The sequence below is a fragment of the Diabrotica virgifera genome, chromosome 1, assembly GCF_917563875.1.
Source record: "Diabrotica virgifera virgifera chromosome 1, PGI_DIABVI_V3a".
NCBI classification, from domain to species: Eukaryota; Metazoa; Arthropoda; class Insecta; order Coleoptera; family Chrysomelidae; genus Diabrotica; species Diabrotica virgifera.
In genome coordinates this window covers 171,453,197-172,029,912 of record NC_065443.1, presented here as the reverse complement: position 1 = coordinate 172,029,912, position 576,716 = coordinate 171,453,197, and the positions used below count along the sequence as shown (strand labels likewise).

The window sequence follows — 576,716 nt, the reverse complement described above, 5'->3', positions numbered from 1 at the left end:
CCGGACCCATTTTCATCAGACAAAACAAACATTTTTTCACTTTGACCAGTGAAATTAAGTTTCTTACCAAGAAATAAACAATACTGGATATAATACAACTGTACGTAATTTAGATGTACTGTGCATACAGTCGGAAAAATGAAAGAATACCCATGAACGAACATATAAAACACGCTATATTTTCCTGTCACCGTGTCACAAAGAAAATTGTCCAGTGCAAGTACATGTAACAATAATTATTACATGTACTTGCGCTGGCCAATTTTTTGTGTGACACGGTGACAGAAAAATACAGCGTGTTTTATATGTTCGTTCATGGGTATTCTTTCATTTTTCCTACTGTATTATGTATTTCATGTTTTTTCAATTATAATGGAGTTTATCTGTAAGTACATATACCGTGTTTTATTAATTTTTACCATATTCTTCGGCTACCCCGGATTTTCGATAACCCGGATCGACCGCGGTCCCGATTAATCCGACTTATCGAGGTTCCACTGTACTCCAAAAGATACTCAAAATACTCCAATGATACTCCGATGATTTTTACATGATAATTTAATGAGAGGGTAACAAATCAATTGGAAGTTCTGTCCGACAAAATACATGGGACGTTTTCGTAGTCTGACGTTCCAAATTTTTAACCTGTTCCATAATTAAAACTTCCCCTGTTCCAGTGTTCCCGTACATCAAAGTTTTTCCGACTAGACACCGTTAAGCTGTTAACAAATTTGCAGCTTGCTATTAATCAACTTTTTTTGGTACGCGGGATCCAAGCCATATAATATAGTTGAAAATTGGTGTACAAAATGTCCCCCTCACAAATAAATTTGACGCGAGTTTACATATTTTTCGATTTTCTGTATGGACCAAATTATAGAGCGTGTTACCCTATATTTTTGGAGTTCTGAACTATATACTACTTAATATCTGTACGGTTTCACTTAATTTTTCCAAAAGTACTAAAGAAACATATATTGTACCTATGTAGCATTTTTAAAAAAGTGGTTGAACGACTTTTAATATGAGGTATCACTCAACACTCCCCTTTCCATTAAAGATTTTTGGGGTTGTGTCTTCTCCCGCTAGAGTGTTGATGTAATATAGTTGAAAAATGGTCTACAAAATGTCCCCTCACAAATAAATTTGACGTGTTTTTGCATATTTTTAGATTTTCTTTAGGAACCAAATTATAGAGCAGGGGTGGCCAAACTGTGGCTCGCGGGCCACATGTGGCTCTTTGAAGAATTATTTGTGGCTCTCAATAAATGTTCCAGAATTACTTTTAATTTTTGTATTTTAAAATGTCTTAAATTACTGACAACAAATATAAAAGACGCAAGTGTAACATCATGACTTGGACAAGGAGACCCCTTATCACTGTTGCTATTTAATTTGGTCTTAGAATATGTAATAAGTAAAATATCATTTGAGCTGACAGGAGGATTTGTGAATCGAGGCTTAAAACTACAGTAGACTCCCTCTATAACGAGAACTGAAATGGCGGACTAATTACCTAGTTATAAGCGGATCTCGTTATATCAGACAACAATAATATTGAAATGTTTTGATGCCCCTTACGTAGTTTATTAGGTGTCGATGGTCGACCTGAACAATGAAATTTCGTGCCATCGTAAATTGTAACTTTCCTACAATATGTATTCAATATCAGTCCATAGATAAACAGAAAGAAGTTTATTGCAGGTGGTGTTTATTACACCACCACTGGCCTCGATAATAACACAGATGTTGGGAATTTCTATATACAAGCAGTTGGGCTATTTATTCTTCGATTTCATTTTTCCTCGTTATAACCAATTATGCCTCATTATAGAGGTGTTATAGTTCAATAGAAATTTCATGGGACATCTAGCGTACCTCGTTCTAAGCGAAACCTCGTAATATCCGTGTTCTTTATAAAGAGAGTCCACTGTATTATTGGCCTTTGCTGATGATATAGCTGCAGTTGCTCATTCTACAAGAGGCATGAGAGAGGTGTTTTCACAACTCGAGGAAGAAACAGGTAGTCTGGACCTTCGAATAAATGAAGAGAAGATGAAATACATGCTAGTAACCAAAAATCCAAGACCAAGAGTTAGGCGAAACTTAACTATAAATGACAACAACTTCGAAGTAGTAAAAGAGTTTAAATATCTAGGGGCGGTAATCACAGATGACAATCACATAGCAAAAAGAGGACTCAGCAAGGAAAGCTGCGTGGAATAGAGCATTATTCTCCCTATCATCAGTGTTAAGATCTAAACTGCTAAAAAGACAATATAAATTAAGAGTGTACAGATACAGCCAATTATTCGCCCAATTGTTACATATGGAAGTGAAACATGGACTCTACATCAGTGGGAAATAAATATTCTTCTTCAGATGCAGATCCACTAATGGATGTTAGCGATCACATTTTTCATTAACTCGTATGTTTCTTGCAACATGTATCATAGATTGTATGTCACTAATCCCTGTCCATTGCCTTACGTTTCGGAGCCAGGATATTTTCGTGCGTCCCATTTCTCTCTTGCCTTCGCTTACTGCATCCCATTCGCATACTGTATTCTCCGATTATAGTGACAAGTTGTTGAAGATTGACTATGTTGTCACAAATTAAATAAACAAGCTGTTGGGAAAGAAATAAGCTGCTGGTATTTGAAAGCAAAGTTCTCAGAATGATATTTGGCTCTCAAAGAGATGAATTGACAGGAGAGTGGTACTGAAAACATCGTCAGACATATAAAAGCTAAGATAAGATAGGCACGTCATGTGGTAGATCAGACGAAGACAGAGTGTTAAAGACGGTGTTTTTTGAAAGACCATAGAAGATCAGTAGGCCGTCCCCACAAAATTGTCAGAAATCAAATTGACTACATCCTAATAAAGCACAGATATCGAAACTCAATTCAGGCAGTAAAGGCATATCCAGGAGCAGACGTATCTTCTGATCACAGTCTTCTTATTGCTAGGTTTCAACTTCAACTAAAAAAGACGCAAAAAAGCCGCAACAACAATAAACTTAACATACAGAAACTAAAGTCAGAAGAAACAAAAGAAAATCTGAAACACGAAATCAACACAAATTTAGACAGAAACCCAGGAAATAATTGCAACGTAGAACAGCAGTGGCAATTCTTCAAAACCTCTATATTAGAACCAAGTAAGAAAGTACTTACTGCAACCAAATGTAAGAAAGAAGAATGGATGACGGAGGAAATTCTAGAGTTGATGAATGAAAGAAGAAAAAACAAAACCATTAATAAGACCCGCTATAAACAGCTTCAAAACCAAATAAGAAGAAAAATTAGGGCGGCTAAAGAAACCTACTTCTCTGAAAAATGTAAAGAAATAGAAGAACTGTAAAACACATATGACAACTTCAACCTATATAAAAAAAGTCAAAGAACTAGCCGGAATAGGAAATAGAAGAACCTCAAATATATTGCTCGACAAAAATGGAAATATTATAATAGAGACAAAACGAAAATTACAACGATGGAAAGAGTATATCGAGGAACTATTTCATGACCAGAGAGAAGCTAGTACATACGTAGATAGCCAAACGGGAGACGTATGCCCAGAGATAACCAAATCAGAGGTTAGTCAGGCAATAAACTCTATGAAAACTAATAAATCTGCTGGTCCAGATGAATTGCCTAGCGAGCTGATAAAGTTGGTCAACGAGAAAAACCTGGACATAATAGTAGAACTGTTCAATGCTATCTATACTACAGGAATCATCCCTAGAGAAATGTTGACATCAGCCTTTGTGTATTTGCCAAAGAAGGTGAATGCAAAAGAATGCAGTGACTACCGAACCATAAGCTTAATGTCACATACCTTGAAAATTCTATTGATTATTTTATTCATAGGAGATTCTGACCAATAGAAAGCTACAGAAATCTGAATTAAATCGATAATTTTTGATAATTGCCCGTCGTTAAGTATATTACGTCAGATGCCCTTCGTTGCTACGAAAAAATACATTCAGTGAAATTAATGACAATTAATGTTTTAAAAATTATAAAAGTGATGACTTTCAATCGTCAAATATTTATAAAAACTTTGTGTTTAATTGTACTAATTTGTACTTACATAAATAAATTACAATAAAATTTTGGTTTTGAACGGTTTTATTCGTGAAATAATCGCAACAAATTGCACTCGAACTCTAAAATTAATATAGAATTTTTGCCCTCGTGACACTTTGACATAATTTCACTCGCCTTTGGCTCGTGAAATTAAAACTGTCAAAGTGTCACTCGGGATAAATTCAATAATTTTAGAGCTCTTGTGCAATTACTACTGAAAATTATCCACGCCAGAATACACTCTAAACTGGAGCTGGATATTATTGACACTCAATATGGGTTCCGCAATGGTATGGGTACCAGAGAGGCATTATTCTCCTTCAAGGTGCTGACACAGAGATGTTTGGATGTTAACCATCCTCTTTACGTCTGTTTTATAGACACAATAAAGCGTTTGATAAAGTAAAACATGATCGACTCATGGAAATCCTAAAAAATAAAAACCTAGATGAAAGAGATTTAAGACTAATAACACACCTCTATTACAATCAGCGAGCAATAGTAAGAATTGAAAAAGAAACATCTGAAGAAATGGAAATAAAGAGAGGAGTCAGGCAAGGCTGCATACTATCACCTCTATTATTTAACGCTTATTCTGAAGAGGTAATGCGAGAAACTCTGGAAGATGAAACAGTCGGCATAAGAGTAAATGGAGTCTTAGTTAACATCATCAGATATGTAGATGATACAGTAATAATAGCCGATAGTTTACAAGACCTGCAAAGACTCATGTGTAAAATAGTAAGGTGTAGTAGGGAGTACGGACTCTCTCTCAATATCAAAAAGACGAAGTTTATGAAAATTAAAAAAAACAACCATAATACTAAGGAAATCTTGATAGTAGAGGGCCAGCAGATCGAAATAGTAAAAAAGTACACTTACCTAGGAACACTTATAACAGAAAATAATGACTACACTGCAGAAATAAAAGTCAGAATCGAAAAAGCACGTTCTAATTTTATAAAAATGAAAAAGGTCCTATGTAGCAAAGATTTAACATTAGCTCTTAAAGTACGTCTAACAAAATGTTACGTCTACAGTGTTCTATACTATGCAGTGGAATCATGGACGTTAAATGTAGGGACAATGAGACGACTTAACGCCTTTGAAATGTGGACCTATAGAAGAATTATGAGGGTTTCCTGGGTAGATAGTACAATGAAGTACTGAGAAGAATAGGTAAAGAGAAGGAAGTTGAACTTACAATTAAAGAAAAGAAGCTACAGTATCTCGGACATGTAATGCGGGGCGAGAAGTATGGCATCCTGCGACTCATAATGCAAGGAAAGATAGATGGCAGAAGAAGCATAGGAAGAAGACGAATTTCATGGCTGAAGAACCTGAGAGAATGGTTTGGATGCAGCTCAAAACAACTATTTAGAGCTACTGCCTCAAAAATTAAAATAGCTATGATGATTGCCAACCTCCGTAGCGGAGATGGCACCTGAAGAAGAAGGCCGTCCCAGAAAAAGATGAAATGATGATGAAGTATCAAAGTATCTTAAATTAGTAAAGGCTGCTAAGAAAATTATAATATCTCGGCCACATTATGAGAGGGGATAAATATGTGTTGCTACAAACCATCATGCAGGGAAAAATACAGGGAAAACGAAATATTGGAAGAAGACGCATCTCCTGGCTCAACAATCTGAGAAAGTGGTATAATTGCAGTTCCATCGACTTGTTCAGAGCTGCAATCTCAAAAGTGAAAATAGCTGTGATGATTACCAACCTCGAACCTCCTTAGAGGAGACGGTACCTAAAGAAGAAGAAGCTTGTAGAATTATTTGCATATTTGAAACAACGATGTGAAATCGTTGATTCGTGAAATCCAAACAGTGAGAGAAAAAATTAGTACCTTTTTCACACTTTTTAGATAATTGTTTAATTGCTTTTTTACACTTTTTAGATAATTGTTTAATTGCGGCTCGCGAAAAATTTCAAATTTTGCTTGGCCGCCCCTGTTATAGAGGGTGGTACCTTTTCAAATTGACACACTGTATAGTGCCGCATTGATATTCGTGTACTGTAGTACTTTTATTAGTTGTATTATTTATATTAGTTCAGGCTGTATCTTTACCACAGTTAGATAAATTATTCCGATTCGATTTTTTTGTACAAACTTTTGTCAAAAAGAGGTCCTTATAACAAATCCACAGGGTGCCAGGCAGTACCGTGGTCGAACAATTGTTTAAACAATTTTTTTAAACAAATTCACAATAACAACTTTTTCACTTCAGACAAACTTTTTTTTAGATAATTTGGGTCATTCGGAACAAAACAGGTCTCTTGTAATTTTTCTCTAAAATTGATTTTTGTTAAGTTATACGCGATTTAAAATTTCAAAAATGCGAAAATGACCGTTTTTAAGGCTTAATAACTCGGTTAAAAATTATTATTATGAAAGTTAGAAAGTGACTAGATCAAAGTTTAGAAGCCCCCCTAGAAGATCCCGAAGAAATGTTTGTCATTATTTTATTACTAAGCTGTTATTTTTAATTATTAACAATGACTGCTAAGAGCGTATTGAGGTAGCCGTCAATGTGAGTGTCAGTGAGATGCACCATTGGACGGCCGGAATGGTGCATCTCTTTCGCACTCACCATTGACGGCCGCCTAATACGCGATTAGCGCTCATTGTTACTAATTAAAAATAACCGCTTAGTAATACAATAATGACATAAATTTCTTCGGGGTCTTGTTATTAAGCCTTGAAAATCGGGGTTTCTATCGGAGTTATTAAGCCTTGAAAATTAATTTTAGAGAATATTCAAAAGAGATCTTTTTTGCTCACAATGACCTAAGCGATCTAAAAAAAATTGTTTGAAGTAAAAAAAATATTTTTGTGAATTTGTTTAAAAAAATTGTTTAAATAATTTTTCGACCACGGTACCTCCTGGCACCCTGTGGATTTGTTATAAGGACCTCTTTTTGAGTCTGTGTAAAAAAAATCGAATCGAAATAATTTACTTAAGAGGGCGACGATATATCCTGGACTATATACTTAGTCAATAGTGGAAGGATCTATGTAACTATTTTATATGAAATAGGCTATGTGTGTTTAAAGTATACTTTTTAAATATTCTACATAAACTTTAAAACATCCATACATTTTGTCACTTCCAATAAAAGCAGTTAAGAAGAGAGTTAAGAAGAAAAAGTACCTTTTTTAAAATTGCCTTTGTTTTTAGAGAGCAGTACAACTCTCGACCCACTGTAATTTCTTATTCTTCTATTATCATACTCTCAATGGACTTTGATGAATATTCTGGTTAATAAAAGTTATTCTTCAACTCTCTATTCAATGATATAAACATTAACATAATTATTTACATTTACAGGGTGGTGGAAAAAATTATTTTTTGAATTAAATAAGTGATGAAAAAAGAAGTATGTACCTAGTTAATTTATTTAATTCAAAATACTTACATTTTACTGCTGTCAGAAAACAGAAAAAATGTTTATTTTATAAATAAACATTATAAGGCTGTGGGCAGCAGTTTTAAAATTTAATTTAAGCCAAAAACAATGTTTATTTTTAATCTTTTTCTGTTTTATGATGGCATTAAAATGTACCAGGTGGTCCAATAAGCCGATCTCTCGGCTATATATCAGAAACTATTCATGTTATAATTTTAGGAGAAAAAATTCCTTAGTAAAAGTGGCCAAGAGAAATCGCTGAAAATAACTTTCAAGTTTCTGTGAAGAAAAATTTGAAAACCAGTTTTTGTGAAATATGCCCAATTATACCAAGTGTTAAATAAGTAAACTATAAAGAGGCATAAATTCTGCACAAAGTTGTTTAAGTACTTTTTTTTAATTTTTTTCAAATAAAGGGTGGGGGAGAGTGGGAAAGTATTTGTGGATAAATACCTATAACTTTGGTTTGGATCAACCGATTTTAACGAAATTAGTGTCATTAGAAAGAGTGTTAATGAATTAATTTACATCTACTATAAAATAATTGCATTTAGTTTTAATTGTCATAGGTAGAGAGTACTTTCGAATAGAAAAAATTAAAATTTGTTTTTCTTCAAAATGTTTAATGGAAACACCTATTTATTGTAAATTATAATGGAACTGGATTAAATTCGTAACAAAATGGCGCAAACCGCATGTTGATAGCTTTTGTCGAACTTGAGATATGAATAAAAACGCATAAACATAAGTAACTATAGTATTGACTCACCTTGTATTATAAATTAAATTAAAAAATAAGTCAGTAGGTACATACTTTCAAATTTTTTTATAGCAGAAGAATCTTAATGTTGATACCTATTTTGACCATTGTTATTTCTATTTCACAGATTAAAAATAGTTTTTTCGAAACTAAGTAGGCTACGACTTGCACTTTTTTCAATAGATATTAATATTAGTAATATTAGTAATTAATTATCAGTACTAATAATTCGTGATGAGTATATCAAATGCAGAATTGTATGATATGATTGGAGTTTATTTCGAATGTCACCAAAATGCCGCTATTGCCTCACGTATAAATATATTCTGTAAGATATCCTGACAGGAGACATTATGGCAAACAAGTATTTGAAAGAAAGGCAAGAAGATTAAGAGAAACTGGTCATTTTCATCGTCCTTGTTCTAAACGACATAGTAGAGGTATGACCGAAGATAATTCAATCAATATAATAATCCCATATAAATAATTAATCAATCAATATTCTTGCTTTAATTCAACAGAATCCACATATAAGTAGTCGGTAAATCTCTATAGAATTAAACATACCCAAAACTACTGCTCTAAGGATTTTAAAACATCACAGGTTGGTTTTTCATATTATAAAGTGAACGTTTAGGTCAGAAACTTCGAATTCCGTTTAAACTTTAGATTCAACTGTTATAGTCGGTTCGCTAAACTCAGACGCAACTGGCTAGATACTTTAGTTGATAATTTTTTTGTTTTTTGCCAATTTTGCAAAAATTGACAAAATTACTAAGTATTTAGTGATTATTAAATATTTAGTAATTATTTTTTGCCAATTTTACTAAAATTGGCAAAATTATCGACTAAAATATCTAGAAAGTTGCGTCTGAGTTTAGCGAACAGACTATATTTTAATATTCCGATAAGAACGGCAACACGGCGCTTTTATCCTTTTATCCGTTTCTGAAAAATACTTATGCACGATTTATCTTGTGAAACAATTGTGGATTTCTCAAGATTTTTTTTGAGCTTTAGTAAATATAGTGGTTTCTTTTTCACCAATATTTATTGTTCTGTTTTTTAGACTGCATCCTTATCATGTAGTTCTCCATCAAGCTTTACATGAGAGAGATTTTGATGCAAGGCTGGATTACTGCAATTGGATGTTAGGTCTGCTAGAAGAACAACCGCATATCATGTCAAAGATTTTGTGGACAGACGAGGCTACGTTTAATAGTGCGGGTGGTGTTAATCTGCATAATATGCATTATTGGGCTGAAGAAAATCCGCATTGGATACAGGAGGTGCAGCTTCAAGGTAGATGGAGTCTTAATGTTTGGTGTGGTATAGTTGATGGAAAGATCGTAGGTCCATATTTCTTTGATAGAACTTTAAATGGCGAAACATATTTGGATTTTCTGAAAAATCAGTTGCCTGTTTTATTGGAAGATATTTCCTTACAAACAAGAAGAGATATGATATTAAAACATGACGGGTGTCCTGCGCACTTTTCCAGACGAGTTCGAGATTATTTGTATGCAAGTTATCCAAATAAATGGATTGGAACGGGAAGTATATTTTCATGGCCAGCTAGATCTCCAGATTTAACATGTCTGGACTTTTATCTGTGGGGAAGATTGAAGGACTTAGTGTACCATACTCGACCAACAACGCAAGACGACATGAAACAGCGCATTATAAACGCAATAAATAGTATATCAACAGCTGAGATTGAAGCAGCTGTTATGTCTACGCGCGAAAGATTACATCTTTGTGTGGACAACGATGGAAAACAATTTGAACATTTAATTGGGCATTAAGTTTTAATGATCGAGATATTTGTATGATCTTTCTTTCACATAATTTAATTTTAAGTTATAATAAAGGGTGAGTCAATACTATACTTACTTATGTTTAATGCATTTTTATTCATATCTCGAGTTCGACAAAAGCTATCAACATGCAGTTTGCGCCATTTTGTTACGAATTCAATCCAGTTCCATTATAATTTACAATAAATAGATGTTTACATTAAACATTTTGAAGAAAAACAAATTTTAATTTTTTCTATTCGAATGTACCCTCTCCCCATGACAATTAAAACTAAATGCAATTGTTTTATAGTAGATGTAAATTAAATCATCCACACTCTTTCTAATGACACTAATTTCGTTAAAATCGGTTGATCCAAACCAAAGTTATAGGTATTTATCTACAAATACTTTCCCACTCTCCCCCACCCTTTATTTGAAAAAATAAAAAAAAAATTACTTGAACAACTTTGTGCAGAATTTAGGCCTCTTTCTAGTTTACTTATTTAACACTTGTATAATTGGGCATATTTCACAAAAAACTAGTTTTCAAATTTTTCTTCACAGAAACTTGAAAGTTATTTTCAGCGATTTCTCTTGGCCACTTTTACTAAGGAATTTTTTCTCCTAAAGTTATAACATGAATAGTTTCTGATATATAGCCGAGAGATCGGCTTATTGGACCACCCGGTACATATTTTGAATTAAATAAATTACATAGGGTACCTACATACTTCTTATTACGTCAATTAATTTAATTCAAAGAAATTTTTTTGTCCACCCTGTATAAATAATTATGTTAATGTTTCATTAGGGGTCAGAAGACCCCTAGTCTCATTTAAAAAATAATATATGTCTTCATTAATTCCATATAGGTCTGGATCCCGCGTATGAAAAAAAAGTTGATTAATAGCAAGCTGAAAATTTGTTAATAGCTTGGTGTCTAGTCGAATAAACTTTGATATATGGGAACACTGAAACAGGGGTAGTTTTAATTGTGGAACAGGTTAAAAATTTGGAACGGTCACAGCACGAAAACGGCACATTTATTTTGTCCGACAGAAGAGACTTAAACTCTCCGAACAGAGATTAAACTCTCATGAAAAAATCAGACTGCTATTTATTACCTGTCATAATTCCTGTCATTTGACATATTCTACATGTTCCACTCATTAGAACGCCCATTTGGTGATAAATAGCAGTCTGATTTTTGCATGAGAGTTTAATCTCTGTTCGAAGAGTTTAAGTCTGTTCTGTCGGACAAAATAAATGTGCCGTTTTCGTGCTGTGACCGTTCCAAATTTTTAACCTGTTCCACAATTAAAACTACCCCTGTTCCAGTGTTCACACATATCAAAGTTTATTCGACTAGACACCCTTAAGCTATTAACAAATTTTCAGCTTGCTATTAATCAACTTTTTTTTCATACGCGGGATCCAGACCTAATATTGATGACGTCACTAGTATGATATATGCCAAAAAATTATAATTTAAAAATAAAAATCGACCTGTTTTGGGATTTAACTCCAAAATCGCCCATTCTCGAGAAAATGAATTTATTCCAACCTTTACGTCCTCACTGACATACGGTACCCCGTCAAAATAGCCCCGTCGAAAAAGCTCCGACATAATATCCCGCACACAAAATAGCTCCGACAAAATAGTCGCGGAATAATAGCCCGTTGACAAAATAGCCCCGACAAAATAGCCCCAGCAAAAAAGCTAGCTTCACAATTCATCATGAGATAATTCCTTAAAAATACATTTTTTCGGAAATGATAATTATCCTCTATTCAGATGTTTATCTTAACCACATTAAATAAAAATGGTCTTTTCAGAGAACTCGAGTCCTGTCTTCTCTGCCTCTTGGAAGTTTGAACATTTAATTTAAGCGAAAATCAATGTTTATTTATGATACAATCATATTTTTCTGTTTTCGGGCAACAGTAAAATGCATTTTAAATTAAATACATTTTTCCTTTTTGTCAAATAATTTAAATTAAAAAAAGTTTTTGGACACCTTGTATAAATAATTATGTAATTGTTTATATTACTAAATAGAGAATTATACAGGGTGTCCCGAAAAGATTGGTCATAAATTATACCACAGATTTTGGGGTCAAAAATAATTCGATTGAACCTAACTTACCTTAGTACAAATGTGCTCATAAAAAAAGTTACAGCCCTTTGAAGTTACAAACTGAAAATCGATTTTTTTTTAATATATCGAAAACTATTAGAGATTTTTTATTGAAAATGGACATGTATTATTCTTGTGACAGGAACATCTTAAAACAAAATTATAGTGAAGTTTGTCTACCCCATAAAAATTTTAGGGGGTTTTGATCCCTTAATCCCCCCCAAACTTTTGTGTACGTTCCAATGAATTCATTATTGTGATACCATTAGTTAAACACAACGTTTTTAAAACTTTTTTGCCTCTTAGTATTTTTTCGATAATCTAGTTTTTATCGAGATGCGGCTTCTTTTTTAATATATTTACCTAAAAATTGTATGTGGGTTTTGTTCCTTTAAAGCCCCCAAACCTTTATGTACGTTTCAATTAAACTATTATACTCCAGGCTCTGGGTGAAAAATAGGTCGATTTCAGGATATTCAGGAATTTTTGAAACCTATCAGGTGTTGTAAAATACGATGCCAGGAATAACCCTACTAAAATGTGGCCAAAAATATTGTGAGCTTTTTTTGTTATTGCGATTTTCATTTGTTAAATTTGCAATTTTTAAAGATTTTTAATTTTGCAGCTTAGGATATTGATTCTAGGGAAAAACTTTTTAATAGAAAGTTGTAGTAAATTAAAAAACCTACAATTTGAGCTATGGTAAGTTTAATTTCGTTTATTGGTTATTGCAACACAGCCTGCGAAATGTCCAAAATGGCCGTTTTTTACAATTGCGTTATTTATTGTACAAATATTTTTTTTTTATTTTTTAAAGCTTTAAAATGAAGATCTTTCAATTCCAAACATAAAAAAAATTCTAAAGCCGGATTAACGAATTTGTTGCTTAGATATTATAAATTGTTTATCCCAAGAGGTCAAATGTCGAAGGCTATAACTTTTTGAAAAAAAATCGTAGAGAGTTGGTGAAACATCCAATCTCCTTCTAAAGAGTTATATTTTCATATTCTGATGTAAATAAATGCGTAAAATATTTTTAAACTTCTAATTTTTGGGTTTGAAAATAAGGGGGCAAATTTCGTTATAAACATTTAGAGCTGAAGCGGCCCTGTACATCCTATGAGTTTTTAACTTACATATTATTGTTGCTTAAAACGAAACGAAGATTTATAAAAAAATAAAAAATTTCTACGACCAACTGAAGCCGAGCTAAATGTTGGGTTTGAAAATAAGGGGGCAATTTTCGTTATAAACATTTAGAGCTGAAGCGGCCCTGTACATCCTATGAGTTTCTATCTTACAGATTATTGTTGCTGAAGACGAAACGAAGATTTATAAAAAAATAAAAATTTTCTACAACCAACTGAAGCCGAGATAATTGTTTCTTTTTTCTTAAATCGTAGTGCCTTTATTTACAACAATTAAGAAATTATTTTACAGTCATTGACTAAAGAAAGACTTATATTATCTTAAATTAAAAATAATTATAAAATATAGTTACATTTAATTATTAAAAATTATTTTTAAAATCGGTGCTTTTGCGAGCGTCCGAATTTTGCAAATCGCCCGGCTCGCTTCAAATCCGCGCGCTCGGAAAATTTTTACGTACGTACCTTGTATTAAATTTTGACCGAAAACAATTTAATAATATTACCATTATAATATACAGTCTATTTACCACTGTATTTGTTTTTCTTGATAAACTTTTATATGTGAAATCTCATTTCTGAAGAAATAATATTACAAAAATGATACATAGGTATATATGAAATATATAACTATATTTTTAATTTTTTCATTGTTATATAAATATAATAATAATAATGTTACTTCTTATTATACAATATAAAACTTTTTCTTCTTGTAGTGACTATCCGTTTTTGATGTTTGCGACCATCATGGCAATCTGTACTTGCACACTAAATCGGTACTGCTGCTCTAAAAAGATTTGTAGTTGTGTTGAACGACGTACGTAAATTTTCTAGCAAGGTAATCCTTCGCCTTCCTGGTTCTCAGTTTCCAAATGGGGTTTGCCAAATTGCCATGATGGTCGATAACATCCAAAACGGATAGTCACTACAAGAAGAAAAAGTTTTATATTGTATAATAAGAAGTAACATTATTATTATTATATTTATATAACAATGCAAAAATTAAAAATATAGTTATATGTATCATTTTTGTAGATAATATTATTTCTTCAGAAATGAGATTTCACATATAAAAGTTTATCAAGAAAAACAAATACAGTGGTATATAGACTGTATATTATAATGGTAATATTATTAAATTGTTTTCGGTCAAAATTTAATACAAGTTACGTAAAAATTTTCCGAGCGCGCGGATTTGAAGCGAGCCGGGCGATTTGCAAAATTCGGCCGCTCACAAAAGCACCGATTTTAAAAATAATTTTTAATAATTAAATGTAATTGTAGTTTATAATAATTTTTATTTTAAGATCATATAAGTCTTTCTTTAGTCAATGACTGTAAAATAATTTCTTAATTGCTATAAATAAAGGCACTACGATTTAAGAAAAAATAAACAATTATCTCGGCTTCAGTTGGTTGTAAATTTTTTTTATTTTTTTTATAAATCTTCGTTTCGTCTTTAGCAACAATAATCTGTAAGTTAGAAACTCATAGGATGTACAGGGCCGCTTCAGCTCTAAATGTTTATAACGAAATTTGCCCCCTTATTTTCAAACCCAACATTTAGCTCGGCTTCAGCTGGTCGTAGAATTTTTTTATTTTTTTATAAAGCTTCGTTTCCTCTTCAGCAACAATAATCTGTAGTTAAAAACTCATAGGATGTACTAGGCCGCTTCAGCTCTAAATGTTTATAACGAAATTTGCCCCCTTATTTTCAAACCCAAAAATTAGAGGTTTAAAAATGTTTTACGCATTTATTTACATCAGAATATGAAAACATAATTCTTTAGAAGGAGATTGGATGTTACAACAACTCTCTACGATTTTTCTTCAAAAAGTTATAGCCTTCGACATTTGACCTCTTGGGATAAACAATTTATAATATCTAAGCAACAAATTCGTTAATCCGGCCTTGCAATTTTTTTTATGTTTGGAATTGAAAGATCTTCATTTTAAAGCTTTAAAAAGTAAAAAAATATTATTTGTACAATAAATAACGCAATTGTAAAAAACGGCCATTTTGGACCTTTCGCATGCTGTTTTGCAATAACCAATAAACGAAATTAAACTTACCATAGCTCAAATTGTAGGTTTTTAATTTACTACAACTTTCTATTAAAAAGTTTTTCCCTAGAATCAATATCCTAAGCTTCAAAATTAAAAATCTTTAAAAATTGCAAATTTAACAAATGAAAATCGCAATAACAAAAAAAGCTCACAATATTTTTGGTCACATTTTAGTAGAAGTTATTCCTGGCATCGTCCTTTACAACACCTGATAGGTTTCAAAAATTCCTGAATTATATCACGTTTTTTCACCCACAGCCTGGGGTATTATTGTGGTACCATTAGTTAAACACAGTGTTTTTAAAACTTTTTTGCCTCTTAGTCTTTTTTTGATAAGTCACCTTTTATCGAGATGTGGCTTCTTTTTCAAAATATGCCTAAAAATGCAAATTATAAATAAATTTTCACATTATTAACAGGTCTCCAAATATGTGGTGGATTCGACAAATATTCAAAATATGTCGATAAACACTGGCTTATCGAAAAAGTACTAAGAGGCAAAAAAGTTTTAAAAACATTGTGTTTAACTAATGGTGCCACAATAATAATTTAATTGGAACGTACACAAAAGTTTGAGGGAGTTTAAAGGAACAAAACCCCATAAAATTTTTATGGGGTGCCCAAATTTCACTTTAATTTTTTTTAAGATGTTTCTGCCATAGTAATGCCACATGTTCATTTTCAATAAAAAATCTCTAAGAGTTTTCGATATATGAAAAAAAAAATCGATTTTGATTTTGTAACTTCAAAGGGCTGTAATTTTTTTTGTGTGCACTATTGTATATAGGTAAGTGAGGTTCAATCAATTTATTTTTGACCCCAGAATCTGTGGTATAATTTATGACCAATCTTTTCGGGACACCCTGTATAACCTTTCAAATGAGCTTAAAAATAAAAATCGATCTATTTCAGGATTTTTCCTTAACGTCGCGGGTTTACGAAATAACGAATTTATTCCTTCGATTTGCACCATACTATACGTCTGAATTGCTGATATGAATGAGTCAGATTAAATTAAATTATTAGAAGATTTTTGTTAGTGAGCAACAACATTTTTGTTTAATTTATTAATATTTTGTATTTTGACGACGTCCGAAGTGGAAGTCGAAACGTTAATAAAATATTTTTTTAAGTAAATTGTGGCTTATTTCCCCATTAGAATATCTAGTAATTTAAAATAAATGGTACTCCGTTAAAAGGTAAAACTTTTTATTGGAGGTGTTTTCTAAGAGGCTCTTTTAGCCGGAGCTATTTTAGCCGGAGCTATTTTAGCCGGGGCTGTTTTGACCGGGGCTATTTTGTGTGCGATCTATTTTGTCGGGGCTATTTTGTTTGCGGGCTATTTTGTCGAGGCTATTTTTTGTCCGGACTATTTTGACGGGGCTTTTTTGACGGGGCTGTTTTGACCGGGCTATTTTGACGGGTCACGCTGACATACATATTGTTTGGCAACGAATGAGCCATAGCTTATAGACCTGGATCCGGCGTACCAAAAAAAAGTTGATTTAGCAAGCTGAAAATTTGTTAATTGCTTAACGGTGTCTAGTCGGGCAAACTTTGATGTATGGGAACACTGAAACAAGTTTTAATTGTGGAACAGTTTAAAAATTTGAAACGTTAGATTACGAAAACGAAAACGTTTTATGTATTTTGTCGGACAGAACATCCAATTGATTTGTTACCATTTCATTAAACTCTCATGCAACAATCAGACTGGTGTTTATCACCAGCTGGGCATTTTAATGAGTGCAACACGAATAACATGTCAAATGACAGGAATTATGTTGGTTAGTAATAGCAGTCTAATTTTTGCATTAGAGTTTAATGAAAGGGTAACAAATCGATTGGATGTTCTGTCCAACAAAATACATGGAACGTTTTCGTAATCTGACCTTCCAAATTTTTAAACTGTTCCACAATTAAAACTTCCCCTGTTCCAGTGTTCCCATACATCAAAGTTTGTCCGACTAGACACCGTTAAGCTATTAACAAATTTTCAGCTTGCTATTAATCAACTTTTTTTGGTACGCGGGATCCAGGTCTTTTAACCTTAGATTCCTGAGGTTAAAATAGGTCGATTTATGCTAACTTACTTTAGTAGATACGAAAGTTGATAATAACCGAAATACATGGTGTCAAAGTTAATCTTTTAACAACACGAAATTTAGTAAGCGGGGGTTTCTTGGGACGAGAAATCTAAATTCGCCACCAAAAATTATGGGTTACCCAGAGAGCGCCACATACGTATTTAATGCTCTTATTTAATACGTTCAATTCTTTTATTACTAACTCTACATAATTTTTGAATCAAAACTTTTATTCCCTCATTATTTTTACTTAAAAAAGGTATACTACATTCATCTCGCTAAACTCGACCGTTTTCGAGATAAACGCGTTTTAAATCAGCGATGCAAAATAATTAGTCTAGGCGCCAAATAAAGGTCACCGTGTCCTTTTCGATTCTGATGGACAAACTCAACGGTGTCTTATGGATTTTTGGCTGTTGATTACGAATTTCAATGGGTGGATTTCGATCCGAGTGGTCAAAAAATTGTTATAAACAATTTAATTGTTTATAAATTGTTTATAAGGCTCTGGCTTATAAACTAAAAGAGATGATAAAAAATGTTTCAAAAAAAATTTGTTCCTTAATAAAAAACGAAGAAAAAAACGTTTATTAAACTTAAATCCAACAATTAGAACTGAAGATATTGTAAAATTAGTGCACAATGCAAATTGCAAATTGCAAAATAAGTATTTTTCGAAGCTTTATCGATCGCAACTCGGCTTCTACGCATACAAATGAGCCTTAAAGCTTAGTTAATAGGCTTTCAAACAAAGTTTGTTAAATTGCTTTTTATTTATTTGTTTTAAAGTTATACCCCTTTGAAGTTATAATTTTCTTTAAAAAATTGTACATTAATTTGTTTATAAGGGTTTCAAGCAAATTTGAGCTATAAACATTTATACTTTAATTAAAAATAATGATAAAAAAACTCAAAAGGAACAATTTGAGCTTATGAAAATGCTCGTAAATTTATTTTTGCCAAGATATCGATATTTTAATGGCGCGCTATGAGGATCATGATCGACTCACAGCGTAAAGGTTCCCGCGCTAACTTCTCAGTTCTATTTTTCAATTTTAAAGATCCTAATAAAATTTTATCATATAATTCTTATAGTTAAATCATCATACTGTACCTCGTATCACCTTTCATTTTATTTACCTTGTCTTCTATTTTTTGTACTAAATGAGAAAAAACGCATTAAAAACTAATATTTCAGAAATATAACTAAAAGGTAAGTTGATATTATTTATTTATACTATTTTTGCTAACATTTTCTTTCATGTATTTGCATCGAGATATATAGGGAATCTCAGCTTTTTTACATCTGCATATTAGGTATACATATTTTGCATATCTGCATATTCTTATATCTGCTTCAATTATACGTGCACAACCGTTTTCAGTAGAAGATACTTTGATGTTGATATTTTTTGACATATAATACACAATTTTGTATCAGTTAATTTATTCATTATTGCAACAAATCAATATTACATTACACTATTAAGAAACAATGACTATATTGTTAAAAATAGACAGAATTGGTTAAGTAATAAGAGTAATAAGTTTTTAATAGACATGTTAAGAATAGAAAAGGTCTCCTGAGCAAAATAGTGTAACACGAGATCAGTCGATAGGTGTCTTTACCGTGATATTACTTGACTATGAGTCGATATCTTGGCCAAAAATAAACCTACAAACACTTTCCTAAGCTCAAAATATTCCTTTTGAGTTCTTCTATTACTAATGCTAATTAAAGTATAAATGTTTATTGCTAAAATTGACTAAAAACCCTTATAAACAAATTAATGTACAAATTTTTTAAGAAAATTATAACTTCAAATCAGTAATCTTTGTTTGGAAATCTATTAATTAAGCTTTAAAATGGGACCTTGAGAAGCTCATGTGCATGCGTAGGAACCGAGCTACGATCGATAAAGCGTCGAAAAATACTTACTTGACTGTGAGCCGATCTTGCGCCTCATAGCGCGCCATTAAAATATCGATATCTTGGCCAAAAATAAACTTACGGACATTTTCATAAGTTCAAAGTATTCCTTTTGAGTTCTTCTATCATTATTGTTAATTAAAGTATAAATTTTTATAGCTCAAATTTGCTTGAACCCCTTATAAACAAAGTAATGTACAATTTTTTTAAGAAAATTATAACTTCAAACGGGTATAACTTTAAAATAAATGAAGATAAAGTAATTTAACTAACTTTGTTTGGAAGCTTATTAATCAAGCTTTAAAATGAGACCTTTTAAGGCTCATTTGCATGCGCAGAAGCAGAGTTACAATCGATAAAGCTTCGAAAAATACTTATTTTGCAATTTGCAATTTTCATTGTGCACTAATTTTACAATATCTTCAGTTTTAATTGTTGGATTTAAGTTTAGTAAACGCTTTTTTCTTCATTTTTTATTAAGGAATAAATTGTATTTGAAACATTTTTTATCATCTCTTTTAGTTTATGAGCCAGAGCCTTATAAACAATTTATAAACAATTAAATTGTTTATAACAATTTTTTTACCACTCGTATCGAAATTCACCCTCGAAATTCGTAATCAGCAGCCAAAAATCCATAAGAAACCGTTGAGTTTGTCGATCAGAATTGAAAAGGACATGGTGACCCCTCTGGCGCCTAGACTAAATTTTTTGTAAAACATCTTTGTAGTTACACCCGAAAAATTAAACCTAAAACCGCTGAGTGATAAATATAGGTTGATAAAACCGTATATTTATCAGTCAACGCGAAAACCATAATAATTTCCAAAAATGTATCGCAGCGGTGCATATTCATAAATATGAGAACTTATACAATTATTATGGTTTTTTAAGTTTATTTTTGGGTTTTAACTACAATGATATTATGCAAAAAATTATGTAGCATCGCAGATTTAAAATGCGTTATAGAGTACAGCTTGTTTAAGTCAAAACGTTCAAAGAATAAAAGTTTTGATTCAAAAAGTATGTAGAGTGGTGAATTAAAATAAATTGAGCTTGAGTATTCAATCAGCGCGGAAAGACATATGTGGCGCCCTCTGGGTAATACATCATTTTTGGTGGCGAATTTAGATTTCTCGTCCCAAAAACCCCCGCTTACCAAATTTCGTGTTGTTATCGCATGCCTGTCAGGAAGTATTCAAGAATAAATAAAATAAAAGTTTAACTTTGAAACCATGTATTTCGGTTATTATCAACTTTCGTATTAAAGTAAGTTAGGTAGCTTAAATGTGAAAACTATAGAGGGATATCAGTGACTAGTACATTCAGCTGTTTGTATGGACGAATAATTAGAGACCGCATTGAGAAGGAGTACAAAGACCAAGAGGAAGAAGAACAATCCGGTTTTCGAACAGGAAGAAGCTGTACTGATAATATCTTCTGCCTCAAACAACTAATAGAAAAAAAATTAAGCACAAATCAAGAAACCCACCTCATGTTTATTGACTTGCAGAAGGCGTACGATACAGTTCCTGTAAACAAACTCTGGAACGTATTACGACAGACGAATATTAGTGTCACCTTAATAAAAGCCTTAAGAAATTTGTATGAAGGGTCAACATCACAAATAAAAACTGGAAACAGATTATCGCAAAGCTTCCTGGTTAATAAAGGTCTACGTCAGGGGTGCTGTGTATCACCGACCTTATTTAAAATATATGTTGCAAAAGCATTGAAAGAGTGGAAACGAAAATGCAGAGGCATGGGCGTAGACCTTGGAGAGATTTGCTTATATACATTGCAGTTTGCTGATGACCAGGTTGTTATAGCAAACGATAAAGATGATTTAGAGTACATGGCAAGGAAATTACAAGAAGAATATACAAAGTGGGGACTAGAAATTAATACAGAAAAAACAAAATACCTGCCAATGGGTACCGAACTATCGAACATCACATTAGAAAATAATGAAATCATCATGCCCTGCGACCATTACACATATCTAGGAATCGTTTTTGACACAACGGGGAAAGATGATGAAGAAATAAAGAGAAGAATAACACAATCCAGAAAAACAATAGGTTGTCTAAACAGCGTACTGTGGAATCATGAAATAGGAAAAAGAAGAAAACACAATATCTACGAATCTCTTATTAAAAGCAGTCTATTGTACGGAGCAGAAACTTGGCGGATAACCGAAAACAACAGAAGAAAACTGGAGGCAGTAGAAATGGACGCTTTTAGAAGATCAGTAGGAGTGGCACGCAGAGAGAGAATACGTAATGATGAGATAAGACAGCGAATGGGGGTTGACGGCTCTCTAACAACAGACATAGAAAGAAAACAGCTGATATGGTACGGACACGTCCAGAGGATGGATAACTCAAGACTCCCTAAAATAATTATGCAATGGGTACCACCAAACCGCAGAAAGAGAGGAAGACCCAAGAAATCTTGGAGAGAGGGAGTAACGAAGGCGATGAGCGCAAGAGATCTTAGAGAGGGCCAATGGGATGATAGAGTGTCATGGAAATTAGGCATCGGACAACGTCGCAAGACGTTTTAAAACCGATTTATATATATATATATATATATATATATATATATATATATATATATATATATATATATATATATATATATATATAAGGTAGCTTAAATCGACCTATTTTAAGCTCAGAAATTTAAAGTTAAACTATGGCCCGTTCGTTATAAAACACCCTGTATATACAATATTACTTTTATATTAAGTGTTTTTATTGTGAAACTCAGTGAGATATGATTGTTTTGTATTCGATACTAGGTGGTATTGAATAGTTTGAGTAAATTACTCACAAAGTTATTAAGAGAAATTTTAGTAGGTACATTTGTATTAACGTATTCAATGCGTCTATATTTATTAATTTTTTATTAATATTCTTAAATTGTTATGGCCGATTTGCTCTGGAATTCAATTTATTCCTAAAACTTTTTTTTTTTTGGGAGGTGAGAATCTTCAAAAGACCGTCTGGGAAGGTGTCCCAGGTGTGTCGGATTCGATCCGTCACGCTTCACCGTGCCGAACCGCCTACCGACTAAACTCACCTCCTCTTCCTCCAGCCGACAGGTCTGGAACCGCTCTTGGCGAGCATGTCTGACCCGTCGACCTTACTCATAACTCCCCCCGGGCACCCTCTGCGTGCACTCCGTAGATTAAGCGGCCACCCAGCCGCCTCGTCCCGCACACACCCCGCACAAAGACCGGTCGGTGAAGACGACCGTCCCGTGCAGCACATGTGCGGGTGGGGCGACCGGGGTGCCCCCAATCAAACATGAACTAGCAAAAGGATACCAGTCGACAGTTACGAGCAACTCCAAACATTCGTGCTTTCATCAATTCGCACTCACACTCATACCCATTCATTCTACAGTTAAAAAGGAAGCAGTCAGTGAGGTTGGGTGTAAAAATCCTCCCCCACTACCTGATACAAAACAAAAAACAGACTAAAAAAACAAGACAAAACAGAAAGTAAACAAAACAATAAAAAGGCGTTTAGCATGGGTTAGATGTAAAAGGTCCTCCCCCTGCTGACTACCGCTTACAACACGCAACACATTTGAGTAATAAAATTGATTTAAAATGATAAATATTGTATAAATAAGATTGAAGAAGTAAATAAGGAGATAAAACAAGATAAAATAAATAAATAAGTAAAACTAGTTAAAATAAGACAGACAGCGCAGGTTGGATGTAAAGGATCCTCCCCCCACTGGCTGCCATCTGCGACACAAAAATAAAAACGTTAAAAAATAAATAAATAGACGTTCATCCCGCTTGCAGTCGCCTCTCTTTCTCCTCTTTGTGCTTCATTGTCTTCGTGACAAAAGCAATGATCAGGTCGAAGTCTCTCTTGCTATTGATAGCTTTATTAATTAGCTCGTGAGGCTCGCCTAGAGGGGATCCCAGTCCCAGCTGCAGCTTGGTACGTCCCGCCTGGTATGCAGGGCACACGAAGACGACATGCTGCGCGTCATCCACTACTCCACACTCAGGGCATAGATCGTCCACGGTTTTCCCTATACGATGAGTAAACTTCCTGAACGATCCATGTCCCGTCAAAAATTGTGTGAAATAGTACCGACGCGCCGAATGCCGGCACTCGTACCACCTCACCACATCTGGAATCAGGGATCTCGTCCAGGCCGCCTTCTCGACTTCGGCTGCCCATTCCCTCTGCCACATCTCTAGACTTCTTTTCCTTTCTTGTGGACCTGAACCTATTGCCCCGTTGCCCCTCTGGTACATTCGGACTCTTTCTCTGGCCAGGATGTGCACCGGTACAGACCCAGCCACCACCTGTAAGGCAATGGTTGATACGGTTCTGTACGCGCTGCACACCCTGATCAGAGGTTTCCTTTGTGTTCTAAGAAGCACGTCTTTATATTTTTTCATTCGAAGGACCTCGTGCCACACTGGGGCTCCGTATAAAACTATGGATAAGATGGATTGTGCCATCACTATTCTCTTCTGGGATCCAGGACCCCCTATATTTGGCATAAATTTATTTAGTATAGAGGTCCTTTCTTCTGCCTTCCGACATGCTTCTTGTACGTGTTGTCCGAATTTAAGCTTGTCGTCGAAAATAATTCCGAGGTACTTAACCGTCTTTTGGGGTCTTATTACAGAGCCTTTATATCCAAATATTATGTCATCTCTCTTTCTTAGTCCCCTCAAGATAATGGATTCTGTCTTCTCTACTGCTAACTTTAGATCATTTCTCTCTATCCAATCTGCGGTCTTCTGTATTGCTTCGTTTACTTTTTGTATTATTCCCCTATTCATATCGTCTTCGACCAGTAAGGCTAGGTCGTCCGCGTATGCAATCGCTCTCACTCCTCTCTGCCTGTTTACTTCTAGTACCCCGTTGTATAGTATATTCCAAAGTAAGGGTCCCAGGACTGACCCCTGGGGTACACCCGCGGTCATTTCTTTCTTCTTTTTCTTCGATATGCATACGGTTTTTTCAGATAGGTAGTCCTTTATTATGTTGGACACATACTCTGGAGCCCCAAATTCGACTATTCGGTCTACTATGTGACCCCAGTTTGCTGAATTAAAAGCATTTTTTATGTCCAACAGAACAAGGACCACCCACCTTTTTTTACTTGCTTTAGCCGCGTTCCTTATCCAGGTCGCGGCATCGACTGTCCATTTACCTTTTCGAAATCCATATTGTTGATTTGATAACACTCTCTGATCTTCCAACACGCCCTCCAGCCTCTTCTTGATAAGCCCTTCGTAGAACTTACCAAGGCAGTCCAGAAGGCATATTGGCCGATAAGAGGCTGCTGAATCGGGGGGTTTCCCAGGCTTTAGGAGTAGAACTAAGTTCGCTTCCTTTAAGTCCCTGGGAAACTCTTGCTTCTGCAGTAGGTCGTTGTATATTCTTCTGATCAAACCTGGTTTCTCCGTTGCTATTATTTTTATTGCCTCTGGTGGCAGCCCGTCAGGGCCGGGAGCTTTCCCTGTCTTCATCTCCTGACCAGCTATTCTAACTTCCTCTTCCGTGAACTCCTCTACCATCGTTGGAAATATCTTAATGAAATTTTGATGATCCTTGGTAGGAAAGAGGAGCTCAGCTGATTCGATCCGCTGGTCTTCGTCGAGTCTATATGGGGCGATTATTTTCAGCGTCTTCATAGTGATCTTGTACGCATCGCCCCATATATCTTCGTCCAATGCTTTTATCAGGGTCTGCCACTTTTCTTTTTTCTCTTGTTTTATTTTTTTATTTAAAGTTTTCTTTAGATCTTTATATATTTCCTTGAGCTCGAGGCTGCCCTGGCTTCTCGTATAATTCCTTCGAGCTCTGAGGCATCTCTCCCGTAGACCTTCTATCTCATCCGTCCACCAGTAGGGGGATTTTTTATTATCTTTTCTCTTCACGGTGGCCAAATTTGCTGCACTTTGCAGTGCTCTTCTCAGTTGGCCAAGGTCAGAAATCTCTTGTTCATTAATTTTCCTGACCTCCGATAGGTACTTGGTTTTGTTAAAATAAATCTCCGTGTGTCCTATCGGCCGCCTTATTCCCCCTTTAACCTTTATTTCGTATTGTATATACCGGTGGTAGGTGAATAACTGATCGTCAAGGACATCCCAACCGTGCACTCTCCTGGATAGCCCTTCACTCGCGAACGTAATATCAATGTGTGTTCGGCTGACCCCCCTTACGAATGTTGGTTTGTTATTGTTTAATACTTGGAGGCCAGCCTGGGCTATCCATTCATTCCATATTTCCCCCTTTCTGTCGTTTATGGGGGCACCCCACAACCTCGATTTCGCGTTAATGTCAGTAAGTCAGTTTGATGAGGTTTTCCTCCCCTGACAATACCACGCACCCCAAAACCCCTATTTCTAAAGAGCACCGCCACATTCTTCCCATTATCCTGGACCCAACCACCGGCTGATGTTATTTTTTTGTTTGGTTCCGGGACGATGAGCAAGTCTATTTCTAGCTTGCAGGCTTTTGCGTGGACAAGGTCGTGTGCTCGGCGTGCCCTGCCCACGTTCACCTGCAATATCCGTATACCAGGTTGATCCTTGAGGTCCACTTTGGTTCAGTTCCCAGAGGTCGTTTCTGCGTCGGACTCACGTCTTTCGAAAAAATTAAAAAGCATAAAAGCTAAAACAAATAAATAAATTAATATAAATAAAATAAATAGATACGGTATATAGATAAAATCTGTAAAAGTAAAAGAATTCAATAAATAAAAGTGGTTTAGTAAAATTGAAATAATAGAGTAAAATAGAATAAATAAAATAAATAAAATAGATAAAATAAATTTTAAAGATATAAAATAACACCTAGGTGGGTATATGGGCCCACCTTCGTTTTCCAAGGAGTCTATTTTATGTTTGGTTAGCATGTTTTAGGGGTTCCCCTCTCCTCCCCTACCGTATACAAGGGCTCGGTACGACGGACAGGCCATCCTGTCCATCCTATCCCCTTCTTTTTTGCATACCGAGCAGTACGGTTTATTACCGCAGCTTGCAACGGTATGTCCCTTTTGGAGACAATTATAGCAGCACGCCGCCCTGCTCTCTTCCTTGCAATCGTAAGTGTTGTGCCCGAACTTTAGGCACTTAAAACACCTAACTGGGTTGTGTCTCTCCATTATTGGACACACAACCCACCCTATTTTTATTGAGCTGTACCTCCTCAGCTCTTCCGCTCTGGAGGGGCGTACGGCTACCGTAGCTACCTGCTCCCCATATCTGTTTGTTCGTAGAACCTTGACTTCTATCTCTCTCTCAGGAACGCCTGTATAGCTCTTTATCATTTTCTTTAGAGTTTCCTCACCGACTCCGGGGTCCAACCGCGTAATCGTGAAGAAAGTCTCTTTTCTTCTGATTGCCGTGTCCATCCCGTTCATTTTGCTGTCCAGTTCAGCCCTCAACTTCTCCGCAGCCCCTCTTCCCTTTAACTTTACAAGGAGATCTCCCCCATTCGTTCTTTTTAACTTCTCCACTTGTAGACCGATTTTTCCAATGTCGATTTTTTCTCTCATTTCGCTAAGAACTTCGTTATATTTCCCCCCTCCCCCATCTTTATAAGGAGGGCTTCTTCTTGTTCTAACTTCTTCTCTACCTCGAGTTCCTTCCCTCTTACTATCATCTCCCATGAGATACTTTCCCTCCGCCCCACATATTCGAGGGCTTTCCTTATGATCTCCTTGTTAAGGTCGTTACCGGCTACGACCCGTACAACCTTTGGTGTTTCATCCATCTCTTTCTTAATTTTAGTTATAGCCTTTTCTGCTAGGTCGTATATATCGCCACCACTTTCTTTTTCTATTCCAGCGACGAACGTGTACCAAATTGTTTTTTTATTTTCTTTCCTCCTAAAGTTCTCAAGGAATTTGATTTCTCCCTCGTTCACTTCCTCTAGTGTTTCTGCCAGGTCCTCTCCTACGTCCTTTATTATATTTTCTACCCCCTTGTCCTTCGCATCGTTTTTTGTTACTATCAGACATGTTTTCTTCTCGACCGTTTCTCGTAACCCCCCTTGTTCCCAATTTGTCTTTATATATGCTTTCTCCTCCCATTTGCAATTACATATACTCATGAAGGTTTTTTTTCCTCCCCCCATGTTTAGAGCCCTTTTAATTTTTTCTTGCTCTTCTCTCTGTCTTTCTTGTTCCACTTTTAGCTTGCAGTGATCGCATTTTACTTCTTGTTGTGTTTTTTCGGCTATACTGTCGTCTTCTTTTTTGTTGTTAGTGGATTTTATGACCCCTAACAGTTTTTTTAATTCCGTATCCATCTCCACCTTTTCCCCCTTTTTTTCGCTTAGGTTAGTAAATATCTCTATTAGTTTTATATTTAACTCTTCGAGTTTCCTGTTTATTTTTCGTTGTTTGGTTTCGTTAGGAAACTTAATACTCTCTTCGAGTCTCTCCCTCTTCAGATCATTTATTCTCTCTAGACTGTCCCCTTTCCTTTTCTTCTTATTCATGGTTTCATCATCAAGCAGGAAAGAGGCTAACACCCTCTCCTGAATATTTTGCCATCCTTTTTCTATTTTTTCCACTTCCTCTTGTGATCTTTCCTCACCTATCTCATCGTCATCATTTTCACTACTTTCCAGCATTTCATCCCCTACTAGTGTCGACTGTTTTGGGGCAGTCGACCTGTTCATCTTCTGTTTCTTTTTATGTGAGTTTATGAGCTCCCTCTCAAAACTGTTCATTCCTTCTTCCCATTTCAAGTCGTCAGGCGACTGTTTTTTCCTATTCTCATTTTCCATATACGTTCCATTGTCCGTGTCTCGCCGATGGTCGTCTTCACTCACCCCCGTCTGTTCAGAATTTTGTTTACTGGTACTCATATAAATTCCCACGAGTTGGGACGTACTAACTTTGTTTGGAAGCTTATTAATCAAGCTTTAAAATGAGACCTTTTAAGGCTCATTTGCATGCGCAGAAGCAGAGTTACAATCGATAAAGCTTCGAAAAATACTTATTTTGCAATTTGCAATTTTCATTGTGCACTAATTTTACAATATCTTCAGTTTTAATTGTTGGATTTAAGTTTAGTAAACGCTTTTTTCTTCATTTTTTATTAAGGAATAAATTGTATTTGAAACATTTTTTATCATCTCTTTTAGTTTATGAGCCAGAGCCTTATAAACAATTTATAAACAATTAAATTGTTTATAACAATTTTTTTACCACTCGTATCGAAATTCACCCTCGAAATTCGTAATCAGCAGCCAAAAATCCATAAGAAACCGTTGAGTTTGTCGATCAGAATTGAAAAGGACATGGTGACCCCTCTGGCGCCTAGACTAAATTTTTTGTAAAACATCCTTGTAGTTACACCCGAAAAATTAAACCTAAAACCGCTGAGTGATAAATATAGGTTGATAAAACCGTATATTTATCAGTCAACGCGAAAACCATAATAATTTTCAAAAATGTATCGCAGCGGTGCATATTCATAAATATGAGAACTTATACAATTATTATGGTTTTTTAAGTTTATTTTTGGGGTGTAACTACAATGATATTATGCAAAAAATTATGTAGCATCGCAGATTTAAAATGCGTTATAGAGTACAGCTTGTTTAAGTCAAAACGTTCAAAGAATAAAAGTTTTGATTCAAAAAGTATGTAGAGTGGTGAATTAAAATAAATTGAGCTTGAGTATTCAATCAGCGCGGAAAGACATATGTGGCGCCCTCTGGGTAATACATCATTTTTGGTGGCGAATTTAGATTTCTCGTCCCAAAAACCCCCGCTTACCAAATTTCGTGTTGTTATCGCATGCCTGCCAGGAAGTATTCAAGAATAAATAAAATAAAAGTTTAACTTTGAAACCATGTATTTCGGTTATTATCAACTTTCGTATTAAAGTAAGTTAGGTAGCTTAAATCGACCTATTTTAAGCTCAGAAATTTAAAGTTAAACTATGGCCCGTTGGTTATAAAACACCCTGTATATAAAATATTACTTTTATATTAAGTGTTTTTATTGTGAAACTCAGTGAGATATGATTGTTTTGTATTCGATACTAGGTGGTATTGAATAGTTTGAGTAAATTACTCACAAAGTTATTAAGAGAAATTTTAGTAGGTACATTTGTATTAACGTATTCAATGCGTCTATATTTATTAATTTTTTATTAATATTCTTAAATTGTTATGGCCGATTTGCTCTGGAATTCAATTTATTCCTAAAACTTGGAAAAATTTACATAGTAACGGTGTTGCTAAGGCATTGTACTTTTGCATATCTACATTAAAGGGCATATTTCTTATTTCTCTACATTCTTAGATTGGGACATTCTTGTTCCCAAATGACCACATGATATATTATGACGACATTTGAAACAAACAAACCAGTATACATGCATATAGCATAGATATTGAAAAATAATACAGTTTCAAGATTTATTTATTAATTTTTTCTCTTTAATGAAATATTTGTAATTTTTTTATTTATTTTTTAGGTAATGAGGCTTATTCAGAATAAATTAAATACCCCAACAACATCACTTGAAAATATCAACGCACCAGATCAGTCAAAAGCTAAAATCGATCATCCAAGAGAAACGCCAATCACGAAACTATCTCCTGTAGAAACCATCGAGAAACCTCTGTCAACTGAAAGAATTTATAAATATCGGGGACCACCTTCTATCAATATGGGTACATGGTGTGACCGTCCAAAGGTTCCAGTTAGCGTAAAAGAAGATGAAGACTATACTCTTGGGAACACCGTATCTACTAAACTAATAGTTAATACCACTAATAACAACGTTACTAGTAATAACCGAATAGAAATCAAAACTAGCAACAAAGAAGTACAATCCTCAAATGAACCAAGTATAAGCATTAAAGTAAATGGTTCTGAAGTGCCCACTACGACAACTGATACCAAAACTGGCAACGTTGTAATTAAAATAGGCCCTAGTTCTAATTCACAACCTAAAATAATAGATAATCAAACATTTATCAATCACACAACTGCTGTAGGTTACAGAAAACCCTTTAACGATATTAATAAAAACCAAAGGCCGTACTCAATAGCCTTCAGTTCCGAATACGACATGTCCAGAGTGCCAGTAGTTAGATCTGTAGAACTTAAAAAACCTTTTAAAGATTTCGGTAATACTAGTGTAACTCAAATATCTCCAGATGCTACAGCAGATAATAAACCACATAATGGTTTCTTAGAAGACAGGAAAGCCGCCCTTAGAATAAATAGTTTCACACCTCACGGAGCACCAGTTGTCAGAGGTTTTAAAAGCCTGCCTAAACAAAAAGAATCATTCCAACCAAACTCACAAGTGCCTTTTTCACAAGTCACTCTTCGAAGAACGGAATCCAGTAAAATCTTAAATGAACCGAAAGAGCCCGAGGTGAAACCACCTCCTCCGCCAATGATGCCCAAAGTTAGTCTTAAGAAGCCCACTATTAAACACGTTGAGCCTATTTTGGATCCCAGAGATCAATTACTATCTCAAATACGTAATTTTGGAGGCAAAAAGGGACTGAAGTCTGTCAAAGTTTAATTAGATTTTTAATGTTATTTAGAAAGTTGGGTAACATCTTGCCGATTTTGTTGTAACACTTTTGTCAAAATAAGAATACCATTTATTTGTTATATTGTATTTTAGGTATTTTATTTATTATCTACACATTTTAATGTAACACTATTTTTCCTTATGGGAACAAGATAAAATGATTGTAAAAGAAAAGTAAAATATATTATTCACTATCTTTAATGGGAATTAACCACAATCTCAGTTGAAAATACTTTTTTTTTGTCATTTCGCTTTCCACTTCAGGAATCGTTCCCAAAAATTCCGAAGTAGAAATCGAAACGTCAAAATAAACCTTTTCCAAACTGAAATTTTGGTTGATTCTCACCAAAGATAATAAATAACATTAAAATGCCACAAGAAAATAGCTTCAGAACCATATTAAATAAACGATAGTAAAATAATGACCCTTTCCCCCAATATTTATGTCTGTATGTATAACAATGTCTATAATAATGCCACACTAACGTTAACGTTTAATGTTCATTATCGTATTAATTTATACACCAAAAATGATGGACTAAACTGCGCATGAGTCGTATAGTATCCCATAAAAGTGTCTTTTTTTAATTCTTCTACCGTCGCTGGAAAAGATAATGACCGCACAATTCGACTGTTAAAACACTGTTGCACTGTGTTAAGCACTGTTAAAAATTCGATTATTTTTTCATTGCGCCACTCCATTTTCGTAGAGTAGTATGTATTTTACAAAACAAATTACATTGCTGCATTGCAAACTAGAACTTATTGCGTACCTATAACTAACACGGCGCTAGTGTAGCCAAAACAACGCGATAAGTGAGGGGGTAACTCCTTTGATTTGTCGAATGAAACCGACATTCGAGCTATCGCCTAGCGTTTAACGGGATTAATAATGACAATAACAAATTAGCGTGGCTACACCTCTCTTTAATGACAAATAATGCGACAATTAACGGCATTAGACGTTAGTGTGGCCCCAGCATAACGATGAGCAGTAGTTGAAACTCCCGGATGCAGATGATCATTACCGATTATAATATATCAGCCTTTACTTCTCTACTTATTTAAATTACACCCAACAAAAATATTTAAGGAACACTATTTTTTTTCTCATACAGGGTGAGTCATGAGGAACTGTACATACTCCTACCTCGTATGCAGGCCTCTATGGGGAATAACAAATGACCATTAAAAAGTGTCTTCTCCCATTGTTTAACATTATACAGGGCGAGTTGTTAATTTTTACAGAAATTTGTATTCGTCATAATTTTTGAACAGTAACATCGATGTGTCTCTTATTTTGGTCAATCGTTACACTATTACCACCCAATCAACTGATTTATTCAAACTAGAAAAAAATCAGGTCCGGCTTTAAAAAATTAGTTCATTTTGGTCTTAGAAAAAAATTTCACCCTGTATACGGTTTTTGAAAACTCTAATAAGAATCTTACAAATTAGACAAATAGGCAATTAAAATGACATATTTATTTTTCCCACACAATTACTTAATTTTTTATAAAAAAATCAAATTTATCAAAATCAAAAATTATGTGACGGTACTTACATAAGTGACGGTATCGTGAGTAAGAATTCAGTTTACTTCAAGCAGCAGCGAGAAGCGGAACTGCCTGACTTGACAATGGAAAGTGAGATCTTGCCGAAACGTCTTCAAAATAATGGTTTTTCTCAAAACCAAAATTATTCAACGCGGAGTCAAACCCGGAAACCAACAGAAAGCACATAAAGCACCCTCGGAAACTTCAAGTGTAACATATATACATATATATATATATATATATATATATATATATATATATATATATATATTTCTACATTCTCTATTTCATTTGTTTCATATATATATATATATATATATATATATATATACCATACCATATACCATACTGATGACGACTAATAAGTCAGAAACACGTGTCTGTGGTTGCATTCCATCTTATGCATATTTTGTATATATATATATATATATATATATATATATTTAAAAACATAAGATGTAGATCTTTGAAACACACTCAGTGAACCAAAGATCCAAGGTTATTGGTTTAACGACCACTCGTACGAAATCAAATAGATGAAATAGAGAATGTGGAAAAATCCCCTTACGAACAATAAATGAAAAATAAAAAATGAACAATAAATACGAAATGGTGGATGTGTGAATTGTTCGTAAGGGGATTTTTCCACATTCTCTATTTCATCTATTTTATATATATATATATATATATATATATATATATATATATATATATATATATATACACGAATTTCACTATTTTTGGGTATAGAAGTGAAACTGGGGCCTTAAAGTACACTATTATCCAATATTCAAGCTTTCGGAAACGTTTATTTCCTTTCTCAAGAATTTCTACAATGCAATAAGATAAAAGGACATCGCACACATCTTATGGAAAATACAATGTCACTCAAACTCAACAAAATCCATACGAAAAAAATCGTTCCAAATTAACGGCCAAATCTTATAAATGCGCCAACTCCATATTTTCAATAATAAGAGCAGAAATTGATATAAATAAATCTGAAATCAAATGTATACGTACATAAGTTAGAGAGAGAAAAAATATTTTATAATACCCAAATAATCCCATGTATTTGGGATTTATAAATAAATTTTTTAAAAAGTCAATCAAAATTAGATCAAAACTTCAAAATTAAGCAATTTTTTTAATCTTTTTTAAATGTTTTCTGAAGAATTTTTATTGTTTTTATGTTTTTTGAAATGTTAAGCAGCCGTTTTGTTAATGATATTTTTATTATTATGTATTGTAATCAACATTCTTTAATAATCTAAATTCTGGTAAGTTACTAATTAATATTTTTTGTTCTTTCATACATATGTTATAAGGGACATCGCACGCATCTTGTGGAAGATATAGTGTCACTCAAGTTCAGTGGAATTTGTACGAGTCGATTCGTTTTGGATTAGCGGTCGGATCTTATCATTGCGCCAACTCTTACTTATGATTAATTACAGCGCGAATTGCAATTAAAGTTTATCGAAATCACATTTTTGGAGTCAGTAAAACTGTCAGTTACAATCACTATTGCTCTGGGTGCTATTCAAAAGAGCTTAAACCCCGCTGGGCCTAAGCGGATTAGTGAAACTAATCCGCTGATTTATGGAGTACCGACAATTTGGGTATTATAAAATATTTTTTCTCTCTCTAACTTATGTACGTATCCATTTGATTTCAGATTTATTTATATCAATTTCTGCTCTTATTATTGAAAATATGGAGTTGGCGCAGTGATAAGATTTGGCCGTTAATTTGGAACGAATCTGTTCGTATGGATTTTGTTGAATTTGAGTGACATTGTATTTTCCATAAGATGTGTGCGATGTCCTTTTATCTTATTATATATATATATATATATATATATATATATATATATATATATATATATATATATATAAAAAACAAAATATGCACAAGATGGAATGCAACCATAGACACGTGTTTCTGACTTATTAGTCGTCATCAGTATGATATAGCTAAACAGGAGCAATGCAACCAATTTGTGGCTGTAATGTTAGAAGACCCTCAGGATTCGAGAGCAACAACTAACAAATCCACGGAGGAAGCTACAGCTACCTGAGGCAAGGAATGCCAAACGTTTAGAACGTTTTAAACAATCAAACAAGGAGAGGTTAGCGCGAGTTAATAGATATCGGCACGGCTCGCAATAAGTATGAAAAACAAAATATGCACAAGATGGAATGCAACCATAGACCGATGTTCCTGACGAGAGCTTGACATGAGCTCGAAACACGTCGTGTAGAATATCGGTGGTGGTCGAAGTGAAATAAAATGCAATCGCCGTATCCTTTCATATCACGGTTCTTCTCCGTTATTGACGAATGTGTAGCGAATAACGTGGCTTTGTAGACAAATCTGTGACACAAAGAGGTGTCTTTTGTCGTTCATCGTCTTTTATGAAGACTTTGAAATTTACATTTTCGCGTCCGCTACGGAAAAGATTTCTTCTGTATACCAGAGAAATCTTTTCATTTAATTCATATAGATGTCGTACCAAGTGTACTGAAGTCTGGTTATTTTATTATTACCAGAAAGGCCAAAAGCATTTTCTTACACCTCGACCATCCACCTAGATGTTCCTGACGAGAGCTTGACATGAGCTCGAAACACGTCGTGTAGAATATCGGTGGTGGTCGAAGTGAAATAAAATGCAATCGCCGTATCCTTTCATATCACGGTTCTTCTCCGTTATTGACGAATGTGTAGCGAATAACGTGGCTTTGTAGACAAATCTGTGACACAAAGAGGTGTCTTTTGTCGTTCATCGTCTTTTATGAAGACTTTGAAATTTACATTTTCGCGTCCGCTACGGAAAAGATTTCTTCTGTATACCAGAGAAATCTTTTCATTTAATTCATATATATATATATATATATATATATATATATATATATATATATATATATATATATATATATATATATATATAAATGATGTTAGATAATCGAGTACAAATATAAAAATAAATAATCAAAATCATTGGCTAATACTCGTAAAGTGAATGTGAATTTAGTTGGAAATATATAAAATGATGAAAGGGTCATCATTCCATACATTTCTGTGCAACTATATACACCGGTGTTTCGGCCTATTTGGGCTTCGTCAGTATAGTGTAGCAAGTTAAAAAAGTTGTTTGTAAACTTGTAAAAGGATTACTACAGGAGCAAGGGTACCATTTTTGGTCAGATTGTTAGAAGACCCGCAGTCGCAAGGCTACAACTAACATTGCCAAGGAGGTAAGGCTACCTGAGGAAATGAAAAGCCATAACATTATTAAATAAAATGATGTTGGATAATCGAGTACAAATATAAAAATAAATAATCAAAATCATTGGCTAATACTCGTAAAGTGAATGTGAATTTAGTTGGAAATATATAAAATGATGAAAGGGTCATCATTCCATACATTTCTGTGCAACTATATACACCGCTGTTTCGGCCTATTTGGGCTTCGTCAGTATAGTGTAGCAAGTTAAAAAAGTTGTTTGTAAACTTGTAAAAGGATTACTACAGGAGCAAGGTTACCATTTTTGGTCAGATTGTTAGAAGACCCGCAGTCGCAAGGCTACAACTAACATTGCCTACATCTGACCAAAAATGGTAACCTTGCTCCTGTAGTAATCCTTTTACAAGTTTACAAACAACTTTTTTAACTTGCTACACTATACTGACGAAGCCCAAATAGGCCGAAACACCGGTGTATATAGTTGCACAGAAATGTATGGAATGATGACCCTTTCATCATTTTATATATTTCCAACTAAATTCACATTCACTTTACGAGTATTAGCCAATGATTTTGATTATTTATTTTTATATTTGTACTCGATTATCCAACATCATTTTATTTAATAATGTTATGGCTTTTCCTTTCCTCAGGTAGCCTTACCTCCTTGGCAATGTTAGTTGTAGCCTTGCGACTGCGGGTCTTCTAACAATCTGACCAAAAATGGTAACCTTGCTCCTGTAGTAATCCTTTTACAAGTTTACAAACAACTTTTTTAACTTGCTACACTATACTGACGAAGCCCAAATAGGCCGAAACACCGGTGTATATAGTTGCACAGAAATGTATGGAATGATGACCCTTTCATCATTTTATATATTTCCAACTAAATTCACATTCACTTTACGAGTATTAGCCAATGATTTTGATTATTTATTTATATATATATATATATATATATATATATATATATATATATATATATATATATATATATATATATATATATATATATATATGTTGGATGGATGATGTTGGATAATTAGGTTTTCTTAACATTCTGTTTTTTATTCATTCGCTTACGTTGGATAATGAAAAAGTTAGGGACTCTAACAACTAGCCATGTTCTTTATCGATACAGGGTGTTTCTAAATAAGTGCGACAAACTTTAAGGAGTAATTCTGCATAAAAAAATAATGATCGTTTGGCAAAAGAATTTTATATTTGCAAGCATTTGCGGACATAGCTTTATCAAGTAAACGATCATTATACCCCTTAAAGTTTGTCGCACTTATTTAGAAACACCATGTATTGATAAAGAACATGGCTACTTGTTAAGTCGCTAACTGTTTTATTATCCAACATAAGCGAATGAATAAAAAAACAGAATGTTAAGAAAACCTGGGGCTATAGTTAGGTTTTAATTTCAATATTGTATAAAGGCTAGAATATTCCACAGGGTGTTGTGAAAATTGAGAAAAAAAAAACAGTTTGATTGGTACGCCCGGTATACAATGATAATTTACCTGTCTAGAAGCAATATTATTACAGCGATACTGTTAAAGAATAAGGCTATAACATATTAAAAAAATACTTAAATCGGACAATAGGTTTAGGAGATAAGAGCCATCAAAAATGACCCATTTTTTGGGGTGCCCGTTTTCGTGCCGGTGAATGTATCTATTAAATAATCTAAATTATTTAAAAAAATCTTATTAAAAGCTTAAATACAAGAAATGTAGGTAAATGTTCCCATTTAACAAAATTTCCGAAAATTGCGTATTTTTTTGACCCAAGTAGGCTGAAAAATCGATTTTATAGTTATTGTTATTTCGAAAGTAATAAAACGTGTAAAAAATTGAATGTACAATTACAATTGAATGGAATTAAATACACGAAAAAATGAATCAAGAGCAATAAAAAGTTTAAAGTAATAAATTCTAGTATTCTCACAATAAAACACTGAAAAACGTTTGTTTTCTATACTTCCACAAAATTTATTACAACTATGTTATTACTACAGCTGTTTCGGCAAAGTGCCTTTCTCAAGTGATATATTTTACAATGTGTTTGCCTTTTTAAGTCTTTAACTGAAGAGGTTGAGGAGTGGGGAGCTGTTTGTCTCGAGTTGGTCATTCAGAATTATATCTGTATTTTTCAATTTATTAATTTCCATTGATTCTAAAAGTGATAGCTTAAGGCCTTTATTTTGAATATGTAGAATTTGAAACTCTTCATTGAAAGAATTATTATGATCTAGAAGGTGAAGTGCGTATGTAGAAGTGTCTGTTTTTCTATTGTTGAAAGCCCTTTTGTGTTCTGCTATCCGTTTGTCAAAAGTTCTGCCAGTTTGACCGATGTAAGGTTTCGGACAGTCACCACAAGTTAGTTTGTACACACCACTCTGTAGTTGCTTTCTCTTTCGGCTTTTATTGTTTTTAATATGTTTGCTTAAGTTGTTGTTAGTTCTGAAAGCTGGTGTTATTCCTTTCTTTTTTATGTATCTGGCTATTTTTGTTGTTATTTTGCCAGTATATGTGAGAGAGCAGAAGGTACTGGGTTCTTTCTGTGGTGGTGGATACACTAATTTCAAGGCTTTCTTATGGAGTTTTTGGTTTAAAATGTTGTTAACTGTTTGTTCGTTATAGCCATTGTTTACTGCTATTTGTCTAATGATATTTAGTTCTGTCTCGAAGTTATTTTTTGTCATAGGAATTTCTGTCAGTCTATGTATCATGCTATGGTAGGCTGCTAATTTGTGTTGTGTAGGATGGGATACAGTAGCAGCCTACCATAGCATGATACATAGACTGACAGAAATTCGGTAGAGTAGAATAAACAAAAAGTTTCTTTTGAATGAAATATTCGAAATTAAAAATTACACTAACTTTTCTCTTGTTTTTTCATCCCGTTATCTTATTAAAATAAACATTATATAAGTTTTCAGGGACCTTCGGCCCTCGGTAATAATGTAATCTTCCATTCTGCGTTTAAATTTTTCAAAAATATTTATTAGTTTTCTAAGAATTCGAAAAAAATTAGTGCATTTAATTAGAATTGGACCAATATTTTGCGCTTATCTCTTAACAAACACCTCTATACGAACGGTATTTAAAACAAAACTCATTTGCCGATATTGAACCTGTACTCTTTATAGGTAAAAATACATAGGTAGGTATTTTTTCCAAATATTTTAGAATACAAAACTACATATTATTATATTTTATTATTTCAAATTAATACAGAGATGTCGACGAGTGATATTTGATATCACTTTATCAGCAATAGGTAATAAAAATCTGTGTAGGTCATTAAAACAAATGTGACATTCTAAGGTTGCTCTAATAATATTTAACATTGATATGTTGTGACTAAAAATTTGAATGGAAATGTCTGCTTGAACATATCCAATACCCAATAAAAATTTTATTTTCTTTTAAAAATGTTTCGGATTCAAGGGCGACTTGACTGTATGCTAAAACAATAATTATACAAACAAAACAAATATTCTGATTCGTTTTTTACGATCTTACCGAAATAGTATAGTTCATTAACGGATTTGCTTCAAATTTTAAAGAACGGATTGACGTGAAATTTAGCATACACATAGGTAACATGTCAAAGAAAAAAAGTGAAAAGAGAACTTTGTCCTGGGGGTGAGTTTCTCCTCTTCTCGGAGGTGAAAAATATACGTTCAAAATAAGTTCGGAAAAAGATAAACTGACTAATTCTAAGCAACTTTTGTTATATAGAATTTTTTCACTAAGTTAATACTTTTTGAGTTATTTGCGAGTTAATATGTCAATTTTTCAACAAAAAAACACTTTTATACGGTTTTTTGCCAATAACTCAAAAAGTAAGTATGTTATCGGGAAAACCATTAAAAATATAGCTTATAAAGTAACAAAATTGATGTACGTATGAACTTTTAGAATCAGTAGAAGCAAAGTTGTAGCTAATGTAAAACAGGAAACAGGTTCATATTCGTCAAATTTAAAAACGAATGATTTCACGTGAAATAACCGAAAAATGATAGCAACCAAAAAATGATGCACTGTTCTGAGAAAGCTTATTACAACTTTTTTAAAGTTAAAAAATCTTTTTTATGTTTTCTAAAAAAGTTCTAAACATACGCTCAAAATAAAGTAGGTCCTATTTTTGTTAAAAAAATCGGAAAAATCACCACCTAATTGGAATCTCAAATGAAATTAATACTTACCGCTTCACAAGTTATATACTTAACTTATGTAATATTTATATGATCTGTAATTTCATCGGCTTAAAGGGCTTATTTTTGAAAAAAATTGGTTTTAAAGTGAATTTTTTTTATTTTGAAAAAAATGTTTTTTTTAATGACATAAAATTTAGTAGTGATACCAAAAATTACGAATAGTAAGAAATGTAGGTTTTGCTTTTCTGAATATTTAGGATTATGTGTTTTTCTTTGAGACAAATATTGGTTAAGATATGGCTGTTCAAAATTGGCATACACAGTTGGTTAGTGACTAGTTTAATCTCTTTCAATTACATCCCCTTCAAAAATAAGAACTTTGAACTGATGAAGCTTACAGATCATATTTATAAACAATACATACACAGTAAATCAACTTGTGAAGTGGTGACAATTAATTTCATTTAGGATGCTAATTAGGGGGTGAATTTTATGATTTTTTATAAAAAAAGGATCTTCATTTTGAGCGTAACTTCCTTAATTTAATGCTAAAAACTTTCTTAACCTTTTTTTAAACACTAGAAAAAAGTTGTAATGAGTGTTCCCCAAAAAGTGCTTTAGTTTTTGACAGTTCACGTTGAAATATTCAATTTGGAATTTGGCGTGTATGAACCTATTTTTTATTAGTTACAACTCTTCTTTTACTGGGTCTAGGGATCTCATACATAAGTACACCATTTTTTTCACTTTTTTATGGGCTATATTTTTCCTAAGAATGGTTTTTTTGATAAAATACTTACTTTTTATTGCAAAAAAAAACGTTAAAATGAGTTTTTTTTGTTGAAAAATGAACATATTTAGTCGCAAATAACTCGAAAAAAGTGAAAAAATTCTATAGAACAAAAGTTGCGTAGAATTAGTTAGTTAATCAATTTCCGGACTTATTTTGAACGTATATTTTTTCATCCCGAGACGAGGTGAAAGTCACCTCCATGGCAAAAGCACACACCGGCACAATATCAATTTTCTTCCTTGACATGTTACCTATGTGTATGCCAAATTTCATGTCAGCGGTTTCACAAATTTGAAAACCCACAAATTTCAAAATTTATGGGTTTTGCAATATTTTACCGTCAGCGAACGGACCACTAGTAAAGGATCCGATATAAGGCTGATCTGCATCGATCTATTTAATGGATAACAATAATTATTGGATATGCAATTTAGTATGTTAACAATTATAAAAAATAAGGGGTGCATGATCTAATTTTCTTCTGACTATAATTAATTAATAATTAATAAATGACTTTTATCTACTCTATATCATACTACGTATAAGTTTTTAGTTTGTGAAAACTGTCATTATAGATAGCAGTGCGTGAAGGGTTTAGTTTAAAGTGTGCGTGAAGTAACAATGTATTTTAAATGGGATTTACTTTTTCGCACTGTTTTTGACACACTTTTATATAATCAAATATCCTTAACTTTCGCGTTGTCATGGTGATGACATAATGAGCATAAATTACAAAAAAAAATTTTACAGTGTTGTGGTTTGAAAGAAATAAGAATTTTTAAATGTCAAAGTTATAAAAATTGTAGAATAGAAATGAATTCCAGTGACGAAGAGTTACAGTTTTTTTATTTGTTTATCGTAGATAAAATATTGTATGAAACTGTGCGTGAAGTACTTTTTGAGAACTTACGCGATGTATAGCACTCGCTCCGTTGTCGCTCATGCTCTAAACATCGCGTGTGTTCGCAAAAAGCATAATTCACGAACTGTTTCATAAATAACTATTTTCATAAATTAAAAAAAAAATGTTTCGACCCGGGTAGATATTATTCCAGATTTTCAGATTTCAGCAGAGTGTTAGATGGTTGGGGCATATATGGAGAGCAGGTAGAGCAACAACTATAAACTCAATTTTTACAATGGAAACCCGGAGTTAGAAGGAGGCGCGGAGGAACTAGAATAAATAGTTACACGAAGTAAAGGAAGATTTACATAGGTAGGGCAGGAATTAGAGACTAGCAGAAAAAGACAGGATAGAAAGAAATGGAGAAACACAGTCAATAGTATCGAGTAGCAGACTGGGACTAATCTGCTTGAAAAAGATCTAGATAGCTTTTTAGCGGCTCATCCCCACCTGGGGTATTTAGCCATTTAATTTTCTTATTACATATTATTACTGGTACATCAAAAATTAAAAGGACGGTGTCTATCATAAAATGTAAAATTCAAAATTTAATGAAGAAAAATAATAAATATTAAAATTTTCTATAAGTTCAAATTTATTTATTAACATTTTTGATATAATTTTCATAAATAAATGACTTACTATTAACACTTTTTTTAATTAATTCCAATAAATCCATTTTACAGCAATAATAAAATATTAGTATTTGTAAAATAAATATCAATCATATCATAAATAACACAGGTTTACAAAAAAACTAAATTTCGGACTATTTAACGAAACCGTATGACAAGGGGGTTTTTGGGGTGGCTGATTACGAATCCGGGGTCCGCTCACCTCTATCCCGTCCAGTAAAGTTCATTTCAAGGTAGAATCAAGATAAATTGACAGTCGCTCTGAAAATGTATATTAGGAGGTTTTTGGGGTCGCTGAAGACGAATCCAGAGTCCGCTGACCTCTATCACGTCTAGTTCAAGGTCATTTTATGGTCAAATCAACATAAATCGACACAATCGCTCTGAAAATATATACAAGGGGCTTTTGGGGTCACTGATCATAAAAACTGCGGTCCGTTGAGCTCTACCACGTCATGTAAAGGTCATTTCAAGGTCAAATCAGGACGTGTCCACAAAATTGATTTGACTTTGAAGTGACCTTTACCTGACGTGGTTGTGCTCAAGGGACCCCAGTTTTGTGATCAGCGACCCCAAAAACACCCTAATATACTTTTTCAGAGCGATTCTGTCGATTTATCTTGATTTGACCTCGAAATGACCTTCAGCCAGTGGCGGCTCGTCAGAGGAGGCAAGGGAGGCTCAGCCTCCCCATAAATTTTTTACACACTCTATACTGTTTTGTTTATCATGAATCGCGAAAACAACAATTACTCTCACTATTATACAACGTGTAAATTCCATATTATCACTAATTATCCATACGTACGGAGCATTAGCATTAGAACGCATGATCGCGTCTCAGTTTTATTACATATTATTGTAGGCAGGACCCTGGGTTATCCCGAGATGCATGAACGGAGCCGAGAAGCCCAGCATTTTCCGTTACTAATGCTCCGTGCAGCGCAGCAGGCGTTTAAGGAGACCCGGTCTCCTAACAGTGGCATCTACGGCGGCATCACACGCTGCCCGGAGATACACCAAGGGAGGCAGAGTACTTTCTCAGCTCCGTTGGGTGGTTGGGTGCGTCTCGGGACAACGAATTTTAGGGTCCTGACTAAAAATAATGAAAAATCTAAAAGTGCGAATTTTGTTATGAAATTTGGTATGTGGGGTTATAATAATATTTGGAACAACTTGCTCAAATAACTTTTTCCGATATCTCTAACTCAAAGCAAAATATCGGTAATTTATCGTGTTTTTGAATTCGCAGTAGGCCGCGTTTAGAATTAAAAAAATTCAGTTGAGTATCTTAAAAAATTTGAAGCTTCATTATGTATGGACTGCAAAACTTCAAATCTGTATTTATTTTGATATGCATAGGTATCTATTTACAAATAGATGCAATTGTTAACAAAATAAACTACACAAACTTTGGTATTAAACTTTTACTATTAGACTAACTATTTTTAAACTGATATGATATCATGAAATTATGAATTAGGATGATATTATGAAATGTAAATAAAAAATGGTCAAAAGATGGGGCTTTAAATTACATTTTTTGGCGCATTTTTTTGCTAGTGCAAATTTGTCTAGATATTTTACAGTTAGGTATAGCCTCCCCTATTGTAAAAGTCACGAGCCGCCACTGCCTTCAGCTAGACGTGATAGAGAGCGACCTTACTTCGTAAGCGACCCCAAAAACCCCCTAATATACTTTTTCAGAGCGACTGTCGATTTATCTTGATTTGACCTTTAAATGACCTTTACCTGACGTGATAGAGTTCAGCGGACCCCGAATTCGTGACCAGCGACCCGAAAAACCCCCTAGTCACATGGGTTCGTCAAATAGTTCGAAATGTATTTTTTTGTAAACCTGTATAATCAAAGAGTATCAATCTTTTAATTTAAATAGACAACTGTAAAACACAGACAACTGTATTTACAGTAAAAGTTTCAAAAGATCCACACATTACGCTCAAAGTAGGAGGTAAATCTAGCAGACAAGTCGTTGTGACTTCCAAAATATGACAACACCGCTGGAAGTGACAACGCGCCTTAAACTACCCTATAATATGGAAGCCATAACGTATGCTGTACGCTTCGGTATATACGTATATATATACAAAATTTATTTTGGTAAATCCTTTCCCCTCAATAGGTAGTCCCATTTTATAAGCCCCCCTTTTACCAAATACACAATTTTTAAAAAATAATTCCTAGTAGAAAAGGTGGAGGTCGGACAGCCTCTTCTGTATACCGGAAGTCACAACTTAACGTGCCTCTATATATAAATATATATATTATAATATATAAATATATTATAATATATAAACCTCAACCCCATTTTTATATATATAAATATATATATATATATATATATATATATATATATATATATATATATTTAAAAACATAAGATGTAGATCTTTGAAACACACTCAGTGAACCAAAGATCCAAGGTTATTGGTTTAACGACCACTCGTACGAAATCAAATAGATGAAATAGAGAATGTGGAAAAATCCCCTTACGAACAATTCACACATCCACCATTTCGGGTTGAAATATTGGGGTAGCAGCAATCTAAAAGAAAACTCTTTATAATAATTCCAAGCTTTCGATAATGTTTATTATCATCTTCAGGAAAATTATTTGAGGATGTAGAGCCTAGTTGTTAAATACTGACATAACAATGAAATTTTGTCTTGGTAAATAGTAAATAATATAAATTAAAGTAAAAACTATATAAAAACTTATAAAAATCTGAGTATAAAGCGATAAAAGCTAAAATATTTTTTAAAAAATTATGTATGTCTAATTGGCATTTTACAAAATTATATATATAAATTATATATATATATACAAAATCTTTGATTCTATTCGAAAAATTTTTCCCAGCCCGAAATGGTGGATGTGTGAATTGTTCGTAAGGGGATTTTTCCACATTCTCTATTTCATCTATTTTATATATATATATATATATATATATATATATATATATATATATATATATATATATATATATATATATATATATATATATATATATATATAATTATTAATATGTAGTGACTGTTAATAATACAAAAAGAATAATTTTGGGGAATGCAGTCAATGTGTTTTGGGCTGATTAGAAGTGAAACACTTTGAACTTTTGTCGAGCTTTCGGACAATTTATTTCCTTTATCAAGACAATCTAAAAATACAAATGTTTAAATTTAGATGAAAACTAGAAAAATAAAAACTTACTGCTCGTGGTTTACAAAATAACTAACATAATTATAAAAAACATAAAAATTCTTTCTAAAAAATATAAATTGTAAACGTAAATTAATTTTGAAATATGTCAAAAAGACATTAATCAAATGTAGTTAGACTACTTTAATAACTCGATAGATTGGGAAAGAAGTTAGTTAACAGTGTATAAAATAATGATATAAAGATGTAAGTAAATTTGAAGTTATAATTATTAGTAAAAAAAAAAAAACTGATAGTAATGTAAAACAAGTTGATTTAGAATGTTATAAATATTTTTCTTTTGATACTATTTAGTGAAATTTTAAAAATTAATAAGACCAAATTGTTTCTAAATTGCATAAATTAGTAATATCAGATCTCAAAATTAAAGTCTAACTACATTTGATTAATGTCTTTTTGACATATTTCAAAATTAATTTACGTTTACAATTTATATTTTTTAGAAAGAATTTTTATGTTTTTTATAATTATGTTAGTTATTTTGTAAACCACGAGCAGTAAGTTTTTATTTTTCTAGTTTTCATCTAAATTTAAACATTTGTATTTTTAGATTGTCTTGATAAAGGAAATAAATTGTCCGAAAGCTCGACAAAAGTTCAAAGTGTTTCACTTCTAATCAGCCCAAAACACATTGACTGCATTCCCCAAAATTATTCTTTATATATATATATATATATATATATATATATATATATATATATATATATATATATATATATATATATATATTACACACATACATATTGTTAAATTTACTTACATGCAAATAAATCCGTTTATATTCAATGTTCTACATAATATGTATTTTCTTTTCGTTAATTTAAAAAATAAATTGACTGTATTTTGCCTTTTGAAATAAAGCTTTGAGAATTCAATAAAACGACACTACCTATGAATCACTAAACAAATACTATACAGGTTGATGTTTTAGTATTCAAAACAACCTCTTCCTTTTGACATTCTGGAAATTAGCTAAAAGGGTTTTATTATTTACAACGTATTCGTGGTGTGCAAGTACTTGGAAGGGGAAACGAGAAACGACCCTGCGCGAGTCGCGGAGAAATATTGCAACTATCTTAAATAATTCATATTGTCAATTGAAATTGTCTAATTGACGTATATTTCATACCTTCTGTCAATGAAGCAGAAAAATTATATATTGCTCCACAATATTGATATGATATGCAATTATTATATAAAGGTAAATTTAATTAATTTTATTTTGCTTGCAGTACTGCATTTTAATAACTAATTTTATTTACTACATACAATTGTTGACGTTTTCATAACATAACCTGAATCTTATTTTTTCTTCTTATTATTTTTTTGGACTATGGCCTTGACAATTATCCAGTAACCAGGACTAATATAATTGGCCAATATAATTAAAAGTGCGAATTTTAGTATAGAGCGTAGAAATAGGGGTCGCTTTGCCGAACTTGCACGGTCCCAATAGCACAAGCTGTGGAAGTATTAATACATATGGATAAATTAAATATTTGTTAAAAAAAACTAGATTTTGCAAAAAAAATTATTTTTTTTAATCTATCTTCACTTTATCAAACTTTTAATTCATAGTCAAATTTGATTTTTTATTAAATTATAAAATTATTATTAGAGTTTTCAAAAACCGTACACAGGTTTAAAGTTTTTGTAAGACCAAAACGAACTACTTTTTTAAAGTCGGACCTGATTTCTTTTTCTATCATCAGTTCAGTTGATAGTTATATGTTCTATGATCAGTTGATTGGTAACTATCAGTACTGATTAGATCAGTTGATAGTGTAACAATTGACCAAAATAAGCGACACATCGATCTTACCGTTCAAAAATTATGAAGAATACAAATTTCTGTAAAAATTAACAACTCACCCTGTATATTATTAAACAATGGGAGCAGACACTTTTTAATGGTCATTTGTTATTCCCCATAGGGGCCTCCAAACGAGGTAGGAGTATGTACAGTTCCTCATGACTCACCCTGTAGGTATGTTCGTCATTTTGGATTTAATTTCAAAAAATCCTAATTTCAGTGTAATACGATTTCTTTATGTTCAAATGATCAAACAAAAATTAAGAAGTTCGCTAATTTAACGGAAATTTTTATACATAAAAGTCAATATAAAATATAAAAATCTAACAACAAACGTGTTTAATAATCTGCATTTCCTCCTGCAGCACTAATTAAAGCTTGACACCGCCTTGCCATGCTTAAAATTAAAATATCAATTATGTTTTAAGGCTTTTCTATTCTATTCTTTTTTCTCCATTCCCCTGTAAGATGATCTTGAAGACCTTGTTTAGTATGAACATGTGGCAGATGGGAAAGAATCAGTTTGTAAATCATCTCCCATACATGATCGATGGGATTAAGATCTGGCGGTTGTGCTGGTCACTGTAAAAGTGTAATCATAGATATAATAAATACAATCATAAGTAAGTATCCTCATTATGGAAGAAATCTCTTACTGTTGCTGCAGTATGTAGCCCTGCATTGTCCTGCATGTAATACAAATCATGACCTGCAGCAGTGGCAAATGGAAAGGCAACGGGTTCTAAGATACGGTCAATATATTGACATTGATTCAAAGTGCCTTCCATAAAAACGGGATCAGTTCGATTAGAAAAAACTTCCAGCCCACATCATACCTTATAGACTAGACTATATTGACGAACACCCTGTACTTGCCTGAATCTCTATTGTCGACCAGGACCTTTCCAAACTCTCACTTTCTTGAATCAGGATTGAGAGAAAACCTAGCTACATATATGAGAAGAAAACAGAACTCCATTCTTATAAGTCCCAATGCACATATACAAATTGTTGTGCCCACCTTAATCTGAGTCTACGATTTCTAAGACGTAATAGTAAACCCCTCAATGAACGACTGTTATCTATTCCTCAAAGTTGAGTCACATGCAGATATTTTGTGGGTTTTTTATAAAGTCCCTTAGCTTTCACGTGCAGTTAAATGCACATTTCGACGAGCTGTAATCGAACAGTTTTTATTGAAAAGAGCGAAACAATAATGGTGTTCCTTAGATAGACCTTTTTGATGTGTGTAGTTTGTTGTATGGTATGACGATTTGTTTCAATCGGAATTCCTTTTCTCGCTATGTTTGGAACTGTCAAATATAGTGTAAAGATCGTACATGGTTTGATTGATCTCTTCTCATGTATTGCTTCTTAAGGCAGTATATTTTAAAAACGTATGCAAATCTCTGATACAAGAATATTAGACATGTTTCAAGTTATAAAATTAAAAGTGTTTGATATAGCTGACAATATATCTAATCTTGAATTAAGCTGTCGTAAGTAGTTTCCGAAGAAATAGGTGCATCATATTGTAGCATTTTCCATTACTGTCATGGAAACGTACAAAATCTAAATTATTTTTTTAATCCTGACAAACTTGGCGAGGTGTTACACCCGTTATATTATTATTTGTTTAAAGTTATTGTGAATATGTATTCTGAATGAAGTAGTCATGTGTATTATCATTTTAAAAGCTCAATATTTTAAACGTAGGCTTGTATATTAATACAATTTTGTAAAGAAATATCTTTTTACCACTTGGTAGATACATATATACTTAATAAAGGTAACATTTTTATGTTTGTCTATATATGTGCAACATTTTCTTGCTCTAACTATCGATTTTGCGAGACATAGAACTTATAGGGACCAAAGGTTTTGTGGAATATTTTTATTTATTTGTTACATACTCAATACTGTATTGTTTTAAAATTAATAAATTATTTAATTACTATTCATTTGTGAATTTTTTGCAATTCTAGGAAAGACAATATCAAAGGCAAAATGTGGGCCTGAAAATTTGTAGAGGTAATAGAACAGTTATGGTAATAAAGTCCCACATCAGAAACAAATCGATATCGTAAAAACATCAGGACTCGATGGTAAGATAAGGATGTAAGACTGGTCTCAAACTTATATCTACAATAAAAACTAACAGTTCGATTCGAAAATGAACTGTCCGAAATCTTCACAGTCGGAAAAGGAGTTAGACAGGGTTGCATACTGTCACCAGCATTATTTAACTGAAAACATCTTTAGAGAGGTTTTGGACGAATCAGAAGATGGTATTGCAGTAAATGGACAAGTTATAAACAATATTAGAATATGCAGATGATACCGTATTGCTAGCAGATAGTGCGTCGGGGCTCCAAAGGATGATGGATAATGTTGTAGAAGCATGTAACAAATCCGGCCTAAAACTGAATTGTAAGAAGACAAAAATAATGATCGTTAGTAAGAACACCAACATAAACGCCCAAATTACAGTAAACAATACACCCTTAGAAAGAGTACAGAAAATATGCTATCTGGGCTGCAATATTAAGGAAACTTGGGATCATAGCTACGAAATAAAAACTCGTATTGAAAAAGCCAGAAGCACTTTTAATAGTCTTAGAAAAATTATCTGCAACTTATCTTTAAGTAGCAATATTCACATAACAATTCTTAGATGTTACGTCTTTAGTGTCCTCCTCTACGGAGTAGAAAGCTGAAGTATGGCATAAAATGTCATAAAACGATTAGAGTCGTTTGAAATGTGGTACTACCGACGTATTTTGAGGGTCTCATATATACCTACACCGCACACTGCAGACGACGCAATACTAAACTCTCAAAGTGAAGATGCTTTACATCGTATGCTGCACCAAGTTAATATAACCGCTAGAAAATTTAACATGTTAATTTCCCAAAAAAGGCTAAATGCACAATTATAACAACAAATCTAGGTGTAAATTAGAGCAGGAGGGTCAGATAATAGAACAAGTCATGGAGTTTAAATATCTAGGCATCACACTATCTAGCTACGGAAAGCTCGAAACTGAAGTGAAAGATCAGGTGAATAAAGCAAACAGAGCCGCAGGCTGCCTAAATGACACAATATGGAGAAAAAAATATCTGAAAAGAAGTGAAATGCAGAATTTACAAAACAGTCATCAGACCAATACTGACATACGCGGCAGAAACACGACATGCTACAGAAAGGACAAAAATAATGCTAGAAACAGCAGAAATTAAAACACTTCGAAAACTCGATGGTAAGACATTATGAGATAGAGCTAGAAGTGCAGATAGGTATACGACAGAGATGCAAGATGGACAACGTTAATAACTGAGTAAAAAACATAAGAGTAGAATGGAACGACCACATAAGCCGAATGACAACAAATAGAGTAGTAAGGACGGCGAGAAACGGTTTCCCAATAGGAAGACGATCAGTGGGAAGACCACGAAAACGATGAAATAGAAAACAGAAAATTATCTTAATTCGGCCACATTATGCGTAATAATAAATACCGACTTCTACAGTTGATCCTACATAGCAAGATTGAGGGCAAGAGAGGCCATGGACGTAGACATATATCCTGGCGGGCCAATCTTAGGAAGTGGACTGGTCTAACGTCAACTGATATATTTCGAGCTGCTATGAATAGAATAAGATGGGTCAATGTGGTCGCCAACATTTCTAGAAGATAGGCACCTTTAGAAGAAGATGGTATTAAAGTCTTTAAGAAGATACGAATTTCATAAAGGTTAATAATAATTTTGTTCATTGACATAAAATTAAATGAAATGATTAATAGTCCATTGAAATGTTCTATTTTTGGGCCATAGCTTGCATTTGTTAGAGGAGTAAATTTAATTTTTTTTAATATGTAGAGGGGATCAGTAAAAGCTCAAGTTCAAGTTTTTGAGGTCGCTACCCTTGTCCCCCGGCCGCCATCTTGGAAAAGGGGTGCAAAGGGGTTTCGCGCTATATCTCGTAAACTAACAATCTTACGGAAAATTTAATAAAACCTTAAATGTAGCAAATTAAATTTTCTACAATTTTGTTTGTGTTACTTTTTGTCGTTAAGTGACCAACAAAAAGATAGGTGTATAAACAAAATTAAGTTAAAAAATTTTAACAAGTTTCTCTTTGGAGGTTATAACTTTTTTTCAGTTCATTTTACAATAAAATAACATTATAGCAATGTTGTAGAGGGTTTTTCAGCGAACAATTTCCACTATAAAGTTGTTTAATTCTATTTATTCATCTCGGTTTTCAGCGCTCCAAACTTCACCAGAATCTCGAATGCTCTTAGGGATACAATAAAAACAAAACGTTGGGCTTACTTTTCTATTTATATATTTTTTAGTCATACAATTTATTACCTATTATTTTAACATTCCTATGATATTATTAATCTATTTTTGACCTTTCTCCTCACTATAAACCTTAGAACCCTAAGCATATATAAAAAAAGGCACAAGAAGTTGTTTGAGGACAAATTCGCCGGTCCAGAAGAAGAAGGACGCAACCGCAAAATGGAAAATTCTTCAGAAGAGCAAAAAACGATTTTTAAATATTTAAAATAGGGATTAAATGAAGAGTAATCGTCCAGGAGCATCGGCATGGCGTTTGTTTTTTGACAACCATGGCTTTTATTTTCATCGATATTGGTTCGAATTTCGTTATCTTAATTTAATCGACCCATTTTCAACACTATCTACAGTTGCGTCATTATGCATCTGAAAGAAAGTCTAATAGCGCGTGTTTCAGTAACGACGCAACTACCCTATAGTGGCTCAGCTCATTTTTACAGTTCGGTCATTTTTGTATCATCAGCACATGGTATTTTAGAAGCTAATTACGCAATAAACAGGAATTGACAACATTTGTAGTTATGTCATCCTTCTTCCGTATCGGACTGAATATCTGCCTGCTATTACTTTTATTATTATAATTTATCCTAGATGGCACAGCAGTCGGTTCCCCTCTACTCAACTTATTCTTACAGTTGTGCTTGTATTAAAAAGTGCAGTTGTATTAAAAATTCTGAAAAGTATTTTAAGTTTTATAGATAATACTATTCAGAGTCTTGTGGGTAAAATTTATATTTTTGTGATTAGATAAGCATTTTGTATTTTTTGTAAGCGCGCGTGGTGGTTATTTTATTTGTAAGAAATCTCTGGGGAAAATTATTTGTCAGTGGGAAAGTCGAGCCATCTTTACTCACTATTGTCGGCGAACGTTTTTCGTCTCTTTATATGGCGGAAATAAAGACGATTCTCTGAAAACTCTGAGATACAAACGATTCGCTAAAACAGTGACAAAAAAATGCATTTAATCTCTTCTCACTCCCTCCAACACAAGATGCAGCCCGTTTCCACAGATTCCGAGTGTATCAACAGATTCAGTCATGGCTCGGTAAACATTGGATTCCAGAATATTGGAGCTGAAAAAAGTATGGAAAATTTGGGATACCAATCCAAACTTCCAAGCCTCCAGTACCCCGAGCTTTTTAAATTCATCTTTTTCAGATGCAATGGAAACGGGAAGTGCATGTGGTTGCCGAAAAGCAGACCTCAAATGTTCAGCAGTGTGCCTCGATTGTGGTGGTGAAAGTTGCAGCAACATCGTGGACATATCAACATTAATTATTAAAGAAAATTAATTGGAAAATTATTTACCGACAATGACGCCAACTCTAACTCTCATTATACCACAATAGTACGTTCTTAAAAGGTAAAATATTGCAAAACCTCTAAATTTTAAAGAACCGCTTGGATTGACATCAAATTTTGCATACACATACCTAACAGGTCAAAGAAAAAAAGTGATATTGTGCCGATGTGTGCTTTTGGCCTAGGGTCACCCCTTTTTGGGGGTGAAAAATGTATGTTCGAAATAAGTCCGGAAATGGATAAAATGACTAATTCTAAGCAACTTTTGTTCTATAAAGTTTTTTCGTTAAGTTAATACTTTTTGAGTTATTTGCGAGTGAATAAGTTAATTTTTTTACAAAATAACCACGTTTCAGACGGTTTTTCGCAAATAACTCAAAAAGTAAGTATTTGGTAAAAAAAATTCTTATCACAAATATATCACGTAAAAAAATTAAAAACATGGTATATATATATGGTCACTATACCTAGTAGAAGCAGACTTATAGCTAATGAAAAATAGGTTCATATTCGTCAAATTCCAAATCGAATATTTTAACGTGCCATAACCAAAAAACGAAGCACTTTTTTTGGGGAAAACTCATTTTAAATTTTTAAAGTGTTTAAAAATGCTTAGTTTTGTTTAAAAAAAAATTTAGCATCAAAAGTAAACAAGTCAGGCTCAAAATAAAGTTGGTGCCTTTTTTTGGTAAGAAATCGGGAAAATCACTCCCTAATAAGCGTTTCAAATGAACTTGATTGTTACCACTTCACAAGTTTTTTACTCGCGTATGTATTGGTCATATGATCTGTAAGTTTCATCGGTTCAAAGTCCTTATTTTTGAAAGAGCTGTAGTTAAAAGGACTTGAACTAGTCACTATCACGAGTGTATGCAAATTTAGAAACACCGAATCTTAACCAATTTTTGTCTTACAGAAAAACAAAAAATACAAAATATTCAGATATGTAAAGCCGACTTTTTTTATTGTTTAAGATTTTTGGCATCTCTAACAATTTTTAAGTTATTTTGAAAAAAAGCATGTTTTTCAAAATTAAATTTTTTTTAAATTTTACTTTAAAATAAAATTTTTTCAAAAAGAGGCACTTGGAATCGATGAAACTTACAGATTATATAAACACAACATAAATAAAGTAACTTGTGAAGCGGTAACGATTAATTTAATTTAAGTTGCTAATTGGGGGGTGATCTTCCTGATTTTTTTTTACCAAAACAAAAGGGACCAAATTTATTTTGAGCGTAACTTGCTTACATTTGATGCTAAAAATTTTTTTTATAAAAACAGAAATAAAGCTTTTTTTGAACACTTTAAAAAAGTTGTAATGTGTTTTCCCCAATAATGCTTTATTATTTGGATATTTCACATTGAATTATTCTATTTGGAATTTTTCGAATATGAACCTATTTTTCATTAGCTATAACTCTGCTGTTGCTAGGTATAGAGACCTAATATATACACCGTTTTTTTCACTTTTTTATAGGCTATAGTTTTGCTAAGAATATTTTTTTTGACAAAATGCTTACGTTTTGAGTTATTTGCGAAAAACCGTCTAAAAACGTGGTTATTTTGTTGAAAAATGAACATATTCACTTGCAAATAACTCGAAAAGTGTTGATTTGGTGAAAAAACTCTATAGAACAAAAGTTGCTTAAAATTAGTCAGTTTATCGATTTCGGGACTTATCTTGGACATATACTTTTTCACCCCCGAGATGGGGTGAAACTCACCTCCAGGGCAAAAGCACACATCGGCACCATATCACTTTTTTTCTTTGACATGTTAGCTATGTGTATGCCAAATTTCATGTCAATCCAAGTGGTTCTTTAAAATTTACAGCAAAAACCGTGAAAGAATGTACTACAAAAATTCACCTCGGATACTGATTCAGATCTTGACTATCGCAGCCTGGACATTGAAAAAAATGAAGAAATAATAACTATGATAGATCTTTTTCAAGATATAATAATAAATAATATTATTTTGTTTAGAAATTGTCCGTAGATTTGGCCTATTGGGGATACCACATAAAAAACGCGCCTACCGACTCTACCGCATAGGAGGCGGGGAAAAAGGTCAAAAATAGCTTAATAATAGCATAGGAATGTTAAAATCATAATAGATAAATATATAGATAGAAAAGTAAGCCCAAGGTTTTGTTTTTATTGTCTTCCTATGAGAATTCTTCCTAAGAGAAATACATCTATCAAAATGCGACAGCAAGCGTGAAACTGGCATATAAAAGGACCAACGCATTTAAAATAAAATGGTGAGTGCGACAGGGAGACACAATTTCGCAAAAATTGTTTACAACATTATTAGATCATATGTTAAAGAACGCAAATCTGAGTGAAAAAGGAATTAATATCAACGGAGAAATACTTGGTCATTTGAGATTCGCTGACGATATTGTTCTTTTGCTGACAGCATCGATGATGCAGTATCGCAACTGGAGAAACTATACCTAGCCTCCTTACAAGTTGGATTAAAAATCGACCATCTTCTTCTTCTTGTGCCACTCCTATCGGAGAGTGGAAATCATCAAGGCTACCCTGACTTTGTTTACAGCTGACCTAAAAAGTTCATTAGCGGTGCAGCCAAACCACTCTCTCAAATTCCGCATCCATGACATTCTTCTACGGCCTGGATTCCGTTTTCCTTCTATTTTTCCTTGCATTATATTTTGAAGTAATGCGTATTTATGACCTCTCATCAGGTGACCCAAATACTCGAGTTTTCTTCGTTTTATCGTTAACAAAATTTCTGGGTCTCTTCCCATCCTTCGTATTACTTCAAGATTTGTTATTCTTTCAACCCAACTTATCTTCAGCATTCGACGGTAGCACCACATCTCGAAACTTCCAATATTTTTTATGTTGTTCTGTTTGAGAGTCCAGGCCTCTACACCGTATAATAGCGTGTTAAATACGTAGCCTCTTAGCATTCTTAATCGTAGAGGGATGCTTATATCTCTGTTGCAGAAGAATTTTCTCATCATTATGAAGGTGGCCCTGGCAATTTCGATACGTCTTTTTATTTCATTGTTTTGGTCTCCAGTTTCGTTTATTAAAGTTCCCAAGTGTTTGTAACTTGATACTTTTTCAATTAAATGCCGTTTATACTAATATGTGCTGGTTGTGTCATGATTTTACTGAAGACCATATACTTGGTTTTTTTGATATTAACGTTTATGCCATAATTGTTGCAAGCAATATTTATGTTTGTAAGTAATCGTTATAATTCTTCTACTGTTCTTGCAACTAGTACAGTGTCGTCTGCGTATAGAATATTATTTACAACCTCTCCATTGATTACGATTCCTTCATTTGCTTGCAAAAGGGCTTCCTGACAGATGCTTTCACTATATACATTAAATAGCAGTGGTGACAAAATGCATCCCTGTCTTACTCCTCTAAGTATTTCTATTGCTTTTTATATCTCATTTTCTATTTTGATGTTAGCTTTCTGATTCCAATATAAGTTGAGAATTATTCGCAGATCTGTATTATCTATGTCTTTTCTTTCAAGAATGTATCTTAGCCTATCGGGCGTACTCTGTCAAACGCTTTTTCAAAATCGATAAAACATGCATGTACTTCTTGATTAACGTCTAGGCATCTTTGTGTAAGAACATTCAAACCGAAGAGAGCTTCTCGAGTATGTACCTAGTCCTTTTCTGAACCCCATCTGTGTATTACTAATATCTGACTCCAACTTTTGATAAACTCGGGTGTGGATGATTTTTAGAAATATCTTTAGTAGATGGCTCATTAAAGATATTGTTCGATGTTCTGAACATTCTTTTGCATTGGATTTCTTTGGTAGTGTAACGAATGTAGACAGCAGCCACTCTTGAGGTATATCGCTGTCGTCACCGTTAATTGTTATTATGATTGGGCTTATTTCGTTTATTTTATTTTCACGAATCCACCAATCTACCAATTAATTTTTCGCACTTGTATATACAGTTCCGCCATACTTCTGGAGTTGCAATTGAAAGTGCTTCTCGCCAGTTTCCCAAACCGCTTCGTCTGTATACCCATTTGGCCCAATATGGTTGTCGTAATATTGTTTTGCTGTTCCCCATATATATTCGATAGGATTAAACTACCCATATTAAGCTGCACCCCCCACCATCGCGAATAAAGTTCGGACTAGGCAAAAAATTTAGTGCTATTTATGTGCTAATTAGTTGCTCTATTCCGAATTTTGTTGCTCAAACCGTTTACCAGGAAATCGCGTTGAAATTGGGGGGGTGCAGGTTAATGTAAAGCTGCACCCACCCACACCGAAAAAAGCTCAAACTTCTTGATTTTTTTTGGTGATAAATTTAGTGCTATTTATGTGCTAATTAGTTGCTCTATTCCGAAATTTGTTGCTCAAACCGTTTACCAGGAAATCGCGTTGAAATTGGGGGGGTGCAGGTTAATGTAAAGCTGCACCCACCCACACCGAAAAAAGCTCAAACTTCTTGATTTTTTTTGGTGATAAATTTAGTGCTATTTATGTGCTAATTAGTTGCTCTATTCCGAACTTTGTTGCTCAAACCGTTTACCAGGAAATCGCGTTGAAAGTGGGGGGGTGCAGGTTAATGGCAAGCTGCACCCACCCACACCGAAAAAGGCTCAAACTTCTTGATTTTTTTTGTGATAAATTTAGTGCTATTTATGTGCTAATTAGTTGCTCTATTCCGAATTTTGTTGCTCAAACCATTTACCAGGAAATCGCGTTGAAAGTGGGGGGGGTGCAGGTTAATGTAAAGCTGCACCCACCCACACCGAAAAAAGCTCAAACTTCTTGATTTTTTTGGTGATAAATTTAGTGCTATTTATGTGCTAATTAGTTGCTCTATTCCGAATTTTGTTGCTCAAACCGTTTACCAGGAAATCGCGTTGAAAGTGGGGGGGTGCGTGTTAATGTAAAGCTGCACCCACCCACACCGAAAAAAGCTCAAACTTCTTGATTTTTTTGGTGATAAATTTAGTGCTATTTATGTACTAATTATTTGCTCTAATCCGAATTTTGTTGCCCAAACCGTTGACCAAGAAATCGCGTTGAAAGAGGGGGGGGTGCAAGTTAATGGCAAGTTGCACCCACCCAGACCGAAAAAAGCTCAAACTTCTTGATTTCTTTGGTGAAAAATTTAGTGCTATTTATGTGCTAATTAGTTGCTCTATTCCGAATTTTGTTGCTCAAACCGTTGACCAGGAAATCGCGTTCAAATTGGGGGGTCCAGGTTAATGGCAAGCTGCACCCACCCACACCGAAAAAAGTTCATACTTATTGATTTTTTTTTGGTGATAAATTTAGTACTATTTATGTGCTAATTAGTTGCTCTAATCCGAATTTTGTTGCTCAAACCGTTGACCAAGAAATCGCGTTGAAAGTGGGGGTGCAGGTTAATGGCAAGCTGCACCCACCCACACCGAAAAAAGCTCAAATTTCTTGATTTTTTTGGTGAAAAATTTAGTGCTATTTATGTGCTAATTAGTTGCTCTATTCCGAATTTTGTTGCTCAAACCGTTGACCAGGAAATCTCGGTCAAAGTGGGGGCGTCCAGCTTAATGGAAAGCTGCACCCACCCACACCGAAAAAAGTTCAATCTTATTGATTTTTTTGTGGTGATAAATTTAGTGCTATTTATGTGCTAATTAGTTGCTCTAATCCGAATTTTGTTGCTCAAACCGTTGACCAAGAAATCGCGCTGAAAGTGGGGGGTGCAGGTTAATGGCAAGCTGCACCCACCCACACCGAAAAAAGCTCAAATTTCTTTATTTTTTTGGTGAAAAATTGAGTGCTATTTATGTGCTAATTAGCTGCTCTATTCCGAGTTTTGGTGCTCAAACCGTTGACCAGGAAATCTCGGTCAAAGTGGGGGCGTCCTACTTAATGGAAAGTTGCACCCACCCACACCGAAAAAAGTTCAATCGTATTGATTTTTTTGTGGTGATAAATTTAGTGCTATTTATGTGCTAATTAGTTGCTCTAATCCGAATTTTGTTGCTCAAACCGTTGACCAGGAAATCGCGTTGAAAGTGGGGGGTGCGTGTTAATGTAAAGCTGCACCCACCCACACCGAAAAAAGTTCATACTTATTGATTTTTTTGTGGTGATAAATTTAGTGCTATTTATGTGCTAATTAGTTGCTCTAATCCGAATTTTGTTGCTCAAACCGTTGACCAGGAAATCGCGTTGAAAGTGGGGGGTGCAGGTTAATAGCAAGCTGCACCCACCCACACCGAAAAGAGCTCAAATTTCTTGATTTTTTTTGGTGAAAAATTTAGTGCTATTTATGTGCTAATTAGTTGCTCTATTCCGAATTTTGTTGCTCAAACCGTTGACCAGGAAATCTCAGTCAAAGTGGGGGCGTCCAGCTTAATGGCAAGCTGCACCCACCCACACCGAAAAAAGTTCAATCTTATTGATTTTTTTGTGGTGATAAATTTAGTGCTATTTATGTGCTAAGTAGTTGCTCTATTCTGAATTTTGTTGCTCAATCCGTTAACTAGGAAATCGCGTCGAAAATGAGGGATGCAGATTAATGACAAGCCTGCATCCACCCACACCGAAACAAGCTCAAACTTCTTGATTTTTGGTGAAAAATTTAGTGCTATTTATGTGCTAATTAGTTGCTCTATTCCGAATTTTGTTGCTCAAACAGTTGACCAGGACATCGCGTTCAAAATGAGGGGGTCCAACTTAATGGCAAATTGCACCCGCCCACACCCAAAAATGTCCAAACTTATTGATTTTTTTTTGAGATAAATTTAGTACTATTTATGTGCTAATTAGTTGCTCTAATCCGAATTTTGTTGCTCAACCCGTTGACCAGGAAATCGCGTTCAAATTGGGGGGTCCAGCTTAATGGCAAGCTGCACCCACCCACACCGAAAAAAGTTCATACTTATCGATTTTTTTTTTGTGATAAATTTAGTGCTATTTATGTGCTAATTAGTTGCACTAATCCGAATTTTGTTGCTCAAACCGTTGACCAGGAAATCGCATTGAAAGTGGGGGTGCAGGTAAATGGCAAGCCTGCACCCACCCACACCGAAAAAAGCTCAAACTTATTGATTTTTTTATTAAAAAATTTAGTGCTATTTATGTGCTAATTAATTGCTCTATTACGAATTTTGTTGCTCAAACCGTTGACTAGGAAATCGCGTCGAAAATGGGGGGGTGCAAGTTAATGGCAAGCCTGCATCCACCCACACCGAAACATGCTCAAACTTCTTGATTTTTTTGGTGAAAAATTTAGTGCTATCTATGTGCTAATTAGTTGCTCTAATCTAAATTTTGTTGCTCAAACCGTTGACCAGGAAATCGCGTTCAAAGTGGGGCGGTGCCAGCTTCTCATTAGACGCACAACGAAACACTTGTATGTTCACTAAAACAATGAGAAATAAAATCAGATAGAAGTATAATTTGATGGTACGTGTTCCCTTAATTATTTTAGTACCAAATAATATGTACGAGTAACTTATTTATTTAACATAGAACAGAGACACATATGTATAGCGCGGAGCCAGGTCGGGTGGGATAAACTAATGCATTTGCAAGTTCTACGGTTAGCAACAAAATCGGATACCGATATATTTCGATAGTACGTATCATTATCATCATCATACAGCCCTTTTCGTTCACCGCTGAACATAGGCCTCCCTCATTTTTGTCCATTGTGCTCTATTTTGAGCACTTTGCATCAAATTTCTTGACATTTTCTTGAGCTCATCAGTCCAACGAGTAGATGGTCTTCCTCTACTTCTTTTGTCTAATCTCGGCCTGCATTCTTAGTCCACCCCCCATCACTGATTCGGGCGACGTGTCCGGCCAAGTTCCATTTCAGGGTGGCAATTCGGGAAATTACATCGGTAACTCCTGTTCTTCGCCTTAAGTCTTCATTTCTAACTCGGTCACGAAGCGACATACTCAGCATTGACCTTTCCATTTTCCTCTGGGCTATTTGCAGCATTTTAGAAGCTGTGGCTGTCAATGTCAAAGCTTCGGCACCATAAGTCATCATAGGCAACACAAATTGGTCAAATGTTTTACGTTTTAGAGAAATTGGTATGTCGCTTTTAAATAGGTCTTTGAGTTTTCCATAGGCTACCTATGGTAGGTTTATTCTTCTTCGTAGTTTGTATATTTGTTTGTCTCTTATGATCTTTATTTCGTGTCCAAGGTATATGTATTTTTCCACTAGCTCTACTTCGTTTTCTCCAATATTGATATTTCCACTAGGTACTAGGTTTGTCATGAATTTTGTTTTGGAGATGTTTATTTTGAGACACCTACACTGGCGTACACTAACTAAAGTTCATGTAGCATGGTACATATCTTCTTGAGGTTGTCAGAGAACAAAACTATGTCGTCTGCGAATTTCAAATTTGTTAATCTTCTACCGTCAATATTCAGGCCTCGCTCTTCCCAATTAAGTTATTTACAAGCATATTCTAGTACTGCGGTAAAGAGTTTAGGCGATAAGTTATCGTCCTGTCGGACTCCTCTGCCGATTGGGATATGATCCGTGTTTTTATGTAGTTTCACCGACATAGTTGCGTTCTTGTATGTATTGTAAATTAACCTTGTGTATCGGTAGTCAATGCGGCATGCTTGTAGTACTTCCAGAATTTTGTCACATTCTACCGTGTCAAAGGCTTTATGGAAATCTACAAAAGCCAAAACGAGTGGTCGATTGTATTCGATAGTCTTTTCTATTACCGTTTTAATGCTCTGTGGGTGATCATTTGTTCCAAATTGGCTGGTAGAAATCAAGTTTTTTCTCAAGACGATTCGTTACTATTCTTGTAAGGAGTTTGTATAAGTGACTAAGAAGACTTATAGGTCTGTAATTTTCTAATTCATGGGGATCTCCTTTTTTGTACAATAGAATTACTTGAGCATTGTGCCATTTGTCGGGTATATTGCTATCTAAAAGGCACATGTTAAAAAGGTCTTTTATTTTCTTAAGAAGACAAGTGCCTCCGATGTTTATTGCATCAGTAATTACACAATCTTCGCCTGGAGATTTTTTTTCTTGTCTTTTCTTAGGGCTAGTTTACAATCTAGAAATATATGTTCCAGGGCAAAAAAGGTGGTCTTTTGTATTTGTTTAAAAAAATTGTTTAAACAATTTCTGCCCAAAAATTCCGCCATATATCCTTCTTCTTCTTCTTAAAGTGCCTATCCGTTTCGGATGTTGGCGATCATCATGGCTATCTTGACTTTGTTTACCGCAACGCGGAACAGTTCAGTGGTAGTGGTGTTATACCACTTTCGTAAATTTTGAAGCCAGGAAATGCGTCTTCTTCCCGGCCCTCTTTTACCATTTACCTTCCCTTGGAGAATCAGTTGGAGGCCGTAACGTTCTTGATTTCTCATTACATGTCCTAGATATTCTAATTTTTTTGTTTTGATGGTTATGAGAAATTCACACTCTTTCCCCATTCTACGCAGGAATTCCACGTTAGTAATTCGGTCAACGCAGGATATACGTAAGATGCTCCTATAACACCACATTTCGAAAGCTTCGAGCCGATTCATAGATGCAACAGTTAGTGTCCACGCTTCCATTCCGTAGAGCAGAACTGTGAATATGTAGCTTTTCAACAGACGGTATTTTGTTTTTAATGATATGTCTCGACTGTTGAAAACTGGTCTCATTCTAACGTATGCTGCTTTCGCTTTTATTATTCGCTGTTTAATTTCTGTCGAGTGGTCCCATTGGCTATTTAAATTCGTACCCAGATATGTATATTGCTCAACTCTTTCGATATTCTGTTGGTTGACTGTAAGTTGAGCGTTTAATATTGTTTTTTTACTAATTGTCATAAATTTGGTCTTCTTCTGTTGCTGACTTCTGTTATACGATTTGTTAATATCTGTAAATCATTCAGATTATCGGCGAAAACTATGGTGTCATCTGCATATCTAATGTTATTCAACCATTCACCATTTATTAATACTCCCTTCGCACACAACCGTCTAAAGCTTCTTTAAATATCCATTCAGAGTAAATATTGAATAGTAGTGGAGATAAAATACAGCCCTGTCGTACTCCTCGTTCTATTGCAATTTTATCAGTTAACTGGTCTTCTATTTTGATTTCTGCCGTTTGATTGTAATATTTGTTTCTGATAATCGGTACCCTTCAGATTTGTTTAAAGGGGACATTTTTAATAGGAATCCACAAAGAAACCGAATCAGAAATGTTTTCAGACTCACCATATGGACTATATGGAGCGGTCTCACCATATGGACTATATACATACTTCCACATTTTATAATAAACATACAAACTTTCACCAAGTAACCATAATGTTGATGTAAGATACGAATACGAGTGTGAATTATAAATTTCTAAAAAAAAAATACAAAATCTTTGTGGCTTGTGAATGTTTTAAAAATAAAACAATTGAATATTAGTCTTAAAGGTGGTGTTGAAGCGACTGAAGTTTCATTCTTCGGTGAGGTATCTTACAGTCCGACCAGATTCACTTTGTATTTGAGATTTGGATGCGCATTGTTGTTGACTTTCGGATTTTCCAAATTTTGTGATTTTTATTTTGATATCATCTCGTCAAGTAAAATACCTGCACGGTACCAAAATAAAATTCAGAAAATGTGGAAAACCCGAACGCCAAACATTAGTGCACATCCAAAATCTCAAATACACACTGAATCTGGCCCGAGTGTACACTGGTGAGTGTTTTATAGAAATCACTAATATAGTTTTAAAAAATTTTATTACAAAATCTAATACAATATCTTACATTTATTAATTATTATATTAACAGAAATAAAATACATTTTGATATAGCATAAATTATTTGCGGTAAAACTCAAGCAAATCTATTAAATTTTTTCTACAATCACTTGATAAAGAAGACTTTTTCGCTTGGCAATGGCAACGAAAAGTTAACGTTTACTGAGTACCGTAACTTTATCGCGCTAGCGCGTTAAAGTTTGATTACGGCGCGTCGTCCGTAGCAACCGTACAACCATACAATACTCGTACAATTTGAAAATTCAAATTGAATAGTTATTTATGTATTAAGAACGAAAAGTGATACATTATTGCTTGAGAGTAAGAGTTACCACTCGACCGTAGCGGAGAGCGGTAATTACTCGAAAGAAATAATGTCACTTTGCGCTTGTAATACATACAACATTTTTTCTACAATCACTTAATAAAATGAAACTATTTTTAAATCACTAACTTTATTGTAACTATTTTATATCTGTCGTTATAATGTCATAACATTAACTTTTATATCTTTCAGTTTGAATGTTCAATGTGATTGTATTGTATGATTGTACGGTTGCTACGGACGACGAGCGTAAAATCAAACTACGCGCTAGAGCAGCGTTTCTCAAATGGTGGGTCGCGATCCGGTACCGGGCCACGAAAGCAAAATGCCGGGTCGCCTCGCCTCGCCGTTTCACATGAACATCTTCTTTTAGACTGCGAAGTGCGTTGACTATCAAAAGGGAATGTTTCAAGAAAACTTTTTTTGAATTAATTGAATAATTCAAGGAAGAAATTTCAATATTCTTAGAACAACATCCACCAACGGCTAGGGATGCAATATTTCAATTTAAAGACAGTTTTCATGATGCCAATCGGTTAATCAAGGTAGCGTATATTTGTTATATTTTTGACTTCTTCAAGAATTTAAATATAACATTACAAGGTAGCAATGTAGTATAAGAGAAGCTGGAAGCTGCAATAAAGTTTGCAAGTTTGCCATACTTATTTAAAAACACCCTGTATCGATGAAAAATAAGGCGAGTTGTTAAATTATTACCTAACTTTTTTACTATCCAACATAAGCGAATGAATCGAAAAACAGAATGTTAAGAACACATGAGGCTATAGTTGGGTTTTAATTTCAGTATTTTATAAATGCAACAATATTCCACAGGGTGTGGTGACTTTGAGAAAAAATTACTTTTTGATTGGTACACCCGGTATACAATAACAATGGACAGCCGGAGTGATGACGTAGAAGTGTCAATTTTTATTGACATATGTCATGTCAGAGTTTTCCAAACAAACGTTGTTTAGTGTGGCAAATTTGTATTTTTTATTGTTTTTTCATAGACCAGTGCAGATAGCTCTAAAATGGACCAAAAAAATAAAAAATTAATAGCAGGATGAGACCAATTCCAAATGAAAGTACACATATTAGATAACATGTGGAACATTTTTCACCAAATCTAGATGAGGGGAACATGGGTTGGGGGAGCGTTTTTAGGGGTGAAAACGGTTAATTACGATTTGCGGCAAAACGGCACATCCTATCGAAAAAAGTTAAATCGCAAAGTTGTAGGTAATAAAAAGATCTACAACTTTCGTAAATAAACATTTTTCACATAACCTCAAAATATCCGAGAAAATCGGAAAATTCGATGTTTTTGATTTTATTTTTTTTCTCACTGAAAAAAAAATTTTTTTTTTACCAAATATGGTGGAAACTTTCCTCTTTCTGTCCCAAACACGCTGTAATTTTTCTGTATAAAAATATTTTTTAAAACTCTTGTTTTTTATGTTTAAGGGAAAATGTAAGCATTTTTTCAATTGAAAAATCTCCCGAAATTTTTTTAGATTTTTAAAGAAGTTGGCATTTTTTTGTTTATTGAAACCTCTATTTTCTGATGGTGTAAAAAATATATACGTTACTGTGGAAAATTTTGTCACAAAAGGCAAAAATCGGAAATTTATTTTCAACCTCTCACCATTTTCAGATTCTCAGACGAAATATAAGTTGCATTGCGAGCAGGAACCAACGAACCTCTGTTAAAAATTTACTACACTAATGCCGTTGTCTGTGATTTTTAATTTTGTGAATAAATTATAGTAAAAAAAAAAATAAAAAACACGCTTTTAAAGCACTAAAAATTTAAAAATAAAATATTACTAGCTTTAATTTTAAAAGTTATTTTAAAATTTTTAGTGCTTTAAGGTGGTATGACACAATGTTAAAATTCATATACTCTTTAGGTACAGTTAGCGTCACTATTTCAAAACCAATCTTCAACATATGAGTATGTACGTGAAGTGTAAACTTTCTATTTTAATAGTATCTAGGTAAAATTTTCAAAGAAGGCAGTAAATTTTTTATAACTGTACTTAAAGGAAACAATGTCATAACTTACTTGGTAACCTGCTCTAAAAATTGGTTTTTGTGTAATCATTGTTGAACTTAGGTACAAAATAACTACCATAAATGATTAACTATGCAAAAAGCTTTATTTTAAGCAAACGTTTATTATCCAGCGTGCCATAATTTTTAAATTAACTGTACCTAAAGGTAAAAATTATAGTTAAAAGCTGCAATCTAGGGATTTTGTTGATAAAACCGTAACAAGTTGGCATTGTTCTAGTGATAAATTAGTTCGGCTATCACTTTATAGATGAGAAAATGAGTTCACGTGTCATTTAGTAGATGGCAGCAGTGATGTATTAAATGGCGACAGATGCGCGTTTGCCGGATTTTAAAAAAATCTGCAAAACATTGAAAACACGTTTTGTAACGATAAAAATACGAATCACGAGGGATTGTTTAGATAAGTGGCCCCTCCCCCTACCAGTTAACATTTTGTACCTTGTTTGAGTTTCAATCATGATTGTAACCAACTCTGTGGCTCAGTGGTAAGAGCGGCTTCTTTTGGTCCTAAAGGTCATGAGTTCGAATCTCACCTTAGTGGAGAATTTTTCATTTATTAAAAATTAATAAACGAAAATAGTTTCTATCCTTGTGGGATCGGTACTAACCGGAGGGACCGCCATAGACATATTAAGGGTAGACAAGGCATACTGCGCAAAAAAGCGTAACGCGGAAGTAGTCGATCAGTGGTCTATCTATCTCTTTTAACCAAGCGATCCTGCGCATGTGACAGACAAAGATGGTTAGACCACTCAATCCTTAATATTGGCGTTACACCTCGATGCACAGAGCGGCCCATAACTTGCCTAATCTACTAGGTAATATATCTATGGGGACCGCAGACGTTCGGATACAATTAGCGTCTCTTTTCAAAGACAATGACGTCGCCTTTTCTAAGTAACAAGACATTCACTCAACACACACACTACACATTACATAAGGTACCCGATTGCATACATTCACTGTAGGTACCATGCCATTGGCCATAAGTTGTCGAGGCACCAAATAAAAAAAATCATGATTGTAAAACGTCACAGTGAACGCAGACGTTCGGATACAATTAGCGTCTCTTTGTAAAGAAAATAACGTCGACTTTTCAAAGTAACAAGACATTTACTTAACACACAACCTAAACACTACACTGGGTACCTGATTGCAAAATCAACTGTACTATGCCAATGGTCATTAATTGTCGAGGCATTAAGCTAATACGAAAAAAATTATAGTATATACATATATAGTTAAGCTCTTAAGGCCTTGAAGGCCCATGGCTTGGTTTACTACTCCTTTCCAGTCTCTCCTATTTGGTGCTTTATTTTTCCAATTTTGTGTTTTTAAGTTTTTCTGTCCCTTTCAACAACTTTCTTCCATCTGGTTTTCGGTCTACCTTTCTTCTTCTTTCCTCCTATTCCTCCCATCCTCCCGTTAGTATTCTTTCGGGAAGTCTCATGTTTGCATTATTTAAATATGTCCCAACCATCTCAGCCTCACAAGACTAATAAAAAATTATAGACAAAACAATATTGTGTAATCATCAATTAATTAATGTCAGTACCTACATTTAAATATTTTCGTAAGTGAAAAAAATTATTGAAATTTAGTGGAGTAATACATTCGTACTTGCCCGCAGTGTCGATGAAATTCAGCAACTTATGGACAGGGTACAAAGAGCGAGTGAAGAAAGAGGACTTCTTCTTCTTCTTCTTGTAGTGTATATCCGTTTCGGATGTTGGCGACCATAATGGCAATCTGTACTTTGCACACTGCTGCTCTAAAAAGATTTGTAGTTGTTGTGTTAAACCACGTACGTAGATTTTTAAGCCAGGAAATCCTTCGACTTCCTGGTCCTCGCTTTCCTTCTACTTTTCCCTGCATTAGTTGCAGCAGTCCATACCTTTCACTGTTCCTCATGATGTAACTGAGGTATTCGATTTTGGCTGTTTTTACTTTGATTAACAGCTCTTTTTCTTTTTGCATTCTCAGGAAAATGGCCTCAGCAAAAAACATAAATAAAACAAAATGGCGCTGGTGAGCAAAACTCAAAATCCTGCCAGACAATTGAAAATAAAAAACCAGTTAATTCAACATGTAGACTTATGTGTACACCTTGGAACAGTCGTTAACTTGAAATGGGATCAAACGACCGAAATACGATCTAGAACTGAAAAGGTCAGAGATTTAACAACTTGAGAAATAAATATCTATCTCACTAAAAATAAGGCTGCCAAAATGCTATATATTTCCAGTCTTGCTGTATGGAGCAGAGGCCTGGACAATAACGGAGACTGAAAAAGCTAGAAGAATTCGAAATGTGGGTGTACCGACGTATCCTCAAAATATCCTGAACGACTAACACCCAACGTAGAGGTACTGCGGGAAAACAAACAGAAATCTCTTTTACAATTAAGAAACGGAAACCTGAATACCCCTATCATAATATTATGAAACTTAATAAATATCGTTTACTGCAACTGATAATACAGTGTAAAATAGAGAGCAAACTCGGACCCGGTAAAATAATTAGAAATGAGATACATATTCTTCTTCTTCGTACGCTGCTTATCCGTTCCGGATGCTGGCGATCAGCATGGCTGTGTTAACTTTGCTTGCTGCTATTTAGAATAGTCTGTTTGTCGATGTACTGAACCAGTTTCTCAGGTTTTGAAGACAAGATATTCTTCTTCTCCCTGGTCCTCTCTTTCCAAATACCTTGCCCTGAGAATGATTAATGATTGGCATTAATCTCTGTTCATTCGTCATAACATTGACAAGATGTTCTAGTTTGCGCTCTTTGATGGTGTTAATAATCTTGCAGTCCTTGCCCATTCTACGTAGGACCTCAACATTAGTCACATGATCCATCTAAAAAATTCTTAAAATGCGCCTGTAACACCACATCTCGAATGCCTCGAGTTTTCTCAAAGAAGCCTCGGAAAGTGTCCAGGCCTCTACTCAGTATAATAATGTAGAAAATGCATAGGATCTGACGATTGGCTGTGAGTTTCGACGGTAGCGCTATCTCGCGGTTTGAAACTTATACTTTTCTGATAAAATTTATGTATGCGAAATATACAAAACGAGAAAAATAGATACTTATCTAGAAAGACACAAATTATGAACTGAAATAATATTGTAACCTGATTACTAAATGAATACACAGAATTAATAGTAAAATTAATTATGTTTTTTTATTTTATTCATTATAATTTTAATATTTAATATATAAGTTCGTGCGACTGGATGACTGCTTACGCAGGAGACCATTGAGAAAAAGAATAAGTTTTAAATGAATTATTTAACATTTTAAATGTTACCTCTGTTTATTTTTGTGTGCTTACTGATATGCTTATTAAAATTTGTAATTTGTATGAATTGTAATTTGTTTGAATTCTATCAAAATGGATACTGGATTCAAGTCTTATTTCCCATATATCCAATTTCAATCAGCAACACCAAAAAAGGAAAGGATTTAGTTGATGCAGGACATGTACGCAATGTTTCCGAATATAATAAATGCATCCAGTACTGTTATATTCAGTATTTTTACATGAATCAATACAACAGCTGCAATATCTTGTTTTCTTTTTTGAAAAATCCATATTATCCGCCATTTCAGTTTATGAAGTTTATCAAATGCACAAAACAAAACTGCCAACTGCCACTAACACAGCGTTGCCACATTTTATTTAGAAAATCTACTGTAAGTTTAGCTTACTAAAATCTATGATTAATTATTTATATGGGAAATAAGCCACAATTAAAATGAAAAAAATAATTTTATTAACGTTTCGACGCCCAAATCGGGTGCCGTTGTCAAAATACAAAATATTACTAAAATAAACAAAAGTGTTGTTGCTAAGCAAAAAAATTCTTCTAATAATTTATTTAATCTCACTCATTTATATTGGCAATTCAGACATATATTATACATTTTAAAGTAGAAGACTTTAAAATGATATTGCCAATATTTATGAGTTGCGTTCCTGGGACGACTTACTGAAAGATAGTTCATTCGATTACATGAAATTAACCCCAACTCAAGAATATCCGTCATAAAAAATTATAGCATGTGATATGTCTTTAAAAAGACAACCAAATGCAACGACAGTAAAATTCTCGCGTTAGAGACTTCATAGTAAATCACAAGGGAAAACCAGGAAAAACCCTGTGATACTATCCCGACATCGTAAGTATTTGGTCTTACATTAATTTACTCTCAAAAAATAATACCAAATTCTGACTTGTAACATGTTTAAATTATAAATAATAATAATACTAGATATATAAGTAATACTAAAATATAAAATATTGTAGCGTGATTAGTGTAATTACTTCTAATTACAATAAAACTAGCGGTTCGTAATTTATATACGACTTTATTTATATAAGTTACAGACGAATTTATCTTATACACTAAACTTATTCACAAAATATGCCCGTATTTATACCCAGTTGTTATTCTGGAACAATCGACTCCCATCTCGAGCTATCGGCTTGTTCCGCCTACGTGACGTACCTTCCAGAATTCTCCGGCGAGGCCTAGCACATCCGATTACGTCATTCTCGAGGTGTTTACTGTTATACGGGGATCGGCCAAGATTTCTCTTCCGCTACACTGCTCCCCTCTTAAGATCTGAGCGTCTCGATCAGCAACTCTAAATGAAGGCCCAGGATGGCGGAATCTACACGACTCTCCAGCTCTGCATACACCCTTCAAGAAGAAATAACAGTCTACTGTCTTTGAAGGGTACGACATCTTCGGGTTCATGCAACACACAGTGATTTGTACACCAGTTCCTCTGAAGACCACTTCAAGCATGCTTCTCACAATCTTCCAATCCAGATTTTCTACTGCATGGCCTATTTTTGGTAAAGCCAAATTTTTGATGTCATAATTACACACGATTTTCTTCAAATTAGTTAGAGCACGCCATATGTTCTCGTAGCTTGGCGTGTCCGTATAAGACTTTCTGGTCACCATATACAGCAAAGATCGAGGACCATCTTCCAATCGCAGTACTCTTCCAATTTTAGGCTGCTGATTTCTTAACTCGTCCAGGCGGCCGAACTTTCTATTGAATACGGACGATATTCCTTTAATCATCTCGAGGTCTTGGGCAACACAGTGGGCCAGAGAGACGTTTTCTGGAACACCAAACAGATCTTGCTGAACTTCTGTGGTCACGCCGAATCTAGCACTCTTTCTCGCTGCGTAATTTGACATAAATTGATTAAAACTTGGCTGTGCGACATCTTTCATCTCCTGTTGGAGGACTCGTGCTTCTTCTGTTTCATTTGAGCCAGCATATGGTGCAAGACGATTTATGTGAATAACTTTTGGTTTACCGTTTGGCAACTTCTTAATTCTATATATTACGTCATTTATTTTCTTCTTAACTTCATATGGACCTTCCCATTGTCTTTGCAGTTTAGGACATAAGCCTCGACGACGTTGCGGATTATAAAGCCAGACAAGATCACCTACTTCGAAGCTTTCATTCTTGCATCGAGAATCATATTGATCTTTCATTCTGTCACTGGCTATCTGGATGTGTCGTCGGGCAAGTTCATGAATGTTGTGCATTCGTAATTTCAGGCGGTCAACGTAGTCTTCGCCTGCAACATGTTCCTCGGAAGGTCCGCAGCCAAACTCTAGGTCGCAGGGCAACCGAACTTCCCGACCCAACATCAGGCAGGTTGGTGTTTGACCTGTAGTTTCATTTACGGCCGAGCGGTAGGCCATCAGGAATAAATGAATGTGTTAGTCCCAATCTCGCTGATGTTCAGATACAACTTTGGACAAGTGTTTACCCATCGTTCGGTTCATCCTCTCGACCATCCCATCTGATTGAGGATGCAGGGGTGTTGTTCTGGTCTTATTGGCACCAATCAATTTACAAACGTTTTGGAAAAGAGCTGACTCAAAGTTTCGCCCTTGGTCGGAGTGGATCTCCAAGGGAACACCAAATCGGCTAAAGAATTCTTTAACAAGTACCTCTGCAACGGTAGCAGCTTCTTGATTTGGTAATGCATAGGCCTCAGTCCATTTTGTAAAATAATCCATGGCTACCAGGATGTATTTATTTCCAGCATCGGTTTCTGGAAATGGACCTGCAATGTCGATAGCTACTCTTTCCATAGGACTTCCAACATTGTACTGTCTCATGGGTGCTCTCTTTTTACCAACCGGACCATTACCGGATGCACACAGTTCACATTTTCGGCACCATCTTCTTACATCATCTTTACAGTTCACCCAATAGAACCGTTCTCGAACCTTTTGCAGAGTCTTCGTAATACCAAAGTGTCCACCTGATGTACCGTCATGCAACTGACGCAATACTTCTGACACTTTACTTTTAGGTACAATCAACTGAAGCTTACATTCTGTACCATCATCGTTCTCAAAGGTTCTGTACAAAAGATCATCTTTTAGTATCAGGCAATTCCATTGGCTCCAGTAGGCCTTGACTTCCGGACTACATGCACTAATGTTCTGCCAACTAGGTCTCTCACCTTGCCGCATCCAATCCAATACTCTTTTTATACATGGATCATCTTCTTGGGCGTCTTGTAACTGTTGGGGCTGCCATTGCTCATTAACGACGGTGGTTCGTCTCACAGGGCAAAGCTGCTCCTCTACTTTAAGCCGGTGATTACAACTTTCACCGCATGGCCGTATTGAGGAAGCATCTGTATTTGAACCAACTCTTCCAGCCCTCTTCACGCGTCTCTTCGGGATCGTGTCACGAATCACCCTCCGTACCATTTCCACCAAACGTTCATCTATTCTCTTATCGCCTTTTTCCACGGTTATTACTCGATTGTTTCGTGAAGCTTGGCTAGCTGCTTCGTGTTCCAAGGCAATAGCAAGTGCTTCATCTAAAACTTTCGGTCTTGCTAGTCGTAAAGCTTTCTGTAGTTCACTATCTTTCAGCCCATTGACGAAGGTATCTACCGCAATTTCTTCTAAAACGCTGTCTGGCACCTCCGGATAAGCCAACCGCACCACACGAGCCACATCTGCTTCAAATTCTTGCAGATTCTCACTTGCTCGTTGACTTCTATTTCTCAGTTGTGCTTTGTATACTTGTTGTAGATGGGCATCTCCATAGCGTTTTTCTAGACGAGTGAACAAGGTCTGGTAACATTTTTCTTGACCCTTAGGAATTGATCTTAATATATCTGCAGCATCACCTCGCAAAGCAGCAGTCAAGGAAACAGCCTTTTCTTGTTCGGTCCAATGGTTGGCGGTCGCAATAGCTTCGAATTGTCTAAGGTATATGGACCAAGAGGACTTCCCATCGAATGGTGGTAATTTAAATCTCATATGATGCGATGTTTCGTCTCTCGGTAGTTCATCTTTCACTACAGGATCTAAAGCTACTGCATTAACTGACGGTTGCACTTTTGTATCGGTTATCATGCTCTCTAGTTGTTTGATCTTCTCTTCTAGCATTTCTTTATTGTCGTCTACACTTTTCTGTATCTTATCGAATGTTCTGGAAACTTCTTCAAATTTCTCGTCGGTCTGTCTACAAACGTCTTTTATTACTTGAGAAACACTTTCAAATTTCTCATCGCTTTTTCTAGAAGTTTCATCGATCTTTTGAGAAACACTTTCAAATTTCTCGTTGTTCTGTCTAGAAGTTTCATCGATCTTTTGAGAAACACTTTCAAATTTCTCGTTGTTCTGTCTAGAAGTTTCATCGATCTTTTGACAAACACTTTCAAATTTCTCGTTGCTTATCTTAGAAGTATCATCAATCGTTTCAGAAACAGTTTTTAATTTCGATAAGATTGCTTGTTCTGCTGACTGGAAGTGGAACGTCTCTGGATCATCTCCGTTCTTCGTTAGGACTTCCTCGAGTCGTGCTTGTAGGACTATCTTGAGCCCACTGCTGTCCAGATCCCGTTCCTCTAGCTGTTCACGGAGCTGTTTTACTGTAAGTTCTCGTAGCAACATCTTTGGTCGGCACACACGTACTTTCCAAAATGTCTTTTAAAAGTCTTTCCGAATACCGAACAATTAACGCACTCCGGTTATTCCCGACGAATAAAGTTCAAAAGTCTTTTAAAGTCTCTCTGTAATTCACTTATTTATATCGCACTAAGTTTACCGAACACCGACACCAACTGTAGCGTGATTAGTGTAATTACTTCTAATTACAATAAAACTAGCGGTTCGTAATTTATATACGACTTTATTTATATAAGTTACAGACGAATTTATCTTATACACTAAACTTATTCACAAAATATGCCCGTATTTATACCCAGTTGTTATTCTGGAACAATCGACTCCCATCTCGAGCTATCGGCTTGTTCCGCCTACGTGACGTACCTTCCAGAATTCTCCGGCGAGGCCTAGCACATCCGATTACGTCATTCTCGAGGTGTTTACTGTTATACGGGGATCGGCCAAGATTTCTCTTCCGCTACAATATGTACTAGCTCGATATTATTGACTTACTAATCTTGGTATTTTCTTTCTATTGACTTCCTCTTTCAGTATGGGTAACCACATCCTACTGCATTCTACCGAGGAATTTGCGACACAATTGGTTTCATTTAGCATAATTAGAGCCGCTTCTTTGATTTTTCTCTTTTTACTATCTGATTCTTTCAGGACTATACTTGAATCTCTCCACTGAACTCTATGTTCATTATCCCATGCGTGTTGACATATTTGAGATCTCTCAAATTCTCTATTTTTAATATAAGATTGATGTTCACTTATTCTAACGTCTAATGGTCTTGATGTCTCACCTAAATAAAATTGTTCGCATTCACAAGGTATTTTATAAATGCAATTCTTTGTTCTTTCTTGATCATTGTTAGGTTTAGTTTTAGATAGAATAGATCTCAATGTGTTTGTTGTTTTGAATGTTGTTGAAATGTTGAATTTATTTCCTATTGTTTTAAGTTTCTCGGATAGTCCTTTTATATATGGTATTGATATTTTCCTCGTATTATTTCTGGTGAATGTTGTAGGATCCCGTTCTAAGTTGTTCTGTTCCATTCGATCTTGACAATTCCTTATTTATAAACGATAAAGGATAATCATTTTTTAATAAAACAGATGTTAACAATTGTTTTTCTGCTAAAAAGGAATTTTCGTTAGAACAAGTAATTTTGGCTCTATCATATAAGGATTTAATGATTCCCTTTTTAACGTTGATGTTGTGATTTGACTTGTAATTGAGATATCTGTTGGTGTGTGTTGGTTTTCTATACACTTGAGTCTCATATCCAATATCCTTCTTTGAGATCAAAACATCGAGGAAAGGTAGGCTGTTATTGTATTCCTTTTCCTGAGAATTCAAGTATAGTCCTGAAAGAATCAGATAGTAAAAAGAGAAAAATCAAAGAAGCGGCTCTAATTATGCTAAATGAAACCGATTGTGTCGCAAATTCCTCGGTAGAATGCAGTAGGATGTGGTTACCCATACTGAAAGAGGAAGTCAATAGAAAGAAAATACCAAGATTAGTAAGTCAATAATATCGAGCTAGTACATATTTTATATTTTAGTATTACTTATATATCTAGTATTATTAATATTATTTATAATTTAAACATGTTACAAGTCAGAATTTGGTATTATTTTTTGAGAGTAAATTAATGTAAGACCAAATACTTACGATGTCGGGATAGTATCACAGGGTTTTTCCTGGTTTTCCCTTGTGATTTACTATGAAGTCTCTAACGCGAGAATTTTACTGTCGTTGCATTTGGTTGTCTTTTTAAAGACATATCACATGCTATAATTTTTTATGACGGATATTCTTGAGTTGGGGTTAATTTCATGTAATCGAATGAACTATCTTTCAGTAAGTCGTCCCAGGAACGCAACTCATAAATATTGGCAATATCATTTTAAAGTCTTCTACTTTAAAATGTATAATATATGTCTGAATTGCCAATATAAATGAGTGAGATTAAATAAATTATTAGAAGAATTTTTTTGCTTAGCAACAACACTTTTGTTTATTTTAGTAATATTTTGTATTTTGACAACGGCACCCGATTTGGGCGTCGAAACGTTAATAAAATTATTTTTTTCATTTTAATTGTGGCTTATTTCCCATATAAATAATTAATCATAAAAATGCCACAAGGAAATAGCTTCAGAACAATACTAAAATCTACTTATCAAAAACTAAAATATACTATAAAACTTTATTAATATATTTGTATATAATTTAGGACCTTTTATAATAAAAATAACAGCTGACTAACTAGAAATTTTTTTTATTTAGCTAATGCTTCGACAACTAATGGGCATTGGCATGGTGCTGGTACAGTGGATTTTACCAATTGAAGACCCTGGTGCAAGAAGGGGATAAGTACCAAATTCTGCAAAAGCGAGATAGGTGCTTATTTAGGTTGAAAAAGTAACTGTTCTTGCCTGGCGCAAGTATAGGATATGTATAGGTAATAGATACTGAAATTATAAGAGAAAACTACTTATCCCCTGGTATGGTCTGGTGCAAGAACAGTATAAGAAATGTGTAGCTTATCCCATTCTTGCACCAAATTTTGAATTAATTTTTATATGTGTGTTATTCTGTCCCAGTATTGCACCGGTGGCGATTGGGTAAGGTACCGGTATCTGCACGAGCCACGAACGCGATCTAAGTCACGTAGTCACCGAGAAACTGTTGGAGAGTTAACATAGTGCTAGTACGAGAGGTACGGTTTAGTAAAATATGGAGGTTTTAATAATAAAGTATTTCGTCTGAAAATGGGTTTTAATGTAACTTATCCCCTTTTTGCACCTGCTGTAAACTACAGTACAAAAAAGGCTTAAACTTATCCTATTATTGCACCAAAATTTTTTTTCCTTAATAGCATTGTTTGGCTGTAGAATGGCGGCAAAATCATATATACCTGTTGTATTAGTTCGGCCCTACTTCATGAACAACATAAATTTTAAATTAAAAAATAAAACTTTTTTTGCTTCTCCTGTAAAATTTACATATTGTTACTTATCCTTTTCTTGCATCAGGGTCTTCAATTAGGTAGCTAGTGTTATGTGTAGTGTGTGTGCTGAGTAAGTGTCTTGTTACTTTGCAAAGTCGATGTCATTGTCTTTGAAGAGACGCTAATTGTATCCGAACGTCTGCGGTCCCTCCGGTGGGTACCGATCCCACAAGGATAGAAACTATTTTCATTTATTAATTTATAATAAACGAAAAATTCTCTACCCTGGTGAGATTCGAACTCACGACCATTCGGTCCTTTCGATCCAAAGGTAGGCGCTCTTACCACTGAGCCACAGAGGGAGTTTAACTAGAAATTAATATGACTGTTTGTAAACAAAAACCAAACTTTTTTATATTTTAACTGGGGAACAAATGACTATTATTAATTTTTATCAGTTTTATATTTAATATTTGTATATAATATTTTGTCATCCACTGATTTTAACATCTACATGTCTGGATCATGTTCTTCAAACAATTATTTCGCATTTTACATTAGAAACACGCAAACACAACATTTGTTGTTTTGCAAAGTTACATATATTATAATTAGGCCCGGTCTTTTCACCTCCGAATAAATATTTATTAGGAAGTTTATCCGGCAGATTACATGTAAATCTGTCAAATAAACCTCCGAATAACGTTTATTCGGAGGTGAAAAGAACGGGCCTCAGATATTTTAGTTTTCCATCGTTAGCTTACAACAGGCTCACCGAATGCCAGAACTCTTCAATAACACCTGAAATAGGTGCTAACAGTAACACTGCTACTTGAAATCTGCAAGTTTGTTACACCAGAATCCAGTTTCATTTCTGTTTAATATTCATCATCTACGTCCTGGGGCTAGATTCCGTGCACTGTAGATATCTACACTTCGCTTTCTATCGATGTCAATTGTAGTGAACATATTTGAATTTTTAGCTTTAATTGAATTATTTTCTAGTTTTGCTAGTTGATGCTGAAGTGACACTTAGTAAAACAAGAAAATATTTGAATTAAAACCATAGAGTTAAACATTAGCATAGAGAGAGTGTCATTCAGAGCGAAGTGACGACACCATCTTTTTTATTTGGATTAGTGCTGTTTCACTCTTACGCATAGTAAAGCTGCTACAGTTGTCCTCCTCTTCCGTGCCTATATTCACACTGAAAGTCATTATAGATTCTCGATACAATGTGTTAGAAGGAGATGCAGCAAACCAGTCCTTGAGATCTTGTCGTCAGGAAGCGCGGAAGGTAGGCTCCCTCTATGTTAATATATACCTCTATGATTAAAACTAAAAATTCAAATATATTGACATTGATAGAAAGCGGTCGGCGGTGTTAGCGATTGTACACAGAATCATACCCCTGAATCTTATTTTCGGTAATGACATTGGGAAATTGTAACAAAATGTCTAAACATTAATTTAGAAATGGGGTAAATACTATTAAAAAGCAAATTTTATTTTTGTCATAAGAAAATGTTGAAATATACCAAAAATCTACTAAAAAATATTGCCTACTAGAATTTTTTAAAAGATATCAAAAATCTACCAAAAAAGTAGAAATCTACTAAATGTGGCAACGCTGCACTAACAGCGCTGGCGAAAACCGTCAAATCTCCTCTGCTCTACCCATGGCGCGTCATTTAAATTTATCAGATAAATGCACAAAACTGCCACTAACAGCGCTGGCGAAAGCTGTCAAATCCCCTCTACCCATCGGCTCATGGCCGAGATTTTGTTCTTCTTCTTCCTTTTTTTTGGGTTTCGATTTTTTTTTTAATCATTTACCCAGTACATGTTATTGGTTACGCGCGTCTTGCTCAAGGCAATGCACAACCAGGGGCCTGATTCTAATTCATTTCGACAGTCGCAATTTCATTTCGACACCGCCATGACAGCAACTGGGGATATTAACCTTATCATGTTGAGACTGCTCACTGCTCAGAATTTGGGTTGGTGCTTCGGTTTCTTGGATTTTGTTGATAGTCTGGGAAAATTATCGAAATAATACCATTTTTGGGAAAAATTATTTACCAGCTATTTTATTGCTAAAATCGAATCTTAAGATTGCATATATTAGTAATATGGGGTATGACAAGTCCGCAGAAAGTGTGTTATTTTATTTATAAACAAATTAGCACTCCTAAATCTTCTTTTTTTTTCAATTAGTGGTCTGTAACTCCTATAATTTTTCCTTTGAGCCAAAAACACTCAAATAAAAATTCACCGTAATTTAGTTCTGCACAAAGTTATTTTTTTTTCCGATTTCCTTCAACAAAAATTTTACTCAGAAAATCCGAGTTTTCTCAAAAAATCTGCCATTTTCAATTAAAATTTTAGGGAAGTACTTAATTATTTATCAATAATTAAATAATTGAAGACATGAAAGATTTATTATAGTAGATTATACAGAGGGGATAAATTATGGAATAAATTCATTTCTTTAAAACGGACGATTTTGGAGCAAAATCCCGAAAGAGGTCGATTTTTATTTTTAAATTACAATTTTTTGGCATATATTTCATACTAGTGACGTCATCCATCTGAGCGTGATGACGTAATCGATAATTTTGTTAATGGGAATAGGGGTCGTGTGGTAGGTCATTTGAAAGGGCGTTTAATTCTCTATTCAGTAATATAAACATTAATATCATTAGGTATTTATACAGGGTTGCCAAAAAAAAATTTTGAATTAAATTAATTGGCGCAAAAAGAAGAATGTATGTAATTTATTTAACTCAAAATACATTGTACTGCTGTCAGAAAATAGAAAAAAAAGTTTATTTCACAAATAAACATTTCTTTTCGCTTAAATTAAATCACAAACAGCCTCCCTCCTACCTATTGGCAGTTTGAACTTTTAATTTAAGCTAAAAGCAATGTTTATTTGCAAATTAAACATTTTTTTCTATTTTCTGACAGCAATAGAATGTATTTTGAGTTAAATAAATTACATGCATTCTTCTTCTTGCGTCAATTAATTTAATTCAAAATTTTTTTTGGCCTCCCTGTATAAATATTGATATTAATGTTTATAATACTGAATAGAGAATTGAACGCCTTTGTAAATGAGCTACAACACGAACCCATATTCCTATTTAAAAAAATAATTACGTCATCACGCTCGGATGGATGACGTCACTAGTTTGAAATATATGCCAAGAAATTTAATTTAAAAATAAAAATCGACCTGTTTCGGGATTTTTCTCTAAAATCGTCCATTTTAGAGAAAATGAATTTATTCCATAATTTAGCCCCTCTCTGTATATCAGGAGACCGGCGACAATCTAACCAATAGTTTAGCAATAATTAAAATGTTAATTAAAAAATTTCGGTCGAAATAATAACCAGAAAGATTATGATACACCAGAATAACTATGATTTTCATATAAAAAAGCACTATACCTATTCAACGTACCTTACAGGATTGAAATTGGACCATTTGAGCGGTCTCAGGAATGTTATAAAGAAACAATTTTTTGGCTTATAAACAAATAGAACCCCTCAGAAAATATTAGATTAAATTAAATTAAGTTAACGCTGTTCAAAAGAGCACGGCTTCTGTGTCCTTTTCGAAGAAAAACAAATTGAATTGCGAGGAGTGATTCCAGGTATAACCGGTCAAATTTGACCGGCATTTGCGACAGAGTTATAAACAACAGGATTTTAATCTTTGAACCATTAGATACCTTTTAATTCCGGTCCTCTTTGTACATACAAATTTTCATATCTTCAAGACACTCATAACAAAAAAGATTTATGTCACTGTCACCAAATTATTTAATTATTGATAAATAATTACTTCCCTCAAATTTTAGTTGAAAATTAAAGATTTTGTTTGGAAAACCCGAATTTTCCGAAGAAAATTTCCGTCGAAGGAAATTGGAATAAATTATCAATGTGCAGAATTAAATTACTGTCAATTTTTATGTGAGTGTTTTGGTTTAAAGTTAAAATTTTCGGAGTTATAGAGCAATAATAAAAAAAAAAAGATTTCGGAGCGCTAATTTGTTTATAAACAAAATAGCACACTTTCTGTGGACTTTGCACAGCTATATTACTAATATAGGAAATATTAAGATTTGATTTCAGCATGTCCAGCAATAAAATAGCTGGTAATTAATTTTCCTTGTTTTTTACTAATTTTCCCAGATTATTACCTCACATCTTTCATTGAGTTGATGATTCATGTTGTGGACATTCTCAATTATTATATTTCTAATTTAATACTATTCTATCTAATTCCTCAAAACAAGCAAATTTCAATTAAACCCAGCTATATTATAATACCTTTTGATTTAGTTTTCCTTGCAAGAAATAAACAAAACACATCTAAACTAAACCTAACCTCGCTTTTGGCCATTCATTCATCTCCGTGTCAAATAATTTCGACAGTCGCCATATTGACAGGGTTGCCAATGTAGTAGATTTTCTACTAGATCTAGTAGAATTTCTTGTGATTTAGTGGGAAAATTTTAAATCTAGTAGATTTTAGAATCTGGTAGAAAATATAGTAGGTTTTGTTTTGGTTGTAAGAAAGAAAGGAATCTTTTATTTTGAGTCAAATGACAATGACATTAAATATTTTTATAAAAAAATTTTTGTAAAAAAATTATAAAAAATAACCTCTAAAATGTGCTAAAATTCTATTTTTGTTACCTGTAATATAGATAAAAAGTAAAAAGATCATGAAAAAGAGTAAAACGTTGAATTTAATTAGTATTTTGTCATTTAAAGAGCAACATAACCCATAATACTCATCCTACAATATGGAAGTGCATTTAGAAAAATACTCTATTTTAGGAATTGTCAAATACTTTTGCATATTATGGATTATGGGCACATAAAATGGGGAATTTATGGACAATGTATTGTTAGGGAATATCCAGTTCTCAACCAACTATTAATGACACCATAGCAGAATCTTCGACAGCAGTTGAATTGCTTTTTAATCAATCATAAATTGCTTCATTTGTTATTGAAAGAAGGTTTGGTATTTTAAAGAGATTTTTCATATTAATATGTGAAATGAGATGCAATGCAAGATACCTTTTGTTCCAATAATAGCAGCTTTACAAATATTGCAGTTGTTTAGAGAAAACATTGAAATACTGGCAACTGAGCCTGCGGTTATTAATTCGAACAAACTGTGGCAGTACATTTATACATTTTTACCAGAAGAAAGTCTAGTGCAACTTTTTGTGTAGTTTGTGTTTGTTTGTTTTAAAATGTTGCCATTCAAGTCAAATACAGTAAAACATCCGTTAACCGAAACCTTTTTAACCAAAACATCGTTTAACCGAAATGGCTGACAGTTTCAATAATTTTGTCAATAAAAAGGAAATTAATCAAAAAGCAATAAAATCAAGGAAAATGAACATGTTTAAGAGTGTTTTTATACAGAATTCTTCTATTTTCTTTTGTGTTTTCCTTTAACAATGAGGTTTTGTAGCTATATCTCTCCAATACTATGTAATTTGATAAAAGAAGAGTACAAAAAACAATGTCATTTTAAACTGAAATTCTTGTTATCCAAAACAGCCTACCCCCAATTATTTTGGTTAACGGAGGTTTTACTGTAAATGGCTAATGTTGATAATATATTATTTTTCTTGGACTGCAGTTTGTTAATAAATTTATAAATACATAGGTACATGATATTGGTGTTTGATTTGAAGTATCATTTAAAGTATGTTATATCACATTCCGTTAAAAGAACTTCCACAGCTAGCAAAAATGTATGAATAAACAAATTGTTTGAAAGGACAAAAAAAAAATAATAAGTAAAGGAATTGGATTTATGGTGTTTTTTTTATAGCACATTTAAATAAACAAATGCTGATGGCATGCAAATGAAAGTGTAATACTTTTGGTCTTGGTTCAAAACTTTATAGATTCTAATGCATAAAGTATTAAAATTTAAAAAATAAATACTTAAACCTTTGTTTTATTGTATTACCTGTTTATATTGTTAATACCATTTATGTTATATATCTGTTGTATTAAACTCCTACTTTTGAATCCAGCATTTTAACAAATTCTAAACTTTTCCACAATGTCTCGTCTCAAGAATGATATTTGTGCATTCAAATTAATTTACATTGCATCTTAAATACCTTAGATTGCATATCAACCAAAGGATAACATGGAACAAACACCTCCAAATGAAATGCAGGCAGTTGGATCTCAAGTTCAGACAAATGTACTGGCTCCTTGGTAGGATATCCAAATTGTCATTAAATAACAAATTACTACTATACAAAGCCATGTTGAAATCAATTAGGATGTATGGTATCCATCTCTGGGATTGTGCTAAATTAACACACATCACAACCATACAGCGATCTCAATCAAAAGTCCTTAGATCAATTACTGGCGCACCCTGGTATGTCAGTAATCTCACAATGATCTGAATATTCCCTTCGTAATAGATGAAATACAGCGTAAAGTGACCAACCATGAAAGTTGAACAAGAAACCAAGACAACGAACTGATCAAACATATCTACCAATGGACGAATACACAGAAGACTCAAGCGAACGTGGCTACAAGATTTAATAAAACAGTGAAATAAACCTATAAGACGAAGCATCATTGGATGCTCCTCCTTCCTTGCTTAAAATTTCATTCAAACTTACTTAAAACTTTTAAGAAATTGATTGTAAATAAAAGTTCATAAGGAGAAAAAAATATATACAAATGTTATTTTAATTCCGATATACCTACCTTTAAAGGCATTACAAAAGACAGCAAACATACCATTGTAGGTTTAGAATTAGAGGAAATTGAAAATATTTTAAGTTAAAAATGAATTTTGTACAAAATATACGATTTGGATAACTACTTATCCTTTCAGTTAAATACAACTTATTTTTACCTATTTCTTCTTAGAGAGGATATTTTTGTTATATGTGCAATCAGATGAAATTGACAATGCTTGCAGACTTGCAACATTTTATCAGTAGGGGTTTATTGAGAGTTAGAAATGAAAATCAGTTTACAATTCAAAACGTTAAACTAACTTAATTTTAAAGTAAAATTTTTGATAGTAAACTGTTAAGCACAAGAAAGTGACGTTAAAAAAATTAAATGTACAAAATGTATTAGAATTATTTAAAAAAAGGGTAGTTCTTAAACAATGGTATTAGTTAAATCAACTTGTTTCTCTTGTTTTCACCACTTTCTCCTAGAGAGGATATACTTTTCTATAGAATAAGTATTTAACATTTTTTTAATTATTTTTTAGAAGTTTCAGTTATGGTGTTTATGTGTGGTTTATGTAAATATAAAAATTATTATATTTTAAATAAAAATGGTTTTTGTTGTTTTTAACATATAATAGCCTGTCATCTCTTCGTCTTTTTAGCTGTCATCTGTCATTTCTTCTTCTTTTTTGGGCTGTCATCTGTCATTTTTTCTTCTTTTTTGGCTGTCAAGTGTCATTTTGTGAGCAAATAATTTAGTAGAATATTGGTAGATTTTATCCTCCATCTAGTAGAATTTACTAGATTTTATACATAAATCTAGTAGAAAACGACGTTCGGTCGTTGGCAACCTTGCATATTGAAAGCGACTTGTTTTTGGTCGAAATTTGATTTAGAATCAGGGCCCAGGTGTCCTGTCAACTTCAGATCTATTTTTTTTTTTGTCCTATGTGGTCCTTGTCCTTCTTCTTGTTTTTCTGTAGATAGAGGGGGAAAAGTGTTACAACATTTAAGGTTAACTTAAGACTTTTCTCGTTTGGGGCATAGAGGTATATATTGACATAGAGAGAGTGTCATTCGGAGCGAAGTGACGACACCATCTTTTTTCTTTGGATTAGTGCTACTTCACTCTTACACATAGTAAAGCTGCGACAGTATGATAAACGTCATTTTTAAGTTAGGAGAAGTACGAAGTTAGCTGATGTCTTTCCTGTTATTTTTATTTAGTCACTGTTTACATTGACATTTATTTTTTATTTGTAAATGTTTTTAGACTTGCTTGCTTGTTTTTAGACGAATATTCTGTTTGGTTTTGTTTTTTATTGTTAATTGTGCAGCGAAATTGTGATAGTAAATTAAATATAAAGTTGTTTATAGCCTACAGAACTGAATTATCCCATAGTAATTATCAGTTTGTGTCAATTTGTTTGTGTGTAAAAAAGAAAAAACACTTTTCCTTGTGTTTGACCGACTTGTAGCAAGGGCTTTCTTGAGAAGCCTGTAAATTGCGGGAATAGGACAGACAGGGATAAAATCCTCACTTTTTACTGTTCCCAAGGCTATACATTTCCCCGATGCAATACATTTAAATGAATTTTATCCAAACAAAGGCAGGAACATTGGATAAAAGCAATAAAGAGAACAGACCACAAATTAAAATATGACAGTATGCAGTACAGTAAACATTTAATAAGTGGTAAGTTTAAAGTAATTCAACTAAGTAATAAGTTCTTAAAATGTCTACAATAATAATATATATGTACTTACCAATTCGGTTCTAGTTTAGAACAAGGGTTATGTAAAGAAAATCATGCTTGACCATGTAAGATATAGTGTATTACAATATGGTTAAATGCAAAGCTTAATAATGCCTTAATGCATATAGCCTGCCTAAACTGTCCTTAAATCTTCTTCTTCTAATGACACTACAACCATTTGTAAATCTTTGCCTGCTTAACAGCATTCTTCTATTCTGCCCTGTCGGCTACTTTCCTGCACCACTGCCTGATATTCATGGTTTTAAGATCCTTCTCTACATCGTCTATCCATCTGTTACAGGGCCTTCCTCTTGTTATATTTCCTTGGGGCTTCCATCTCTGACATCACAGCTCGATTATCTGATATTTTTTCTAAGCGACCAAGAAAGTTTAGTCTTTGAGACTTTACAAATCTAACAATATCTGCGCTCTGCATTAGTTCATTCAGCTTGTGGTTCATTTTAATTCTCCATGAACCATCTCTACAATGTGTTGGTCCAAATATGTTCCTTAGTATTTTACGCTCAAATATTCTCAGTTGATTTTCATTAGTGGTTGAGATGGTCCACATTTCACATCCATATGTGACCACTGGTGTAATTACTGTTGTAGATTCTAAGCTTATACTCACGATTCAGTAACAGTAACCACAGTAAAGGACAGAATAGTAATGTAAGTGACATAGGAATGTCGGTCACACTGTTCAGCTTGTGGCCACGTCCGCTTAGCGGTGCTAGTAGTCATGACATGACGCATGACATAAGACATGACTTCGTTGCGCATGACACGACATTTGCTGTCGGGTTGGCGGGCGCGGGCACAATTTCTTAATTTCTTTTCTATTGTAATATTGTACGCATGTTCGCATGTACTACGCCATTACAAATTGAATTTTGTTTGATTTTGTCTTTGTTTTGTTTTTTTAAAAATTGAGCTAAGACAGAGTTTTACCATTACATATTGAAATGGAACAACATACAAAAAGACTTAGAAAATGTAGCGTTCCTGGTTGTAATGACGCCACAAGCAATCGATTACGTTTTCCAAATCCCAATAATAAATTTATTTATTTATTCACGGGCAAGCCCTATTCCGATATAAATTTTACAGTGTTCTAAATTATATAACATAATTATACAATTATATAACATTAATGTTAACCAATTATATAACATAAACTATCATAATATAACATATAACCAAGTGGTTTGAGAAAAAATAACTCGTATGAGTAATACAGTTACAAAAAAGAAAAAAAAAAGAATAAGATAACATTAGGTCAGTACAATTACAAACAAAAGATATCACCTAAATCAATTCGGAAATGTTGTAAGGTATAACGGTTTTAAGTTATCTAATACATACAGGTCATGTAACACTAATCACAATACAAAAGCTCTGGCCGAAAATATTAAAAAGTTAAAAAGTTAGGGAAGAAATTAGGTTTTTAAAGCGGGAAACTGATATATTAAAAATTTCGAGGTTATTTAATGAGTTAGCTAATCGAAGAGTTCTAGGAATAAATGTGTTGTAGGAATAATTGAATCTATGAAAAGAGACATAAAAGGTTTGCACCTGCCTAGTCGAACGACTGGGGACAAATAGAGATATTTTGGAGAGAAGTTCAGGGCAGTTACACAGCCCGTTGATAATTTTAAATAAAATAATTAAGTCTCTTTGTTTTCTGCGTACCTCAAGAGGAGGTAAGTTCAGTATGCGCTCTAATACAGAATAGTCATAGTATACATGCAACTTACTGGCAGTATATCTCAGAAAATTGTGTTGGACAGCCTCGATCTTCAGTTTATGAGTAAAGTAATAGGGGGACCAAATTGTGGAACAGTAATCGAAATGAGATCTAACCAGGGAGAAATAAAGAGATTTAATAGCTGAGATGTTTGTAAAGTCTCTAGTGGTTCTTTTTATAAAGCCAAGCATCTTCATAGACTTCTGTATTGTACTGTAAATGTGTGATTTATAGCTAAGGGCGGAGTCAAGGATCACACCTAGATCCCTAGTTTCAGAGGCAGAATGTAAGGTCAGATTATTTATACCATATTCGAAGATGATTGGATGATGAGTTCGGTGGAAACGAAGAATATGGCATTTGGATGCATTCAAACACATACCATTTTGCATACACCAGTTAGATAGGCGATCAATATCACCTTGTAGACTAAGTGAATCAGCCTCAGATGTGATTATTTTAAAACATTTTAAATCATCAGCGAATAACAAAGTTTCACTTACTTGGAAACAGGGTATTAGATCATTGATAAATATATTAAACAACAGAGGTCCCAAGTGTGATCCCTGTGGTACACCTGAGTTAACAGAGATGGTATGAGAATAGTGATGATTAACCCTGACAATTTGCGATCTTTGCGTAAGATAGATAATGATAAGGATATGTTTTTGGAATGGTTGAAAATTATCAAGAGGAATCGATTAAGTAAGTATACACCACTTCGAGTTTACAAGAATTTTCGTATTTGTTCTAGGCATTTTAAAGAAGAAGATAGGGTACCAGACGTGAAATCTGGAAGGAGAGGAATTATCAGAGGGGCCATCCCGCGCTTATTTTTACCGCCAAAAGGTAAGAAATGTACCTCGTAGCACATAATATTTTGTATTCTTTTCTGTTTAAATTAATCGTAACCTTATCACATGAATATTATTATAATAAAATCATCAAAACTGTTATTAAACTAACTTTTAGTATTTGTATTCCTAAAATTTTATTTTTAATACAAGTACATATTACGAAGATAATTGTAATATTCCATTATTAGACATTTTGTGGTGCTTTCTCCTCAATATATTATTTGGGTTCACTTCTGATTATAATATATAATATGCAATCCTGTTACTCGGTGAAGGAGCATCCATGAAGCTTCTCCATTCCCCTCTATTTCTGACCATTGTTGCTATCTCTCCCAAGGTTTTCTTCATACTTCTGTAGTCTTCTTCGATGGTACTCATCCATGTTTTAGTTGGGCGTCCTCTGCTTCTTCGTCCTACTATACTGATTATAATAATGGTCAGGATATTTATTTGTTACTTCAATAGATTTATTTATTAGTCATGTTTTGTAATTATTGTATTTAAATTTCAGATTATCAGGATGAAGAAGATTATTTAGCTTATGCCAGGCCTTCTACTACCCAGCTAGACGTATCTAATATGGAGCAAGACAGAAATGCCAGGCCTTCTACTTCCCAGCAAGACATAATGGAAACAGATATTGAGGAAACTCCAGCTAAAAGGAGGTTTATTGACCATGGTAATATATAAAATATGCCTTATCTAAATTCTTAATTGTAATAATATTTTATTTATCTAGATTATGCCAAGTCTTCTACTTCCCAGCAAGACCTATCTGATAATATGGAGCAAGACAGAAATGCCAGGCCTTCTACTTCCCAGCAAGTCATAATGGAAACAGATATTGAGGAAACTCCAGCTAAAAGGAGGTTTATTGACATTGAGCATGGTAATATATAAAAATATATTAAAGATCATCTCATCTTTAAATTAAGATGTATTGGTTTTCCTGAATGGTTTCTTTCATGGTTGAGTAGTTATCTTGATGAAAGAGTTCAGTTTGTTTTTATAAAGGGTTCACTTTCTATTCCTATCTTGGTCAGTTCAGGGGTCCCACAAGGCTCACATGTGGGTCCTCTTCTCTTTAACTTGTTTATTAATGATATTTCTGAGGTAATAAAAGTTTGTCAGTTTTTGCTATTTGCTGATGACCTTAAGCTATATTTCAAAGTTTCAAATCTGTCTGATTGTCTAAGGATCCAGGAAGACTTGACTTCTCTATACAATTGGTCTCTTTCCAATTGTCTCCAGTTAAATAAAGATAAGTGTTTTGTTATATCCTTTAGCAAATCTAAAAATAATGTTGTGTTTGACTATCACATTAATACAAGCGTTCTATCAAGAGTGACTGAAATAAAAGATTTAGGGGTGTTATTTGACAGTTCCTTGTCATTTATCCCACACATTAACAATTTGTCAAATAAAGCATACCGTAATCTAGGTTTTATCACAAGAAACTCTCGAGATCTTTCTGTACCTACATATAGAATTTTATATCTTACTTTCGTCCGTAGCATCCTGTCTTATGCTTCTATAGTATGGTCACCATACTATTTTAACCATATTTACACCCTTGAAAAAATTCAAAATAAGTTTCTCCGGATTTGTGCTTATAGATTAAATTTAAAGAACATGTCTTCGGTGGAATTAAGGTCAAGGCTAAATATCAGTTCCTTAGAAGACTATAGAACTAAATGTGATTTAATTTTTCTCTATAAACTACTTGATCATACCACTGACTGTTCTGATTTATTAAGTCTTATCAACTTTAGATGTAGCACTAGAATTCTTAGAGATATGCCCGTATTTTCTATAAAACACTATCACACCAACTATGGCAAATTCTCTCCAATTAACAGGATTCAGACACTGGGAAATGACTTTAGTCAATCTTATGATCTGGTGGATACAAGATTTGTAAGATTTAAGCACTGCCTGACTGAGTATGTAAGGAATCGAAGATAAGTGACCTTTGAATTGGAGTCTTCATTTCATTTGATTTTAATTGTCAGAGATTTTCATTTTAATAATATTTTCAGGAAGTTAATTTACTTAAATTATAATCATTTGTTTAACAATATTTATTAATTATTTAATACTTAGTTTAGTATTTGTGTTATGGTTAGGATACCTTATTTTTGTTATTTGTAAAAATGGGGACATCCCGTAATAAATAAATAAATAAATAAATATGCCTTAACTAAATTCTTAATTGTAATAATATTCTTATTTATCTAGATTATGCCAAGTCTTCTACTTCCCAGCAAGACTTACCTAAAAATATGGAGCAAGACAGAAATGCCAGGCCTTCTACTTCCCAGCAAGACTTATCTGACAATGTGGAGCAAGACAGAAATACTGGTGGTAAGTAACTAATTATTCTAATAGTAAATACAGTAAAAGCTTCGTTAACCAAAACATCGTTTAACCGAAACGGTTGGCAGTTTCAATAATTTTGTCAACAAAAAGTAAATTTTTATTCCAAAATGGAAACAATTCGATGTTAATTTGTCAACATTGCTTTTATACAACTAAAGAAAGGAATTAAATAATATACAACGCATTGCGAAATCACCTCATACCATTTTTTAATACCAACTTTGATCAAGAATACTATGTAGTTTAATTATTAATTAGTATTAATTATTTCGATTAATAGAGGTTTTACTGTACTAATATATTGATTAACCCTTAAACGCCCAGTGCTGGATAAAAAGTCCACTTAATGTACATTCCCTTGTAACACATTTATTAGGTGTTCCAAAAATTTTTCAAAAATTATTTATTGTTAAAAAGTCTGCCATTTAGAATAGAATAGAATAGAATAATTTTTATTTGCATAAAATTTTTACATATTTGAGCAAATAACGTCAATTAAAGGTAAAAGTAAAAAGAAAGGAGATTGTATAAATCTAAAGTACATAGAACAATTCATCATCATCATCATGGTGCTACACAGCCCTTAGAGGGCCTCGACCTTCTCAAGCGTTCTATGCCATTCTGTTCTGCCCCTTGCCTGCATTTTCCAGTTGCCGACTCCGATCTTCTCGGCATCTTGTGTTACCCCATCCATCCACCTCAACTTTGGTCTACCCCATCTTTTCATTCCCACGGGTTGAGCTGTTAGAATCCTTTTTATCATGTTTGATTCAGGGGCTCGGGCTACATGTCCTGCCCACTGCAGGCGATTTCGCTTAGTGATAATATCTTTTCCACCAAATGTTTGCTTGTAGATATTCTGCAGTTCAAAGTTATATCTACGCCTCCATATTCCATTTTCACAAACCGCTCCGAATATCTTGCGTAGTACCTTTCTTTCAAAAATTGATAGAGCGGATTCATCTGTTTTAGTTAGCGTCCATGCCTCTGAACCATATGTGAAAACAGGGACTATCAATGTTCTATACAGCCTTATAACGAGTTTTTTGAGACAGACGTTTGTTAGATAAGTACTTTGATAGACCATGATAACACCTGTTTGCAATTATTATTCGCCTTTTTATTTCCTCAGATGTGTCATTATTGGGGTTAACCGATGTCCCTAGATATATGAACTCTTTGACCACTTCGAAGTTTTGGTCATTGATGATTAGATCTGCATCAACATTTCCAGCTCTTGTGTTTGTGTTGGTCGCCATGAATTGACTTATGTTCCTTCTCAAATATGCCCGCAACATTAATAAAAAAATTAAAATATTTAAAAATTTCGAAAAACATTGATTTTTTTCTGTTTTCTTTGCTTATAACTTTAAAACGATTCGTTTTGGAATAAAGTCGTACAGAAATAAAATAAAGATAATTGAATTTTTTTAGGAGATACGACTGGTAAAAAATGTCTTAAGGTATTACCTTTTCTGCAATATAGCAATAAATACAAAATAGGGGGGCAAAATAAGTCTGTTGTTATTCAATATTTTTTAACCACTTTGGTGGCACTTAGAACCTTAGTAATTCGCTTAGGAAATTCTTTGTAATATACTTAAATCGTGTCCCAAATTTCATTAAAATCGATTTAATAAATTTTGCATAATAAATTTGCAATCTAAATATTTTTAAAAAAGTTCAATTTTTTTAAAATCTTTCTGAACAAAAAGTAGACCATTTAGAAGTTGGCTATTTTTAAACGCTTTTATTTAGTTCAATAGTTTGCGTCAAATCTTTAGACGTTAATTTGACTGCGTTCTCTCCAATGCAAATGAATGAAAATTTACAGACATATACATTCGCGGGAACAATACACGAATAGTCGATAAAAACAATTTTTTTTTATGTTTATTAATTGTTTAAATAAAAAAAAAGATTTTAATGGAAAATGCTTAAATTCTCTTGTTTTTTACAATGTAAAAATTTGAAACTTTTACGGATTGTAGCTAATGATATGAAGTATACATAATTTCACTTTTTGCGAACATTGCTTACGTTATGCTTCATAAATAAACAATAAAGTTTCAAATTTTTTGCTGATTCCGACTATTTTTCATGTTAGTATATCATATGTTTTATGCATATTTTAATAAACATGACGATATATTTTAATGTTTGAAAAGTGTAAGACTAAAAAGTAAAAAATAAAAAAATATGAAAAAATAATTTTTAAGAAACGCTTTTCTTTAGTTACGAGTGACTAAAATTAAAAATATAAAAAAAGTCAACTAAAAAGCAAAAAATAAAAAAGAATTTAAAAAATCTAACACATTTGTCAAAGAAAAGCGTGGCGCGTCTTCATCGAATAAACGGTTTTTACCCCACGCTTTTCTTTGACGAATGTGTTAGATTTTTTCAATTTTTTTTTTTATTTTTTGCTTTTTAGTTGACTTTTTAAAATATTTTTAATTTTAGTCACTCGTAACTAAAGAAAAGTGTTTCTTAAAAATTATTTTTTCATATTTTTTTATTTTTTACTTTTTTTTACATATAAAGAGGTGCTCTACCTATCTAATACACTTTACATAATGAAAATCGGATTATTTAAGGGGCCTCAGCAATGTTTTAAATTTATAAACAATTTTTTGGCTTATAAACAAATAGTTTTGTTTAATAATAAAAAAATTAATTTTTAGCAATGCAAATAATTAAAACCGGTATAATTTGACATAAACTTTCAAATGCTGTCAGCAGAATTGCCATTTTATTTTTTAATCAAACTTTATTCGCATTCAAAAATTGCAATTTTATTGATTTTTTGAAAGTTCCACCGCGTTTATCTCGAAAACTATGCATACTACGAAAAAACTTGTAAGCACATTTTTTACTTAGAATTACCCAAGAAATACAAAAAAATATTTTATTTTGCGAAAAATCGATGTTATGTAATTCCTCAAGTTCTTCGTTTATAACAATCTTATCGACATCCGGATCAACTGTTACTCAAAAAATTCGTGTTATACGGGTCAAAATACATAAAAAAACTTGGGTAAGCCCATCTAAATCAAGGGGCCCGTAGCACCCCCTCCTGGCCACAGCACTAATTTGTTTATAAGCCAAAAAATTGTTTATAACTTTAAAACATTGCTGAGGCTGCTTAAATAATCCGATTTCAATTCTGTAAAGTGCATTAGATAGGTGGAGTACTTCTTTATATGTAAAAAAATTAACAAATCTTTGGTTCTAGTTTTTGTTGTGCAAGATTTTAATTTTTTAAAAAATGTTTACATTGCAAAATTATTATGCAAAATCTAGTAAGTCAATTTTAATGAAATTTGGTGTACGGTTTAGCACATTACAAAAATTTTCTAAGCGAATTAGGAAGGTTCCAAGTGTAACCTAAGTGATGGAAAATCATTGAATAAGGACAGGCTTGTTTTGCCCCCTTATTTTATATTTATTGCTATTTTTGAAGCAAGGGTGATAAACTAAGACATTTTTAACCAATTGCATCTGATAGAAAATTTAATTATCTTTGTTTTATTTCTATACGACTTTGTTCTAAAATGAATAGTTTTATAAGCAAAAAAATGAAAAAAAAAACGAAATTTTTTGAAATTTTTAAATATTTTATTTTTTTTATTAATGTTCCGCGCATATTTGAGAAGGAGCATAATTCAATTATTATTAACGAAGTTATCACCTAACTTCATCCGCAAAAATCTGAATGCCACCTCTCACATCCACCTAAAAACAGATCCTTACTGGTCTAAACTGCTGTGTCTACTAAGCATAAGTTTCTTAAGTTTAATCCATTTGTAACAACTCTCAATATTACAGTACAGCCTGTCAGTAACGGCCACTAAAAATGAAAAAACTATTGGCTGATATAGCAAGGTGGCCGGTATTGCCAGTTTTTGTAGTTTACATATAACTATTTGGGGAATTTTTAAACTGGTCGTTAGTACAGGTGGCCGGTAACATAGGTTTTACTGTAGCTATTTTTGAGGTGGACATTTTTTACCCACCCTTACGCATACATGGAACCTACGTAAGGTTGGGCGTTTAGGGTTAATCATGTTTTGTATGTTTGCAAAATGTTTTGCAAAAATGTTTTAAATAGTTTAAAAATGTTTTTAATTGTAATATTATTTCATTGTTATAGGCAAAGAGCAAGGCAGAAAGGCAAGGAGAAACATTTTAAACAGTATACAAATTTCAATGAAGCAGTACTTAACACCAAAGAAAAGGAAACTGTATACAAAAATTGTTGCATCAAGTAATAGAATTCATAAGTTGGCATATAGATTATCAAGTTACCAAGAAAAATTACAGGCTGCTAAACGTTTATCAGAAACAGTACCATTTAGAAAATTGGCTGAGAAGGTTAATCCATTAACATATACATTTATTTTGTCTCAAATTCGTACCCAACAACAAAAACTGAAGGGAAGAAAATTTACCATAGATGAGAAGGTCCTGGCTCTAACACTATTTAAAGGAAGTGGAAAAGGGTACAAACTGCTGTCAAAAATTTTTTCCTTGCCATCTAAAAGAACGTTGACAAATTTATTGAATAAGATTAAATTAAATCCTGGAATTAATGAGATCATGTTTAAGATGTTACAAAAGAGTGTCCACAAAATGACGCCAAGGGACCGGCACTGTGTATTAATGTTTGATGAAATGTTTTTGTCAACACGTCTACAATACAACCAAAAAGAAGATAAGATAGAGGGGTTAGAAGATTATGGCACTGAAAGATGCCCAAATTTTGCCAACTATATAAATGTGTTTATGATTAAAGGTATTTACAGACAATGGAAACAGCCAATCTGCTACACATTTAGTGATGAAGCTACAAAAAGTAGAAAATTAAAAAACTTGATAATCGACGTAATTAAACAACTGCAAAATATTGGATTAACTGTTGTAGCCACAGTATGCGACCAAGGAGGACCAAATGCAGCAGCAGTCAACTTATTAACTCAGGAATCCCGGACCGAATATTTAAGAATAGGACAAGACTATCAATATTTTGGATTTCTTGTTAATGGCAAAGAAATTGTTCCTCTCTATGATACCCCACACCTATTTAAAGGCTTGAGGAACAACTTATTAAACAAGGATCTACATTTCGAGCTTCATGGAAAGAAGGGTGTTGCTAAATGGGACCATATAGAGCAATTTTACCAGCTGGATGCATCGGAGCCCTTAAGAATTTGCCCAAAATTAACAGACGAACATGTGTTGAGGAACAAAATCAAAAAGATGAAAGTGAAGAACTGCACGCAAGTCTTCAGTCACCAAGTTGGAAGTTTAATGGTGAAACTTGTAGAGTGGAAAGCTGAAGTGAATCTGTGTAGTGAAGTGGCAGATACAGGTCGTTTAATTTTATTTTTAGATAAACTTTTTGATTCCTTGAACTCCAATCAGAAAACTGCTCCTGTAAGCAAACCTTTGAAAGGTGGTGTTACCTTAACATCAAACCATGATCAATTTTGGAAACAATCTTTAACTCTTTTAAACAAAATGAAATTCTTTGATAGAAAGAAACAGAAATTTGTTTCTGTACCCTCATTAAAAAATTTGAATTTTACCATTCGTGGATTTTTATATTTAAAGCAAAAATTATTAAAAACTAATAATAATTACTTACTGTTAAGAGCATTTCAGCAAGATACTTTAGAAAATTTTTTCGGGTTAATTAGAAGTTATAGAGCTACAGATAATTCAGTAAGTGTGTCAGATGCTATAACCACCTTCAAAGCTTTGGTTATAAATAATTTTATGTCTTTCCATTCACCTGAAAGCAATTGTGAAAAAGATGTTAGTGAGGGAGCACTAGACACCTTACGTTTTTTTTAACAGGTGAGGTATTACCAGGTTGTACACCTTTGGCACCTGAACTTAATTATTCACTTCCTCCGTCAGTTTCAAATGTTAAAAGACCTAAGGTGGGAAGGTGTACTGTAACTTATGTTGCAGGATATGTAGCAAAAAAAGTATTGAAGAAGGTTTCATGTGAGCAATGTAAATACAATATGTTATTTAGGGACAAGAAAGGAGATACAGAATTTATTGAAGCCAGGCAATATAATATGTCAAATTTAACAGTGCCTGGGAATTTGTTGACTCATAAAGTATCTGAGGCCCTTGCAAAATTGTTTTACCTAATTCCAAGGGTCTGTCATTTGCAACCTTTACACTCTATATTGTGTAAAGAACTTAATAAACTTTTAAAATTTTCAGACTTCAATTGTAAAATACATTCAAATGTTGGTTCAAATCTATGTAAATTTATTGTTAGACTTTCTGTATATATGTGGTGTAAAAATGTAAATACAATTCTAAATGGCAAAGACCAGAAATTTATTAATTTTATAAAAAGTAAGTCAGAATATACTAATGTAGATCCTATAAAATTGGTTGCTTATAGAAAATACGAAAAAAGGAGAAAACAAATTTCTAAGTACCGATCATAAATCTGGACCTCGGAGGTAACCTACGCTATGTCCACATGGCGTTGTTTTGAATAGGTTCATTTAATGAATATATTTATTTTATTAGTTGGAATATACAAATTGGTTATATAATATCATTAAAATATGGTCACATTGTCTTTTCAACAAAAATTATGGGATAATCAGATTTTTATGACATTCAAAGTGCTCTACTTCAAAGTTGCTTGAAATGACAGAGTGTAGTTTACCTGCAGGGTCCAGAAATATAGATTTATTAGTTCCAATGTAAAACTAGACAAAATTGTATGTTATTGTTCTCTTCAATGAATTTTGAGAAGCTCCTCCATTAAAACTTTATGCTTATCATATTTGATACATTTTTACAAAAAGTCGTCTGCTTTTTTTTGTAGACAATTTCTATTTACAGTCTAATATTTCCATTTTGTTTTTAGCAAATAAAATTGTGTTTTTCATTTACAGAACTCATATGAATCTCGAATCATTATTTTTATTGTTTTACATATCTAACGTGCTATGTACTATTTTAAATTTTATAATAAATTATTATCAAAATAGAAAGTAAAATAGTTAATTACTACAGTTATGAATCGTATTTCATCACCATTTTTATATTTAGTTGTATAGTTATTTCAGCAATGGTAATAAAAACTTTGAAGAGCCATAGTGAAAAATTGTCATTTTTGACTTATTCTTTTAATACATAGCATGATAGATATTTTCTACTTTCCCAACCATTTTGTTTCTCACAATTGCTTCCATCCTTTACTATCTTGACCCACTCTGACCACTGTTCTGACCACTGACACCATTCTGACCCACTGTTTGCCTGCCACTGCTCTTATGTCATCTACCCATCTCTTGAGTCTTCCCATGTTTATTTCGTCCTCCTTGGTCTCCATTCTACAATTATCTGTACCCACCAGCTTTCATCATAATTTCATAATTGACTGTGTGACCAGCCCAACATCATTTCATTTTTTACATTTGTTCCATGATATCCTTGATGCAGTTTCCAATTTGTATGTACAAACTGGTAGTACGCATGTGCTATGTATGTTTATAGAAATGGAGGTGATTTTCAAGATATATGCTAGTTTACCAAAAGCGGCCCATGCCAGTTGTGTTATTTTAATTTAAGCATCTGGATTTGGTTTTCCCAGTTTGGTGACATGGCCCTTGTATACATAATGTTCAACATTTTCTGTGGTATGATTTTGTATTGTTATGTTCGTCTGATTCTGGCTCATTATTTTTGTTTTATTGTAGTTCATTTTTAAACTTACAGCTCTCGCAACTACATTTAATTGTTTTAACATTTCAGTTAGTTCTTGAATATGTTCTAATAAAACTATGTTTTCAAATGTTCTAACTATGATCCGTTGATGTTTATGCATTTGTTCCATTATAATTTCTTAAAAATATTTTCTGGAGTAAGGGGAATAGTTTGGGAGAAATGGTGCCTCCTTATCTCACTCTCTGTTGTAAATAGTTACATAGTTCACTTTTATTATGCATTATATATTTTACTTTTCTCTTTATTAGTTAAGTTGATGATTTTATACACATGATGACATTATAATATAGATGACTAATTTTAAAACATAATTTTAAGAATCGGATTAAAAGGGCTTGACAGGTGTAGGTACTTTTTTGTTTATTTTAATAATTCATTTGTGTCACATATAATTGTTAATATTTTGTTTAATGTGTAATTAAGACTTAAATTTTACTCTAGTTTATAAGAAATAATAGAGATTGATTTTATAATGTACGTTAGCATATTTTTTTGTATATTTTGTATTATAATTTTAAGAATCGGATTAAAAGAGCTTGACAGGTGTAGGTACTTGTTTGCTTATTTTAATAGTTCATTTGTGTCACATATAATTGTTAATATTTTGTTTAATGTGTAATTAAGACTTAAATTTTACTCTAGTTTATAAGAAATAATAGAGATTGATTTTATAATGTATGTTAGCATATTTTTTTGTAGATTTTGTATTATAATTTTAAGAATCGGATTAAAAGAGCTTGACATGTGTAGATATTTCTTTGTGTATTTTAATAATTCATTTGTGTCACATATAATTGTTTATATTTTGTTTAATGTGTAATTAAGACTTTAATATTACTCTAGTTTATAAGACATTATAGAGATTGATTTTATACTGTAATTTATACTTGTAATGGAGGTAATCCCTTATATAACTAAATAAATCAATAATAAAGCTCATAACATTAGCTCTTTCAGTCATTATGTTTGTTTTAAGAACATCAACTTTTAAGCCCCAACAATAGCTCATTTTTTACATTGAATCACCATAATTGTCTCAACGAACATCGTCTCTGTACATTGTAATAGGCATAATAATGTTTATGGACAAAATTTGTTGTTTATAAATATTTAAAAACATATATTTCAATCTCAAAGATTTAAATTATTATCTTTGCAAACAAAAACTCTTGACTGAAGGGGTTAACGCACACATACACACACACATTTGGGTGATTTGCGCCTAGTCACCGAACTGGGCTAAGCCTAGAGCGTGGACTCGGCGCCCGGGCAAGTAACAAATCGATGATACGTCAGTTAAGACGTAGCTGGACTAAAGTGCCTCACACGGTTCAGCATTATTAGGTAAATATTTCATATGAGGGTTTTTATGCTGAAACTCTCATATAGCAATCATTTTGATGAAAGTAGCCTTCCATAGCGCATCAGCGTGCTATGGGAGGGGTGGAGGAAAGCCTGGAGAGCATTGGAGCTCGAAGGAGTGTTTCCTGATTTACTTGGACCAATCCTTCTCACCCCAATGAATTGTATGCTTAAATGGGTATGCAAGTCTCTGCAGGTGGGTTTACTTTGTTGTTGTTGTTTATAAATATTTAAAAACATATATTTCAATCTCAAAGATTTAAATTATTATCTTTGCAAACAAAAACTCATGACTGAAGGGGTTAACGCACACATACACACACACACACACACACACACACACACACACACACACACACACACACACACACACACACACACACACACACACACACACACACACACACACACACACACACACACACACACACACACACACACACACACACACACACACACACACACACACACACACACACACACACACACACACACACACACACACACACACACACACACACACACACACACACACACACACACACACACACACACACACACACACACACACACACACACACACACACACACACACACACACACACACACACACACACACACACACACACACACACACACACACACACACACACACACACACACACACACACACACACACACACACACACACACACACACACACACACACACACACACACACACACACACACACACACACACACACACACACACACACACACACACACACACACACACACACACACACACACACACACACACACACACACACACACACACACACACACACACACACACACACACACACACACACACACACACACACACACACACACACACACACACACACACACACACACACACACACACACACACACACACACACACACACACACACCACACACACACACACACACACACACATTTGGGTGATTTGCGCCTAGTCACCGAACTGGGCTAAGCCTAGAGCGTGGACTCGGCGCCCGGGCAAGTAACAAATCGATGATATGTCAGTTAAGACGTAGCTGGACTAAAGTGCCTCACACGGTTCAGCATTATTAGGTAAATATTTCATATGAGGGTTTTTTATGCTGAAACTCTCATATAGCAATCATTTTGATGAAAGTAGCCTTCCATAGCGCATCAGCGTGCTATGGGAGGGGTGGAGGAAAGCCTAGAGAGCATTGGAGCTCGAAGGAGTGCTTCCTGATTTACTTGGACCAATCCTTCTCACCCCAATGAATTGTATGCTTAAATGGGCATGCAAGTCTCTGCAGGTGGGTTTACTTTGTTGTTGTTTATAAATATTTAAAAACATATATTTCAATCTCAAAGATTTAAATTATTATCTTTGCAAACAAAAACTCATGACTGAAGGGGTTAACGCGCGCGCGCGCGCCCACACACACACACCACACACACACACACACACACACACACACACACACACACACACACACACACACACACACACACACACACACACACACACACACACACACACACACACACACACACACACACACACACACACACACACACATTTGGGTGATTTGCGCCTAGTCACCGAACTGGGCTAAGCCTAGAGCGTGGACTTGGGCAAGTAACAAATCGATGATACGTCAGTTAAGACGTAGCTGGATTAAGTGCCTCACACGGTTCAGCATTATTAGGTAAATATTTCATATGAGGGTTTTTTATGCCGAAACTCTCATACAGCAATCATTTTGATGAAAGTAGCATTCCATAGCGCATCAGCGTGCTATGGGAGGGGTGGAGGAAAGCCTGGAGAGCATTGGAGCTCGAAGGAGTGGTTCCTGGTTTACTTGGACCAATCCTTCTCACCCCAATGAATTGTATGCTTGAATGGGCCTGCAAGTCTCTACAGGTGGGTTTACTTTTTTTGCTTGTTTGCTCGTGAGTAATTCCATTTATCATTTTGTAAGCCAGGGTGAATAGATTCCTAAGCTCAGAATGGGGCCCATTTCCGTGGAGTGTAACGTGGATCCCTGCACAAGGATATAGGTGAAGACCAGAATGGTAGCAATCACTTATAAAATACATACATCTATATTATACTTCTGTAATTCCATACAAATTTTGATTGCTCAAATAATTTTATAAAGTAATTTACAGAAATAAATAGATTTTTAAGACTATCTGTTTTTATTTTTTTTTTGTTTTGAAAAGGACAAAAATGTTTTAAAACTTATCTTGCACCAAAACGTATGAGTCTCTTTCTGATACATTTATAATATAATACATAAATGTAAATGGAAAATAATTATAGTCGTAAAATAACAAATTAAAACTTATTCTATGCCAAAAATATATTTTCTCTGACCAAAAATATAGTACATATACACTTATGCAACATAATAATGCATAAGTGTATAATGTATATTCTTGGTCACAGAATATATATATTTTTTGGCATAGAATAAGTTTTTATTTGTTATTTTACGACTATATTTTTCATTCACATTCAAAACATACTTTTTGAATTTACCGCCGAAAATTCAGGTCCTAATTTTTGAATTTGGCGCCCATACTGGCCCACTCAGTTGGCTATATACCATCCCACTCACCAGGGGGCGCTCAACTAAAATTCAGACATAATTTTTGATTAGCCAACGTTCGCAACGGACAAGGCAGTTTAATAAGAAGAAGAAATTTTTTGAATTTCCCGCTGGATGACCACAACCTACAGATGGCGCAGAAACTCTCTCCCCAGATGTTAACACGGGACTTGCGCTACTATCCTGTCCTTTACTGTGACAGTAACTTACTTTTCATTACGTCTTTGTATGCATAAAAACACTTCTTATTACCGATAAGAATCCGTTGTTATATTTCTTGACAGGTGTTGTTGTCATTTTTTATTATTGAGTCTAGGTAGGGAAAAGTGGAGGCATATTCGTAGGTATGGTTGTCTACCTTCAGATTCTCATGTGGATTCGACTTTGTGCACTCCATTTATGTATTTTTTTTTACTTTCATTAATATATAGACCAAACATAGCAACTTCCTGTTTCAGCTCTATAGCTTTTTCACTTAATACATTTTTGTTGTGGCTTATTATGGCAATTGTCCTTAAATAATGTTAAAATACTCTTGTGATATTTTGTCATATTTGTATGATATTTTTATGGTATACAATTTAGAGTTTTTATTTATGTATTTGTTGTTTTTAGGAATAAACACCAGCTATTTTAAATGTAGGAAAAGGAGAAACTGCTGGAACCTAATTTTACACAAATGTTTTTGACTATTGAAGATTTGGATAAACAACAGAAGTTACTTTGGACTATAGCTATGTGCAGATTTATTTCCTTGTGGATTACTATGTTTATTCTTTTTAACTATACTTCCTATGTTGTTTGTGAGATTAATATTATTATTTAATTGATTATATTAATATTTTGTAATAATAATCAATGCTTTGGTTTAACAAAATAGACAACTTAGAATAGAACAATGCTTTATTGTCATGGAAAATTGTACAATTTATACACAAAACTTACAGAGTCATAAAAAACAATAATAAACACAATAAAACAATAATAAACTAAAACAATAACAAAAAAAATGTTAGGATATAAAGAGACTAACGCTCATAATCGTATTGAAGGTTTTTATATCCTCTTTAAATCCTAACATTTACACAATGTGCTCATACCAGCAACAAGTTTTTATACTTGTGTAATATGAGTCCTATTTGAGAGTACCAGTAGTAATGCAATAGGTCTATAATTGCAGGCATAAGATTTTTCACCACCCTTATGAAGAGGAATAATGATGGCTGTCTTTAGGCAGCTCTAGAAATTTACCTTTCTGAAGGGGCTATCCTAGTGTAAAAGTATGAAATTCATATACTTTTTTGGGAATTTCTAAAATAAAAAGTACTGTACCAATTATTTTGAAAATTTGCATGAACATTTGTTATAAAAAGTACATGTGAAACAATTTTCATAAAAAAATATTGAAAATTAAACGATTTATTCGCCATCTACTAGCACCGTGAAAATAAAAACATAGCTCCACTGCTGCAGTGATTGGGAATAAAAGAGATCCTGAAACATAAAATACCAAAGTTATTATTGAAATATAGGTTATTTTCTATACCATCAAATAGGGATTTTTTTAATCGGATAAAAAATGTCAATTTGGAGGTTTTTGAAACTGAAAATGTTGTAGCTAATTTAAAAAAATTTCAACACTTCGTCATTTTTCCAAAAATCCTAATTGATGGTATAGGAAATAACTTATATTTCAATAATCAATATGTATTTGCAATTTTATAATTCAGGATCTCTATTAGTCCCAATCGCTGCAGCAGTGGAGCCATGTTTTTTATTTTCACTGTGCCAGTAGATAGGGCATAAATCGTTAAATTTTCATTATTTTTTTTTATGAAAATTGTTTTACTTGTATGTACTTCTTTTTATAATAAATAGTCATGCAAATTTTCAAAACAATTGGTACAGTACTTTTTATTTTAGATATTCCCAAAAAAAGTATGTGAATTTCGTTCTTTTACACTAGGATAGCCCCTTAAAAGAGTCATTAGTGGGATGAGGACTCCCAACACATTTTCTGGGAGATTTGAGACAATTTTTATGGATAGTCCATCAGTACTACAGGAAGATTTGCTTTTGATACTATTGATTGTTTGGATCAGTTCAGATTAATCAACTAGTCTTATAAATAATGAATTTGAGACCTTTCTTGAATTAGGGAGATAGGAAATCGGATCTTAACAAAATTGATCTCTTGTGACAAAATAGTTGATGTTATAATTTTACTCACATTAATAAAGTATTCATGGTCTGGAAGGGAAAATGTTTGAGCTTTGTGAGTTTGATTTCGAAGAAGATTGTTTATTATGGACCAAATTTCTTTTGCAACACTTTTAAAGCTTCTCAGATGATTTTGATAGTATAATTTTTTAGCTGATTTTTTAAGTTTTAAATAGATTGCCCTGTACTTAGTGATATATTCAGTAACAGAGACGTTGGTAGTAAATTTCTTGATGTACAGGGTTATTCAGTTATATTTTGACCCCCCCCCCCCCCCATATATATTTTTGACATACAGTAGAACCCCGCAAATCCGAACTAACGGAAAGTGAAATTTTTTTTAAAAATTCAAGACAAAAACTTAAATACATGTTTATTAGGGGAGATATGCCTGAGACGGCATACTTTTTTTTAATATTTTGTAATCGATAATCGATAGAGTTAGACATGTAATAAAAATCAAAGTCAGTGCTAGGAACATTTACATAAATATAACATTATTTTTTAACAAGGTACATATTATAGTTTTTTTCTGAGAAAATAAATTGTAAAGTATTACATGTGCCATCTCACCCACATACATGTGGGTAAGATGGCATACCCTTGAAATAAAGGCACTAATCTCGACTCATAAGTCACAAATAATTTTTTTTGTAGTCTTGGGTACACCGGCACATTCGGAATATGACCACTTGCCACAAATTTGGCAAGGTTAGTCATTTGGCACATCTTAGTCAGGTTTTTCGAGAACGAGATAATGAAAAGAGGCCAATACAAAAAATGCAAGCAGCATCTTCCTCGTCACTTGTCTCAATATCGACGGAATCGATTTTGTCGGTTCGAATTCCTCTTAAAACGATCCATAACTGTAACGACAAACTTCAATCATATTATAACAAAATTAATGCAGTGTAAAAACGCATAAGGGTGAGATGGAATACCTATGCCATCTTATCCACCTGCTTACTATGCCATCTCAGGCAACATTGCAATCATACCGTTTTTTTAACCTAATTTTTCTTAAGCACATTTTTAAGATATAAATCGATACAGGCGTGATAGGCATGCATAAGGTAAAGGAACATCACAAAATTTAAAAACTTAACTCAGGTGTAAAGACTCGCGAATTATAATGTGATACAAAAAAGTCAATAAATATTTTGTCCTACTTAATTAACATTCCAAAGGCTACTGCTGTCAAAATAAAACTAACATGCATAAGTTCAACAATGTCGACAAATTTTAACTTGAGGAACTGAAAACTGTCATACTAGGCACCAAATTTGGAATAGTTTACGAAAAACGCGTGATATGCCATCTCAGCCAGTATGCCGTCTCGGGCATACTTCCCCTATACAGAGTATAACCAGAAAATTGAACAATATTGGATTAGTAGGACTTCATTTAAAATTTCTTAAAAATAAATACGTAGGTACTTTATATGTAGTGCTTATAAAGGTTAAACATAAATTTACTTCGGTTTTCTCATAGTCAGGTTACCAGTTTTGCAGGAGAGCTTTGAATTACTGGTTAGGCTGAATTTCGAATAATCCGATCAGAATCCGAACAGGCTGTCCCCCCAATTAGTTCGGATTTTCGGGGTTCTACTGTATACAACATACTAGTGACGTCATCCATCTGGGCGTGATGACGTAATCAAATATTTTTTTAAATGAGAATAGCGATCGTGTGCTAGCTCATTCTTCTTTTTGTGTCAATTAATTTAATTTAAAAAAAATTCTTTGGACACTCTGTATAATTAATCATGTTAATGTTTATATTACTGAATAGGGAATTGAATAACCTTTTAAATGAGCTAGCACTCGACCCCTATTCCCATTTAAAAAAAATAGTAGATTACGTCGTCACATCCAAATGGATGACGTCACTAGTACGATAACAGGGTGTTTGGTAAAGAATGGGCGATAGCTAACCTTAGATTCCTGGGGTTAAAATAGTTCGATTTAAGCTAACTTACCTTAGTACGAAAGTTGATAATAACCGAGATACAGGGTGTCAAAGTTAAACTTTTATTTTATTTATTCTTGAATATTTCCTAACGGCATGAGATAATAACACTAAATTTGGTAAGCGGGGGTTTTTTGGGACGAGAAATCTAAATTCGCCACCAAAAATGATATATAGCAAGATATGTTCTTGGAATTAGAAGATAGAAGTAGTCGATCTAAAAATATACTAATCTATAATGTTGATGAGAGCCAATCTAAGGTTACTAATGAGAGAATAGATCATGACAAGGCAAATACTCGAGAAGTACTAACGAAACTGGAGGTTGGAGCAACTGAGTTTAAGGTTTTGAGGGTATGACGTGGTAATAGCAGTAGTGACAGGCCAAGACCACTTAAGGTAATTTTTCAAAATAATACCACAGTGATTGCATGTCTTAAAAACAAACATAAGTTGAAGCCATCGAGCATATTGATTAAATCAGATCTTACTCAAATGCAACGAAATCAACTCAAGAAATTATATGAAGAACTTGATAGGCGTAGAAGAAATGGTGAATCAAACTTGGCAATACGATACAAGAATGGTAACCCGTTTATTTCAAAGGTAAAAGAACAAAACCACCAGAATCCAAAAAACTCCCAAATGCGAACATAAGTATGAATAGTCTATCACTTTACTACCAAAATGTGCGTGGTCTGCATCACTTTACTACCAAAATGTGCGTGGTCTGCGTACGAAGCTAAAGGACATATATTTGACATCCTGTTCAGCTATATATGACGTTATTTTCCTAACAGAGAGTTGGCTTGGTCCTGAAATTAAAAGTAATGAAGTTTTCTGTGATTTATATACCGTATACCGTCGGGACCGTGATCATATTTCCAGCGAGAAATCAAAAGGAAGTGGAGTGTTAATTGCAGTTAGAAGTGATATCAGTTCTTGTCTAGTGGAAATTGCCAGTTCAAATGTAGAACAGGTTTTTGCTGGAATTACTATTAATTGCATTAAATATGTTTTTGGCTGTGTCTACATTCCGCCCAGATCTAGATTGGATGTTTATTCCAATCACATTGATACTGTAAAACTAATTATGAATAAGTATAAAGATTCTAAACTAGTATTATTTGGGGATTATAATCTACCAAATCTGATATGGGACGGTGAGACGACTGCTAACAATATAAGTAATTGATACTGAAATTTTGTTTTATGACGAATTCAATTTTTTTAGGATTAGGTCAATATAATTATTTTAAAAACCAGTATGACTCAATTCTTGATCTGTGTTTCTCTGATACTTATTTAAATCTAAAAAAAGCGGAAGCTTTAATGACGTGTGACAGGTATCATCCCTCACTTGAAGCATTAATATTATTTGATAATCAATATATCAGTTTGGAAACTAATATTTATTATAACTTTCACAAGGCGGATTATTGTGCCTTGAATAATTATTTGCTTCAGATCAATTGGATTGAGTTGTACTGTTTAGAGGATGTAAATGACATTTTAGATGCTTTTTATTCCATTATTTGGAACGCAATTGAACTTTTTGTACCAAAGATATCTATAAAAAGATCGAATTTTCCTGTTTGGTTCTCATCTGAACTTGAGAGTAAAGTCATTGCCAAAAAGATTGCGCATAAAAAATATAAAACTACAAATAAGTATCACCACTATATTGAATTTAAAAATTTGAGAGATGAATGCTCATCACTCACTGAGCAGTCTTACTATGCTTACGTTTCAAATATGGAAGTGAGAATAAATGAGAACGCTGGTGAATTTTGGAAGTTCATCAAAAATAAAACCAACGGACATGGTGCTCTCCCTGGCTCTATGTTTCTAGGTGAGGAAAGTGAGAATGACAAACAAAAAATAACAGAGTTGTTTGCGAAACATTTTGGTACTGTATACAGCACTTTTAATGGTAAATCTCTGGATAACCTGGAGAGTAATGAAATTTTCTCACAACAGATGGAGGTGGAAATTAGTAACCTCGAAGTCACTTTTGACAATTTACTGAATGTGTTGTTGTCATTAAATGTCAATAAAGGGGCTGGCCCTGATTTGATACCGAATTTGTTCCTAAGAGAAAGTGCAGTGTCCTTGTGTGAACCATTAGTATATGTTCTTAATAAATCTCTCCAGACGGTAATTTTCCCGAACAGATGGAAACATTCCTTTGTGTGTCCTATTTTCAAGGCAGGAGATCATAGTGATATCAAAAATTATCGGCCAGTTTGTATTCAGTCAGCCTTATCTAAAGTATTTGAAAAAATGGTTTTGCCAAGTTTGGATAATTGTTTTAGGAACTTTATTACGGACAACCAACGTGGATTTGTAGGCGGACATTCTACTCTCACTAACCTCTTTTTGTATATCGATAGTATAGGTACAGCAATGGATGAGGGTTACGAGGTGCACTCTATATACACCGATTTCAGTAAGGCCTTTGACCTACTAGATCATAATGTCTTAATTACAAAGCTGAGAAACTCTGGTATCACTTGTTCTTTATTAGCTTGGTTTACTTCGTATTTGCAAGGAAGAACATTGCAAGTAAGATCAGCAGGATGTGTTTCTAATGGATTTGAAACCATGTCAGGGGTTCCGCAGGGTTCCCATTTGGGTCCTAAGCTTTTTCTGTTGTTGGTAAATGATATTGGTAGGAACTTTAAATCTGAATACCTGATATTTTCAGACAACTTAAAGATATTTAAATGCATTAGGTCAGAATCTGATTGTGAGGGTTTGCAGAGAGACTTGGATTCTTTAGTACATTGGTGCCAGGAAAATAATCTTAGATTGAATGCTTCGAAATGCTCATATATTATTTTTTCACGTAATAAGACCACCAGTGATTTTAAATACAAGATCGGAGATGTGGATTTATCTAGGGTTCAGGTAATTAAGGATTTAGGTGTGTTACTGGATAGTAAGCTAAGTTTCGTGGACCATTATGATGCCATTATTGCACGTGCTAATCGGACATTAGGGTTAGTCATCAGAATGTCATATGATTTTAATAATTTGTTTGTAATTGTGAGATTGTTTTTGAGTTATGTTCGTTCATTACTAGAGTATTGTTCAGTGATTTGGAGTCCAAGTTATGAGAATCACAAATATCGAATTGAATCGATTCAAAATAAATTCGTTATATATCTGCAGTATAGATTAGGAACTAGAGGAATGCAATTGAATTCCAGTCAGGTCATGCAGATGTTTCATTTGCACCGTCTAGAGGATCGCAGGCGATACTTTGACCTTAATTTCATATTTAAGGTGTTAAATGGTATTATTGTTGCACCTAGCATTCTGGGTCGAATAGATTTTTATGTTCCAGCTAGGAATTTGAGAAGATGTCCCTTGCTATCCGCTAGATCGTGCAATACACATCATGCAGAAAATATGCCTTTAAATAGAATTGTTTCTAGTGTAAATGAGTTTCCAAATATAGACTTTATGAGAGTCACACTAAATGCTTTTAAAAGGACTATTTCACGTGAATTATTTTAATTTGGTTTTAATTTTTTGATGTCGTTAGTTTAATTGTAAGTAATGTAAGTTAACTTGTGTTCAATGTTTAATTTTGACTTTTAATTTTAATTGTAAAATGGAGTTTTCTGTCAATAAATATTAATTTAATATTTCCCAAAAGGAGCTACATACGTCTTTCAGCACTCATTTAATACATTCAATTTTTTGAATCAAAATTTTTATTATGTTAATATTTTTATTCAAAAAAGTATACTACATTCATCTCGCTAAACTTAACTGTGTTTGAGATAAACGCATTTTAAGTCTGTGATACATCATTTTTTTCAAAAACGAAAATTATAAATGTCAGATGGAAGTTGATTTAAAAAACGCGTATCATCAAATACCAATTCATGAATCTGACAAACCATGTACAGCTTTTGAGGAAAGTGGATGCCTTTACCAATTTTGTCGTATTCCTCTTGGGGTGACCAATGGATTATCATATTTTCAGAGAGCCATTGATTCTATCAATAAAAAAGAAAATCTACAAGGGGTTTACGCTTATTTAGATGACATAACAGTTAGTGGTGAGGATCAAGATAGCTATGATTTGAATTTACAGAAGTTTTTAAATGCCGTTAAAAAATATGGGTTAACTTTAAATCAAAATAAATGTCACTACAATCAAAAGTTATAAATATTTTGGGATATACAATATTGCACTTCTATGGACAGTAATTAATGAAAAATAAATTCTCATTGTTGAAACAGATACATGAATGAATTTGCTATTTCTATCATGCTGAGTCAATCTGGAAGACCCGTTACTTTTTTCTCACGTATCCTCACAGATTCTGAACAAAAAAAAATTGATGAATTTTCAAGATTTCCATGCTAAGATACGTCCAGTCAGATCGGGGGACTAGCTTGACTTACCAAGAATTTATTAATTACCTACACTCTAAAGGAATATCTTCAAGTAGAACAACACCATATTGAAGGAAATGGTTAAGTTAAAAGATACAATGGAGTTATATGGAAAGCAGTGAATCTAGCATTGAAAACCAGAAATTTAGACATCACTAAATGGAAAAATGTTCTATATACCAGATGCTCTGCACTCTATATGAAGTTTACTGTCTACAGCAACCAATTGTACACATCATGAACATGTGTTTACTTTTCAATGAAGATCAACTAGCAGAAATTCTATTTCTTCATGAAGGATTCAGACAAAGTATTACTAAGAAAATTTGTATGAATGAATAAGTTTGATCCTTTAGTTGAAGAGGATTATCTTTTAGAAGCCAATGCAGATTATGCCTTAATGCAGTATCCAAACAGAAAGAAAAGTACAGTTGCAACGAAGTACTCAGCTCCTAAAAGTGACCTAAAATTATTGAATCACAATAGTGATTAAGATGAAAATGAAAGTCCAAATAATACACTAAAGAATTCCACTACCAAATCAATATCAGATGAGACAGAAAATTTACCTGTTTAAGAACCGAATCAAGTCTCTGATGATAATCATGAACCAATATTAGAAAATTCAGATTTTCAATCTAGCCGTAAATAAGCTAGAACTAAAAATAAACTAAGATATTTCCAACATTTTGAATTTTGTTCATAAATAGAAATAGGGCCGCATTAAATTATTTGGGTTATGTTGTCTTGTCATTTGTCATAATAATTAAAGAAAAAAGAAGAATAAAGTAATTCTCCTTATTTCAGTTGCCGTCCCGTACCCCCACTTAGTTTCATGTTATGTTTCTCGATACATTGTGCTAGAAAGAGATACCGCAAACCAGTCGAAGAGATCTTGTCGTCAGTGGTGGCGGAGTGAGGGCTCACTCTATGTTAATATATACCTCTATGGTTTGGGGGTAGCTTCCAAACATTTTCACATAGGTTTAGGGCTGGCTACCTTCGGTTAGGATTAAGGATTTTAAGGATACAAATATAATTTTTGACATTTTAGGAGATTCCCTGTATTTTCTGAAGTATTTATTTATTGTTATTGTTATTATTATTTTTTGAAAATTCTATAGATCTACTTGAAAAAATTTGATAAATTTATTGATTATCTTAATAACTTTATTCGAGGGTTTATATAAAATGCTCTGTAAAGATATTGGACTGTCTATTCCAGCTTTTATTAGTTCTAGATACAAATCCATATCTTTATGTTTATTTATGGGGCACTCAAAGATGATGTGTACCAATGTTCCCATAGTACCGCATTCGCATATCGGTGTTTCCGTTTTGCCTATTTTGTGGAGATAACAAGGAGTTTTGCAATGTCCACTTCGTAAACGATTAAGGTTAGTAATATTGTTCCTACCCAAATATCCACATTTGTTATACCAAGGTTTTATAGGGAAACTATCCTGCAGTCCATAATAGTCCGCATATTTACCTTTAATTTGGGAATACCAGTTATTGTAAAATTGAGTCAAGATGTTCTTTTTTGTAACACAAAAGATATCTGTGCTGATGTTTTTTACATCATATGGTACTCTTAATTCTCTCCCAATATTGGCCAAGCTATCTGCCACCTCGTTGCCTTTAATCCCCTGATGTCCCGGTACCCATTCTAATCCTATTGAAAATCCCATATTATTTGCATCTACCAGTAGTTTTTTGGTCATTATAGTTACATAATCCATTTGGTCCCATTTGTGACTAGATATTTTGGATAAGGCACTTTTTGAATCTACAAAGATCACTGCTTTCATGATTTCCTTTTCAATACATACCGATATGGCTTTGTATACCGCTATTATTTCAGTTGTGCAGATTTGTGTGTAGTTATGGAGTCGTGACGAATATTTATAATTGATGCTTGGGATGTAAATTCCAAATCCCGATTGATTTGTTTGTGGGTCTATTGATCCATCTGTATATACGTGGGTATGATTATTATATATTCCACCATATTTAGCTATGAACCTTTCGTTCGATTCAATTTCATATTTTTCAAATTCTAGACTTTTAATTGTAATGGGGTATAGAAGAGTTTTTCTTTCTACCTCATATATAGGATTGATTTTATATCTAATTATGTTTTTTGTTTTTTTGAGTATATTTGTATATGCTAGTGAGTAATCTGGTATGACCTTGTTCCTCCAGAATCTATTGTTTGCATTTATTGCTTCGTTTAGCTTATTTAGACTCTTTACTATGATATTGTTTTTTTCCGGCATTTGTTTGAGTATATATTTATGTGCTAGTATCTCCCTTCTAACTTGTAACGTTGTTACTGAACATTCTGCTTGCAATATTAAGATGGGTGTAGAACGTAGACAACCCGTTACGATTCTCAAGGCAACATTCTGTACTTGTTCCAACCTCATCATCAAACTTTTACTGCAGGGGTTTAAAAGATTGGCTGCGTAATCTAAATGAGATCTAACTATTCCTTTGTATAAACTCAAAAGAATGTTCGGGTCAGCTCCCCATTTTGTACCACAAATTGCTCTCATGACATTTATTCCTTTGTTTGCTTTAGTTATCATGTCATTAATTTGAATTTTCATATTCAAATTGCACTGTAAATGAAATCCCAGATACTTTATTTCATTTTTCCATGGAATTTCCATATTTTGATATATCAAATGTGGGAAGTTATAAGCCTGACTTCTTTTTCTAAATATTATTGCTTTTGATTTGTGTGCTGAAATTTTAAAGTTGTGTTTCTCAAACCACTCCTGTAAATTTATTATATGGGTATTTAAGGAATTAATTAGCTTGTATATATCAGATCCTTGCACCAGAATTACAAAATCATCTGCATATTGAAAACACTCCATCTCATGGTTTATTAAATCATGTAGGGATCTAGTATAGAGATTGAATAATATTGGACTGAGTGGAGACCTTGAGGCAATCCAGTGGATGCTTGCATTGGGCCTAATATATTATTTGATTTGTCTTTAACGTAGATATTTCTGTTGAGCAAAAATTGCAAGATCAAGTTTGCATAAGTTATTGGGATGTCATACTTTAATAAGTATTTATATAGCAAATATATATTGACTGTATCATATGCCCTACTGATATCCAAAAAAATTCCAATTGTATTTAAATTTTTACTAAATCCAGTTCTAATATAATTAATTGTTAAAGCTAAGTTATCGTTGCACCCTTTGTTTCTTCTGAAACCTAACTGCTTAGGCCTTAGTATCGATTTTTTTTCCGTTATATGTTCTATTCTTAATTTAATTATATTTTGCAAAATTTTGCCTACACATGACTCTAGAGCTATGTTTCTATAATTATCCTCACATAAAGGGTCTCTATTGGGTTTTAAAAAGGGAATGACAAGGGTGTTTTTCCATTCTTGTGGAAAACCTGTGTTTCTTTTAACTATTTGATTAAATATTTTTGACAATGCATCTAGCGCCACCAGGGGAAGTCTGTTTATCATGCTATATGTTACAAGATCTAAGCCAGTAGCCTTATCCTTTTTATTTATGACACTTATTATTTCTTGCCTTGAAATGTCCTCCACATCCTCGTTAGTTAGGGTAACCGTGAACTCAGGATCTGTTATGTCAATTGCCAAATTATTTAATATGTTCTGAGCTATGTTTTTGTTGGGAAGTTTAGCAGGGATTACAGCATTTTGATATGTGGAGAATAGCTTAACTGTTCGCCATATTTCAGATAGAGGAGTGTCCCTTGTCAATCCATTGCAAAAGCTTTTGAAGCTATTTCTTTTTTTTGTTTTAAATATTTTTTTACTGTATGCAAATATTTTTTTGATTTCAATATAATTTTCATTGCTTGCTTCTTCCTTATATTTTTTAATTTTTTCTTTTCTTGTTTTTATTAAATTAGAGCATTCCTTATCCCACCAGGGAGGGCTTTTCTTTTTTCTTATAGATTTTTCTGTTTTCAAGAGAGGTATTTCCTCATCACTCACCATTTCCATAATTTGTGTAAATGAATTATAGTCTTCACACCCATTCTTCATCAAGTCTTGTATTTTTGAAGCATAATTCTCCCAATTGACATTCTTTGTATTTCTTTTATGACTTTTTTGTGTTACTATATTTTCATTTACAATTGCGATTTTGCAAGAAGTTGGAAAATGATCACTGCCTCCAGAATCCTCTAACACATCCCATTGGCATATATTTGCAATTTCCGAGGAAATTAGTGTTAGGTCTACCGCTGAGGCATTCTGTCCAGGTAGGGTAATCCGCGTGGGTCTCCCATCATTGCAGCAAACTAGATCCAAATCCTCTAAGGATTCAGCAATTATTCTTCCATTAACATTAACAGACACTTGACTTCCCCAAAGTGCATTGTGTGCATTCATATCCCCCATTAAAATTTTATTTCCCCTGATTTTAATTATGCGTCCAACCCAACTATTTAAATTTATTTTTGCCCTAGGATGGATATAAATGTTAATAACTGTAATGTCCCAATCTATTATTTTTGTTGCTAAAATTTGAATTTTACTAACATTATTATTATACCTATATACTATTTTGTGATCCAGACTATTATGAACCACAGTAGCTAGGCCACCATAACCATCCCCTCGATCCAACCTATGTATTTCATATCCTCTTAGATAGAAGTGATGATTATTTTTTAGCCAAGTTTCATTTAATAGAATTAATTTGGGTCTATGTTCGCTTATGAAATATTTCAGACTGTTATAGTTACTGCTTAAACTTTTTATGTTCCATTGGATAATAAGTGGATTCTTGATATCCATCTAAATCTAGCAACTTTTGGTTCGATGAGCTTTCATGTATAAATAGCTGGTTCAAGTAATTGATTATATGTTCCTTATGTTTCCAATCTAGTTTTTTTAATATCGCATTCAGTGTTTTTTCTGTGTCCCTCTCTAGTTGCTCTGTACGGGAACATCCAGGAGTCTCATTGTTTACTGCACGAGCTCTCTCTTCGCTTCTCCCATTTGGAGATAATAAATATTGATTGTGTACTTCTTTATTGTATGTCTTATTTGTTTCATTAGCCTTTCTTTTATTTTTGTTTGAGTTATTCTCAATTTTTCTACTAAACAGGTGTTCAGGGTTACTCTTTACATTTTCTATCCATCGCATATTGATGGGAATTGTCTCTAAATTATTTGTTTGAGTTTTATGTAATGTTGGGAATTCCTCCTGGCTCATTCTGAATATATTATTCTCTTGCGATTTTCTAGTAGAAACATAAGGAAATCTCTCGCATGCCTCGTAGTATGAAAGATTGTCCAGAGACATGACAGCCTTAATATTCCGCTGCCTCACATACTCTGGACACTCCTCATAGGTACTTATATGAAAGCTGCTATTACAATGTAAACATTTCATCGAACAATCCCCTTCATGTATTTTTTCCGCGCAGTTTTTGCATTTTTCTCCCCCTCTACAAAGATTTTTTGTGTGTCCAAAAAGAAAACACCGATAACATTGAACCACTGGTATCATGTATGGTTTTACCCTAAAAGGGATCCCATATATATTCACTTCCTTCGGGATTACTTTTCCCGAAAAGGTAAATGCGACCGTTTCTGTATCAATATATTTCTCCGTGTCATATTTAGACTTCCGTTTAAATCGTCTTATTTCTAGTACTTTAATGTTGACCGAAGCCAATCCCGAAAATTTGATTAGATCTGCATCCGATATACTAGTATCTACATTAGGTTTGTTCCAACACGACCAAGAACCGTCAGATTACCGTTTCGTTACTAGATAATTAACGTTCCATGGGTTCCATGGGAACGAAATAATACGTTCCATGGTACTGCGCAGGACGGTGATCGTTACATGTACGGTTCTCAGTCGTGTTGGAACAAACCTATAATTAACGACTCCCCTACATGTTACGTTATTTGCCGGAATAAACAATTCATATCCATCATTTCTGACCACGTCATTTAAAACAAATTTATTAGCATCCTCCCATTTCTTGAAAGCAACGCTAATTCGGTTTTTTCCTTTTTTGCTAAGTTTAAGTACATTCTCGATTTTTTTGTCATTTATGTATTTTGCTAATTTCAAAAAACTATAATTACCGACGTTATCGCCTTTTGACTCCATAAATACCTCAAAGGGACCGGTATCAGTGTACTGATAATAGAAATGTTTTTTTCCTTTTTTTATTTCATTGTTATTATTAGTGATTGAATTAGCATTGCTATCAAGTAATGGTGTATTATTTAAACTACTATTATTTTCAGTGTTTTCTATATTATCTAACATCTCCTCATCACCGGGGGGGTTAGCCCCCCCCCCCGTAGTATCCCCCATAATTAACCCTGTAATGCAAAGCTGTCTCTTTTTTTACCTAACTAGATAATGTATAATTTATTTTATTCAAAGAAAGTACAGGAAATTTAGGAATTCAACAGATAGGAAATTTGTTAGTTACCTCTATTATGTAGTTCCTATTTTGTTTTTGCCGCCTGCGTTTTTTTTGAATTATCACTTCCACACTGAACTGTCACACAACCGAACGTTACGAAAGCTCATACAGAAGCACTTTACACTACAACCCGGCAGGAAAATGACACTGACCACTGACAGCAGGACGCAGGAGGATAGGTTAACTCTGGCCGAGATTTTGGTACCAAGTGATAAACCGTGACTTCTGAAAAGAGACTTCATCATTATGAACGATGATGTCGCTTTTCCTATGCGTTGTTTTATTTCACTAGAGTGGTCTCATAGAAGAGTGGGTGGGGTCTCATTGACTGTTTATGTTGGTACCAAGGTATGTGTAGCTGTCCACCCTGTCAATTGGTTGTTCGTTAACCAAAAGTTGTGTATTTAATGTTGTATGGTATACCATTTTGTATCTATTTTTCAATGATTTTTCATTGTTTATCGTCGTATTTTGTCTATTTTGGATTTCGTTTCCTGTTTTTGTGAACTTTATAAACTTTACCACAATGCAAACTGATTATTTAAGGAAATTATTATTGGAAACTCCAGATGTTGCGAGAAAGGTAGGCGAAACAAATTTTATTTACTGTCATTTTGCCCCGATATTTATCAATAATGATGAATTTTGCAAGCAATAACATTATTTCTTTTATTGTTTTAGATATTTATTGAAGCTGAAAATAATTGGGGATTTAGATCCATACGCAATTCAGTCAGAATTGGATTTTACAGTAAAGTGCAGACCATCAAGTTACTATTATAGATATTTATACATATCTGGTGGAATCTCGCAGTTGCTACTCTAAGCAGCAGATGAAAGCATACAAAAGCCTTCAGGCACATAAATATTTTACAGCTGGATTTGTTTTGAATGGAGTAAAAATTGGTAATGATTTCCATATTATTGTTGGAAAGGTATGCCTTTATTTTATTTATTCATCATTAAGAAATATATGGATAACAGTATTAGTGTCTTTTGGATAAATTGGTTCTAAATATTAGATTTATTTACGTGTATATATCTGTATGAAACCAGACATATCGTCGTCCTAATCTGTAAACTGGGAACTCCATAATTATCTGAAAATGATTTATTACTGCCATCTATTTGAATTACTGTCATGATTGTTCTAAAATTATATTATATGAATGTCTGATTTTAAATAAAATATTCTCAATCATTCTAAAGAACGCAAATACTCTAATAAAAATAAATTTTTGTAGTTCAAGAATTTCCAAAAAAATAAAATATTTTTTTAGGTGAAGCATTTCCAAAAATCTAATGCTAAACGACTAAATGCTTGGGTGGGGTGATAGCCAGTTCTGATGACATAGCAAATGCAGATTGTATACATATGGCCGGTAATAGTGAAGTCTGCAGCAATCCTATTTTTAGCTGAGTATGCCCAGGGCAAGACAGACGAAGAAGAACCCAATGTTACAGCTACATGGTTTGGAGATAGCAACATATGCATTCTCTGATGAAAAACTAATGAGTTTTGAAACTGTTCACTTCTTCATCATGAGTAATTATGTATTGGTCTTTTAAATGTGTATTTATTTTTGTAATTAGTATCAACTTGTAATGATAATATACATTTATCGTTTAAGGTATGACTATGTTTTGACTCTAAAATAAATGATTTAAAAATCGAATCCTGCCTCTTTCTGTTAGTAACTACCCATGGATATCACAAATAGTGATTACTGATAGGTTTGTTCGTAGAATGATCAGCAACTCTTGCCAACCATCAGACACATGCGCATTCGTAGTCTATGAATGCTAACTATTAACTGCTCATGCATCTGATGGTTGGCAGCAGTTGCTAATCGTTTGTGTCGTACTACGAACAAACCTATTAGGTCTGGATCCCATGTACCAAAAAAATTGATTAATAGCAAGCTGAAAATTTGTTAATAGCTTAACGGTGTCCAGTTGGACAAACTTTGATGTATTGTGACACTGGAACAGGGATAGTTTTAATTGTGAAACAGTTTGGAAACTCAGATTTGGAACATCAGATTACAAAAACATCCCATATATTTTGTCGGACAGAACATCCAATTGATTTGTTATCCTTTCATTAAATTCTCATGCAAAAATCAGACTGCTATTACTAACCAACATGATTCCTGTAGTTTGACATGGTCTTCGTGTTCTACTCATTAAAATGCCCAGTTGGTGATTTTTTCACCAGTCTGGTTTTTGCATGAGAGTTTAATGAATTGGTAGCAAATCAATTGGAAGTTTTATCTGACAAATTACATAAACATTTTCGTAGTTTGACGTTCCAAATTTTTAACCTGTTCCACAGTTAAAACTTCCAGTGTTCCCGTACATCAAAGTTTGTCGGACTAGACACTGTTAAGCTATTAATAAATTTTCAGCTTGCTATTAATCAACTTTTTTTTGGTACGCGGGATCCAGGTCTATATGGAATAAATAAATAACAAAACAAATTCCCTGTCAAAACTGCATTTATTTTGAATAGAATGAAAAACAAAATAATATTGTTTCAACAAAATAGGGGATAACTGTTAAAATTTAGTATTAATAAAGTTTGTCACATTGGCCTAAACATTAATGTCACTAGTTACGTTAGGGTCACATATAAATAATTGTAATAATATTAATAAAAACCTTAAATCCTAGCATGAGTGCGTCCTGTTTTTTGATAATTTAGTTAGGCGAGGAAACAAATGAGTTTCTAATAAGGCTTTTCATCGATTGTCATTTGTTTCGAGCTTCTGTTAGATGTTGTATAATCCGTGTATAATATTACTATACACGGATTATGACATATAACAGAAGCTCAAACAAATGACTGTGAATGAAAAGCCCTATAGAGGGAACACGAAAAAATTAACATTAACCGATCAGCTCGACTTCCACACTTCACTACTATACAAGTTACAGGCATGTTTTCAGCACTTAAAATCACCAAAAACGAAAAGTTTATAAAATAATCAATCTAATGAATGTCTTTAAATACTATATTAAGCTCAAAATCACGACAAAAAACAAATTAAAATTAACATTATTCTGATCAGTTGGACTTCCACAGTTCACTACTATACAAGTCACAGGCATGTTGTCAGCACTCAAAATCACCAAAAACGTAAAGTTTATAAAATAATTAATCTAATGAATGTCTTTAAATACTATATTAAGCTCAAAATCACGACAAAAAACAAATTAAAATTAACATTATTCTGATCAGTTGGACTTCCACAGTTCACTATTATACAAGTGGCAGGCATGTTGTCAGCACTCAAAATCACCAAAAACGTAAAGTTTATAAAATAATTAATCTAATGAATGTCTTTAAATACTATATTAGCTCAAAATCAGGACAAAAAACAAATTAAAATTAACATTATCCTGATCAGTTGGACTTCCACAGTTCACTACTATACAAGTCACAGGCATGTTGTCAGCACTTAAATACTACCTCAAAATCACGACAAAAAACAAATAAGAAAAATCAATAATTACATTGAGTTTAGGTTAGGAACAGTTTTGTGTGCCAACCAAAGATCACGTGGTTTATCTTTGACAGGTCGATGGATTGCCAATTCTTTGCAAAACATCTAGGCTATGTGCAAAAACTACTGCGTCGCGCGTCGTCGGCATATCTAATGTGTTGTTTAGATCTATCATCTACTCCCGTTTCCTTCAAGATGGTTATGAGCCGATCATGTTTTACTCTATCTAATGCCTTTTTGTAGTCGATAAAACAAATATGTATATAGGTAAGTCACAGTTGACATCTCTGCACCTCTGCATATAAGCACTTGGACAGTGAATAGAGCCTCTCGGGTGCCTAAGGACAAAGAATTGCGGAATCTAATCTGTGTCCATGATACTTGTTCTTCAAATTTTATAATATATCCTGCTGTATATCGCTTTTAAAAATGTTTTAAGTAAGTGGCTCATTAGGCTAATTATTATTATTCTGTCCTCGCATGTTGAAATGGGAAACACAATGTAATTGTGAAATTTTCAGAGGAAAAAATTTCCCTGTTGACATTCGATATGAAAAAAATTGTTATTTTAGGAACGCTGTTTTTCAATTGACTTACGTATTTTACATTATTTCTTAGAAATACTATTCTTATAAATTATAACTCGATCTTCATTCTCTTGATAATTAACATAATCCCATTTATGGTCATTTAGATAGGTACTTACTGAGCAGGTAAAGAAAGTAAAGAATCACGAAGTAATGAAATATTTCTAAATGAAAGAACGTTTAGTATATATATATTAATGAGAATTTACCCCTATTATAGCCGTGTTCGTGCTGCATGCCCCGAGGGAGAACGCCTGCGCATTACGTTTTCGGAGGGCAATATTCGACCTTATTGAACGTCCAATTTTGTAATGCGCAGGCGTTCTCTCTCTGGGCATACTCGGGGCATGCAGCGCGAACACGGCTTATATCAGCTCCTATTATATCAGAATAGCAGGTAAAGAAAGGATTAAGAGCTGTCGTCACTAAATACAAAGTACGAATAGTACGATTGAGACCGAAATGTGTCGAACGTAAGTTCCAATGTTGTCGAATGCTGTCGTTCAGAAAATTAAATAAGAAAGTGAAAATATATGTACGTGCTGCCATCTATTCAAAGAATTGTTAATTAGTTAGTTTATTTAGTTGCCACACAAATTGACCGTGGCGTTTAAATACCCCCTTAAAAGGGTGTTTTTTATTTTTTTTAAACTATATTTTTTTAAAGTCGGCCTACTTACCTATAAACTACATTTTTTTAAACTTTTTTCTCATGAACCAAATTAAAAGTCGCAACAACTTTTTTAACGAAAAAGTTTATTTAATACAAAAGAAAGTAATTATTATAATTTTAATGGCCAATTTTTCATCAATTAATTAAGTTTTTGCTTCGTTGATGGCATTTCTTCATTACATTCGGTAATGCTTACAGATTCTGTAGTTTCCTCTAAATCTTCTAGACCATCATGGTCTTCGTCTACATTTTCTTCATTTGGCGTTGGTTTCTCATCCATAATGTCATCAACACTTACATACGTTTGATTCACTGTATGTGTCATCATGGTACACACAATGGCCGCGGCGCGGCGTCTGGCTGGGCTGCACCTACTCGCTATGCAACTTACATTACGTTTGAGAATCTGAAAATGCTGAGGGGTTGAAAATAAATTTCCGATTTTTGCCTTTTGTGACAAAATTTTCCACAGTAACGTATATATTTTTTTACACCATCAGACAATAGAGGTTTCAATAAACAAAAAAAAATGCCAACTTCTTTAAAAAAGCTAAAAAAGTTTCGGGAGATTTTTCAATTGAAAAAATGCTTACATTTTCCCTTAAACATAAAAAACAAGAGTTTAAAAAATATTTTTATACAAAAAAATTACAGCGTGTTTGGGACATAAAGAGGTAAGTTGCCACCATATTTGGTAAAAAAGTTTTTTTTTAAGTGAGAAAAAAAAAATAAAATCAAAAACATCGAATTTTCCAATTTTCTCGGATATTTTGAGGTTATGTGAAAAATGATTATTTACAAAAGTTGTAGATCTTCTTATAGCCTACAACTTTGCAATTTAACTTTTTTCGATAGGATGTGCCGTTTTGCCGCAAATCGTAATTAACCGTTTTCACCCCTAAAAACGCTCCCCCAACCCATGTTCCCCTCATCCAGATTTGGTGAAAAATGTTCCACATGTTATCTAATATATGTGTACTTTCATTTGGAATTGGTCTCATCCTGCTATTAATTTTTTATTGTTTTTTTGCTATTTGCACGGGTCTATCAGTTTTTACAGAGAATATTTCCGTTTTTTGCAATATTTAAGTATTATTAATATTATAGTTACTACAACAATTTTAGAAGGTTGTGTAAATAATAAAGCATGACGTTTTATATAAATAACAATAAAATGTATGTCTCGGTGAAGTAAGGTTACAATTTATTTGTTTTTTAGAAATTTTAGATTTTATATTTTATTTCATTTTTTTAGATTGAATACTAATTAAAAAGTCTTGAGATTCGGTAAAACCTTACTTTTCAACGTGTTTACAATCTTTGTTTGCAAGTGATCATCATAACACTGAATATAGCCGCAGTTGGCTGTGACGTCACACTCCGGTCGTCTATTTACCTGTCTAGCAACAATATTATTAAACGATAATGTTCAAAAATATGACTATAACATTTAAAAAAATCACTTAAATCGGAAAACAGGAAATATGAGACATAAAAAATGACCAATTTTTAAAGTGATACGTTAATTTCTTGGAGAAATGTAGATATACATAAATACAATTATAGATAAAGAACAGATTATACGAACATACATAATATACCCGAACAATACATACTGTTTCAAATATTCAAAGATAAAGCGATTACAAAAATTGCAATTCGGCATTCTTCAATATACATTATACAATAACTCACACACAGCCAACGGAATTGACAATGAGAGATACCTTGAAAACAATAAAGCTCTGTTGTTATGGGGCAGAGAATAGATAATAGGTAAATATGATTTATGTAGGTATATATAAAGAATCCACTACACCAAAATGTTGATATCCAAACAACATACACTGTTTCAAAGCGTTTTAATAGTGAAATACCTGTAGAATATTTAGTTCAATCTTTGCAAATGGAATTTTGTTTCGACATGACGCGATGGGGCCCTTGAATGTCGGGGGCCCCGTATAATTGATACGGCGGTAGCTACGCCCCTGGCGTTAAGTAACAATGTATTTTAAATGGGATTTACTTTTTCGCACTGTTTGTAACTTTCGAGTTGTCATGGTGACAATCCTTAATTTTCGCGTTGTCATGGTGATGACAATATGAGCAATGAATTATAACAAGAGTTTTGACAGTTTTGTGGTTTGAAAGTAGTTATAATTTTTAAATTTCAAAGTTCTAAAAATTGTAGAATAGAAGAGTTACAGCTTTTTTTATTTGTTTATCGTAGATAAAATATTGTATGAAACTGTGCGTGAAGTACCTTTTGCGAACTCGCTCCGTTGTCGCTCGTGCTCTAAAAATCGCGTGCGATCGCAAAAAGCATACTTCACGAACTGTTTCATTAATAACTATTTTAGCACTCCATTGGAGCGTTAAAAATGCTACTTTATAGCACTAGTGCTTTAAAAATTTTAAGGCACTGCAGTTAAAAGTGAATTGTCATATTGTGAAAAGTCAAAATATTTATATTTCATTTACTAACATTAATATTAATAGTAAAACTTGCACAATTTGAAAACGGTGGTTTAAAAGGTTTTTTAAAATTTAATTTAAACTCTATTATTGCATTTTTAACACGTTTGTAGAAAAAACAAGTTTATATAACGGTATAATATTTTCGCTAAGAATTTTTAGATATTCCCCTCGAGTGTAGACAACCAGTTCTATCTTTTACGGGTGATAGGTTTCATGGTTTCAGCAATTAACAAAAATATTGTATTTTATATATTTATAACGTTTGTAGAAAAAATATTGTATGATATACGTGTTAAAAAGTACATTTTTAAGACACTCATGTGAATTTCAGAATTCGCTTCGCTCATTCCGACTAAATATATTCTTTATATGCAAAAAATTTGAATGAATTTTGAATTAATTCGTTTTCAAGTAAGTACATTTACCAGCAATATTCGTAACGTAATTGTTGTAAACCATAGTTTTATTTAGGTTGTTATTTGTCATCTTTACAGTATGTATTTAACTAGTTATTTAAATTTAATAGTGTTATTTTTAAAAATAACGCCATTAGGGAAATATATCATATTATATCTGACTTTGACATCATGTAATTATTTATTAAATACTATACCAGTCGGACATAATTAAAAGAATTTACTAATAATTATTGTAATAAAAATATGTATATAAAATCAAAGAAATAGATAGTTATTATTTGTGAAATATTCTTTTTTAGTTTTCACACCCTATGTATGTAAGAAAACTAGTAAGCGGCGGCTCTGCTAGATGCCTTATAATATAAGAACTTTTAGTTTTACTGTATAGTTAAAGTGTGAAAATAGAAAATAATATTTTAATAATAATAAATATAAAATAATAAATAATAATAAATATAAAATAATAAATGAAGGGTACTGAGAAAAAAGAAGGAATGTCTTTTGTTGAATTTTTCAGCAGAGCATTTTCAAAGTTATAAGACTAATATTATTGATATGTTTTGATGGTATTTTTTTAAACCATATGTTTGGAAAATTTACTTTGTTGGAACACAGGAAAACAATGTGTTTTCACTTATTTCTGCGTGATTCACAACTGACATTCCCCCTAATTAACCGGTAACACCGTGACATTCCCACTTTTTCTCATGTATAGGTATTTTATTATTAGTTTTAACTATTTATAATGGGAAATAAGCCACAATATTATTAAAAAATGATTTTATTAACGTTTCGACAGCCAAATCGGGTGCCGTTGTCAAAATACCCAAATCGGCACCCGATTTGGGCGTCGAAACGTTAATAAAATCATTTTTTTTTTAATAATATTGTGGCTTATTTCCCATTATAAATAGTTAAAATTGTAAAAATGCCACAAGAAAATAGCTTCAGAACAACATTTATTATTAGTGTTATCTCATGACACAACCTATTTTTAACCAGTGTTATGTACGTATAGTAACATACAGAATATAACCTATCTAATGAATTATTTTTAAAAAAATGAAAATTTCTGACATTTCCCCTTTTTTCCATGTACCCTTCAAATAATAAATATTACGGTAAATAAAACCATTATGGTTTTTAAATCATATTGTGGTAAAGTTGCCTCCATATTTCATATTTCTATCGCCCATCCATTGAAGTGCCGCGGTGGCCGGTATCAATTTTTATTTCAAAAAAAATGTTTAGAAATTCGATATTATTCCGCTAAAGAATTGCCGGTATGTTAACACGTCGTAAATTAGTCATTATAGTATTTAAATGTACATATACAGTTGCATACTAGGACAGTTATAATAATTAGACGATATTTGTGAATAAAAAAAATAAATGTTTCTAATTTTAATGACAAAAAGCAAGTTCATTAGTGGAACCGAATTCAAAATTCTGCACATTATATTCGAAGTTGAATGCATTAGTTTATCCCACCCGACCTTGTTCCGCGCTATAGGTGTCGCTGTTCTATGTTAAATAAATAAATTACTCGTACATATTATTTGGTACTAAAATAATTTAGGGACCACGTACCATCGAACTATACCGCTATCTGATTTTATTGCTCATTGTTTTAGTGTACAAGTGTTTCGTTGTGCGTCTAATGAGAAGCTGGCCCCGCCCCACTTTTAACGCGATTTCCTGGTCAACGGTTTGAGCAACAAAATTCGGAATAGAGCAGCTAATTAGCACATAAATAGCACTAAATTTATCACCAAAAAAATCAAGAAGTTTGAGCTTTTTTCGGTGTGGGTGGGTGCAGCTTTACATTAACCTGCACCCCCCACTTTCAACGCGATTTCCTGGTAAACGGTTTGAGCAACAAAATTCGGAATAGAGCAACTAATTAGCACATAAATAGCACTAAATTTATCACCACAAAAAAATCAATAAGATTGAACTTTTTTCGGTGTGGGTGGGTGCAGCTTGCCATTAAGCTGGACCCCCCAATTTGAACGCGATTTCCTGGTCAACGGTTTGAGCAACAAAATTCGGAATAGAGCAGCTAATTAGCACATAAATAGCACTAAATTTATCACCAAAAAAATCAAGAAGTTTGAGCTTTTTTCGGTGTGGGTGGGTGCAGCTTTACATTAACCTGCACCCCCCACTTTCAACGCGATTTCCTGGTAAACGGTTTGAGCAACAAAATTCGGAATAGAGCAACTAATTAGCACATAAATAGCACTAAATTTATCACAAAAAAATCAAGAAGTTTGAGCCTTTTTCGGTGTGGGTGGGTGCAGCTTGCCATTAACCTGCACCCCCCCACTTTCAACGCGATTTCCTGGTAAACGGTTTGAGCAACAAATTTCGGAATAGAGCAACTAATTAGCACATAAATAGCACTAAATTTATCACCAAAAAAAATCAAGAAGTTTGAGCTTTTTTCGGTGTGGGTGGGTGCAGCTTTACATTAACATGCACCCCCCCAATTTCAACGCGATTTCCTGGTAAACGGTTTGAGCAACAAATTTCGGAATAGAGCAACTAATTAGCACATAAATAGCACTAAATTTATCACCAAAAAAAATCAAGAAGTTTGAGCTTTTTTCGGTGTGGGTGGGTGCAGCTTTACATTAACCTGCACCCCCCCACTTTCAACGCGATTTCCTGGTAAACGGTTTGAGCAACAAAATTCGGAATAGAGCAACTAATTAGCACATAAATAGCACTAAATTTTTTGCCTATTCCGAACTTTATTCGCGATGGTGGGGGGTGCAGCTTAATATGGGTGATTAAACTGGCAGTGGTATGGTGGAAGACGTAAAACTTGATGCCCGTAACTTTCAATAACCTGATCCATCACAAAGATTTTTGGTTTTGCATGTTGTTTTGCCAAACGTAACAACTCAGACTTTAATATATGCTGTGGAATAGATATGCGTTCATTTGTTAGCCATTCTTTAATCTTATCTACATTCCACGAATTTGTTGGACTTTTGTTTAGTATTTATGAATGGTAAGGCGCATTGTCTAAAATAATTACGCTGGGCTCACTTAATCCGGGAAGAAGTTTTTCACGCAACCATTTCACAAACATTTTCGTGTTCATATTGTCATGATAGTCACTGTTTTTTTCTGTAGATGAAAATATTAAATCAGCACCTTCTATAAAGCCTGTCTTCCCTCCCGCGTGCAGAATTATATGTCGCTTCCCTTCTCCACTAGTATGCTTGATCGATTTTATGTTGTCATCTTGCCATATTCCCCTTAGAAAATATCCATGTTTCGTCTAAATATACAAAAGTTGACCCTTATTCTTTAAATTTGTTATATTTTCTAAGAAACTCAATTCTCTTGTGTACAACAGAACTTCTTTCACAAAGCGCTTTTCTATTATCCGCTTTTTTAAATTTGAATCCTATGTTATGTAGGACTTGCCATAAACTTGTTCTGCCGATGTCACCAAATTTCCTCTCTTTTGACTTAAGTAAAATTGTATCTAAAGTCACACATTCCTTATATTTGCACGCATTTGATGTATGATATTACGAATTTGAAATTTTCGTCCTTCTAACATACGGTTCGTTTTTAATGACAGGCGAGTATGGTGGTGATCACAAACCATACATACTTATAGACGTTTCACGACCATGTTAATCTTTCGGATCGAATTAACGCCATCTCTTGATTGGAATGGGAACTAAATTGACAAATTTTAGTTATGTGAGAATTTAAAATTATAAATTTTGCGGGATTTTTGATGAAATTTCGCAGGAAATTAAAACAACAGAAAGTCAATTCAATGTTTTATTCCATATTTTACTGAAAACTTCAAATATTCCAATTTGTTTTCAAAATGCTAAACACTACTATGTGTCACGTGAAAGCACTGATGTGTATCGAGTTGAATGAAAATTTTTGAAAGAATCTTGTACGTAGGATGATTGTTTAGATAAATATTACCTTATAATCTTTTACAAACTTCCAAAAATATATAGGTCCGAAATGTTGATGACACACTTGTCTATTGGAATAAACTGTTTCAGGATCTATTATAGTTTTTTTTTAATGTGGAGAAACACAACACGGGATGATCAATGTAAACTAAAAATTCTACTCATAAAAATGGAGAGGAGGTTAATACACTTATTAAAATTGTGATTAAATCTAATTAAAAACGTAACACCACTATAATAAATTAATTAAGCCACAAACTGTAAAATAAAAAGTAAATAACAAATTAATTTAATTGTCAACTGTCAGTTGTTAAATATGACAAGAGAATTGACTGACAGCGACATCTCTGGATTGAAATGGTAACTAATTTGCTGTCTTGACCTTGACAATTTACGTGAAACGTCTATGAGTATGTATGGTTTGTGGTGGTGATAGTTTTCCGGCACTTCACTATAGGGCTTTTCATCGATTGTCGTTTGTTTCGAGCTTCTGTCATGTGTCACATAATAATAATATATCTACGGCATACGTCTTTGGTTTGTATCATTGGCAATACCAATAACGTAGATATATTAATATTATGTTACACATGACAGAAGCTCGAAACAAATGACTGTGAATGAAAAGCCCTATTCTCGTTTTTAATTGTAGATCTTAATTTTGATTCGCTAATTCCTAAAGCATTGCACACGCGTTGTTGTACAAACGTTACCGATTTTAAACGACCACCATTGCTTTTTCCGCAATAAAGTACTTATGTAGGTTATAAATTAGTGTATCTACATATAAAATACGTCTTGGCATTTTCGGTTAAACAGCACGAACAGATTCTCACAAAATTAACAATATATGACGTTACCAATTTGACAGAATAAATTCAACTGGAAGATAACAAATGTCCTTATAGTTTCTTATAGTATTCCTGCTTTGTTTGTCGACCCATTTAGTTAAATTACCTATTAAAATTGCATTAGTTTGTCATACTTTCTCTAATTTGGTTTTGCACCTATTTGGGTAATTAAGTACTTTCACTTGAATAAGTACAATGCCAACACAGTTACCGTAATTAAAATAGGTCAAAAAATGAGCTTTATGATACTATACAGTATGGTGCAAATGAAAGGATTAAATTCGTTATTTCGTAAACCGGCGATTTTAAGAAAAAATCCTGAAACAGATCGATTTTTATTTTTAAATTATGATATTTTGCCATAAATGTCATACTAGTAACTTCATCCATATGGGCGTGATGAAGTAATCGATGATTTTTTTACATGAGAATAGGGGTCGTGTCAGTGGTGTCATGGCAAAATTAGCAGTGCGGGAACGCAGTGCCGGAACGCATTGCTAATTTTTGTTTACAAAACCTAAATTCTCTATTTTTTTTTTATTTTCTTAACCAGTGCGGGAACGGCGTTCCCACGCGTTCCCACACCATGACACCACTGGGTCGTGTGCTAGCTCATTTGAAAGATCATTCTATTTACTAATATAAACTGTATACTGTATATACGAGTAGATGCAAAATTTACTGAATGCATTAACATTATTTAGTGGTGGCCGCATATCGAAATAACTACTCTGTGATAGACCACATAACGAATTAGTTACTCTGCGGTAGACCGCATATTGGATGGTAGACCGCATATCGAATCGTCACTAATCTATATATTTTTTCGTATTTAAAATATTACTTGCGGGTAAATCCTAATTGTTCTTTTAGTCAAGGAAGTCTCTTCGCCTCTGCTCGGGAAAATGTTCTAGTCAGGTGTTTTGAATAGTATCTAGTTAAAATTTCCAAAGAAAGTAGTATATTTTTTATAACTGTACTTAAAGGAGTCCATGTCATAACTTACTTAGGGTCGAATCTATGGTTCAGTTGAACCGGGTTCACGGGTGATCTCCGGTTCTGTTTGGAATGCATTTCTCATTGCGCGTTCATGTCAGTGCTCGTTCTACAGCTTTCGAGAAATGCCAATAGATGGCAAAAGGTAAAAACTGTCGCCATTTTGAACTACCTTTTTTATGCTGTTTTTGAATAAAGTTAAATTTAAGTATTTATAGTCAAATAGTCATTTTAATAATTATAAATAAATATTATAAAAACACAAATAATGTTATCGTTTATCGTTAGGCTTAATATAATAAAATAGGATATATTTATATTATGACAGCGTTTCGTGTTAATACAACGCATGCGTAGTCCATGAAATCATCTGAACTGAGTTCTGAAATCTTTGAACGGCCGAATTCCACCGTTCAAGTTTAAACTGCCATCGGTTGAACGGGAATTGAGAAAGACGATTTTGACTTTAAACTGACGTTTACTAGAAGTTCAGGTTAAACTGGAGTTGAACTCGATATGAGAAATTGGCCCTTAGTAACTTGTTGTAAAAAATCGTTTTGCATAATAATTTTTGAACTTGGGTAGAAAATAACTATCAGAAACGATTAACTATGCAAAAAGCTTTATTTTAAACAAAATTTCATTGTCCGTACTGCCATAATTTTTAAATTAACTGTACCTGAAGGTAAAAATTATTGTTAAAAGCTGCAATCTGGGGATTTTGTTCATATCACAGCAATAAGTTGGCACTCTTCTAAAGATAAATTAGTTCCGCTGTCACTTAATAGATGAGGAGATGAGTTCACGTGTCATTTAGTAGATGGCAGCAGTGATGTATTAAATGGCGACAGATGTGCGTTTGTCGGATTTTAAGAAAATCTGCAAACAATTGAAAACGAGTTTTGTAACCACGGAAATACGATGAATCACGCGGTTTTGTTTACAAAAGTGGCCCCACCCCCTCCCAGTACACATTTTGGGCCTTGTTTGACTTTCAATCATGATTGTATAACGTCACAGTGTCTTTACAATACAAATATACATATTTTATGCTTGAAACCGTGACGGTATACAAATGGTTGAAAGTTAAACTAGGCTCAAAATGTCTTTACTGGGGGATTATACTAGTTTTGACATAATACATAGATAACCTAAGCTCTAGTATGTTATGTGGGGCGTATCTAAAAATAATTTAAGTTTTATTCACTTTGTGGCAAATTTAATTTTTATAATAACGCAAATAATGCATTGTTCGGATACAATTAGCTTTTTGTAAAGACGATGACATCGACATTTTTACACACATTGCACATGCCAATGGCCATTAGTATTTGTTGAGGCATTATCCTAATAAAAAAATTGTAGACAAAACAATATTGTATAATCATTGATTAATTTATGTCAAATATTTCAAAGTGAAAAAAAATATTGAAATTTACTGAAGTAATAATTAGATAAACTGATATATGCAGACGATACAGTTGTGGTTGCTAGCAGTATTGATGAACTTCAGCATCTTATGGACAGGGTACCTACAAAGAGCGAGTGAAAAAAGAGAATTTAACCTTCAACATAAATAAAACAAAAATAGACACTGGTGAGCAAAACTCAAAAACTTGCCAGACAATTGAAAATAAAAAGTCAATTCAACACGTAGAATTATATGTATACCTTGGAACAGTCGTCAACTCGAAATGGGATCAAAAAACCGAAATACGATGTAGAATTGAAAAGGCCAGAGCTATATTTAACATGAGAAATATATTCAATCATTGCGGCATATCTGTCTCACTAAAAATATGCCTGCTAAAATGCTATGTATTTCCAGTCTTGTTGTATGGAGCAGAGACCTGGACAATAACGGAAACATTATCGAAAAGGCTAGAGGTATTCGAAATGTGGGTGTACCGACGTATCCTCAAAATATTCTGGACGACTCACACCACCAACGAATAGGTATTGCGCCGAATGGGAAAACAAAAAGAAATATCTTTCACAATTAAAAAACGAAAACGTGAACACCTCTGTCATATATTATGAGACATGATAAATATCGTATACTGCAGCTGATAATATAGGGTAAAATAGAGAGTAAACGTGGACCCGGAAGAAGAAGACACTCATGGCTTCAAAACTTACGCCAATGGTTTGGACTAACATCGATCGAGTTATAGACACGCTGTAAACAAAATTAAAATTGCTATGATGATAGCCAACTTCCACAACGGACAAGGCACATGAAGAACAAGAATTAGAAATGAGATGAAAATGTAAAATTTTCCGAGGAAAAAAACTTCCCGTGTTGACATTCCAACATACAAATCAATGGTATCACCCTTCAGAGTTCCCAAAGCTTCATATACCTGGGCACAGAGCTAAACAGTCAGCTAGACCACTCAAAAAAATTAGAAGACGCATTGAAATAGGCTTCATGAACATGCTTAAAATGCTCTGTAACCCCAAGCTATCAGTCACAATAAGATTGAGAACACTAAAGTGTTATGTGTGGTGTCTATTACTATATGGCTGTGAGACCTGGACATTAAAACAGTATGATGTCAACAAACTGAATTCATTCGAAATGTGGATGTACCGCCGAATGCTAAGAATAAGCTGGACCGCCAAAACTACAAATGAAGAAGTACTGGAAATAATTAACACACGTCCTCATCTGGTCAATACAATCAAAATTAGAAAGACGTCATATCTAGGACACATAATGAGCCATAGGGAATTTGAGCAGCTTCAGGTAATATTAGAAGGCAAAATCGAAGGTAAAAGGGGCATAGGAAGAAAGAAAAAATCTTGGCTCCGAAACATCAGATTGGACCCACACAACAGGGAATGACTTAATACATCAAGCCCAGAACAGAGAGAAATTTGCCATATTGATCGCCAACCTCAATAGAGAAGGCACTTAGGAGGAAGAGGACAACGCAAGAGACCCTAAGAGGTAGTTTTCTGTCCCGATTAGCTAACCAGGACATAAAATACCGGTCCTAAGGCTCAAAGACAGATAGAAAGTAGCTTGTGAAGTGGTTGCGATTGATTTGATTTAAGATGATAATTAGGAGGTGATTTTCCCGAGGTTTTTGACCAAAAAAAAAGGGACCAACTATATTTTGAGCATTTGCTTAGTTTTGATTCTACAAACTAAAAAAAAAACAAAAATAAATATTTTTTAAACACTTCAAAAAAGTTGTAATGAGTTTTCCCCAAAAAAGTGCATCATTTTTTGGTTATTTCACGTTGAAATGTTCACTTTGAAATTTGGCGGATATGAAACTATTTTTTATTAGCTACAACTTTGTTTCAACCGGGTCCATAGAGTTCATAATATATAGACCTGGATCCCGCGTACCTAAAAAAAGTTGATTAATAGCAAGCTGAAAATTTGTTAATAGCTTAACGGTGTCTAGTCGGACAAACTTTGATGTATGGTAAGACTGGAACAGGGGAAGTTTTATTTATGGAACAGCTTAAAAACTTGGAACGTCAGACTACGAAAACGTTCCATGTATTTTGTCGGACAGAACTTCCAATTGATTTGTTAGCATTTCATTAAACTTTTATGTAAAAATCAGACTGGTGTTTATCACCAACTGTGTATTTTAATGAGTGGAACACGAAGAAGCTACAACTTTGTTTCAACTGGGTCCATAGAGTTCATAATATATAGACCTGGATCCCGCGTACCTAAAAAAAGTTTATTAATAGCAAGCTGAAAATTTGTTAATAGCTTAACGGTGTCTAGTCGGACAAACTTTGATGTATGGTAACACTGGAACAGCTTAAAAATTTGGAACGTCAGACTACGAAAACGTTCCAAGTATTTTGTCGGACAGAACTTCCAATTGATTTGTTAGCATTTCATTAAACTTTTATGTAAAAATCAGACTGGTGTTTATCACCAACTGTGTATTTTAATGAGTGGAACACGAAGAACATTGTCAGATGACAGTAATCAAGTCGGTTAGTAATAGCTGTCTGATGTTTGCATGAGAGTTTAATGAAAGGGTAACAAATCAATTGGATCAAAGTTTGTCCGACTAGACACCGTTAAGCTATTAACAAATTTTCAGCTTGCTATTAATCATCTTTTTTTTGGAACGCGGGATCCAAGTCTAATACACCATTTTTTTATACTTTTTTAGAAGCTATTTATTTTTAAGATTTTTTTTTTCGGATAGAATACTTACTTTTTGAGTTATTTGTAAAAGCCGCCTGAAAACGTGTTTTTTACTCGCAAATAACTCGGAATATTAATTTAGTGAAAAAATCCTATAGAACAAAAGTTGCTTAGAATTAGTCAGTTTATCCATTTTCAGACTTATTTTGAACGTATATTTTTTCACCCTTGAGATGGGGTAAAACTCACCCTCAGGGCAAAATCTTACATCGGCACACTATCACTTTTCTTGGTTGACATGTTACCTATGTGTATGCCAAATTTCATGTTAATCCAAGCGATTATTTAAAATTTAGAGCAAAAAGTGTGATTCAATGTATATGTTACCGTTAAAACCCGAATTTACTAGGAAAAACTAGTTTTAACTATGCGCTTTAGACAATTCTAGTTTTAACTAGTCAAAACTAGATTTGACTGCTAAATTCAGTTAAAACTGGAAATCCCGAACGGACTTCATTTAGAGTAGTTTATAATAGGTTCAAACTAGTTTTTTTCTGTAATTACTAGCGAATACATACCAGTTAAAATTGTTGCGGGAAGAGACAAGAACGTGAAAAGAACGTGTTTTGGAAATGATTTTACAAACGAAAGAGACCGAGAAAAAGAAAGTCACTAAAACGTTGTGACCAAAAGCATATAATAAATTAATTATGGTCGAAGTACAAGATGCTGTTTGCCAGACAACACCATTAGAAAATCGAAGACTAAAACGATTTAGAATTGTTGTTAACCAAATAAAAACGTTAGCTTCTAAAATTGAGCTGACGTAGCTCAATAGCCCACGTTGCTATTGTTCATGGAGATCGGGATAGGTTAAAACCGCCAGAAAATAGTCAAATATAACAATAATTGATATGATCAATACTTTTATACCAATGTGTGAAAGCTGCCAAGGGAAGAAGAGTAAAAATAGAGCGAAGAGGGGTCTTTTATCGAAACCTATATTGCATTCAGAAATGAATAGTCGCTGTCAGGTAGATTTGATCGATATGCAATCACAAGAGGATCGCATATAAACTACTCTAAATGAAATCCTTTCGGGATTTCTAGTTTTAACTGAATTTAGCAGTCAAATGTAGTTTTGACTAGTTAAAACTAGAATTGTCTAAAGTACATAGTTAAAACTAGTTTTTCCTAGTAAATTCGGGTTTTAACTGAAATCGGGTTTTAACGGTAACATATATATTTACTGCTTGTATTTCAAACAATTGCAAATTTCTTTATCAGTTTAAAATAAATATTTATTGACCAGGTAAAGAATTAATAATTGTCACAAAACTACAAATCACATTATTACAAATATAATCTAAATACAATAAGTGATCAAATATTTCCAAACGAAACGTTTTGTATCTATTAGCATTGTTTAAAAAAAGATAAAAATTTGTCTAGTTATACAATGCTATCTATTAATAGTAAGAATTTACCATTTCCAGGTAAAGAATTAAACACCCTCATCTGTAAATACAATAAAAGTACGATTGAAGGCGAACGGTACCGATCGATCATAAGTTCTATTTAGTACATGGCAATGGCAACAGCGCCGTCGTTAATAGAATTAAAATTCGTCGTTATTAAAATGTTCGAATGTGCTGCCATCTACTGAAAGAATTGTTAAACGTTTAGTTCCTATGATCACCAACCATTTTGACTGTGGCGTTTACATACCCCCTTAATCAAAAAATTCAATAATTAAATAGATATTGGCCCTCTACGCACCCGAGGTCTACGCTTATGTTACTGGTATACCTAAAAATATTACAATCGACCTGCTAATTGGTTTGTTTCTTTATTAATCCGTGACCGGTGTATCCCTAACGAATGGACAGTAAAACGTAAGTCATGAAGAAGTTTTCTGGAAAATTTCAAGTCAAAATAGACAACAGGAAAAAAGTTACGTTTTATAGACGAGTGGCACCCCTAAAAACAAAACGCTTATTTCTCGCGATACTGGCCACGGTGTGGTGAATAGCTAATTTTGGTCTTACTTTATGTTTTTGATGGTGCTGAACACAAAAATGAGATTTATTTTGAATTTTAAATGGGGGAACATTGTCAAAATCGCAATTTTACCCCAAAATTAAAAAAAAAAATGAAATTACGATTATTTAACACTTTGACGACCGGCGTCCAGTATACTGGACATACCGGTTTCTTACTTATAGCCCGCGTCCAGTTAACTGGACACAATTTAAATAGTTTTCTGTGACTTCAGATATTTGCGGTACATGAGATTCGGTTTAGTTTGTCGATGTATAGTTAAAATTAAAAGTTGCACCATTTCTTTTTTCTATAAAGCACTTTGTTCTTTGTACTCTATATTTAGCATAAACTTGATTAAAAAGCTAAATTTCAAATTTCGTCACTCAACTTTCGCGATTAAACTTTGCAATTGAGGAATCTGATCCTTTTACTTTAAGCAATTCATAACTTTTCTTATGGTAAGACAGAAATATTGAAACAGGTACCACTGTCTTCAGAAAGGTGAGAAATATACAAAATTTGAGAGAAAAATATTAAAGAATTGTAGCGAGTTAAAAGCCAAAGAAGATGAAATTTTTGTATTAGGGGCCGTCCATTAATCACGTGATGTTTTTTTTGGCATTTTTTAACCCCCCTCCCCCTTGGTGATACGTGGTGAGGTTTAAAACTAACCCCTCCCCCCTACTCCTATACCACGTGTATTTTTTAGTATCTACAAAAAATATATTTTTTAAATAATTGTAAAATACACATCATCTAATTTTATTATAAAAAATTAAAGACCACAATAATAACGTTTAGAGGTAGACAGAAAGGTTGCAGGTTGTTTTTGACTCACATAAAATAATGAAAGAAATGCGAGAAACTTTTTGTACTAAATTAGTATTATATTACTAAATGTAGGTATTATACATAATATGTAATTATCATGCAAATAAGTTAATGATATTATCATCCCCAGCAATTTTATTTCATATAATATTAAAATAAAGAATTCAAAATGGCACGAATTAAAAGATATGTTTTGAATTTAAGTAATATTTAAGGTACACTTCAGTCGACGAGTCTTTACCCGTGCGTTATTAATACCTGGCGAGATAAAACACATATTTTTGATAACTCAAATTTTAACCCGTGATAGGATAGGTAGCTACTTACTGTCACTTGCTATTGCGTTTAGTAAATTTCAATTTCCGACTTTTTCATCGACTTATTTCGTATGCTTTAAATAATGAAACACGGGTAAAGACTTGGGTGGACTCAACTGTAGGTATATACGCTATGCATATTTTATTTGTAAAGTAATTACATTTATTTTATCAATGTTATAAAAAATGTAAGATTTAACAATAACATAATACTGCAAATAAAACTACATAGGTGAATTCTTAGTATTAGAACAATGTCCATAAAAATATATAGTCACATACAAATTTTAACTTACCTTTTTAGTAGAAGAATAATAAAAGAGAATATTGGAAGACCTCTTTGCTTGGTTCTTTCGGCGGTAATCTAGTAAAAGATAATTGGCCCACTTCATAAATTCTTCCTTTGTATATTTTTGTTCCCGTTAACCCACAATTCATTAAATTCTTTTTGAGCGACACCAATATTTTTTCCTTTCTTATACTCTGTAAATAGTTGTTTATACAGATCACCTAGACACTGTGACGAAAAAAGTACGAAGTTAAGAACAGTTTAAACGCATGTATTCAGTGACAAAACAACGATATAAAACTGACAGGATTTTGAGAATTTCCAATTCATCAGATAGTAGGTAAAACACATGTAAGACTAAAGGCTCATAAATAAAAAGTCGAAAACGGCGACAGAGTCCCGGTCAGTATTCCTATTTAGTGGAAACATATGCTACATTCACAACAAAACGATTTAAAATGGGTCGCTTCTTATCTTAACATTCAAGATAATTTGGGTGGAACCAATTTGCTGGGTTGTGTATATTATGAAAGATAAATGGATTTTTTTAAATATTAGTCACAGCAATGCCGCTTTCGATTTTTGTACGCATTTGACAAAAAAGTAAATACACGTAAAGGGTTGAGTATTGGGCATTTTCCGAAAAAAAAAAAAATACACGTGATATATTACTGCACCCCCTTGTGATGTTTCGTGATTTTTTATGGACCCCTCCCCCCCTTTCGAGCATCACGTGATTAATGGACAGCCCCTTATTTTATTGTAAAATTGCACGTAAAATTTAAAATGAAAGCTAATTTTCGTTTTCAGCACCATCAAAAACAAAAAGTATGACTAAAATTATCCATTCACCATACGTGGTCAGTATCTCGAGAAATGAGCGTTTTTTGGGGTGTCTATAAAGTCACAAACTTTTTTTTCTATTGCATATTTTGACTTAAAATTTTCCAGAAAACTTCTTCATGAATTGTATTTTATTGCTGTGTTCGTTAAAATTATAAACTAAAAAGTTCCGCCACTCAACTTTTTTAGGTAAACATGAAACTAACTAAATCTGACGATAAAATGTTTAAAATTTTACAACTCCTCTTTTAATTTGCTTAAACATTTTAGACAAATCTCATTGTTATCTAAGTACTTCAAAGATAACACATTGAAATTTTCAAAAAATTTTTACAGCGAGGTAAAGTTGAAAAATCATCAAAATGGATTTTTCGCTTTTTTGCATAAAATTTAATTTTTGATGTTCCACCAACTCTATTCGGATTCAGCGACCTCGAAAACATATAGAATGGCTAAAATTGGTCACTCAACTTACAGTTAATTTTTGTGGTCAGTATAACGTAATTTTAGGGGTTGCTGCCGCTCACCTACAGCGACTTCACCTCAGTTTCAACAAAGATCTATTATGGGCCATAAGCTTCGCAATCTGGTTGTTTAGTGGCAATATTAATTATTGATTGGATTGGCCTTACAATTTCTCATGGTGTCTGTTGGCTCGTTCTTGAATAACTGCTGACCAACGGGATGTTTAGGTCTATATGAAGTGTTTGGTTGGAAATGTACCACGGGGCATTTGCTTGCGATGGTGCGTAGAATTTTTGATTGGGACCTTTGGATTATTTTTGTATTTGATTCTCCGTCGTTCGATTCCGTACGTCCATTCAGGTCTGATGACTGTTTTATAAGTGAGCAGTTTGTTCTCAATTGAGAGTCGAGATTTTTGACCTATAAGCCAATTAATTTCTTTCACTCTGAACTTAACTTGTTTCTTCTTCTTTAAAATGTGTTAAATCTAATACATGTCAAACTTCTATTTGTTTATTGTACCGGCCGTTAATGGGTTAAATGTTGTTCTGAAGCTATTTTCTCGTGTCATTTTAATATTTGCTCTTTTTAAATTTTGTTTGTTCATATTGTTCATTTATCATGTGATTTTAGTAATGAGTTGATGTTATGCTCATGTTCTTTATTCCTCCAATTGACCAAGTATAGATTCTAGAATAATATACCCTTAGTAAGCTTTTGTCCCTCGAACATATCTCTACATGTTTAAAGTAATCTTAAATAAAACAACAATATCTAGAACAGTTTTTATTTTCCACTTATATTGAACAAAATAGCGAAAAAAATAAATAAATAAAAAGAACTCCCAATTACTGTATATTTGTAGTTATCTAAAACAAACACTACAGTAACGCAATAAAGAAAAGACACCAATACTTAATGACTAGCACCCAAAGATTTTGACATGAGATTACTGTTTACAAATGTCGAGAAAATCATGTTACCCATAATGTAAGTCGAAAATAAACTGTCCTGTGTTTATACTTTTACGGATTTTTTTTTGTATTTTTAAAACTTTTTTGGTTCTTTTCCTTTTGCTCACAAGATGGAAAAGACTTTTCAAAGTTAGATGTTGCAATCATATTTTTTTGGTACGACGCTCGTCAATGTTGACAAGACAAGGCGTCGAATTTTTACAATGTTTTTTTTATTTTATTGTTATGAAGGAAAAATTTTGCAGCATGACATAAGGTCTCAAGACATTTCATGCACGTTACAAAAAAATACAAAAAGCAGTTTGTCGCCATTTTCAAACGAGTTGCAATTTGCTTATCTACAATTTACAAATCTCTGTATAAAAACATCAATGGGAATATAAAAAGTATCAAAAATGTTTTCGAAACCCCAGTTGAAAATTGCGGCGTCAAACTGTAGCAAATTCTTTTTGCTGGTATTTTTTTTTCTTACAGATGAATTGACAAAAATTATTAGTGGTACAAACATTCGCCATGAAATGCCTTTTGTCTGCTTTTACTTTTACAAACTCACGCGCTAACGTTGTTAAATATTTTATGATTATAGAGTGATGGACTTGAGCGCGATTACGCTTAAGCACTGCTCTCTGTAGTTGTGTTCTGCACTGGTTGACTTTCCTGTAATAAGATAAAATTTGTTAGTGAAATTTAGAAATTATAATAATAATATTGTCTAATAATGTAAATAAGTAAATGTTTAAAACAACACAATTAAATGTTTGGCTGAGAGTTCGCATATCCATGATTAACCCAGATGTGCCTGACGTACAGTAAGTTGTACACCATAAACATGTACACCATTAACTTGTACATATCAATACATCAGTATCAGAGTGCACCAACTCAAAAAACATAGTTCTTCACAAATCAAAGTTAACTTATTAATTTTCTCTGGGAGCAAATATTTTTAATCTGTTGTAAATGGTCCATTTGTTTTTCAAATAGAACAAAATTTTGAAGTTAGATGTTTATTTTATGGTTCTTTTAGATGATAATTTTTGATTAATTTTTTTTAAAGAATTCAGATTTTTTTTGAGTTGGTGCACTATGAAACTTTCGACACATGATTTTTTTAACAGTTAGTGCATTTTGTAGGTATAGGGTATTTGTATGGAACTCAATTAAAATTATTTATTTTTTTTTTCTTATAAAATTATTATTGTTTCCTTGTTATGAAAAAATATAAAATCAAAATAATTTTGAATTGTCTTATTATTATAACTATCTTATTTTGTGTGGCTGGTCTTTCTCAACTCTTAGAATTTGTATTTCGCTCCATTTTATTTTGTCTCCTGCTTCATTTATATTAAAAATTTCATGCACTTCGGCAATTTCTTCTGTAGCGTACCAGGCCGTCTAGTTTTCTTCTTCTTTTTGTATAGGCATGACTCTGTCTGTTTTTACAACGTGCCTCTAGTAAGTTGTCGTTTCATCATTTTCGTGGGCTTCCCACTGATCGTCTACCTATTGGAGAACCGTCTCTCGCTGTCCTTACTACTATATTTGTTGTCATTCGACTTATGTGGTCATTCAATTCTATTCCTCGGTTTCTTACCTAGTTATTGAATGTTATCCACCTTGCATCTCCATCGTATATCTGTACTTCTAGCTCTGTCCCATAGAGTCTTACCATCCATTTTTCGAAGGGTTTTCATCTTCGCTGTTTCAAGCAATCTTTTTGTCATCTCTGTGTCGGGTCGTGTTTCTGCCGCGCATGTCATTATTGGCCTGATGACTGTTTTGTAAATTCTGCCTTTCATTTCTTTTCCGATATTTGTATCGGAAGTTTTTTTAGCCAGGCTAATTATTATTGGTAGCATTTGCGATAAAATATAGAGCGGGTTTCCTTTTAGGTATCTTTTTTTTCCTTTTTCTGTGAGGGCGTGCATCGCATCACACTCATTTTGAGTATGTCCAACTACTAAGCATTTGTGGGCTATGCTTTTTATTGCTAAGTGTTGACAGCAATATAAAAACAAGCAAGCAATGAACTTATTTTTGTTGTCGCCCAGGCAATTATCGGAGTAAAATATGTACTCATATTGAGGTCCATGGTTCTTTAGATACTGTCAAAGACACATACTTATTTCATTAAGACCTCTGCTTGCGATACGTTCGTGACACAAAAAACTATATAGTATAGTATAGTTGATCCAAAAGATGGCATAACCCAGACATCCAAAGTGAAAGTTATCCTTCAACACCAAATTGTTCTATATGGTCCACACAATGTCCAGAAAGAAGTCACACCATTTTGAGCGTCGGGTTTGGGGGGGAGAGGGGGGAGAAATCGGTAAATTCGTAGTTTTTTAAGTTTTTCGCCAATATTTCTAAAACTATGCGGTTTAGCATAAACAACCCTGTATACAAAATTGTTCTACATTAAATTTGAAATAAAAAAGGCCCTATGCATAATCTTTCTAAAATGAATGGTTCCAAAGTTACGGAGGTAGTATATTATAACTGGTCCAAAAAAAGGCCTAACCCAAACATCCAAAGTAAAAGTTTTCCTCCAACACCAAAATGTTCTATATGGTCCACATATTGTTCAGTAAAAAGTTACACCATTTTGAGCGTCCGGTTTGGGAGGGAGATGGGAGAGAAGCTGGTACATTAGTAGTTTTTTTACGTTTTTCGTGAATATTGCTAAAACTATGCTTTAGCGTAAAGAATGTTATATACACAAATGTTCTACATGAAATTTAAAACAAAAAATGTTCTATACATAATTGTTACAAAATCAACGGTTCCAGAGTTACGGAGGGTGAAAAGTCGAGATTTTCGATACTTGTTATATTTTTTGGGCAATATTTATGATATAACTATACCAAAAACCCAGACATCCAAAGTGAAAGTTATCCTCCAACACCAAATTGTTCTATATGGTCCACATAATGTTCGGAATAAAGTCACTCACACCATTTTGAGCGTCGGGTTTGGGGGGGGGGGAGAGGGGGAAGAAATCGGTAAGTATAAAAAGTATCGAAAACCTCCACTTTTCACCCTCCGGAACTCTGGAACCGTTGATTTTGTAACAACTATGTATAGAACCTTTTTTGTTTTAAATTTTATGTAGAACATTTTTCTATAGAACATTCCTTACGCTAAAGCATAGTTTTAGAAATATTGACGAAAAACGTAAAAAAACTACTAATTTACCGACTTCTCCCCCATCTCCCCCCCCAAACCGGACGCTTAAAATGGTGTAACTTTTTACTGAACAATATGTGGACCATATAGAACAATTTGGTGTTGAAGGAAAACTTTTACTTTGGATGTCTGAGTTAGGCCTTTTTTGGACCAATTATACTATACTACCTCCGTAACTTTGGAACCGTTCATTTTAGAAGGGTTATGCATAGGGCCTTTTTTATTTCAAATTTAATGTAGAACAATTTTGTGTAGAGGGTTGTTCATGCTAAACCGCTTAGTTTTAGAAATATTGACGAAAAACGTAAAAAACTACGAATTTGCAGATTTCTCCCTCCTCTCCCCCCCAAACCCGACGCTCAAAATGGTGTGACTTTTTTCTGAACATTATGTGGACCATATAGAACAATTTGGTGTTAGAGGATAACTTTCACTTTGGATGTCTGGGTTTGGGTCTAACTATACCATACTAATAGCCATGTTTGTGAGAAATATTAAATATAGTGAAGTTGTAACATGATAGGCGTCTCATGGAAAAAGAAAAGCACTCCGATCTCCATTTGGTAGTGATAATACAACTTGGAGATGAAAGCGACAAACTACAGTACTGTCATATTCCTTTGAATCCCTTGATATCCAACTCCTTTTCTAACCGAATCCGATTTTTTTCTCCGATATGTGCATCATACTTAAGTTGTACTAGTCTTTTTTGGCTGAAAAAAGGCAATATTAAATTCCCTGTTGAAAATCTTTGTGTATATAATAATTGAGTTTTACGTGAATTTTCAGTTCTCCTCTACATTTTTCTTGGTACAGTCTGTACATGGTGGCTACTTGCTCCGCAATAATGAGAGTCAATTACTAGAAAAGATTTGATGTGGGACCGCACGAATTTTTTTTCATCATCTAGCACCATTGGTCACCAAGCATTTTTTTTCTCCGTGATTGTCATTCTGTGCAAACCCTAGCTCTGTTTTTTTTTAATTGCTGTGCATGCTTTTTCATTATTATCCTATTCGAAATGTTCAAAGTGTTCATAAAGAAAACATACTCTAATTTTTTCATTTCTCATCTCAAAGTAATAAGCTCTATTTTCGCTTCTAAGGCTCCCTTCTTTCTTATATAGTTGGTATGCTAAACTCAGACAAAACTGGCTAGTAACTTTAGTAAGTAATTTTGCCAATTTGGTAATATTGGCAAAAAAATAATTACTAAATAGTTAATAATAATTACTAAATAGTTAGTAATTTGGTCAATTTTGGCAAAATTGGCCAAAAACAAAAAAAATACCTACATAAATCACTAGCCAGTTGTGTCTGAGTTTAGCGAACCGACTATATTGATATTTTGGCTTAACTGGCATTACATTGTTAACTATAAAATCTCGCTGCCTATTTACATCACCAAGACCCCAGTAGTTATTTAGCAGTTCTTGTCTTTCTGTATCACTAAATTTTTCAGAACATTTAATTTAGCAACGGTCAGTGCAAGCAGCTTTCACAGACCATTTTGAGTTAGTAGCTGACAATAGTTCTACCGATCAAGTTTCATTATGCACTAACTCAAAGTGATGCGGTATGAAACTACGACGTTCTAAACAAAATATTTGATTCTGCATGTTGACAAGTCAAAATTTTTATGATGGTGTTGGAATTTTGAGATGGTGTAATTTGAAACTGATAAATAAACATATTTTAACCATTTCCTCATACTTATCTCAATATTGAAAAATTTTGAATTGGTGCAGTCTGATACTGATGTATCGATATATGCGCATTCTTTGTCTTGGTAACAGCTTAAATACTTTCAGTAAGTCTTAACCAACCATAAGGTGTAGTTGTGAATTGCTCACTTTGTGATATCTGGCGATAGTTTTGTGATAAAGATTATAACTTTTATAATACAGCTGAATTTGGAAAACGATTTGCTAAATAAATATTTCTTATATTTATGCAGAAAAAATATATATTTTTGTACATACAGGTAGAGAACACGTATATATTTCTATTTAGATTTAGAAATTGATTAAAGTTTTATTCTACAATATGCGTTGGGCTATTTCATTTTAATGTACAAAATATTGTACACCAGGAAAATACCATACTATTTATTATTAGGGGCTTTTCGCTGGAGGATGCGTTTGGTATGTTGGAGAATCATGAAAATTTAGTAGCAATTGTAGACAGTATTGCTTTGGAGTCTCCAGTAAATGCATGTGATGTCCTAACAGACGAAGACTGATGATAGAGATAGGCAATGGATAATTTACCTGGCTCGCAATTATAACCTCGATTCTCAGTAAAACATTCCATTCATAGAGCTGAGAGATAAATGGACAGGTAAAGGATCAAAGAAAAAATACATATCCTTAAGTAAAAGAAAACATGCAGAGAAAAGGTCAATGTATTGGTGAAAAAGGAACTTCCAAAATATGATTCTAAGCGTTCCGCTGAATGTTTTTCACTTTTCGTTGATAAGTAACTTATAGTTAAGCTTATAGCGTCAGCAACTAATCGATATGCTTCACAGAAGGATCGCCAACAAGAAGTTGGGGAGTATGAGGTCAAAGCTTTTCTGGGAACTCTACTATTGAGTGGCTTTCTCAACATTCCTTGGGGGAGAATGTTTTGGCAACGTGAAAGGGATCCTATGCTTCTTTTCATGAGCATTTTTCAGTGCGTCACAAATGATAGAAAAAAAGGTAAGTCCGTGATAATATACATTTTAGTGACATGACATTTTAGTTAAATCTGACAGTTGTCACATTTTATTTGCAATTTGGCATAAAATCAAATCAACTGTGTTTAATGCATTTATAAAATGGTATTTTCTTTGATTTGTATAGTCTTATAAATTGTACAGATTAAATTCGTAGATATATTATATAATTCGTAAATCATTTTTTTTCTATTATAGCGCCATCTATTGACAACTAGAATAAATGTTATAAATGTCACCCACGAAATGTAATCACCGGCGTGCGTTTTTTCCTGTCACATGCAATTTAATGCGTTAGAAAGAAATCGAAAAACTGTGACGCACTGAAAGATCCTCATGAGAAAAAGCATAAAAATCGACTTAAAGCTGTGACAGATGCCCTTACTTACAAAATTGGATCAGTTATAATTTAGAAGACGCTAATTTAGATTAGGTCGTCCATCTTCCAATGAAAACGTCTAAATTTGCTATGATCGACTAGACCATTTGGTGATTCCACAGGAAAAAAGAACTCGATAGTATGATTTGTTATCTTCAAAAAGACTAAGTTTCCATTCTAATGGCATATAAAACAACATATTGCTATTCTACATCCCACCAGAATGAAAACAATGGGAACCTTCTCTGGTTACACCTCCGAGGCTTCTACAATTTACAATTCACGTCCCACCTGCTCAGCGCGGTAAAGTTCCAACGAGAATGGTTCCCTTCGTACTCTAATCAGAGTAAATGTAAATCAAAAATGAATAACCGTTTTCAATTTCGTTGCAAAACGAAAATACAGCCGAACCATATTCTAGTCCAGTGATACTCAACCTGCGGCCCTCTTGCGTTTTTTATGTGGCCCGAACTAAAGGGCCCTGTAAACTATCAAATTATTTTGAACTTGAGTAAGATAGCTGGTGGTGGATTTAGCATAATTTATATTTGCGATATAACAGAAAAACTTAATCGTAGTTTACAAATTAAAAGTAAACATTCGCAGTTGAAAAATACAATGTTTGCTTTCGAGGACAAGCTAAAGATAAAGATATGTACATCAAGGAAATTAATATAAAAAATCTGCTAATTTTTCGACATTGGTAAAAGCTAAACAATATGGAATATATTATTATGTATCTCCAGAAAACTATTCTACTATTTCTAATTACTTAGTTTACTTGAGTAATGAATTTCAGGAAAGATTTAATGATTTTCGGAAAACTAGGAAATGTTTTCTATTGGTGGAAATGAGTGGTGGCACTGATAAGTAGCCGCTACTACACAACTTGCGGCATTGGGATTTAATAGCGCAAAGTTGTCAGATGAACTAATTGATTTTAAAAATGACACTAAACTGCAGTCAATTTTTAAACAAAAAAAGAGACGCGAATCAATATGAAGAATTCTGGAAATTAGGATCGGATAACTATAAAACTCTCAAAAGTTGGGCTTACTTGCTCCTCACGTTGTTTGCTTCATCATACCTGTGCGAATCATATTCAAAAATGAAATATGCAAAAAATGTTTAGGTACCGATCTTGACTCACTGATTCGCACATGGACGACGTTTTTATTTCATAAGCGGGCGACTTTAAAGAAAAATCGTGAAACAAGTCGATTTTTTAACGTATTATGTATATTATACAATCGTCATCGATCTGGGCGTGAGAATATAGTAGTCGTGTGCTACCTCATTTGAAAGATTATTCAATTCTCTATTTAGTAATATAAACATTTGCGTAAATATTTATACTGGGTGTCCAAAAAAATTTTTTTAATTAAATTAATTGACACAAAACGAAGAATGTATGCCATTTATTCAATTCAAAATACATTTTACTGCTGTCAGAAAACATAAAAAATGTTTATTTGACAAATATACTTTGCTTTTCGCTTAAATTCAATGTTCAAACTGCCAAGAGGCAGGTGGGTGGAAGCTTAAAGGCTGGGTAAAAATTAAACTTTATAGTTCAGCCATTTAACTCACACCCACTTATCGGAAACATCCACTCAACTTAGATAATATTTAGAGTAATCAAAACTATTAAGATTTGAGGGGCTCTTTCTTAGAGTATCCTCTTCCTTGCTCTATTTCTATCTAATCGTTAGTTTCTTTGTATTCACTTTAACCTAGTGTGTTTTGGGTCAACTACCATATCTCTTTTTCACATATAGATTGTATTTGCTATTGAGAACAGTTTGTTATATTAACACTTGACTGCCACAATAGTAAAAAGAAGAAGTTTCTTCCAGCCGCAAATATTTTTATCCTATGTAGTACACATACAAGCGAGAATCAGTTGTTGATTCTCGCGGCTATAGAATGAAATTTCCCTTGCATCACGGCATGCTTCTCATTGCAGTCAGTGTTTAACTTATAAAATATATTACATAGATTGTATATTTTTATTAGTATTGTTTATTGGGACCGTGCAAGTTCGGCAAAGCGACCTCTATTTCTACGCTCTGTACTTTTATTCGCACTTTTAATTATATTGGCCAATTATATTAGTCCTGGTTGCTGGATAATTGTCAAGACCATAGTCCAAAAAAATAATAAGAAGAAAAAATAAGATGCAGGTTATGTTTAGCAAACGTAAACCATTGTATGTAGTAAATAAAATCAGTTATTAAAATGCAGTACTGCAAGCAAAATACAATTAATTAAATTTACCTTTATATAATAATTGCATATCATATCAATATTGTGGAGCAATATATAATTTTTCTGCGTCAATGACAGAAGGTATGAAATATACGTCAATTTGACAATTTCAATTGACAATATGAATTATTTAAGATAGTTGCAATATTTCTCCGCGACTCGCGCACGGTCGTTTCTCGTTTCCCTTTCCAAGTACTTGCACACCGCGAATACTAGACTAGACATTAGAGACATATTCAATGAACTTTGATTGTCAGAAGTGAGTTTAGAACAAAAATATAAATATGTTATGCTCACAACTTTTTTTCAGTATCCACAATATAGTCCATTCTTTCACGGTTTTTGCTCTAATTTTTAAAGAACCGCTTGGATTGACATGAAATTCGGCATACGCATAGCTTACATGTCAAAGAAAAAAAGTGATATTGTGACGATGGTGCTTTTGCCCTGGGGGTGACTTTCACCCCCTCTTGGGGGTGCAAAAATATAAGTCCAAAATAAGTCCGGAAATGGATAAACTGACTAATTTTAAGTAACTTTTGTTCTATAGAGCTTTTTCGCCAAGTCAACACTTTTCGAGTTATTTGCGAGTGAATATGTTCATTTTTCAACAAAATAACTACGTTTTTAGACGGTTTTTCGCAAATAACTGAAAAGTAAGTATTTTGTCGAAAAAAACGTTCTTAGCAAAAATATAGCCTGTAAAAAAGTAAAAAAATGGTGTATGCGTTAGGTCTCTGAACTTCGTAAAACCAGAGTTATAGCCAATAAAAAATAGATTCATATTCACCAAATTTCAAATAGAATATTTCGAAGTGAAATATCCAAAAAATTAAGCACTTTTTGGGGAAAACCCATTTTAACTTTTTTAAAGTGTTTAAAAAAAGCTTTATTTCTGTTTTTATAAAAACTTTCTAGCATTAAATTTAAACAAGTTACGCTCAAAATAAAGTTGGTCCCTTTTGTTTTGGCAAAAAAAAATTGGGAAGACCACCCCCTAATTAGCAACTTAAATGAAATTAATCGTTACCGCTCCACAAATTATTTTTCTTATGTTGTGTTTATATGATCTGTAAGTTTCATCGATTCAAAGTGCTTATTTTGGAAAAAATTTGGTTTTAAAGTAAAATTTTTAAAAATTTTAATTTTGAAAACTATGCTTTTTTTCAAAATAACTTAAAAATTGTTAGAGATACCAAAAATCTCGAAAAACAAAAAAGTCAGCATTGCTTTTCTGAATATCATGTATTTTTTGTTTTTCTGTTAGACAAAAATTGATTAAGATTTGGTGTTTCTAAATTTGCATACATTCGTGATCAGTGACTTTTCAAGGGGTTAAAAGGGGTTCAAAGGGGTTCAAGGGGTTAAAAAAGGGGTTCAACCCCTTTTTTAACTACAGCCATTTCAAAAATATGGACTTTGAACCGATGAAACTTACAGATCATATAAACCAGCGGTTCTCAATCTTTCTGAGTCATGTACCACCAAATATTTTTTTATTATTTTTGGTACCACCTAACTGAAATACCTATCTAGCTAGGTGATCTAATTAACTATGATAATGGTGCTGATTTTGGCTGTTTTAAGCGTTTTATGTACCACCTCAAATAATGATATGTACCACCAGTGGTACATGTACCACAGATTGAGAACCGCTGATATAAACAATACATACATGAGTCAACAAACTTGTGAAGTCGTAACGATTAACCCATCAACCGCCAAGCAAAGAAATACTGCGATAATATGTAATATATTTGATTAATTAGAGTAAAATAAACTTAAACATTAGTAAAAAAATTGTTTTACACTTTGATGATGGCAGGTGTCACAACAACAAAATGGTTCGTTTTCGAACCTTTGGCAGAAATGAGGTATAAAAATTGAAATACACAATTTTATTTTTTGTGAAAAGTCTCAAAACATTTAGAGTGTAAATGGACCTGGAAGTTTTGATAAACAAAAATAGTATGGTTAGAACATTGCCTACACCTTCTTCAGCTTCTTTCTCAAAAACGAAGTCGAACGGCCCTTTATCTTTTTTAGAAATTATTTTCCAGTTTACACTTTCGAATCCGGTATCTTGCACTGTGCCAGTTGCATAAATTCGGCAAATCGACATATTGTCTACCAACACTACACAACCTCCCTTATGTAGCCCCCTTCCCCCTACTCCCCCACCCTAGATTATAACAAAACTGAATACCAGAATACCCGTCTTTCTAAAGGTACCGAGGCATGCCGCACGGTCGTTGGCGCACTGTTGCACGGTCCGGGAACGCCAACCATCCACTATGTTCACGAACCTCTTGCACTCCGCGTTCCCTGCAACTGCTGCAATCGATACGGTATGCGCTCCTCTACATATAAACCTACACAAATTGGAACGCCAAGGCGGAGCGCGTACTGTTGCACGGTCCGGGAGTGCCTACCATTTACTATGTTTACAAACCTCTTGCGCTCCGCGCTCCCTCCAACTGCTCCCATCGATACGGCATGCGCTTCTCTACATATAAACCGCCACCTATTGGACCGCCGAGGCGAAGCGCGCACTTTTGCACGGTCCGGGAGCGCCAACCATCCACTATGTTCACAAACCTCTTGCGCTCCGCGCTCCCTTCAATTGCTTCCATCTACATGCATGCGCTCCTCTACATATAAACCACCACCTATTGGACCATTGAGGCGGAGCGCACACTGTTGCATGGTCCGAGAGCGCCAACCATCCACTATGTTCACGAACTTCTTGCGCTCCGCGCTCCCTGCAACTGCTCCAATCGATACGGTATGCGCTCCCTTACATATAAACCGCCACAGATTGGAGCGCCGAGGCAGAGTGCGCACAATTGCACAGTCCGGGAGCGCCAAACGTGTCCACTATGTGGAGCAATTGCAGGAGCTCGGAGCAAAAGCATAGTGGATACATGATTTTACACATAATAAAGAAATATCCCAACAAATTACTGCCTGTGCATCACCTTGAACTTATTCCTGATCAGACAGGATTATATGTCGACTTCCACCAATGGTTCGTTATCGAACCATTATTTTCAAACACGAGATTTGAGGACTCAGAAAATTTTTTTTTTATTTTTATAACAATTATTGTACAAATAGGTTAAAAAAAATAATGTTTTAATTTATTTGACCACAAAAGTGTTATGCCAATAAAATTACTACAGTAAAAATAAAGTTGTGTCGAAGGATTGAAAATGTCGGACATTTAGAAAATATTTTTGTGATGAAAGCATGAGTTTGGAAATTAAACAAAATTAAATTTAGTTACACTTATATCTTCTCGTTGCTTAAAAAATACAAAGATTTAAAAAAAATTAACGAATTGTCAAAAAAAAATTCTACAAAAAAATGGTGCATTTTCGCATCTTTGGCGCTAAATGGGTTAAGTTCATTTGAGATACTAATTAGGGGGTGATTTTCCCGATCTAACTTTATTTTGAGCGTAACTTGTTTACTTTTGATGCTAGAAATTTTTTTTATAAAACAAAAATTATATATTTAAACACTTCAAATAAGTTGTAATGAGTTTTCCCCAAAATGTGCTTAATTTTTGGTTATTTCACGTTAAAGTATTCCATTTGGAATTTGACGAATATGAACCTATTTTTAATTAGCTATAACTCTGCTTCTACTAGGTATAGAAACGTGATATTTTTTAAAAATTTTACAGGCTATATTTTTGCTACGAATGTTTTTTCGACAAAATACTTACTATTTGAGTTATTTGCGAAAAACCGTCTAAAAGCGTGGTTACTTTGTTGAAAAAATGAACATATTCACTAGCAAATAACTCGAAAAGTATTGACAGTGAAAAAACTCTATAGAACAACAGTTACTTAAAATTAGTCAGTTTATTAATTTCCGGACTTACTTTGGACGAATACTTTTTCACCCCCAAGAGGGGGTGAAAAGCACCCCCGGGGCAAAAGCACATATCGGCACAATATCACTTTTTTTCTTTGACTTGTTAGCTATGTGTATGCCAAATTTCATGCCAATTCAAGCGGTTCTTTAAAATTTAGAGGTTTTGCAATATTTTACCGTTAAAGAACGTACTAATAATGCATACCCTTGATATCGAAGCAGAGTTTATCATAATATTAACATAAATAATAAATAATCATTTCGTTGTGAATCGAAACAAGAGCCGTCTTATTTTAGTTAGTTCAGAGAGGGCCAAAAGTGCTCTAAGGTAGAATTCCGCACCAAGCGACCGAGACAGGAGACCGCGACAGGCGACAGATAGGCGAGGTCTCCCCACGACTGCTCTCAATGCAATTATATCAGGGTAGTTCTGCAGCCCGGGACCGAGACCAGCGACCAACTATCGCGATCTATCTGTCGCCTGTCGCGGTCTCCTGTCTCGGTCGCTTGGTGCGGAATTCTACCTTAACTAGTTTCAACTCTTGTTAGAGTCTCTTTAGAAAGCACATATTTGATTCTCGCTGAACCACTAAAATTCTGGCCGTCAGCCTTGACCCACAAATGAAAGATTATGATGACATGGATGCCGTGGCAGCATCTGCTACGAAGAGTCGCGCCCGCGACTTTCTAATGCGTTTCTGCCTTTAGTCTTAGGGTCAGACACCCGCACGCAATGTGTTAAATCATTTTTAAGACTTTTGTAATCATTTTCCAAAAAGGACGATGTACTGTGGACTATATATTTCTGTAACAAGGTTACTATCAAACTCCATTCATAGAATCGTTAAGATTCTCATGGTGTTAGCGAATCCTCGTATTTATTTTGCACAGCCGAACGCTTCAGTGTAAAATATTTATCACTGCCGCTGCCTTGGATGTGCTACCCAAAAAGTGAACTAAAAACCAGCTTACATAGAAAACCAAGATAGAAGAGCATATCGATGGTTTAGTGTGAAAACCTCGTATCTCATTAAATTACAATTTTACAGGAGAGGCAAAAAACTGATTTTCTGCAAAATATAACCTAAAAACAAAAATTATGTTACGTATTTTTAATTCGAGCACATTGAGACAAATATCTGATATTGGCACAGAGCTAAAAGTGTTAAATGTTGCTATTAAATAAGAAATACAAATATTATTAACTATGAAAAACACGTAAATATCCTTGCAGTATATAGAGCATTTACCCAATTAACTATGATAACCTCGTATATCTTGATATACGTGTTTTTCATCTCAAATGAGGTTGTGTTTATTATTATTTATGAGGTTTTCATTTTTCATAGCTTATTGCACACCTCCAAATACTATTTCGATACAATACAAATCTTTTGATTTAAGGTTCATAAAATGTTCCTATATGCCGGACTACCTTTTGTTGTTCACAAAAAACATTTCTGCAAGTCGAATATCTCAAACAAACACTCCAAATTAAGTAGCAAATTCTTGGTTATAAATATACGTGGTATTCACACTAAATCAAGAGAGCAATTGATATACGTGGTTTCTGTTTTCGGCTGTAGAAAATAATGTAGCGTTTTTGGAATTTTTCTAACAGTTGTAAATCGTGAGAGACAAGGTTTTCAAACTAAAACCACCAAAATGTCATTTTCGAAAAAAAATGAGATACGAGGTTTTCACACTAAGCCATCGACATAGTATATAGGCAACTTGGAGCTTGGATTAACATAAATAATAATAAATAAGCATTTCGTTGTTAATCGAAACAAGAGCCGACTTATTTTAGTTAGTGCAGAGAGCGCCAAAAGTGCTCTAACTAGTTTCAACTCTTGTTAGAGTCTCTTCAGAGAGCACATATTTGATTCTCTCTAAACCACTAAAATTTCTGGCCGTCAACCCACAAACAGAAGATTATAAGGACATGGATGCTGTGGCAGCATCTGCTAAAGACGAACGAAAGTTTTATTTTTAATATTAACAATATTAAAAATAAAACTTTATCAGAACTAATCTTCTGGTTACACCATTCGTGGCTTCTAAAAATTTGCAAGCCAACGAATCGCCGGAGCAAAGAAGGCCGAAGAAGGCTCTATAAAGTTACATCTCACTGCCCGCCTGTCCAGCGATAAAATTCCAACAAAAGATTAGTTCCCAATACTCAGAATAGAAGTAGAACTAAGGGTCGATTTCTCATACCTGCCTTAATCTATGGTTCAGTTGACCGCAGTTCACCGATGACTTTCGGTTTTGTTTGGAATGCATTTCTCATTGCACGTTCATGTAAGTGCACGTTCTACAGCTTTCGAGAAATGCCAATAGATGGCAAAAGGTAAAAAACTATCGCCATTTTGTACGACCATTTTTATGCTGTTTTTGAATAAAGTTAAATTGTAGTATTTATAGTCAAATGGTTATTTTAATAATTATAAATAAATGTTACTGGGTTCTGAAATCTTTGAACGGCCGAATTCCAGCGTTCAAGCATCGTTCAAGTTTAAACTGCCATCGGTTGAACGTGAATTGAGAAAGACGATTTTGACTTTAAACTGACGTTCACTAAAAGTTCAGGTTAACCTGGAGTTAAACTCGATATGAGAAATTGGCCCTAATAAAAATAAAAGAATCATTTCGTTGTGAATCGAAACACGAGCAGTCTTATTTTAGTTAGTTCATAGAGCGCCAAAAGTGCTCTAACTAGTTTCAACTCTTGTTAGTCTCTGAACTACTAAAATAAGACGGCTCTTGTTTCGATTCACAACGAAATGATTATTTAATATTTTTATTAGTTCTACTCCTATTCTGAGTACATATTGGGAACTAATCTTTGTTGGAATTTTGCCGTCTGGACAGGCGGCTAGTGAGATGCAACTTTATAGATCTTCTTCGGCCTTCTTTGCTCCGTCCATTCGTTGGCTTGCAAATTTTTAGAAGCCACAAATGGTGTAACCAGAAGATTAGTTCTGATAGTTTTATTTTTAATATTTTATTTTATTTATCAACGGGCAACAAGCCCAATTACAATTAATGTTAAACTGTAAATTCATAATACTGACTATATCTACGGTTACAATACAAAAAGTTAATCTGTATTATTATACAATGCAATACAAAAGTTATCTATATCTATTATCTCTATTACTCGAGCCAAGAGTACACAAAACCTGACGCAAGAATCAGCCAAAGGTTGCAAAGAAATCTATGTTGTCATATTGATTGGCTGGTCTAGCAGTTCTTGAAATGAAGTTGTTAAATCCATAGTTAGTGCGATGTATAGGGTAATGGAAACTAGCTATAGATCTGGTAGGTCTAGATGGACCATGTATATTAATTTTATTGAGCAAAGAAGAAGCAGAAGCTCTACCATGCAGAATATTGTAAAAAGTAATAAAATCTATCTTCTTATGATATAGAAATGGGTGGCATATTTAATGTAGCACATAAATCTGCGTCATTGTAGTTGTCCAAGATGTTTAATTTGAAAGCAATATGTTTAAGGAATTTATGCTCAACACGACACAAGGTCTCAATATGCACACCATAAAAAGGTGACCATACACAGGACGCATACTCAAGATGGGGACGGACAAGAGCAATAAAGCATTTTTAAGGCAGTAATAACAGTAAAATCCTGTGTGCTTCTTCTGATAAAGCCAAGCATCTGAAATGCCTTGTTGACTACATTATTTAAGTGATCAGAAAGTTGTAGAGTTGCATCCAAAGTAACACCAAGATCCTTGATGAAAGGTACAGGATCTAGGCAATGCTGTCCAATCTTGTATTCAAAATTGATTGGGGATATAGATCGAGAAAACGTAATGGCTTTGCATTTAGATGGATTCAGACTCATCCCATTTCTTGTACACCAGTCCAACAAATTGATTAACTCATATTGAGGTTTATCACAGTCATTGGGAGATTTAATCAGACAGCTCAAAGAAGAAAAACATTCTAGACAGAGAGCTAGAGCCGAAAAATCATCGTCATAAGTAATATGGAGTTTTTCATGTGAAATGTGTCCATTGTATATTGACAATTATGACCCCTTTCAGGCTGACACCTCAGTGGATACAGGAAGTAGCAATAAGGGATTAAAGGGGAAAGTTAGTGCAGTCATTAAAGGTTTTCACCTCCTATTTTGCTAAACCTCCATCGATTTGCATGAAAATTGGTGACTAGTTAGAGCATACCTCAAGAAACAAAACTGATTTGGTGCCACTTGCACTTTTACCCTGATGGTGAATACCACCCCTTCACGCGGGTGAAAACTATTTTATTAAAATTAACCCCACAAATCGACGATAGAGGGACAAATTTTAAGTAAAATTTGTTATATCATGTTATTAAAATAAATCAATACTTTTTGAGTTATTTCAAATATTTGTCTATTTAAGAGCATATGCATGAAGTTACGGATGAAAAAAAGAACATGTTAATTAATTGTATGTTAGTAAAATATTATTTTTATATTATTTCGATATTTAATTGAATTTTTTTTTAAACTGAATATGTCCAGAAACTGGGGGGTGTCCAATAATGGGTACATTATTTGACATATTCGAATACACTTTTGCTAAATTTATAATATCGAAATAATATAAAAATAATATTTTAGTATTTTAGTAACATACAATAATTAATTAATGTTCTTTTTCTCATCCGTAACTTCACGCATGTGCTCTTAAACAGATAAATCATTGATCTTTAATAACTCAAAAAGTATTGATTTATTTTTATAACATGATATTGTCCTTTTCACGAGCATTTTTCAGTGCGTAACAAATGATAGGAAAAAGGGCAAGTCCGTGATAATACACATTTATGACATTTATTCTAACATGACATTTTAGTTAAATCTGACAGTTGTCACATTTTATTTTCAATTTGGAATAAAAACAAATCAAATGTGTTTCTTGCATTTATAAAATGGTATTTTCTTTGATTTGTATAGTCTTATAAATTATACAGATGTGTAATATTATTATCTAATTAAAAAAATTATTTTTTTTATTATGACGCCATCTATTAACAACTAGAATAACTAGAATAAATGTTGTAAATGTCTGTAATCACGGTCGTGCCTTTTTTTCTGTCACATACAATTTAATGCGTTAGAAAGAAATCGAAAAACTGTGACGCACTGAAAGATGATCATGAGAAAAAGAATATAACAAATTTTACTTATAATTTGCCCCTCTATCGATTTGTGGGGTTATTTTTGGAGAAGGGGTGGTATCCACCCCCCAGGGTAAAAGTGCAAGTTGGCACCAAATCATTTTCATTTCCTGAGGTATGTTCCAACTAGTCACCAATTTTCATGCAAATCGATGGAGGTTTCACAAAATAGTGGGTGAAAACCTTTAAAGACTACACTAACTTTCCTCTTTCATCCCTTATTGCTACTTCCTGTATCCACTGAGGTGTCAGCCTGAAAGGGGTCATAATTATCAATATACAATAGACACATTTCACATGCGAAACTCCATATTACTTATGACGATGATTTTTCGGCTCTAGCTCTTAGACTATTCGTAAATATCGTTTATAAAAATGTTATGAGGCCCAAAATACAGAAGAGGCCCAAGATGTGATCCTTGAGGAATCACTGAAGGAACAAGAATTGATTTACCAATTTTTACTATCTGTCTATGATTAGACAAATAGCTGCTAAATCAAGAAATCATTGTTAATCATCATTAATATTGTTAATATTAAAAGTAAAACTTTCGTTCGCATGAGTTTACCATTTAATCTTAATAATCATATAATCTTGATATGGAGGTAAAACAACAAAAAACAAAAATAAATGGCTAACCTAAAAAATCGACACAAGCCACTATCGGGCTCACACTTTTGTGTTGTTTCTTATCAAAATTATATCAATCACGCAAGTAACGACCTTAACATGGATGCTGGATATACACCTAGACATCAGAATGCCAAACTAAAGACAAATATGTTTTTTACTTTCGAGATTAAACTGCGCAATTTAGGTATGTAACGTCGTAACGTGCTTTGGCCACACAGTCTCAAGGACTTTTGAATTTGAAGTCTGTCTTATATATTAACACAAGATAAACATAATAGAAATGCAAAAATCTGACACAGGAATGCTATGCTCATGCTCAATATGTGCACTGTACTGAAACAGCTATTAGCTTTAACATAAAAATATTTTTGGTCATTTGTTAACAATAAAAGGAAAAGCAGTAATTTTCTGAATACACTTAAATATTTGGATAAGACTATAGTTTATTTTTTAACCAGGAGGAGTAAACTAAAAAGAGATTCACACCCAAGAAAGTCACTAGAATAATAACAAAATACATCTTCTTTTTTGGTTGATCTAGTCGGCCCTCAACGGTAATCCATAAATATTATATTAAATTAATTCGTCGATTAAGAGTTCCAAAAACAACTGCTTTTTATATAAAAGCAGACTAACAATCTAAAAATTAAACGAATAACACAGAAAACACAAAAATCGCTGATATAACTTAATTAACCTATGAAATGTCACTAGTATCAAAATTTGATAAATGTCATTAGTGTCAAAATTTTATAACAGTGGAGTAAACTTGCCTGCGGTTGGACCAGTTACAAACAAGCAATACAGCGCGGTAAATTTGAATCACTCCTCTTGGTTAAAAAACAAACCGTAGTTGTTCTGGGGAGGAAATATCGAACATGTTTGCTGATTATTTTTCGACAGTATACTCACTATTGTTTTTGACTGCAATATTGGCCAATATACTATCGAAAGAACTTCCTTTTTTAAAGACTTGGGGATCACCCTTGATACAAACTTACAGCTTTCTCATCATCTGGATAATGTTGTTAATAAGGCTTTCCAGATGCTTGGTTTTATTAGAAGATGCACACAGGACTTCACAAATATTACTGCTTTAAAAACCCTCTACTGTGCCTTGTTCCGTCCCCATCTTGAGTATGCCTCCTTTGTATGGTCTCCTTTTTATGGAGTATTGTCCTTTTCATGAGCATTTTTCAGTGCGTAACAAATGATAGGAAAAAGGGTAAGTCCGTGATAATACACATTTATGACATTTATACTAACATGACATTTTAGTTAAATCTGACAGTTGTCACATTTTATTTTCAATTTGGAATAAAAACAAATCAAATGTGTTTCTTGCATTTATAAAATGGTATTTTCTTTGATTTGTAGTCTTATAAATTATACGGATTATATTTGTAATATTATTATCTAATTAAAAAAAATTTTTTTTTTATTATGGCGCCATCTATCGACAACTAGAATAAATGTTATAAATGTCACCGACGAAATGTAATCCCCGACGTGCGTTTTTTTCTGTCACATACAATTTAATGAGTTAGAAAGAAATCGAAAAACTGTGACGCACTGAAAGATGATCATGAGAAAAAGAATACACACTAATAATCTCTTCAGTTAGTTGAACATAAATTTTTAAAGTAAATTGCATATAGACTTAATATCTTGTCTCTTAATGTCTATAGAGACAACTACAATGATGCAGATATTCTTAAAATCTTAAATATGGCACCAATCACGGCTCGTTATAAGAGAAGGGTGAGAAGTCATCACATTCTGTAACACCCTACATGGAAAAACTGGAACTCCAGAGCTTCTTCTAAAAATTAATATTCATGTCCCACTAAGAACAACCAGGGCTATAGTTAGTTTCCATTACCCAATCCACCGTACTAACTATGGTCTTAACAACTTCCTCACTAGAACTGCCAAACCAGCACCTTAACATTGACCTTTTCCAAACTTATAGCAAGTTCCTGAGTCAGGTTTTAGTAAACATTAACGAAGCAAGACTTATTATTCTGTAATCTAAAAGTTTAAAAGTTAACATAAAATTGTAATTGGGCTTTGCCCGTTTGTAAATAAATAAATAAATAAATATATACGTACTTCGGTCTTATCAGATACAGCTTTTTCGGGAACCTAGAAATAAAAAGGTTTGTGAGATTAATGTGCGAAATATTTTAAGAACGGAATGGTGTATACATATAATTTTTTGTGTGGATATTTCAAAAGCATTCTTCCTGTACCACTTTGAAAGGAAACAATAAATTATTCGCGGTGTGCAAGTACTTGGAAGGGATACGTGAAACGATCGTGCGCGAATAGCGGAGAAATATTGCAACTTTCTTAAATAATTCATATTGTCAATTAAATTGTCAAATTGACGTACATTTCATATCTACTGTCATTGAAGGAGAAAAATTATATGTTGCTCCACAATATTGATATGATATGCAATTATTATATAAAGGTAAATTTAATTAATTGTATTTTGCTTGCAGTACTGCATTTTAATAACTAATTTTATTTACTACATACACTTGTTTACGTTTTCATCGCATAACCTGAATCTTATTTTTTCTTCTTATTTTTTTTGGGCTATGGCCTTGACAATTATCCAGCAACCAGGACTAACGTAATTGGTCAATACAATTAAAAGTGCGAATAAAAGTTCAGAGCGTAGAAATAGGTGTCGCTTTGCAACTTGTACGGTCCCAATAGTAAAAAAAATTACAGAAATTATTTTCCTTACTTACTTACTTACTGTAGGTTAAGTTAAAATTTCAGTTATTAGAATTTTTACTGAACTTCAATAAAATAGAGCCATTAACATTATTACAGGCTACCAACCAATGCAAGATTAAAAATGTTATTGCAAACTAATATGAAGGAAGAAAGAAATAGTGTAAAGAATTTTATCACATTACTTAGAAGTATTTTGCTCTGATTTAGCTTTACTCTGGGCTAATTAGCCAAATTCATGGAAAAGTTATTTACCAGCAATTTTATTGCTTTAATCGAATTATAAGATCCTATATATTAATAATATAGGTATGCAAAGTCCGCAGATAGTGTGCTACTTTTTTTATAAACAAAATGGCGCCGACAAATCGTATTTTTTTCAATTATTGCTCTATAACTCCGAAGATTTTAACTTTACAACAAAAACACCCAAATAAAAATTCACCGCAATTAAATTCTGCATAGAGATATGTTTTTCACGATTTGCTCCGACGAAAATTTTCCTCGGAAAATGCGGGTTTTCCTAACAAAAACTATAATTTTCAAATAAAGTTTTAGGTAAGTAATTATTAATCAATAATTAAATAACTTAGTAACATCAAAGATTTCTTGGTATAGATTGTAATTCCAGAAGCCAGTGAAAATTAAACGAATATTTTAGCAATAATTCAATTGTTAATTAACAAATTACGATCGCAATAATAACCAAAATAATCATGATACCTTGATCAAATTTATAAAGATTATAAAGATGAGATGCTTGTTCAATATTTTATCGACAAAATATAAATTTTTCTTTTTTTTGCATAATCTTTAAATTTTGAAAAAAAAATAGTTATAATACGTTTTGGTCTAATTAGTAAAGTACAAAGAAAGATTATTTACCAGCAATTTTATTGCTTTAATCGAATTATAAGATCCTATATATTATTAATATAGGTATGCAAAGTCCACAGATAGTGTGCTACTTTTTTATAAACAAAATGGCGCCGACAAATCGTATTTTTTTTAATTATTGCTCTATAACTCCAAAGACTTTAACTTTACACCAAAAATACTCAAATAAAAATTCACCCCAATTTAATTCTACATAGAGGCATTTTTTTCCCGATTTGCTCCGACGAAAATTTTCCTCGGAAAATGTGGGTTTTCCCAACAAAATTTCGAATTTTCAAATAAATTTTTTGGGCCAGTAATTATTTATCAATAATTATATAGCTTGGTGAAATAAAAGCTTTCTTGGTATAGATTATAAATTCAGAAGCCGGTTAAAATGAAACGAATATTTTAGCAACAATTCAATTGTTAATTAACAATTTACAGTCGCAATAACAACCAAAATAATCATGAGACATTGATCAAACTTGGAAAGATTATAAAGGTGTGATGCCTATTTAATATTTTGTCGACAAAATATAAATTTTTCATTTTTTTGCATAATCTTTAAATGTTTAAAAAAAATTGTTATAAAGAAATTAACATTTCTTAGAAATTGTTTATTATATTCTAATTTTAAAAAATACTTAAAATGCGTATTTCATAGGTCTTGAAAATGAATGCTTTAAAAAAATTTCCAACCATTTGCAAAAAAGTTAGGAAACAGCAAAATAAATATACGATATCTCCATTGTTTATAATTTGTTTTAATTGTTTCAAAGCTTAAAAGTGAGTCTATGGTACAATCTAATTACTCACAATGAATGTCAAAAATTAGTGCAATGGTTATATTTTAATCAAAGATTAAAAATACTTTTTTTTGTAATTTTTAGCGTGAAAGTAGGCTTGATACACAGCCGGAGATAAAATGTTCACTCGAAGCGACTGACACGCTTAAACTCGCGCGAGTTGTGTATGTGCGCGGGTAGCTACGGTACTGTATTATTCTACTTTCGCGCGTGTAAATTACAAAAAAATATATTTATAATCTTTAATTAAAATATAACCATTAAGCTGATAATCGATATTGTTTTATAAATAATTAGCTTGTACTTTAAACTCACTTCTACGCTTTGAAAGAATTAAAAAAATTATTAACACCGTAGTAATCGGATGTTTAATTTGCTGTTTCATAACTTTTTTGCAAATGGTTGAAAAAAAGTTTTAAAGCATTCATTTTCAAGATATTTGAAATGCGCATTTTAGCTATTTTTTAAAATTATAATATAATAAAAACTTTCTGAGAAACGTTAATTTGTTTATAACTATTTTTTTAACATTTAAAGATTATGCAAAAAAATAAAAAATTTATATTTTGTCGACAAAATGATAAATAGGCATCTCATCTTTATAAGATTTCAAAGTTTGATCAATGTATTATAATTATTTTGGTTATTATTGCGACCGTAAATTATTAATTAACAATTGAATTGTTGCTAAAATATTCGTTTAATTTTCACCAGTTTCTGGAACTATAATCTAAATCTAAACCAAGAAGGCTTTTAAGTCACCAAATTATTTAATTATTGGTAAATAATTACTAAAATTTTATTTGAAAATTAAAGATTTTGTTGGGAAAACCCGCATTTTCCGAGGAAAATTTTCGTCGGAGCAGATCGGGAAAAACACGTCTCTATGCAGAATTTAATTACGGTGAATTTTTATTTGAGTGTTTTTGTTGTAAAGTTAAAATCTTCGGAGTTCTAGAGCAATAATTAAAAAAAAACACGATTTTCGGGCGCCATTTTCTTTATAAAAATAGTAGTACACTATGAGGACTTTGCATACCTATATTATTAATATATAGGATCTTATAATTCGATTCCAGCAATAAAATTGCTGGTAAATAACTTTTCCCAAAAATGGCCTATTCTCCAATAATCAGCCCAGACTACTTATGAAAAACAGCAAACGCTGATTATGTTTGACTTTCCTGTTGACTAGAAGTTTTTTTAATTTTAGATCAAATTCAAGGTTAAATAAAATTGAAAATAGTTTCAACAAAAAACCACGAATCGCATAAGAACTATACAAAGTCACAACAGTTTTGTTGCACCTAACTTATATTATCAGATTTGTATTGTAACAAGGTTATCAAACTCCATTCGTAGAATCCATAGATCCTCATGGTGTTAGCGAATCCTTGTATGTATTTATTTTGCACAGCCGAACGCTTCAGTGTAAAGTATTTAACACAGCCGCTGCCTTGGATGTGCCTTTTTATTGTTTTAAAATATCCCATATTAGTATTAAGAGAAATGGACAAAGGGAAAGGAATCAAAAGCAGTTCAAGCCTTTAATATCGAATTATCTAATGCAGTGAGAAACAATATGGTTGCAAAAATTATTAATTGTAAGAAAAACATGCTATTTTGTGTGGAAAGGGCATAAAAATTTACCATGTACTGACCAAATGAGACATTAATGAACAATGATCAGAGTTTAAAAAATAAAATCTGTACATTCCAGATATACAGGGTGGGCCAGAGAAAGGAGTCCACCTCGATATTTGGCAGTAGTTATTAGGTTTTAAGGAAATGCCGAAACAGGTCGATTTTTGTTCTAAATATTTTTACGATACATACATGTGTCATTTGTCAACCCCCTACCTTCCACATCCCCAACACCTTATTTTTAAACAGGGAATAGGGGTCGTGTGGTAGCTCATTTGAAAGGGTATTCAATTCTCTATTCAGTAATATAAACATCATCATAATTATTAATACAGGGTGTCCAAATTTTTTTTAATTAAATTAATTGACAAAAAAAAGAATGTATGTAGTTTATTTTATTTAAAATACATCTTACTGTTGCCAGAAAACAGAAATAGATGTTTATTTCACAAATAAACATTGCTTTTCACTTAAATTCAATGTTCAAGCCAGCTCCCGCCATCCACCTGCCTCTTGGAAGTTTGAACATTTTTAAAGGACCCCGCACAAACCTTATGGAAAATAGGTCCCAGTGGATTTCATTCATACTTTGGGAAAATACTCTTTGAAGCATTATGATAAAAAGTTCTCATGGGCACAACTCAATCGTATGAAGGATTTTCAAGATATAGAGGCCCAAACTCGGAAAATTATAAGATTTGCGGGGTATTCCAATTCCGTGAGCTACTGGTTATTTGGCAACTTGTAGAAGTTTGGATCAAGGAAAAGTACTAGTAGTCTATGATTTTTTCCTGGCTATCCAATGGTGACCTTTACTTTGACCTTGACCTTCAACGGACGTCATCTTCTAGAGTTTCGAGGATTTTCGGCATTCAATTGATATAAACAGATTACTTATGGATTTTTGGGATCGCTAAACACGAATATGCCATCAGAATTGACCTCCGGATGACGTGGTGGCCAGGGCCTCTGCAAGGGACGTAATCTTCTAGAGTTTCGATGGTTTTCGGCATTTAATTAATGCAAATGAATTACTGGAGGGTTTTTTGAGGTCGCTATACACGAATATGCCACCATAACCGACTCCCGGAGCACCTGATTTCCAAGGTCAATGAAAGGGGCACCTGGAGTTTCGAGGGTCTTTGGTACTACATTAATGCAAACGGATTAGTTATAGGTTTTTGGGGTTGCTGAACATAAATACGTGATCAGCACAGACACAGGAGCACCTTGTGCCTAAGACAGGTTATCTTCTGGAGTTTCGGAGGAATCAAATGGATTACTCTTAGGGTTTTGGGGTTGCTGAACATGCATACACTATCAGATCCGACCCATGAATCACATTGTGCCGTATTGTGCCTACGGCACAATGTGATCACGTATTCGTGTTGAGCAACCCCAAAAACCTATAATTAATCCGTTTGCATCAATGTAGTACCAAAGACCCTCGAAACTCCAGGAGCCCCTTTCATTGACCTTGGAAACCAGGTGCTCCGGGAGTCGGTTCTGGTAGCATATTTGTGTTTAGCGACCTCAAAAAACCCTCCAGTAATTCATTTGCATTAATTAAATGCCGAAAACCATCAAAACTCTAGAAGACGACGTCCCTTGTAGACGGCCTGGCCACCACGTCATCCGGAGGGCAATTCTGATGGCATATTCGTGTTCGATCCCAAAAACCCATGAGTAATCTGTTTATATCAATTAAATGCCGAAAACCCTCGAAACTCTAGAAGGTGCCGTCCGTTGAAGGTCAAGGTCAAAGTAAAGGTCACCATTGGATAGCCAGGAAAAAATCATAGACTACTAGTACTTTTCCTTGATCCAAACTTCTACAAGTTGCCAAATAACCAGTAACTCACGGAATTGGAATACCCCGCAAATCTTATAATTTTCCGAGTTTGGGCCTCTATATCTTGAAAATCCTTCATACGATTGAGTTGTGCCCATGGAGTATTTTCCCAATGAACGAAATCCACTGGGACCTATTTTCCATAAGGTTTGTGCGGGGTCCTTTAAGCGAAAAGCAATGTTTATTTGTGAAATAAACATTTATTTCTGATTATTGGCAACAGTAAAATGTATTTTAAATAAAATACATCCTTCTTTTTTTTGTCAATTAATTTATGGTCAATCCAAGGCAAGTGGCCCAAAGGTGGTTGCTTGACTATTTTTAATATTTTTCATTTTTCTACCTTTTAAACTTCAGTCTATAGAGAGTATGTACAAAATTGTGTTCATTTTATTTTTAAAAAACTTATTGTGCCGATGACGGCCATTTTTGTTAAAGCGTACCGATCATTTTCACGGAAAACATGGCTTCGCTCTTTAGCCAATATTTTCACTGAGGTTTGTCCTAGAAGAATAAATCAAAAACCAAACTTTTTAGAAAAGTATGGTCAAAAAACCGGCCTATAGCATTTTTTAATTTCTAACTACCCTTGAGGCCTTAAATGAACCTCAAAGTTTGAAGATACAAACTGATAAAATTCCATTTTCAGCATTTTTTTTAACAGCATAAGACAAGCCGATAATGGTTTGCAATTTTTTCTGCAGAAGACGTACATACTTTAAATAAAAAAAGTTTGAGCTTTAAGACTTGGGTATCTAAAAAATGTTTTCAAAGAAAATCTCAAAAATTTAATTTTTTGAAAAATCTCAAAGTTTGACCCTTATATCTGATGGGCACGCAAGAAAAAATTTGAAATTCGGCTGAATATTAGCCCCTAGCAAGTATAATGAGTAAAAATTGTTTGTCCTAAAATTTGGCCACCCTGTATAAATAATATTATTGTTTATATTACTGACAGAGAATTAAACACACTTTCAAATGAGATAACATACGACCCCTATTCCCATTTAAAAAAATCATCGATTACGTTATCACGCCCAGATGGATGACGTCACTAGTATGAAATATATTATATAAAAAATTGTAATTTAAAAATAAAGATCGACCTATTTCGGCATTCCCTTAAAATCTAATAACTGTCAAATATCAAGGTGAACTCTTTTCTTTTGCCCACACTGTATAAATTTTTGTTCGTTGTGAAATCTGGTGAAAATAGGTTAAATTTATTTCATTAGATAGTTTATTTGAATTTTAATTACTCTGCCCGCAAACGCTAAAATTTTGACCAGTTTGATTTTTGACCTCTGTACTCCTATATGACGTAAGTCTAACTCCAAATTTTTACTCCTTATTCTACTTGCTAGGGGCTAACATTCAGCCAAATTTCAAATTTTTTTATGCGTGCCCATCAGATATAAGGGCTCAAACTTTTGAGATTTTTCAAAAAATTACATTTTTGAGATTTTTTTTGAAAACATTTAGGTACTCAAGTCTCAGAGCTCAAACTTTTTTTATTTAAAGTATGTATGTATGTACGTATGTCTTTTCCAGAAAAAAATTACAAACCATGATCGGCTTGCCTTATGCTGTTAAAAAAATTCTGAAAATGGAATTTTATCAGCTTACCTTTTCAAACTTTGAGGTACATTTAAGGCCTTAAGGGTAGTTTGAAATTAAATAATGCTGTAGGCCGATTTTTTAGAGCATACTTTTCTAAAAAGTTTGGTTTTTGATTTATTGTTCTAGGACAAACCTCAGTGAAAATATTGGCTACAGAGCGAAGTCATGTTTTCCGAGAAAATGATTGATACGCTTTAACAAAAATGGCCGTCATCGGCAAAATAAATTTTTTTAAAATAAAATTAATGCAATTTTGTACTCTATATAGACTGAAGTTTAAAAGGTAGAAAAATAAAAAATATTAAAAATGGTCAAGCAACCAACTTAATTTATATTATTATTATATATATCAACCACTTGGCATGGATTGGCCCATAAATTAAAAAAAAATTTTGGACACCCTGTATAAATAATTATGATAATGTTTATATTACTAAATAGAGAATTGAATACCCTTTCAAATGAGCTACCACACGACCCCTATTCCCTATTTAAAAATAAGGTGTTTTGGACGTGGAAGGGAGGGGGTTGACAAATGACAGATGTATGTATCATAAAATGTGTCCCACTTTCAACAAAATCGACCTGTTTCGGCATTTCCTTAAAATCTAATAACTACTGCCAATTACACAGGCCTACAGAAAAAAAATTTTGTTTTGGTGCCGTGAATCTTTAAGCTGATTTTTATTATATTAGGGGCGATAAATAGAAATATGGATTCCGTTTTTTATATTAGCTCTAGTTTTATGGATATGGCACATTCCGAAATTAGTAGTTTTAATATGTCAGATAATGAAGAATATGTTATTCAAAGGAATATACATTGTTAATTAAACTTCTTCCTCGGTATATTTGTTGTTCTCAATGTATTATGCCTTATTTATGCAAGAAAGAACATTATTGCCCACTCTTTAGTCGAACGAGAGAAAATAATCTTACCACCCCTCCATATTAAGCTAGGCCTAATGAAGCAATTCGTTAAGGCACTTATTCTAATTTACCATGCTTCGCCTACATAGGAAGGAAGCTGCCCCAGATAAGTACGGAAAAACTTAAAGCTGGTTTCTTTGATGGACCACAGATGAGACTTCTTACAAAGGATACGGCATTTGTGGGGTCAATGAATGAGGTGGAAAAAAAAGCTTGGCTTTCTTGTGGACACTGAAAAATTTTCTGGGAAATCACAAAAGTGAAAACTATGCTGAGCTGGTAAATTGTTTGCTGAATAATTTCCAATTACGGATGTAATATAAGCATCAAAGTCTACTATCTTCACAGCCACCTGGACCGTTTCCCTGAAAACTTAGGTGACACAAGTGAGCAAGGTGATAGATTTCACCAAGACATAAAAACCATGGAGGACCGGTACCAAGGAATATGGGACACCCGTATGATGGCAGGTTTTTGCTGGAGTCTGAAGAGAGACTGTTTAAAAGTCCATTCCAGGAAATCGCGCAAGAGAAACTTTCGTTATGTCAAAGTTTTTTTTCTATTTTGTTAGTTTTTTCTCAAAACTAATTGTATATCTGTTTTATTGTACAAAGGGTTTTATTGTAGTTAAATGCCTTAAAATATACTTTTTTTTTCTAATTGTGTGATATTTATTCCAATTTAGTATATCCATGTCAGCATATTCGTATTTTAATGCATAATAGCTGGAATCAGCACCCCAAATATACCTAAAATCAGCTCTCAACACTTTGGCACCAAAAACACTGTAGGTCTGTGTTATCGAAGTGGACCGTTTTCTTTGGCCCACCCTGTATATTATACATGTCATTGTGTTACATAAATTTAATTACCACTAGTCAACATAAACCTTGAAATTAGAACTTCATACTTGAGTATGATGGCAAGTGATGACAAATATGAAAAGTATAATATTGTACTTTGTAAATTTGTATTTGTATACAGTACGTAAATCTTTCAGATACAACCTTTAACCATATTGTCTCAAGTGAGCTCGTTGTCACAATAATCTCAATATAATGCAATGTATGTATTTATGTATCTAAATATACAATGTATGTTCCCTATGTCCAGCTGAATGATTTACGTACTGTATTACACAAAGAATAGTTGTTATTTTCTATAGAAAACACATGAAAATAATTCGTTTTAGACCGGTCTAGTTAGACTCAAAAATAGGAGTGAGGTTACAATAATTACCATCAAGCTGAAAATTGGCAGGATTGTTCAAAATACCATCATAAATGAAATCTAAAAAGTCCTCATAAATCCGACCCCAGCTAAAAAATTTACGCGGGGTCAAAGGTCACCAAATATGGTTTTTAGCGATTTTCAGCGAAACGTAAGTTTTATCATAAAATTAGTTCTAACAAAAAATGTAGATTAGATCTATAAAAAATATCTCAGTGGCGGCTCGCGACCTCAGTATGCGGGTAGGCTACACATATACTTCGGGTAGGCGACAAAAAATATCCTACAATTTGTAATACATTTTGAGCCGTCTTGCAATACTAAATGTAATCTATGAGCGCAACAATGTGTAAAAATTGCTTTTGGAGCATCTACTTTAATTTTTGATTGTAATCCGTTTAAAGAGCCAGCCATTACACTTGCACCATCGTAAAATTGAGCAATTTATTTATTTTTGTAATCAAATGGCTCAAGCACGTTTGAAATTAAACTATATAGAGCGTCTGCAGATCTATTCTCGCTAACATCAAAAAACCCTAAAAATCTTTCTGTTACCTGACCAACTTTTTTAACAAAACGGATTGTTAAAGTACACTGTGATTTTTCGGTTATATGAGTAGTATCGTCCGCTAGTATAGAAAAAAAATTGACTTTCATTAATTTCTGTTGAAATTTAATTTTTTTCGTAATCGGCAAGGCAATCTATTAAATCATTTTGTATTGTTTTTGACAAACCCGTGAACTATTCTATTCTATTCTATTTTTTAACATCATCCTGGATTTCCTGATCGCGTTTAACTACTAAATTAAAAATTTCTTTAAAATTACCCATGTTTGAAGAATTATGGCTCTAATCACAACCGCGAAATGCAGGTTCTTGTTTTACTAACAGAATTGTAACATCAATTTCTTCAACTTCTTCAATCTTTTTCAACTTCTTCATTACAGTGGAACCTCGATAACCCGGATTAACCGGGACCGCGGCCGATCCGGGTTATCGAAAATCCGGGTTAGCCGGATATGGTAAAAATTAATAAAATACGGTATACTTACAGATAAACTCCGATATAATTGAAATAACATGAAATATATGTATATATGCACAGTACCTACCCATCAAAATACTAAAAACACGCAAACACAAACCTAAGCAAACGGAAGCGTTTGCTTAGGTTTTTTTAATACAAGACTGTACTACACACAATACAGTCACAATCGGAACAATGTTATGTTATTTTTTAAGAACAGTGAAAACTAAGACCATTGTTTAAAAAAGAACTTTTTAAATAGTCTTTTAGTCATTTTTAAACAATGCTAAGACAGTTTGAAATAAATAACAGAATAATACAGGTGCCTGTTGTTTCCGATAATCCGAGGCAATGAAAGTCGGCGTCGCTCTGCCGCCGTGTGCCATGAGTCATTTTTACTATCGTGTAGTTAAAATTACACAAATACACATTATCTCTCAAATATTATATTACATACATTTTTATTGTTGAAATGTTTGTCTGATAAAAATCGGTCCGAGTTAGCCGGACTTCCGGGTTATCGGGGTTCCACTGTATATATCTTATTAGATAGAGAAATTTGTCCAGCTAAAGAACTGTCAATAGTTTGTTTATTTTTTTCTAACCGTTTTAAACCTAAGCAATTGTTTAAATGTTCTTTCGAAGATTTCGAATATCCCTGACTCACCCAAACATTTTGCTTCAAATTTGAGAGCAACAGACAAGGCCAACAGAAAAGTGAATTTTTAAAATAACTTCCGCTTAGCCATTTATGATTTTCATACCATATTGTTTTAAACGATCTCGAAAATGGTCGATTGTCTTTTGTCTTATCTGTGGATAAAATTGTTAAATTTGGTAAAGGCCGGCCCATTGAAATAATTTCTGACCTTTCTTGATTTTGGCGCCTTGAATAAGGCGTCTCGATCAAACTGCATATTACATCGTTTAAAATATTCATATTCGATAACTGAAGTTTTTCCACCAATAAAATTAACACACCTACGTTTCAACAACGTCAAATATTACTTATTTTATTTTTGTATCAAATAATAATTTACTCTTCGAATAAATTGATAAGTTAACAATTAACCTCGCTTTAAATTTTTAATTATCTATAAATTCTAATAACACTTCTATCTATATCTATAAAATATAATGGACGCCTGACAAATAGGGGGGTGCAATTAGAACGAGAAGATACAATGTTTCGGAAAAAATCAAACAAGGTTATATTTTTCTAAAACTTTTTTTGTTAGTTTATAAATATGTTAAAGTAAAAAGTTCTACTCACAAATTTCGCCGCTAATTGTTTATTAATTGTTTAAACAATAACAATTGTTTTGTATAAATAATGTTAAGAATATGGGTGAATTCAACATTTTATTTTGATAAAAAATGTTTTATTTTAGTTTTGATTATGCTGAACTCGAATCTGACATTACAATTTGCAAATTCAAAATGGCGGATTGTGTCATAAAATTCCTTAAAAAGCAGTTGTAAAATCCGAATTTTTTTTATAAAACGTGTTTGTTTACATATATGTGGATATTTTTGAGAGGTTGCTGAACCTGAATCAAATTTTGATAATTTAAATTATAAAATGGCAGATCCAAAATGGCGGATAACTTAAAAAATAGTTGTAAAATCATAATTTCTTTATTAATTTATTAATATTAATATAATATATTTATTTCTACAAATATTTATTTTTGAGAGCTTTGATAAACCTAACTTAAATGTTAACATTATAAACTATAAAATGGCGGATCCAAAATGCGGATTTTCTAAAAAGAACATAAAAAAGAACATTTTTATAAAACATTTATTGTCTTTATTTTTAACAGGTTGTTGAATCTGAATTAAAGATTAAAAATTTAGATTTCAAAATGGCGGATCCAAAATGGCGGATATTTAAATGAAAAACAAGTAGAATCCAATCAAACAAATATGGAATTTCATTCTTAAAAAAAAAAAAGATAAACAAATCATTTTCACAATAATATTAAAAATTAAAATGTATTAGAAAGAAAGAACAAATTATTCAAAATCTATCTCTTCAATATTCAAAAAATTGTTGCAATGGGATCATAAATAAAGTTATTCGTAGTAAAAAGCTCTGCATATTCTAAAACTTTAAATGCAATCATAAAATATCAAATTTTATCAATTTTGTACAACATATGTCAATAAATAAAAATTTCAGTTAGGAGTAAAATACCTATATTTTTCATAATACTGGAAATTGTTATTATGGAAAGTTGTTCAGAATTAAAAACGATGTGTCAATATGAAATTACACTTTTATGCAATTTTTTTATCGTATAATATTGATAAAATATATTTTATATTTGCATATTAAGTGTTAGACCATGCACAGCTATTTATGACCAATAACTATAAAATTAATAATAAATCAGTTATCATAAATAATAAGTGAAAAGGACATCGCACACATCTTATGGAAAATATAATTCAAATTCAATAAGTCACTCAAATTCAATAAAATTTATACGAATAGATTCGTTTTAAATTAACGGTCAAATCTTATCATTTCGCCAATTCCATATTTTCAAAAATAAGAGCAGAAATTGATATAAATAAATCTGAAATCACATGGATACGTACATAAGTTAGAGAGAGAAAAAATATTTTATAATACCCAAATTGTCGGCACTCCATAAATCAGCGGAATAGTTTCACTAATCCGCTTAGGCCCAGCGGGGTTTAAGCTCTTTTGAATAGCACCCAGAGCAATAGTGATTGTAACTGACAGTTTTACCGACTCCAAAAATGTGATTTCGATAAACTTTAATTGCAATTTGCGCCGTAATTAAGAGTTGGCGCAATGATAAGATTTGACCGTTAATTTAAAACGAATCCATTCGTATAAATTTTATTGAATTTGAGTGACATTATATTTTCCATAAGATTTGTGCGATGTCCTCCCTCCGTTACTCGCACACGGTGTGAGAGACCGGGCCTGTAAATAAATTCCTGTAACTCTGCTTGTAGTGGGGATTTTGAATGGCTACTTCGCACACCTCTTCAGTGGTCAATCGACTGTGGGTAAAGTCAGTTCGCAGTGTAAAAAATAGTACTGTCCTTTTGTTATTACGCAACACGGTCCCGTACACCGTGTGCGAGTATTTGTGCACCAATTTTTGTGTTTGGATCACACATCGATATTTTTAATTAGTAAGGTAATTTAAGATCTTTTCCTTATTTTCAATGTTTATAGATTAGTTTATTATATATATATATATATATATATATATATATATATATATATATATATATATATATATATATATGTCTTCATATCAAGGCGAGATCCGTTTGTATCATAAGCTATACAAGATGAGATCCGTTTTGCAAGGCGAGATCCGATTTTGGATCTCACCTTGTATTCACGTGTATATAGTGACATCTCGATGTAACAATGGTTAGGGTACAAGGAAATCGATTTTTGTCTGGACCTCATTTTGCACCCCTTTTGGTGAATTTTATATTGCAGTGGTTCCACTAAATCCGCTGTAGAGGGCAGCGCGCGCGATCCGTTGTGTATATGGTAAATATATATTTTGCAGACAACCCGAGATCCGGTAAATTTGGAAACATCGCAAATGAATTTCACGGTCAGCTCTCTCACTCGGCTTATGTCTAGCTTGAATAAGAATGTTTACATTATTTAAGGGCTCTGTCCAGAAAGGCGATTGTCAAATATCTCGAGAACTAGACGGCATATCGAAAAAACTTTGGAATGCTTTTTGAATGGTTTTTCAAAATCTATATACTTATGCAATAGCAGGGTTCTTATTCTGCCTGCGAAAGCGGTGGGTGTAGCAACTTTGAATTTTCAACTTAAACACTTTATTTTTAATTAAATAGTTGAAATTTAGAATTAAAAATACACAACTTTTGTTTGAATCGATAATAGCTTCTTTAATCCAGTCGGAAGAGCTTCAAAATCGTCGTTTTGATGACATTTTTAGGGTTTAGGGGTACCTCAGGTAGTTAGCTTAAAACGTAAGAAATAAATTTGAATAGTTAATGTTTATTGATAAACAAAGCTCCAATTCTATTTTACGTCAACTCATTTTAAGGCTATTTCAATAAACTAATCGGTTCTTTTTTCAGTTTTTTGGTAAAACATTGTAACTTATAGACGAAAATTCTTAAAATCGGCTATTTTTCATTTAAATTGTCAATAAATAATTAAATTGAGAAAAAATTGGTCAGATTTACATAAATTTTGTTATTCCGTCCATATAGAAACTAAAACAATTGTTACGTAGTTACACTGAGTGTCATAAAAACCGTGTATTTTTACTCATTTCTTTGAGCTATTTCACGTAATATCGAGATATAAGTTGTATTTTTTACATAAGTTATATTAACGTTAAACTGACTTAATTTATAGTTTTATAAGCAACAATTAAGTATAGCGAAATTTATAAAACCTTGTTTAAATTGTTTTACATGCTCTATAATGCGGTTATCTTAAATTTTGTTTTGAATGTTTTTCTTCTTACTGGTAGACAAAAAATGGCAAAATGTGCATTTTTGACATCAAATTGTTGATAACCAACATAGTTACTACTCAAAATATTAAAAAAACTAACCGTCGGTATAACAGGTTGCCTGGAAACCAGATGCAGAACAGTACCATAAATGTTTTAGACTTTTTAGAACTTTCTTTAAGTGAAATTTAAAATCATTTACCACCCATGTACACTCATTACGGAATCTGTTACAAGAATTTCAGCGATTTCAGCCATTTTTTCAAAATTTATTTGGATTTTCTCTAGTAATCCTTCCAAAAGACAATACATAAATGGTGAATACCTTTTACACCAACTTCAAGGAGGGTAATTTATACAGGTACATACCTGGAATTATTATATGGACCGATCACTCTTGTTAGAGTATAGTTCGCTCAAATATGAGCTCTTTTAATCCATTTCACGCGGTAAATTAGTCCGCTTTTCCTTTAGGTCTTAGTTCATAGGTTGTGATGTTTTTTTGCCCTCTCTACTATCTTCTTCCACTCTCTCCGGTCCTGAATCTTTTCTCTCCAGTTTGCAATTTCCATCTTTGATATATCGTCTAGCAGTTGATCTTCCAATCTAATTTTTGGTCTTCCTCTTGGTCTATTTTTTACTGGTTTCCAATTCATTATCTTCCTGATCAGTTTTTCTACCCCTCTTCTTTGTGTGTGCCCAAACCATCTGAGGCTTTGTGCTTTAATGAATTTTACTATATCTTCTCCTTTATTTATATTTATTATTTCATGGTTCATCAGCTTTCAATATTCCGCTGTTTCTGTCTTTACTGGGCCATGTATCCTTATAATTTTTCTCTTAATTATTTTTAACTTTTCTTCGTCTTTTTTCGTAAGGCACATTACTTCTGCTCCATAGGCTATCACTGATCTGATTGCTGCTGTGTATATTTTTGATTTTGTTTTTTTTTGCTCAGGTTTTTGTCCTTGAGTAGTTGGTGATATTTCCAATATACTCTATTACCTGCTTTAATTCTGTCGTTTATCTCTATACTCCTTTCGTTTTTGCCGTCCACCATCACCCCCAGGTATTTGAAGCAATCTACTCTCTGTAATGTATTTTCACCTATCTTTATTTCTGCTATTCTGTTTACATTGTCTCGTGTGCTTATAAGATATTTTGTTTTATTCTGATTGATTATTAGTCCTCTCGTCTTTGCTTCTCTTACCAGGGTTAAAAGTGCCTCTTCTAGTCTTTTTTTATCTCGTGCTACCAGTCCCAGTTCATCTGCATATCCTATGATCTGTGTTGAGCTTTGAATAATTGTCTTTTTCAGCCCTGTGTCCCTAATTACTCCTTCTAGAGCGATATTAAATAGTGTCGTTGACAGACTGTCTCCTTGTCTTACTTCAAGTTATATTTTGATGTCATTTGTATCGCCCTCATTTGTTTTAACTTTTGCTGTTGAGTCTTTTATTGTCATTCTAGTTAGTCTTATTAATTTTGCCGGTATCTCCATTTTTTTCATTTCTTTTAATAATTGTTGTCTCTATATGCTGTTGAAGGCCTGTTGGAAGTCGATGAATAGTATATGTAATTCTATGTCATGTTCATAGCTTTTTTCAATTGTTTGTGTCAGTACGTGTATTGCATCTATTGTTGATCTTCCTTTGATCTATTGTTCTAAAATCCTGTTGATATGGTCCTATAATTTTTTCTGTGTATTGATTTAGTCGGTTTCTTATAATTGTGCTCAATATCTTATACGTTGTATAATTGGTCTGTAGTTGCAGCACTTAGTTGGATCTTCTTTCTTAAAGATTGGTGCGATGTGTCCGTTTTTCCATTCTATGGGCATGCTTTCGTCCTTCCAAATTGTAACCATTAACTTGTGCATTCGCTTCGTGAGCTCCTCTCCGCCGTTGATGATCAGTTCGTTGTTGATTTCATCTGGCCCTGGCGTTTTGTTTACTTTTAGTTGTTTTAATACCTCCATGAATTGCTAATAAGTAGGTGCGACTTCCTCTTCATCTCTGTTATCTCTTATATCCTCATCCTCTGAATATGCCTTATTGTCGTTTTTGTATAGGTCCGTGAAATGTTTTTCCCAATCTTTTTTGTTTATTTTTGTGACAGATTTTTTGGTACTGTGTTGTTGTTTTATCTATTCGAACAATTTCTTGTTGTCTTTATTATTCGTTTCTAATTCTTGCATTTGTTCAGAGATCCATGTGTTCTTCTTTCTTCTATAGAGTTTCAATGCTTCTTGTTTTTCTTTTCTATATTGGTCCAGTTGTTCCTGTTCGGCACTTTGTAGCCATTTGTTTCTGGCGAGGTGCTTCAATTGACTTTTTTGGTGACATTCCTCATCAAACCATTCTTTCGATTCTTTGTTTTTTTGGAATCCTATTATTTGTTCTGCTGTCTCTATTATGCTGTTCTTTATGTTTTTCCATTCTCCTTCTATTTCTATGTGCTCGTACTGACCCAATTTCTGTTCCAGTTGTTCTGTATATTGTTGCTTTGTTTCTTGCGTTTTCAGATTGGCTATATTCCATTTCCTCCTTTTTCCTTCCTTATGATTATTTGCTTTGATTATTTTCATCTTAAGTTTTGCTATCAACAATATGTGGTCAGTGCCTCCATTTGCCCCTCTATATGACCTTACGTCTTGTACTATTTGTGTCCACTTTTTCGAAATTAGAGTATGATTTATTTGGTTTCCATCCATTCTTCCTGGTATCATCCATGTTATTTTGTTTTCTTTTTTATGTTTATGCCCAGTACTAACTATATATGTATTTGTTGCTGCTGCTAGGTTGCAGATTTCTCCTCCATTATCATTCGTAGTTTCATGAATGGTTTCTTTGCCAGCTACATTACGATTATAGTCCTCCTTTCCGATCTTTGCATTGAAATCACCCAATATTATTAATATGTCATTCCTCGGAATATTTTCACAGGTTTCTTCCAGGATGTCTTAGAATTCTGTTTTATCTTCTTGGTTTGCTTCTTCGGTGGGTGCATAGCAATTGACTATCGAGATGTGGGCTTGTTTATTTTCTTATGTAAGATATCCTTTCATTAACTGCTTTGAATTGTATCAGTTTTTCCCTTATTTTTTTGTTCACCATAAATGCCGTACCATTCGTTCCCTGTTTGTTTTCTCCCGAATAATACATGCTAAAGTTTTTCTTCTCAATTTTTCCTTCTTTCTTCCATCGTATTTCCTGTACGGCTAGGATTTCTAGTTGGTATTTTTTCATTTCAAGAGCTATTTCTTGCATCTTACCTGCTGCCAGCATGTTTCTAATATTTCAAGAGCCCATTCTAATGGGTTTTGTTCTTTTCTTCTTATTGAGATTTTTTCTTTATTTTGTGTGCGTTAGTTTGTTTTCGTTAACCGTTTGCATTTCCGAGTCTTTTTTGACCATGTCAATATCATATTTCAGCCGCTGTTCTTCGTTTATTAGTTTTTTGGATTTTCTATCAGCTGTTCTCTCTCTTCGTCCCATATCTAGATTTTGCCATTCACTATTAATTTCTTGTAGCCGATTTTCGTTTGCTTACCTTTGCTTCTTTCGTCCTTTGCTATTTTAGTTATTTCCTTTTGTATTTCTTTTTCTTTCGATGTCCAATCGTTGTTTATATAGATACGATCTTTATGCTGTTTTAGTTTACGTTTCTTGTTTAGGATTTCCATTTTATCCGTGAGGGCTTCTGTTTCTATTGCGCATACTGTTTCTCCTATTTTTTTTGCACTTCTTAGTTTTATTTGTATTTGCAACTCTTGGGCTCTGAAATTTTCCATTTCTTCTTTTAATTTCTTATAATCATTTGTTTCTACTTTCAACCCAGTCACGATCAAGCTTTTCTTTTTGCTAAATTTCTCCAGTTGCTCCATTCATTCATGTAGCTGTTTTACTTCTTTTTTTAGTTTTTGTTTCTCTGCTTTTACACCCATTAACTCTTTATTGGTTTGTTGTTATTCTTTCCTTATTTGTTTTATTTCCTGAAGCATTTCATCGTTTTTATTCATTAGCTCTTTCATTATTGTAATCATAACATTTTCCATGTCTTCCTTGTTTTCGTTGCCTGCTTTGCTTGGTGACCGTTTTTTTAATTTTACTTCTATTAAAACAATCATCCAAGTTTTCTCTTTTGCGTTTCGTTTCATCATCGGTTTCATTTCCTGTGACATTTTTTCCATTTTCTAGGAGTGCAGCGCTAAATACCTGGAATACCGATATTAGATTATCAACAATACTTAAAAAATGAAAGTTACCAATTCACCGGTAGTTAATGCGTTATTTAAAAATTATCTGCGCACCAGAGTTGCCAGTTGGTCTGTAATTAGGATGGGGATTAAAATAGATACGAATTCACCGGGACCCGGAAATATGCACACCCTGATATTCTAGTTACGTAAGCTCGTCCGATTGGCGCATGACGTTAACAACAGAGTAAAGCATAGTCCCGTCTATGCGTTCGTAATACGAACGCGAATGAAATTTGAGAATAGTACAAATGAATGAATTATGAATAAAAGAAACTAAGTGATTTTTATAGTTTAGAGGAAAATTATTAAACTATTTACTTTTATTTAAAATGATTTTCAGTTATTTGTAAAGTTCCCAGTTTCTTGATTATATTGGTATCCGGAAAATAAAAATATTCATATAATCGATATCTACTAAAATTATTATATTTCGTTAGTTGGCAAAAATTGATTAGTGGCCTACACATTAGTAAATATAATTTTTACCAAGGGGAAGAAAAGCCCCAAAATAAAACCATAAATTTAATGGATTGATAAAAAAACAAAATTTTTTACTTTTTAAATAATGTATTTCATCAGATTTAAATAAGAGGCTTGAAAAAGACAAAAATAAGTTTTACAGTTTTCATGCCATGCACTTTATTTAAATTTTGTGCATGTGAAATAGACGTACATACAGCAACTATGTAGCAGTTTTCATAATTTTTCTTTTACGCAATGTCAGGTTGTTAAGAGACTTGTTTAATTCTTTAATTCGGAAGTACATCCGAGACCTAAAAAATAACTTGTTCGCTTTGTTAGAACAGTCTACAGTTACACTTTTGGACATAAGGTTTTCTAAATAATTTTTAGTTACCAAAATGGAATCACCATTCATGTGGAAGGAAAAATTGTCTCCAGTTACTTAATATATGACAAGAGAGTGTCTGATGGTTTACATAAACCACACTTACTCAAATGATCAACCCACGTGTACGTTGAAACATCTTCGGATTGAATACTGGAGTCCTTCAATTTATGGCAGATATAACCAGCCAAATTGTCCAAACCATCATACTCGAGGTCACTAATGTTTTTTCATTCTAACTCTCATTGAAAACTTGAAAATCCACAACTGTTTCGTTGTTAGAATCCAGCCTTTGGATCAATTGTCCAGAAATTGGTAAATCGGGGATGTCGTCTGTTTAAACGTTCGAAAATTCGTTCCGTTGTCTCTCCTATCCGTATATAACTTTTATAAAATAAAACAAAGCTTTTTGTTAACACTTTAAAAAAATTTTAATGGGTTTTCCCCGAAAAGAGCTTCATTTTTTGGTGCTATGTATCACGTTAAAATATTTGATTTGGAATTTGAAGGATAAGATCGTCTTTTTTATGAGCTACAAATTTACTTTTACTGGTTCTATAGACTAAGAATATACCATTTTTTCGTTTTTTTTATATGCTACATTTTTTCCAAGAATATTTTTTCGATATAATACTTACTTTTTGAGTATTTGCGAAAAACCGCCGAAAAACGTGTTTTTTTTTTGTTGAAAAGTAAATATTTTTAGTCGCAAGTGACTCTAGTACCTACTACTAAATTAACCTAGTACCTAAGTTAAAAAAAACTCTATAGAACAAAATTTGCTTAAACTTAGTCAGATCTGTTTCCGGACTTATTTTAAACGTATATTTTTCACCCTCCAAGTAAAAGCAATCAACGGCACAAATTCAACTTTGAAGTGGGGGATGGGTAGAATCTAAATCCAAATTTTCATGCAATTAGGAGTTGACCCTGAAAATTATGTGTGTTTCTTTTTATCTTTTAAATCATTTTACTTAAAATCATTTTTTAACTATCAAATAATAATTACATATTGAGTTATTTTATTTTTTAAACTTTAATAATATTTATAAAAAATTTTACTTTCTTGTAATGTATTTTTAAAACAAGCAATCATTTAAATAATTATTTTGTAACAATTTGTATTATTTAAGAATATAATAATTACATTTTGGTTTCGTAGTAAGTGTTTTTTAAGAATATTAATGTATAGTTTTAAAATATTGTATTGCAAATAATTATCATTATTAAATGGTTATTATTTGTCAAGTATTCTTTTTCTTTTTTCACACCCTTATGTATGTAATAAAACTAAGGGACTTTCTGAAAGGTCAATCGTAGACTTTAAAGACACAAAAGAAGCGATACTTAAAAGTTACGCCCATTATATATCTTTATATCGTGGGAAATATACAATACAACACGAGCTCCAACCGCTCGACTATTACAATTACAATTATGAAAATTACAATTTTGAAATAAGTAATTTATATTAATAATTTATATTATTGTACTACATTTGAAGAGGGTAGGCGGCGCCTACCTTGCCTACCCCGACGGGCCGCCCCTGAAATATCTTAATACTTTTTTTCGTAAGAGTCACCGGTTTTGAGACATGTACAACGATTCAAAGAGTTGAAAGAGTTCTAATCGTCAATATGTCAACTTAACTTATATTACACATAATAATATAAGATATTATAAAAAATATGATAATGTTCCTACTATACAGCTTGCGGTCTACCGAGGGATGCAATATATCGATGCCTCAGAAGCCAGTCGGTGCAAGTCAATTACACTATTACTAATAAACCAAGTATAAAAGTTATACTGAGAATAAATCAGGTATAGGCAAAATCACTACCAATAAACATGGAATAACTTAGATATAGGTTATACTTGGTATAAAAATTTATACCGACCAACACCCTTGTTTAAGTCTGGTATAACCTATTTTATGAATGTCAATGTCATCAAAGGCAAAAATAGATCATCTTTTGATTTGTTTTGTGAGTAATTATATAATAAAAAAATGTATTTAAGAGGTGTTGCGGCTGTAAAAGAAGTTGATAATTTAATTAACATGATAGAAAATACCCAAAACGGAAACTTTTCAAAGATAGAATAAATCCCTTTTCACAATACACCGATAAGGAATTCAGAATTAAATATAAGTTTTTCTAAAGATGGTGTAAGGTTTTTAGAAAACTTAATAGGTGATTCACTTATTTGAATTTGATATTGCATGAAAAGTTGAGTGAAACAGTCCATATAATGCACAAAAAATTTCAAAATGATTCGTCAGTTAGTTTAAATTTTATTCAATTTGTTTTTCCCAAAGAGCTTTTTTGCAATGTTATTGTTCAGAAAATAATAATGATTACAGCAATTCTGCGGAAACCTTTGACAGAAGAATACTGGTAATTTAAACGTATTTAAAAAAAATCAATAAAAACTCATTTTTATCATTCCGAAGACATTTTACAAAAGTAGGGTCAATTTTGGCTTATAAACAATGAATAACTCAGTATTAATATTGACTGCAGGCTAAACCTACTTTGGGATTTGAAAAGCTGATATTTTTACACGAATTTTCAAAAAAAAAACTTCTTGCCTAGGGTAATTTGGTTTGTCAGTTACAGAGAAAAATCAAAATTGACATATTTGACACAATATATCATTGTTCCATGTATTTGTGCAGAAGATTGCGACGTTGCCAAACTATTATTTCGGAATAAAGTTGGAACATTTATATCTAGCTTATACCGAGTTTATTAGTAACAAATTATTTTCGTACTATATCTACCTTATACTTAGAATAACTATTCTAGATATAAATACGGAATAACCTTAGAATACGAGTATTTTATTAGTAACACTGTAAGTGTTTAAAATATAAGTAGTTATTAACCCTTTCAGGACCAAAGACGAGCGTACTCGCAAAAAATTTTCGAGCCGGTCGGACCGGAGACGTACAAACTCGGATTGATGGAGGCGTATGTAGGAACCGAAATCTAACGGATTTATTGACTTTCCTCTATTGGTTAGGTTAAATTAACCACGCCCCAATGAAAAAAATATGGAATCGACAATTACTTACCCAGTTTTGGCACGCTTCAAGCGGAGATACAGACAATATGACAGTGAAGCACGCGTTTCTAATAGGGATGAGTACTTTCATTGAATTACATTCCGAGTTTTGGCGCGATTCAAGCGGATACACAGAGAACATGAAAGTGAAGCAGGCGGATCTAATATGGATGAGTACTATTCATTGAATTTTGAGAATGGATTATGACGTGATCTTTGTTATCAGTTTTAGGTAGGAGTTTCAACTTGTTTGTGCAGGAATTTAGTATACTGTGGTTATCGTTGAATTAACAATGGCTCGCAAATATTTGACGGAACAAGAACTGTATGATTTATTAAATCAAAGTGATGATGAAGATTTTACGCGTCTAGAAGATCAGTTTGATGGTTGGGACAATGAAGATAAAAAAGAAAACTGATAAGCTGACAAACAAGTTTATTTGGAGCAAAGTTGACCTCAAACCTTCTTTAGAGAATTTCGATGCGAACTATTCTGGGTGTCAACTTGAAAACCTGCCTGAAATTCCAACGATTTTGGAGGTTTTTGAAAATTTTATTACTAAAGAATTCGTCGAAGAAATAGCGGTACAGACAAGCATGTATTACCATTATATTGTGAGTGAAGATCCATCACGAAGAATTCACAAATATACATCACCAACTACGGATGAAATCTACCTGTTTTTGGGTCTTTGCCTACTCATGCCTCAAGTGAAAAAACAAAGAGTAAAGGATTATTGGTCCCAAGATTTCATAATTCAGACTCCTGCATTTGGTCAAATAATGTCCCGTGCGAGATTTTTAGAAATTTTACGATTTCTGCATTTTTCAGATAACTTCAACGTTATCAAAGAAGATAAACTATTTAAGATGAGGTTCGTTGTCGACCATTACAGACAAGTATTTAAAAAATGTATGTACCCTTTTCAAAACCTCGTGATTGACGAAAGCCTTATGCTTTTCAAAGGAAGAATATCGTTTCGTCAGTATATTCCTTCCAAGAGGCATCGATTTGGGATCAAATTTTTTATTATTGTGGATTGTGAAACGGGCTATATACTTGATCTACTGATATACACAGGTACTACAACAGAAATGAAGAAGTTCGACGAAAATCTAGGAACTTCAGGCAACATAGTGATGACTTTGATGGAGCCTTATTTCGACAAAGCACATCATCTATACACAGATAATTGGTATACCAGTCCCATTCTGTATCAGAGTCTTTTAGAAAGAAAAGTTTATTGCTGTGGAACAGTGAGACCAAATAGAATGTTCATGCCGAAGTTTGAAAAAATTGAAAAAGGTTCGATTGATTATTTTTCAAGCCAAACTTTACTGGCTTTGAAATGGAAAGATAAAAGAGACGTCCATATGTTATCTGCAATCCACAGTAATAAAATAAAAACTGCAACAAATAAAAGAGGTGAAGAAATTCAGAAACCAGAGGCGATTTTTGAATCTAATCAAAATATGGGAGGAGTGGACAAAACGGATATGCTTCTGAGTACCATAGAAAGTGTGAGAAAAACAGTGAAGTGGTATAAGAAAGTGTTTTTTCATCTACTAGATTTAGCGTTGTTGAATTCCCATGTGATATATAAAATGAAAACAGGAAATAATATTCCATTATTGGACTTCCAGAGGACTTTAGTTAAATCTATAATAGAAAAATACAAAAAGGTGACACCTAGAAGTTGTACAAGCAGCAGACCAGAAAATTCTCACAATCCTTTACGCCTTATTGAAAGACATTTTCCTTCAATTTATCCCAAAAAGCCTGATAATAAATCTGTTGTCAAGCGGTGTGTTGTTTGTGCAAAGCAGAATAAGAGAAGAGAAACAGCCTATAATTGTGGACCATGTAACGTAGCGCTATGTGTTATTGGATGTTTTGAGCGATACCATACGGTACTAAAATTTTAATTTTTTTGTGCAATTTTTTTTCTTGTTAATAAAATGTATTTTGATTCGCTTCTCAAAAATTATTTATTTCCATAAATGTAGTTACAATCACAACCACAAGCGAGCCAAACAACAAGAGCTCCACCCGCCGAAGGTGCTGCGCTGGATCATCAGCCGGCGCTCACTCAAGCGGGACGACCGAGGCAGCGCATGAAATGGACTGTGTCCATTAATGAAAACATTTTGCGCTTCTACTACAAGGTGACAAACCTCGGTCAAGAAACAATCGGCTACCGACAACAGCTGTATGCCGAATTTTGCAGGACGTACCCAGATATTCAAGTATCGGAGCAACGAGTATCAGACCAATACTGGGTAATTATAAGAAACACCCTTATCCCAGAGACTAGACGCAATATCATCAGAAGCGAAGTCGAACGGGAGATTCATAACGATGTTGTAATTGAAGATCAAGTCCCCAATGAAGTTCATGAGCAGATTCCTTAGCTTGCCATACAAGAAACTCAACCTGACAATACAGAGCAGGAAAACAACGAGCTACATGATAACCTAGTAAGCGAAATGGCACGTGCTGTTCAAGAATTTAATGGAACAAACCCACTTAGCAGACCACCGCTACCACGAATAAACTCTTGTAAGAGACTAGGTGTGCTGTTACAAATTGTGAACACTGAAGTCCTATCCAATTATGTCGTAGAAGCCCACACATTAGAGTATCTGCACATGCTAATCTACTGTGCAGCAACAGCAATTGCTAATGTAATGGGCATTAAGATCAGAACACGACGGGGTACTAATAACGGAAGGCCTGGTAGCAGAATTGCACCCTGGGAAAAAGACTGCTCGGAAAGATTGAATTGCTGCGTAGGGATATTGGTCAAGTCACAGAATATATACGAGGTGTAAGAAGTACAAGAGTCATCAGGAGAGCTGAAGAAATAATACGGGATACTGCAAGACACTCAAGATACGATCCAGAAAACAACATAGCCCAACAGTGCCTGGATACATTAAAACAAAGACTCTCAGTTTATTCAGGACGACTAAGAAGGTACAAAGTGAGTAACAACCGAAAATCCGACAATGCCCTTTTTGAGACTGCTGAGAAGGCGTTCTATCGAAAACTCAATTCCACCGTAGAAAATCTCGATAAGTCTTACCCAAGCCAAGAAGAAATTCATGAGTTTTGGGGAAATCAACTTTCCACGCCAGCTGCTCTTAACAACAATGCTGGATGGATAGAAGATACGGCACAGAACTGCCAACACTACACTACTACTCTCTACGAACCCTTCACCACTGAAGAAGTCTCAAATATCATCAAAGAGCTTCATAACTGGAAATCTCCTGGACCAGACGGAGTTAAAACTTTTGGCTCAAGAAGTTTTGGAGTGCTCATGAATGCTTATCAACACTAATTAATCATGTTATTTCTAATCCGCAGAATATACCATCATTCCTAACTAAGGGAACCACTTATTTAATACCGAAGGATCAAAATAACACCCAAGATCCAGCAAAATACCGGCCAATTACTTGCCTTCCAACTTTGTATAAATTGGTCACATCCTGTGTAGCCCGGCGTATCTACCAACACTGTGCTCTGAACAATATCATAGAGCCTCAACAGAAAGGATGCGCTAAGGGTTCCATGGGTTGCAAAGAACAACTAGTAGCAAAGAATACTCCATCCAACAAGAAGCGAAAGCATCGACTATTTCACGATCCAAATTTCTTTGCGCATGTACGATCCGCCATGTTTCATGTATTATTTCTTATTTCTCAACCTAACCCCTAACAGCTGTTTGTTGTAAAATTATTGTGTTGTTTAATCTTTTCTAATTGTAGAAAAAAGGATAATACTATTAAACATATCTATTGTTAAAATAAACTCTCATTGTGATGGCTCCACGCAAAGGTGGATTTTCTTGTGTGGTTCGTACTGGGACGCCCCACTAGATCGTGAACAAATAATTCTCTTTTCATTACCGAGAAATCGTAGCAGGTAAACGATCGTAGGGGTAGGACAATGAGAGAAAGTTCTTTTTAAACATTTATGTGATTATCATTTTCATTCATTTCAAACATTTATGTGATTCCATATTCATACCTATCTATTAAAATTATTTATTCCCAGATTTTTAATAAAGCATAAAAATAATTTAAACATAGCTATTTAGTGTTTAATTTAATTTGCAATAGTATAAATTTAGTGTACGGTTCTAGAAATAAAGGTAATTTTGAATTTATGCAACATCAATTTTTATTTTATGACAGCTGAGGGAAAAACTTATCGAGTGGAAGAGAAAGACTTGCACATAGTGTTTATTAATCTTGAGAAGGCATATAGCAAAGTTACCAGAAACCTAATGGTACTAAGTAGGAAAGGAGTGCCGGCTGAATATGTGAGAGTGGTATAAGAGATGTATCAGAAGGTAACAATTAGAGAGCGAATGCAGCTGAAACTGGAAAATTTTGTGTGAAAGCAGAGCTTCATTAGGGTCAGGTTAAGTTCCGTATTGAATCCGTAGTTATTAATAACTAGAACTAGCGAATAACTAGAAAAGATAATGTTAGGAATCAGTATATACGAAAAAATTGGGTGTGGATCCTATTGGAAACAAAATAAGAAACAGGTTAAGGTGGCTAGATGCTAGATCTGATGTCTTCTTTCTTTTATATATGCAGTACTGCCTGTTTTTCTTCAATGGTGCATTTCATTCTGTCCCTAAATTGTCATTACAGCTTTTCCTTGGGCGTCATATACTTCTTCTGCCTAACGGTGACTTGTCCCTTACTATCCTTGATTCAAACATCCTGCTTATATGTTTAATCCACTCTTCTTTACCCAGGTATTTATATTGTCCACCCCACATATGCGTCTGATTTCCTCACTTCTTACCCTGTCCTGTAGTCCTTTTCCAGCAATCCTTCTTAAGATCTTCATTTGGTTGGTCTCCAGATGTTTATGTGTTTTGCTTGTATCTGGTCTTGTTTCGGCCTTATAAGTCATAACTGGCCTAATAACTAACTTATATATTTGGGCCTTTGTTTGCACTCTTACGTTTTCGTTTTTCCAAATTGTGCCGTTTAGGCATTGGCCGTTCTACTGGCTTTAATTATTTGTTCTTTTACCTCTTCTTCGATATTGTTGTCAGCTGATAGATTAATTCCCAAGTATTAGATGCTAGATGTGATGAGATAATTGTTATATATCCAGGCGAGTTGAATTTGGTACAGTACAACCAGAGTTTCCAGAAACCTCAGATGTACAGAAAGAAATCGAAGGTGAATAAAGTCATTCTAGCCTCCGCTGCAGAGTTTCCTCGTGCAGCGAGAATATGGCGGTGTTGGAGGTCAATAGACATTCAAAGAAATTTCTCAAAAGGAAACAAAAAAAAGATCAATCTAAGACAAAAGTAATAGAAAATTTGAAAGTATAATTCTGTACTAAGTAAAAAGGTCTTGGGTCAAAAATATCTATTTTTCAAGTTTTTTGGTACGAAAAAAAGTAATAGAAATCGATAGAAATTTTAATCTCTATTTTGAAATTAACTATTAAATTAAACTAAGCATCAAAAATCCATCACGTTTACACAAGTTAACAAAACTTAGTCAAAATCGATATTTTTAACTTAAAATCTTTTTACTTATCAGTACAAAATTGATATATGGGTTATAATAAATTTTACAGAAAAAAATACAATTCATATAAATAGATCAACTTAAAAACACTATAGTTTTAATTATTACTTTGTTTCTCAGTGTAACTCAAATTTCCCACAGTTTTGAACGAATTCCTCATTACTTTTCTTGGTGTAGTGTGAAGTATTACCCCTACCATTCTCCGACCGATATTTCTGTCCCCTGAATATCAAAGGAGCCGACAGGTGCTTTCGCTTCTTGTTGGATGGAGTATTCTTTGCTATACTCAGACCAAAAATTGAAGACGGTGACTCATTTTCACTCCCCCTTCGATAATCATCAAAATAGTATACCAGGTGAAGTTTATTTATTGTGGTTTACAAGACTTAGGGCCGGTAGTTTCTGTCCCGATTAAACCTTGGTTAGAGGAATTTTATCATGCAAAATTTCGCTAAACGGGGTTTAATCGAGACAGAAAGTACCGGCCCTTAAAAACCGACTTTAACCGCTTGAAAATCTTTTAATTGCTCCTCTTATCAAAGGTAAAGTTATCCAACTGTAGTGTCAACTACAGAACGCCTGTTATTTTTAAGTAAATAATTTGTTGCATATGGGTAACCCAAAAATTCAGGTAAATCCTGAGATTTCAGTATTAGACACCCTTTAATCAGTGGCGTATCCGCATAGACATATTTAGTATGTCTACCCTTAGAATAATTTATCATGTAGATATTGTGTAACTCTTAAAAAATGAATTTGTGTGGTCAATAAAGAGTACAGTTGTCACTTTCATAGAACAATAGTCACTTATCTAATTTACATCTACTGACTACTTATAGAGCGCGGTTGCCATTTTTAAAATACTAATTTTTATAAATATTATTTCCAAAGTCAACTGAAACACGTAACAAACTAATTACTTTAAAATAAAATGACTCCAGCTTAGAGGCAACCGAATTTGTGATTTTTTTCATTATAAAAGCCTTATAAGGGTATAGGGGCAAAATATCGCCTATCAAAATATTTAATGTGTTTTAAAAGTATTCATTTTTTTTTCGAATCCTGAGAAAACTAATAAGTATTTTTGAAAAATTTAAACACACAATGAAAGATTACGTTATTACCGAGGGCCGAAAGTCCCTGAAATCTTCTATAATGTTGAATAATAAGTTACAGGGGTGAAAAAAAAGAAAATTTAGTGCGACTTTTAATTTCAAAAGTCTCATTTCAATATCTCATTCAAAAGAAACTTTTGGGTTATTCTAAGAGACTTTCAGCCCTCGGTAACAAAGCAATCTTTCATTCTGCGTTTAAATTTTTCAAAAATACTTATTAGTTTTCTCAGGAATCGACAAAAATGAATACATTTAAAACACATTGAACATTTTGACATGCGAGATTTTGCGCTTATGCCTTTAAGATGTTTAAACTTTCAGGTATTTTATTTTGTTTTATGAATTTACTCAATAAAATCTTCAGGTTTCTAGAACTAATCAATTTATGATAAGAGATATACGCTTATTATACAATTAATTAATCACAACTGAACTAACTTTTTAATAATCTCAAGACGTGGAGTTAAAACCTCTCCAATTAACTTGTTTTCACATCACCCATGAGGTAAAGTTATTGGTGCTTTTTTTGTATGTGGTATCCCCAATAGGCCTAATCCACAATGTAATATTCAATCAGAGTCATGAATCTAAAAGATATTGTATTACTATAAGAGTAATAAGTTTTTTTACAACACTGGTAAATGCGACTAGTTTAATTAATTTTAACAGCACATATGTATCTCATCTATCTAGCTATAGAAAGCTCTATGGATGCTATAGAAAGCAGTATGGATGATAAAGGCAAAATTTACAAAACAGTCATCAGACCAATAATTACATACGCGGAAAAAACACGACCTGATACGGACAGGACAAAAAGAATGCTAGAAACAGCAGACATAAAAACCCTTCGAAAAATTGATGGTAAGACACTATGAGTTAGAGCTAAAAGAGCTAGAGAGGGTTAGTGCAGATATACGACGGAGATGCAAGGTGGATAACAATAACAACTGGGTAAAAATCAGGTAAAATGGAACGACCACATAAGCCGAATCACAACAAATAGAGTAGTAAGGACGGCGAGAGACGGTTCACTAATAGGAAGATGATCAGTGTGAAGACCACGAGAATAATGGAATGACAACTTACTGGGGGCATATTGAAAAACAGACAAAGAAGAAGAAGAATAAGATATGTACCTCATAATTTTGCAAATCATCTTACTCCATTGATTCTGCAGAACTGTAATCATTTGATCCTAATTGTATTAACACAGGCTCAATAGCATTATCCACCATGCCGTCCAACCTCCACATATCGTCTTCTACTTTAATAACATGGCTTATCGCATTCTTCCAATCAGCAGAATTAATACTGTCCAAACTGGCTTGCAAGAGGCGCTGGACATCATTAATTTTAAATGTGACATTTTCCCGAGCGGCATATCCTTTCATTTGTGCCCAAATTAATTCTATTGGGTTCAGTTCACAATGATAAGGCGGTAGTCGTAAGATGGTAATGCCATGAAGTCTAGCCATTGTATCTACAGCACTGACGATATGTACCACGATGTTGTCTAATAATACCAATAAGCTGTCCTTTAACCATATCCTCGCCGTATGGAATGGATTTTTCCCTCAACCAATGTTGCAAAACTGCTTTTTTGTCACTCATAGTAGGAATTCGTTCAACAAATCGATTATGGTAGGATGCATTGTCTAATACTACCACTGAGTTAGGTTCGAGATGCTGAAGAACGTTTTCGAACCATCTTTCAAAGCATATGGCGTGCGGCGTCCATGTCCTCGTGATAGTCGCCAGTTTTCTTTGATATAAAAACGAGAGCACTATTTTCCAGAAAGCCTGTATCGCTACCGATATGAGCTACAATAAGACGTTGACCTTTGCCTGATGGTGCTCGTAAGCATGTAGATAAGCCTTCTATAAATGTTTGACGAGGAGTTCTTATAGTTGTATCGTGCCAAATTTTGAAACCGTATGCCTGGCATTAATCCAAGTTTCATCAAGGTAGTATATTTTTCTTTTGGAAACACGACAATTCCTAATAGAGCGCAGATATCTTCGTCGCCATGATACACCTAGAAAAACGAAATATCTGTATAATAATAATAATAGAGTTCTATAACTACGCTTTCCAGTGGAAAATTTCTACTATTCACTAAATGTATTTAACAAAAAGTCAAACGCTCACAGTGCACTACAGTACGCGTACGCTACTGACACTTCTCAAATTTTCCACTTTGAAATCCCTCCAGATGTATTAGTCACCGTCTTCAATTTTCGGTCCGAGTATAGTAGTAACAACTTACAGTCCAGGAGATAACTTATAATTTGTGACCTAGGCTGATTGATTCGCTGTAAATGGCTGACATTTGTTACTGCTGCAGGGACAAACTTGGGGATAAGTATGTCGCTTGTGACAGTTGTGATGTAGTCTCATATCCAACTGAAGATTGCACAGGATTAGCCGCCTCTGAACTTCGTGCAGTTATACTGCAGAAAAGAACTCGTTATCTATTTCTGCAATGAATGTCGCTCTTCTTTTAAAAGTGTACCAAAGATTTTACGTGAAATGGAAAGCCTTAAAAAGGAAGTCACTACTTTAAAAAGGGACATCTCTAAACTCAAGGAAAAAGCATCCTTCTCGATGGAGGAAGTAACATATGAATTACACGAACGTCAAAAAAGATCAAACAATTTACTCATATTTAATCTTCCTGAACCAAACAATACTCCTGAAGACGTTGAACAAGTGAAAAATATTCTATCTACTGCTGATGATTCTGTTAAATTGGATGGTATGAAAATGGTACGTTTTGGCAAGAAAAACAAAAATGGGCATCGACCACTCAAATTAATATTATCTTCAAATGAGGATGTTCATGGTTAGTCGAGAGAAAAAGATCTTCATATCTCTTGACCAAACACCTACTCAACGGAAACTGTTTGACACCGTCAAGACTGAACTACTAGCCCGTCAAGATGCAGGTGAATAAGATCTAATAATTAAATATATCAATAACGTACCAAAAATTGTCCAAAGGAACCAAAAAAACCACTAAGCCCGGGCAAGCTATCTCTTTATTACCAAAACGTTAGAGGACTCCGTACCAAATTAACTGATTTAAGTATTAATGTGTCAAACTGTGTCTACGATGTAATCATTTTTACAGAAACTTGGCTTACCCCCGATTTCAATGATGCTGAACTTGGATTGACAAATTACAACATTTTCAGACAAGATCGTACACCTGAATCTAGCAAATTTGTAAGAGGAGGAGGAGTTTTATTTAATAGCCACTAAGAAGAAATTTTCAGTAAAAATTATTCCGTCAGATTCCTCCATTGAGCAACTTTTTGTTCACTTGTGTGGTAAGTTTATCTTGGGAGCATTGTATATTCCACCAAAGTCTACACCTAACAAGTACCAAGTGCACTTCGATCAGCTTATTAGTATAGGTGAACAATATTCAAATTCTAAATTATACCTCTTTGGTGACTACAACCTGCCATCAGCTGATTGGGAACTTAAAGACTTTTGCTCATCAGCAACTACTAAACCTAATACATCGTTTGCAGAAACGGAGGCGATTGGTGTTATCTCAAAATATGTGTGCTCTTCATAATCTATTCCAATCAAATAACATTGTCAATTCTAGAGGCGCTATTCTAGACCTTGTTCTCTCATCAGAAGAGCTTGTGATAACCTCGGCAGTTGATATATTGATTCCTCCAGACTTATATCATCCTCCACTTGAAACTATCTTACAGCTACACTTTGATCAAAACACTACTGCAGGTGATGGTGAATACTACTATGATTTTCATAAAGCTAATCTTCCTTGCATTTATCAATACTTAGAAGCAATTGATTGGGACAGTCTTATAAGTGATAAAGAACTTTCTGAGATGATAGGTACTTTCTATGATATTCTTTAATGTGTGCTTAATATGTATGTTACATTGAAAAAAGTTTGTACAAAGAAATTTCCTGGTTGGTATTCTAGTGAACTTACACAATTAATACGTGACAAAAAGACTGCCCATTTAATTTACAAGAGTAACAGGTCTCCTGAGAATTATGCAGGTTTTAGTCAACTCAGTGCAAAATTTTATCAAAAAATTGTTATGCTAATTATATACATTCAACTGAGATTTCGATCCAAGCTAATCTTTAAACAGTAAGAAAGAAAATAATAGTATGCCTGTCTCAATGTCACTCAACAATACACTAGCCTCTAATGGCAACGATATTGCAAATTTATTTGCTAGCCATTTCTCTTCAGTTTTTAGTAATAAAACTCTTAAGCATAATGACAATTTAATACAGTCTAAGGTCTGTGTAAAAAAAAAATCAAAATGAAAAGAAATAATTCCAAATAAAAACAAAAATCGTTGAAAATTAGATATAGGTATATAAAATAGTTCTTTGTAAAATTGGAGCAGGATTGTGATTGGATACATACCTGAACAAATCAGTAGAAAGCAGGAAGCACTCCTTTGGAGCTTCCGCATAAATAATACAAATAATCCCAAAAAGGTAAGATGGCGAATGGACATTGACTCCGAAGCCAATAATGCTCAAACACACACACACACACACAAGGTCTGTGTATTTTCCTATATTATACCAATTTCAAAAATATACGAAAAACTTTCAACTCTTAATGTCAATAAGGGACCTGGGCCAGATGGTATATCTCCCATTTTTCTTAAACGATTCTCTTTTATTCTGTCTCGGCCGCTTTATCATATTTTTAATAAATCCGTTCAGTTGGGGGAATTTCCTGACTTTTGGAAACTATCCTATGTCACTCCAATTTACAAAGCAGGTAATAAAGCTGACATAACGAATTATCGTCCTATTTCTATTCTCGGCGCAATTCCCAAGGTATTTGAGAGTATTGTTACTGATTACCTTAATTATGACTGCTCTTGGATACTAAATTCTCAACAGTTCGGATTTTCTTGTGGTAAATCAGCAGAACTTAGTCTGTTGCTTTATGTTGACACCTTGTCTGAAGCTTTGGAGAGGGGGTTGCAGATTGATTCAGTGTATACTGACTTCTCCAAGGCTTTTGATAGGGTGAACCATGATCTTTTGTTACAAAAGCTCAAATTATATGGCATAGAAGGTTCTGTGTTGAAGTGGTTGGGCAGTTACCTAACAAATAGAACACAGCAGGTTAGGGTTAATCATCATTACTCCAACACTTTTCTAGTAACCTCTGGTGTACCTCAGGGCTCTCATTTGGGTCCACTTTTGTTTAACCTGTATATTAACGACATCGTCACCTGCTTCTCTCAACACTTCTGCTCTCTTATTCGCTGATGATCTTAAATGTTATCAAATCATTAATAATCAAGATGATGCAATATCATTGCAATCAGATTTAGATAATTTAGCCAACTGGTGTCTTGATAATGGGATGGATTTGAATGTCAACAAGTGTCACATTATCCGGTTTTGTCGGAATCATCATTTATCAGTATTTAATTATACCATAAATGATCAATTATTGGATACGGTAGACTCAATTAAAGATTTAGGTGTTGTTCTTGATTCCTCTCTGAGCTTTAACCATCACATCAACAATATTACTCAAAGATCCATGAAAATGCTTGGCTTTGTTAAAAGGACAACTCGTGATTTCACGAACGTGTTCGCTATTAAAATGCTCTATTGTTCTTTAGTCAGGACGCACCTTGACTACTGTTCTCCAGTTTGGTCTCCACATTATTTACACCTCAAGAACAAACTTGATAGTGTTCAACATAATTTTCTTAGATATATTAGGTTCAAAAAACACATCAATTATAATTATACAGATATGGAACGATTTTTGAATATCTCTTCTCTGGATGTCCGTAGGAAGCGTAAAGATCTTACAGCAGAGGTCGGCAACGTTTTTAATGTAAAGAGTGAAATACTAAATTAAAAATTCATGGCGGGCGCCAACTATTTTTTGACCTAACAAATATATAAATATAAACGTATAAAACATATACGTTTTGAATTTCTTGTCTAAATTAACAATAGTTTAAGGGCGCACTAAAATTTATTGAAGGGCGCAGTGGCGCCCGCGGGCGCCGCGTTGCCGACCTGTGTCTTACAGTATTGTTTAATATTATCAATGGCATATATTACTGCCCTGAACTCCTTGCTAAAATATTGTTGTTTGTTCCACCACGATCAACAAGACAAATTCAAACCTTTCATATTTCTTTTCATAGATATAATTACTCATATTTTACTTTTGTTCCTAGAACACTAAGACTTGCTAACTCCCTAGGTGACCTTTTACTTTTTGGTAACTCTGTTGATGTTTTTAAGAACCATTTAACCAAATTAAATATTTAGCAATGTCATAACCTTGTTATTTGTTAGTAATTAATGTTTTGTAATTATTTTACTTTGTCATGTCTTTTTAAATGTTTTGTACTCTCTCATTTTATTCTTATATATTCAACACTGTAGTTATCAATATCTTATTAATGTATTACCGAATTGGGCTTGCCCGTATAAATAAATAAATAAACTTATCATCGACTCAGTCATTTCTAATCAAGCATATTCCAAAAAGAGGAATCTATTTACTGCTTTTATTGATTACAAGAAGGCCTTTGATTCAGTGCCGCATGAATGGCTTATAGATATATTGAGAATATATAAAGTTGATGATAATATAGTGACCTTTTTACAACATATAATGACAGAGTGGAAAACTAGAATTCACCTTCAAATACCTATGAAAGTAACATCGAAACTGAAAATATCGTAATCAGTCGGGGCCTGTTTCAAGGAGATTCGTTGAGTCCTCTGTGGTTCTGTCTAGCTATCAACCCACTATCTCAGCTATTGAACTCCACAGATGCAGGTTTTAGCATCAAAAATAACAACAATGTGGTGGCGAAGCTTAATCATTTATTGTACATGGATGATTTGAAATTAATGGCTTCCACTCAGAACCAACTCGACGAGATGCTAAAAACTGTAGAAACTTTTTCTAATGATATTAGTATGCACTTCGGACTAGATAAATGCCGTATTTTAAATATAGTCAGAGGAAAAGTACAACCCGGAGGATTCGATATGCAAAATGGCCAGAACATCGAGGCCATGGGTGAAAACGATATGTATAAATATCTTGTGAGTAAAACAAGCGCGGAAAATTGACCATAAACAAATGAAAACAGAGATAACTACTGAGTTTATACGAAGGGTAAAACAGCTGCTTCGCTAACACCTTAACAGTAGAAATTTGTTTAAGGCACTAAACACCTACGCATGTTCCGCGCTTAGCTACTCATTTGGTATTGTTAAGTGGACAAAAACAGATATAGAAGCTCTTCAGCGAAAATTGACCATAAACAAATGAAAACAGAGATAACTACTGAGTTTATACGAAGGGTAAAACAGCTGCTTCGCTCACACCTTAACAGTAGAAATTTGTTTAAGGCACTAAACACCTACGCATGTTCCGCGCTTAGCTACTCATTTGGTATTGTTAAGTGGACAAAAACAGATATAGAAGCTCTTCAGCGAAAAGTACGAACACAACTCACAAAGGCACAAAAACACCATCCTAAAAGTGCAGTAGAAAGAACATTACCACGGAATCTAGGAGGAAGAGGACTTATGGATATAGGTGAGCAATTAGATAAACAAATTGCTAATTTAAGAACTTATTTTCAGATGCAGGCTGAGACATCTATGCTACATCGCGCTATCTGCGCAGTAGATGACACAACACCGATCAAACTGAGGGAACCAGAAACGCGCATAAACCACCTTACTAAGGACAAAAAAGTGCGCGCCTGGATGGGTAAACCTCTGCACGGGCGACATCCCAATGAGGTCAGCCAAGATTATGTTGACAATATAGCGTCGAACTACTGGTTGACATCAGGAAAGATGTTCCCTGAAACGGAGGGTTCATTACTGGCCATTCAGGATCAGGTTATACCAACCAGAAATTACCTGAAATATATCATCAAAGACCCTCAGGTTCAAAACGACTGATGCCGATATGGATGTCAAGCCCAAGAAACAATCCAACATCTTACAGGGGGCTGCCACGCATTTGCTGCAACTGAATATAAGGAACGGCATGACGCAGTGGGAAAAATCCTTCAGCAAGAGATAGCTATCAAGCTGGGACTTCTCCAAACAGACCATCTCCCATATTATCAATACGTCCCTGAGAGTATGCTCGAGGATGGCAACCACAAGCTATACTGGGACCGCACTGTGCTTACAGACCAAACAGTGGCACATAATAGACCAGATCTCGTACTAGTTAATAAATTAACAAGACAAACAACACTAATTGATGTGGCGATACCTAACAACAATAATCTAAGTAGTAAAGGACCCCGCACAAACCTTATGGAAAATAGGTCCCAGTGGATTTCGTACAACTCAATCGTATGAAGGATTTTCAAGATATAGAGGCACAAACTCGGAAAATTATAAGATTTACGGGGTATTCCAATTCCGTGAGTTACTGGTTATTTGGCAACATGTAGAAGTTTGGATCAAGGAAAAGTACTAGTAGTCTAAGATTTTTTCCTGGCTATCCAATGGCGACCGTTACTTTGACCTTGACCTTCATAACGGACGTCATCTTCTAGAGTTTCGAGGATTTTCGGCATTAAATTGATATAAACAGATTACTCATGGGTTTTTGGGATCGCTTAACACGAATATGCCATCAGTATGGACCTCCGGATGACGTGGTGGCCAGGGCCTCTGCAAGGGACGTCATCTTCTAGAGTTTCGATGGTTTTCGGCATTTAATTCTTCTTCTACGGCACTACAGCCCAAATTGAGCCTTGGCCTCCTTTATTTCTTGCCTCCACCCTTGCCTGTCTGTGGCTGCTCTTCTCCATACACGGACTCCTAAAAGGGCTTGTGCGTCGCTGTTTACTGTGTCTTCCCAGCGCTTTCGTGGCTTCCCAACCGGTCTCTTTCCTTGCATTCTAGCATTCAGTGCTCGTTTTGGTAGCCTATCCTCTCCCATTCTTATCACATGTCCGGCCCATTGCAATCTTTGTAATCTAATGAAGTCTGACAGGGGCGTTTCCTTATAAAGTTGATAAAGCTCGTTGTTGTATTGACTTCTGAAGATTCCGTTTTCCCTCACAGGTCCTAGTATTCTCCTAAGTACTTTCCTTTCGAATGTGTCGAGTTTGTTTTTGGATGTTTCTTTCAGCACCCAGACTTCACTGCCATAGCATGTTATTGGTCGAATTAAGGTTTTATAGATTCTCATCTTTGTATTTCGGTGGACACTTTTTGACCGAAATATATGGGAGAGGGCAAAATAAGCTCTGTTTGCCTGCGTTATTCTCTTCCTTATTTCTCCATCTTCCGATCCGTCGGCATATATTTCTACTCCCAGGTATGTAAACTTTTCAACCGTTTCAATGTCATCTTCATGTATAATGTTTTCTGGGACTATATTTCTTCTCGTCTGAGTCATTATTTTTGTTTTTTCTGTGTTAATTTCCAGACCTAGCATTTTTGTTTGTGTTTTTAACTCTGCATATGTTTCCTGTGCTCCTGTTGATGTTCTACTCATAATATTAATATCATCAGCATAAGCGGCCAGTTGAACCGTTCGGTTGGTCAGTAGATTTCCTCGTCCAGTTTGCATTTGCCTAACCGCATACTCCAGTGCCAGGTTAAACAATGTTGGGGCCAGCCCATCTCCCTGTTTTAGTCCCTGCGAAATGTAAAAAAGTCTGTCCGGTGGTTTTGTATTCGTACACATGCCTGAGTTTCATCCATTGTGGCTTTAATGAGTCTTATTAACTTGTGTGGTATTGCCAATTCAGCCAATATATAGTATTGTTTGTTCCTTTTGACTGAGTCGTATGCCTGTTTGAAGTCTACAAACACGTTGTGAACATCAATATCGTGTTCCCATGCTTTGCTCAAGATCTGTTTTACTGTGAATATTTGATCCAGTGTCGATTTTCCCGTCGTAAGCCCGTCTGATACTCTCCAATAATATTTTCTGCTAGTGGTTGGAGCCGCTGGTTTATAATATACGTGAGGACTTTATATGCTGTACATAGTAGAGAGATTCCACGGTAGTTTTTGCACTGGAGTTTGTCTCCTTTTTTATAGATCGGGCATACTATACTTTTCTTCCAGTCATTGGGTATTTTCTCTTCTTGCCATACGTCTCTGATGAGCGCGTGGATGTGACTTGCTAGGTGGTCGCCACTTACCTTATATAGTTCTGCTGGTATTTCATTGGAACTCCCGGAGCTTTATTGTTTTTCTGGGCCTTAATGGCTTCGAAAACTTCCTCTATGGTTGGAGCTTCTACTCCATTCTCTTCTACGTAGATCATACCCATTTCATCTTCCATGTCTACTTGAGTTCCAAGTAGTGTCTGAAAATAATGCTTCCAGGTTTCTGTGACTTTCTGTTGGTCACTGATTATTTGCCCACTTTCATCTTTACATAGACTTGTTTGAGGTTTATACCCACTTTTTATCTTTTTTAGGTATTCGTAAGCCCCTCTAATTTCATTGTTTTTGAAATGTTCTTCCATTTTTTCTATTTGTCTATTTGTATAATTGATGCATATTAATTACTGGAGGGTTTTTTTGAGGACACTATACACGAATATGCCACCAGAACCGACTCCCGGAGCACCTGATTTCCAAGGTCAATGAAAGGGGCTCCTGGAGTTTCAAGGGTCTTTGGTACATTAATGCAAACGGATTAGTTATAGGTTTTTGGGGTTGCTGAAGACGAATACGTGATCAGCACAAACACAGGAGCACCTGGTGCCTAAGACAGGTTATCTTCTGGAGTTTCGGAGGAATCAAATTGATTACTCTTAGGTTTTTGGTTTTGCCGAACATGCATACTACCGAACATGCACTATGGCACGTCATCTTCTGGAGTTTCGAGGGTTTTCGGTACCAAACTGATGCAAACGGATTAGTACAGAATGAGTACAGAATGAGTACAGAACAAGTACTCACCGAGTACTACTCGGATGTTTTTTGAGTTGCTGTTCAAAGAAAGCGTAAACATTGATGAATAATTTTTTTTTGCTATTTGTAGATTTTTATTAAAATAACTATGTTGTGCTATTCAATTGTTTTAATTATTTATAAAAAATATAAACTCAATTTATATCTGACAATGTTTTTCCTTCATTTTTTTTAATATTGATTTACTACATTCTATTTTGACAGTGGTATTCATCGTGGCCACTAGATACTCCAAAGTCTTTTATCTAAGTCATATTCGTGTTCAGCAACCCCAAAAACACAAGAGTAATCCACTTGCATCAATTTAGTACCGAAAACGCTCGAAACCCCAGAAGATGACGTGCCTTAAGCACCAGGTACCCCGGTGTCTGTTCTGATGACGTATTTGTGTTTAGCAGCCCCAAAAACTAATGAGTAATACCCATCTGCATCAATTTAATGCCAAAACCTGTCGAAACTCCAGAAGAAGACCTGCCTTCGGCACCAGGTGCTCCATGGATCGGATATTATATCGAATTCACGTTCAGCAGCCCCAAAAACCTGTGAGTAATCAGTTTCCATTAATTTAGTAACGAAAGCTCTCGAATCTCCAAAGCATGACGTGCTTTGGCACCAGGTACTTCGATGTCTGTTCTGATGGGGTATTCGTGTTCAGCAACTCCAAAAACCTATGAGTAATCCGTTTGCATCAATGTAGTACCAAAGACCCTCGAAACTCCAGGAGCCCCTTTTATTGACCTTGGAAACCAGGTGCTCCGGGAGTCGGTTCTGGTGGCATATTCGTGTTTAGCGACCTCAAAAAACCCTCCAGTAATTCATTTGCATCAATTAAATGCCGAAAACCATCGAAACTCTAGAAGATGACGTCCCTTGCAGTGGCCCTGGCTACCACGTCATCCGGAGGGCAAATCTGATGGCATATTCGTGTTTTGCGATCCCAAAAACCCATGAGTAATCTGTTTATATCAATTTAATGCCTAACACCCCCGAAACTCTAGAAGATGACGTCCGTTGAAGGTCAAGGTCAAAGAAAAGGTCGCCATTGGATAGCCAGGAAAAAATCTAGACTACTAGTACTTTTCCTTGATCCAAACTTCTACATGTTGCCAAATAACTAGTAACTCACAGAATTGGAATACCCCGTAAATCTTATAATTTTCCGAATTTGGGCCTCTATATCTTGAAAATCCTTCATACGATTGAGTTGTGCCCATGAGAACTTTTTATCAGGATGCTTCAAAGAGTATTTTCCCAAAGTATGAACGAAATCCACTGGGACCTATTTTCCATAAGGTTTGTGCGGGGTCCTTTACTGAAAAGATCGCCAAGTACAGAGATCTAGAAATTCAAATACGAAGGCAATGGAGAATGCAAAGTACCCAGACGATACCGATTATTATGTCTACTACTGGAGTCATTCCGAAGATCCTCCTCGAAAGCATAAAAAAGCTGGGTCTGAATGAACATCTTTATAAGACCATGCAGAAAGCTGTACTACTCGCGACGGTCAGATGCGTCCGAAAATTTCTGGGAGATACACCTGCATTCCAAGTCACCTAGGGCTCGATAACACGGAAAGAGTCCCACCAGAGCTCAATTCTTTTGATACCGTAGGTACCTGGGATTAGTCAATTTTCCTCTTAGAGGGAGTGTGAGCCGTATGGCTAAATCTGGATAATAAGTGTTATATCTCATAAGTCATTTTTAGGGAGAATGCGACTTACACAGTTTAACTTCTGAGGCATCCATATAAGCTGTATTATATTACAGTGCCAACAAAAAAATATTTACAAAGTGAATGTCACGCGAAAATAATAAGAATTATTATTTCAATTTTACGGGTTATTCCCATCAAAAATCACCAACAATTGAGGATTCATTTGATTCTATCGAGGAGCCATGCGATGTGTCATTATTGGGGCAATTTACTTGCACCCAGGATGAACAAGAAGAAGAACAAGAAGAAAAAGAAGAAGAAGAAGAACTAGAAGGTAAAAAAGAAGAACAAGGAGAAGAGGAAGAAGAAGAACAAGGAGGAGAGGAAGCAGAAGTATTAGAAAATTATGAACCAGTTGGATAAATTTCCTTTTTTTTTTAATTTATACCGCTTTTAATCATTTTTAACCCTTGCCAATATCAATTATTCAATAGCTTCAGACATTGATTATAAATATTCCTCTAGATCAGCGGTTCTCAACCTTTTTGAGTGATGTACCACCTACAGTTATTTTTATTATTTTTGGTACCACCTATATTTTTAAATTGTATTATCAATACTTACTAAGTACTACTATTTTAATTTTTTCTGTGTTTTTTTGTACCACCGCCAATAATGATATGTACCACCAGTGGTACATGTACCACAGATTGAGAACCTCTGCTCTAGATAGCTCATCTCTTGGTAACCGAAAGACGTATCAACAACTAGATGGCGCTACTCGAAAACCGTATCGAGATTTCTCATTCCCTCTCTGACTTGCGAGGAGGTAGGAGTAGTGTCAGGGCCGAACTTACCCTATAGGTGTATTATCTGTGACAAGTGTTGTGACAAGTTATAGCAAAATTTAAAAAAAAAGGACTCACATTTTAGATAAAATGGCCTCTGTAACGCATAAGTGTGTTTACGAGGGATGTTTTGAAAGAAACGATGGAACAAATAATAATATATCTTTCTTTAAATTTCCCCTGAAAGACGTATAGAACAAATAATAATATATCTTTCTTTAAATTTCCCGTGAAAGACGTATAGTCCATTCTTTCACGGTTTTTGGTCTAAATTTTAAAGAACCACTTGGATTGACATGAAATTTGGCATATGTATAGCTTACATGTCAAAGAGAAAAAGTGATATTGTGCCGATGTGTGCTTTTTCCCTGGGGGTGACTTTTACCCCCTCTTTTGGGTGAAAAAATATATGTCCAAAATAAGTCCGGAAATGGGTAAACTGACTAATTTTAAGTAACTTTTGTTCTATAGAGCTTTATTATTCTATTAGTTCTATTAGAGAATTATGACAGGTGATAAATAGCAGTCTGATTTTTGCAAAGAGTTTAATCTCTGTTCGGAGAGTTTAAGTCTGTTCTGTCGGACAAAATAAATGTGCCGTTTTCGTGGTCTGACCGTTCCAAATTTTTAAGCTGTTCCACAATTAAATCTGCCCCTGTTCAAGTGTTCCCATATATCAAAGTTTGTCCGACTAGACACCCTTAAGCTATTAACAAATTTTCAGCTTGCTATTAATCAACTTTTTTTTCATACGCGGGATCCAGACCTATAAGTATTTTGTCGAAAAAAACGTTCTTAGCAAAAATATAACCTATAAAAAAGTAAAAAAAATGTTGTACGCGTTAGGTCTCTGGATCTCGTAGAACCAGAGTTATATCCAATGAAAAATAGATTCATATTCACCAAATTTCAAATAGAATATTTCGACGAGAAATATGCAAAAAATTAAGCACTTTTTGGGGAAAACCCATTATAACTTTTTTAAAGTGTTTAAAAAAAGCTTTATTTTTGTTCTTACAAAAAGTTTCTAACATTAAATTTAAGCAAGTTACGCTCAAAATAAAGTTGGTCCCTTGTGTTTTTGCAAAAAAAATCGGGAGGACCACCCCCTAATTAGTAACTTAAATGAAATTAATCGTCACCGCTCCAAAAATTATTTTACTTATGTTGTGTTTATATATGATCTGTAAAGTAAAATTTTTAAAAATTTAAATTTTGAAAAATATGCTTTTTTTCAAAATAACTTAAAAATTGTTAGATATACCAAAAATCTCGAAAAACAAAAATAGTCAGATTTGCTTTTCTGAATATCATGTATTTTTTTGTTTTTCTGTTAGACAAAAATTGATTAAGATTTGGTGTTTCTAAATTTGCATACATTCGTGATCAGTGACTCGTTCAACCCCTTTTAACTACAGCCCTTTCAATAATAAGGACTTTCAACCGATGAAACTTACAGATCATATAAACAATATATACACAAGTCAAGATACGTGAAGTCGTAACGATTAAGTTCATTTAAGATGCTAATTAGGGGGTGATTTTCTCGATTTTTTTACCAAAACCAAAAGGGACTAACTTTATTTTGAGCGTAACTTGTTTAATTTTGATGCTAGAATTTTTTTTTTATAAAACAAAAATGAAGATTTTTAAACACTTTAAATAAGTTGTAATGAGTTTTCCCCGAAATGTGCTTCATTTTTGGTTATTTCACGTTAAAATATTCCATTTGGAATTTGACGAATATGAACCTATTTTTCATTAGCTATAACTCTGCTTCTACTAGGTGTAGAGACGTGATATATACACCATTTTTTAAAAAATTTTACAGGCTATATTTTTGCTAAGAATGTTTTTTCGACAAAATACTTACTATTTGAGTTATTTGCGAAAAACCGTCTAAAAGCGTGGTTATTTTGTTGAAAAAATGAACATAGTCACTGCCAAATAACTCGAAAAGTATTGACTTAGTGAAAAAACTCTATAGAACAAAAGTTACTTAAAATTTGCCAGTTTATCCATTTCCTGACTTTCTTTGGACGAATATTTTTTCACCCATAAGAGGGGGTGAAAACCACCCTAGGGCAAAAGCACATATCGGCACAATATCACTTTTTTTCTTTGACTTGTTAGCTATGTGTATGCCAAATTTCATGTCAATCCAAGCGGTTCTTTAAAATGTAGAGGTTTTGCAATATTTTACCGTTAAGGCCGGCCGTTGTATGAAAGAGAGGTCCCCAAGTCGCAGTGCAACAGAGAGAAAAGATTCTTTCCCGAGAGATGCTGCCTCTATCGGAGAAATAACGCAATATATATCTAAGCGAAGCGCGGACTCCAGACTTTATAGTCAGCTGATAGTTTAGTTTCAGTACAGAGAGGTATGCAGGTGCGGTCTCGCTAAGATGACTCGAAATCGTTTTATATATGAGGTGCGAACTTTTCATTTTCTAGGAGGTTTAAGGACGGGTTCTCGCTGAAAATTTTACTCGGATAAATACTGTGCTCGTATCTCGTGGTAAAATCTAAACCAAAAGTATTGGAAAAATCTATTTCGCATATTGGTTCATCATAGTTTGTTACCTACTTCTTATGTCCCAATATTATAAAATTATACCAGGGAACAACAATTATATCACTCAAATTTGTCTAATTGTCTAATTTAGAATGAAAATGTAATTAATGTTTAGAACATTTAATGAAAGCTTATAACCAAGGATGGTACTAAAGATGAGCAATTTGGTCCGTCGGTCTGCCTGACCGCGAATATAACTCCTCCGTCACTGTACCAGGTAGAATAGCGAATGAGGTGTCGAATGAAAGCCTATAATCCAAGGATGGTACTAAAGCTGATAAATTTGACCAAGGCTGTCTGTCCATCTGTCCGTCCGACCGCGAATGTAACTACTCCGTCATTATGCCAGGTAGAATGACAAATGAGGTGTCGAATGAATGGTTATAATCCAACGATGGTACTAAAGATAAGCAATTTGGTCCGTCGGTCTGCCTGACCGCGAATATAACTCCTCCGTCACTGTACCAGGTAGAATGACAAATAAGGTTTCGAATGAAAGCTTATAACCGAGGATGGTACTAAAGATGAAAAATTTGACCAAGGCTGTCGGTCCATTTGTCCGTCCGACCGCGAATGTAACTTCTCCGTCATTATGCCAGGGAAAATGACAAATGAGGTTTCAAATGAACGATTATAATCCAACGATGGTACTAAAGTTGAGCAATTTGGTCCGTCGGTCTGCCTGACCGCGAATATAACTCCTCCGTCACTGTACCAGGTAGAATGACCAATAAGGTGTCGAATGAAAGCTTATAACCAAGGATGGTACTAAAGATGAGAAATTTGACCAAGGCTGCCTGTCCATCTGTCCGTCCGACCGCAAATGTAACTTCTCTCCGTCATCATGCCAGGGAAAATGACAAATGAGATTTCGAATGAACGATTATAATCTAACGATGGTACTAAAGATGAGCAATTTGGTCCGTCGGTCTGCCTGATCGCGAATATAACTCCTCCGTTACTGTACCAGGTAGAATGACAAATGAGGTGTCGAATGAAAGCTTATAATCCAAGGATGGTACTAAAGATGAGCAATTTGACCAAGGCTGTCTGTCCGTCGGTCCGTCCGACCGCGAATATAACTCTTCCGTCACTATACCAGGTTGAATGACAAATGAGGTGTCGAAGGTGAGAAATTTGACCAAGTACTTCCGGTTTTACAAATGGGACCGGAAATACTGTGTTAAAGTCACCGGAATAGTAAAAGTGATATATTATTCGACGAACCTTCGCAAGGCGAGAACAAATATATACTTCCGGTTTCATGAGTGTCTTTCCGTCTGTCCTCCTACATACAACTCCTCCGTATTAATACAGATATAATGACAAATAATGAGGTTTCGAATAAAAGATTATAACACAAGGATGGTATTAAAGATGAGTAATTTAACATCGGACTTCAGTTTTAGAGTTGCAACCGCAAGTATCTGTTTTAAAGTGACTCAAAGTATGGTATGAATGTAAATGAATATGATCCAAAATTAGTAAAATCGTATATGAATCGACGCAAAGTTACACGAAGAGTTAAAATATCGACTTCCAGTTCTACTTTCGATTACTTTGGATGAAAACCTAGGACTTACGAAGTCCAATTACTTGTTAACACATGCTCTTGTGAACATGAACGGAAAGAAATAACACGAGTAGCGTTCATCAGCAAATCATCAACGGCTGATAGCAAAACTCTACGAAACTATATATACGTTATAGTCTAAGATCCGAATATAGGTCGACCTGCACCCATCTGCTTTCCGGATGAGACATTTTTTTATTAAATTTCATACATAGACAAAAACGACTTGCATGGCTTGCCTATCAAATTCGTGTCATAGCTATCCTTAAGGTGGGGTGAGCTTAGAGTTTGAAATAAATATTTCAAGCATATTTTTTTGAATTTTTTTTGAACTTATAATAGAATTCTTAAAATCCCATTGACTGATCGGGTCACAAATGAGGAGGTCCTTACAGAAGAATGGGGAAAAACCGAGACCATCAAATCTCAAAAGTTGGAATACTTTGGACACATTATGCGAAATGAATCCAGATATGCCCTCCTACAAGCCATTCTCCAAGGAAAAATATTTGGAAAGCGAGGTCCAGGAAGAAGAAGAACATCCTGGTTAAAGAACCTCAGAACCTGGTTCAACTCAACATATGTGAAGCTTTCCTGCATTGCTGCAGATAAAATAAAGATTGCCATGCCATGGAGATCGCCAACATTCGTCACGGACAGGCACAGCAAGAAGAAGAGGATAGAATTATTTTATTTTTAAATTAAATAAGCATATTCACTATAATCGTTGATTGATATATTGGACGGCCTCTAATATCTCAATCAACGCTATAATTCAATGAATTAAAAAAAATAAGGAAAAATATTAAAAAATAAGCCAACGCTCAGTGAATCATGTGAAACGAAAAGATCAAAAATATTTTATTAGCTTTATGAGTATTATGAGTTTATCGAGCATAAATCTGTCGAGTTTTTTCAGTTATAACGATTTTTGACTTTTTGGTATTACTCAGAAGTCAAAACAACCAAATTTTTGCTCACGAATGGGTGAAAATCAACATATTTATTATAATAAAAAATAAGCACAAACAAAAAAAATTGTATGTGCAATTTTTGTATGCACGTTAAAAATTCGGTTAAAATTCACATTCTTATTCCAGTCAAAACACAATAATTAACAAGTCGCTGATGTGGCATTTCGATCATCGACCGAGAAACACATTAAATTTTTATTACTGGTGTTGATAACGTGAACGGTATCAAATATCACATCGTGGGCAGCTGTATTGATTTTAAATAATAAAAAATGTGGCAGAGTCTCGAAGAGTTATAACGCCATTGATGATGATGATGACCAAATACTTTTGAAATTACAAAAATGAATAGGTTTTTTTGTATTACAATCAAGATTATCGTTTTCAGGACAAGCAATTATCATCACAAATAGGATGTTTTGAACAGGGTTATTCAAAGCAGAGTGCTGCATGCACGATTTTTGAAAGAACTCACAATTGGAATTCGATATTTGGTAATCGAAATTACAATTCATGCTTAAATTTAATTGCTAATCACTATTTTCGTACCAAAAACCGGTTTAATGGCGATTGCTATAATAGCCCTATCTATACCTATAGCCCATCTGCACACTAATGGAACGCAGATTCAGATAGAGCGCGTTAAACAGTCTTGCTACCTGGGAACTATTATAAATATTGAGCAGTAGAGCAAAAAAGTTGAAAATGGTGGAGGTATTTAGCATCAACGGTTCTCCTTTAAAATCAATATGACGGCTAACCCTTCAGCGGAATTCAGTCGCAATTTTAAATTTACACCACTATTGACCTCCCCTAAATGTTAGAATTATAAAATTTGGGGCAGCTCGGAAACAAGATTCAATTCAATATTTATGCTCCCCCACCCCTTTTTAATATATTCCCGCTAACTCGGAAAATATCAACCGCACGAAAAAAATTGTCAAAAAGAAATAATTGTAGGAAATCATATTTGAAACAATTTTAAATATTCGTAAAAAAAAATGAAAGAGATCAAAATTCAAAATTATGTAAAAGTTAATTCTATCTACTAAGTTCTATTTTTGTATTATAGGTACCTACATTTTTGTCGTAAAACTCATAATTAACGAGACAATTCAATAGTTATGCTCTAACTCTAACCTCTAACTGTCACTATTTCCCCCCCATAACTTGGAAAATATCGACATCATAAAATAGTTATTTTCCTAACTAGTGCGGAAAGTGATAATTTCACGCACGAGACTGCCGTTGACCCGAACGACGCGATAGCGGGCGAGGAACACACTTTCCGCACGAGTTAGGAATAATATTTATTCTAGGGCCGTACGTTTGGAAAAAGCCACAAAAAATAGAGTTATATCGATTTTTATTTAGAAGTGAAAATACACAAATCAATTATTTGACAAGGTTGTCAAAAACAAACTTTCAATATTAGTTTATTGCATGTATTATAATATATTATAATGCAATATTACAAGGTATTTTACTTTCCCGCACGTCGTGCGTGAAAGTGCAACTTTCGGAAACGAAATGCGTGAGTGAATCTTTAGTACCATGGTTGGATTATAACCGTTCACTATACACTCGTCACCTCATCTGTCATTCTGCCTGGCATAATGACGGAGTAGTTACATTCGCGGTCGGACGGACCGATGGACAGACAGCCTTGGTCTAATTTCTCATCTTTAGTACCATCCTTGGATTATAAGCTTTCATTTGACACCTCATTTGTCATTCTACCTGGTACAGTGACGGAGGAGTTATATTCGCGGTCAGGCACACCGACGGATCAAATTTCTCATCTTTAGTACCATCGTTGGATTATAACCATTCATTCGACACCTCATTTGTCATTCTACCTGGCATATTGACGGAGTAGTTACATTCGCGGTCGGACGGACCGATGGACAGACAGCCTTGGTCAAATTTCTCAACCTTAGTACCATCCTTGGTTATAAGCTTTCATTCGACACCTTATTTGTCATTCGACCTGGTACAGTGACGGAAGACTTATATTCGCGGTCAGGCAGACCAACGGACCAAATTGCTCATCTTTAGTACCATCGTTGGAATATAACCGTTCATTCGACACCCCATTTGTCAATCTACCTGGCATAATGACGGAGTAGTTACATTCGCGGTCGGACGGACCGATGGACAGACATCCTTGGTCTAATTTCTCATCTTTAGTACCATCTTTGGATTATAAGCTTTCATTCGACACCTCATTTGTCATTCTACCTGGTACAGTGATGGAGGAGTTATATTCGTGGTCAAGCAGACCGACGGACCAAATTGCTCATCTGTAGTACCATTGTTGGATTATAACCGTTCATTCGACCCCTCATGTGTCATTCTACCTGGCATAATGACGGAGTAGTTATATGCGCGGTCGGACGTACCGACGGACAGACAGTCTAAATTTCTCATCTTTAGTACCATCCTTGGATTATAAGCATTCATTTGACAACTTTATTGGGCAAAAATATTTCTTGGGAATTTTTTGTCCGGGATTTTTTGCGGGGATATTTTGTCAAAAAAAAATTGTGGGGATTATCTGTCCGGGATTTTTTGTGGGGATTATTTGTCCGGGGATTATTTGTGGGGATTATTTGTGAGGATTATTTGTGGGGATTTTTTGTCCGGGGATAATTTGTGGGGATTTTTTGTCCGGGATTATTTGTCCGGGGATTATTTGTCCGGACCCCTAATAAACTCATATTTGTCAAGTACCGAAATTTCCTAAGGAAAGTTTCAAACGGGCCATTACGCTCCTGAATTTTTTATGTTTATTTAATTTTTTTCGTAGCGCCATCTTATACATAATTGCTACATTAACAGAGCTTAGATTCTTACAGATTCCTATACTTTTTGTGTATTATATGTACAAGATTTACGTTTCACATGCCAATTTCTATTAATTCCAGAAATTTATTTTAAAAGTACACCACGCAAAAAGTACTTTATTAATTCACATTTTTTTAACGTTACATCCTTCCGTTACATGTAGGCTAGTGCTAAACGGACTTTTATCATGAAATTCATTTAAATACTTGAGTAATTTAGATATAAACGCTCTTATATTTATTGAGAAAAAAGCAAAACTTTCACATTTTTTTATAAACAATACACAACAGGTAGGGTAGCAAAAATATGGCTGTAATTAGCGAGATATATTGTTAGTAGGTTAAGCATTTTTCGGTATACATATATGCTCTAGATTATGAGTGGTGTACTTTATAAAGGTGATGGGATCGCCTATACTTGTAACATTACCAATGGCCGGCCTTAAAGAACGGACTAGTAGAGCGCACAAAAATTTGGCAAAAAAACTGCGGAAATATTGATATTATATTGATGGATATCAGTGACCTGAAACAGAGGGTAATTTGCCAGCATCATTATGCAGTGGAACATATTTACCAAAGTGACCAAACAGTTATTAAGGAAAAATGCTGTTCCTCTAAAATTTGCACAGTTAGCAACTGATTTAGGTGAGTACTCAACGTTTGTAAATATTTTTATGTTTGCCTAATGCGCTTTGTCAATGTATTTTATATAAAATCAGTTGATATTGAGTGATTTATATATTTTTTATACAATTAAATCAAGAGATTTTTTTTAAAATATGAATGCGTTGTTAGTATCACTCCAGAAATAACGGAGATGCTTGTTTTGCTTTAATTAAAATTATTACACATACATTTCAATGATTACCTATTTTAGGTGATACCCCACCAGTATTATGCTCTACATACGTTTATTGCGGTACGAAACGTAAAAACTCTACAAGTGGCGATTGTATGGTTAGGTCAACTCCATCGCCTAAGAGATCAAGTAGTAGTCTCAGTGATATTTCCAGTTTTGATATTAATTTGCCCACAAAACTTGAAACTGAATTGACGGAGAAGGTAAAAAAATTGGAGTATCAAGTAAATGCTTTAAAGAAGAAGTGCCGTCAGAAGAACAGTCAGCGTTGTAGAAGAACAACAAAAAACAGAAAATCGGCAACCAAATTCATGATAGAGGTACTGTTAGAAAATAAAAGCATATACGTGCACACTTTTGTTAATATGCAGTTTTCACACAAAACTCGTTCACAATGGAGTCACAATGAAAAGGATTTAGCTCTGGCCATTTATTATAAGTCTCCTAGTTGTTAAAAATTTTTAATTAGATCTCTTAACTTTATCTTACCTTCACTAAAAACAATTCAAACTTGGTTGCGTGTCATAAAATTAAGAACTGGTTTAAACATTTCCTTAATTGACAAGTTGAAGGAAAAAGTAGAGACAATGGATGAGTGGGATAAAATTTGTGTGTTAATGTTTGATGAAATTTCTTTGAAAAAACAATTGGAGTACAATAAATTAGATGACATTATAGAAGGGTTTCAAGATTTAGGTGCTTTAGGAAGAACAGAACAAACAAACTTGCCAACACAGGTCTGGTTTTCATGATGCGCAGCTTGCTACATAGGGCTACGCGGCTTGCTACAGGTGGTCCAATACATAGCGACAACTTAAAAAACATTGTAGTTGAAGTTGTTTCAAAATTACAAAATATTGGGTATATACCAAAAGTGTTGTGTGATCAAGCATCTAATAATAGAGCTTTATTTAAGCTGTTAGGCGCATGTAAGGATCAGCCTGCAATAGAAATAGGAAATCAGAGGATTTTCACTGTGTTCGATACACCCCACTTATTAAAAAGTCTAAGAAATAATTTTCTTAACAAAAAGTTGACGTTTTTTGCCGATTCTAAACAAATATCGTGGCAAGATATTGAATACACATACAACATCGATAGAACCAGTGTGAGAGCACGATGCATGGTAAAAATGACAAACGTTCATATAAACCCTAATAATTTTCAAAAAATGCGTGTAGCAGCACAAATTTTTTCCAACTCAATTGCCTCAGCAATATCAACAGCAATGTCTGTAGGGCAGTTACACACCAAAACGGCTTCTCTTACTGCCGAATTTTTGAAAATTATAAATAATATTTTTGATGGTCTTAACAGCAAATATTGTAGTGATAGTAATCCAAACAGAAAGCCAATGTCAACTTTAAGCAAGTCAACTGAAAACTTAAAAACAGGTTTAGAATATTTTCAAGTTTTTGAAAATCAAAAAGAGAAATAATATTCACTGTCTACACGGCTTTTACTGGACCATTTTGTCAGTTTTAAGTTTGTGGGAGGAACTTCAGAAATAATATAATGTGTCATATCTTTTAACATCTTTTCTGAACCAAAATCCTCTAGAAAATTTTTTCTCTATTGTGCGCAATAGAGTTAGTCTAGTGCGTTCATAAAAAAACATGTGTTTTTACTTAATAACAGGCGGTAGCTGGTTTGTCTTTAGTTTCATGCGTGGAAGAGAATGATGCTAGATCAAAAGTATGTGTTTTATCTCGTCAGGTATTAATGACGCACAGGTAAATAATCGTGGACTCAACTGAATGTTAAACTACACTATTAGCTTTAGTTTATATATGCAGTAGATATTAACAAGTATTTTATAATATCAGGAAAACAATATCAGTATGTCTTAAAACCTTGGAATCATATGGAAACTTTTTTATTCAGTTTAGGGAAAAGTGTATTATTGATAAAAACTTGCACGTCCTAAAACTCAAAATGAAAGAATCAGATGTCAAATATTATGAGTCGTATACCAAGTTTGTTAAAAAATATTAATTCTTCTCAAGAGTACTATACCTTCATTTTTAAAGTACTTTCAGATAAACATGAACGTGGTTTTTAATTGTTCTCGACTTTTAATAATAAAATGTTTCGATATTGTCAATAATGAAAGTACTTCTTGAGAACAAGAAATAATAAATATCTTTTTTTCCTAAAATTTTAATTTTACTATCTTAGTTTGAAAAGAATTAACATTGAAATATACTTATTTACTTTGTTTTGAAATATGATCTAATTAGTGATGTTTTAAACTTTCTAATCCTGTCCGTTTATCAGCTTTTACCTATTGTTCCTAGGCAGATGGCCCTCAACTATTTATATGTTGGAAATTCCCTGTCATTTTATCAAGATATATGTATACCAAATTTCATGCCAATCCAATGGATTCTTTAAAATTCGGAGGTTTTGCAATATTTTACCTGGGATGAATGGGTTAGATCTGGAAAGAAATTCTGTATATCAACTTCAAATAGTTTATTTCGCATTAGTTCTGAAAATATCATTCTTTTACAAATTGCAAAAAATAATTTACATGTGAATTATCACTGCTAATTTTATTATGTATTTTCTATTTTGTTGTTTTTTTGTAGTGTATTAATAATTAAATAATTTTTAAGAAACCTCTTCACTATTTTTATTAATAAATTTTTAGCGTTTTATCTGAAGTAAAATCGGAATTCCAAAATAGAGATTACAATTGCGTTAAAATTATTTGTTAAAATGCTGAATACTACCCTTACATCGTTGTCTATTACGCCAGCCAAGCGACTCAAATTTATTTTTCACTCTTGGGAAAAATTTCAATAAATGTCGCCACCGTCCAGCCAGTTAGTACTTAGACTTGAGGGGCAAAGAGGTGCAAGTGGGCGGAGTTTAACACTGAATTCGGTTTTACCTTAGAGTGAGGTAACTATGTAGTTATTAATCAATGCTTCAGATTAAACAGAATCATAACAGATCCGTGGAATAGGCCTACTGGGGAAACCACGTTAAAAAACGCGCTAAGTACACTACCTCAAAAGTGGTGTGGAGACGTGTGCGCATATTATGACGATTACAACTTTTTGAATCGTTGTATCTAAAAAGCGGTGGCTCTAAGCGCCGCGCGCCGTTTCACATTATAAGAATTTTGACCGTGCGATGGGTAAAATCTACATAGTGGCTCGAGCAATCATATGGAATACTTCTCCCTTCACTGCTTGAACCGTTCGGAGAAGGGCGAGCCACTATGTAAATTTCAACCATCGTACGGTCAAAATTCTTATAATGTGAAACAGCACTTTGAAAAAAAAAACTAATAAGCATTTTTTATAGATAATTATCTAATCTACATTTTTGGTTAGAACTAATTTTATGATAAAACTTACCGTTTCGCTGAAAATCGTTAAAAACTATATTTGGTGACCTTTGACCCCGCGTAAATCTTTTAGCTCGAGTCGGATTTATGAGGACTTTTTAGTTTTCATTTATGATGGTATTTTGAACAATCCTGCAAATTTTCAGCTTGACGGTAATTTTTGTAACCTCGGATGTATAAGTTGACCGGAGTATTATGTTTATGAATAAATTAAACAAAAAATATTTTAAGCAAAAACATTTGCTACAAGGAAATTATTTTTTGTTATCTTCTTCCATAAAAACTGAGCTAACTAACATGAAGTTCCAAATCGAGAATAAGATCTATGACTAGCAAATTTAAAACATGTTTGTACTGACCTTGGTATTTGGTTGGTTCCCTCCTGCAGACTCTGACTGAGAGTTACCGGCTCTTGGACGGGCTGGGCCACGTCTGCGGTAGCGTGGTCCACGAGGTCCACGTGGTCCACCTTCTTGACCGTTTAGCTCTCCAGCCTGGCCCTGGCTGTCCTGGGAACGTGGTCTTGCGCCGCCGCGACCTCCACGATAATTACGACGGAAAAAGCCACGTGGGGGTCGACGACCACGGGGAGCATCTCCATTTTGTTCTAATTCTCCTGGCGGTCCGCGATAGGGTCCCCTGTAATATGAATATCCTCCACGTCCGCGTCTTGGTGCATAACGACGTGGGGGTCCTTGGCCACCTTGGCCGCCTTCACCGCCTGATTGTACCCCATCCTATGTGAAATTTAAAAATTTTAATACCTCCATATGTACTTTATGTAATACCGGGTGTCCACTTATATTTTCCCCCATTTTAACTGCCTATAACTTCTAAACGACTTAAGATAGAAATATGCGGTTTTCGCTAAAATGTTTCATTTTAGTAAAAGTTTTGTTTGCATGGATTGAATTTTTTATATCATAAAAAAAATGGCGAATTTTTGAAAAAAAAAAAACGTTGATTTTTTTTATTGAAACACCCAGTATATTTTTTTGTAAATTGAAAGGACGGTCATTTACCCATCCAGCGATATAAAGTTTTTTAAAATGGGTTGTCAAATGATTCGAGAAATTAAATTTTAAAATGGGAGACGTAATGTGGAAATCACATAACATAATAATATCAATTTGCTTAGTTATGTTACATATTTAGTTATGTGATATCCACGTTGCACCTCTCATTTTAAAAATTAATTACTCAGTCATTTGACAACCGATTGTAAAAAAATTTATATCGCTGGATAGGTGAATGACCGTTCTTTCATTAAAAAAAAGTCAACAGTTTTTTTTAATACGCCATTTTTTTTCGTAATTGAAAGCGATATAAAAAAACTCAATCCATTCAGACAAAACTTTGCCTAAAATAAAACATTTAAGCGAAAACCGCAGATTTCTTTCTTGAGCCGTTTAGAAGTCATAGGCAGTAAAAAATGGGGGAAAATATAAGTGGACACCCGGTACTATAAACATTAATATTTTATGATTAAATGCAGGATGCCCAAAAGAAGTTGGCAATTAAAACTGCCAAACGCTCGGAACAAATATACTACAAAAAGGAAGCTTTTTTTCGAAAAATTACCAAGAAAGAAGAAGTCTTTATTTCAAAGATACGCCTCAAAGGCGAATTCGAAAATTTAGTGGAAGCTATTCGCGAAATTTTTCTTTTGTTTATTAGGGATCTAAAGTTGTTGACGTATGACATGTTTAAGTTACATGTTATGTTTATATGGGATTAGCCAGTTAGGTTGTAATGATCATTACATATTTGCATAATAATAAAATATTTAATTATCTTTACAACCTAACTGTGGCTAATTTGATATAAACATAACATTTAATTTATTGTTTTTCCTAGAAGCTATTTGTAATAAAAAAAATGCAATTGCACTTTGAAAAATATATATTAAGTTTTGATGTATGTATTAGCAATGTTTGCAGAAATAGTAAATTTTTTTGTAGTAGTCTTTTTAGGGATAAACTCGCCTAATAAACTGGGAGATTTGAACAGAACTTCAACCACGATTTTTTAAGTCCTGCCCTTTGCAATACTGAAAGGTTAGAAAAAATACTTACAATTTATGGAAAAATCCACGGGTTTCCTGTGACATTTTCCTGTGAAAATTAGATTTTTCATGAGGAAAAAATGGGGAGTTGCGATGAATTTCTGAGTCCTGCCATATCCATAGAATGACAGGATACTATCAATTTTATGAAGAAAATTTTTTGGACAGGAGGGTTGCAAAAGGACTAAGGGAGTATATAGATATACAAACATGTAATGAAAATAATGAAATTTTCGTAATTTTCCGAGTCCTGCCAACTTAATCAATTAAACATAATTATTTGAAAATGATCGAAAAAAATGTTGGCATGACGTCTCCTAATGTTTAACTGCACTTGTCCCTTTTAAAATTCTGTGGAAAATGTTCACCCTTGTTCCGTGATTTTCTGAGTCATAAAATAAATTTTATTATAAAATAGTTATTTCCACCACCTCTACCGAAAGTATACTTTTCCGGACCTGATTGTAGGGAGCAAAGTTGTACTTTTCCTCCCTAGGGAGGAAAAGTAAAAGTAACGTCATGGTATTTCATTCATGAAATATAACTTATTGACGCCCTGTACAATACCTATTTTCTATTACGTAAGTATCTATACATTTTAACGTTTATTTAAAAACACTCTGTATTTTGCAAAATGGTAAAAAAACAGTAAATTGTTATTCTGATTTAACAATGTTTACATTAATAAATTGACTTATATTTGACAGTTGACAGTTATATTGTACCTACTTGTTAGTTTTAGTTTTAATAAATTTTGTTGGTTAGTTACCAATGTTTATAAATTATAGTAAATAGTTTATAAATTATAGTTTATAAATTAAGTAAAAATGAAAAAATGACCTGTTATTTGAGGAAGGTGGAAAAACCATATATGTATAACATGGGAGTAAAGTGCCTTTTCCTCCCTTGAATGATTACTGCCCTCCGATACGCGTCGGGCAGTAAACTTCATTCTCGGGAGGAAAAGTAGCACTTTTACGATATGATGTTCATTTCGCGAAATATCGTATTTTAAATTTTTAATTTACCCCCCTCCCCCTCCGTGGGGTGACGTGTTTAGTAATTCAATAGATTTTTGAAAAATATTGAACACATATTTTTTAGTTTTTCAATCTGACGTTTATTTCGCGAAATATTCGCTTTTTTTGTGAAACTTTGTGACTCACCCATTTTCTTATGCCCCGCTCAAATCGTCAGATTTTTGAAATATACACTATTTTGCATGTACTTAAATTACCTTAATTTAATCTGACGATTTCGAGTTTTTCTAAGAATAGGTTTTTTTTTCGGTCCCCCTGAATGAATTTCCCGGTGTTAAGAACCAATATATGGTATAGGTACATTTACAGGGTACAAGGTTTCTCCCCATGTGATAATCTGACGCGCTCGAGTAACTGCAAAAATCCCCGCTTGGGCTCCCCTACCATCATTATCTGATTAGTTCAATAAACAAGCCTAAAGTAATTCAATAGATGTATTAAATAAATAAATTACTAAGCGATGTCACAATGACGACCTCCCGTGGATTTCAGCTGAACTAGTTTCGAGGGGGGGTTTTAATGTAAAACGCTGTTCGACAGCGTATGTTCAGTATTTATTTTTACATGTTTCTTTACAAATTTTATATACAACATCGACGAAAAATGAACATCAGATCGAAAAACTGCAAAATACACGTATTTAATATTTTTGAAAAATCTATCGAATGGCACCAAACACGAGCCCCCACGGAGGTGGGGGTGGGGGATTTAATTTAAAATCTTAAATAGGAGCCCCAATTTTTATTGCAGATTTGGATTCTTTACGTAAAAATAAGCAACTTTTGTTCGACATATTTTTTCGAATTATGGAGAGATCGTGCTATAATCGGAAAAAATGATTGGTTTCAAATGGAAAATTGAATTAAAAAATGAAAAGTCCCCCACTATATGGAAAACTTCACTTAACCTATGAGGATTTATTGATGAATAACATGGATAGTTGTTATCCCACATAATTAAATGAATTGAAAAGTATAATATTAAGAAAGCCTAACTTGACAATCGAGTTTTAATTTTAATATTTTACATGCTAGAATATTCCACAGGGTGTTCCAAACTATACGAAAAAACACAGTATGATTGGTACACCCGGTATAAAATGATATTTACCTGTCTAGCAACAGTATTATTACAACGATATTCTTAAATAATAAGGCTATAACATACTAAAAGAATCACTCAAATTGGACCACTGGGTTAGAAAATTCGAGACATCAAACATGTCCCATTTTTAAGGTGTTCGGCTAATTTTGCCGGTGTGTGTAGTTTTTTTTTATTTATTTTTTTTCAAATTAAAAAACCGCAAAATTTTTCAAATCGACTTTCCTAGAACCTGGCGTATCCTACTGACTTAAATCAAGAGTAGGTTTTAGTACAAGAATACCCCATAGTTTAATAATCCAGTGTCAAAAATGCTTAAAAGTTAAACACGAAAAGTTATGCGATAAAATATCCGTTTCCCTACCCTAAACGGACGCCTATGACCGGTACTAAAAATTGACAATTGATAGAATCGAAAGAATATCTCTGAAAGATAAATAGGTGTACCAATTTTCGTTTTTCTAAATAGAAGTGTTCTGGAGCTATTCTAAAAAAACTAATTACAATACGCCATCTTTAAAGAGCTTCAGCTTCCTTAGGAAGCATTATCGAACTAGGTGAATTGAGTTAAATTTTCTTAAAATTATCTGCGAGGAATCTCCGGGCTTCGTTTGTTAGAAGAGTTTCTGGACACCCTGTATAATAGGTACAATCCCTACTATAACCAATTAATTGTAAAATTATTGATTTTCTTCCTATTACTTTTATTACGTTTACAAATATACAAATATGATCTAATCGCTTAAAATAAAGGTCTTACAGTTTGGTATTAGATTTTAAAGGTGTGTAAAAATCCGAGACATTACTCAAGAAAATAATATTTAATACCGTACGATTTAGTCCTGTCGCCAGGGGGGGTACAACGGCCTTCTTAATTCAGATGGACTTACCCAAGTTTTTTTTATGTATTTTGACCCGTAGAACACGAATTTTTTGGGTAACAGTTGATCCGGATGTCGATAAGATTGTTATAAACAAAGAAGTTGAGGAATTACATAACAGCGATTTCTCGCAAAACAAAACATTTTTTTGTATTTTTTGGGTCATTCTAACCAAAAAATGTTTCTACAAGTTTTTTCGTAGGAGGCATAGTTTTCGAGATAAACGCGGTTAAACTTTCAAAAAATGGAAAAATTGCAATTTTTGAACCCGAATAACGTTTGAATAAAAAATAAAATAGCAATTCTGCTTACCGCCTTTAAAAGTTTAAGTCAAATTATATCTGTTTTGAATATTTGCATTGCTAAAAATTTATTTTTTGATTGTTAAAAAAAGCTATAAACACATACTGTTTCCCGTGCCTAATACATGCGTTTTAATGCATGCTACTTAGAAATAGCCCCGCTTGCACTTTTACCTCCTCTACGTACTCGTTCGATTTTAAATGAGAAATCATTGAAACATCACTCAAGCACTAGGTGTTTATAGCTTTGTTTTAACAATAAAATAATACATTTTTGGCAATACAAATAATTAAAACCGATATAATTTGTCTTGAACTTTCAAATGCGGTAAGCAGAATTGCTATTTTATTTTTTAATCAAAAGTTTTTCGGGTTCAAAAATTCCAATTTTTCGATTTTTTGAAAGTTCAACCGCGTTTATCTCGAAAACTATGCATCCTATGAAAAAATTTGTAGGAACATTTTTTGGTTAAAATGGCCCAAAAAATACAAAAAAATGTTTTGTTTTGCGAGAAATCGCTGTTATGTGATTCCTCAACTTCTTGGTTTATAACAATCTTATCGACATCCGGATCAACTGTTACCCAAAAAATTCGTGTTCTACAGGTCAAAATGCATAAAAAAAACTTGGGTAAGTCCATCTGAATACAGGAGGCCGTTGTACCCCCCCTGGCGACAGGACTAATTGTTTTAACGATATAAAAATTAATTTTTATGTATTAAATATCTTTGCGATTATCCTGCCACGTTGTAAACGGTTTTAGATTAGGGTTTTTTAAGCATACTTGACATGCCATGACTCAGAAAATTGTGGTGATATGAATATGTTTGTATAACAACCAGCAATAATTTTACAGACTTAAAATTTTATTTTTATATACGAAATAACTACACAACCATCCTGCCTCTTTATATTAACATTCTTGAGATATGTGCAAAATGGCATGACTCAGAAAATCATGTAACTTTCCATGAATTTTCTTACACATTTTATAATATTTATAACTATATATAGGAAAAAAGGTGTAAGTAAACATCCTGCCATTTTAAATAATGTCTACTTAAATTATTTATTTTCTACGGCCGTGCTAAAAGAGCCACTTCTTTCACGCACGCATTTCGTTTCCGAAAGTTGCACTTTTCCGCACGGCTTGCGTGAGATTATATTTTCCCGCACGGCGGGCGGGAATGTAAAATACCTTGTAATATGGCATTATAATATATTATATTACATGCAATAAACTAATATTTAGATATTATTTACTAATTTATTTCAAATTTATCTTATTGTGTTCATGTTTTAATGAACTTAGCGCGATAATTCATATTTTGACATAATAGTTGAGGAAATGAAGCTGAAAAAATGGCAAAACCTCGCAATTTTTTCGTCCAGCATCGATTTGTACAAAAATTTGGGATTAGGCTCATTACACCCTCTAGTTCATTTTCTATATTGAGCCGTTGTACGCTTTTGGTTTTGTAAGGGTGAAAACTACCCCTAATTGTAAAAAATTATAAAATAACATTTGAAACTTTAATATTGTCAACATTTGGTTCTTATTAGTTACATAATGAATGTTTTTATACTATCATAATATTTCAATCCTTAAAACCACCCTTGTTGCAGCTATATACAGTGCGTCCATAAAGTAACGCATAAATTCGTTATTTCGAAAACCGGCGACTTTAAGGAAATATCCCGAAACAGGTCGATTTTTATATTACGATTTTTTTGGCATATATCATACTAGTGACGTCATCCATCTGGGCGTGATGACGTAATCGATGATTTTTTTAAATGGGAACAGGGGTCATGTGATAGCTCAATTGAAAGGGTATTCAATTCTCTATCCAATAATATAAACATTAACATAATTATTTATACAGGGTGTTCAAAAAACATTTTTTTAATTAAAATGAGTGAGACAAAAAGAAGAATATATGTAATTTATTTAATTCAAAATGCATTTTACTACTGTCAGTAAACAGAAAAAAATTTTATTTGACAAATAAACATTGATTTTCGTTTAAACGAAATGTTCAAACTGCCAAGAGACAGGTGGGTGGCAGCTTTTAACATTGAATTTAAGCGAAAAACAATATTTATTTGTCAAATAAACATTTTTTCCTGTTTTCTGACAACAGTAAAACGTATTTTGAATTGAATAAATTACATACATGCTTCTTTTTGTCTCAATTATTTTAATTAAAAAAATGTTTTTTGAACACCTTGTATAAATAAATATGTTAATGTTTATATTAGTGAATAGAGAATTGAATACCCTTTCAAATGAGCTATCACATGACCCCTATTCTCGATTTAAAAAAATCATCGATTACGTCATCATGCTCAGATGGATGACGTCACTAGTATGATATATATGCCAAAAAATCGGAATTTAAAAATAAAAATCGACCTGTTTCGGGATTTTTCCTTAATATCGCAGGTTTACGAAATAATGAATTTATGCGTTACTTTATGGACGCACTGTATAAAAAATTTACTTATCCTAAAAGAATAATTTCGGCTTGCATAGATTTATATAAAAATTTGGGATTAGGAGCATCTCACCCTGTACTTCATATTCTATATCATGCTTAAGGGCGTTGATTACTTTTAGGGGTGTAAACTACCTCTTATTGTCAAAAATTATATTATAAAAACATTGTAAACTTTAATATGGGTAAAATTTGGTTTTGATTGGTTAAATAATGATTGTTTTGTACTGTAGGATATATCATAATATTTCAACCCTTAAAAACCACCCTTAATAACATTACAGTTTTTATAAGTAGATATTTTAATAGGTCTATACAGAAAAAAGTAGAATTAAAGAATTACAAAAACATTTATTTACACAAAAATACGAATTTACAAAAATATGTACAAATACAAATAGTTTTTTAGTCACCTTCCAGTATACGAACCGGTTCTGTGGTATTATACATACATTGAAAATTATCCATAAGCGGACTATCCGAATTTTTCGAAAAAAAAAATTCGTTTTATAAACATAGCTCCGTCATTTTTGGCGGTGAAGTTTTTTCAAAAATGACTGTAGGATTTTTGAAGTGTTATAAGACTGTATAAACTAAATTCCGTAAGATCCGTCAGTTTTTAATTAGGGTGGGTTTAAAGGGCTCGAATAAGGGGGTGTTTGCTCGTAAATAGAGGTTTTAAGCTAACTGTTCACTCTAATGAAAATCTATGCACAAGAGAATTTTAGTTATTAAAGAAGCTACAATTTAGTAATCTATCATTTCTTTCGTATCTCCAGTATTTTCGGAGATGTTTTGAAGTAAATGGTGAAAAATGGAAAATTCCAAAAAATTAATATTTCTTTAAACTCCAATTTTTCTAAAATTAGACCTTTTAAATAAGTCAAACTTCTAGGGTGTATTGATAATATAAATATAAAAGGAATTACAGAAAGGTGAAGACCAATTTTTAATCAAGAGGGTAGTTAGGGGGTTGTTTTCAATGATTTTTTCATAGAGAAAAGCAGGTACCGACCTTTCTTTGATCATAAGTCACTTAATTTTTGGACTAGAAACTTTTTATTATTATTTTTTTGAAAGGCCTAACTGTATACTTGAAATAAGATTTTTTAAGTTTTCCTCGAAAAATGCAAAGTTTTTCCGTTATTTTACTTTGAATATTTCAAATTATGCATTTGACGTAAAAACCTAACTTTTAACATGCCGTATCTCGGTTTGTATTGCTCTTACAGATATTACAGAAAAATAATTTGGTTTGTGTTACTAAAAGATACAATTTTGATACCTACAGTTTTTTTGATTGAATGCATATTTTTCGAGGTATTCTCAAAAAACCCTCTAAAAAAGTCGATTTTTTCATCGAAAAACTGTTACTTTCAAGCGCGAATAACTCGAAAAATATTAGTTTTACGAAGAAAATGCAAAAAAACATTTTTTTCTTATAATTACTTTTTACATCGATTTACATAGTTAAAATGTAATAAAAAATTCCCGCCCCCGAGATGGGATGGCAACCACCCCCAAGGTTTTTAGCGTACAGTGGCATGATATAGAAAATGATCCTTGGACTATTCCCTACCTTCTGTGAAAATTTCAAGTAAATCCATGCTGGACGAAAAAATTGCGAGCCAAAATGCTTCATTTCCTCGACTATAATATTTAAAAGTCAGATCAGTAGACAGTTACAATGGTTTTGAATCGTCGTCATGGAAACCAATATCTTCTACTTTAAATTATTAGATAACTATTAGATACTAGAATAAATTATTAGAAGAATTGCTTTACTTAACAACAACATTTTTGTTTATTTTAGTAGTATTTTGTATTTTGACAACGAAACCCGATTTGGGCTTCGAAACGTTAAAAAAATAAATATTTTTTAAATAAAATTGTGGCTTATTTCCCATTATAAATAGTTGATTATAAAAATGCCACAAGGAAATAGCTTCAGAACAAGAAACCAATATCGTCGTCGTGGTAACCATTATAATGAAAGTTTGGTTTTGACAACCTTGTCAAAGAACTAATTTGTGTATTTTCACTTCTAAATAAAAATTGATATAACTCTATTTTTTGTGGCTTTTTTTCCAAACGTACGGCCCTAGAAAAAATATTGTTCCTAACTCGTGCGGAAAGTGTCTTCCCCGCACGCGACTGCTTGTCTGAACTCCGCTATCGCGTCGTTCTGGTCAACGGCAGTCTCGTGCGTGAAAGTATCACTTTCCGCACTAGTTAGGAAAATAGCTATTTGTATAACAAGGGAGGAAAGTGCTACTTTTCCTCCCGAGAATGAAGTTTACTGCCCGACGCGTAGCGGAGGGCAGTAATCATTCAAGGGAGGAAAAGGCACTTTACTCCCATGTTATACATATGGTTTTTCCACCTTCCTCAAATAACAGGTCATTTTTTCATTTTTACTTAATTTATTTATGTAACTAACCAACAAAATTTATTAACACTAAAACTAACAAGTAGGTACAATATAACTGTCAACTGTCAAATATAAGTCAAATTATTAATTTAAACATTGTTAAATCAGAATAACAATTTACTGTTTTTTACCATTCTGCAAAATACAGAGTGTTTTTAAATAAACGTTAAAATGTATAGATACCTACGTAATAGAAAAAAGATATTGTACAGGGCGTCAATAAGTTATATTTCATGAATGAAATACGATGAAGTCACTTTTACTTTTCCTCCCTAGGGAGGAAAGTACCTGTACCTACTTGTTAGTTTTAGTTTTAATAAATTTTGTTGGTTAGTTACATAAATAAATTAAGGCTATGGGTACATAATTCGCAAATATTTTACGGCTATCCCTACTTTTTCTGTCTTTACACGGCAAATTACGTGTAGTAAAATTCTCACTGGTATGAAAACTGCAGATGTAAACATTAGGTTGACAGTGACATTGTCATCAGAAAGGTAGAGATGGCTATTTCGGTTTCGTTCAGTTTTTGAATGTTCCTGGTTCTTGGATAACCTTTACTACTTGTATAAATGATTGGATTATTTTTTCACTAATTATGTATTCAGTGGTTACTATTATTTATATACTATACAAATAGTCGAAAAAGAAAAAAAGTTGTAAAGTTATTTTAATATTGTAGTGTTACCATGGAATGCTTAGATAAGGTTTGAACATGTGAAGAACTGCGTTGTATAAATGTAGTATTACTCAATTAATTTATAGACTTTATTTATTTCTTTATTTGCGCAAATTAAAATATGGGACGTTGTTACAAGAAATGTGTTACTGAAAAGCGAAGAAATAGACGGTTAGCTCAATTGAAGTAATAGCCAGGGAGGTAATGTCAAATTTGACCGGAGCATTTTAGCATGGCTGGTTTCTTTTTATTTAGGTAGGTGTTTCAAAGCTTATTAACAAATGATGTGTCAGCTGGCCCAAAACCGGGGATTTTAGTCAAGAAAAGATGAAACATGAAAGTTGATGGACCAACGCTACAGCTTAAATATCAAATATTTATATACGTTACTCAGAAAATTTAATGGATTTGCTTACTTGGCTCCTACGTTTCACTCCTACGTTTCACTCGATTTGGCATAATACTGTGTTAAACACTTCAAAGGTGAAGTGGGAATTTCCTATAATTCGATAGAGGTGATACTTCACACTCTATTCCTACCTCATGGAGGCCGAATTGATGGGGGTTGCGGGGAACACCCATCTTGAAAGTTATGTTATGAAATGTATTGAAAGTTATCTTGAGTTTTGAGTACAGAATTCCTTAATCTGTTCCGAATTATTTTGATTTAAGAAAAAATCATGTAATTCGCGCATTTCATTTTTTACCCCATGGAAATTTGTGGCATTGTCGCTCCAAATAACACTGGGCGTGGATCTTCTGGCAATAAACCTTTTCAGAGTAAGAATATAGGCTTCTGCGCTTAATCCTGTGACGAGTTCGATATGAACACATTTAGTGCTCATGCAAATGAAATAGGCTACGTATGCTTTGTAAAGCGGTGCCTTCCTCAAATGTGAGGACTTAATTAAGAAGAACCCCCCATAGTCCACCGAGACGACTTGGGAGGGTCTAGTGGGGAGTACATGATCGGGATGCATATCTGCCATCTGTTGAACAGAATTGGGTGTCATGAATCGGAAACAGTTTACACACTTCCGAATTAAGCGTTTAATCTGTCTTAATCCGTCAATTGGCCAGTACTTCATTTTGACACACGAAAGTACTGTTTGCGCGCCTGAATGTAATAACTTATGATGAGCTTGAGTCAACATTAGTTCTACAACTCGACATTTAGTAGGAAGTAGAATGGGGTGTTTTTGATTATACGATATGGGGGCGTGTCGGAGACGTCCTCCCACACGAATCAGCCCATCATTATGTTGTAGGAAGGGGTTGAGTTGAAAACGTTTCTCGAGACTGAGAAAACGTCTTTTTGCCGAGAGAAACGAATTTCCCATGTCTATATCTTCGATAGGGAGTTTGAGATTGAGTGTGGACTCATATCGTCCATTGGGGAGAACATTAACATGTTTTACAAAATTAATTTCAGCCGGGTGATCATTAACGAGATCGGTGTCTTACAGCTCCCAGAATTTTTGTAAATGATCGGATAGTTCCTCGTTGGACACTACCGGCTCATTTACGGCGGAAGGAGTGTTATGAGAACAACAAGTAACGAGAGAGTTTGAATAAATTTCCAAAGCCTTTTTAGTACTTTTCGACTTGAGAGCAAAGTCTGGAACTGACCCTGATATCGTGTACCCGAGCAGGGTGCGTTGAAGAACGGGAAGACCTTTTCCCAAACGAATTATTTCAGGTTGAATGATATCGTTATACACGTCTGCACCGAGCAGGATACCAATTGGGGATGTTACATGGAACATCGGATCACCTAATGGTATCTCTGAGGGTATGTTTAGTTTGCTCGCCGAAATAGAAATTTGATGAAGCGGATTTGTTATCTTTGGGAGTACAGAGCACGAGATGTCAAAAGGAACGTCGTTAGCGACAGCGAAAATTGTTGTATCTACAATAGATTGAGACGAGGATGAGGTGGAGTTAATTCCGTTGATCCGTAATTTTCCATCTCTAGTGGTGAGTGACAGTTCCTTTACGAGGTCAGCACTGATAAATGAAACCTGTGAGGCCGAGTCTAAAAGTGCCTTTGCGAAGACCTCTTGCCGCTAGGAGCGACAAGATAGACCTGGAGTGTGCTTAATAACACCAAATGATTATCAAGCGAGGCTGCCGATAGAGCCATTGAATGTAGAGTCGAATTTTGAAGATTAACTTCCGTTTCAGGAGCTCTAACATGTGAGGGCCCCTGTTGTGAATTACCCTGTATATGGGAGGTATTTGAGATAGCGGTTTTATTATGATTATTTGAGTTGTGTTGGCCAACAGCCGCGGAAGGGTTACTATGACCCGTTTTGCCGAAATGGAGTAACGTGTGATGACGAGATTTACAAACTATGCAAGAGAATTTGGATTTACACTGATCGAGCATGTGAGACCCAAGACAATTAATACAGAATTTATTTTGTTTGACAAAACTAAAACGTTCTTTAGAATTCAACTGCTTGAACTGAGGACAAGAGTAGATCGAGTGAGAGTCGTTGCAATAGTAACATTTCTTAGGACCTAAGCGAGGCGAAAGGTTACTGGTAGAAGTGTCTGAGGCTAGGTGTAAAGAGTGTCTGGAAGTAGTAGTCGATTTTGGTTTCGATTGAGAGTGAATATTCTCAAGATGAACAACTCGTGTCTCGATTTTCCCTAGAAAATGGACAAAATCAGGGGTAGCTTGGCTACCACCGGATTGGAACTCAAGAGCCCTAATGGTAGGTGCGTCGAGCTTCTGAGTAGCGATATGTATGAGAAGTAAATGCAAGAGATCTGAAGGGGGCCTATTCCAAGTTCAATAGGGCCTTGAAATTATTTGACATGACCGTATGAAAACTTCTTAATTGTGAGTGATTTGCGTCTCCAGAAATAGGAGGCGCATCAAGAATTTGAGAGATGAGAGTTTTGATAAGCGACTTAGAGTTGGCGTACCTTTGTGTTAGGTTATCCCGGGCTATTTTGTAATTGTCACCTATGATTGGGATATGCTCGAGAAGCGTCAAAGACTCGGAAGTTAGAAAACTTTTGAGGTAAATGAGTTTTTCCAGATCACTTAATGTAGTATCAGATCCTATTATTGTATCAAAGGTCTCAATGAATGAATTGTATTCAGTAACTAAGCCACTAAATGGTTTCAGCTGAATGCGAGGGAGGTTTACTGTTCGTTGCCTAGCCATAGACTGTGAGGTTAGAGAAGAATTAGGGTCAAATTGGAGGGAGGGGGTAGCATTCACATTAGAACTTTCAATGACCTCCAATCTTTCTTCCAATAGAGAAATTGTATCCAAATATTTATCAAAAACCACAGAGGAATCAGTAGAGGGGGTAGGTTCCTCGGGGATCGTCTCCAGCACATTTTGAGCATCGCGGAAAAGTCCGTAAGAATGTTGTGAAATTATTTCACGAATTTTATATTTGTTTAGAGAATTAAGAGTTGTGCGAACCGAATCAGCCAACTTGGTTATATCAAGTTTTGCGGTGGGCCTCTGTCGGTTATATTTTGATGGGTCAGCCATGTTGCGAGAATGTGAGATTAGATAGATTATTTGCAAATTTCTAAACCTATAAATCGATGCGAAAATGAGAGAATATGTACAATATATTATATATTACACGTTTAATAGTGTGAGATTGGCTTAATAGTTTCACCCTGTATGAGTGCAGATTAGTATATGTAATGCAAAACTATAAAATTTCAAAATATATGCAATTTTCCAAAATGGGTATTTTTCAGCAAGTGTGAGACACCCTTAACAAGTATTTAAATTAATTAAATTGAAGGAAAAAACAATTATTTATTTCCTAGTTTTCTAGAAGTGTAAAATGAGCTTAAGCGAAGCTAAATGTAGCAAAAACTTACAATTTATGCAAGAAAACAAAATTATTTTTAATAATTTTTGTAACCTGTGCACCAGGCTTAATCGGATTCAAAATTATAAATTTAATTTAAATCTAAAGGTACTATCAGCCAAGAAATGAGTACACTTTTTGTATACGCTGTGAGCTCGTACGTAGAGGGGATATTGACAAATTCGCCAGCGCCAGTAGTGACAAGTCTGTAAACCTTTACCGGAAAGACATAAATGTCAAAGTGATCAATTTAAAATTAAAATTAAAAACATTAATTATAAAAAATATTAATTGGTCAAATCTGTGGTATATATTTTTACCTTAAATATACTTACGTTTTAAATACTGAATTTAAGATTTCTTTTACTGTTCCGTAATATGTAATTATAAATTATTCTAATAATCTTAGCGCCATCTACACGATAATTGTGAAAGTATCCGAAGTAAGAAATTCATATTTTATCAATAGAACGTCAAAATGATTAGCAAAATCTTAAAAAATCGATTACAATTTAAATTTTTTGCGTTGTAAATATTAAGCGATAACGATTAAATAAAAAATAATAATATGTTAAGGCAATACGTAAAGTATCCTCAACAAACAATGGTAACCTGTAATTATTGTACGGTTATTCGCAAAATTCCAACAGAGGGCGCTCAAAATTTCAAAGATGGACGACAACGCTAGGAAAACAATTCATTTTGTCATTTTAATTCACAGTTCTAAAACGTTAAATTAAAATCATTTACAGGAGTGTTTTGCCAAAGTAACCACTAAGTTTTGCAACTAAGACAACTTATAAGTTAAAGACGACTCAAAATTATGTTTAATCTGTATGCATTCATTAAAATTTAATGCTAACTAATGATTTGTTTTTACCTTTTTTTCATAAAAAAATCTGGCCCCCGATAATCACACAGCGTTCTAAAAATTATTAATCTATCTTAGGATTTCTAATTTTGTTTTTAATTTAATTAATAGGTGAACTACAGTTTATTTTACACCGACAGATAACAATTTTTAATTAAATAAAAACTGGAAACTTTGAAACTAAGTAGGTGAATTTATTTTATAATAATTGTGTTCTGGAAATTACGAAGTGGTCGGGATATTTTTCATAACAATGTACATTATATGTACAGAATATATACTACATTTTATTCATTTATTTAATTTTGCAGTCGCTTAAACATTCAAAAATACTACGTTTAATACAAAGTTAAATTAACAAAATGTGTGATTTGGCATTGGTTAATTTAGGTCATTACGTAGAGGATAATAGGAATGAATGCTGAGGAACACTGCAATAGTTTTTTGAAGTCACAACATAAACTGATCGCAAATATGTACACAAGTTAATGGCAAAGTCAATGTTTTCCTTGAGTTGATGCTTTTCAATTTCGCCACCAGGCGTCGCCCACTTTGCGGTTCCTCGCCAATAGAGTATATTTCCATAGGTAAGCTGGTTAAGAGTAGGTAACGATTTTTCAAATGTGATTTAAAGTATTATCTGCATAAATGGCACAAAGAAATATTTGCTATGAGAGGTATATGGTTCAAAATGCATACAGTATCACGGCTAATAAGTCATGTTAACATATATGTAGAGTTCAACACTTACAGTTTTATTCCTTGTTGACGTCGACTCAGAGCTCTGATTAAATTGTATATTCCATTTGCCGAACCATGATATTTGTAAGGCACTCACTAATACGCTAAATAAATTATCATTGATAATACTGAGCAAATTGAATGATCTAAGCGGTATAAAACGAATAGCAAAAAATAGACCGGTATGCGGCCTTTTTCACGGAATAGCGGGAGAACGATTATGAGAGATGATTTTAGTTTGGAAGCTATTTACGATCTGCTGCGGCGAGGGGTTGAAAATGCAAGTCTCAACAATAACCTGGAGTTTCCAGAAAGGTCTACATAAATACAAGTAATCAGTAGCACAGGGGCGTAACTAATTATTTTAGTGAGCCGTGTACAATATATTTATTGTACACTGTATATTAGAAAATATTTTTAAATTATGATCCTGTCTTTGCCCCACGTTTTACCTAAATAACTTTTTTTCGTATCTCTTACGACAAACGAGTAATTGGACTTTGTCACACTAATACCCCACCCTGTATACGAAATAACTATAAAACCATCCTGCCTCTTTGTAAATAAACTTACATTAAGATTCTTGAAACATATTATGCACAATGGCATGACTCAGAACATCGTGGAATTTTTCACGAATTTTCTTACAAATCTAGGACTCCTGCCGTCTTACTAGAACCGTTTAACCTTCCTGCCGAGTACCGAAAAAATATTGATTGCATTTGAGTATTAAAACTTTTTAAATGCAGGACTCAGAAAATCACGGAATCAGGGTGAAAATTTTCCGCAGAATTTTTCAAGCGACAAGTATACTTAAACATTAGGAGACGTCATGCCGATATTTTTTTTTGATCATTTTGAAATAAATATGTTTAATTTATTTAGTTGGCAGGACCCAGAAAATAATGAAAATCTCATTATTTTTCTTACATGTTTGTATACATATATACTCCGTTAGCCCGTTTGCATCCCTCCTGTTCAAAAAATTTTCTTCATAAAATCGGTAGTATCCTGTCATTCTACGGATATGGCAGGACTTAGAAATTCATCGCAAAACCCTATTTTTATTTTTTGGAAAAATCTAGTTTTTACAGGAAAATGTCACAGGAAATTTGTGGATGTTTCCACAGATTGTAAGTACTTCGTCTACCCTTCCAGTATTGCAAAAGGCAGGACTGAGAAAATCGTGGCTGAACTTCCGTATAATATCTCCCGGTCTATACGCGATACTAAACTTTTTAAACATTTCAAAAAGTAAATAAGTAGAAACAATAAATTCAGCAAAGGAGGTGAGTTAAAAAAAAGTGACTATATATTTTTGTAACAAGGTTACTATCAAACTCCATTCATAGAGTTCAGTTAAGAATCTCATGGTGTTAGCGAATCCTCGTATTTATTTTGCACAGCCGAACGCTTCAGTGTAAAATATTTAACACTGCCGCTGCCTTGGATGTGCTACCCAAAAAGTGAACTAAAAACCAGTTTACATAGAAAACTAAATAGAAGAGCATATAGAACGTAGTCAATTTGGAAACTCATATAATATGTTGTAACACATTAACTCCTACGAGGGTGAATCAAATATGAACCGACCTTTCTGTCCTCGGTTAGTAGTGTAGGAAACAGAGGTTGAACCTTGCAAAATGAACACAAGTCCGGTTTTATTTTTATTTTTTTTTTCTAGTATATCAAGGGGTGCTTATTATGAGGCTAAAAATTTCGCCCCGGAACCCCCCTTTTCATCCCATTAAAGGAGGTAATTTGTGGTTTTTGCGAAACGTAGCCCTTCCTGTACGTTTTTCAAAAAATTTACTTAATAGTAAAATGAAGAGGACTATATTTCCTACTATTTATTTCCCGACAGCATATGTCTATCACGCACCGTTTAGCATGGGTGGCGCGTTAAAATTGACAAATTTTAAAAAAAGATGTTTAAAAAAATATATTTTTTCCTAATTGTAATAAAAATTAAGAAGAAACCCTGCGGCAATTAATCACAAATAAGTGGCTGATTTTTTGGTATAGGTTTCATTTAAGGGACATTGCAATTTTTTTAATTACAGGGTGTTACATTTTAAAAAACCCCGTTTTATACCTTCTGAACCGCCTATGCTAGAGTAAAAAAACTTTCAGAGATTATCCGTATACTAGTGTTATTTACAAATTTCAATTTTTTTCCGGAACCACCCAAAAAAAAGGAGAATTAATAAAAAAAGTGATTTTCTTGGAATCCTTCACACACCATGCACTTTATTAAAATGCTTCATATATCATTTTGTGACGTTCTTATTACCCATTCATGGACACCAAAAGCGATTTCTTGATGAAACCCCTGTAGCCAAAAAATAAATAAGGGTGGATTGAAAAAAAAATTTTTTTTGCTTTTTGGCCCATATCGACATATGCTCCAACAATAGGGTTTTTCATAAATATATATGATTATTGCAACATCCCTGCGGAAACTACCCCTATTCTTGAAAATATACTGCAGAAACTACCCCTATCCCTTGGAGAGCATGTTTTTACGAATTTTTCATTACCTATGCATTTTTTTTAAAACAAACCTTATACAGAATTTTTCGTATAAGCAACCGTTACGGCACAGTGGCGGCGTAAACCTCAGAAATGCTCTGGCGGGCTCCAGTTTTTGTTTTTTTTTTCGTCACCTAGTCTGATACACATTATGAACTATGCATATTTTATTTTATTTGCACCCTAAAGCCACACTGGTGGCCCAAAATCAGTTTTTGATTATTTTCTTTATTAATTATCCTTCTTTTTGGGGTGGTTGCGGGGAAAATATGGGGGTGTATTATATAAATTTGTAAATAACACCAGTACATGGATAATTGCTGAATGTTTTTTTACTCTAGCATAGGCATAGGCGGTTCAGATGGTATAAAAAGGGGTTTTTTTTAAAATGTAACACCCTGTAATTAAAAAAATTTGCAATTGCCCTTAAATGAAACCTATACCAAAAATCAGCCACTTATTTGTGATTAATTGCCGCAGGGTTTCTTCTTAATTTTCATTACAGTTAGGGAAAAATATATTTTTTTAAAACGTCTTTTTTTAAAATTTGTCAATTTTGGGGCGCCACCCCCGCTAAACGGTGGGTGATACGACATATGCTGTCGGGAAATAAATAGTAGGAAATATAGTCCTCTTCATTTTACTATCAAGTAAATTTTTTGAAAAACGTACAGGAAGTTTTACGATCAAGTAAATTTTTTGAAAGACGTACAGGAAGTATTACGATCAAGTAAATTTTTTGAAAAACGTACAGGAAGGGCTACGTTTCGCAAAAACCACAAATTACCCCCTTTAAAGGGATGAAAAGGGGGGTTCCGGGGCGAAATTTTTTAAGAAAAAGTTAGCCTCATAATAAGCACCCCTTGATATACCAGAAAAAAAAAAAATAAAACCGGACTTGTGTCCATTTTGCAATGTTCAACCTGTTTCCTACACTATAGCATAAACTGGCGATAAACTAAATTAGTCCTGTAGTGGGGTGGGAGGTTATAGTCTAATGTGTGACTGAGCGCTACCGCCTGTTCTCTAATGACGTGCAGTCAGTTACTGTTTCGGTGTCCATTTTGCAATGTTCAACCTGTTTCCTACACTATAGCATAAACTGGCGATAAACTAAATTAGTCCTGTAGTGGGGTGGGAGGTTATAGTCTAATGTGTGACTGAGCGCTACCGCCTGTTCTCTAATGACGTGCAGTCAGTTACTGTTGCGGTGAGTGAGAGAGTAGTGCCTGTTCGGTTGCACAACGGATTGTTATCAAGTTCCTTGCAAAAGAAAATGTTGGTTCTGCTGAAATTTGGCGAAGATTAAAAAATCAATATGGGGAATCAACACAAGTGAAATTTTGGCATAGACAAGTTCGTGAAGGACGAGATGCCGTAACAAAAGTCATCAACGATCTATAAAGGCCTGCAGACAACTCGTTTGTCTGCAGGCAAAGTTTTAGCGACAATGTTTTGGGATTATCGTGGCGCTTTGTTGCTTTATTTTCTTCATGAGAGACGAACCGGTCCATTAAAAGTTCACAATGGACCGGTTCGGTCCATTAAAAGATGCACTAGGCGAAGCGTGTTTTGATTCTCTCTCTCTCTCTCTCGGCGCTACAGCCCAAGTCGAGCCCTGGCCTCCCCTAGCATCCGCCTCCAAGTTTCTCTGTCTCTAGCTGCTCTCCTCCAGTGGTCCACCCTCAATATCTTTTTAGCATCTGTTCTTACTTCGTCTATCCACCTCTTCCTTGGTCTTCCTACTGACCGGCGTCCCACCATAGTTCCGCTAAGTGTTCTGCTAGGTGTTCTGTCGTTATCCATTCTTATAAGGTGACCTGCCCAAAGCAATCTTTGTATTTTTGCATAATTTGCTATAGAGGGTTCTCTGTAATATTGGTATAGCTCGTGGTTGAACCTTATTCTCCATATACCATTGTCACAAATGGGTCCCAGTATCCTCCTTAATATATTTCTTTCAAAAGTATTGGTTTATTGTCTGTTCTGTCATGATCCACGTTTCTACACCATATGTTACTATTGGCCGTATGATGGTTTTATATATTTTAACCTTAACTTCCCTATGGATGTCTTTGGAACCAAACACCTGCGACAAAGAGAAGAGTGCTTTGTTAGCAAGCATTATCCGTTTCCGTATTTCTTCCTCCTCGCTGCTATTATCTGTTATCTGTACACCAAAGTATGTGAGCTGTTCTACTATTTCTATATTAGCGTCATTTATTGTTAAATTCTGCAAGTTTCGTTGGTTCCTTGCTTGTATTAGGGCTTTAGTTTTATCTATGTTGACGGCCAGCCCTATTTCTTTCGCATTTTCGTCAAGCTCCACATATAGTTCTGTGACATCTCTTGCGGTTCTTCCCATCAAGTTTACATCATCTGCGTACACCGCAATCTGCTTAGACTTATTAAACAATAAATTTTTTGGGTTTGGACATTTTTCTGATGACATATTCCATACATATATTAAACAGAGTCGGTGCCAGCCGATCTCCCTTGTTTTAGCCCTTTAGTTATCTGGAAGGGATCTATCAATTCATTTTGAACTCGTACTTGCTCTTCTGTGTGAGTCATGGTGGCTTGAACTAACTTTACCAATTTCCTTGGTATACCAAATTTTGGATAATGATGATCAAGTGGAGCAATTCGTAAGCAACTGGTTAGATACCCGCCCTCATTATTTTTTATAAAAATGGAATACAGAAACTTCCTAGCCGCTGGGAAAAATGCATCCAGAAGGAACAAATGATTTGGTTAATTGTAATTATAATTCAATAAAAAGTTATTAACAAAGGTCGGTTCATATTTGAGTCACCCTCGTATTTCGTAATTTCGCAAATTATTTCATATGCAATATAAATATATACATACCTTTAATTCGCCTTCACTTTGGCTTTCCCTTGGCGGTCCGCCGCCTCGGCTACCGCCACGACGTCCACGTCTTCCTCTCGGGTAATACCACTGGCGGTATCCTCTTCTTCGGTCGGCAGCATAAGGCGAACCTCTTACTGGGTCACCATTAGGGCCGGTTACATTGGCCGCCTCGTTACCCTTTTCACCTACGACTACGCTAAATTCTACGACTTCACCGTCGCCCACTGATCGGACGGCTTTCTTCGGGTTATTCTTTATTATGGCTGACTAAAATGAATAAAAATTTAATAAAAAAAAATCAGAAACAATAGTTAAACAAATCATAAACATATATTAATAATTTTCTTTTACTACATAAGGCCGCGGCGAATATGTGAAAATATTAATAATATGTAGTACATATTGGAAAATGAGGGCTGGCCATTGGTCGGAAGCTACATATTCATAACATTTTACTTTTGTAATAATATGTAATATGAAATATCCACAATTGAAGGATTAAAACTACTCGAGTATTATTCTACTTCCGATAGGTTTTGAAGAATTGAACAAATTTTATTTAATTTTTCAAAAATAATGTTATTCTTATAGACCTAAAGAGGCACTGGAACATTTAAATTAAAAGGTAGCCAAATGATAAATATATGCTAATATAATATACTAATAAAAAGGGGTTTAACAGCTGGTTTATAAGATATCCTGAAAAACCTGTTTAAATTTGACCAGTAAGTAACATCCACCCTAAGTATGGTAGATATTGCCCAACAAATTTATTCATTGAAATGAATGAATAAAAGAAACCATGAATAAAAGAATAGAAAATTTCAACAAATTTAAAAAATAGTTGTTTCCATGTATATTATCTACTCGTATATTATAGGCCTTGGACCCACATATACAAATATTATTTATGACCACCCGTTGAAACTTTTTGTACTTGTTATTTGAGTGGAGTCGGACAAATTTGGAGCTTGGCGCATTATGGTAGTGGGGCGTTTGTCTGTCAAGCGGTGACGAAGTTGTCAATTTTATGCAAGAAAAAAATTTATAACCACATTGGTCATTTTATTTTAATCAATGGTTTCTATCATATAAACAGCGAATACAATTTTGTCGGACAAAAATATTGGGGCATATAACGCGTCGGACACGCTAAATATGAAAAAAATAAATTTATTACCACATGGATAATTTTAACGGTATCTACCATAAAACCTTTTTACAATATTGTGGTAACCTTGTCGGACAATTTTCACGGGGCATATGCGCAGTCGGACGCGCCGAAGATGTCAATTTTCTGAAATTTTTTTATTTACAGCCATTTTTCCGACAACATTAGTAGGTTATAAGTAATTATATTCTTAATAAAAAAATCAAAGTGTCGGACAAAAATATTGGGGCAAATCGACAGTCGGACAAAAAATTTAATTTTTATTAGTAAACTATACTTTCAAACTATGCTGGGTTCGTGCATCCTTTATCTTTACAACCATTTTTCCGACAAAAGTAGTAGGTTACAAGTAATTATATTCTTAAACAAAAAATGTAATTGTCTGACAAAAATGTTGGGGCAAACGAACAGAAAACTTAATTCTTTTAGGCTATCGACGAGGAGGAATTATCAAAAAAAAATTTAAAACAGTGTTTCTCGGTTACTTTTGAATCGAGTTAGCTGAAAATTGGTACACCCACTAAGTAAAACATTTAAAAGGGTATGACGTAGATCTGAACCCAAAATTTTCCTAAAAAATTTTCCGACAAGAGGGAAAATTTTAGAAAAATTGTGATCTGATATTTGGTGTACATACTCCTTAAACAACGACAAACATCGTTCTGCATTTTTTTTCTCGAATTAAAAAAAATTCAATCAGGTTATAAGTAGTTATATTCCAAATCAAAAAATCTAAGTGTCGGACAAAAATATTGGGGCAAATCCAAAGTCGGACAAAAAATTTAATTTTTATTAATAAACTATAATTTTAAACTATGCTGGGTTCGTGCATCCCTTATCTTTACAACCATTTTTCCGACACAGGTAGTAAGTTACAAGTAACTATATTTTTAAACAAATAATGTTAATGTCTGACAAAAATGTTGGGGCAAACGAACAGGAAACTTAATTCTTTTAGGCTATCGACGAGGAGGTATTATCAAAAAAAATTTTAAAACAGTTTTTCTCGGTTATTTTTGAATCGATTTAGCTGAAAATTCGTACACACACTAAGTAAAACATTTAAAAGGGTATGACGTAGAGCTGTACCCAAACAAAAAATTTTCCGACAAGAGGGAAAATTTTAGAAAAATTTTGATCTGATATTTGGTGTACATACTCCTTAAACAACGACAAACATCGTTCTGTATTTTTTTTCTCGAATTAAAAAAAATTTCCGACACAAGTATCAGGTTATAAGTAGTTATATTCCAAATCAAAAAATCTAAGTGTCCCGACAAAAATATTGGGGCAAATCCAAAGTCGGACAAAAAATTTAATTTTTATTGATAAACTATACTTTTAAATTATGCTGGGTTCGTGTATCCCTTATCTTTACAACCATTTTTCCGACAAAAGTAGCAAGTTACAGGTAATTATATTCTTAAACAAAAAATGCAATTGTCTGACAAAAATGTTGGGGCAAACGAACAGAAAACTTAATTCTTTTAGGCTATCGACGAGGAGGTATTATCAAAAAAAATTTTAAAACAGTTTTTCTCGGTAATTTTTGAATCGATTTAGCTGAAAATTGGTACACACATTAAGTAAAAGATTTAAAAGGGTATGACTTAGAGCTGTACCCAAAATTTTCTTAAAAAATTTTCCGACAAGAGGGAAAATTTTAGAAAAATTGGGATCTAATAATTTGTGTACATACTCCTTGAACAACGACAAACACCGTTCTGTAGTTTTTTTTTCTCGAATTAAAAAAAAAAATTCGGGCACATGTATCACGTTATAAGTAGTTATATTCCAAATCAAAAAATCTAGGTGTCCGACATAAATAGTTAGACAAATCCAAAGTCGGACAAAAAATTTAATTTTTAGTACTAAAATATACTTTTAAATTATGCTGGGTTCGTGCATCCCTTATCTTTACAACCATTTTTCCGACAAAGGTAGTAAGTTACAAGTAATTATATCCTTAAACAAAAAATGTAATTGTCTGACAAAAATGTTGAGACAAACGAACAGAAAACTTTCTTTTAGGCTATCGACGAGGAGGTATTATCAGAAAAAAAATTTAAAACAGTTTTTCTCGGTTATTTTTAAATTGATTTAGCTGAAAATTGATACACACACTAAATAAAACATTTAAAAGGGTATGACGTAGAGCTGTACCCAAACAAAAAATTTTCCGACAAGAGGGAAAATTTTAGAAAAATTTTGATCTGATATTTGGTGTACATTAGGGTGGGCCGAAAAAATTTTTTTTGGAAATTTTAGTTGGCATAGTAGAAAAAAGTTGCAAAATGGGTCGACAATTAAACCTATTTTTTTTTAAATTTTTTCTTTCAAAAAAGAGCCGCGCCCCAGGGGGCTGAAAAAAATTTTTTTTTAATAATATTTTTTTAATTTGGTATAGCAAAAAACTAGAAGATATTAATTCACTTATAATGTGGAAAAAATTTAGTTAAATTTTTTTAATATTTAGCCGCGCCCCTGGAGCTTTGAAGAATTTGATTAATACTTTTGAATATTTAGCCGCACCGCCCCTGTGCAATTCGCCTAAGTTGGCGACCGGAAATAGGAATATAATACGAGACAGACATCAGTTTGTCTTAAACTGTTGTTAGAACATGGTATTGTTCATTAAAGGCATTTTTTTACCGTGAGAACTGAGAACGTTACGCCGTGTTGTGTCATCGTATCCAGGACTGCCTTTGTTTATTCAATCAGTTAGTGATAAGTGATAAATTACATAAAATATCCGTGCAAAAAAACATTGGTCGTGTTATAGTGCAATTTGGACACATAACATAAACATGGATAAAGTTAAAACTAGGAAAACAGACATTTGCCCAATATTTGGCTTTTCTTCCGACTTAGAATGTAAAAAATTGTTTGCCGACCAAAGAGGATGTGTTTCGATGTTATTTATTTACAAGAGAACAGATCAAGGGAAATTCGAGCAAGCAGCCGCCTGAGTGGGAAGTTGCGAAACTGGTTGCCAATAAAATAGAAGCTATATGGAAACTTGCTTCACTTCCAACAGTTGGTTCCAAACGCGTCATAGCCATGATAATAGCATATCATAAGAAATATCGCAACCTAAGAAAACCCCTAAAAACACGAAAATCGCCATCTTTTTTACAAAAAGTGCAAAATTTCAAACTGGACTCTAAAAAATTATTTGACATTTCTTCATGTAAATGCAGTGATTTTAAATCTTGTAAATGTGAAAAACTCTATAAAGTGCCTTTGTTAGAACAAGGGTTTTTAACCCGCCGTTACACGCGTCTTCTATTGTGACGTGGTTGCACGCGTATGAGCGTCGTCCTCACCTACATAAGTTCGACTTATTTCGAGGAAGAATGAATGTCAACATGTATAAATATAAAATAGGTTGTACTCATATATTATAGAAAGTCTCGTAAACCAATTTTTTTATGAATTTAACAAAACAAAAGTAAAAATAATATACATAGTAGATCAAAAGCAAGTTTTCTTAATTTTCAATTTCAGCAAGCCACTGAAGAAATTAACGTTCTTTACGTGAATTCATTTTACTAAAAATACAAATTAAAATTCACAACTGTTCTGAAGCTATTTCTTTGTGGCATTTATGTAATTAACTATTAATATTTTGTATTTTGATAACAATGATAACGACGTCCGAGGTGGGATTCAAAAAATCAATAAAATCAATTTTTCAAGTTAAATTGTGGCTTATTTCCCAATTAGAATAGGTAAATTTAAAAATGGGTTCTTAACCAGTAGCGCACCTAGAATTTTCCTCTGGGGGTGAGGGCGGGTTAGCTTGGGCACCGAAAGTTTTTTGTATTATTTGTGAAAGACAAGTTACATTTTCCTACTTTCTTTTATATATATTTCTATATGTTCTGGGTGGAATTTTAACCCCCAAACCCCCGCTCGGTGTGCCACTGTTCCTAACCTAATCCAAACAATAATATTTTAATTAAACCTACCTAAATATCAAATAAAAAAGTAAAAGTTTCTTTGAGATAACAGAAACGTGATTTCACCGTGATTGCACGCGCAGTGAGGAATTCCCTCACTTGAACAGGGATGTCTCTTCTTTCAACTATCACACAGCACACTGACCGCCTGAAATATTCTATAACTTTTTCATACCCTCTCATGAACCATGCTAAAGGCATTCCTGGGTGCTTAAGGTTATCGTATTAGTTTACACAATTTCATTGGTTATAAACAAATATGGTGAGGGATTCCCTCATAGCGCGTGTAATGGCGGGTTAAAGGATCAGAGGAATGATAGAAAAATGCGAATTGCTGGAGTAGATAAGTTAAATACTGAAAAAAATAAAAAAAGGGAAGAAAGGCTTCTTAAACTTTCAATACCTTCGACAAGTAGTCAAAAGATTGATTCCAACTCATGTAGAGGCGAACCCGAAAGTGAAATTTCCTCCAGCGAAGAAGACTTTACCAAAGATGAAGACTTTAAGTGGTCATATTCTCTAGAAGAGCCACAGGAGAAAAATTCACTAACGAAAACATCCAACCAACTCAGAGTTGCATTACCAAATGTTGCTCAGATTGCTGATATGACTGGTGCATCAAATCGAACAGTAGCCAAAATTGCAACAGCTACATTGGAAGATTTTGGACTTGTCACGTCAGATAATCTAATTAATGTAGTGGATAAAAATAAGGTTCGTCGAGAATTACAAAAAAGAAGAAAACACTTACAAGAAAATGCTACCAAACAAAGAAAAGACATTGAAGCTATTTACTTTGATGGTAGAAAAGATCAAACAATGAAGCTAGTTGAAGGCCGCCGTAACATTGAACAAGAGGAACATGTAGCCTTATTAGAGGAGCCGGGAAGCAAATATTTTGGTCACCTATCAATAAATCCACCAGCAAACGCTGCCAACATAGCGAAAAATATTTTATCTTATATGAAGGAAAATGTCGTTAACCCAAGAAACCTTAAAGCAATATGCTGCGATGGCACGAACGTCAACACTGGCTGGAAGGGCGGTGTAATTAGAACAATTGAGGTTCAAATTGGAAAGCCACTTCAATGGGTTGTTTGTTTGCTACATGCAAATGAGTTACCCCTACGTCACTTGCTCCAACACTTTGATGGACAAACGAAAGGACCAAACTCGTTTTCGGGACCAATTGGTTTATTGCTGGCATCATGCGAAACCAAACCCATCCAAAAGTTTGAGTCAATTGATATCGTATTACCTGAAGTTGACAAAAATAGTTTAAGCACAGATCAGAGATATCTATATCAGATTTGTTGTGCACTTAAAAATGGTTTGTGTTCTGAAGCTTTATCTAAAAGAGATCCTGGAAAAATCAATCATGCGCGGTGGTTAACCACAGCCAACCGACTACTGCGCTTGTATGTAGCCACAACTAATCCTTCCCAGAATTTTCTTCTTTTAGTTGAGTTTATTACGAAAGTTTACGCACCTATGTGGTTTAACATAAAATCGCGTCCTTCAATTGAATATGGCTCCATACATTTATGGGAAACCATAAATAAATCAAGACACCTTCCTGAAGAAGTGAAAATAATTATAGATAAAGTGATTCAAACTAACGCTTATTTTGCCCATCCGGAGAATATATTGACAGCTATGATTGCCGACGAAAGAAGTCATATTAGAGAACTTGGTTTTCGACGCATATTAAAGGCTAGAACTAGAGATCAACCAGAAAAAGTTCGTGTTTTTAAAATCCCTGCCATAAATTGGAATGCCGAGAATTATATAGTGAGCTAATTAATTGGAATGAATGCTTTTTAACAGAGCCCCCGCTAACGATGGATTTTAAAAATGAAGAACTGCTAGCAGCTATTAAAAATAGGTAGTTTTTAAATATAAGCAAATTACCAAGTCACACTCAAGCCGTTGAGCGATGTATAAAGATTGTAACAGAGGCATCTAGCAAAGTTTGTGGTCACTCGGCTAGGGACGGATTTATAAGAGTTAGACTAGAGGCAAGACAGAACTTACCTACATTCGAGAATAAGTCACAATATGTTACAGCTAAAAAGGTAAGAACATCAAATAATTAACTTTTACTTTACTACATATTATTAAATTTAGATTTACAACATAACATTTAAGGGAGGGAGGCGGGTGCAACTCGACATGCAGCGACCCCCCCCTTGGTGAGTTGTGGGTTGAATAAATGATGATAAAAATAAAATGTTATTGCAAAATTTAAATAAATCATCATTTTTTCAAGCGAAGAGCTGCATATTTCGAATTTTTTATTCAAGTGCATTTTTCAAAACGCCAGGGGCGCGGTTAAATATTAAAATAATTTGACCAAATTTTTTTCTCATCATAAATGGGCTTATATCTTTTAGTTTTATGCTATACCAAATCAAAAAAAAAAAAAAAATTCAGAAAAAAATTTTTTTTGACCCCTTGGGGCGGGGCTAAATTTTTTTTAATTAAAATAAAAAAAAAACTGTTTGATTGTCTGCCCATTTTGCAACTTTTTTTTACTATACCAACTTCATTTTCCAAAAAAAATTTTTTCTTCCCTTTTTCGGCCCACCCTAGTGTACATACTCCTTAAACAACGACAAACATAGTTCTGTATTTTTTTTCTCGAATTAAAAAAAATTTCCGACACAAGTATCAGGTTATAAGTAGTTATATTCCAAATCAAAAAATCTAAGTGTCCCGACAAAAATATTGGGGCAAATCCAAAGTCGGACAAAAAATTTAATTTTTATTGATAAACTATACTTTTAAATTATGCTGGGTTCGTGTATCCCTTATCTTTACAACCATTTTTCCGACAAAAGTAGCAAGTTACAGGTAATTATATTCTTAAACAAAAAATGCAATTGTCTGACAAAAATGTTGGGGCAAACGAACAGAAAACTTCAATTCTTTTAGGCTATCGACGAGGAGGTATTATCAAAAAAAAATTTAAATTGGTAAAAAAGGTTCCTGAGGTAAAAATAGGCCGATTTAAGCTAACTTACCTTAGTACAAAGTTTATAATAACCGAGATACGGGGTGTCAAAGTTAAACTTTTTTTTATTTATTATTGAATATTTCCTGGCAGGTATGAGATAACAACATGAAATTGGTATGTGGGGGTTTTTTGGGTCGAGAAAACTAAATTCCCTACCAAAAATTATGCATTGCCCAGAAGGCGCCACATACGCCTTTCAGCACTCACTTATTACGTTCAATTTTTTTTATCCCTCACTCTGTATAATTTTGACATTAAAATTTTTAGTCTCCTATTAGTTTTACTTAAAAAAGGTATACTTTTTCATCTCCCTAAAACCGTTTTCGAGATAAACGCATTTTAAATCTGCGATACACCATCATTTTTAGCATAATATCATTGTAGTTACACCCGAAAAATAACTTCAATGCCATAATAATTGTGCCAGTTCTCAAATTTATGTCATTGCATCGCAAATTCTATTTGAAGAAGTTTGCGATACATTTTTGGATAATTTTATGGTTTTAAGTTATTTTTCAGGTGTAACTACAATGATATTATGCTAAAAATGATGGTGTATCGCAGATTTAAAATGCGTTTATCTCGAAAACGGTTGAGTTTAAGGAGATGAAAGAAGTATATCTTTTTTAAGTAAAACTAATAGGAAAATAAAAATTTTAATGTCAAATTTATACAGAGCGAGGAATAAAAAAAATTGAACGTAATAAATGAGTGCTGAAAGGCGTATGTGGCGCCCTCTGGGCAATGCATAATTTTTGGTAGGGAATTTAGTTTTCTCGACCTAAAAAACCGCCACATACCAAATTTCATATTATTATCTCATATCTGTCAGGAAATATTCAATAATAAATAAAAAAAAAAAGTTTAACTTTGACACCCTGTATCTCGGTTAATATAAACTTTGTACTAAGGTAAGTTAGCTTATATCGGCCTATTTTATCCTCAGGAACCTGAGGTTAAGCTATGGCTCATTCCTTACCAAACACCCTATATGTATAAAAATTACTTTTTTTTTTAAATTGTACCAAAACGCCCCATTATTTTTGTCCGACAAGTGATCCAATATGCATTACACATGTAAAAAACAGTACAAAATAAAAATAACATCTGTGGTAATAAATAAAAAATTTTCAGGAAATTGACATTTTCGGCGCGTCCGACTGCGCATATGCCCCGTGAAAATTGTCCGACAAGGTTACCACATTATTGTAAAAAGGTTTTATGGTAGATACCGTTAAAATTAGCCATGTGGTAATAAATTTATTCTTTTCATAAAGGCTATAGCGGGATAAGATGGTAAAATCTGCACTCGGCTGGATTCTTAGTTGGGATTGGGCAATCGAAAGTACATAATTCAAAAACCCCCTAACCAAATTTTTAGCTCCCTATGTGACCCCAGGTGTCCCCTATCGAAAAAAATGTGTTTTTTCGAAAAACATTTTTTTGGAGCGATCTTTTGCTTTAAAAAATGTGAAAAAAATTGTGAGTGTACATTATTATACCCAAAATCACACTGATTTTTTTCAGATTTTTTGGATCAAAATTGACGCCAGAAAAAATTTTTGAATTTTTCAAAAAAATTTTAGGTTATGTAGGTAATTTTTGGCTAGCTCCGACAAAATTTTTTTTAGTGTATTTTTTTCCGTTATTTTTAATGGCAGGGACAGTTTTGCCATTTTCTCGCCGGAAATTGCCCAAAATTCGAAAAAACCCATTTTTTGGTTCCCCCCCTCATATTTTTAGTGTTTACTGAGCCATCTTTTCTTTAAAAAATCTGAAAAAAATTATGAACATACATTGATGCCCAAAAATATACTGGTTTTTTTTTCAGATTTTTTGGATCAAAATTGAAAAATTTTGAATTTTTCAAAAAATTTTTAGGTTATGTAGGTAATATTTGGCGAGCTCCGACATAATTTTTTTTAGTGTATGTTTTTCCGTTCTTTTGAATGGCTGGGATAGTTTTGCCATTTTCTCGCCGGAAATTGCTCAAAATTCGAAAAAACCAATTTTTTGGTTCCCCCCTCATATTTTTAGTGTTTACTGAGCGATTTTTTCTCTAAAAAATCTGAAAAAAGTTATGAACATACATTGATGCCCAAAAATAAACTGGTTTTTTTTTCAGATTTTTTGGATCAAAATTGAAAATTTTTTAAATTTTTCAAAAATTTTTTAGGTTATGTAGGTAATTTTTGGCTAGCTCTGAAATAATTTTTTTTAGTGTATATTTTTCCGTTCTTTTGAATGGCTGGGATAGTTTTGCCATTTTCTCGCCGGAAATTGCTCAAAATTCGAAAAAACCCATTTTTTGGTTCCCCCCCTCATATTTTTAGTGTTTACTGAGCGATTTTTTCTTTAAAAAATCTGAAAAAACTTATGAACATACATTGATGTCCAAAAATATACTGTTTTTTTTTTCAGATTTTTTGGATCATAATTGAAAAATTTTGAATTTTTCAAAAAAATTTTAGGTAATGTAGGTAATATTTGGCGAGCTCCGACATAATTTTTTTTAGTGTATTTTTTTCCGTTATTTTGAATGGCTGTGATAGTTTTGCCATTTTCTCGCCGGAAATTGCTCAAAATTCGAAAAAACCAATTTTTTGGTTCCCCCCTCATATTTTTAGTGTTTACTGAGCGATCTGTTCTTTAAAAAATCTGAAAAAAATTATGAACATACATTGATGCCCAAAGACATACTTTTTTTTCAGGTTTTTTGGATCAAAATTGAGGCCAGAAAAAATTATTGAATTTTTCAAAAAATTTTTAGGGTAATTTTTGGCTAGCTCCGATATATTTTTTTTAGTGTATTTTTTTCCGTTCTTTTGAATGGCTTGGATAGTTTTGCCATTTTCTCGCCGGAAATTGCTCAAAATTCGAAAAAACCCATTTGGTTTTCCCCCCTCATATTTTTATTGTTTACTGAGCGATATTTTCTTAAAATAATCAGAAAAAAATTATGAACATACATTGTATGCCCAAAAACATACTGATTTTTTTTAGGTTTTTTGGATTAAAATTTTACCCAGGGAAATTTTTTGAATTTTTCAAAAAAAATCGGTTATGTAAGCCATTTTTGACAGACTTCGAAATAATTTGTGTATTTTTTTTTCGTTCTTTTGAATAACTGGGTTAGATTTGCCATTTTCTCTCCGGGACTTCCTCACAATTCGAAAAGAGCCATTTCTTTGTGTCCCCCTATGTGTGCGCATAAACTCAATTGCATGTCAATAAATAACAATTTTTGATGTCAATAAATAACGATTTTCCGTTATTTTGAATAGCGTGATCAGGTTTTTTGAGAAGAGAAGGTAGCCATTTTGAGAAGAGAATATGCATAAAATACGACAAACTCCCTTTGTTGATATTTTTCCTATGTTTTTAGTAGACAACCTTAACCCTTAACTATAGGTACATATGGCTACCTTAATTACATTATGTATAGATCAATTCATAGATATTTCTTCGTCTTAGTTGTGTTTTCCGATTTCTCAATTGAAACTACCATATTAATATTACCTTTTGCGTATTTATTAATTAAGTTAGGTTTAGGTAATTGAAAGTTAATTTTTTGATACGCTAGAGTACCTATTTTAAAAAATATATCAATATTAAAAATATTTAAATATATATAGACATTATTAATGTTATTAATAAATAATTATAAGTAATTAATAAGTAATTAATAAGTAATTAATAAGTAATTAATAAGTAATAAGTAATTATTAAAAACGTTTTCACAGCATGAAATATACCATACAGTTATAGGCAAACATTTATTTTCAACTTTATTTGTTTTATTAATTTTACTTTTCAAAGGTGTAAAGTAAATAAAATTATTCGTTAAAAGTTACATTTTAAATAAGCAAACACGTTTGCACCGTAATCAAGTTATTTCCATAAATGTAGCTTACTAAATCAGTATAGACAAGGCGGAAACGGCGGGTTCGTTGGGAAAAAAATTCCCATGAGATATTTTTGCATAATCACATTCGTGAGACATCCCAGAATAAGGATCAAGAAGTCGTCCACGTGAAAAGTGGGCCAATTTTTTTTTAACAATTTTTTTTAATCAAATTGCAAAAATCAATATTTTTGGACCGGACTAATTTTTTTTAGGTTTTTTGGACCATTCTGGACAAAAAAGGTCTCATAATTTTTCTCTGAAGTTGATCTTTTTCGAGTTATAAGCAATTTAAAATTTGAAAAACGCGAAAATGGCCATTTTTAAGACTTAATAACTCGGTTAAAAATTATTATTATTAAAGTCAGAAAGTGAGAAATCAAAGTTTAAAGTCTCCGCTACATGATTCTGAAGAAATCTGTGTCATTAATTTACTACTAAGCTGCTATTTTTAATTAATAAAAATGAGCGGTTAGATCGTATTGACGCGGTTGTAAATGTGAGTGCGAGTAAGATGCATAATTATTATTGGACTGCTGGAATGGCTTCTCTCTTGCACTCAGCATTTACAGACGTCGCACACGTGCATGGCGCTTATTATTATTACTTAAAAATAACAGGTTAGTAATAAAATAATGACAAACATTTTTTCAGGATCTTGTAGGAGGGGCTTTAAACTTTGATTTAGTCATATATTGACTTTCATAATAATAACTTTTAACCGAGTTATTAAGCCTTGAAAATCGGCATTTTTCGTTTTTTTCAATTTTAAATTGCTTATAAGTCGAAAACGATCAACTTTAGAGAAAAATTATAACAGATCTTTTTTGTCCAGAATAGTCCAAAAAATTAAAAAAAAAATTGTTCGGGCCAAAAATACTGGTCCTTGCAATATGATTAAAAAAAATGTTAAAAAAAAATTGGCCCACTTTTCACGTGGGTGACTTCTTGAACCTTATTCTGGGATGTCTCACGAATGTGATTATGCAAAAAAATCTCATGGGAATATTTTTCCCTTCGAACCCGCCGTTTTCGCCTCGTCAAGTATGTGAATATCTACATATTTATATTTTCAATCCATAATATACATAGATAGAATAATAATACAATAATACTATATACAGTATATTTTTGGGCATCAATGTACGTTCATAATTTTTTTCAGATTTTTTAAAGAACGGATCGCTCAGTAAACACTAAAAATATGAGGGGGGGGAACCAAAAAAATGGGTTTTTTTCGAATTTTGAGCAATTTCCGGCGAGAAAATGGCAAAACTATCCCAGCCATTCAAATGAACGGAAAAATATACACTAAAAAAATATGTCGGAGCTCGCCAAATATTACCTACATAACCTAAAAAATTTTTGAAAAATTAAAATTTTTTCAATTTTGATCCAAAAATCTGAAAAAATAACCAGTATATTTTTGGGCATCAATGTATGTTCATAATTTTTTTCAGATTTTTTAAAGAAAATATCGCTCAGTAAACACTAAAAATATGAGGAAGGGAACCAAAAAATGGGTTTTTTTAGAATTTCGAGCAGTTTCCGGCGAGAAAATGGCAAAACTATCCCCGGCATTCAAAAGAACGGAAAAAATACACTAAAAAAAATTTTGTCGGAGCTAGCCAAAAATTACCTACATAACCTAAAAATTTTTTGAAAAATTCAAAATTTTTCAATTTTGATCCAAAAAATCTGAAAAAAAAAACCAGTATATTTTTGGGCATCAATGTATGTTCATAATATTTTTCAGATTTTTTAAAGAAAAGATCGCTCAGTAAACACTAAAAATATGAGGGGGGAACCAAAAAAATGGGTTTTTTCGAATTTTGAGCAATTTCCGGCGAGAAAATGGCAAAACTATCCCTGCCATTAAAAAGAACGGAAAAAAATACACTAAAAAAAATTTTGTCGGAGCTAGCCAAATATTACCTACATAACCTAAAAATTTTTTGAAAAATTCAAAATTTTTCAATTTTGATCAAAAAAATCTGAAAAAAAAAACAGTATATTTTTGGGCATCAATGTATGTTCATAATTTTTTTCAGATTTTTTAAAGACAAGATCGCTCAGTAAACACTAAAAATATGAGGGGGGGAACCAAAAAATGGGTTTTTTCGAATTTTGAGCAATTTCCGGCGAGAAAATGGCAAAACTATCCCAGCCATTCAAAAGAACGGAAAAATATACACTAAAAAAAATTTAGTCGGAGCTCGCCAAAAATTACCTACATAACCTAAAAATTTTTTGAAAAATTCAAAATTTTTCAATTTTGATCCAAAAAATCTGAAAAAAAAACCAGTATATTTTTGGGCATCAATGTATGTTCATAACTTTTTTCAGATTTTTTAAAGAAAAAATCGCTCAGTAAGCACTAAAAATATGAGGGGGGAACCAAAAAATTGGTTTTTTCGAATTTTGAGCAATTTCCGGCGAGAAAATGGCAAAACTATCCCAGCCATTCAAAAGAACGGAAAAAAATACACTAAAAAAAATTATGTCGGAGCTCGCCAAATATTACCTACATAACCTAAAAATTTTTTGAAAAATTCAAAATTTTTCAATTTTGATCCAAAAAATCTGAAAAAAAAACCAGTATATTTTTGGGCATCAATGTATGTTCATAATTTTTTTCAGATTTTTTAAAGAAAAGGTGGCTCAGTAAACCCTAAAAATATGAGGGGGGGAACCAAAAAAATGGGTTTTTTCGAATTTTGAGCAATTTCCGGCGAGAAAATGGCAAAACTATCCCTACCATTAAAAAGAACGGAAAAAAATACACTAAAAAAAATTTTGTCGGAGCTAGCCAAAAATTACCTACATAACCTAAAATTTTTTTGAAAAATTCAAAAATTTTTTCTGGCGTCAATTTTGATCTAAAAAATCTGAAAAAAATCAGTGTGATTTTGGGTATAATAATGTACACTCACAATTTTTTTCACATTTTTTAAAGCAAAAGATCGCTCCAAAAAAATGTTTTTCGAAAAAACACATTTTTTTCGATAGGGGACACCTGGGGTCACATAGGGAGCTAAAAATTTGGTTAGGGGGTTTTTGAATTATGTACTTTTGATTGCCCAATCCCAACTAAGAATCCAGCCGAGTGCAGATTTTACCATCTTATCCCGCTATAGCCTTTGACATCTTTAGCGTGTCCGACGCGTCATATGCTCCAATATTTTTGTCCGACAAAATTGTTTTCGCTGTTTATATGATAAAAACCATTGATTAAAATAAAATGACCAATGTGGTTATAAATTTTTTTCTTGCATAAAATTGACAACTTCGTGAGCTCTTGACAGACAAACGCCCCACTGCCATGATGCGCTAAGCTCCAAATTTGTCCGACTCCACCCAAATAACAAGTACAAAAAGTTTCAACGGTGTGGTCATAAATAATAATTTTATATGGGGGCCTAAAAACTATTAGGACCTTTGTATAATTGTAGCAGAACATAGTAAACTACTGAGTTTGAAATTAAGTACAAAGAAAACCAATTGCTAGCAAACTGTATTAACCAACAGAGCATTACGAATTCCTTTAAAAATATGAAGTTATCATCTTCAACATTCTATTTTATGGAATGAAAACATGGACTCTCACTGAAACAATGTAAAATATAGGGTCTTTCGAGATGTGGGCTTACCGCAGACTCTGTCTATAGTGACAAAAAGAGTGACTTCACAAAGAATCAGTTTTTCAATGTCTAAAAAATAGAGGTTCCGAATACCATAAAAATAAGAAAATTTGAGTACCTATGTACTTTGACCATATGATACATGAACCACTCACTACATATAAACTTGCGTGCATAGAAATCGGCCCACTTAAAAATTGTCATTTTTGATGTCTTGAATTTCCTAAAACTGTTGTCAGATTTAAGTGATTTTTTAATATATTATAGCCTTATTCTTTAACAATACCGCTGTAATAATATGCTAAACAGGTAAATTATCATTGTATACTGGGTGTACGAATCAAACTATGTTTTTTTCTCAAAGTTCGCATCACCCTGTGGAATATTCTAGCATTTATAAAATACTGAAATTAAAACCCAACTATAGCATCATGTTTTCTTAACTTTCTGGTTTTTGATTCATTCGCATAATATGTTGGACCATAAAAAAGTTAGGTACTTTAGTGCATAACGGTAATATGATCGGTCATATTACCCGTATGCGCGCCAATGGTGAATATTATATTCTTAATTGTATGTCAAAAAATGTGCAATAAGTACATCTTAAAACCCACCAAATTTGATTTGCACATCTCAACCGGTTTTAAAGCAATAAATAAATCGTCAGTTTGGAAGAAAAGAAGTCAACATCCCGTATCTCGGAAACGAAGCATTTGCGGACATACGATTATAAAATTGACATTATTTTTTCATGCAAAATTACCCCTTAAAGTTTGTCGCACTTATTTAAACACCCTGTACTGATGAAAAACATGGCTAGTTGTTAAAGTACCTAACTTTGTTATTATCCAACATAACGAATGCATAAAAAAACAGAATGTTAAGAAAACCTGATGCTATAGTTGAGTTTTAATTTCAGTATTTTATAAATGCTAGAATATTCCAAAGGGTGATGCGAACTTTGAGAAAAAAAAACAGTTTGATTTGTACACCCGGTATACAATGAAAATTTACCTCTTTAGCAACAATATTATTACAGCGGCAGTGTTAAAGAAGAAGGCTATAAGATATTTAAAAAAATCACTTAAATCGGACAACGGGTTTTGGAAATTTGACCCACTTTTCTATGCACGCAAGTTTAGTTCATATTTTGTATTTAGAAGAAAATAGAAGGGCGATGACGACCATCTTGACCAACATATTGGTTCAAAAATTTGAGTGGTATGGAGTCAGTACCACAATATCCTAGGTCCACTACGTGACGAAGTGACTGTTAAAAGCATGTTTTAAATTCATTCGAAAACATATCAAAAATTATTTAAAAAATCATCATGGAAATAAAGAGTATAAAAAAAAGACATTATCATGAAGGAGACATAGAGCAGTTAAGAAAACCCAAGCGGGTCAGATGGAACTTCCTAGCACTTAATAAGCTAGAAGCTAAAAAGTTCGGTGAAAATAAGAAATAATTCATAAATTCATAGAAGTAAGACCATCAACCAGTCATAGTCCATGGGCCTGATTCTAATTAATTTCGACAGTCGCAATTTCATTTCGACACCGCCATGACAGCCGCAGAGTATAGCGATTCTTATTCATTTCGATATTAGTTACAACTGGGGATATTAACCTTATCATGTTGACATTGCTCAGAATTTGGGTTGGCGCTCCGGTTTATTGGAATTTGTTGATAGTCTGGGAAAATTATCAAAAAAATGCCATTTTTGGGAAAAATTATTTACCAGCTATTTTATTGCTAAAATCGAATCTTAAGATTGCATATAATAGTAATATGGGGTATGACAAGTACGCAGAAAATGTGTTATTTTATTTATAAACAAATTAGCACTCCTAAATCTTTTTTTTTTCAATTAGTGCATGCTCTGTAACTCCTAAGATTTTTCCTTTGAGCCAAAAACACTCAAGTAAAAATTCACCGTAATTTAGTTCTGCACAAAGTTATTTTTTTTTCTGATTTCCTTCAACAAAAATTTTACTCAGAAAATCCGAGGTTTCCCAAAAAATCTGCAATTTTCAATTAAAATTTTAGGGAAGTACCTAATTATTTATCAATAATTAAATAATTGATGACATGAAAGATTTATTATAGTACAGCGGTTCTCAATCTGTGGTACATGTACCACTGGTGGTACATATCATTATTTGCGGTGGTACACAAAACGCAAAACAGTCAAAATCACCGCTATTACAGTTAATTAGATTACCTATCTAGATAGGTAGTTATTTACGTTAGGTGGTACCAAAAATATTAAAAAGTATTTTGTGGTACATGACTCAAAAAGATTGAGAACCACTGTTATAGTAGATTATACAGAGGGGCTAAATTATGGAATAAATTCATTTCTTTAAAACGGACGATTTTGGAGCAAAATCCCGATAGAGGTCGATTTTTATTTTTAAATTACAATTTTTTGGCATATATTTCATACTAGTGACGTCATCCATCTGAGCGTGATGACGTAATCGATAATTTTGTTAATGGGAATAGGGGTCGTGTGGTAGGTCATTTGAAAGGGCGTTCAATTCTGTATTCAGTAATATAAACATTAATATCATTAGGTATTTATACAGGGTTGCCAAAAAATAATTTTTGAATTAAATTAATTTTGAAGAATGTATGTAATTTATTTAACTCAAAATACATTGTACTGCTGTCAGAAAATAGAAAAAAGGTTTATTTGCAAAATAAACATTTCTTTCTATTTTCTGACAGCAATAGAATGTATTTTGAGTTAAATAAATTACATGCATTGTTCTTCTTGCGTCAATTAATTTAACTCAAAAAGTTTTTTGGCCTCCCTGTATAAATAATGATATTAATGTTTATAATAGGGCTTTTCATCGATTGTCATTTGTTTCGAGCTCCTGTCATATGTTGAATAATCTGTGTATAATATTAATATTTACGGATTATACGAAATATGACAGAAGCTCGAAATAAATGACTGTGAATGAAAAGCCCTATACTGAATAGAGAATTGAACGCCTTTGTAAATGAGCTACAACACGAACCCCTATTCCTATTTAAAAAATAATCGATTATGTCATCACGCTCGGATGGATGACGTCACTAGTTTGAAATATATGCCAAAAAAATTTAATTTAAAAATAAAAATCGACCTATTTCGGGATTTTTCTCTATCGTCCATTTTAGAGAAAATGAATTTATTCCATAATTTAGCTTCTCTCTGTATATGAGGAGACCGGCGACAATCTAACCAATAGTTTAGCAATAATTAAAATGTTAATTAAAAAATTTCGGTCGAAATATAACCAGAAAGATTATGATACACCATAATAACTATGGTTTTCGTATAAAAAAGCACTAGGTATACCTATTCAACGTACCTTACAGGATTGAAATTGGACCATTTGAGCTGTCTCAGGAATGTTATAAAGAAACATTTTTTTGGCTTATAAACAAATAGAACCCCTCAGAAAATATTATATTAAATTAAATTAAGTTAACGCTGTTGAAAAGGGCACGGCTTCTGTGCCCTTTTCGAAGAAAAAAATTGAATTGCGAGGAGTGATTCCAGGTATAACCGGTCAAATTTGACCGGCATTTGTGACAGAGTTATAAACAACAGGATTTTAATCTTTGAACCATTAGATACCTTTTAATTCCGGTAATCTTTGTACATACAAATTTTCATATCTTCAAGACACTCATAACAAACAGATTATCACTGTCACCAAATTATTTAATTATTGATAAATAATTACTTCTCTCAAATTTTAGTTGAAAATTAAAGATTTTGTTTGGAAAACCCGAATTTTCCGAGGAAAATTTCCGTCGAAGGAAATTGGAATAAATTATCAATGTGCAGAATTAAATTACTGTCAATTTTTATGCGAGTGATTTGGTTTAAAGTTAAAATTTTCGGAGTTATAGAGCAATAATTAAAAAAAAGATTTCGGAGCGCTAATTTGTTTATAAACAAAATAGCACACTTTCTGTGGACTTTGCACAGCTATATTACTAATATAGGAAATCTTAAGATTTGATTTCAGCCATGTCCAGCAATAAAATAGCTGGTAATTAATTTTCCTTGTTTTTTACTAATTTTCCCAGATTATTACCTTACATCTTTCATTGAGTTGATGATTCATGTTGTGGACATTCTCAATTATTATATTTGTAATTTAATACTAGTCTATCTAATTCCTCAAAACAAGCAAATTTCAATTAAACTCAGCCATATTAATACCTTTTGCTTTAGTTTTCCTTGCAAGAAATAAACAAAACACATCTAAACTAAACCTAACCTCGCTTTTGGCAATTCATTCATCTCCGTGTCAAATAATTTCGACATCGAAATTATAATATCAACCACTTTTTTGGAGTCGCTATTAATTTCGATAGTCGCTATTTCGTGACGTCATTTCGTTAGTTCAACGAAAATCCACAAGGCTCGCACAATCGCATTTCGACGTCGCCATATTGAAAGCGACTTGTTTAGTGTCGAAATTTGATTTAGAATCAGGGCTCAGGCTGTATGGTCGCCCCCGTTGGATTTTTTCACTTTGGTCATTTTTTTTTATTCTTTGGGTCATTCTGAGCAAAAAAGGTCTCTTGTGATTTTTCTCTAAAATTGATTATTGTTGACTTATATGTGATTTAAAATTTGAAAATGGCGAAAATACCCATGCTTAATAACTCGGTTAAAAATTATTATCATGAAAATCAGAAAGTGACCAAATCAAAGTTTAAAGCCCCCCCCCCCCCTTCAAGATCCTGAATAAATTTTTGTCATTATTTTATTACAAAGCATTTTGTCATTATGTTATTATTAATTATTAACAATGAGCGCTAAGCGCGGCTGCAATTAGGCGCAGCTGCAATTAGGCGGCCGCAATGTGGGTGCGAATAAGAAGGAACTTCCTATCGCTTAATAAGCTGGAAGCTAAAAAGTTCGGTGAGAATAAGAAATAATTCATCAATTCGTAGAAGTAAGATCATCAACTAGTCATAGTCCAGGCTGTATGTTCGCCCCCGTTGGATTTTTTCACTTTGTGTCATTTTTTTTATTCTTTGGGTCATTCTGAGCAAAAAAGGTATCTTGCGAAAATAGCCATGCTTATTAACTCGGTTAAAAATTATTATTATGGAAGTCAGAAAGTGACCAAATCAAAGTTTAAAGCCCCCCCTACAAGATCCTGAAGAAATTGCTGTCATTATTTTATTACAAAGCATTTTGTCATTATGTTATTAACAATGAGCGCCAAGCGCGTATTAGGCGGCCGCAATGTGGGTGCGAGTAAGATGCGCCATTGGACGGCCGGAATGGTGCATTTCTTTCGCACTCACCATTGACGGCCGCCTAATACGCGGTTAGCGCTCATTGTTAATAATTAAAAATAACAGTTTAGTAATAAAATAATTACAAAAATTTCTTGAGGATCTTGTAGGGGGCTTTAAACTTTGAATTGGTCACTTTCTGACTTTCACGATAATAATTTCTTACCGAATTATTAGGCCTTAATAATGACCATTTTCGCGTTTTTCAAATTTTAAATCACGTAACTCGACAACAATCAATTTTAGTGAACAATTACAGGCAGTACCTCCTGGCACCCTGTGGATTTGTTATCAGGACCTTTTTTGACCAAATTATTTGTGCAAAAAAAAACGAATCGGAATAATTTATCTAACGGGAGCGTAACGGGAACAGCCTGGACTATCCATCCATCCATCCAATGGCACTACAGCCCAAATCGAGCCTTGGCCTCCTTCAATAAGCTTCTCCAATCATTTCGATTTACCGCTGTTCTTTTCCATGAACGCGTTCCCAGAAAGTTCCTGGCATCCTCATCGACTTCGTCTTCCCATCTCTTTTTAGGTCTTCCAACAGGTCTTCTTCCCTGCATTCTTGCATTCAGCAATTTTCTGGGGATTCTACTCTCATGCATGCGGACCACGTGCCCTGCCCACCGTAATCTCTGCAGTTTAGTGTGTTATGCTAGAGTTGGTTCACTATATTGCTCGTATATTTCTCTATTATACCTAATTCGCCAGTTGTTATTTTCACTTATTGGGCCCAGTATCCTACGTAATACTTTTCTTTCAAACACATCTAATGCATTGGCAGATTTTTGTGTCACCACCCATGTTTCGCAGCCATAACTTACTATGGGCCTGATTATTGTTTTATATACCCGGAGTTTTGTTTTCCGGTGTACGTCTCGCGATTTGAATATGTGGCCCATCGCAAAATAGGCTTCACAAAATAGCCTGGACTATCACTGATCACAAAAATAAATAACACAAACAATGATTAATCAACCCGTGTTGAGCTGCCCCCCCCCACTTGCAAAAATTAAAAAACAAATAGCCCTGATTTATGAGCTATTTATGAGCTCTCATATTCCGCAAACTAAAAATTTTGAGCAGGAATTTAATACCCTAGTGGGGGGGGGGCTGAGTCAGCCCCCCCACTACTTAAAAATAGGAATATTGAATCGGTTTTTGCGGCAGAATTACGAGCTATTTATGAGCTCTTGAAATTATATAGTTTCGATTTTTGAGCTCATCCCCTTCACCCCCAAACAACCCTTGAATTGATTTAACTTAAGAGAAAGATGCTGAGAAAACTTAAAATATATCGTATTGCGGATATAATTCCTATAGCTTATATACTCTAAGAATAAACTATTAAATCAAGGGCATTTCGATTATTGAGCTACAACCCCTTCGCAAGAAAACCACCCTATCTTCCCGGCTTAAGAGAAAGTTGTACTTAAAATGCGTTAAACTAATTATTTGGCGACTACATATCATTTAATAATTTATAAGCTTCCAAATTACGCGCATTTAGATCAGTAAATTGCAATTTATTTTGTATAGTGCAGTCACTGAAGGTAAAAATCAACGATTACCTTCAATTTCGGTGAACCTTCATCGATTTTCACGAAAATTGGTCAGTGGTTAGAAGATACGTCAAAAAACAAAGGTGACATGGTACCACCTTGCGCCTTTACCCTGAGGATGGATACCGCCCCTTCTCGGGGGTGAAAATTATTTTATAAAAAATAACTGCACAAATCAATAAAAGAACAAATTAAAAGCAAAATTTATTATATAAAGTTAATAAAATAAGTCAATACTTTTTAAGTTATTAAAGATCAAAGATTTTAATTATTTGTGAAAAAAATGCATGTTTTGAAGAGGTTTTTTGTAAATCACTGAAAAGCTGTAAGTTTTTACAAAAAAGTTAATAGTAGTTTAATTCGTATAGCTTATATTCTAAGAATAAACTCTAAAATCACGCGCATTTCGATTATTGAACTACAACCCCTTCGCAAGAAAATCATCCCATATTCCCGGCTTAAGAGAGGGTTGTACTTAAAATAATTTAAATTAATTATTTGTCGACTATAGATTGTTTAATAATTTATGAGCTCGCAAAATATACGCATCTCATTTATTGAATTGCCATTTTCTTTCTATAGTGCAGTCACTGAAGGTAAAAATCAACTATGACCTTCGATTTCGGTAAATCTCCATTCATTTTCACGAAAATTGGTGAGCGGATTTTGATACTATCAACTTTTTCTGGATCTTATTTTTGATGGGTATTTCTAAGTACTTTGACAAGTATTTAGTACCTAAGTGTTATAAAATGCATCTTTTTCCCGTTATTTAAGCTTAAACCCTTAGATTTGAACAGTCGCGGAAAAAAATATACATTTAATTACCAATAACTTACTTTAAATTAACATTAAAGGTTTTTCAAGTAAGCAATTTATTATATTTTTTATTAGCTTCAATTTTAGTGATGAAAACTTTTTTGTAAAAACTTACAGTTTTTGAGTCATTTATGAAAAATCGCTTTTTCTTTGCGTTTTCCATTGCATTTTCTTTCCAAAAATTAAAATATTTGATCTTTAATAACTCAAAAAGTATTGATTTATTTTAATCACATTATATAACAAATTTTGCTTACAATTTGTCCCTCTCTCGATTTGTGGGGTTATTTTTAATAAAGTAATTTTCACTCCCGAGAAGGGGTGACATATACCCCATGCTAAAACCCCAAGTTGTTATTGTCAATTCGTGAAAATAAATGGAGATTTACCGAAATCGTAGGTAATAGTTGATTTTTACCTTCAGTGACTGCACTATAGAAAGAAAATGGCAATTCAATAATTGAGATGCGTATATTTTGCAAGCTAATAAATTATTAAACGATATGTAGTCGCCAAATAATCAATTTAAATTATTTTAAGAACAACTCTCTCTTAAGCCGGGAAAATGGGGTCGTTTTCTTGCGAAGGGGTTGTAGGTATATAATCGAAAGGTGCGTGATTTAAGAGTTTATTCTTAGAATATAAGCTATACGAATTAAACTACTATTAACTTTTTTGTAAAAACTTACAGTTTTTCAGTGATTTACAAAAAACCTCTTCAAAACATGCATTTTTTTCACAAATAATTAAAATCTTTGGTCTTTAATAACTTAAAAAGTATTGACTTATTTTATTAACTTTATATAATAAATTTTGCTTTTAATTTGTTCTTTTATTGATTTGTGCAGTTATTTTTTATAAAATAATTTTCACCCCCGAGAAGGGGCGGTATCCACCCTCAGGGTAAAGGCGCAAGGTGGCACCATGTCACCTTTATTTCTTGACGTATCCTCTAACCACTGACCAATTTTCGTGAAAATCGATGAAGGTTCACCGAACTTGAAGGTAATCGTTGATTTTTACCTTCAGTGACTGCACTATACAAAATAAATTGCAATTTACTGATCTAAATGCGCGTAATTTGGAAGCTTATAAATTATTAAATGATATGTAGTCGCCAAATAATTAGTTTAACGTATTTTAAGTACAACTTTCTCTTAAGCCGGGAAGATAGGGTGGTTTTCTTGCGAAGGGGTTGTAGCTCAATAATCGAAATGCCCTTGATTTAATAGTTTATTCTTAGAGTATATAAGCTATAGGAATTATATCCGCAATACGATATATTTTAAGTTTTCTCAGCATCTTTCTCTTAAGTTAAATCAATTCAAGGGTTGTTTGGGGGTGAAGGGGATGAGCTCAAAAATCGAAACTATATAATTTCAAGAGCTCATAAATAGCTCGTAATTCTGCCGCAAAAACCGATTCAATATTCCTATTTTTAAGTAGTGGGGGGGGGGGGCTGACTCAGCCCCCTTTTTTAATACTAGGGTATTAAATTTAATACTAGGGTATTAAATTCCTGCTCAGTGGAACGAGCTCAAAATTTTTAGTTTGCGGAATATGAGAGCTCATAAATCAGAGCTATTTGTTTTTTAATTTTTGCAAGTGGGGGGGGGGGCAGCTCAACACGGGTGATTAATCATTAAAATGGGGTTTCTTTATATCCTTTAATTAACACTTCTACACATGCCTGATAAAGTATTTATGAAAATGTTGATAAGAACACAAAGCAAAAAAAGTCCAGGGAAAAAAGTCCACGTGCTGAAGCCTGATTTATTTTTAGTTTCTGACATTCTTATCTAAACGACTTTTACAGATAGAATGTTATTAGTCAACAGCAAAGTTAAATGTTAAACAATTTGATATTTATGGCAAAATTGTTCCCCATTAACCAACTAGTAATACTTTATTTATTTTAAAAGATTACACAAGCAGTTGATTCTTGGAGGTATTGTGATGTAGCACATTTATGACTCAGTCATCTCTTATAAATACAGAGATGGATCTAAGGAATGTGCAATTATTTATTACTAGCTTTCTCTGGTTTAACACAAGAATATTTATTTATTAACCTGACAGTAGTCAACGGGTCTTATAGATCTGATAAGAATTTGTTATTCAATTTGCTAAAGGAGCTAGAGCAGGGGTGAGCAAATACTGTTCAAGCGGTGGCCAAAATGAAATTTTCAAAATATCTCCCTGGTCGAAGGACTATACCGCGTACGTATGCTATATTTACACATGCGAATGTTTTTCGTGGAGTTTTTTCCCTGTCCAAGAAATTTTTTAACAAAAATAACTAAGTATCATTTCAAAGCATTTGGACAAAGAAATTTGAGTGTTAATAATAGATAGTAGTAATAATAAATTGTCTTACTTGGGTGTAAATCCGAACAATTTGTACCCAGTAAAATCTGTCACGTAATTTTTAAAGAAATATGGTCCATTATATTAAGTCATAACAAGGATCCAGAACAAAAATGAAGATATTGAACAAGTGGACAAAATGAAATACTTGCGAGTCTGGATTACGGAGGATCTAAATCCGAAATCAAAAATTCAATCAATAGAGCAATCAAGAGCAGCCTTTTTGAAGATGAGGAAATTTCTGAGTAACAAAAGACTAAATCTGCAAATCCGATATCGGATGGATCCACTGGCTTTTCAGGAGATTTTTGAAAATACATACCATGGACCGATCATATTACGAACGAAATGGTGTTGCACAGAATGGGAAGAGACAGAAAACTATGACCACCATTAAAAGAAGAAAGACAACATATTTGGGTCACGTACTTGTTGCAGCTGATTATGATGGGTAAAATCAAAGGAAAAAAATGGTCCTGGTAGACGACAAATAACATCCCGGTTCAAAAACATTCGCGACAGTACCGACCGGGTTAAACACACAGACGCTTTTAAGAAAATCAGAAGATAGGGACGAATCTGCTTAGAAGGCCGAAGAGCGAGAGAAGTGCACGTTTAATTATACGTACCGGGTGTCCCAATAAGAATGGCTCTCGGCCATATCTCAGGAACCGTTTATAGTAGAGCTTTGAAATAAAAAATTTTATAACAAAAGTTGCCTCAGGAAAAGCCTGGAAATTATTTTCATATTTGTGGGTCCACCGCTAGAGGGCGTAATTGAATATCAAAAATAAAAAAATCTAAATTTTCCTAATAAAGGGGCACTGGAAATCCGATTATTGTATTCTTCATCAAATTCTGCGCATATTTGATTTAACAAGTTTAACTCTACCTTTGCAAATAAGAGGTGGGGGTGAGTGGGAACCTTGTTATGAAAAAATGGCTGTAAGTCCGGTTCTGCTAAATCAAATTTTGAAAACTGGGTCTTGTTGAAGACAGATCTTTTTCTTCAATGTAAGCGTGATAATTTTGAACCATCCTAATAAGTAATAAGCCAGCTGGGAGGCGTTATTTAATTTTTTTCAGAAATCTAGTTTTCTTTGGAAAATATTAAATACAAGTATGCATTTTTAATCATACTTTATAAAATTACATTAAATTAGCAATAGAATAGCGAAAACCGCATGTCGATACCTTTTTTCTATCTCAAGATATCTCGAGAAACGTGTAAATTTTATACATAACTGTTACTATCACCGGTAAACTAAGTTAATGAAAAGTAGTGTGCCGTGGAAAAAAACAAAATAACATTTTCCAGATGTCAACGTATAAAAATATAATTAATTAAAACAACAATATAAAGAGAAGCAATACTATTAAAATTAAATATAACACAGAACAAAAAGAACTACTTAGTGACGACCTAAATATTCAAATTGTTGCCCATCATACACTACTCTAGAATACATTATCCAGAGAATACTAAACGCCATTCAAAGCATATCGAGAGCAGAAATTGAGACTGCTGTTCAATCTACTCTTGAAAGAGTAAATGTTTGCAACGAAAATGATGGGCAAAAATTTGAATGTTTATGTCCTCACTAAATAGTTGTTTTTATTTCTTTGTAATAGGGCTTTTCAACGCTTCTCATTTGTTTCGAGCCTCTGTCATATGCCGTATAATCCGTGTATAATATTAATATACGAGATATGAACGACGCTCGAAACAAATGAGAAGCGTTGAAAAGACCTAATATACGTTGAGAGCTGGAAAATGTTTCTTTGTTGTTTCCATAGCACACTACTTTTAATGAATTATTTCGTTTACCGGTGACAGTAACAGTTATGTTTTTAAATTTACACGTTTTGTAAGATATCTCGAGATAGAAAAAAGGTATTAACATGCGGTTTTCGCTATTCTGTTGCTAATTTTGTCTAATTTTGTAATATGGTATTAAAAATGCATGTTTGTATTTAATATTTTCCAAGGAACACTAGATTTCTGAAAAAAATTAAATAACGCCTTCTAGCTGGCATATTACTCAGTAAGTTGATTCGAAATCATAACTTTTACATTGATGAAAAAGATCTATCTTCAACAAGACCAAGTTTGCAAAATTTGATTAAGCAGAACCGGACTCACAGCCAGTTTTTCATAACAAGGTTCCCACTCACCCCTACCTCTTATTTCCAAAGGTGGACCTAAACTTGTCAAATCAAGTATGCGTAGAATTTTATGAAGAATACGACGATCGGATTTCCAGTGCCCCTTCATTGGGAAAATTTTGTAAAATTTAGATTTTTTAATTTTTGATATTCAATTACGCCCTCTAGCGGTGGTCCCACAATTATGAAAATAATTTCCAGGCTTTTCCTGAGGCAACTTTTGTTATAAATTTTTTTATTTCAAAGCTCCACTATAAACGGTTCCTGAGATATAGCCGAGAGCCATTCTTATTGGGACACCCGGTACAGTACAGGCCGATCGGAATAGACGTGAGCATACTTTTTTTGACTCCTTTATAGTCAAATTTTTCAACAAATCTCTTAGGAATTTTATGTATAGTGGGCACTTGTTTTTCAGTTATAATTCTAATAAAATTCGTCAGAGATTATTGAAAAATTTGACTAAAAATGAGGCAAAGAAAGTATGCTCAGGTCTATTCCTATTCCGGTCGGCCTGTAGTCAGTCGACCCACCCTTTATAAAAGTATGTTGCATACTTAGTAGGGATGCGGCTGTTAAAAATTATAATACTGTCCATTATTTATATATTTCATTATTTATATGAACACTACGCATACTAATAATGTTGATTTTAACAAAATCGAATAAGAGATAAAAAAATTCCTAAAAGGGCCGGATCTGACCCGCAGGCCCCTGGGCTAGAGAAATGAAAATTTTTGTATGGTCAACAACTTCTAACATTTAAATTTGAGAGAACATGCTGTTTATAAATTTTTATAACATTAATAGTCCTTGGGCCCACATATAAAATTATTATTTATGACCACACCGTCGAAACTTTTTGTACTTGTTATTTGGGTAGAGTCGGACAAATTTGGAGCTTGGCGCATTATGGTAGTGGGGCGTTTGTCTGTCAAGCTGTAACGAAGTTGTCAATTTTACGCAAGAAAAAAAAATGTATAACCACATTGGTCATTTTATTTTAATCAATGGTTATCATATAAACAGCGAAAACAATTTTGTCGGACAAAATATTGGGCCGCATGACGCGTCGGACACGCTAAATATGTCAAATTTATGAAAATAATAAATTTATTACCACATATGGCTAATTTTAACAGAATTTACCATAAAACCTTTTTACGGTAATGTGGTAACCTTGTCGGACAATTTTCACGGGGCTTATGCGCAGTCGGATGCGCCGAAGATATCAATTTCCTGGAATGTTTTTATTTGCAATCACTTTTCCGACAAAAATAGGAGGTTATAAGTAATTATATTCTAAATCAAAAAATGTAATTGTCTGACAAAAATGTTGGGGCAAACGAACAGAAAACTTAATTATTTTAGGTTATCGACGTCTTTAAGAGGAGGCATGGTCAAAAACATTTTCAAAACAGTTTTTCTCAGTTACTTTTGAATCGATTTAGCTGAAAATTGGTACACACACTAAGTAGGTACAACATTTAAAAGGGCGTGACATAGAGTTGTACCCAAAATTTTCTGACACGAGAAAAAATTTTGGAAAAATTTTGATCTGAAAATTTGTGTACATACTGCTTGAACATCGTTCTGTAGTTTTTTTCTCGAATTTTCAAAATAAAATTCCGACAAGAGGGAAAATTTCGGTAAATTTTTTGTCCCATTATTTTTGCCCGACAAGTGATCCAATATGCATTTTTTTTTTCTTTATGGCCTTGGCATAGCCAATTAGCCACCATCCAATATGCATTACACATGTAAAAAAACAGTACAAAAGAAAAATTACATCTGTGGTAATAAATAAAAAAAATCCAGTAAATTGACATCTTCGGCGCATCCGACTGCGCATATGCCCCGTGAAAATTGTCCGACTTTATAGGTTACCACATTATTGTAAAAAGGATTTTTTTTCAACCGTGTTAAAAATGCAATTTTTAGCCCTCCATAGGAGCGTTAAAATGCTACTTTAAAGCACTAGTGCTTTAAAAATTTTAAGGTACTGCAGTTAAAAGTTAATTGTCAAATTGTGAAACGTCAAAATATTTATATTTCATTTATTAACATTAATATTAATAGTACAAATTGCGCAATTTGAAAAAGGTGGTTTAAAAGGTTTTTTAAAATTTAATTTAAACTGTATTATTGCATTTTTAACACGTTTGTAGAAAAAAACTATTAAAATTTGTTAGAATATACAACAATAAAAGTAAGATGTTATTCTATAGTTGTTATGATTTAGGTATTGACAGTATAGGCAGTTTTGATGTAATGTAAAGAAAAATATAAAAATGGGATGTCAGTCAAGTTCAAGTAAAAGTTTTTGTAGATATTGTCCTGTAATCGAGAATGAATAAATTATAATTGTTGATATATAAGACGTTTGTAGAAAATATGTTGTATCGATATACGTGTTAAAAAGTACATTTTTAAGGCACTCATGTGAATTGCAGAATTCGCTTCGCTCATTCTGCAAACTTTCACATGCGTGCCTTAAAATTGTACTTTTAACACTTATATCATAAATAACTATTATGGTAGATTCTGTTAAAATTAGCCATGTGGTAATAAATTTATTATTTTTATAAATTTGGCATATTTAGCGTGTCCGACGCGTCACACGGCCCAATATTTTGGCCAGACAAAATTGTTTTCGCTTTTTATATGATAAAAACCATTGATTAAAATAAAATGACCAATGTGGTTATACATTTTTTCTTGCATAAAATTGACAACTTCGCGACAGCTTGACAGACAAACGCCCCACTACCATAATGCACCAAGCTCCAAATTTGTCCGACTCCACCCAAATAACACGTACAAAAAGTTTCGACGGTGTGGTCATAAATAATAATTTTATATGTGGGCCCAAGGACTATAACAGATGAGATGAAGCTATTGAATTATACAAATAAAGAGTTCTAGTATGATACAATTGGTCCAAAAAATGGCATAACCCAGACATCCAAGTGAAAGTTATCCTCCAACACCAAATTGTTCTATATGGTCCACATAATGTTCAGAAAAAAGTCACACCATTTTGAGCGTCGGGTTGGGGGGGGGGGGGGGGAGAGAGAGGAATCGGTAAATTCGTAGCTTTTTACGTTTTTCGTCAATGTCTAAAACTATGCGGTGTAGCATGAACATCATTCTATACAAAAATGTTCTACATTAATGTTGTTCTGAAGCTATTGTGGCATTTTCAAACGAGAGGGAAAGTAACAACTAGGAAGAGCACAGAAAGCTAACGGGAAGTAAATGGGGTACATGTCCTGGCGTCTTAAGAACAACGGCACAGGCACTGTTTCTCAACTGCTGAATATGCGTGCCCAGTTTGGGGCAGATCTACCCACGCTAAGGCTTCCAATCCCGCAGCCTGAGTTCAATCTCGGTATTTGCGGGACTACCAATTTTCAATCCCGCGGGATCTCGGTATTTGCGAGATCCCGCATATTGCAACTAGTCATATTTATATAAGGAAAATAAAACAATAAATTAATCAACTAACTCCACATTTATTTAATACGCCAGTCAATGCGAGCAAGAATAGAATATTACCTCCAAATTTTATCCTACTGCATGGATTTTAATGAAATTTTGGGAACAGCCTCTACTTATCTCCTAATTCAAAGTCTACCCTATGTCGAGGGTGGAAAATTTTTTGGGTAAACTAACCACGGAATTGGCTAGAGAACCTAATTCTAAGCAAAAACTGTTCTATAATTTTTTTTGTAAACTTAATACTTTTTGAGTCGTGGTTGAAAATTGGCCATTTTCATCAAATCATAACACCTTTTCGAACGGTTTTTTGCGAATACCTTAAAAACTATGCATCTAACTAAAAAAACTCTGTATAACATTTTTGTATACTATAAAAAAACAAAGAGACTCGTTCCTTCATAAATCTTCTATTTATAATAAAAAAAGAGATGTCGTAGGTGAAAAGAGTATGTTTTTTTTGGTGCATGCTCAAATTGGTGTATTCAACTTGAAATAATAGAGAAACGGTCAATTTTAGGTGTATAATGCTACCAATTCCTTTTGTAGTGCTTGAAAAGACCTTTAAAATAATCAATCTTAGAGGGCGATTACATTCAAACTAAGCGAGATATGCTGCAAAAAATTGATGACTAATGTATTTTAAGAAAAACTGAGAAGTATATGTAACCCCCATCCACCAGAATTTAAATGCATCGTTTTCCTTCTACAATACCTTTTATTTTAGTGTTATTTCTGTTCAAAAAGTTGAAAGGGTTCAAAATGAATGGTTTTTGAAAAAAATAAGATCAAATTATTAAGCGCATTTTTAAATTTTCTTAAAAATCTTCCTTTTTCTCCATGTAACTCGAAAATTATAGGAGATACAGTAATTAAAAATAAAAACAAATTGTTTATCTAAACAACCCTACATTTTTGTGTGGTATCTTTATTTCGTATCTTTTATCATTTTCGAGTTACATGGAGAAAAAGGAAGATTTTTAAGAAAATTTAAAAATGCGCTCTATAATTTGATCTTATTTTTTTTTCAAAAACCATTCATTTTAAACTAGTGCAACTTTTCAAACATAGAAATAACACTATCTAATATCTATAATAAAAAGTATTCTAAAATGAAAACGATGCATTTAAATTCTGATGGATGAGGGGTTAAATATACTTCTCAGTTCTTCTTAAAATACATTAGTCATCAATTTTTTGCAGCAGATCTCGCTTAGTTTGAATATAATCAACATTTAACATTGCTGATTTTAAAGATCTTTTCAAGCACTACAAAAGGAATTGGTAGCATTATACACCTAAAATCGACCGTTTCTCTATTATTTCAAGTTGAAAACATCAATTGGAGCATGCACCAAAAAACATACTCTTTTCACCTACCGTATCTCTTTTTTATTATGACTAGAAGATTTATGAAGCAACGAGTCTTGTCTTGATGTTTTTTTATAAGCTACAAAAATGTTATATACAGTTTTTTTTAATTAGATGCATAGTTTTTAAGGTATTCGCAAAAAACCGTTCGAAAGGTGTTTCAATGAAAATGGCCAATTTTCAACCACGAATAACTCAAAAAGTATCGAGTTCTCAAGAAAAAATTATAGAACAGTTTTTGCTTAGAATTAGGTTCCCTAGCCACTTTCGTGGCTATTTTAACCAAAAAATTTTCCACCCCCAGAAGGAGTGGGAACCACCCCCAAGATAAAAGCACACATCCGCATAGGGTAGACTTTGTTTCTTGAGCTATTCCCTACTTACTATGAAAATATCAAGTAAATCGATGTAGTGGGATGGAATTCGGAGCCAAATACCCTCATTGACTGCCCTATAAGTATTACTATTAGTATGAGATCAATCAAATTACACCGTTTATTCTTCACAAAAAACAGTAAGAAATACCGAAAAAACAAAAAATCTGTCTTCTTCAAAAATACACCAAGTTTTAAAAATCAACAAAAAAAAACACATTTTCAACTGTAAATTGACATAGTTTACTTTACTTATTTAGCTAAATATTATTTAGCTAAGCTTAAGGCTACGGCTCCACGGGCTGGAAATTGACGCTAGCAGTAGCCGCAAAACGAACTTAAGGTTCCGCAGAACGGAATAGGAATAGCCGAACTGTACCGACTATAGGACTTGTGCGTAGTCGGTTCAGTTCGGCTATTCCCATTCCGTTCTGTGGAACCTTAAGTTCGTTTTGCGGCTACTGCTAGCGTCAATTTCCAGCCCGTGGAGCCGTAGCCTTAGGCTACTATTATTTAGCTAAAGCTTTCAATTGAAAATGTTTGCGAAGGAAACACAACATATCTAAACTGTCGCATGTCGTCTGCCAAACTACTGCGTATTTATAGGCAATATAGCCGGCAGCAGAAAATGCCCTTTCGGCTTCCACACTTGTCGGCGGTATTTCTTTTAAGGATTTATGTGTAAAGGGCCTAGCCGGGTAAGATGGTGAAAAGTGCCCCCAACTCAATTTAAATTCCATATAGGTCACTTTTTAGCACATATAGAGGAACTCACTTTATGAAATTTTTAGCCCCCTAGATAGATTTTTCAAAAATACTGAATAAGTGTACTTTTCAGTTTTTTGATCTAATGTTCATTTCGCGAAATATCGCGGGATTCGTATTTAAAATTTTAAATTTACCCCCACCCCTCTCCGTGGGGGTTTTTGGTATCATTCGATAGATTTTTGAAAAATATTGAAGATATAGTTTTTCGATCTGACGTTCATTTCGCGAAATATTTTTTTCTTTTGTTAAACTTTGTGACTCATCCATTTCCTTATATCCCGCTCAAATCGTCAGATGTTTGAAATATACACTGTTTTGCATGTATGTAGTTAACTTCATCATCATGGCATCTACACTCCTAGCGTAGTGATTGCCGCCCTCTTTGGGCTCTTCCGATTCGTTTATCGCGGTGAATCAATCCGCATTAACATTTTGGTTTTATAATTGGTTGTGTGACTTGGCATCTTCTACAATTTTTCTCCATTCGTTCCTGTTTTTGCTTAAGGTCCTCGACTATCTGGTTCTCCTATCTAGTTTTGGGTCTTATGTATGAACCTTATCCTGATCTAACGATTTCGAGTTAAGAGCCAATATATGGTAGAGGTACATTTACAGGGTACAAGGTTTCTCCCCATGTGATAATCTGACGCGCTCGAGTAACTGCAAAAATCCCTGCTTGGGCTCCCCTACCATTAGCGAGAGTAAGTTTTTATTTATTTGAAAGTCAACAATAAATAAGCTTCATAACAAACACCATTCTGCTGATTAATGATGTCTTTATTTATTTGACCTAATATTTGAAATGATAGGTAAAATTAAACTTTTTGGTTTGTAATTAAATGTTCATTAAGTAACAAAATGATATAAAGCTAACTGATAACTTCTACAAACAAAATATTATCAAATACAAAAACAGATATAATCCGTTACACCACGCAGCTGAATTCAAATTTATGTACATAATGATATTTGATACAGGAAATTTATAAGTTCATGCCATTTTGCCCACCAAAAAATTTCTTCTTGGAGTGCCGCTAGTATTGGACATTGGATACCATTGCTGCTAGTCTTACTTTACCTTATTAACTGTTCTAAAAATCCCCTTGAACTACAGGTACACCACCATTCACAAGTTTAAAATAAATTTTACATTTTATTTTATAATTAAAAAAATTTAGGTTTCTTCAAACTGACTTAATTTAGAAAAAATCAATAATCAGTAGTACATTCAATCAACGATAATACACTAAGAAACATGAGATCAAACAAATGAATGCAGTTACTTAACATGGAAGTGTATAATTTCTATATTTCAATAGTAAAAAAAGAAAAGTATAAAGAGTGGAATACAAAATAATGCATAAACAAACGACGACGGAAGCTTGAAAATAGTGAAATTTATCTGAAAATTTGATTCAAAGATAATATTTAAAAGTTTGATGTTAAAAGTATAGCAAAAAAAACATTTTCCATATTATGCACAACACTAAATTAAAAGTAAATAAAATGGAACTTACTTGGTGCACAAAAACGTCTTCTTTGGTATCATTTCTGTTGATAAATCCATAACCGCTTTTGACGTTAAACCATTTTACTGTGCCAGTTACCTTAGTTGCTAAAGAAAAATAGAATATTATGAGAAGTCAATGCCAAATGGTTTTAAAATGCTGTTATTTTTTAACATGGAAGCTTAATTGAATAATTATAAGGTACATAATAATAATCAATTATTATAGAATTAGTGATTAGCTCCTCTCATAGTAGCATTACCAAAATTAATGTATTGGACAAAAAGAAAGGGCACAGATAATCTGGATAAACCTATTGTATATCGCTCATGATAAAATGAAAATTCACACTATTACAGCAGTAATACCATATAAATCGATTATTGTTCTCATGCATTTCAAATTTTGCTATAATATCACAATTAATATTCTGAAGCTATTTACTTGCGACATCTTATTATGGCGCGTCCGCATTGGTAAATTTTTCGTGCGTATTGAACTAATGGTTCGTCGCAAATTATTACCAGTGAGGACGCGGTGTTCAAATCATTTGATCTTCTATCGAAAACGATAACTGATTGAGCGTGTGCGTCGAAAATTCTTGCGTCCGATTTATGCGACGAACACGTCCACACTAACACAATTCACAATTTACTTCTAGCACGCAAATATTTGCGACGAACAGCAGCTGGTACGCACGAAAAATTTACCAATGCGGACGCGGCATTATATCATTTACTATTTTATTTGGCAATCAGGCCACAATTTAAGTTTAAAACTAAATTCATTTGAAGTTTCAACTTCCACTTCCGAAATCGTTATCAAAATACTACCACACTTATATCATACGTATTAAAACGTCACATTTAAATATTTAGGTTTTAAGTTTAAACTTAAATTGTGGCTTTATTCCCATATAAAATAGTAAATCAAAATTAATGCAAAAATACTGTGTATATAAACCTATGCACCAAAAAGATAAATATATTCTGAAAATACACTGCGCGCCAGAGAAAAGAGGCCACCAAAAAAATGGGTCATTTTTGATGTCTTGAATGTCCTAAACCTGTTGTCCGATTTAAATGATTTTTTAAATATGTTATAGCCTTATTCTTTAACAATATTGCTTAACAATATTGTTGCTAGACAGGCAAATTGTTATTGTATTCCGGGTGTACCAATCAAACTGTGTTTTTTTTCTCAAAGTTCACACTATTTTAGCATTTATAAACTACTGAAATTAAATCCCAACTATAGCCTCAGCCAACATTCTGTTTTTTAATTCATTAGTTTATGTTGGATAATAAAAAGTTAGGTATTTTAACAACTAGCCATGTTTATCATCAATATAGGGAGTTTTTAAATACAGTCGGAAAAATGAAAGAATACCCATGAACGAACATATAAAACACGCTGTATTTTCCTGTCACCGTATCACAAAGGAAATTGTCCAGTGCAAGTACATGTAACAATAATTATTACATGTACTTTCGCTGGCCAATTTTTTGTGTGACACAGTGACAGGAAAATACAGCGTGTTTTATATGTTCGTTCATGGGTATTCTTTTATTTTTCCGACTGTAAGTGCGACAAACTTTATGGGGTTATTCTGCATGAGAAAATAATGGCCGTTTGTTTTATCAACATATGTCCGCAATAGTTATTTTCCTAACTAGTGCGGAAAGTGATACTTTCACGCACGAGACTGCCGTTGTCCCGAACGACGCGATAGCGGAGTTCGGGCAAACAGTCGAGTGCGGGGAAGACACTTTCCGCATGTGTTAGGAACAATATTTTTTCTAGGGCCGTACGTTTGGAAAAAAAGCCACAAAAATAGAGTTATATCAATTTTTATTTAGAAGTGGAAATACAAATTCTTTGACAAGGTTGTCAAAACCAAACTTTCAATATAATGGGTTACCACGACGACAAAATTGGTTTCCATGACGACGATTCAAAACCATTGTAATTGTCTACTGATCTGACTTTTAAATATTATGTCAAAATAATTTTATTTCATCGAATTATTGCGCCAATTTCATTAAAACATGAACAACACAATAAGATAAATTTGAAATAAATTAGTAAATAATATCTAAATATTAGTTTATTGCATGTATTATAATATATCTGTGGTTCAAAGGAAAAGGGGCATAAGTTACCTAGTTAGTCATTTTTAGGATTTGCCAATATTAGCAAAAGAGTAAATAGAAGCTATGCGCGAACTAAATATTTCAAAATAACAATATATATAAAGCCTTTCTAACCAGAGTAAGGATGATTTATTAATTAATCTTCTTTTGTGATATTTGTGTAATATTGTACTTTTTGAATTATTATTATTTTTTATTTGTTTTGTGACATATGTCTCTTTTCCAAATTATAAAACAGGTAACACATTATTGTTATCCATACTTAAGCCCCTTTGTATTGTCAGTGGGTAAATAAAAGAGAGGTTTTTTTAATTATTTATTTGGAAATTTTGTTTAGGATATTATTGAAACATATCGTCCGAATCACAAACATAATCTGCATCACTAACATTGTTGCCTTCTGGTTAATTTTCATAAAATGCATGGCATTCTGAATCTATTAAATTCAAAATACTTAGTAAATCTTTCTTTTTCTCTCTGCTTACGCTGAAGAGCTCAAGGGCCCGGTGTTGCACCTTTCGGGTTGCAATGGACCTTTCGATTTTTCCCTTTGGCAAAATGAAATGCACTTAAATGGTTCTTCTTGTTTTAGGGATGTTTTGTACTCAACAATGCCTTCATCAGTGCCATATGAAATCAATCTAATATCGTGCCACACAAATTTGCTTCCATTTATATCAAAATGTCTTAGTTGAAGTGGCCCTTTTAAAAGTTTGGAAAAGTTCAAAAAGTCACATGTGGTTGTGGTTTTTCCATGAACACAATTATTGGATTTTGAGGAGTGAATTTGGGATTCATTTTTATACTTAAATATTATACAAAGGTATATAAAATTTTGCTGACTTCTAAGGAACTATCAAAAATAATAGTCTACTATTTAAAAAATGAACAATGTGTCCTTCTTCCAAAATAAATTAATATGTAATAAAATACTTTTGGCACTAAAATACTGACAACCACAAAAGTCGCAAATTAGACTATGAAAACCCTTTACGTAAGCTATCTGTTACATACAAAGAAATTTATTTTAAACTCATTTCTGTAATCAATCGCCGAAAAGATAAGGAACAAAAATATAATACTCAGGTTAAGCAATACAATACCAGTCGTCTGCTTAATCAGCCTGCTTAATCACAAAATAGATTAGGTATGTTACAGCTATCCATTACAAAGAAATTTAAACTCATTTCTTTAGTCAATCGCCGAACAGATAATTAAATCCACACAAATAATACACTATTATAATGTAGTGTTTGAAAGATAAAATTGATAAAAATGTCAAAATCTCAAAAAAGTGCACTTCGTGATAATTACCTCTAATAGGACGATATCAAGAAGATGGTTACAGGGTTTTAGAAAAAATATTAACAATAGAGGAAATAAGAATACATACTTAAGCATCTATAAAAAGTGTAATGTAGATATGTGTAGATGAAGTGTGGCAAAGAAGGAACATTTAAAATAGTTAAAATATGTATGTGCACCCAGTTACCATCTTCAATACTTTTAGATTTATTAACAGTTGGTATTTGTTCTCCTACAAGAAAGTTACTGCTTGAAGAAGTGCCTGAAAAGAAGTAAACCAAACACTTTAACAGTATAGCTAATAATTAGGTACGTTGGTCCACATTAGAGTCCTTAATTTCCTATACAAAGCACAATACAACTTTTATTATTTCATTTAAGGGGAATAAAGGCGCAAAAAGTCCCCTGTCAAAATTTTCAATGTGTTTTAAATATATTCATTTTTTTGCATCCTGAGAAAACTAATAAGTATTTTTGAAACATTTAATCGCAGAACGAAAGACTACGTTATTGCCTAGGGCCAAATATGGCAAAAGTTATGTTGTATTAACCTGCTTATTGTGATGCATTTTCCAACAACAAAACGTAATATCTGTCTGCTTCTATTAGACTGAGACATTTTCAACGATATTATTTATTAAATTTTCACTTAAATAGCTGTATTATTTACACAAAGGTATAAAATAAACACATAAAAACACTTTAAACAACGTTAACCGTAAGAAGCGCCTGTGAGTTCTGAGCCGTTCCGTAGCGCATTCCAGAACTAAGTCGACAAGATGCCTTATTCCAAAACTAAAACCCTGCGCTGCGTGCCATTTAATAGGCGTAATTTAAGTCGAGTCCTTGTTCTTTATTGGTGTAGATATGATATTGACTCATGCCTAATTTTTGAATGGCCCTAATGAATAAATGCATTACATTTTTCAGACATGTGGCCTTTTACCAAATAGAACATTTAAAATAATTTTCGTTAAACCGTTTTGACGATTTCAAGAAAAAATGTGACTCATGCCCCTTTTCCTTGGAACCACAGATATTATAATGCAATATATTACAAGGTAATTTACTTTCACGCACGCCGTGCGGGAAAGTGCATCTTTCTGAAACGAAATGCGTGCGTGAAAGTGGCTCTTTAGCATGGCCGTAGAAAAATGCTTTTTTCCGATATACGGAATGTTGAATTTTTTCTTACAAACTAACGATTTATTTATTGCTCTAAAACCGGTTATGCAAATGAAATTTGGTAGGTTTTAAGAGGCAGTTATTGCGCATTTTTTGACATACAATTAAGAATTTTATATTCACTATTGGCGTGCATACGGGTAATATGACCCGTAATCTGGGTAATATGACCCGTATGCCCGCCAATGGAGAACATAAAATTCTTAATTGCATGTCAAAAAATGCGTAATAACTACCTCTTACATACTACCAAATTTCATTTGCATATCTCAACCGGTTTTATGTGTGTGTTTTGTGTTTTATTGGCACTGGTTTTCACAACCAACTGGCCAGTCAATTTCATAATGATTTTTTATACTATAACTTATCACTAACCCAGGGGAGTAATGTGTAGAGTGTGTCTTGAGTAAGTGTCTTGTTACTTTGCAAAGTCGACGTCATTGTCTTTGCAAAGAGACGCTAATAATTAGCGTCTCTTTGACGTTCGGATACAATTATTGTATCCGAACGTCTGCGGTCCCTCCGGTGAGTACCGATCCCACAAGGACAGAAACTATCTCCATTTATTAATTTATAATAAACGAAAAATTTCTGACCCTGGCGAGATTCGAACTCACGACCATTCGGACCTTTCGATCCAAAGGTAGGCGCTCTTACCACTGAGCCACAGAGGGGGGTCAACCGGTTTTAGAGCAATAAATAAATCGTCAGTTTGTAAGAAAAAATTCAACATCCTGTATCTCGGAAACGAAACATTGGCGGACATATATATGTTTATAAAACAAACGGTCATTATTTTCTCATGCAGAATTACCCCTTACAAGTTTGTCGCACTTATTTAAAAACTCCCTATATTGACAAAGAACATGGCTAGATGTTAAAGTACCTATCTTGTTTATTTATTATCCAACATAAACGAATGAATCAAAAAACAGAATGTAAGAAAACCTGAGGCTATAGTTGGATTTTAATTTCAGTAGTTTATAAATGCTAGAATAGTCCACAGGGTGTGGTGAACTTTGAGAAAAAAACACAGTTTGATTGGTACACCCGGTATACAATAACAATTTACCGGTCTAGCAACAATATTGTTAAAGAATAAGGCTATACCATATTAAAAAAATCACTTAAATCGGACAACAGGTTTAGGAAATTCAAGACATCAAAAATGACCCATTTTTTGGGTGGCCTCTTTTCTCTGACGCGCAGTGTATATTACCTATAAATTATATGTACTTTAAAAACGCAGTGAAAAGCTTAAGTTGGATGAATGTCTAGATTCTAGATGGATAAATAAATTTGTAATGAATAGTGCTGATCTCCATCCTTTATTATAGTGACTGGACTCAACATAGCCCACATCCATTAACTACATTGTAAAAGATTTGAGGTCTTTGGATATTTCAAAGACCTTGATCCAAAAGATCCTACATGAAGAACTAGGTGTTAAGAAGTTGGTTTCCTGTTGAATCCCTTATTTGCTCATAGAAGAGCAAAAAGCAGTTCAGGTCAAATGGTGTCGAAAAACATTGGAACGGTTGAACAAAGGAACTTCAAAAAACGTTTAATAGTGTTGCTAGTGGCGACGAATCTTTACGTCAAAAGGATTTACGTCAATCTGCTGTGTGGGTGTTTCACGATGAAGAAAAACCAACAAAAGTGATCCGCTCTCTCGAAGTATGTCAAAGGAAATGGTCACACCTTTTGTGTCAAAATCTGGTTATATGGCAACAACTGCTATAGATGATCGAAGAACAGTTACTTCTGATTGGTATACAGTCGAATTCGCTTATTGGAATAGCCTTGGTGCCAATCAAAAGCTTTCCTATTATTGTTCGTCCGCTATAACTTTTCCCATGCGTCACGATTCATTTTCAAACAAATTAAGTCAAAACATAAAGTGAAACGTACGCCGATGTGTGTAGTATATAGTATACAGTATACAACATGTATATACAGATCGACGTACGTTTCACTTTATGTTTTGACTTAATTTGTTTGAAAATGAATCGTGACGCATGGGAAAACTTATAGTGGACGAACAATACCGGGATATTATAATAACAATAACCGATCATTGTTGCCTAGTAGAAACGTTTTGGGACCTCAAATTTCTATTCCTTAAACCGGGATATTCCTATAACCAGTATTCTAATAAGCGGATTCGATTGTATAACCATTTATTTACCAGAAGTTATCGCAAAACTCCCGCAAAGCAACACACAATGGCGAATCATCCTACATAGGACAATGCAAGTGCTCACATTGGCCAAAAGACAATACGTTTTTGAAGCTTCAGAACATTGAATTGATAAACCATCCACTCTATAGCACCGACCTAAGTCCCAACAACTTCATGTTTCCAAAGATCAAGAATTCAGTGTGTGGGCGGTCATTTCAGTCGCCAGAAGAAGCCATCAATGCCTAACCCCTTCGCGCCGGATCGTCATATGGCAAGTCGCACCTTATATACGGATTCGCGCGCTTACCCAGTGGCGAAGGCCTGCTCATGATGCACAGTCAAGTCAAAATCCCCTCCCTCTTTTCTATGATTAGGTTTATGGATGTTTCCTAATTTAAGTTTTTGAATAATTAAACATAACTGAGAAGTTCATCATATAGAGAGAATATGATGGAAGATAAGATGGATGATATTCATTATTTTAATATCAGATATTTTTTTTTAATTATTGACTTGTTCCAACCCCCTCTTATTGTCACAAATAAATTACATATCTAAAAATGTGACTAGTAGTCACTGCAGGTCTTGGCATCCTTTATGTCCCATCCATTAAATCCTCAAGCAAGGTATAGACAATATACGTCCTTTATGTCCCATCCATTACATCGTAACATTCTTCTCTATCCCGTCAATGTTGGCGTTTTTGTTGTCTACTTTACTATTCGGTCCTGGCAAGACACACGGTGTGATAGCAGCTAAAGATAGTTTTTAAAGTTTAAAAATTTTAAACTTAGAAACATCTTAATAGTGAAAACCACTGCACTTAAGTGCAGTGCAACAGTGGACGAAAAGGCATCAAAAATTGTAAGTCATTTTCATCATTTGCATGCCTATTCTTATTCTATTATAAATTACTAAAATCTAAAGCTAAACAAAGCTTGGCTATTACCATTGTCCATAAACTTTTTCTAATTATATTAAGAGATAAGGAACTAGAAACAGGTAACAGAGCTCTTGGTAATTGAACAATTAAAACTTAATTATAGGAGACAGAGGCGGCATCAGAAAATTTTGAAGGAAATAAAAACAAATATTTTCACGACAGATAAGACAATTTCCAATATTGCCCAAGATCTGCAAGGAATTTCTCGAGAAAACCATGAGCTCAAACGACTATCCAGATGAACAGAACAACAAAAGACCGGCTGAAAACTTCGAGATATTTTAAAACAGTAAGAAAACGCATCCAACATCCACCAATACAAGTGATAAAAAACTCGAGAAAATATTATATCTGATGCAAGAGATGAAAACAGAAATAAAAGACGAGATGAAATTAATAAGAGAAGACCAACAATCATATGCAATGGAAATGAAAAAGTTAAAAGAGAACGAGGAACTCAGAAAAGAAGATATAAAAGCAGAATTAACACAATTAAAACAGAATATGGAATGGATCGACAAAGAAAAAAGGAAAAATAATATTGTTCTAACCGGCCTGAATATTGATACAAGAAACCAAGCAGACCTCAAAATAGCCATGGAGAACTTTTTAAAATCCAATCTACAGCTAGAAATAAACGTCAGAACTATAATAAAAATAGGAGAATCCCACTATCTCATCCAATTATATAATGGTGAAGACAAGCGAACAGTCATGGGAAAACAAATATAAACTAAAAAACATAAGAAATCAAAAAATCTTCCTAAACAATGACATGATGAAACAAGAGAGGAAAATACAAAAACAGCTCCGAGAATTTGCTAAAGACGAAAAGGAAAAGGGAAAAGAAGTAAAAATAGGATACAATAAATGGGGAGGAGTGGAGATGGAATAGAGTAAACGAAAAAATTGAGAAATCTGCTCCAAAAAACTAAGGAAACAACACATGAGGGATAGTAAAGACGATGACGACAACGCAATGAAAACGGAATGGAATTCGGATAAAGAAAAACATACAGAAGGAAAGGATAATCAACAAGAAAATGGACAAAAGAAAAAGGACATTCAAAAAACAGCTAGCATGATTGACGTGGAAATGAAACAAGGACAAGACACAAAACTAGAATAAACGAAAATAACAACTTGACAATTGGTACATAAAATGTAACATCCCTTAGAGGAAAGGAATGCGAATTAGTGCAAGAAATGGAAGAATTTAAAATGCAAATAATAGGTATTAGCGAAACAAAGAAATGTGGAAGAGGAAAAGAAAAAATATCCGAAAATTACACGATGTGTTACTTCGAGGTAGACAAAGAACTTAGAGCGAAAGGAGAAGTAGGCATATTAGTCACAGAGACAATAGGAAAAAGAATATCAGATTTCAAATCTATATCCTCGAGAACCATGTATATAAAAATAGAAATGGAAGAGGAATGGTACATAGTGCAAATATATGCACCAACAGAAGGAACGGAAGAAGAAAAAATGGAAGATTTCTAAAATAAACTACAGAATACCCTAGATAAGATAAGAAGTGTTAATGGGAGATTTTAATGCAAGGATAGTTATAATCCCAAGAAATGCCAGTTATTTCAAAGTAAAGTCAATTATTTAGGTCATATAGTCAGCAAAGAAGGAGTGGCCGTGGATAAAGGAAAAATCGATTCCATTAAGGAATGGCCTGAACCAACTGATAAACATCAAGTGAGAAGTTTTCTGGGACTATGTACATACTACCGGAGATTCATTAAGAAGTTTGCAGATATTGCTAAGCCATTAACGCGACTTACAGAGGAAGCAAGGGATTATTGCTGGGATGGAGACTGCCAAACGGCCTTTGAAACTTTGAAGAGGCATTTAATTACAGCGCCAATATTAGGGTATCCACTGCCAGAAGGAGAGTTCATCTTAGATACGGATGCAAGTAATGTGGGAATTGGAGGAGTGCTGTCGCAGATTCAAGGAGGACAGGAACGAGTCCTTGGATATTTTAGTAAAGTGCTTTCAAAACCTGAAAGAAATTATTGCGTCACGAGAAGAGAACTTCTAGCAGTAGTAAAATCAGTGGAACACTTCTATCAATACCTCTACGGAAGGAAGTTTCTAATCCGAACCGACCATGCCGCCCTTAAATGGTTAATGCAGTTTAAGAATCCAGAGGATCAGATAGCCAGATGGATTGAACGACTTCAAGAATATGATTTCAAGATCGAGCATCGGGCCGGAGTTAGCCACAGGAACGCTGATTCTCTATCTAGAAGGCCGTGCCCAGCAGAGTGTTCCCATTGCAACAAAACAGAGTCAAAGGAAGCAGCAGTACTAAGAACAACAGTGGTCAACGACGAGTGGACGCCTACTAAGATCAGGGAAGAACAAGAAAAAGATCCAGTTTTACAGAAGATTCGAAAATGGAAAGAAGAAAATCGTCGACCATCTTGGCAAGAAATATCAAGCCTAAGCTCAGTAGTTAAGACGTATTGGGCCCAGTGGGACTCATTTATCTTGGAAGACAGCTTGCTTAAACGAGTAATAGAAAATGATGATGGTTCAGTGAGGAGAACACAGATGGTGATTCCAAATAGCAGAGTAGCCGAAGTACTCCGTCAGTTACACGACAGTCCATCAGGAGGGCATTTTGGTGTAAAGAAGACCCTTCAGAGAATTCGGGAACGATTTTATTGGATGAATAGTTCTGACGATGTGAAGGACTGGTGTAAGAAATGTACTACCTGTGCTACAAGTAACGGACCCTACCGGAAAAGAAAGGCTCCTATGAGACAGTACAATGTTGGAAGTCCGTTTGAAAGAATAGCTTTGGATATTGCCGGGCCATTTCCAGAAAGTGACAATGGATGCAAATACATGTTGGTGATAATGGATTACTTCACGAAGTGGGTGGAGATCTACGCAATTCCAGACCAGAAGGCCGCCACTATTGCAGATGTGTTAATCAAAGACTGCATCAGCCGATTTGGAGTACCTCTGGAGATCCATAGTGACCAAGGAAGGAACTTTGAGAGCGATCTATTTCAAGGAATCTATGATAAACTAGGCATGAAGAAGACAAGGACCACGGCCTATCACCCGCAATCGGATGGAATGGTGGAGCGTATGAATAGGACAGTCGGCAAGTATTTGACAAAGATGGTGTCCAATCATCAACGAGACTGGGACCAGTACCTTCCGTTCTTCGCAATGGCCTATAGATCTGCTGTTAATGAATCAACTGGCCAAACACCAGCAAAAGTCCTATTTGGACGTGAGATGCGTCTACCCTGTGATCTAGAGTTTGGATGTCGACCTGGAGAAGATGTTGCTGGTGAGGATTACGTGAATGAATTACGAAGAAGAATGGACGATATACATGAGTTGGTCCGGTCTAACCTTCAGATCGCTAGCGACCGCATGAAGAAACGATACGATACCCAAGCCGAGAGGGGATGTTTTAAGGAGAACGACAAAGTCTGGCTTTATAATCCAAAGAAGCGAACAGGTTGTTCTCCCAAGTTGCAGCAGTTCTGGGAGGGTCCGTACCTCATTGTCAAGAAAATCAATGACGTTATCTACCGAATAAGCAAGATTCCTAGGGGAAAGCCGATGATAGTCCACCATAACCGGTTGGCGCCGTACGAGGGAGACCACGACGTAGATGAAGAAGTGGAAGTCAACCAAATTCGAGGAATACCTGACCTTACCTTTGAAGAGTTCATGGGTGCCTACGGAGGTACCGGTAAAGCAAGACATGGTGTTACCACTGAAGAAAAGCGAGATCTTCTCGCACTTCCCGATGACTATTCGCTGGCCCATACCATCCCGGCCAGTATCAAAGACGCACGAGGGTTGGCATCCGCCTTCCGAAGGAAGTTTGGTCGAGTTGCAGAACTTCAATGCCAACTGCCAGCTCCTGGCAAAGCATTGAAACTCCAAGATGCATCATGTTACCTATTCTATCTGGTAACAAAAGACACTGTCCGTGACCAAGCTACCTACCAAGATGTATGGGATGCATTAATTCAATTGAGAGAGCACGTGTTGGAGTCCGACGTGCAAAAGTTAGCCATGCCAAAGTTAGAATGCAGCCAATTAGACTGGAGAGATCCGAAATATGGTAGAAGAAATTTTCCAAGACACCGAGGTCCAGGTGTTAGTCTGTTGCAATCCGCATAGTTACTGGTGCGGAGAGAAGACCGTCCCCTGTCACTTTTATACAACTGGGAGTTGTAAAAGAGGGTCCAGTTGCAGATACCAGCATCCAGTTCCAGTCCCGACAAGGTTCCAGGAGGAACAATCTTTTAAGGAGGGGGCAATGTGACGCCTCACGACCCGGCCTAATTATTCTCGATGCTTCCCGGGATTACGAGTAAAGGCCAGACCTTCCACGACGATTCGAGGCGACCGCTGTCAGAGTATTTAAGAACAGGAATTCGAGCACAGGCCAGTCAGTCAATGAACGAGCCGCGACGCGTGATATAATAATTGTATTCGAAATCGGATTTAGTGAAATGTATTTATTAGTTATCGGAAGTATGTTTAGTTAATTAAATCATAAATTTGAGTTGTAAATAAATTAGATGTGTTAGTTGGTGTTATTTGTAATTATTAAATAAATAAGTGATGTAAATAAAATAATATAAGTCTTCCTTTATTTAAATTAGTGCCTAAAAATATAAATAAATAAAATAGTAGAGTCAACCGCGTAAAAAGACAATTACGCCACAATAGGAAAAGATGAAAACAAACAGAAATGGAATTAAAATGATCAGATTAAAAGCAGACTAACAATCTAAAAATTAAAGGAATAACACAGAAAACACAAAAATCGCCGATATAACTAATTAACCTATGAAATGTCACTAGTGTCAAAATTTGATAAATGTCATTAGTGTCAAAATTTTATAACAGTGGAGTAAACTTGCCTGCGTTTGGACCAATTACAAACAAGCCATACAGCGCGGTAAATTTGAATCACTCCTCTTGGTTAAAAAACAAACCATAGCTGGTTCTAAATTGACGTTGCCATGTTGATGATTTTAACAAGATATTAAGAATTTGTTTTAATGTTAAAACAGTTTAGCTTTAAAGACTCATATTTAAATTATTATTTTTGAGGTTTCCAAGAGCTTAAATTGAAGCTTAAGCATTCATTTTCAAGATTCTGAAGAGTAGTCGAGTCTAACTTCAATTTAGACCGTCGTTTTTAATTGTTAATTATGCGCGTCCATCCGATTTTTCCCCGAAAAACATTTTTTTTTAGGTTTTTTGGGTAACTATAAACAAAAATGGTCTTGTCATTTTTCTAAGATAATAGTTTTTGACTTATATGCTATTGATGATGTATTTTAGAAAGGAACCACAACGTTAACGGGGTTTTATCGTTTCATATAGTCAATGGACCTCTAAATATGAAAAACCCGTGGAGTGCTACATTTAAAGGGGTGCGTTTTTGAGAAAGAAGTGAATTAGTCCTAGGCACAGTAGGCTATTGATTATATTCAAAATAAGATAGCTAAAAGGAACTACAACGTTAACGGGGTTTTATTATTTCATATGATCAATGGACATCTATGTATGAAAAAACCGCGGAGTGCTACCATTTAAAGGGGTGCGTTTTTGAGAAATGGGTGAATTAGTCCCTGGGCACAGGTTACATTAGGGTGAGTTCTATGTACTTTTGGTACAAACATATCTACATAAAAATTGTTCCTGGTTAAATTTCCTATCTAAACATCACTTTTTAAAGTCAATGATACTTTTTTTTACAAAAATATATTCAAAAGAAAAAGCACAAAGAAACCCAAAAGAAAGAAATTTTGTTTTTTGTCCCATAACTTTTGTCCACCAGGATATAGGTATAGACATTGCTTTACAGAAAAAAACCTACATATTTCTACTTTAAAATATTGTTTAGTAGAGGTAATTAGGATTTATAGTTTTCGAAATATGATTTTTCAAAGTTCTCCACTCACAGCAATTTTGGGCAATTTTCCTTGTTATTTTTCAAATATTGTTCTGTATCTTTTTTCTATGTAACTTTAGGTATATGCAATGGTACACGTAATAGGAATAGAAACAGCGGTTCTCAATCTGTGGTACATGTACCACTGGTGGTACATATCATTATTTGCGGTGGTACACAAAACGTAAAACTGTCAAAATCACCACTATTACAGTTAATTAGATTACCTATCTAGATAGGTAGTTATTTCAGTTAGGTGGTACCAAAAATATTAAAAAGTATTTTGTGGTACATGATTCAAAAAGATTGAGAACCACGGGTCAACTGTATAACGTTGTACGACTTTTTTAAAAAAAAGCTTATTTTGTTTACTTTAAAATGGTGTATTACAAAAATATCTAGGATTATTTTTGAATAAGATATTATTTTTCAAAATGTAATAAGTACTTGCAACGATTTTTGATTTTAGGATTATTTTTTAAATTTCTCATTATAACTTTTTTTCTTGTACATGAATATACTATATATTGCTCAATAAAGAGGGCTTACTTTCTGTTCTTTAAAATGGTGTATCATCTATATTTAAATAATGGAAATTCTTTGATATTTTTTTACCTGCATTATTTAAAATTATTTCTTTTACAAAAATTACATAAACATTAGTCTTAGAAAACATCACTTTAGTTAAAATTATTTAAACGTTGACATTTAAATTTTTTTCAAAATCCAAGTCCATCTCTTCGTTAGCATTAGCTTCAATATCTTCCTGTGACACCTCAGTTATCTCACGAGTTGCCACAATTAGTACCCATGCACATGCACCCTTTGCAAAATATTGAACAACTAATTTCTATCTTCCTACAACCGCAGTGTTTTGTACATCCTTTGGTACATTTACATGCTATTTTTTTAAGCAAAGCTTGTGGTGCAGGAGCTTTGACAGTAAATATTGGAATTAATCCATATTTTGAAGTTTGACCGGCCGAGTCAAGTGGATCCAAAGTATTACCTATAAAAAATAAGATTCAATCATAACACACAATCACATAAAAAAGTAATGAGGAATTTAAAAAATCCTAAAATCAAAATTCGTTGCAAGTACTTATTACATTTTGAAAAATCATATCTTATTCAAAAATAATCCTAGAATTTTTTGTAATACACCATTTTAAAGTAAACAGAATAAGCTTTCTTTTTTATTATATGATATTATATACCTAAATGTATAAGAAAAAAAAAGTTATAATGGGAAATTTAAAAAATAATCGTAAAAAATATAAAAACTCGTTAAAAGTATAAAATCTTGAAAAAGATAACCTCTTTAAAAGAAGTCGTACAACACTATTAGACCAGGGCGCATCTGTAAAAATATTAGTACATTTGGACGTTGACTCAAATTTTTTTGCAGAAATTGCTTGAAAATAAATCAAATAATATTTGAGTTATCCTCCCTCTCAAAAAGGTCCGGAACATTGTTTAAATAATAAAAATGTCAAAAAATTAAGGAAAAATTCGATTTTTTTCTTGGTTTTTTGATTATAACTTTAAAAGTATTCATTTCCGAGAAAAGTTGTACTGACATAAAAGTTGCGTAATTAAATTTCCTACAATATAGAATTGGTTTAAAATTTAAGAAATAGTCACCCTTGTTGCAAAATAGCAATAATTGTGAAAAAAACATACAAAAACAAGTATTCGCCTTTTACGTTTTTCAACCATTTATGCTACACTTAGGACCTCCATATTTCACCCTGAAAAATTTTATGATAAAGTAAAACAATACTGTAAATTTCATTAAGATCGGTTTAATAGATTTTGCAAAATAAATTTTGCAATCCAGCTTTCGTAAAAAAAATTCATTTTTTCAAAATGTTACAGGACTGAAAATAAAGCAGATAGCAAGTTGAAAATTTTTTTGCATATAGAAGTGTACTGTACCTTTCATTTGCAATTTTGCAAAATTAAAATCGCTTAACACCACGGCGTCAGGAATTTTTTTAAATAAACATTAATTATTGGTGCTACGCGCAGGACAGCGGATAGGTTGCTCTGATTGGGCATTCCAATGACCTTTGATAATGATTGATACATTTTAATTTTTATGACATTTCGATATAAATAAATAAATTTGTTTATTGCAAAATAAAAACACATACTCTATCCTTTGAAATAACACTTTTATTAGCAAAAACTTTCTTTGTTCATATATTTTAACTTAAATAATAAAAGTTTATTATTTTTAAACATATGCAATTGTTTAAACAATATTTCACAAACAATAATAAAATTAGTTTGATTTTTGTGGAATTAAAAAATTAAAATACAACAAAATATAGAGTAAGAAAATAATATATTAGATAAAGATTGGAAGAAATTTTGGTGGAAATCAACCTGTGTGAATCGAACACCGCTGTCCTGCGCGTAGCACCAAAAATTATTGTTGTATTTCAAAAACTTTCTGACGCCGTGGTAATTAATCGATTTTAATTTTGAAAATTGCAAATGAAAGGTACAGTACACTTCTATAAGCAAAAAAAAATTCAACTTGCTATCTGCTTTATTTTCAGTCCTGTAACATTTTGAAAAAATGAATTTTTTTGCGAAAGCTGTATTGCAAAATTTATTTTGCAAAATCTATTGAACCGATCTTAATGAAATTTACAGTGTTGTTTTACTGTATCATAAAGTTTTTCTGGGTGAAATATGAAGGTCCTAAGTGTAGCATAAATGGTTGAAAAACGTAAAATGCGAATACTTGTTTTTGTATGGTTTTTTCGCAATTATTGCTATTTTGCAACTAGGGTGACTATTTTTTAAATTTTTAACCAATTCTATATTGTAGTAAATTGAATTACGCAACTTTTATGTCAGTACAACTTTTCTCGGAAATGAATACTTTTAAATTTATAATCAAAAAACGAAGAAAAAAATCGAATTTTTCCTTCAATACTTGACATTTTGATTATTTAAACAATGTTCCGGACCTTTTTGAGAGGGAGGATAACTCAAATATTATTATTTGATTTATTTTCAAGCAATTTCTGCAAAAAAATTTGAGTCACCTCTCAACGTCCATCTCAAAACAGATCCGCTCTGGACTATATACAGTAGAACATTTTAAAGGTAATTGATTTCTATTCCTCTTAAAGGGTCGTTTAAACACAGCGATAAATCAAACAACTTATCAAGGTCAATCGAGTTGTTGCAACTTATCACTGTGTGTAAACGGTGCATCGCACAACTTATCAAAGTTGGGAGTTGGGTTGAAGGTGGTATCGCATTGAATCGCAGCGTCTAAACAGCGTTTCAACTTGTCATCACAACTAGTTGCTGTGACTTATCGTTGTGTTTAAACGACGCTTAAGGTAGAATTCCGCACCAAGCGACCGAGACAGGAGACCGCGACAGATAGGTCGCGATAAACGATAGTTGGTCGCTCTTCTCGGTCGCGGGCTGCAGAACTACCCTGATATAATTGCATTGAGAGCTGTCGTGGGGAGACCTCGCCTATCTGTCGCCTGTGGCGGTCTCCTGTCTCGGTCGCTTGGTGCGGAATTACCTTTACATGTAACATTGCATATGCCTAAAGTTACGTAGAAAAAAATTACAGAACAATATTTGCGAAATAACAAGGAAAATTGCCCAAAATTGCTGTGAGTGGCGAAATTTGAAAAATCATCTTTTGAAAACTGTAAATCCTAATGACCTCTACCCAACATCATTTTAAAGAGAAAATATGTAGGTTTTTTTTCTGTGAAGCAATGTCTATACCTATATCCCCGTGGACAAAAGTTATGGGACAAAAGACAAAATTTCTTTCTTTTGGGTTTCTTTGTGCTTTTTCTTTTGAATATATTTTTGTAAAAAAAAGTATCTTTGACTTTAAAAAGTTATATTTAGATAGGAAATTTAACCAGGAACAATTTTTATGTAGACGTGTTTGTACCAAAAGTGCATAGAACTCACCCTAATGTAACTTGTGCCCAGGGACTAATTCACTCATTTCTCAAAAACGCACCCCTTTAAATGGTAGCACTCCGCGGTTTTTTCATATACAGAGATTCATTGACCATATGAAATAATAAAACCCCGTTAACGTTGTAGTTCCTTTCTATAGTACATAATCAATAGCCTACAGGGCGAATTAGGGTGAGTTCTATGTACTTTTGGTGCAAACACTTCTACAGGAAAATTGTTCCAGGTTAAATTTACTATCGAAGCATCACATTTTAAAGTCAAAAATATTTTTTTATACAAAACTATATTTAAAAAAAATCAAGAAAAAAACACGAAAGATAGCAATTTTATTTTTTGCCCCATAACTTTTTTCCACGGGTATATAGTAGGGTGTTGCGAAAAAAATCAAGTTGATAATTCCGTGTCGCTATAGTGCGAAAAAGTTGCGATTGGTAATTAAAAGAAAAACAAAAAAACAATTATTCAAATCAGACTTTATCTTCCGATCCCGCAACGGGCCTAAAGATTATGAAAAAAAAATGAAATATTACCTTTTTTTCAAAATTTTTTATTTATTCTCCATGTAAGTTTTATTTATCGCTATAGTAAAATTTATATACAGTTTGCATGGTTGAGTGATAAAAAAAATAGTTTTACGCATTTAACGAATATCTTCCGATCCCGCAAGGTCAATCAAAATCTATAAAAATTTGAAATTTTTGATGATTTTGATAAATTAAAAAGCATTTAGGTATCTTATTTTTCTGTTACATTGTAAAGCTCTTCGCTTGTTTAGATATTGTGTGACAATATTAAAACAAACCAGAACTCAAAACGAGGGGGTGGTTGCACTTCTAGCTCCACACGCACCCTTTTCTCCAACCAACCAACGAGTGTGTGTTTTTTACATTATTTACATATGTACATTTCTTTTTCATCTGTTTGTGTCGAGCTCTTAAACGCCAACTTTGTATTGTGATTTGGTTGTAAAATCTGGCAGTATAGACCTTGATTTAAATGTTGCCCTGATGAATCCATCCCTTTATTGAGGCCCACATACATTATACATTAGACGATGCTTCCATGACTAACTTTACGCACCGCTCGACAGCTTGCGTGTGGCACGGATAGTTTTTTACATTCCTGCCTGGCATGTAGCCTGATGTAATAAAGGAACTTATATCTTCATTTGAAACTCTTCGAGAAGAACTTATGGAGAAGTTAGTTTTGTAACATTCTAGTCTATTATTTCAGTGTAGTCCTGTTCTTGACAATTTGAAGTAGAAGGGATGAAATTTCCAATACTTTTGCCCTTTGCTTTAGTCTGTCTGGCTCTCCTTTTTAACACTCTCCTTAGTCCTAACTCTCTAATGTGTTTCTTTTCTCCCTACTACTTGAAATTTTGAAGCATAGGACTAAACTAAAATAATAGACTGGAATGTTACAAAACTATCTTCTCCACCACTTCCTCGAAGAGTTTCAAATAAAGATAGAACTTCTTGCATTACATCCGGCGACATGAGAGACTGGAATGTACAAAACTATCCCTGCCACTTAAACACTTAAATCAAGGTCCAGCTGCCAGATTTTATCAAGAAATCACAATACAAAGTTGGTGTTTAAGAGCTGGACACAAACAGATGAAAAATAAATGTACAAATATGTAAATAATGTAAAAAACACTTATTGGTTGGTTAGAGACAAGGGTGCATGTGGAGCTGAAGTGCAACCACCCCCTTCTTTTGAGTTCTAGGTTGTTTAAATATTAGGTTTGTTCCAACGTGAACTGTTGGACGGTCTAGAAACTGTCACGAAACTACTTGTACCGTTTGTTGTGCGCATGTTCGTAATTGTATCGCCCAGTTATCGTCCGATGACGGTAATTTGGAAACCGATATTGGAACGGTTACCTGACTGCTAACTGATTTATCTATCAATATGTATATTGTTGTTGGTATATCCAATGATAAAGACCAAAGACGTATGCCGTAGATATATTAATATTATGTGACACATGACAGAAGCTCGAAACAAATAACAATCAATGAAAAACCCTATTGCCCGATTACTGAAATGGTCATCACGAAACCGTCACTAAAAGATCACAATTCTTGTTGGAACAGTGGGAAGGACGATCCGATGACGATCATATTTTTGTTGGAACGGATTTTGTTTACTGCGCAGGAGCGTTACCGTTTCGTGACGGTTCTCGGTCGTGTTGGAACAAACCTATTGTCATACAATATCTTAACAAGGGAAGATCTTCACAATGTAACAGAAAAATGAGATAACTAAATGTTTTTTAATTTATTAAAATCATGTCCATCACCAATTTGAAATTTTTGATCTTGCGAGATAGGAAGATATTCGTTAAATGCGTAAAACTATTATATAAAAGATGTGTATATATATATATATATATATATATATATATATATATATATATATATATATATATATATTGTTTAAGGAGGAGAAAATAATTGGGTAACCAGCTGAATATGGACAAAGTGTACTCTTTTTACTTATTCCAATATATTTCGCCCATTTTCATGGGCATCATTTATCATTTTATTTATATTTACTTCTTTTAAAACATCGTGACAACAATTCTCACTTACTTTCCCTGATGATGCCCATGAAAATGGGCGAAATATATTGGAATAAGTAAAAAGAGTACACTTTGTCCATATTCAGCTGATTACCCAATTATTTTCTCCTCCTTAAACAATTTAAATTGAGTCAGCTATTATTAAACCAAGTTTTCTTATATATATATATATATATATATATATATATATATATATATATATATATATATATATATATATATATATATATATATATATACAGTGAGCACGTAAAGGTTGGAATAAATTCATTTTCTCAAGAGCGGACGATTTTGGAAAAAAATCCCGAAACAGGTCAGTTTTTATTTTTAAATTACGACTTTTTGGCATATATATCATACTAGTGGCGTCACCCGTCTAGGCATGATGACGTCATCGATGATTTTTTTAAATGAGAATAGGGGTGGTATGACAGCTCATTTGAAAGGTAATTCAATTCTTTATTCAATAATATAAACATTAACATAATTATTTATACAGGGTGCCTAAAAAAATTTTTTTTGAAATAAATTTATTGACATAAAAAGAAGAATGTTTGTAATTTATTTAATTCAAAATACATTTTACTGCTATCAGAAAACAGAAAAAAATGTTTTTTGGCAAATAAATGTTGTTTTTTGCTTAAATTCAATATTAAAGCAGCCACCCACCAGCCTCGTGACAATTTGAACATTTAATTAAGTCAATATCAATGATTATTTTTCAAATATTCATTTTTTTCTGTTTTCTGAGAGCAGTAAAATGTATTTTGAATTAAATAAATTACATATATTCTTCTTTTATGTCAATAAATTTAATCCAAAAAAAAATTTTTTGGACACCCTGTATAAATAATTATGTTAATGTTTATATTACTAAATAGAGAATTGAATTACCTTTCAAATGAGCTATCACACGACCACTATTCTCATTTAAAAAAATCATCGATGACGTCATCACACCCAGATGGGTGATGTCACTAGTATGATATATATGCCAAAAAGTCGTAATTTAAAAATAAAAATTGACCTGTTTCGGGATTTTTTTCCAAAATCGTCCATTCTCGAGAAAATGAATTTATTCCAACCTTTACGTGCTCACTGTATATATATGTTCGGAAAGGTTTCCGCGGTTAATACAATGAAACTTAAAGCTAAAATCAATATCAATAAAAGAATTAATATTAAAAATAAACTCACCAGGCTTCCGGGTTGAACCGCGTCGTTGATTTCTAGGCCGAGCTTTCGACGTCCTCTCTGACGTCATCTTCAGGGCTTCCGGGGTCTCAGTCTCCTGAGGCTCCAGACACTACACTCACTACTCACTGCACTACTGCAGTGAGTAGTGAGTGGTGTCTGGAGCCTCAGGAAACTGGGACCCCGGAAGCCCTGAAGATGACGTCAGAGAGGACGTCGAAAGCTCGGCCTAGAAATCAACGACGCGGTTCAACCCGGAAGCCTGGTGAGTTTATTTTTAATATTAATTCTTTTATTGATATTGATTATATATATATATATATATATATATATATATACAGTGCTGTTTTTGTGACGGTACGCGCCGGTACGCCGTACCGGCACCTTTTGGGAGAAAAAATAAAAAAACAGCCAAATTATAGACAAATTCCTGAATTTTTTCCTTGCTCCCAAATAGCTTTAAAACGCCTTTATTGAGGCTAAATTTAAAACGTTTTCCCGGGGGCAAACCCCCTTGTGAACGCTCCCCAGACCCCCCGGAACATAGCGTACCGGAACCTCTATTGTTACAAAAACAGCACTGTATATATATATATATATATATATATATATATATATATATATATAGTGCTAGTCAAAAGTCCGTACCCCCCCTCGTATCTTTTGAACGGTTATACCTATAATAGTGAAATTTGGAGATAGGAAATAAACGGACGTAAGCTTCTTAACTAGTCATGACAGGTGACGTAATAGTGACAGATGACTTTACAGCGCCACTGTGACAGATAATTTTAAATGGGACCTTATGGCAAGTGACACCTCGTTTGAAAGGTATTGAAAATACCTATTCAGTCATACTAATATTGTTTAAGTTTAAGCTAATTCTGACAAATTAATGAAATAAATATAAAATTGTAGTTTCATTTAATTAATTCAAAATTCCGCCTATGATTACTTGTCAAAAAGGTTGACGTTGACGTAAAAACTACTAGAGAATCCAAAAACGTCAACTTTTTTGACAAAAAAAAACCATAGGCGTACATTTGAATTTTTATTAATTAAATGCGAAGCTACAATATTATATTTATTTAATTTATTCACCAAAATCAAAATCAACTAAAACACAAAAAAATTAGTATGGCTGAGTAGGTATTTTGAATACCTTTCAAACGAGGTATCACTTGCCATAAGGTCCTATTTAAAATTATCGGTCACAGTGGCTCTGTAACGTCATCTGTCACTATTACGTCACCTGTCATAACTAGTTACGAAGCTTACGTCAGTTAATTTCCTCCATCCAAATTTCACTATTATAGGTAAAACCGTTCAAAAGATAAGAGGGGGGGTACGGACTTTTGACTAGCACTGTATATATATATATATATATATATATATATATATATATATATATATATATATATATATATATATATATATATAAATATATATATAAAAAATATATATATTATATAATATATATTATATATATTAATTTATATATATTATAATTATTATATATTATAATTATATATTATATATTATAATTATAATTATATATAATATATATAATATATATATATTATATTATATATATTATAATTATATATTATAATTATTATATATATTATATATATTATATATATTAATATATATTATATATATATATTATATAATATATATATTATATATATATTATATAATATATAATATATATATTATATAATAAATATATATATTATATATAAATAATATATATATAAATATATATATATATATATAAAATGATGTTGGATAATCGAGTACAAATATAAAAATAAATAAGCAAAATCATTGGCTAATACTCGTAAAGTGAATGCGAATTTAGTTGGAAATATATAAAATGATGAAGGGTCATCATTCCATACATTTCTGTGCAACTATATACACCGGTGTTTCGGCCTATTTGGGCTTCGTCAGTATAGTGTAGCAAGTTAAAAAAGTTGTTTGTTAACTTGTAAAAGGATTACTACAGGAGCAAGGTTACCAATTTTGGTCAGGTTGTTAGAAGACCCGCAGTCGCAAGGCTACAACTAACATTGCCAAGGAGGTAAAGCTACCTGAGGAAATGAAAAGCCATAACATTATTAAATAAAATGATGTTGGATAATCGAGTACAAATATAAAAATAAATAAGCAAAATCATTGGCTAATACTCGTAAAGTGAATGCGAATTTAGTTGGAAATATATAAAATAATGAAGGGTCATCATTCATATATGATATATATGATAAGTGTATATAGTTGCACAGAAATGTATGGAATGATGACCCTTCATCATTTTATATATTTCCAACTAAATTCGCATTCACTTTACGAGTATTAGCCAATGATTTTGCTTATTTATTTTTATATTTGTACTCGATTATCCAACATCATTTTATTTAATAATGTTATGGCTTTTCATTTCCTCAGGTAGCTTTACCTCCTTGGCAATGTTAGTTGTAGCCTTGCGACTGCGGGTCTTCTAACAACCTGACCAAAATTGGTAACCTTGCTCCTGTAGTAATCCTTTTACAAGTTAACAAACAACTTTTTTAACTTGCTACACTATACTGACGAAGCCCAAATAGGCCGAAACACCGGTGTATATAGTTGCACAGAAATGTATGGAATGATGACCCTTCATCATTTTATATATTTCCAACTAAATTCGCATTCACTTTACGAGTATTAGCCAATGATTTTGCTTATTTATATATATATATATATATATATATATATATATATATATATATATATATATATATATATATATATATATATATATATATATAGATAAAATAGTGTTGATCACAGCTGATTAAGTTAGAGAACAAACTTTGAGATTCTTTGTGTAAAACAGCTGAAAGAATAGGCTAAGTGTACTCTTTATTCCTTTATTGATCCAATATTTCGTCGATAGTCATCGACATCATCAGGGATAAGCTACAAATAGTTTTACATGAAGAATTGACAGTCTATTTAAATTTTTTTGATGTTACTTACAATTTGAGATTAGCGCCGTAATGAAAGCTGGTCAATGTTATAAAAACTTGTATAAGTTGTCTTACAAAAAACATGTAGTGTATATTTACAAAAACTGGTACAAAAAACAACGAAAAAGGTGTTTTCTTTTTATGTATCGGACTGAAATAAGTCCTCTCGAGAGAGTTTTACATCTTTTTATTTTATTTTAATGCAGAACCTGAACCATGTGACATGTTGTAAGTTGGAAAACACTAACCTCTAAAAGCTTCTTCTCTCTTAGATGGTCGAAGTAGAATGGAGATTTTAATGGCCTTTGCCTTCATTGGATGTATATACCTATATTTGCTTAGAAACTCAAGTTCTAGCTAATTTTATTTATTTAAATTTTTTTTTAGTGTGATTTAGTGTGAAAGTGATTGAAGATCACTTTAACAAGAGTTTGTTTACTAGATCTTGGTTAATTTCAAGATCTAGTTCTTATGTAATTGAATATGTGCTGTTAGATTTGTTACTAAAAGTCTATTGTTAAGCTGTGTGATACTATGGTAATGTAAATATTTTTATTCTAAAATGGAATCTATTGAATTGTTAATTTAATGTGTTGTTTGTCAACTGTGAGAAGAAAAGAGTAGATTTCACTAAGGTGGTGGATGTCTGTTTTTTTGTTTATGTTGTTATCTGTTTGTGCTATGCAAGCCATTTCTAGGAAAAGACGTTTTTTGTAGTTGATTTCCCTTTCTAGAACCTCTACAGAATCAAAGTCCATCTGGTGCCCTTCATTTACTGCGTGAAGCGCTAATGAGCAACGGTCAGGATGCAGTCTGCAGTCGCTTTTGTGTGACGTTAAACGATTTTTTAAATGCCTTTCTGTGTGGCCTATGTATTTTTTATTAGTCTTTGCATGGAATGCTGTAAACTACATGTGACATCTGCTCCTTAGGTGTTTTGTCTTTTACTTTTGTGTGAAGACTTTTGATTGTAAATACAGTTTTGTTGGCAAATTTTGGTAGTTTACTGCATTCCATGCAAAGACTAATAAAAAATACATAGGCCACACAGAAAGGCATTTAAAAAATCGTTTAACGTCACACAAAAGCGACTGCAGACTGCATCCTGACCGTTGCTCATTAGCGCTTCACGCAGTAAATGAAAGGCACCAGATGGACTTTGATTCTGTAGAGGTTCTAGAAAGGGAAACCAACTACAAAAAACGTATTTTCCTAGAAATGGCTTGCATAGCACAAACAGATAACAACATAAACAAAAAAACAGACATCCACCACCTTAGTGAAATCTACTCTTTTCTTCTCACAGTTGACAAACAACACATTAAATTAACAATTCAATAGATTCCATTTTAGAATAAAAATATTTACATTACCATAGTATCACACAGCTTAACAATAGACTTTTAGTAACAAATCTAACAGCACATATTCAATTACATAAGAACTAGATCTTGAAATTAACCAAGATCTAGTAAACAAACTCTTGTTAAAGTGATCTTCAATCACTTTCACACTAAATCACACTAAAAAAAAATTTAAATAAATAAAATTAGCTAGAACTTGAGTTTCTAAGCAAATATAGGTATATACATCCAATGAAGGCAAAGGCCATTAAAATCTCCATTCTACTTCGACCATCTAAGAGAGAAGAAGCTTTTAGAGGTTAGTGTTTTCCAACTTACAACATGTCACATGGTTCAGGTTCTGCATTAAAATAAAATAAAAAGATGTAAAACTCTCGAGAGAGGACTTATTTCAGTCCGATGCATAAAAAGAAAACACCTTTTTCGTTGTTTTTTGTACCAGTTTTGTAAATATACACTACATGTTTTTTGTAAGACAACTTAATTGACCAGCTTTCATTACGGCGCTAATCTCAAATTGTAAGTAACATCAAAAAAATTTAAATAGACTGTCAATTCTTCATGTAAAACTATTTGTAGCTTATCCCTGATGATGTCGATGACTATCGACGAAATATTGGATCAATAAAGGAATAAAGAGTACACTTAGCCTATTCTTTCAGCTGTTTTACCCAAAGAATCTCAAAGTTTGTTCTATATATATATATAAATTATTATATATATATATATATATATATATATATATATATATATATACATATATATATATACGGAATTCTGAGGTTATTGGGATATGCAGCGGTGAAATAAGTGTACTCTTTTAACTAAGTTTCAAGCTTTCGAAAATGTTTATTTTCATCATCAGGAATAACTGAAATAAAGTGCTACTGTTAGTACAGCATCCTCGAAAACATACAGTACAAGGTGTAAAGGTTTAAAAACTTACGTTATTGAGATTTGCTTTCCGTGGATGTTATACTCACAGGTGACAAATTCACGCACCACTCATTGATTTGAGTCAAATATTAAAAAATACATGGTGTAAAAGACCAAATTGACAAATTATTTTCTACACTAGCACATAAGAAAAAGACAATTAAAAAGGTTTACATGCCACGTGTGCCGGCAAGTGTGAAATGTGAGGTTAGAAGTCAATGTCATTCCTGGACATACGCAAATGACACCACTTCTTTTTTCTTTGTCTTATGTAGTACTAATACTTTAAGAATACACATAAAAAATTTACCAGAGTTTTGTTTGAAGTTAAAAACCAAAATTATAAATAATTTACATTTCAATGTACTGAAAGCTGGAAACTTTACAATGAATCAGTCGATAAGACATCATTGAAATGAGGATAGTTGTCCAAACATAATAGATATGAGTAAATAGAGCTTAATTGATTTATGTCACTCCTTTTGTTCATTGCATTAGAATTCTGCGAAATGAAAGCCATCTCTAAGAACAGTCTTTTAGTATAGTTGGATTCAGAAGCTAAAACTCTGACCGATTCGTAATTCATTTTGTGATGTTCTTTATTAACATGTTCGGCAAGAGCAGATCTTTCAGGATATAATCTGCTATCACTGCGGTGACTAACTAAACGACTACCTAAATTGCGTGCGGTTTGTCCAACATATACCAAATTACAGTTGTTACAGGGAATCTGGTAGACAACGTTAGAACAATCCCTAATGTCACTCTTGTCCTTAACCTTTGAAAATATAGATCGTGAAGTTAAAGATGTTTTAAAGGCTATTTTCAAGTTAGGGATGTCTTTAAACAGTCTAGCCAGTCTGGGTGTTATGCCTTTCACGTATTTTAAAGAAGTATATAAACAATTGGCATTTTGTTCTCCGCTTGTAACAGTAATTTGCAACTCATCATTAAGGCGTATTATGTCAGGGGTCAAACTGAATAATATCTTGGTGACTAGGTGTTTTGGATAAGAGTTGTCGATAAAAAGGTTAGACAGGATTCTCAGGTTCTTCTGACAACTCTTATCCAAAACACCTAGTCACCAAGATATTATTCAGTTTGACCCCTGACATAATACGCCATAATGATGAGTTGCAAATTACTGTTGCAAGCGGAGAACAAAATGCCAATTGTTTATATACTTCTTTAAAATACGTGAAAGGCATAACACCCAGACTGGCTAGACTGTTTAAAGACATCCCTAACTTGAAAATAGCCTTTAAAACATCTTTAACTTCACGATCTATATTTTCAAAGGTTAAGGACAAGAGTGACATTAGGGATTGTTCTAACGTTGTCTACCAGATTCCCTGTAACAACTGTAATTTGGTATATGTTGGACAAACCGCACGCAATTTAGGTAGTCGTTTAGTTAGTCACCGCAGTGATAGCAGATTATATCCTGAAAGATCTGCTCTTGCCGAACATGTTAATAAAGAACATCACAAAATGAATTACGAATCGGTCAGAGTTTTAGCTTCTGAATCCAACTATACTAAAAGACTGTTCTTAGAGATGGCTTTCATTTCGCAGAATTCTAATGCAATGAACAAAAGGAGTGACATAAATCAATTAAGCTCTATTTACTCATATCTATTATGTTTGGACAACTATCCTCATTTCAATGATGTCTTATCAACTGATTCATTGTAAAGTTTCCAGCTTTCAGTACATTGAAATGTAAATTATTTATAATTTTGGTTTTTAACTTCAAACAAAACTCTGGTAAATTTTTGATGTGTATTCTTAAAGTATTAGTACTACATAAGACAAAGAAAAAAGAAGAAGTGGTGTCATTTGCGTATGTCCAGGAATGACATTGACTTCTAACCTCACATTTCACACTTGCCGGCACACGTGGCATGTAAACCTTTTTAATTGTCTTTTTCTTATGTGTTAGTGTAGAAAATAATTTGTCAATTTGGTCTTTTACACCATGTATTTTTTAATATTTGACTCAATCAATGAGTGGTGCGTGAATTTGTCACCTGTGAGTATAACATCCACGGAAAGCAAATCTCAATAACGTAAGTTTTTAAACCTTTACACCTTGTACTGTATGTTTTCGAGGATGCTGTACTAACAGTAGCACTTTATTTCAGTTATTCCTGATGATGAAAATAAACATTTTCGAAAGCTTGAAACTTAGTTAAAAGAGTACACTTATTTCACCGCTGCATATCCCAATAACCTCAGAATTCCGTTTTCTACGTTGTCAGCAAAGACTTCTTTTCCTTTTATATATATATATATATATATATATATATATATATATATATATAAGAAGACAATGAGTCTTTGCTGACAGTAAATGTACAGTTTTTGGTTATTGGGTTATGCAGCAATTGATAAGTGTACTCTTTTAAGTCTTTATTCCGAGCTTTCGTTCATGATTATGAACATCGTCAGGGTGCTACAATTATATTATATATGTGAAACAATATGAAAATATGTATATAAAATTATATGTACTTACAACTTATTGAGGATATTTCAAATAGGTGGTCATAAATATGAGAATTGTACTTATTAAAATGGTCATGTAATGTCTCGATAAAACAAAATTATTCAAATAAAAATTTTATAATTTAGTTCAACTTCAAAATCGACGAATTATAAAATGACACTTGGACATTCATGACATGGCATTATTTGAAATATCTAACAAAATTTTTTTAAAGATGATCAATTTAGTAAACGACCAATAGGGTCAATGATAATTAAGAAAGTATTTTTTAAATTTTATAAATTACTGTTGAAATTATAAATTAAGGTAAAATTTAAAAAAATTAGTAAGATTTTTTGATCAAGTTTAATTAGAAGTTTTAAATTATTTATATAAAAGTAATTTATAAAGTTGTTGACAAAAATTAATTTATACAAAAGTAATTTATAATGTTGTTGACAAGTCAGAGTATCTAGAAGAGGAGTTAGGAGATAACTCACGATTATCTAAAAATAGTAGATAAGAAAACATTTCATTTAGGTGGCCTATATCAGTACGATGATTCATCGAATTTGGATTTTTATTTATGTGAACCATTTCCAAAAAAAGCCGCTTTGAAGTATGTGACTTACGGTCCAATATTTTAGCGTTATTGTAATCAATTCGATGATTATTATTGAAAACATGTTCACCCAATGCACTTCTGTCAGGGTACAATCTGCAGTCTGACTTATGTGAAGTTATTCTGTCTTTTAATCTTCTTGATGTTTGACCAATATATATTTGATTACAATCAAAACAAGGAAGACTGTAGACTGTACCAGTTTTAGAAAGCATTGGAGTCTTGTCTTTGACGTTTGAAAAAATCTTATTGACTGTGAGAGTCGTCTTAAATGCAAGTTTGATATTTTCGAAAGACTTAAAAAGTCTAGTAAACTTCGGTGCAATATCGCTAATATATGGTAAGGTCATATAAGTTACGTTTAATACAATTAACATTCAACCAACAAATGTTAATAACAATTTTGATGCAGACAACTCGCAAACCAACGCGACTCCCGTTACTAACGTAACTTATATGACCTTACCATATATTAGCGATATTGCACCGAAGTTTACTAGACTTTTTAAGTCTTTCGAAAATATCAAACTTGCATTTAAGACGACTCTCACAGTCAATAAGGTTTTTTCAAACGTCAAAGACAAGACTCCAATGCTTTCTAAAACTGGTACAGTCTACAGTCTTCCTTGTTTTGATTGTAATCAAATATATATTGGTCAAACATCAAGAAGATTAAAAGACAGAATAACTTCACATAAGTCAGACTGCAGATTGTACCCTGACAGAAGTGCATTGGGTGAACATGTTTTCAATAATAATCATCGAATTGATTACAATAACGCTAAAATATTGGACCGTGAGTCACATACTTCAAAGCGGCTTTTTTTGGAAATGGTTCACATAAATAAAAATCCAAATTCGATGAATCATCGTACTGATATAGGCCACCTAAATGAAATGTTTTCTTATCTACTATTTTTAGATAATCGTGAGTTATCTCCTAACTCCTCTTCTAGATACTCTGACTTGTCAACAACATTATAAATTACTTTTGTATAAATTAATTTTTGTCAACAACTTTATAAATTACTTTTATATAAATAATTTAAAACTTCTAATTAAACTTGATCAAAAAATCTTACTAATTTTTTTAAATTTTACCTTAATTTATAATTTCAACAGTAATTTATAAAATTTAAAAAATACTTTCTTAATTATCATTGACCCTATTGGTCGTTTACTAAATTGATCATCTTTAAAAAATTTTTGTTAGATATTTCAAATAATGCCATGTCATGAATGTCCAAGTGTCATTTTATATTTCGTCGATTTTGAAGTTGAACTAAATTATAAAATTTTTATTTGAATAATTTTGTTTTATCGAGACATTACATGACCATTTTAATAAGTACAATTCTCATTTTAATGACCACCTATTTGAAATATCCTCAATAAGTTGTAAGTACATATAATTTTATATACATATTTTCATATTGTTTCACATATATAATATAATTGTAGCACCCTGACGATGTTCATAATCATGAACGAAAGCTCGGAATAAAGACTTAAAAGAGTACACTTATCAATTGCTGCATAACCCAATAACCAAAAACTGTACATATATATATATATATATATATATATATATATATATATATATATATATATATATATATATATATATATATATAGTGATTTTTTTAAATAACGGCAATTCGGTCAGATGAAATAAAACTCTATTTGTTCTAGGTCTCAATATTTCGTCACTATTTGGTGACTTCTTCAGGAGAAAACTGTAAATTTATTAAGATTAGATATGGACAAAAATCAAAACATTTCATTACTTACAACTATAAGAGTGATAATTTAAATTCGTTTAACATATTATATTGAACATTGACTTGAGAAATGACTGATGTTATTTTGACATATATTTCGGAGTTATGGTAACTGCAATATATTTTATGTTAATAGAATATTGTCTAATATTGAAAAAAAATTTATTTTTTATTTTTAGTGAATACGTCAAAGTAAAAGTGACTGCAACATCAAAAAAAAACTGTTGTGCCTTAGTAGATCACCACTTAAATACAGGACATAAATTTGATTTTAATAATGTAAAAATTTTGGAACAAGTTGACAACTATAAAAAACGACTCTTCCTTGAGATGGTACATATTAACAAAACTCCAGAATCAATTAATTATAAGACTGACACTAACCATTTGAGTAATATCTACTGTAATATTCTAAGTAATTCATAACATTCTTTCCCAAAATTTAAAAAAATACAAACAAATTACTCAATTAATCTACTAACAATGAATCTACCTTATTTTTATTCAAGTTCTGAATACCAGTCTTACACTAACTCATTACGTACCATCGATTACATTTTATAGTCAATTTAAAATACTTCAAGTCCTTTTTCATTTGTCTACTATTACCTTTCCACCTTAAAATTTCGCAAATACTTTTTCTTGTTTACTTTGACGTATTCACTAAAAATAAAAAAATAAAATTTTTTTCAATATTAGACAATATTCTATTAACATAAAATATATTGCAGTTACCATAACTCCGAAATATATGTCAAAATAACATCAGTCATTTCTCAAGTCAATGTTCAATATAATATGTTAAACGAATTTAAATTATCACTCTTATAGTTGTAAGTAATGAAATGTTTTGATTTTTGTCCATATCTAATCTTAATAAATTTACAGTTTTCTCCTGAAGAAGTCACCAAATAGTGACGAAATATTGAGACCTAGAACAAATAGAGTTTTATTTCATCTGACCGAATTGCCGTTATTCAAAAAATCACTATTTAACACAGTACGGTCGAAAATATTTGTACAAAATATATATATATATATATATATTGATACATGTATCCATGTGACTTCCAAAGTAGATTCTCGTAATACGTTGTTACTTCATATATACCGTTATGACTTCCGATTTCGGAAGTCACAACGTTTTGCCTATATTTTTACGAATTTGGCTACTAGATGGTATCAGAAGGCTTATATTAAAAATTTCGCTGGAAGTCATATCGTATCTAACATACTCATAAGATCAGATTTTAGTTCGACGGTATATCACCAGCGCTAGTGTCGCTCCCGTGCTACTATACAGGCTATGTACACAACGCGTAGCGTCTTCCGTATACCACACCGCTCGGTGTGACTTCCGTTTTTTGGCAACCCTGTGTAACGGTTTCCAGACATTTATCTGTTGTAGATTCGCGGTCCTAATCGTACTTAGTGTTTTGTGTGCCTTTTGTTTTTAAACATGAATAATAGCAGATCTGCTTTACTTTTAAAGTTAGCCTTAAATGAAGGTACAATAAGTGATTATATATCTCTATAATTATATATTTTCTGTACTTATTTTAATCTATAATATTTACTTACCTATTTACTTATATAAATTCATTTTTCTCGTGTTTTTGTTTACTTCCTTTTTTACAATGAACTTCTAATTTAATCTACACTCACCGGCACGAAAAACGGGCACCCCAAAAAAATGGGTAATTTTTGATGTCTCGTATCTCCCAAACCTGTTGTCCGATTTAAGTAATTTTTTTTAATATGTTATAGCCTTATTCTTTAACAAAATAGCTATGATAATATTGTTGATAGACAGGTAAATTTTCATTGTATACCGGGTGTACCAATCAAACTGGGTTTTTTTTCTCAATTTTCACAACACCCTGTGGAATATTCTAGCCTTTATAAAATATTTAAATCAAAGCCTAACTATAGCTCCAGGTTTTATTAACATTCTGTTTTTTTATTCATTCGCTTACGTTGGATAATAAAAAGTTAAGGACTTTAACAACTAGCCATGTTCTTTATCGATACAGGTGTTTCTAAATATAAGTGCGACAAACTTTAAGGGGTAATTTCTGCATGAAAAAATAATGATCGTTTGGCAAAAGAATTTTATATTTGCAAGCATTTCCGGACATAGCTTTATCAAGTAAACGATCATTATTTTTTCATGCAGAATTACCCCTTAAAGTTTGTCGCACTTATATTTAGAAACACCTGTATCGATAAAGAACATGGCTAGTTGTTAAAGTCCTTAACTTTTTATTATCCAACGTAAGCGAATGAATAAAAAAACAGAATGTTAATAAAACCTGGAGCTATAGTTAGGCTTTGATTTAAGTATTTTATAAAGGCTAGAATATTCCACAGGGTGTTGTGAAAATTGAGAAAAAAACTCAATAGAAACACCATGTATTGATAAAGAACATGTTTAGTTGTTAAAGTCCCTAACTTTTTTATTATCCAACATAAGCGAATGAATAACAAACATAACGTTAAGAAAACCTGGGGCTATAGTTGGGTTTTAATTTCAATATTGTATAAAGGCTAGAATATTCCACAGGGTGTTGTGAAAATTGAAAAAAAAACCAGTTTGATTGGTACGCCCAGTATACAATGATAATTTACCTGTCTAGAAACAATGTTATTACAGCGATATAGTTAAAGAATAAGGCTATAGCACAGGGGTGGGCAAAAGCCGGCCCGCGGGCCGGGTCCGGCCCTTTCGCTTACTTTGTCCGGCCCGTTGAAAAACCCCGCAAGTACCTAATCTTTTTAATCCCTTTTATGTGATTTTGTTGAAATCAACAGTAATAGTTTGCATAGTGTTCACATAAATTATTAAATATATAAATAATAGAGAGTATTATAATTACGAACAGCCTTAGCTAACTATATTTTTAAAAACTGTTTAATTGTAACTATTTACTTTAAATTTCTTTTAAAATATAGGGAAATCCCCGGAGATTCATAATTGTTTATTCGGTATTAATAATCGTATTTAACTCTCAAGGTCTCAAGACAAGCACTCGGTGTTTGGGTATCTATTTCAACCATATCACTGACAGTTTATGATCTAAATACCTCAGCACTTTGGTCCCAATAATATGATTCTTTATTTATTACATCTGAATTAAGTATGGTTGTTTGGAATACCTACTTCAGCATAAAATTCATTGTTACCGATTTTTGCCGAAGTTTTACAACTACTTCGAAAGACGCGTATAAGTTTATTTTGATTTAGCACTGGTCGTATTTCCTATTACTCCTCATATTTCTTTTGATACAGTGTGTGTTATTTTGCAAATATATAATAAATTGAAAAAGTGGAGGACATTTTGTAAGTAAAATTTGAAAACATTGTTTTTATTTTATTGTATTAAAATATTTATTTGTAAGCATTTGCAAAATGATACAATCTAAAAAAAGAAAAGTTGATTTGGAATGCAGAAATTTTAATGAAGCATGGACAGAAAAATACCTTTTTACGAACATTGGTAAGAAAGCGATTTGTTTAGTTTGCCATTAAACCATTGCTGTTTTCAAGGAATATAATTTAAAGAGGCATTTTACATCAAAACATCCAAAATATGCATCGTTTTCTTTGGAAGAACTTAAAAATGCTGCAGACGACTTAGCAAAAAACTTAAATAAACAACAAAATATTTTTAGCAAACAAAGTAACATCGAGAAATCTACCACACAAGCAAGTTATGTTATTGCACACAAAATTGCTAAGTTATGTAAACCTTTTTCTGAAGCAGAATTTGTTAAACAGTGCATGGTAGAAGTGTCGGAGATATGTTGTCCTGAAAAAAAACATATTTTTGAAAATTTAAGCCTGTCAAGGAGAACAATAGTACGACGGATCGAAAATATTTCAGGAAATTTACTCGACCAGCTAAAAACAATAATTGCTGATTTTACATATTGTTCTCTGGCGTTGGATGAGTCCTGCGATATTAATGACAGAAGTCAATTATTAATATTTATTCGGGGCATTAACAAAAAATGTGAAATTCGCGAGGAACTTCTTAGTGTGCATCCAATGAAAGATACAACTACCGGTGAAGACTTCTTTAACGCTGTTGAAGAGTGTTTAGTTAAAGTAAATTTACCTTGGAACAAAATAGTAAGCATCACTACGGATGGCTGTCCTAGTTTAACAGGGAAAAATGTGGGCTTACTAAAACGAATCAGCGACAAAGTAAAACAGTTGCAGCCAGAACAAGACATATTATTTTTACACTGCATTATTCATCAAGACGTGTTATGTAGAAAAGTTTTAAAATTGAATCACGTCGTTACTGTTGTGACAAAAGTTGTAAATTTTATCCGGGAACGTGCCTTAAATCATCGACAGTTTGTTGAATTTTTGAAAGAAATTGAAAGTGACTTTTACGAAATTCCTTACTACACTGAGGTGAGATGGCTTAGCATCGGTAAAGTTTTGGACAGATTTCAATATTTGCTTGATGAAATAGTATCCTTCTTGTCGATAAAAGAAAAACTACATGATTTTCCTGAATTGCAAAATGAGGCATGGCTAAACGATTTGTCGTTTTCTGTAGATATTGTAAAATATTTAAATGAACTTAATGTAAATTTACAAGGGAAAAACCAGTTCGCTTTCAATATGCACTCAAATGTCAAAGCATTTATGATAAAACTAAACTTATTTGCTGAGAACTTTAATAAAAACATATTAAACCACTTCCCATCATTACAAACACGACGAGAATTATTGAAAAATTCTGATTTTCTTAAATATAGTTCAGTAACACAAGACCTGCATACTGAATTCCAAAGAAGATTTCAAGATTTCAAAGCTATTGAAAAACCTTTGTCATTAATTAGTCAACCTTTCAATTTCGATGTGCAAGAAGCTCCTGTTGAAATTCAGCTAGAATTAATTGACTTACAGGCAAATAATTTATTAAAAGAAAATGTTCAATCAAACGAATTGAGTGCTTTCTACGGTGCTTTGAATACAGAACATTTTAAACATTTTTTAAACTATGTTCAAAAATACCTAGTTTTATTTGGTTCGACATATATTTGTGAAAGAACTTTTTCGTTGATGGTTTCCACGAAAAATAAATATCGATCACAAATTACTGACGAAAATCTACACTCGGTATTAAGGATTGCTACAAGTGATTTGGATCCCAATTTTGAAGAAATAATATCACATGAACATTCGCGATTTCACGTTTCGCATTAACTATTATAGAAGTTATACTTATAATGAGTATTCTATTAATTTTAACGTTTAATGTTTGTCTTTTTTTTTATAATTTTATTTAATATTAGGTATATTTACAAAATATGTATCAATATAAATTAATTTGTATCGTTAAAATATAAATAAATAAGAAAATAAAATCTTTCAATAACTGATTTATTTAATTACCATTAATTTATTATTATTCTTCTAACGCCGACTCCACTAATGAAGGTTGGCTAAAACACCATTGCAAATTCGTCTCTATTTTCTGCTTTTTTTAAAAGCGTCTGTGTGTTTAACCCGGTCCAGTCTCAAATGTTTTCAGTCAGAATATTTGTCGTCTACCAGGACCCCTTTTTCCTTCGAACAACTCGTACATATCATTTCTGAGCATGTGCCGTAAATATGCTGTCTGTCTCCTTTTAATGGAGGTCAAAAGTTCTCTGTCTCTTTCCATTTCGTGCAACATCATTTTGTTCGTATATGATCGGTCCATGATATTTTCTAAATTCTCCCAAAAAGCCACATCTCAAAAGCTTCCGGCTTTCTCATTAAGTCAGCATTAACAATCCAAGCTTCGGCACCATAAAAAAGAATAGAGTGGATATACAACATTTTATCAACTAATATCAGATTTGCAGATTGAGTCTTTGGTGACTCAGAAATGTCCTCATCTTCAAAAAGTCTACCCTCAATTGCTCTATTCTTGATCGAATTTATGATTTCGAATTTAAATCTTCCGTAATCCAGACTCCTAAGTAAGTATTTCATTTTGTCCACTTGCTCAATATCTTCATTTTTTATCTGGTTCTTTTTCTGGATCTTCTTATGATTTAATATAATGACCATTTTTTTTTCAATTACGTGACATATTTTACTGGGCACAAGTTTTTCGCATGTATTCCCAAGTAGGACAATTTATTATTACCATTTTCTAATTATTAACAGTCAAATTTCTTTGTCCAAATGCTTTAAAATAATACTTATAGTATTTATTTCTTGGGCAGGGAATAAACTACACCAAAAAAATTCGCGTGGGCACAGCGTACATATCCGGTATAGTCCTCCGGCCCGAGAGACATTTTGAAACTTTCATTTTGGCCCGCGCTTAAAAGTAATTGCCTACCCCTGATCTAAGCGGTTTTTTAAAATTTATGGGTTTTGCAATATTTTACCGTCAGCGAACGGACTAATAGTAGAGGATCCGATATAAGGCCGATCTGCATCGATCTATTTAATGGATAACGTGTGCGTGAAGTAACAATGTATTTTAAACGGGATTTAATTTTTCGCACTGTTTTTGACACACTTTCATATAATCAAATATCCTTAACTTTCGCGTTGTCATGGTGATGACATAATGAGCAATAAATTACAAAAAAAAATTGACAGTTTTGTGGTTTGAAAGAAATTAGAATGTTTAAATAAGTTCTAAAAATTGTATAATAGGAATGAATTCCAGTGATGAAGAGTTACAGTTTTTTTATTTGTTTATCGTAGATAAAATATTGTATGAAACTGTGCGTGAAGTACTTTTTGCGAACTTAAGCGATGTATAGCACTCGCTCCGTTGTCGCTTGTGCTCTAAACATCACGTGCATTCGTAAAAAGCATACTTCACGAACTGTTTCATAAATAACTATTTTCATATATTAAAAAAAATGTTTCGACCCGGGTAGATATTATTCCAGATTTTCAGATTTCAGCACAGTGTTAGATGGTTGGGGCATATATGGAGAGCAGGTAGCGTAACAACTATAAACTCAATTTTACAATGGAAACCCGGAGTTAGAAGGAGACGCGGAGGAACTAGAATAAATGGTTACAGGAAGTAAAGGAAAATTTATATAGGGCAGGAATTAGAGACTAGCAGAAAAAGACAGAGGATAGAAAGAACTGGAGAAGCACAGTCAATAGTATCGAGTAGCAGACTGGGACTAATCTGCTCTAAAAAGATGGATCTAGATAGCTTTTTAGCAGCTCAACCCCACCTGGTATATTTAGCCATTTAATTTTCTTATTACACATTATTATTGGTACATCAAAAATTAAAAGGACGGTGCCTGTAATAAAATCTAAAATTCAAAATTTAATCAAGAAAAATAATAAATATTAAAATTTCCTATAAGTTCAAATTTATTTATTAAAATTTTTGATATAATTTTCATAAATAAATTACTTACTAATAACACTTTTTTAATTAATTCCAAAAAATCCATTTTGCAGCAATAATAAAATATTAGTATTTGTAAAATAAATATCAATCATATCATAAATAATACAGGTTTACAAAAAAAAAAACTAAATTTCGGACTATTTGACGAAACCATGTTACAAGGGGGTTTTTGGGGTGGCTGATCACGAATCCGGGGTCCGCTCACCTCTTTCACGCCAGGTAAAGGTCATTTCAAAGTCAAATCAAGATAAATCGACAGTCGCTCTGAGAAAGTATATTAGGGCGTTTTTGGTGTCGCTGATGACGAATCATTAGTCCGCTGACCTCTATCACGTCTAGTTCAAGGTCAAATCAACATAAATCGACACAATCGCTCTGAAAATATAGGGGTTTTGGAGTCACTGATCATGAAAACTGCGGTCCGTTGAGCTCTACCACGTAAGGTAATGGTCATTTCAAGGCCAAATCAGGACAAGTCCACAAAACTGATTTGACCTTGAAATGACCTTTACCTGTCGCGGTTGAGCTCAACGGACCCCAGTTTTGTGATCAGCGACCCCAAAAACCCCCTAATATACTTTTTCAGAGCGATCGTGTCCATTTATCTTGATTTGACCTCGAAATGACCTTGATCTAGACGTGATAGAGGTCAGCGGACACAAATTCGTCATCAGCGACCACAAAAACCCCCTAATATACTTTTTCAGAGCGACTGTCGGTTTATCTTGATTTGACCTTGAGATTACCATTACCTGACGTGATAGAGGTCAGCGGACCCCGGATTCGTGACCAGCGACCCCAAAAACCCCCTAGTCATATGGTTTCGTCAAATATTCCGAAATGTATTTTTTTTGTAAACCTGTTTAATCAAAAGAATATCAATCTTTTAATTTAAATAGACAACTTTAAAACATAGAACTGCATTCACAACTGTATTCACAGTAAAAGTTTCAAAAGATCACACATTACGCTTAAAGTAAGAGGTAAATCAGCAGACGAGTCGTTGTGACTTCCAAAATATGACAACACCGCTGGAAGTGACAACGCACCTTGAACTACCCTATATATGGAAGCCATAACGTATGCTGTACGCTTCGGTATATACGTATATATATATACAAAATTTATTTTGGTAAATCCTTTCCCCTCAATAGGTAGACCCATTTTATAAGCCCCCCTTTTACCAAATACACAATTTTTAAAAAATAATTCCTAGTAGAAAAGGTGGAAGTCGGACAGCCTCTTCTGTATACCGGAAGTCACAACTTAACGTGCATCAATATATATATATATATATATATATATATATATATATATATATATATATATATATATATAATGAACCAAAAGTATTTGCTGACAACGTAAGGAAGTAAACGTTCAATATTGGGTTTGCAGCAATAAAAAGTGAAATGTGTACTCTTGTAAATTTTTTATTCCAAGCTTTCGGACATGGTTATGTCCTTCATCAGGGAGCTACAAATGTGATGAATAGTTTGTTAACGTTGGTATAATTAATTAAAAAATTCTTCGCTACTTACAAACTTATTGAGATTGTATCATCAATGATGTTATATTATAATGTTGATAAAATTTATCACAGTCTGTCATCTTTGTTAAGTCTAAAACTTACTCCTATATTTAAAATCAAAAATTGCTTTACATTCACAACACTTAATTATTATAAAACCATGCCATGACATTGTTATTCTTAATTTGATTATATCGCCATTAGTTTTTGTCACGACAATCAAGTAGTTTTTATTATTGGCTTTTCGGAACTCTCCGTGTGTAAATTTAAAAATATTCGAATTGACAGATGAAAACTCCACACCCACAATATCAAGCAACTGGTAGTACAGCAAATTATAGGCCTATCATTGGGTGTATTGTGGCAATATAAATTATTTTATATTTGTTAATATTAGAAAGGAGTGAAGCTTTAACCTGTCAATTCTTCAATACAAAGCTTTTCAAACTAACATAAAAAAATTATTCAGGTCATAATTCTAACAACGTTACAATTGATTGAGTTTTTATTTTGTATGACCCCAGTATCTGTGTGTATAAAAAAATTACTCAATTTTTAAACAAACTTCAATGAAAAAAAAATTATCTTTTGAAAAAATCCTTCAAAAACTTTCTTTCCCTTAAATGTCCATTGATAAATTATTGGTTTTGTTATTGTTGCATTTATCTAGTAGTAACAGATAGGAGAACATTTCATTTAGATGACCAATATCCGTTCTATGATTCATTGCATTAATATCTTGGCAAATGTAGGCCATTTCAAGAAAAAGTCTTTTGGTGATGTTACTTTCCTGTTCTACTACTTTGATGTTATTATAATCTATCCGATGCCCATTTTTATGCACAATACACCCAATGATAGGCCTATAATTTGCTGTACTACCAGTTGCTTGATATTGTGGGTGTGGAGTTTTCATCTGTCAATTCGAATATTTTTAAATTTACACCCGGAGAGTTCCGAAAAGCCAATAATAAAAACTACTTGATTGTCGTGACAAAAACTAATGGCGATATAATAAAATTAAGAATAACAATGTCATGGCATGGTTTTATAATAATTAAGTGTTGTGAATGTAAAGCAATTTTTGATTTTAAATATAGGAGTAAGTTTTAGACTTAACAAAGATGACAGACTGTGATAAATTTTATCAACATTATAATATAACATCATTGATGATACAATCTCAATAAGTTTGTAAGTAGCGAATTTTTTAATTAATTATACCAACGTTAACAAACTATTCATCACATTTGTAGCTCCCTGATGAAGGACATAACCATGTCCGAAAGCTTGGAATAAAAAATTTACAAGAGTACACATTTCACTTTTTATTGCTGCAAACCCAATATTGAACGTTTACTTCCTTACGTTGTCAGCAAATACTTTTGGTTCATTGTTAACTACAGGTATGGGTTTTTACCAAGAGATTCGATCTACTTTTGGAACTTTAGCCGTTGATAAAATGAAATCATGGTCACGAAATCACATCAAACTTGCCAAGGAATATAACCACAGATGTTTTCTTTTAAAATGTAGAAAAACAGTATTGTTACCTCCACACATCCAACAAGCCATAAAGCCAGTTCAAAACCTCCTATATGGTCAAGACATCCAGAATACACAAGAAAAGCAATTCAGGTTAGGAAACAAACTTTTAAATTCAGAAATTTGCAATAATCACAAATTAATAAAAAAATTTGAGTCATTAAACAGTTCATTAAAATTAGAAATTTCAAACTTAACTAATAGTGACATTTTTGATCATTTTTACAGTTCTCAACTTAGAACTTTTCATGAGACGAAAGAAAAAAATCTTAAAAAATTTAATAAATTATTAAATAAAGAACTAGATTCTAAACTCAAAACTAATCCTAGATGGATTAAAAATCTTTCTGATGTTAATATACCAAATGATATTTTGAAATTTCTGTCTCTTGGTCCTAAGTTTAGTATCCAACCACAAATTGGTAAAGATATTTCTATAAAAAGAATTTTAGCAGACATTGACAACATTCTTATGAATGTATCTGATAAAGACACTACAACTATCCTTACAGCAAGATCAGTTAATATTTTAACGAATTCAGTCAACAATTCCAAACTTAATAACTCAATATTTTAATCTTTTGTTAATAAAAACTAAAAAATTCTTAAAAGAAATCCCAATTTGATAGTCACAAGATCAGATAAAGGTAACATCACTGTTATTTTGGAAAAACAAAAGTATTTAGATCTTTCTGTTGCTATAATTGAAAATGATACATCATATATCACATTACATAATGATCCAACCTCATCGATTAAACAAAAATGTAATAAAGTAGTAAAATCGTTGTTTGACAATCAAAAAATAGATGAGGCCACAAAAAAGAAATTATCTAACTATAAAGGTATATCTGGAAAGTTTTATTGTCTACCAAAGGTACACAAAACCCCATTATCTGTTAGACCCATTTTAGCCTCTATTGGCACACCTACAGAAAACATTGCTAACTACTTAACAGATATTTTAACGAATGCATATAACTGTGAGAATGAATACTATATTAAAGACTCATTTCAAGTGAATAAATTATTTAACAACATACAATTACCAGAAGGCTACGTTATTGCGAGCCTAGATGTAGTGTCCTTATTTAGCAATGTTTATCTAGATATATGTATACTTGCCATTAGTAATAGATGGGAGATTATTTCTCAACATTGTAACATTGATAAAGACACTTTTTTCAAACTGTTAACTTTTCTGTTCGAAAATAATTATTTTTCATTTAACAACAAATTTTACAAACAAACTTTTGGTACACCTATGGGGAACCCTATATCACCAATAATTTCCTGTTATGTAATGGACCACATACTTGACACCATCATCCTTGTCCTACCTTATAAATTTCATTTTATAAAAAAAATATGTTGATGACATAATACTAGCATTACCAAGCACGGGCATAAACGATATACTTTGGTATTTTAATAGTTACAACCCCTACATTCAATTCACATTAGAACGTGAAGATGCTACAGGTTCAGTACCTTTTTTGGATACCAAATTGATACGAAAAGGTACCCATTTGCTGGTTGATTGGTATAGAAAACCTATCAGTTCGGGTAGATATCTCAATTTTTGGTCATACCATAAATATTCAATGAAACTTAATTTAGTTAAAGAAATGAAAAATCGTGTCCTTAAAATCAGCGATACCACTTTCCATACAAAAAATCTAAAAATCCTTTATACCCTATTCATTGAAAACTCATACCCAAGTACACTACTACAGAAAATTTTGTTTAACACTCCACAAAATTCAAGTAGTCTTTTAAGAAACGAGGAAAATATATCTTTATCACAAGATATGATAGGACCTGTAGATCCTTTACCAAAACAAACCGCAATTAGATATGTATCGCTTCCATACATTAAGGATATTTGCCTTAAACTTAGTAGAATTTTTCATCTATTGAGAATATCAAAATTGCATTTAAAACAGTACTAACAGTGAACAAAGTTTTTTCTAAACTCAAAGACCAATCCTCACTCTTGTCCTTAACGGATGTTGTTTATTGTATACCGTGCGGATCATGTGAACAAGTATACTATGGTCAAACATCAAGATGCCTTAAAGACCGAATGACATCCCACAAGTCTGATAATAGCCTACATCCTGAAAGAAGTGCATTGGGTGAACATGCATTTAAAAATGGGCATCGGATAGATTATAATAACATCAAAGTAGTAGAACAGGAAAGTAACATCACCAAAAGACTTTTTCTTGAAATGGCCTACATTTGCCAAGATATTAATGCAATGAATCATAGAACGGATATTGGTCATCTAAATGAAATGTTCTCCTATCTGTTACTACTAGATAAATGCCACAATAACAAAACCAATAATTTATCAATGGACATTTAAGGGAAAGAAAGTTTTTAAAGGATTTTTTCAAAAGATATTTTTTTTTTCATTGAAGTTTGTTTAAAAATTTAGTAATTTTTTTATACACACAGATACTGGGGTCATACAAAATAAAAACTCAATCAATTGTAACGTTGTTAGAATTATGACCTGAATAATTTTTTTATGTTAGTTTGAAAAGCTTTGTATTGAAGAATTGACAGGTTAAAGCTTCACTCCTTTCTAATATTAACAAATATAAAATAATTTATATTGCCACAATACACCCAATGATAGGCCTATAATTTGCTGTACTACCAGTTGCTTGATATTGTGGGTGTGGAGTTTTCATCTGTCAATTCGAATATTTTTAAATTTACACACGGAGAGTTCCGAAAAGCCAATAATAAAAACTACTTGATTGTCGTGACAAAAACTAATGGCGATATAATCAAATTAAGAATAACAATGTCATGGCATGGTTTTATAATAATTAAGTGTTGTGAATGTAAAGCAATTTTTGATTTTAAATATAGAAGTAAGTTTTAGACTTAACAAAGATGACAGACTGTGATAAATTTTATCAACATTATAATATAACATCATTGATGATACAATCTCAATAAGTTTGTAAGTAGCGAAGAATTTTTTAATTAATTATACCAACGTTAACAAACTATCATCACATTTGTAGCTCCCTGATGAAGGACATAACCATGTCCGAAAGCTTGGAATAAAAAATTTACAAGAGTACACATTTCACTTTTTTATCGCTGCAAACCCAATATTGAACGTTTACTTATCATATGTATATATATATATATATATATATATATATATATATATATATATATATATATATATATATATAGAGGGCTCAGAAGCCAATCAGTGTAAGTCACTTTCCGCTAAAAATTGAGTTACGTGTCGAAGATTCCTTCTTACAGCTAAAACTTTCTACAGACAAAACGCCTAAGTCAATGCTTGACAGTAAAACCAACAGATGGCGGTACTTTGTTTAGCGTCAGAAATAAACTGAAAAATTATCGGAAGTCAATTAGTGTAAGTCATCTCGGCGTGTCACAGTTTGATTTGAGATTTATTTCACGATTGTTATCGGTAAAAATGAGTGAAAATACCGTTGATTTTTCATTAGAACTTGAAGAAAATGATCCTTACTCGGATAGTGGATCAGAATATGTGCCTAACAGTGGAAATAGTTCATCTGATTCAAGTAAGTAACTTTTAACCTAAAAAGGCGGGAATAATTTCTTACGAAAATGTGTTTTATGCTTTTTCTGCTAACAATAGATTAAATGTTAAAATTATTACTAAAGATGAACACAAAACAATCCTTTTTATGATTATTGTGACTGAAATTGCATCAAATTCAAAGAAAAAAAAATGATTTTGACTTACACGCTTTGACCACTGAAATTTGTTTCAGATGGTTCCAGTTTACCTGCCGACGATCTTGGGGCAGAAAATATTGTGATTGAAAATGAAGGGGGTGTTATGGTAGAATCTCCGACAAGAGGGAGAAAGCGAAAAAGGAATCCAACAGAATGGAGACGGACAGTCAACGCAGTTCGACGGTATAGTGGAAAAGCTTACGTGAACAGAAACCGGAAGAACATACCTGGCAAATCGTTTAAAAATGTTGATTGTAAATGTAGACGACTTTGTTCTTCTAATATACCACTCGAAGAACGACAACTCATTTTTGACTCATTTTACAAGTTAGCTGACAATACAAAGCAGAACATTTATCTTCGTGGACTGATTCATAACAGCTCTGTTCAAAAACGTCGCGTCAGAAATGGATCAAAAGCGCCAAGATTAAAATCAGTAAAATATTACTTAACTACTACAGACTTGTCCATTCGTGTGTGTAAGAAATTTTTTAAAGATACCTTTCAAGTGAGTGAGGGGCGTATCTATAAACTGTCTTGTAGTACAACGCCAGCTTCTTGCATAGACAAAAGAGGTCACAAAGAACCAACCAATAAAATAGACGTCACGAAAGTCAAGGAACACATCAAATCATTTCCTTGCTACAAGAGCCACTATACTCTTTGTGATGCTCCAGATAGAAAATATTTAAATCCAGATTTAAATATTAGAAAGATGTATCAACTTTATAAAGAGAAATGTGAACAGGAAGGTTCAGAATCGGTTAAAGAAAAAATGTACTATCATGTTTTCTCTTCAAATTTTAATCTGCACTTCAAACCTCCATCTAAAGATACCTACCAGTTATGTGATTCTTTGCAAAATACCATCAGATTTGGGAATAATGAAGAAGATATACATAAAGCAAAAACCGATAAAGAAATTCATCTCAGAAAGGCAAAACTAGCGAGAGATTCGCTTAACAAAGATAAAAATTTAGCTAATGAAAACATCTATGTTCTTACATTCGATCTACAAAAAGCTTTACCTTTTCCCAAACTAAGCACATCTGTTGCTTATTATAAGATGAATTTATATGTTTATAATTTGGGAATTCATAGTTTCAACGACAATAAGGGGTACATGTTTATGTGGGACGAAACAGAGGGATCGCGAGGTTCACAAGAAGTTGCCACCTGCCTGACAAAACATTTAAAAATGAATGCAAGAAATTGTGATAGTATCATTTTGTATTCGGACTGTTGTACAGGCCAGAACCGCAATATTAAACTAAGTCTGTCACTTCTCAAACTCGCACAAGACCCCGAAATGAACGCTACTTCAATTGACCATAAATTTCTCACCTCAGGTCATAGCTACCTTCCGAATGATGCAGATTTTGGGGTTATTGAGTCAAAGGCAAAGAAAAAAGAGTTTATTTATGGTCCTGAAGATTGGATTAATTTAGTTGCCACTGCTAAGAAAACTAATGCATTTCAAATAATTGAAATGAAACGTGAAGAATTTCTTTCGACAAGAATATTGGAAAACAGCATCATTAATAGAAAAATTGATAATACAGGGGGGAAAGTTAATTGGTTGAACATAAAATGGCTCAGATATTACAAAAATAAACCGGAATCTATTTTCTATAAAGAAACACTGCAAGAAGATTTTCCATTTAACGAGATCAATATTGCAAAAAAGGCCGGAAAGGGAAGACCACCTAAGTTATTTAATATTGTTCAGGAGCAACTCTACCCAAATCGCAGACCTGTCAAAGACTTAAAAAAAACACATGTTTGATTTGCTTCCTTACATTCCACCGCACTACCACACATTTTATAAAAATTTGCCAGTAATACAAAGGAATAATCCTCGAAATTCAACTTCAGTGATCGGCCAACTTGAGGCTAATAACGACAGTGACGATTCGGATAATTACATAGACTAATAATTGTTTTCCCGTTATTTTATTTTTTAGTTCAGTGGACACTTAGCATAAGTCATTTTTTCCTTGTGTAAACGCATTAAAAAAGAAAAACGCTTTTCATTTTCATTAACTTTTCTTATATTTAAGTTTATCAGTATGTTACATTTCAATAAAAATTATTATTAGTACTTATATGGGAGTCGTTATTTTCTTACAACAAGTTTTGAAACAAGTCAATTTTCTCAGATTTTATATTTAGTGACTTAACCTGATTGGCTTCTGAGCCCTCCATATATATATATATATATATATATATATATATATATATATATATATATATATATATTGATTCATGTACCCATGTGACTTCCAAAGTAGATTCTCGTAATACGTTGTTACTTCATATATACCGTTATGACTTCCGATTTCGGAAGTCACAACGTTTTGCCTATATTTTTACGAATTTGGCTACTAGATGGTATCAGAAGGCTAATATTAAAAATTTCGCTGGAAGTCATATCGTATCTAACATACTCATAAGATCAGATTTTAGTTCGACGGTATATCACCAGCGCTAGTGTCGCTCCCGTGCTACTATACAGGCTATGTACACAACGCGTAGCGTCTTCCGTATACCACACCGCTCGGTGTGACTTCCGTTTTTTGGCAACCCTGTGTAACGGTTTCCAGACATTTATCTGTTGTAGATTCGCGGTCCTAATCGTACTTAGTGTTTTGTGTGCCTTTTGTTTTTAAACATGAATAATAGCATATCTGCTTTACTTTTAAAGTTAGCCTTAAATGAAGGTACAATAAGTGATTATATATCTCTATAATTATATATTTTCTGTACTTATTTTAATCTATAATATTTACTTACCTATTTACTTATATAAATTCATTTTTCTCGTGTTTTTGTTTACTTCCTTTTTTACAATGAACTTCTAATTTAATCTACACTCACCGGCACGAAAAACGGGCACCCCAAAAAAATGGGTAATTTTTGATGTCTCGTATCTCCCAAACCTGTTGTCCGATTTAAGTAATTTTTTTTAATATGTTATAGCCTTATTCTTTAACAAAATAGCTATGATAATATTGTTGATAGACAGGTAAATTTTCATTGTATACCGGGTGTATCAATCAAACTGGGTTTTTTTTCTCAATTTTCACAACACCCTGTGGAATATTCTAGCCTTTATAAAATATTTAAATCAAAGCCTAACTATAGCTCCAGGTTTTATTAACATTCTGTTTTTTTATTCATTCGCTTACGTTGGATAATAAAAAGTTAAGGACTTTAACAACTAGCCATGTTCTTTATCGATACAGGTGTTTCTAAATATAAGTGCGACAAACTTTAAGGGGTAATTTCTGCATGAAAAAATAATGATCGTTTGGCAAAAGAATTTTATATTTGCAAGCATTTGCGGACATAGCTTTATCAAGTAAACGATCATTATTTTTTCATGCAGAATTACCCCTTAAAGTTTGTCGCACTTATTTAGAAACACCATGTATTGATAAAGAACATGTTTAGTTGTTAAAGTCCCTAACTTTTTTATTATCCAACATAAGCGAATGAATAACAAACAGAACGTTAAGAAAACCTGGGGCTATAGTTGGGTTTTAATTTCAATATTGTATAAAGGCTAGAATATTCCACAGGGTGTTGTGAAAATTGAAAAAAAAACCAGTTTGATTGGAACGCCCAGTATACAATGATAATTTACCTGTCTAGAAACAATGTTATTACAGAGATATAGTTAAAGAATAAGGCTATAGCACAGGGGTGGGCAAAAGCCGGCCCGCGGGCCGGGTCCGGCCCTTTCGCTTACTTTGTCCGGCCCGTTGAAAAACCCCGCAAGTACCTAATCTTTTTAATCCCTTTTATGTGATTTTGTTGAAATCAACAGTAATAGTTTGCATAGTGTTCACATAAATTATTAAATATATAAATAATAGAGAGTATTATAATTACGAACAGCCTTAGCTAACTATATTTTTAAAAACTGTTTAATTGTAACTATTTACTTTAAATTTCTTTTAAAATATAGGGAAATCCCCGGAGATTCATAATTGTTTATTCGGTATTAATAATCGTATTTAACTCTCAAGGTCTCAAGACAAGCACTCGGTGTTTGGGTATCTATTTCAACCATATCACTGACAGTTTATAATCTAAATACCTCAGCACTTTGGTCCCAATAATATGATTCTTTATTTATTAAATCTGAATTAAGTGTGGTTGTTTGGAATACCTACTTCAGCATAAAATTCATTGTTACCGATTTTTGCCGAAGTTTTACAACTACTTCGAAAGACGCGTATAAGTTTATTTTGATTTAGCACTGGTCGTATTTCCTATTACTCCTCATATTTCTTTTGATACAGTGTGTTATTTTGCAAATATATAATAAATTGAAAAAGTGGAGGACATTTTGTAAGTAAAATTTGAAAACATTGTTTTTATTTTATTGTATTAAAATATTTATTTGTAAGCATTTGCAAAATGATACAATCTAAAAAAAGAAAAGTTGATTTGGAATGCAGAAATTTTAATGAAGCATGGACATAAAAATACCTTTTTACGAACATTGGTAAGAAAGCAGTTTGTTTAGTTTGCCATTAAACCATTGCTGTTTTCAAGGAATATAATTTAAAGAGGCATTTTACATCAAAACATCCAAAATATGCATCGTTTTCTTTAGAAGAACTTAAAAATGCTGCAGACAACTTAGCAAAAAACTTAAATAAACAACAAAATATTTTTAGCAAACAAAGTAACATCGAGAAATCTACCACACAAGCAAGTTATGTTATTGCACACAAAATTGCTAAGTTATGTAAACCTTTTTCTGAAGCAGAATTTGTTAAACAGTGCATGGTAGAAGTGTCGGAGATATGTTGTCCTGAAAAAAAAAACATATTTTTGAAAATTTAAGCCTGTCAAGGAGAACAATAGTACGACGGATCGAAAATATTTCAGGAAATTTACTCGACCAGCTAAAAACAATAATTGCTGATTTTACATATTGTTCTCTGGCGTTGGATGAGTCCTGCGATATTACTGACACAAGTCAATTATTAATATTTATTCGGGGCATTAACAAAAAATGTGAAATTCGCGAGGAACTTCTTAGTGTGCCTCCAATGAAAGATACAACTACCGGTGAAGACTTCTTTAACGCTGTTGAAGAGTGTTTAGTTAAAGTAAATTTACCTTGGAACAAAATAGTAAGCATCACTACGGATGGCTGTCCTAGTTTAACAGGGAAAAATGTGGGCTTACTAAAACGAATCAGCGACAAAGTAAAACAGTTGCAGCCAGAACAAGACATATTATTTTTACACTGCATTATTCATCAAGAAGTGTTATGTAGAAAAGTTTTAAAATTGAATCACGTCGTTACTGTTGTGACAAAAGTTGTAAATTTTATCCGGGAACGTGCCTTAAATCATCGAAAGTTTGTTGAATTTTTGAAAGAAATTGAAAGTGACTTTTACGAAATTCCTTACTACACTGAGGTGAGATGTTACACTTAGCATCGGTAAAGTTTTGGACAGATTTCAATATTTGCTTGATGAAATAGTATCCTTCTTGTCGATAAAAGAAAAACTACATGATTTTCCTGAATTGCAAAATGAGGCATGGCTAAACGATTTGTCGTTTTCTGTAGATATTGTAAAATATTTAAATGAACTTAATGTAAATTTACAAGGGAAAAACCAGTTCGCTTTCAATATGCACTCAAATGTCAAAGCATTTATGATAAAACTAAACTTATTTGCTGAGAACTTTAATAAAAAAATATTAAACCACTTTCCATCATTACAAACACGACGAGAATTATTGAAAAATTCTGATTTTCTTAAATATAGTTCAGTAACACAAGACCTGCATACTGAATTCCAAAGAAGATTTCAAGATTTCAAAGCTATTGAAAAACCTTTGTCATTAATTAGTCAACCTTTCAATTTCGATGTGCAAGAAGCTCCTGTTGAAATTCAGCTAGAATTAATTGACTTACAGGCAAATAATTTATTAAAAGAAAATGTTCAATCAAACGAATTGAGTGCTTTCTACGGTGCTTTGAATACAGAACATTTTAAACATTTTTTAAACTATGTTCAAAAATACCTAGTATTATTTGGTTCGACATATATTTGTGAAAGAACTTTTTCGTTGATGGTTTCCACGAAAAATAAATATCGATCACAAATTACTGACGAAAATCTACACTCGGTATTAAGGATTGCTACAAGTGATTTGGATCCCAATTTTGAAGAAATAATATCACATGAACATTCGCGATTTCACGTTTCGCATTAACTATTATAGAAGTTATACTTATAATGAGTATTCTATTAATTTTAACGTTTAATGTTTGTCTTTTTTTTTATAATTTTATTTAATATTAGGTATATTTACAAAATATGTATCAATATAAATTAATTTGTATCGTTAAAATATAAATAAATAAGAAAATAAAATCTTTCAATAACTGATTTATTTAATTACCATTAATTTATTATTATTCTTCTAACGCCGACTCCACTAATGAAGGTTGGCTAAAACACCATTGCAAATTCGTCTCTATTTTCTGCTTTTCTTAAAAGCGTCTGTGTGTTTAACCCGGTCCAGTCTCAAATGTTTTCAGTCAGAATATTTGTCGTCTACCAGGACCCCTTTTTCCTTCGAACAACTCGTACATATCATTTCTGAGCATGTGCCGTAAATATGCTGTCTGTCTCCTTTTAATGGAGGTCAAAAGTTCTCTGTCTCTTTCCATTTCGTGCAACATCATTTTGTTCGTATATGATCGGTCCATGGTATTTTCTAAATTCTCCCAAAAAGCCACATCTCAAAAGCTTCCGGCTTTCTCATTAAGTCAGCATTAACAATCCAAGCTTCGGCACCATAAAAAAGAATAGAGTGGATATACAACATTTTATCAACTAATATCAGATTTGCAGATTGAGTCTTTGGTGACTCAGAAATGTCCTCATCTTCAAAAAGTCTACCCTCAATTGCTCTATTCTTGATCGAATTTATGATTTCGAATTTAAATCTTCCGTAATCCAGACTCCTAAGTAAGTTGTTCTGAAGCTATTTCCTTGTGGCATTTTTATGATTAATTATTTATATGGGAAATAAGCCACAATTAAAATGAAAAAAATAATTTTATTTATTATATAATAAAATTATTTTTTTCATTTTAATTGTGGCTTATTTCCCATATAAATAATTAATCCTAAGTAAGTATTTCATTTTGTCCACTTGCTCAATATCTTCATTTTTTATCTGGTTCTTTTTCTGGATCTTCTTATGATTTAATATAATGACCATTTTTTTTTCAATTACGTGACATATTTTACTGGGCACAAGTTTTTCGCATGTATTCCCAAGTAGGACAATTTATTATTACCATTTTCTAATTATTAACAGTCAAATTTCTTTGTCCAAATGCTTTAAAATAATACTTATAGTATTTATTTCTTGGGCAGGGAATAAACTACACCAAAAAAATTCGCGTGGGCACAGCGTACATATCCGGTATAGTCCTCCGGCCCGAGAGACATTTTGAAACTTTCATTTTGGCCCGCGCTTAAAAGTAATTGCCCACCCCTGATCTAAGCGGTTTTTTAAAATTTATGGGTTTTGCAATATTTTACCGTCAGGGAACGGACTAATAGTAGAGGATCCGATATAAGGCCGATCTGCATCCATCTATTTAATGGATAACGTGTGCGTGAAGTAACAATGTATTTTAAACGGGATTTACTTTTTCGCACTGTTTTTGACACACTTTCATATAATCAAATATCCTTAACTTTCGCGTTGTCATGGTAATGACATAATGAGCAATAAATTACAAAAAAAAATTTGACAGTTTTGTGGTTTGAAAGAAATTAGAATGTTTAAATAAGTTCTAAAAATTGTAGAATAGGAATGAATTCCAGTGATGAAGAGTTACAGTTTTTTTATTTGTTTATCGTAGATAAAATATTGTATGAAACTGTGCGTGAAGTACTTTTTGCGAACTTAAGCGATGTATAACACTCGCTCCGTTGTCGCTTGTGCTCTAAACATCACGTGCATTCGTAAAAAGCATACTTCACGAACTGTTTCATAAATAACTATTTTCATATATTAAAACAAATGTTTCGACCCGGGTAGATATTATTCCAGATTTTCAGATTTCAGCACAGTGTTAGATGGTTGGGGCATATATGGAGAGCAGGTAGCGTAACAACTATAAACTCAATTTTACAATGGAAACCCGGAGTTAGAAGGAGACGCGGAGGAACTAGAATAAATGGTTACAGGAAGTAAGGGAAAATTTATATAGGGCAGGAATTAGAGACTAGCAGAAAAAGACAGAGGATAGAAAGAACTGGAGAAGCACAGTCAATAGTATCGAGTAGCAGACTGGGACTAATCTGCTCTAAAAAGATGGATCTAGATAGCTTTTTAGCAGCTCAACCCCACCTGGTGTATTTAGCCATTTAATTTTCTTATTACACATTATTATTGGTACATCAAAAATTAAAAGGACGGTGCCTGTAATAAAATCTAAAATTCAAAATTTAATCAAGAAAAATAATAAATATTAAAATTTCCTATAAGTTCAAATTTATCTATTAAAATTTTTGATATAATTTTCATAAATAAATTACTTACTAATAACACTTTTTTAATTAATTCCAAAAAATCCATTTTGCAGCAATAATAAAATATTAGTATTTGTAAAATAAATATCAATCATATCATAAATAATACAGGTTTACAAAAAAAAAACTAAATTTCGGACTATTTGACGAAACCATGTTACAAGGGGGTTTTTGGGGTGGCTGATCACGAATCCGGGGTCCGCTCACCTCTTTCACGCCAGGTAAAGGTCATTTCAAGGTCAAATCAAGATAAATCGACAGTCGCTCTGAGAAAGTATATTAGGGCGTTTTTGGTGTCGCTGATGACGAATCATTAGTCCGCTGACCTCTATCACGTCTAGTTCAAGGTCAAATCAACATAAATCGACACAATCGCTCTGAAAATATAGGGGTTTTGGAGTCACTGATCATGAAAACTGCGGTCCGTTGAGCTCTACCACGTAAGGTAATGGTCATTTCAAGGCCAAATCAGGACAAGTCCACAAAACTGATTTGACCTTGAAATGACCTTTACCTGTCGCGGTTGAGCTCAACGGACCCCAGTTTTGTGATCAGCGACCCCAAAAACCCCCTAATATACTTTTTCAGAGCGATCGTGTCCATTTATCTTGATTTGACCTCGAAATGACCTTGAGCTAGACGTGATAGAGATCAGCGGACACAAATTCGTCATCAGCGACCACAAAAACCCCCTAATATACTTTTTCAGAGCGACTGTCGGTTTATCTTGATTTGACCTTGAGATTACCATTACCTGACGTGATAGAGGTCAGCGGACCCCGGATTCGTGACCAGCAACCCCAAAAACCCCCTAGTCATATGGTTTCGTCAAATATTCCGAAATGTATTTTTTTTGTAAACCTGTTTAATCAAAAGAATATTTTAATTTAAATAGACAACTTTAAAACATAGAACTGCATTCACCATTACGCTTAAAGTAAGAGGTAAATCAGCAGACGAGTCGTTGTGACTTCCAAAATATGACAACACCGCTGGAAGTGACAACGCACCTTGAACTACCCTATATATGGAAGCCATAACGTATGCTGTACGCTTCGGTATATACGTATATATATACAAAATTTATTTTGGTAAATCCTTTCCCCTCAATAGGTAGACCCATTTTATAAGCCCCCTTTTACCAAATACACAATTTTTAAAAAATAATTCCTAGTAGAAAAGGTGGAAGTCGGACAGCCTCTTCTGTATACCGGAAGTCACAACTTAACGTGCATCAATATATATATATATATATATATATATATATATATATATATATATATATATATATATATATATATATATATACAGGGTGGTTCATCTTATTCGCCTCGGTCTCTGTACGGAAAACCACTTGATATTTTAAAAAATTTTCTTCACAAAAATATACAGGGCCTTTAATACTACAACCTAAAAATAATGTGAATTATACAGGGTGTTCCAAAAAAGAGTGGTATATCAAAGTTATATTTTTTCTTATGGAATGCCCTATATCTGATGACATTATTGAATTGACCTTAAAAAATAAGCTATACTTTCATAAGGGTTCCCTATACCTAAATACAGGGTGTTTTGATTTATTTCGATTTTTATAAAAATGTAAGGTTTTAGAAAAAAATAAATATCTACGAATATAAGAAGCAGTAACAAATTCTTTCTTGGATCTTAATAATAGACTATTTAGCATACTTAAATAGATGCTTATTGCAACAAAATTTCTTACAGGGTGGTCAAAATATGAGATTGTTCTATTAACAAATTCAAGCTGTAATAACTTACTTATTTTAAATAGAACACCCTGTATCTTACTAGTCTATCGCGTAGAAAATTTACTTAGCTTTCAATTTGTATTAGGGTTTCCTACACCTATCTTTTTATAGGGTGGTCAAAATATTAGATTGTTCTATTAACAAATTCAAGCTGTAATAACTTACTTATTTTAAATGGAACACCCTGTATCTTACTAGTCTATCGAGTAGAAAATTTACTTAGATTTCAATTCTTATTAGGGTTTCCTATACCTATCTCTTCATTTTTTAAATATTTAAAGATTTCCTAATTTGTAAGCTTTAAAAATTAGAATTAAGTACCTATGTCGTGGTTATGTACAACACATCACCAACACCGGCAATATACTTAAATATCTTAGTCAAGATAGTTCCATTAATAAAATTCACATTTTTATTATTTAATCACACAGAGTGTTCTTATTTTAAATGACATACTCGATATTCTATTCTTTATATTGGAAGATATTTAAAATCTCTTCAATTCCATGTTAACATTCTCAATACACATGTTATTCTGTAAACATAAATTCCCATGTTATTCTGTAAATACACATTTTTACATATTTTTGTACAATAGGCTGGTTTTCGTCAAAGTAGCCATTGCATTTAATTGTTTGTAATTGCGATTTAAAGATTCAAACAAAAAGTGGCGTTCTTAAATTTACACTAACCGTTGGGTTAAGATATGGAAAATACTTATACGGAATGAAATATAATTTAAATATCTTCCAGAATACGGCATCTAATATAGGGTATGCAGTTTAAAATAAACATATTATTCAATTTCACATGTAGGCCAAAATCAACTAAAATAATACAACACTCTGTGTGATTACATGATAACAATGAAAATTTTATTATTAATGACAGTATTTTGTCTAAGTATATTGCCGGTGTTGGTGATGTGTTGTACATAAACACGACATAGGTACATATGTAATTCTAATTTTTAAAGCTTACAAATTAGGAAATCTTTAAATATTTAAAAAATGAAGGGAGATAGGTATAGGAAACCCTAATAAGAATTGAAAGCTAAGTAAACTTTCTACTCGATAGACTAGTAAGCTACAGGGTGTTCCATTTAAAATAAGTAAGTTATTACAGCTTGAATTTGTTAATAGAACAATCTAATATTTTGATCACCCTGTAAAAAGATAGGTATAGGAAACCCTAATACAAATTGAAAGCTAAGCAAATTTTCTACGCGATAGACTAGTAAGATACAGGGTGTTCCATTTAAAATAAGTAAGTTATTACAGCTTGAATTTGTTAATAGAACAATCTCATATTTTGACCACCCTGTAAGAAATTTTGTTACAATAAGCATCTGTTTAAGTATGCTAAATAGTCTATTTTCAAGATTCAAGAAAGAATTTGTTACTGCTTCTTAGATTCGTAGATATTTATTTTTTTCTAAAACCTTACATTTTTATAAAAATCGAAATAAATCAAAACACCCTGTATTTAGGTATAGGGAACTCTTACGAAAGTATAGCTTATTTTTTAAGCTCAATTCAATAATGTCATCAGATATAGGGCATTCCATAAGAAAAAATATAACTTTGATATACCACTCTTTTTTGGAACACCCTGTATAATTCACATTATTTTTAGGTTGTAGTATTAAAGGCCCTGTATATTTCTGTTAAGAAATTTTTTTTAAAATATCAAGTGGTTTTCCGTACAGAGACCGAGGCGAATAAGATGAACCACCCTGTATATAATATATATATATATATATATATATATATATATATATATATATATATATATATATATATATATATATATATATATATATATATATATATATATATATATGAAGAGGGCGAAACACATTTCTAAGAACTGGTGTTTGGATCTTTGATTCTATTCGAAAAATTTTTCCCAACCCGAAATGGTGGATGTGTGAATTGTTCGTAAGGGGATTTTTCCACATTCTCTATTTCATCTGTTTGATTTCGTACGAGTGGTCGTCAAACCATTAACCTTGGATCTTTTGATCACTGAGTGTGTTTCAAGGATCTACATCTCATGTATATATATATATATATATATATATATATATATATATATATATATATATATATATATATATATATATGCTTTCTGTTGTTTTCCGGGTTTGACTCCGCGTTGAATAATTTTGGTTTTGATAAAAACCATTATTTTGACGACGTTTCGGCAAGATCTCACTTGCCATTGTCAAGTCAGGTAGTTCCGCTTCTCGCTGCTGCTTGAAGTAAACTAGCAGCAGCGAGAAGCGGAACTACCTGACTTGACAATGGCAAGTGAGATCTTGCCGAAACGTCGTCAAAATAATGGTTTTTATCAAAACCAAAATTATTCAACGCGGAGTCACACCCGGAAAACAACAGAAAGCACATATAGCTCCCGCGGAAACTTCAAGTGTAACATATATATATATATATATATATATATATATATATATATATATATATATATATATATATATATATATTAGGGTGGTCCTTATTTATAAGGAAAAAAATTTTTTTTCGAATTTTTTAGAAATTATTTGCCAGAATGTACCTTTATATAAGACATGAAAATATAACAAATTTCAGCTCAATCGGTTAATATTAACACGTGCCGCATCGACGCTAAAGTTGTGAGATTCAATGTAAGGCAGTTATTACCTATAAGAACGACAATGTACGCGTACGCTCGACTGTAAACATAAAATTACGCATTTTTTTTAAACTTTAGTATAAAAACATACTAATTAAAATGAAAACGTAAAATGAAGATATAGTTTATCCTAATACTATATTTTTTATTTATTGAAATGATACATCCACTTCAGATACATATTTTGGATTTAAGTAAGCCTCCTTTTGTGGCGACTGGGAACTCTCTCCGGTACTCCTGAACAACCTGAATAAAAAAAAATAATATTGAATGTGTTTTCTGAACCTAGCCTATATAATGTGTTCAAGAAAAAAATAACAAAAAATTAAATTTATCTACTCTACGTCATATTATGTATCAGTTTTTAGTTTGTGAAAACTGTCATTATAGATAGCAGTTCGTGAAGGATTTAAAGTGTGCGTGAAGTACCTGTGTATTTTAAATGGGACTAACTGCTAAGAAAAAAATAACAAAAAATTAAATTTATCTACTCTACGTCATATTATGTATCAGTTTTTAGTTTGTGAAAACTGTCATTATAGATAGCAGTTCGTGAAGGATTTAAAGTGTGCGTGAAGTACCTGTGTATTTTAAATGGGACTAACTTTTTCACACACTTTCAATGGGTTTTTCACACACTTTCATATAATCAAATATCCTTAACTTTCGCGTTGTCATGGTGATGACATAATGAGCAATAAATTACAACAAAAATTTTGACAGTTTTGTGGTTTGAAAGAAATTAGAATTTTTAAATGTCAAAGTTCTAAAAATTGTAAATAGAATTGAAATGAATTCCAGTGACGAAGAGTTACAGTTTTTTGATTTTAGAGTAGATAAAATATTGTATGAAACTGTGCGTGAAGTACTTTTTGCGAACTTACGCGATGTAGAGCACTCGCTATCGCTCGTACTCTAAGTATCGCGTGCGTTCGCAAAAAGCATAGTTCACGAACTGTTTCATAAATAACTATTGTTTATACATACTACATACCTGTATCAAAAATTGTTTTTGATGTTCATTTTTCGTCATTTTTTCATTGTAATCCTCAATCAACTTGACTCCTCTTTCTGCAATATCATTTGTACATTTTAAGGTTGAAATGATATTTTTTCCTGTGCGATAATCCTCTCTGTTTTCCCAATTCAGCGGATCGTCCTGAAGAAATTCAACACAAATACCGAATCGTTTAAATAACTGAAGTGAATTGGCGGACAATAATTCAGTTGGTAGATCTTTTTGAACAAAATTTTGGACATCTCGGATTTGCAACGATAGTTTTTTCTCAATGACTTCTGTCTCTTCATTTTCTTCTTCTTTTTCATTCACAGTCTCTATGTTTTTACTTGCACATTCCATAATTTTTTGAGCCATTCTAATTTTTTCAACTCTCTCAATTCTATCGTCAAATATTGCCATGGCAGCACACTCTTCACTTAGATACCATAAATGGTTTAAAAATTTTGTTATTGCAATGGTTGCAATGTTTTCATTAATATTTTTAAATATAACCAATTTTCTCAAAAAATATATATCATTTAGGGGAGCTCCTGTAGTATTCGTTGCTGAAAACCAGGCCTCTACATAACAGTATACAACGAAAACGCAAATTTCTGCATTCAGTTTGGAATTATCCTTTCTCATTTTCATTTGATCGCGAAATAAAAAAAGTTTTAAACAATAAATCGCTTTAGCCATCCATCTCGCTAAATGATATGCACCGGGGGCCCTAAAACTCACATTTGTTTTATCTCCCAAAAAAATGAGCGTCAATTGCAAAAACTCTTTGTAGTCATCACGTGGTTGCTCTTCTGCAAGTTTCTGTTTCACAAAATAAATAATTTCGGGCGCTACATCTTTCAGTGCATTATAAACGGCTTCATCGCTGGTATAATCTAAAAATTTCATTTTATCAATATTCTTCCAGTTTTCTTTAAGTGCTTTGAATTGAGCAATTTCAGGGCCGGATGTTACAATTGCTTTTGTCCTCGTGAATACACCAGCCAAAACGACCTCAAATATATGGTGTCGGCATGGAAGCCACAAAATATCTCGCCCTAACCTTTGTTGAAGCAGAACTGCAGCTCCTTTTATACGTCCAGTGTTTGATGCTGTAGTATCAAAACAAAAGGCTTGAATTTTTTCGGTTAAATTCCATTCATCAGTGATATGGAACACAGCAGAGCAAACTTCCGATCCTGCTGATGATGCAATTCCAGGTACTCCTAATAATTGTTCAAAATCTAAACCAACCGCGATCACAGGAAGCCGATCAATTTTCTCATTTTTTGTGATATCAGGCAATAATTTGGAATCCCAATGCACTTCAATAAAATTTGCATCATTTCCTACCGATTTTATTGATGAATATTTTATTTTCCGCAAAATCTCTCTATTTCTTTTGATAGACGATCTATTGAGAACAAACTCGGTGATATCTATATTAAGAGCTTCTAGGACGGCAGAAATAATATGCATTGCATCCCTGTCACTCACTTTACATTTGTCCAAGGCAGCGGCCAGGCGAGGTGTCATTAACGTCTTTCGTCCTCTCTTGTTTGAAGATGGACCCTGTTGAGATTCCGATATGAAATATATGTCATCTTCACTGTTGTCTTGATTTATCACTTTTTTCTGTGAATCTTCGTGTTCTTTATCTTCCATTTCAAAATGTCCAATCGAACAACTAGAATTTTCCAACAAATCTTCTTTTCTTTTCAACTCTGCAGCTGTGCGTTCTTCTTTCCGCTTTTCCTTACGTAATAATTTGATATCTACTCCCAACATACAACCTACTCTACCTTTCTCCCTTTGCTTAATTAAAAATTCTCTATCTTCGGCGATTTTAATCTCATTTAACGCATTTAAGGTGGCAATATCGAAAAGGTTGTCTAAAGCTTCTTTAAAATCATTTTCTTTTTCTCTCTGCCGTTCAGTATCTCTATTTTTAGATTTTTCTAAATTTCTGACATTATCGTACAAAGATTTTAATTTCAAAATACAGTTTGAACGGTTTTGAACTGGGATTCTTGCTTTTTTCCAAAAAACGACCACTTCATCAATAACTAAAGCACTGCTGTCATTAAGATTTAAATTTACCACTCTCATGTTATAAAAAAGTACACTCAAAACATCTCGTTTACATGGTAATTTACTACCGCAGATTTGATTTTTCATCACTCCAACTAGATAAATATTGTTCCGCAAAGTGGACATTTCAGCACTTTTATCAATTACTTATATAGCACGTCTTTTCTTATGCACTTCAAGTACGAAACTAAAACGAATGTAGCATTGAACAAATAATATGTAAAAACAAAATTGACTTGTCGAGACTTGTAGTCGCGCTTGTAGCGAATTCGAACGCACTTGGCGCCGACTCGTCGTAGCATGTTAGACAGTCAGATGCATGAAACTTCAAGGCCAATGCGGCACGTGTTAATATTATCGGATTGAGCTGAAATTTTGTATTTTTAATGTTTTGGTGTAACTGAACAAAATTACAAATAATTTTGAAAAAATATGAACTTTCGAAAATAAGGACCACCCTAATATATATATATATATATATATATATATATATATATATATATATATATATATATATATATATTGTTAAGATATGTAAAATTTGAATTAATATGGTTTCGATCTTAATATTTTAGAAAAGTTAAAACATATAATAAAAATATACCAAAATTCATTTCGAAGAAATGAAAGTCAATTATCTTTGGATGGCCGTAGGTAAACAAAATTTAAATAGGGATTAAGTATTTTCTTTGTACAGTTAGTATGATAAGAAAGTGGTTATGTGTTTGGACAATGAGACCGGGTTTCCCAAATGGACTTTTGCGGCGAGGGAATAATTGTATTTAGAAATTTAAATGAATGTAATCTTTGTTTAGATATTAAGAAAGGAAAAAAAACCGATTGGCATGTAATTAGTTTTAGGAAATTTCTAATGGTAGGGAAAATTGGTGTTTGTTATCTGAAAGGTAGATGGGGATAAAATTGAGGAACTCGGATTGGTGAAGAAGGAAAAAGGAGGGGCTAGGTATGAAGAATGGGAGTTTAGCGAAATGTTAGAGGGTGGAAGAAGAGTCAGTTGTTAAATGATCGTTAAGTCGACTAGTGGTGATCTCTAAGAGTCTCCTGAAGTAGTAAGGCAGATAAGTGAATAGTTGTGAGTTTGTTGAAATAAGTGTCCTGACGGAAGCTCATCACGTAAAGCATTGTAAGTTATATTGTTCTACTTATATTCCAAGAGTCACCGTTGCATGCCGGAACGAGAAATAGATTTAGTTTATCGAGAGGAGAAAAGGCTAGCATTGTTTTTTGAAAGATACGTGCATCTGTAGGGGGTCATTAATGACAATAGGCTTGCAATAATTTGTTGCGAGATTGCTGACTACATAGGGGGCTGCTAAGAGTAAATTGTAGGCGACCAGAGACAAGAATTTGGACAACTCATCATCCGAGAGACAGTTTTATTTTTTTTGTAGAATTATTCATAACGCAAATTTCAATAAGTACTTTAGATAGTGGTAGGGTTATTTCAATAATCAGAATAGGAGATATTATTTTTAGAGGATATTTTGAGGGTGAATTTATTTCAATAGATGCTTTTGTACCATATATGTGTTTTATTCCGTTAATCTTTGACCTTATTTATCATATGTAAAGCAAAGGAGATATTGAAGCACGAGAATATAAAACCCTGAGATTAGAGCATTAAATAGTGTGATTAAATCATAAGTGCATCATTAAAATTAAATTTAATTAATTAGTTAATTATCTAATCAAGTGCTTTGAGCACACCGATCTTTGAATATCACATTAATATATATATATATATATATATATATATATATATATATATATATATATATATAATATATATATGATATGATATGAAAATTACTAAGTTCTCGGGAAGAACCGCGTTGAGAATTTATAACTCGACGTTTCGGCACCCTTTTTGGAGCCATTATCAAGAGGGGTATGGTTCCGTTCGAGTTCGGGGTCTCAATCTGCCTACTCCCCTCACTCGTGACGTACCAGTAGTGTCTTGTTCTCTAGGAGAACGGTCAAGCGGCACTGAGGTCTCAATCTGCCTACTCCTCAGTGTCGAGTGACGACCTGTCTTCGCCTGTGTAGCTCCTTTTATACTCTCAGTGCGCGCGGGAACTGTATGCGCGGGAGAGGCCTGAGTGGGATCGACTGGCGTGGGGATTCGCCGAAGCAGCGGTCGCCATGTTGCCGGCAGTCTTTTGGCGTCATCGCGTGTGTTTAGGCTGTGAGGGCGTTTTTCAATTTCGATGGCTTCACGGATGATTCTCGATTTTAAGGAGCGGACAGGGGCGATGGTTTTTGCTTTCTCGAAATCTATTTGGTGACCTGTCTGAATATGATGTTGGGCAAGGGCTGAAGTAGTGTCAGAATGTTTTACAGATATGGAATGTTCGTAGATACGGTTTTGGATTCGTCGGTTTGTCTGTCCTATGTATGTCCGTGGGCAACTGGAACAAGGTATCTCGTAATTTACCGTATTTTAAAACAATATTCTAATATACAGGGTGAATTACTTTCGAGTAATGACGTCACCGTCATTTTTTTTTAAATGGAACACCCCCATTTTGTCTCAATTTTCGGATTACTCTAGCTGAGCTGATTCCAAAAATGTATCACATGTTGATTCAAATTGGTACAGGGTGGACAAAAATACAATAGATTTGTGTGTGTTCATACAGTAACGCGTTAGTTAAATTAACAATATTTTCAAAAATACTTATTTTATTTTTGATATTTTAATTAATTTTTGATATTGTTTAGTTGAATATTTTAATTTAATATCAAAAATTAATTAAACTTTAATAATATGAGCATACACAAAACTATTGTATTTTTGTCCACCCTGTGCCAATTTGAATCAATATGTCATACATTTTTGGAATCAGCTCAGCTAGAGTAATCCGAAAATTGAGACAAAATGGGGGTGTTCCATTTAAAAAAAAAAATGACGGTGACGTCATTACTCGAAAGTAATTCACCCTGTATATTAGAATATTATTTTAAAACACCGTAAATTAAAATCAAAAATCGACGTGTTTCAGGATTATTTCTTAAAATGCTCTGTTTAGCTAAAAAAGAATTTGTTCCATACTTTACGGACACAGTATATATATATATATATATATATAGATAGATAGAAAAGTAAGCCTAACTTTTGTTTTTATTGTATCCCTATGAGCATTCGAGAATCTGGTCAAGTTTGGAGCACTGTAAAACCTATATAAATAAATAGAATTAAACAACTTTATAGTGGAAATTATTGTTCGCTGAAAAACCCTCTACAAAATTGCTGTTATTTTATTTTAAAATGAACTGAAAAAAAGTTATAACATCCAAAAGGAAACTTGTTAAAAAAAATTTACATATTTTTGGTTATATCTTTTTTGTTGGTCACTTGACGATAAAAAGTAATAAACAAAATTGTGGAAAATTTAATTTGCTACATTTTATGTTTAATTAGATGTTTAATTAGATATAGCGCGAAACCCCTTTGCACCCCATTTCCAAGATGGAGACCGGGGGACAAGGATGGCGACCTCAAAAACTTGAACTTAAGCTTCTACTGATTCCCCTACACATTAAAGAAATAAAATTGACTCCTCTAAGAAATGCAAGGTACGGCCTAAAAAATGTAACATTTTAATGGACTATAACTGTTTTAGACTTTTATTTATGGGGACAGATTAAAGACCTTGTTTTTGCGGCTAGGCCCACTACGCGAGAAAACATGATCTATAATCTAGAGAATCAGCTAGCAAAATGCGAGACCAACAGGGGAATATCATCACAGACAAAAACCAAGACATCTGCATATGGACAAAATACATACAACAACTCTTTGATGATACTAGATCCGAACAACCTCCATCCTACATAATATGTGATGACCATTTACCAATCACATCAGATGAAGTTGAAAAAGCAATATCACAACTAAAAGATGACAAAGCTCCTGGACCTGACAATGCATATGCTGAACTCATAAAACTATTTAATACCGACGGTACTCGGCGCTTAACAAATATATTTAATGAACATATTTGAGCGGAGTAATACCAAGAACATGGCTGAAATCGACGTTTATTGCTTTACCAAAGAAAACAAAATCCGTATCCTGCAGTGATTTCCGAACCATCAGCTTAATGAGCCATATTTTAAAACTATTTCTAAAAATTATACATCAAAGGACATAGACTGTGCGAAGAAAAAATCAGCCGTACACAGTTTGGTTTTCGGAATGCAGTGGGTACGAGAGGGGCTCTCTTTAGTATACAAGTGCTATTTCAAAGATGTAGAGACGTATATTGCGATATTTATGCATGCTTCATTGATTACCATAAAGCGTTATATACAGTTAAGCACGACAAGCTGATGGAGATACTAAACACTATTGGAATAAACAGCTGTGATTTAAGGTACTAGTTACTAGTACACTTTAGAATAGTTTAGAAGACCAAAAATAAGCATTTTTTCAAGATTTTTTTCTCAGAAGCTTTATTAAAAATGAACATAAAACTTTTTAAATATTAATATCCAACTCTTAGAGAATACAAAAAATATATCTTTTTTCATTTATGCACGTACACTAATATTGTAGACGACACCAAAGTCGAGGCCTCGAAAAAAAATAGTTCGATGGCGGACAGTTAATCTCAGGATTGGGATCTCTGAAACAAAAAAATCGTACGGCATTTGAAAAAGGAAGGTTTCTTACGTGACAATTTACCACCGTTAGTGAAAAATTCCGCAAAAAAAAGAATTTACGGAAATTCGAAAAATTTTTGTGAAAAAATCGCCCGTTTTTCTTCTGTTTTTCATGGTTAAAAAATATTTATTTTTTGGTCAAATTGTGGTAAATTGTCACGTAAGAAACCTTTCTTTTTCAAATGCAGTACGATTTTTATGTTTCAGATATCCCAATCCTGAGATTAACTGTCCGCCATCATTTTTCGAGGCCTGGACTTTTGCGCCCTCTACAATATTAGTGTACAACCATAAATGAAAAAAGATATATTTTTTGTACCCTCTAAGAGTTAGGTATTAATATGTAAAAAGTTTTATGTTAATTTTTAATAAAGGTTCTGAGAAAAAAATTCTTGAAAAAAATAATTATTTTTGGTCTTCTAAAGTGTACTAGTACCTTAAGAATTATCAGTAATATATACTGGAATCAAACATCATCTATCCGGACAGAGGCAGGAGAATCCGACGATATCAAAATCAAACGAGGGGTCCGTCAGGAATGTATACTATCACCACTGCTGTTTAACATCTACTCTGAGCAAATCTTTCAAGAGGCAGTGGATGATGTTGAAGCCGGAATTAGAATTAACGGAAAATGTATCAATAACATAAGACACGCAGACGACACGGTGGTATTCGCTGACAGTTCTGAAGCCCTCCAGGAGTTAATGAACAGAATCACAGAAGTCAGCTAGAGATACGGACTTTCACTAAACACTAAGAAAACAAAATGTATGATAATCTCTAAGAACAAACAGCAATTTGGACGAATCAGTGTGAGCGGTCAACAAATAGAAAGAGTAAAGACATACACCTACCTTGGTACGAACGTCAATGAGGATTGGGACCATTCCATAGAAATTAAATGTAGGATAGAGAAATCAAGACCTGCATTTCAAAAGGCTAAGCTATTCAAATGTCATGATTTATCAATACCCATAAAAGTAGGTTACTACGCTGTTATATCTTTCCTATACTGTTGTAAGGAGTTGAGTCGTGGACTCTCGCAGATGCCACCTGCAAGAAAATTGAGGCTTTCGAAATGTGGCTTTATCGTCGAATCCTGAAGGTATCTTATACCGACCACGTTACTAATCTGAGAATACAAAAAGAAAAGGAGCTGGTAACCACAATAAAAGCAGCCAAAATCGAATACCTTGGCCACATCATGAGAAACTGAGAAAGATATGGACTGCTGCAACTAATCTTACAAGGAAAAGTGGAAGGAAAACGAGGACCAGGAAGGCGAATAATTTCCTGGATGAAGAATCTACTTACGTGGTTTAACACAACAACCACAAATCTTTTTAGAGCAGCACTGTGCAAAGTACAGATTGACATGATGGTCGCTAACATCCGAAACGGATAGTTACTACAAGAAGAAGATTCAAAGCATTGCGAAAGCATAAATTGAGACTGCTGTGCAATCTACTCTTGAGAGTAAATGCTTGCATCGAAAATGATGAGCAACAATTTGAACATTTAGGTCGTCACTAAGGAAGTAGTTGCTTTTATTTCTTTGTTATATTTTATAGTGTTGTTCGTCTTATTGTTGTTTTAATTAATTATATACCGCCTTCCGGCAACGATACAGGGACAACTCAAAATTGGTCGTTTTTGAGATGTCTACACTAACATATAGAGGATTTTAAGCTCTATAATCCGCGATGACTGGGACATTTTTAAGTGCAATACTCTCCGAGTGAGGGCACAAACAAGGTCCACTGTTACATTCAGAATGGTAGGAGGTAAACGCAGAACGAGTAGTGAGCTAACGCTAAAATCCGTCGTGAACCTTTTGAATTGTCTCAGTATGTATGCCACAATGATCACAAAAATATTCATAATAATTAAATGATTCTTCCAACAATACTGGGACAATTCAAAAAATATTCAATTAATTGCTAATTATTAACTCGAGTGGTACCAAAAGATTGCCAAAATGAACTGAAAAACAATCTTTGATATCAACTGAAACAAAGAAGAGATGTACAAGGAGAAACAAAGAAGAGTTTTAGTTAAAAACGAATATAACTCAAAGCATACAATAGCTGTGAAAAATGACAAAAACTTGAAACTCGATTTTCTCGAAACACGTATTTTTGAATTGTCCCTGTATCGTTGCCAGAAAGCGAATACGTTTACATCTGGAAAATGTTTCTTTGTTTTTTTCCATAGCACACTAACTGCGTTTACCGGTGACATTAACAGTTGTTTAAAATTTACACATTTCTTATAGACAAGTTGAGAACGGCGGGTTCGTTGAAAAAAATATTCCCATGGGATTTTTTTGCATAATCACATTCGTGAGACACCCCAGAATAAGGTTTAAGAAGTCGCCCACGCGAAAAGTGGTCCAATTTTTTTAACAATTTTTTTTTAATCAAATTGCAAAAATTAATATTTTTGGCCCGGACATTTTTTTAGATTTTTCGAACCATTCCAGACAGAAAAGCTCTCTTGTAATTTTTCTCTAAGTTGATCGTGTTCGAGTTATAAGCAATTTAAAATTTGAAAAACGCGAAAATGGCCATTTTTAAGACTTAATAACTCGGTTAAAGTTTATTATTATGAAAGTCAGAAAGTTACTAAATCAAATCTAAAAGACTAAACATCAAGGAGGGGGGGGGGGTAAAAAAAATCTTAAAAAATTGCGTTACGTAATACTTGAACGCTCCCTTAGGAAAATTCTGTGCAACTTGTCTTTAAGTATCAATATACGCATAAGAATTCTTAGATGATACATCTTTAGTGTCCTCCTCTACGGAGTTGAAAGCTGGAGCCTGACAGAAGATGCCATAAAACGGATAGAGGCGTCTGAAATGTGGTGCTACCGACGTATGTTGAGGGTCTCATATATACACCACACAACTAATATAACTATTCTCCAGAGGCTAAGAAAAGACAAAGAAATAATTAACACCGTAAATAACAGAAAATTGGCTTACTTCGGCCACATTATGCGTAATGAAAAATACCGACTGCTGCAGTTGATTCTACAAGGCAAGACTGAGGGCAGGAGAGGCCCTGGACGTATATCCTGGCTGACCAATCTTAGAAAGTGGACTGGTCTAACATCAACTTATCTATTTCGAGCTGCCGTAAATAGAATAAGATGGGTCAATGTGGTCGCCAACATCTCCAGAAGATAGGCACCTTTAGAAGAAGATCACTTGGCTGATCAGATTGATGACTTAGATTACAAGATTATTATGAGACTGAATCAGTTTGAGAAATTTATTAACTCTTGTATGCAAAATGTTTTGAAGTTTTCCAATTTTTGTTGTGTTCCCATTATTAATAAATAAATAATATATTTGTTAAAAAGTCTGTATAACAATATGTATTTGAGATTTTTTTTCATATTTGTGTATTACATGCACAAAGAAAATGAAAAAAAACAGCTTGTATAAAAAAAAACGCTTTTTTAATTTAAGTATTTTAAACCCAAACAAATGGTTAAAACGAAAATGGATCGACAGAAGAGATAAACTAGTAGCCACCAATTTTCTTCTACAGGAATTAGCATTGGAAGATCCCACAGAATAATTCAGACAGTTTTGGAGAATCTGAAAGTTGTGTAAAGTACTCCGCACAAACCTTATAGTCCAGAAAGCCACTGCGCATCCGCTAGGAAAAATATTCTAATTCGGATTTTTTGCACAATCTTACTCAAAAAGGACTCCTTTTAACAAATTTGCATGTTGCCAGGACCAGGTGGTCAAAAATTTTTTAAACGTTTTTTTTTTGTTTTTTTCCTAAAATTATTTTTGTTGCATGGAAAATAGTTTTTTTTAGGTTTTTTGGATCATTCCAAACAAAAAAGGTCTTTGGTGACTTTTCTCTAAAAATGATAGTTTTTGACATATAAGCGATTAAAAATTGAAAAATTGCGAAATCGGCCATTTTTAACCCTCAAAAACTATGTGAAAAACTTAAAATTTGAATGTTGCCAAGGTAGGTAGATATTCTTTAAACATCTATTCATGAAATCCCGAAGAGTTTTTTGCAATACAATATTCAAACTCCTTTGTTTTTTAATTGATAATCAAGCGTGCGCGACACTATTTTTCACCGACAGTATGGTGCAAATGAAAGGAATAAATTCGTTATTGCGTAAACCGGCGAATTTAAGGAAAAATCCCGAAACAGGTCGATTTGTATTTTTAAGTTATAATATTATGGCATATATGGTATACTAGTGACGTCATCCATCTGAGCGTGATGACGTAATCGATGATTTTTTTTAAATGAGAATAGGGGTCGTGTGTTAGCTCATTTGAAAGGTTCTTCAATTCTCTATTCAGTAATATAAACATTTATATAATTATTTATACAGGGTGTCGTTCTACTTCTTTTTTTGTCAAATAATTTAATTTAATAAAAATTTTTTGGGCACCCTGTATAAATAATTATGTAAATGTTTATATTACTGAATAGAGAATTGAAGAACCTTTCAAATTAGCTACCACACGACCCCTATTCTCATTTAAAAAAATAATCGATTACGTCATCACGCCCAGATGGATGACGTCACTAGTATACCATACATGCCACAATATCATAACTTAAAAATACAAATCGACCTGTTTCGGGATTTTTCCTTAAATTCGCCGGTTTACGAAATAACGAATTTCTTCCTTTCATTTGCACCATACTGTCGGTGGAAAATAGTGTCGCGCACGCTTGATGATCAATTAAAAAACAAAGGAGTTTTGAATATTGTATTGCAAAAAACTCTTCGGGATTTCATGAATCGATGTTTAAAGAATATCTACCTACCTTGGCAACATTCAAATTTTAAGTTTTTCACATAGTTTTTGAGGGTTAAAAATGGCCGATTTCGCAATTTTTCAATTTTTAATCGCTTATATGTCAAAAACTATCATTTTTAGAGAAAACTCACTAAAGACCTTTTCTGTTTGGAATGATCCAAAAAACCTAAAAAAAACTATTTTCCATGCAACAAAAATAATTTTAGGAAAAAAATAAAAAAAAACGTTTAAAAAATTTTTGACCACCTTTTGGTCCTGGCAACATGCAAATTTGTTAAAAGGAGTCCTTTTTGAGTAAGATTGTGCAAAAAATCCGAATTAGAATATTTTTCCTAGCGGATGCGCAGTGGCTTTCTGGACTATTATGGAAATTAGGTCCCAGTGGATTTAGTTCATACTTTGGGAAAATACTCTTTGAAGCATCCTGATAAAAAGCTCTCATGGGCACATCTCGATCGTATGGAGGATTTTCAAGATATAGATGCACAAACTCGAAAAATTATAAGATTTACCGGGTATTCCAATTCCCTGAATTACTGGTTACCTGGCAACATGTAGAAGTTTGGATTAAATAAAAGTACTAGTAGCCTAGGACTTTTTCCTGGCTATCCAATGGATAGAGAGAGAGAGAGAAAATTTATTGTTTCTAAAAATGAGTTTACATTTATAAAACACAACGTGGTATAGTACGAACACAGTACAAGATACATCAAAATACTAATTATAAAACTTCCATAATAAAAAAAATAAAAAAGCCATCAATTACCGCAACTGTCCTCAAAAATTCCTCGATACTATAGTAACACTTAGATAATAAAAACTTCTTGATTGCTCTTCCGAATACAAAAATATTGCTTGAGGATCTTATATTGAGTGGTAGGTGATTAAACACTTTCTTTCCAGTGTAAATAAATGATTTTTTAATTAATGTAGAAGAGGGAATTGGAAGTGGAATAACGTAAGTTAATGGTAACCTTTACTTTGACCTTTAACGGACGTCATCTTCTAGAGTTTCAAGGGTTTTCAGCATTAAATTGATATAAACAGATTACTCATGGGTTTTTGGGATCGCTAAACATGAATATGCCATCAGAATTGACCTCCGGAGGACGTGGTGTGACAGGGCCACTGCAAGGGACGTCAAAACTGGAGCGTTTTTTGAGGTCGCTAAACACAAACATGCCACCAGAACCGACTACCGGAGCACCTGGTTTCCAAGGTCAATGAAAGGGGATCCAAGAGTTTCGAGGGTCTTCGGTACTACATTGATGCAAACGTATTACTCATAGGTTTTTGGAGTGGCTGAACACGAATACCCCATTAGAACAGACATCCGAGTACCTCTGAGGCACGTCATGCTTTGGAGATTCGAGAGCTTTCGGTACTAAATTATTGTAAACTGATTATTCACAGGTTTTTGGGGGCTGCTGAATGTGAATACGCCATCAGATCTGACCCATAAAGGTGCCCAAGACAGGTCTTCTTCTGGAGTCGACAGGTTTCGGCATTAAATTGATGCAGATGGGTATTACTCATGGGTTTTTGGGGCTGCTGAACAGAAATACGCCATCAGAACAGACACCGGGATACCTGGTGTCGAAGACACGTCATCTTCTAGGGTTTCAAGAGTTTTCGGTACTAAATTGATGCAAGCGGATTACTCTTGTGTTTTTGGGATTGCTGAACACGAATATGACTTACATAAAAGACTGGAGTATCTAGTGACCACAATGAATAACACTATCAAAATAGTTGAAAGACTGATAAGTTTGTACACACTTGAATGAATAAGGGAAAATGAAAATGTAGTATGTCAAAGTGTGTAAATAATTTATTTCCTTAGCTGAGCGCTTTCGACATAAACGTCATCATCGGAGCTAATGCTAAAATAAAAAAAAAGAGATCTTGTAAGAAAAAGAAGTACAAAACTCTTTTTTTACTTACGTCAAATACTAAAAAAGTACCGCTACATAGAGGTGTAAACAAGTGCATCTTAGGAATGTAAATTTGATTTTTAAGTTGTGAATGCTAACTTAGTCCTCCGTACAACAGCAAACAGCAAAAAAACAGAAAGAAACGGCCACATACACGTTGCACAAAAACATATAAACTTTTTTCATGGTCCGGGTGTCGATATCACCCGTCCATCCTTGGCCTAGTAACAACAGCTGACTGACAAGGTCGGATATTCAAATCTGCTTTTATCTGTTCTGCGTTGACGTTGACAGCTGACGTTGAAACATGAATATTTTAAACATATTGAAAGGAAAATTGAAAATTTTTACAATGAAATTGATAAGGAAATGTACCTTAGATGTTTGTACTAATCAACTATTAAATTAATTGATGACATGCTTGATTTTGAGACTAATTGGCCCAACTTACATACACTGTGTTAAGTTAAAAAATTAAAAGACCAAAAAAAAAAAATATTAAACAGAAAGTAATGAGAAAGATTAATTTTGATTGTGAATTCTCAAATTCAATATTCAGAAGATGTTAGCTTGTTGAAGTTAAAGATTGAGATAATATTATATTGTTGTTATTTATCATCTTTTTGTCATTTATGTAAGTCATTGCAATGACCTTGACTTGGTGTATGGATATTTTATTAAGTTGAAACCCTAATGTTTATGTAGAAATATTAAATGATTTTATTAAATGCTATGATGTTAAAATGGGTATATTCAGTGTCTATTGTTGTAAGACGTTGATGACAAAATAGAAGGATATAGTGTTCGGTGGAATTCAATTTTTAACAAAACAGTTTCGAACACTTTTGTTGTTAGGTGTTTTATTTCTAAGGCTCTCATTACTTGTTGGTAGAATCTGTATTAATAATGTATATATAAATCTGGCCAATAGTCAAATGTTTTCCTTTTTTTGTTTTATATAAAGTTATAAAATTAAATTTTGAATAAAAATACAATAGTTTTTATATACATAAAAGATTGCAAGAGGTCACTACTCAACTGTCTCCCACAGATACTTGAAGAGAGGTTTATAATTACAATTTAAATTGATCTGAGTATTAACACAGAAATCAGGATTAGACTTCATCTCTCTAGAAATCTCCAGGTCCTCCAACAAATTCATTAATCTATAGTTTTTAGATGGGATGTTATGCAAAATTTGGCTGTCTTTAGTAGGAGAGAAGGAATGATTGGTAGATTTAACATGATAGCCAAAGTTTGATTTTTCTGGAGTTCTGACATGCTCCTTGATTCTCTGAGAAAGGGTTCTCATTGTCCTTCCTACATAGGTGGTACTACACTCACCACATGATAGCTTGTATATGCCACTCTTATTTAATTTATCTAATTTGTCTTTGGTTTTACTAAACAGTGATTTGATTGAATTTTTAGTTTTAAATGAAATTTTGAGGTTCTCAACTTTATTTGATATTACACTTGACAGTTTATCTGAAATTGGTCCCAAATAGGAAATAGATCTGTAAATGCAGTTTTTGGAAGTGTGTTCTTCTGTGTTAAAGGCTTGATTTAATTTTATTTTGAGCAATTTCTTTCTTATAATGTTGTCTATTATCAAAGGAGAGTAACCATTGTTGACTGCTAACTGTTTTAGTATAGAAACCTCATTATTGTAGTTGTCTTTGGACATAGGGATGTTCAACAGTCTATGTATGTAACAGTGAAAAGCTGACATTTTTTGTTGGTATGGATGATTAGATGAATTTGGGATGATGTGGTCAGTTTGTGTAGGTTTTCGGAAGATTGAGAATTCCAGTTTAGAAGGTGTCTTTTCAATAGTTAGATCTAGAAAGTTAATACTGTTGTTGATTTCAGTCTCTAGTGTAAATTTGATAGATGGGTGTAGACCATTGATCAAAGATAGGATGTGATTGGGTGTGTTGGTGGGACCTTCAATGAATGCTAAAATGTCATCTACATATCTGTGCCATAGAATAATTTCAGGAAGTGATTGAACGAACTTAGTTTCAAGTGAATCTAGGAAAAGATCAGCTAGCAAAGGAGAGAGTGGATTTCCCATGGCTAACCCTTCTGGTTGTCTGTATAGTTTGTTGTTAAATATAAAAAAATCTTGAGACAGGCAAAATTGTAACAGAGATCTCTCACAACAAGATCTGTAACAGAACCTCAAAATTTCATTTAAAACTAAAAATTCAATCAAATCACTGTTTAGTAAAACCAAAGACAAATTAGATCAATTAAATAAGAGTGGCATATACAAGCTATCATGTGGTGAGTCTAGTACCACCTATGTAGGAAAGACAATGAGAACCCTTTCTCAGAGAATCAAGGAGCATGTCAGAACTCCAGAAAAATCAAACTTTGGCTATCATGTTAAATCTACCAATCATTCCTTCTCTCCTACTAAAGACAGCCAAATTTTGCATAACATCCCATCTAAAAACTATAGATTAATGAATTTGTTGGAGGACCTGGAGATTTCTAGAGAGATGAAGTCTAATCCTGATTTTTGTGTTAATACTCAGATCAATTTAAATTGTAATTATAAACCTCTCTTCAAGTATCTGTGGGAGACAGTTGAGTAGTGACCTCTTGCAATCTTTTATGTATATAAAAACTATTGTATTTTTATTCAAAATTTAATTTTATAACTTTATATAAAACAAAAAAAGGAAAACATTTGACTATTGGCCAGATTTATATATACATTATTAATACAGATTCTACCAACAAGTAATGAGAGCCTTAGAAATAAAACACCTAACAACAAAAGTGTTCGAAACTATTTTGTTAAAAATTGAATTCCACCGAACACTATATCCTTCTATTTTGTCATCAACGTCTTACAACAATAGACACTGAATATACCCATTTTAACATCATAGCATTTAATAAAATCATTTAATATTTCTACATAAACATTAGGGTTTCAACTTAATAAAATATCCATACACCAAGTCAAGGTCATTGCAATGACTTACATAAATGACAAAAAGATGATAAATAACAACAATATAATATTATCTCAATCTTTAACTTCAACAATCTAACATCTTCTGAATATTGAATTTGAGAATTCACAATCAAAATTAATCTTTCTCATTACTTTCTGTTTAATAATTTTTTTTTTTTTGGTCTTTTAATTTTTTAACTTAACACAGTGTATGTAAGTTGGGCCAATTAGTCTCAAAATCAAGCATGTCATCAATTAATTTAATAGTTGATTAGTACAAACATCTAAGGTACATTTCCTTATCAATTTCATTGTAAAAATTTTCAATTTTCCTTTCAATATGTTTAAAATATTCATGTTTCAACGTCAGCTGTCAACGTCAACGCAGAACAGATAAAAGCAGATTTGAATATCCGACCTTGTCAGTCAGCTGTTGTTACTAGGCCAAGGATGGACGGGTGATATCGACACCCGGACCATGAAAAAAGTTTATATGTTTTTGTGCAACGTGTATGTGGCCGTTTCTTTCTGTTTTTTTGCTGTTTGCTGTTGTACGGAGGACTAAGTTAGCATTCACAATTTAAAAATCAAATTTACATTCCTAAGATGCACTTGTTTACACCTCTATGTAGCGGTACTTTTTTAGTATTTGACGTAAGTAAAAAAAGAGTTTTGTACTTCTTTTTCTTACAAGATCTCTTTTTTTATTTTAGCATTAGCTCCGATGATGACGTTTATGTCGAAAGCGCTCAGCTAAGGAAATAAATTATTTACACACTTTGACATACTACATTTTCATTTTCCCTTATACTATCAAAATAGAATATAGTAAATTGATCTTAAAATAAATGAAGGAAAAACATTGCCAGATATAAATTGAGTTTACATTTTTTATAAATAATTAAAACAATTGAATAGCACAGCATAGTTAGAGAGAGAGAGACATACTTTATTGATACAATGTACCAAAAGGCCATCGACCGAAGTCTTTCAGCCAATTTACACAATTAATATACATTAATACAGTATATGTTTTTTGTTAATATTAATACAATACAATAATTAAAAAAAAAATATTTGTATGTGGCGGTAATCACAATATCACTGACAATTAGTTACAATACAGATGATGATTTAAATAGAGTTGTTTATTGTCTTGATGTGTAGCAGATTTCTTCAAAAAGACTTCTTCCTGGACATCTACGGGCATTGTCCTCTGGTATCTTCACAGTGTGGGGCTCAATCAAATTTTTGTTATGTTCATTAATAAAGAGATATTTAAACAGCTTATTGAGTCTCTCATTAATAGGTTCAATTCCAGTTTTCTCGTACAGCATTCTGTTGGATGGATTATGAAGTGGATTATCAGGATGGCGCATTCTAGTAATTTGTCGAAGGCTAGTTGTTTCAGCCACTTTTATATTATTTTTGGCAAGGCCTTTAGAATTATAGAAAATTGCAGAACCATACTCCAGCATGGGCCTGCAAATCATTTAATAAATATTGGCTGCTGTTTCAATCGTAATTCCCTCATTCTTGTATGTTAAACTTCTGAAGTGTTTTGCTCTAGTTATAATTTTCCTTTTTATAACTGCTGTGTGGTGGTTGAACTTCAATTTGTTATCTATTTCTATTCCCAAATACTTAACAGTTTGGGAGGGTTTAATAATATTGTCGCATATGTTTATAGTTGGTGAGTGATCTTGGATTCTACGGTTAAATATTATTAGTTTTGTTTTAGAAGGATTTATTGTTAATCTCCATTTATTCATCCAAGATATTGTGTCATCCACCTGCCTCTGCAATAAGTCCATTGTCTTTATTAAATTTTTTCCATATGATATCACTGCAGTGTCATCAGCAAATTGTAGCAAATTAGTATTGGTTAGTCTATTGTCGCATGTCACTGCAATAGAGATTATACAATAGAGGGGAGAGTGGCGAACCTTGTGGAACTCCTTGTTGCACTGAAAATGAATGGGAATATGTTTCATTGATCTTAACTATACACCTGCGTCTTCTAAGAAATTCGTCAATAATCCATATTAGAGAAGGGGAGCATTTCATTCTGTGAAGTTTATATAACAATCCTCTATGCCAAACGGAGTCAAAAGCCTTCTTGATGTCCAAGAAAACTCCAGCGGCCTTTAGTCTTTGCAATCTTGCTGCCTGTATATTGGATGTTACTATTGACAGAGGAAGGATTGTAGATGATTTTTCTCTAAATCCAAACTGGTATGCTGGAATATGTTGGTTTAATTCATTATACAGGGTGTCCCGAAAAGATTGGTCATAATAAATTATACCACAGATTCTGGGGTCAAAAATAGGTTGATTAAACCTCACTTACCTATATACAATAGTGCACACAAAAAAAGTTACAGCCCTTTAAAGTTACAAGATGAAAATCGATTTTTTTTAATATATCGAAAACTTCTAGAGGTTTTTTATTGAAAATGGACATGAGGAATCTTTATGATAGCAGCATCTTAAAAAAAAATTATAGTGAAATTTGTGTACCCCATAAAAATTTTATGTGGATTTTATTCCCTTAAACCCCCCCAAACTTTTATGTACGTTCCATTTAAATTATTATTGTGGCACCATTAGTTAAACACAATATTTTTAAAACTTTTTTGCCTCTTAGTACTTTTTTCATAAGGCAGTGTTTATCGAGATATTTTGAATATTTGTCGAATCCACCACCTATTTGTATATGGTTAAGTATGATTATAGACACTTGTTAATAATCTGAAAATTTATTTATAACTTAAATTTTTTGGTATATTTTGAAAAAGAAGCCACATCTCGATAAAAGTTGACTTATCAAAAAAAGACTAAGAGACAAAAAAGTTTTAAAAACACTGTGTTTAACTAATGGTACCACAATAATAGTTTAATTGAAACGTACACAAACATTTGGGGGGTTTAAAGGAACAAAACCCCCATAAATTTTTTATGTAAATATAGTAAAAAAGTAGCCGCATCTCGATAAAAACTGGCTTATCGAAAAAATACTAAGAGGCAAAAAAGTTTTAAAAACGTTGTGTTCAACTAATTGTACCACAATAATGAATTAATTGGAACATACACAAAAGTTTGGGGGGGTTCAAGGGAACAAAATCCCCATAAATTTTTTATGGGGTGGAAAAATTTCACTATAATTTGGTTTTAAGGTGGGCCTGTCATAAGAATGATACATGCCCGTTTTCAATAAAAAATCTTTGAGAGTTTTCGACATATTGAAAAAAATCGATTTTCATTTTGTAACTTCAAAGGGCTGTAACTTTTTTTATGAGCACATTTGTACTAAGGTAAGTTAAGTTCAACCGAACTATTTTTGACCCCAGAATGTGTGGTATGATTTATCACCATTCTTTTCGGGACACCCTGTATAATCTTCCTTGGATAATTTTCTCAAAATTTTTCCAATTACTGGGAGAAGGGTGATCGGAAGGTAATTTTGGGGTAGTTGATGGTTAGTATAAGGTTTAGGAATAACCATTACAATGCCTGTCTTCCACTCATCTGGGAAGAAATGATTCATGAAACAGTAGTTATATATGCTCATTATCTCCTTATGAATATCTGGATCTAGTTGTCTTAAGGATTTTACGATTGATGGAATCTTTGCCTGGAGCTGTGTTTTTTCCTTTATCTAGAGCGTCGTCATATTCATCTTCTGTGATGTCCTGAAGAGCATTCAGATTACGACTATTTTCATAAAAACTTCCAAACCAACTATCCACCTCCTCTAAGGTATCTCTATCAAAATTGTTATCCTCATTAAATTTGTAGGTTTCTTCAAAGTATCTAGCAAAAGCTGGGTAGTATCTGGGGAGGAAATATCGAACATGTTTGCTGATTATTTTTCGACAGTGTACTCACATGATAATATTAATATTCCCACTCATGAAATATTCACATCCAATAACCATATTCCACACCTTGATATTAAAATATGATATATTTAGTAAACTCTCTTCTTTGGATGTTAACAAAGGGCCTGGGCCAGATGGGCTACCTACCTTATTCTTAAAAAAATGCTCCTTTATTCTTTCAAGACCTCTGTACCACATTTTCCAGCTCTCCCTCCAAACTGGAATCTTCCCCGACTACTGGAAAGACAGCTTTCTAAAGCCCATCTTTAAATCCGGTGACAAAACCTGTGTAACAAACTATCGTCCCATCAGTATAATCAGTGCAATCCCCAAGGTATTTGAAAGTCTGGTATGTGACATTCTAACCCCTCTATTTGAACCTCTACTAGTCCAACAACAGTTTGGGTTTAGACCACGAAAATCTACAGAATTAAATCTTCTTAGTCAGGTGGACTTCTTGCTGGACACCTTGGAGAAGGGGTATCAAGTGGATACGATATACACTGACTTCTCCAAGGCATTCGACAGGGTGCCACACAATATTTTGTTGCATAAGTTAAAACTGATTGGGATTGATGAGCCTTTATTGTCATGGTTCCAAAGCTACTTATTGATCGTAGACTGATTGTTAAAATTGGCACTTATCTTTCTAAAATTATCCAAGTTCCATCAGGAGTGCCTCAAGGCTCTCACCTTGGGCCACTCTTGTTTAATATTTTCATAAACGGCATAAATGAATGCTTCGCAATCAGTTTATTTTTGCTCTTTGCTGATGATCTAAAATTAAGCTGTGTGATTAAATCCCCAGATGATTGTGAAAAACTACAGTACGATTTAAATAACTTGCTAGAGTGGTGTAAAAGAAATGGCATGGAACTTAATCCAACTAAATGTAAAACTATGACTTTTTCCCGTTCCAGAAATGCTATTGATTTTGACTACAATAGTGGTCACTATACTTTTGAAAAAACTTCCCTTTTTGGGTCTTGGGGGTCACCCTTGATACAAACTTACAGTTTTCTCATCATCTGGAGAATGTTGTTAATAAGGCTTTCCAGATGCTTGGTTTTATTAGAAGATGCACCCAGGACTTCACAAATATTACAGCTTAAAAACCCTCTACTGTGCCTTGGTCCGTCCCCATCTTGAGTATGCCTCCTGTGTATGGTCTCCTTTTTATTGAGTGCATACTAATGCTCTTCAGTTAGTTGAACATACATTTTTAAAGCAAATTGCCTATAGACTCAATATCTTGGACAACTACAATGATGTAGATATTCTTAATATCCTGGGTATGGCACCGGTCACTGCTCGTCATAAGAGAAGGGATCTCATCACTTTTTACAACATCCTACATGGAAAAACTGGAACTCCAGAGCTTCTTCAAAAAATTAATATTCATGTCCCACTAAGAACAACCAGGGCTACAGTTAGTTTCCATTACCCAATCCACCATACTAACTATGGTCTTAACAACTTCCTCACTAGCAAACCAGCACCTTAACATTGACCTTTTTCAAACTTATAGCAAGTTCCTGAGTCAGGTTTTAGTGAACATTAACTAAGACTTATTATGCTGTAAAAATAATAATAATAATAAACTCAAAAGTGACTTGTCTGCTTATGTCCTCCGACCACACTAATTAATGTCCTTAGATATGATTATTTGTGTAATTTGTATTGGTAACATATTTTATTTATATTGATAGTATGTATTTTTTGTCCTCTATATTGTATGTAATTTATATTTTAATCTATTGTTTTTTTTCTGTAAATGGTTGTAACCGTATATAAATAAAAAAAAGCATAGTTATTTTAATAAAAATCTACAAATAGCAAAAAAGACTTTTCATTAATTTGTACGCTTTCTTTGAACAGCAACTCAGAAAACCTCTGAGTACTCGGTGTGTACCAATCCGTTTGCATCAATTTAGTACCAAAAACTCTCGAAACTCCAGATCTCGAAACTTCAGTCACAAAAAACTAATTGTCAACAAAAGACACAAAACATCTGCTCCTAAAAATTCTTTGAATTTCATAGTTTAAAGTGAGTCTTTTATTTTGAAAATAATATCATTTTGTGGACAAAGTTGTGAGTTATACAGTGGCTGTATCCGTTTTTGTCCTATTTTTGAGGTATTTGTGTAATTTGCAATATACTGCTAAAAATAAAATACTAAAAATTTTAATTCTACAAAAAACTAGTTCTGATAAGGTAATTTGAAGATAGGCCAGTTAATGAGTTTGGCTTGTATATGGATTTAATTTAAGCAAGCAGAACCTTTACTCATTATAGGCCAGGTGTTAATTTGATTTTGCTTCATTAGTGAACTTAATATCTCCAATTCAACTTTAAAATGGTTAGCAAATGTTCCAGTTGTAATGATGATCTTCTTGACAAGTTTGTCGCATGTGATAGCTGCCATGTTACTGTGCACCAGTCTGAACACTGTACTGGTTTATGCGCCTCTGAACTACGCGCTGTTGTTATCCAAAAAAGAACCTTAATGTATTTTTGTGCTGATTGTCGTTTATAAAAGTGTACCCAAACTTATTAGGGAAATTGACAATTTTAAAAATGAACTTAGTGCTAAAAAAAAACAGGACATGTTAAAACTTAACGCTGAAAAAGGTGCTAATTCATTTTCTGTTGATGATGTGGTAAACGAGCTTCATGAACGGGAAAAAAGATCTAAAAACATCCTCATTTTTAATCTTCCTGAATTAAGTAACACTTCTGAAGATGCTTCTCAAGTAAAATCTATTTTATCAAAGGCCCATGCCTCCATCAACACAAATGAAGTCAAAATCTTACGCTTTGGAAATGTGAACAAGAATGGACATCGTCCCATTAAAGTAATTTTTTCTTCAGCAAGTGATGCTCTTCATGTTATTAAAAACAAGCAAACAGTTAGTCGTGAAAAAAAGATATATTTTATTTTAGATCAAACCCCTAACCAAAGAAAGCTTTTAGATAGTCTTAGGTCCGAGCTTTCAGAGAGACAAAATGCTGGAGAGGTTAATCTCACGATTAAGTATTTCAATAACATACCTAAAATCATTCAAAAACACCTTTAAACTCTACTGACTTTGGCAAGTTTACAGTCTATTACCAAAATGTCCGGGGTCTCAGAACAAAACTTACTGAATTAAGCCTCAATGTTTTTAATTGTACCTATGATATTATCATTCTAACAGAAACTTGGCTCAATAGTGACATTGCTGATGCTGAAATTGGTCTTGTCAATTACAATATCTATAGACAGGATCGTACACCTGCCTCTAGTTCATCTCTTAGAGGGGGTGGAGTATTAACAGCTATTTTAAAGAAATATTCATCATTACGAATCCAATCTGATCCTTCTATTGAACAGCTGTTTGTACGGTTCCACGGCAAACTTATTCTGGGAGCTCTATACATTCCACCTCAATCTCCAACCTACACCTATCAAGTTCATGCTGACCAACTGATGCTTCTAAGTGAACAGTTTTCATCCCTGAAATTTCACTTATTTGGTGACTATAATCTCCCCTCAGCTAGGTGGAGAGTTAAGATTATTGCTCTTCTGCAACCTCACAAACTTCATTACCTCTAGCTGTAGTTGATGCCATTGAGGTTGTTTCAAATATGTGTGCTTATCATAATCTTTTTCAATGTAATTTTATATTTAATAGCAGGGGTGTTATTCTGGATCTTATCCTGGCCCCAGAAGAGCTTGTCATTTCTGAAGCTGACGATGCTCTGGTTTCACCTGACTCTGTTAACATCATCCTCCTCTGTTAACATCATTGCAGCTTAATGTTTTTGATAGGTCAATTTCTGGTAACGAATATTATTATGATTTCCGTAATGCAAACTTTCCAGCAATTCACCAATGTCTAGAATATATAGAATGGGATAACCTGTTTCGTGGTAGAGATCTTTCCGACATGATCGCTATGTTTTATGACATTATTTACTCTCTCATTGAACATTTCACTCCAGTTAAATATTTTAGTACTAAGAAATTTCCTTGTTGGTATTCTTCTGAGCTTAAGCAATTGTTAAAGGAAAAAATAAAAGCTCATAAAATTTATAAAACCTTAAAGACTCCTGAAAGCTATGCTGATTTTTGTCATCTGAGAAAAAATTGTAAAAATCTATCTAAATGCTGTTATGACAATTACATACGTTTCACCGAATTTTCTATACAAAATAATGCACGGCATTTTTGGAAATTTGTAGGTAGCAAGCATGAAAACAATTGTATACCTGACTCAATGACCCTGAATGACTCTGTAGCTTCATGTGGCAATGATATTGCCAACTTATTTGCAGATCACTTTTTATCAGTTTATAGTGATATTACTTTAAATTGCAATGTTGACCATATTCAGTCTCAACTCAATATCTCATCATATCGTATCCAGATTTCCAAAATTTACGAAAAGCTTTCATCATTAAGTGTCAACAAGGGTCCTGGGCCTGATGGTATACCACCTAATGTTCTTAAGGAATTCAGTTTTGTACTATCGCGACCTTTGTTTCATATATTTAATAAATCTTTGGATGTAGGTCAGTTTCCAGACTTTTGGAAACTTTCTTATGTCACACCAATATATAAGTCTGGTAATAAATCTAATATTAGTAATTACCGCCCTATATCTATTCTTATGCCCGATTTCACCAACGATACCTAAACAGTTGCCTTATTAAGTAATTCTTATCAATAGGAACTTCCTAAGTCAATACTTAAAAATAATAGCGTTTCATAACTAAAAGAACTGCTTATCTAGGAAATTCTTTGCTAGGTCTTAATTCAGGTACGTTTGAACTATTTTTGATGAATAAAAAGAAGAATAAGATGATATTTCCTTACTTTTTTGATTATTTGTCATTATTGTTTGTTTGCCAATTTGGTTTTATTCAGTTTTGTACTGTTATATGTAGTTATTTTATTTAGTAGTTAGTTATTTGTGAATTAAGTTTGTACATATTTAATAAATATTGTCGTTTATGTTATTTGTAATGTACAGTGAAATGGAGGAAAAGAAATTAGTTGTAAATTTCACATATGACGAAATATTAAAGTTAGTTCAATTGTCATTACTGAAATAATTTTCTTCTTCTTCTCGTTGTCCTTATGCCCTATAAGAGCGTCGGACTTTGGTATCACCTATCCATCTTTTACCCATTTCTTCCACGCCTTCCGGTCTCCTGCCATTTCCTTCATCTGTTGCACTGTTTTCCCTCTCTTTGTCCCGATTTCCTCCATCCACCCCTTTCTAGGTCTGCCCCTTCTTCTTTTCCCCTGTCTTTTGGCATCTGTCACCTTCTTTACTAGTCTGTTCTCGTTCATCCTAGTTATATGTCCAAACCAATTCAGTTTTCTTTTTTCAATTTTTTTTTCTATTGGTTCCTGGCTTAGCACGTTTCTGATGTTTTCGTTCCTTTCCCTGTCCATCTTCGTCTTTCCAGCTATTTTTCTCAGATGCTTCATTTCTGCTGCATTTATGGCACTTTCATGTCTCTTATTTGTGACCCATGTCTCGCTTGCATATAGAAGAGTTGGTGCTGTGATTGTATTATATACATGTATTTTTGTTTCCTGGCTGATTTCCCGTTTTCCCAGTATCGTATTATTAATCGCATAGTATATTTTCGTAGCTTTCTTTGTCCTATTTGCAATTTCTAGGTCTAGCTTTCCGTCATTTGATATTATCGTTCCCAGGTACTCGTAGGCCGTCACCCTCTCCAATTCTTGTCCTCTACAGAACACTCGTGTTTCACCTCCAATCTCGTGCTCCTGCTGACCTATTTTCATCGTCTTGCATTTACTGATGTTTATTTCTAATTTCATTTTCTCTATTTCCTCAGTCCATACATCAATTAGTCGTTGCATCTTTCTCGGGTTGTCTGCTATGAGAACGACGTTGTCCGCATACAGTAATCCTTCTATCATAACTGGTGTTAGGTGTGTGTAGCCTATTATTGTTTTTAATTGATTAGTCCTTATTTTCACATTTTTAAATAATTGATCCATAATTATGACGAATAGGAGTGGGCTTAGGCTATCTCCCTGTTTTATTCCCTTGTTCATCCTAAATTCTAGTGATCTGCTACCTCCCATTTGTACTTTTCCCACCACTCTACTGTACGTACTTTTAATTATCTCTAATAGTTTCCTCGGTATTCCCAGCTCCTCCATAGTATTCCACAATACTTTCCGGTCTACTGAGTTGAACGCTGCTTTAAGGTCTATGAAGGTTATATATATGTTTGTTCCCCGATCATTATTTTTTTCTATTATATTTCGTAGTATGCTTATGTTGTCAACTGTTTGTCTTTGGGCTCTGAATGCTGTTTGTTCGTCTTCAAGTTTTTCTTCTACCTCTGTTCTTAATCTGCTTTCTATTATTCTCGTATATAGCTTGAACACTGCTGATGAGAGGCATATATCTCTATAGTTTCCACAGTTGGATTCTTCTCCTTTCTTGTGAATTGGGATCAGTAAGTTTTCTTCCCACTCTTTCGGCATTTTGTTTGTTCTCCATGCTTCTCTCATTATTTCCAGCAACCACTTCTTTCCTTCTTTCCCTATCCATTTTATCATTTCGGGATCAATTTTATCTGCTCCGCTCGCTTTTCCTATTTTTATTCTACTTATCGCTTCTTCCAATTCTTCTGTACTTATTTCTTCCATTTGGTTTTCGTCCTCTGCTGTCTGTTCTATGGTTCCCTCTGTCTCTATTTCTTCACTTTCCTCGCCCATATATTTCTCTTCATAATATTCTCTCCACACCTCTAGTATTTCTGTTGTATTTGTCTTTAGTTTGTTGTGTTTGTCTTTTACACCTCTGAGTTCTTTTCTTTTCTTTCCTCTTAGACTCCTTACTTTATTCCAGAAGCATCTGTTGTTGTCTCTGTAATTTTGGTTTAGGGATTCACCCAACTTCTTCCAACTCTCTTTTTTTCCCTTTCTTATTAGTTCTTTCACTATGTTTCTGTGTTTTTGGTATTCTTTTTTATCTTGATCCTCTCTTGTGCGATTGTATTTTTTCCATGCCTTTTTCTTTTTCCTCACTCCTTCCTGTATATCTGCATTCCACCATTCCGTCTTTTTCTTTAACTTTCCGACTGTTAGATTTCCGCATATCTCTTCTGCCTTATTTATTATTACTTCTTTAAATTTTTCCCATTTTTCCTCCATATCCATTTCTATTTTCTTTCTCTCCTCCATTTTGAACTCCTTATCAGTTTCTTCTTGGTATCTCCTTTTCTTTTGTTCATCTTTTAGCTTTTTTATTGCTATTCTGCTGTATTCTATCTGTTCTTGTTGTACCGGTTTTCGCCATGTCATCTCTGCCATTACCAGTCTGTGATCAGTTCCGATCTCTGCTCTCTGTTCTGTCCAGACTTGTTTTATATTTTGTTTCATTTCTTGGGTGTAGACTACGTAATCTATTATGCTTTTTTGCATCTCTGCCTTCTGCTACAAATGTATATTTATCTTGTAGTAATTGCTGTGTAAACGAGTTTCCTATTAATAGGTCGTTTGTCTGGCAGAATCTGATCATTTTAATTCCATTTCTGTTTAGGATCTCTTCACCATGTCTTCCCATGCACCCAAGTCCTTTGTTTTCATCTTTTCCTATCCTTGCATTCCAATCTCCCATTAACACTATTCTTTCACATTTTTCTCGTATCTCATCTAGGGTATTCTGTAGTTCATTGTAGAAATCTTCCATTTTTTCTTCTTCCGTTCCTTCTGTTGGTGCATATATTTGCACTATGTACCATTCCTCTTCCATTTCTATTTTTATATACATGATTCTCGAGGATATAGGTTTGAAATCTGATATTCTTTTTTCTATTGTCTCTGTGACTAATATGCCTACTCCTTCTTTCGCTCTAAGTTCTTTGTCTACCCCGGAGTAATATATGGTGTAATTTTCTGATATTTTTTCTTTTCCTCTTCCACATTTCTTTGTTTCGCTAATACCTATTATTTGCATTTTAAATTCTTGCATTTCTTGCACTAATTCGCATTCCTTTCCTCTAAGGTATGTTAAATTCCATGTACCAATTTTCAAGTTGTTATTTTCGTTTATTCTAGTTTTTGTGTCTTGTTTCATTTCCACATCAATCATGCTAGCTGTTTTTTCAATGACCTTTTTCTTTTGTCCATTTTCTTGTTGATTATCCTCTCCTTCTGTATGTTTTTCTTTTTTTTCTTTATCCGAATTCCATTCCGTTGTCTTTGCGTTGTCGTCTTCGTCTTTACTAGCCCTCGTTTGTTGTTTCCTTAGTTTTTTGGAGCAGATTTCTCAATTTTTTCGTTTACTCTATTCCATCTCCACTCCTCCCCGTTTATTGTAACTTTATTGTATCCTATTTTTACTTCTTTTTCCTTTTCTTTTCCGTCTTTAGCAAATTCTCGGAGCTGTTTTTGTATTTTCCTCTCTTGTTTCGTCATGTCATTGTTTAGGAAGATTTTTTGATTTCTTATGTTTTTTAGTTGATATTTGTTTTCCATGACTGTTCGCTTGTCTTCACCATTATATAATTGGATGAGATAGTGAGATTCTCCTATTTTTATTACAGTTCTGACGTTTATTTCTAGCTGTAGATTGGTTTTTAAAAAGTTCTGCATGGCTATTTTGAGGTCTGCTTGGTTTCTTGTATCAATATTCAGGCCGGTTATGACAATATTATTTTTCCTTTTTTCTTTATCGATCCATTCCATATTCTGTTTTATTTGTGTTAATTCTGCTTTTATATCCTTATTTTCTTTTCTGAGTTCCTCGTTCTCTTCTTTTAACTTTTTCATTTCCATTGCATATGATTGTTGGTCTTCTCTTATTAATTTCATCTCATCTTTTATTTCTGTTTTCATCTCTTGCATCAGATATAATATTTTCTCGAGTTTTTCATCACTTGTAATGGTGGATGTTCGATGCGTTTTCTTACTGTTTTGAAATATCTCGAAGTTTTCAGCCGGTCTTTTATTGTTCTGTTCATCTGTATAGTCGTTTGAGCTCATGGTTTTCTCGAGAAATTCCTTGCAGATCTTGGGCAATTATTGGGCGTCTCAGAGAACCCGCCGAGAAGCTACTGAAATAATTTTAAAATAAATAATGTTGAAAATTTATTTTTATTATTAATTTTTAATGACACACTTTTAGTGATATTTTATCATGAATGGGTTTTTGAAACACAACACTAGTTTGTTAGGTAGTAGGTAGACTACATAATTTTGTCAATAGACTTGTAAAAAACTCCAAATGATTTTCTATATTTTCCAACACATATTATATTATTAATATAAAAGATAATACAGAATTACTAATAAGACTAACTAATATACCTAATATTACAGAATAACGGAAAAATTAAGGTAAGAAGCAAATTATTGACAAACGTCACAAGTACATTAGTCAAAATTGTAAAAATATAACCTGACTGTCAACGATAAGTAATACCTAAAGTTTAGGGAGATCGAAAACCGTATCCTAACGTAAGGTAATGCTTAAGCGGTTTAGGCAATTCTTATTGTATGGTGAAATCCGTTTTAGAGTTAGGAAGTACCTAAACCCACTTAGGTAATTCTTAAATATTTAGGTATCGTTGGTGAAATCGGGTATTAGTGTTATACCAAAGGTTTTTGAGAGTATTACAACTGATTTCCTCACCTTCGATAGCTCCGGGATCCTAAACTCTCAGCAATTTGGTTTTACTACAGGTAAGTCTGCTGAACTGAGTTTGTTGACCTATGTTGATTTTCTGTCTGAAGCCTTGGAGGAGGGACTTCAAGTTGATTCAATTTATACTGACTTTTCCAAGGCCTTTGACAGAGTAAATCATGAACTCCTGATTCAAAAGCTTAGCTCCTATGGCATAAGTGGACCTTTGTTGCAGTGGTTACAGAGTTATTTAACCGAAAGATTTCAACAAGTTCGAGTAAAACACTTTTACTCACAAACCTTTCCAGTTAAGTCAGGTGTACCACAGGGGTCCCATTTGGGTCCATTACTCTTTAATATATTTATTAATGATATTACCAACTGTTTTCACGATTGTAACGCCTTGCTATTTGCTGATGACTTGAAGTGCTTTAAAGTTATAAAAAATCATTATGATGCTGCCATATTGCAATCAGAACTGAATAACCTCTCTGCATGGTGTTCACTTAACGGTATGAACCTTAATTCAATCAAATGTCATGTAATTAACTTTAACCGTACTCACCACCCAATATTATCAAACTATTACATTGATGGCCAATTGCTCAACACTGTTAATAAAATCAAGGACTTGGGGATTACACTGAAAAACTCTCTTTGTTTCAATACTCACATCATCAATGTCATTCAAACATCTATGAAAATGCTGGGTTTTGTAAAAAGAACAACTCATGATTTTACAAACATATCCAGTATTAGAGTTCTTTACTTCTCTTTGGTCAGGTCTCACCTCGAGTATTGTTCTTCAGTGTGGTCCCCACACTACTTTGTCTACATTAGGAAACTTGAACAAGTCCAAAATAGTTTCTTGCGTTACATTGCTTTTAAGCTTCATACCTATCAAGATTACGCTGTATGGCAGCATCCACTGCAGGTCCCTTCTCTTGCAAGCAGGAGAAAACAAAGGGACCTTTTGCTATTATTCAAGATCTTAAATGGTATATGCAGTTGTTCTCAACTACTTAATAAGATCGCATTGTTTGTACCACCTCGCACCACTAGACAAGTGAGAACATTTGATGTACCATTCCACAGGTTTAATTATTCTCTTTTTTCGTTCGTACCCAGAGTCTTGAATTTAGCAAACTCCCTTTACAATTTACAACTGTTCGACATTATGATATTATTTCATAGTACAGTAGACTCGCGATTATCCGAGGTAACTGGGACCGTGACTACCTCGGATACGGAAAAATTCGGTTAACACTGACATTGGTTATATTGATAGAAAAACACGTGAATAATCATAACTGTGGATATTTTAATGACAAAATTAATACAGTACTGTCTATAAAAGATAAAAACATTTACCTTAATAATGTTACTGTTTAAAAAAGTATTTGATTTTGCATAAGCTTTGCTCCTCTTTTTGATTTTGAGGCGGCGATGTTGCGGCATGGTTGAAAATTGTAACTCACCTGTTCTGACTTTTGCCTCGGTTAACCAAGGGGCTCGGATGACCGAGATTCGGATAATCGCGAGTCTACTGTACATATTTACTTCTAATATTATATTTATATTTATGTATGTCTGTTTTTTATATTATATTATGTTATTGTTTTTTTCTGTACACTATGTATTTTTGTAGAATTGGGCTTGCCCGTAAAATAAATAAATAAATAAATAAAAAAGATGACGTGCTTTTTCTGATGGCGTATTCATGTTCGGCAACTCAAAAAAGAGTAATCCATTCGTATCAATTTAATGCCAAAAAGTCTCTAAACTCGAGAAGATGAATAACCTTAGTCACCAGGTGCTCCGTGGGTCAGATCTGATGGCGTATTAGCGTTCAGCGACCCCAAAAAGCCATGAGTAAACGGTTTTTATCAATTTAATGCCGAAAACCCTTGAAACTCAAGAAGATGACGTGCCGTAGGCACAATGTGATTCGTGGGTCGGATCTGATAGTGTATGCATGTTCATCAACTCCAAAAACCTAAGAGTAATCCATTTGATTTCTCCGAAACTCCAGAAGATAACCTGTCTTAGGCACCAGGTGCTCCTGTGTCTGCGCTGATCACATATTCGTGTTCAGCAACCCCAAAAACCTATAACTACTCCATTTGCATTAATGTAGTACCGAAGACCCTAGAAAGTCCAGGAGCCCCTTTCATCGACATTGGAAACCAGGTGCTCTGGGAGTCAGTTCTGGTGGCATATTCATGTTTAGCGACCTCAAAAAAATCCTCCAGTAATTCATTTGCATCAATTAAATGCCGAAAACCATCGCAATGCTGAAAACCATCAAAACTCTAAAAGATGACGTCCCTTGCAGTGGCCTTGGCCACCATATGCTCTGGAGGTCAATTCTAATGGCATATTCATGTTTAGTGATCCCAAAAACCCATAAGTAATCTGTTTATATCAATTTAATGCCGAAAACCCTCGAAACTCTAGAAGATGACGTCAGTTAAAGGTCAAGGTCAAAGTAAAGGTCACCATTGGATAGCCAGGAAAAAATCCTACAGTAGAGCCCTGATTATCCATGCTCCTAGGGACCGGAGGTGGCATGGATAATTGAAAAGCACGGATAATCCGAACATGTATTTCTTATGTATAGTATAATAAATATGTACAGTAGCCTCCCGTAAGTTCGGCCTCGGTTAGTTCGGTCTCCGCTTAGTCCGGCCGGCTCTGAGCATTAGTCACACACTTGGTGAGCACCAGCCAGACCGAGCTCTGCCCATCAAAGCACTACTACTGCTTGACAACGCGCCTACTCACCAGGAAGGTCTTCAGTGTCTTCAAAAAGAAATTAAACAGCTGTTCCTGCCACTCAATGTAACCAGTCTTCAACAGCCAATGATCCAAGGGGTCATTGAGTGCTTCAAGAGAAAGTATCGCCGAAAACTGCTTTCTGAAGTTTTTTCCAAACTGGAGGCTGATGACAACTTAGACGTCTTAAAAGTGCTGAAGTCAGTTAATATGAAGGATGTTGTGTACATGTCGGCCAAGGCATGAAATACTACTGTCGACGTTTGTAAAGTCTTGGAAAAAACTTTGGCCAAATATAGAAGATAAGATTGACCAAGCAAACACATCAGCAGATGAGCCAAACAACATTCTTGTTAACGAACCTGATAGCAATGCAGCTCTATTGCACGATCTTCAGCAACTACCGAACTGTGGTCCCATTATTGAAGATGTTTTGGAGTGGATCAACTTTGAAACGGAGCTACACAACGAGATTTTGAATGACCACGAAATCGCTGAGTGTGTCATTGGCTAAGAAAATGAGAAGGACAACGACACAGATGCTTCTGAGAATGAAGAGGAAGATGAAGAAAATAAAATGAGCCACGCTTAAGGCAAAGCAGCTTCTGGCAGCTACCTACGTCGAACAGCAAAAAGAAGCAACTTCCATCGATGTAATGAATATTAAAAAGAGGTGTGACTTTGCACATCAAAAATCATTAGAAAAGAAAATTCATTAAAAATTACTGACTTTTTTAAGTGTTTAAGAGGATCGGTACGCATTTTCGGCTGCAATGCTATTCAAATGGGGATTCATTTTTTTCGAATCCTGAGAAAACTGTTAAGTATTTTTGAAAAATTTAAACGCAGAATGAAAGATCACGTTATTAGCGAGGGCCGAAAGTCCTGAGAACTTCTATAATGTTTATTTTAATAAGTTACAGGGGTGAAAAACTAAGAGAAAATTTAGTGTGATTTTTAATTTCAAATATATCATTCAAAATAAACTTTTTATTTATTCTAAGGGACTTTCGGCCCTCGGTAATAATTTAGTCTTTCATTCTGCGTTTAAATTTTTCAAAAATATTTATTGGTTTTTTCAGGATTCCAAAAAAATAAACACAATGCCGTGGTAATATTTTCCAAATATATCTTTGTCTTACAACGCACTCAGCCGAATATAATATTGTCAGCATATATTGTCAGTCAGACACTGACAATCAGTGACAATTTTAAATATTTGACATTGTATCGGGAATATGTTGAGTTATTGATGAAATATTATTGAAATATAGTGTATTTGATAAATAATGGATTTAAGACATGAACTTAATAAAAAGTTATTTATTGTGATTATTTGTGGAAGATCCAAGCAGAGAATACATCAGGATAATATATTCTATGATCCAAGTATTTTGTTGTTAAAGATGTTCAAAATTGTAAGCGTTCCATAACAATATATTATTAAAAAATCACTTTAACACTTTTCTTCTTTTCTCGATTGAGTATTAGTCTTTGTTGTACAAATAAATTATTACAATCACTGAATACATAGTTAGTGAAAAAATTATCACATTTATTAACTGAATTAATAATTTCCAATTATAAAAATAACAGTTATCCAAGAACATTCAAAACCCATCTCTTTAAATTAATGATGACCTTTTCAAGTAGAATGACATTCTAGTAATGTTTACATATCAATACCAGTGTGAATTTTACTACACGTAATTTGCCGTGTAAAGACAAAAAAAGTAGGGATATACGTAAAATATTTGCGAATTATGTACCCATAGCCTTAAGAAGCCAAACCACCAATGTGAAATAATATTTTTAAATTTTATTAGGCCTAGAGTTCTGTAAATATTGTTTTATAGTATTTTTGTAACAGTCTATCTTTTCATATGTGTTAAATATGTATTCCTCTGTGTTACTTAATGTACAAGTCACAAGTGTTTTGTTTTTGCTACATCCATACCCACAATAAATGGGCATTTTTTAGATAAGCATCGGTTAGTTCGGCCTAGGGTCCGGTCCCGAGGTTGCCGAACTTACGGGAGTCTACTGTATACCCCATTCCACGAATATACGACGAATATTTTACTGTGCAAAATATGAAAAACAAAGTAAATTGCAAATTATATTGTTGTTTATTGGAGTAATTATTATAGCAAAATACTGTCGTACTTCTAAATGTTGCACACTAAAATATTCGTGTCGTGATAATCCAAAACAGTTGTATATTCGTGGAATACACCATTCGTATACACATACATATGTACCTGCCATAAAAAGATAACAGAAAAAATAAATCTTTCATTATGAGTCTTTCTTTCATCATATAGAGTTTCCGTCAAGTGATTTACGATGACACTATTTTGATAAATCCTCAAAAATGCAACTTGAGTAATAGAAAATCATAGCATGGACAATCCACAGCACAGATAATCCGCACCCAGATAATCAGGGTTCTACTGTACTTTTCTTTGATCCAAACTTCTACATGATGCCAGATAACCAGTAACTCAGGGAACTGGAATACTCAGTAAATCTTATAATTTTCCGAGTTTGTGCCTCTATACCTTGAAAATCCTCCATACGATCGAGTTGTGCCCATGAGAACTTTTCATAACAATGCTTCAAAGAGTATTTTCCCAAGTATGAACTAAATCCACTGGGACCTAATTTCCATAAGGTTTGTGCGGGGTACTTTTCTGCTAACAAAAATACACTCTCAAATAGAGCAAAAAGACACCCTTTCTTCAGCGTGATTTCTGCAATAACAAAATTACAAACAGTAGTTTTATACTTTCTAGTTCTATACTTTCTACTAAAAAGGTACTACTTACCCAACAAATATAGAGTAAAACGGATTGACTACTAAATTACCAAGTAATCTACTCCCCTAAATTTTTGTTGCTCACATAATATGTTTAGTTACTAAATTACTCGCTAATTGACTGCAATACTAACTCTAGGCTTAAAGGCTCAGAAGCTAGTAACTCGTATGAGTTACTGGGGTGAGTATTTCACAGCGATAATGGCATCTACACACTAAAATCATTTTTTAATGTGTAGACACTGGTCAGTTTAGCAGCAATTCTCAGTAGTCGAGTTGTTTTGTTTATATTTTGCACAAGTGGAAGGAGTTATGTCACATTTTCTAAAATTGTTAGTTTCCTATGGTTTATTTTTTAACCAAGAGGAGTAAACTAAAAAGACAGATTCACACCCAAGAAAAGTCACCAAATACATATTCTTTGTTGGTTGATCATGTCGGCCCTCAACTTTAATCCATAAATATTATATTTATATTAATATGTCGCTAAATAGGTCTAAAAACAACTGCTTTTTATATAAAAGAAGACTAAGAATCTAAAAATTAAAGGAATAACATAGAAAACACAAAAAATCGCTGATAAAACTTAACCTATGAAATGCCAGTGTCAAAATTTGATAAATGTCATTAGTGTCAAAATTTTATAACAGTGGAGTAAATTTGCCGGCGTTTGGACCAATTACAAACAACATTACAGGGCAGTAAATTTGAATCACTCCTCTTGGTTTAAAAACAAACCATAGTGAATGAAGGTGAATATGAAACCTCTAAAATAACTTAATAATGTTTCCAATTGGCTTAACATAATATTTATGACTGCAACTCACAACAAAAGGAGCAATCTACATTGCAAAGCAGCTGTAGAGTGAAATTTCTTGATTAAGAGTTTAACTTCGTATGATCAGCAGGATCTGTTTCTAATGGATTTGAAGCCGTGTAAGGGGTTCCGCAGGGTTCCCATTTGGGTCCTAAGCTTTTTCTGTTGTTGGTAAATGATATTGGTAGGAACTTTAAATCTGAATATCTGATATTTGCAGACGACTTAAAGATATTTAAATGCATTAGGTCAGAATCTGATTGTGAGGGTTTGCAGAGACTTGGATTCTTTAGTACATTGGTGCCAGGAAAATAATCTTAGGATTGAATGCTTCGAAATGCTCATATATTATTTTTTCACGTAATAAGACCACCAGTGATTTTAAATACAAGATAGGAGATGTGGATTTATCTAGGGTGCAGGTAATTAAGGATTTAGGTGTGTTACTGGATAGTAAGCTAAGTTTCGTGGACCATTATGATGCCATTATTACGCATACTAATCGGACATTAGGGTTAGTCATCATAATGTCATATGATTTTAATAATTTGTTTGTAATTGTGAGATTGTTTTTGAGTTATGTTCGTTCATTACTAGAGTATTGTTCAGTGATTTGGAGTCCCAAGTTATGTGAATCACAAATATAGAATTGAATCGATTCAAAATAAATTCGTTAGATATCTGCGGTATAGATTAGGTACTAGAGGAATGCAATTGAATTCCAGTCAGGTCATGCAGATGTTTCATTTGCACCGTCTAGAGGATCGCAGGCGATACTTTGACCTTAATTTCGTATTTAAGGTGTTAAATGGTATTATTGTTGCACCTAGCATTCTGGGTCGAATAGATTTTTATGTTACAGCTAGGAATTTGAGAAGATGTCCCTTGCTATCCGCTAGATCGTGCAATACACGTCATGCAGAAAATATGCCTTTAAATAGAATTGTTTCTAGTGTAAATGAGTTTCCAAATATAGACTTTATGGGAGTCACACTAAATGCTTTTAAAAGGACTATTTCACGTGAATTATTTTAATTTGATTTTAAAATTTTTTTTTGATGTCGTTAGTTTAATTGTAAGTAATGTAAGTTAACTTGTGTTCAATGTTTAATTTTGCCTTTTAATTGTAATTGTAAAATGGAGTTTTCCGTCAATAAATATTAATTTAATTTAACCCTTTCCGTGTGAATGACACGAAAGACATCATTCACTCGAGGCTGAAGATATACTAAAGTAATTTATGTGCCCACACCGATAGCATTGAAAGACATCAATCGCCTATGACTTAACAATGTTTTTAATGTCCTTCGCATAGAAGGGTTAAAGAACCTTCTTCAAAATTTAGTTTTACAATATTCCATCCACAATTTCCACTTTCGTCAAAAAACATCTGACAACTTTTGACACCAAGTATGGAAAAAGAACTGTTGTATAACAAAGGAATAGTTCAGAAGTACAAACCTTGGAAATTAACATAAGACTACAAAAAGAAGGCGAGGAATCAGGTATCCAAGAGTGATCTGGTTCAAGATTTTAATTGTAAGAAAAATAGGTGTCAGAAGAAAAAGGTGAGATAAGAAAAATAATGCTAAACAAGATGATCTTTTAAATTGTGTCATTTAACACCTTGAACAATCAGCAAGTAGAAGTGTATTTTTGTTTTATGAACACTTACTATTTCTTCAGTAGTACATTTAAGTAAAAAATACAATAAAACCAATGAACTGTCAATACGGATGGAATGGCCCTGTCCCATTCAAATAGTGAAGCAAGATTACCACCAACATACAAGAGAGAGGTCCTAGAGAGAGACAGAGAATGTGCTGGAAAATTTGACAGGCCGTGTAATATATCAACTTAAATCAATGGACCTTATATTTTTTTAACTTGGTATCAGGCCTGATAGACAGTATTTAAAAATTAATACAATTAAAAAAATATGAGATCTATTTCCCCGATTTAAGTTGATATAGGCAACTGAAATTATACGGCCTGTCCAATTTTCCAGCCCATTCTGTCTCTCTCTAGGACCTCTCTCTTGTATGGTGGCGGCACATTAATTTTCTTCTCTTGCCTATTCCATCCATATTGACAGTTCATTGAATAAAACAAAGATTATACATACTTCAAACCCATAAAAATAAAAACAATGAACATGGACCAGGACCTCCCAAATCGGTAATACAGGATAAAAATCAAATCAGGAATTCTTACTACATACTTTAAAAAATGTAACCACGTAACAGGCATAGATACTGATTGGTTAAGAGGTAATTTAATGATTACATGACATGATTAATTTAATGGTTACAATTTAATGACATTTTTTGGTAAAGGTAATAAAAACTATATTCACTTCCAAACAAAGTTCATAAAGCTTATTTTGATTGATAATTAAAGCAAAAAAAAGAATCTTAATTTAAAGAGTTAAAAACTTGCAAGGTAGGTATGTACTTAATAAATATAATTCTAAATGAAACACTAATTTCAACCAATTTTCCACATTCCAATAGCGCGCGAAACATTAGGAAAATTTATAATCAAAAACCTAATATTTATAGTTTCGATAACCTTGACTTTAAATGTGAAGAGGACTATGATAAAAAAAACAGAAAACAGATAAATATGCAAATCACATCTAATGTAACATTTAGGGAGGAAGTTATATTTCGTGATTCGAGGAAGGACTTCTTCAAAGGCCCGTTTTAAAAAACTGCTATTTTGCAAACAGAATATTTAATTTAAACGAAAATACAAATGCTGCTTTGACATTGATACAAAAGCTTGTAATTAATATATAAATACAATAAGTACCTACATGGCTCACCCACGACAGGTGGTAATTTGAATATACAAAAATTGTCTACCAATATAAATTAAAATAACTTGAAAGTAACCTTTAAGTTTTAATAATTTAACCTTTAAATAATAGAAAAGGAAATTTTGTGAAGAAAATCAACCTCATTTATGGAAGAAAAACGTTTCTAAATAAAAATTAATCATAGATACTGAAAGGAAGCAGTCAATAACCGGCAACATATCAATATACAACTGAATACGAATTTCAAAAGTTGTTTAAGTCACTCCTAATGACACTTCAAAGAAAATACAGTTAAATTCTTGAAGGTGTACAGTAAGATGTTGTGAAAATGAGGAAAATTAGTTTTCCGACCATGTGCTTCATCGAGTACAAACATGGATGCCGGACACGCCGAATGAAACATTTGAAAAGTATTTTTAAACTTTCTTACCAAGTACTTCCTTCTGTTTTGGGACTGCCTTAGGTTGTTCTGGCGCTGTTTGTTGTTGCTCCGCTTCAGCCATGATGTTCGGGCCGGTGGAAGATGTTATCCGCTACCTCACCTTAGATGTTACTTCCTTCCTTTCGAATTCAGTTGTTCAAAGATCTTGTGCGATTTTCAATTTGTTTATGTTTAAATAACCTCGGTTTCCATGATCACGCACAGGCCAGTCACATTTTATCTCTTTTTATTATATATCAATTTGGTTATCTTTCTTTGACAGTTGGTCGTAGCTGTCTTCCGTTCGCGCAAGCGTTGTTTCTTCTATCTTGGAGACATCTACGGGAGAAACGCTTTAGTTTTTTGACAAATAAAGGAGATAGCGTGGGCTGCGTTCCAATTGTAGGAGAGGTATTGGCTGCATTCAGCAGAAAACTGCGATGACTAATCGATTACTTAAGGCTGTATGACATTTTCTTGTATCATTTCTAATATCGTTTCTGATATGTCAAAAAAATGCAGAGTGTCATACACCGGAATGCATACACCGTGAAGGCATACAATGCGTTCACCAGAATAATCCGAGTGCAATCCGATTAATTTGCGCTGAAACGCTGACAGTTTTTTTACTAGTGAACGACTGACGTTTGACATTCGATTGAGAGTGTTCTGTGTTCCATTTGTTTATGTTTTTATTCTTTGTTTATATAATTTATAACCTAAACCTAGACGGTTTTGTTTTTATTTTAAATAAAACTGAAACTGTCTAAACTAAAATGGATAATATTCTTGAAGAACTTTTGTTTGGGGACGAAATTAGCAAATGCCGTTATACATTTAGCAGATGTACCTACCTCAAATTATTCCAGAAGGATGAGATGAAATTAAATATATATAAACCATAATTCAATATCCAATTTAGAGAACATTTTCGTATGTCCAGAACTACTTTCCAGGTAAAATTGTATAACAAATTAATAACATCATGTATATTATATTGTTATATTTCCAGGAACTATTTAATTGTATTGGTCATATCCACCAATTTGAAAACAGAATAATTCTATTGGAAAAAATTAATGTTTATGATGTGGATGCTAAGTAAACCAGATAATTTGTTGCTGGGGATACGTTTGGTTTGCCAAAGAGCTCTGGACATAAGATTTTCACCCAAATAATATAGAATTACAAAAAATTGGAAATAACTAATCTTGAATATCAATGTGTATATTGAGTTTAATTTTATTGTAAATATTCTATAATATAATTTTATTGTAAATATTGTATTAACACATTTGTGGACACATTTTCATATGCAGACAGTAATTTCCCTTTGTAAGTACATGCATATATAGTCGTATCTGCGAATGGGTTAATTGTAAATCGTAATCAATAAAAATTTTTTGTGAATCAATAAAAAACTGGTTTGTTTGAAAATAAATGTAGTACAAATGTGGTTATAATATTTATTTTCATGCTTAGATAAAAACTAAATGTATTGTAACACAACCTTTCATATATCTTCCTCCTCCATTGTTAAGCAGAATTTGTTAACAAGAATTGTCCCTCCATTCTTTTTTTAATAAGAGGAATTTCTTCCTTAGCGTTCCTAGTATTTGGTTGTGGCTCTAAAATTGCATTTGTTTCACTGAGAGCATCTAAAAGGTCTCTCAATCCTTATTTCGTTTGACATAGCCATACTCGTAGAAATAATTCTATCTGTATTGATGGTATTATCAGAGAACAACGAACACATGGTGGTCTTCAGAGTGCTCCCAACTAACAGTACTTTATGCTGCTGCGTTTTCTTTTACTGTTTTAACCCTTATCCGGGCAAGTGGGGCTCAATAGGCCCGAAACGCCATGTCTTTTATATGGAAGTAAAATGTCTTGCCCAGATAAGTATTAAAGTGAGCTTTCTCGTTTCAGAATTTTTTATCGAATACAGCTTCAAGATAACGTAACCATGCAAAATAATTATTTTTTCCCTTTATAGGATGCCAGCAACAACTTTGTAATGTAAGATTGCTTGGAAATGTGCTTCTGTATGAGCATCATAAAGGGATGTCTACTGCATTCCCAGTTTATCTCAAGGGTTAGTTGGTTGTGATCAAAGAATCTTATTAAAAAATAGATTATATCTCCCTCTAGTTCTTTTTTCATAGTACTTATATTAAATTTGGAGTATGCCTAATTCCATGAAATGACAACAAATAATATGATTGTAAATAGTTTTGAAAAAGCTGTTTAAACTGTATAATTAAATTTTTTTTAAAACGTCTACTTTTAAAAATTTCGTACCTAGGCCTGGATCCTGCATACCAAAAAAAAGTTGATTAATAGCAAGCTCAGATTTGTTAATAGCTTAACAGTGTCTAGTTGGACACACTTTGATGTATAGAAACACTGGAACAGGGGAAGCCTTAATTGTGGAACGTGCCATCCTGACAAGTTTATGATTGTGAAAACTAGCAGGTTGTTTTTAAGTTTATTCAATAGCAAACTTTGTATATTATAATATATGAAAAAATTTTTGTCCGAAAAATATGTTGGGCAGTTGGCTGAAAGACTTTGGTCGATGGCCTTTTAGTACATTGTATCAATAAAGTATGTCTCTCTCTCTATGTTGGGCATTTTAATAATTCCGACACGTAGAACATGTCAGAGGATAGGAATTATATTGGTGATAAATAGCAGTCTGATTTTGCATGCTAATGAAAGAGTAGCAAATCAATTGGAAGTTATGTCCGACACAATACATGAGACGTTTTTGTAGTCTGACGTTCGAAACCTGTAACCTGTTCAACAATTAAAACTTCCCGTTCCAGTGTTTGTTTTAAATTAAAACATCAAAGTTTGTCCGACTAGACACCGTTAAGCTAATAATAAATTTTCAGCTTGCTATTAATAAACTTTCTTTTGGTATGCAGGATCCAGGCCTATTAACTATTTAACTCGAGCAGATTCCATTTTACCAGCGAATATATATCTCATTCAAAATTCAGCATATCTAGATACTTAACTTAATGAAATCTTACCAGAATAATAAACGTTTATTACAAGAACAAGAAAATTTTGATAATAAATTAAAGATTCGGTCAGCTGTAGAAAGGTTTGAACTAATAAAATGCAAAATTAGAGGATTAAAATTTGATACAGAAAATATTCGATTAACGAACATTGTGTTTTACACAATTTTATAATATAGAAGGCAATAATGTTCTGGATAAATGCAATATTGAGTAGGTATGCTAACAGGAGCGTCATTTGAAATTTTGTTTGGGGGGGGCAAGCACTATATATACAATACATTATATATGATGTTATGATGAATATTGATGTATTTTATTGTAAATTTCAGTCATTTTCAGAGCCAGGGGGGGGCAAGTGCCCCCCCCTGGATGCCCAAATGACGCCCCTGATGCTAAATAAAGAAATTAATAATATAACGGTGGGTGAAGAAGAATAAAAAATTGGAAATATTATTGAAAATAACTAATATGGAGTATTATTGTATAGGTATCTACCTACCTATATTAAATTTAATTTTATTGTAGGTAAATATTAATTACAAATAGTTGGTATGCAATCAATACCAATTTTTATAAGATTTGTGAATCAATCAAAAACTGGATTGTTGGAAAATAAATGAGTTAGGTATCTACTATACACATATTGTGTTAATATTTCTAGTAACTATATAAATAAAAAAACACAAATAGTTCTAACTTAATTTAGATATTAACTATATATAGGATACATATAAATAAGAACTACAAATATTTACAATAAATTACATACAATAATTATTGTATTTATATTCAATTTTAATTAAATTGTCCATTTTACTTTGAACTTAATTTTAAAGTTGGCGGGATTCAGCTATCACAGCACAATAACAAATTTAAGGCTGAATAAAATGGCGAGCGCTTCCAATCCGATTAATTCAGCGCACCGTTCACTAGTAAAAGAGCTTCCAATCCGATTGCAATCCGATTCCAAGCTCTCTGTTTGATGAACGCAACCACAGATGCAAGAAACGATATCAGAAACGATACAAGAATTTGTGTCAGGCACAGATTATTGTACAAGAACTGCGCCAATTTCTGCGCAAAGAGCAAAAACGTAAAACCTGCTGGTAAAACTGGTGGTAAAAAACATCTAAAATGTCATAATTACTTACTCATAATGGCGGCTGAAATGAAAATGGGATAATGTATTGATGAATTTATTTGTGTTTTTGTAGGTATTATTTATAAATCTTTTATTTATACTTAATATACCGTTTGGTATGGACTACTGTTCTATTATTTAATTACCATATATTTAGCTCCTAGTAAAGTTCAAACTATAAATTTAGGTTTCATGGTGCATAATTTTTTAACAGACGAAAATACAATAGTTCCTAATTTGGATCAAACTGAAGATAATTCTAATGCAAATATTTTAGCACAAATATCAAAACAAAATAAAAACACAAATAATCAACCTCAGTCAACGTAAAATTCTGGTTAACATTAAAATGTTAATTGTATAAAAGTTTATAAATTTTATAAAATATTTAAAATCAGCTGTGTCTGTAGATGCAGTACTACCATAACGTGACACAGGGTGACAAACAAAATTTCGACCAATCACGTGCCGAATTTCATACAATTTTCGATACAAGAACTTGCATAGTGTCATACAGGGCACAAATGTACGTACAAGAAATGATACAAGAAAATGTATACAAGAAACGATATCAGAAACGATATTAGAAATGATACAAGAAAATGCATAGTGTCATACAGCCTTTAGCGATGTGTAATCGCTAACGATTCTTCTGAATGGTATACTTTCATGTACATACGAAATAGGTTATAACAACTGTCACATTTTTCAAAATGATTTGCAAATACGTGAAAGACACCTCAAGAACAGAAATGAAAATTATTATGAAATGGTAATTTATCGATAACCCCGTTTAATTCATACATAGTTTCAAATTCTTGAATTTCTTGCGACATAGGTAAACCATAGGTACATACGAATAATCCAACAAAGCAGCTCAGATATTTATCAGCGTGATTTATATGCCTTTCAGCCTTCACTTCATGTTTTTTTAAAGATACCTAACTTAAAAATACGTGTTACACACACGTCATACGTCAATCTTATTTTGATTTGCTAAGTAATCATATTTCAAAACCGATGTTTAAAATGGCGACCGATAAGTCATCGAATGATAACTAATCGACAATTTATGTGGCATTCAGCAGAAAATCACTAAGCGATTAGTAATCGATTGAGTCTGCTGAATGCACCCAGTGCAATCGCTAACTAATCGATTAGTGATTTTCTGCTGAATGCCACATAAATTGTGACATTTAGCATGTAAATCACAAATCGATTACTAATCGATTAGTTAGCGATTGCGTCTGCTGAATGCACCCATTGCCACAGAATAAATGGGTGCATTCAGCAGACTCAATCGATGACTAATCGCTTAGTGATTTTCTGCTGAATGCCACATAAATTGTCGATTAGTTATCATTCGATGACTTATCGGTCGCCATTTTAAACATCGGTTTTGAAATATGATTTCTTAGCAAATCAAAATAAGATTGACGTATGACGTGTGTCTAACACGTATATTTTAAGTTATGTATCTTAAAAAAACATGAATTGAAGGCAAGGAAGGCTGAAAGGCATATAAATCACGCTGATAAATATCTGAGCTGCTTTGTTGGATATTCGTATGTACCTATTAGGTTTACCTATGTCGCAAGAAATTCAAGAATTTGAAACTATGTATGAATTAAATGGGGTTATTTATAAATTACCATTTCATAATAATTTTTATTTCTGTTCTTGGGGTGTCTTTCACGTATTTGCAAATCATTTTGAAAAATGTGACAGTTGTCATAACCTATTTCGTATGTACATGAAAGTATACCATTCAGAAGAATTGTTAGCGATTACACATCGCTAAGTAATCGATTAGTCATCGCAGTTTTCTGCTGAATGCAGCCAATAACCACACAGAAGCGAATCTTAAAGCGCGCCACGCACGGCGAGCTAAGCGCTTGTTCACAATGGACGTAAAACATAATTTACGCGTAATGTATCCGTAATTCATAAAGTTGAACATGTAGAAATTTGGGTAAAATAGGTGCGTTCGCGGGTACAGTTGACAAATTGTCGCCGACAATTTCTAACCTCACTTAATATAAATAATACCGCTAATAGACAAATATACAAGGTATATTTACTTTTAATTAATATTAATAACTAATTATTAAATTATACTAGGTAAATATACCCTGTATATCTATCTATTAACGATATTATTTATATCATTTTAAAGTGCGCATGCGTTTTGCTGCTAATTTGTCGCCGACTAGTCGCCGACAGGCTCCCGCGAACGCATTTAACGGCTCCGTGCGTCTCCCCTCTACGTACAGTCACGTGATACGCTGTCAGATTTTGTAAGGACGTTTTAACACTGGGTGCATTCAGCAGACACAATCGCTAACTAATCGATTAGTGATTTTCTGCTGAATGCCACATAAATTGTGACATTCAGCATGTAAATCACAAATCGATTACTAATCGATTAGTTAGTGATTGCGTCTGCTGAATGCACCCACTGAGTCTAAAGGCCGCGTCTCACCATCAAATAAATTGATCAAACAGTTTGAGCAAACTTGACGTACTTAAAGGCCGCGTCTCACCATCAAATAATTTGATCAAACAGTTTGAGCAAACTCCGGAAGTACGTCAAAGTGACGTCACAATTGCAGTTTTTTTGAAATTCTGAAAATCTGTGCTCTCAAGGCCCCGTCTCACCATCAAATAATTGACAGTTATTTGATCAAACTTGACAGTCAAACTTGACTAGTGACACAAACTATATATACTAACTGTCACTTTGTGTCACTGGGTGCATTCAGCAGACGCAATCGCTAACTAATCGATTAGTAATCGATTTGTGACTTACATGCTGAATGCCACAATTTATGTGGCATTCAGCAGAAAATCACTAATCGATTAGTTAGCGATTGTGTCTGCTGAATGCACCCATTAACTGTCAAGTTTGATCAAATAACTGTCAATTATTTGATGGTGAGACGGGGCCTTCACTATCAAGGCCCCGTCTCACCATCAAATAATTGACAGTTATTTGATCAAACTTGACAGTTGCTGACACAAAGTGACAGTTAGTATGTATAGTTTGTGTCACTAGTCAAGTTTGACTGTCAAGTTTGATCAAATAACTGTCAATTATTTGATGGTGAGACGGGGCCTTCAGTCTAGTTTGATCAAATTTTTTGTATTGAGTTGTCTAACTTGTTTGTACTTTATTTAAAATTAAAATTTTTCATTATTATCCACAATGAACACTCAGGATGTGACGTCACTAACTGTCACTTTCAGTTTGCTCAAACCAGTTTGATCAAATTATTTGATGGTGGGACGCGGCCTTGAGGAAGTACGTCAAAGTGACGTCACAATTGCAGTTTTTTTTGAAATTCTAAAAATCTGTGCCCTCACTATCAGTCCAGTTTGATCAAATTTTTTGTATTGAGTTGTCTAACTTGTTTGTACTTTATTTAAAATTAAAATTTTTCATTATTATCCACAATGAACACTCAGGATGTGACGTCACCAAAGGCCGCGTCTCACCATCAAATAATTTGATCAAACAGTTTGAGCAAACTTGACGTACTTGAGGAAGTACGTCAAAGTGACGTAAAGGCCGCGTCTCATCATCAAATAATTTGATCAAACAGTTTGAGCAAACTTGACGTACTTGAGGAAGTACGTCAAAGTGACGTCACAATGGCACCTAGGTACGCCGTTTCTCCCGCTTGGCGGCGCTAGTGTAGTTGGTTGTGGCTCCGTGCGTCTCCCCTCTACGTACAGTCACGTGATACGGGGAGATTAAATGTCCAGCAAACGACGGCAATGTTGCCAGATTCCTTTTAGCGGGAATTTTAAAATTTTATAGCAGTTTGGTTTTAAATTTGACAGTTCTGTTTTCTCAAGTCAAAAATCTTAACCTTACTTTTACAAGTGATTAAGATTATTATTATTTTATTTACACGTAAATTGAAACAATAAATATTGTGCTTTGTCATAATTTAAAACTCATTATGTTGAAGTCTTTTCCAGTTGATAAAATTGCAATTCAAAAACTTTTAGGTAGGTACGTGTAACTTCCACAATATTATTTATTTTTTAAGTATTAAGGTTGATGTTGATATCAAAAATTTAGATTTCAAAGATAGTTTTATGTAGGTAGATACTAATAGAGTAATACTAGATAATAGATTAGATACAAAGTAAGCTGTAAGTAGTATAACTGCCGTGTAATCACCTGTTATGTTGTTTTTTTTTAGATTTGCACTGTATGGATGGCACAGGAAGAGAACAGAGAACAAGAGTACAAGAACATGAAACATCTTATTATGAATGTATATGTATGTGATCCTCAAAAAATTATTTTTCAAAACAAGATAGAGAAAGAGCTTTAAAATCCCAAGGATCCTGCAAAATGTTTATTTGGTGTACTAGTCGAATAATAGTATCTAAAAATATTGAAACTGTTTTAAAACACATTATAGGCATGAGGATGATATAGAGCACTTACATAAATACCAAAATCAAATAAATATCTCTTCAAAGTTTATTTTGAGACTTTCTTCAAAAATGTAAGTGAAGTATTTGCATATCGACGGCGGAAAGGCAAAACTGAAAATTTTTTATAACATGAGTTACTTCAGTTTTCGCTTTAGAATAAGTTTATCGGCAATTATTTTAGTTTATATACAGCAGTTTATATACAGCTGGGAAAGTTTCCGGAAGGCTTCCAAAAGGCTTTCCCAGCTCTAAAAGCTGTTTAATAGGTGCTGATACACTTATTCTAAAGCGAAAACCGAAGTAACTCATTTTATACAAATTTTTCAGTTATGAGGTCCTGCCTTTCCGCTGTCGATATACACAATATAATTTAAAACAAGAATGTTACCACTAAACCACTTTTTAAATATTAAGGCGGGTTGACATTACTAGTGAATAACAAACGTGGCTCACGCTTACGTATTTTGCCCCTGCTATTGTTAGATATTTTATTATCTATTTTCAAACTTGAGCAGTACATTTGTATCTATGCATTGCATAAATACAAATGTACTGCTTGGGTTTGAAAATAGATAATAAAATATCTAACAATAGCACGGGCAAAATACGTAAGCGTGAGCCACGTTCGTTATTCACTAATAATGTCAACCCGCCTATACTCATGAATATTTACTACAGTTTACAATTTCAAACTAGTGTGTTTGATTCTCCTATACCTATATTTTACTTTTTTAGAACTTCAGACTGTTCAGGATAGCATAATAGCATAGGAGGCGAATTAAAAAGAATTAATTTACTTACAAGAAAAGATATCACAAACATTAAACTCTCTTATGGCATTGATTTGAAAGATGGGTATATGTACAAGGATGATGCAACCAGTGTTTATTTTTGGGTTGAATGCTTACAGACTCATGTCCAATATTATTTTACAAACAACAGGGCATACTAATGGATATTCATTCTGAATTTAACATTTATGATTTTTGTCTTATTTTCCTTAATACTGTGCCAAAAGGAAATGTTAATTAAGTTTGGCAAATCCTTTATCGCAATCGATGGAACTCATGGGCTCAATTCCTATGACTTTGAACTTATGACAGTATTAGTAAAAGATGAATTTGGGAATGGATTTTGTACTGCTTTCTTATTTTCAAATAGAAAAGATACCTACTTTAATTTACCAATTTTTTTAAATACATGTCTGTGTTGGTATTATATGTATAGTCAAATGTTTTCATATCAGGCATAAGTGACACCTTTTACAATGCCTCGTCAAATGTAATGGGTATGGCTCCTAATAGACTGTTAAGTGCCTGGCACATAGATAGGGCATGGTAAGTAAATCTTAATAAAATATCTGATTCTGAAAAAAATCCTATTATATATACAAGATGTATTAATGATGGTTCAGAGAGTATTAATAGCTTTTTGGGTAGACTTCTAAGTGATGCAGATACATACAATTTTAATAAGTATTTCCAGTAGAACTACTGCAATAACATCCAACAATGGGCCTATTGTTATAGGAAGGGGTTGTGGAATTAATACCAATATGACCATTCAAAATTTTCATAAAATTTTGGATAAAAGGGTATCCATTAGTTGTTATCAGTTAAGTTTAAAACTTGGCACTCATGGAGAGCTATACTCTATACCATAATATATAATAGGTATATCTCATAATATTACATCTCATATTGTTCACTCCAGTAGTAATAAGTGAGTCTGCATACACAGAACCATAATAATATATTATAGTTTGTGTATGCAGGCTCACTCATTACAATAGTGAGCAATAGAAGATATAACATATTATAGTATAAGTCTCTGTGCATGACCAGATTAACATGTTTGGCGCCCATCTCGAACAAGCTCCACTTGGCTGGTACCACATACTTAAATCATTTATTTAGTTACACAGTACTACTCACATAACTTATGTGTCGCCATAAAACCTTCGTGATGCTACTCATACTTCATGGCCACTGAATGTGTTAAAGCTTGTTAATGTAGGAGAGTTATACTAAAATATATATCTTATATTATATTGCCTTAAATAGAAAAAATATCTTATTTAAATTGTATCCATGTAAGTTTTGATTTAATGAAATAAACCTTTTAATCAAAAAAGTGTTTGTTTATTTGTGTACACCTAGCAATATCCTGATCATAGATAAATAATATAGTATTACCGGATCCTGATATGCAGACGCCAATAGGGCTTTTCATCGATTGTCATTTGTTTCGAGCTTCTGTCATGAGTCACATAATATTAATGTATCTACGTCATACGTCTTTGGCTTGTATCATTGGTATATACCAATAACGTACGACGTAGATATATTAATATTATGTGACACATGACAGAAGCTCGAAACAAATGACTGTGAATGAAATGCCCTATTGAATAGGGCTTTTTCATCGATTGTCATTTGTTTCGAGCTTTGGTCAAGCGTCACATAATATTAATATATCTACGTCATACGTCTTTAGTTTGTATCATTGGCAATATCAATAACATATGACAGATATATTAATATTAGACAACACATGACAGAAGCTCGAAACAAATGACTGAGTGAAAAGCCCTATATCATGTAAATACAAGTCATAGAGATGTCTTTCTACGGTTAAAATTTCACAGCCTAAAGACATCATTTATGTAACTTCTTAAGCCGTCACAAAATGACTGCAATAAGAAAATAGAATTTATTAGCTCGCCTCGCCCCCAGGCAAAGTAAAGGTGCTAGGCCACTAAGAATGTTTTTTTCAATTTTTTTTATTTTGCGGCTTTAGCACTTAGCTATTTAGCCAGATGCATGATGAGAATTAATACTATTATAATACATATTAAAACTAATTCAAATTACTAGTAATTTTATTAATATTCTGAATAATTATGTAACCACTTAATACTAAAATAAAAAAGTGTCCATCTATACTATCCCAACACATTTTCACCTTTGAAATCGTAAATTTCCATTCCCATTAAAAAATAATTTGTACTGTAGAAGTATATTTCTTTTGAGCTTCATTTTTTTTTCAAAATACTGCAACATGACTTTTAAATTATGACACAGTACAATACTTGTTTCAATATTTACATGTAAATAAAATAATCCTAATTACTTGTAAAAGTAAGGTTATAAATTTAAGAATACAGAACTCTCTTTTAAAACCAAAGTGGCATTAGACTAATTTTAAAATTCCCGCTAAAAGGAAAAAGGTAAATCTGGCAACAGTGCCGTCGTTTGCTGGACATTTAGCCGGGAGAGATTAAATATCCAGCACGCAACCGCGCTGTTGCCAGATTTACATAGCGGGAATTTTAAAATTTCTAATGCGAATTGGTTTAAAATTTGACATCCGAATCTTAACCTTACTTTTGTGATTATTTATTTACAAATGTAAATAAATTAAAACAAGTATTGTATGTACTGTGTTATAATTTAAAACGCTTAATTATGTTAGTCCTAAAAAGATTAAGCCCAAAAGAGATATACTTGTTTACAGTGCAAATTAATGGCAATAGGGATTTACGATTTCATTTGCAGGAAAAACATGGGCAACCTACCCAGTTGGTAAAATTTCAATTCAAAAACTCTTTAGGTAGGTATGGAATAACTTCCACATTATTATTTATTTTTTAAGTATTAAGGTTGATGTTGATATCAAAGGTAGTTTTATGTAGGTAGATATTAGATAAAAGTAAGCTATAAGTAGTATAACCACAGCCTAGGAGGAATTCCTCCTATACTGTGGTATAACCAAGGAATATAGACTGGTATAACTTCCCATGTAATCATCTGTTGTTTTTGTAGATTTTACTGTGTGGATGGCACAGGAAGAGAAACAAAATAATATTCAGTACTGCAGTCACAGGAGTACAAAAACATGAAGCATCTTATTATGTATGTATGCCATTCTCAAACAATAATTATTGTACAAAACAAGATAAAGATAGAGACACAGCTTTAAAATCCCGAGGATCCTGCGAAAAGAAAAGTGAAAATGTCTCAATTAATGTAGTATAGATAGACATTTTTCTTTATTTTAGTATTAAATAATTATTTAGAATATTAATATGTATTAGTTTTAATAGTATTAATATGTATTAGTTTTAATAGTATTAATATGTATTGTATGAATAATTCCCATCATGTATCTGCTAACTAAAGCAACAAAATAAATCAAAATGAAAAAACATTTCAGTGACGTAGCACCTTTACTTTACCTGGCGGCGAGGTGAGTTATTAGGTAAATTCTATTTTCTTACATAATATACTTAAAAATTAATGGTGGTATTATTGTGGTTTATATTGAAAGCTAAAGCAATTAAAATAATTTTTTCTGTTAATTATTTAACACATTCACAGACACGACTGCATATGAAGTCATTTGCTCCATAAGAAGACGTGGCTACAGGCAAAGCGTGTCCGTAAATGTGTTAATAATAATAATTTTACATCTATTGTGTTACACATACATTTTACTATTAAAGACAATTATGAAAATGTCAAAAACGCCCACAAAGTGGCTTTAAGTTTTATTACACAGTATGTGGACTTCAAATAGGACGATTATGTTAAGTATGAGCAGAACAAAGACTAACAATTAATGTTTTATTGTCATAGGTTGTCTTTTTTCATTATATTTAATGCAGCTTTCTTTAAAATTCAGTAATCCATATATTTCAAATCCTTTAACTGACCAGCCAACAGAGTGAAGTCTAAATGACATGTTTTTTTAGTCTTAATTGGTAGGAGACCTAAACATGACCAAAATATGATGTCAGGTTTAATGACCAATTTGCCATCAATAGGGCTTTTCATCGATTGTCATTTGTTTCGAGCTCCTGTCATGTGTCATACAATATTAATATATTTACGCCATACGTCTTTGATTTGTATCATTGGTATTACCAATAACGTATGACGTATATATATTAATATTATGTGACACATGACAGAAGCTCAAAACAAATGACTGTGAATAAAAAGCCCTATTCATCACATCTAACTTGAATGACATTAAATTGAGCAATTAGTGGCAACGTTTTATTGTGGTAATTTTGTGACGTAAGACATCTTTATGACATGTATTTACGTCATATTCAATTGACATCTGTATTACATCAAGTTAGTTTTTGGGTGTACACAACTAAACAACAGTTTTTTTATTGATAGGTTTATTTCGTTAAATCAAAAAAATGAATATAATTAAAATAAGATAAGAATAACAAATATGATTTGCTACCTACAAATGTGTTAGGGCTAAAAAATATAGTATTTTTACTACAAAAGCGATATTACGTAGGTTAAAATTTTTGACGTAAGATAACTGTCAAAACATCAGATTGTGACTTTTCATTATTGCCATGTTTATAATAAAATGACAATAATGAAAAGTCACATTCTAATGTTTTGACAGTTCTCTTACGTCAAAAATTTTGACCTACGTAATATCGCTTTTGTAGTAAAAATACTATACATAAAACATGACATTACACACTTTGACCTAAATCTAAACTAAAAAGTTATTATTGTTATAATCGGAGTTAAAAAATATAGTAACAAAATTTATGAACAGGTTTAACCTTCCGATGACCAACCTTTTTTTTGTTACACGGATGACCAAGGGGGGGGGGGGGAAATGGTCAAAAATAACATTTAACAAAAAAATGAAGTTTTTTTTTTATTTTTTTTAAATTTTTTTTATGGCATGGACTTTATGTCATTCAGCCAGTCACAACATGAGTATTAGTGTCATGTGTAGTGTGTATGTTGAGTAAGTGCCTTGTTACTTTGCAAAGTCGACGTCATTAGCGTAACACTACTTGGAATTACACATAATAGACGCTATTTTACTAAACATCAACTTCAGAATATATTTTTTATTCGTAAAATATAGGGAATTCTTTTTATTTCAAAATATGAGGATATCTAGAATGATATTAAAGTCAAATAAAAAAATAATGAGTTAAAAATTGAAAATACTTTTGAATTTATTAAAGAAAAACATAAGCTGGGGTCACAATTTTTCCCGCTTGGTCATCCGAAGGTTAAGACTGTTCAATAAAGTAATTCCTAGCTATAAAAATAGTTTTTACTTATTATATTATATCGATATATTTTTGGCAAAGTAACGTAAGTGACATTTTTGGGGAAAAACATGTTTTTCCATTAAACTAACACTATTATTGTTTAGAAGTTACTACCAAAGTGTAGTAAGCCTAGAATTACTTTAAACATAATATATATGTATAGGCTTACTACACTTTGGCAGTACCTTCTGAACAATAATAGCGTTAGTTTAATGGGAAAAACATGATTTTCAAAAATGTCACTTACGCTACTTTGCCAAAAATGTATCGATATGTCGTATACAAAAGAGGTAATTAAATTTTTATAGATATATTTCCGAAAACATTTGTATCCTGTGCCGCATATGGTTGATTTATTAATTTTCATTATAAAAATAAAATAAGTACATAATTAAGATATTTAATACAAACAAGACAGTTCGAGAATTAATTACTAGACTAGATTACCTAGAGAAAGAGAAGAGAAATATGATTATGTCATCGTAACAGGTTTGGATATAGACGCTGAGGAACCGGAAGTGTTGAAATTGTCTATGGGAAAAATGATAAACTTTACAGATACAAGTAGAGATTAAATCAGCTCTTAAGATAGAAGAGAGAACATCTCTGCATTTCGTGTACTAATCAAATACTAATATCTAAAAATATTTAAACTGATTGTTGTGCAGGAATATTACAATACATAAAAGTAACATATTTTAAAACACATTATGGGCATATTCAAAAATGTAAGTAAAATATTTACATATACACAATATAATTTAAAATAAAAATGTTACCACTAATCCATTTTTTAAATATTATTGAGAGTTGATTTACTTACAAGAAAAGATAACACGAACATTAAACACTCCTATGACGTTGATTTGAAAGATGGATGTAGGCACAAAGATAACGCAACCAGTGTTCATTTGTGGGTAAGTGAATGCTTACAGACCGGGTTATGTCCAATATTATTTTACAAACAACAGGGCATACTAATTGAATCGTTTATTTCAGAAAGAGGTCAAGTGACAAATCTTGACAAAATGAGTGCAAAAAATTAATTTTTTTTCTTAAACAATTTAACAAGATACATTTTTAAAAAATACAACATTTTTTAACAAATACTCCAGGTTGCTAGGTAGAATTTTTATTTTATATAATGTGATTGTTTGTTGAATGTAAACAGTGTGTAAACTTTATTTTCTCAAAAGTGGATACTTGTGACTTGACCCCTTTCTGAAATAAACGATTCAATTATTGATAATCCTCCCGAATTAAACAATAATGATTTTTGTCTTATGTGTTTCCATGAATACTGTGCAAAAGGAAATATTAATTAAGTTTGGTAAATCGCTTATCGCAACTAATGGAACTCATGGGCTCATAAAAAATACTTTTATTTACCAACTTTTTTTGAAAAAATACATGAGTGTGCTGGTATTATATAGTCAAATGTTTTCATATCAGACATAACTAACACTTTTTACAATGCCTGAATGTAATGGGTTCTGTTCCTAATAGACTGTTATGTCCCTGGTACATAGACAAGGCATGGCAAGTAAATCTTAATGAAATATCTGATTCTGAAAAAATCCTATGTATACAAGACATTGAAAGAGCTGCAATACATGTTAGATTCAGATAGAGTATTAATAGGTGTTTGGGTAAAATTCTAAATGATGCAGATACATACAATTTTGGTAAGTATTTCCAGCAGAACTACTGTAATAACTTCCAACAATGCACCTATTGTTATAGGAAGGATTATGGAATTAAAATACCAATAATATGACCATTGAAAATCAGTTGTTATTGTTTTTAAGGAATAAAACTGTTGAAAGGGTTATAAAGCTTAAAAAAGGTAAACCTGTTGAATGCTCCATAACGTCTAGATACCGAACTGTATTAGCTTGCTATTTTACAAGATAATAATGTGTATATACTAAAAGAAAAAAAAAACTGAATACCTTGTTGAAACACAAAAAAACTTGCTGCTCTAAAAAACTAAATGCAATGTCTGCAATATATGTATACATTCATTTAGTTGTTCCTGTATAGATTATTCAATAAAAAATACCATATATAAACACATTCATTATGTAGCAATGCAAGATACTGCAGATCGCATTCAACCTAAAGACTTTTCATTTTCTAAAAACTAAACGGTGTCAGGTGATGTTGAACAGCTGTTTTCTTATATCTCTACGTACTCTATGTACTCCTGTGACTGCAGTACTGAATATTATTTTGTGTCTCTTCCTGTGCCATCCAGACAGTAAAATCTACAAAAACATAACAGGTGACTACATGGGAAGTTATACTACTCATAGCTTACTTGTATGGGCCATTCCACAAATATATGTCTGTTCCAGACCATCGCAACAACGAATATTTTAATGTGCAACATAAGAAGTATGAAAGTAAATGGCTCTAGAAATTATTCCAATAAACAAGAATGGAATTTGCAATTTAGTTTAGTACTTCTTATGTTGCACACTAAAATATTCGTTGTCGCGATGGTCTGGAACAGATGTATGTTCGTGGAATGGCCTCTATCTAGTATCTACCTACATAAAACTACCTTTGAAATCTAACTTTTTGATATCAACATCAACCTTAATACTTAAAAAATAAATAATAATGCGAAAGTTACCCATACTTACCTAAAGAGTTTTTGAATTGCAATTTTACGAACTGGGTAGGTTGCCCATGTTTTTCCTGCAAATGAAATCCTAAATCCCTATTTCCATTAAAAAATCATTTGCACTGTAAACAAGTGTATTTTTGTGGGCTTCATTTTTTTTAAAGACTAACATAATTAAGAGTTTTAAATTATAACACAGTAGGTACATACAATACTTGTTTGAATTTATTTACATATTTGTAAATAAATAATCACAAAAGTAAGGTTAAGATTCCGATTCGAGAAAACACAACTGTCAAATTTTAAACCAACTCGCATTCGAGATTTTAAAATTCCCGCTAATAGAAAATATGTAAATCTGGCAACAGCGCGGTTGCGTGCTGGATATTTAATCTCTCCCCATTTAGCCCCGTATTTATAAGCTTTGATCGCGCAGTACGTCCTGGGTATACCCAGAGGGAGAACGCCTGCGCATTACAAAATTGGGCGTTCGCGGAGTCCAAATCTTTCCCTCTGAACACCCTCCGGATTTTTAATTCGGTGTTCGCGCAGTACAGAAAAAAGATCCTGAACATGCCCGGGGTACGCTCTCGACGTTCGAGGATTTTGTTTCGGATTTTAAGTTCGCACAGGCGCACAAAATATTTGGGAAGAATTTCTTGACATTCTGTTCTTACTCCTTCCAATTCTTAACCTAAAATATTGTTTTGTTAAACAACTTGTAGATGTAGATTCTGGTTTTTAAAGTTTTGAAATTATGTAAAGTGTTGTGTCATTTAAATATTCTTAAAACAAATTTTAATATTTTTTATATTAAAGCTTTTTTGTTGTTTTTGTCAATGTTTTCCATTTCGTATGTTTATAAATAAGTAGGTACCTTTTCAAGTATTATTTTCATTCGATATTCGATAATTATCTATTAGGGTAGTATGTATTACAATAAATTGTAGTCTGTTTTTACTTAATTTCTTCTATCTAAATGAACTTATAAGTACCTACATATTCTTGTGGTTTATTTTTCAGTTTAATTTATGAGTTAAATTAGTCTCTTATTGAATATAATAAAACATAAACAATACATCAAACTTATTCTGAAACTATTTCTTGTGTCTTGTTATATTTCATTATTTTTGTGGTGTAATAAACCATAATACAATGCCACAACCCATTAAATTCAATACATAGATATCAAAATTGGAAATGATTGTTTTACTAAATTATTCCTTCCTTCAGATAATGTTCAACCCTCATGAAGTTAAAGGTAATTTTTATATCTACATATCAACAATCTTTTACTCTACAAAAATGTAAGCTGGATTTCAGAGTGGAAATAACCACATTATATTGTGGAAATAATAAAGAAAGACTATCAAATTTCTACCTTCTAAGAAAGGCATTGAATTATTGAATAGAAAGTTAATCCTTTGCCTGTTGCCTTTATTCTCTTTTCTTTTTCTTTTTCTCTTTGTTGACATACAAATTTGTTGCATTTGCATTTTTTTGACATTTATTTCGACGCTGTGTCTAGGTACACGCTAACGTGTACGCAAATAAAAAAGTTAGGTACACGCTTAAACGTCATTAAGTCAGTGACGTCATTATTTAGCGTGTACTATGACTGGGTTTTTTGGTACACGCTAATTTGAGCCGCGTGTATGCTGTGGTAAAGTATCTGTAAGTATTGTGAGTGTCAGAGTGTGGTTAGAATTTGTCTAATCGCGTTATGTTTACACATAATCGCCTATGTTTATATTGATTTATAAAGAGTTTCCTTATTTTTTTACTTGTTTAGTGTTTTTTTTTAATTAACTATGGAGTGTGGACAATTATTTAGTTCTTTTAATTAGTTTAACAACATTTTAAAACAGTATGAAAAAGATAAGAGACAAAAATTCGTGATTAAGGCCCTTAATTTAAGGGTAGCAGAAGTAATAAGATAAAATATACGGGGCAATTGGTTAGTGTGATAAAACTCAGTAGATCCGCTAGAGTAATAGATAGCAATAAAAGTTAGTAACAAAATGTTTAGCAAACTTTAAGCTTCATATTACAAAATTACTAAAATTAGTTAGAATGTTACAGCGGAGTTGGATAATATAGTGGCAGACCAAAGTTATGTTTTTTAAATGGAACACCCTATATTTTATTTTATGTTTGAAATCTTCTTAACTTCCACATCACAAAAATATAAAGGTTTATTATGTTATACAGGGTATTTACAAAGTTATTGGCTCCGTGCGTCTCCCCTCTACGTACAGTCACGTGATACGCTGTCAGATTTTGTAAGGACGTTTTAACATTGAGTCTTATGGGATTATTTTGTTAAACTTGAATATTTTATTTTGTAGTGATAATAACCGAATACAATTGTTAGAATTCATTAGTTATTAATTTATACTGTAATTTATAGTGCAACAAAATATTTTCTTTTTCGTTAATAAATATTTATTGACATAAACTGCGATAGTGAGGTTATGCATACAAAATCAAACTGATAATCAATATTGGAAAGTGAAGAATTTATAGTGCGTTTTTATTTTCTGTTTATATTAATACATAATATCACTAGCGTGACACGACATTTTTTTAAATGTCTCATTTAAACATACACAAAGCGTCCTTATAAAATTTCAAAAAACCGCCACCATGAGCAGGTCGGTCGATTTTGCTTTGACACTTTGTTAACGCTCGGAGCGAATAACCAATTTTCTATTAAAATCGTAACAAGTGCAACTCCCTGTATAAATAAAAATAAACACCACAGCAAAAATAAACACCAATATAAACTGGTATAATTATTTTAACAGTATTTTGTATATATCGTGTTAAGTAATATTTATTTTGCTAACCTGAATATAATATACTTTTATATACATGCATATTGTTTTATTACAATTAAGTTTGAAATATCTGAATAGTTTTGCTTCCCTTCCCCTTCCCTTAATAAAAATATTTTTTATCAAACAAACAACAAACACCAAACATATCAAAATAGCGTGTACCAAAATATAAAGTCACTGCGCACGCTAAATAATGACGTCACTGGCTTAATGAAGTTTAATTCGCGTGTACCTAACTTTTTTAATTGCGTACACGTTAGCGTGTACCTAAACACAGCGTTATTTCGAAATAAGAGAGACAACAAAAAGCTTCCTTCTCTAACCTTAATGTATGCAACCCGTCATTACATTGCGAATCCGAAAATTGTTCGCGGAGCGAAAAATCCTGAGCATGTCCAGGATAAGTTTACGTTGACGCCTGCGCATTGGAAACTAATCCCGAACTTACTCTGGGTATGCTCGATTTGTACTGCGCGAACACTACTATAGTCAGTACTCAAGACTGATCTCGAGACCGGTCTCAGCCAAGACGATCTTACGGCAACGTCGAGCTCAAGACCACGTTCTGTTTTATAAACGAGTCTTCGGCTGATCTCGGCCAAGATTGATCTCGAGGCTGGAAAATTATGGATTTTAAGCAATTTTGACATAGAACACCAACTAAAAACTGTCAATCGTCAAGTTAAATATCTTTGAAATGTTTTTATATTTATTTTGTTTTTTGAAAATGGATTATTAAAATGTTTTCAGTTAAATAAAGTTTATTTTATTAGTGGATAGTTTACATTTTTATTTTTTCTAAATCTTACATGCTATTTGTTCAAAGGTTAATGACCTCTCATTTCTTTCCATTATGAGGTAAAGGATTTCTTTTCTTTGTGGTAAAGGATTGCATATTAAAGGAAAGTATAAATATATTCTTTGATATTACCCCAGTATATAACAGAATACTGTGATATTACTTTATTCTTCGTTGGAGATATCCTTTATTTCTTCTGAGAGAAAGCAAATAAAACTATGGTACTTCCTAGTATTAGGTACCTGCCTTTTTATTAGTGGTGTAAGCTTTCTTGTATGTTTATATTCTTCATCTGACTTAAAACAAAGAAGAAACCATGACAGGTGGAACTTATATAAAATGCAATTACTATTTTCATGGGAATAAGCTGCAATTTAAGTTTGAAATTAAATTTATTTAATGTTTAAATTCTTAAAGACAGGTCACATGCTATAAATTTTGTGACGGATATTATTGAGTTAAAGTTGATTTTATGTAATCGAATTAACTATATTTTAATAAAATCGTCCCAGGAACGCAACTCATAAATATTGGCTATATTGCTTTAAAGTCATCTACTCCAAAATGTATAAATATATGTCTGAATTGTCAATATGAATGAGTCAGATAAAATTAAATTATTAGAAGAATTTTTATCAAGCAACAACAATATTGATATAAAATATTAACAATCTTACCCAAATAACAGCACAAAAGTAAATATAGCCTATCCATTTCTACTGGACATTAACGCTCCTCCTCCAATTCTACACTTCTATATCATCCAAATCTCCTTACTGCTTCTAACAACTCTTTTCATGGTCTTTCTCTTTTTTTTTCCTCCAAAAATAATCTGTTACATGTCGCTCTTACATTCAAGTAATGTTGACCTAGCCACCTGACTTTCCATATCTATTATTTTTTGCCAGTCCTAACTCAGAACTGCCAGCCCCTACCAGTACTATGTCTATTTTCATTTCATCTTTCTTATTAATTGTTTCAAGTGCCACAAGCATACAATGCCACTTAAATAACTGCTTCATAATACATTTTTGCATTATAGTTGTCCTACATACGTTTTTGACTTCAATCATATACCATCGATCTGCTTACTAGCTTACTCTTAGTAGTATCTTTTCTATTTCTTTTTCTTCTTCCCATTTATCAATTATTGCCACTCCTAAATACTTGAATTGGTTGATATTTTCAATTTTGTATGCCTTTGTTCCTGTTTTTAGTGTGAAAAATTTATTCTACTTCATCTCTCCATACATTTCAATACACTTAATATTTTATTTTTGTTTCATTTATAGACATGCAATTTTCTTGCTTCACCTCTCAAGTTTCTAAACAACTTCAGCTTTTTTTCTTGTTAAGAGGACTATGTCATCTGCATAAATAATGGTATACAGTGATGAGCGTGCTATTAACTGGCAAAATGACACAAAAGATGGAAACATATAGTACGTTGTGAAATAAAAGGAGATGAAACTAGTAGAGGTGTACAATTATCAACCTACAAATTTACATTACATTACATAATTTCCCACCTTTAGACCTCTGCGACAGTTGTCATACTCCTCCCACACATCTAAAGGTGACAAACTATGTCATGTAAATTTATAGGTTTCTATAGATAATTTTACATCTCTTTTTATTTCACAACATATGTTTTCCATTTTTTGCGCTATTTTGCTGGTTATTAGAGTGCTGTTTACACGCCTGGACCTCGGAGGTAATCTACACTATGTCGACATGGTGTTTTTTTATTAGTTGGATTATACACATTGGTTATATATTATCATTAAAATATAGTCATATTGTCTTTTAACTAATTATGGGATACATCAGATTTTTATTAACATCCTAAGTGCTCTAAACTTTGTTGCAAACAAACGCTAAACACAGTTGCTCGAAATGACATAGTGTAGTTTACCTCTGAGGTCCAGATGTGTAATTAATTTTATATTTGGTAAGGAAAGGTTTGTCAAATAAATACTTATTTAAGAAGAGGGAAACTCATACTCATTTATTTTAAAATAAAATATAAAAAATACATATTAAGAAATAAAATAAAAAATAATATATCTAACATAATACAGATTCAATAATGTATTCTCAGAATAAATAAACAAATTCCAGTTGAACAAGAGAAAGACAGAAGGTATATTTATATTCCAAAAATATATGGTGAAAGTACAATAGTAGAGTAGCAGTAGACAGGTAGGTAAAATAAATGATGATAAATTGATAAAGCACTGGAAACAACGATAAAGCACTAGAATCAGGCTAAATAGCATCTAAAATATGAAGACCAGAGAAGATATAATTTTGAACTATACAGGGCATACCACGATTCATATACATTCATCAAAATAGGACCACGTTCTAAGAGGAAAGATGGAAGCATATGAAATATAATTTTGAACTATACAGGGCATACCACGATCCATATACATTCATCAAAATAGGACCACGTTCTAAGAGGAAGGATAGAAGCATATGAAATATAATTTTGAACTATACAGGGCATACCACGATCCATATGCATTCATCAAAATAGGACCACGTTCTAAGAGGAAGGATGGAAGCATATGAAATACTTTCCAAAATAAACACACAAATGTCAGCTGGACATATAACGAGAGAAAGACTATAGATTAGATATAAGGAACAAACAGAATAAGACATTGATATTTTAAAAATAAAAAATTGCAAGAACAAATCCTGAAATAGATTGGAATGGAGCTGTATTCCTCAAGAGACCAAAACTCAAACAAAAAGGGCTGTCGAGCAATGATCATGATATTTTGAGAAATAATAGACAAAAAAATCAAACACAATAAGAGTAGGTATTCAATAATGTATTCTCATGCAAAATATTGTTGAAAAAAATGTCACCAAAAATTTAGAAATTGTTCCACATCATTAACATGTCTATTTACCACCAGATCATTATTTACCTAGATTGTAAGGTACTGCTGTAGCACATATTATTGCAAGACATGTATATAATTTGGTTTGTAGACCTTGTTGAAGACAAGGAAACTCTTTTCCAGGTTCCAAATAGCTTTTCTACATTTCTTGTTCTCACATGAGTACTATGGTAAAAATCTTATTTTCTTGATCATTACCTAAAAAGATATTTATGTCTGTTAAATAACCTACTATTTATTTAGCAATTATCAATAAATACCTGGGTGTAATACTGGGGTAAGTAGATAGTGTCTGCATGCATACCCACTACTGTCATCTATTCCTATTAATAATCCTGGAATTTCACTTCTTTCCATTTCACAATTTCACTCTTAATGCTCTTAGATCAAATATTGAATGACTTGATAACCTTGTTGTTGAACAATAATACACATAATTTCTCTTCTAGTACCTACAAATTCATTTACATAAGAGCCTGAATAACATAATATATTGTATGTCTTTACAGTACCTGTACATTTTTGGAAAGCGGGGTCCTCATAAAAACTGGTTATATTCCTATAAGTAGCATAAAACCTTTATTGTTTAAGTTAATGCGCTGATTCGCTGATGAACTTCAATATTGTAATACTCCATTGTATTTTAGATTATATTTTTATCTTGAATATATCGCTTTTGTATACTTCCCGGGCGATTTTCTTCTCCAATATTATCAATAAACTCTAAAAATGCTTTTACTTCTTCATACATTTTTGTTGTAATTAGAAAAACAAAAAATATATGTTGGAACTGAATTTAAAATATTCAAAATTCAAACAATAACAAACAAAGTTAGGTTAGAATCGCGGTCTTGAGGAAGGTCGATCGATGACTTGAGATTCGCCTGTCATTTTACACTTCCCAAGACAACGTCGTGTCTCGAGATCGGTTTATAAAACACAAAGTTGGTTCAAGGTCGGTCTTGAGCATCGACGCTGTCTTGAGACTCGACGGGCCTTAATCTCTCCCTCGTTTGCTGGACATTTAATCTCTCCCTTAAAAATATCGCTTCTTCTTCTTAAAAATATTGCTGTTTGACGTGTGGTTGTCTTTATTTTGTGGTGGTTGTATTCAAAAAGCTAACCTAAAGAAAGATTATTATTTGTGATTTGTGATTATTTTCAATTTGTATATTTTTGTCTTGGGTTGATTGGAACTATTTTATTAGAAATCACTAAATTTTTGAATTTTACCTGTGACTAGGGAACATTGTTATATTAAGGTATTTTTATGTAGGTATTTTTTCTATAAATTCCTGTTACTGTAAAGGAAAAATAACACAATAAGTTGTAGGTTCATATCACTTATTAATTATTATTAATATATTTTGATGTTTATATTAAATACCGATATAGTTCGACGTTCAGATGCTTCCTGCTCGGATACTTGGTCATATACAAAGAAATGAGCAATTAAGAAATGAAATAAATAGGTATAATATAGAGGAGAATAATGAGAAGGGAAAGTGATGCAGTTACTTTAGGAGTTTGTAGATCTATTTATATCAACAACAGACATAGTGAACTATTTAATTATTAATTATTATTAATATATTTTGATGTTTATATTAAATACTGATATAGTTTGACGTTTAGATGCTTCCTGCTCATATACAAAGAAATGAGCAATTAAGAAACGAAATAAATAGGTATAATATAGAGGAGAATAATGAGAAGGGAAAGTGATGCATTTACTTTAGGAGTTTGTAGATTTATTTATATTAACAACAGACATGGTGAACTATTTTTTTGAGAGGCTTATACCTCATAATATGTGATAATCCGTTCATCCAAGCAGTGTTGAGCCTTCACTGTAAATTTTTACCTCACTTATTTTTATGCAATAAGTTCCTATCAAAGAGTAGTCGGTCAGAGCTATCAGTTCATTTTCAAACAAATTAAGTCAAAACATAAAGTGAAATGAACGTTGATGTGTATATACATTTTGTATACTAATATACTAAGCACATCAGCGTACGTTTCACTTTATGCCTATATATAACTACTATATCAATTGCCTAAAATACTGTTAGCATCCGTTTAAATGATGTAACAAATTTAACACTTGAACATCTAAGTGAAGAGTCGATTATCTTTCCTACTACATTCGTTCAAAAAGAGAATTTTAAAAGAAAATTTATGCAGAAGTTTAACTTTCCTGGCTGTGTAGGGGCCATAGTTTGCACACATGTTGCTATAATTGCTCCAACGGAACGGGAACATAACTATCTTAATAGAAAAGTTATCTTTCTAAAAATGTAGAAATTGTAACACTCGTTATATAACACTACTTACTTGTAATATTATATTATGTACTATATGCTGCCAATAATCAATTTATAAAAATAATGTATTATCACATAATATATTATATTGCAAATATCATAAAAATTTGTAGTATTTGTTGATATTTGTGTTGAAAAAACTTTGACTAACAAAATAAAGAATAAGTAAAAAATTACAATCTGTTAGGCGTGTGATCCAGACTTAAAAATTTTAAACATCGATGCTAGATGGGGAGGTGCAACACATGATGTGGAGAAACTCAAATGTAAAACTTTTTTGCAGCAGATCGTTTAAAATAGAGATCAAAGCATTTTCCATTTCTATTCTGGCAAAGATTACTTTCACTTCTTAGTTATCTTTGCTGGACGGTGAAGCTTTATATCTTATTATGAAGTATTTTGAACATAAAACTTTTGTTTTATGGATGCATTGATCAAATATCTTAAAGGAATGTTTATTTAAAGTTTCATAATAATTTTTATAAGTAGTTTAATATTATTACTTATTTTTGCACTAGAAATAATAATTGTAAAGCTTCATTGACTAATGGCCAGTTTCACCAAAGATGAATAGTAGTTTATTCGATGAATAAAATTATTCAACTGATAAAACTGACACAACTATGTCTCTCTAACGTCAAATAGTACTTATTTTATTTATTTATCAAATAAATAGTTACTCTTCAAATGAATTGACGAGTTAATCTCACTTTAAATATCTATATAAAGAAAATTTGTCAATTTAATTTTAAATTATCAAACTATTCACTGATTTATTTGTTGTTGGTGAAACTGGCCATAGAGAGTAAAATTGCATTATTTTTCAATTTACATAAATTTGTGGTTTATTTGTGATTTATTCTTTGTTCTTATTTTAGTCTTGGTATGAAACAATGTTAAGACAATACTGTGTGCTTTTTCAGTCCTATGAAAGAAAATGTTTTGGATGTAACAGAGAAGTACTACAACTTTGTTATGAAGATTTGTCTTTATGTTATTTTTATAATGTTCATGGATTATATTTGTTTTTATGTTTTCTTCAGTTTAAATAAAGTTTATGTTTTACCCATTATTGATTTTTATTTCAACCTGAAAATTATAATGATAATAGTAAGAGGATTCTGAGGTTTTTCTGCAGAAACAATGCATTTTTTGAGAAAAAATATTTCACAAAAATTAAGGTTAATTTTGTAAAAGTCAGACTGTCCTCTGTAGTTAATTTACATATATTTTTATATTGTTCTGAAGCTGCTTCTTTGTGATATCGTATGCAATATACTATTTTATTGTGAAATAATCCACGATTTAGTTAAAAATAAAATTTATTAACGTTTCAACTTCCAAGTCGGAAATCGTTATTGAAATACAAAATCTTAATTAATATTTTAGTACTCATTAATAAGTTGAATAAAAATTGATTACTTATATTAATTTATATTTCGATAACTGCTTCGGAAGTGGAAGTTAAAACGTCAATAAATTTAATTTTTCACTTAAATTGTGGCTTTTTCCCAATAAAATAGTAAATCATATATTTTTATTAACTAAACTTATGCCTGGTAGCACCAACAAATCTTAAACTCAGCTCAGCTCATAGATATGGCCGCTTTAAGTTTCACTCACATTGCACCATAATTTTCGATTCTTATCTAAATAAATAAATAAATTAAATAATCCATTGTGCCAAGCTGAAAACTGATCTAAGACTCAATGATGCCACACATACATATATTTCGCAATCTGAGCTTAAGGCACGTCTAAAGTTTAAGATCTGTTGGTGCAACCAGGCATTAAACATCTTTATATAGGTAAGCTTTCAGAATACAAATAATGTGCAAAAGAATAAGCATTTTAAATTTTAATCAAAAGATTAAATTCAAACAAATTTTTATAAAAAAACTACAAATAATTTAAATAACTTATTAAAAACAATCACAGTGAAGGTCAAACTTTTTTTTATCTGCATCAACCACTAGGGTTATTAGTGGTAGGTTTATATATTTACTATAAGTATGGGTTGTTAAACAGTATATAAAATCAAAATGTACCTACAATTATGTAGAAAAAAGTTTTATTCATCTAAGAAACATACAGTGTAAGTAGATACATTCACCAATCTATTTTGAGACAAAATTATATTCTGTAGAGGTTTAAGGTACCAGTATCACGAAGAAATAAAGTTGATGTCTCCAAATAAAGGAAAGCCAAACATGTTATTTAGGTTTGTTGCTTCGTTATCCTGCTATTAGTTATCTCAAAATAAAAACTAATTGTATTTTTGAAAAAACAGTCACTATGAAAAACCACGAGAAACTTTCTTTACATGTCTATGAGGAAAACCGTTGATTGAAATATTATGTAAAACATATTAGTGAACATAAACAATAACAATAAACAAGACAAAAAATACGGAAGCGGGAAAAATAAATATCTGTCATATTGCCATATTGGTTCTGTTTTTGTTTATTAACATGAGAAAGAAAGAGATTAACCGACTAGAGTCTGTGGCACGAAAAAAGAAATTTCGCAAGGCTATGATTGGCCACAAATTTTAGGCTTGCGATTGGTCAAGAAGCGACCATGTCAACTTGTCATAACGAGGTATGAGCTTTCGTAACGTTCGGTTGTGTGACAGTTCAGTGTGGAAGTGATAATTCAAAAAAAACGCAGGCGGCAAAAACAAAATAGGAACTACATAATAGAGGTAACTAACAAATTTCCTATCTGTTGAATTCCTAAATTTCCTGTACTTTCTTTGAATAAAATAAATTATACATTATCTAGTTAGGTAAAAAAGAGACAGCTTTGCATTACACGGTTAATTATGGGGGACTCTACGGGGGGGGCTAACCCCCCCGGTGATGAGGAGATGTTAGATAATATAGAAAATACTGAAAATAATAGTAGTTTAAATAATACACCAGTACTTGATAGCAATGCTAATTCAATCACTAATAATAACAATGAAATAAAAAAAGGAAAAAAACATTTCTATTATCAGTACACTGATACCGGTCCCTTTGAGGTATTTATGGAGTCAAAAGGCGATAACGTCGGTAATTATAGTTTTTTGAAATTAGCAAAATACATAAATGACAAAAAAATCGAGAATGTACTTAAACTTAGCAAAAAAGGAAAAAACCGAATTAGCGTTGCTTTCAAGAAATGGGAGGATGCTAATAAATTTGTTTTAAATGACGTGGTCAGAAATGATGGATATGAATTGTTTATTCCGGCAAATAACGTAACATGTAGGGGAGTCGTTAATAATGTAGATACTAGTATATCGGATGCAGATCTAATCAAATTTTCGGGATTGGCTTCGGTCAACATTAAAGTACTAGAAATAAGACGATTTAAACGGAAGTCTAAATATGACACGGAGAAATATATTGATACAGAAACGGTCGCATTTACCTTTTCGGGAAAAGTAATCCCGAAGGAAGTGAATATATATGGGATCCCTTTTAGGGTAAAACCATACATGATACCAGTGGTTCAATGTTATCGGTGTTTTCTTTTTGGACACACAAAAAATCTTTGTAGAGGGGGAGAAAAATGCAAAAACTGCGCGGAAAAAATACATGAAGGGGATTGTTCGATGAAATGTTTACATTGTAATAGCAGCTTTCATATAAGTACCTATGAGGAGTGCCCAGAGTATGTGAGACAGCGGAATATTAAGGCTGTCATGTCTCTGGACAATCTTTCATACTACGAGGCATGCGAGAGATTTCCTTATGTTTCTACTAGAAAATCGCAAGAGAATAATATATTCAGAATGAGCCAGGAGGAATTCCCAACATTACATAAAACTCAAACAAATAATTTAGAGACAATTCCCATCAATATGCGATGGATAGAAAATGTAAAGAGTAACCCTGAACACCTGTTTAGTAGAAAAATTGAGAATAACTCAAACAAAAATAAAAGAAAGGCTAATGAAACAAATAAGACATACAATAAAGAAGTACACAATCAATATTTATTATCTCCAAATGGGAGAAGCGAAGAGAGAGCTCGTGCAGTAAACAATGAGACTCCTGGATGTTCCCGTACAGAGCAACTAGAGAGGGACACAGAAAAAACACTGAATGCGATATTAAAAAAACTAGATTGGAAACATAAGGAACATATAATCAATTACTTGAACCAGCTATTTATACATGAAAGCTCATCGAACCAAAAGTTGCTAGATTTAGATGGATATCAAGAATCCACTTATTATCCAATGGAACATAAAAAGTTTAAGCAGTAACTATAACAGTCTGAAATATTTCATAAGCGAACATAGACCCAAATTAATTCTATTAAATGAAACTTGGCTAAAAAATAATCATCACTTCTATCTAAGAGGATATGAAATACATAGGTTGGATCGAGGGGATGGTTATGGTGGCCTAGCTACTGTGGTTCATAATAGTCTGGATCACAAAATAGTATATAGGTATAATAATAATGTTAGTAAAATTCAAATTTTAGCAACAAAAATAATAGATTGGGACATTACGGTTATTAACATTTATATCCATCCTAGGGCAAAAATAAATTTAAATAGTTGGGTTGGACGCATAAATAAAATCAGGGGAAATAAAATTTTAATGGGGGATATGAATGCACATAATGCACTTTGGGGAAGTCAAGTGTCTGTTAATGTTAATGGAAGAATAATTGCTGAATCCTTAGAGGATTTGGATCTAGTTTGCTGCAATGATGGGAGACCCACGCGGATTACCCTACCTGGACAGAATGCCTCAGCGGTAGACCTAACACTAATTTCCTCGGAAATTGCAAATATATGCCAATGGGATGTGTTAGAGGATTCTGGAGGCAGTGATCATTTTCCAACTTCTTGCAAAATCGCAATTGTAAATGAAAATATAGTAACACAAAAAAGTCATAAAAGAAATACAAAGAATGTCAATTGGGAGAATTATGCTTCAAAAATAGAAGACTTGATGAAGAATGGGTGTGAAGACTATAATTCATTTACACAAATTATGGAAATGGTGAGTGATGAGGAAATACCTCTCTTGAAAACAGAAAAATCTATAAGAAAAAAGAAAAGCCCTCCCTGGTGGGATAAGGAATGCTCTAATTTAATAAAAACAAGAAAAGAAAAAATTAAAAAATATAAGGAAGAAGCAAGCAATGAAAATTATATTGAAATCAAAAAAATATTTGCATACAGTAAAAAAATATTTAAAACAAAAAAAAAGAAATAGCTTCAAAAGCTTTTGCAATGGATTGACAAGGGACACTCCTCTATCTGAAATATGGCGAACAGTTAAGCTATTCTCCACATATCAAAATGCTGTAATCCCTGCTAAACTTCCCAACAAAAACATAGCTCAGAACATATTAAATAATTTGGCAATTGACATAACAGATCCTGAGTTCACGGTTACCCTAACTAACGAGGATGTGGAGGACATTTCAAGGCAAGAAATAATAAGTGTCATAAATAAAAAGGATAAGGCTACTGGCTTAGATCTTGTAACATATAGCATGATAAACAGACTTCCCCTGGTGGCGCTAGATGCATTGTCAAAAATATTTAATCAAATAGTTAAAAGAAACACAGGTTTTCCACAAGAATGGAAAAACACCCTTGTCATTCCCTTTTTAAAACCCAATAGAGACCCTTTATGTGAGGATAATTATAGAAACATAGCTCTAGAGTCATGTGTAGGCAAAATTTTGCAAAATATAATTAAATTAAGAATAGAACAAATAACGGAAAAAAAATCGATACTAAGCCCTAAGCAGTTAGGTTTCAGAAGAAACAAAGGGTGCAACGATAACTTAGCTTTAACAATTAATTATATTAGAACTGGATTTAGTAAAAATTTAAATACAATTGGAATTTTTTTGGATATCAGTAGGGCATATGATACAGTCAATATATATTTGCTATATAAATACTTATTAAAGTATGACATCCCAATAACTTATGCAAACTTGATCTTGCAATTTTTGCTCAACAGAAATATCTACGTTAAAGACAAATCAAATAATATATTAGGCCCAATGCAAGCATCCACTGGATTGACTCAAGGGTCTCCACTCAGTCCAATATTATTCAATCTCTATACTAGATCCCTACATGATTTAATAAACCATGAGATGGAGTGTTTTCAATATGCAGATGATTTTGTAATTCTGGTGCAAGGATCTGATATATACAAGCTAATTAATTCCTTAAATACCCATATAATAAATTTACAGGAGTGGTTTGAGAAACACAACTTTAAAATTTCAGCACACAAATCAAAAGCAATAATATTTAGAAAAAGAAGTCAGGCTTATAACTTCCCACATTTGATATATCAAAATATGGAAATTCCATGGAAAAATGAAATAAAGTATCTGGGATTTCATTTACAGTGTAATTTGAATATGACAATTCAAATTAACGACATGATAACTAAAGCAAACAAAGGAATAAATGTCATGAGAGCAATTTGTGGTACAAAATGGGGAGCTGACCCGAACATTCTTTTGAGTTTATACAAAGGAATAGTTAGATCTCATTTAGATTACGCAGCCAATCTTTTAAACCCCTGCAGTAAAAGTTTGATGATGAGGTTGGAACAAGTACAGAATGTTGCCTTGAGAATCGTAACGGGTTGTCTACGTTCTACACCCATCTTAATATTGCAAGCAGAATGTTCAGTAACAACGTTACAAGTTAGAAGGGAGATACTAGCACATAAATATATACTCAAACAAATGCCGGAAAAAAACAATATCATAGTAAAGAGTCTAAATAAGCTAAACGAAGCAATAAATGCAAACAATAGATTCTGGAGGAACAAGGTCATACCAGATTACTCACTAGCATATACAAATATACTCAAAAAAACAAAAAACATAATTAGATATAAAATCAATCCTATATATGAGGTAGAAAGAAAAACTCTTCTATACCCCATTACAATTAAAAGTCTAGAATTTGAAAAATATGAAATTGAATCGAACGAAAGGTTCATAGCTAAATATGGTGGAATATATAATAATCATACCCACGTATATACAGATGGATCAATAGACCCACAAACAAATCAATCGGGATTTGGAATTTACATCCCAAGCATCAATTATAAATATTCGTCACGACTCCATAACTACACACAAATCTGCACAACTGAAATAATAGCGGTATACAAAGCCATGTCGGTATGTATTGAAAAGGAAATCATGAAAGCAGTGATCTTTGTAGATTCAAAAAGTGCCTTATCCAAAATATCTAGTCACAAATGGGACCAAATGGATTATGTAACTATAATGACCAAAAAACTACTGGTAGATGCAAATAATATGGGATTTTCAATAGGATTAGAATGGGTACCGGGACATCAGGGGATTAAAGGCAACGAGGTGGCAGATAGCTTGGCCAATATTGGGAGAGAATTAAGAGTACCATATGATGTAAAAAACATCAGCACAGATATCTTTTGTGTTACAAAAAAGAACATCTTGACTCAATTTTACAATAACTGGTATTCCCAAATTAAAGGTAAATATCCGGACTATTATGGACTGCAGGATAGTTTCCCTATAAAACCTTGGTATAACAAATGTGGATATTTGGGTAGGAACAATATTACTAACCTTAATCGTTTACGAAGTGGACATTGCAAAACTCCTTGTTATCTCCACAAAATAGGCAAAACGCAAACACCGATATGCGAATGCGGTACTATGGGAACATTGGTACACATCATCTTTGAGTGCCCCATAAATAAACATAAAGATATGGATTTGTATCTAGAACTAATAAAAGCTGGAATAGACAGTCCAATATCTTTACAGAGCATTTTATATAAACCCTCGAATAAAGTTATTAAGATAATCAATAAATTTATCAAATTTTTTCAAGTAGATCTATAGAATTTTCAAAAAATAATAATAATAACAATAACAATAAATAAATACTTCAGAAAATACAGGGAATCTCCTAAAATGTCAAAAATTATATTTGTATCCTTAAAATCCTTAATCCTAACCGAAGGTAGCCAGCCCTAAACCTATGTGAAAATGTTTGGAAGCTACCCCCAAACGAGAAAAGTCTTAAGTTAACCTTAAATGTTGTAACACTTTTCCCCCTCTATCTACAGAAAAACAAAAAGAAGGACAAGGAACACATAGAACCAAAAAAAAAAATAGATCTGAAGTTGACATGACACCTGGTTGTGCATTGCCTTGAGCAAGACGCGCATAACCAATAACATGTACTGGGTAAATCTTAGACAAGGAAAGAGAGTAAATGATTAAAAAAAAATCGAAACCCAAAAAACAAGGAAGAAGAAGAACTTGTCATAACTATAACCTCAGAAATTTATCGGTATATTTTAAACATAGATTTTAAATTTATAAGGAGTTTATGCCTTTATGGTTTATCTTATTATTATACACGTGGAAACCGATATTCGTTCACAAGTTCACATGATTTTTCAGTTCTAGTGAAATTAGAATAATTGGCTTCTCTTGTAAATATATTTTCTGTTAGAATGGATTCCAAGGACCTATTTACAAATTACCTATTTATGAATAAGCCAAATTTGGATCAGAAATATTATGTGCTAAACTTTATTGCAGTTTCTTTTATGTGTTTGACCAGCTTAAAAATTCATCAATTTGAACACCTAAAAACATTGTATGATCAGTTACTTCAAGGTTCATATTGTTTAGTTCAACAGTTTGTGGTTTTTCATGAATGTATATATTAGTGCGGCATTAGGCAAACTAGACACTACAAATAAGTTTAAAGGTGATGTAAATGATGCATATAGAGCTTTTTGAACTCTGCCTCCTATCATATTGATACAACGGTAATTATTTAGTGTTGACTCACCGCTCCCACAAGTCTGACAACTGTATATATGGTATCTGCCTTACCTTCTTATCATTTTAAAATTAACAATTAACTGCGCTCGGCTTTAATTTTTGTATTTATCTCATTTAAAAATGTGAAATTTTCACATCAATTTCAAATTATGGCCGCCATTACAGTATGCGCAGATCGCTTACGTATGGATTGATGACAGTTTATTTCTGCAATGTTGCCTAATTTAAAATTTTTTATAATTTCTTGTGCAAAGACGGAAGGTGCTTTATTTTTTTTTTAATTTTATTAATAATTAACAAAACACTCTACACTCTAATACCCGAAAGTTAGGTTTGGACCGAAGGGTTAGGTCTTCCTCCTTTGAGAAATTGTACTGTATAATACATAATATATTAATTTTTTAATTTTATTAATAATTAATATTATATTAATTGCAGACATAAACTGCATATTATATCAATTGCAGACATAAACATTGCAGAAATAAACTGTCATCAATCCATACGTAAGCGATCTGCGCATACTGTAATGGCGGCCATAATTTGAAATTGATGTGAAAATTTCACATTTTTAAATGAGATAAATACAAAAATTAAAGCCGAGCGCAGTTAATTGTTAATTTTAAAATGATAAGAAGGTAAGGCAGATACCATATATACAGTTGTCAGACTTGTGGGAGCGGTGAGTCAACACTAAATAATTACCGATACAACATGTTCTTTAATATCAAAACGCATAACTAATAATACCAACAGAAATTGGATCAATACTGAAATTCTTCAGCTTAGTAAAAAGCTAAAAGATTTATTTTGACTAACAAATGTTAGTGGTAATCCAGATTTAATGTTTAACTATAAAATACAAAAGGCCAACTTTATCCATAAGGTAAAGGATACAAAACAAGTCTCCTATAGGGCTTTTCATTCACAGTCACTTGTTTCGAGCTTCTGTCATGTGTCACATAATATTAATATATCTACGTCATACGTTATTGGTAATACCAATGATACAAATCAAAGACGTATGTCGTAGATATTATATTAATATTATGTGACACATGACAGAAGCTCGAAACAAATGACAATCGATGAAAAGCCCTATCAAATTTATTTCTATAGTGCTATGTATTAAGAGTATGTATAAGTCAAAAATGAAATTTTTTTATTAGGACCTTTCAAAGTCTTTTTTACCACTGATAAAATAACTATTACAAATAAATATCAAAATAAGATGTGTCAAAATAAGATCACATCTTATCGTAGTGACAAAAAAAACAAACCACAAAAAAGAATACATTTATTTTAAATATTAACATTAATATTTTTATTTGTAAAATGTATACACTATGTGTTCTTGATAAACATTAAGTATAATACCTATATTTATATTATTTATTAACATAGTATGTACAGTTACGGCCAGTGAATAGTTTACAGGTTGGCTTATCTAGGAGCCGATTTTTAAAATTTTTACCTCGTTTAAACGCACCTCTTGCGTCAAAGTGACGTTGCCAGTGGTGTACCTAGAATAAGTTGATTAAAATTAAAAAATCAAAATAACAAAAATAAATTTTACAAAATTTATCAAAATGGAAAATATAGAAAGAAGTTTTTTTGAATAAAATGGATTACGGTCTTAATATGGTTTAGTTTCTTATTTTATTATTCAACACTCACGAAATTTTTGACAAGCATTGACTTTTTGAGATTTTTTGACTTTGACATTTATCAAATCCGTACGACACTGCAATTTTACAGTATTACAATATAAAAATTAAAGTGTAAACTATTCAGTGAACGTAACTTAGCTGTAATGAGTAGGTAAAATAAGAAGTAAAAAATTGTAATATAATAACCATGTTTCACTAATTAACAATATCTAATATCTCTAATACATTTACTTTTGATTGAGACTGGCTGAATGACTATAGTCCAAGCAAAAAAAATATCAAAATGGTGACGAAATATGATTAATAAATTAGTAATTAACTATTTTACTTTCTACTTTGGTAATACCTTATTAATTATACAGGGTGTCCCGAAAAGATTGGTCATAAATTATACCACATTCTGGGGTCAAAAATAGTTCGATTGAACCTAACTTACCTTAGTACAAATGTGCTCATAAAAAAAGTTACAGCCCTTGTAAAGTTACAAAATGAAAATTGATTTTTTTTAATATGTCGAAAACTATTAGAGATTTTTTATTGAAAACGGACATGTATTATTCTTGTGGCAGGAAGATCTTAAAACAAAATTATAGTGAAGTTTGTCCACCCCATAAAAATGTTATGGGGTTTTGTTCCATTAAACCCCCCCAAACTTTTGTGTATGTTCCAATTAATTCATTTTTGTGATACCATTAGTTAAACACAACGTTTTAAAAACTTTTTTGCCTCTTAGTATTTTTTTTTAATATATTTACATAAAAATTTTATGCGGGTTTTGTTCCTTTAAAGCCCCCAAACGTTTGTGTACGTTCCAATTAAACTATTATTGTGGTACCATTAGTTAAACACAGTGTTTTTAAAACTTTTTTGCCTCTTAGTCTTTTTTTGGCAAGTAACCTTTTATCGAGATGTGGCTTCTTTTTCAAAATATACCTAAAAATGCAAATTATAAATAAATTTTCAGATTATTAACAGGTCTCTTTAATCGTACTTAACCATATACAAATATGTGGTGGATTCGACAAATATTCAAAATATGTCGATAAACACTGGCTTATCGAAAAAGTACTAAGAGGCAAAAAAGTTTTAAAAACATTGTGTTTAACTAATGATATGGGGATTAATACTAAATATATAAAGACTAATAATGGGGATTAAAAGAACAAAACCCCCATAAAGTTTTTATGGGATGCATAAATTTCACTTTAATTTTTTTATAAGATGTTGCTGCTATAAGAATACCACATGTCCATTTTTAATAAAAAATCTCTAAAAGTTTTCGATATACGAAAAAAAAATCGATTTTCATTTTGTAACTTCAAAGGGCTGTAACTTTTTTTGTGTGCACTATTGTATATAGATAAGTGAGGTTCAATCAACTTATGATGTACATATATATATCTCCAGTTCTGTCTCACATCATCAACCTATCTGTCAAGGATGGCAAGTTTCCAATTGATATTAAAACAGGAGTAGTTAGTCCAATTTTCAAAAAGGGGGATCCATGTTTGGTTGATAATTACAGGCCAATCACTGTAACAAGTGTACTCTCTAAGATTATCAAAAAGTGTATTTACAATAAAATGTTAAGTTTTCTGAACAAACATTATATCTTAAATAAATGCCAGCATGGGTTTCTTCCTAACAAATCTACAGAAAGTGCTTCTATTTCATTATTTAATTATATCCACGCTGCTTTGGATCGAAAAAGATATGTGGGTGCACTCTTTTTTGACTTAACTAAGGCTTTTGACTCAATTGACATTGACATTATACTGCATAAATTAGAAGCCCTTGGTTTTCGGGCCATTTCTTGAACTGGTTAAGGTCATACTTACAATATCGTAAATTCCTAGTAAAAATCGATAAGAAGTCATTTGTTTTTAATCTTGATCAAGGTGTACCACAGGGCTCCGTATTAGGACCCTTAATATTTCTTTTATATGTCAATAATTTGATAAATTTTATATGTGGAAATGCAGATAGATTATTAAGGAAGCCGACCATGCATAGGGATAAGGCAAAGAGAATGATGAATGATGAATTTGATAAATTTTTTAACTGCAGATCATACAGTTCTCTATGCAGATGATTCAACAATTATTGTAGTTGACTCGTCAACTGAAGTCGGAACTCATATCCAAAATGAACTTGGTAGCACAGGAATTTACAACCTGGTGTAAAAGGAACTCTTTAATGGTATATGCAAAGAAAACTATTTGTATGCAGTGCTACTCGTGCAGTTAGCCATCCCATGATTATAAGATCACAGTTAGTTCTGAGGAAATACCTTTTAGTGATACATTATTTCTTGGTAGCATTCTAGAAAGTAATATGACAAGGGATGAAAACGTTACTAAAGTCTGCAAAAAAATGAATAAGGGTTAGTATGCGATCCTTCAGTTGAAAACTCTATTTAATACCAATCAATTGATAAGTGTGTACTATGCATTGGTTTACTCATATAATATATGAGTCATATTATAGCCTATAATGTTGTCTTGTAGGGAAACTCTTCTAGAGTTTTTGTAACTAAAAAGAGAATTATTAGATTGATATTTAATATCTATCGATAATAGACAATCATGTCGTAAATATTTTATTGATCACAGACTGACTTTCCATGCTTTATACATTTATAAGTGCATTATTCATGTTAAAACTATATTTCAAAATTTTACTCTCAACTCTGACTATCATGATTACCCGACAAGGCACGGGAGGATGATAAGCGTATGTAAACATTCCACAACTCTTTTTGAAACTAGTCCTGATTTTACAGGATCTAAATTTTACAATTGTTTGCCACTTGATATGAGAAATGAAAATAATATTCAAAAATAAATTAAAAACATGCTTGATAGAATTATGTGTTTACAACCTAAATGATTACTTTGACTTAATAAAAGACTACAAGGAATGAGGACCGACGGGTTCAGAGACACTCTATATTGCATATCTTTTTTTATTAATTTATAGTTTGTTGATTATGTTTTATATAACTGTCCTGTATGACTTGTTGATTATGTTCTATGTAACTACATATATGGCTTGTCCTATACTGCCGTGCTTAGAGAAAACACTGTATCTGCAAAAATTAAATTTTTACTTCTTTCTAACCCAAATGTGCATATATGTCTTATTTGCTTACTAAAAATGACGTAAGTTAAACCAAAACACATTAAACACACCGCATCTTATGCCGTATCTTGTGTAAATGTATACGAATACTTTAACAAAAATCGATTTTACTCATATGTGATGTCTCCGCAGATACAGTGTTTTCGCTAAGCACGGCAGTATATCACACTATCATCTAAATGAATTAATAAAGATATTGTATTCTATAAACTGTGTTACATTTGCTTTTGTTCATTGTAACACAAATTTATTATGTGGGAACCAATTTTAGTTTTCGTAAACAAATCTTTAAAATTTTCTATTGCTTTCTAGTTACGTTTCTTTATGAGTGTTTCCATGTTTTCTGTATCTGGTCTTATAGCATCTTCAAAGTATTTTAATTGTTGGACCTGGTGGTTTGTTAAATTTGAGTTTGATCACCAGTCTGACTTAATTTTCAAGTATATCAGGTTTTTTTTCTGTTTTGTTAGGGGTTTAGTGAACGAGTTCCTAGAGTTGTTCATCTTTATATAGATCCCTGCTTCTCTATTTGTTCTCAGTATTCCTGTGTATTCTCCAATAGATATGCTCTTTCATTCTCTACTCATTCTATATAATATTTCAAAATATACTTGAGATGTACTTTTTGTAAATTTTGTAAAATAAAATAAATTTGTTTTTAGATAAGTATGTGCTTTTATTTCATAAAATTTATACATAAAATAATATTTTTAACTATGGAAAATAGTGCTCTAATACACATATAATCTACAAGCTACACAAAACCCCTGGTCATATTATATTATTTTAATATGTTATTAGTTGGAAATTATAATATTTATTCAAAACATGAGAACAGCTAGTACTGCCACGATTATTGTAATTCTGTATGTATGAAATACAGTAATAGCTGCCAAATATATAAAATGAAGGATGTACTGCAACAAATCTACATGAAGCTTTTAATTTAATAAAGTTTATGTAGTGGAAGATAGCTGTCAAACCTGACAAACCTCAATTCGTTTGGTTCAAGAAAAGAATAAACATGTTGGAAGAACAACCTGTCCTTAATCTTTAACTCATAGAGTGGAAAAATAGCTACGCATCACTCTAGATCTAGACAAAGTGTGTGTATGTGTGTGCGGAACACTAAGAATTTGACTGAATATTACATTTGGCATTTTTCCAATTAAAAGAGATACATCAGATAGTAGTGATGTCTTGAAAAAATTGTGTCTTCTATGATAATAATTGAATCCTATGCTGGAACAATGTTTGCGTAACCACAATAGTTGTATTTTGGTTTTCCAGGAACAAAGTTCTATATGTGCAAAATAATGTACTGCCGAGCATTGGGAATATTAAGACTTTACTTGATGCATCCTAAAATCTATCATGTTATCCTCATAAAGTTGCTTTTTTCAAATCATTACTACTTGCATGTTTTTCAAAAGTTGTAGACAAAATCTGATTTGGCATTTACAACATTGTTCCTGCATAGGAAAAAAAATTGAAATTGAACTAATTTGGTAACACTTATTATATTCAAAGTTTTGTCTTACTATATTATACAAGAGGAAATATCTGCATCTAATAATAACAATAAAGGTCTGCATTTTTTGTTCAAATTCAAACAATACACAAAATATAACATGATATAATATAATCATATATCGTCGGCCTCAGTGCCAAATCTTGTACATATGTGCATGTTGTGAGATTTTTCAGGAAATGAAAAAAACTCTTATATATTTTTTATCTTTATCAAAGAAATTCTTCGAATTCCATAGAAATTTAGTTATTTTTATCAAAATTTCATGATTTACACAATCAAAAGCTTTGGCATAGTCACAAAAAACAGTGGCAGTGTGAAGATTATTGCTCAGTGCTTGATAAACCTCATGTAGTACAGAAAACATGGCATCAGCAGTACATTTATTATTTAAAAAGCCGAACTTTTGTAATAAAATGTTGTTTTTAACAAGAAAGGACATAAGTCATGCTTTTATGAGTCTCTCAATAATTTTGGAGTACCGGTAGTAATGCAATAGGTATATACTTGCAGGAATTAGATTTTTCACCACCCTTATGAAGAGGAATAATGATAGCTGTCTTTAGGTACTCTGGAAATTTACCTTTCTCAAAAGAATCATTAATTGGCGAGATGAGGACACAAGGATCTACAGATCGAGCGAGTCTCGTAAATTGCACGGCTTCGAGCCACGCTTCACACAACCATATTTGCGTATTTGTGTTTTGGGTTGTGTGGTCGTGCTCTGGGCCCGGATTACGTACACTCGATACGCATCGTATCCGCCATGTTTACCGTAGGGAGTGATTACAAAACCTCTTTCCCTACGTTGTCGATGCGAGTCAACTCGAAGGCACTGCTCGATACCTACGACCCTGTCGTGTTGCCAACTCGAACTATCTATCTCTCTCTGATAGATCGCTGATCTCCTATAACGCTTTCTCTCTTGCCGGTCCAAGTATTAGGCAATCCAAACCACGTGACCTCTGGTTGGCACACAAACTAACAAAGAGGTTATGTTTGTATCTATTTTTCAATGATTTTTCATTGTTTATCGTCGTATTTTGTCTATTTTGGATGCATTTGGATTTCGTTTCCTGTTTTTGTCAACTTTATAAACTTTACCACAATGCAAACTGATTATTTAAGGAAATTATTATTGGAAACTCCAGATGTTGCGAGAAAGGTAGAAGGTAGGCGAAACAAATTTTATTTACTGTTCATTTTGCCCCGATATTTATCAATAATGATGAATTTTGCAAGCAATAACATTATTTCTTTTATTGTTTTAGATATTTATTGAAGCTGAAAATAATTGGGGATTTAGATCCATACGCAATTCAGTCAGAATTGGATTTTACAGTAAAGTGCAGACCATCAAGTTACTATTATAGATATTTATACATATCTGGTGGAATCTCGGAGTTGCTACTCTAAGCAGCAGATGAAAGCATACAAAAGCCTTCAGGCACATAAATATTTTACAGCTGGATTTGTTTTGAATGGAGTAAAAATTGTTAATGATTTCCTGATTTCCATATTATTGTTGGAAAGGTATGCCTTTATTTTATTTATTCACCATTAAGAAATATATGGATAACAGTATTAGTGTCTTTTGGATAAATTGGTTCTAAATATTAGATTTATTTACGTTTATATATCTGTATGAAACCAGACATATCATCGTCCTAATCTGTAAACTCTATAATTATCTAAAAATGATTTATTACTGCCATCTATTTGAATTACTGTCATGATTGGTCTAAAATTATATTATATGAATGTATGATTTTAAATAAAATATTCTCAATCATTGTAAAGAACGCAAATACTCTAATAAAAATAAATTTTTGTAGTTGAAGAATTTCCAAAAAAATAAAATATTTTTTTAGGTGAAGCATTTCCAAAAATCTAATGCTAAACGACTAAATGCTTGGGTAGGGTGATAGCCAGTTCTGATGACATAGCAAATGCAGATTGTATGTGTATGGCTGGTAATAGTGAAGTCTGCAGCAATCCTATTTTTAGCTGAGTATGCCCAGGGCAAGACAGACGAAGAAGAACCCAATGCATGTATATGACCTCATGACCACATTGTAATGTACGCAGATGACTCATCTGTGATTGTATCAGCACATACATACGTAGAGCTTCAAAATAGAGTGTCAAGGGTTATCAGATTATTCCAAACATGGTGTACACAAAACTTGCTACAACTGAATATTGATAAAACATCGTATATACATTTTAGATGCAAACGAAATATGCCAGTTGTGTCTATTCCTGAAATTGTAAATATTCCAAACATAAAATTTTTAGGTGTATTCTTGGACCAGTTTATGAGTTGGGATGTTCACGTTGAATATGTTAATAAGAAACTAAATTGTTCATTCTATGCTTTAGTACAGTTGAAGAGAACACTCAGTATTAAAACTCTCATTAATGTATATTATTCTTTGGTTTATTGTCACCTTACTTATAATGTTACGTTATGGGGTAATTCCACAAAATCAGACACAGTGTTTATTAAACAGAAGAGAATTATTAGACTTATCTTCAATATTCCTTTTGGGCATACTTGTAAGCAAGTTTTCATTAATAACAATATCTTACCGTTGCCTTCCATATATATCTTGAAATCCATATTGTATATTAAGCATAATTTACATTCATTCAAGAGAAATTCTGATTTGCATGCATACTCAACTAGGAATGCCAATCAGTTTGTTACTGTTGGTCACAAACTATCCAAATTTGAGAAGTCCACAGATTATGTGGGGGTCAGGCTATATAATCATCTTCCAAATGAAGTTAGATCTTTGCATCCGGTGAAATTCAAAAGAGTTGTGAAAAGTATACTATGTAAACATGCATTCTACAGTGTAGAAGAATACTTAGCAACTAGATTGCTGTTATGAGTTCTGTCTAATATTAATAATTTTCATATTTATCAATGTACATTATGTTAAATCTAAAATTTAAGTGTATGTATAGGTATTTGATTATGTGTCTGTGACTATATTGTGTTGTATATCTGACGTGTATATCCATCTTTATGATGGCAGCTGTAAAGCTATACCAATAAAGTATTCTATTCTATTCTATTCTGTACATATGTTACAGCTACATGGTTTGGAGATAGCAACATACGCATTCTCTGATGAAAAACTAATGAGTTTTGAAACTGTTCGGTCAGAGTGCTTCTTGTGCTCACTAAACGAACTGAAATATAAGATGGCTTTGGCATTGTGTTGCAGCGATATGAAAATGTTTATTCATTTTTAATTATAATGTACTTCTTCATCATGAGTAATTATGTATTGGTCTTTTAAATGTGTATTTATTTTTGTAATTAGTATCAACTTGTAATGATAATATACATTTATCGTTTAAGGTATGACTATGTTTTGACTCTAAAATAAATGATTTAAAAATCGAATCCTGCCTCTTTCTGTTAGTAACTACCCATGGATATCACAAATAGTGATTACTGATAGGTTTGTTCGTAGAATGATCAGCAACTCGCCAACCATCAGACACATGTGCATTCGTAGTCTATGAATGCTAACTATTAACTGCTCATGCATCTGATGGTTGGCAGCAGTTGCTAATCGTTTGTGTCGTACTACGAACAAACTTATTAGGCCTGGATCCCATGTACCAAAAAAATTGATTAATAGCAAGCTAAAAATTTGTTAATAGCTTAACGGTGTCCAGTTGGACAAACTTTGATGTATTGTGACACTGGAACAGGGATAGTTTTAATTGTGAAACAGTTTGGAAACTCAGATTACAAAAACATCCCATATATTTCGTCGGACAGAACATTCAATTGATTTGTTATCCTTTCATTAAATTCTCATGCAAAAATCAGACTGCTTTTACTAACCAACATGATTCCTGTAGTTTGACATGGTCTTCGTGTTCTACTCATTAAAATGCCCAGTTGGTGATTTTTTCACCAGTCTGGTTTTTGCATGAGAATTTAATGAATTGGTAGCAAATCAATTGGAAGTTTTATCTGACAAATTACATAAACATTTTCGTAGTTTGACGTTCCAAATTTTTAACCTGTCCCACAGTTAAAACTTCCAGTGTTCCCGTACATCAAAGTTTGTCGGACTAGACACCGTTAAGCTATTAATAAATTTTCAGCTTGCTATTAATCAACTTTTTTTTGGTACACGGGATCCAGGTCTATATGGAATAAATAAATAACAAAACAAATTCCCTGTCAAAACTGCATTTATTTTGAATAGAATGAAAAACAAAATAATATTGTTTTAACAAAATAGGGGATAAATGTTAGAATTTAGTATTAATGAAGTTTGTCACATTGGCCTAAAAATTAATGTTACTAGTTACGTTAGTGTCACATATAAATAATTGTAATAATATTAATAAAAACCATAATTCCTAGCATAAGTGCGTCCTGTTTTTTGATAATTTAGTTAGGCGAGGAAACATAAATGAGTTTCTAATAGGGCTTTTCATCGATTGTCATTTGTTTCGAGCTTCTGTTAGATGTTGTATAATCCGTGTATAATATTACTATACACGGATTATATGACATATGACAGAAGCTCAAAACAAATGACTGTGAATGAAAAGCCCTATAGAGGGAACACGAAAAAAATTAACATTAACCGATCAGCTCGACTTCCACAGTTCACTACTATACAAGTTACAGGCATGTTTTCAGCACTTAAAATCACCAAAAACGAAAAGTTTATAAAATAATTAATCAATGAATGTCTTTAAATACTATATTAACCTCAAAATCACGACAAAAAACAAATTAAAATTAACATTATTCTGAACAGTTGGACTTCCACAGTTCACTACTATACAAGTCACAGGCATGTTGTCAGCACTCAAAATCATCAAAAACGTAAAGTTTATAAAATAATTAATCTAATGAATGTCTTTAAATACTATATTAAGCTCAAAATCACGACAAAAAACAAATTAAAATTAACATTATTCTGATCAGTTGGACTTCCAGAGTTCACTATTATACAAGTGACAGGCATGTTGTCAGCACTTAAAATCACCAAAAACGTAAAGTTTATAAAATAATTAATCTAATGAATGTCTTTAAATACTATATTAGCTCAAAATCAGGACAAAAAACAAATTAAAATTAACATTATCCCGATCAGTTGGACTTCCACAGTTCACTACTATACAAGTCCCAGGCATGTTGTCAGCACTCAAAATCACCAAAAACGTAAAGTTTATAAAATAATTAATCTAATGAATGTCTTTTAATACTAAATTAGCTAAAAAATCACGACGAAAAACAAATACGAAAAATCAAAAATTACATTGAGTTAGGTTAAGAACGGTTTTGTGTGCCGTGCCAACCAAAGATCACGTGATTTAACTTTGACAGGTCGATGGATTCCCTAATAAAAATTAAGAAAAGTGAATACATAATGACATAACCTACTTACTTCATACTTTGATTTTTTCAATTTAAAAATAATGTAAATCGTTAATCAAACGATATTTAGATTATACACGGTTTTGATAATAATTCTCATGTTTTGAACATTAAAAAAATATATTGTTTAAATCTCCCAGTGAGGTGTTATTACACTCATTACACGGACAGAAGTTCTCTAATACATACTTTCCTATTTTAAAAATATGTGAAGGAAAGCTCTGAGACAGAATTCGATGAAGTGAATAGGTAGTTAGCAGTGACCATTACGACCTTTAGTAATATTTTTATATAACGTCTCCCATCTTTCCCTGGCCATTTAATCTTTAACGGTAAACAATCATAATTAATCTCAAATTCTACTCAAGTTCGAAAATCATATATTTATATATCTAGGTACACGTTCACTGTATCATCCTTAGAATATAAAATAAACGTTTATAACAATTAAATATGTAATAAAAACTTTATTTTATATTCTATTGTAATAATGATTCCTTGACATATAACGTGCACATCATTCCATTTGTTCGAAATATTATCCCGTAGGTTCAAAAATACGAAAATTGCCGATGATTTTCTGACAGTCTACTCGAACCCAGTTCGTAATCACTTTTTGGCTTCGATGCGTATTCGCATCGAGTTTGCCTACGGTTCGTTTTGCGATCTCGCATCGAGTGTTCGTAATCCCGCTGCAGTCGATTGGAGTTATAATTTACCAAATTTAAATATAATCGTTTCTACTGATTCATAATATGTATACTATAATATATTGAAGTTTTTAAATATTGCTAATATTATTAAAGTTTTTAACATTGTATTTTAATATACTTTGTTTTATTAATAATAATATTACCTAAGTATTGCACCTTGTTCAAAAAAAGTTCAAGATAAATACCGCGGTTTTTTCATATGAAAATGCAAAGAAAAAATATACAATTTGCAGAGTATGTAAATGTTTGTTTTTTGATAAAACAATACAAATTGTATGTAGGTAGGTAGAGTAGCAAAGCATTGAGTAGTTATAGCAAAAGTAGCTACGCCATCTGAGACACAATAAGGATGAAATTAGTTTTATATTTTCTTTTCTCATGGAGCATGCATGATGGAGAGTTTTTTAAAATACGTAACAAAGCATGTTGTTTTGTTATCTATGTTGCAAATATGTTGTTTTTTTTTCAAATTACAAAATATGTTGTTTTCAATACAAGTACCTAATTGTTGTTATTATTTACTGAGCATTTAGAATTTTGACTAACGCTCGATTTCATAATAAAGTTAAAGTGTGTGTTACCTTAAAAAAAGCAATTGTTACAGTTAAAGAAAACTTTAAATTTAAAGTCCACTTTAACTTTATTAATATAAAATCGAGCGTAAGAAATTTTATAAACTTTGGAAAATAGCATTTCAAAAAAAGTACTGTAAGTATGCTGTATTTTTAATTTTTTCTCAAAAAATAAAACAAAACTCATTTTAAAACATATATTAAATTATAAACACAACACTAAATAAATAATTTTTCTCAACGGTTAAAAACCACACTTAAAAGTTTTAGAAATTCACACCCCAAAATCAAGTTACTCAATTTTCAAACACCTCACCTGACACAGTGTCTCAAGTACAATTGCACGAAGCTGTTGATGTTATATTTTTACTCACATTAACAAAGTATTCATTTAGATTTCCAGGGTCTGAAAGGAAAAATGTTTAAGCTGGGTGAATTTTATTTCGAAGATCGTTTATTATGGACTAAGTTTCTTTTGCAACACTTTTAGAGCTTCTCAGACAATTTTGATAGTACGATTTTTTAGCTGATTTTATAAGTTTTAAATAGGTTTTCCTATACTTGCTGATATATTCAGTGACAGAGCCATTGGAAAGTAAATTTCTTGATGTAGAGTAGTGAACGCATATTCATGGCTGATATGCGGATACCGGATACCTTTAGTAGTCCAGGGCCCAGGATTTGCGATGTTTTGGCTTAATTGTAATTAAAGGAAATGCTTTGTTGAACTTAAAAGCATATTAAAGCACATAAAAGCATATTAAAAAAATCACTGAAAAGTGATAATTTTAAAATTACAGGAAAGTGCCACTCGGAGGTTAAGCAAAATTAAATTAAAACTTGTAGCTACTTTAGTTTTTTCAATTTATAAACCTAGTTTAAATTAAACTAAAAAGAAATATATCTTTTTTGTAAACAAACACATTTAACGGCTTAACAGACTCGCGTCTAGAAATTATAAAATATTTTTGCTCCTTGGCTTTCTCAAGGTCATTCGATTGAAATGTCAAATAAAAATGCAAACAATAATATTATAAGGTTATGTTTTATTTTTATTTGAATTTGAAATTATTATATTATGTATTAGTATTAATAAATATTATTGATGCTGATGAAATTACGAATTAATGTTACAAGACAGACATAATATCATAAATTGCTTTCAGAGTAGGTACGTTAGGAAATGTTATTAAAGTATTAATGCCTACAATATTTTCAATATGAATTAAAAAAAATGAATTAGAATAGGTGAGAAAATCAAACAAATTAATAATGTATACAAATAAAGATTTTATTCTAATTAAAGAGCACATTATTTACTTGTAGCATTAATTGATTTGCTATCAAATTTGTTTCTTCAGCATCAGGTTTTGATAACAGCTTTTTTTTTGACTTTGTAGTTTTTTTCTTGGTGGAAAATAAACGTTTTTGAGCAACTACTTTTTTATTGTGTGGAATGTTTTGTGTGCCATGAGATAGTGCCACAATATTAAGTTCATTTCCAGAATGTTCTGCTAATGTCCTTAATGTAGGCACCAAGGGTGCTGTAATACTTTTAAATGCCTCAAGTTGTTCAAAAGTTGTTATATTTTGAATTATTTGGGTTTGTATTTCTATCAATTTCTGTTTTTCAACTTCCAGTTGTTTGGACGTTTTTTCTTGATTGATATTACAAGACTTACAAATTCCACAAATTTAGCTTGCTCTGTAGCTTGTTTAATTTTTACCTCATCTGTATTTATTATATGTTCTTCATCTGCATTAGTATCTTGAATTTGATGGCCTTTCATAAATTGACACACAAAGATGTATGTGTTTGCACATATTCCATCTTATACTGTTATCCAAGCATGTACAGGAATATGAATGTACACAGGATTGGCACAAATTACAGACTAATTGGCAGTCACAACTGGGTTTGTTTTTCTGAACTAAATAGATATCATTGGTTGAACTTGATGGTATCTCCCAGCCCATTTCAGACATGACAATGGTGTCCATATCTAAATTAAGACTTGTTTTGTGCCTTTTCCGTAACTCTCGTAATTTGCTGGATATTATACCTTTATTCAACGTAATAAGCCGTTCAAACAATTTGTCTTTAATTAATTTAATCAAGATATTGATAGTTTTATCCAGCCTTCGTACTTGTCTTCCATTTAAATATAAATATTTAATCGTTTGATGCATTCGTTCTATGCTCATATTTGTATTTATTCCTGCATGCAAGCGATAACAGTACGCCCAGGATTCCATATTGTGCAGATAACATTTTTGAAAATATTGACCAAATTCTTGGGTATTACCAGAAGATAGAAGAGAAATTTGAAAATTTTGTATCATATCCCTAAATGAAGTAACATCGGTCTCTTGTAATAAGGTACGTAGCTGTTTGTATACGATAACCTAAAAGACGAATGATATGATGGGTGGGCAAAAAAATTAAATATTTAAGTTACCTTTTGCTCTTGACCATCAATTTTATTTAGATTTTTCTGCCACGCTTTATCTACGTGCCAGGAACAAAATAGCCTAAAATTTAATATCCATAATACAGATTTAATAAAAAAATTTTTTAAGAAACGCTTTTCTTTAATAACGAGTGACTGAAATTAAAAATATTATAAAAAATCAACATAAAAAAAATTGAAAAAATCTAACACATTCATCAAAAAAAAGCGTGGCGCGTCTTCATCGAATAAATGGTTTTCGCCCCACGCTTTTATTTAACGAATGTGTTAGATTTTTTCATTTTTATTTTTTGCTTTTTCGTTGATTTTTTTATATATTTAATTTTAGTCACTCGTAACTAAAGAAAAGCGTTTCTTAAAAATTTTTTTTTCATATTTTTTTATTTTGTACTTTTTAGTCTTACACTTTTCAAACATTAAAATATATCGTCATGTTTATTAAAATATGTATAAAACATATGATGTATCTACTAACATGAAAAGTAGTTGGAATGGGCAAAAAATTTGAAACTTTGTTATTTATTTATGAAGCATAATGTAAACAATTAACGCAAAAAGTGAAATTATGTATGGTTCATATCATTAGCTACAATCCGTAAAAGTTTCAAGTTTTTACATCGTAAAAAACAAGAGAATTTAAGTACATATTTTTCATTAAAATCGTTTTTTTTTATTTAAACAATTAATAAACAAGAAAATTTTTTATTGACTATTCGTGTATTGTTCCCGCAAATGCATATGTCTGCAAATTTTCATTCATTTGCATTGGAGAAAAGGCAGTCAAATTAACGTCTAAAGATTTGACGAAAACTATTGAACTAAATAAAAGCGTTTAAAAATAAGAATATATTACATAGTTTTCTACCTGAATTTAGCTGGAGTCATAATTTGGAGCCATGCATTATAGTAATATTGGGCCATGTCTGACATGAAAACCATGGGTTTGATTACTCTTCCTAAATTTTCTTTTATCTTCATGAAAAAAATAGTCATTATTTCCTCATCAGACCGATTTCCAATCATAAAACAACAAGGAAATCCCTCCCTCATATCATCCAATATTAACAATGTAGTAAGTTCAAAATCATGAGCATTAAGTCCATGTGTTCCGTCGATACAAATTCCCACATAACAATTTCATGTTCTTAGTAGATTCATAGAACATACTTTTCAGAAAAAGTATATACTTAGAATATGCGTAATTACCATTGCGAATGTGCAGAGCATATACTGAGTATATACTACATTACAGTACTTAAATGTTCTATGTATATACTTAGAATGTACTACCGCACTTTTTTTCAGTATATACCAAGAACATACTTTTTAGAAGATTCTAAGGAGGTGCTATAAACCTTCTATTTATATACTTAGAATGTACTATCGCACATATTTTTAGTATATGGGAAGAATATTCCAAGGAAGTGCTATATACCTTCTAGTTATATACTTAGAATGTACTATCGCATATGTTTTTAGTATATGGGAAGAATATTCCAAGGAAGTGCTATATACCTTCTATGTATATACTTAAAATGTACTATCGCACATATTTTTAGTATATGGGAAGAATATTCCAAGGATGTGCTGTATTTCTCAGAAGTATGTTTTCAACATCACCCAATCTCATCCTATAGGTTCTACCAAAGAATACTAACACACCCAGTGGGTGTGTTAGTATTCTTTGGTTCTACTAATATATTACATTTACATATTCTAATTGCATATGAGAATGTAGCTATTACATTCTACAATATTACGTAAAAAGTAAGTATAAAATATATAAACTTTAGTTAGTTATATAGGTACCTATGTATAATAAATATTATATGGGTAAGTAGCCTATATATAAAATATAAGTAATATATTTAGTTATTATTTGCACATCAAAATAAAAATGCTGCTTATATAATAGCCAAATATACATAATATGTATGTAAATTACTAAAATTTATAGATATCTATATACATTATACATACTTTTACTTACTAGGTATTTAGGAAATATTGAAGTACCAATATGAATTTATTATTTTCAAACTGCTTTTTATGTTCTTAAAAATGTTTTAGTCCTTGTAGCTAGAAATACTTGGTCCTACCTAACAGCGTAGACATAGATGCATAGCTGTACTTGTACTGCAAACTATTTTCATATTTTGCTCTTTTGTTACCTACCCCCTTCCCTTGTGCAGGTATAAAATGCAATGCAAGGGTCAGAATCAGAATGACAATGAATGGCCGTTTCCGGATTCCCGAAAATTATAGGTAAAAATACTTATGGTATGATAATTATATATATAAACTCAAATCAAAATGGTATATTCATTTCAACTGAAAACGAAACGAGAATTTCTCATTTTTCTTCAATAGAATTAAGTTTTAAACTTTTTACCATACAATTAAAACGGTTTAAAAAAAATGAATTAGATAGTTCAGTAGTACCTACCAAAATACATAAATTTTATTAATTATTCTTAACGCGAAGTTGATAATCTATAGGCTAACATTATTCTTCTCCCTATAGGTACATACAGTATATTCTTTTTAAGATATTTTAAAAGTATATACAAGTATGTGTTAAGTATATACTTTTGCATATACTTACGCATATACTAAGAATATTCGATTAAGGTATATTCTAAGAATAAACTTTTACGAACATTCCGAGATACTACGTACCCGAATGTGCTCAGTATATTCGGTGCAAGAATATTCTTTGAGGCACATGCAAAGAACATGAAATTTAGAATGTTTTTTATGGTACATGCTATGCTTGTACTACGCATATACTAAAAAGGATATACTTCGACGAATGTTGGTAGGATATGCTTAGAACATGATGCGAACATCATTGTTATGTGGGTTACATCTTCTGAGTATTTGTCTAACACTTCCAGTTGACCAGGATGCATAACAATTAAAAGAAAATCTTCATTTTTTAAACAAGGAAAATCATTACATAAAGCCCCTTGTGGCTTGTAATATAAAATTATTCCACTATTCTTGGCTTCTTCAATCCAGGATTCAATACTTATAACTTCATTTTTATGGCGAATTCCATCAGAATTTAAATTAAAAGTTTGTGATATATTATGAAGATCTTTTCTTGTTAAGATATGCATCCTTTCCAACTTATTATTAGTTACAGAATCTCTAATCTCATCTAATATGGAAACAAGAGGAATTTTCGAAGCAATTTTACTAGCTATTTCTATTTTTCCATTTTTAGTAATATTCAAATGACCCAAGTCATTGTCATGACCAATGTGAGTTTGTATAAAATTAATTTTAACATTGCCATTTTCTGGTAAAATACAAACTTTCAATCGAGAAGGACATATTCCATTAATTTTTCTGCTTCCTTTGGTTTTTAAATATCGCATATCCTTACCCTTTTTCACATAAAAACCTGAACGATGGCAAATATAACTCTGTTTCTTAATGCCCTCTGCAGTCGTATATGGATGACTGTATGTGACATATGAAGAAAATTCTTTTTTTTCCATGTCAGTTTTCCATTTTTGAAATTCTAGTTCACTAGAAAAGTGAAGATCTTGTTGCTCTATTTTAATGGCATGATATTCTTCTAAATCAGCGGTTCCCAACCTTTTTTCACTGCCGTACCCCTTGAGATAAATTTATTTCAAATTGTACCCCCAAGAAAAAAAAGTTGCAAGAACATTAATCATGGAAAGTAAATATTTACGCAAGAGTTTTTTTTTATCTTTTATTTGACAATAAAGTTATTGTTCCAAAATTAGGCCTGCCTATATATGTTTCTAGTAAACTTAGTAAATTCTAAATACCAACTGTAAAAAATAATAACAAAGTAAATACAATATTTCTTATCACAAAAATATACTAGAATTAGCAAATAAGTTTATTGAAAAAAAAAAAAGAAATCAAAATTATTCTTAAAACAAGCCAAAACTGTTTTAGTGTGACCCTTGGGCTTGTTTTGTTGCACATAATATTTTGAAATCAATATCAAAGTTTGATAAATACACTCTTAAGTCAGGACTTGCATTTAGCTTATTCCTATACTTATTCTTAATGAAATCATAGGAAGAGAACGATCTCTCAACTAGTTCTGTGTTTGTAAAAGGAAGTAAAACCAGAGGGGCTTTTGTGGCTAAGGGTCCATATCCATCCCTAATGCTCACCCAAAATTGTCCAAGGGGTTTCTTCTTGAACTCGGATTTCAAGGAGGAGTCACTTAAAAGTTCTAGGAGCTTTTCCATCTCATGAACGGTCAATGTAGCAGTCTTGACGTTTTCTTCATTGAAAGGATCTGCAATCCAGTTCTCTCCGTCACCTCGTTTAGGAAAATACTTTCTAAAAGAGTCCTTTAGGTTTGTCAAATGTTTGATGTTTCACTTTGTCAGATATGGGCAGATTATTGTCACTCAAGAAATCATGAGGCGTGCCAAAAACTTCAGCTTGATTGTTTTGAATACAGGTTTTCCAAAAATCAATTTTCTTCAGCATGGATTCAATTTTGTCAGCAACTTTGAATACTGTAATTGAGTTGTTCTGTAACTCTAAGTTGAGTTTATTGATCTGAGAAAAAATGTCAGCTAAATAAGCAAGCTTTTGAAGCCAGTCACTATCATGAAACTTGGAGGCTAAATAAAAAGGATGCTCTTCAAAAAATACTTGCAGTTCATGTCTGAGCTCAAAAAGTCTTGTAAGAACCTTCCCGCGAGATAGCCACCTTACTTCCTTGTGCAAAAGCAACGTGGAGTGAATGCCACCCATACTTTCACAAAGCACTTTGAACAGTCTGGAGTTTGTTGCATTGGCTTTAACAAAGTTGACTACTTTAACTGCTTCATTGAGAACATCATTCAAAGAAGACGGCAACTTTTTGGCTGCAAGACTCTGTCTGTGGATGCAACAATGGCTCCATGCTACGTGGGGGGCCACTTCTTTTACGCGCCCTTGAAGACCGATATATATGCCAGACATTGATTTTCCTCCGTCAGTGCATATACCACACAATTTACCCCAGTCTATTTCTTTTTCACAGAAGTAGCTATAAATCACATTGAACACATCTTCCCCTGTAGTACGCTCAGTTAATGCATGGCACAGCAACAGATTTTCTTCAAACTCCTTGTTGGGATTTACATACCTTGCATTAACAAGTAAGATTGTTAGGGCAGCAATGTCCGTACTTTCATCAACTTGGATGGAAAAAAAATCACTGTCTTTTAATTGCTGAACCACTTTTTGTTCAATGTACTTAGAAATGTCTTGAATTCGCCGTGAAACTGTGTTGTTTGACAGCGGGATGGAGTTCACCTTACGAACAAAGTCCTGACCAAACATACACTGAACAGCATCTTTTATACAAGGGGCTATCAAATCCTCACCTATTGTGTGGTTTTTACCACTTTTTGCAATATGGTAGCTAATTTTGAAAGAGGTTTCCACAGCATTTTCATTATCTCTGTTAACTGATGCGAAATAAGAAGAAACCACGCCATCTTTCCCATAATTTTTTGAAAGTCGTTCAAAATAGGTAATTTCTTTATTTTTGTGCTGGGCGTGTTTGGATTCAAGGTGGCGCAAAAGTAAGGAAGGTTTCATGCTACCATTACCTAAAACTTCTCCACAAACAATACATAGTGGGTTTTTACTTTCCTCCTCTCCAGTAAACGAAAAGCCATATTTCAAGTACTCATTTGAATATTTTCGTTTCTTTGAGGAAGTTCCAGTACTAGTACTAGATTTCTGAGGTTTACTATCACTGGTACTCACACAAGAAGAATGTTCTGCTGCTGAGTCCCGGGACGTACTAAGCTTGCTAAGCACCTGACTTGCCGTATCAGTCTGATTGGTTTTAAACGATCCAGTTTTTAACCACTTTTCCATCTTCTTGATTACAATTAAATCGTTTACAAATCAGTCAAAAACTAACACGCACAATAAGCAAGTAAAAAGTAAACTGAACATAAAATCACGTAATGATTTATCACGTAACGTACGACAAACACATAAAGTCCGCCATTACCAAATATTTTCGGCGTACCCCCAACCAGGTCGTTGCGTACCCCAAGCGGTACGCGTACCCCAGGTTGGGAACCGCTGTTCTAAATGAAGAATTAAATTGGATTTTATAGAATTTTCGTAGTTACACAAACTGCACTTGAAGTTTTGTTGCTTTTTTCCAATATCACTGTCTTTTGCATGAATTTTTTTATGTTTTCTAAGATTTTGTAAATGTGAAAACTTTTTCTGGCATTCACTGCATTGATATGGGCAAATCTTAGATGAAGTCAGCTCGTTGATATTTTCTGAAATAAAATAAAATATGTTCGCTATTGATTCCTGTATACAATAATAGCCAAAAAGCACTAAATAGAAGTTTTGTCCTCACCTGGATGAAACTTAGTGACATGCCTTTTTAAATTGGAATATTTAGAGAACCTTTTGGGACATTTGTTACAAAGTACAATAGATTTAAATGTTTTGTTGGGTGCAATTATGTCCAGTTTATCTAAAATTACAAGAATTAGGAATCATCAAATTGTAGATATAACAACGAGAAGTCATCAAGTTTGTAGATTGCATAGATATCCAGTGGATTGTTATTAATCAAAAACAACTTGCCAGGATGAAACGTTTTCAGGTGACTTCTTAAATTAGAATGTTTTGAGAATGTGAGCGTACACTGCGTACATATATGTTCCATTATATATTCCTATTTTAGCCGAAATAGTTTTAAAATAATATGTAGATTTATAGTAAATAATAATCTCAAAATATTGTAGGCCTTATATAGTTTAAGAACATCTACTAGATTACTCTGACAGCAATTTATATTATGAATGTCTTGTAACATTAATTCAGCACAAATATTACATCAATATTTCAAATAATGTCAACAGTTGAAACATAACCTTATTAAACATATTTGAATTTCGCGGCATTTTATTTTAGAACTGTCACAACTTTGACCTTGTGGAAGCCAAGGAGCCAAAATATTTTATAAATTTTCTAGACGCGAGTGCTAAACAGCTGGCTCCGGTTGGATGATACTGCGCAGGACGAGTGTAATATCCACCACCGTCTCGGAGGTAGGTGTAGAAAAGTGTTACACTTTTTTTCCTACAGCATTTCAAAGAAACGAGTTGTACGCGTTCTACGACAGAAGTTGAGTGTATCGTGAAAAAAAGTGTAAACACTAGAAAAACAAAGAAACAAGAAAGTGTAACACTGTTACACTTTTCTTACACTTTTCAAGAACTAGTGTTACACTTAAAACAAAGGAACAGACCTAACAATATTAGGTATGTTCCTTTGTTTTTTAGTGTTACACTTTTGAGTGTAAGGGCCGGTACTTTATGTCCCGGTTAAACCTCGGTTAGCTAACCGGGGTTTAATCGGGACAGAAAAGTACCTCATAGGGCCTCTTGCGTTGTAATAAAAGCAATTGTAATTATTATTATAATTATTTATGAACATAATAATAAGTATAATTGCGTGTATGTCTATTTTATGCATATATTTCTGTCCCGATTAAACCCCGGTTAACTAACCGGCTGTTAACGGAGACCGGCCCTAAGTGTACGAAATTCTATGGACATTTGAGTGTAAAATGACAGCGGATGTGACAGCGGCTCATGACAGCGGACTGTATTAAACGAAAATTATCGGTGTGCCAATCAAGCAAAAGGGACAAGGAACTTCCGAATTCGAATATGGCCTAACTGGGGGCACATAAATAACATAACCTAATCCTAATATTTATATTTGTAAAGAATATCCTGTTTGTTTTTATTTTTTATTGTCGATTGTGCAGCGAAATTGTGATAGCAAATCAAATATAAAGTAGTTTATCGCCTACAGAACTGAATTAGTCCATAGCAGTTATCAGTTTTTCTTTCTTGGGAAGCTTATACATGTAACTTGTATTGTTGTAAATTGTGGGAGTAGGGCAGACAGGGAAAAGTCTTATTTTGTACTGTTCCCAAGGCTCCCCATGCAATACATTTAAATTAATTATCTAAACCAGTGGCGGCTCGTGACATCTGCTATAGGGTGTGCTGCATGAACCACGGCCAATATAAAATAATAGAAATAGAATAACATACGAAAACAAAAACAATAAAATTAGCTTTAATACTAATTAATAGTAACTAATAACGACATGCTATAAAAATCTGATTAACTTACATTTATTGCATTTTTCTAAATTGGAAATTAATACGCCGGTCCTTTTTTGTCGCAAACTTTTCGATTACTTTATCGTTAAAGTTCGGTATTGAAGCGATGAACTTTTTTTCTATCGAGAGTGTGGAAAGGGCTGTTAATCTGTCTTCGCGCATTGAATTTCTTAAAAATGTTTTAATCCGTTTTAAAGTTGAAAAACTACGTTCAGCTTCTGCTGTGGTCATTGGCGTAGTCACCAGAATTTGTATCAACTTTTTGGTTTCTGTTAATGTGTCCTCTAAATTATTAGAAATTATAAATTTTAGTAAAGGCACTGCACCTTTTAATGTTCTACACTCGATATTGGAATACAAAACTGACAGTTCTGTTCGCAAACGGTTTTTATCAAAGAAGTTATAAGCTGTACAAGTTAAATCCAATTCATTTTCAGGAAACTTATTATTATATTTTTCGAAATGTTCTGAAGATAAAAGTGTTGCGGCAACTAGATGATTTGTATATGCAAACCGTTCTTTTGCATTGTTTATAATAACATCACAAACTTCTAGACAGGCAATACGGTGATCCTGTTGGCTGTTATTTGGGCGTTTCCTTTTTTGGACACTAGGCGCCGCATTTAAATTTGAAGCTTGATGTATGATAGGGTCTATTTTATTTCGGACATTGTTAATACTTTGCTCAAAAACATGTATAGCTTTCTGTGCTTCGGTTGGGTCCATGTTCTTTTTTTGAAGATTATTGTACAAAACGTCAACATGTGGCATAATATAATGAAAAACAGTCAGCCAGAAAGTAAAATTTTGATCTTCCAGAATACGTCTAAGTCCTCTTGCTTCCTTGGAAGTAATAGCATTTGACTCTTCTTCTAGTTGCTCCATACACTCAATAATAAAGTCTCTATATTCGTAAACGACATTTACTGTACGAATATTGAAATTCCAGCGTGTAGGGATTGAACGAGGAATATTTTTTCCAACTATTTGATTTAAGACAGCTATTCTTTGAGGTGAATGACTAAAAAATCCAGGTATATCATGTAAATCTCCAAAAAATACGCGTACTTGGGAATTAATAGAACATGCTCTTGACATTATTAGATTCAATTGATGGGCGTAACAGTGCACAAAATGAGCAGTTTCATATTTTCTCTTAATTATTGTTTGCACTCCGCCATGTATCCCACTCATAACAGCTGCTCCGTCATAACTTTGTGCAATGAGCTTATTTTTGTTATTCTTTAATATTGGGTCTAAAACATTCAAAATTGTGTTAGCTAAGGTTTCAGCATCATGTTTTTCTGGAAGCAAAAAAGTCCAAAACCTTTCAACTGGAGCACCGTTTTTTACATAACGAAAAACAATGACCATTTGAAATTTCATAGAAACATCCGTTGTCTCATCAGCTATCACTGCTAAAAATGGGGCTTCATTGATTTCGTTTAAAATCTCCTCAGCGTATACTTCTAGCATGCAATCCAAAATATCATTTTGTATTGTTTTTGAGGTACCTTTGAAAATTGTCGCATTTGTAAGGTGTTCACTAAGTGTTTTATCAAGTTCAGCAGAAAAATTCACTAAACCACGAAAAATTGCAGGGTTATCTGATGTTTCAGATTCATCGTGTCCTCGTAAGGCGAGCTCAAAAGCCCCACAGAATTTTATACAGTCAATTATTTTTGACAAAACATACCTGTTTTTCGTCACCTCTTCATTGTGTTTTTGTATATTTATCCAATAAGCAGAGTCAAGTTGGGCCTGTATATTAAGTTTCCCAAATAATGCAAATCACATTTCATTGTTCATATGAGTTTGCGTGTTTTCATGCTTCTTTATTTTTTCACTTAAATGCACTAGATCCCGCACTCCTGTCTCGCGCCACAATTTTTCCTCTTTATCTGCGCCGAATAATGCACACGGAAAACAGAAAAAAGCATTTTTTTCGGAACATCCACAAATCCACTGATTTCGTAGATACATGTCTTTATTAAATTTACGCGTATATGTTTTTCCACGGCTTTTACCGGACACTTCAATATTAAGATCAGGCATAGGACGGCCACGTTCTTTTATAATCAGCTGTTGTTGATAGTGAAGTTTTTGAAATTTATTTACACCTAATTTAAATTGAAACTCCATTGTTTTAAACACGCTCGAACAAAACAAATTAAACAAAATTGTAACCTAAGAATTTCTAAACACGGCACAGATGCAACGGTCACGAATAACTGTCGTGAATTGCAGCTCGCAAACACATTTCCGAGGCCGTTAATCAGCCGATTGCCGAAGGACATCGGCTAAGATCGCCGTTTGCCTAATAAATGCATTTTACCGCTGCCAGTGTTTCGGTTGTTATCGACGCGGCTTCACTGGAGCAGCAAATACGTAAAAAGATTGCTTCACTGGAGCACCAAATACGTAAAAAAATTATACGGTTTCACTAGAGGAGTAAATACGTAAAAAAAATAATATTAATCATCGTTGTTGGTGAATTATTATTAACAGTTGATGTTTAATATGATAATATGGCAGATTTGAAATAAAACTATATTAATTATTCTTTAATAATTAAGATTTGCTATGGTTGTTTGGTAGTTCTGCAGCTCAGCAGCACATAAAGAAAAGCCGCCACTGATCTAAACAAAGCCGGGGACAATGGATAAAAGCCACAAGAAGAACAGATATAACGGAACTAAAATTAAAATATGAAAAGTAAACATTTTATAAGTGGTAAGTTTAATGTAATTCAATTAATAAGGATTTTAAATGTCTACAATAATAATAAAGATGTGATAATTCAAGCTTAATTATTAGGAAAGCCAGCCATGTTTCACTTCCATGAAGCAGAGAAGGGAGGTATATAATATACTGTCCCTTTTGTCTTCTCACTAATTTCTCTTTTGCTAATGAAACCTGTAGTGAGGGAGTGATATAATTGTGATGTTTTAGCAATTCTGTTGTTCATTTTTTTTGCATTTTTTGTCTATTATAGTTTATAAATATTCAAAATCGTTCATATGTTCTACTAAATTTCCGTCTAGGTTTATATGGATTTCTCTCGGTGTCTTGGAAATAAGTAAAGTTTTAGTCTTTGCTAATTTTATTTTCATTCCTTTGTCTGCAAGTTCTCTCGTCTATAAATTTAGGTTGCTTTGTAAAGATTTCTCTGAACTTGGTATCAATGCAATGTCATCTGCAAATACACATTTACTCAGAGTTATACTTTTTAATCAATGGTAACCTAAATCTAATTTTCGGGACTCTACTGCATTTTTTTTATTGGTTCATTCATATATATATAAATATAATATAATGAATAGCAGTGAGCTTAAAACTCCACCTTGCCTTACTCCTTGTGTATTAGCAAATTTGTTTGATTCACAGTTTAATGCTCGCACAATGTTCCAGTACATAAATTTTACTTGCATCAATTAGTTCTCCTCCAACATCGAACAGTTCAAGCCCTTTCCAAATGTGATGTCCTGGTACCTTGTCAAAGGCTTTTTCCATTGTCTTATAGTAAAGATATGATCTTGGACACTGTGCCCGGTCAGAAACCTTTTTGTGCATCGTCTAGTTGATGTTCCACTTTCTTTCTCAGTCTCATCTCCAGTGTTCATTCATAAATCTTAGCCAGTACACTTAGCATGAAAATACCTCGATAATTTGAACATTACTTTTTTACCTCCCTTCTTTACCAGAAGAGCCATTACTGCTGCTGCCCAATCTTCTGGGATTCGTTTCTGTTTCCAAATTGTTATCAGTAATTTGTGTAAGTAGTGTAATGCAGATTCCCCCATATATTTCAACAATCGTGTTTTGATATTATCTATTCCTGCCACTTTACCATTTTTCATTTTTGCAATGGCTTCCGTTAATTCTTCCATTGTTATTTCATTACTCAACTCTTTGGAATATTTACTCCATCTATTAACTATATCTTGTGGTTGGGTAAGTGTTTCTCCATTTTTATTTTTTTTTATTTGCACGACAGTACTACCTGATTTACCTCTCATTTTTTCAGACCTTAATAGAACAATTTTTGGTTTGTCCTACTACTGTCTTGCTCCATCTTTTCTCCAAATCTCTCCCACTGTTCCAATTTAGCTTTTTTAACTTTTTCTTTCACAAGCTTCCTTGCTTATTAACTGTTATTTTCTAGATAAGCTCTCCATGGTACTTTCTTTTCTTTCACAGCTATTTTTATCTCTTCGCTCCACCAACTAGTCCTTTTTTTTTGACTACTTTTATTCAATAAAAATATTAAAATACTCTTGTGATAGTGAAGAGACAGTTTATGTTTCCTTTCGATCCAGAGGCGATACACAATCTCCAGACAGTTGTTTCTGCCTTACGGCGTCCCCAGTGGAGCTGGCTGCACACCTCTGAATCAAAACGAAATCAAATTGTCTATTTAAGTGGAATTTCAAAAATAGTTATCTACTATTAGGATGCTTCAGCGATATCTCTTAAAGAAAAGAGAAAAGTCCCAGATACAAAATTCACTATTAAAATAGTAAATAATTATTTAAATCTGAAACTTTTCTTATTGGAACCCCTTTCTGGTAACATCCTAAATCTCTTTTTGACTTTTACAATTTCGGACTTTGAATTATCTTTCTGATCTTTTTTCTAGATTAATGAAAGCAGAATGTAACTGTATACTGCAGAGTCCTTTTCCCTTTCTTTATGCATCATCTCTTGTCTTATAAATTGTAAAAGTCAGAGATTAAGGATGTTACCAAAAAAAAGTTCCAATAAGAAAAGTGTCAGATTTAAATAATTATTTACTATTTTTATTTTAATAGTGAATTTTATATCTGGGACTTTTCTTTATTCTTGTGATACTTTCCACATTTTTATGATTTTTTTATGGTACACAATGTAGAATTTTTATTTATGTCTTTGTTTTAGGAACAACCACCAGATATTTAAAAGGTATAAAAAGAAGAAACTGCTGGAATTTCAAAACAAATGTGTTTGACTAGTAAAGATTTGGATAAATAACAGGAGTTACTTTGGGCTATAGCTACGTGCAGATTTATTTCCTTGTGGCTTTCTATGTTAATTCTTATTAATTATACACTTAAATATGTTTTTAGTCTCAGGAAGATTTTATATTTGATTATTTTTGAATAAACATTATTATTATTATTACCTTAATTTCCATTAAATAAATTAACTGTAATCAATAAAGTAATCGTTTAATTGTTAATAAATTATCAAGTATGATTCCCAAATATTTTATTTGTTTGACACCTTCTATGGGCTGATTGTGAGATTGTAGTTAAGGTACCAAGGGTATTATAAGGATAATAACACTTGAGGTCAATGGTGTATATACCGAGGGCCTTTGGCCTGAGGGATATAAGTTGACTGAAAGCGATATTATCGTTAATACCCGTGGTGCCTTCAACATTTAATGTCCGACTAAATTATTCTTTATAGGCAAAAAATTGAAGGAATTTTGAATTAATTAGTTTTCAAATAAGTACATTTACCAGCAATAGTCGTAACGTAATTGTGGTAACCATAGATTTACTTGGGTTGTTATTTGTCAACTTGACAGTATTTAACTAGTTATTTAAATTTAATACCCTAGGGCGTAATTTTTCAAAATAATGCCCTAGAGCCTAGGGCATTATATCATACTTAACTGACTTCGAAATCATGTCATTATTTATCAAACTGACTTCAAAATCATGTCATTATTTGTCAAATAATATACCAGTCGGACATTAATATTATTACAGTAGAACCTCGATTATCTGTCAGGGCACCGGACCAAGGGTATGACGGATAATCGAAAAGACGGTTAACAGAACATTAAAAAAAATAAAAATTCATAGTACAACTCTCAAATTTCATTTGTATGGTTTGTTTGACAATATAAGAGGGATTTGTGTTCATACAATCGAATCAATTTAAAATATTCTGAAATCCGTGTTTGTTTTACTGCTGCTTCATATTTTGCAACGGCTGAATTTCTTAATCGGCATAAGGCATAAGATCATGCAATCTACTTTATTGGCTTCTTCTTGTTGAGAATACCACTCGATGAATTATTGCATATGCGATGCAGCTTCTCTAGATTATTTACGCAAATCTTTGTCAGTTACAATAGGTTCATCAATATAGCTACACAGTCAAGCTTCCTTGTGTCCAAGCATCAATATAGCTACTGTGTCAGCTTCCGAATAGGTTTGGTCCGCCTTTGTTGCCATTTCAATGAGTTCTTTATCTGTCAGCAATGGATAGCCGTTTGTGTCCTCATCACAAATCAAATTACCTTTTTTTTTATTTTTTTGCATTTAAATGATTGCTAATGTATAACTCAATACAACTTCTGTATGTACCCTGACGGTTAACAGAGGTGACGGTTAATGGAGAGACGGATAATCGAGGTTCCACTGTACATGATTTCGAAGTCAGTTATATTATAATGCCCTAGGGCGTTATTTTTCAATATTTATTTTGAAAAATAATGCCCAAGGGTATTAAGGGTATTAAATTCAAATAACTAGTTAAATACTGTTGAGTTGACACAATTACGTTACAACTGTTGCTGGTAAATGTACTTATTTAAAAACTAATTAATTCAAAATTCCTTAAATTTTTTTGCCTATAAAGAATAATTTAGTCAGACATTAAATGTTGAAGGCACCACGGGTATTAAAGATAATATCGCTTTCAGTGAATGTTTATCCCTTTAGACCCTTTTAACCCTTAAGATTGCTATCTAAAAAAAATACCAAGAAACTTTACAGAATCAACGATACTGATCTGGCTGTTATTAACACATTCACAGACACACTTTAGATGTAGACACATCTTATGGAGTAAGTGGCTTCATATGCAGTTGTGTCTGTGAATGTGTTAAGAGGTAAAGATTGACGAGCTCCTGTATAGGATAATGCTACTGTTTTATGTTAAAAAAAGGTAAATTAGAATCGGACCAGGTTTTTATCGTGAGTAGATCAGAAGGTATAGTAGCAATATTTGAGTTGCTCCAAGTAATACTGGTATCATCAGCAAAAAGAAAATTTTTTCCATCAATTTTTAAACTAGGGATGTCATTAATAAACGTAAGGAAAAGTAGAGGACCTGATACTGAACCTTGTGGTTTGTAGAGGACCCCACATACAATATTTTGGAGACGAGTCTGTATTATTTGCTCTAACCAGTTGTTTCCAACTATCCAAGTAAGATTGAAACCAATTCAAAGAAATTCTTCGAATTCCATAGAAATTTAGTTATTTTTATCAAAATTTCATGATTTACACAATCAAAAGCTTTGGCATAGTCACAAAAAACAGTGGCAGTGTGAAGATTATTGCTCAGTGCTTGATAAACCTCATGTAGTACAGAAAACATGGCATCAGCAGTACATTTATTATTTAAAAAGCCGAACTTTTGTAATAAAATGTTTTCAACAAGAAAGGACATAAGTCATGCTTTTATGAGTCTCTCAATAATTTTGGAGTACCGATAGTAATGCAATAGGTATATACTTGCAGGAATTAGATTTTTCACCACCCTTATGAAGAGGAATAATGATAGCTGTCTTTAGGTACTCTGGAAATTTACCTTTCTCAAAAGAATCATTAATTGGCGAGATGAGGACACAAGGATCTACAGATCGAGCGAGTCTCGTAAATTGCACGGCTTTGAGCCACGCTTCACGCAACCATATTTGCGTACTTGTGTTTTGGGTTGTGTGGTCGTGCTCTGGTCGAGTGGAGTTATAATTTACCAAATTTAAATATAATCCTTTCTACTGATTCATAATATGTATACTATAATATAATATATTGAAGTTTTTAAATATTGCTAATATTATTAAAGTTTTTAACATTGTATTTTAATATACTTTGTTTTATTAATAATAATATTACCTAAGTATTGCACCTTGTTCAAAAAAAGATCAAGATAAATACCACGGTTTTTTCATATGAAAATGCAAAGAAAAAATATACAATTTGCAGAGTATGTAAATGCTTGTTTTTTGATAAAACAATACAAATTGTATGTAGGTAGGTAGAGTAGCAAAGTATTGAGTAGTTATAGCAAAAGTAGCTACGCCATCTGAGACACAATAAGGATGAAATTAGTTTTATATTTTCTTTTCTCATGGAGCATGCATGATGGAGAGTTTTTTAAAATACGTAACAAAGCATGTTGTTTTGTTATCTATGTTGCAAATATGTTGTTTTTTTTTCAAATTACAAAACATGTTGTTTTCAATACAAGTACCTAATTGTTGTTATTATTTACTGAGCATTTAGAATTTTGACTAACGCTCGATTTCATAATAAAGTTAAAGTGTGTGTTACCTTAAAAAAAGCAATTGTTACAGTTAAAGAAAACTTTAAATTTAAAGTCCACTTTAACTTTATTAATATAAAATCAAGCGTAAGAAATTTTATAAACTTTGGAAAATAGCATTTCAAAAAAAGTACTGTAAGTATGCTGTATTTTTAATTTTTTCTCAAAAAATAAAACAAAACTCATTTTAAAACATATATTAAATTATAAACACAACACTAAATAAATAATTTTTCTCAACGGTTAAAAACCACACTTAAAAGTTTTAGAAATTCACACCCCAGAATCAAGTTACTCAAATTTTCAAACACCTCACCTAACACAGTGTCTCAAGTACGATTGCACGAAGCTGTTGATGTTATATTTTTACTCACATTAACAAAGTATTCATTTAGATTTCCAGGATCTGAAAGGAAAAATGTTTAAGCTGGGTGAATTTTATTTCGAAGATCGTTTATTATGGACTAAGTTTCTTTTACAACACTTTTAGAGCTTCTCAGACGATTTTGATAGTACGATTTTTTAGCTGATTTTATAAGTTTTAAATAGGTTTTCCTATATTTGCTGATATATTCAGTGACAGAGCCATTGGAAAGTAAATTTCTTGATGTAGAGTAGTGAACGCATATTCATGGCTGATATGCGGATACCGGATACCTTTAGTAGTCCAGGGCCCAGGATTTGCGATGTTTTGGCTTAATTGTAATTAAAGGAAATGCTTTGTTGAACATAAGGACATAAAAGCATATTAAAAAAATCACTGAAAAGTGATAATTTTAAAATTACAGGAAAGTGCCACTCGGAGGTTAAGCAAAATTAAATTAAAACTTGTAGCTACTTTAGTTTTTTCAATTTATAAATCTAGTTTAAATTAAACTAAAAAGAAATATATCTTTTTTGTAAACAAACACATTTAACGCCTTAACGGCTAAACAGCTGGCTCCGGTTGGATGATACTGCGCAGGACGGACGAGTGTAATATCCACCACCGTCTCGGAGGTAGGTGTAGAAAAGTGTTACACTTTTTTTCCTACAGCAGCGGTTCTCAATCTTTTTGAGTCAAGTACCACCAAATACTTTTTATTATTTTTGGTACCACCTAACTAAAATACCTATCTAGCTAGATGATCTAATTAACTATAATTGTGCCAATAGTGGTGCTGATTTTGGCTGTTTTGAGTTTTGTGTACCACCTCAAATAATGAAATGTACCACCAGTGGTACATGTACCACAGATTGAGAACCGCTGTCCTACAGCATTTCAAAGAAACGAGTTGTACGCGTTCTACGACAGAAGTTGAGTGTATCGTGAAAAAAAGTGTAAACACTAGAAAAACAAAGAAACAAGAAAGTGTAACACTTTTCGCTGTGTCTAGGTACACGCTAACGTGTATGCAAATAAAAAAGTTAGGTACACGCGAATTAAACTTCATCAAGTCAGTGACGTCATTATTTAGCGTGCGCAGTGACTTTATATTTTGGTACACGCTATTTTGATATTTTTAGTGTTTGTTGTTTGTTTGATAGAAAATATTTTTATTAAGGGAAGGGGAAGGGAAGCAAAACTATTCAGATGTTTCAAACTTAATTATTGTAATAAAATAATATGTATATTAAAGTATATATATTTTATTCAGGTTAGCAAAATAAATATTAGTTAACATGATATATACAAAATACTGCTAAAATCATTTTTATACGTAAGTTAATTATACCAGTTTATATTGGTGTTTATTTTTGCTGTGGTGTTTATTTTTATTTATACAGGGAGTTGAACTTGTTACGATTTTCATAGAAAATTGGTTATAACTTTGTAAATACCCTGTATAACATAATAAACCTTTATATTTTTGTGATATGGAAGTTAAGAAGATTTCGAATATAAAATAAAATATAGAGGGTGTTCCATTTAAAAAACATAAGTTTGGTCTGCCACCATATTATCGAACGCCCTGTAACATTCTAACTAATTTTAGTAATTTTGTAATATGAAGCTCAAAGTTTGCTAAAATTTTTGTTACCAACTTTTATTGCTATCTATTACTATAGCGGATCTACTGAGCTTTATCACACTAATCAATCGCCCCGTATATTTTATCTTATTACTTCTGCTACCCTTAATCACGAATTTTTGTTTCTTATCTTTTTCATACTGTTTTAGAATGTTGTTAAACTCATTAAAAGAACTAAATAATTGTCCACACTCCATAGTTAATTGAAAAAAAAAACACTAAGCCAGTGATCTCTTATCTTTTTCATACTGTTTTAGAATGTTGTTAAACTCATTAAAAGAACTAAATAATTGTCCACGCTCCATAGTTAATTTAAAAAAACACTAAACAAGTAAAAAATAAGAAAGCTCTTTACAAATCAATATTAAAGTTTAAACATAACGCGATTAGACAAATTCTAACCACGCTCTGACACTCGCGATACTTACAGATACTTAATAACGCGGCTCAAATTAGCGTGTACCAAAAAACCCAGTCATAGTACACGCTAAATAATGACGTCACTGAGTTGATGACGTTTAAGCGTGTACCTAACTTTTTTATTTGCGTACACGTTAGCGTGTACCTAGACACAGCGAACACTTTTACACTTTTCTTACACTTTTCAAGAACTAGTGTTACACTTAAAACAAAGGAACAGACCTATTATGTGACACATGACAGAAGCTCGAAACAAATGACAATCGATGAAAAGCCCTATGCAAATAACCGTCAGTTTATTAATAGTGTGTAATAATTTGATTCTGATTTTGTGCATTAAACGTTTTTTTAAGATAACCTCAAAATGTCTTTAGATGTAAAGCAAATTTTAAATTTTCCTCAGGGATGTATTGAATACATTCCTCAATTTGAAAATGAAACAATGTCTAGCAATGGTAAGTCAATTTTCCATTGTATATAATTTTTAAAATGTTGAGAATATTCAGGTGATTTAAACACAATTTTTTTTTCAGATTTGGACATATTAGGTGGTATACTACATGATACACGACATGTATGGCATGCTAAGGGTCCTACATTGGAAGTTAGAAATACAAAAACGGGTTCAAAAGTAGGCGCTTGGGTTTTTGGTGGTATATTGAAAGATTCCAACACTACAATTACATGTGTTGAGGAAATACCAAGACCCAATGGCCGGATTTCACTTTTAGCTGTTGGGATTGATTGTACTATAAGTGGTGGAATTATTTGCATCTTTGATATTTTTAGTTCAAAAGTTTTAAGAGCAATACAAGTAAAAGACAAGGTATTTATGAAAGTATTGTAATTAGAAATGACTTGTCTAATTATATCATTTTTAGATTTCATATTTACATGTAATAGATCCTGGTATCAAAGACTTAAATTTATCAGGACCACTGAGAAATTTTGATGGCATACTGGCTGTAGGATTGGATGGAGGAGATGTAATTATTGTTGATGTATGTAGGCAGATTTGTGAGGAGCCTTTACACTCAATTTCAAAGAGGGATGAACTTAACCCTTCTCAGCTATTCATTTTGACTTTAAGACATATACCCAAAGTTGAACAATATAAAGAAGGATGTGTGAGGGATGGTAATCATCTTGCCATTCATCTAAATGCTGTCTTTAATAGTACTACTGAACATTTTGTACTCAAAGGGCCTAAAGGTTAGTAATAATTTCAAAATACTTTTATTTTCGACATCCTACAGATTAAGTACATTCTGGTGAAGATAGCAACAATAAATGTCCACAGAACAATAATAAAAATATTTGGTTTTGGTAGTGTTGCCATGTCCCTATATTAACAGTTAAATATCAAAATCTCAATAAGTCAAAATCTACAATTTTTCAGGAGAGCGAAAAAACTTCGCTGCTATGTATATGATTTTTGTTTCTCTTCTTTCTTTTTTCTTGAAAAGTATGTTTTGGCATGTTTTTTCAAAGTAATAATTAAATAAATACTAAGGATGAAAAATAAGCGAAGTTTTTTTCATTTACCTGAAAAGTTGTAGATTTTGACTTATCGATGGCTTAGTGTGAAAACCTCATATCTCATTAAATTACAATTTTACAGAAGAGACAAAAAACTGATTTTCTGCATAATATAACCTAAAAACAAAAATTACCTTACGTATTTTTAATTCGAGCACATTGAGACAAATATCTGATATTGGCACAGAGCTAAAAGTGTTAAATCTTGCTATTAAATTGGAAATACAAATATTAACTATGAAAAACATGTAAATATCCTTGCAGTATATTGAGCCTTTGCCCAAGGTACTATGATAACCTCGTATATCTTGATATACGTGTTTTTCATCTCAAATGAGGTTGTGTTTGACACCCACCTCGAAATACTAGGTCGATACAAATCTTTTGATTTAAGGTTCATAAAATGTTTCTATATGCCGGACTACCCTTTGTTGTTTACAAAAAACATTTCTGCAAGTCGAATCTCTCAAACACTCCAAATTAAGTACCAAATTCTTGGTTATAAATATATGTGGTATTCACACTAAATCAAGAGAGCAATTGATATATCGATGGCTTAGTGTGAAAACCTCATATCTCATTTTTTTTTCGAAAATGACATTTTGGTGGTTTTAGTTTGAAAACCTTGTATCTCACGATTTACAACTGTTAGAAAAAATCCAAATACACTAGACTATTTTCTATTCGCGGTGTGCAAGTACTTAGAAGGGAAATGAGAAACGACCGTGCGCGAGTCACGGAGAAATATTGCAACTATCTTAAATAATTCATATTGTCAATTGAAATTGTCAAATTGACGTATATTTCATACCTTCTGTCATTGAAGCAGAAAAATTATATATTGCTCCACAATATTGATATGATATGCAATTATTATATAAAGGTAAATTTAATTAATTGTATTTTGCTTGCAGTACTGCATTTTAATAACTAATTTTATTTACTACATACAATTGTTTACGTTTTGATAACATAACCGGAATCTTATTTTTTCTTCTTATTTTTTTGGGCTATGGCCTTGACAATTATCCAGTAACCAGGACTAATATAATTGGACAATATAATTAAAAGTGCGAATAAAGTTACAGAGCGTAGAAATAGGGGTCGCTTTGCTGAACTTGCACGGTCCCAATAGCCGAAAAAAAAAACCACGTATATCAATTGCTCTCTTGATTTAGTGTGAATACCACATATATTTATAACCAAGACTTTGGTACTTAATTTGGAGTATTTGTTTGGGAGATTCGGCTTGGAGAAATGTTTTTTGTGAACAGTAAAAGGTAGTCCTGCATACAGAAACATTTTATGAACCTTAAATCAAAAGATTTGTACTGTATCAACCTAGTATTTGGAGGTGTGCAATAAGCTATGAAAAATGAAAACCTTGTAAATAATAATAAAGACAACCTCATTTAAGATGAAAAACACGTATATCAAGATATACGAGGTTATCATAGTTACTTGGGCAAAGGTTCTATATACTGCAAGGATATTTTGCGTATTTTTCATAGTTAATATTTGTATTTCCAATTTAATAGCAGCATTTAAGGCTATGGGTACATAATTCGCAAATATTTTACGTGTATCCCTACTTTTTCTGTCTTTACACGGCAAATTACGTGTAGTAAAATTCACACTGGTGTGGATATGTAAACATTACTAGAATGTCATTCTACTTGAAAATGTCATAATTAATTTAAAGAGATGGCTTTTGAATGTTCTTGGATAACTGTTATTTTTATAATTGCAAATTATTAATTCAGTTAATAAATGTGATAATTTTTTCACTAACTATGTTTTCAGTGATCGTAATAATTTATTTGTACAACAAAAACGAATAATCAATCGAGAAAGAGGAAAAGTGTTAAAGTGATTTTTTAATAATATGTTGTTATTTTGGAACGCTTACAATTTTGAACATCTCTAACAACAAAATACTTGGATCACAGGATATATCAATCTGATGTATTCTCTGCTTGGATCTTCCACAAATAATACACAATAAATAACTTTTTATTAAGTTCACGTCTTAAATCAGTTATTTATCAAATACACTATATATCAATAATATTTAATCAATTTCTCAAAATATTCCCGATGCAATGTCAAATATTTAAAATTGTCACTGATTGTCAGTGTCTGACTGACAATATATGCTGACAATATTATATTCGGTTGAGTGCGTTGTAAGACAAAGACAGATTTGGAAAATATTACCACAGCATTGTGTTAATTTTTTTCAAATCCTGAAAAAACCAATAAATATTTTTGAAAAATTTAAACGCAGAATGAAAGACTAAATTATTACCGAGGGCCGAAAGTCCCTTAGAATAAATAAAAAGTTTATTTTGAATGAGATATTTGAAATTAAAAATCACACTAAATTTTCTCTTAGTTTTTCACCTCTGTAACTTATTAAAATAAACATTATAGAAGTTCTCAGGGACTTTCGGCCCTCGCTAATAACGTAATCTTTCATTCTGCGTTTAAATTTTTTAAAAATACTTATTAGTTTTCTCAGGATTTGAAAAAAATGAATCCCCATTTGAATAGCATTGCAGCCGAAAATACGTACCTATCCTCTTAACACTTTTAGCTCTAGGCCAATATCAGATATTTGTCTCAATGTGCTCGAATTAAAAATATGTAACGGTAATTTTTGCTTTTAGGTTATATTATGCAAAAAATCAGTTTTTTGCATCTCCTGTAAAATTGTAATTTAATGAGATACGAGGTTTTCACACTAAGCCATCGATATGTGGTTTCTTTTTTCGGCTGTAGAAAATAGTCTAGTGTATTTGGATTTTTTCTAACAGTTGTAAATCGTGAGAAACAAGGTTTTCAAACTAAAACCACCAAAATGCCATTTTTGAAAAAAAAAATGAGATACGAGGTTTTCACACTAAGCCAACGTTATGTGTTTGGTGTTTATTGTCCAACAGAATCCATTTACAGGACAAAATATTACACAAAAAAAATTTAATGAAATATTAGTAATTCATAGGTACCAATAACACATCAAAAATTTTACAAAACTAAATTTGAATGTAAAGAAATAAATTATTAATCACCTAGGTCCTAGGTGATCTTGGCCATAGAAATAAGTTGCTTTAAACTGCAATTAAATATATCGCAGTAAATACTTAAGGCATTATAATAGCTGCACATGACGAATAGAGGAGAATTCAACATAAGGTTAGTTCTAGCTTGTGTATTTCTGAATGTAATCAAATTTCTTACTGGATAAGACGGAACCGTTGACTGATAAATTTACTGGAAGATACGAAACTAAATGAGCGTTTATGTACGACACCAGTGGTTTTAGAAATAGATGGCGTTAGCAGCTTTCTAAGTACGAGATTGAATTTACCTGAGACAACGATGGGACATATTCAGGTAGCTTTGGTTATCGGAATTTAGGGTTGGTCGGGTCGATCAGATTATAATAAAAATTATGTATTTCTTTTGATGCATTTAAATTTGAGTTCTCATTCAACGGTAACAATAACAATCTTTAAAATAATTATTATAGTGTACCTATGTATTACTTTCTAAACTCGTTTTTAAATTAGCAAGAATAATTGTAGTTGTAATTTGTCTTGTAATTTGAATTCTTGAAACAAATCATTGAATATTCTAAAGTTAATTTAATAATTGTATATAATATATATAATAATATAATTTATTTAATAAAAAATTTATTTAACGAGAAAAATACTCACTGGGTGATTTTAGATATTGTACATTTCTTATTTGCTCATAACCTCGATAAAAAATTAGGTAGTTATTTTCGTTAATTACAGTCTCTTCTGATGATTGTATATTTGATTTGGAGATATTGCAACCGTATTTATTTATTTACTTATTTATTTATTATTTATTTACGGACCGAAGTCCATTAGTACATGATACAATTAAATTAAAATGTCACACAAATTAGAAAAATAAGATCTAGTAGGTACAAAATTGGTAAATACAATTTACTTAAATGAAATTGACTTAGTAACCCGCTCGGCCACTTTAAACTCTTCGAGAGAAAAATGGTAAGGACGTAAATTGTTGCAATCGCCATTTCCTACAATTTCTTCCAAGTTTTTTCGTGCGGTCGATATTTTCCGAGTTAGGGGGAAAATAGTGACTAAGTATAATTATTGAATTATTTACATATTAGATTTTAGATTGAGGTTAGATTAATCAAAACAAATAAAATTTGCTGCCTTATTTTTCCTATAATTTTTTAAGTTTGGAAAGCATATTAAAGATAATTTTGTGTGTGCTAGTTAATTCAGTTGGTGCTTTTTATATTACATAAATAATACACCGCAAAAATCCCAGGATTGCTAAAATATTTGAAGATTTAAGTTTGAGGTTATCTATTATCATGGCTAATAATTGTAGTGCTTGTTCCCAAGACATTGGTACAGATGAAAAGAAAATAATAGCTTGCGACAGTTGTCGTTCAAAAGTACACCTCGCAGAAGATTGTTCTGGATTGTCCACATCTGAGATAAGGGCAATTATCTTGCAGCAGCGTCTGCTCATGTACTTTTGCACCACATGTCGTGATGCATTTAAGAGTGTGCCTATGTTTGTGCGAAGATTTGCCAAGCTGGAGGAAGAAATCACCAATCTTAAAGAAAAGATCACATCCATGGAAAATAGCAATTCACAGACAACAGCTAATTCTGTTTTATACGAAGTCCAACAACGAATGGTTAAAGCTCAAAATCTCATGATATCCACAGAGAACGGCAGTTCTCACCAGTGGCGCACAACACCCCTACATGCGACACTATATATACACGAAATTTTCGATTTTCTAAACCTGACTGAATTAAAAATTGGGCCAAATTCCATCTTAAAGTTTAGGAAAAGACTCGTCCATCCATATGTTACTTCTCCATTTTGGTCCAAGGGTGTGGATTTTACGGCACTTCCCATTTAAAGCCTGTTTTTCGTTCTCGTTACCAAAACTCCCAAAAATTTCAAAAATTTAAGCCCAACCTTTGCGGCTTCTGATAGCACAGATCATTACCTTTCCAACGCATGTTTAATTTTGAAAATCGGTTATACCATTCAAAAGTTATCAAGCTCAGAAATATGACTCAATTTTTATTTAAAAAATGGAAAATGTTTGTGGATATGTATGTATGTATGTATGTATGTGTGTGGAAAAGTTAAACCGATCTGAATTTGTTTTTCTGTGTTTCAAGAGGGTGTGAGGGCCGATTCAGAACCGGTCTAATTTTTGACTTCTGACTACCCGTAAGTCAGCTAGAGGGCTAGGTAGATACAAAATAGCATATATTTTGGGCGTATATATCTAAGGTTCAACGAAAGACAGGAAAACCGCAAATACACCAAATCAATAGGGATGAGTTAAGCTTTCAAATAGCGCCTAAGCGATCAAGCTGAGACATACACACTGCTCACCATAGCCAAAAAACTGAAAAATTAAACTTTGAAAATTTTGGTTTTTCGACAATTACTCAAAATTTCAACCTACGAATTGCGCCAATAACTGCGCGTTTGTAGAAGGACTCAGGACGCGTCTAATGGTGTATACCTTATATCTGGGAAAATTCGAATTTTTAAGTTATAGGCTTTATAAATATGATCAAATCTATTTTTTATGGGAAAAACGGTTTTTCAAGCTCAATAATTCCTATAATACGTTCAGTTATCATACTCGATCTTGGACGCATTAGATACTACTTGTCAATACGTTTCAAATTCATGTTTAGTGATCAACATCAGGTAAGCCGTTCAGAAGTTATAGAGATCCAAATGTATAATTAGTCCAGGAACTGAAATTTTTCACTTCGCAATTTTTACAGAATGGATAGATTTGCTTGATAATTTGACAATAAGTAGTGGATAGTCCAAGGATCAAAATCTATATGATGCCGAAAGACGCTTTTACCATGGGGTGGTTGCCACCTCATCTCGAGGGTGGAATTTTTTTTTATATTTTGACCGCAAATGCTGGTAAAAATATTAATTATAAGCAAAAAATGTTCATTATAAATTTTTTTGATAAAATTAATAGTTTTCGATTTATTAGTTATCGAAGCTGTTAGTTTTATATCGAAAAGATTACCAGATAACGGCAGTTCTCGCCAGTGGCGCAGAAATACACCCCCCTACACGCGACACTATTATATACACGAAATTTTCAATTTTCTAAATCTGACTGAATTGAAAATTGTGCCAACTCCCGTCTTCAAGTTCAGAAAAAGACTCACCCATTCATATGTCATTCATATGAATGGGTGCCATTCACACATTCATATGTCAACTATCCATTTTGGTCCAAGGGTGTCGATTTTACGGCCCTTCCTATTTAGGGTCTGTTTTTCGTTCTGGTCCCCAAAACTCCCAAAAACTTCGAAAATTTAAGTCCGACCTTTGCAGCTTCTAACAGTACTGATCATTACCTTTCCAACGCATGTCTAATTTTGAACATTACCAGAGAACGGCAATTCTCGCCAGTGGCGCACACCCACACCCCCCTACACGCGATATTATATATACACAAAATTTTCGATTTTGTAAATCTGACTGAATTGAAAATTGGGCCAACTCCCATCTTAAAGTTCAGAAAAAGACTTACCCATTTATATGTCAACCATCGATTTTGGTCCAAGGGTGTAAATTTTAAGGCCCTTCTTATTTAGGGTCTGTTTTTCGTTCTCGTCCCCAAAACTCCCAAAATGTTTAAAAATTTAAGTCCAACCTTTATGGCTTCTAATAGAACTGATCATTACCTTTCCAACGCATGTCTAATTTTGAAAATCGGTTATACGATTCAAAAGTTATAGAGCTTAGAAATGTGACTCAATTTGCATTTAAAAAAGGGAAAATGTTTGTGGATATGTATGTATGTGTGTTTGAAAGTTAAACCGATTTGATATTTTTTCTCTGTGTTTAAAGAGGGGGTCAGGGCCGATTTAGAACCGGTGTAGTTTGTGACTTTTGACCACCCATAAGCCAGCTATAAGACTTGGTAGGTACAAAATGGCATATTATTTTGGGGTATATATATTCGGATCAAGAAGAGGTAAGAGAACCGCAAATACACCAAATCAATAGTGTTGACTTAGCTTTCAAATGGTGTTTAAGCCGTCAGGATCAGACATACACACGGCTCAGTATAGCCGAAAAACTGAAAAACTAAACTTTGGGTTTTTCGACAATTACTCAACAGTTCAACCTACGAATTGCGCCAATAACTTAGCGTTTGTAGAAGGACTCAAGACGAATCTAACGGTGTATACCTCATATCCGGGAAAATTCGAATTTTTAGGTTATAGGCTTCATAAATATGATAAAATCTATTTCCTGTGGGAAAAACGGTTTCTCAAGCTCAATAATTCCTGTAACAGCTTCAGTTATCATACTTGACCTTAGATCCATTAGATACTACTGGCCAATACGTTTAAAACTCATGTTTACTGATCAAAATCGGTTAAGCCGTTTAGAAGTTATTAAGATACAAAAGTATAATCCAATTAACGATTATTCCCCAAATGGTTTATGTAGTTGTAGTGGTTACGACGCTAAATTTGATCTGGCAACGGGCAATCCGACTTTATTTACCGGCCATCTCAATATATTTTTTTTCAATCTATTTCGAATAGAAAAAAATCTAGTGTACATTCGATGGACACTAGATCAATTGGGAGATAATGCAACAAAGGTGACCATTTATAAAGCTTGACGTGTAATACAGGAACATTGCATTCAACTTCATACATTTAATTTATAAATAACTTTGAAAAACTTCTGATACAAGAATAAAAAACCGCTAAACGCCGTAAAAATTAGTGGCGCATAAAATATTCCATCTACAAAAGATCTGGTATGAATGTTACGTGGCGCGAAAATGGATTTTCATTTGATGCAAAACAAAATTCTAGTTTTATTTTAAAATATTTTTCCATAATATTTGCTAAATTTGAAGTAAACGCGCCACAAAAGAGTTTCAAAATTCAAACTGTATCAAAGTTACTCTTTTGTGGCGCGTTTACTTCAAATTTAGCAAATATTATGGAAAAATATTTTAAAATAAAACTAGAATTTTGTTTTGAATCAAATGAAAATCCATTTTCGCGCCACGTAACATTCATACCAGTTCTTTTGTAGATGGAATATTTTATGCGCCACTCATTTTTACGGCGTTTAGCGGTTTTTTATTCTTGTATAATATACCTGAACATAATTCCAATATTCTAGCTGAACGTATTAGTCATGACAAAAATAAGGTTTTGGAGGTTTTTCGTATTCTTGGTTTACAGCAACAGGAGTCCACCATTGAACATGTTATTCGAGTTGGAAAATCACAAGATCGATTAACTAATACTAATCGTGCTAGACCAGTTAAAGTAATCTGTAACCATAGCACTGTTAGACTAGCTCTAAAATCAGGTAGTAAGCTTAGAGAAACCAGTTTCCGCATTTCCAGAGACCAGACAAAGATGGAACTTGAGGCATATAAGGTGGCCAAACGAGAACTTGAAGAAAGAAAGGCTGCTGGTGAAGTTAATTTAAGTATAAAATATCTCAATGGTGTCCCTAAAATAATAGAAACCAAACAAAAAAACTAGTCGCGTGCCCATTAACAGTATATTATCAAAACGTTGGTGGCCTTCGAACCAAAATTTTTGATGTAATAAAAAGTGTTTCCTGCTGTTCCTATGACATAATCATTTTTATTGAAAGTAACCTGAGCGAAAACATAACTAACAGTGAGATTCAATGTAACGGTTTTAGTGTCTATAGATGTGATAGATCTATGAGGACCAGTGCCAAGAAAAGTGGTGGTGGTGTTCTAGTTTTTGTCAGCAACAAAATACAATCTCATTGTATCTCTATTACTGAAGACCGAGTTGAGCAATTATTTATCCAATGCCACCACAATAAAAATAAATTTGTGATTGGAGGAGTGTATATCCCTCCACAATCTAATCAAGAATTATATACAAGGCATTGTGAGACAGTTGAATACATATGTCAGCAGAGTGCGTCAGAAAACTTGTATCTTTTCGGTGATTATAATTTGCCTAATGCCTTATGGTCAAACGACGAATTTGGAGTTGTGGTTCAGTGTCCTATGGGTGATTCTGCATTAAATGTGGCACAAACATTTGGATATCTTAGACTATTTCAGATTAATACTGTACCTAATGATAGGAATGTTTTCTTAGATTTAGCTTTTAGTAATAATAGAGATATAGTAATTACAAGGGCTTCAGATAAACTTTTTGACAGTAGTCTTCATCATATTGGATATGAGTGTTCTTTACCTATTAGCTCTTCTAAGTGTGGTAATCTGGCTTATAATGAATATTATTATGATTTTAGAAATGGTAACTATAGAGAACTTAATAGTTTCTTGGCTTCTTTTGACTGGCAAATAATTCTTAACACAAATGATGTAAATTTATCTACTAATACTTTTTATGAAATACTTGCTATAGGTATAGCTTACTTTGTTCCATTGAAAAAGTATAGAACATCATCATTTCCAAAATGGTTTACAGTTGACTTGAGAAAATTAACCCTTCAGAAAAAAAAGGCACATTCTATATATGTAAATAATCGTACTTATTGTAACTATAAAAAATTCTCAGAATTGCGTGCTGAATGCAAGCGCCTGTCAGAAGTTTGTTTTTCTAACTATATAGGGTGTTTTGATTTGAAACTGAGGGATAATCCAAAATCGTTTTGGGAGTTTATTAACGATAAAAGATCAAATTACAGTCTTCCGAATTCTCTATCTTATGGAAATAGGACTGCTTCTAATGGGCAAGATGTAGCTAATTTATTTATGGAGTTTTTTCAGACGGTGTATGTTAATAATCATGATTCAACTTTTTCATTTGACACAGTTGTGGATGACGTTGCTAACAGGGATATTAACTGTTGCGAGATTATAATTAATGAGATATTTGATGCTATAAGTAGGCTCCCAAAGAAGTTTTCAAAGGGACCTGATGGAATACCAGATTACTTGCTGAAAGAATGTGTTTGCACAATAGTCTTACCTCTATATATACTTTTTAATAAATCTTTACAAACATCTGTATTTCCCGATGCTTGGAAGGTGAGTTATGTTGTCCCTGTTTTTAAAAATGGTCAAAAAAATCAAGTAGAAAACTATCGTAGTGTTTGTATACAATCTTCAATACCGAAACTGTTTGATTCCCTAGTCAGCAAGCAGTTGAGTTGGCTATGCAAAGGTTTAATATCCGATCAACAACATGGTTTTTGCCAAAATAAATCAACTTTAACAAATCTACTTTATTATCAAACTGACATTTTGCAAAACATGGAACAGTTTAAGCAGATAGATTCCATTTACACAGATTTCTCGAAAGCATTTGATCGGGTGGACCATCGGATCCTTTTGCAAAAGTTGCAAAAGTTCGGGTTCCATCATCAGATTGTCTTGTGGTTTCAAAGTTCACTAATTGGCCGGGTTCAGTATGTTAAAATTGGTGGCAACCTCTCTGAAACTATATTCGCTACTTCTGGTGTTCCTCAAGGGGGACACTGTTCTCCTTTACTGTTCAATGTTTTTGTTAATGATATCGTTAATTGTTTTAAACATAGTCACTGTTTAATGTTTGCAGATGATTTAAAACTTTGGAGGATTGTTGAGGGCCCAGACGATCAGTTGCTTTTACATAATGATTTAGACCAATTACACTGTTGGTGTCGGGTTAATAAGCTGGATCTCAATGTTAAAAAATGTTGTTTTATTAGTTTTACACGTAAAATATTCAAATACCAGTCATCATATGTTATTGATAATCAACCACTTAAATATGTTACTACTATCAAAGACTTGGGAATCATATTTGATGAGAAATTAACTTTTATAAATCATATTAATTCAATAGCTGTAAAGAGTAGTAAAATGCTTGGTTTTGTGCTAAGAAATTGCAAATACTTTTCAGTTCATACTGTCAGGGTTATTTATTGTTGTTTGGTCAGATCAATTTTGGAATACTGTTCAATAATTTGGTCTCCTTATTTTCAAAATCACATGATTTATTTGGAAAGAGTACAACATAGATTCTTAAGAGTGTGTGCTTTTAAATGTGGAATTACTATAGCTAATCATAATTACATGGAGATTGAGCAACACATTTCATTGACTCCACTAAGCATCCGTAGAGATAGATTTTCACTAATATTCTTATTTAAGTTGGTTAATGGTATGTTAGATTGTCCTAATATCTTAGAATATGTTACTTTCCACATACCACATCGTAATTTAAGGCAACAACCAACTTTTCGAATTCCCTTTCATAGAACAACTTATGGTGTGAATAATCCTCTTGACAGATGCATGTCTTTGGCCAATAATCTGCAGATCGACTTATTTAAATACAGTTTGAACCAACTAAAGAGGTACCTATCTTGTATTACATAGTATTAGGTTTGTTCTAAATGTTTTTGTTTTAATAGTTTGAAATTATTATTTTTATAATAGCCTATGTACTAGTTATCTCAATGGTCTAGATTCAGTGTCTGATACAATTATAATTACTTTGAATTTTTTAACTTGGATATACCTAGTTATAAGATCTAACCTGTCTTAAAAATTTAACTTATGTTTTTGTACTGTTAATGGGGGTTTCCCGTAAATAAATAAATAAATATTATTAACTTTACTTCTTAAAGGTGCCGTGTATTTCTGCGTAGGCGTCCACTGTGCATTGTATTGTCAGGTGAGATATTAGATAGTCACGATTACATTATTCTATTAAGATTAATTTCATTAATATCATTTGGCGAATATTACCCAGCCATGACATCTTTTTCTAGACCTCTCTTACCCTCTATGTTTCCTTCGAGTTCCAGTTGCCGACAAGTATATCGTTCTCCTCGCAATATGTCCCTAAGTATGTCCATGATATTTTAAGCATTCGGTGCAGGCACCTCATTTCAAAGACTTCAAGTTTGTTAGTGGAGCTGGCCTTTATTATTCATTCTTTCATTCCATACAAGAGAACAAGCCAAACGTGACACTTTAGCGTATTGTATCTCAGGTTGAAACCCAAATTTCAGTGTACAGTCATAAGAGTTTGGAAGTCGACATCCCATTGTTTATGAGAGATATTTTTCATTAAGTTGAGCCCGTTTGAGCTTACAGTCGGAGTGAGTGTATATTGTCTTACCAAGATAGACGATTATCCAGTTTTATTCCCAAGAAGTTAATCAATTCTGAATAATTTATTGTAAACTCTTTAGGAACTACTTATTAACTTTTGCTCTCAGAACGAATTTCGAATAAACAGTACGTTCTTCAGACACAAAGATCAACAAAAATATACATTCAAAAATACAAAAGCACACAGATCCGATATTGATTATATATTGACAAACAGAAACATCCATCATTCTCAAGTACTAGACATAAGATGTTTAAGTGCAGCTAATATCGGAAGTGATCACAACCTAGTACTTGGAAAAATCAGAATACATCTACAAAAAAAAAAAGGAAAAAAGACCCTATTGAATGTGAGACAAGAATAAAGGTAGAACAGCTACAAGACTTGTCAACACGAGATCTATACCAGAGAAGACTGCAAAAAGTACTGAACGAAAACTACATAACACCAGATGAAGACATAGAAGAAAGTTGGAGGAAGATTAGAGATAATATCAAAATGGCAGCAACTGACGCACTTGGAGAACGTAAGATAAGTAAACATATACGAAAAAAAAGGAGAACACCATGGATCTGTGAAGAAATAAAAATAAAATGCCAAGAAAAAAAGAAAATCTAGCTAGAATACAAATTAAAAAGAACGATGAGACAAACATATGAAGAATATAAAAGAGTTTGAAATGAGTTAAACTCAATAGTAAGAAGGAAGGAAACAGAACATTGGTAAGCATTTTCAAAAGAGATGGAGCACGACTTATACGGGATGCAAAAGGAAATGTGGAAAATGATAAGAGGTCAAACAGCAGAGATGAAGGAATTGATAGAAGTAAAACATATTGATACAAATAATACATAGACAACTTACCTAGAAAACCTGTATCAAACAGCTAATCATGAAGAACTGGAAAACCAGGATTAGAATCGGATGAGCAAACAGAAATTAAAGAGGAAGATATAACGAACGCCTTAAAACAGATGAAAAATCGAAAAGCACCAGGGAAAGATGGAATAGCTAATGAACTTTTAAAATACGGAGGAGAGAGACTTCACAAAGAACTGAATATCCTGATAAGTAAAATAATAAACACAGGAAGAATTCCAGAAGAATGGAGTAACACTCAGATGATAGCGTTATTTAATAAAAGTCATAGGGCAGACCCCAGTAATTATAGAGGGATAAATTTACGGAGCACTATATTGAAACTCACAACAAAACTACTGATGAAGAAAATAATGGCGTGCATAAATATATTGGTTGAACAACAAGGATTTAGAAGTGGAAGATCATAACGATGCAGTTTTTGTGATAAGACAAATAGTGGAGAAATCATTAGAATATAACAAGCGAGGGTTTTTCTGTTATATATACCTAGAGAAAGCAAATATACATTTCTGGGAAAACTCATCGCAACTTTTTTAAAGTGTTTAAAAAAGCTTTGTTTTTGTTTTTAAAAAAGTTTTTAGCATTAAAGTAAGCACGTTACGCTGAAAATAAAGTTGGTCCTTTTTTGTAAAAGATAGTTTTAAAAAAGCGTGAATAATCACCCTCTAAAAGGAACTTGCATAAAATTTTTATTTCGAAAGAGATGCTATAAATTTGCTATAAATCACAACAGAACACGATTTAAAAAGAAAAAAAAGTTGTTTGTGTTTTTCGTTTGGCCCCTCAAGACGAATAAAATCAAATTATTGTTACCGCTTCACAAGTGACTTTACTTATGTATTGTTTATAATATGATCTGTAAGTTTCATCGTAAATTTAGTTTTACAGTATTTTTTTTATTTTGAAAAAAAATGCCGTTTTTTTTTAAATAACTTTCTAATTATCAGTGATACGAAATATCTCAAAGTGTAAAGGTTTTGCTTTTCTGAATATTTTGTTTTTCTGTAATACAAAAATTGGTTAAGATGTGGCTGTTCCGGATTTGCATATACTCGTGATTAGTGACTCATTGAAGCCCTTTTAACTACAGCCTTTCAAAAATAAGCACTTTGAACCGATGAAACTTACAGATCCTCTATAAGCATACATACGTAAAGTAACTTATGAAGCGCTACTGATTAATTTCATTTGAGATGCTAATTAGGAGGTGATTTTTAGATTTTTTTTACGAAAAAAAAAAGAGATCAACTTTATTTTGTGCGCAACTTGTTTACTTCTGATACTAGAAACTCAAAAAAAAATAAAGCTGTTTTTAAACTTTTTAAAAAAGTTATGATGAGTTTTCCCCGAAAAGTTCTTAATTTTTTGGTTACTTCATGTAGAAATATTCAATTTTGAATTTGACAAATAATAAGAACCTACTTTTCATTAGCTACAACTCTGCTTTTACTGGGTCTACGACTTCATATGTCATATTTATATAAAACATTTTTTTCACTTTTTGATAAGCTGTAGTTTTGCTATGAATGTTTTTTGGTGAAATACTTCCTTTTTAAGTTATTTGCGAAAATCCGTCTAAAAACGTACTATTTTTTGAGAAATGAATATATTCACTATCACTTGCAAATAACTCGAAAAGTATTTACTTGTGAGGTCAAGACTAGTGAAAAAAATTCTATAGTCAATTTATATTTTCAACATTTTTGCAGAAACAAAAACAAACAAAAAATTAATCATATTAATATGATAGTGACTGCTGCGTTAAAATTTTGAATACGGGCCACGTAAAATAACCGAGTGTTCTTGGCTAGTTCCTTGAGTAGGGAGAATTTTACACTTCCCTCTAAGGCTAGTTCCAACAAATTTAAGCTAGGCGCTCCACTATACAGGCAGGTTTTAAAGACAACAAAATAATGCATAGGCTTTCGTATCTTTCCGTATTTATCAATCAACGACGGAACGTTAACATTTATTTGTCGAAGGATATCAGGGCTGTCAATGAGATTATGTAGTAGCTTGTACAGGAATACCAGGGAGATACTACGTCCAAACCGCTACATATCTCATTATTGCTGATACCCCTCCTAGGATATATACCATTAATTTTGTAAGACAAAAATTGTAAAATTTGCTGTACCCGTTCTATAATTTGGATATGTACGTCATAAAATGGTGACCAAATGATAGAGACATATTCCAGTTTACAGTGTACAAAAGTTTAAAACAATAATTTAATGGCCTTAGTATTAGTGAGATTTCGACTATTTCTAATTATAAATCCATAAGATTTAAGTGCTTCTCTAACCTTTATAAATATTAACATGTTCAACAAAAGTGAGTTTGTGATCAAATATAACTCCAAGGTCTTTAATTTTATTCAAATGTTCCAGTTCATTGTCATCAATAATATAAGGATGGTATATAGTAGACTGTTTCCTGGAATAACTAACTACTTTTCACTTATTGGCATTAAGATTCAGATGATTTTCCTTACACCATTCATGTACGCGGTTCAGTTCACTCTGCAGAAAATGACAATCGTTAAGGTCGCTTATCTACACACACCGGCAAAATTAGCCGAACACCTTAAAAATGGGACATGTTTGATGTCTCGAATTTCCTAAACCAGTGGTCCGATTTGAGTGATTCTTTTAGTATGTTATAGCATTATTATTTAAGAATATCGTTGTAATAATATTGTTGCTAGACAGGTAAATACCATTTTATACCGGATGTGCCAATCATACTGTGTTCTTTTCTTAAAGTTTGGAACACCCTGTGGAATACTCTAGCATATCGATGGCTTAGTGTGAAAACCTCGTATCTCATTAAATTACAATTTTACAGGAGAGGCAAAAAACTGATTTTCTGCATAATATAACCTAAAAACAAAAATTACCGCTACATATTTTTAATTCGAGCACATTGAGACTAATATCTGATATTGGCCTAGAGCTAAAAGTGTTAAATGTTGCTATTAAATTGGAAATACAAATATTAACTATGAAAAACACGTAAATATCCTTGCAGTATATAGAGCCTTTGCCCAAATAACTATGATAACCTCGTATATCTTGATATACGTGTTTTTCATCTTAAATGAGGTTGTGTTTATTATTATTTACGAGGTTTTCATTTTTCATAGCTTATTGCACACCTCCAAATACTAGGTTGAAACAGTACAAATCTTTTGATTTAAGGTTCATAAAATGTTTCTGTACGCAGAACTACCTTTTACTGTTCACAAAAAACATTTCTCCAAGTCGAATCTCTCAAACAAATACTCCAAATTAAGTACCAAAGTCTTGGTTATAAATATACGTGGTATTCACACTAAATCAAGAGAGCAATAATTGATATACGTGGTTTCTTTTTTCGGCTGTAGAAAATAGTCTAGTGTATTTGGATTTTTTCTAACAGTTGTAAATCGTGAGACACAAGGTTTTCAAACTAATAGCCACTTTACACCATGCAACTAATTGCGCAATTAATTGCACAATTTCTTGCAGCAATAGAAATTGCATCGTGCCATACGCGAATTGCACATAAAAGCTGCAACTTCTTGCAGCAATTTCTTGCTGCAAGAAGTTGCAGCTAGATAGAACATGTCCTATTTTTCATGCAATTTTTTCTGCAATTTGGGTATATTTTTAGTAACTTTTAAGGCTACACTGTTTGTTTTGACATTCTGTCATCCTAAATTTCAAACTAAGCAATTTTTGACAAAACTAGAGGAACTTTTTACCAATTTCACGCTTCACAGATAACATTATTCTGGGGGATAACTTTAATTATGCAACATAGGGATTAAAGAAACTATATTCTATTTTTATTTCTTTTGTATTTAACAACTTGTTTCCTTTTGTAAATGAATAATGTATTATAGGTATACTTGCATTAGGTATTAATTGATTTTGTTATACATAATACATATTATACTTTTCTCAAATTATAATCTAACATTTTCAATCTAATATATCTGATAACTCTACTCAAAAAATTACATTTTTAATTTATAAAAACAACATAACCCAAAATTTATGGTATGTCAAAGTTTCTGTCCATTTCATGTCAGTTTATGCAATTACTTGCACTGTGTAATCACTTTATTGCAGAAAGCTACTTGCAACTTATTGCAGAAGTTCTTGCTGCAAATTTCGCAATTACTTGCATCGTGTAAAGTGGCTATAAAACCACCAAAATGTCATTTTCGAAAAAAAAAATGAGATACGAGGTTTTCACACTAAGCCATCGATATGTAAAATATTAAAATTAAAACTCAATTGTAGACTTAGGCGTTCTTAACATTTTCCTTTTTGATTAATTTACTTATGTGGGATAATAAAAAAGTTATGTGCTTTAAGGGGGTATGTAAACGCCACAGTCAAAATCGTTGGTGATCATAGGAACTAAACGTTTAACAATTCTTTCAGTAGATGGCAGCACGTATATATATTCGAACATTTTAATAACCACGAATTTTAATTCTATTAACGACGGCGTTGTTGCCACGTACTAAATAGAACTTATGATCGTTATCGATCGGTAGATCGATCGATCGGTACTGTTCGCCTTCAATCGTACTTGTATTGTATTTACTATGGAGACCTGTAAGAAGGAGTGGAAACGCAATGCATCGTTTGTGGGCTAACTTTTCAACCTCTAATTCAACTTTCAGCAATCGCCGCTAGAGGCGCAAGTGTTCGAATAGGTGCTACAAATACATTAGCTCTTATGGACTTATTTAATATTTAACTCATTTTATTTTTGTTTTTAGCGTAATTAGATATTAATTTTATTGGTGGATTGTAGCTGAATATGTTTTATGCCAAAAATAAATTATTTTAACCTTATAACATATCGACGTGTGGTAAAAAGTGTATTCTTTATATACCATTGTAGATGGAGATGTGACATCAAATTTAAATTTGTCATTACTTTAATATGTCTTCTTCTCTTCTTCATGTGCCATCTCCTCTAAGAAGGTTGGCAACCATCACGGCAATTCGCACTTTCGATACCGCTGCTCTAAAGAGATCAGCAGAAGTGCAATACCAAGCTCTCAAATTGTTTAACCAGGAGATGCGTCTTCTTCCGCGACTCCTTCTACCCTGTATTCTTCCTTGCATTACCAATTGTAACAAGTTATAACGCTCGCCCCTCATAACATGTCCCAGATATTGCAGTTTTCTGACTTTAATTGTATTTAAAATCTCTTTATCTTTCCCCATTCTTCTCAACACCTCGATATTCGTGACTCTATCCACCCAACTTATTCTTAATATTCTTCTGTAGGCCCATAACTCGAAGGCTTCTAATCTGTCCGAAACATCCTTCTTTAATGTCCAAGCCTCCAACCCATAGAATAATACGGAGAACACGTAGCATCTCAGAAGTCTTATCTTTAAAGAAATTGTAATGTTCCTGCTACAGAGTACTTTTTTTAGTTTGTTGAAAGCATTTCTTGCCTGTCCTATTCTTGCTTTAATCTCTTCTGTGTACTCATTAGTTTCATTAATTATTGTACCCAAATATTTATATTTTTCAACCTTTTTAATTTGTTCTCCATGTATTGTTATGCTTTCTTGGCGCTGTTGAACTTTTGTGATTACCATAAATTGTGTCTTTTTTGTGTTTAGGGACAGTCCGTTTTCTTGGCTGACTTCTACCACTCTGTCAACCATTTGTTGTAAATCCTCAAGACATTCGGCTAATAAAATAGTGTCGTCGGCAAACCGTATATTATTGATTGGTCGCCCATTTACTTTTATTCCCGTGGTTAGGTCTTCTAGTGCTTCCTGGATTATTTCCTCTGAATACAAATTGAACAAAGTAGGAGACAGGACACAGCCCTGTCTGACGCCCCTCTCAATACGTATTTCATTTGAAAAGGCGTTGTTCTCTTTTACCACAGCGATCTGATTATAATAGATAGCACTAATGATCCTGATGTCCCTCATATCTAAGTTTTTCTTTTCAAGTAATTCGATAAGGCGGTTATGTCTGACCTTATCGAAGGCTTTGTTGTAATCCAAGAAACACATATATACTGGCTGATTAACATCCATGCACCTTTGCACAAGTACATTTACAGCGAACAGGGCTTCCCTCGTTCCCATTGCATTTCTAAATCCAAATTGCGTGTCGCTTATGTCCTGCTCAAGTTTGTTATGTATTCTCCGGTGTATAATTTTTAAAAATATTTTGAGTGTATGACTCATTAAACTTATTATCCGGTGGTCTTGGCATTCTTTTGCATTTGGTTTTTTTGGCAGTGTTATGAACGTTGACAGCAGCCAATCTCTGGGAATGATTCCTGTACTGTATATTGTATTAAATAAGTCGACCAATATTCCAATTTGCTGGTCCTCTATTAACCGTATTATGTCTACAGGTATTTGGTCAGGACCTGTTGCCTTGTTGTTCTTTGTTCGCTTTATCGCCTCTAGTACCTCATCTTCTGTTATGTCTGGGCCGTTGTCGAACTTTTCCTGCTCTAGTACTATTTCAGTCCGTTCGTCTTTAAATAGCTCTTGAATATATTCCTGCCATCTTTTAAGCCTTTCACCGACGTCTATAATTATTTTTCCGTTTTTATCCAGCAGTATGTTTGATTTTTTCTTAATATTAGTGCCTGTTATTTCACTAATTTTCTTATGAAGGTTTAAGTTATCATGTTTCTCTACCAACTGTTCAATCTCTGCGCATCTGTCACTATACCATCTTTCCTTTGCCTCTCTGATCTTTCTCCTTATTTCTGTGTGTATAATATTATACATGTTTTTGTCTTTGGTTTTATAAGATCGCCTTGCTTCCATGAGATCTAGAATCTCCTCGGTCATCCATTCATTTTTATTCTTAATTAGTTTAGGTGTAAGTGTTGTCTCACATGTGCGGATAAGAGCATCTTTTAACATGGGCCATTTCCTGTTCGCATCTTCAGTAGGAATAATTTCTATTTTGGTGAGCTCTTCCTTAATTTTTAGTGTGACTTGCTCTTTTGTTGATGGATCTCTCAAACGAGATACTTGTATCGTCTCTACTTTAGTTTTAACCACAGGCTTCTTTAGATTAATTCTAAACCTTCCTACAACTGGGTTGTGATCTGATCTCACATCAGCTCCAGGGTATGATTTTACTGATTTTATGGAATTTCGGTATCGTTTGCAGATGAGAAGGTAGTCAATTTGGTTTCTGATGACGTTATGTTGGTTGTCTGCTGGTGATTTCCATGTATAGAGTCTCCTGGTCGGCAGATCATAATAAGTATTCGTGACAATAAAATCGGTCTCTTGGCAGAATTGAGCCAATCTTTCTCCTCTCTCGTTACGAGTGCCCAGTCCAAAGTTTCCAATAAAATCACCTTGACTTCCTCTACCGATTTTTGCATTTAGATCTCCCATTACTATTGTAACGTCTCTAGACTTGGTTACTTCTAAAGCTTGTTGTAATTCGTTATAAAACTGTTCGAGCTCTTCATCCGATTTATCTGCTGTGGGAGCATATACTTGAATTATATTGACTCTAGACTGGGCTGTTTTGAGTGTTACCATCATAACTCTATCCGAGATGGGTAAGAAGCCAGTTACAAATTTCTGGGTGGTTTTATCAACTAATATCGCTACTCCGTTCCAGTGATTTGGGTCATTGTCATTACCAGAGTAGTATATCTTTGTTTGGCCTACTAATATGTCACCTGAATTGGGCCATCTGGTCTCACTTAATCCTAATATTTTTATGTTAAGTCTTTCCATTTCCTGAATGACATTATGGACTTTACCTGCTTGGTATATTGACTTAACATTCCACGTGCCTACCTTCATGCACTTTTTGTCGATTTTAGTCTTCTTTTTGGACGATGTGTTACTGATGGGTATTTCACAGGGATTTCGTTTGATATCGACCTGAGAGGCCCTGTGGTCTATCTGTGATTTGCCTCCCCTGCCGGATCTTGGTCTCCGATATCCATGATCAGTAACAGAGTTACTTTTTTGTACAGCCATGACAATTGTACTAGGGATATCCGTATATGATCTTTAATGTAGTGGTTTCCCCTTGCCTTCTACATCCTTATGCCGTTGACCGTTTTTTTTTGTTCATCCGCCTTCGAGGCCGATTTCTCAACCCCAGGACAAAAGAGTGCCCTACCACTTACTAACTCATCCGCCCGAAGCCGTTGGTCGGTAAGTGGGAGATTGCTTATACCGGCAATCACTCGGTTAAATTATCGCCATATCGACTATTATTTAATATGTAGGACAGCTTATTTTGAAGCGGAAATATTTTGTCACATTATCTAACTGCCACATTTATATACCAATGGTATTTCAACTGCAAATTAATTTTTTAATATCTTTGTAACTGATATCAAAAAGTTTGTTAGTTGAAAAAATTGACTTAACTGTACGTAATTGTTTTTAAAAAGTTATTTAAATAATTTGAAGTTTATTGATCAATTTTTTTAATTATTCTTTTTATCAAAATTTAAACTGCTTTTTTTTTAATACTTCATTTATCTATATTCTGAAAGCTTACCTATCAGATGTTTAAATTTAGTTAATAAAAATATATGTCTATAAACTACGCAGACGATAGTCTGACTTTTATAAAATTAATGTTAATTTTTGTGAAATATTTTGTCTCAAAAATGCATTGTTTCGACAGAAAAACTTTCAAGATCGTCCTACTATTATCACTATAATTTTCAGGTTAAAATAAAAACCAATAATAGGCACAAATTTTATTTACACCGAAGGAAATAACATACAAACGAATAGGTTTAATCCACGAACGTTATAAATAACATAAAGACAAATCTTTATAAAAAGTCTTTATTAACTTCGTTAAGTTCCCTTTTGAATTTTTTATCGGAACGATAACTCGATATAAATCCCGGTACGAAGCAAGTTCTTTTAGTGTAAGCTTTCTTGGCACTCATATTTAAATAATATTAACCACCAAAACCAATAATCTTATATTAACTAGGAATAATTAATTATTTTCGAAATTTTCACATTCACTCCAATGCAAAAGTAGCATCTATTTCTACGCCACCGCCGCCCTAGCGAGAAACCAAGCAAACAGGCAAAATTGTGTACAAAAATTTCAAGGTCGTCCTATCTCGATTCCTCTCCTCTGTGTAGGTCTCCATAGTATTTACAGTGATGAGGGTGTTTAATTATTTACCTGGAAATGGTAAATTCTTACTATTAATAGATAGCATTGTATAACTAGACAAATTTTTATCTTTTTTTAAACAATGCTAATAGATACAAAACGTTTCATTTGGAAATATTTTATCACTTATTGTATTTAGATTATATTTGTAATAATGTGATTTGTAATTTTGTGACAATTATTAATTCTTTACCGGGTCAAAAATTTTTATTTTAAACTGATAAAGAAATTTGCAATTGTTTGAAATACAAGTACATATGTAGTAAATATATACATTGAATCACACTTTTTGCTCTAAATTTTAAATAATCGCTTGGATTAACATGAAACTTGGCATACAGATAGGTAACATGTCAAACAAGAAAAGTGATAGTGTGCCGATGTAAGATTTTGCCCTGAGGGTGAGTTTTATTCCATCTCGGGGGTGAAAAAATATACGTTCAAAATAAGTCTGAAAATGGATAAACTGACTAATTCTAAGCAACTTTTGTTTTATAGGATTTTTTCACTAAATTAATATTCGAGTTATTTGCGAGTAAAAAACACGTTTTTAGGCGGCTTTTACAAATAACTCAAAAAATAAGTATTTTATCCTAAACATTCTTGTAGCTTCTAAAAAAGTATAAAAAAATGGTGTATTAGACCTGGATCCCGCGTACCAAAAAAACTTGATTAATAGCAAGCTGAAAATTTGTTAATAGCTTAACGGAGTCTAGTCGGACAAACTTTGATGTACGGGAGGGAACACTGGAACAGGGGAACTTCGTAACAGGGGGTTACGAAAACGTCCCAGGTATTTTGTCGGACAGAACATCCAATTGATTTGTTACCGTTTCATTAAACTCTCATGCAAACATCAGACTGCTAAACAACCGACTTGATTACTGTCATTTGACATGTTCTTCGTGTTCCACTCATTAAAATACACAGTTGGTGATAAACACGAGTCTGATTTTTACATGAAAGTTTAATGAAATGCTAACAAATCAATTGGAAGTTCTGTCCGACAAAATACATGGAACGTTTTCGTAGTCTGACGTTCCAAATTTTTAAGCTGTTCTACAAATAAAACTTCCCCTGTTCCAGTGTTACCATACATCAAAGTTTGTCCGACTAGACACCGTTAAGCTATTAACAAATTTTCAGCTTGCTATTAATCAACTTTTTTTAGGTACGCGGGATCTAGGTCTATATATTATGAACTCTATGGACCCAGTTGAAACATAGTTGTAGCTAATAAAAAATAGTTTCATATCCGCCAAATTTCAAAGTGAATATTTCAACGTGAAATAACCAAAAAATGATGCACTTTTTTGGGAAAAACTCATTACAACTTTTTTTAAAGTGTTTAAAAAATATTTATTTTTGTTTTTTTTTTGTCAAAAACCTCGGGAAAATCACCCCCAATTATCATCTTAAATCAAATCAATCGTAACCACTTCACAAGTTACTTTCTATCTATCTTTGAGCCTTAGGACCAGTATTTTATGTCCTGGTTAGCTAATCGGGGTTTAATCGGGACAGAAAACTACCTCTTAGGGTCTCTTGCGTTGTCCTCCTCCTCCTAAGTGCTTTCTCTATTGAGGTTGGCGATCAATATGGCAAATTTCTCTCTGTTCTGGGCTTGATGAATTAAGTCATTCCCTGTTGTGTGGGTCCAATCTCTGATGTTTCGGAGCCAAGATTTTTCTTTCTTCCTATACCCTTTTTACCTTCGATTTTGCCTTCTAATATTACCTGAAGCTACTCAAATTCCCTATGGCGCATTATGTGTCCTAGATATGACGTCTTTCTAATTTTGATTGTATTGATCAGATGAGGACGTGTGTTCATTATTTACAGTACTTCTTCATTTGTAGTTTTGGTGGTCCAGCTTATTCTTAGCATTCGGCGGTACATCCACATTTCGAATGATTTCAGTTTACTGACATCATACTGTTTTAATGTCCAGGTCTCACAGCCATGTAGTAATAGAGACCACACATAACACTTCAGTGTTCTCAATATTATTGTGACTGATAGCTTGGGGTTACAGAGCATTTTAAGCATGTTCATGAAGCCAGATCTTGCTATTTCAATGCGTCTTCTAATTTTTTTGAGTGATCTAGCTGACTGTTTAGCCTGTGCCCAGGTATATGAAGCTTTGGGAGCTCTGAAGGGTGATACCATTGATTTGTATGTTGAAATGTCAACACGGAAAGTTTTTTTTCCTCGGAAAATTTTACATTTTCATCTCATTTCTAATTCTTGTTCTTCATGTGCCTTGTCCGTTGTGGAAGTTGGCTATCATCATAGCAATTTTAATTTTGTTTACAGCGTGTCTATAACTCGATCGATGTTAGTCCAAACCATTGGCGTAAGTTTTGAAGCCATGAGTGTCTTCTTCTTCGGGGTCCACGTTTACTCTCTATTTTACCCTATATTATCAGCTGCAGTATACGATATTTATCATGTGTCATAATATATGACCGAGGTGTTCACGTTTTCGTTTTTTAATTGTGAAATATATTTCTTTTTGTTTTCCCATTCGGCGCAATACCTATTCGTTGGTGGTGTGAGTCGTCCAGAATATTTTGAGGATACGTCGGTACACCCACATTTCGAATACATCTAGCCTTTTCGATAATGTTTCCGTTATTGTCCAGCTCTGCTCCATACAACAAGACTGGAAATACATAGCATTTTAGCAGCCATATTTTTAGTGGGACAGATATGTCGCAATGATTGAATATATTTCTCATGTTAAATGTAGCTCTGGTTATACTCTGAATATATTTCGGTTTTTTGATCCCATTTTGAGTTGACGACTGTTCCAAGGTATACATATAATTCTACGTGTTGAATTGGTTTTTTATTTTCAATTGTCTGGCAGGTTTTTGAGTTTTGCTCACTAGTGTCTATTTTTGTTTTATTTATGTTGAAGGTTAAATTCTCTTTTTTCACTCGCTCTTTGTAGGTACCCTGTCCATAAGATGCTGAAGTTCATCAATACTGCTAGCAACCACAACTGTATCGTCTGCATATCGGTTTATCTAATTATTACTCCAGTAAATTTCAATATTTTTTTCACTTACGGAAATTTTTGACATAAATTAATCAATGATTATACAATATTGTTTTGTCTACAATTTTTTTATTAGGATAATGCCTCAACAAATACTAATGGCCATTGGCATGTGTGATGTGTGTAAAAATGTCGATGTCATCGTCTTTACAAAAAGCTAATTGTATCCGAACAATGCATTATTTGCGTTATTATAAAAATTAAATTTGCCAGAAAGTGAATAAAACTTAAATTGTTTTTAGATACGCCCCACATAACATGCTAGAGCTTAGGTTATCTATGTATTATGTCAAAACTAGTATAATCCCCCAGTAAACACTTTAAGACATTTTGAGCCTCGTTTAACTTTCAACCATTTGTATAACGTCACGGTTTCAAGCATAAAATATGTATATTTGTATTGTTAAGACACTGAGACACGTTATACAATCATGATTGAAAGTCAAACAAGGCCCAAAATGTGTACTGAGAGGGAGTGGGGCCACTTTTCTAAACAAAACCGCGTGATTCATCGTATTTCCGTGGTTACAAAACTCGTTTTCAATTGTTTGCAGATTTTCGTAAAATCCGGCAAACGCGCATCTGTCGCCATTTAATACATCACTGCTGCCATCTACTAAATGACACGTGAACTCATCTTCTCATCTATTAAGTGACAGCGGAACTAATTTATCACTAGAAAAACGCCAACTTAATGCTGTAATATGAACAAAATCTCCAGATTGCAGCTTTTAACAATAATTTTTACCTTTAGATACAGTTAATTTAAAAATTATGGGAGTACGGACAATGAAATTTTGTTTAAAATAAAGCTTTTTGCGTAGTTAATCGTTTCTGATAGTTATTTTCTACCGAAGTTCAAAAATTATTATGCAAAACGAATTTTTACAACAAGTTACTAAGTAAGTTATGACATGGACTCCTTTAAGTACAGTTATAAAAAATATACTACTTTCTTTGGAAATTTTAACTAGATACTATTAAAATAGAAAGTCTACAGTTCACGTACATACCCCTACGTTGAAGATTGGTTTTGAAATAGTGACGGTAACTGTACCTAAAAACTATATAAATTTTAACATTGTGTCATACCACCTTAACAACTATCCATGTTTTTCATCAATAAATCCTCATAGTAGTGAAGGAAGGTATGCTAAATTTGCAGTTACTCGAGCGTTATGGGGACCTATTGGATTGTGAAGAGTATGTGCTAAAACCAGAAAAAGTTAAGTTAAGTTTTCCATAAAGTGGGGGACTTTTCATTTTTTAATTTAATTTTCCATTTGAAACAATCGTTTTTTTTTCGATTATAGCGCTATCTATCCATAATTCTCGAAAAAATGTGTCGAATAAAAATTGCTTATTTTTACGTAAAGAATCCAAATCTGCAATAAAAATTGGGGCTCCTATTTAAGATTTTAAATTAAATCCCCCACCCCACTTCGGTGGGGCTCGTTTTTGGTGCCATTCGATAGATTTTTCAAAAATATTCAATACGTGTATTATGCAGTTTTTCGATCTGATGTTCATTTCACGAAATACCGCAGGGTTCGTATTTAAAATTTTTAACTTACCCCTCACCCCTTTCCGTAGGGGTTCGTTTTTGGTATAATTCGATAGACTTTTAAAAAATATTGAACACATATTTTTTAGTTTTTCGATCTGACGTTCATTTCACGAAATATTCGCTTTTTTGTGAAATTTTGTGACCATTTTCTTAGGCTCCGCTCAAATCGTCAGATTTTTGAAATATACATTATTTTGCATGTTCTTAACTTACCTTATCTTAATCTGACGATTTCGAATTTTTCTAAGGATAGATTTTTTTTCGGATCCCCCTTAACGAACTCCCCTGTATTAACCCTTAAACGCCCAACCTTTTTTAGGTTCCATGTACGCCCAACGGTGGGTAAAAAATGTCCACCTCGAAAATAGCTAACATATTTATTGAGAGTTGTTGGAGATGGATTAAAATCAGGAATCTTATGCTTAATAAACACAGCATGTTCTAAAATATTAATATATATATATATATATATATATATATATATATATATATATATCAATTTACAAACCTTACAACAAAATTACAATGTACATCAAAATTAACATACCAGTAAAAGCCATTAATTCAGATTTGTCGATTTTCTCTACATTCTTCCTTTCAGCCTCCTTATTGGCGGATAATGATGTCGATAATGTAATTATACGTCAATAATTATATGGATTATGTTCCTACCAACGAAAAATTATAGAGAAACCTTTAGTAACAAGTTTTACCAAGGGTGTACTTTTTATGCCCACCCATATTTAACTCAAGATATTACTTTTATTTTCAAAAATATCGGTAAAACCAAATTAACATTCGATAAAGGGCTGTATTTTTAACAATAAATAATTTTTGAAAATTTTTTAAACACGTAATAAATATATTACAGGGGAATACGCATTAGATGGACATTTTTTACCCACCCTTGGTCGTTTAAGGGTTAAGAACCAATATTAGGTAGAGGTACATTTACAGGATTTCTCACTATTTGCTTATGTTGGATAATAAAAAAATTATGCGCGTTAACAACTAGCCATGTTTTCCATCAATAACTCCTCATTTTCTGCTTAATAAACAATCTTAAACTATCTCACAATAAAACAATGAAAAACGTTTGTTTTTCTATACTTCCACAAAATTTATTACAACTATGTTATTACTACAGCTGTTTCGGCAAAGTGCCTTTCTCAAGTGATATATTTAACAATGTGTTAAACCAAAAACTCCATAAGAAAGCCTTGAAATTAGTGTATCCACCACCACAGAAAGAACCCAGTACCTTCTGCTCTCTCACATATACTGGCAAAATAACAACAAAAATAGCCAGATACATAAAAAAGAAAGGAATAACACCAGCTTTCAGAACTAACAACAACTTAAGCAAAAACAATAAAAGCCAAAAGCCAAAAGCAACTACAGAGTGGTGTGTACAAACTAACTTGTGGTGACTGTCCGAAAACTTACATCGGTCAAACTGGCAGAACTTTTGACAAACGGATAGCAGAACACAAAAGGGCTTTCAACAATAGAAAAACAGACACTTCTACATACGCACTTCACCTTCTAGATCATAATCATTCTTTCAATAAAGAGTTTCAAATTCTACATATTCAAAATAAAGGCCTTAAGCTATCACTTTTAGAATCAATGGAAATTAATAAATTGAAAAATACAGATATAATTCTGAATGACCAACTCGAGACAAACAGCTCCCCACTCCTCAACCTCTTCAGTTAAAGACTTAAAAAGGCAAACACATTGTTAAATATATCACTTGAGAAAGGCACTTTGCCGAAACAGCTGTAGTAATAACATAGTTGTAATAAATTTTGTGGAAGTATAGAAAAACAAACGTTTTTCAGTGTTTTATTGTGAGATAAAATGAACTTCCATCAAGTAACGGTCGAATCCATCAATCTTAAACTAGGCTATGAGAAATTAGCAATTTAATACACACACCGGCTTATTTACGGAAGAACCATACTTTTTTTCGTATACTTTTTTTTACCACCTACTCTTCACAATCCGATAGGTCCCCATAACGCTCGAGTAACTGCAAATTTAGCATACTTTCCTCCCCTACTATGAGGATTTATTGATGAAAAACATGGCTAGTTGTTAAAGCACATAACTTTTTTATTTCCCAACATAAGCAAATGAATCAAAAAAGAAAATGTTAAGAAAGCCTAAGGCTATAATTGAGTTTTAATTTCAATATTTTATATATGCTAGAATATTCCACAGGGTGTTCCGAACTTTAAGAAAAAACCACAGTATGATTGATACACCCGGTATAAAATGACATTTACCTGTCCAGCAACAATATTATTACAACGATATTCTTAAATAATAAGGCTATAACATACTAAAAGAATCACTCAAATCGGACCACTGGTTTAGGAGATTCGAGACATCAAAATGTCCCATTTTTAAGGTGTTCGGTTAATTTTGCCGGTGTGTGTATTTATTTATTTATTTATTTTCAACGGGCTGCAGGTCAATAAGATTATAAGTTTATAATATATTCCAATATACACAATATGTGTGTCAATAATTAAAATACAATAAAATAGTAAATATCATAAACAGATATATATATATATATATATATATATATATATATATATATATATATTATATCACAACAATGACTACCTATTCCACAACTACTCAAACATACGCCTGAGCCCTGAACTGAATTCAGACTTCGGTGCAAAGAAATCCAGATCAGGGTGAATATTTGCCCATCGTAGTGCTCGAGATAAAAAGGTGTTATAAACATAGTTGGTTCTATGGATAGGAACATAGAATGTTTGGTTCAATCGAGTTCTACGGAGAGGTCCATGGAGACCAACCTGCTCAAGTAGCTGAGGACACAAAACTGTTGAATTAATTATGCAGTCACGCAATGAGAGAATACCCAATTGAGTTTCAATTTGATGATAATTTACATGATTTAACTCAAAAGGTATATCCAGTTTATATGCTACGTACCTTAAGAACTTGTGTTGGACTGTCTCGATTTTTGATATGTAAATATTATAAGATGGAGACCATACACAAAAACAATACTCTAGATGAGGCCTAACTAAAGAACAATATAGTAGTTTAATTGCTTCAATATTCTGAAAGTCTCTAGTGCATCTTTTTATAAAACCAAGCATTTGTAAAGATTTGGAAATTTTTGACGTATAATGTGATTCAAATAAAAGTTTACAGTCTAAGTTAACTCCCAAATCACGAATTTCAGTAACCCAGTCAACAGGAATATTCTGTATATTATAATTATATTCTATTGGGTCTCTCGATCGTCCAAAAGAAATAGCATGACACTTGGATGCATTCAGGGCCATGGAATTCAACATACACCACTCACTCAACCGATCAAGATCATGTTCAGATTCAGATTCGTTTATTCATGTCAATAACACAAGTGTTTAACACATGTCAAATAAAATTACACAAAGATTTGGACGCAATACAAATTAAAAAGATGCACAATACGACTAAGAGTATTAATAACATTAAATACTAACATTAAAATCACATTAAATTTGATTACATTAACAATGGACATTGCTTAAAGTCATAAAATCCTAAAATTTAAATGCAAGAAATTCCTCATTACTATAAAAAACATTATCTAACAAAATATCTTTAATTGTACTCTTGAATTGATTTAATGGAAGACACTTTAAACTATCTGGAAGTTTGTTGAAAAATTTAATAGCCCAGTATCCTGGCCCAGTTTGACACCTCCTCAATCTCCAGTAGGCTGGCACGAGATGGTGTTTATATCGGGTGTCATGTTGGTGTATGTTCTCATGGGTTTCAAAGTGCGCCCCTCCCCTCTTGATAAACATTAGGTTCTCAAGTATATATAGAGATGGAACAGTGAGAATTCTTAGGGACCTATATGCTTGCCTACAATCATCCCTATACCAAAGACCAGCAAGAACTCTAACTGCCTTACGCTGCCAACCAAAGACTGTCAACATTTCTGCTGAATGACCCCAGACTAAAATGGCGTAGGCTAGATGAGACTGAAAAATTGCATGGTACGCTGTTATTAAGACTTTATGTGAAACATTAGATGCCAGATTCCTGAGTACAAACAGATTTTTTGCTAGCTTTTTACTTAGACTGTTGATATGTTCACCCCATTGAAGCTTGGGATCTAATAATACACCCAGAAATCTGACACTGCTCATACCATCATTTACATTCTGTGTGTCTCTGAGAGAAAAAACAACTCTGTTGGTTTTTGCTGCATTGAGCAGTAATCGGTTTACGCAAAACCATTCATTGGTCACTGACTGTGCAGACATAGAACCCTCAAGCGACTCCCCAAGTGTATCAGTTGTAAAAGACACTGTGGTGTCATCGGCGAAGAGTGTGTACTTTGCATTTGTGTTAATGCTCGTAAGGTCATTAATATAAATTAGAAAGAGAATGGGTCCCAGAACAGAGCCCTGGGGAACCCCAATATTAACAACACTCTTTCCCGATAACACCCCAGAGACCCTCACAACCTGTGTTCTGTTTTCTAAGTAAGATTGAACTAGTTTTACACTGTAAGGACAGAAGTTGTATTTTTTGAGTTTTTGCAAGAGCATTCCATGATCTACACAGTCAAATGCCTTGCTCAAGTCACAAAACAGAACAGTATTAAACTGCAACCTATGAAAGGAGTCTACAATATGTGAGACCAAGTCCAGTATGCCAAGTACTGTGGATTTGTCCTTTCTAAAACCGAACTGAGAGTCTGAGAAATAGTTATTATTTTCAAAAAATGTGGTTATTTGTACTGCCATAGCTTTTTCAACAATTTTAGAGATTATTGGAAGCAGCGAAACAGGTCTATAGTTTTCTGGATTCTTAACGTCCCCTTTTTATAAATTGGTGTAACAATTGCTTTTTTAAGGACTGATGGAAATTTATTTTCTTTAAAGCATAGATTTATTAGTTTAGTGAGTGGGCTTATAATAATATTTTTAATCATTTTAATAAGGTTAACATTAAATCCATATATATCATGTCTATTTTTATTCTTTAAGCTGTTTATTATATCCCTCGTTTGATTAAAGGTAATTTCAAGAAATGAAAAGGTGTTTGTATGATTGACATAATTAGTTTTATTAATAAAGTCAATATTTAATTTTGGAATGTCTTTAACTATATTAGTGGCAATTTGGGAAAAATAATCATTGAACTGGTTTGGCGTGATCTTGTGATCTTCTAATGAAGACCCTGATTTTCCTCGATATTTGTTTATCATGTTCCACATGGTTTTCTGTGGATTTTTTGAATTTAATATTATTTGGTCATTTGACCTCACTTTGGCTTTCTTAATTTCATTTTTATATTGATTTCTGAATTGTTTAAGTATATGATGGCTATTATCATTTTTATGTTGCCTATAAAATTCTTCTAAAAATTTTAGATGTTCCCGCATTGCCTGTAGGTCATTTGTAAACCATGTGATTTTTTCAGATTGGTCTGATCTTACTCTATATTTTTTTTGTGAAAAAGATTCTAAAAAACAACTTTCAAGAATATTCATAAAGTGACAGAATTTTAATTCAACATCAGTGTTATCTTCATAGATAAAATCCCAGTTTACTTCCGATACTTTGTTGAAAAATATGTTCTTACCTTTTTCAGTTATAGGCCTAATAAGCATAGTTGTCTCAGTAAAACCTGTAACCTTTTTTTGAATCTCAAATTTGACAATCTGGCCCTTGTGATCTGAAAAACCAGTCTCAAAAACCTCAGCAGAGTACAGGGGCAATCCAGGATCCATGAAAATGTTATCAAGACACTTATTACCCCTTGTCGATTCATTTATAGTCTTGACTAGGTGAAAACCTTCAAGAACGCCTTGAAGTTTACGAGCACTTGCATTGTCAACAAGAAAGTCCACATTGAAGTCCCCTGCAACAAGGACTTGTTTATTTGGGCTTAATGTGCCTAGAACTCCTTCAAGAGAGTCCAAAAAGATGTCAAACGGGCCAGAGGGGCTATGGTATACTGCTAAAACTAACAAGTTAAAATCTTTTAGACATATACAACAATATTCTATACAAGAATCAATTATAAAAGTGTCATTATTAACAACATTAAAACATATAGTATTTTTGACGAAGATCGCAGAGCCCCCTCCTCTATTTTGTGACCTTGCTGTGTAGTTGGCCAATCTGTAGCCCTCAATATGGACTGTTTGGATTTCCTCGTCTGCCAGCCAGTGTTCTGTAAGGCATAGAATGTCAACATTCTTGTCCTTGATGCATGCCTCCAAGAGACCAATCTTATTTCTCAGTGACTGCATATTGAGATGAAAAACACTAAGAGGTATTGGAGATTCACTTGAGTTTATATCTTCTTCATCTTTTGTCCCTGGTGGCTCTGGATATTCATAAAATGGTTGACTGAGATCCCAATTGGCCAAAGGGACGTATCAACAATTTCATTTGCCTGATCTGTGGGAACTCCTAGCTTGAAGGAACTTCTTTGATCATCCTTTTTAGTGTACATTTTCTGGCAAATAAACCCTGCTTTCATTCCATTCTCCATTAAATGAGCCTTAACGGCTGCCGAGTCCACTGAGGGGTGGAAGCCGGTTACAAAGAACCAAGTTTTGGGGGATGGTGATTCAGCTACCTTGAGTGTTGTGACACTTGCAGCTGTGCCTCTGATTGGTGCCGGTCTACGATTTTTAGGGGCTGCTCTCTTTCTGTTTTGGACAATGGTCCAACCTTCAGTAGTTTCACTCTCATTGGTATTTGTTAACTGATGTTTTTGAAGTTGAGATATTTTGGACTCAGAATTGTTGATTTCCGAATCCGAAATCTGTTTTAGATGTTGAAGATTAATACAATTTTCTGTATTGTTGATAATTGTATAGAACTTTAGATCATCTGCAAAAAGAAGAGGTGAACTGTGCCGGAAGCAGTGATGTATATCATTGATGAATATGTTAAATAACAGGGGCCCCAAATGGGAACCCTGAGGTACTCCTGAATGAACCTTAATCTCACTGGAAACAAAATCCCTGATACGCACCATCTGAACTCGGTCAATCAAGTATGTTCTCAGCCACTCAAGAAGTGGACCATTAACACCCATTTGTTTAAGTTTAAATATTAAAATACTATGGTTGACCCGATCGAAGGCCTTGGATAAATCGGTGTACAGTGCATGTACCCTACAGCCCCTCTCCAAGGCCTTCCTCAGGAAATCCACAAACACTAGTATTCTCCTTTTCATGAACATTTTTCAGTGCGTCACAAATTATAGAAAAAAACGTAAGTCCGTGATAATACACATTTATGACATTTATTCTAACGTGACATTTTAGTTAAATCTGACAGTTGTCAAATTTTATTTTCAATTTGGAATAAAACCAAATCAACTGTGTCTATTGCATTTATAAAATGGTATTTTCTTTCATTTGTATAGTCTTATAAATTGTACAGATTATATTGATAATATTATTATTTTATTTAATAAATAATTCTTTTTTGATTATGGCGCCATCTATCGACAACTAGAATAATCACCGAACTACAATAATTACCAAAGTATTCACAGACGTGCCGTTTTTTCTATCACATACAATTTAATGCGTTAGAGAGAAATCGAAAAACTGTGACGCACTGAAAGATGATCATGAGAAAAAGAATATGTTATATTCGGTTGATCTGCTATTCCGAAATCCAAATTGTTGGTCTACTAGCTGTTTTTCAAGTGAAGCTTTAAGATAGTCACACACAAAACATTCAAATATCTTTGGTATTACACTAATTATACTAATGGGCCTGTAATTATTCACCAATGAATTATCTCCTGCTTTATAAATAGGTGTTAAAAAGCTATTTTTCCAACATTCTGGAAATTCACCCTCATTTAAGGATAGATTAAAGATGTGAAAAAGAGGTCTGGATAATATGAAACAACAGTTCTTGAGAAAGCTGGGAGGCAATCCATCAGGACCTGGACCCTTATTCGCATCCAGTTCTGATAATTTTAGATAAATATCAGATATAGTTATGTTGAAACCAGTCAAGTTAGTAAGACCAAATGTAGGTGAGTCACTGGGTATGACACAATATTTGAGTGGAATATACTGTAGAAAAATATTCTGCAAAAAGATTTACAATATCTGGTCCATGATTGGATTCAACACCACCATACCTTAACACAGCGGGCAATGAGGGCTTTCCCCTCCGTGAATTCACAAACGACCAAAATCCCTTCAAATTATTTCTTAGTGATAATTCTGTTAAGTAAATATGATTTCTGTAGCTTTCAGCTTTTAACAATTTACAATTAGCCCTCAGTTGAGAAAAAGTCTGATAATCCAGAACTGATTTAGATAAAAGATATTTTTTGTGAGTTTTCTTTTTCTCGACTAATCAGGTTCTTTAACTCTAAAGAGAACCAAGGAGGGAATTTACGTTTTGAATACCTTTTTAGGGGGATAAATAATTCTATAGCTAAGTAAACTATATCATAAAAAATATTTACAATTTGATTCAGTGATTTTCCTAAAAATAAATTATCCCAACACAACTGCGACAAAAAATCAGTTATTTTCACATAGTCAGCCGACTTGAAGTCCCTATAGAAACCGTCACTAACCAAACCACTATCATTGGGGCGCCTTTTGGTCATCTTTATCTCAAATTCTAGGGGTGGGTGATTCATACCCTCCCTCAAAAGAGCTTCATCAGCTCTGGACACAGTTACATCAGCATCATCAACCAACACCAAGTCCATAATATTACCAGTTGCATTCACAATAGTATTAGACTGAAACAAATTGTGGCATGCACACATACCAGACACAACTTACAGGGCTTCAACTTCCGAAGCTGTGGCATCTGGTAGAGGAATAGTTGAAGAACACATATCATTTTTTGAAAACCATTCGCAGTTTGGTAAATTGAAGTCAGCAGCCAGATAATAGTGTGCAGATGGATAATCTTCAGCTATTTTTTCCAAGGTTTCACAAAATATGGAATATTTGTCAAATGTAGACTTCGGCGGAAAATATGCTGTTCCTATAATAAACTGATTTGCACCTTCAGTCACCAAGACAAAAAGCTGTTCGATTGTCCGGTTGACTTCTAAAGATCTACTGTTTAAGCTCTTATGAACTGCAATAAGGACTCCACCACCTCTTGAGAATGAACTTGTTTCACTAGAGCGATCAGTTCTATATAATATGTTGAGGTCAAACAACTGCAGCTCTTCATCGGCATAGTTACATGTCAACCAGGTCTCATTGAATATAATGATACTGCAGTGAGAATAGGAAACATTCATAAACAAATGGTCAAGCTTAGTTCTTAGACCTCCTACATTTTGGAAATAAACCCACAGTCCAGGTGAAGACTGTTTTAGTTTTTTGACATTATTCTAGGAGTGCCATTTAAGTACTTGATAAATAAGTTTTGTTCGCCCTTTCTCTCTCTTTCCTTAAGTTCGCTCTTGACAGTGTTTAATGCAGTTCTCTGGTGTGGGGTGAGATCTGAATCGATAAAAGTCTTTAGTGACCTGTCAATATTTCTTCTGTTTCTGAGTATTGCCAGATAGTCTTTAGGGTTAATACGAAGGACAATTCTGTATGAACGGTATCCATTTTTGTTATTTTTTCCAATTCGTGCAGCCTCAGCAATAGCAATGGCTGAGTTCATTAATCCAGATAAGAGGGATGTGGCTTTGTTTAAATCGTCATCCTCGCCATACTCAGGCATATTAAAAATCATAATGTTGTTGGATCTTTTCTGTCTCTCGATTATTTCACTTAACACTGATTGGTCTGTTGTGGTTTATTCAATGGGTTCAGTTGTTTGAGGCACTCATATCTTTCAGACTGGATATTTCAGTTCGAATTTCAGATTAAGTTCATTAAAGCTTACCCGAAAAGAACCATTCAAAGAGTCCAACTCACTTCTAAGAGACTTTATTTGTTCTATCATGTCCATGGCCTGATTAGTAGTGTCCTTTATGCATGCAATCTCACTCTCCAAAACATCTACTCGTGCTGAGAGCCCAATCAAATTCTTAATTTTGGGAGTACAATCCTTGCACACATATGGTATTATTCTACTTGGCATCACTATTGCTCTGATTTCTGTGGCACTAACACTGGAACAATTTTTACACAATACCATACCACAGCTATTTCTCAGTCGGAATTATTATTTTTAATTAGTTGGTTAGATTTAGAGAGCATGAGACATGACAGTTCAAATAAAACACTAGATAACTATAGAGAATGTAATGTCAACATAAATTTAAATCCCTTTTTTACATACCAATATTAATTTTGATTTCAACAGTTTATAAGAACAAAATTAGGTAATTAATTTAACAAAAAAATAAACCAGAACCAGCTGTTTCCTTCACATAAATATAAAATCTTTTTATTTCAGTCCCCTTTTTAAACCCATTTAATCCTACCTAAATTGCAGTGTGTTTATCCAGGCAAATGATTTGTTATTGAAGGAAAAAAAGGACGGTAACAGATTTTATTTTATTTTATGGGAGAAGACAAGAATAAACAAGGGACAAAAAATGTACCACAGCTATTTCTCAGTCGGAATTATTATTTTTAATTAGTTGGTTAGATTTAGAGAGCATGAGACATGACAGTTCAAATAAAACACTAGATAACTATAGAGAATGTAATGTCAACATAAATTTAAATCCCTTTTTTACATACCAATATTAATTTTGATTTCAACAGTTTATAAGAACCAAATTAGGTAATTAATTTAACAAAAAAATAAACCAGAACCAGCTGTTTCCTTCACATAAATATAAAATCTTTTTATTTCAGTCCTCTTTTTAAACCCATTTAATCCAACCTAAATTGTCCCTTGTTTATTCTTGTCTTCTCCCATAAAATAAAATAAAATCTGTTACTCAGATTTGCTCAGAAGCATACCTAAATTTAGGCTCTTTTTTTAAATATATCCGTAAATGTAATTTGAAGAGCGTGAGTCATCATGCTTCACTTCACAACTGAAATGCGATAAGACTAAATCCAGCAGTCTACCCAAATGATTAACAACATTGTTAAATTGTCTAAGGCCAGTAGAGCCTGCAAAACTTAAAACTACAGAAGTTTGAAAATCAGACATATCATCAATGAACTTTGGAACATTAAAATCGCCTAGTAATATGGAGTTATTATATAAATAATCAAGTTGCCCTAAACAATCGAAAAAATATTCAAAGTCAACTAAACTTAGCCTATCCGGTTATGAGGTTTTGATATACTGAATTCGCTCTATCGAGATTCACTTTGACACTGACGTTAGTAATTTCTTGTTTGGGAAGTTCAGTTGTCAGAAGTGACTGGAAATTACTACACAACGAACGCACCTGCTCATAGCTAATATTGTTAATAGTAAACAGACATAAAAATAACTTAAACCTTACGCTAATCAATAATTATTTATTTACACCATTATAATGTATTGATAACAAATGACAAAATTATTTATTGTACAAAATAAAAATATTTTGTAGAAATAAACTCCACAAAATTTTATGAGATTAGTAGACACTCCCACTATTTCTAATAATTCTTCTTTTTTTAATGAAAGATTAAGTTGATTTTAGCAGTTAATAGTGTGAGGTAGGAACTTTTGTGTTGTATGTTTCCTATTCCGAATGTGTCAAAGTGAATCTCCTTAGAACGAATTCCCAAAGCTTTGAAAAAGTACATTTTTATTATATTATTTGATGAATTCTGCCACTTTTTAATTCATTAAAATACGAACAAATAAAATATTTGTTTGTTTTTAATATTAACATGTTAGCTCCCATGTGCACCACCCATGGGCACAGTAAGTTTTTCATCCAACCCATGTGGCCAGTGGTGGGCACCAAACCTGATATAGTCGGTTCGCTAAACTCAGACACAACTGGCTAGTGATATTAGTAAGTTATATTGCCAGTTTGTCAAAATTTGCAAAAAAAATAATTACTAAATTGTTAATAATTACTAAATAGTTAGTAATGTTGCCACTCTTGGCAAAATTGGTGAAAAACAAAAAATTACCTACTAAAATCACTAGCCAGTTGTGTCTGAGTTTACCGAACCGACTATACCATTGTTTATACAGGGTGTCCAGAAACTCTACCGACAAACGAAGACAGGAGATTCCTCAGATAATTTTAAGACAATAACCAAATTCACCTTTTTTTTTTCACCCGTGAAGCCGAGCGAATCAATCGTGAAAACGCAACTGCCTACCCACTAAAACCCCCTCATTCCAGCCGTGGACACCCAGTACGTATTTTTAACAAACGTTACTTCAGATGTCCCGCTGCTGACCCTATCTCTACTCCATGTCGGTGGGGCCGACTGTGAGGAGTAGTTATTCTTTTATTTGTTCCAGAAATAAAACATTGAGTACTGGGGACAAAAAGAAATGTATATGAAAAAAGTTAAAATAAAAGGAAGCATAAGTGTACACAACTAAAATAAAATAAGATGAAAATAAGTATTCATAAAACAGTGTAAAGATAAAAATGTATAGATAAAAAATATACAGTGCGTGATCATATTATTAGAGCCACCTCAGAAAATTTTACTTTTGTTTAATAATGGTATGTAAGTTTTTTCTTTATACGGTCCACGTTGCCTTTGAAACTTTAGAAATGGATGCTATGTTTCTATTGGAGTGATTAATATTGAATATTAAAGTTTTTATTTCTGCTATTTTCCTTGGTGAGATGTCTTTGGATGTTTCATGATGTTCTGGTACCACTAGTGTAACGAACGCGCAATTTTTACTAAATTCACAAAAAATAGTATAGGCCTGTCAGAATATCACTAGAGAGCAATGGAAACTCGCAAAGTTTATTATAACTCTAAACACCAAGAATACAAAATAATAGGCACACGAGTTGCAAGCTAGGCTGGGTAGCACTGACAAACAATGGCATCTGAGTCACGCATTGCCACGCATGCGTGTTGCCACTATTGTCAGACTATTTATTGCACTTCCATAAAGTGTAACAAGAGAGCCAAATGGAAACAAATACATTAATACATGATACAGCTCAATTATATACCCTTCCTCTAAAACATTGCATTTTACTAGGTGGCTCTAATAATATGATCACCCAGTGTATATGTAAAATAAGGAATAAAATATCCTTAATAATGTCTTCTGTCACTCTCTCATCTCCCATCTTGTCTCGCTCTCCCTCGTGTTTCCTTTTTTTATTATCTCTGTTATTATGTGTACTATCACGTTGAAATTTTCTTTGCTTTGCATGGCTACATTCATTATAGTCTCTGGTGTTATCTCACCTAGTTTTGTTCTCATGTCTTGTTGTTTATCGTGGAAAACGTTGCAATGGAATACACAATGCTCTGCGTCGTCACGCACTCCACTTTCTATACATAAGTCATCTTCAGTTTTCCTTATACAATATGTGTAAGACCTGAATGAGCCGTGCCCGGTCAGGAATTGAGTAAAAAAGTAATTTGTTCTTTTAAACCCACATTGGTACCACTCTTTCACATCTGGCATTAGTGTTTTCGTCCATTGTGCTTTTTCTATCTGTTGCTCCCATTTTTGTTGCCATTCGTTTAGCATTTGCTCTCTTACCTCGGCTTTCACCACTATTAGGTGGCCGTTATCATTTTCGTATATGATCTTACGTTCTTTTGCTAGGAGGTGAATGGGGAGCGTACCAGCAATCACTGTATGGCTATCGTCGATGTAGTCGGGTATGCACTTACCACCTTTAAGAGGGGTTTTCTTTGACTTCTCGTTAATATTTCCTCATATTTTTTTAATCTCAACGCTTCAAACCATACAGGTGCCCCATATAGGAGGGTGGAATGTACTACCTGGAGATACAATTTTCTTTTATAGTTACTCGGTCCACCTATATTTGGCTAATCTTTGTCATAGCAGCGGTTCTCTGTTCAGCCTTCTGAATTGCATTTATAAGGTGTTTCTTGTATCTCTACTCGGTTCTATAATGCTACCATTTAAATCAAAATTCAAAGTTAGTCTCTGTCTTAGTCCCTTTAGTATTACTATATCTGTTTTGCTACTTGCCAACTCTATGTCATTCTCTATCATCCACCTGTTGACTTTTCTGTAACAACCTTTTCTTCAATATCCCCATTTATGTTAGACTCTATTAGGATTGCAAGGTCGTCTGCATATGCTATGGCGTAGGTGTCTTGCCCATAGTCTATCTCTAATACCCCTTTGTACAGTACATTCCATAGAGTACGTCCCAAAACGGACCCTTGCGGTACTCCTGATGAGAGTTTCATGTCTGTATTATATGCTACATTTAAATATCTGTTTGTCAGGTATTTATTTATAATATTTATGATGTAGTCTGACACTCCTGCCACTTCGAGCTTCGTTAGTATGTGATGCCAATTTGCAGAGTTGAAGGCGTTCTTCACGTCGAACATCACAAGAATGGCCCATCTTTTTTCTGATCTTTTTACAGTATCAGAGATCTTCTTCACCGCATCTATAGCCGATCTGGATTTTGTAAAGCCATACTGTCTATCTGAAATTTTTCCCAGAACTTCAAGTTCGTCTTCTCTTCGTCTTCAATCTAGTAAGCATAGAGGTCTATATGAGTTGGCTTCGTCCGGGTTCTTTCCTGGTTTTGGTAATAATACGAGTCTCGCCAACTTCAGTTTATCTGGGAATTCTTGCGTGCTCAACGATTCATTGAATACTTTGCGCATTTTTTGTCCGTTTCTCTTTTACTACCAGTTTTATTGCTTCTGGCGTTATTTTATCTGGACCTGGTGCTTTTCATGCCTTTATACTTTCTGCTGCTTGTATGATCTCTTCAGTAGTGAACTCTGCAGGTCTAATATTTTTGTCTATCCGTAGGAATGTGTTGTCGAGCTTCCTTGGAAATAGAGTGTTCGCTATTTCCATCTTTGGTGTTGCACAAAGGTTATATGGGGACTCAAACCTTAGACTTTTCATGGCAATCTTATATGCTTCGTCCCATATGTCTTCTTCCAGCGCGGCACACAAATCCTGCCAACATGTGCGTTTAGCCCTTTTAATTTCACTACTTAATTATTTTTTGTCTCTCTTATATGCCTCCTTATGTTCTTCTGTTCTATGTGCTATACGCCAGCGTCTTAAGCATTCCTCTCGCTTATTTTGGATTTGGTTTATCCAACAGTAGGGTACTGTAATGTAGTGTGCCGATTTATGGTACTTCTTCTGTGTGCATTTATGATATTTTCTCAGAGCTCATTAAAGTTGGTAGTTTCTTCTTGTAGGTTATTTATTTCTCTTTTAAATTTTTCTTTGTCGAATACTGCTGTCTTCCTGCTGTATTTTGTGACCCTGGTGCCAATTTCGTAGGTGATGTACCGGTGAAAGTTGAAGAGGTTCTCGTCCAGTACATCCCAATCCCTGATCTTTTTGGCAACACCACCGCTAGCTATGGTGACATCTATGTGGCTTTTCGATGTACCTCCCGCAAACGTTGGTTTTCCATTGTTTAGCAGTATGAGGTCCGCCGCGGAGATCCACTCATTCCAAAGTTCACCCCTCTCGTCATTTCGGGGGATCCCCATAGAATGGACTTTGCATTTATGTCTCCGGCTACTAAAAAATGTTTCTCCCTCTGTATCGTGTCTATTATATTATCCGCGTGTTGTCTGTAACGCTCTCTAGTAATATTCGGGGAAATATAGCATGTTACTATGGTTATTTTATCGATTTTTGTTGTTACAAACCCCTCTTTTCATTTCTTACTATTTTATTGATGCACACATTTCTATTTAGTATTTTTATCGCTACGTCGATGTTATTATCATATATCCAACCTTTATTCGTAGCTATTCACTTATTAGGTTCTGGGACAATCAAGAGATCTGCTTCTATCTCCAAGGCTTTCGCTTGAATTAAGTCGTGTGTTATATTTGCTCTTCCGGCGTTGACTTGTAATATTTTTAGTCTCTTTGTCCCTATCGCAGCCATTTTTAATATCTACCAGTAACTTATTATGTCGCTTAGATGGGTGGTGGTGTCTGTTATTGTGACTATCCAAGGATAATTTTTTGGACACTATCCGGCGACAGTTCGTCCACCTTCTGACTTGCGGTTTCAGGTGTTCGAGCCTCGCTGAGTGTCATCTGTATTTCGTCGCAGGCTTTCGAAAACTCCATCATAAGAGGGTCCTCGAAAACCTCGACTTCTTCAGAAGGTACCTCAACCTGTCGCACTGTAGGTACGTCGCAGGCCTGGTCAAACTCGTTTAAAAGTGAGTCCCGCGCAGTTTCTGTATTTTGCGAGGGTTTCAGAGTATGCGATTCCTCGGCGAGGGCTGTGTCTTATTTTTCAGGTTCAACAGAAGGAGAAGCAAAGCGGATTAGGGAACTATGCCCTTGTTGTTCGCTCTTTCTTGCCCTTTTTATGGCGGTTTTGAATTCTGGACAGTCCCTGCTGCCCGTCCTGTGCTGTTAGTTGCATTGAACACACCATTCGACCTCATTGCCCTCCTTTATATTGTGCCCGGTTTTCCCACACCGGTAGCACGTGCCGCTTCGGTCTGGTCCTTTACAAACATTTGTGCTGTGGGTGTATCCCCAACACTTGCTACACCTCATTACCTTGAGTCTCTTTTCTATTTGACATCTTACTATGCCAACTCTAAGGTAGTCTTTGTCTGCCATAACGTTTGCCACTGGTACCGGTACTACTACAGTCGTGGCCTGGGTCTGTCCCTTAAGGGGGCGGAGGTCTCCCATCTTGTAAAACTCCTCCCACTTACCGAATTGTTCCTCAAAAGCCTTCTTTATTTCATCTGTGGTAGCATCAAGTGCCATCCCGCGGATGTGCAGGGTTACTGTTTTGTTTTCATCACCAAGCTTGACAGCCCTCATTCCTCCATCCTGGGCCCCTATAGCAGCCTTGATCTTTTGCAAGGTTGCTCTATCTTTGTCCAGTGTAATTAGAAGTTTGCCGTCCTTGGTACTCCTAAGAGAGCGGACTACTGCGGAGGCATTCGTACTTCTCACAGCTGTCTTAACAGATTTTAATATGTCTTTATAATCACCATCTTTTTTGGTGACCATCATATCGTAGGTTGGTCTTTATCTTTTCTGGGCCTTTGTGTGGATCAAAACGTCTATGTTTGTATCTCGGAAAATGATCTCACACGTCTTTCTAAGCTCTGACACGGATAGGCTGCTTACATGGTGCAACGCAACCTGCCCCACTGTTTCAGGGTGATCTTCTTTCCGCCTACAGATCTTCTCCCATATGCCCGCTAATTTCAGCCTTAATGATTCGGTTTGTCACAGCTGTGCCTTTACTGATTAGCCTAACCCTTCGCTCCAGTGCTTCGTATTGGTCATTTAGTTCAGTTAATTCAGGGTATCTATCTCTGTAGCGGTGCCGCCCAAAATCCCGACAGCCAAAATCCCGACGGCCAAAGCACCGACACGCCAGAATCCCGACGTGCCAGAATCCCGACAGGCCAAAATCCCGACATGCAACAATCCTCGCATAAGTAAAAATTCCGACTTTTGTTTAATACTTTTAATACAAAATACTTTTATTTAGTAACAAAAAATAAAAAACGGTGTCGTTGCAGATGCGGTCGTAGCATTTGCGATCACGGCTATTATCGTTGCATTTGCGGTCATACAAAAATATGTTGATTTTATCGTTGCATGTGCGGTCATTGCCTAATAAACAAATAATATTTTTACCTTTTTCTACCACTATCACATGAATAATTCTATAACCAAATTTTTGTAAGATTTAAATAATATTTACCATAGACGTTGATAAGAGGAGAAAATACTTACTAATAATTTTATTACGGCAAAAAGTATTTTGATATAAAAAAACTTGCTTCTTTTGAGAGTTTAGTGAGATTATATGCACTAATTAAAAAAAATGAAAATAGTTGATTTAATAAACCTTAATGTCACATAAATAAAATATTAGCGAATTGTTAATTATTTCTATATAAATTGGATACCTTACTGTTTGTGTCAAATGTTAAAAAGTAGGTATTATAAATTTAAAAATGGGAGTTCCTTCCCCAAGATGCTTTCATGACTTTTATATTTAATGTGTATTAGTTAAGTACAAACATTTAAAAAAATCCTTCACATTTTATCCAGGCTTAGGACTGGCTATGATGAATCATAGGCATGTTTAATTTTTTTTTGTTTTTTTATCTTTTTTTTTTTAGTTTTTTTATCTATTTTTTCTGTTTTTTTATCTTTGTTTTTTTTGTCATTTTTTTTATTTTAATGTTCTTTTTTAGGGAAATTTTTGAATATTTGCCACGGACACCAAAAATGATTTTATATCACAAGAGCGCTGCAATAGTTCTGTTGCACTCTTTATCCTATTATCCAGTTGAATATACATTTTCTTTCGTTTCTTATTCTCTAGGTTTAAGTCCATTCTATTTAATATGAAATCGAAATATTCTGCTTCTTTTCTTAAATTTTTTATGAGAATGTATATGTTTGGATGAGGTTTCTTTAACATTCTGTTTAACCGGTTGTTCCATCCTTCCACGGCATTATTTGTTCGGTGTCGGAGGCCATGGCAGTTCCACATATTCATGCTAATCACTGGATTTTCTAGCCATTCGTTAACGAAGTAACATAAAATTTTGTCAAATTTTCATCTTCCGGAGAATCAGATTGAATAATTAGCCACCCGTCTTCTATTTGCTCCAAAGGTAAGTATGCCAATGCAGAACACATTCTTAAATGAAGTCTAACGTTATCGTCGTTAATGTATTGTGTTGTCAGTCTCATCGACTGAATGTTCCTCCAAATCGACTGATTAAAATGGTAGTTGCATCCATGCAGTCTAACATCTGGGAAAACAGTTTTGAGAGCTTGAATAACAGCATCTTCAAAATCAAGCGTCACTGTTGTTGGTTTCCATCCGCCTAGTTTTTTTGTCAGTATTGTAAACAGCCTTCTATACGTTTTCATTTTTTTGTTTGGTAGAAGCGCATACAACACAGGAACAATTCTTGTTTCGTCGTCAGTGCTGCCCATATCAACATGCATGGTATATATTTGTGTAAACTGTTTGGAGGAGCTCTTAAATGTACCGTCGACCAAAAAAATTTGTTTTTGTTGCTAACGTTTCCTTTGCTTTCGAAGTCGAAAAACATAAAATTCTTTCTCCTTCTTCAGTGTCGTCAAAACAAAAAACTCTGACCATCTTCTAATGTCAACATTTCCAGTGGGATATCCATTTCAATAGACGACGCTGGTTCTGGTCCGACACCAGTTTGTAAATGTCTTGAACGACAAAGTGTAGACTTACGTGAGGCATACAAAGGAATTTCACTTACAAAATCGAGTCCTTTTGTAAATAGTTTTTCGAACTCTTCCCTGTAAATGTCTGGGGTTGGAGTGTCTTCTTCTCGAGCTCTCTTTTTTGAAATGTACGTAGCCTTTTTTACTTCTAAGAGAGCTACATCGGGGACACAGTGTGTTGGTTGACTTCGAGTAATTCCGTCAGTTTTGTCTTCACCCTCCCTTTACAGTTGTGGTGACGTTCTTTTACACATACCCAAGTTACAACATCTTCCTTATTCTTCCTATATTTTCGATACTGATATCCAGCGTGAAGAGCAGAAGGTTTTCCCTTGGTGGTTTCAATCACTTCAAAAGTTTCCATTATTAAAAGTTGTTACGTACTGCACTAAACAATCTCTCAAACTAACAATATACAAATAATATGCATTTGTTTTTATATTTAGATTTTGGTAATTCTCCCCCAACCTTTATAATTAGGCAAATACAAACTTTCCAAAAATCCGTAATGAGGGGATTATTGTGGTTTAGTCATTACTGTTTTCATTACCTATTGTTCGAAATATAGATAAGCGGATTAAAATATTTCAATAGGGTCGATCGGGCCTGCTAATATAATAACTCGGGTGGTTACTAATTTACGACCTTACATTTCTAGCTTTTAAGTAAAATGTCTGATCGCAAGTGCAACGTTACCTGCCAAAATATTTTGGATTGACCGCTTTTGCAACGAAAATTACCTTGACCGCATATGCAACGACCGCATCTGGACCTATTTCATAAAAAACAGATGGCCATAAACAAAAAACAAGAAATAAATGTAATTATATTTTAAAAAGAAACTTATCAAACCTGTCGGGATTCTGGCCTGTCGGGATTTTGGCATATCGGGATTCTGGCGTGTCGGGATTTTGGGGTTGCCCCCTCTGTAGAGACCTTGGACACTGAAATTCATTGTCTCATCTTTCGGCTCCACAAAGACCACCTTTGTCACTTCACTCGATGTCTTTACCGGGTCTCCGATTATGACCTTAGTACGCTTAAATAATTTTTCGTCCCAGTCCTGGGATGCGATCTTCTCCCAGTCACGAACAGTCTTTACTCGGTCAATATTTGTAATGACCTGTTTTGGGCCCCCATGCCACGCGTCTGTTTGCGTTTCTATCTCCATTGTCATCTTCTCTACTGGCTCGTATCGGTGTTTATTTAGCCAGTTGACAACGTTGTCTTTTTTAAAGTTAGTACTTGTTTTTTTCAGCTGAGTAGTCACATCTTTAATACCTTTATGAATATTTGGTACATCGTTTATGAGCTTGTGTGGATTACTCACAAGCTTTTCATACCAATTTAGTCCTTCCATAATAGTGAAATCCTCACAACTTTCTTTCCTTTTATATATGGTCTGGTCTTCATCTTGTTCTACTTTCCTCTTTGTACCCGTGTTAACGGGTACCAAGCTTGGAAGAGAGTTTATCCTATTCCTCCGTCCAGGCGCGGATCTAGAAATTCAAAATAGGGGGGTCAGACATACCGCAAATATTTTATTGTCAATATTTAGCCATAAGACTCACGCTTACTCTAAGGATAAAATTCAGTCATCTCAGATACCTACCACCGTATCAAATAAATTGAGCTCTGGTTGATAGAAAAAAATAATAAATAATAAAAAAAAATACTTCTAGACTAAATACAATAGGGGGGTCCATGGACCCGTTGACCCCCCTCTGTATCCGCGCCTGCCTCCGTCTACTTATGTCTGGTATCTCGGTTGGGAGAGAGTCCACTCTCTTCCTCCCGCCACTACTTATGTCTGATTGACTCGGATTTTGTACACCGTCCGAGTCGCCGTTGATATTTATGACTTGAATGTTATTCCTTTCCATTTAATTCCCACGAGTAGCTAGGGAATATTCAGAGCCCCGTATGCAGCAGTAAGGCCAAATACAATGGGGTTTCGCCTGGTTCCCCAAGGGCTCCGTTTGTGACCATCTAACGCTAGGGCATTCGCCACTTTGGCACGGATCGCTGAACACTGTGTGGTTGTGGATTTTTTATCGAGGTTTACTCCTCTAGGCTTTTTATCACGGTTGCCTCCGGAAATTCACCTAGTTCGAAAAGGCTTCCTAAGGTAGCTAGAGCTCTTTGAAGATGGCGTCTTTTATTAGTTTTTCTTAAATACCTTCAGAACGCTCCTAGTTAGAAAAACGAAAATTGGTACACATATTTATATTCCAGAGATAAATCGATTCCATCCATTGTGAATTTCTAGTACCAGTCATAGGCGTCCGTTTTGGGTGGGGCAACGGTTATTTTATCGCATAACTTTTTTGTCTTTATAACTTTTAAGCATTTTTGATACTTGATTATTAAATTGTAACGTATTCTAGTACTAAAAGGTACTCTTGATTTAAGTCGGTAGAACACAGTGTTCTAGAAAAATCGATTTGAAAATTTTTCGTTTTCTGAATAAAAAAATTGAAAAGTATTAAAAAAACGGTGTATTTTGCCAACTTAAAACAAAAGTAACTTTTAGTACTGGAATACCTCATACTTTAATAATCTAGTGTCAAAAATTCTTAAAAATTAAAGACAAAAAAGTTATGCGATAAAATAACCCTTGACCTACCCAAAACGGACGCATATGACCGGTTCTAGAAATTCGCAATTAATGAAATCGATTCATCTCTGGAGTATAAATAAACGTACCAGTTTTCGTTTTTCTAAATAGTTTTTTTAATTTCTTTTTGATATTCAAAAAACGAAAAATTTTCAAATCGATTTTTCTAGAAAACGTTGTATCCTATTGACTTAATTTAAGAGTACCTTTTAGTACTATAATACCTTACTTTTTAATAATCCAGACTCAAAAATGCTTAAAAATTAAAAACAAAAATATAACTAAGTATATACAGTGCGTCCATAAAGTAACGCATAAATTCATTGTTTCGTAAACCGGCGACTTTAAAGAAAAATTCCAAAACAGGTCGATTTTTATTTTTAATTTCCGATTTTTTGGCATATATATCATAGTAGTGACGTCATCCATCTGGGCGTGATGACGTAATCGATGATTTTTTTTAATGAGAATAGGGGTCATGTGATAGCTCATTTGAAAGGGTATTCAATTCTCTATTCAGAGACAAAAAGAAGAATGTATGTAATTTATTTAATTCAAAATGCGTTTTCCTACTGTCAGTAAACAGAAAAGAAAATTATTTGACAAATAAACATTGATTTTCGCTTGAACGAAATGTTCAAACTGGCAAGAGGCAGGTGGGTGGCAGCTTTAACATTGAATTTAAGCGAAAAACAATATTTATTTGTCAAATAAACATTTTTTTCGTGTTTTCTGACAACATTAAAACGTATTTTAAATTAGATAAATTACATACATTCTTCTTTTTGTCTCAATTATTTTAATTTAAAAAATGTTTTTTTGAACACCTTGTATAAATAATTATGTTAATGTTTATATTAGGGAATAGAGAATTGAATACCCTTTCAAATGAGCTATCACATAACCCCTATTCTCATTTAAAAAAAAATCAACTATTACGTCATCACGCCCAGATGGATGACGTCGCTAGTATGATGTATATGCCAAAAAATCGGAAATTAAAAATAAAAATCGACCTGTTTCGGGATTTTTCTTTAAAGTCGCCGGTTTACGAAATAATGAATTTATGCGTTACTTGATGGACGCACTGTATTAAGTATAACTGTTGCCCTACCTAAAACGGACGCCTATGACCTGTACTAGAAATTTGCAATGGATGGAGTCGATTTATCTCTGGAAGATAAATATGTGTACCAATTTTCGTTTTTCTAAATAGAATCGTTCTGGAGATATTTAAGATAAACTAATTACCAGACGCCATCTTCAAATAGCTCTAGCTCCTTTAGGAAACATTTTCGGACTAGATGAATTGGTTTAAATTGTCTTAAAATTATCTAAACAATCTCCTGTCCTCGTTTGTCGGTAGAGTTTCTGGACACCCTGTATAGTAATAATTGGTCAACCCAATAGATAAATTTGTTTGATTCTAATCGAGACAGTCACCAAATGGCACCACCATTTCTGTCAGGGTCGCAACGTCAGGTGTAACTACGATAAATCCAAAATACATAGACACCAAGTTGGATACGATCCTATTCATAACACCATAACTCTCATACATTAAGAAAAATAAATATATGGAAGAATATATTTAGAAATTGAAATAATGGTGTCATGCCATTATATGTATAATGTATAGTAGCATGGCATCAGTAATTCAATTTATAAATACAGGATGTTTGGTAAAGAATGGGCCATAGCTTAACCTTAGATTCCTGAGTTTAAAATAGGTCGATTTAAGCTAACTTACCTTAGTACCAAAGTTGATAATAACCGAAATACAGGGTGTCAAAGTTAAACTTTTATTTTATTTATTCTTGAATATTTCCTGACAGACATGGGATAACAACACGAAATTTGTTAAGCTGGGTTTTTTTGGGATGAGAAATCTAAATTCGCCACCAAAAATGATGTATTACCCGGAGGGCCCTACATACGTCTTTCAACGCTCATTTAATATGTTCAATTTTTTTTATCCCCCACTCCACATACTTTTTGAATCAAAATTTGTATTCTCTTATTTTTACTTAAAAAAGGTTTATTACATTCATCTCACTAAACTTAACTGTTTTCGAGATAAACGCATTTTAAGTCTGCAATACAACATAATTACAATAAACAATACCTTCATAAATGGGTTATTTCCAGACAACTTAAAATAGCTGTAGTAAAACCAGTGTATAAAAAAGGTAAAAATGATAAAGGGGATCTTATTACTGACGTGAAGGAGAGATTGTGTTACTGGACCAATTACATCCAACAACTATTTAATGATGAAAGAGGAGAACTGTCATTAGAAATCACAGAGGATACCGGACCACCAATATTAAGAGAAAAAGTCATCTATGTCTGTTCGGGAATCCTTATTTCTTTATTTTATATTGACTATCATTCTAATATTTATTTATTTCGGGTAGAATAAGTTTTGATAATTTAATAATTATATTTAGTTGCTTTGGTCTGTCCCCTGTAAAAATTATGCAGAATAACCTTGTGTGTGTTCTAATTTAAATAAATGCTCAATGTCAATTTTTACTAATCCACAAGTGCAAAATTCGCTTTGCGCATCGTATACAAATAGACATGCTCCGTTGAGTACCTTTAGGACAAAAGGTACGACTCTACGTCTTCAGTTCCGGGCTTCAGTACCGTCGGTGTCGCACGTGCATCGTGAGTTCCATGGAAGAAGTCCATTAAAAGGAGCGGTGATGAATTAAGTAGTCACCCTTGGGTCTGCAAGTTTACCAAGTCCTAAAGAACACCAATTTTCAGGTAAGCGATTTGCGCATAGCTTGTGGAACCGTTTTATTTTAAAATCAATTTTTTTTCAACTTAGTTTTCATATTTTCTGCAGTTTTCATATTTTCTGCAGTTTTCATACATTTTTGGTCCTTCGCAGCTACAGATGAGCCTTTTTTCTATTAATTTTACATAATATAAGCTTATTTTGCGTCATTTTTAAACCTTGTAAGCTTCAATAAACGACAACCATTATATTCTTTATTATCAGTCACTTTTTTGTAACTTTTAAAACCTGGGCAATACGATAACCATTCGATTGTGGAACGTAAATTCTCATATATATTTTCGAAGCGAGAAATTTAACCGTATGCGGCGGTGTCTCTTTGCTTTCCTAAACCTGTCGCTAATTATTATTGTCGGTTAATTTGATGGGTTCACGTTAATTAGGTTTTCTTGTTTATTTTTATTTTGATTTTGATAAATAAAGTTACTTGCTGTTATTCACTTCATTATAACAAAACAATTATTATTTAAATGACGTTTATTATTTGAACCACGTGTCTCTTTGATTTTTTATTTTTTTATTCGCTATTTATAACACAAATCAATCACATTTAAGTAAATTTTATTAAAAGATTTGTTGAACTTCATAAAATGTCTGATACATTAACAAAAGCCAATTTAAAGCGAACTACCGCTTTTAAACGTTTACAGGAGGCTTACGAATGTGGTCTTAAGGTTTCGAATGATGAGTCTTTAAAGCCTGAATTTCTTGCTAGAGTCAATGCGATTGATGGCACTTATAATGAATTTCAAACTAATCATAACACTGTCATTTCATTAATCAATGATGATGAATTTTCTTCCTATGATGAGATGAGATTAAATGCTGATAAAGCCTTTTATGGAGTTTTATCACTAAAACATGATTTTTTGTTGAATGACTCATCTTCTCAATCGGCAAACATGTCCACTGTAGATAATTCTAATTCTTCTAACCGTAGAAGTGTCGTAAACCTTCCAAAGCTTTCCTTGCCTCGTTTCGAAGGCTCTTATAAGGATTTTCCTACTTTTTATATCTTTAACAGTCTAATCCACAATAATCCTGACATATCTAATGTTAAAAAGTTTCAGTATCTTCTTATTTCTTTGGGTAATGAACCCCTAGCTTTAATCAAAGGCATTCCTCTTACTGAGGGCAATTATACTGTGGCATACGAAAAGCTGGAAAAAAGATATCAAGATAAACGTATCTTAGCTAGCCACTATTATAATGAAATTTTTAATGCTCCCTCAATTTCAAAGGCAATTTCTTTTGAACTTAGAAAATGATTAAGTATCTTTTCGGAAAATGTTGCTGCTCTCAGGGTAATGAAGTTGCCTTTAGATCATTGGGATCTTTTGCTATTTAACATGTTCCTTAATAAATTAGATTCAAAAACCAGAACCAATTTTGAACTGGAACATAGCCTTAGCCAGGAATTGCCAACTTATAGGCAATTAATGTCGTTTTTAGATAGGCAATGCATCGCACTGGAGTCTGTTCAGTATACTGCTTCGTCATCTCACAATCCAAAGGTGAACAATAAAAACACGTATCTAGTTTTCTGATGGAATCCAGTCCAAATTCAGTTGAGCAGTCTAAGTGCATCTTATGTTCTTCGCCTCATGCCTTATATAAGTGTGGAATATTTTTTTCTAAATACCCTCAAGAGAGGTTTTCTATTGCTAAACAACACAAACTTTGCGTTAATTGTTTAGTTTCGCCACACTCTATGAGGAATTGTGGGTCATCTCATAAATGTCGTGTTTGAAAATTCCCCCATCATACTACATTGCACTTTGATAAAAAATCAAACCATACAGCTTCTGATCAGAATTCAACCGTTCAGGTTACTTCTTCCAGTCCCTCTGTTGGTTGCAACCCGTCTACTATTTCTTCGATTACCAATACCCTTGTAAATACTTACATCAACTCTGACTGTATTACAAGCACCTTATCACTTCCTCAATCAACTATTTTATTGTCAACCTGTGAAGCTGAAGTAAAGGATATTCGAGGTAACTTTACCACAATACGAATTCTTCTTGATACAGGTCCTATGGCGAATTTTATTTCTTAATCTTGTGTTCAACGTCTTGGACTTTCAAAAAGAAATTTTTCGATTCCTGTTGAAGGTCTCAATGGAATATTATTGGCTGCAAACAGTGGTATAGTGCAGTGCACAATGAAACCGTGTGGACAAATCGATCCAACATTTTCATTTGAAGCCATTGTTCTTCCTAAAGTATGTTAAAATCAGCCAAAATTCCTAATTAATCCTTCGAGTTGACACATCTTCAAACTTTAAAATTGGCAGATCCTAAGTTCCACATACCTGGTCCTATAGATATGTTAATTGGTGCAGAACTAACTCCGTTTATTTTAAAATCGGGTAGAATGTTTGGAAATCCAAATCAACCATTAGAAACTGTTTTTGGATACATTCTTCAAGGTAAAGTAAATTGCCTCCCTAATGATTCTTCTATAAATACTCTTGTTAATTGTCATATGTCTATTGAAACAAACATCGACACGCAATTAAGAAAATTTTGGGAGCTTGAAGAGATTTCTAAATCCTTACCTTTATCCTCTGAAGATAAAAAATGTGAAGAAATATAAAGTCTTTAGAGATTCTACAGGTCGATTTTTGGTCCCGTTACCTTTTCGTCAAGAAAAACCTAAATTTCTTGATACTTATTCTCAAGCCCATCGACGTTTTTCGATGCTTGAAAATTGTTTTAGAAAAAATCCTGATTTACGCACAAAATATTGTGATTTTATGCAAGATTATTTAGATAAGGGTCACATGTCTCTCGTTCCTACAGAGCATAACCATTCTCCTTCGGCCTATTATATCGCCCATCATGGTATATTTAAAGAACAAATTTCCGAATCCGAGATTGTATCTAAAATAAGGGTAGTCTTTGATGCAAGTTTGCGTGGCATAAACGGTGTATCTCTAAATGACACCTTACTTGTAGGTCCAAAGCTTCAGAAGGACATTGCTAGTCTTTTACTTAGATTTCGATTTAATGCGTATATCTTTGTTTGCGACATTAATCAAATGTACAGACAAATTAATGTGATTTCCGACTATTGGGACTATTAACGTATTCTATGGCGTTTCTCCCTATCTGAACCTCTTCAGGAGTATCATTTACGCACTGTGACATATTTCTTCACTGGTACATCTTCTTCGCCATATTTGGCACTACGTACCTTGTATGAACTCGCAGCTTTTGAAGAACATAATTTTCCTCATGTAGCTAAAGCATTAAGAACTCAATTTTATATGGACGATGGTTTACTGGGAGCTAATGATATTCACTCAGCTTTGACTCTTCAATTTGATTTAATCGCAGTTATGAAAAGAGGAGGTTTTGAACTTGGAAAATGGACTTGTAATCACCCTGATCTAATTACTCATCTTTCTCTTTCCGATTGTCAGAACTCATCTTATAGTTTTGATAAGGACGAACCTTCATTTATCAAACTTTTGGGATTAAAATGGGATCCTTCATCAGACATATTTTCCTATTCCTATATCCCTTTTGATCCTCTCGGATTTATTTCACCCTGTCTTCTGCTTGCAAAACGTCTGCTACTAGTCTAAGAGCTGGGAGCGGATTTTGTGCGTGACAAGTAATATGGAAAAACTATACGGGGATATGTTGAATTAGTTGTGTACATGACTTTCACCAACGGCCGGAAACCAGAGTGGGGGCCGAGGGTAGTTATAAGGGGTCAAAGTCGCGGTTTTTATTATTTTTTTTATGACGCTCATGATCGAGATAGTGCACCAAAATTTGGAAATAAGTAGGTCATGACGTACCTAAGTAAAATCTCTAGGGGCGCAACGCTGCGTGGCCGACAAAGGGGTGGGGGTAGGGGTGAATATAAAAAATATAAGTGGTTTTTTGCGACGTTCGTGATTGAGATAGTGCACCAAAATTTGGCTATAAGTAGACCATGACATAAATAAGTAAAATCCCCAGAGCCGGAAACCAGAGTGGGGAGGAAGGTAGTTATAAGGGGTCAAAGTCCCGTTTTTTATTATTTTTTTTTGTGACGCTCATGATCGAGATAGTGCACCAAAATTTGGGAATAAGTAGGTCATGACGTAACTAAGTAAAATCTCCAGAAGTGGAACGCTGCGTGGCCGACAAAGGGATGGAGCTGGGGTGAATATAAAAAAATGTAAGAGGTTTTTTGCGACGTTCGTGATTGAGATAGTGCACCAAAATTTGGGAATAAGTAGACCATGACATAACTAAGTAATATCCCCAGAGGCGGAAACCAGAGTGGCAGGCGAGGGTAGCTATAAGGGGTAAAAGTCGCGGTTTTTATAATTTTTTTTGTGGCGCTCATGATGGAGATAGTGCACCAAAAATTTGGGAGTAAGTGGGTCATAACGTAACTAAGTAAAATCTCCAGGGTCGGAACGCTGCTTGGGGTACAAAGGTGTGTTAGACAGGGGTAAGTATAAAAATATATGTGGTTTTTTTTGCCGTTCGTGATCGATATAGTGCACCAAAATTTGGGAATAAGTAGATCATGACATTACTAAGTAAAATCTCCAGGGGCGGAACGCTGTGTGGGGGACAAATGTTCTACCGGGTCACAAAAAATTAATACACACTGCGACTTTGACCCCTTAAAACTACCCTCATCCCCAAATCTGGTTTCCGGCTCTGGGGATTTTACTTAGCTAAGTCATGGTCTACTTATTCCCAAATTTTGGTGCACTATCTCAGTCTAGCACGTCGCAAAAAACCCCTTATATTTTTTATATTCACACCTACCCCCACCCCTTTATCGGCCATGCAGCGTTCCACCCCTGAAGATTGTACTTACTTACCTCATGACCTACTTATTCCCAAATTTTGGTGCACTATCTCGATCATGAGCGTCACAAAAAAAATAATAAAAACGGCGACTTTGACCCCTTACTACTACCCTCATCCCCAACTCTGGTTTCCGGCTCTGAGGATTTTACTTAGTTATGTCATGGTCTACTTATTCCCAAATTTTGGTGCACTCTCTCAATCACGAACGTCGCAAAAAACTCCTTATATTTTTTGTATTCACCCCTGCCCCACCCCTTTGTCGGCCATGCAGCGTGCCACCCCTGGAGATTTTACTTAGTTACGTCATGACCTACTTATTCCCAAATTTTGGTGCACTATCTCGATCATGAGCGTCACAAAAAAAATAGTAAAAACGGCGACTTTGACCCTTATAACTACCCTCGTTCCCCACTCTGGTTTCCGGCTCTGGGGATTTTACTTAGTAATGTCATGATCTACTTATTCCCAAATTTTGGTCCACTATCTCAATCACGAACGTCGTAAAAAACCCTTTATATTTTTTATATTCACCCCTTCCTCCACCCCTCTGTCGGCCACGCAGCGTTCCGCCCCTAAAGATTTTTTTTAGTTACGTCATGACCTACTTATTCCCAAATTTTCATGAACTATCTCGATCATGAGCGTCACAAAAAAATAATAAAAACCGCGACTTTGACCCCTTATAACTACCCTCGGCCCCCACTCTGGTTTCCGGCCGTTGGTGAAAGTCATGTACATAACTAATTCAACATATCCCCGTATAGTTTTTCCATATTACTTATCACGCACAAAATCCGCTTCTATCTCTCCGACTATACGTTAGCTACGTCTGCCTGAAATTAGTAGGATTTTTGATCCTCTCGGATTTATTTCACCCTGTCTTCTGCTTGCAAAACGTCTGCTACAAAGATTGTGGGAGCTCAATGTCCCTTGGGATGAAATCTTATCCGACGAGATTACCGAAATTTGGACAAAATTTAAAACTGAATTACCAAATCTCGCTGATATTAAAATTGCTCGTTATTTGGGTTCGAAAGCCATATCTAGCATCGAGTTACATGGTTTTTGTGACGCCTCTCAAGTAGGTTATGCTAGTGTGGTTTACTTTCGAATCGAAGAAACCACTGGTAATATCAAACCCTTTTTGGTTAGCGCTAAGTGCAAGGTTGCTCCATTAAAGACCCAGTCTATTGCTCGTTTAGAGCTTTTGGAAGCAGTTCTTCTGGCAAACTTAATTAATTTTGTTCAAAGGAGTTATGAGGGCTTAATAATGTTTGACGCTGTGTATGCATGGTCAGATTCCATGATAACTTTGGCTTGGTTGTCTTCTTCACCAAGTCTATGGAAGACTTTTATAGCTAACAGGGTAAGTCATATACAAGAAACTGTCTCTAATTCTAGTTGGCATCATGTGGCGTCTTCACAGAATCCTGCCGATTATGCAAGTAGTGATCAAAATCCGCTTCAACTTCTAAATACTTCTATGTGGTGGTCAGGCCCTCCTTTTCTTTCTATGCCTAGAATCACTTGGCCCTGTCAGCCTACAATTGAATCTTACTCTGATTTATCAATAGAGGTCCAAAAAGAGGAAAAACAAGTTGCTCTTGTAGTTACAGTCAATAATACAATTTTCTACTAAATTTACTCAATCGATGGTCTTCTTTGCCTAAAATTCAAAGAATTTTAGCTTATGGGTATAAACAAAGACTTAACGAAAACAAAATCCTTACTCCTCAGGAAATAAATTGTTCACTTATACCGATCATTCAATATGTTCAGCTGGATGTTTTTTCTGATATTTTTCTTAACATTGATCCAAATCAGTTACTGCCAAAACCTTTTAGTAAATTGGCCCCATTTGTTGACCCAGATGGTTTACTTAGAGTTGGTGGTCGGCTTAAAAGATCTTTTAGTTATGACATTAAACATCCTACACTTTTACCCAAAACACACAGACTTACAGAATTGATAGAATCAGTTCACAGCTCATATTTTCATCCTGGTTTAAAAACTTTGCAATACTTGTTTCAACAATATTGGATCTTATCCCCTAAAGCAGCAATTTATAAATGCTTATCTAGATGTATTACATGTTTTCGTTCTAAACCCAAGTCATATAATCCTTATATGGCTGATTTACCCTCGTTCCGCGTTTCTCAGTTAAAGGCATTCTCATCGGTTTGCATTGATTTCGCTGATCCATTTTCGCTTTAGATGAGCAAACATAGAGGAGCGAAAACTTTTAAGGGTTATGTCTGTTTATTTGTTTGTACCGCTACTAAGGCCATTCATTTAGAGGCCACATCTGATATTAGTTCAGAGTCCTTCTTAGCAGCTTTTAGACATTTCATTGCCCTAAGGGGTAGGTGTAATCATATTGTAAGTGATCAGGGCACTAATTTTAAGGGTTCTAATAATCAATTAATAGAACTTGCTCAAATTACAGCACAAAAATTAGACATTTTTTGGAATTTTAATCCTCCCGCTTCTCCGCATTTGAATGGATTTGCCGAGGCTGGCGTCAAGTCAAATCATATTTTTACCGAGTTATGGGAAATCAAATCTTAACCTTTGAAGAATTCTATACAGTTCTAACACAAGTCGAGGCTATTCTAAATTCTCGTCCCTTGTGTCCCATTAGCTCAGATCCTAATGATCTGAAGCCACTTACGCCTGGACATTTTCTGATTTTTGAGTCTTTAAATAATCCGATTCCTGAACCCAATTTAGAGCATTTAAGTCTTAACAAACTAAGTCGTTGGCAGCTACTGCAACGTATCCAAAGCGATTTCTGGAAACGTTGGTCTTTAGAGTATATTAACACTCTTCAACAAAGACACAAGTGGACCAAACAGTCTCCTCCGGTTTCTAAAGGGATCTGGTAATTATTAAGCATGATCAGCAAGCTCCTTTGCAATGGGAACTTGGTCGTATTGTTAACGTCTTTCCGGGACAGGATGATGTAATTCGCGTTGTCGAAGTCAAAACTTCTCGCGGCACGATGAAACGACCGGTGGTCAAGATTTGTCCTCTTCCAAGCAATTAGGCAATGTAACTGCCTTTTTTAATTAAGTTTAACTTTAGTTTTATTTTTTTTATTTCTCTCTTACTTTGAAAACATTCGTTTTGGCGGGGTGAATGTTCGGAAATCCTTATTTCTTGATTTTCTGTTGACTATCATTCTAATATTTATTTATTTCGGGTAGAATAAGTTTTGATAATTTAATAATTATATTTAGTTGCTTTGGTCTGCCCCCTGTAAAAATGATGCAAAATAACCTTGTGTGTGTTCTAATTTAAATAAATGCTCAATGTCAATTTTTACTAATCCACAAGTGCAAAATTCGCTTTGCGCATCGTATACAAATGGACATGCTCCGTTGAGTACCTTTAGGACAAAATGTACGACTCTACGACTTCACTTCCGGGCTTCAACAGAGAAACAACTCCGAATTCCGCACCTTACGTGATTTTTGACGGTACCGTTGGCGTCGCACGTGCATCGTGAGTTTCATGGAAGGAGTCCATTAAAAGGATCGGTGATGAATTAAGTAGTCACCCTTGGGTCTGCAAGTTTACCAAGTCCTAAAGAACACCAATTTTCAGGTAAGCGATTTGCGCATAGCTTGTGGAACCGTTTTATTTTAAAATCAATTTTTTTTTCAACTTAGTTTTCATATTTTCTGCAGTTTTCATACAATGCCATTAAAAACACGAAAGAAGGTAAAGCTACTGGACCAGATGATGTGCCCCCATCGAATTATTAAAATTGATTATTAAAATTGATTATTGATGAAGATGGTATTGATGTAATGGTTGAACTCTTTAATCTAATATATCAGACTGCCACAATCCCCAGACAATGGCTGCAATCGACCTTTGTAGCAATTCCCAAAAAGCCAAGTGCAACAACCTGCTCGGATCATCGAACAATATCTTTAATGAGTCACACACTTAAAACATTTTTGAAAATAATACACAGCAGAATTGTTAAAACTCTCGAATATGAAATCAGTGACACACAATTTGGCTTAAGAAATGGTATGAGCACACGAGATGCTTTGTTCGGCTTGAATATGCTGGCCCAGAGATGCATGGACATGAATCAGGATATGTACTTATGTTTTGTAGACTTTGAAAAGGTATTTGATAAAGTTCAACATAAAAAACTTGTAGATATATTAAAAAGCAAAAATATTGACAGTCGTGGTATGAAAATTATATCTAATATATATTGGAATCAAACTGCCAAGGTAAGAGTTGACAACCAGGACACCCAAGATATCAAAATACAAAGAGGAGTCCGTCAGGGTTGCGTGCTGTCTCCACTACTTTTCAATGTCTACAGTGAAACGGTATTTCAAGAAGCGCTCTCAGATTCAATAGAAGGTATATCTATCAATGGAGAAGTTTTGAACAACTTACGTTTTGCAGACGATACAGTAACAATAACGGATAACAACAATGATTTACAGAACGTAATGCAACGCCTTAATGAACGCTGTCATGAGTACGGACTGAAGATGAATTTAAAGAAAACTAAATGCATGATCATAGCTAAATCAGCACACGCAAATATCCAATTAACTATTGAAGATACTGTAATTGAGAGTGTGGATAACTACAAATACTTAGGAACATGGATAACATCAAATGTAGACCAAACCAAAGAAATTAAGACACGTATTAAAATAGCACGTGCATCATTCATTAAACTTAAAAAGTTTCTTTGTTGTCGGGATATAAGGTTAGAACTACGCCTAAGGATCAACCGGAAATAATACTAACTATCAAAAGACGAAAACTTGAGTACTTGGGACATGTGATGAGAGGGCCAAAATACTCATTATTACAACTTATTATGCAAGGCAAATTCCGAGGAAAGCGAAATGTGGGAAGACGAAGAACATCCTGGCTTAAGAACTTACGGGAATGGTTCGAATGCAGTAGTGCAGAGCTATTTAGAGCGGCAGTCAACAGGGTCCGCATTGCCATGATGATTTCCAACCTTCGATAGAAGATGGAACTTAAAGAAGAAGATAAAAAAGGTGATGCCACTTTACTGGAAAATTATCATCAGATTAATCAGATAAGCCTCTTACCATCATTTTCTAAGGTTTTTGAAACAGTCATGTGTGGCATGCTTCTCAGTTTTTTCTATAGTGAAGGACTGTTATGCCATGCACAACATGGGTACCTTAATCCTTGCAGGACCAACCTTTTATTAGAAACACCGACGACCAAGGAGGGTCAATAAATATGTCCACAGATAAATTAATCAAAAACGTGCTTCTTTATTTAAACTAATTTAAAAATAACACTTTTATATTATTCCTAGGCGTTAATGGAACAGTTAATAGATACGAATTTATAATTTACCCGGAGAATTTGGCTTCAGCGGAATTGGCATCATCGTAGGATACAGAAACATTTTTGACTTCTTGCTGTGCTTACCGCATACATATTTGTATTTTGAACAAACTATGGTTGTTTTTGCCCACTTATTGGCCTTTTTTGTTTTAGATTTTGCTAATTTGACACATGATGATATCGTCCCTTTCCATTTTGGGATGGTGTTGAAGGTATTCAAGGGGATTATTTATAGTCCACTGTCCAGTTTTTATAAAAGTATGAGGAAATGAATTATATTATAGAAATGCTAATTATGTCATCTAATAGGGCAGTAGTACGCCGACAACTACTAATTATTTGAGATTTTTAAGAACAAAGGTATTTAGGAAATCGGATGTAATGCAATGTTGTGGATACTTTTTAACCCTCCTTGGTCCTTCTAGGGTTAAGGGAAAATCTATAGAGACTGCCATTTATGATTTTATAACAAAGATAAATGAGGGTTATGAAAAGAAAGATATATCCATTGGCATATTTTTAGATTTATCAAAGGCATTTGATACTTTAAATCACGAAATACTAATGGAAAAGCTTTACAGGTATAGCATTAGGGGCCAGGATATAATTGGATAAAATTATACTTATCAAACAGAAAGTAAAATTTGAGTATGAGGGAAAAAATTGCTTCTTTGATTAAGGTCTCATTTCAGTGGGAATTCCTCAGGGAAGTATTATGGCTCTTCTTCTCTTTGTTTTTTTTTTTTATATAAATGATTTAGCTTTTTGACATTACAGATAACAATCAGAATACTCTTATTGTGGAATTTTAACTAACATTTTAACTGTAGGGTCATCCTTGAATACTTTATTGAATATCGCTAATAATAGATTAGAGAAAGCACAGAGACGGCTCAATATGAATAAACTCATACTGTTTGTGTGTGTTTGTGTTTTATTGGCACTGGTTTTAGCAACCTACTGGCCAGTCAATGTGTTTTGAGTTCTCTCTTTTACAAAATTTGTGCTTAGTATCTACATTTAAGCCATTACTACTACTAAATTTTACCAAATAAAGTCACACTAAACAAAGAAAAAACAAATTATAGGTATCTGTTTCGTCACTAAAACAAATAATAGTACTTTACCAGAAACTGTCTCAATTCAATCGCAAATGGTTACTCTAAACCAAAGCACAAAATTTCTGGGGGTACATATTGACCAAAATTTAGATTTTGCAGTGCATATAAATGAAATCTGTAACAAATTAGCGTCTGTCTGCTACTCTTTCAGAACAACAGCAAATTATTTGGACGAAAAATGTAAACGAGTTATATATTTTTCAAATTTTCATTCTGTAATGCGATTTGGAATAATTTTCTGGGGGGCAGTAGTAACGCTGAACAGGTTTTTATATTACAAAAAAGAGCAAGCAGAACTCTACTTAACTTGAAATACAGGGATTCATGTAGAGATAATTTCAAAAAACTCAACATACTAACAATGGCTAGGACATACATATATGAATGCTTTTCATTTTTAGAAATACATAGACATAAATTCATCAAATTCTTAATAAACCATAATTCAAATACCCGAAACAATAAACTATAATGTACCAATACATAGACTAACAACATCTCAGAAAACTACAGAATGTGCCTGTATTAAATTCTTTAATAAACTGCCTTACAGCATCAAAATAGAAACTGACTTAAAGAAATACAGAAAGTCTGTTCAACAGTTGCTCATACATCTAGAACTGTACAAAGTGGAAGAATACCTTCAAGCTGACTGCAAGGAGACTGAGGGCTCTTATCTGAATCTAAATGTCACTTATTATTATTATTATCCAGATTTAACCATACGGCTCACACTCCCTCTAAGGGGAAAATTGACTCATTCCAGATACCTACGGTATCAAAAGGATTGAGCTCTGGTGGGACTCCTTCCGTGTTATCGAGCCGTAGGTGACTTGGTATGCAGGTGTATCTCCCAAAAATTTTCGTACACATCTGGCCGTTGCGAGTAGTACAGGTTTCTGCATGGTCTTGTAAAGATGTTCATTTAGACCCAGCCTTTTTATGCTTTCCAGGAGGTTCTTCGGAATGGCTCCAGTAGTAGACATAACAATAGGTATCGTCTGCAGGTGAATTCTATAATTTTCGTTTTTAAAGCGAAAGCTAAGCTAAACGATAGCGAAGTTGATTTATGTTCATATTCTATATGGTTAGCTTTCGCTTTCGCTTCGATATCATAGCGACATACGATATTATACGAGTTTAAACGACGGATGAATAAACAATTATGGCAACATTGCAAATATATCTGCAGGTAGTAAAAAAAAGAAGAACTAGACAGTTACATGATATAAATATAACCTTATAACCACAAGTTTGATTGAATTATTTCCTTAAATAACTATATTTTTTATATTTTAATAAAAATGGTGCCGGTGCAATTTGTTCTATATGGAGAATTCGAGCGAAGAAACCAACTACGGTTAACACGAGAGGAAAGCAGGTTTCTTCGAGATAGAAGTGACCCATTTGGTCTAACAGATAGAAGGTTTGTTGAAATTTTTCGCCTAAGCAAAGAATTAGTTCGATTACTTTTTGATGAGCTACAGGAACTTATGGAAGATGGTGTAAGAGCATCACGAATTCATTATCAACAAAGAATTCTTGTCGGATTAAGGTTTTATGCAATTGGTAGCTACCAAAGGGCTGTAGGACAAGAATATCTTGTAGCTGTCAGTCAACCAATGGTGAGTAGATGCATTGAGGAGGTAACAACAGTTATAGTTCAGCATTTTGGAAATGAGTGGATAAAATTTCCAACTGATGCTCAGGAAGTGGCAAGAAAAAGAAGAGAATTTTTTGAATCCTGTGGGATTCCTGGTACAATTGGAGCAATCGATTTCACCCATATTAGGATTATATCTCCAAAGGCAGAAGAGCATGCATATATGAATAGAAAAGGCTATCATTCAATGAATGTCCAATTAATTTGTGATACCAATCTGTTTATCTTAAATGTCAACAGTAGTTTTCCTGGAAGTTGCCATGATAGCTATATATGGCAACAAAGTGTCATTCAAACTTATTTACAAAATAGTTACCGAAATGGAGATCGAAACACATGGTTGCTAGGTGACTCAGGCTATCCCCAACAACCATGGCTCATGACCCCTGTGCCAGGAGCCCAACCGAACTCACCTGAAGAACGGTTTAATCAAGCCCACGCCTCAGGGCGAAATCATATAGAAAGAACAAATGGAGTTCTTAAGTCAAGATTCCGTTGCATCATGGGTGAAAGAAAGTTAAGATATGAGCCACCAAAGGTATGCATACTTGTTAATGCCTGTTGTATTCTTCACAACATGTGTATCAGATCAAGAGTTCCACTGCTTGAAATTATAGAAGGTAATGAGCAAAATGACAATAATCACGAAGTTCTTGACTTGCCAATTGACAATGGAGGAAGACAAACTAGGACCACTTTAATTAATAGATATTTTCAATAGCTAATTTTTGTATTTCTTTCATAAATAATTACCATATAAAACCTTGTTTACTTAAAAGAAAAGTTGTAAAGACTTATTTATTATGTATGAATGGCAATGCCATTTTTTTTTTCAAAGTAATGTAAGTGACATTTTGAGCGAATATAATGTTTGTTCTACGAACGTTTAATAATACGCTCTCTATTTTTGAATAGATAATAACACCCATTACTTTGCCTGTGAGTAATATTTCATTACTCACAGGATGAAGTTAGGTTCAAGTGGTGAATGCAACTTTTAATAAATGAAATTACTTCAACTTGTTTATTTTATACAATAGTTATTATAATTTATATCAAAATTAACAAAAAATTTTTAAGGGAATCTTAACTGTAACAATTTGCCAGTATATTTTTTACGTTTATATCTTGTTTACTAAGAAAAGTTTATCATTTTTAGTGACACTCACATTAGCACATTTTGTTCATGTTAATTGGAATTTGCAACTAATATTGTGTTTATTTTATAAATATATATTGTGTTACAAATGTGCTATATTATATGTAGTTATAATAATATATAAAGTATAATAATAGCTCTTTCCTATTTATTAGAAACATTGACATTATCTACAAATTTGGGCTTAAAATTTTTCGGAAACGAATATAACTTGAATTGACCATTTCTTCTTGTATTTTTAAAATACATAAGTAATACAGAATTTGGTAGTACAGTAGAACCCCGCAAATCCGAACTAATTGGGGGGACAGCCTGTTCGGATTCCGAAAAGTTCGGATTATCCGAAAGTTAGCCTTAACTAGTAGTTCAAAGCTTTCATTGTGATTTTGAGTAGCCAAACTAGTGATGTGAGTCGAGAATATTTCCAAGCGAATATTCGCGAACATTGGAAAGTTTCCGAGAATATTCGCCTATAAAAAATGGAAATATTCTCCTGACCGCGAATATTCCCGGAAACTTTTAATGAAGAATTCTCGAGAATATTTCCGAGAACTTTCCATAATATTTCCATAATATTTCAGAGAACTTTTGAGAATATTTCCATGAGCCTTTTTTACATAAGAGTCAGAGACGTGACGTGAATTTACTATTGGAACCTACACCACTGCCAATTATTTTTAGTTTCTTTTTGTGGTTGATTGATTTGTTGGTTTTAATTTAAATTTAATTGAAAATTGAAACAGCTTCATTATTTTTATAATAAAAATAATAATTATAAGCTTCATTATTTTTATCATAAAAATGTAACTAGTTCCCACATCATCTTTTGCCCGATTTAATAAAATCCAGCTTCAAAACTACAATAAGGTTATATCATTAAAACTTCCTGTAAAAACTAGGTAGGGTTCAATCCTTAAATAAATAGCCTGATTGCGTCGTCTAGTGCTTTACAAATGCTTATGGTCATAACTAGAGGGAGAAAATTAAAAATGTTCACGGAATGTTAAACAAAACTGTCTGGATGATGAAATACTTTGGATAAAGTTGTAAAAAGTAGCAATTGTACTAACACCAATAATTGTGAAATGGACTACTTTATTGGAAGGCAATATGTGTAACATATCCCAGCTTGTCGAGGCATTTAAGGATGTAGAAAATATTTTTACCGAGAATAATCCGTTACTTCCAATCAGTAAGTCTAAGGAAAACGAATGCTTATCTAAATTAGAAAAAAGAAAAAAATGGCAGTGAAGCCTGTGCACTATGATGCTGCAAACTTACTTGATCCTTCTTTAACAGGACAAAGGTTCACTGCTGAAGAGCATATATTAGCTATGCAGTGTATAGACAAGAAAATAACCAATCATCTAATGTTTATTGACAAAAAAGAATTTTTTTTAAACTAAGAAAGTTCTGTGCAAAAGCGGGCCTTTGATCAATGGATTTTATTTGGCTTTCAGCACGATCAGTAGATTGTATAAGCTGTTGGCAAAGAATGTGCATCAAAACTTCTTTAAAAACTTTGGCAATTACAATACTGTTACTACAATACTCTTTCATACATAATAAAAGGGGAAATAGACTGGCTGTACATAGAGCAGAAAGTCGATGAATATAGCTCATAATGAAAAACTCCTAAAAGATCATAATGGGAAAATGGTATGTGATGAGAGTCCTTCTAGAGCTCGTCTGTTGGAACCAGGGCAAGGCTCCAAATCCATATCAGAAAGATTCATGATACAGAGTCCTGCTTGTGTGAAGAAAATTTATCTGATTCACAAGAATAGACTCTTATTTATTTCTATTTTTTATAATTATAATTCCTGAGAATTTTGTAGTTTCTTTTGTTATTATTAGTTAAGAAAAAATTTCCTGCTTTAATACTGTACATATAGGAATACACATTACCTGAATTAAGTTCCTATGTAATCTATTTTGGATTTTTTTATTTTAATTTTAAAATTTTTTTAAATAAAATAACTTTTTTAGTTTTAATTATAATGACTAATAAAAATATTCAGAGTATTTTTTTAATTAAGTTAATTAAATTTTAAATAAGTGTTTTTGGACGTTTAATTTTTAACAGATTTTTTTCTGTTATCAGAATACCTCAACAATAAATAAAGCTAACTACTGATTTGTATGATTTATTATAATAATTTTAATAAAAATGCAATATTTCCATAAGTTTCCGAAAGTTTCCAATATTTCCGGATATTTTCCGGAAACTTTCCGTCATTCGAATCTTTCCGGAAATTTTACATCACTAAGCCAAACGTTCTCGCAAGAGTGTGGACAATATTTTTGGACTCAAGTTGACTACGAAATAACCAAAGTAAGTTTGTGTTTAACCATTATAAACACTTTATAAACCTATATATTAAAGTATAATATTTATTTTTAAGAAATTTTAAATGTCAAAGTCCTAGTAATCCTACATTGTCCAATTTTCTGGCTTTACTCGGTATAATAAACATGTTTTTAAGTTTTTGTCTTGAATTTTTAAATTTTTTTCAGTTTCCGTTGGTTCGGATTTGCCGAAAGTTCGGATTCGCGGGGTTCGGATTTACGGGGTTCTACTGTAGTAGGCAGCAATTATTCAGCCGCGTGCTATTGTTAAATAGCATTTGGGTAGGTATATTTGTTTTTTTTTTTTTTAATTGGCTTTGGCATGAACCAATTAGCCAGACTTTTTTTTTATTTATGAAATATAAAGGGAGCATTTTTTTTGATCCAATATAAATAAATTGATTTTTCAAATTCTCACACCCTAGGATAAATGTTATTATGTTAGTAAAATGTGTGTGTTTCTGTTTAGTGCATTTTTTTATATGTATATTTTTTTTATTTTTTTTTTAATTATATTTTTGTTTTTTTTAATGCTTTATATATGTAGTCTTTTGTTTAGTTTTATTTCCTTTTTTTTCATTGTTTTTTTTTTGTTTTTTTTTATTTGTTTATCATTATTTTACTTTTTTTTAACTTTTTTTTTTAATTATTTTTTTATGTTAATTTTTTCGTGAACACACTTACAATAATATTTTGTATCGCAGAATTGCTTACAATGGTGTTAGTTTTTTACAATTTCATTTTGCAACGAATTAAATGATTATACAAACATTGATATAAGTTAATATTATTACTAAAAATTATACAATTTAGACTGGTTGGCAAACAGAATCTGAGATTTTCCATTTCTTCGAAAAATGATTCAATGCTCTTCTTATTTCTTGAACATTCTAGGATTACATGGTTCATATCACCAACTTCTCCGCATGGACAATATGGGTTTTCATCCAGTCCTATTTTATATTTGTACAAAGGAGTCATAGCATGATTAGATCTTATTCTGTTTATTGTAACAATGAAGTTTCGTTTTGTTAATTCATGAAACCAGCTTTTCAATGGTATGTTATTTTGGTGGCCGACATAGTTAAGCCCTGTGACTGATGAATTATATTCTTGCTGCCACAATTGTTTTAAATGTGAAGTAAACTTGGAGGTAAGATCTGTATATGGAACAATATTGGTGGTTAGATGGTAGCCTGTGTCAGTGGCTGATTTGGCTAGTGTATCCACTGCATCATTACCTTTTATTCCTGAGTGCCCTTTAATCCACACTACAGTTATTGTTTTCCTTTGTTTTGTTGCTTCAAAGTTCAGTTTTAACATTTCTGCCTCTATGTTAGTAAGGTTTTTCGATGATTTCAAGTTTGTTATTCGGTCAACTGCACTTTTACTGTCAGTGAATATAACATGATTCTGTGTGTTTCTCGACTGGACGTATCTAAATGCATTTGCTATGGCAATTGTTTCGGCGGTATATATGGAACACTCATCTGGTAGCTTGAACTTGTAATATTGGGAAGAGTTTGCGTCATAAAAAGCACAGCCTACTTTTCCATTCAACTTGGATCCGTCAGTATATATGTATTGATGTTCAGGCCATCTTCCATTAATGGTTTCTAGAAAGTTTTCTTTTGGGTGGAAAAGAAAACATGGGGAGGTTCGGTGTAGATAGGTATAGTTTTGTTGATTGACAGGGAGTTACAGATTTGTGCCAGTGTGGTATAGCTGTTTACTAGGAGTGGAGTAGCTTTTGAGTGCCAATATGGATGGGTGAGTACTAGGACAGTGAGGTCGTGAATGTTACGAAGATAGCTGGCTTCTTTGGATATGGCTTTAGCCATAAATTTATGACTAATTAGCTGCCTTCTGAAAGATAGTGGAGGTTCTACAGATTCGACTTCTATAATATTTATTGGGGTAGATTTAAGATAACCGAGACATATTCTCAAACTTGTGTTTTTCTGGGTCTCTATTTTGTTTCGGTGAGTATGTGCTGCTGTTCCATATAGGTGACTGCCATAGTCTAATATACTTCTAACCATTGTTTTATAGAACAGTAAAGCGGTATTTGGATCTGCTCCCCATTTGGTATGGCAGAATGCTCTCAAAATATTCATAGCGTTCTCGGTTTTTTTTTATTGCATGGTGGATGGTATCTTTCCACAGTAATTTTCTGTCTAAATAGAGTCCAAGATATTTAACACAATTTTTGATTGGAAGAAGATATGGTCCCAGTTGTAACTGTACTTGAGTTATGTCCCTTTTTTTAGTAAAAATACACACTTCAGATTTTTTTTCAGAAAGAATTAAGTTGTTTGAATCTAACCAGTGCTTAACTGACCATAGGTTTGTGTTTAAAATGTTCTGACAATATGAAATAGTAGTACCGTTGGTGTAGATAACTATATCATCAGCAAACTGTATCATATTCACGTTATTCAAATTTACTTCGAAGTCCATTGTATATAGTAAAAAAAGTAGCGGGCTGAGTATGCTGCCTTGAGGGAGTCCTAAATTCGATGTTCGGGATCCTTGAAGATTTTGGTTTAATTTTAGTGAAAGTCGTCTATCGGAGTATAGTGAAATTAAAAATGAACATATTTCATGAGGTATTCCTATTGATGTCAGCTTATGGTACAAAATGTTTAAATTTACGTTATCAAAAGCCGAGGAAAGGTCAATAAAAACTGCAGCTGTATGTTTCTTTATTGTATATCCTGTCAGTATATCTGTAACGAGAACAGTAATAGCTTCGAGAGTGGACCTACATTTCCGGAAACCATATTGTGAGTTTGGTAGGATGTGTTCAAATTCTAGCCATTGTTCTAATCGATTCTTTATTATTCTTTCCAGAGTTTTAAGAATACAAGATGCCAGGGATATAGGTCTGTACGAACTTGAGAGATCTAGCGGTTTGTCTTTCTTTTTAATAGGTAATATTATATAGTTCTTCCAGCTATCCGGAATAGGACTTGCACCAGTCCAGATACTATTATAGATTTATAACAGCGACTTTTTATGTTTAAATGGGAGGTGAAACAGCATGGAGTAAGTTATATTGTCCTCGCCTGGTGAAGTATTATTAGATAGTTTCAACGATCTTTCTAATTCCCACATCTCAAAACGTTCAAGTAAGTACAAGTTGTTTCTGGGAACAGTTTTTAAAGATAACTGATTGTATTCTATGCATTCTTTTGTCCAGTCTGGTGAGATTGTGGCATGGAATTCTTCTATCCAATTCGCTTCCAGATCAATAGGTAACTTAATCTGCTGCTTACGATTCTTAAAACTATTTACCTTTTTCCATACTTCAGTGATGGGAGTTGTCTGATTTAGGCTCTCAACATATTTCCTCCACTGAATTCTTTTTGTTTCTTTGAATGTTTTTTTTTGCGATGGCATCAACTCGTTTGAATTCAAGTAAATTTTGTATGTTTGGGTTTTCTTTCCATAATCTGAAAGCTTCTTTTCTCCTATGAGCAATGTTGTTGCAGGTCTCATTCCACCATTGTTTTGGTTTGTGCTTCCAGTACTTATTTCTTATTATTGTTCTTTTCGGGATACAAATGTTTGCAGCTGAGTTTATGGTGTCTATGAAATTGTTGTAGTTACATGCGGTGCTCATTTCCTCTAGTGTTGTCGTGTACAGATTCCATTTGGCTCTTTTAAGAACCCATATGTTGTGAACTGGACCATAAGTTTGTAAGCCTGAGTCAGAGTTATTAAACTTCATATATATATATATATATATAGGAAGGTGATTGGATCCATGAGGATCCTGTATGACTGACCAAGATATTAAATGTACTATGTCTTGCGTACAAATAGACAGATCAATGGCACTTTTCCTACCTGACGTAACAAGTGTGGGTGCACCATCATTGAGATACACAAGATTGCAGTGATTAATAGCATTGAGCAAAGAAACACCATAGACATCATTAAACTCACAACCCCAATAAAGATGATGAGCGTTGAAATCTCCAGCAATTATAAAAGGTCGTGGTAAGTTTTCGAAAAATTGTATCCATTCTCTTACTTCTATCCGAGTCTTTGGTTTAATGTATATTGACAATATGTACACTGCTTTGTTATTAGGTAGAAGTTTCACTTCGATGCATGTACACATCATTCTTGCTGGTTTCTGTACTACGACTTCTGAAAATAATCTATTGGATTTTACTAGTATGGCTACCCCACCGTAACCATCCATACGATCTGACCGAACAATATTATAACCTTGGAAGTTATAAAACCTTTCCTGTTTGAACCAGGTCTCTGACAAAGCTGCTATGGTAGTTTCTGTTGTATTTAAGAGATATTCTAAGTTTTCTTTATTGCCAACTGCAGATCTGCAGTTCCACTGTAAAATGTTGAGTTTGTTTATAGCTGAGAAGACGACGAAGTAGTTGGTATATTGTGCACGTTTAATAATTGTTTACTAATTAATATTTGCTGTAAGTCTTGTTTAGTAACATTGGGATTATTAGTTTCCCTAAAATTTTTAAAAAGTTCGGTAACAATAGTAAAAATTATATCTAAAATATCAGAGTTTGACTCTGTAGCGTGTGAGAATTTGAATTTAAATTATTTTTATATGAAGGACTATTTATAATTGGAATATTAGTTCCTGATTGTCTAAAGTTAAATGTGTATTCTGGATCTGACTGTGTTAAGACAGGACTATTTGGTCTCTGCCTTTTGCTACCCTTAGAAGATTTGACGACTGTATATTTATTATGATTATTATTGGCCGAAAATGTGAATGGACGAGTAACAGAAGAGCTATTTAAACTTTGGTTAACAAGAGGGTAATTAGAAGAAGGCAAATTTTGTTGATGAGAATCTTTAATAATGTTATTTGATATTACGTCTGCATAAGATTTGCGGGGAATTTGTTTGTTGGCATCATGGTAATTAATATTACTATTAGTCATGCATTCTTTAATTAATTTCTGTCTTTTGAATTCTGGACATGACTTAAGATTTGTTGTGAAGTGGTCTCCCATACAACTAAAACATTTTGGGGTTAATGTTGTTTCCTGACACTCTTTTGTATTATGGTCTTTCTGGCAATTGTTACAACGGGGGTTACCCCTACAATGCTTCCCCTGGTGGCCAAATCGCAAACAATTGAAACAAAGCAGGACTTTTTGTTGATATGGTTCAATTTCTTTCAACACCTTATTTATAGTAACGTATTTTGGAAGTACTTGTGTTTTAAAGCTTACTACACACGATTTAGTAGGAACATAATTTATTTTATCATCGGTAACCGTTTTTCTATTTATTCTAGAAACGTTTACTACCTCAAAATTAGAATTTATGTCGAATTTTTTAATTTTATTTTTAAGATATTCATCGGAGAATTCTGTTGAGACATCCCGTATAACACCTTGTCTAATAATAATAAATTTAGGTATATAAACATCCAAATTGTTTTTAACAAAAACCGGATCGTCTTTCTTGTCGATAAGGTAATTAGCGTTTTTAGAATCCGTAAATTTAATTCTTAATTTTTTCTGCCAATTGTATCGATACTAATTATTTTATTATCTAATTCTGGGAATTTTGTAAGAATAATGTCACCAATTTTTAATGCATTAAGTTTACCTTTAAGATCGCTATCTTTATTTTCAACATATATATGGAACGGTCCACGGCCATTTATGGTATACTTAAAAATTTCTTTTTGTTTGTCATCGTTAGATTTAATAGGATCGGAAGTACTTACAGTTTGGTTGAGTTCAGCCTTACTAAAACCTTTAAAATTGCTAGGGGATTCCATTTCAACATCTGGACTACTAAGGGTGGTATTGGGAGGTCCATCAGGTTCAGGGGGCGGTTTACCGCCCGTGTCCGCACTCATTTAATTAAAAAATAGAAACAAAAACGCGAGTTATTAGTCTATATATTATTTGAATAATTATCGATACTTATTATTCGTATTAGTAAAGCGTTTAGATTACTCGTCAGCACCGGCTATTGACACGTCCGACTCACACGAGAACTAAAACTAGAATGAGGTATATTTGTTAATTATAATTTTAATCTTGAGTAGTTGATATTTATATTTTTTACTAATTAAAATAAAAAGAGATCGTAGAAAAAGTATAGTATTCTACTCACATGTAATGTCTATTACTCACTCTGATGAATTATGACACTCGCCTACAGCTCGTGTCGCAAACATCATCATCGTGAGTCATAGCCATCATTACATGCTCGTTCTCGTTGAATAATATACTATTTCCATTAAACTAATGCTATTATTGTTTAGAAGGTGCTGCCAAAGTGTAGTAAGCCTAAAATTACTTTAAACATAATATGTATAGGCTTACTACACTTTGGCAGTACCTTCTAAACTCTAAACAATAATAGCGTTAGTTTAATGGAAAAACATGATTCGCCAAAAATGTCACATACGTTACTTTGCCAAAAATGTATCCATATATTTTCTAACTTTATAGTTATTATATCTATTTGTTCTATTTCTTACTTTTTATGTAAAAATTACAGTTCCCGGCCAAATTATTACTCACTATAAAGATGTTATAAAAAAAATATTAATTATGAGTTGATACTAATAGGTTTTTTTATATGTACCAGACACAATGTACGTTGTTTGGTTGTCCATTTAATGGTCTATATTTTGTCATAAATAAAACATCATTATTAATGAACAAATATGTATTTATTCACTCTTGAAAAAAAAACAAATAAGGAATTACATGTTAATATTTTGTTGAGCCATTATTAGAGCTTCAATTCTACGTAGCATACTATCAATGCAAACCTGTAATATTAATTCTCCTGTATTAATATTCCTCTAATCAAGGTGGCTCAACAAAATATTAACATTTATTAGGGATTTTCAACAATTCTCATTTGTTTCAAGCATCCATCATATATGTTGTATATTCCGTGTATAATATTAATATAAGACACGTGATGGAAGCTTGAAACAAATGAATCATTGAAAAGCCCTATTGTTATTTCTGCTTTCTTTCAAGAGTCAATAAATATATATTTGTTCATTAATAATTATGTTTTATTTGTGATAAAACATAAATTGTTTTTTAATGTTGTTCTGAAGCTATTTCCTTATTATTATATATAGTTCATTATAAATTGTTTTGGTTGTCCATTTAATTGTCTACATTTTATCACAAACATAATTATTAATGAACATATTTATTGACTCTTGAAATAAAACAGAAATAATGACAATTAAATGTTAATATTTTGTTGAGCCACTTTGATTAGAGGAATATTATTATTACAGGTGTGAATTACTGATAGTATGCTGTGCGGAATTGAAGCTCTAATAGCGGATAAAGGTGGTTCAACAAAATATTAACAATTAATTGTCTTTATTTCTGTTTTTTTTTTTTCAAGAGTCAATAAATACATATTTGTTCATTAATAATGATGTTTTATTTATGATAAAATGTAGACAATTAAATGGACAACCAAACAACATACATTGTGTCTGGTACATATAAAACAAAACCTATTTAGTATCAACTCATAATTAAAACTTTTTATAAAATATTCTAGTGCTTCTAATAATTTGGCCAAGGACTGTAAGAAAAAAAATAATAAAAACAAACTTAATATCCCATAGTTTTATTGCTAAATAACATCTATAACTTAGATATTCCTATTTACTAACAATTCAAGAGCGTTGGCTATTCTTTCCTGTGAATTGGCTATTCTTTCTTGTGAATTGGCCATTTTCTCAATACTTGAGTTTATTTGATTTAACACAAGAAGTGTTCCCTTGTGCATATCTGTCAGATTTGTTGTTGAAGGTATTTTCTGTGTTTTGGTGGCACTGGTGCACCCCCATTTCCCTTTTTTGGGAGTAGATGCTTGATTAATCCATGTTAATCGCCAACGTCAAGGGGACTTGATAGGGCACGTTAAGAAGAAGAAGATGCTTGATTATCTACACTCTCCGGAGTTGCATTTGTGAAAGCTTCTTTGTTGTTTTCTTTTGAAGTGGAAGCTCTGCTCTGCTCTAAGGTACTGCTGCATCCCCATGGCCTTTTTTTAGGAGTAGATTCCTTCTCTTGCTTGGCTGATGAGATGGCTCTTTCAATTATGCTTTCCGGAGTTGAATTACGGTCAATGTTATATAAAAGAGGGGGTGGAGAGATTCTACATTGAACTAAGGCAGGAGTCACTTGAGATTGAGGTATGTTCATTTCTTGGTCCTAAAATATTAAAACAATATTAACAGTGTAATTACAAGATAGAGGACAATAATATTTTTATAAATAATAATATTGTTCTGAAGCTGTTTCTTTGTGGCATCTTATACAATTTACTATTTTATTGGGAAATAAGCCACAATTTAATTTAAAAATGAAATATATCCCTTCTCTTAGTAATATTTCCTTATTAAATGTTTTAGTATCATTAACTGAGATTTGTGTTGTAATCTAATAGTCAAAATTATGTAAATATAGGTATCTATGTACTCATTATATACATTTTAAAAACGTATAAATATCAGATTACAAAATAAGTAATTTTAGTTAAAGAAACCCAAATATAATACAGATTCTAGAGTTACAGTCTCTGCTATCAAAACATTAAAAAATACATATGGCCTTGGCAAGACTATACATTATAAATCGTCGGCTAACTGCCAAAACCAACTAACTCCACTTTTTAAAGTTTTGAGGAATCAACGTTTTAAACTTTAATTTGAAATGAAAAATCGTTTGAATTTAAAAATGATTGAATGACTGAAAAATGTTAAAGTAAATAACATTATAAACGAAACATTTTGTTAAAAAATTATTAAAATGAAGTACAAGTTAAAAAAAAGTACAAATAACATTTTTTTCGGGACTTGTCGGGTTTTGGCTGTACAAAGTTAGTCAACTTCTAGGTAACTTTGAACATCACTGTCCTCCATATCAGGCACTTGTCTTGTTTTGGCAGAACTAGAATATTGTAAATGATAAAATACTATTTTATTTATACAGAGATGTGCAGACAACTGCACATATCTGTTTTTGGCTGAATAAAAGTGTCATCATTGGAATTAGTTGTTTTGAGACCCTTCTGTTTCCCACATTTAAAATCTGGTTTGAAGTGTCTGGTTTCATCAGTACATTCTTTGATAATTATTAAGTACAAAGGCGTACTTAACTCAGAATCGACAAAAAGTGGAGTTAGTTGGTTTTGGCAGTAAGCCGACGAAATATGATATTCATATTGGTGATATAATATGTAGATGATTTTATTATGTCAATATTCTAAAATTTTAGTATTGAAATAATAAAAATTTTCTTTTTGATGATGTGCAAATGGTTTTTAATCATAGAACATTGACATATTTGTGCATTACCATTAACCAACATAAATATACCATATATCAGCTCACTTATACACAGAAAGGACTCTTCAGATGTTATTAAATGTTTGAATATAACTTACTAGCAAGCAAGAAATACTGGGAAAATAAATTTCCAGGTCTAGGAAACCTGATACACATAATGAACTTTAATCAGTTAAAATTTCAAAATATCCAGAACACATTCATGGCCATCTTCATACTGACTGGAATTTATGAAGCAACAATATAATATGAAGATTATAATATTCCTGGAACTACATACATACAACGGGATATCATACATTTCAAAACATGGTTTCCTTTGGTAGGTAGGATCCGCATGAACTGACCAGAGAGGAAAAACCTGAGCGCACGCTCAGTACGATGTTGAATCGGTTCAAGATTCTGCTGGAACAAACCTAATACTACAAAGTAAACCTCCAGACTGAGAGAAATGTGACCATTTGGTCATTTCCGTAACACTTTAAATAACAAACTAAAATGTTTGTCAATTTTTTCATGAAAAAATATTGGGCTTGTAAGTCAATTCCGAAATATGTACCTAAATTTGCAAGTTGGAGCATTCCTTCGCAACTTTGCCTATTTGCTTATTATTGTACACCCTATAGATAAAGGTATAGTACCATTGGTATTAGTAATACAAAGAAAACTTACCAAGCCAAGTTCTTTATTGGTTTGTACCCCAGTAATAAAGGATCTCCCTAAAATGTTGATTAGGCGCATCTCGTTCTCATTTAGTTGAGGTAGTGGTCCTCCACCCCTGTTTGTCTGACTCCTCTATTAAGGTCCGCCGCCTTTGCCTTCACCTTGGATTTCCAATCTGCCACTGCCTAAAAAACAACATTTTGGATTATGAGGAAAACGAGCATTAATAGGGCTTTTCATTCACAGTCACTTGTTTCGAGCTTCTGTCATGTGTCACATAATATTAATATATCTACGTCATATTGGTATATACCAATGATTCAAATCAAAGACATACGGCGTAGATATATTAATATTATGTGACACATGACAGAAGCTCGAAACAAATGACAATCGATGAAAAGCCTTATAGGGTTTTTCATTGATTGTCATTTGTTTCGAGCTTCTGTCATAATCTGTGTATAATATTAATATACAGGGATTATATGACATATCACAGAAGCTAGAAACAAATGACTGTGAATGAAAAGCCCTATAAAATAATGACTGGCAATATTCTATTTAAACTTAGATTACATATTTATTTTCCTTTGCAGTAAATAATGAGGTGAGTATCAGAGATTTCCTATTGTTAAAAAGTTTTGAAGTGGGGAAAGAAGAGTTTTGAAGAGTTTTTATAATTTCAGTTAAACCTACTAAATAACTACTAACCTTTTGCCATTTATCCACTGACTTGTTTAGGTACCCCATACTGTTGAGTACCTCAGGGATTTCCTCCCATAATTCTCATATTTTTTTCTTCCATTTACCCCATCAAATTTTTTAGTTAGAATTTGGGGATTTTTCTCTGCGAAGTCCAAAAAAATCGCCCATTGAGATGGATGTGTTTTGAGCCTCTTTTCCATATCGAAGGTAAATTAAATCACTAAATTTTCTAAAACAACTATGTACTAAGAAACAAATATTAACAATATGGATATTCCTCCACGTACAAACAACAAGTAGACCCGCTTGGCGCTTGAGCTTGTATACCACGTGAAAATGATCGACCAATCACTATCGAAAGCGAAACGAAACGCAAGCCAAAATGTATTGCTTTAGCTTTGTCATCGGCTTCGTGATTGGCTTCTCCGATTCTTCCCGAATAAGCTTACAGAATTGCAAACCGAACAAATCGAACGTAATTGTTTCGATTTGATCTTATAGAATCGCTCGGCTGGGTACTTTGCATTCTCCATTGTCATCGTATTTGAATTTCCAGATCTCTGTACTTGGCGATCTTTTCAGTAAATTTGCTACGTAGATTATTGTTGTTAGGTATCGCCACATCAATTAGTGTTGTTTGTCTGGTTAATTTATTAACTAGTATGAGATCTGGTCTATTATGTGCCACTGTTTGGCCTGTGAGCACAGTGCGGTCCCAGTATAGCTTGTAGTTGCCATCCTCAAGCATACTCTCAGGGACGTATTGATAATATGGGAGATGGTCCGTTTGGAGAAGTCCCAGCTTGATAGCTATCTCCTGATGAAGGATTTTTCCTACTGCGTCATGCCGTTCCCTGTATTCAGAATGTTAAAAAAATTAAATAGGGCTAACTGAGAAAAAAAAAGAGAATGGTTAATTTATGATTATTTCCAATCAAACTCAGTTTTTTGCTTTGTCTTCTGTCAAATATCAGGAAAATACAACCGACTTCAAGACAAATTAAGCATTTATCTTCAAAGGCATTTTTATATTCAATGTTCTAATCATTCCCTCAATTTGGTAATCAATTTTGCAAGCAAATTTTGCTTAGAAGCTGGTAATTGTTTTGGTATGGTACGTTTTTTTTTTTCAATTTCTACCCACCGATGGGCCTTATAGTCCATTCACTCACGGTAAAATATTGCAAAACCTTCGGATTTTAAAGAACCTTTGGATTTGAAACAAGAGCTTGGATTGACATGAAATTTGGTATAAGCATAGCTAACATGTCAAAGAAAAAAGTGATATTGTGCCAATGTGTGTTTTTGCTCTACGGTTGAGTCCACCCCTTCTCGGGGATGAAAACATATACCGTCAAAATACGTCCGGAAGTGGATAAACTGACTAATTCTAAGCAACTTTTGTTCAATGGAGTTTTTTCATCAAGTCAATACATTTCGAGTTATTTCCAAGTGAATATCTTCATTTTACAACAAAAAATAACACGTTTTTATACGGTTTTTCGCAAATAATTCAAAAAGTAAGTATTTTATCGAAAAAATATTCTTAGCAAAAATATAGCTTTTAAAAAATTGAAAAAATGGTGTATCTGTGCAGTCTGTAGACCCCGTAGAAGCAGAGTGGTAGCTAATGAAAAGTAGGTTCTTATTCGTCAAATTCCAAATTAAATATTTCAACGTGAAATAATAAAAAAATTAAACACTTTTAATGGAAAACTCATCATAACTTGTTTAGATGTTTAAAAAAGCATTATTCTTGTTTTTTAAAAAAATTCTACCATAAAAAGTAAGCAAGATACGCTCAGAATAAAGTTGATCCCATTTTTTGGGTAAAAAAAAACTGGTGAACATAACCCCCTAATTAGCATCCCAAATGAAATTAATCCTTACAGCTTCACAAGCTACTGTTCTTATGTATTGTTTGTATGCTCTGTGAGTTTTATCGGTATAAAGTGCTTATTTATAAAAGGGCTGTAGTAGAAAGGGCTTGAACAAGTCACTAATCACGAGTGTATGCAATTTTTTTTATTTGGCTTAATGCCTCGACAACTAATGGCCATTGGCATGGTACAGTGGATTTTTCCAGTCAGGTACCTAGTGTAATGGGTAGTGTGTGTGTTGAGTAAATGTCTTGTTACTTAGCAAAGTCGTCATTGTTTTTGTAAAGAGACGCTAATTGTATCCGAACGTCTGCGGTCCCTCCGGTGAGTACTGATCCCACAAGGATAGAAACTATTTTCATTTATTAATTTTTAATAAATGAAAAATTCTCTACCCAGGGTATGCAAATTTTGAACAGTCATATATTAACCAATTTTTATCTTCCAAAAAGGCAAAAATCTGAAATACATATTCAGAAAAACAAAACCGACATTTTTTTACTCTTTAAGATTTTTGGTACCACTAATAATTTTTAAATTATTTTGAAAAAAAAGACAGTTTTTTTCAAAATTTCAAAAAATTTGTTTTACTTTACATCCCAATGTTTTGAAATATAAGCACTGTAAACCAGTGAAACTTACAGATCATATAAATAATATACTTAAAAGATTTTTCAAGATTTCATAAATTTTCAAGATTTTTTTGCCAAAAAAAGGAATCAACATTATTTTAAGCTTTACTTAAAAAACTTGCTTTAAACTTGTTTAAAAAAAAAACAAAAATAAAATTTTTTAAAAGTTGTGATGATTTTTCACCGAAAAGTGCTTCATTTTTTGGTTATTTACGTTGAAATATTTGATTTAGAATTTGTCGAATAAGAATCTACTTTTCATTAGCTCCAGTTCTGCTTATACTGGGTCTATATATTTATACTTCATACATGTTTTTAAATTTTGTATACGCTATATTTTTTCTAAGAATATTTTTTCGATAAGATACTTAATTTTGGAGTTATTTGCGAAAAAGCGTCTAAAACATTTTTTTTTTTTGTTAAAAAATAAACATACTCACAAGCAAATAACTCAAAAAGTATTGATTTAGTGAAAAAACTCGATTGAACAAAAGTTACTTATAATTAATCAGTTTATCCATTTCCGCACTTATTTTGGATGTATGTTTTTTCACCCCCGAAGGGGTGGCACTCATATCCAGGGCAAAATCACATATCGACACAATATCCCTTTTTTTCTTTGGCGTATTAGCTATGGACTATTAATGAGAAGTTGTTGCGAAATGTAAAAAAAAAAGAAAAATGATCTTTTTTACATTGTCGTAATTTATTTTTGGAGTAACTACTTCCCAGAACAACATAAATATCTGTAAAGGGCCTAGCCGGGTAAGATGATGAAAAGTGCCCCCAACTCGATTCGAATTCCATATAGGTCACCGTTTAGCATATATAATGAAACTAACTTTCTGAAATTTTTAGCCCCCTAGGTGGTCATGTGACCCACCTAGAGCCTAATTAGGCTTTTTATGTTTTTATTTTTTATCTCAGCCGCATCGAGAACTAGCGAAAAACTTTAAATAAAAATTTTGTAAGATTTAATTTGTTCTGTGCGAAACAATTTTTTTTTAAATTTTGGCGGGAAATTTAAATTTTAGAACGATTTTAAAATTTTAAATAAGTATAAAAAAATAACTAAAACATTCGTTTTCACGAAAAAAATATATAACGTGTATTTTTGCATAATATTTCACCCTGAATTTTTTCAAATTTTTAAAATTGGTGAAACGCACCTTCAAAAATAAAAAAACCGCATTTTTTCGGTTTTTTTTTTGTTTTTTGATACAATTTTATACATATTTTTCAAAAAAGGTAACACCGTCACTGGAACAGGTAAAAAATTTAAAAAGAATTGGGTTTGCTTAATAAAAATTTTTTGTAACGCCATCCATTTTCAAGATACAGAAAAACGCGTTGAAGAAAACAAAATTTTACACATTTTTTACGATTTTGCCGAAACTACTGGCAACATTGTAATAAAACTTGGCGGGTTTTAAGAGGTAGTTATTGTGCATGTTTTGACATACAATTAAGGATTTGATATTTATCATTGGCGCGCTTAGGGGTAATGGTCTGAACTTTTCAAAGAAAGAAAGATAGTACGCCACTGACATATTTCAAATTAACAATCATTTTTAAATTCCTCATTCAATTTGCGACAAAAAAAAACTATCTTATCATTTTTTCATGAGGCGCCGTTTTGCTGCAAAAAATAAAATATCTTAACGCTTCCAAAGTATTCGAATTAGTTTTTATAATAATAGACGTACGAGTTTACGTATTTAGATGTAGAAACTACTAATAGAAGTTCGAATACGTTGTAAGAGTTAAGATGTTTTATTTTTTGAATAAAAATGGCGCGTCGTATGAAAAAATAGGAAGATAGATTTTTTGTCACAAATTAAACGAGGAATTCAAAAAAGATTGTTAGTTTGAAATATGTCAGTGGCGTACTATCTTTTTTCTTTAAAAAGTTCAGACTATTACCCGTATACGCGCCAATGATAAATATAAAATTCTTAATTGTATGTCAAAAAAAGCACAACAACTACCTCTTAAAACTCGCCAAATTTTATTACAATGTTGCCAGTAGTTTCGGCAAAATCGTAAAAAATGTGTAAAATTTTGTTTTCTTCAACGCCCTGTATATTGAAAATGGATGGGATTACAAAAAATTTTTATTAAGCAAACCCCAATTATTTTTCAGTTTTTTACCTATTCTAGTGACGGTATTACCTTTTTTGAAAAATATGTATAAAATTGTATCAAAAAACGAAAAAAAAAACCGAAAAAATGCGGTTTTTTATTTTTAAAGGTGCGTTTCACCAATTTTAAAAATTTGAAAAAATTCAGGGTGACGTATTATGCAAAAATACACGTTATATATTTTTTTCGTGAAAACGAATGTCTTAGTTATTTTTTTATACTCATTTAAAATTTTAAAATCGTTCTAAAATTTAAATTTCCCGCCAAAAATTAAAAAAATAATTTTTCGGACAGAACTTTTTAATGCTTACAACTTTTTTATTTAAAGTTTTTCGCTAGTTCTCGATGCGGCTGAGATAAAAAATAAAAACATAAAAACCCTAATTAGGCTCTAGGTTGGTCACGTGACCACCTAGGGGGCTAAAGATTTCAGAAAGTTAGTTTCACTATATATGCTAAACGGTGACCTATATGGAATTCGAATCGAGTTGGGAGCACTTTTCATCATCTTACCCGGCTAGACCCTTTGTTTTAAGTAAATGGTCGCTATAAAGGGGCCTACTTCTTATGGCCGCCTAGGGCCCCATGATGCCTTAAACCGTCACTGTGGCAGCCCCCTGTAATATGTTGGATGGTTTCTTGGGCTTGACATCCATATCGGCATCTGTCGTTTTGAACCTGAGGGTCTTTGACGATATATTTCAGGTAATTTCTGGTTGGTATAACCTGATCCTGAATGGCCAGTAATGAACCCTCCGTTTCAGGGAACATCTTTCCTGATGTCAACCAATAGTTCGACGCTGTATTGTCAACATAGTCTTGGCTGACCTCATTGAGATGTCGCCCGTGCAGAGGTTTACCCATCCAGGTGCGCATTTTTTCGTCTTTAGTGAGGTGGTTTATACGCATTTCTGGTTCCCTCAGTTTGATAGGTGTTGTGTCATCTACTGCGCAGATAGCGCGATGTAGAGTAGATGTCTCAGCTTGCATCTGAAAATAAGTTCTTAAATTAGCAATTTGTTTATCTAATTGCTCACATATATCCATAAGTCCTCTTTCTCCTAGATTCCGTGGTAATGTCGTTCTTTCTACTGCACTTTTAGGATGGTGTTTTTGTGCCTTTGTGAGGTGTGTTCTTACTTTTCGCTGAAGATTCTCTATGTCCGTTTTTGTTCACTTAACAATGCCAAACGAATAGCTAAGCGCGGAACATGCGTAGGTGTTTAGTGCCTTAAACAAATTTCTACTGTTAAGGTGTGAACGAAGCAGCTGTTTTACCCTTCGTATAAACTCCGCAGTTATCTCAGTTTTCATTTGCTTATGGTCAATTTTCCGCGCTTGCTTTACTCCAAGATATTTATACATATCGTTTTCACCCATGGCCTCGATGTTCTGGCCATTTTGCATATCGAATCCTCCGGGCTGTACTTTTCCTTTGACTATATTTAAAACACTTCACTTGTCTAGTCCGAAGTGCATACTAATGTCATTTGAAAAGGATTCTACAGTTCTTAGCATCTCATCTAGTTGGTTTCGAGTGGAAGCCATTAATTTCAAATCATCCATATACAACAGATGATTAAGCTTCGCCAGCACATTGCTGTTATTTTTGATGCTAAAACCTGCGTCAGTGGAGTTCAATAGCTGAGAAAGTGGGGTCATAGCTAGACAGAATCTCCTTGGAACAGGCCCCGGCTGATTGCGATATTTTCAGCTTCGATGTTATTTTCACCAGGTATTTGAAGGTGAATTCTAGTCTTCCACTCCGTCATTATATGCTGTAAAAAGGTCACTATATTATCATCGATTTTATATATTCTCAATATATCTATAAGCTATTCATGCGGCACTGAGTCAAAGGCCTTCTTGTAAACAATGAAGGCAGTAAATAAGTACCTCTTTTTTGGAATATGCTTGATTAGAAATGACTGAGTCGATGATAAGTTGTTCTTTGCAACCCTTGGAACCCTTAGGGCATCCTTTCTGTTGAGGCTCTATGATATTGTTCAGTGCACAGTGTTACACAGGATGTGAAAAAATTATACAAAGTTGGAAGACAAGTAATTGGACGGTATTTGGCTGGATCTTGGAAGTGGTTCCCTGAGTTAGAAATAATGGTGTTTCCTGCGGATTAGAAATAACATTATTAATTAGTGTTCATTAGCAATCATAAACACTCCAAAACTTCTTAAGCCAGAAGTTTTGAACTCCGTCTGGTCCAGGAGATTTCCAGTTATGCTCTTTGATGATATTTGAGACTTCTTCAGTGGTGAAGGGTTCGTAGAGAGTAGTAGTGTAGTGTTGGAAGTTCTGTGTCGTATCTTCTATCCATCCAGCATTGTTGTTAAGAGCAGCTGGTGTGGAAAGTTGATTTCCCCAAAACTCATGAATTTCTTCTTGGCTTGGGTAAGACTTATCGAGATTTTCTACGGTGGAATTGAGTTTTTGATAGAAGGCTTTCTCAGCAGTCTCAAAAAGGGCATTGTCGGATTTTCGGTTTTTACTCACTTTGTACCTTCTTAGTCGTCCTGAATAAACGGAGAGTTTTTGTTTTAATGTATCCAGGCACTGTTGGGCTGTGTTGTTTTCTGGATCATATCTTGAGTGTCTTGCAGTACTCAGTATTATTTCTTCAGCTCTCCTGATGACTTTTCTACTTCTTACACCTCGTATATATTCGGTGACTTGACCAATATCCCTACGCAGTAATTCAATCTTTCCGAGCAGTCTTTTTTCCCAGGGTGCAATTCTGTTACCAGTCCTTCCGTTGTTAGTACTTCGTCGTGTTCTGATCTTAATGCCCATTACATTAGCAATTACTGTTGCTGCAGAGTAGATAAGCATGTGCAACTATTCTAATGTGTGGGCTTCTACGACATAATTGGGTAGGACTTCAGTGTTCACAATTTGTAACAGCGCCCCTAGTTTCTTACAAGAGTTTATTCGTGGTAGCGGTGGTCTGCTAAGTGGGTTTGTTCCATTAAACTCCTGTACCGCACGTGCCATTTCGCTTACTAGGTTATCACGTAACTCGTTGTTTTCCTGCTCTGTATTGTCAGGTTGAGCTTCTTGTATGGCAAGCTCAGGAATCTGCTCATGAACTTCAACAGGGACTTGATCTTCAATTACTAAATTGTTATGAATCTCCCGTTCGACTTCGCTTCTGATGGTATTGCCTCTAGTCTCTGGGATAAGGTTGTTTCTTATAATTACCCGGTATTGGTCTGATACTCGTTGCTCCGATACTTGAATATCTGGGTACGTCCTGCAACATTCGCCATACCGCTGTTGTCGGTAGCAGATTGTTTCTTGACCGAGGTTTGTCACCTTGCAGTAGAAGCGCAAAATGTTTTAATTAATGGACACAGTCCATTTTATGCGCTGCCTCGGTCGTCCCGCTTGAGTGAGCGCCGGCTGATGTTCCAGCGCAGCACCTTCGGCGGGTGGAGCTCTTGTTGTTGTTTGGCTCGCTTGTGGTTGTGGTTGGGCTGTAGCTGATTGTATGACAGGGGCCCGCCTCCTCAACACCCTGCCACCGACGTCCCGCATGCTGTCACGTCCAGCGCTGGCTCCAGACGTGCCTTGGCGATCCCCAGGCAGCGATCCTAAACATAAATTATTATTAATCTCTATTCTCATGGGTGTGCATTTTATACCTACTGTCAGGTGTCAGTTTTTGTTCCACGGGAAGTATCCCTGCTACTCTCTGGGTATTGGCGCTAGGAATGCCCAGAAAGCATTCCCCATTCGCAGGGGGCCGCACCTGATAGGAGAACTGACAAAAAACTCCCACAGGATAAATTTTATTATCCAGATTTAGCCATACGGCTCACACTCCCTCTAAGGGGAAAATTGACTCATCCCAGATACCTACGGTATCAAAAGGATTGAGCTCTGGTGGGACTCTTTCCGTGTTATCGAGCCCTAGGTGACTTGGTATGCTGGAGTATCTCCCAGAAATTTTCGTACACATCTGGCCGTCGCGAGTGTTACAGCTTTCTGCATGGTCTTATAAAGCTGTTTATTTAGACCCAGCTTTTTTATGTTTTCGAGGAGCTTCTTCGGAATGACTCCAGTAGTAGACATAATAATAGGTATCGTCTGGGTACTTCGCATTCTCCATTGTCTTCGTATTTGAATTTCCAGATCTCTGTACTTGGCGATCTTTTCATTAAATTTACTACGTAGATATTGTTGTTAGGTATCGCCACATCAATCAGTGTTGTTTGTCTTGTTACTTCATTAACTAGTACGAGATCTGGTCTATTATGTACCACTGTTTGGTCTGTGAGCACAGTACGGTCCCAGTATAGCTTGTAGTTGCCATCCTCAAGCATACTCTCAGGGACGTATTGATAATATGGGAGATGGTCCGTTTGGAGAAGTCCCAGCTTGATAGCTATCTCTTGATGAAGGATTTTTCCCACTGCGTCATGTCGTTCCTTGTATTCAGTTGCAGCAAATGCCTGGCAGCCCCCTGTAAGATGTTGGATGGTTTCTTGGGTTCGGCATACATATCGGCATTTGTCGTTCTGGATCTGAGGGTATTTGACGATATGTTTCAGGTAATTTTTAGTTGGTATAACCTGATCCTGAATGGTTAGTAATGAACCTTCTGTTTCAGGGAACATCTTTCCCGATGTCAACCAATAGTTCGACGCTGTATTGTCGACATAGTCTTGGCTGACCTAATTGGGATGTCGCCCGTGCAGAGGTTTGCCCATCCAGGTGCGCAGTTTTTCGTCCTTAGTAAGGTGGTTTATGCGCATTTCTGGTTCCCTCAGTTTGATCGGTGTTGTGTCATCTACTGCACAAATAGCGCGGTGTAGAGTAGATGTCTCAGTCTGCATCTAAAAATAAGTTCTTAAATTAGTAATCTGTTTATCTAATTGCCCACCTATATCCATAAGTCATCTTCCTCCTAAATACCGGGGTAATGTCGTTCGTTCTACTGCACTGTTAGGGTGGTGTGCCTTTGTGAGGTGTGTTCGTACTTTTCGCTGAAGATTTTCTATATCCGTTTTTGTCCACTTAACAATACCAAATGAATAGCTAAGAGCGGAACAAGCGTAGGTGTTTAGTGCCTTAAACAAATTTTTACTGTTAAGCTGTGAACGAAGCAGCTGTTTTACCCTTCGTATAAACTCAGTAGAGCAGTTTTCATTTGCTTATGGTCAATTTTCCTCGCCTGCTTTACCCCAAGATATTTGTACATATCGTTTTCGCCCATGGCCTCGATGTTCTGGCCATTTTGCATACCGAATCCACCGGGCTGTACCCTGTACCTTTCCTCTGACTATATTCAAAACACGGCACTTATCTAGTCCGAAGTGCATACTAATATCATTAGAGAATGTTTCTACAGTTTTTAGCATCTGTTCTAGGTGTTCTTGAGTGGAAGTCATTAATTTTAAATCATCCATATACAACAGATGATTGAGCTTAGATGATTGAGCTTCGCTACCACAGTATTATTGTTTCTAATGCTAAAACCTGAGTCAGTGGAGTTTAATAGCTGGGAAAGGGGGTTCAAAGCTAAGCAGAACCACAATGGACTCAACGAGTCTCCTTGAAACAGGCCCCGGTTGATTGCGATATTTTCGGTTTCGATATTGTTTTCACCAGGTATTTGGAGGTGAATTTTAGTCATCCAATCTCTGATTAGCGGTCTCAGTCGTTTACCAGCACTGGAAGCGTACGGTTGTATGTTTTGTTTTGTTTCTTGTGTTTACACAATTTGTTATTTGTTTTGATTTGATGTGTTGTGAATACTAGCTGTAAGTGTTTTTATTTTTTTATTAATATCATCACATCACCAAGTTTAAACGACCTAGTTAAATATTTGTATAATATTTAACCATGACGTCCAAAAATTGTGAAATTTGCTTAGCTGAATTTTCTGAAAACGAAAAATATCAGATACGTTGCCATGGAGATTGTAAACGGTATTTTTGCATCAAATGTTCTGGTCTCAATAAAACAACGGCAAAAACTCTACTGGACCCAAAAAATTCTCATTTAAGATTTTTCTGTACTTTATGTGATTCGCCTAGTCTCAGATATCTAAATGAAAAAATTAACAATCTTTCAAAAAATCAAATACCACAAGAGAATTTTGACGCCTTAATTCAAGTTACAAAAAAACTCACTGATAATTTGCCAATTTTCATCGAGACATATGATTTATTAACCAAAAATGACGGCAAATTAGACTATATTACGAAAAAAATTGACGAGATACATAAATTAGATAACCTGCTAAATCCTGAATATCTTTTAAAATCGATAAGGCAGATGGAACAAGATATCTTCAATATATCGTCAGTTTTTTTCGGCTGTTCCAATGACACGATTAAGGTGCAAGTCCAAGATTCAAATTCATCTGAGATAAAATTGGGACTAGATAGGCTCTCTTCAAACGTAAGTGAAATATCTAATCAAATGAGTAATCTTTCAAATAAACTACCTGCTATACCAACGAAGAAAGATGTATCGAAGAGAGACATTGTGTATGCCACTTCAAGTACTCAAACCGAAGACACTCAACATTTCGAAGCTAGTCCAGTCACAAAATCAAAAAGTGCAGAAGAGAAATGCCACTTTGTCGTTATTAACAACTTAACCCCAATTTACACTCCTATTCAAGTAGTTCACTACATTAAAGAGAAGCTAGGTGTCAAGGAATATATAAGATGTTATGCCCTTCTTAAAGATGCCAACACAACAACAGGGTCCTCATTCAAAATAGGTATTAAGTCTAAAACATCTATTGACTTATTATTTAATAAGGAAATTTGGCCACCTGGTGTAAACATTAAATGGTCTACAGAATCCTCATGCTCCGAACCAACAACTTCATCTGAGGCAAATATGAAACCGAAGCACATCAGAAGCCCAGTTAGCTTGGAAAATCCAATTACCATTCCAAGTAAAAACAAAAATGAAGTTCAAAACACAAATATACTTACTGACAAGCAGGCCATCGAAATTTGCAAATCTAAAGATCCGTTCCGTTCCCAAATTAATTTCATTAAGAAAGATACTTTGGAACCATCCATAAATTTGGATCCTTTAACACCACCAAGAGTTAGATTAACCAATAACTCAAACAGTCGATATCTTCTAGCAAGATTAAGGGAACCGGATATATTAAAAGCAATTAAGCTACATCTTGCTTTCCTACACGACCAGCCTGCCTCAGTATTTTGTGATGGATATACCAACACCAGTGTGAAACTATTTTTGGCTTCCGAAGGACTACCTACCAAGACTGAGGAACTAAGAAAAATTCTTCTAGAATTTAATGATGCCTATGGAATTGGTCCAGCTGAGGTGGAAGCTGATCTTGTTGCTTATAGGTCCTTTCTAAGTTCAGAAAGAATCATACATCTACAAAAATCAAGGGAATGTCACCGAAATTATTATTCTACTAGCTCTCCAAGACGAAATTTTTAAATAACACGACGTGTTCTGAGGAACTAGAAACCTCGAATAATTTTAGTGATGACAACTTTAGTATGGTTCTGATTAATATTCGTTCTATAAGAAATAAAACTGACGAATTATTTTTGTTTCTGGAAGAATTAGGATTTCCCCCGATAGTTGCGGTTACAGAGCACTAGCTTGAAGTCAACGAGCCTTTTTTTGTAGAAAAATATACCACAATTGCTAGGTATGATCGTCCAAGTTCAGCTCATGGAGGCACCCTAATTCTTTCTAGAAATAATGATTTTTCTCTGATTACAAAATATGACTTTCTGTTAAATGAAGCCTTCTTTGAGTTTTCCCTAGTTTATAATAAAAATCTTAATCTTTACATTATTTGCATCTATAGATCACCTGACTCCCCTGTGGAACTATTTTTTCAGAACCTGCTAAATTTGTTAGATGACTTGCCTCATAGAAGCAGAAAAATTCTATGCGGGGACTTCAACATTAATTATGATGCTGCTTGTGCTACCCAAATGTCCTTGGTCAACATATTTGAATCATATGGTCTCTCTATGCACGTTAATTCTCCTACAAGGATTACAAAAACTTCATCTACCATAATTGACTATATTGTCTCAGATTTCTCACCCCTTGATGTCTGCTCTACAATTATTAATGCGGGATTATCAGATCATGAAGCAGTATTTACGAAGTTTAACATCTTCAGCAAACCCTCCTCGAAAACCAGACGTTTAGGTAGGATTTTTTCCGCTCGGAATTTTCATAAATTTCAAAATTTATGCTTAACTTCTGAGTGGCATTTTCCTTCTGCGGACGTGGACTATAATTTCAACGATTTTATAGAAAAGATTGTCTCTATCTTCAATAAGGCATTTCCTTTAATTTCAATTAAGCCAAAACATCACAAACCCTGGGCTACAAAAGGTATTCGCATATCAGCCAAAAATATGCGCTCACTATTGTATATCAAGAAATTTGCTACCAACGTCTCTGTCACTCAATATATCACCAAGTACAGGGTAACCTATCTAAAACTCATCAAATCAGCTAAAAAAGCCTACTATCAAAATCGTATGGAAAGCTCTAAAAGTGTTGCAAAAGAAACTTGGTCCATAATAAACGATCTTCGAAATAGAACTCACGCAGTTCAAACATTTGCCCTTCCAGACCCGGAAAATCTAAACGAATATTTCGTTAATGTGAGTAAAAATATAACTTCTACTATTTTGCCACAAAAAGATCCCATTTCCTATCTCCCCAATTCAGGAGTGTTCTCGAATTCATTATTTTTAAGACCAATCGATATATCTGAACTGATCCAAACTATCAATAGTATCAAAAGCAAATCATCCTGTAGTACTGATGGACTATCCATAAAAATCTTCTCAAATCTCACAGAAAATGTGTTGGAAAACCTCGTCTCACTAATTAATGATTCCTTTGAAAGAGGCAAATTCCCAGAGTGCCTAAAGATAGCCATTATTATTCCCCTTCATAAGGGTGGTGAAAAATCTAATGCTTGCAACTATAGACCTATTGCCTTACTACCGGTACTTTCAAAAATTATTGAGAGACTCATAAAAACCCGTCTTATGTCTTTTCTCATTGATAACAACATCTTATCCCAAAATCAGTTCGGCTTTTTAACTAATAAATGTACCACTGATGCCTTGTTTTCTGTGTTTCATGAGGTTTACCAAGCACTAAACAATAATCTTTATACTGCCACTGTTTTCTGTGACTATGCCAAAGCTTTTGATTGTGTAAATCACGACATTTTGATTAAAAAACTAAATTTCTATGGGATTCGAGGTATTTCTTTGAATTGGTTCCAATCTTACTTGAATAATAGGAAACAACTAGTTAGAGCAAATGATACTGACTCTAGTCTCAAAAACATTGTATGTGGAGTACCACAAGGTTCAGTATTGGGTCCTCTACTGTTCCTTATCTTTATAAATGACATCACTAACTTAAAAATCGATGGAAAAATTTTTCTTTTTGCTGATGATACCAGTATCACTTGGAGCAACTCAACTATTGCATCTCTTCATGCAACTATAACTTCTGATTTGCTTACGATAAAAACCTGGTCTGACTCTAATTTACTCTCTTTTAACGTGGATAAGACAGTAGCATTATCCTATAAAAGTGCTCTTCAACCCCTGCTTGTTAATAACAGCCAGATCTCTACCGTTGATTCTGTAAAATTTCTTGGTATTTTTTTAGACAGCAACCTCAAATGGTCCCTTCATATCGATGTGTTAAGTAAGAAACTCGCCTCAGCCTGCTATGCTATAAGATCTGTTTCGAAAGAACTCAATTTAGCATCTTCTAAACTAACATATTTTTCTTTGTTCGAGTCTCATCTTCGATATGGTCTTCCTTTTTGGGGTTCTAGTACAGCTTCCCAGTTAGATGTTATTTTTAAATTACAAAAAAGAGCAATAAGGTATCTGTTTGGCCTCAGAAGAACAACACATTGCAGAAGTTACTTCAAAGATCACGGCATTTTAACCCTTACATCTTTATATATTTTAGAAACTGTTTGCTTAATTCGTAAACACATGCATGTCTTTCCAGCAAGGCCTCGTCATGACTACTCCACCAGAAATTCAAATTTTGATGTCTATTTACCGATCCCGTCCTCTGAGTTAGTAAAGAAATCTATATTATATTCCGCAAAAAAACTATACAACCATCTTCCTTTACAACTCAAATCTGCAACATCTTTCCCCAAGTTCCGTAAAATGACAAAAGCTCATCTATCTACAAGACCGTATTATTCAGTAGAAGAGTTTCTTAATGACTAACTAAGAAATTACAGTAATGTACAAGTAACCAAACTTATCTATACTTGGGTGTCACATGCAGCAGCTTAAACTTATTAGTTCCTATGTCTATAAATAGTTTACTTTATTGTATATTCACTTTGCAATTTCTATAAATTGTTGCAATATATCGATTTTTTTTTTTTTTTCTTTACTTTACTAACTTATATTTTGTATTTATGTATATTTTTTTTTATATTGACGATTTATCAAATTTCAGAAAATTGTATTTGTTATTGTTATTGTTAGATATTATTTATTTATTTTTTTCTGACTTTAATTAAGCTTTGTCCATAAAATTTGTATTTTCAGTGACAATAAAGCATATTTCTATTCTATTCTATTCTATTATATGCCTTAAAAAGGTCACTATGTTATCATTGACTTTGTATATTTTCAATATATCTATAAGCCATTCATGCGGTACTGAATCAAAGGCCTTTTTATAGTCAATAAAGGCAGTAAAAAGGTTCCTTTTTTTAGTGAATGCCTGGTTAGAAATGACTGAGTCGATGATAAGTTGTTCTTTGCAACCCATGGAACCCTTAGCGCATCCTTTCTGTTGAGGCTCTATGATATTGTTTAGAGCACAGTGTTGGTAGATACGCCGGGTTACACAGGATGTTACCAATTTATACAAAGTTGGAAGACAAGTAATTGGGCGGTTCTTGGATGGATCTTGGGTGTTATTTTGATCCTTTGGCATTAAATAAGTAGTTCCCTGAGTTAGAAATGATGGTATTTCCTGCGGATTAGAAATAACATTATTAATTAATGTTGATAAACAATCATGAATACACCAAAATTTTTAAACCAGAAGTTCTGAACTCCGTCTGGTCCAGGGGATTTCCAGTTATCTGGATGACATTTGAGACGTCTTCAGCCGTGAATGGTTCGTAGTTAGCAGTAACGTAGTGGTGACAGTTGTGCGTCGTATCTTCTATCCATCCAGCATTGTTGTTAAAAGCAGCTGGTGTGGAAAGTTGATTTCCCCAAAACTCATGAATTTCTTCTTGGCTTGGGTAAGACTTATCGAGATTTTCTACGGTGGAATTGAGTTTTTGATAGAAGGCTTTCTCAGCAGTCTCAAAAAGGGCATTGTCGGATTTTCGGTTTTTACTCACTTTGTACCTTCTTAGTCGCCCTGAATAGACGGAGAGTTTTTGCTTTAATGTATCCAGACACTGTTGGGCTGTGTTATTGTCTGGATCGTATCTCGAGTGTCTTGCAGTGTTCCGCATTATTTCTTCAGCTCTCCTAATGACTTTTCTACTTGGTACTCCTCGTAAATATTCTGTGACTTGTGACAATATCCCTACGCAGTAATTCAATCTTCCCTTGCAGTCTTTTTTCCCAGGGTGCAATTCTGTTACCAGTTCTTCCGTTATTAGTACCCCGTCGTGTTCTGATCTTAATGCCCATTACATTAGCAATTGCTGTTGCTGCACAGTAGATGAGCATATGCAAATATTCCAATGTGTAATGAGCTTCTACGACGTAATTGGGTAGGACTTCAGTGTTCACAATTTGTAACAGCGGACCTAGTTTCTTACAAGAGTTAATTCTTGGTAGCGGTGGCCTGTTAAGTGGGTTTGTTCCATTAAACTCTTGTACGGCGCGAGCCATTTCGTTTACTAGCCTATCACGTAACTCGTTGTTTTCCTGCGGTGTATTATCAAGTTGAGTTGTTTCTGGTATGGGAAGCTCAGGAATCTGCTCATCCGGGATTTCATTAGGGACTTGATATAAAATTAGCCCTTGATTGTTAATCTCCCGTTCGACTTCGCTTTTGATGGTATCGCGTCTAGTGTCTGGGATAAGATTATTTCTGTTGATTACCCGGTATTGATCTGATACTCGTTGCTCCGATACTTGAATATCTGGGTACTCTCTGCAAAATTCGGCATACAGTTGTTGTCGGTAGCCGATCGTTTCTTGACCGAGGTTTGTCACCTTGTAGTAGAAGCGCAAAATGTTTTCATTAATGGACGCAGTCCATTTCATGCGCTGCCTCGGTCGTCCCGCTTGAGTGAGCGCCGGCTGATGTTCCAGCGCAGCACCTTCAGCGGATGGAGCTCTTGCTGTTGTTTGGCTCACTTGTGGTTGTTGTTGTTGTTGTTGGGCTCTAGCTGATTGTATGACAGGGGCCCGCCTTCTCAACACCCTGCCACCGACGTCCCGCATGCTGTCAAGTCCAGCACCGGCTCCAGACGTGCCCTGGCGATCCCCAGGCAGCGATCCTAAACATAAATCATAATTCTCCATATTAATAAGTGTGCATTTTATACCTACTGCCAGGTGTCAGTTTTTGTTCCACGGCAAGTATCCCTGCTACTCTCTGGGTACTGGCGCTACGAATACCCAGAAAGCATTCCCCATTCGCAGGGGGCCGCGCCTGATAGAAGAACTGACAAAGAACTCCCACAGGAATTTAACACAGAAATTTTATTATACTATTTCTGATGAAATTATTATACCCTGTGGGAGTTTTTTGTCAGTTCTTCTATCAGGAGCGGCCCTAAATTATTATACTATTGTCCAGATTTAGCCATACGGCTCACACTCCCTCTAAGGGGAACATTGACTCATCCCAGATACCTACGGTATCAAAAGGATTGAGCTCTGGTGGGACTCTTTCCGTGTTATCGAGCCCTAGGTGACTTGGTATGCAGGTGTATCTCCCAAAAATGTTCGTACACATCTGGCCGTTGCGAGTAGTACTGCTTTCTGCATGGTCTTATAAAGATGTTCATTAAGACCCAGCTTTTTTATGCTTTCTAGGAGAGTCTTCGGAATGACTCCAGTAGTAGACATAATAATCGGTATCGTCTGGGTACTTTGCATTCTCCATTGTCTCCGTATTTGAATTTCCAGATCTCTGTACTTGGCGATCTTTTCAGTAAATTTAGTACGTAGATTATTGTTGTTAGGAATCGCCACATCAATGAGGGTTGTTTGTCTCGTTAATTTATTGACTGATACGAGATCTGGTCTATTATGCGCCACTGTTTGGTCTGTGAGCACAGTGCGGTCCCAGTATAGCTTGTAGTTGCCATCCTCAAGCATACTCTCAGGGACGTATTGATAATATGGGAGATGGTCGGTTTGGAGAAGTCCCAGCTTGATAGCTATCTCCTGATGAAGGATTTTTCCCACTGCGTCATGCCGTTCCTTGTACTCAGTTGCAGCAAATGCCTGGCAGCCCCCTGTAAGATGTTGGATGGTTTCTTGGGCTTGACATCCATATCGGCATCTGTCGTTTTGAACATGAGGGTCTTTGATGATATATTTCAGGTAATTTCTGGTTGGTATAACCTGATCCTGAATGGCCAGTAATGAACCCTCCGTTTCAGGGAACATCTTTCCTGATGTCAACCAGTAGTTCGACGCTATATTATCGACATAATCTTGGCTGACCTCATTGGGATGTCGCCCGTGCAGAGGTTTACCCATCCAGGCGGGCACTTTTTCGTCCTTAGTAAGGTGGTTTATGCGCAGTTCTGCTTCCCTCAGTTTTATCGGTGTTGTGTCATCTACTGCGCAGATAGCGCGATGTAGAGTAGATGTTTCAGCCTGCATCTGAAAATAAGATCTTAAATTAGCAATTTGTTTGTCTAATTGCTCACCTATATCCATAAGTCCTCTTCCTCCTAAATTCCGTGGTAATGTCGTTCTTTCTACTGCACTTTTTGGATGGTGTTTTTGTGCCTTTGTGAGGTGCGTTCTTACTTTTCGCTGAAGATTTTCTATGTCCGTTTTTTGTCCACTTAACAATGCCAAATGAATAGCTAAGCGCGGAACATGCGTAGGTGTTTAGTGCCTTAAACAAATTTCTACTATTAAGGTGTGAGCGAGGCAGCTGTTTTACCCAGCTATTATTATTATTATTATTATTATACTGTACTAGATTATTATACTATTTCTCTAAATTTTATCCTGTGGGAGTTTTTTGTCAGTTCAATAAATTTTATTATTATCCAGATTTAGCCATACGGCTCACACTCCCTCTAAGCGTATGTTCAGGGTGGACGAGCAAAGAGCAAAAAGTGCACGTTCAGAGTGGAGCGAAGAAAGAGTACGAGCAAAGAGCAAAGAAGTGCTAAACCAGAGTGGGAGCTGGTAGTTACGCGAGACTAGAGTTTAGTTCTTTCCCACTGAAAGTTATTTTCTTTTTTTTTTTTTTTTCGAAAACTCCTCATTGAAAACGTGGTACTTCCTAACTCGCGGAAAATGTTAGAGAATTCATCGTAAAGGCAGGTATACATATGCGCTCTGCTCGGTGTGCGAGCCGCTCGCGCGCAGCGTGTCCGTCAGATTAGTACGTGCTTTCAAGTGGCGCACAAACGGCACGCACACGGCGCACCACAATCTAACTTCTGTCGGTTTTTCAACAAAAGCTTTGATGGTTCGCAATACGTATTTGGACGAGTTTGCGAGTGGTTTGTTGGTTTTGGCGCGCCTGAGTTGAGAATATCAAAAAACACATTCATAAATTAAAAATTTAACTTTGTTTCTGGTGAAGCAACACAGTTGGAAAAAGCAGATATAATATTATAATTGTCACCGGAAAGCGAAAAAGGTAACACACAACTTGAAAGAACTTATAGATTTCTAGCTTCGTTTCTGGTGAAGCAACGCAGTTGGAACAAGCAGATAAATTATAATTGTGCCACCGGAAAGCGAAAAAGGTAACTCACAACTTGGAAAAGCCTATAGTTTTCTAACTTTGCTTCTGGTGAAGCAACTGAGTTGGAACAAGCAGATATATTATAATTGTGTCACCGAGAAGCAAAAAAGGTAACGCACAACTTGGAAGAACCTATAGTTTTCTAACTTAGTTTCTGGTGAAGCAACTAAGTTGGAACAAGCAGATATATTAGAATTGTGTCACCGGTAAGCGAAAAAGGTAACGCACAACTTGGAAGAACCTATAGTTTTCAGGGACTACCTATTTCGCTTTCCGGTGACACACTTATAGTATATCTGCTTGTTCCAACTGCGTTGCTTCGCCAGAAACGAAGTTAGAAAACTATAGGCTCTTCCAAGTTGTTAGTTACCTTTTTCGCTTTCCGATGGCACAATTATAATATATCTGCTTGTTCCAACTCCATTGCTTCACCAGAAGCGAAGTTAGAAAACTATAGGTTCTTCCAAGTTGTGCGTTACCTTTTTCGCTTTCCGGTGGCACTATTATAATATATCTGCTTGTTCCAACTCCATTGCTTCACCAGAAACGAAGTTAGATAACTATAGGCTCTTCCAAGTTGTGCGTTACCTTTTTTGCTTTCCGGAGGCACAATTATAATATATCTACTTGTTCCAACTCCGTTGCTTCACCGGAAACGAAGTTAGAAAACTATAGGCTCTTCCAAGTTGTGCATTACTTTTTTCGCTTTCCGGTGACCCAATTATAATATATCTGTTTGTTCCAACTCCGTTGCTTCACCAGAAACGAAGTTAGAAACTATAGGTTCTTCCAAGTTGTGCGTTACCTTTTTCGATTTCCGGTGACACAATTATAATATTTCTGCTTGTTCCAACTCCGTTGGTTCACCAGAAACGAAGTTAGAAAACTATAGGCTCTTCCAAGTTGTGCGTTACCTTTTTCGCTTTCCGGTGGCACAATTATAATATATCTGCTTGTCTCAATTCCGTTGCTTCGCCAGAAACGAAGTTAGAAAACTATAGGCTCTTCAAAGTTGTTCGTTACCATTTTCGCTTTCCGGTGACACAATTATAATATATCTGCTTGTTCCAATTGCGTTGCTTCACCAGAAACGAAGTTCGAAATCTATAGGTTCTTTCAAGTTGTGCGTTACCTTTTTCACTTTCCGGTGACAATTATAATATATCTGATTGTCTCAACTCCGTTGCTTCACCAGAAACGAAGTTACAAAACTATAGGCTCTTCAAAGTTTTTCGTTACCATCTTCGCTTTCCTGTGACACAATTATAATATATCTGCTTGTTCCAACTGCGTTGCTTCACCAGAAACGAAGTTCGAAATCTATAGGTTCTTTCAAGTTGTGCGTTACCTTTTTCACTTTCCGGTGACAGTTATAATATTCTGCTTGTTCCAATTGCGTTGCTTCACCAGAAACAAAGTTAAATTTTTAATTTATGAATGTTTTTTTTATATTGATAACGATTTCCGAAGTGAAAGTCGAAACGTCAAGTAAACTTGATTTCAAACTCGAATTGTGGCTTATGCCCAAATAAAATAGTAAATCTTATTTTGTATTTCTCACGCCGCGCCGGTAAGAAGACAACAATGAAATGACCTTTTTTTACATTGGTCCGCATGTATATTTTTTATTTCAGCTTCGAGATGGATGACGTCACTAGTATGTAAATGCCAAAAAATTATAATTTAAAAATAAAAATCGACCTGTTTCCGGATTTTTTCTTAAAATCGTCGGTTTACGAAATAATGAATTCATTCCATTTGGTTTTGCCACACTGTAGAACTAATAATAATTATTTAAGTTACATAATATTTATTTAATTAGAAAATTGCATAAAGTTATAAATTTAAAAAGTCATCGTCGTCCTTTGAATAGGGAATCTTTCGATCCCATAACAGGTTTCTTTGAATCATAATACTTGTTTCATAACACTTCAGCTATCAGGTTACCGAGATTCATTTTTCGGAAAAATACCAAAATAGTCCATGTAATGAGACCGATCCTGTCTGGAAAAATTTCTGATTCAGTTTCTTTGTGGATTCCTATACAAGTACAGTTTCATACAATATTTTATCTACGATAAACAAATAAAAAAACTGTAACTCTTCGTCACTGCAATTCATTTCTATTCTACAATTTTTAGAACTTTGCCATTTAAAAATTTTAATTTCCTTCAAACCACAAAACTGTCAAAATTTTTGTTGTAATTTATTGCTCATTATGTCATCACCATGACAACGCGAAAGTTAAGGATATTTGACTATATGAAAGTGTGTCAAAAACAGTGCTAAAAAGTAAATCCCATTTAAAATACATTGTTACTTCACGCACACTTTAAACCCTTCACGCACTGCTATCTATAATGATAGTTTTCACAAACTAAAACCTTATGCATAATAATATATGACATAGAGTAGATAAAATTGTTTAAACAATTTCTGCCCAAAAATTCCGCCCGGTGCTCTTCAGATTTGTTTAAAGGGGACTTTTTGAATAGGAATTGACGACAAAGAAACCGAATCAAAATTTTTTTCAGACGGGAGCGGTCTCACCACATGGACCAAAGAGTACGAGCAGAGAAATCAAACTTGTTTGGTTTCGCCGCTTTGCTCTTTGCTAGCACTCTGTGTACCTCCGTTTCCCAGTAGTAGTTTGATTTCTCCGCTTTGCTCTTTGCTCGTCCACTCTGAACGTACGCTAAGGGGAAAATTGACTCATCCCAGATATCTACGGTATCAAAAGGATTGAGCTCTGGTGGGACCCTTTCCATGTTATCGAGCCCTAGGTGACTTGGTATGCAGGTGTATCTCCCAAAAATTTTCGTACACTTCTGGCCGTCGCGAGTAGTACAGCTTTCTGCATGGTCTTATAAAGATTTATTATTATACTCCAGGGAAATAAGGTTTTTGTCGGGACACTTGAGCAGCCAGGTTGCAAATTGATTTTTTGGCTACTATATACCTAATACAATATAAATACAAAAATGCCCGTCACAGTTCGGACGAGAAACTTAGTTATTAACAAATACGGGTCAAAAATGGCAGTTTTTTCATTTAAATCGCTACAGGTAAAAATAGGGTAATTATATATATTATTTAGAATAATCGTATTTTAGTAGATCAGCCAAGGTTTAAAATGGCACTTTTTGAATTTTACTCCAATAATTTTTTGCTTCGGAAAATGGCAATATAAGACTAAAATTTTAAAAATAAAAAATGTGCTATAACTTTTGCGAAAATGGCCTTAAGACTTTCATATTGCAATAAAAGTTGAGTCAAATATTCCATATAACGCACAAAAATTTTTAAGACGATTCGTCAATTAGTTAAATTTTATTCAATTTGTTTATCGCAAAGAGCTTTTTTTCGCAATGTTATTGTTCAGAAAATAATAATGACATAGCAATTCTGTGAAAATCACATGCAAGAAGAATAGTTCTGTTTTCAAAGTGTTGAAAAAAATCATTAAAAAGTCGTTTTTATCACTCCGAAAAAAGTTTAGTAAAATAGAGTCATTTTTGGCTTATAAATAATTTGAATTAATATTTGAATAATTAATATTTGAGTTAATATTGACTATAGAGTAAACATACTTTAGGATTTAAAAAGCTGGTATTTTTACACGAATTTTCAGAAAAAAACTTTTTGCATAGGTTAACTCGGCTCAAAGTTAGCCACTTTTATTATTTAATTCGCAGTTACTTTTATATACATCAAATTCTCCTGTAACAGTGTTTGTTACCATACTACTAGTGTAGGAAACAGAGGTTGAACCTTGCAAAATGGACACAAGTCCGGTTTTATTTTTTTTTTCTGGCATATCAAGTGGTGCTTATTATAAGACTAACTTTTTCTGAAAAAATTTCGCCCCGGAACCCCTTTTTTCACCCCTTTAAAGGGGGTAATTTATGGTTTTTGCAGAACGTAGCCCTTCCTGTACCTTTTACAAAAAATTTCTTTTATAGAAATATGAAGAGGACTATATTTTCTACGATTTATTTCCGACAGCATCTCTCTATCATCCACCGTTTAGCAAGGGTGGCGCCCCAAAGTTGACAAGTTTTTAAAAAAGATGTTTTTAAAAAAAATATATTTTTCCCTAACTGGAACGGATATTAAAAAGAAATGCTGCGGAGATTATTCACAAATAGATGATTGATTTTTTGGTATAGGTTTCACTTAAGGGTAATTGCCCTTTTTTTAATTACAGGGTGTTACATTTTAAAAAACCCCTTTTTATACCATCTGAACCGTTTATGCTAGAGTAAAAAGACTTTCAGCGATTACCCATGTACTGGTGTTATTTACAAATTTGTATAATGCACCCCCATTTTTCCCCGGAACCACCCAAAAAAAAAAGAACAATTAATAAATAAAGTGATTTTCTTGGAATCCTTCACACACAATGCCCTTCATTAATATGCTTCATATATCATTTTGTGCAAGTTATTATTACCCATGCATGGACACTAAAAGCGATTTCCTAGTGCAACCCCTGTAGCCAAAAACAATAAATAAAATGGGGGTTGAATTTTTTTTTTGTTTTTTGCTTTTTGATCCATATGGGCATATGCTTCATCAATAGTGCTTTTCAAAAATATATATGGTTATTGCAACATCCCTGCGCAAACCACCCCTATCCTTGAAAATATACTGCAGAAACTACCCCTATACCTTATCCAGCATGTTTTTACGATTTTCTCATTACCTATTCATTTTTTTTTAAACAAAACTTACACAAGGTTAAAGACCACTATTTACTCTAAACATTAGGTCCTATTCATTTTTTTCGTTTAAGCAACCGTTACGGCACAGTGGCGCCGTAAACCTCATATATGCTTTGACGGGCTCCAGTTTTTGTTTATTTTTTCGTCATCTGTTTGTTTTATTGATAAAGTACTTATGTAAAATAAAACAACACAGTGTAACCTACAAATCATGACCTATGCACATTTTACATTCTTTGCTTCCCAAAGCTACAGTGGTGGCCCAAAATAAATTTTTTCATATTTTCGCCACCTACACGCATTTTATTGCGTTAATGCTACCTTAATAGCACAATATTCACCCCTAAGTGGTCGCTAAGCAGTGACGGATCCAGGGAGGGGTGATGGGGGCGATCACCCCCACCCCTCTCAAACCAAGTGATATTATATTTGAAGATTATAGAAATATTCATTTATTTTTATAGAAATACTTATATTATATTAATATTATTTTTATAAGAATGACTTTTTATGCTTTAGCGACAGTGGCGGATCCAGCATCGTTAAGAGGGGGGTGCCAATTGGTTAAATTTCTATAAAAATAAATGAATATTTTTATAATCTTTGAATATAATATCACTTGGTTTGAGAGGGGGGAGGTGATCACCCCCATCACCCTCCCTGGATCCGCCACTGCGTAGCGACCACCTAAGGGTAAATATTGTGCTGTTGAGGTAGCATTAATGCAATAAAATGCATGTAGGTGGCGAAAATATGCAAAAATTTATTTTGGGCCACCACTGTGGCTTTGGGGAGCAAAGAATGTAAAATGTGCATAAGTCATAATTTGTAGGTTACACTGTGTTGTTTTATTTTGCATAAGTACTTTATCAATAAAACGAACAGATGACGAAAAAAAAAACAAAAACTGGAGCCCGCCAAAGCATATATGAGGTTTACGGCTTCACTGTGCCGTAACGGTTGCTTATACGAAAAAATGAATAAGACATAATTTTTAGAGTAAATAGTGGTCTTTAACCTTGTATAAGTTTTGTTTAAAAAAATACATAGGTAATGAGAAAATCGTAAAAACATTCTCGCCAAGGGATAGGGGTAGTTTCTGCAGTATATTTTCAAGGATAGGGGTGGTTTTCGCAGAGATGCTGCAATAACCATATATATTTTTGAAAAGCACTATTGATGAAGCATATGCCCATATGGATCAAAAAGCAAAAAACAAAAAAAAAATTTCAACCCCCCACTTTATTTATTTTTTTTTTTTTTGCTACAGGGGTTGCACTAGGAAATTGCTTTTGGTGTCCATGCATGGGTAATAATAACGTCCACAAAATGATACATGAAGCATATTAATAAAGGGCATTGTGTGTGAAGGATTCCAAGAAAATCAATTTATTTATTAATTCTTCTTTTTTTGGGGGTGGTTCCGGGGAAAAAATGGGGGTGCATTATACAAATTTGTAAATAGCACCAGTACATGGGTAATCGCTGAAAGTCTTTTTACTCTAGCATAAACGGTTCAGATGGTATAAAAAGAGGTTTTTTAAAATGTAACACCCTGTAATTAAAAAAAGGGCAATTACCCTTAAGTAAAACCTATACCAAAAAATCAGTCAATTATTTGTGAATATTTGCCGCAGGATTTCTTCTTAATTTCCGTTACAGTTAGGGAAAAATATATTTTTTTTAAAAACATCTTTTTTAAAAACTTGTCAACTTTAGGGCGCCACCTCCGCTAAACGGTGGATGATAGAGAGATGGTGTTGGAAATAAATCGTAGAAAATATAGTTCTCTTCATATTTCTATAAAAGAAATTTTTTGTAAAAGTTACAGGAAGGGCTACGTTCCGCAAAAACCACAAATTACCCCCTTTAAAGGGGTGAAAAGGGAGGTTCCGCGGCGAAATTTTCTCAGAAAAAGTTAGTCTTATAATAAGCACCCCTTGATATACCAGAAAAAAAAATAGAACCGGACTTGTGTCCATTTTGCAAGGTTCAACCTTTGTTTCCTACACTATACTCCGAAACGGCTTGGCCGATTTTTATGAAATTTTAAACGTATATCCTATAGGAAGAGAAGAGGTTTTAATCTATTTTTTATACCCATAAGTTATAAGGGGGTTGCACCCCTGACATTTTTTTAAATTTTTTTGGACAAAATTATCTACCTTAATTTTATATGATGTAGAAATAAAAAATACATACAACCCTTAATTTTCACTCTTTTATCACCATCCCCTATTTGTTAACAGCCATCTATATATTTACATCTATAAAATTCTCCTGTCATAGTGTTACTTTCCATACTCCTCCGAGAGCGCTTGACCGATTTTTATGTAATTATATATGTGTATTTGGTAGGTCTTAGAATCGGTCGTAATCTACTTTTCATATCCCTGAGTGATAAGGGGAGTTCCCCCTAACATTTTGTAATGTTAGGTGGGGATGTGTGTACATAACGTACTCTATAAGACTACGAGTACATACAAATTTAAAAAATTATGATCAAAATCCATCAACAAGCTCCGACGATATAAATCGCAGCATATGTTTGCAGAATCAGTTTCATTTTTTCAGTGCACGGATTTTAATAATTCCTCTCCACCGACCACGAATTAATTCCGTTCGGACTCCATTTTTAAAACTTTATTAACCACTCTGTTGTGGTTCAAAGTTTACTCAAACTTTTACACATAAACTATATATCTTCAACTTCAAAATAGCTCTAGTTAGGTTGCTTAATTGTTATAAACAAAGTAGCCGTCAATTAAATAAAAAAAGTAGCTAACTTTGACCGTAATTAACCCAGGCGAAAAATTTTTATTTTAAAATTCGTATAAAAATACCAGTTTTTCAAATCCCATTGTAGTTTTAGCCTACAGTCAATATTAACAAAGTTATTGAAAATGGTTTATAAGCCAAAAATGACTATTTTAGTAAAATGTTTTCCGAGTGATAAAAATGACTTTTTAATGATTTTTTTAAATACTTTGAAAACATGACTATTTTACTTTCACGCTGTTTTCACAGAATTGCTATATCATTATTATTTTCTGAACAATAACATTGCGAAAAAAAGCTATTTGCGATAAACAAATTGAATAAAATTTAAAACAATTGACGAATCGTCCTAAAATTTTTTGTGCATTGTGTGGACTGTTTGATTCAACTTTTCATCCAATATGAAAGTCTTAAATTCATTTTCGCAAAAGTTATAGCAAATTTTTTATTTTCGAAATTTTAGTTTTATTTTGCAATATCCGAAGCAACAAATGATTGGACCAAAATTCAAAAAGCGCTATTTTAAACCTTGGCTCATCTACTAAAAGAAAAATATTATAAATAAAATATGTAATTACCATATTTTTACCTGTAGCGATTTAAACGAAAAAACTTCCATTTTTGACCCATATTTGTTAATAATTAAATGTCTCGTCCAAACTGTGACGGATATTTTTGTATTTATAATGTATTAGGTATATAGTACCCAAAAAACCCATTTGCAACCTGGCTGCTCAAGTGTCCCGAACATGGTATATTTTTGCCTTATTTCCCTGGTGTATTATTATTATTATTAATGTTCCAATTTTATATGAAGTAAATACCGTCTATTATGTGGAATTGTTCGTAAGAAACATTCCAATATTGAAAAAAAATATTTGTTAAACTTGTGGCAACGTAAATTAGTGTATATTTTAAAATTTCTTTAGTTTTATGTTTAGTTTTATGTTCATGATGATTTCTGTTTGTGTTCAGTTGTAATGAAAATATGTTTTACTAATGTTTATTTATCATTTATTGATACAATACTAACATTAAAATAAAATTGTATACCATTTTTATTCAATTGCAATGCGAAGGCAAAACAATCTTACTTTTCAATTAGAATACGGAGCGCAGTCCAGTCCCCTGAATCGCGATTTTCGGCTCTTATTGGAGCCTCATCGGAGAGAACGTAGGCACTGTTCTCCATACCCCAATTGACCAGCACCGAGAGCTTTTCCCACCCATTGCAACTGAAGTGAAGGTACTAGGTGACTAGCGTCATCTGGCAGTTGAAAGATGAAGTTTGTTTTCAATCCTAATAGTAAAATTAATAATATTGAAAATATTAAAAATATTACTAAAAGATTTTTAAATTGAAAACTTATTGGTACACTTTCCTGGTGACAACCTCCAAGGCTTCTACAATTTACAAGCACATGGATGCTGCAGTGAAGACAAAGGGAAGGAATTCTACACTATGCAATTCACATCCCCCGTCTGCAGCTTGGTAAAGTTCCAACGGAAAATGCACCTGGTTACTCTACGGAGTAATACGACTATAAAATAAAAATGTATACCATTTTTATTCAATTGCAATGCGAAGGCAAAACAATCTTACTTTTCAATTAGAATACGGAGCGCAGTCCAGTCCCCTGAATCGCGATTTTCGGCTCTTATTGGAGCCTCATCGGAGAGAACGTAGGCACTGTTCTCCATACCCCAATTGACCAGCACCGAGAGCTTTTCCCACCCATTGCAACTGAAGTGAAGGTACTAGGTGACTAGCGTCATCTGGCAGTTGAAAGATGAAGTTTGTTTTCAATCCTAATAGTAAAATTAATAATATTGAAAATATTAAAAATATTACTAAAAGATTTTTAAATTGAAAACTTATTGGTACACTTTCCTGGTGACAACCTCCAAGGCTTCTACAATTTGCAAGCACATGGATGCTGCAGTGAAGACAAAGGGAAGGAATTCTACACTATGCAATTCACATCCCCCGTCTGCAGCTTGGTAAAGTTCCAACGGAAAATGCACCTGCTTACTCTACGGAGTAATACGACTATAAAATAAAAATGTATACCATTTTTATTCAGTTGCAATGCGAAGGCAAAACAATCTTACTTTTCAATTAGAATACGGAGCGCAGTCCAGTCCCCTGAATCGCGATTTTCGGCTCTTATTGGAGCCTCATCGGAGAGAACGTAGGCACTGTTCTCCATACCCCAATTGACCAGCACCGAGAGTTTTTCCCACCCATTGCAACTGAAGTGAAGGTACTAGGTGACTAGCTTCATCTGGCAGTTGAAAGATGAAGTTTGTTTTCAATCCTAATAGTAAAATTAATAATATTGAAAGTATTCAAAATATTACTAAAAGATTTTTAAATTGAAAACTTATTGGTACACTTTCCTGGTGACAACCTCCAAGGCTTCTACAATTTGCAAGCACATGGATGCTGCCGTGAAGACAAAGGGAAGGAATTCTACACTATGCAATTCACATCCCCCGTCTGCAGCTTGGTAAAGTTCCAACGGAAAATGCACCTGGTTACTCTACGGAGTAATACGACTATAAAATAAAAATGTATACCATTTTTATTCAGTTGCAATGCGAAGGCAAAACAATCTTACTTTTCAATTAGAATACGGAGCGCAGTCCAGTCCCCTGAATCGCGATTTTCGGCTCTTATTGGAACCTCATCGGAGAGAACGTAGCCACTGTTCTCCATACCCCAATTGACCAGCACCGAGAGCTTTTCCCACCCATTGCAACTGAAGTGAAGGTACTAGGTGACTAGCGTCATGTGGCAGTTGAAAGATGAAGTTTGTTTTCAATCCTAATAGTAAAATTAATAATATTGAAAATATTAAAAATATTACTAAAAGATTTTTAAATTGAAAACTTATTGGTACACTTTCCTGGTGACAACCTCCAAGGCTTCTACAATTTGCAAGCACATGGATGCTGCAGTGAAGACAAAGGGAAGGAATTCTACACTATGCAATTCACATCCCCGTCTGCAGCTTGGTAAAGTTCCAACGGAAAATGCACCTGGTTACTCTACGGAGTAATACGACTATAAAATAAAAATGTTTAAAAATCTTTTAGTAATATTTTTAATATTTTCAATATTATCAATTTTACTATTAGGATTGAAAACAAACTTCATCTTTCAACTGCCAGATGACGCTAGTCACCTAGTACCTTCACTTCAGTTGCAATGGGTGGGAAAGCTCTCGGTGCTGGTCAATTGGGGTATGGAGAACAGTGCCTACGTTCTCTCCGATGAGGCTCCAATAAGAGCCGAAAATCGCGATTCAGGGGACTGGACTGCGCTCCGTATTCTAATTGAAAAGTAAGATTGTTTTGCCTTCGCATTGCAACTGAATAAAAATGGTATACATTTTTATTTTATAGTCGTATTACTCCGTAGAGTAACCAGGTGCATTTTCCGTTGGAACTTTACCAAGCTGCAGGCGGGGGATGTGAATTGCATATTGTAGAATTCCTTCCCTTTGTCTTCACTGCAGCATCCATGTGCTTGCAAATTGTAGAAGCCTTGGAGGTTGTCACCAGGAAAGAGTACCAATAAGTTTTCAATTTAAAAATCTTTTAGTAATATTTTTAATATTTTCAATATTATTAATTTTACTATTAGGACTGAAAACAAACTTCATCTAACTAACATTAAAATTACGAATACATTATTTTATTTCTTAAAGCAACTTATTTTTTTTTGTCAACTGTCATTTTTAATTTGGGGTCATTTTTGACCCCCGTTGGTCATCCGTGTAACAAAAAAAGGTTGGTCATTTTAAGGTTAAATGAGCGCTGAAAGGCGTATGTGGCGCCCTCTGGGTAATACATCATTTTTGGTGGAGAATTTAGATTTCTCGTCCCAAAAAATCCCCGCTTACCAAATTCTGTGTTATTGTCCCATGTCTGTTAGGAAATATTCAAGAATAAATAAAAGTTTAACTTTGACACCCTGTATTTCGGTTATTATCAACTTTCGTACTAAGGTAAGTTAGCTTAAATCGACCTATTTTAACCTCAGGAATCATTGGTTAAGCTGATGGCTTGTTCTTTACCAAACACCCAGTATATTCTTCCATAATATTTATTTTTCTTAATATGTATGCGAGTTGGTGTGTTATGAATAGGAAAAGTAGATTACTGGTATTTTGTTGTAGCCAAGTAATCAATTTACATGTTTACGAAGAAGCAATTGCAGTTTACTAAATTAGTTAATTTGGTTTTAGGTGATGATAGAATTCATGTGAATAGAGCAGAAGTTGTAACCAGTGCACTCCATTACTGCTCTCAATTAACATCTCTCCTAGTTGGTTATAATTTTGGAGCGTTTCAACTATGGGACTTAACAACTCTAAAATTAGTTTATACCTCACCCATATGTGAAGAGCATATTCCCATAACCAGATTTGCACTGCAAGAGCCCACAGATGATCCTAGAGCATTTTGCTATGTTTGGGTTGCTTTTGGTAACTCTGAATTATACCAAACTGGATTACCTTATGCAGTAATGTATTCCCTATGTTATGAAACGAAGGAGTACCAGGAGGGATACGGATATGTATACCAGGATTTTCATTATTGCACTATAAGATTTCAAATTCAATTGGGACAATTAGAAGAGAACAGGTAAGATTTTATTTTTTGAAAAATGCTATGTAAATGCTATGTAAATATTGACTGAAAATCAAATGAAAACACAGTCTTATGTTTTACAGTGTATATGAGAATACTATTCTTGTTCTCATGATCATTTTTCAGTGCGTCACAGTTTTTCGATTTCTCTCTAATGCATTAAATTTGATGAGACGGAAAAAGCGGTAGCTCCGTGATTAAACACAAAAATAATGCAGCATTACAATGGTTATATACATAAGATGTCTATTCCTAACCTACGTTTGATTCGTTGATATTTAGAATGCGCGTTTTTTCTAGCCAATCAAATACACGTATTACGAACATTTGACGAAAACTTCGTCCATTTTGGCCAATTTTTAGAAGTGTCAAAGAGTCAAATGACGGTTATTATTCAGGTCAGTATTTTGTGTACCTATCATTTTGAAATTTCGAATTCGACTTCCCTTGTGTTTCACAACGTTTTTGTCCATTATTTTGTGTTTTGGTTTAGAATTTAGTTCGTTAAAAGTTAGTTTTGTATTTCGGTTTAGAATTTAATTCGTTAGAAGTTAGTTTATACTCCAGGTTATTATGCAAGAAAAATATCCATAGTAAGGAGACGTAACTCATGGCTGAAGAACCTTAGGAACTGGTTTGGATGTAATAACAATGAATTATTTAGAGCCGCGGTTTCAGAAATAAAGATCGCTCTGATGATTACCAACTTTTGAAGCGGAGACAGCACCTAGAGAAGAAGATAAAAATACAGTTTATGGAGAGTTTTGTGTCATTTTTGAATGTTTCCATATTTATAAATTTAATTAACAATATTGTTTACTTTTTAATTTTATTCCCCTTTATAAAAAATACCTACATGTTAACATATTGTGTAAAAATAAAATCTACTAAATTACTAATTAGTTTAATTCCACAAGCTTTTCACCTATGGCGAAATACGATTCTGGCATCTGTCAGATTCGTCAATAATTACATGAAATAAGTCTCGACACACCCAATACAGTATATGACGTCATAATTAATGACGCACTGAAAAATGATCATGAGAACAAGAATACCATTTAATTAGAAAAAATAATATCTTAATATTTCAGTTTTGAGTAATTCGTAAAGTAATACATAATCATAAAGTATCGTGTAGGTATTAAAAAAATTCTCATATATTTCAATGCAATTTCTAAATTAATTTTAAGAGCATAGGCGAAAAAATTCGGGCCAATGCTTTTTAAATGCATTACTTTTTTTCGAATCCTGAAAAATATAATATGTACATAAATATTTTTGAAAAATTTGAATGAAAGATTAAATTATTACCGAGAACCGAAAGACCCTTGGAATAAACAAAAAGTTTCTTTTGAGTGAGATATTTAAAAAAATCACACTCAATTTTCTCTTCTTTTTCATCCCTGTAACTTTATTAAAACAAACATTATAGAAGTTTTCAGGGACTTTTGGCCCTCGGTAATAATGTAATCTTTTTTGAAATTGGCATTTCGGAAACGCTTATTTACAAGTATATAGTCTATTTGATTTCTTGAAGACTCAGGGCTACTGCCATCATCAAATGGGGCTTTCCAATTTATAAAATACTGAAATTAAAACCTAACTATAGCCTCAGGTTTTCTTAATATTCTGTTTTTTTTTTATTTATTCGCTTGTGTTGGATAATAAAAAATTTAGGTACATTAACAACTAGCCATGTTCTTCTTCAATACAGAGTGTTTCTAAATAAGTGCGACAAACTTTCAGGGATAATTCTGCATGATAAAATAATGACAGTTTGGTCTATAAACATATGTCCGCAAATGCTTTGTTTCCGAAATACAGGATGTTGAATTTTTTCTTACAAACTGACAATTCATTTATTGTTCTAAAATCGGTTGAGATATGATAATAAAGTTTAGTAGGTTTTATGAGGTAGTTATTGCACATTTTTTGACATTGACAATTAAGGGGATGGGTACGTAGTTTCTGCTCCAATGCTATTCAAATGGGATTCATTTTTTTTTTCGAATCCTGAGAAAACTATTAAGTGTTTTTGAAAAATTTAAACGCAGAATGAAAGATTACGTTATTAGCGGGGCCTGAGTCCCTGAGAACTTCTTTAATGTTTATTTTAATAAGTTAGAGTGGTGAAAAACTAAGAGAAAATTTAGTGTGATTTTTAATTTCAAATATCTCATTCAAAATAAACTTATTATTAAAAATAAAATAAAAATTTTATTTTTAATTCAGTTACAATGCGAAGGCAAAACAATCTTACTTTTCAATTAGAATACGGAGTGCAGTCCAGTCCCTTGAATCGCGATTTTCGGCTCTTTTTGGAGCCTCATCGGAAAGAACGTAGGCTTGTTCTCCATATCCCAATTGATCCATACTGAGAGGTTTTCCCACCCATTGCAACTGAAGTGAAAATATTAGGTGACTAGCGTCATCTGGCAATTAAACTTATTAACTTATTATTTATTCTAAGGGACTTTCGGCCCTCGGTAATAATTTAGTCTTTCATTCTGCGTTTAAATTTTTCAAAAATATTTATTGGTTTTTTCAGGATTCGAAAAAAACGAACACAATGTTTGTGGTAATATTTTCCAAATCTATCTTTGTCATACAGCGCACTCAGTCGAATAGAATATTTTCAGCATATTGTCAGTCAGACAGTGACAATCAGTGACAATTTTAAATATTTGACATGGCATCGGGAATATTTTGAGTTGTTGTTTAAATAATATTGATAGTGTATTTAATAAATAATTGATTGATTTAAGACGTGAACTTAATAAAAAGTTATTTATCTACTCTATCTCATATTATAAGTTTTTAGTTTGTGAAAACTGTCATTATAGATAGCAGTCCGTGAAGGATTTAAAGTGTGCGTGAAGTAACAGTGTATTTTAAATGGGATTTACTTTTTCGCACTCTTTTTGGCACACTTTCATATCAAATATCCTTAACTTTCGCGTTGTCATGGTGATGACATTGTCAGCAATAAACTACGACAAAAGTTTTGACAGTCTTGTGGTTTGAAAGAAGTTAGAATTTTTAAATGTCAAAGTTCTAAAAATTGTAGAATACAAATGAATTCTAGTGACGAAGAGTTACAGTTTTTTTATTTGTTCATCGTAGATAAAATATTGTATGAAACTGTGCGTGAAGTACTTTTTGCGAACTTACGCGATGTATAGCACTCGCCTCGCTGTCGCTCGTGCTCTAAACATCACGTGCGTTCGCAAAAAACATACTTCACGAACTGTTTCATAAATAACTATTATTGTTTATTACTTATGAAAGATCCAAAACAGAGAATACACCAGGATATATTCAGTGATCCAAGTATTTTGTTGTTAAAGATGTTCAAAATTGTAAGCGTTTCATAGTAACAATATATTATTAAAAAATCACTTTATCACTTTTCCTCTTTTCTCGATTGATTATTAGTTTTTGTTGTACAGTAGATAAATTATTACAATCACTGAATACATAGTTAGTGAAAAAATTATCATATTAATTCTTCTTCTTCTTCTTATACTTGTTGTAGATCTGTCGATCTGTTAATTCCGACGTTGAAGTATTTCTTGAGAAGTAGACTGCCAGCTATCTCTGCCAATCTGCAAATCGTTGCCAATTAACAATTAAATAACTTTGTGCGTGTGTGTAAATAATAGAAGTGTTATTTTTATAATTTTCTAAATAGGCTCTAGAGACCATATCGTAACAACAAACTTCAAGTACATCAGCAGTGGTAGGAAGAATGAAACATTGACAGCATAGGATTAAAGGACGTGGTGGTCGGATGAGTGTGAGAGACGGAAGCTGATGCGTGATGACGAGCGACTGAGAATCGGGCAAAAGAAGGACATCGGGGAGAAGTCATGCCCTAACGGGCGATTCCACCCTGATGCCCTAGTATGAGAGGGGTGGGGTTTAGCTGGTCCCGGCCACATCGGAATTACGGAGGGCAGGGAGGTCCGATTGCCAAGGAGGTTCAGCACTGTTGGAAATGTTTACCTCCGACGTCGGTTTGCAGATTCCCCACCTAGTGATGAAAAAAACAAAAAAAAAGTACATCAGCAGTAAATACTGGTGGTAAGTTGAATTTATTTTATTGCTAATTACTTAATTTACGGAACTGTTTTGATAAATTGGAGGTGATTGGAGGTCCAAGGAGGTCAGCACTGTTGGAAATGTTTACCTCCGACGTCTGTTTGCAGATTCCCCACCTAGTGATGAAAAAAACAAAAAAAAAAGTACATCAGCAGTAAATACTGGTGGTAAGTTGAATTTATTTTATTGCTAATTACTTAATTTACGGAACTGTTTTGATAAATTTTGGTAAATTTTTTGGCATCCCAAAAATAGTAAATATATAGATATAAGATAAAAATATCTGCGCCTATTTTTTTTTTATTTATATTTTATATCCTTTTTGACCATATCGTAAAACCGCCACAAAAAATTTAGGCAGCTGCCCGGATTCTGGCACTACCTTCCTAAAGTTATACGAGCCGCCACTGATATATTGAGGGAAAAACCCTATTGGAAGAATATGGAAGAAACTTGAAAAGAGGAAAGACAACAAAAGTAAAGGAGATACAGATAAGAAAACAAAAATCGAGGAATTATTACAAGAATATGAACAAGACTTGCAGTACGATGAAGAACTGCAAGCAGAGTTAAAAGAACACATGGAGAAAATAAATACACTCGTCATCGAAGCAACAGTAAATGAGGAGCTAGACGTTTTAGACAGTGAAGAAGTAGAGAGAATAAATCAGCTAAGGAGGAAGGTCAGGGAAACTGTAAAGAAAATACGGCCTGGGATGCAACGGCCAGACAGCACACCGAGAAGAGATGGTGTGACATTACCGCAGGTAAAAATCCCTGTGTATGAAGGAAGATATGAAACGTGGAGAACTTTCCACGATCTGTTTACTAAAGTAATACATGAAAACGACCAATTGTCGAACGCAGAAAAAATGCAGTACCTAAAAACTCAAGTAAGAGGGGAAGCCAACAGAATGATACAACACTTACACATATCCGAGGCCAACTACGAAGTGGCATGGAACATGTTAAAGGAAAGATATGAAAACCCGAGGATGATATTGTTTAAACTAATAGACAGGATGCTACTAGCGCAGGAAGTAAAGGAATCTTCTGCTAGAGCACTGAAATCACTACATGACACCTTCCATGAGTGTCTGGAAGCCATAGGAGGGTTAGAAACAGACACGAAAGCGTGGAGCCCATTGATAGCGCAAATTAGCATAACAAAATGGGACAATGAGACAAGGAGGCTATACGAAAACCACATCGGAGACAGTAGAGAGATACCGACGTACAAATCAACACAAACATTCTTACAGCGACGATTCCAAACACTGGAACTGCTGGAGTCAGAAAAGAGACAAGAGAAGCAAGGAGGATCGGGTAAGAAAACAAGAATGAGTTGCGTGATATGCAACGGAGATCACGGAGTACCATACTGCAGAGAATTTCAGGAACTCAATGTAAGAGACCGGAACAGGATAATACGAGAAAAAGAATGGTGTGCGAATTGCCTAGCACATAAGAAGGAGAAACAATGTTTTTCACAGATGAGGTGCAGACAATGTGGCGGAGACCACCACAAAATGTTGCATTATGAAAAAGGAAACACAGGCAACAGAAGAACCACAAATGAAACAAAAGGAGAACAAACACAAGAAATAAATGGAAGAGAATCGAACAGTAGAAGAAACGGGTACCAATCGGACAGGTACAGAGGAGGAAATAATTATTCCAACAACGCCAGAGAACAAAATAACGGAAGACCAGAAAACACGCAAGAGAACAATGGGCAAAGAAACAACAACACACAACAAAGAGGACAGAACTCAGTTAACTGTGCAAGCCATAAGGAAGGTGAAGCATTACTAGCCACAGCAGTGGTACGCATAAGGGATGCGAAAGGAGAGTCTCACATAATGAGAGCATTGATCGACCAAGGGTCACAATGTGCATTTATAACAGAACAAGCGGCGACGGCGCTAGGAACAAAAAGGCAGCCAATACAGGCGACCATATCCGGAATAGGCTCGTCAGGGGAAAAGACAGCCAACTGGAGTATGAAACTTTTGATCGGAACTCATTACCAAAGTGACTTCGAGATGGAAATAGAGGCACTGGCATTACCGAAAATAACAAGGGATTTACCGGAACAGGACATAATCCTACAGGACTATAACGAGAAAAATGCACTACTGGCAGACCCAAGATACTACAAGGTAGGGAAGATAGACTTACTTTTAGGGGTCAAAAGAATATAGCCACATATTGATGGAGGGTGTAGACCGAATAAGTAACGGCCTACTTAGCCAAAACACGAGACTGGGATGGATAGTGTCAGGAACGACACAAAGAAAAGAATCCAGTACTCAGGAAACAAGTCATAACACTATGACAATTGTAAAGGCAGGAAATTTCAGCTCCTTATCAGGGGCAACTATATACGTTAAGGATCAAAAAACACTTGTCCGAACAAAAAACGTAGAAAACTCCAAAAACCGAAGAAACAGTAGGTATAGAGGGAGAAGAAAAAGTGTACCAAACGGACACAAGTACCAAAATACACATACAAAACAATACGAGTCACAGGAGCCGCAGATGTACCGTGACAAAATGTACAGAAATTCAAAACAAAACGAACCACACGGGTCGAAGATGTACCGTGATAAAAATCACAGAAATACAGAAGGAAATAGACGTCGTGATACAAGGACGTATCGAGATCAAACTTACATTAAAACAAGCGAAAACAAGAAGAAAAACTACAAGAATACAAATAAATACGAAAGAGAAAACTATACGAGGAGGTATCAATATAGAAAGGATACAAATACGAAGAAACATGAAACATATGAAAGAAGGACTTATCATAACAAAAATGGAAAACAGAGAAACAGAGGAGCACAGCAAGCTCAGCAAGGAAGAAGAAATAAACAATGGACTCAGGTGATTTACAACCATCGTGAGCAAAGCAGAAAAAAGAAACAATGGACTCAGGTGACTTACAACCACCGTGAGCAACAAGAGAATTCGTTGATTGATGCAAAATTTTCGGGAATGTATGCAAACTAGATAGAGATGGACTTAAGGGTTGAAAACTAAGTCGTGTGTGATGATGCTAAAGAGGTAGACTTAGGGTGGTAATTCGAATCCCACTCGGTTTGAGGACCTGCATATTTAACACGAAAATAGATTGTTTACATGATGGAAATAAGCAAACGGAACTTGGAATTAGGATAATTTTTTTTTTTTTTTGGAAATTAATTATAAAGCTGCAAATGAAGGGGTTTTTTGTCCCGCGCCAAGGAACCTACTTACATTAGATTTTATTTACACTTTACTTTACTCTATTCTACAAAACTTACACTTCTTGTACACAACTACAGGGTTGATAAACTAATAATTCGATTATGGTCATAGAAGATATTAAGACGAAAAGGTGACCAATTAAATTAATACTTAAACACACACATACAATGCTATAATAAGAAGAATATTAAATACTCTAATAATAAAATCTAATAACTTTACGTATTTCAAAATATATATCGTTAGAAAACACGACTTTATTTTCATTACACATGTAATATGATGTAATATAAAACGAGTAACAGAAAACATATCACGTTAGCAGGAGTTGCAAATTCCATTCAGGTTTGTTTGGATGAAATAAACTACAATTAAAAATATCTACATATAATTATAGACAGAGAGCTCGTAGTACAATTCTATAACATTAATAATAAAAGAACGAATAGTATGATTCGATAATAATAATAAAATAATACAATAATAATATTATTCTTAACTAACATATTGAAACATATCCCACTCAATACCTTTATTTACCTTACCTAACATAAACTTTTATTTGAATGTTTTGATTTAAATTCTGATTCAGATTTAACCCTGATTTATTACCTAAGGTGTTGCAGTTGGAAAATTATTATTTGTTCAAAGACTAGTGTCTTTACATCACACATTTTATCAACCTATCTTGGTAACCTAATGTATCATGATTATTGTAAACTTTGAACACTGACTACATTCGTTATTACTTATTTCGTCGGGCAGTACTTACTTGGCCGTCCGCAGCATGTCCAATATCAAACATTCATTATTCATATCCGAAATTGGACAGTATATTTTTATCACCCCGTACATCATATTAACCAATTTGTTATTATATAATTACATGTACGGGTCTCTAATTTAGTTCACGAATTGTAAACTGTAAACAATAATTCAAATATAAATTTCAATATTCAAATAAAACAAATATATCTTTGTTCTCAATATTTGTAAATATACTCAGCGCGTGGCTTGACACCAATACTAAGTGCCACCGCTGAGAAAGAATACACATTTAGAATCATTCTCAAGAATCAATTCAAGCCGTCAAAATGTAACTTCAAATAGAGTCTTCATCAGTCTTCAACTAAACGCGTACCAGTAAACAATTAGTGTTCAAAAGTTCTCCCGGGGTAAAATTACCCTAGTGTCGGTTCTATAAATAAATTCCTTTATCGCTATTGGTGTTTCCATCTGAACAACGTTCTTCACTGAGCCCCAGACGGAATATACATTATACATGTACATCTATTTACTCTGGGCTAATTAGCAAAATTCATGGGAAAGTTATTTACCAGCAATTTTATTGCTGGAATCGAATTATAAGATCCTATATATTAATAATATAGGTAGGTCAATTGAGTTAATTGGCAACGTGGCATTAGATAGAAAACAAAGTGTTTTAATTTTCGCCTGCATTTTACCCGATTTTCGCGTGGTGCAGCGAACATTGAATGCTAAGTGAGTGAAAAAGGAAAGGTATAAACTGTGCCCTACCTAATGCAAGAATAATATAAGTAAAAACGGTAAAAAATAGTATAAAATACTAAACGGACAAATAAAAGTGAGGTTAACAGCTAACAGATAAGCTTATAAACACTGGCGAACGCTGGTCAAATTTCAAGCGGTGTTGCCGGATTTAAAAAAAATAGAAACACCTGCCGAAAAACAAAAGCAATTTTGGTGCGTGGATAATTGGGCATACCTCCGCGTGGTTGAAACGGGTGTGCCCAGTTAACGCTACGTACAAAATGGCTGAGAACGAGTATAGTGTGGACGAAAAGACAAGAAAAAGAGGAGATGAATCGGAAGATGAGGCAGACGATAGCAGAAGTAAAAAAGTACATCGGTCGCCTGGGAATGATAGGCAACTAGAAAAAATATTGGAGAGCCTAAATATTATCACAATGGAAATAAGGGAACTAAGAGAAGAACAAAAAGAGTACAGAGCGGAAATGAAGGAACTCAGACAAGAAAATGAAAAGCTGAAACAGGAAAACAGAGAAACCCAACAAAAAGTGGAAGAATTGGAAAATAAAATAGACAGAATGGAAAAGGACAAAAGACGAAATAATATAATACTGCAGGGAGTAGATATGGATACCTACGATCAAAACATAACAAAAGATAACGTCCAAGATTTTTTATGCAATGCACTAAAAGTTGAGACAAAAATAAAAAGCGCAAGAAAAATTGGAAGTAAATCCTGCTTGATTGAGCTCGAAAATGCAACGGACAAAGAAGAAATTATGAAAAATAAAGGCAAATTGAGAGACATAAAGGGAAAAGAAATATATATTAATGACGACATGGACAAAAATGAACGGATGATACAGGGTAAAATCAGAACGAAGGCAAAAGAGGCTATATTGGAAGGAAAAAACGTCAAGGTAGGATTTCAAAAAATAAAAATAAATGAGGAGGTATGGACATGGAATAAACATCAGCAACAACTCTTAAAAATAGAAAACCAAAACAGAAACCAAAAAAACTAAACGACGTAAATGAAACGGTAGCAACAACGGCAATGGACAAGGAGACGATTGGGATTAAAAACAAGAAAATGAAAACTAATTTGGGAACATGGAACGTAAGAGGCACTTATGAAACGGGAAAACTTAAAGAATTAATTAGAGAAACAAAAAGATATGAAATAGATATATTAGCTTTACAAGAAACAAAACAATTAGACACAGAAATAGTAGAAATAGATGATATAGTATTTTTTAAAAGTGGGGGGAATAACAGATTGCTAGGAACAGGCTTTATCATACAGAAAAGATGGAAAACCAGAGTGATGAATTTCAAGCCGATATCAGATAGAATGTGCACAATCAGGTTAAAAGGGAATCAACGAAACATAAGCATAATAAATGTACATGCACCAATAGAAGACGCCACCGAAGAAGACAAAGATGCATACTATGAGCAACTAGAGAGAGAATATGACAGATTACCAGCATTTGATATCAAAATAGTAATGGGAGACTGCAATGCTAAAGTGGGAAAAGAGGATATATATGAAAATATAACAGGAAAATACAGTAAACACGATGTATCAAATGATAATGGTCAACGAATTATAGGTTTTGCCACAGAAAGACAAATGGTAATAAAAAGCACATACCAACGCAGAAAAGATATACATAAAGGAACGTGGATTTCCGCTGACAAAAGGACAATAAATCAAATAGACCACATATTAATAGAGAAGAAGCACGCCCATAATATAATAAATATAAAAAGTATGAGAGGAGCGGAATGTGACTCAGATCACTTTTTGGTAAGAGCAGCCTATAGAATAAATGCTAATATAAAGAAAGACAATCAAAGGGACAAAGAAATCAAAAAACAATTCAACACAGCAATACTAAAAGATAATATGACACAGAAGAAGTACGAACAACAAATAACCAGCAGACTAAACGAAGAACCAGAAACACTAGACCCGGAAGAAAAGTGGGAAAGCATAAAAGAAGCAGTTTTAAACACCAGTAAAGAAATATTAATTAAAGGTAATAGAAAACAAAAAGCAAAAGAATGGTATGATGAGGAATGTCAAAAAATAGCAGAAGAAATTAGAAAAATAAGAATAAAAAACTTAAGAAATAATAGTGACATTAGCACACAAGAATATAGAGAATTGAAGAGAATTATGAAGAGAACATGCAGAAATAAAAAAAGAAAATACAACGAAGAAAAACTCAAAGTGATAGAGGAAAAATTCCAAAAAAAGGAAATAAGATCCTTTTACCAGGAAACAAGAAAAATGGAAAGGGGATATCAGAAACATAACCCATATATGAAAAATGAGGAAGGAATATTAATAAATGAACCCGGGGAAATAATGAGAAATTGGCAAACTTATTTTACACAACTTTTAAACAAAAACGAAGAAGAAAGGGGAACAATCCAGGAAATTGAAGATGACCATATAGTAATAGAAACACCTACGAGGGAAGAAATAGAAAATGAAATAAGAGGGCTAAAAAACAATAAAAGCCCAGGAATAACGGAAATATCGGCGGAAATGATAAAGGCAGGAGGAAAAAGACTACACAAGGAGATACATAGCCTGATAAAAAGTATATGGGAAACAGAAAGAATGCCAGGAGAATGGACCAGGGCAAGGATATGCCCCATACATAAAAAAGGTGATAAAATGAGATGTGAAAATTATAGAGGTATCGAGTTGCTAGAAGTCGTGTACAAAATATTGACAAACATCTTAAGAAAAAAGCTGAATCAATACACGGAAAAGATATTGGGCGAATATCAGGCAGGATTCAGACGTAATAGGTCGACGACAGACCAAATATTTGCGTTAAAAGAAATCCAAACTACGTGCTACGAACATAAAATAGCAGTATACGTCCTGTTCGTCGACTTTAAACAGGCCTATGATACGGTAAAGCGGCAACAGATGTACGCACTAATGAAAGAAATGGGCATACCAAGTAAAATCGTCAGGATGGTAAAGATGACTATGGATAACTCCACAAACGAAATAGCATGGAAGGGACATAAATCAAATAATTTTGAAACAAAGGAAGGATTAAGACAAGGAGACCCACTATCAACGACTCTTTTTAATGTAATACTGGAAGGAATAATCAGGAAAAGTAAAATAAGCACACAGGAAACGATTTTTAAAAATGGCCACCAATGTATTGCATTCGCAGATGATCTAACATTATTATCGACAAGTAAGAAAGAGCTAACAAAATTAATGAGCAATATAATAAAACAAGCCAAACCTTTTGGTCTTCTCATAAATAAGGAAAAGACAAAATACATGATAATGGGAGAAACAGATAAAGAAAATGAAGACAATTTCACATTGGAGATAGAAGGAGAAAATGTATGCGCATTTAAAAGAGTTTCAGAATTTACATACCTGGGTGTAAAAGTAGATGAAAAGGGACATGGGGAAGGGGAAATAAAAGCAAGAATAGCAAAAGCAAACAAAAAGTATGGAGCATTGCGTCCATTAATGAAATCCAAAGATGTGTCAAGAAAAACAAAAATAAGAATCTACAAAACAGTTATCAGACCTACAGCTACATATGCATGTGAAACATGGGTGCTTAAAAAATCAGAAATAGACCTTTTAGAAAGATGGGAGAGGAAAATACAACGAGCAATATATGGAGGCGTGAAAATAGACGGTCAATGGAGAAGAAGAAATAATAAGGAACTTGAAGAACTTTATAATGAACCAAAAATAACGACGGCAATCAAAGCACAGAGAATCCGATACTTAGGACACATAGAAAGAATGGGAAAGGCGAGAATGCCAAAAATGGTTCTATTACGTAAGCCAATACAAAAAAGAAGAATAGGAAGACCAAGAAGGAGATGGAAGGACAGCGTATATGAAGACTTAAAACAAAGTAATATTGTAAACTGGAAAGAAAAAGCTTTGGACAGAAAACAATGGAAGGAAGTGGTGAAGAAATGTATGGAAAGACTATAATGTTAAGTGTAGTATTAAGTGTTTTATACAAACAAATGTAATATTGTATATATTATAGTAGTATAGGATATAGCATTATATATAAATATGTAATAATAATTGTAAGGAAAAATTAAATCTTTCAGCCCTAGGCCTTCACGGCCTGTTGAGCTTAATAAATAATAAATAAATATATAAGAATGTTTGTGTTGATTTGTACGTCGGTATCTCTCTACTGTCTCCGATGTGGTTTTCGTATAGCCTCCTTGTCTCATTGTCCCATTTTGTTATGCTAATTTGCGCTATCAATGGGCTCCACGCTTTCGTGTCTGTTTCTAATCCTCCTATGGCTTCCAGACACTCATGGAAGGTGTCATGTAGTGATTTCAGTGCTCTAGCAGAAGATTCCTTTACTTCCTGCGCTAGTAGCATCCTGTCTATTAGTTTAAACAATATCATCCTCGGGTTTTCATATCTTTCCTTTAACATGTTCCATGCCACTTCGTAGTTGGCCTCGGATATGTGTAAGTGTTGTATCATTCTGTTGGCTTCCCCTCTTACTTGAGTTTTTAGGTACTGCATTTTTTCTGCGTTCGACAATTGGTCGTTTTCATGTATTACTTTAGTAAACAGATCGTGGAAAGTTCTCCACGTTTCATATCTTCCTTCATACACAGGGATTTTTACCTGCGGTAATGTCACACCATCTCTTCTCGGTGTGCTGTCTGGCCGTTGCATCCCAGGCCGTATTTTCTTTACAGTTTCCCTGACCTTCCTCCTTAGCTGATTTATTCTCTCTACTTCTTCACTGTCTAAAACGTCTAGCTCCTCATTTACTGTTGCTTCGATGACGAGTGTATTTATTTTCTCCATGTGTTCTTTTAACTCTGCTTGCAGTTCTTCATCGTACTGCAAGTCTTGTTCATATTCTTGTAATAATTCCTCGATTTTTGTTTTCTTATCTGTATCTCCTTTACTTTTGTTGTCTTTCCTCTTTTCAAGTTTCTTCCATATTCTTCCAATAGGGTTTTTCCCTCAATATATCAGTGGCGGCTCGTATAACTTTAGGAAGGTAGTGCCAGAATCCGGGCAGCTGCCTAAATTTTTTGTGGCGGTTTTACGATATGGTCAAAAAGGATATAAAATATAAATAAAAAAAAAATAGGCGCAGATATTTTTATCTTATATCTATATATTTACTATTTTTGGGATGCCAAAAAATTTACCAAAATTTATCAAAACAGTTCCGTAAATTAAGTAATTAGCAATAAAATAAATTCAACTTACCACCAGTATTTACTGCTGATGTACTTTTTTTTTTGTTTTTTTCATCACTAGGTGGGGAATCTGCAAACAGACGTCGGAGGTAAACATTTCCAACAGTGCTGACCTCCTTGGACCTCCAATCACCTCCAATTTATCAAAACAGTTCCGTAAATTAAGTAATTAGCAATAAAATAAATTCAACTTACCACCAGTATTTACTGCTGATGTACTTTTTTTTTGTTTTTTTCATCACTAGGTGGGGAATCTGCAAACCGACGTCGGAGGTAAACATTTCCAACAGTGCTGAACCTCCTTGGCAATCGGACCTCCCTGCCCTCCGTAATTCCGATGTGGCCGGGACCAGCTAAACCCCACCCCTCTCATACTAGGGCATCAGGGTGGAATCGCCCGTTAGGGCATGACTTCTCCCCGATGTCCTTCTTTTGCCCGATTCTCAGTCGCTCGTCATCACGCATCAGCTTCCGTCTCTCACACTCATCCGACCACCACGTCCTTTAATCCTATGCTGTCAATGTTTCATTCTTCCTACCACTGCTGATGTACTTGAAGTTTGTTGTTACGATATGGTCTCTAGAGCCTATTTAGAAAATTATAAAAATAACACTTCTATTATTTACACACACGCACAAAGTTATTTAATATCACTTTTAAAGTTTACGATATGTGAAGTCCATCCTTCTTTCTTTTTTGGAGGCAAAGTTTGCAATGACTTTATTATTAAAATTGTCAATGCCATTTGCAAAATGTCTTTCTGTAGACAGCATACGTAAAGCACTTAGTCGTTCTTCCTTCATGGTATTTCTGAGGAATGTCTTAATTCGTTTTAGCATTGAAAAACAACGTTCTGCTTCAGATGTTGACATGGGAATGGTTATTAATATACTTAAAAGTTTAACGGTTTCTTCAAATGTACATTTTAAACCTTCATCATTTAATAAAACAGATAACGGAACAGCCCCAGAGGTAGTACTTAATTCGTCTCGCTGATACAATACTTGTAATTCAGTTTTAAGTCGAGTTTTGTTTAAAAATAAAAATTGTGTGCATGTTTCATTAAGAAATGATTCGGGGAACTTATCCTTATAAGCAGAAAACTTCTCTGACATAAATAAATGAGAAGCAACTAAATGTCCGGAGAAGGTAAACCTTGTTTTTATTTGCAACAAAACTGCATCGCATATCTCTAAGGCTTCCCGTTTTCTGCTGGGCCTGTCCTCTTCAATTCGCGCCTTTTTTTTATTGGTTCATCATTATCGGTTTGTCTCTGTGACGTGTTTATTTCTTCTTGAATACTATCCATAATGACGTCCATTTGCTCCCTTATACCTTGAATTGCTGCTGCAAAATTCTCCAAATCTTTTTTCACTTTGACAGAATCAGTGCATACTTTTTGCAATTGATGAAAAATAATTTCTACGTGAGGCATAATTTTATTAAAAATAAATAGCCAAAATACAAAATCTTTATCCTGGAGCTTTAATTTTTAACCATTTGCTTGATTAATGGAAGACAAATCACGTGAAGTACTTTGTATAATGTCCATAACTGCAATGAGGTCTTTTCTATTTTCATGAACAGTATGAACACTTCGTGATTGAAAATTCCAACGTGTTTGGGAAGATTTTGGCAACCTGCGATTAACCACCTCATCCAAAATGTTTGTTCTTTGAGGGGACGTTGAAAAGAATGAGCACAAACCAGATAAATTAGAAAAAAATATCCTAGCCTGCTTATTGATGGAACATGCACTTGTCATAATTAAATTCATTTGGTGTGCATAGCTATGAACGTAATTTGCAAGAGGATATGTCTCCTTAATAATTTTTTGCACACCATTTAAGCCACCACTCATAACAGATGCGCCATCATAACTTTGAGCGATTAATTTGTTTAGAGTATGTTTTAACAATGGATTTAAACCATTCAGCGATTGACTTAGCATCATGTCCGCCCGGCACGTAAAATCTCCAAAATCTCTCAACTGGTCGTCCTTTACACAAATATCGAAAGACTATAACTAATTGAAATTCACCAGCAACGTCTGTGGTTTCATCGGCAATCACTGCAACATAAGGAGAATTTTCAATTTCTTTCTTAATTTCCTCGTGGTAAACATCTAACATGCACTCCAGTAGTTCATTTTGTGTTGTTTTTGATGTACCTTTAAAAGATTTGGAACTTTGAATGTGAACCTTTAAGTCGTTGTCTAATTCAGCGCTAAAATTGACCAGCTCCTTAAATATGCCTCTGTTGTCTGAATTTTTCGTTTCGTCGTGACCTCTTAGAGCTAACTCAAAAGCTCCACAAAACCTTATACAATTTATGATTTGATTCAAGTCATATCGATTCTTATCTACCTGTTCATTATGTTTAATTAGAGTATCACGATAAGCTGAATTTAATTGGGTTTTTATATTTAACTTACCAAGCATTGAAAAGCTAAAAACGTTATTCATGTGCACTTTAGATTTTTCATGGGATTTCAATTTCTCCCATATATGTAAAGATCATCGGTGCCTTTGTTTGACCAAGTCTCGTCACCTCCAAACAAAACGCATACAAAACAGAAGAGTTTATTAGTTTGTTCGCAACCACACAACCAGCTATTTTTATCATAAATAATTTTATTAAACTTACGACAGCGAAGTTTTTGTCCATTTCCACTTTGTTTTTCAATTTTTAAATCGGGTAAAGGCCGACCGATTTCTTTAATTTGTAGTTTTTTTTTCTAACGAAAAACCACCAAAAGAGTTTTTTAATATACTAATTTGATTCATTGTCAATAAATAAATTAAACGTAGAAAATAATCAAAATATTATTTTTATACCTACGACACCCACGATCACAACGCACTAACTAATAATTACAAATTAAAAAATATAGTAGAGTATAAACACAAATATACAATACAGTAGTAGACAATAAACACAATAGCGTCAAGCGAACGCGTAAAGAAACTAGAAATATGTAGATTTAAAACATTGTATCTTAAGATCCACTAACTTCCTTTTCGAGATTTCGAGCCTGGCACGGAGACTCCAATTTAAACGTATGTTAAAAGTGCAATACCGCTCTCTCTCTCTGTCACTTACACAGGATGCTCATACAATCTCTCTCTTTTCTCACGAGCCACTATGCCGTTCGGCACTGGGATTTTTATGATTTTCATCCTTTATCCGGTCAGCTGTGGGTGGCCAGAGTCGGTAGATTTGCATTGCGCTACACAGTTGCCAGATTTGATATAATTTATAAAAATAAAGAGAAATATTCACAAAAAAAATAAACAGGCATTAAAATGTTTTTAAGATAAAAAATATGTTGCTGCATAGTTAGCAAGGTAGTGCCATGGCTCTATGGCACTACCTCACCGGCCGCCACTGCAATATATGTCTTAAAGACCTGATCGTAGTATTTTGTTTCGAAGTATTTGTCTTTCGTTACTCCACTCTCTAGTAATTTCTCGTGGTTATGCACAAATCTTGTCCAATAATTCTCCAACCTATCCTGACGCTCTTTAATATATTGTTGATTCTTGCGAGATCCAGGGTCCCTCTTAAGAGACGATACTTGTTTACAAATCTCTGATCCGATCTCCGCCTGCTTGCTATGTACAGCTTCCATGTTAGACTTCACCTACTTTTATCCAGTAGTAAGTGTTTTTATTGTATTTTTAAAATGTTGTTTATATTTTCAATTACTATGATTCACGTTTAAATGATGAGGGAATGTTATTCTGTTTGACCTTGCTGACACTCAGTTTTTCTGTAGGTCAGTTATAAATGTAGGTGAATGTTATATAATATTATGTTACACAAATATAAATTGAAACCTCTTGGCTACGATGTTTAATTAAATTATGCAATATGAATGAACTACAAAAGCAATATGTACCTATTAAAGTATACGTTTTTTCTTTATCAAATTTTTAAATAAAATAAATATGTAGTAAATATTTTTAGGGATAAATACCGTTTATTATTATTATATAGGCAAAAAATATATATCTATGTATAAGTTAAATAGTTTGGGTTTAAATGACAAATATTGTATAGAATGTACTAAAATATATATATTGTATATATGTATAAGTTAAATAGTTTGGGTTAAATGAAAAGTATTTCGGTATACGATACGTAAAAGTTGGAAAAATATTAACTCATTCAAAAACTTACGGTTTTTTATTTTTTCTTTGAGCGTTGAGTCGCTCTTCTGGTTGTAGATTCTGCTCTGGATGCTCTCTGGCTCTCTTGATTCTGGTTTCTGATCTGGAAGCTGTCAGGCTCTCCCGATTCTGGTTTCTGATCTAGAAGCTGTCCGGCTCTCCTGCTTCTGGTTTCTGATCTGGAAGCTGTCCGGCTCTCCTGCTTCTGGTTTCTGATCTGGAAGCTGTCCGGCTCTCCCGCTTCTGGTTTCTGATCTGGAAACTGTCCGGCTCTCCTGCTTCTGGTTTCTGATCTGGAAACTGTCCGGCTCTCCTGCTTCTGGTTTCTGATCTGGAAACTGTCCGGCTCTCCTGCTTCTGGTTTCTGATCTGGAAGCTGTCCGGCTCTCCCGCTTCTGGTTTCTGATCTGGAAGCTGTCCGGCTCTCCCGCTTCTGGTTTCTGATCTGGAAGCTGTCCGGCTCTCCTGCTTCTGGTTTCTGATCTGGAAACTGTCCGGCTCTCCTGCTTCTGTTCTCCCGGGCCTAGCGTCGTCTATCTGCTACTGGGTTCGTTTAGTGTGGACTGTAGTTGTAGGTTTGTCGAGTCTCGTTTCTACCTCGATATCTCCTTTTTTCTCGATAAGGACCATGTATATCATCACCACACTCTAACACTAGCCCGTGCCCGGGAGCCCTTAAGTGACTCGAAGGAGTGAAGTTAAAAGTACATGTTGCTTGCTGGAGCTGATTCTAGAGAATGATTTTAAATGTGTATTCTTTCTCAGCGGTGGCACTTAGTATTGGTGTCAAGATGATGGTGATGTATATCATCACCACACTCTAACACTAGCCCGTGCCCGGGAGCCCTTAAGTGACTCGAAGGAGTGAAGTTAAAAGTACATGTTGCTTGGTGGAGCTGATTCTAGAGAATGATTCTAAATGTGTATTCTTTCTCAGCGGTAGCACTTAGTATTGGTGTCAAGCCACGCGCTGAGTATATTTACAAATATTGAGAACAAAGAAATATATTTGATCATCAAATTAAATAATGCAATTGCTCGAATTATTATTTACAGTTTACAATTCGTGAACTAAATAAGAGACCCGTACATGTAATTATATAATAACAAATTGGTTAATATGATGTACGGGGTGATAAAAATATACTGTCCAATTTCGGATATGAATAATGAATGTTTGATATTGGACAAATGGACTGAGGCTGTCTCCCTGCCTGATTCCTCCTGGTGTTGGTATGTTGGAAGTAGTGGTGTCGTTTGTTTTAATTTTTGTCGTGTTGTTATTGTTCATTTGTTTTATGACTTCAACAATGTTTGCCGGTATCTGACTCTATCTAAGTCTGACTCTATCAAATGTTTTCGTTAGGTCTACGAAGCAAATATATGCAGGTTTGTTATATTCTATCGACTTCTCTTTCACTTGTTTCATGACAAATATTGTCGGCCTGTCTTTTCTGAATCCTTGCTGTTCTTCTCTGTTCTTTATCTGTGATTCCAATTTATCCTTGAGTATGCCTGTGAATAACTTCATTGTCGTGTTTAAGAGAGTTATTCCTCTGTAGTTGTCCGGGCATGATCTTTGTCCTTTCTTAAAAATCGGTATTGTGATACTGGTGTGCCAATCTTGTGGTATCTCTGCTCTGTCGAAGATTTTGTTAAACAATGTTGTGAGACAATTAGTGAGTTTCTGACAGCCGTATTTCAGCAGTTCGTTAGGTATTCCATCAGTACCTGGCGATCGTCTATTTTTTAAGATCTTCATTCTCGCTTCTACTTCAGTTTCTTTAGTGATATACGTGATCAGTTTCTGTATTGTAATCGTGTTCGTCATTGGAGTCTTCACCTTTGTAGAGTTCTCTGAAATATTTTTCCCATGTCTCAGTTGGTATCCCCTTTGTCTGTACAAATTCAGTTACTGGTTTTTCTGTTTTTTAGCATTTTCCAAACTTTCCTCTGTGCGCCATAGATGTCGTGATCCATGTCACTTGTGAACTTGATCCAGTGCTCTCTTTTTATTGCTCTTATTCGCGAATTTATTCTGTTTCTTGTTTCTATATAGATGGCGCGTTGTTCCTGCGTTCCAGTGCTTTTGTAACACAGATAGCATTTTCTCTTTTGTTCTGCGAGTTCTTTGACTTCTTGACAAAACCATTGTTTGTTGTTTCTTATTGCGCTGGTGTTTGTTTTTCTTTTGCCAATAGACTCTTCCGCAGCCTGCTGGATGCAGTTTTTGATTTCATTCCAGCATTCTTCTACTTCACAGTTGTGCATGTTAATGTTTTCCAATTTGCTTGTCAGCCTGCTTTCATATAATCTTTTTGTGCTCTCTGAGGTCATTGATTCTATATTGTATCTCTCGATGTATGTGGGGGATTTTTTTTATTTTAATTGGTCGTTCTATCTGTATTTTACATAAAACCAAGTTATGATCTGTTCCAGTGTTAGCTGAGCTTAGGGCTCTAACATCTAGTATCTCTGATAGGGCGAAAGCTCTGTTAGTAATTATGTAATCTATGATTGATTTTTGACCTCTGGTGTTGCAAAACGTGTATTTGTGTTGTTCTTTATGTGGGAAGTACGTGTTGTTAATCCTCATCTCGTTTCTGGCACAAAAATCAATCAGGAATGCTCCGTTCTCGTTGGTGGTGTCTTCGTTGAATTTTTGTTTTACGCCTGGCAGGATATCATTACCTATTCTGGCGTTGAGGTCGCCGAAAATCACTGCTTTTTGGTTGCCATTAACCTTGCTGATAGTTTCGTGTAGTGTATTGTAGAACATTTCTGTTTCTTCGATGGGTTTAGTGATGTCTGGAGCGTAGGTGCTTATTAGGTTCAGGTTAGTGTTATGATTAAGCTTTAGTGATACGTGTAGAATTCTATCACTAACGTATTCTATTTCTTCAATACTGT

General features: G+C 33.4%; 6 protein-coding genes and 8 long non-coding RNA genes across 22 annotated transcripts in view; 10 read left to right on the top strand and 4 right to left on the bottom strand.

Moving 5' to 3' along the window:
* Positions 1–31,099, top strand: part of LOC114340291 (uncharacterized) — a 903,606-nt gene extending 872,507 nt beyond the window's left edge. For all 4 annotated transcript variants that reach the window (XM_050641761.1, XM_050641762.1, XM_050641764.1 and 1 more), the window contains one exon: positions 29,936–31,099. In XM_050641761.1, coding sequence (XP_050497718.1) covers positions 29,936–31,000 — 1,065 coding nt within the window. In that variant the 3' untranslated portion in view covers positions 31,001–31,099. The remainder of the gene's footprint in view (positions 1–29,935) is intronic.
* Positions 31,100–87,288: 56,189 nt separating this feature from the next.
* Positions 87,289–101,948, top strand: LOC126878870 (uncharacterized). 3 transcript variants are annotated; one of them, XM_050641766.1, is made up of 6 exons: positions 87,301–88,237; positions 88,757–88,924; positions 88,985–89,134; positions 90,484–90,609; positions 94,775–99,732; positions 101,463–101,948. In XM_050641766.1, exons 1-5 carry the CDS (start codon positions 87,985–87,987, stop codon positions 96,475–96,477), a joined length of 2,400 nt encoding a protein of 799 aa, XP_050497723.1. In that variant the 5' UTR covers positions 87,301–87,984; the 3' UTR covers positions 96,478–99,732; positions 101,463–101,948. The 3 variants fall into 3 exon arrangements, with proteins under 3 accessions (XP_050497724.1, XP_050497723.1, XP_050497722.1); XM_050641765.1 differs by having other exon boundaries at positions 100,852–101,948; XM_050641767.1 differs by lacking the exons at positions 88,985–89,134; positions 101,463–101,948 and having other exon boundaries at positions 87,289–88,237; positions 94,775–99,137.
* Positions 101,949–116,899: 14,951 nt separating this feature from the next.
* LOC126878881 (uncharacterized) lies at positions 116,900–119,110 on the top strand. The gene is made up of 3 exons (XR_007695852.1): positions 116,900–118,017; positions 118,116–118,369; positions 118,715–119,110. It is a non-coding gene; the product is annotated as an uncharacterized LOC126878881 (long non-coding RNA).
* A 21,483-nt stretch (positions 119,111–140,593) lies between these two features.
* LOC126878872 (Y-box factor homolog) lies at positions 140,594–374,134 on the bottom strand. 2 transcript variants are annotated; one of them, XM_050641769.1, is made up of 6 exons: positions 373,823–374,134; positions 274,166–274,263; positions 238,698–238,967; positions 217,192–217,569; positions 161,173–161,205; positions 140,594–141,451 (listed from the first exon to the last, which is right to left on the bottom strand). In XM_050641769.1, exons 1-6 carry the CDS (start codon positions 373,893–373,895, stop codon positions 141,407–141,409), a joined length of 897 nt encoding a protein of 298 aa, XP_050497726.1. In that variant the 5' UTR covers positions 373,896–374,134; the 3' UTR covers positions 140,594–141,406. The 2 variants fall into 2 exon arrangements, with proteins under 2 accessions (XP_050497726.1, XP_050497727.1); XM_050641770.1 differs by lacking the exon at positions 161,173–161,205.
* Positions 333,241–336,662, bottom strand: LOC126878871 (uncharacterized). Its single transcript, XM_050641768.1, has 2 exons — positions 334,116–336,662; positions 333,241–333,367 (listed from the first exon to the last, which is right to left on the bottom strand). The coding sequence occupies exons 1-2, from the start codon at positions 336,336–336,338 to the stop codon at positions 333,293–333,295; spliced, it is 2,298 nt and encodes a 765-aa protein (XP_050497725.1). The 5' UTR covers positions 336,339–336,662; the 3' UTR covers positions 333,241–333,292.
* Positions 374,135–374,255: 121 nt separating the features above from the next.
* Positions 374,256–375,269, top strand: LOC126878876 (uncharacterized). Its single transcript, XR_007695847.1, has 2 exons — positions 374,256–374,769; positions 374,826–375,269. It is a non-coding gene; the product is annotated as an uncharacterized LOC126878876 (long non-coding RNA).
* Positions 375,270–381,759: 6,490 nt separating this feature from the next.
* On the top strand, positions 381,760–384,570 carry LOC126878883 (uncharacterized). The gene is made up of 4 exons (XR_007695854.1): positions 381,760–382,000; positions 382,198–382,509; positions 383,174–384,140; positions 384,213–384,570. It is a non-coding gene; the product is annotated as an uncharacterized LOC126878883 (long non-coding RNA).
* A 505-nt stretch (positions 384,571–385,075) lies between these two features.
* Positions 385,076–388,576, top strand: LOC126878878 (uncharacterized). Its single transcript, XR_007695849.1, has 2 exons — positions 385,076–386,050; positions 386,263–388,576. It is a non-coding gene; the product is annotated as an uncharacterized LOC126878878 (long non-coding RNA).
* A 1,026-nt stretch (positions 388,577–389,602) lies between these two features.
* Positions 389,603–391,567, bottom strand: LOC126878880 (uncharacterized). The gene is made up of 2 exons (XR_007695851.1): positions 391,193–391,567; positions 389,603–390,811 (listed from the first exon to the last, which is right to left on the bottom strand). It is a non-coding gene; the product is annotated as an uncharacterized LOC126878880 (long non-coding RNA).
* A 5,223-nt stretch (positions 391,568–396,790) lies between these two features.
* LOC126878877 (uncharacterized) lies at positions 396,791–398,929 on the bottom strand. The gene is made up of 3 exons (XR_007695848.1): positions 398,240–398,929; positions 397,988–398,179; positions 396,791–397,925 (listed from the first exon to the last, which is right to left on the bottom strand). It is a non-coding gene; the product is annotated as an uncharacterized LOC126878877 (long non-coding RNA).
* Positions 398,930–399,006: 77 nt separating this feature from the next.
* On the top strand, positions 399,007–401,120 carry LOC126878879 (uncharacterized). The gene is made up of 2 exons (XR_007695850.1): positions 399,007–399,199; positions 399,416–401,120. It is a non-coding gene; the product is annotated as an uncharacterized LOC126878879 (long non-coding RNA).
* Positions 401,121–416,159: 15,039 nt separating this feature from the next.
* Positions 416,160–418,661, top strand: LOC126878873 (uncharacterized). 3 transcript variants are annotated; one of them, XM_050641772.1, is made up of 3 exons: positions 416,160–416,415; positions 416,515–416,776; positions 417,115–418,661. In XM_050641772.1, exon 3 carries the CDS (start codon positions 417,322–417,324, stop codon positions 418,138–418,140), a length of 819 nt encoding a protein of 272 aa, XP_050497729.1. In that variant the 5' UTR covers positions 416,160–416,415; positions 416,515–416,776; positions 417,115–417,321; the 3' UTR covers positions 418,141–418,661. The 3 variants fall into 3 exon arrangements, with proteins under 3 accessions (XP_050497729.1, XP_050497728.1, XP_050497730.1); XM_050641771.1 differs by having other exon boundaries at positions 416,161–416,408; XM_050641773.1 differs by lacking the exon at positions 416,160–416,415 and having other exon boundaries at positions 416,424–416,776.
* A 16,570-nt stretch (positions 418,662–435,231) lies between these two features.
* LOC126878882 (uncharacterized) lies at positions 435,232–437,830 on the top strand. Its single transcript, XR_007695853.1, has 2 exons — positions 435,232–435,328; positions 437,513–437,830. It is a non-coding gene; the product is annotated as an uncharacterized LOC126878882 (long non-coding RNA).
* A 5,781-nt stretch (positions 437,831–443,611) lies between these two features.
* LOC126881629 (protein ELYS-like) lies at positions 443,612–569,821 on the top strand. Its single transcript, XM_050646004.1, has 5 exons — positions 443,612–443,810; positions 443,889–444,181; positions 444,237–444,567; positions 555,098–555,497; positions 569,695–569,821. Exons 1-5 carry the CDS (start codon positions 443,720–443,722, stop codon positions 569,804–569,806), a joined length of 1,227 nt encoding a protein of 408 aa, XP_050501961.1. The 5' UTR covers positions 443,612–443,719; the 3' UTR covers positions 569,807–569,821.
* The last annotated feature ends 6,895 nt before the right edge of the window (positions 569,822–576,716 follow it).

Excerpts from the sequence above, each read along its gene's own strand:
- LOC126878870 (XM_050641766.1), top strand. The coding sequence starts at position 87,985 with ATGAGAATAGTGATGATTAACCCTGACAATTTGCGATCTTTGCGTAAG. Across the intron at positions 89,135-90,483 it reads GTTTATTGACATTGAGCATG|ATTATGCCAAGTCTTCTACT; the intron begins GTAATATATAAA and ends TTATTTATCTAG. Across the intron at positions 90,610-94,774 it reads GCAAGACAGAAATACTGGTG|GCAAAGAGCAAGGCAGAAAG; the intron begins GTAAGTAACTAA and ends TCATTGTTATAG.
- LOC126878871 (XM_050641768.1), bottom strand. The coding sequence starts at position 336,338 with ATGTCCACTTTGCGGAACAATATTTATCTAGTTGGAGTGATGAAAAAT. Across the intron at positions 333,368-334,115 it reads AAAAACAATTTTTGATACAG|GTTGTTCAGGAGTACCGGAG; the intron begins GTATGTAGTATG and ends TTTTTTATTCAG.
- LOC126878872 (XM_050641769.1), bottom strand. The coding sequence starts at position 373,895 with ATGGCTGAAGCGGAGCAACAACAAACAGCGCCAGAACAACCTAAGGCA. Across the intron at positions 161,206-217,191 it reads GGAACCAACCAAATACCAAG|GTTCCCGAAAAAGCTGTATC; the intron begins GTCAGTACAAAC and ends TTTTATTTCTAG. Across the intron at positions 141,452-161,172 it reads CTGTATCTGATAAGACCGAA|GAAAGTCAACCAGTGCAGAA; the intron begins GTACGTATATAT and ends ATCTTATTACAG.
- LOC126878873 (XM_050641772.1), top strand. The coding sequence starts at position 417,322 with ATGTACGCAGATGACTCATCTGTGATTGTATCAGCACATACATACGTA.
- LOC126881629 (XM_050646004.1), top strand. The coding sequence starts at position 443,720 with ATGTCTTTAGATGTAAAGCAAATTTTAAATTTTCCTCAGGGATGTATT. Across the intron at positions 443,811-443,888 it reads TGAAACAATGTCTAGCAATG|ATTTGGACATATTAGGTGGT; the intron begins GTAAGTCAATTT and ends TTTTTTTTTCAG. Across the intron at positions 444,568-555,097 it reads TGTACTCAAAGGGCCTAAAG|GTGATGATAGAATTCATGTG; the intron begins GTTAGTAATAAT and ends ATTTGGTTTTAG.